Source organism: Argiope bruennichi, chromosome X1 (assembly GCF_947563725.1).
Source record: "Argiope bruennichi chromosome X1, qqArgBrue1.1, whole genome shotgun sequence".
Classification (NCBI taxonomy): Eukaryota; Metazoa; Arthropoda; class Arachnida; order Araneae; family Araneidae; genus Argiope; species Argiope bruennichi.
In genome coordinates this window covers 100953788-101498226 of record NC_079162.1, presented here as the reverse complement: position 1 = coordinate 101498226, position 544439 = coordinate 100953788, and the positions used below count along the sequence as shown (strand labels likewise).

The window sequence follows — 544439 nt, the reverse complement described above, 5'->3', positions numbered from 1 at the left end:
TAAAAATCGGTTACTTAAAGGACAGCTCAGAGCCAGGCGCCCAGTAGTGTGCATTCCATTGACTTCTAGCCATTGCCGTTTGAGACGCCAGTGGTGTCAAGCCAGAGTTCATTGAGGAAGGAATGGACATTTGTTTTGTTTTCTGATGAAAGCATGTTCTGCCTTAGCGCCAGTGATGGCCGTGTGTTGGTCAGGAGGAGGCCAGGGGAACACTACAATCAAACTATCTGCAGCCTAGACACACTGGACCTACATCTGAAGGCATGATCTGGGGAGCAATTTCCTATGACAGCAGGAGCACTCTCGTGGTTATCCCAAACACACTGACTGCAAATTTGTACGTCAGTCTGGTAATTCAACCTGTTGAGCCGCCATTCATGAACAGCATTCAAGGGGGAGTTTTCCAATAGGATAACGCTCACCCTCATACCGCTGTTGTAATACAACGTGCTCTACATGTTACCTTGGCCTGCAAGATCACCAGATCTGTCTCCAATTGAGCACGTATGAGATATCATTGGACAACTCCAGCATCATCCCCAGCCAGCACTGACTGTCCAAGTATTGACAAAACAAATACAAAAAGCATAGAATTCCATACCACAAAGTGACATTCGGCACCTATATGACACAATGCATGAACTTTTGCAGCTTGCATTCAAAATTCTGAAGGATACACCGCTTATTAATGTAACAACATTTTACATTTGAAATGCATTTTCTTGAGCTTAAATTAACCTGTGATCTTGAAAATTTAATCAATTAAACATGTTGACTAGACAAACACATTGTCCAAATTTTATTATTCTACAATAATTTTTTCTTGGTGTTGGGATTTTTTTCCCCCGTCAGTATTTTTCAGACTTGGATATCTGAAATGTGGAATTTCATCAAAATCTCTAGGTCGAATTTATTTATTTTTATTGCAAGCACTTAACATACTTCGTCTTCCAGAGAATAAAAATAAAAATATAAAATAAATCCTTAAAGAGGTCATATATGGAAGGTTATTATTGTAAAATGTGTAAATTAAAAAAAAATACAGTAACTTTAAAAGAAGCTTATAGTGGCCATTTGAAATATGAAATAATTAGTCAACATATTTTAAGTTTAAAGTTACATAATCTAAACCATTTATTGAGAACTATAACATTCCTGCTTTATAGGCTTGCAACGCTCATATAAGAAATGATATTATTTAAAAAATCTAATCCTTTGAAAACAATTTTATTGATGAAAACAACATATTCCAATGAGACAAAACAAACACTGTAAATTACATTTAACCTTGCATTGCTGAACATGATTCTTAAAATTAAAAATGTCTCATTGGATAAAACACACACATTAGAAATTCTCAAGATTAAAGAACATTTCAAGGAAAAGCGTTGAAAACACGAGTAGCTTCTTTAAATTCATTAAGTCTTATTTTGATAAAACATTATTTCCTAAATTAGGGTTCAATGCCACTGGTATCTTGCCCATTTTGCTTTGATTTCAAGAAGAGGTCTAATTGCACAAGTTGCATCATAAGGGGTAAGCTTTGTACTTGCTCGTAGTTCAATGACTGCATCATACTCAAAAGATTAGGAGATGGGGTATTTTTATTTTCTTCCCAATCCAAAAGCAGCGACTGGTATATTTTTTCAAATAAATCCTCTTTATAAAGCAAAATTAATTTATTTCTCAATCTTGAATATTCATCTGTATTGATTGATCCTTCAACATAACATCGGATCCTGTTTTTCCACAGCATATCCAGCATACACTGATGGCACTGTGAATGTTGGCAATTGTTGTGGAGTCCTGGGTCACTCCTGTGGTCTCCAGGAGCAGATTTGTTGCAATTCTCCGTAGCAAAGAAAGCTCGCCCAACTTTTTCTTGTTGTATTTTATAATGGGATTTAGGTATGCCGCTATTCTCCTTATTTGAATTATCTGAAGGGGTCAAATGGCTATTGCAGCTTTGATATCCATGGTCGGAATCATTAAGGACTGGGTCTTCAGATTTCGTCAGTTTATTTTTTAAATGAGAGACGCCAGATGTCGATGCAGTGTAAGTATCGCATGATATAGTTAAGACTGATTGTTCTTTCCTGTTGAAACGAGGGGTGAATTTGGGATTGGGGATTTTGTACGAAGATTCTTGCTTCTTATCGATCTTGATTTTTGGTGGAATTATTGGCATTTTCTTTGCATTGCGCAAAAATTTCCACCCCGATCCCTGTAATAGAAATAAACTATAAATAATGCATTTAAAATTAAGACTCAAGTTATAGCATCTAGAATGAAGATTGGATTTGAAATGAGTTAATAAAAATAGGTTTTGTAAGCATTTACACATATGATGAAAACGTCATACCATAAAAATAAATGACAGAACAACAATACCTTTGCATTATTAAAATTTACTTAAAAAATAAAGTTTCAAAAGAATTATACTTACAGTTCCTCCTTTCGCCGTTGCCCCTATGCTACTTTGTGTTGATTCTGGAATTTAAAAAAAAAAATTATAGGATTTAATGGTTACAAATATTTTAATGAAATTAAAATTTCATGAATCTGTAAAATTAAACGAACAATTCATATTATATATTTCGTGTAAGATTTTGATTATATTTTATATTTAGATAAGGTCTTGCTTTTTTAAGATTTATATAGGCGTATTTCCTGAAAAAGCGCGATTTTACACAAAACATTTTGTTAATAACTAACTATTCGAATATGTATATTTAACTTATGTGTACAGTACAGTACAGTAGTCATACGAGTGACACGTGTATTTCAGGTCCTCGATTTGACATGCACTTTTTGCTTTATTTTTTATTTGTGTATTTATATGCATAAATTTAAAAAGAAAAAATGTTAAATATAAGTGTCTTCCCTGAAAACAAGTCATTTTACACACAATTTTTTTTTATAACTAACTATTAGAGTCTTTCTATCTACTCTCATGCTGATAATGTCATATAGCACCACCTCAAACTCGATTTCACCATAGTAAAACTGAGTACAAGCTCAAAAATATAAATAATAATAAACTGTAATGTAACAGAGGAATACTGAATATAATACTGCAATATAACAGAGGAATACTGAATATAATACTGTAATATAACAGATTGTTTCGAATAACATGTTAAACTAAGTGCCTTCAGGATTTTTTTTTTTATTTAAATGACCAGTTCATATGTAGGTAAGATTGGAAAATAATCATATGTAATCAATGTGTGATTCGTATCTCAATAATTTCTCCGAAAAGACAATTTTACAATAAACCTGCCGAGTGAATCTTGGTTCCCCAGATATTACTTTATAAAACTATTCACTAATAGAAATTATTGATTTTACAATTACTCAAGTATTGAGCATTTATTGATTTTATAATTACTCAATAGATGGAAAGATATGATAATCAATTTGCTCAGCATTTTACATTTTTTGAATTTCAAAGAATGCTTATAAAAATTCTATTTATGTAAACAAAAAACTTAATTCGTATTTCATATTTGTTATACGATTTCAAATTTGTAAGAATCGGAAAAAAAACGCAAGCAGTGAATATTGAATTTTAATATTTTAAATGTGTTTCTATCTTTCAGTAAATACAATTCTTATTTTGCTGTATTAATATTGCTTTTCGTAGATATACCCCTTTGTCATGTTGACTGTAACTGCGAAAACAACCAACAGTTCCAATACGCTAGCAAATGAGTCCACATTTTTTCTCTTCAAACTTTACTGATAAAAAGAGAAACTTATGCTTCCTATATTTGAAATATATGTCAAACAAGTGTTTCTTATAGTAACGTGCAAGAACTAAACATGTTGAAATTTATAATGAACATGCTAGTGAATCCGCACAAAAGTTAAATTTTATCTTCAAGTTCATCTGTCATAATTCTTACACAACAACTATAATAAAAAGCTAGGTTTGGTTTAGTTTAGTTATATTAACGTCCCGTTGTAAAGCAACTCTAGGGCTATTTTGGGACGGACCTCGTAATTTTGAACTGTGGTCAGATGGCGAGGACGACACCTGAGCTGGCACCCCCCTCTCCACACCACACCACACCAGCGGGAGGACGTTTGGCATGACGGATTTAACGTGTAACAGACCCCCTACACGACGGTTCTTCGGTGGAACCTGAAACCCTACGGCTCACAAGCCGAGACCTTACCACCAGGCCACCGCGGCCTAATAAAAAGCTAGGAGATGCGTCTCTGTTAGTGTTATACGGAATAGATCAATACGTTTACAGCTTCGTACTCGCTGGTGAGAAGCTGGATTTAAATCTTAGAAATGCATATTTTGAGGATTCTTTTTCAAACTTCCCAAGCCAGACATTTGTTACTAATAAAGCATCCTTTTGAAGCATTCTAAATACTCAAATGCAAAATTTACCAGAGTTGTTGACTCGTGAGTCATGTTGCCAATTGAAAGTGAAAAGTAATTGTATCTCCACAACATTCAAGCGAATTTGAAAGCTTAAAACCTCTCCCCCCAAAAAAAATTCTGAAATTTAAAAAATACCAAATTTTAATTTCAATACGAGTACATGGTTCGTGTAAAATCAAATGAAAATACAAAATTAGATTACTCTGAATCTATTACTGATTATGCTGAATTTCTTCTTAAAGCTCTTAAATCTCAATTTTTACTCGATTTTTGTAAAATTGCTTTGCTTATTTTTAGAGAAAAGTAATTTTTTAAAATTAATTATATTTATAATTTATATATATTAAAAGAATATTAGTAAATATTTTTTTAAATTTCTGCTTAGATTAATCTCAATTTTAATTTCTATATTTAAGTGTTATTTGGTTCAAATTATAATTTATTTTTGTTTTAATTGAGAATCACTGATTAGACAGATACAACAACAAATATATCTGCGATGCTAATGAATTAGTATTGAATGTGTTGAAAGTTGATCTTTTCATAAACAATTGCAAAATTTTCAGAAATATCCTTTAGTTTTTGCTGCAAGTGAATTTAAAGTGAAAAGGCGACTAGGATCATTTCTATTTAGTTTTCCCTGCAGGTCAATTCTCTTATCAAAATACTGGAAGCAATGTTTAATATTACGTTTGATTAGCATTAATGAAATATTTGAATGCAGTTTATTTCACTACATACCAGTTATTTTGTATTCCGTATTTGAGGCGCATGTTTGTAAATTTACATCAACCATTTTGTTTGATTTCATAAACTAGCCGTCATTGGTGACCAGCTCATTCACCCAAATTGTCTTTTAAACCTCTTAAAATATGAATACGGAATACAATTTTTTAAGTTTCACCTTTTTTTTTTTATAACATTGAAAAACAGAAATTTAATTGAGTCACTCAAAAATCCATTATGCATGTGAATTAAAAAGTGTATACTACAAAATATAAGCAGAAGTGAAAATTTCATTTCGGAGTTAATATCCAAAGAAAGCAACTGTTTTATCTCCATTTTAACATTAGCGACAGCATACGATTGTATGTTTTAATAGACGAATTCAGTTTCAATTTCATCATTAAAGTTCCAGAATGGTTATTAAATGTTCAAAAATTATTAAAAATGAAGAAAGGTTACAGAAGTAAAACTAATGTCATTGGATAGGCAATTTTCTTGAGTTTTCAGATAATGAAAAAAAAAAAAAATCATTTTCCTCTATTATAGATCCCCTCCCCCTCCTATTGCCATCTATTTCCATGAGCAAGTCATAGCAATTACTCATTTGGAGCCAATTTTTGCGTCCGATTAAATTATCTGTTTGACGCCTATTTCTTGATTTCCTTTGAATAATACTTGCAAGTAGCTCTCTAACCTTAATCCAAACAAAAAGAAATCTACCTTCACCTTATAGTTTATCGACTTAAATTTTTTTAATACTATACTTTTGTTGAGAATTCCTGACATTTATATATTTCAGTGATGGGTATAGTCAGCGATGAATACCGTGCAATGATGAGTGTGCCTGACAGTGATGAATGCTGCTAATTGAGGCTTCTTTATTTGTTCGTTAGTTAGCGAGGAAAACTATTAGGCATAAGTAGATAGTCCCTTATTTCATGAATAAAAGAATACATTCAAGATTCATTGATCAGTAAAATAAGTAGAGAAGAAACCAATTTTTTTATTTCATGCCTTTTCTTGAAATAAAATTATGTTCAAAACTATTGAAAGGAACAAACTATTCTAACAGAATACGTACTTGGATTCATTTCCGAAGCTGAAGAAGATCTTCGTTTCTTGTTACCTCGTCGTAAGTTCTCAAAAATATCGCTGACTGAGCTTCCCCTTAATCTCGTCTAAAAAGAATTTTACTATTTAAAGCAATACTAGAAATAATAGACATATAAAAAGTTAAGTAACAATAACGATGTTCAAAATTGGCGCATTAGTTATTTCAAATACATTCGATAAAATTTGTCCTTCCTGTAACGTAAGAAAATCGTTTAATTGGCTATAATTAAAAACAATTTTTAAAAACACCTAGAATAAAAAATAAATTTCTCTTTAATACTAACAATTTTCTAGATCTTGATATTAGTTATCAAGTTCACTATCAGGTGGCGCCACTGATACGGAATCAAAATCATTATGATGATTAACTGATGATTATATTCTAAAGTTATTAAAATAGTACACTATCACCAAGGACATACAAGTAGGCAAAACTTCTAAAGTCTAACATATTAGAAAAATAGATTACAATACATATTTATGAACATGAAACAAATCAAGTACAATAAAAAGTTTTTTAAAAGATGCAAGTCATTAGAAATTGTATTTCACCTGAGTGTCAGATTGCTTTGACTAAAAAAATTGAAATAGTTTAGATTCTGATATTTTTTTGATGCACAGATATGGCTATCGGAAAACTATAGTTGGATATTCGTGATACGTTTAGAATGATCCGATTTTTTTTTAACATATAAGATGAGATATTTACCTCTTTTGGACTGATTAGCATAGGCAGAAAACTCTCTCTGGATCCATGTGTCAACATATATTCTGATAAATATGGCTGTAACGTGGGATAAGCTAGTATAACTTCAGTCGAAGGTCTTCGCTCTGGATCTAAATCAAGAAGGTCTTTTACCAAATCTTGAATTAATGAGCTACAATGCCTGAAGAATAACAGGATCCATTAAAAAACGCATAAATATTTTCTATGCTTTCTTTTTATTAATTCAGTTGACAAGAAATTGATAAAAATAGAGTTTTTAAGAAGGCAAAGTGTCATTGAAAGGAATCAACAGCTGTAAGCAATATCTATATAAAGCGCTAAGGTGCGTGATCCAGAAATCGCTGCTATCACTTATTGTCGAATGGCAATTGTGAAATGTAAATAAACCATCATACTAATTTCACACTGCTTCATTGAACGTTTTCAAAGTTACATAGAATTCAACGCTTCATGGAGCTAAATCATAGAGCTTCAAAATGTTAAGAAATTTTATGGAGGTGGTTCATCATGTCACCAAGATCTCAAAAAATTTAATCGAGATCAAAAATCACCAGATGGGTAATATATGACTTGCTTACTTTAAATTGATGGGATATTTAGAAATTCGCGTTTTCCTAAATAATTTTCTTACTTACATAGTCATTTCATTATTTTAAGACTAATAAAATTACTTTTCTAATGATATTACTTGAATTTCTATAGAATTTTTTTCTTGATTTTAATAATATTTTAATTCAATTTAATACAATAAATGTAACAATTTTTTTAAAAGCTATGATGGAATTCAAACTCATCCATCAATTTTTAATTTTTAGTAAGCTGGTTCAATTGAATACATGTTTTTCAGTCATATAAAATAAAAAGTGAAATATTTTTAAAATGCATACTATAAATCATTAAACATCTTAAAAAGTAAATACTCTGGGCGAACAAGCATACTAGCTTACTTTAAAATATTTAATTGTAAATTTTAATTGCAGAATTTTGAGAGAAATATTGTACCCGCCAAGAGAGCTACGTAGGTTATATAAACATCAAAGGATACGCCAGTAATTCAGTTTAATGATCTAAAGTTGGAAAAAAGGATTAAGTACCATTAAAGAAAATTGACAATATACGACTCATAATAAATATTTGAATGAGATGACTCAGTTTAGAAATACACATTCTAAGCTCATCGAAAAATTTCTGGGCAAATTAACATCGGAAAGATGCAGCTTTCTTGCAGCCAAATAAATTACTTACTTTTCTGCTTTATTTTGTAAGAAAACTTCGTCTATCAATAATACTTTAAACTTAAACCATCAATAAAAAATCTCTTTTAGGTAGAATCCTTATAGGAAGACTATTTCCTTTGGAATCACCACTCGGTGCAAAATTGATAGAATATCATTATTAGTTTTCAACCATAACAACTTTATGTCAGTTTATCTACTAATTTTAAAAATCATGAATACAAAACCAGATCGTACGTAACTGCAAAATATGAATATCTGAAGTAATATTTTCTCAGTAATTTTAAACCAAAATGAATCGATGCAACTCAATGAAGAATGTATACTATAACCCATGATTCATTATAGTACAGTTTAAATGAATGTCTATCCAAATTATTCCAGATTATGAAGTGTTAATTATACTATTTGGCTTAGAAATTAATGCTAGAGAATTTGTTTGACAGTCACTGATGTTAACAAGTATACTGTTACAATAGCTACAAGATGGTGAGATGGAGCAATTAAATCTTTATTGATTATTTACGTTGATTATTAGGAGACATTTGTAGTCCAAGGATAACAGTTCGTGTGGTTCGGTTGTTTTACATTCTTACAGCAGCTAAGAAAGCAGTCATTTATGTCATCTTTCAATACATTTTCCTGTAACAAACATTTTAAAACTTGCTGCATGAAAACCCTACACTATTTAATTTAATAAAAGTCATATTTTAAATTATTAAAATAATTAATACACTCCAAATCTGTTCTCAGCATTCAATTAAATTTGTTTTCTCTGAATGAAGTAGCAAGTTCTTAGCAAAATAGTGCAGTTTGAAATTAATGCAAAGTAGAGCATCAACGATCGCACTGTTTAACCCTAAAATTTATGATTTTTGGGGAAAATATCTTTCAAAAAACGGGTTTTGAATAGCTTCATATAATTTAGGAAAAATATTTAAATTTTAAATTATTTTTTCGTGAAATAAAAAAATAAATGTGCAAAATGGCTGCATTATGAATTAAACAATATCCCAGTGACACAAATAACACAATTCTGCAATAAGAATAAAAGTCCTTTTTTAGCAGTATATTTTTTTCAAAGCAGGAAATATTTTGATAGTACTTTTAATGGTAGAACTATGCATATAACGGCCATTTTTATATTTTAATAAATTCTCATTTTAAATCTAATTCTAGTATCGCTATTGTTCTATATCGGTCTTTTCTACAAGTGTATCAAAAATGTTTTAAAAAGGATTTCCAAACTCTCATTGTTGCCCATTGGAACAGTCATGAGAAGCTTATAAATGGAATTAAAAATGTGTATCCAAATGGTTATACGATGCACTGTAGAATTAAATGACGTAGAACTTTTGTAGGAAAGCCTTTTGGCTTCCTTTCATGTTTATGCAAGGTGAAAGAAAAAAGGAAATAATATAACATACTTTAACTTTAAAAGGCAATGCATTCAGTTAGAAATATCTTACCTCGGAAGCTCTTTTCGTTTACCTCTTAGTATCAAAGCTACCAAATGTAAGAAATCAACTGCTTGAAAGGCATGTTCTAATGCTGCCATCTCAAATAGAATACATCCTAAAGCCCAAATATCACTCTTATGATTATACCTAATAAGCGCTAAAGAAATCAACATTCAACTTCTTTATCATCTACAGAAAACACATTTCACAGCATGTACTACTTCTACTTAGCTTATGACTAAATTGTGCAATGTTAGCTGTAACGTTTAGTTTGAAAATCCTTCCCCCCCCCCCTTTAAATCGCATTATTTAAACCAAGACTTTTAAACAATGAGTTTCTATCCATAATAGGGTTTTAAAGAAAAATATTAGAGGTGTCGAAAATGTTTACAGCGATTTTTTAAAGCATTTATCAGAATTTCTCCATTTTCAAAAATTTCCTTAAAAATGTTAAAGAATAACTACTTTAAATATAGTTTCATTTTTCGTGAATTAATATTTCATCTTTGTTTTTCTAATTATGAAATTTTTAGAATATTGTTCTTAACTTACATAATTCGCCACTGCCCCCCCCATAAATCAAAAACTAACGTCATTACAAGGTAAAAGAGCTCAATTTATGTTGCAAGTCCCAACTTCTTTTTTCGAATTTCAAAATATCTAAAAATTAATAACGTTTGAATAATCAGATCAATTCCACATAAAGAAAAAACAACTCCCTTTATTAAATGTTGGGCTTTCTACAAATTAAAAATGTGTTTAATTTGTATGTCATATTTAATTAATATACATAATAATGAAAAACACCTTTAAAGCAAATACAAGAGAATCAGTTCAATATATAAAATCGCATTGAAAATTGTATTATAAACAGTGCAGACTGCATCATTCGTTTCCATGGTGATAGGTAATACAATCATTCTAATTTTGTCTTTATTAATGATCGAAAATAATCATTGGAACTAAAACTTCAAATCATCTAAATACATCTAGCAGTTAGGGTATTTCTTAGAAATTGCAAACTTATTCTCTTTAGGAATGTATGATATTCGATGCAAATCGTAGAACTTCAAAATTGTATTTGTAAATAAGAAAATTAAATAGCCAACTTGAAGAATATTTTAATGGGCAATATTCCTTTACAAACCCCTGCACAATGAAAGTTTCAAATTTAGGCTTATTCAACCTTTTTTGCTCACAAAAATTTTTCGTATGCAAAAATATTTCTGCTTACATATGCATACACAAATAATTTTGTTCGCTATTCTTAAAGTGCATAAAAGCACGAAAATAATCCAGATAATTGAAATATTAAATAATGAATTGTATAAAAAATAGTTTTATATAAATATTAAAACGTTAGAGAAGTGTTATAAAGCGAGACAGTTTTCAAGAGTATCTGAATAGTGAGTATTCTAACAAGTACTCAAACTAGAATATTCATAAATATTAAATGCTGACTATATTTTCATTCCAAAAATACTCTGTTTTAAAGTTTTGGATAATTTTAAATGACTATTTGAGATTAATTTAAGAACTATCTTATTTTCAACCTATTACCTTATTTCGAAGCTTAAAAAGTGAGCCCCCAAAACTTTCAAATTAAAATGTAAGCAAGGTGTATTAAAATGTAAATGTATCAATAATATTTTTTTCATCCTGCAATAAATTATTTACGATCTTATTTGCATGCACTACAGGCGACATATTTACAGTTTTATCGGATCTTTAAATAGTTTTCATTACTGCCACTAGATGTCCCCATCGGTAACTTTTACAGGTATTTTAGTGCTTTGAGAATAACAGTGACAATGTTTTAGAGTATTTTGAGAGAGAAACAGGCATCAGTATTTCAATCAATTTAAATATTTTACATGCTTTATATATGTTATTAAATTTGACTTGAAGTGCATTTGCGAACTAATAACTTACCATTTAATATTAACCAAAAAATTTAATTTTTTTTAAGATTGTTAGTATTTTTTTTTAAATAAGATATTTTTGAATGCTGTAAAAAAAAAAGTGTTTATCAGATTGTTTTTTTGAAGCTCGAATTTATCTCCGGATATTTTTTGTGCATTCTCTTAAAATCCTTCAGAAGTCATAGTTAATCTTTTAGACAATAAGCTTTCACTATATAATCAATTTATAATTGAGTTCTTCGTTTTATATTTAAAAATAGATATTAAAAAGATTTTTTATAATAACCATTAAATTACATGATTAAATTTAATATTTTAGTGTTTATAATCTATCACATGGTTGAATACTAGTTTTATTATTTATCGACTACTTTTAAGCATCTTACATTTATTTTGACATAACTAATTTAATTATTCGGACTCGGACTCTTTTCGAAAAGGGCGTATCAAGATGCATACATATAAGTTAATCAGATTAAAATTATCCCCCTTATAAGCACTCTTACTGATCATAAGAACACCAAACTCCATTAGTTTGTTTTTTAGAGCATGATGGAATAAAATGACTATTTTTAATCTCTCTCGCACGCAAAGACAATGGATTGTAATCGTCAAAAAAAAAAAAAAATGAACACGAGTTTTTGGCGGAATACCACGTTTCAGATCTCAGTGAGTCCTAACAACATATTTTTGGAATTATGTCTCTGTCTGTCAGCAAGCATAATGACTCAAAACTCTTTTGATCTTGACAGACGAAAATTTGTGCATTGTCTTTACACCAAATTTGTAAATTTCTATCAAATTTTGAACGAAACTCATTTAATGGAAGTTGTTTATCCGATTATTCGAACGCAAGTTAACATGTTAACTACAAACCAACGAGCTAGATGGATAAAATATGGAAACAAATTTAACATCTAAAATGTATATTCATTTCAAATTTGTAGACGAATCCATCAATTGATCAATCAATTGATGATTGTCATTCGATTTGCAGTTTCACAAACGTGTAAATGCCATAATTCAAAAACGAAGTGCTTTTAATAAATGAAATTTAGTATGCGATTTTTTGATTGCACTCGTAGTTCTTTGTCAAATATTTCATTTGGTTGGAAAAAAAGATGACCAAAATGCATATTTGATTTTCTGTTGCTTGGGTATTAATCTCATCCCACTGGGTGTAAATCGTTAAAGATCGTACGCTAGACTCTTTCATAACTCGTCAATGAAATGCAGTTAATAATACAAAGTAGAATTATAAAAGTATGAGAGAAAATTTAGAGGAGACCCCTCCCGCTGTTTTATTTAAATCTCATCACTTATTCTTCAAGACGTTCAATACAGAATATCAGGCGACTCAATTTCAAACAATTATTTATTTTGAAGATGAATTGCGCTAAAATACCCTAAAAATGCCTATTGACATTGTTTAACACCAATTGGTCACAACTATTCTCTTAATCTTAATTAAATTCACCAACTTTGTTCTTATGAATAATTCTTCCGTACGGAAGAAACGAACTTTCGTTTATATGCTACTCAAATGCACTACATAATTAGAGAATTTTGGGAAAATCTTAACATTAATAATGGCGATATGCAAACTAAATTCCCATGTTTATTGACACTCTTTATGAGTTTCTATAAATATGTGTTCCCTTTTCATTTTCAATTACATAAACATTTTAGAATTCATTATAAACTTAAAAATTTAATGTAAATTAGAATAAAATTATGCAAAAGAAATAAAAGATTTGGAAAGGATACGGCTTTCTCTGGCAAATTTCTGGCGACAAGTAATAAGGTGTTCCAATGGCAGTCTTTGCCAATTCTTCGGGATTTTTTAGAACTCGAGCAATTCCAAAGTCTCCGACTTTGACCATTTTGTTTCGAGTCAAAAAAATATTTTGAGATTTTAAATCTGGAAAATATTTAGAGCAATAATGAAAATGCTGGAAATAAGAGTGATTACTATGAAAAGTTACCAATATTTTAAAAATTGCAGTTAAAGCATAAGTTGTATAACATAACTCTGTTCGATGTTCGCATAATAAGCTTCGACATCGCAAATTACTTTCGGATTTTCTAAACTATTTTTAAAATTTAACCTTTCGCAGTTCGATTTTTTTTTAATCTATAACAGGGTCTCTTAAACTTTGGACCTTTACCTCAAGTAGAATTGATCAGAAAAATACTGAAGACGGACATTCTTTCAGAGCTTTTTCTTTTTCTTTATTTTTTCGTTTTTTCTTTTGCTATCTTTTTAAAAAAAATGTGAGTAAAACTATTTAAAAAAATCTTCATAATTTAAAATATTTCATTAAAACTTGATAAATAATGTTTAATTGAATTTTCTTCCGATTATCATTGACCAACTTTCTGTTTTTCAGTAAACGATTTTAAATATGCATTTTTCATGCTTACAAGAACGAAATTACAAAATCGATTTTTTTCACTCGTTCCCTACAACTACAACTGAAATTTTATATTGTTATGGATTCATGATGACATAAGAACTCTAAATTCATTAAAATATTCTTAACTATCAATTAATATATTATTTCAAAGCTTATTTCACAGAGGTGGCCTCATCTAGGAATTTGAGAAATATTACTGTTTAAATTCCATATTTTTAACCATGGATTATGAAATATTCAGTGCTAAAAAGTAGAAAATAAAAATCAGCAATAATAATACTGTTTTGTTTGACATTCATATTTCTGCCAAAAAATTTATTGAAGTATGTATTTTACAAAAAGATCATTATTCTTAAATTAGGAGTATTATTAATACACATTTGAATAATTACTATTCTACTAGTATTAAGCATATATATTGCTCACAAATTGGTATTCTGTTATTAGAAATTTAGAATATTGGTAGAATATATATTTTTTTTCATAATGAAATTTTACATGACTTATTAGAAAATGGATGTAATCTTAAAGAAAAACTTCCGATTTGACTTAATTATTTGCGAATGGCATTGCAGGGTTAGCGTGATAGCGTTGAATTTCAGATTAAGGTTAAGGTGTTTTAGGTGTTAAGCCACACTAAATGTTATGAAAAAAATTTAAAAATTACAAATATAAAAAAAACGCTTTTATCAATACATAAAAATGGAAGAATAAATTTTATAGAAAAATCGGGAAATCGAAGCAAAAATAAACACGAGGCATGGGAAATAAAAGAGTATAAAGCACAATGAATATAATAAAAATTTAGAAAAATATATTTCCAATTTACTTAGAGTACTTTACTTCAACTTTGAGATTTATTTTATTTTAATATCTAGATATTTTGATAAAAAATTTCTTGTTAATATAGTAGATAAGTTTGTGCATTTTTTAAAAGTTTTTTATATTTATTCATTTTGGTTTTCCATTTTTTTTATATTTATATTTATTGATTTATTCACTTCATTAAATAAATTTAATATTTTACTATCAAGTAACTTTAGAGACACTGTAAAATGTTTGACAGAAATGATTGAAAAAATGTCTCGTCCAACCAGTTGTTCCGAGCGGAAATCATTCATATTATCAAAACAGATTGTATATTGTTTTGAGATTGTTTAATTGGATAATAACACTGTGTGATCGTGATGTTTAAATATCCTTAAATATGTTTGCCGAACGATGTTCGTGCATCGATAACTATATTTTATAACTTAAGTGATAATTAAATCATTACAGAGCATTGCAACTCAATATTTAAATTATATGAAATTTAAGTGTCTCATGGAACTTTAGTTGTATCAATGAGACATCTTTACAAAAGCAGCGGAAGTCATCTAACTATACAGCAGAGAAAATTACACAGTTTAAACATTAATTTTTGATAATTAATATTATTTAATTATTTAACCATTAATAATTTGTAATGGTTGATAATTATTTACAAGCTCAAAAATTCAAATATTTTACACACATATATCCCACTTTAATAATCATCATCAAGAGATTATGAATACAAAATGGGTAAAAGTGAATTTTAGTATGCCCCTTGTTGCGCCAACAATGCCAAGTCGCCAATAAAGATAGAAGGCACCGAGCAGAATTAAAAAAAAAAAAAAAAAAAAAACTTATGCTTTGCCGCTAGTAGCGGGAGCGGGAACCTAGTAGTTTCGCTAGCACATTGAACATAAGGACTGTGTGGATAACAGAAACGGTACATAACCAAAAGAAAAGAAATAACGGAGAAAGAAGCAATCAGAACATTCTCCATACAAAATTTCAAATAAACATCCTTTTCCCAACTTCATCAACTCGTAAAAAATTATATTCCATTCACCCTTCATCCATTCTGCCGGTTCGATATCAAACCATTCTCAATACAAAATTTCAAACAAGCATCCTTTACTAACTTCATCAACTCGTAAAATATATATATATATACATATTTCAATCACTCTTCATCCATTCTACAGTTTCGAAATACTCCCGAAATAAATTATGAAAGGAACCAACCGTTATAACAGTAAAGAATTTCGAGAACTGCGAAGAACTCCATTGAAGCTGTTCTTTTAAAGTGAGAATGCAGACGATTTTTTAAAGCGCATACTGACAATTAAAAATTGCAAAAGAATAAATATTTTCTGTTCGTATTTACATTAAAAAAGGAAGGAAGAAAATAACTTTGAATTATAAGCTTAACTTTATTTAATAAACGTTTAATTATAATAAAAAACAAAATTAAAATCTTTAATCGATATATTTTTTAATTTTTAATTTAACATTTTTTATAATATAGTTGCAGTTTATGTACAACTAACCATTGCAAAAAGTAGTAAACAAAACAGCATTAGGGTTGCTAGAAGAGCGTTCCGATGGATTGCAATATTGGCGACAAATTCGGGGGCACACTATTCTTCACTTTATCATACATAATGTTTTAACACGTAATATTAAGAATATTTGTTATCCATAAACACAGAATTAAAGTTTAAAAAATTACATCTTACCTCTGTGAAGAATATTTTGGTAATGAATATACTGCAGAGCCAGACATATTTGAATGAACCACGTTATAACTCGCTGAAAATTAAAAATATATTAATACCAGATTTTCTGGTTTCGCTTTAAATTACGGGAAAGAATGTACTTACATGTTCATTAAAAGGAACTCCTCTTTGTTTCAAAATAGTAGAGTGCAGGTCTCCTAAGCATTAAAAAGAGAAATAATGCTTAGAATTTACTCTTAATGTAAAAAAACAGCGATCATAAAAGAGTAAATAAAATATTTTGAAAAATCAAGCACTAAAAGCCTATTGTCTCTAAAGCAGAATAAAATAGTTTGAGTAGTTTTACCATATTAAACAGCATTATTAAAAATGTGCCACCTTAAATTCTATTTAAATTGAAGTATAAGGGGAAGGAATAACTGTAGGAAATTTAAAATATTTGAAAACGCATTTTCCGAAATGGATCACAAGCTTGTGAATTAAAGAGTAATCTAAATGTGGCAACTTTATATAGAATTCAAAATAATATATTGTTTATCAATAAAAGCATGACAAAAAATAGAATCAGTTTATTGTTTACAAATTACAATCGAAACATATTTTAAGAAAATTGAAAAGCAATACTTGTGTTTAAAAGATTAGAAATCGCTCATTAAATTCAAGGAATCGTAAATTTAACGCTTTTAATTAAATATCAACATGTGCATAATGAATGCTTAAATATGCGCAAGATTATACACTTTTAATTAAGATTATACACTTCTTATTAAACAATGATACGGAGGCGACAACACAACATGTTTTCGAATTTCAGAAATTAGCTATTTATTTGATAAAAGGCAATCTGTTCGGTTATTTTGGTCGGAAGCTCATTATAACAGGCATTCAAAATTAATCATTGGAATTCTGATCAAAGAATAAGTTTGCAGTTCGAAAACAATTTAAGTTGACGGAATTAGCGCTATGAAACTCGTTACCGGGATCAAAGAATGAATCCTTAAAGGATCCATTTTAATGAAGCTTTATGCAAACAGATGCAATTGTCTTTAAGATGTTTATGTTGTCTTTAAGATGTTTAAATCGTAAAATTGTCTCTTATTCACCTATATGTTTGAGTTAACAATCCAGTAGATGCCGATAGTTAAATAATTTTGGAAGAGTAAGGGAAAATTCAAAGCAAAAATTTGACATTTCTTATTAAACAATGATACTGCAAAACGTTAATTCTTACCTATTCAAAAATCTAAAATTGAAATTGAAAGAAATCAGAAAACTGGTAATAATATGTTGACTTGCATATTCATTGATTTGAAGAAAAACAAAAAAATTGCAGCCAAAAAAACGTTGAACGTAAATATTCATTTCACGCTTAATCTTAAAAAACTAATAATGTTTCCGCAGATAGTTTCAATTTTTAGTTTATTTGAAAGTCATTAATTAGAGATTTTGCAATGTGTTTTTGCTTTTACTTATGCCAATCAATTTGATAGGCGACTAATATTGAAGCATATTTATACATACCTCCTTCTGCGTATTCCATGACGATAGACAAAGTTTCATCAGATTCGATGACTGCTTCTTTATATCTAATAATGTGCTTATGCTTACATCTTGATAAAATTTTAACTTCATTCAAAGAATGCTCGCGATCTGTTTCGCTTAAAGACCTCAAATCGATTTCTTTTAGGACGTAAGAATGCCTACTTAACCTCGATTTGACCAGCCACACGTTTCCGAACGTGCCCGATCCTATGATTCTTTCTTTGTCATATCTTGACATATTCGTTAGTAGGACATAGGTTCCGTCATTAAAAGAATAATTTCAACTTTTTCTGAATAGTTCATAATTCAGAAATTGTTCAAAGAATGCATTATGTAATTTAACGTGATGCCACCATAAAATTCGTTGAATGTGATACCTCATGTGTTTTGAATTTACCACCAATATGGCACAATGGATAGATAATGCATTACTTTCATTAATTTTGACTTCAATTCAGAGGAAGAATAGGAAGTTTAAATGGTTTTGTTTTTCACTTTATTTTCAATTTACCACCAATATGGCTCAATGGATAGTGTAGACATAACTTTTGCTGATTTAGACTTCAATTCAGAGGAAGAATTGGAAGCTTAAATTGTTTTGTTTTTCACTTCTACCCTGCTAAAATGATAATCGATGGTTTCATGCATTTTACAATATATTTCCAAACTTACAATAACACAACAAAGTCAAAACTGCATAACCCGCAAATTCTCCCACAAAACTTAATGGCACAGCATGGTTATATATGGCCTTACGCCAATAAACACCCAAAAAATATTAATGTCCTGCAATATTTTTCTTCAGAGATCGTCAATATGTTCCTTTGTCTTTCTTTAGTATATTCAGAGATGTTCAATATGTTTAATTCAATCACTTTAACTCCAGTTGCAGAAACTTGATTCATTTTTAATAGTATTTCATTGTTCCTACAAACAAATTATAAGAGGTAAAAGCGTATCATAGGTGACATTCAAAAATAATATCATTCCATATGTGTTAACTTTTGATCGAGTTCAGTATTTGAACCCGTTATATGATCATGGAAAGGGACCTCATTATATAATTTCACTCGACAGCAATTTCAAGTATCTTCTTGAAGTTTTTGAATATAGCTGAAGGTTTCTTCAATGAATTGAAAATAAATAAAAAAGAATGATATGTGTTCCTTAGAAAATGCATCCATTATTGAAATAATTAGTAGTAATTGGTTAGTTTTCATCTATTATTTCAGTCGAATCGTTATTTATTTACATTGAAATCAGAGAAATAGATACCATTAAAAAAACTGATAAATTGCTCTTTTTTTTTTTTTTTCTTTTTTTTTTTGCTTTTCTTCAACAAATTTTGGCTATTTGTTTTCCATCATTTCAAATAACCAGCCAGAGGACATTTGGCCCCGATGGATTTGACGTGCACCAGACCTGCTTACACGACGGTTCTTCGGTGGAATCAGGTCTCGACCCTGAAACCCTCCGGTTCCAAAGCCGAGACCTTACCACCAGGGCCCCATGGTCCCCGTGCATGGTGAGAAGTGGACATCACAGCAAGCGTATTATTTCATGCCTGAGGATAACTGATATTCGTTGCATGCAGATTATACCGTTTATAGATGCATATATGTCAAGAAATTACACGCAAAAGCTTATTCCTGACTGGGACCTTGAAGCACCTTTGGGGATAGGCAAGTTGTCGTGAAGTAAGCCATGCAATAGTTTACTGGCAGAGTCTTAGTTTTGGAAGATTACAGATTTGAAGCATGAATACACCTGTGATATGCAATGGGCTTGCCAAATCCGTTAATAGTATTAAAACACCTGAATGTTGGCGCTTTTCGAAACATTGATGAATAAGACACTAATTCAGGGCTTGCCTTACTGACTGGATTCCAAAATAAAACATTTTGTTCACTCAGCTTCAGAACGTAAGCTAATTTTACAGATTAAGCAACCTAAAGTAGACAATGAATTCATGACCTCTCTATCTAGTATAACAGTAAAATTGCACAAATTTATTTTCCGATATGGAAATTACTATATATGCCATAACCTTTATACGAGGATCATCCTTCCTCCTTGGTGGTCATCAAACCTGACTGGACCACTAACCCCAAATTTATGATCAAAGGCAATTAAGATTCAAATCCTGCAAGCTTAAATCCCTAAAACTTTCAATATTATAAAGTTTTACCGAAATATGAATATATATAATGTGGTGATATAGTAGTAGAAGAAGGGCTTGGGATAGAAGTACAATTAACATCTACCTCAACCTACTCTTGTTACGAGATTCAGCCATAGCGACTTCAAGTATGGAGTTAACTCAAAAAGCTAACCAATCTTCATTTTGGCCTTTATATTGTTTTTTACACAAATAACAAAAAGCGTTGCTCGTAGAATAAACATATACATTCCATTTAACTTTCGAACCTCTAGTCACTTTGAAAAGTTAATTATCAGAAGAGAAATGCATTATTCTGTGATAGATATTGTTAGCATTCCTTTCGAAACTAATAATTCTGTCCTTATATCACTAGCGCAGCAGAACCGATTCTGGTTCCTGCCAATTTAGTTTAATTTATGTAAATTAATGCCCCGTTTAGAAGTAACTTTAGTACTCTTAGACGGCTATAGTTAGAATAGACTTTATAGTTTTTAACCTTGGTCGAATGACGTTTGGCTCCTGTGGTAAAATAGATAATTAAGCAAATTTTATTCGTATAAAGTCACGTCTTTGAAAATCTTTGAATCGATCGACAACGGATCAAGAACAGAATCGCAGCAAAATACTCCAATTTTCTTTCCGCGAAATTAAGTTTTAGAACTGTTCGCGACAGAGAGGTCTTCTAGGAATTTTGAAAGGTAAATTTTGCTATTAAATTGCTTTTTTTTCTAGTATTCAAGAATATTCTAGCATCAATGAAACTACAACAGATTGAAAATTGAATTTTATCTGGGAATTAATACAAATGACATAATTTTAGAAATTTTAGTTATTTTTTTTAATGCAACACATAAAAGTCAAATCTGTCATTTGACTTTACTGCAATTTTCTTTAATGGAAGAGGACCATTTTTCTCTTCAGATTAATCCCTTAATAAACACTCCCTCTTCCAATGATTCTTAAGAGAGGAAAAATTTCTATCCAATTTCTACGCCCATTTCCACTTTCATTCTAGAACCTTAAACTGTCCCGTGTTCAAAAGTTTATATTTGTATAAACACATGTAAATCGAAATAAAGTGGGAAATAAGGAAAGAATATCGTATAATATTGTTCATCACGAAGAAAACTATTCCTTTGATATTTAAAGATGTTTCTTTGTGTAATTATCAAGTAATATTTAAAAACAAGCCATTATCTCCCAAAAATGCATTGCCATAAAAAGATCTGCTTTGGTTATGATGACTATAGTAATTTTGATTTGAAAGGGCCAGGGTCATCCACTATAAAGATGGATCTAAAAGGTAGGCAGTTGAATCTCGCAATTTCCCCAAGCTTCTTTACAATAAAAGATAGATCTAAGTAAATTACCGCCTTTTCATAACGGTCGCAGTTATTCAACTGTGTAATTATTGAATATTTAGATGGCTGGTATTGCTAAACTTTCGGAGCTGAGAGAGTCTTCAACCATTAGCTTCACCTACTCTGTAACCAAGATTACGAGACTTTATCGGTAAAATTCTTGTCAGTTATACTTTCTGGCCTCCTTCATCTTCGCAACTCAAACCCTTTTGAGCAGAAAAAGGCTCCCCTACTCCTTTAGGGGTGGAAAGGGGAGAAATTTTCTTTTATTGCCAAATAAAAGAATCTTCGTTTTCCGGCTTTTTGATTGTAATTTTTTTTTCCTTGGTACGAAATGCAGATTATTTCCATTTTAAAACACACTTGTGGTAAAATGACTGAATCCCCTTATTAGAAACTTTTTTTTTATGAATGAGAGTTTTTGAAGCATAGAAAATATTGAATATGTACAAGTGAAAACCTTCATTACAGGGTAGCTATTTTCAGTAACAGATAAGCAATACATTTTGCTTTGCAAGTCATGCATATTTTTTCTTAATATGCATACAAGTGTCTTAAGCATGCATTTATCTTGCTATAAGTTTGGATTCAAGTGATCTACACATAGAATTTTTCTTCGAATACAACAAAAGTCACGGAGTAAAAAAAAACTGTATAGATTATCACTATTGCGATTCTTTTTCCCCTAACATTCGTAGCTGCCCATCAATCTTTCTAGGGATCCTTAAGTAAAAACATTTCGCGAATTTATGTTTGCACGTGTCAGAGAGACCGAAGCTTTTCCAACTCGAGCAGATTTATTGGTAATAAAGCATAACGTTTGGCTGTATTTTTGTATTCATACTACTTTGCGGATAAAAAACTTTAAACGTTACTCTTCGAAAAGACCATACGACGCATACATACAGTATTGAGTTGATAAGAATATTTATTCGCTTTAATTTTGAGCAAAGAATTCCACAACATTCTTAGAGTATGAAGTTAGAATTAGGTTGTTATTCTTCGAGATACCGAATCCTAATCTTAACAGTCAATCAGTTTTTGTTTTAGCACACGCTCGTAGATGTGAAAGCAACAGTATTCATTTTCTTTGTGGTACAAAAAGACGTGAAGGAATCGTGGAGTAATGCTCAAATTTGTAAACTGCATTACCATGCATTCAATTATATAATTGTTGTGAAAGTAAGGACATAATTTCATTGACCACTTTAATTTTGTTGAAATTTCTATCAATAAACTCTGCTCCTCGTAATTGGAAGTTGATATTAAGACCTTGATTATTTGTCTATTATATTTTCAGATTGTTCGTAATGGAAGTCGACCAAAGGAAAGAGCTGGATCACGTTGAAATTGGGACGAATGATGTTGATATCCACGACAGCGTTGCAAGTGAAACTGTTCAGTATCCACAGGATTGGAGGTCACTTCATACCATTCCTCAATCTGTTAGAGCTGTTGATGGCCCTCGAATTAGAAGTATATCGAGCAGGCAAGATTCAAAAGAATCATGGAAGACCATTCTTGTAAAATATGAGCCTGCTATGGACGACAGCATTCCGTATCGGCCTACGGAAGTGAAACGCAACGTTCCAAATCGGCCAAAGAAAGTGAGACGTAAAAGTTTCGACTCGTCAGTATATGACCATTTGAAGATGTGGCTTTTAATAATAGTGCTCATTACGTGCATTATAATCTTTATGCAAATCATTATTGTTTGGAAATTGTATTCCCCAGTACACTCAACGTCTTAGTCTAACCAGTTGACGCTGGTTCAAAGTGAAAACTTATTTTTTAAGACTTGATGATCTGACTTGCTAAATCATTAAAATACTGCTTGCTTTGATTTTAATTATACGACGAAGAGAACAATAATTTTAATAAACTCTTATGGTATCGTTGTATTATTTTAGAGGTATTTGCTTTATTTTGCAATGAAAACGCAACTTCTGATTGTTCCTTTTCTGAAAAATAAAATACATTCCTGAAAGTTAATGAGTTATTTTAAAATTATTTTGTGATGATATATATTGCTTTCTGGTGTTTTGGCCGCTTTTTCAACTTCTGTTAGCTTCGATGTAATGACTTTTTATAAAATAATAATGTTCTCTGAAACATTTTGAAAATTACTTTCAAGTATATTTGAGCTGCATTACTTTCTTTCAATATTGCTTTTCTAATCGATATAAGCTAACAATTTAATTCTGAATATTTATATATTAAAGTATTGGAACATTTGATTTTCGACGTCTTAGGAACAAAGCGTACTTAGTTATATGAAAATACTTATTTGCAGCTCAACAGAAATGGGGGGGACCACAGTTTGTTGTCTTATTTTGCTTTGTCGATAATTGGTTAAATTGTAAATACGAATTTAATTTGATCGTCTTTTAAATAAAATTAAAAAAAAAAACTTTCAGGATTGACAGATTAAAGTTAATGATAAATCATTTCATGGGCAAAAATAAGCCTTTAATATACACAAATTCATAATCTGAAAATTCATGTTTGCATTTCCAGTTTTATATTTAATTTTCTAAAACAGATGGTGGAAATGTGTTATTAATGTAGATATTTTAAGCATTCTTTCAGTCGAAGAGGAGAAAATGCATTTCATAAGTATTTATTCTATTGGCACAAAATGCCCAGCAATATTATAGCGATATATTCAAGATATTCTGCAGCATTCAAAATATCGAACATCGTGGAGATAACAAGCTTTTAACACAATATATTCTATGTTATTTAATTGCATAAAAGAGACTAATAAGTACAGAGAAGTCGTTTTTCTGGAGATTTACAGGCAAAATATCAATTCTCAAAATCGATGAATTGTCATTGAAATTTATTCACGTTTTAAAAGTTTGAATAAGAAAACCTATTAAAATAGTTTTAGTAAGAATTCTTTGCTCTCATCTAAACAATTATGTATAAGTAAAGCATTTTATAAGAGATTCCCTACCGACGAATTAACCCTTTCGCCTAGTGTCCGTTTTCGTTCGGATGAGCCAGCAACTCGAGATATTTTGTAGCGAGCGCTCTTAGTGAATTTATTGCTTCTAACTTAAAATGATTACACACACAATCTAGCGAAGAAAAATTTTATATTCACACACTACAGTGAAACCAGTTTTTGTGCGGTCCTTTTTATGCGGTTTTATTTTTAAGTTTTATTTTAGTGCGATTTTTTTTTAATGCGGTATATGAATTTCAATGGCGTTGGCATTACTGTAATGTTTTCTATCAATGTATATATACATGTACACTTCAAGACGCTTTGCTCATTAGCTTTAAATGGTCTTTCATCAATGCACATTCAATTATTTTCGGTGTGTTTGGCGTAGCATGGCCAAAAATGGCTCTTGGCCAAAAAACCAAATCAAACCAATTATTTTCGCTCGACGAGCTAGCAGCATACGCTTCGTATTCCGAGTTTTATTCATGATTCACGTGATTGAGAATTCATTTTATAGTAAAATTAAAGGTAAATAAATTGCTTTTATTTCTATTTGTATATAGTTTTTATGATATTTATTTTATTTTTAAGCATAAGTAATCCCTTAGAATGAATAATTGTAGCAAAAAAAAAAGTGAAAAGAAAGACAATTCCATTATAAATAAAATTTCTAGTATTAAACAGACTGGCAGTGAACTATGTGATGTGCATTTTGAAAACTTTTCCATCTTATACAATGAGAAATTAAATGTTTTTAAAAGGTTTCCATGTGTAATTTAACTATTTATTTTGTTTAGATGCACTTTCTCATGTATTTCGTAAATAATTGACATATTTTCTAAGTGTGACTTTTTTTCCCCCGGTCCGCCGCATAAAAAAAATGTTCTGTTGTACATCGTGCAAAGTGGTTTATTATATGTAAGTATTTATGAAATTCACGAATATTTTTTGTGCTGTTTCTTTTATGCGGCCCCTATCTACCGCATAAATACAGGTTTTACTGTATATTAATCTTTAAACCTACACTTGATATTTCAAATGTATGCTGAATTTTTTTGAAAAGAAGCAATAGTTATCGCCGCACATCAAATTTCCGCACCAAACTGGTGAGCGAGAGTCACTTTTCGAGTTGCGGCAATAAATCATGCGGTGAGTGAGTCACTTTTCGAGGGCAAAGGGCTAAATTTGTGAAGATTTCATGTTTCTAGAAAATCGAAAAGTATGTTTAAGAAAATTGGAATAACAGAAATAAATAATTACATCTTTTGAAAAAAGTTTTCAAAATAATTGAAGAAAACTAAGACTTTTCAATCATTTAATGTATTTAGATTTTATAATGAAACAATTTTCTATTCCAATTTCAGAACCGAAATCTGGAGGGGAGAAGTGGTCGATTGTAGTACGCATGTATCGCTTCACCAAATATCGACTATGTAAAAAAAAAAAACGGATGCAAATTAAATTAGATTCAGACATTCTTTTGCAGTCACTAGGTGAAATTTTGGAGAGAGCATTTGTTGTCTTTGTTCATTAACCACAAATCAAAATTGCGTTTCTTCCAAAATATTCATCCCATAGCTTCAAAACAACCATCGAGGCCTCACTCTTTTTTCGGTGAATCCAGGTCTACCCATTCGGAAGTACTCAACATGTGCGCCTGATCTTCCTTCAAGTTTTACCTTCTCCACCAATTCTATATTTTGCATTCTTTCCCTCCCTCGATGGCTGCAAAAATGGTCCACCATGAGAATCTTTAACCTTTCCATTTACTTGATGCTTAACTGACTTGTTGGCCGTCTCTAAATGTATGATATATTGTGGTCTCCAGAGTATTAATCATCTGGTAGCTAGCCATTTACTGCTAGGGATAAAGCGAGAGTCGAATTCTTGAGTGGTTATTAGTCCTATTTCTGAAAGTTTAATGCCTTGGTTATCAGTAAGGTAAACGTCGAAACTGGAAAATCAAGGACTGTATCTGCCTTCCCTGATTGGAATCGCCGTCAGATCTCAAATTCTAATAAAATTGCTTGAATAATAATTATATATTCTTCTGTCTCTCGAACTTTTTGAAAGGATGTGCAGCTATATGTGATGTTAATCAAACTGCTGCTACAGCAGCAACAATTTTACTAACATCATTTTGTCTACCCCAAAACTCCACCCAGAAACATTTAACTAGTGCTATCGACTATTCAGGACATATCCGAGCATAAGGGGGAAAAAAGATTTCGTGTACCTTAACTTCTTCAAAATCCTTACCTTACTAAACAAAATACCGAATAATATTGCTACGAAATCCTCAGATACTCTACCGCATTCAGGATATCGAAACAACATTGGGAAGAAAATATGTCTTATGTTAATGTTGTCATAGAGTTTCAGCTTCCGAAAAATAAATTAGCAGGTTCAAAACTCGATTTCACAGAAAATCCGTCATGGCCAGGAGCATATTGATTCCCCAATGAATAAATCATTCTGCCACTACTATTGTGTGAGAGTTTCGAGAGAAGGAACGGCAAAATATAGATCTTATCTAATCACAGTTCAAACTTATGCTGTATGCTTCCCTCTTCAAAAGAAATATATATATATATATATATATATATATATATATATATATATATATATATATATATATAATCTGAAAAGTAGAAGGCAGGTTCGAAGACATTGAAGAGACATTTTACATTTTAAAATTCATTTTAATCCATCCAGGGAAGCCAATTCATTTACAAGCAGGCTCGGACAGAACACGTCCAGAACAGCGCAACACAAAAGCAGAAGTAAGGAAGGGGCGAAACAAATGATCACTAGTCTTATATAAGATGGGATTTCCGGCCTCGATAGGACATTAGGGTAGTGCTGTAAAATTTACACAGGGGAATTAAATCAAAATTTATTACTGATACAGCATTTGTAAGTAAAGGTAAAAAACTATCTGGTACATCAGATGTACCGCCCTTAAGCAAAATATTAAGATTAGCGGTCTAGACGTCTATATTCCAGTACTACCGACTCAACATGTGTATAAAGGCAAGGGCTTGAGCACCCTTTAATCCTTGTCTTTACGCCTCAGGACCTATATAAAATATTGCATATGTTCAGAATAGATAGATTGATTAAGTGATATATTGGCCGGCGTCCTGGCATAGGGTTAGCGTGTCTTCACCGTGATCTGGGCGTCCTGGGTTCGAATCCCGGTTCGCGCATGGTTGCTCTTCATCTGTTCTATCTGTGAGATCTATGAATGTGCCCCCCTGTAAAAAGTGGTTGTGCAAGCGAATGTTATGCGTGAGTAGCTAAGACGTACTCTTAGCCCTAATTATCGCTACTAAAACAAGAGATGCTCCCTTGGCTTAAAATCACTGACTTCGTCAACTATCTTGTCCATGGCAAGTGCCATTATAAACAACACTGATATATTTTGTCATGTTTAGATTCCTTGCTAAAGCTATTGGGGAATGAGTATTGCAAATTTGGACCTCGGCCAGATGACAAAGGCGAAATCTAAGCTCCTCGCCTTATCACTGAGAAGACATTTGATCCTCAAAAGATGAAATATTAATTAATATGAGCTCCTTAACTGTTTTGCATCTCTTATCTAATTCGACAACATCTTCAGTTTTGAGAATGTTCGGTCCAAATATGTAATTAAGAATCCATATAAAACATTGGAAAGTTTTCCGGATTGTGAGTGATTTTTGTATCGAAATATAATGTATAAAAAGGATTTAATTTCAGCTTATAAGTTTGAATAGCGATAATCCGTACTAATTAAGGACAGTGGCAGATTTTGATTATATAAAGCCAACAACGCTAAAATATTTTCAAGCTCCCTCTTGTAGAAATAATAATGATAACAAAAGAGTAAAGAGAACTAACTTATTTGAGCTTTCGACTTTATCTTCATGCTTGCTTTCTAATATCGTTTTATAATTTAAAAGTGATCCGTGTATGTTATTTTACTGATTTACAGCTTTTATTTCTCCACTTTACACAAAGAATATACTTTTTATCGACTCAATATATATATATATATATATATATATATATATATATATATATATATATATATATATATATATATATATATAATATTAATATATGTAAAAGGTGATTTCATCCTGAGCGATTCCAAGTTCCTTAGTGATTTTTATTCTTCATAACTTCAAGAAAACAGTCCAATTTTTATACACTATCAAGATCCTTTGTCCAAATTCTGGTGAGTACGCTTTAGCATAGAATAGGTAGGCACTAATTTGGAAAGAAAGGCTGAGAAAATAATTTGAACTTATATAGTTTTAGAAAAGAATTTGCCAGCTCAGCGTTTTGGGAATCAACGCATACCGTGAGAGAATTACTATCCCGCACAGCTCAGAAATTAAAGATGCAGGAAATCTTTTTTAGAGACTAGATTAATTACAAATTTTAACACAAACACAAACACACACATTCGCTGTGGATTGACAAGGTGTTTCTTTATTATATATATTGGGGTAGAACTAAAATGGCCTTTATTTATTTATTTATTTATTTTAGATTTTAGTATAGTAATAGTGGGGAAAAGTTGCCTTTTAATTTAAAAAAAGAATTTTTAAAAATTTGGTAGCAATACAACAAAAATCTGAGGGGCCGCAAAGAGCTAAAAGTTTGTAAAAAATAGAAAAAAATGACTAATTTTAAAATGGGTCTTTAAAAAATTGGTTTAGATTTTAGTTTAGTAATAGTGGGGAAAAGCTGGCTTTTAGGTTCAAGAATAATTTTTAAAAAATCTGGTTGCCATATAATTCTTTTTTTGCTTTTTGTTTAGTTTTCACCAAACTGAAATTTAATGGAGAACCATACGGAATCTGCATTGCAAGTTGAGGGAGACATTTTTTTTCTGTTCTAAAATAATTAAGAACTATTTGAGGAATAGTATGAGTCAACTGTTTCGCTTATTTACTAAAAATGATATTATCAAAGAATTATAGACCCAACTAAAAATATGAAAAATGGATTCTGATATTTTGATACCTTACATTATTTGTTTCTAAGTTTACAAAATTTTACTTTCAGATTTTCAGTTAAAAGTTCAGAAAGAATATAAAATTTTCCCAAAATAATATAATAAAATTTATTATAATAGTTTATAAAAAAAATATTGATTTACCAATTTAAGCCCATTTGTTACTCACTAGTATAATGAAGTATACAAAGAGAAAGGATTGTAATCGTCAAAAAATTCAACTCGAAATTTTATCAAATCTCTCAATAATTCAGACTTCCCCGAGTCCATAAAGCACAGTTTGGGAATTATGTCTGTCTATAAGTCTCTGAACATAATAGCTCAAAAACGTCTTGACCTAAACAAAATGAAATGTGGGTGGGTGGTCTACAACAAATATGTAGACCACCCAACCACATTTCATAAGTATAAGTGAGCATGATAGGCAGTAAAAAGTATAAGTGAGCATGATAGACAGTAAATAGCCATACGAATGAAATCGGTAAACAAATTTAGTATCTAAAGTTAGATACTTATCAAATTTTGAATTAAATCCGTCAAAAAGTTGACCGTTTGTTAGTCTGTATTTTTGCATACATGTAAACGTGATAATTTAAAAACACGACTTAGATCAACGAAATTTGATATGTGATCATGATATTAACACTTCAGTTATATATTAAATTCTGATTTCAATCGGTTGAAAAAAAAGCATTCACAATGCATATTTGGTTTTCTTCACCGTACTATGAAGCGCAAAACTCAAAATAAAAATCTAAGTACTTGTAGCGTAGATGGTATTGCCCAATGTCACAGATTTTATAAGGGTGGGAAAGTCATACCTTTATTAAAGAGTACACTGGAAAGTTGTAGGGAGACCGTTCCTGCCAGTTAACTTGAATTTTAAAAACTTAATTTATTAACTCCCTTTTCAAAAACTTAATTTAAGAAAAAAAATATATATTGATTAAGTATATTTTTAAATTTTGTTCCCGTTTAATATAAAATTTGAATTTTTGAACACTGTTGTGCATCCGAATTAAAAGGTTAAAAGAAATCACTGTTACTTCCTTCTTTTATATTATTTAATGAAAGTGTTTAGAGTAAAAAATAAAAAAAAATAAAATGAATTGGCAACATTGTATCCTTTTTTTTATCTATTTAATCATATACATTAGAGTGGAACGAAAGAACCAACTTTTGATTTTTAATTAGTAATAGCGGGTAAAGTTGCCTTTTGATGTTGATAAGATAAATTAAAAATCTGAAAAATATTGGAGTACGTCTTGAGGTGCTGCAAGGACGTTAAAGTTTCATAAAATTGAAATTTCTGCTACATTGTAAAGACTTTTTTAAGGAATAATCAACTTTTGATTTTCAATTTGTAATAGCTCCGAAGATTTGAATTTTGGTATTGATAAGATAAATTAAGAATATGAAAAATATTGGTGTATATCTTGAGGTGCCGCAAGGATGCTAAAGTTTCACAAAAACACATTTTTTGGAACTTTTTCAAAGCTGTTTTCATGTCTTGATTACGAAATAAAAAGTTTTAAATAGGCGTCATAATATGAAAAAAATATATAATTAGTTTTACTGTTGCATTGGCATGGCATCCAAGACGCTGAGTCATCGCCAGAGCTGATGTTATTGAGGGGAGGAGGAAATTTGCCTGCATGTGGTGACGAGCTCAGAGTTGTTTCAAGTCAGCAGCTTTTCCGAATTCAGTTGAGTTGACTTCTCTGCTCCGTCTATTGTGTAACTGATTAATATAATTATGAAACTTTAACGTTCTGATTTGAACTGAACTAACTTCTGAAACTAACTGATTTGTTAGTTTGTGTATTTTGTTGTGAATAAAAATGGCTCAGACTAAATGAGTGAAGACAAGACAAATGTCGAAAAGGCCTATGTTTGAGAAATGTAGTGATTTGCTTGAAGTTGAACTGCCTGCTTACGAATCTGTTATGAAGTGCTACTGTAATATTAGATATAACCTCAAAATTGCTTCAGAGAAAGATCCATCTGTAAGTCAAATACATAACACTTTAGTTCCCAAAGTAGAACAAATATAGTCATGAGTTTCAGTCTCATTCTTTCTAGCAAAATAATTTTACAAGTGATAAACGTTTATCATGCTAAATACAGGATTTTATTAAAGTCTAAAAGCAGAAAAAGGTCAGATCAGTTTGATTCCAATCTCACAAAATTTAGAGAAGTTAAGCATTTATTTGATATTTCTGCCTGTAAGTGTGTAAACTTTAATACTTGTGCTTGTATAAATGAAAAAGTACCAGGTTTTGAACAAGAGTTTCTAAACGATCAACGCTCTAACAGGAAAATGGTTATCCTGAGGTTAAAGTTTGTAAAAATGTAAGGTTTGTTTGGTTAGGTAATGCTGATAAAGATACCACAAACGCTTTGAGGAAAAAAAAAAAAAAAAAAAAAAAAAAAAAAAAAAACTACTGAGAAAGGTTAAGTTTAATCAAGAACGGACAAAAAGTATTAGTGTATCAGAAACGGTTACTGGAGTCAATGACATGGTTGAAGAAAAACAATGTTCTTTACTGGAAAAAGCAAACTAACCAGATCCTTCAAATGTATCTTAAGACTGGTTGATTACATTGGGAAAGTGCATGTGCTTGTATGGTTTAATATTAAGTTAATACCTTCATTTCTTCCTTTACTTACGGTTCCAAACATCGGTTAAATCTTATCTCATATTTACGCTATCTCTCTGATGATCTCAAGAACTTTATATGCCTGATTATTCAAAGAAATGGGTACATTGCTGCTCTAGAAAATATCCTTTTGTCTATGATAAGTGATGAACGTAAAATTCAAAGAGAATTTAGTTTACGGCGTGTTTTAAAAGCAAGAACAGAAAGTAGAGACATAGTTAGGAAGTTTAAAGTTCCAAAGGTAAACTTCGATGCAAAGGATTATATCGACATGATCAAATGGCTTGAAAATGAATGGATTGAAAATAACGTAACTGAGTCTCCCCTCCTTGTTCAAACATGTATACAGTGATTCTTTGAAAGACTTTAAACGGAAGGCACCTGAAGTTGAGCCAAATAGTATAATGAACCCAGTTATCAACTTTCCCCGGCTTCCTTGCCACACGCAAACAGTGCAAAGAGCTGCGAAATTGGAGATCGAATCGACTCAAAACGTATGTGTTTCAACCATAAGAGAAGGATACCTAAGAGCAAAAATTGGCTTATGTGTGAATATGTCAAAATTTCATACAATAAAACAGTTTAATGAAGTAGAAACAAACGTTTTGCAGCTGCAACATTTGCAATCAGTAAGGGTACAGAAGTAAGAAAAACAAAATTTAACATTAAAACATATTTTATTACTATTATTGCATTTTGCAATGAATAATTTTTTCCATTTGTAATACTTTTATATACATTTAAAACCTTCTTTTGTAACATTATAGTTCTAAAATTTCATAAAATATATTTTATTAAAGTTTATAATTTTTCAATATTTTTACAAACTTTAAGCTCTTTACGGTAGCCCAAGAAGGTTGTTGTAATGCAACCGAATTTTTTTTTTTTTATTTCTTTTGAGCCTAAAAGGCAACTTTTCCTCACTAATACAGACTAAAATCTAAATAAATTTTTTAAAGACCCATTTTATAATTTGCCTTTTTTTAAAAAAAATTTTACAAACCTTAAGTCTTTTGGGGTACCTTAAGGCATAATTTCTCTGGTTGTTAAGGGCGCGGGTTGAGTTATGTTTTATTTTGCAGAAACTTTAAAAATGGAGGGGAAGGGCGGATAGGTGATCACTGTTGATTTATCTAGAGATCATGAGATTCCTGTGAAATAGAAATAGGCGAAATCTAACTGGTGGTTGAGACTGGGTGACAAGTCAATTTTTCATTATTATTTTTTTCATTATTATTTTAAATGTAGATTGCCGATTTAATAGTATCATTTTTTGTCGTATATATATCTTAAAAACTCCCTGAATATCACGGCTTACGGAATTAATCGGTATATAATGTTACTAATCTGTGATGCTACTTCCCAGCATAGTTGGTTCCATAGGAGGTCCCAGAGCTTGGCGACCATTTTGCGACTTGACGACGAATTTGGCGACTTTGGCGCCAAAATAGATTATACCCGAAACATCGAGAATTTTCCCGATCCGTCCAGTAGGAACCGAGATACACCTCGAACGTTCCTGATTGGTTGAGAGGCTTCTAGCCCCGCCTCCTGAGACCTATAAAAGGAGGCAGCAGCAGCTGCCAGAGTAGTCGTAGTCGGAAGCGACAGAGAAGAGTAGTCGGAATCGATGGTGAAGAACTGGTCTTCAGGGATTAGCAGAGTAGCGACGGAGTCAAGCAAGTGCTGAACTACGTTGTGCGCTACTTTCTGCAGTAGAGTCTTGTTGTGTGCCGCTGTTTGCACTTCTCGCGGCTGAAGATAATTGTCTGCTCTATGCTGTAAATAGTTGTCGTGTGTGTCTTCGTGTAAATAAACATCGTTGTTTTATTTATAAATAGATTTTGATACCCCCTGTACATCTCGAAGCACCAGGCTACCGTCTCCACCACCTGTGCGGAGAAACCGCCACTGATTAAGGAGTTAATTAGAATAAGAGAATTGGTGGCTTTTTGAAGCAGTATTATACACATCATTTTTTGGAAACAATTTAAAATTTTTCTAAGGGTACAGCGGTATTCGAGATCTGAATAATCTCTGCTTATAGAAGAGAAGTATAATCCACATTTTTTTTTAATTACACATTTTTTTGCTATTGTTATTTTTAAATATTTGTTCCAAACAACTGTTATTTTTATCACACTTGTGCTCCTCACATCTGCTTGTGCAAAAAATCATGACTCCCAGGATGGAAATAAAAAAAAAAGTTAAAAAATCGAAATTCTCTTCACTGTCTTCGGTATTGCCTTTTGCTTCAAAAATCACACACACACACACACACACACACACACACACACACACACACACACACACACACACACACACACACACACACTTCTATCTTTTTCAGTAAATGATTGAAGAAATTTTTATTTATCATTTATTGGTATAGATAAAATCGGATATTTGAAGGATAGGAATCTCTTAGATGGAATACCTTTTCCATCATTAAATTCAACTTAATTAAATTATTAGTTTATTTAAATTTTGGTTGGAATAGCTTTCAATTTTGTGTTTAACTCATCGGATTTATTAAAACTTTCTTAATACTCTGCAAAAACCAAATTTGGGAATTATTTAACTTATACATTAAATTTGTGTAAACTAATTTTTTGTACTATGTAAATTATAAAAAAGTATCTTATAGACTCAGTTTGATTTTTACACTCTTTATGAATAAGCAAGCCATTGATAGTATCATTTTTACTAATACCGCTGTAATGGATTTTTATTTATAAATTGAATGTTTGAACAGTTAAGCAACAGAAGACAGATTTTTTAAGAAAATTATGTAAATAGAATAAGATTTATTCTGACCTTTATTGGATAACCCTGTTAAAGGGTAAAATACACAAAGTGAGAAAGAGACCTTTACAAATTTTAATCTTTAAAACTTTTATATTTTTGTTGAACAGTATTTTGAAAATAGAGGATTTTTTTTAAATATGAATGTTATTATATATAATTATCATTTATATTATCGAAATAATGCATTAACTTTAGTGTTAATTTGTTTTAATTCTTTAAACTATCTAATTTTGAGAGCCACAAACACCGCAGTCTACTGTGCCTTACAAAAATACCAATATGTAAAAAAATTTCTATGAAACTTGGTTAAGAAAAGTTAAACTTGGTTAAGGGGTCTTGTCTTGGAATGTGCGTCAGTGTGTAAAAGACTTTTCCTATGCATGATTGAATTCTTGTTCCTTAGCTTTTATATTGGACATCATATCGATTGTTACTTTATATCGTGATCCAGGACCTATAATCGAAATATCACCAGTAAAATCATATCGAGGATTTGATTCGCACCTCTCTTTGAAAAGTATTGTTCACTAGTATTTGGGACCTTTTGATATTGTTTACATAATAACCGTTCATAAAATATTCGTCATCCCTAGAAGAGAGCCGCTGTCACTTAACGGTCTTTTCTTCTGGATGGGATGATTCAATTTCAAGATCGTATTCCATCAAAGATCCGCCATTAAAGAAAGTTCAAATGCCTTCTTTCTAGGATGGCACAAAAAGGTGGAGTATGGGTGCTCACTTTATGGTGTGACCATTGTTAAAAATTATGGGGTTTGCTCCGGATTCGCCCTAGGGTTGCTTCCAAACAAAACGAATAAACGACCCATGAAAAAAGGAGTTCAAACATTAAGAAGGATGAAGTCGAATCTAACTTTAGCACTTGTGAAATATTTTATGATAATGAAAAACTTCTCTACAAGAGCTGAAAAAAAAATCTACTGTTGATTTACTTGTTTACAAACACTCATAGAATCGTATTGTAAATACTTAAAGTAGACCCGGGTTTGATTTCTATGGTTTTGGGTACTGTGTTCACTAACGATCTCGCTTCTTGGATTCGTTCTGAGGAAACTGACCTATCGGAAAACGATTTTTGGACTTGCTATATGAAGGATAATCGGAAGCATTGCATAATGTTCTAAATAATGAATTCTTCTGTTTTACGTTGAGTTACTAGCGTCTCAATCGCAACGTCTATCCCTATGGGATGGGCGAATCCATCCCAAACCATACTTTCGACAGGTAGGGACGTTGACCGAGAGGGGCAGCAGGGATAAACGTTGTCTTTTAAATGTTGAGTTGTAGCTCAACGTTTATCCCGCTTCAATTGAATCGTTTTCCACTGGAGTGGAAGGATGCGTTTTCCAAGCAAGCTGTCGACATATTAGCTTAAAACATATTTTTCAGTGACCATCTTATTCAATGGATATTTAATACAAATACCATTTAATCAAATTTATAGCAAAAAAACAACAAACGTACAAAAGCAATATTTCTGACAATTCATTTTCAGGTGGCTTTTACTTGTTTTCTACTGTTTTTATTATTATTATTACTAATTCTGTTTTTATAGGGTTCTGAATTTCCTGATATTAATGAATCTTGAAATCATTTAAAAATACTTTTGACCCGACGAATGTTTCCATTAATACATCATCTTCAAAACTGGTAATTTACTGATTTTGAAAAAAATTTAATTGTAATATGACAACATTCATTTACAGAAAAATTTCTGAATAATATGGAAACATATTTTGGTACAGTTCTAGAGATGGGTACCATTTGGCGATTGCCAGCCAAATTTTTCTCGCCAAGCCCCGCAGACGCTGTAATCTTCAGAAATGTATTTCTCAATATTATAACTATTTTCAAGAGATTTTTTTCTGAAGATTACAGCGTCCTTGGGGCGATGGCAGGAGAAAAATTTGGCATGAAGTATACAAAAAGAACAAAAATAAGAATAATTATCTATATCTATACTTATAATAAAGCTCAATGTGTGTGTGTGTGTGTGTGTGTGTGTGTGTGTGTGTGTGTGTGTTGGCGCTCTACAGGCCAGGTCATTTGACATAAAGCTACCAAATTTGGTACATGTATACCTTAGAGGTCGGGATTGTGCACCTGGGGTCCCTTTTTTTGAAATTTTAATTAGAATTTTAATTATTAATTAAAAACTAACTTTCCCGCCAAAAAAATCTTCCATTTTCCCCACCGCCAACTTTTCCGCCAAACTAATCTTCCATTTTCCCCAACGCCAAATGATTTAGGCTTTAGTTCTTTTTTTCTCCCAACAGTAATGAGGCTAGGGTTAAGATTTTTCGGCGGATTATTTCAAACGATTCTGTTTATTTTCTTAATGTTTTATGCATTTAAAATTAAACATTGTTAATTAATCCATATTTCAGATTCATTCTGAAGTACTTTTGAATTAAAATAACACAGAATAATGGAAATTAAAAATGTCTAATCTGCATAGCGTTACCCCAACTGGCGTAGAAAAATTCACGCATTTGCGTTAGCGTAAAAGGCGAAGAAAATTAACGCATGCGCACTGTGTTCTGATTGTTGGCATGGCAACCATTATCAACGGACGATTTAAATTACTTTTAGGTTAGTTGTATGCTTTTGTAAGTAAATTGTATTTATGTTAGTTATATATTTTTGTATATGCTTATAGTTTTAAGTACATCGTTTTTTAAGTAGTTTTTTTAGACGTGTTTTCGACCGATTATTTTAAACGATTAATTTTATTTTCTTAGTGTTTGATGCATTTAAAATGAAACATTGTTAATGAATCGATCCATTCATGATGAATCTGAGAAAATTTTGTTGACAAATTCTTGAGATATTACATAAATTAAGAAAGATATTCTTTAGTGCCCATAACGTTTAAACGCTCAGTGACTCTAATATCAGTAATCATATTATTAAAAAGAAATGCTTTGTTTCAGTAAAAAAATATTATTATATTAATTGCAGATTAATCCTTTACACTTTAATTTAAAGCATAAATTCTACGAGGGGTAACAGAAAATGAGAGAGATACATATCACGTTATGACTGAAGGCCTTTATAATATTATGAGTGAATTATATGACTATCAAAATGTGAAGTTTTAAAATATTTGGCTGAAGAATCTATTAAAGTTGGAATTGCATAAAATATTTAATTATTAAAATTTTAACGAACATTAAGATTGGCGAACCGGCTGGTCGCCAAAGGCGGCTAGTATTTAATAGAATATTATAATATTATATTTAGAATATTATAGAATATTAGAATAGTAGAATTTTGAATATTATAATTATAAAATAAGAATAATTATATAATAATAATTATATAAGAAATAATTAAAAATAGCACAATTTAAACAATGTTAAATTTTAAAAAATGCTCAAAAATAACAATACAAATTTTTTTTAACTCACCCGATTTAACGATGTGAATTTCGTTAATTTACAATAATGCCCTTCTCTTCTACAAACCTTTCCTTTCTGTTAATACCATATCCTGCCCGCATTCACCACACTTCCATCAGCAATTAAATCCATTTTCATGCACCATTCAACACACGCTTTCGCTACCAAACGTTCTAAATCGAAAAAACCCCCCAATTTAAGGGATTCCTCATTTGTCACAATCATACCATCCATTTTACACCACAAGAAAAATCGACGAAAGTAAGAAAAAAAAAAATACTTTACAAGCAGAAGAAATCAGAATAAATCCAATCGTCAATTAATTGAAGAGAAAATCTTGAAATTCCCCACGAAAAGCTGCCAGCACAAGAGAAATCGAAGAAAGTAAGAAAAAATACGTTACAAGACTTGGGGAGCAGTAGAAATTGGAAATTCCCCGCGAAAAGCTGCACTTATACCTAATTGGTTGATATTCAAAGTCAATTCATACCTGATTAGTTTATAATTACATCACCGACATCACCCCATTCTCTTCACAGGGTTGCCATACATTGCAGGCGTAGAGGAGTTGCCATATTGGCAACTTTAGCTTTAAAATTTGGCGCCAAACTTGGCGGTACCCGTCTCTAGAATTTAGCCCTAATTTGTTACAAAATAACTTAAATTATCAATAAAACATGAATTGGAAATAACTTTATTTGATGCATTAAAAAGGGTCATATTTTTATAGCTCATTTAATGAGATTTATCTTTTAAGTAATAAAACTCAATTTGTTTTATTTATTGAGAAGAGGAAAATAACTTGTGATAATAAAAATTTTAGAAATTTATATAGTAAAATAAATCTCAATCAAACATTAATAAAACCAGAATCCATTTAAGAAAATTGTTTCTTAAATAAAGGCTTGACTTGATAAACAATAAATATTACAATAAAATATTACAATATATACCTACTCAACAAGCTATGTCTATTATTACACTATGATCCCCGAGTAGGAAATAAACTTTGTGATAAAGTTGTTTTTACAGTAAGCACTTTATAAAATTATTTTTCTAAATTTATGTAAAAGTTGTTTTACTTATTTTTTAAAAAATAAAGATGACCTAGATCATTAAGTTTTGGTTATATGTCTTCTACTCACAAAACGTGTTATTTAAATTCAATAAGTTATTTCATTCCTGTTAGTTTATTACCTTTACAAGAATTTAACATGTATTTACTTAAAACTACAAAGCACAAGAGTAATATAATGACAAAAAAAATCAACAAGTATAAAAATGAAATGGTTAATGATTTGTTTTATTTTCATATTATATACTATGAAATTTAAATATCAATATCACATTACCTCTTCATTCACAATGTAATTTTATACATTTCTAAAAATTATATATGATCCGTTTATGAAATGCAACACAAGAACAAATTTGTAAACTGCAAAACAACATTTTCAAAGATAAGAAATAGTGATTTAAAAATAGACATTAATAGAGGGGAAAACTATATCCATATTCACATGCTAAAGTAATGACAACGTATTCCCTCGTGATCAACGAAAAAAGAATTCAACTGAACCGGGATAAGCGTTGAGCTACAACTCAATATTTAAAAGCCAACGTTTATCCCTGCTGCCCCTCTCGGGCAAACGTACCTACCTGTGAAAAGTATGGTTCATGATGGATTCGCCCATTCCGTAGGGATTACGTTGCGATTGAGACGCTAGTCGTTGTGTTTAACTGTTCAGTGTTTACTGTTAAACGATATATGGCATAATCGTCAATAATACTGAGTATTCTAACTAAACGATTTAAAATTCAAGTACTTTTCTTTACCTCACAGTATTCCAGGTAAATTAATTTGAATTTTATATTAAAAGTTAGATGTGTAAACTTATTTGAAACGTATCTTTTAAAAACAACATATTTGTATGACATATATATTAATAATATTATATATTGATGTAATTCAATACTAATTATAATAAATATTATATTAATTAATAACGAATTATAATGTAGATTAATCATTACAAAATAATATATATATGACGTTTAACAGTCTAAGATTTTACTTTAATTCAGGCTTATCATAATTATATTTTGCGATACGTGAAAAATTCATCAATAAAATTATACTGTTGTTTCAGACAATTCATTATGGAAGGCATTCCGTCATGTTCACGGTTCACCATACCAGAGAGTGGATTTACAATTTCTTTGAACTGTCCCGTAAGTAGCCTAACTAGAGAAACTTTCTATGAAACGATGGCGGATACTCTAGAAATTGTGAAAGTTAAATTTCTTGATCATTTGCCTCCTGATGTGGAAGAGGACAAAAGGAAACAACCTGAAGGTAACATAGAAAAGCATTAAGTTTGTGTTATTCCTTATGATAATTTTGATATGCATCCATACAAATATAAAATTGCATTAATCTATCATTGAGAGTTAGATAAACATGGAGACAGTTAAATTTCGGATCCCTATTTAATTAAAAAGATGGCTTTGAGTCCCTTGTTTTATTTTAGTTTTAACATTCAAAAGTAGTGTAGGGTTTTGATGTAAGATATAAAACTATATTTGAAATAGGTTACTTTGTTACAATCTTTGTGCTGAGTTATTTGGGAAGATAACTTGGTGGGTAAAAATTTATTATCATATCAATAAAGTTTATAAAATTTAAGTAATATGTTTCAAAAGCTGTATTGTATTCCTCACTTTTTGTAAGAATTTTCGTTTTCTAATATATGAAGTTTATATGATCCTGTTTTGCTTTGTAACTCATAAAAACACAATTTTGAATAGATATCTTTTATGTAATGTATTTTCTTTATCTATGTTAACGAAATTTTTACCTTTTCTCCATGTTTTGAGGAATTATGTAGCATATACATCTTGAAGAAATAGGTTCTTATTATTTTGTGTAGGCTATATCTTTTCAGAATAAAAGTACTAAGACTAGAGACAGTATATTAAGAGTTGAAAAAAATGATAGTTAATATTTAAAATGTTTTAACTATTTGCCAGAAAGATGAAATACAGCAACAGTAATGAATTTGAAAGAAATAATAATCACTTGCATAAAAGTAACATTAGAAAAAAAATTGGTAGAAAAAAATAAAGGGAGCAAGTTACTATTAATGGTATATGTTTGATCCATTAAAAATTCATTTCAAACATGATATAGCTAATACTTTAATCATTAAAATCAAATTGCGCCTTATTTCTATTTAATGATTGAATGATAATTTTTTAAATAAAAATACTGGAAATAATTTAACTTTATATATATAAACAACATGTAGACATAAACATGTAAACGGAAATCATTTGCCATTTTATAAATTTCACATTTATTGTTGAAAACTGTACCTTAGTGCTCATGAATTGCTATGCAAAATCACCAGCTCCTGTCTGTTCCTTAAAAACTATATTTATAATACATTAATTAATTTTGAGAAGAAATGTATTATATGTAGTATCTATTTCTGTAATGTTTTACAAAAGGATCTGCATCTCAAAATGCTGTTTTAGTTCCCTATTAAATTATTCAATCCATGTATTGTCATATGATGCTTATTTTATAATATAATGTTTTAGTAAATTTTTTATATATTTCAAAATATGGTGTATTTATCTTTTTGTAATAAGTTTATTCTAATTCACTTGTCAGTACAAAATTGGAAACTGTTGTATGTTATTGGCTGAGGATTAATAGCTTGTGTAGGTATTCCAGAAATTTGTAAAATAGATGTTTCTTTTCTTTCTTTCTTTCTTTCTTTTTTTTTTTTTTTTTTCCTTTTGCAATATTGTGTCTTTTGTCTAATTTGTTGATTGATGTATAGAAACGAGAATCTAGAGGCACATTCATTAGTCCAAGATTGGTTATCTTTAATATGGTAACCTGTTTAATGAAATATTATATTTCAGTTATTGTTTGCACTATTTATTTAAAAATAGGTTTATAAAAAATGTTACAATCAATAATTTTTTTGTATTAAAATCAAAAATCAATAAGATTGAAATTGAATAAACATGCTTTTCATATATATTCATGCTTTATAGATTCAGGGAGCATATGATGTAAATAGTATCTAGGATAAAAAAATTATGACTTGTTAGTTACTTTATGAGATAAGGATCTACTTAAGTGATGAATTTTTTTTGGTACTTATTTTGATATTGTCAAAATTTGAATCTGTTGTGTTGAAATACTTTGGCAAAGAATTATTACAGTTCATTGGCATAATTATTGTTGTGAGGGAGTTATTTATTTTCTTTTTACTGATAGCTACTGCTGGAATTGAACAAACCGTCAAACTGAAGATAAAACAGCTAATTATAGAATAATATCATATTGTAAAAGGGAAGATGTTGTTTTGGAATTCTTTGTTATGCTAATTTTTAATGTTGAGACAAGTATATATGTAAGAAATGTATCTGTACTTATTATATCTATTCTTTTCAAAGTATATATATAACTTAAAATTTGTTAGTTGTGTCATCTGTTACTGGAGATTTTCACAAGACACTTTAAAAATACTGAGCAGAAATTTCTCTTGCATTCCCTATTATGGGCATTTTCCCTTTTGAAATAATAAAAAATCCTGCCTCTGATTTGGTGTCTGTTACTTTGCTTGTGAAATGTGAAACTTTGCACATTATTTACAAAATGGCTCTCAACTGTAATAATTTAAACAAGCACTTAAACACTTCAATTAAAAACATCATGAGAAAACACAAGATTTAATGTCTTAAATAAAAATATTTCTAAATTTCTTCAACATTATCTGCACCCATATTTATTTTATGCATGTTTTTATAATTTTATATGCAGGTTCAAAAGTACTTTCATATTAAGTCTCTTACCTATAGTACTTTGTAAGTTAATTGGGACATTTTTTATAAAATTCATCCATTCACTGCAATTTCCTGCCTGAAAACAATTTCAATTGTAATGAAGTGAAGTTAGCTGTTATCATATTAAATAGGTTTGACCCATGTTATCATCATACATAAAGCATTTTCTCATCAATTGCATTATAGGTACTATTAGAAGTGGTTGATAGTTTGAGTTGTCTGGTTCTTGTATGTATGAAAGAAAAAAAAAAAAAAATAGATATCATTCTCAGGAAAAAATCTGGAATTTTTTACTGTAAATTTTTACTGTTTTTTTAAATCAGCATAACTTTCTAAACAGTGAGAGACATTGCTGTCCTTGTTGGAGCTTGGATATCTAGTGTTTCCAGGATTATTTATCAGCAATATTAGTTTGGAAGAGTTTTTTCAGAACAGAAGAGTAAATGGGGATGCATACATAACATAACATGTTGGCTAGACAAATTTCTTATACAAAATAGCAAAATGTATCATAGGAATCTTCAGAAAAAAATGATTAATTATTGGTGTGAGTATTGATTCATCAACATTGTGATAAAGGCTTATTGAAGCAGAGGCAAGAGGGAGATGGGCAAGAATGATGATCCAAAAACAGTTATTAACACTTAATGAAAAGGAAACATTTTTATTGAGCCAGAAAATATCAGACTGGAAAATTGTTTATTCAGCAGTGTACTTTCTTTTCTTTCCTTCTTCTGTAAGGTATATGGTCAAAATTTGACAGATAGAGCTCTGATGAACCCACCAGGGAAAAACTTTTTAATCACAGCTAAGCACCTCAAAAACAGATGCTTTGAAGTTATTTTATATCTAGGGGACTTGGCAACTCAATACTAGTTGAGGAAATAATGAACCTCCAAAAAATACATTTCCATAATAGAAGGTAAAATTAATCCTTTTATGAAAATGTTTATTTGTGGTTTTAGTGTGTTTCAACAAGATCTTAATCTATATGATAATTCTAAGCTGATAAGAAAATTCCTTCAAGAAAGGAAATTGTTTTGGATTGGCCTGGTAATTCTCTAGGTGTAAATCCACAAAAAATTTGTGGAGCATGAAGAAAAGGCACTTAAGCAAGATGGGTTTCTCATCCAAGAGAAAAATGATTGAAAATACCATAAAAGTGTTTGTTTAGTGATGATGGCAGAAAAAAAAATCTGTGGTCTAAATTGTAAGAATCCATGCTAAAACTCATACAGGATATCATTAAATTTAAAGGAGGACATTTTTTTTTTACTCATGTAAGTGAACTTACACTAATGCTACTATTAATAATAATAATATTCTTAATTGAACTTGCACAAATTAAGCTACATATATGAAAACTTCTGTGCTTGCCTGAATTAATTTGCACTGTACTATAAATTAATTTTATTAATGTCAACGTGATGATTTTTTTTTTTCCTAATTTAAAAATAGGTAGTTTATTATTTTTAAGGGCATTTCTATTTAATCATTATTTAATATTTCACTGATGTAAATTTAGTCATAAATAAATGTGATGGTATGAAATTTATAAGCAAAGAAATTAATTATGAGACCTATTGATTTATTGTAAAAAATTCATAATACTCCATTGTGCTTTAGTAATAGGAATATTTTTTAAAAAATTTTAATTAGCAGTGGAAAAAAATTATTTTGTAATTTTCTCCTTTCATCACGAAATGTTTCGATTTTAACTTGTATAATATTTCTGTGCTGATCTTTTCTTGCAGAATGGAGGTGAACAATTATGAAGCACTTTTTCAGTGACTTGTGAATGTGGTCAAAATAAAATTTTATATTCTGATTATTTGACTAATCTTATTTAGTGAGCATTGAAAATAAGGTGTACTTAAGTTTTTAGTATTTTTTTTTTTTTTTTGTACAAAATAATAGTGTACTAGGTATAAAAATTAAATATAAGATTTGTGAAAACTTTCCATTTAACTTACAACAAAAAAAATTGATACTATTGTATGGTAAGTTTTCTATAAGTGTTATTAAATGATCACGGTATTTGATGGTATAATAAATTCCATATAGTATGGAGTTCCCTTCCTAGTCTGCTATAATGGGTTTATTTTCTACTAGCTGCCTTTGATGACCAGTTGGTTCATCAGAGTTAATGGCCATTAAAATTTTTAATTAAATATTTTATGTAACTTAGTCTCAACTGCTTCATTAGAAAAAGGTTTTTAAATTTCAAATTTTGATAGGTATACAATTCATACTATTTTTAAAGCCTTGCACTATTTTGCTCATTTTACTGTGCATTTCCTTTATTTTCTGCCCCCTGAAATACATTAAAAAAAACTATGCACTTTGCTATTTCTTGCCTTTTAATAATGTAACCTTATTTCTAAGCAAAACAATGTAAAATTTGGTATTTTTCTTCATGTCAATAGTATAGTTTAAATGTAAATTTAAATCTTTTACAGATTCTCAGAATTAAACATATTACTTATTTTCCTGAAATCTAATTTTCCAATAATGATTTGCATTAAAGAGAGAAGTTTATTTTTATTATTTTGCATGTTCCATTATTTTTTTTATTGATAGCATTAATAATTCAGACTATAAAATAAAAAAATACCACAACTTAAATAGTGTTTTTGATGTTCTTCCAGAAGTTTTTTTTTTTTTTTTTTATCTTTGTATTATCATTTGTGATTCATTTAATATTAATTCAGAATTCTTATGTATCTTGTTGGAAAATATGCTTAAAAAATTTTTTTTTAAGTTTGAACAAATATAGAAAGAAATTTATACAGCAAAAAATTGGTATAATTTACAAATTAATTTTTTGAATTTTAAGATGGTAAAAAAGTGTGACGAAAAAAGTGTGAAAAATATCTGTGACGAATATAATGATTAAAATTTTTTGTTTTGTTTTGAGGAAGATAAGTAGAATTTTCATGTTAAATAAATTCATACCTCTGCAGTCGAGTATTACTCAAGAAAAGAGGCTATATTACAAGTATAATTTTATTACTTAGATCTGTTTAATTAGATTATATTTCTTCAGCTAGATGATGAAATGGTATCTGAAAGGGATCAAGTTGCTCTGAAATTTTTTCATTGAGAAGTTCGTTTAAATATAAGGTATTTTGTACAGGTACTATTATATGATATTCAGTTATTTTGCTTTATATATCTTCTTTCAAGGATTTATTTTATTTTTGATAAAACTGATAGTTAATTTTGCAAATGCATTTATTCATGGCCAATTCTGTATAACTTTAAAAATATTATGAATGAAACAATGATTAACCCTTAACTCGGGAGGTGAAATTTTAGGACTTAACTGGGGAGGTGCGGTCTACGAGACCGCATTTCATTTACACAAATTAAAATTTATAATGAATGTATTAGTATGAAAATATGCCAATATATTTTGCAGATATTTTTCTTGATATATAGATATGTTTTAGAAATTTTCTAAAATATATTATCATTGAAAAAAGTAAATGCGTTGGAACATACATTTTCTTCTCAAATTACATGTTACAATAAATAATATTCTTGAAAAAGCATATTACTTTTTACTTTTTAAATCATATTTATTTTTACAGTGTATGAAGGTATATAGAAGACAATATAATGTAAAATTCAACAATTATATGAAAAATAAAAAAAATGACAATGGGTAAAATTGGCCCTTTTTTTATCGGCTTGTGTGACTTTCATAGCACGGTTTTCTAGGGCATTTTAAATATACAGGTTAAGAACTAGTATAAAAATCAACTTCTTAATTCTGTATATATATTTCTTGGTATATTAATATATTTTATGAATTTTTCAAAAATACATTATCACTAGAAAAACTAATTATGTTTGAACATACATATCAAAATCAGTTGAATGTGAACTTTCATCGAAAAACTCTTCTTTACAATTATCCTTATCACTAAAATCACTTTATTCTTCATTTAAAAGTGTCTAGAGCACTGCTTCATAATCAGTAAACTGGATGATATTTAGGGCCCAAGTTTTAGTGCCATCTGCTAAGCCTTGTTTATTACTGGGAAACTAACAGGGAGATGCGGTCTTAGAGACCGCACTGGAAGAAATTATTTTTGAATTATTTTTAAAAAACATCTGCTGAAATCGGTTGAAAAAGTGCATGTGTATTCAAGGTCATAAAACCGAAAGCTACAGGATAAATCCATTCAATTGAGTTAAAAATAGAATAGGGGTGACAGAAAATCCATCGCTAGTGGTCTTGCAGACCGCACGTCCCCAGTTAAGGGTTAAAGAAATCAATACTGTTTTGAATTTTAAGTTTTTGTGCCAAATTTAGCTTTACCTGAAAGGCTTATTTTTAGCCATATCTCTTTGATCTTTGGTGATTTGACAGTTTTCATATGGTTTAATTGTTGCATCATTCAAAGTTCAAGAACTTTTTCTCAAAAACAAATAAACAGTTCTAAAGCTAAAAAAGAATAATTATGTTGTTTCAGTAATTTTTCAATTATCAAAATGTTAAGGAAAGTATTATGAAGAAATTTTAGTATCTGTATTATTTGAAAGTGGTTTTTCAGTTGTAATTATTGCTTTAACTATAAAAATTACTTAAAGCAATAAGATTTTTTTCATGTTTAATATTAAACATTGTGGATTATGAAAATTCCATTATCTGAATTCTACTTCTTTTCTTGAAAATAGAGAGATTTGTGCTATTGCTATGAATATATTGATTATATTTCAGTTTGAAAATTGGGAACTTTAAATTTTTTTTATGTGTATTTTCTGGAAGGTTGCAAGTTTTTTCTTTCCTGCTAGTTAAAAATTAATTTTTTGTTTGTTTTTATAATTGAAATGGTAAGGCTGAATTAAGTCTGCCTAGTTCCTGTTTCTCACTAATAACTCTGTTTAATCAAACTTGCTAACACTATTTGTAATTGAATTACTATTTCATGCAATGAATATGTGTATGTAATTGTAGTTGGAATATTAACTAATTGTGTACTTGCATTGAAAAATATTTATGTACTGGAGTGAACTTCTACTTACAATATCAACCAATGTGTTAAAAGATAGTCTTATTCCAAATGAAGCCTCCAGTTTTAAAAATATTTGGTGACATGATGTATATGTTGGATCTCTAATAAAATCTAAATGCTGATAAATAGCATATTTCACATACATTTAGGTGCATATTCATATTCCATCAATGTTATAGCTAAAACTTGTGGTAAATCTGTTTCAAAACATAATTTCCTTTCATTAATTGATAATATAAGAATTTAAATTACCTTGGGATGCCAATTAGAATATTAATAATATTAAAGACTTCTTGTGGAAAGGTAATTCTCTTTTCTAATTCAATATGAATGAAGTTTTGACATGATTTTGTAGTACCAAAAATTTTTAAGAATTGAATTTTAAACCTATAACTTTATATATATGTGTAAAAGTTGCTGTCTTATGACCCATGGAAAAAGTATTTAAAATTATTTTTAATAAATATTTCATTGGATTGTGGCATATTGCTAAATCTAATATTGTGTGCAATACCATTAAATTTTATAATAAGAAATATCATTGATCATGTTTGAAATTTAGCAAGTTATAAATATTCTAATGGTCCATAATTTTCATATATATATATTTTTTCTGTTTATTCAATGCAATATAGAAAATTTAAATGGCAATTTTTTTAAGTTAAAATTTTTTTGAATATCTCATATCTTTTTTGTGCCCTAATAAAAAGACTGCATGCTACTTTTTTTCTGGTCATTATTAAAACAGAAAATGTTTGAAAATGAGAAAGTAATATTTATTTCTCATTCTCATCTGTAAAATAACATTTGTAATCTTCAAAAATTGGGACACTTATTTTAAAAAACTATATTTCTAAGTATTGGTTGAAGTAATATTTGAATTATTGACTTTTTAAAATTGTCTTTGATTAAGCTTGACTGAGTAAGGTATTTTTGCTATTTAAATTGTTTGAGAGTAAATTGCATCTTATTTTTTTTTATGGATATCTTTTGATGACTTATATATATTGTCACGAAAAAACATGACCTACTTCATTTTTTAAAATTCTGCAGGATGGAGAAAACATTAAAAAGAATTTATTTCATTTGTGTTTATTGCTTTTAAAAGTAGTGGAATTTTTATGAGTTAACCCAAATTTCATTTTAAAAAAATTACATTCTATGTTATTATTTCTCCTCTTGAACCACCCTAAAAATTGTGTTAATTCTTAGAGAGGTTTTCTTTCATTGCTTTCTTTGTATATGAGATAAAATAAAATTTTTTTGTTGAGATAATCTTAATTTATACTCCAGTTTGAATTTCAACAAAATCCTAATTATATTCTTACTGTTCTTCCATATGCATTTTATTCGTATTATTTTTATTTATACTTATTATTGTTATTCATCCAATTTTTTTTGTAGTTTTTCTATGTTGGATTTTTTTTTAAACCTTTGTTTCTATTTTTCAATTTTTTACTAAAACTTTAAAAAATATTTAAATTTTTGTATACAATAATGCCCTTTTTACCACTTTTAGGTTTAAGCTGATAAAAATTCTGATCATTTCTTACATTTCAAGAAATAGTTATCGAAATATGTTGAAATTTCAATTTATCTTTGTTTGCAACTTCCATTGCATTATTATTATTTATTATGAACTTTTAGTGTTCTTATTTATTAAATTAACTGCTAATGTTTCTTTTGTTCAAAGCTTGTCTTTTATGAAATAGGTTCAGTTTGGTTCATATGACCTTAAAAGCATATGGCTGCCAAAACAGTATTCATTGATACATAGTTTAATGTACAAAACAGAATCTTAATTTAATATGCTATTAATTTCAAAATCATATTAATTCCTGTTTCGTAATTTTATGACAAGCTTTTAGGAGGCCATTATAACTGAAATTTTACTTCCGTCACAATTTTGTTTTGAAAGCCTGTTCAAATAAATAAATAAATAAAAGTTTACAAACTAAATATTTAGAACAGGTATTAAAAAAAAAAAACCCAAGGTATTGACATTCTTTATGATAAAGTGAATAGTGCTCTTTAAGAATGCAATGTTTAGTGAAGTATTTGATTCAAATTAAAATGATTTAATATTAGAGCTTGTTGATTTCTTTTTTAACATCTGAATTTAACTTCAGATTCCAATACTTTTATCATGTAGCAAAAATACCAGAACATGATTTTTCTTATTTATCATAATAAGAAAATTAGTAGAGGAACTGTGCAATTACAAATTGCATGATTAATCTTTTCCTCCAGAATGCATGAGAATTTTGCTGTCAGCACTTTAATTTGTTTGGATTGTTGTAATATTGTAATTTTAGTACTAACATGTATCTAGCAGACTATGAATTTTGTTCTGTGTAATTTCATAGTATGCTCATGTTTCTAAATTACTGAAGCATTTTACCATTTGTGCTGATTTTTCATATGTACTGACACATTTTTTACAGTCACTTGGAATGATTAAATGAAGCTTCATTGAGTTCTTGTTGTTATAAATAATTACAGTTCTATTACATTGAAAAATGATTAGAAAGGCTCTTTTGATTTGTTTATTAGAATTGTATTAAATTTTTATAGTCTAGTAAATGTTAAATAATATTAATTGCACTAGCTTATATTTTAATCATAAAATTTTTCTTCAATTATTAGTGTGCTGTTTTTATCATTAGGGCATATTTTATGTATCTTATTTTTTAAACTTTTTTCTATAATTTTTACTGCATTTTTTCCAACATGTAATATTTTGTATATATTTTCTTTTTTTTAGGTCCCTCACCAAGTCCAAAACCTTCAAAGAAAGCTAAAAAAATTATTGTATAATTTTCCAGTTCTTGTGATACTCATTTCCTGTATTCGTATTCTCTTTCTTGTTTTTATTAACAGTATGCTATGCTGTTACTCATTCATCAGAAATAAATTTACATTCATTAGAAGCATGCATTTTAAAGTCATTGTAAGAAAATGCCATCATTGAAATAGAAAGATCTAACTGTTCTGGAGCAGTAATTATGATTCATTTTCTGTTTTGGCTCATAATCAGTAGCATACTTTTTAATTTACTATCCAGTGACATGATTCAGCCAATTTTGGATATTACTAAAAAGATTGAATATGCATATAAAAGGACATTCAGTTTTATTTTATATATTTAACAATTTGTTAAAATTTTTATTGTGAAATAGTCATCAACTTAATTTATTTTATTAAATTTTCTGTTTTATATTACATCTTTCGAAATTCAATTAATTGTTATATGCTGAAAATTATTTATTTTCTTTTATGAATGCAAATTTAGTAAAATTATTTCTCAAATACGTATTATTATTGTAATTATTAAGGTGATATATTATCCTCTATTTTAAATCTGAAAATATTAACATTTGATCTGTTACAATAAATTGATTTAGAAGTAAAATATCATGAGCAAATATATTTTAAATCTTCAGTCTGTGATGTTATGTTCATGCTTTTAGAAGCTTAATACATATCTTTGTCTTGTATATCATCAATTTACTTTATATGGATTACCAAAAAATCTCATTATTGACTGTAAATAAAAGTGTTCATGGTTGTTGAGAAATTGAGTTGAGTATAGAAGCAAAGATTTAGCTCAGTAGAAATTTTTTCTTCTGTTAATTATAATGGACACTCTTTAAATGATTTTCGAATTAATATTTAAACATGTCTGTTAATCTTTTCTTCATTAATATTTCATTCCTTCACTGCGTAAAAATGGAGGGTAGTCGTTTTTTTAAAATTGTATTGTATATTTTTGTTTTGACTATCAAATTGTTATGCAAATTTTGTTTAACACCATTTTTATTTTTCACATAAAAATAAAATGTCTACAATTGATGTCAATTATAAAAATGAAAACTAGTACATATAATTTAACACTATGTAAAAAAAAGGTAGAAGGGCATCTGAATTTTTTTATTTATTTAATTGTGCACAAGTAAGAGAATAACTATAAACTTTTCTTTAACTGATTTTTTTTTAAGAAAAGCTTATTTTGTTGAAAGTTGCGTATATATATAATATATTCTTTTTGTATATGAAAATGATGATAAATGTGTTAGAGAAATTCCTCGTATACTACACGTCAGTATAGTTTCTAACTTCATAAATCCAGATGAAAGTGGGAAGATAAAGAAGGAGTATTCCAAATTTCCCAAAATGTAGTCCCAAAAAGTGAAACGCCGCGCGTGCGGTGAAAGAAAATTTGGTCCCCAGCTTAAAAAAGAGCAGTGGAAGTGTTGCCAAGGCTCTAAATCAATCATAACTGGCTTATGTGTCATAGCAAACAGTTTGCAATTACATAAAAAGATAAAAAAAGAAAATCATTTTCAAAAAACTAAAGCATTACTTAAAATGGTATCAAACGCTTATTGATAACTGTTTATCTTGAGCTAAGGAGCACATGCCATGGACTACATAAGCAAATATATTTTAAATCTTGCAAAACATCGAAAATTCAGATGTGAAGAAATTCAACTAGACCGTCCAAGTGGCTATCAATACTACTGGCATTATCTGAAGGATAAAGAAGAATCTTATTCCTCTGGCAAATTGGGTGGGTGGGTGCTTGTTTAATGGTCTGGTTAGCAGTTGGATTTGAAGAAAGAACAAGTCTGGTATTTTTCAACAGTAGATAGAAGCATACAGACTGACTATAAATCAAATTGCATTTTTTTTAACACACTGGTCAGAATGATCTGATATTTCATCTTAGTATACGTGAAACAGTGGAAATTTGTTTTGAGGAAGGAAAAAAGGTTCGACATTTTGACGCATGGCATCAAAATGTTCGATGACCATGCACTATCCATTTCGATTCCAGCAAGACACTGTAATGCGCAAGCTTCTCGTTTGGCAGATTAGCAGGAAAGCAGTTCCTGAAATGCGTAATGTTGAATAGATGGCATTGCAGGATGTGTATTAAAATTTTACTAGCTTTATTTGGAGGCGTGTCGAAATTTCGGGAAATTCCCTGTGCACTGAACGTTCATGAAGCACCCCTAGTAGCACGTATATTGTATGATATTAAAAATATTTACAATATCGTATAATATTGTTAAATATTGAAAAATTTAATATATCGCACAGTACTGTTCCACAAGCTGTGTTACTTGGGACTGCTTCGTTCTTCCTACAGTGCTGTAGTCGCATCTTCTATTGACGTCGAAACAATTGCTTTCCTCTCACTGACACATTTCACATCAAACGAACCCGTCTCATTGAATTTATCAATAATCTTTTTTAGATCGAATGTAACAAGCGGACCAGAGCAGCTTTTTAAACCCTTTAATATCCGAAATTTCTTCCATGTAATTGCCACACAGTCACTGTTTTTGTAAAGCGATGTCCCAAACAGAACTCGATCCTTCAATGATAGAGTGATAACAACCTTTTCAGACGCAGAATAACAGAAACGGCATGCTCCCCACCTTTTTATTACGAGTGCCATGTGTAATGCATTTGTCACGTCCTTTTATTAGCATCTTAAAATTAATACATCTTTTAAAGCAATTGTTTTTTAACATCTTTATGACGAGTGCATCACCATCTATCGATCAACTTTGGAACTTTTTTTTCTCAACAAACATTCTCATTACTTCACGTATACTCAGAGGAAATATCAGTTTAGTATCAGTGGTTATTTTTTTTTCACTTCCTTTTGAAAGTTCAATTAAAATTAACTGCTAAATTCTGAGTTTTCTTCCTTATGCCTCCGAATTAGGAGGAGATGAATGGTGCTTCAGTAAGACGGGGCAATGTAAGTAAGACTCCATTCACACCGTTATTGAAATTAGTTCATTGCAAATAAACGTCTGGCGTTACCTTGGTCAACTAAAAACCCTAATCTGGACAATGTGTTTTTGTCGGGTTTAAGGTGGTGAATAAAAAATTTGAATCCATCATTGAGCTTCGAGAAGCATTGGAAAACTCGTGGAACATTTTTTGCCAAACAAAAATCCTATCTTTGTATGATTCACTGCAAAATAGAATATTCGAAGTCATAAGAGCTGCTAATGGGAAGAGTATATTCATTAGTAATACCGCTTGGATTTTATTCATTGTATTCTTGTCCTTCTATTTGTTTTTTACAATTTCAAAAGGGAGAAACTATTTCTATTATTATTAATGTTTTATTTTTGAATATCATGGTAATGATACCGATGTTTTCTTGTGAAATGATCTGCAAAATGCTCTCCATGAAAATAATTTCAGTAAAAATAAAGGATTCCAAGTTTTTCTTTAAAAAAATCTGGTGTCCAACTTTTTTTTTAACGCAGTGTACTTTTTAGCATCTTTGATCTCTTCAGTTCAAAACAGGAAGGGGGGGGGACAAAAACGCTTGTTCTTAATGAATTGTTGAATGATTTAAATCAGTGTAAAATAAAAATATTTCACCTTTAGTGAGAATTACAGAGTTGCTATACAATTGGTGGTGATTATAAATATTCCTGATTTCTATGTCAATTTTAAAAACTAATAAACATCAGATTATAACCCTTACCGTTGACGGAAAATACATCTTCAACATTTATTGCTTTCTGATTAATCTTTATAAACATTGATTGACTTAAATTTGTAATTGTAATAAAGAAATTCAATTTATGAACGTGGTATATTATTTATATAAATATTTCTCTTATGTGGCTATCAAAAAAAACAAAAAACAAAAAAACCGCACTATTTAGTTATAGGAATTGGTAAAATTGCAGGTGAAGTCACGTGACTTCTCTTTCAAAACATAAACGCGGTTCTCATTTCGACTGTTTCCTGTTATAACTTAAACATAAGTCTCAGCCATGCTGTTAAATACTATTGAAGTAATGAAAGAAGACTAATTCAACAGGAAAATGAAAACGAGAAGTAAAGTCAAATGAAAGTGTTGTAGAATCATTCATAAGTAGATACAGTCAGAATGAACGAAATAGAGGTGCACGCGTTTTAATTTATAGAATGAAGTTTCTGAACTACAGAAGCATCGCTAATTTTCGTCGCCAATTAATTTCTCCTCTTTTAAGTATAGCTAACCACTCGGAATGCTCAATCATTAATGTTTAAGTTTTATAAATTATCTTAAATGATAAAAATAATGTGGTACCTTTTTGTGAAAATATATATTCATCCAAGTTGACAGACATGTATAAATTAATCTTACTAATACTCGTCGCCTTCGGCAATTATTTCAATTTTATTAACATCACTAGCCGCCTTTGGCGACCAGCCGGTTTACCAGTATTACCGCTGGCTACAATTTTCAATTAAATATTTTAAGTAACTGGTCTCTTAATAGATTCTCAAACAAAACATTTTTAATCTTCAAATTTTGATAGTCATACCAAACTTCTACTGTTGTTTAGATCATTTCGTTAAATTTACTATATATATTTTTCTAATTTGTTGTCATTTCCAGTAAAACTTTAATTTAAATTGGAAATGATGAAATTGCAATTAATATAAATTTATTTTTTAATAAAACCAAGCGTTTTATTTTATTTATCATCTTTATTGTTATTTATTTATTATTATTATTATTGAATATGAGTATTGCAAACAGAATCTCTCGGTATTTAAGTCTTATGTGAACTACAAAATATTTTTCATAATTTATGTTATATCTCAAAGAATAATTCAACAAAAATTTCTCAGATTCAGCATAAAATTCAGTTTTTAGTTTTGCTTTCAAAGGGATTGAAATGAAATCAATAATAATATTTTGTTCCGGCATATAAATATATTTAAAAAATTATGAAGTCTAAATTTAATGCAGTAAGGTATCATATTCTGAGAAATATTCTGGACACACCAAATTTTAAATAAATGAATGAATGTTTCTATTTTCCACGATCAACTAAAACTTATTTATGAAGTTTTGAATGTTAAAAATTTAGAAAAACTCAACGTTTTCATAATCTTAGGCCAATTAATCTTGAGAAAACTGCGCGTTGATTGGCGCATTTTCTTTGAAACGATCGATGGAAAATCTAAAATTATCTTTTTTTTATTGAATAGTGATATTCAAATTTTCATAAATCAGTCAGTTTAAGTGATTGATTTAGTTGATTGGAAATTAACACTTTTTATTTAAAATATTAGTGTTTCAAGAACATTTTGTTAATCGTGATTTCCACAGCAGAAGCTTTATGTAAAATCAAAAATTCGTTATTTATTAGAGCATTTATTGAATCAAGTTACATAAAATATAATCATTTTCCATTTTAGCAGATCTGTGTCTTGCTAAAGGTTTACAAATTAGCTGTGTGGCCCTGATTTGAATGGATATCCTGTTCATATTAAACAAAACTTGCCTTAAAATAAAACTGATTTATTGGATTAATAATATAGAGAGTGTAAAAGATCATAAAATAATTTTTCTTGAATTTATTTTTTAGAAAAAATAATATTTCATATTTGTTTCATTTCCTACAGACACGTTCCGAAAATTATATTTTTGCAGATTTCATTTCCAAAAAGATTTAATTTATTTTTAATTGGAGCTTTAATCAATGTGATGGCAACACTTTGAAAAAAGCTAATTTTTTTTCCATGAATGAGAAACGTGCTCGTGCAGCTTAAATTTTATTTTTATTTTGTACGAAAAAAATTGTTGAAAAATATAGTTAAAATATTTATTTAAAAATTCATTAAAAATAGAAATTTAATTTTAAGGTTAAAACATTGGTATCATTTGAAAAATAAATTTTTGATCTTTAACTTCATGTATAAATCTTTTTTGTGCGGTAATATTTTCGGAAGTTATAGCAGAAACACGCCAAAATTTCGCTTAATTTTTAAATAAATAAAATTCTAATTAAAAATTTGAAAAAATAACCCCCAGGTGCACATTCCCGGCCTCCAAGATATACACGTGCCAAATTTGGTAGCTGTAGGTTGAATGGTCTGGCCTGTAGAGCGCCAACACACACACACATTGAGCTTTATTATAAGTATAGATGTCGAAACAGGAAAAGAAATAAATTCAATTTTGATTTTTAAACATATCCAATTATATAACTGCTTTCGAATAATTGCATATATATCTATCTCACTGTTACCTGAAAATTTTAATTTTAGGAATTAAACTATTTAGTTTTTTAATAATTGATGTAAAATTTTTGTTAGTAATACATGCAGTTGGAAATACTTAGATTCATTTTTAGCATTAAATGTATTTAATTTACAAAATTGGCTTCTTTTTTCTTTTATAATTGTGCTAAGATTCGCACAATAATTTCTTTGTCGTTAAGTCTAGATATTTCGTTTTCAGGGTTCTCCATAAATAATCTTCTGTATCTCCTTAAATAATTTTTATCTCCTGTATTTTGCACTTCAGTATTGTTCATTATTATTTAATATGCTTTCTAAATGCTTATAAGAATAAAAAAACCTTTTCCTAGGCCAATAAATTTAATTCAGTTCTGATTTGAATTAAGGAATTATAAACTGACTATTCTGTCATTAAACCCGACAAACTATCCTAAGACAGTATAAATAAATGAACTAAGTTTCACAATAATTTATTTTTTACAATAACTTTTCTGGGGCTCGGCACCTTATGGTTAACCTGGTTATGGCGAGCAAGGTTTGCGTACATATTTGGGTGTTGGGCGAACATCAGAAAGCGGAGCCTTTTTGTCATTAATAAGAACAGGTCACCAAATATATGTATCTTTCCTAGTTTGAAGGAATCTACAGTGGAGAGAGACCAAATTTCATAATCGAACTGTGGGAAAAGGGGATAGATTCGGGAGGGGGACAATTTTAGTGCAAAAAATCGCTGTTATTATGTACAGGGTGGTTTTAATTATAGTTACCCTGTTTAGACCTACGTAGTGTCCGCTCTAGTGGAAAGATGTCGAAGAAACTTGATATTTAGGTTGTATGGATCATGGAGAAAAGAAATCTGCAATAAAAAAAAAAAAAAATTAGTTCAAATTTCGGCCGATAAATGGAGGTTTTCATGTACGATAGAGGCCTTTATGCAAATTTAGAGTAATTTAAAAAGCCAGTACTCACTGCCGCAAAATCATTCTTCGCCATGTCGTTAGAGAAGAAAGAAAGGAAGAGCTTTACTGATGAAGTTGTTTTATCAGAACAGCATAATTTGTCAGCTGCACTGCGAGAATATCGGCGCTTGAAAGACTTACAAAAAGGGCCTATGTACAGGCAGGCTATGAAATAGGTGATTATTAAATTTGGAGAGTTGGGTGTGGTACAAGGAAGAGAACGGAAACGGATTTCAAATGAAACTGCGGAGGATGTCGCTCTTGCCATGTCGAAAGAGCGTCTGATTCGTAATATTCTTCATCAAGTGCTCAAGCGGTGACACGTGATTTGTCCCTCCCTTGGTCTACAGTACGAAAATTTCTTCGACCCATTGTAAAGTGGTATCCATGCACATCCATCATGTGCAAGCGCTGAATCCTGCAGACCAGGAGAAACGAAATCAATTTGCTAGAATTTTTTAGCCATAATAGTCGTTGACAATTCATTGCCTTGGAACATTTTGTGGTCGGAACGAGGCTCATTTTACCCTAGGCGGAGCAGTTAATACTCAGAACTGTCGCATATGGGGTACTGCAAGTCCTAATGATTTGCATAAACAGACTCTACATCCTGATTACATTACTGTATGGTGTGGTTTTACTGCTAATTTCATACTTGGTCTTTTTTTTTTTTTTTTTTTTTTTTTTTGTGGAGAACACGCCTTATGGCCCTCAAAGGTGTTCCGTAACGGGTGCCCGTTCCCGCGACCTTCTTCAGTTACAAGAACGAGAATGTTTAGGAACTACTGTTTTCATGCAAGATGGTGCACCACCTCACATTGCTCGACCAGTGACGGCATTGCTTCGTGCCCATTTTGAGAATAAACGGGTAATTTCAAGAAGTTTTACAACTGCCTGGCCTCCGCGTTTTCCGGGCTTGAATCCCAGTGATTTCTGGTTGTGGGGATTCCTGAAAGATCGTGTCTATGGAGGAAGCATATGGACTCTGCATGAATTGAAAGCAAGTATAACTCATCATGTTGCTGAAATTGATCGAGAAACCCTTCTTGCCACTGTTGAACACGCCATAATACGCTTTAAACATGTGCTTGACGAAAATGGAATGCACATTGAACATATATTGCAATTAAATAAATTTTTTAAGTTCCAAATTGTGTTTCATGCGCCGCCTTCTCACCTGGCGGTTGAAATTTGGACTAATTTTTTATTGCCTATTTCTGTTCCCCATGGTCCATACAACCTAAGTATCAAGTTTCTTCGACATCCTTCCACTAGAGCGGACACTACGTAGGTCTAAACAGGGTAACTTTAATTATAACCACCCTGTATTTAGAATCCATTAAATGTTAAATTCAATTGAACTTTGCCTATTTAACATTCGGTTCAAAACCACCAAAGTGATTTATATATATGTAACATATTTTGTTTGAAGCAGAATGCAGGTTTGAAGACATAGACGAGACGTTGTATTTTTTTATTTCGTTTTATTCTCTTCCGGGTGGCAGGCATGATTATTTACAAGAAGGCGCAGCGCGGCACAAAAGCAGAAGTAAGAAATAAGGGACGAAACAAATGATCACTAGCCTTATATAACATGGGATTTCCGGCCACGTGCCCATTGAATACTCGTGTTGACCTTAGACACCTTGGCAAGTGCAACGGAGGGATCACTTTCATTTGATACGTAGATTGATTGCGCAGTTATTTTTACACAACTTCATATGTGGAATTGTATCAGGAAATAAGAGAATGAAATTACTATGGGCTAAATTAAGGTAAAGTTTTGGAAATTAATTTGGTTAAATTAAGAGTATAAAATATCATTACATATATATATCGGAACACAAAAGTATTGCACAAAAGGTTTTCTTCCACATTTGATTCATTTTATATTATGCTAAATATTTAAGATGATCAGATGTCTTCTTTATAAAATGGGAATCACTTTGTATATATCAACAAAATTTGACTTGTGAAAATATATTTGCACTTGTCGCTTTCGATTTAATTCCTTTAATATATTAATTTACTTTTTTCAATAGAATTGTTTTTTTTTTTCAAGCCATTAGCAGAGTAATCGATTATACTTTCTTGAAAAATTATTATTTTTAAACATCTTTCTTTAAAGAATTGTAAAAAACTGCATGTTATTTTGTAATTATTTTTAACTGTATTGCATTAAAGAAAGAGATTTTTTTTCGTTCTCTGTTGGAATTATTATGCATAGTGATATTCTCATGTAGTTGTATTATTTATTTTATCTATAAACCGAATGCATTGTATCGTTAAAATAATGTCAGGATAATTGGATATTTACTATGATTCGAACAAATTTATTTTGAACCTTTTCAAAAGGGTTTTTATCATTTCCAGCAAAAGGAAATAATTTTTCAGCTGATTCAGGAAAATTGATGGTAGAATCTCATTCAAAAATCTTTTCAAAAGAATAAGAATATATACATGTTGAATTAATATTGCTAATACTCCTTAATTCAGTAAAAAATATTTGGAATCTTGTAGACATTTCATAAGTAGCATTTAAATTATAAAATGTTCTACTTTCAAAATTGTTTGTATTATTCTAACATTACCTTTATCTTTAGAATCTTATGAAAGATAATTTAAAGCATTGAAATTAGTTTTCAACAACATTCAAACGAACATAAATGATGAATGCTTGATTCAAATATTTTTTACTCTTTCCTTTAAAAGTTTTAATGGCAGATTGGATATTTACGGTGTAAACAAATGGTTTCAGTTAAAATCCCAATAAATAAAGCTATAAACCAAAATTAATTTCGAAGAGAAATATTAATATTTATGAAAATAAGTTATATCTTGATAGAATTTTTCTTCAATTTTTAAATATCTTTTAAGCTTTACGTTCCGCTGCAATCTCATTATTTTCATAGAACAAACACGTTTTCAAGTTAGATGCCATGAAAATATTTGTTTTCAAAGTCGCCATTTTTACTTTCCACACGCTTCATTCCTGAGTGTTGATGAGAAGCTCTTAACTCGAGAATTCGAAAATATACGAGTCATGAGAGTCACTGTTGAGATTCTGTTTAACAATGGATGCCCAAGGACGATCGTGGTCAAAGCGCATCACGGGCCTTGTGAAGAAGGCCCTATGCTTGCATGACAGCAATGTCACTCATTCCTTTTAGAAAGAGTGAAGTTGACATTCAGTCAGCAATTCATTGATTGATTGATTCAGTAGGTAATATAAAGATTCAATGTCTGCTGAAGTACTAAAAGTTACTATTAAAAAGTTTTATAAAACGAAATCATTAAGATTTAAAGATGACAGAGGTGAAAAGGCAGTACCATACGATACAATAATTAAAATTACATGCATCTAAAGTGACAGTTTACGTGCAGCAATAGAGAATATCATACATTTGATGTTGTATTTTGAACACAGGGAAAGTTTACCTAGAATTGTGGCAATTTTCGATTTGTCGAAAAAAAGATTGATTTTTTGATATAAATGATTGAAAAAAAAATCTAATTATTTATATCATGACTATGAATCATGGCCCAGAATTATTTTTATCATTGTGACTGGAAAAAGGGCTGCCAATAAAAGACAAAAGGACGTTTTTAATGAGTTAAGAGCTGACATTTTAATGTTGTATGTGGATGCAGTGTCCAAGATGGCTTCCGTTCAAGATACTGGTGCTGATCAACAGAACAGTTATAGAATTATTTATTGACCTGAAACGAGAATTCCCATCCTTCCGTTTTGACATAAATATGCAAGATGACTACATTACTAAACAGATAGCTTCTGAAAATATTGCCAAACTTGCCTTAGTATCAAAAGCTTAACTTGCATGATGTGATTGTGAAAGAAAACTCGAATCCCGATGTCAAAACATATGTTTCGGCTGTTCGAAGCAACTCAAGTGCTGAAAAAGAGTAAGATCCGGCACGAAGTTGGTAATTAATGGTGCCAGTAAGATATCGACAATGAAAAGTATGGGTAAGTTAAAAAGTTGTTTTTCTTTCATGACTTAGTACTGATACTACTGTCAATGAAGTGTCCCAATTCCTGAATCTTTTAAATTAGATCATCTTCTGTGCAGAAGAATTAAGACTAAATTCCAATCTTATGCTTCTTTTCATGTAGAAGTTTTCGACAATGATCACTTTTCTGACCGGAACGATTTAGCATAAAAGCTTGCCGGCCAAATTTTTTAGTAAATTAAAAGAAGTTTAATTTTATCACTCTGAAACCAACAGCATGCCTCTACCATTCTTAAATTTCTCAACAAAAATAAATTCGAAACGACTGTCATTTTTTTTTTAAAATCAAAATGTCCATGGTTTACGCACCTTTTTAGTTCTGTAGCTTCTATGGAATATTATGTGATTTGTATTACAGAGATATAGCTTTGTGACGCTATAGATTCTTTATAGCTATTCGATATTCGTCATCTTGTTTTTTGAAGAAATCGTTTTTCATCAGTTAATTATTGCAGAGGGGTGGTGGTGTTCTTGTACCTATAGAAAAATGTCTGCCGTTCCGTAAATTGGAGATTCCTTGTTTGGATTTTGAAGCTATTTGTATTTCAATAAAATTAAATCACAAAAAAAGGATGCATTTATGTATTGTTTAGCCCCCCCCCCTTCTTCACATATAAACACGTATGTTACATTTTTTTATTGTTTTGAAAGATTTGGTTTTTATGATAAAATTTTAATTTACCTATATATAATGTTTGTAAACGCTACAATCCAATTATGTATGAACAGTCCAATTTTATGAATCTTTTCAGTTTGGGTCAATATAGCAATTTTCGTAACTGTAATAATAAATAACTTGATTTTATTTTGTTTAATGTGGATTCAAGTGTTATTTTTGTCTGGCATAGTTGGTATAGTCTTTGGTATCTAAGGATAAATATCATCTTGCTCTGTTAGTTTCTATTGTTTAAGTATCTTCCTACTTCAGTAAGAAAAATGCGAATATTTCTAGATTTGAATTTAAAACATCAGAAGTTTTAATTGTGTGACATTTTTTTCGTGAGATTGATCGGAATTTTTTATTTAGTTTTAATGACATAAACGATGCGAGTTTTAGTTTTTATAATTATTTAGACGATATTTTTAGCAGAACTGTTCTTTTTACGAAAACTATTACCGGGAAATTAGCCTTCTATATTCACTTGAAACCAGGGTTTATTAAAAAGGAAGGGCAGGAGCCACAAATTAGCTTTAAGGAGTGTTGATCCTGTTTCATTTGACTAATTTAAATCTTTACGATCATCTGTTGTTGTTCCTAATGGCAATTGCCAACTACAAGATCGCTGACGAAGCCATGATTTTAAGCCAAGGGAGCGTCTCTTGTTTTAGTAGCGCCAACTAGGCCCAAGAAAACGTCTTGGCTACTCACGCATCACATTCGCTTGTACAAACCTCTTTTTACAGGGGGGGCACATTCACACATCTCACAGATAGAACAGATGAAGAACAACCCTGCCCGAACCGGGACTCGAACACAGGATGCCCAGATCGCGGGGAAGACGCGCTACCCCTATGCCATTACGTCGGCACGATCATCTCTAAAATATAATATCTAAATAGATTATGACGCATATCTACGATTAATAGAAAATAATTTAGTTTTGAATACCAAAAAAATTCTGGTCTTATTTCAAGGATAGAAAAAAAAAAAAAAAAAAATCAATATTCCGAATACTATATACTATAATAATTTGTTATGGAAATAATGGAGATATCGCAAATGCTTTTGCAACTTATTTTAGTTCTGTTTTCAAATATCTTGTTAATGGCATTGCTAAATCTATAATAACATTGATCTTATTAAAATCGATAATGTAACTTAAGATGATGTGGTGTTGGTTACCAGGGAATTAAAATCTTCTTTAACTGTTGGTGTTGATAACATTCCATCCTTTATTATTAAGAGATGCTCAAAATTTTTGAATTATCCATTACTTATTTTGTTTTTTTTTCTAAGAACTAATGTATTTCCTCATATCTGGAAGCACACAAAAATTATTTGTGCTTTTAAAAAAAGGAAATAAACACGATTGTAAAAACTATCGTCCTGTTACTATTTTAAGTCTTTTGTCTAAAATTTTTGAAATTATAATTCATAAATGACTTTTCCAGCGAAACCTAATTTCTTTGTCTGAACACGGTTTTATTCCAAAACATTTAACTGGCACTAATTTATATTGCTTATCAAATAAGTTTTCTTCATTTGAAGTTGGTTCTCATCTTGATGTCATTTGCACTGATTTTTCGAAGGCCTTTGACTCTATCGATTTTCGAATTCTTTTAAATAAGTTACAAAATCTTGGTTTCATGTCAACCTGACGGATTGGCTTCATTCTTATTTATGTAATAGAACTCTGTGTATTCATTTTAATAATACTGTTTCATGTGAGTTCTCAGGTGCCTCTGGTGTTCCTCAGGACTCTAATTCTAGACCTTTACTTTTTATTTCATTCATTAATGACATTACTATTGTTTTTAAGTATTCCGAGTGCCTTTTATCTGCTGACAACATGAAGTTGTTTCGTTAGAATACATTTTAATATTGATGCTGTCCTTCTGTAGAGATGTTGATTCTGTTTTTAAATGGTGCACAGATAATAAGCTACACCTGAATATTGATAAATGTAGTATTATTAGTTATACAAGAAAATATGAGCCTTTAAATCATAAATAGCTACTGATTTTGTATTGTTACGCTCATATTCATTCAGATTTAGGTATTTTTTTTAACACTGAACTTGATTCAAAGCCTATCATAGGCATGGAATTCTCAAACGCGAAACTAGGGAATTTTTGAGACAAAATATCCTAAAGGCTTTATACTATGCTCATGTTAAACCTTGTCAGGAATATTGTAGCATCATTTGCGATTGAAATTGCCATAAAAAATTCAAATTATTGAGCGTATTCAAACCAGTTCCCTGTTGTATTTGTTTTACAAGAAAATGGATTTTATTCTCAAGATAAATCTTTCTTGTCTACGTGATATGTTTAATTTGCTACGTCATATGTTTAATTGTGTTGTAGATGAGATATTTCGTATTCTTTTCTTTTATAAAGTTACCAATGGTTCAATCGATTGCATTGATATTCTATATACTTCTCTACGCCTGTAAGATCTTTAAGGAATCCGAGTACTTTTCCAAATGTTTATTCTAAATGTAACTGTATTATAAAACTTATACAAAGAGAACCATTCGAGACTTTTAACAGGATCCCTGGGGAACCTGGCACTAATCATATGACTCCAAGTGTTGTTAAAGTGACTTGCTCTGAATTTTTATCTGCTTGACCTTATTTCCTTTTTGTTGACTTTATTCTTTTTTTAATTCTTGCCTACACATTATTTTTAATTATAAATACTGTGATATTTATGTGTACTCGTGCTTTTTCTTTGCTGTTGTGCTTGTGTGTGTTTTGCTTTTGCTAGTTGCTTGCATTTTTCTTTGTATATAGTTTAGAATTTTGTAATTCTTTATTTTTTGCTGTTCCTTTTTTTAAAATGTGTTTTAATTTGCTTTGTGGCTAGTGTTCCTTGTGTATTTTTATTAATGTACTCTTGTAAATAGAGTCGGTCTCTGTAACGTGCTTATTTCAAATAAATAAATATCGCGATACAGGGAATCGAACGCACAATTGACTTTCGTTTTCGGTGCTCAACAAGTATTTATTCAGAACTTTTACTATTGATGAATTTGCGTTAGTTCTACTTTTCGAAAAGTCAAATAGAATGGAGTTTGATGATAATTTAAAAATCAGTTTAATATTTTAAATTGCCATTCAAATGAAGATAAAATTTTTCCTCCGTTTTTTCCGATATTACCGTCTGCCGGCTTTGAAACAGTGAAGCAAAGATTATATGGTTAGGAGCTGAGCGTGTTCGTGAAAAAAACAAAACAAAAAAACCTTTAATGTACTTGAGAGCCTATGTGTCTTTTGTTGTTTTTCTGTCTTTAAGAAATTGTTGTTAATATTTCTATAAAAACTCTGTCATTTATTCATTTATTAAAATACTTGCTTTTTATGCAAGTCACTTGGGAAGAAATTGTTTTCTGTTCAATAAATTAAAAGTATCCATCAACTGATTGCTATTTAACTATGATTAAAGTATTATATATCGTTTATTTTCTGGTATGTTCACGATTAAAGTAAATTTTTAATGTTTTAATGATTTTAAGAGGAATCGGTACCCAGAGAATTTCGGGATATCGCAAAAATATCGATTTTCCAATTTTGAGTGAAAAATTATCTTACAATTTTTGACTTATTAATCTGAAAATTTCAAAGCAATTGGAAAAGTATTTAGAGAGATATGTATTTATTTTGTCTAACCCGATATCAGGTGCCACGCACACTTCCAGTGTTTGCATCACACATATTTCATGTGCAAGTAGCCTAGCCGCTTAATTTTTTTCTCCATGAAATGAAAAGCAAGGCACTTGTTTGATACTGTAACGGTTAAATCTTAGTTTGTTTATAGATTTACCACTTTCATTTTTCTTTGCGGTTGAATTTCTCACTGGTTATTATAATCATCTTCAAAATGACTTATTTCAATTGAATTTCAATCAAATGATCTATAATTTTTGTTGTATATTAATAGATATTTGATAAACAGAACTGCAAATAATTTTATAAATATTTTGGCGACAAAATTTTTTGTCGAATAAGAAAAGTGAAAATTTTCAATTTTTTTTTCTAATATTCCCTAAATAGGATAATGGTCATTAATAAACATGATATAAATTTTATTAATATATATTATTATCTTGGGACTTACAAATACCACATTATTACTCTGAGAAAAAACCAGTTTAATATGAACTGTTTTTATTACAATTATACTGTGTTGAAAACTTTAAAGCTGTTGATTTCAGATTGATTTTTTTCCACGCTTCTGTCTGCTACAAAATGTTAGAAGTCATTCACATTTTACTGTATTTGCATGACATTTTTTCTGCTCATTCTTAAATGCATGCTTAATAGAATTAGGGATGGATCTGTAAAAAAATGAATAAGAATTGTTTTCTATAAATGTTCAAAAAGAAAAAAAAATCTCATTTTCCAAAAAAACTCTCAAAATTCCGATGCCTAATCCTGTTAAATGCATTATGAGGTCCCTTTAAAAAATTTTGGGGAAAAAATATTCAAAAATTGTACGAGAAGAAGCATTTAAAAAAGGTTTAGTATTTAAAAAAATTAAAATATTTAAATTTAAAACTTTTGAATCTGAAAAATATTTTAGAAATTTAAATTTCTGCACAGTTAATATCTATCTATCACAAAATTTGAAAAATTGTTGCACATTGTGGGAAAAAATTGGGGGATACCAAGTTCCCTTAAATATGCGAAGTATCTTCCGAAAATGATATTAAAAGTAATATTTGGGAATAAATTTAGCATTTTTATAAATTATGCTTAAAAGTCATGCAAATGACTTTCTTAATATACATATTTGGCAGTAGAGGCTAGAAATTATTTTAACATCTGTTATAGAACTTTCATAGTTAATAGAAGATGTTGCTATATCATTAAAAAAAATTCACTTATTAAACTTTCAGATTCAAAGCAGATATGCTTTATGAGGTATTCGAACGTTGACATCCCTTTTTTAAAAGCGCACGCACACACACACACACCTTTTTGTTAAATTTTTTTCTGTACGAGTGAGTTTTTTTGTATAAATCTACATTTCTTAATAATACATTTCAAAAATTTGCATGCGCATATTTTTTGTAAAGCACTGAAACTTAAATGAGTGATGAAAACCAATTTATACAAGAATCCTTTTATTCAATTTTTGTTTTAGTGATATTTTTAAAGCTTTGAAAAACCTGAATCTAATGTAACATCATAAACTATTTTTTAAATATTTTTATCGTTAAAATAGGCATTTATAATTTTTATATAGGGGTTTTAGGCAGCGAAAGCGACGGAAGCCTCTTCCCATTATATAATTAACTTTATTTTTATGTAAATTTATGGTGTTAAAAAAATGCTATTCTGAAGCATGATATGCAATGAGTAAAATCAAAAAGTGAAATGGGAGATATTGCTTCACCTACCTTATATAGTTTACATCGCACCCTCTGAGTGCCATTTATTCAGATCAGTATAACATTACTTGAGATAGCAAATGATTCCAAAATGTGAAAGAAGTTATAAATGGAATTTCTATTGCTTTTCATCAAACGCCATTTTTATTCAACAGATACGTAATTGAACATTTAAAAAAAATTAATATGACCAAAAATTACGACATTACCTTCTAGTGCCTCCTCATATTAAGAAATTTTTATACTGTCTGTATGTATTTTGAAACGTTTATATTAAATTTCGTTTTCATTTAGGAAATATTTTTTTATGTCAAAGTTTTTTCCTTCCATGTGCTTTGATGCATTTTAACCGCTTCAGACCTGATATTCGGTATACTGGACATCAACTTTGAACAGCCACTATTTATATAATAATTAATGAAATTGCATGATATTTTTTAGGCGATTCCAAACTTTCATATTATTAATAACTTTGTAAGAGTTTCTTATTGCGGGACCAACAATTTATTTAGTTTTTTAGATTCATGTATTCCATTCCCAAAAATGAGTTCTATTTTTTTAAAGTTATTATTAGTATTTAATCTTTTATTTGTAATTTCAAATGCTTGTATTATGATTTATTATTGTTTAATGGATACTATATGATGAATTTTGTGGGTTTCATCTTTTTTTTTTAGTAAAAGTATTTAAATCAAAATGCATGCCCGCTAAACCGGACATTCAGACTCAGTGGATGTTTCGAGCAGTTATAATGCCGCTAAGTTTCAACTTAGATTTATTTTTTTATTCTGTTCAACCTTTTTTTAGGTTAATACTATAAATTTTGAGCATGTAAACTGTCATTATGACATTGATATAACTATTTTTAAAATTTTGATTAAAATATTCCTGTATCTTAGATTTTTCAAACCCGTATAATCATGATTTAATTTATCAAATTCTTGAAAATTTGATATTTTTGACTTTAGTAACGAAATAAGACTAACAACATCTCTGAAATGCAAAGTAGCTAACATCTACAAGACTCAAAAATTATTTCAAGAATTTTCATATAAAATTATACGATGTACTTTACATACTCTCATGGCAGTGATTATTTGATTATTTTTTCTGACATTTAAATAAATTTTTCACATTATATGATTGTTTTTATCTAATTTTCGAAATTAATTGAATGGCTATTATGAATATTCACCAAGTTGAGTAAAAACATTTCTGAAAATTACATTTTACAAATTGGAAAAAATGAAATCTAAAATTTTATTTTTGATTTTTTTTTATAAAAAAAATAAAATTTTAAGTAAACAAATTAAGGGAAACAATAAAGATGATCAAAATTTATATTTAGCAGTCATATATATTACACAATAATATAAAGTGCAAAAAAGTTTTCAGTTTTAGAACTTTATCGTCAATTTTCTAATTTTTTTTTTATTTTTTTAAAAAAATAATATCAGCAAAATTCATAATGTTATGTATTTATATAGTAAATTAAAACCATCATGGTAAAAGATAACATTTTGTTAAATGCGAATTATTTGACAAAGTGGCAACTTTTTATCCTCTCGGAATATCCGCTATACATGTTTAAGTTTAATTTTTCATTCACAGACTTTTTTTTTGTAAGATACTCTATGCAGCAGCATTTTTTATACCAAGTAAAAACTTTTTGTTTGTTCAAATATTTCACAATTCCAACTGAACGTGTTAATGAAATTATTTTTATAGTGTTATTTTAGACACAGAGACATGGAACTTCCGATTTGTTGTAAAATGAGAGGACAAAGATGTGAAAAATAACAATACAAGAACAAAGCAAAACACTGTATTTATTCACAGAATATGAAGTTACATGTTTTAAATTAAATTTTTCAAACATAAAAAGAGTTATAATTTATTAGAGCTTAATTTGGTAGCAGCTTGATACGGTCTATTTCTAATGGCAATCTAATAAAATAGAATTAAGCTCAATTTATAAAGTGCTCATATTTATTCAACTTCCACAACAATAATGCAGAGATAAAGCTAACATCTAATGACAGTATGTGGCTAATACGTCCTACTCAACTAGAATTCATTTGAAAAGGAAATTCTGATTTGAACTTAGGTGCAAGACAAAGCTTTATGAATTTTCAAAACAATTCATTTGTGTGATAATTACAACCACATGATTAACTTACTTGTAAGCTGTCATCTGTTTATTGGCTTATAGATAGAAGAAACTTGCTGTGAATTTAAGAACAATACGGTTGACGCTTGTTTGTAAAAATACTTCAAATTAATATTTATGTATAATTGAGAAGAAAATTATTACGGCCTCTTCGAATTGTATTACAAATTAATGATAACCAATATATGAAAATAAAGAAGGATTGTTGCAAATTTATGTTTTAAGATTAGAAACGAATAGCTTTTATTTTGGAATATAAAATGGATAAAAGAGCTTGGGAGTTTAAAAATTTTCAATAAGAAACGGACGGCGTTTTTTTTTTTTTTCACATTTTATGCCTAATTTTCAGTCTAATTAGCAGTAATTTATTTTCATATTTGTTTTTTTTCCTGTATCATCGACCGGACGGTTACAAATATGTTAATCGTGTTGTTTAAAGCTAAACTCCAAAATTTTAGTTATGACTTTTAAAGAAAGTTTGCAGAGCTTTGAAACAAAGCTCGTTTTATTGTAAGAATACTTTGAAATGTTTATTTAAAATGTGGTTGATGCTTTGTAAAAAAAAGTATTTTGAGTCTGTGGAAAAAGAACATCAATGACTGTTGGCACAAAATTCATGTTTTTCAAACAAATGCTACTTTTATGTAGTTCTGAAATATGACGTTACTTTTTTTTCCTTCTTCATGGAATTGATTCGCAACATGGCACATGCAATTTTTGAGTTTATCTAATGTTCGCTATGTTTAGTTATGCTTTTTACTGGTTAAAATCAAAGCTTGCATTTTTTGAGAATTAATGTTTTGTAAGATTTATATTTTTATCCTCAATGTGATGTTTCCGTATGATTTCAGTTGATCCATTTAGAAATTTATATACCTCTTTTCAATCATTTAAATTAATACTGGACTGGTAATAATAAATCTAATTAGCAACAACGATGATGCAGCTTTCCTAACAAATCGTATTTGGTATTTTTATTCCTTGTAAACATGAAACATGGTATTTTTTTTTGAAACAATTTGTTTATCATCAAAAAACTGCGAGAACATAAAAAAAATCTTTAAAAACACTTTCTTTAAATATATGGAAGGAAATATTTGGCATTGTTTAAAATTCTAGACAGATGATGGGTCAAAAAAAATTTTTGCTTCTAATTCTAAAACTTCCTAATTAAAAGTGCTAAATTAGGTGGGGTTGTGTAATAGCTAATGTGACGAATTAACATTGCATTTTGACCCCACGGTGTTGGACGTGTTTCGATGTGGACAACTTGAAGCTTTTGCATAAACACCAAAGAACATTGTAATCACATTATTCTAGGAGCTTAATAAAAACGGCAAAAATCATGCTAATCACTTATAGTTGCTAATCTAACACTTAGTCTCAGTCAAAGTTCGCTTTTGAATAGCGTATTAAATTCCTTTTATATATGTAGGAGATATCAGTTAAAATTCTCGAAGTCTAATTGTTATAAGTTACTGAATAAAAATGTATTTCATGTTTAGAACTGAAATTTACCGTTGCAGTAAAAAGATTTTGAATCGTATTAAAAACTTCATTTGAAGCACTTTATTAATTTTGTCTGCTCGTTATAGAACTGCAGTATAAAAAAGGTTATTGAATTTTTATACCGTAATAACGTTTTTGCTTACGATACAATGACTGTTGTAGATGTTAGATTTGCATGTGAATATGCCGGAAACATAAATAGCTACGACAACTACATTAAACTGTTCATCATTCACGTATAATTGCGTCTCGTATACCAATTAAAGCATTTAATGTGGCATTGCAGTAATATTTTCTAAATCGCGAAATGTGAGAGGTTGACGGGCGGGTAGATAGTTGAACGGCCATTTTGGATCCAATCCAGGTGTAGATGAATGTACAAGAAAAAGGAAAGCTAGTGAATAAGAGGAGTTCGGACCGTATCCAGCAGGTCTCTATTTAGTCCATCCAATTTCCCTCCTCTGCCTTCAGTGCCGCACACTTCAGAAGCGCTCCCACACCACCTCAGTGAATACTTGTCTGGGTCTTCGCTGGGAAAAAGCCAAAATACACTGAGTACTTTTTACGAATTAAAACTAGAAACTACTACTATGCATAACATGTCAAACTATTAACACTACGCTTTTGGTCAAAAGCAGTAAGTGATTTAGAAGTTTGTCCTTTATAATATTTGTTTGATTTTGCAAAGGTTTGTAAAGTCTTGACTTGGATATCATCGCCAACTGTATCAAGCTATCAAACTCTTATGTTTTTAGCTTGAAATGGATTAATAATAATAATTAAATATTTTTGATAAAATTATTCAAAAAGTGATTTTAAACTCTAAGGAAAGCTGTTTAATTAACGAGTAGGATATTTTATCTCATGATTATAGTAAAGTTTCGATTATCCGCGGTTTGCTGTGGTCAAAAGCGAATAAAATGTTTCAGTCACAAATAAAAACAGCTATTTTCAAACACACACATACATCAAGAAAACATTAAGTACAGAAATCTACTATTTAATGACTCCTTATTGTATGTGTAGCTCTTTTACTGTAAATAAGTATTACTCGAAACCATTTTCGTGTTGATTCGGCCATTTTCGGATTATCCGCCTCTGCGGATATTAAAGATTTTACTGCTTATGCTTATAATTGCTCAGTAAAAAATTCTCTATTTGAATAGAAGGTAACTGAGCTTTATCTCTGATTGCTCTCACAAAAAAGAATATAAAAGGCGGTATAATAATCTGAATAAATTTTCGAATCATAAAAAAAAATCGATTTGATCCTTAATTAGGAAACTTGTTCTCTGTCTGGCTATCTGATTTTAACATATATTAAAGAATATAGAACCGCGATGGATTTGGGATAGAATCTCGGTCTTATGCTCGGAAAATTTGAAATTTGAGAACCATTCTCCACCAAAAAATCCATCATGTATGTAGATCTGGCATATATTAACTCTGTCGACGTGGTTAAAGCCCTCATGTTAACTATGAAGTAGAAGCTTGATGAGTGAAGTATACACACTTCACATGCTGTTATTTTGCAACTACATTCTTGTGATATCGAGAATTTACATTGTACTAAATCTGTGTTGTAAATTTTATCCTATAGATCCTTTTCATTTACTTCGTTAATTATTGAGTTAATCCTATTCATAATTTACCTGCAAAGAGCCAAGACCTTTGGGTCTGAAATTTTTTTGTGTATATTCAGGTTTATTTTTAAGTCATTTCGAAAGTTAGAAATGACTGAAATTCTAATGTTCTTTCGAACGTTTAAACCATTGTGACTAAGCCATTTCTGATTTTCCAAATGATCGGACATTTCCTATTATTATTATAAAGTATTGCATGATATCCCCATGATGTTATTCGATAATCTGAATATTATATAATATCGTGGTGAAAAAAATTTACTTGTTGAGGGAAATTTTCTGCTAATAAGGTTAAATCATGTCAAATGCTCCATTATTTGGAACATTATAAATGACTTTTTTTAGAATGATATGATGCTTTTCACTATATCTATGTTTATAATTCTCACTAACTCTTTTCCACCGGAATTGAAAAGATTAACCAAAATCACTGAAAGAAAATATTATACTCACAGCTGGTTTTGCTTCAAATCTGTCGAGGAGTTGCGGGTCAGTTTCCTGGTGAATCGGCGGTATGTCTTGTGAACTCTGCAATGACATATAGTGACCACAGCCAACACTATGAGACAAGCCCCGGCCAGAGTAGCAGCGGCAATGTAGAGATTATGCAAATGATCCAGAGAAGCGCTGGCAGGGCCTATAGTAGCACTACGATACACCGAAGTGTCTTCGAGAGTGTGAGCCATTGGCATGCCAGGATAACGAAGCTCTGAAACAGATGTTAAATCTACGCTGTTTTAGGCATATTGTCTTAATTTGATTCATACATATAGTATAATTAAGACAATATCACAGTTTAAAATTTGTTGCTAGTTTTCTAAATCTAAATGTTTAATTGAAATGGACTTCCTTTTCCCAGACTGATTAGCTGCGTATTTGGAAATATATATCTCACAATTAAAATAATTGTGAAATGTTTTACTAATGCAAATTTAACGAACATAATAGAAATTGTACAAATTTATTCATTTCAAAATAAAAAAAGCTTAAATTTTCCCTTCAATTGTAATATTTTGTTTTTTACCATTGCAGTTTGCACTTATAACAGCATCACTATAGGAACATCTGTATCATGATGTCGGTAAAAATAGGAATGGTACTTTAGAAATAAAGTAAAAGGGTTTTAAAAAAATTAAAAGTGTTTAACTAAGAAATACAATATTTTTTTTTCTCCAATTATTTTTTATTTTCTGTATTTTATCCATTATAAATATTCTGTAATTAAGTTAATTTATATTATTATAAATATTATATAATCTTTAAACCATTTGAAAAAAAATCATTATAAAGTGGTACTGCTACTATAGTATCAAAATTTAATTATATCAACCGATTAAGTTATAATTAAGTACGAAAAATAATAAAAAAAATCATCAAAAATAAAATAATATATAAAATTTCAAAAAAAGATCACCACAGGAGGTAAATGTAAAATTGATTACCAAATTCCAGTTTAATAAACATGAAGCAAGTTAGATAGAAGCATTTAAAAAGTAACGATTTTTAAATATTAGTTCTCCGTTGCAAACAAAAGGTTAGTGAATGTGAATTTCTGTTCTGCTCATTTTTTTGAAACAGAAATTGAGAGAATTGGGTCAATATAAAAGTTGAAGATTTTTTTTCACTTTTATATTGACTCTTGCCGGATCGATTGAAACAATATTGTTGCGAATTCGTAATTCCTTTGTTTCTTAATGTTGTTTCCTTGTGCAATTAGTCTCAATGTAAGGAAAAGAGTTTGAGATATTTTAATGGATTCAAAGTCAGTGATCCAGAGCTTGGCGGTTTTGGTGACTAAAGTGAAAGTTCGAGAAAAGCATGATATCTCTTTTGGCTCTTAATTTGACGGTTCTAGATCTTTTGATAACCGTTGGCAAACCTAAACAGAGTGTCCCAAAAAGGAGGGGATAAACATTATGTCCTTAAATATTACACTTAAACATTCCTAAAATTGCACTGACATAAACGCAGCTTTGCATTTGCATCAAAGCTGTTTATTTTAAACAAGTTTCGTAAATGCTTCAATTGATGCGTTATTTGACCATTTTTTAAAATTTTGATGATAATTGATAAATGCATTATTTTCTGATTCAGTCTTTTAAATAATTATCTGTAATATCTGCATATACCAAAAATGCACTATGAAAGACAAGTTGCAACGTATTCTGAGGTATGTTAAAGTGGTCTAAATCAATAAATTTCCGTTTTAATATTTCTACAAATTTTGTAGATAAAAGCGCGAAGCTTAATGCGTGCTACGATAAATACGAGAGAAACATTATACTAACTGACATTCTCTACTACTAGACCATATTAAAATTTAAATTTTTTACTTTTATTTTCAACCCTATGGAATCCAAAATAAACTCATACAATTGCTCTTTATTTTTTATGAAACTTTCTGATTGGGAGTATATGCTTAAGTACAATTTTTTCGGAAATAAATGATTATTGAACATTTTTAGAACATCTTGTATAAGCTAGAGGCTAAAGCAAGTATGGTGAGTTGAGCAAATTATTCTTTTGAGTGATGATGATGTCGTGTCCGCGTTACCATGAAAAGGGGGTGCAGTAGCTTCTGAGGGTAAAGACCCCTGAGCACCCGAGGGCAGAAGTCTGATTTCTAGCTCATATGAAGATGAAACTCGCACATTCGCTTGTACAACCCCTTTTTACAGGGGGGGGGGCATTCACACACCTCACAGGTAGAACACAAACGAAGAACAACCATGCCCGAATCGGGATTCGAACCCGGGACGCCCAGATCACGGGGAAAATGCACTACCCCTATGCCAGGACGCCGGCTCTTCTTTTGAGTGTGATCACGGAAACAACTCTGAGCGCTATTATGCCGGGTTGTTATTTAATTTATGATTAGTTGCTTGAGCATGCATTGTTGACTTTTGGAAATGCTGTCTCTGTGTACGTTTCTGTTGTGTTCTGCTACTAGTGTATAGTGTTTTAGATATTGCAGTCCCAAAATCATACCAAATGTTAAAGAAGCAAATTAGAAGAAATGATTATGCAGTAGCTAGATAGAAGGATCATGTCAAGCAATCCACCGCTCTGCCAACTGAGCTATCGATGGTTAGGATCATGTCAAGCAAAGGGCGCATAAGATATAAATTCATACCGGAACTAATAATTATAAAAATAACATTTCACTCGTTGATAGTTTAAATTATATTGGGACATGGAAGATTTCCTGAATATTTCTACAGATTCGGAAAAATACAAGACAGCACATATATATGTGGGGAAATATGCTCAGTTCAGCACTAGATAACAGAATGTGTCGAACTCAAAGAAATTAGAGGAAAACTCATTATGAATAGTAATTTTAACACAATATTACAATACCCAGGAAATTCAAAAATATTAAAGATTTCTGGCTTTTTACCAACAGTTTGAAGATGGTTTGAACTTCTGTTGGCCATTGTTTTCTTTATGCAATTTTTGGATAGTTAATGAATTTAACAGCCAGTCACAATAATCTCTGTTTATTCGGCTTAGTTTTGTGCTAATGGGGTGACTGGCTGTAATTAAAAAAAAAGTCTATCCTGTTTCTTTTGTGGAATAAAGCGTCTTTATTCGTTATTTAGCTTGTTGGCATGCAAAACTGTTTATTTTAGCAGATTTCATCCATGACTTTTTTTTTTACCTAAATCAAATTTGCTCTTGGAATTTTCAATTAAAGCTCATTTCTGGCTGAAGACAGATTAAATCTGTACAAACCTTCACAAGTATCTCCAGTGTATCCAGGTCGGCATGAGCAAAAGAAAGAATCCAGACTTGGCCAGCAACTTCCACCATTCTGACAAGGATTTGGGAAACAAGGATCGTATTGTTGAGTGCATCCTGGACCTATTACAGAATTGAAAATAATTCAATAAAAAATCCCTATTTCGTATTTTAAATTTTTCTATGAGGATAGTAATGAACTTATTAAATAGAAAATTGTTTTTATTTGGTGTTGGTTTATTTAAAATTCCAGAATCCAGATTTGGTCAGAAACTTTCTCTATTCTGGCAAGGATTTGGGAAACAAGGATCGTTTTTTTGAGTGCATCCTGGACTTATTACGTAATTGAAAATAATTCAGCCAAAAATCTCCTTTTCGTATTTAAATTTTTTGTGAGGGTAACGATGTACTTATTAAATAGAAAATTGTCGTTATTTGGTGTTGGTTAAAAATAAAGCTATGCATTTTTTTTTTGTAAATGTTTAATTATAAATATCTTGTAAAACTTAAAACCGGTATCTACGAATGCATAATAGAGTAAGTTCACGTGATGTCATAGTTCCATACATAACTGCAAATTTTAAGTGAGACCTAACTTCATGTTATTTTGTATTCTGAAATGACGTCACTATTTCGGTGAAATAAAATTAAATTCTCAAAGTTACAGTAAAAAACATATGTTACCTGGCACTTAATTTACATTATCTCATATTATGCTATGATACTACTTATTTCACCTGAGAAAGGAAATTAAATTGGTGCAGTGCATGATTTGGCCACATTAATGTAAAAAAAATATTTTATTTAACAAACGTCCACTAGACTTGTCTTTTACTGTGTTTCTTGCTTAAAAAATTACTTTGATGTCATGCTGTAAAAACCCTGAATATTTATTCAAAGTTTATTCAATGAGACAAAAATAAAATATAATGATGAAATTTAGAAAAAATATGCTGTTATACGAAAATTGACCGTTTTAAAATACGAGTTGTTACTGTTCAGTTAAACTGCATACTCTAAGTGGCCATCATTGTATTTCCAATGTGCAGCTCAGTATATATATATGGCTTACAACATGGCAATTATTTAAGGTAAAATTTTTCATTAAATGTCGAAAATTTTCTGTAGCTTCTGAACTTTTACCTCTCCATGATACTTGAAGTTCGCTTTTTGTTTGTTCTTCTGTTAATAAAAGGAAAAAGAACAAATTTTCAATAATTTCATAGTTCAGCACATGAATAAAAACTTATGTACTTTATGGCAGCAATAAAAGTGCTTTCAATAGAATTCTTTTTATCGACTTTTTTTGTAAATTTAAGAATACCCATGTTCGCTTTCCTAAGTGTGTACTAACAATCAGTAGTTCATAATCGGAAAACAATTCTGTTGAAAGATGACCATTATTGTTCTTCTTCCTAACCTCGATCGAAATAAGATTTTAATAAAATATATTTTTTTTCATTCTATGTTGCTCACACTCTAATATAGAATTTTTTGGATGTTTCAAAAGCTGTACGAAAATTTGTCTACTTTTTGTAACGAAATGGTGAACTTATTTGTTATTGCGTTTATTAGAAGGCCATGAAAAAAAAAAATCCCACATTGAGGCAGGTCTTAAATAGTAATGACACCCACAGGAGAAATCTGAAACTATAAAAGAAACCCATAAAACAACCTTTGTGGAACAAGATTACTAAACCTATTCTAGAAGGCAAGGTACTTAGGTCATAGCCGTAAACGTTTAAGTGAAGGATTTATCGTATGAGAGGAAATAAAAACGAACCGTTGGATATAAAATTATTAATGTATTTTTGGAGCTCTAATTAACCTTTTGATAGTTTCAACCTGCATTTTCTTAGTTCTTAATCATATATTTATACATTGTACATTATGCAATTCTTCATTATATATAATTAAATTTATATACTTTACCATGGTATAGAATAAATCGATATGTGAAATAGTATAAATTGGCATACATAAATTTCAATCAGATATGAAGCTTAACCATTCTTTGCATGATTTTTTTTTTTGTGTGAAATAAATTAGTATGATAAAACTCCTGCTCTAGATGAAAGGAAAACTGTTTGAAATATCCTAGTATAAATATACAATATAAAATAATATAAAAAAACAGTATGACGGAAATATCCATCTGCTCGCAAATTTACATGTTTAGCTCAGTACAAAATCTTTAATGTCCCTCTCTTTTAAATTTATCCACTCATTATCACTTTTATTAAGAAAAAGTCTCAGATAGTTATAAAAAATAATCAAAAAATCGCACGTTTCTTTTAACCACCACAAACCGCTATATAGATTTTGACATTTTGACATTTTTTTTTTTTTTTTTTTTTTTTTTTTTGCATCTACGTTCCTTATTACGCAATAGCCGTGAAAAAAGTTACCAGCAACAACCAATTTACAGTAAACTTGTTTTGAGTACAATTTTTTTTGTTCACTAAATGTTATGATGGAAATTTCCCTCATTATGCAAAGAAGGGTTAATGAATTATTACAGAATCAACGTATCGAAATGTTATATTACTCATATATCACTAAATCTGTCATTTCTTGAGTTTTTTAGAGTTTTTTTTTCAGAATAAAAAGAATGAAGTTTATCTCCTTTTGTTTTGAAATCATTTATCCAATTTTAATTACATTAAAAAATTTAAATATTTGAACTTTTCTAACGATTTCTGTTCATTTCGATGTTTTAAAAACTAAGAAAATTATAAGTCTCCCCCCTCCCCCCCCAAAAAAAAAGAAAAATGCCCGTCACAATTGTTTGGCTTTACTTTATACACGTATATAAAGGATGAGTTCAGAACATACAAAAAAAAATCAGGTACATTCTGGATATTTATAATATTTATTTTACAGTGCGCTAGATATTTATGTTTTCAGCACTTATAAAAGATTCTGGTAGCGTAATTTGAATGTAGTTGGAATGACTTTTTAATTGGACCTTAGTAACTTAAGTTTTTAAGAAAAGATTTTAATTATCTCGAAAATTATCCTTTCCGAAATATTTTCATCAACGCGTAAGTGTTGGGAGCATGCGGCTGGAGCAATATCTTCACCTTGTCAGAACTAATTAATATTTAGTGGTAATTCTAGCACGAACGCAAGCATTACCTTGCTGAAAAATGGGACAATTTCGTCGAAGCCATCGTAAATAAGACGAAAACTTGCTACGGAGTATGTTGTAATATGAAAGGTCATCCATTCTAAGCAAAATATCAGTGAAAAAAAAAGGGCTTACTTCAGATATTACCTAAGTGTGCTATTCTCATCATTAAGTTTTTCTTTGAAAAATAAATAGTGCTACGATTAAATAATGAGAAGGTACCTTTTGAAAAATCTTTGTAATGCTGAAGAATTAGAAGATATTTTTATTTCAAAAGAGTATTCATTAAGTGGAATAACAAGCGTTTTGCGATGATGAAAATTTATAAGGGTCTCTTTTTAGTGTCGCATTTTGCATCTGTTAATGAAAACGTTATTTTAAAAGCGTCGTGGAGTTGAAGGAAAGTATTTAAAATAATAATAAAAAAATGTTATGTAATAACGTTTATGGCGATAATTATTTTTCTGAAACAGTAACGTATCAGTGCTGTTCGAAAATTGTAATACTTAGGTACTTGTTTGTAATTTAAACAAAAATTATTCCTATTTAATAAATATACAAAATTTTTCGCTTGAATAAAAATTATTCAAAGATACGGGACTCACTAAATAAGGTAAAGAACCTATAACTAATGGATTGTAAACAAGATGGATCTATTGTATCCAATTTATTGCTTGTTTTCTTGAGCAAATTCTTGCATAAGATTCCTGAAATAACTCCAATAAACAGTGGAGAAAGATCTGCAAGAACAGAAAATTTCGGAGATGTTGCTTGGGTTTAAAGAAATATTGAGTTTTGGGCAGATATTGAAGTTTTAATAGGTACAAATCTCTGGTAAGAGAGGAATAAAACGCTGTTGTGATATTTTTATGTTTCTGTAATAGAGAAAAAAAATTAAAAACTACTTTGATTCAAGAATTTTCAGAATTACTATCGATAGATTTATTAATTTTATTGGATAGACATAACTTAAAGAAGACACTTTGAGGATGTCCTAAATTGTGACAAACAGGCGCATCCTTTTTTGTTATCTATCAAGCACTATTTTTCTGAATTCTTCTATGCCAACCAGAACTTCGGAAAGGAGCTGAATCTAGCGATAATAAAAATTGTTACAAACTTACTTAAAAATAATTTTGTGGAAAAGTTTTTGTGCTGTTATCAAAGTTCTTTTCATAAATTATCTCGCATCAAGCTCTGTCATAGGTTATGAATTGTCTAGCTTCTGTGCAGCTTTGTTTAGATATCGGTATCAATGTTTGTTGATTTGGAACAGTGGTGGATTTTCTATTAGGCAGAATAGGCAACTGCCTTGAGCCACAGGGCTGAGAGGGGTTTTCAATTGAGATATAGATTCTATTGAAAATGAAGTTATTAGTCTAGATGCCAAATGTATTTTTTAAAAAAAAACACCGTCTATTAATTATAAAACGTAAGAATGTTATTGACGTTAAATTCACCAAATTCCTATCTGTTTCATTGCATTAATTTAATTATTGCAGTTATTTTTATATACACAGATATTTTAATGAATATTGCTCACAAATGTAAATATCTCGCAATCATAAATCGCAATAAAAATAGATAAAAATATCCATTTTTATCAATTTACTAAAATAAAAATTATCACTTAAAATAAGCATTAACATGTTGTTAAGTAAAGAATGCTTTGAAATGTGGAACTAAATTAAGTGATTTATTAAAAGAGACACTTCATAATATGCCGCAAATTCTTAAATCTGCCAATGGATTGACGCTGTCTAAATAAATATTATTAGATTTCTTTGCAATTAAACTCATTTATTAATTGTGCTCTTTTGCACACATAATTTACTAAATTTCTTGAGTTGGAAAATGACGGAAAACTATTTACAATCCTACTCAAAGGAATTTATAAAATCGAGATGAATAAATTTGATGTGAAACAAAGCATTAAATAATTTAAATGCACTTCTTTCATTTTGTTTCTTATCAGCGAGACTGAATTTGTATGGCATAAAAAGATTTTAAATCGACTTTTATGCGTTAAATATGTTTTAGAATAATTCTTATTTTAATAAAAGCATAAATTATTAATTCGAAAAAATATAACAATGATGTAATGCGAACATTAGTGTTTTTATCCTGAGGCAATTAACTCCAGTCAAAACAAGAGATATTTTTGCATTTGTATTGCCTTAAGCTCAGTTAAAAGAATGACTGAGTGTTTAAATATTCAGAAAAACAAACATTTCAAAGTTCATTATCATTTTCCAAAGCAGTGTTTATCAGAATGAATGTGTAATTAGTAACGATTAACGTAACGAAATGCGAATTGCAGTGACCCGTGACCTTGCTGCAGCTCATTTAGACCAAATACGCTTCCATAAATCGCTTTTACTGTGCCAGAACATTCAGTTATTTATGTAAGAGACTGATTTAATATTCGGAAGCTATTTTTATTTCCTTTTATATCTTCAGATTTATTTAGTCAAATTGCGCTGTGCTGCATGATTGTTTAAAATGAATAATGCCTGCAAAAAATAATTAAAAAATGTTTTTATTAGTGCATAAAAAAGGAAAATAATTTTTAAAAATCATAAATATGAAGGTAAAAACAAGAATCATAAATATAATTCGATTATGAATGATATTGCGATTTAAATTTGCTTAAGGCTTTTCTAATTGCTCCTCAAGCTTTCATCATTTTTGATTTCACTGCCAAATTGTTGATAAAAAATTTGTTTTTCTTTTTTTCTGATGAAAGCGTTTCTTGATTTTAAATATCTATTATTCAGGATTAGAATTTGATCCCCTTAGAATATAATCTGTAGCGAAATATACACTTCTCAAATGGCCGACATCGTGTTTGCTTACATCCATATTTTGAACAATGACTTAAAATTTTAAATTGAGAAAAATTACTTTCTATTAATATTATAGATTTCTAAGAATAAATATTTTACTTTTTATACATCTAATAATCTGCTATAATATTAAATATTCTAATTTGCAAGATAGTTTCCTTCATATTCTAAGGTTAAATATTTTTTATCTTCTTATAATGTTCTAAATTCCTTCCATTTGACTATTTCTTTAATCAAAATCATGGATGTAAAAAATAATAACATATTCCCGAAATTTTTATAGAGATACTCTAACATATTAACAAACAGTTAAACAGTCAAGTGTTTATTACATTTAAAATGTATTTTAATTTAAATAAATGTTTGGTATTTCTTTCTTATGTTTTTATCGTCTTCGCTTTTTCTAATATTGCTAGATTTCAGTAAAAAAATTTTTGTGCCATAATTTTTAAGACACTAATAAAAGAATGTTTAATTTTGTTTTATTTTTTAATCTTTAATATATTTCTATAATTCATGATTGTAAATACTACACAATCAAAAAATTGATATTTCTCAAATCTGTTCCTAGATGGCGCCACCTCTGTAAAATCGACTTTTGCCGACTAAATAATAGTTGGCCGCTAATATTGATAATTAAAATATTTAAATGTATAACTGGCGCTGAATTAATAATTAACTCTAAATTAATAATTAAGAATTCTAAATTGATAATAAATTAATAATTAAAAACTCTAAAAGGATTACATTATTCACTTTTCATCGAAATCAAATAAATGTACCAATTCTCAGAATTCTAATACATGAGGAAGTGAGCGAAAAATTGATTGCATAATAATTTTATAAATATGAGCCTTGTGAAAGTAAACGAATTTTAAAAGAAAAAGGACAAAAATAAGGGTGCTACATTCAGCTGTTTTCGACCTCATTGTTTTTTTAGTGAACTGTACAATCTTGATTTTACTTTGTGTGGCTCATTGCTGGATACAAAAGTCTTTCATCACCCAAAACTAGCATGACTCTTACAGTAAAATAAGCCGTCGAACTGATTGCCGCCTTAACAATGTTTCGAAAAATTTGAGAAGATTTGCTATGAAAGTATTAACAAACTGATGAAAAAGGAGGATTTAAATTTCTGAAATAAATCCATTGCTCTATGATTACCATCGAGTTTTAGAAACGATGCATGCGACCGTGTTAAATAATAAAATAATAAACTGTTCAACACAATAATAAAATGTTCAAAAGTTTAATATGATTGGGAGCTTTTGATCTTCAAAAAAAAAAAAGAAGAAAAAAAAAAGAGTAACTGATAATTGAACACCAACAGCAGTTCCATAGAACAAACAGAACGTTTCCCGAAATGTTTGAATTGTCGGATTTGATGGAATGAAGAGGATGCTTTATTGTTAAAAGTTTATTTTTGTATTGATTTGAACAGGTTTTGTGAAATGATTCAGAGTGTAAATATTAATATTTTTAAAAGTCAGATCAATGGGAAAACTTCTATTTTCTGTAAAGCAATAAAATAGGACTGATTTTTCATAGAAGATGACAGTATTTGTCTTTCGAACAATTTATTTTCAAGAGTTTTCTAGAAAAGCTAAATACTATGAGTAAAAACGCGTTTTAATTTTTGATACATAAATTAAAATCATGAGGTTTAAAATACATAAAGCTATGTTTACTCTTAACCATAAATCTTATTTTTATCAACATTAGTGAAATCCTGTAACTGTAATCTTGAGAAATTAGATTGATTTTAAAAGAAAAATAATATTTTCCCATCTGATGTGGTGTAAATAATTAAAAAACATTAAAATAAGGCTTTTATTGGTCATAATATCATACCAAAAGATGTCACCACCATTAACATGCATTTAATTTGTCCTCGGAAAAATTTAGTAGATAACATTTAAAAAAATTGTTAGAGCTGAAAACTTTACCGAATCAAAAGTTAATACCCATTTTTATCAATACACTTATAGAAGCATCTTTTGTAACGGCATTTTTTAGATTGTTTCGGAAAAGTTTAAAAAAAATATTTTTTTCCTTTTAATGTTAATTAATATGTTTTCGACCATATAATATTTTTTTTACCATTCTAGTGAATTTTATTGTTCTAATTCATTTAAAAACCAGCGGGAATGGTCTCCAGGAAATTTTCTCTCAAACCTTCCAATAAAGGTTTTATTTCTCTCCCCCCGCATAAAATTGTCGACCTTGGGTAAGACCACAAATATTTTGCATGGCATTGGAGAAAATTAGTCACAGAATATACAAATTTGGCTTAAATCTGATTTTTTTTAGTGAATCTATTTGCGAATATTCATTTTGGACGTTTTATTTTTATATAGAAATTTGGTGTGAATCTGATTTTTTTAGGGAATCTATTGTGTGAATATTAATTTTGGGCGTTTTATTTTTATATAGAAATTTGGCGTGAATCTGATTTTTTTTTGTGAATCTATTGTGCGAATATGCATTTTGGATGTTTTATTTTCTGACCGATTGTAACCAAAATTTTACCGTAAGCTTTAAAAGCTGTTACAAGATCACGAACTGAACTTCAGTGATTTAAAGCATTGCGTTTACATGGGTGAGAAAGTACAGATCGGCAGACGGTCAACTCTTTCACAGATTTGCTTCAAAATTCGATAAGATATATATTAGAGGCTAAACATTTGTAACAAATTTTGTCTACCTAACTTTTTATATTTTGCAGTTATCGAGTTCACTTGCCTTACAACAGCCAGGCAGACAGACTTTTCTTGAATAGATTTCGTTCAAAATTTGATTCAAAATTTTTTTGGCGATAGCAATACTTTGTATACGAGAAAATAATAATAATAATAAAATTTCGTTCAAAATTTGATAAAAATGTATCGATTTGTTCTAAAGTCCATATATCAAGTTTCCCTCATCTATCTAAAACCTTTCCTGAGCTATCGTGTTTCCAGATAGACAGACGAACGGACGGACATAATACCAAAAAATATGTTTTCCGAAATCAGAGAGGTTGGAAACGTGAAGATTCGTCAAAATTTCGATTTTAAATTTTTTGGCGATTGTAATACTTTCTCTATACTTCATATACGAGAAAATAACAATAAAAAAGTGTTATTGAATGAAGTTTTTTTTATAGCGAAACATAAGAACATGGGGCATCCAGAAATTCAGGCAGAAAGAAAACCATCTTTGTTCCTATAAAGGTTTAAAACTAAACTGAAAATTTTTAAAGAAACTAAACTGAAATTTTCGACGCAACTTAAACATCGTAAACTTTCTTAAGAAGATAGGAGGTTGGTCAATAAAATTTTGCTTTGGGCGAAAAAAAGCAAGCACACGAGTTTCACTGGTTAAAAAGCTCCGACTTTCTTTTTTTTCGCAGCTTAGAATTTCTCAGGAGATCCAATATTTTCATATTTTCAATTTTATTATGAGGAAACTGAAAATTTTTGCAATGATTATGTTTCACTGGTTAAACTGTTTCAGCGATTTTTTTCGCTGCAGTGTAGAATTTCTTAGGATACTCCATTTTTCGTCACATTTTCATATTTTTTTTATAAGAATAAAACAATACCGTTTACAAAAAGAAATTGTTTGAAACAATAGTTTAAATCCAGTTTTGATATGAAAAGTTATTTTTTTAGCTAAAAGATAAACACAATAATCTGGTCAGGTAAATGGAAAAATTCAAAGAAGCTTTGAAAACAGTTTTTTAAAATTTGTTTCTAGCTGTCAAAAAGTAAATTTGATTTTTGAGAGTGTAGACTTGCAAGAAATTGGTTTTAACTTCAATTCTTATATTCTGTGTCTTATGTCGAACGACGCGAGCAATTTAGTATTTCGTCCCAAAGTAAAGGCAAAGCTACTGTAAATCGAACCATTTTATAAAATTTTATATTTTTAGAATTCACAAAATAAAAATATAAAATATTCTTTCCTAGTATAGAATGTAACAAGAAGTTTTGAATTTTTTCATATTTTTTACTAACAGAAACGAAAGTGAAGAACGAAATGGTCAGATTCTCACCGAATAAGATGCGACTGATGTAAAGTTGAATTTTCAAATTTAAGTCTAGAACGGTTTCAGAAGTCTAGACTCTATAAATTTTCAAGGGAAATATAAACAACAAAACAGATTTCACAAATGTCTTAAATGCAGGCTATAAAACGATTCAAGATCACATGGGAATATGGAACTCGGAGCCTTTTTGGTCACTATATAGTAATAGAAAATTTAGATATTACTATACGAAATTACCTTATTCTAAAGTCAGATATAAAATTATTTCAAACTATGTATGAAATGTGAAAATTTTGCATTTGTTTAAAGCCTTAAAAGTTTAATTTTGTCTAATATGTAAATAGATGCCGCGAAATTGTTGATTTAACTAAAAGTTCATAGTATATACGTGATATTTATGGATTCCAAAAAAATTCTTGTATCGACTAATAAGTTCAATGAATTACTTAGCATTTGTTTGTAAATTTAAATATGCGATGATTCGAAACATAATTCTACCTCGTTGAAACTTCTAAAGTAATTAAAGGTTGTCAGTAATTTTCTGTTTTATATAAATTTTGCATTTTATTTTGTTTTGCTTTGGTATCCTAATGACAATATTAAACTGTAGATCTATGATGTACTATTACGTCAATGTAAATGAATACTTGGTTCACTTCTTGGAGCACATTTTTAGCACAATTATCAGTATACATTATCAACGGAAACTACTTTGGTATTTTTTTGATCATTTATTACATTATTTCATTTATATGATCTCTTTGATTCCTGTATTATTTACAGTATTGATATCTGTAAATAAAATTACTTTAATTTGTGATCCAGTAGCTTATGTTCCACCCTCAGTTCTCATGTTGATATCGTGATTACTATTATTTAAATTATCCCGGATGCCTCACTAGATCTAGAGGAGTTCTTTATGGTCCTATTAAATGTTTGAATTTATTCCTCTATTACATTTTCTTGATTAGGAAATTTGATTTTTTGATTTGCAGTAAAATTTTGAAAAGCACTATAGATAGAAAACGCGACTTCCAGAAAAAGAAAGAGAACTAAATTAATATTGAGTTCCAATTTTATGAGATTGCCCAATTTTATGAGAAACAGAGCTACAAAATGTAATAAAAAGAAGAAATTTATTAATCAGATCGATGTGTTTATTCATTAGATTGATAATACTATTAGACGTATTTTTACTTCAGGCATATAATTAAGATGTCTGATTTATTAATTTAATAAAAGTCAGTAAACTAGCAATTAAATTATTGAAAGAAAGAAAAAGGATTTTGATTTACAAATAATATTCAACTATCATATTTTACTACTTGAAGCACAAAGGCGTTGAAATAAAAATATTGTTTTGGATTAGACTGAAAAGAATTTAAGTATTTTGAGAGTTAATCCTTCACCAAAAAAAAAAAAAAAAAAATTCGTGTTCATAAGTAAAAAATAAATAAAACTATTTTTGTTCTGATTTTATTTGATATTTCATTGCTGAAATAGTTCAGTACTTCAAATAAAAATAACAATTTTTGTTATAAATGAAAATATAAAGTTTACAAAGCAATCCTTCATACCCGCATATCGCTCCTTAATCAACCTTGCTTACTATCGGAAAGGAATTCAAAAGTTTCAGAATAATATTGTCATTAAAAAGGTGTAGGATAAAAAAAAATTTTTGAAGCTTAGTGATAAATTGTAACTTTTATTTTTAGACCGTAAGAGAGAGACCCTATACAAGGTTATATTTTTAGACCTTTCAAGAATGTATACGAGGTTTGGCTGTTCTAATATAAAATAAGTTATTTCCGTCCTTATAAATTTAACAAAAATAAGTATATAAAATGTCATCTATTGACCTATAAATTTTACATTATTCATTAGTAGAGTTACTTATGTTCGTAACTTAGCGTCTGTTTATAGTATTTTCTTTCTTTTTTTTTTTTTTAATACTTTGAATAACCCATTTTTACTCAGCAGAAACAAAATGAAATTCCAGAAAAAGAAATGTCCTGAAATTTTAGATTGTATCGTATGTCAATATCAAAACTGTAAACCTAAAATGAATGTTATTGTGCAAAACCCTAAAACTATTTACCAAAAATCTATAAAAGGCTCCAAAAATAATTACCTCTGGTAGAAAAGCAGAAATAAGTTAGATATTCAAATTTCTCGCATGCTTATGCGTTTGTAAAATAAAAGAAAGTTACTAAGTAATTTACTCGTTTCATTTTTTCATATTATATTTCGAAAAGAAAGATGCAAAACACATTGATGCTGCGATAGTTTTAACCTGCACTTCTGACTCTATATTAAACAAGTTTAGAAATAATTAATTAGAAAAATTTTCATTTTAATAAATATTAAAAATAAAGGTATGAAATTTTAAGACATAAGATAAGAATAAAATAATGTTTTGCCTAGAATCTTTTTCCCAAATAATAATAAATTTCAGTTCCATTTCTTTTCCTACTCGGACGTCCTTTGTTTTTGAATGGACACTTTTTCTTTGGCAATTCGTTCTCAGGTAACCATCTAACATGTTTGAAATTCATTGGCGACATTCAAACTCACGTAGAGGATAAAACTCTTCGTAAGAAGGCAATACAAGACGAATGTATTCTCTGTCAATGTCTCGAAATTTCGAAACCATGCCAGTTTCTGAAACTTAGAAAAAAATTTTTTTGGAAACGAGAAAGTTTGCAAGCGTCTTAAGATTATGGCTTTCTTAATTTTAAATGAGGTGCACATCAAACATTAGAACGATATTTTAAATTATGATGATTTCTTTTCGATTAAAACCCAATTCACTCAAGAAAAATTAAAATTATTTTCAACAGAATCTATTATATTCAGAACGAGAATAAACAATTTTTTTGAAACTCATTTTTAAAAGCGTACGAAAAGATAAATTTTTAAATTTTAATTATTTTTTTTTTCATTTTTATCTTTAATTTATATTTCAACATAAAAAAAAAATATAGTATTTTATTCTAATTTTTTTCTCAAATTCATTACCAGATGGCGTAACTGGTATGCGCTAAATAACTCTATTAATTAATGCTAATTAATTTAATTAACGCTATTAATTAACTGATAACTAAACTCTGAAAATGTTTTTAAAATGTATTGTATTTCGAAAATGCAAGAAATTCATTTAGTTTCGGATCGTTTTCAGGCTTGCCTAGGCGGAAAAATCAACAATTAAATTACATGTTTACAAAGTGAAACAAGCCAGGTTAAATAAAAGCGTATAAAAGTAAAGAAAAATATGCACTCATACCTAAGTACTAAGTACTTTTTTGAATTAAGATTCTAACCAGCAATGGACTATGCCAAATGTGATGTGAAAAGTTGCTTGCTTTATAGTGCCAAAGGTTTAGTCAAGCCTTCTTTATTTTTTCAAATTTGATTAAATATTATATAATATTACATTACAAACATGCTCAGCATTTTTTTTATGTAGACTCAAAATAATCAAATATTCTTTATAGACAAAATTTCTCCTTAAAGTGTTGACGCGTGGAAAATTCTTTAAAAAGATTTCTTTAGGAGCAAAAAGCATACAGTAGACTTTTAATAGTTTTTTGCTGTTTAGAATCAAGCTTGTTTTCGTAAACAGACTTTAAGGATTATTTGAAATGTAAATGAGTACATTTATGCTGAAGTTGTCTGAATAGCTTGAATAGAAAATGGATAAGAGATCTGAATATAATTTTAAAAATATGCCCCTAATCTTCATAATTTAAAAAAGTTTATTCTTATTCTTTTGAATGAAGTAGAACTTTAGCTAGAAAACTATAAAAGCCTTTAATGGAATTTTCATCGTTGAAAAGTCAGACTTATTTTTGTAAACATTTGAAGTTTTAGAAATGCTTGAAAATTTATTCAGCAAATTTAAGTCTAAACATGAAATTCAACTTATTCCATTAAACAAAGGATTTAACATTCAATTTATTGTTATATGGATACATTCTCCTTCCATATTTATTGCAAATTTTACAAAACTTTTTCATTTATAATTTATAAAATTTAAGTTTAATTTCGAAAAATAACAATGCTATTTTTTGAATATGCCTTTAATAAAATAAACAATCAATCGTTCGAAGTGTTTAAGAATATAAATAAAGGAATTTATTTGATGGTATGAAGTATTTCAAAATAATTTGGTGGATTATTTATGGCTAACAATTACGAGCCTTGCATCAATGCAAGCTTAATTGAATTATGTATCGCTTAAATTGTTTGAAAAGTTCCATTTGTTTTCACGAGTAGCCAACTGTTATTCATGAAAAAAATGTCGCATAGTAAAATAAATTTCAGAAAATTTTGACTGATTTCTTGTTTGGTGAAAGGATTTGAATTTTGAACATAACAAATTCATCTACGCATTTACAAATATATATAATAATAATATTTTGCATTGGAATATAATCATCTTTGGAATCTACATGGCGGTCTTTGAATCCAAGATTCCTTGAATCTAAAGATGGCAGACACAGTTACCATAATAACAACCCTTTAGTTACCTAATATATATACTATGAGTAAACATAATGATTTTTGAAGCATAAGCGGAGTCGTGGTCGAAGTCAGAGGGAAGACACTTTGAATTTTTAACTTCGTTTTATTTCCATCCCGGGAGGCACAAGCAGCACGGACAAGGCACGTCCTTTCACAGCTCGGCACAAAAGCAGAAGAAACGTAAGAGGGAGAAATTAATTATCCCTGGTCTTATATATCATGAGATTCGGATAGGATTTTCTTACAAATGTCGACCACAGACAAAGGAATCATAGGGATCTTTTAGAAGAATTTGTTTAAGCCAGCAATATTTTATTCCTTCACTAAGAGTGCGGGAACTTCAGCCGATTCAGCAATTTTAGAACTCGTGTTGAATTAATTAAATAGAAAAAGTGGAAGGGGACCAGGAAATAAGAGAATATTTTAGAATGAAGTTAATTTGGCCTAAGTTAAATTGAAAGTTAGGAAATTAATTGTTAAAATTAGATTTTAAAATATCTTTACATATAAATACAATAAACTCTTTTGTGGAAGTAAAATCAGGCTGAATTTATTAATCGTCATTTGACGACAGCTCGCAAGTTCGGATTGTTTACAAGCTTGTTTCGGCGGAAAATCTGAGGCAATGCCAAATTTAAAGTTGGATAATATGAAAAAATGGGCTTTAGTCGAGTAGTTTTGATTATAAATTGAAATAATCAAAAACGGAAAGTTAGGACAAATGAAAGTGTTGCAGAACCAGTCTTAAGATCTAATCAGAATGAAAGAAATTAATCAGTGTGAGCGGAGATTCCGAATTACAGGAGCATAGTTGTGGTGCTATGACAGAACTATGAAATGTTACACGAAATACTGCCATGGGAAAAATAATCATTTTGGAAAATTTGTTGAATTTGCAGGAAATATTGGAGGATTTGCTAACCTTCCAATGGGCAAAGGTAAACCTCTTGCAAATCCATCACGCTTCTTTAAGTTTTAAAAGATCGATTTTATATTAATCTAAATAATTCTGATTTTCAAACATTTTAGAATTATGTATTTTAATTACCTAAATTTTACATATATATCTCTAAGGTACCACAAATTTTTAATTTTAGAAATTGTTGATTTAGTTTTTAGTAATTAATTAATGTTAGCAGTTTTTGTAATTTGAAATAATTTTAAACTATTTTGAGTAAGGAACATATTTTTTTACCGGAAAAATGCTTAACTAAATGGTGAGCGAGTGAAGCGAACTGGGATCACGTAGTGATCCCAAAAGAATCACAGCGTAATTCTTTGAGTAACCTTCTAGTAATTAAGAAACTTAAAAATTAATATATACTCAAAGATATGATTTCTTAATGCAGAGGCTCTTCATAGTTTCAACAATTTTAGTTATTGCAATTGATTATAAATTAAATCCAATAAAGCCTTAAGAATCCGACATTATTAGTAAATACAAGATTGAATCATTATTTATGAGAAAAATAACATTTCCAAATGATTCAATTGTTGCATCGCATCAATAAAAGAAATAACTGCTTTAAAACATTATATAAATTGAATAAAAGTTCTCTTGAAATCTTGTTTATAATTTTCTGGTATGTTGAACTACAAAAGCCCAACATATGCTTTGTTGGTGCTTATTATTCAATTTATCTTTGTTTAATAAGAAAGTTGTTTCCTGTTTTCAAATATTTGAAATTCTCTAAGTAGGAAGTTACTATTTTTCTCAGAATAAGGCTAAACTAAAAACGGCAGAACAATTCATTGGAATACAGTATTCTTGCAAGGAAGCCCTGGAATGAAAGATAAGCAAATCCTCCGAGAAAAGATGATGAACGACGACGGACTTAGCCTTATCTCCTTGAAATGATAGCATTAAATATTTACATTTTATTTCGCATTTTGCCTTGGATGTTTCAGCTTTACTTTGCTGTGATGAAAAATTTCTTAATTGGGAAAATATGTTTCTACACGAAATGGAATCCATTGTGATTTGATTGCGTTAATATAAGTTAAATATTTTTATGTTTCAGAAAGATTTTTTTTTTCATTTATCTACAAGGAGAGATAATAATTAAAATTATTTTGTTAGCATTTTATAAAAATTTATTTTACATCTTCCTGGAGGGTTGTTTTAAGATAAGATTTTTTGTTATTTCTCGGATAGGGTTGTTAAATTATGTAATTATTTAAATTGAAAATATACAAAAATTTATTTTGCTCTTGTATGTCACCTAGATTATTGGATGTTCTGTATAGTCGATATCGTAAATTATTATTCTGTTTCTGATTTTTGCACTCAAAAATATAAAATTAAGTATCTGAAGTTCAAAAATTGAACACATATTAGTTTGGAGGATTATATGGTTTAGATTTGTTCAGTTGTATTAACACCTCCTTTGAAAACGAGGCCTATTTTGCTTCCAAATAATTGATTAAATGAAGGATAGAACAATTTTCAAGCCCGCAAATTTGAATTGGCACCTACTTTCCAAACTTTTGCATCATCCCAACGTGAATATAGGATGTTTAATCCACACCGTCGGATTTGGCGTACAACAAGCTCATATCGCGGGATCGGGTTTCAAACATAAAACCTTACGGCCAAAAGCCGAGAAACCATTAGACTTGACTGCCCGTTTTTTAGATTTTATTGAATATATTATTATTCGCTAGCAAAAGTTTGGTCTTGTTACAGAAATCTTTCAAAAATGGAAAATATTTTCTTTTTAACCCAAGTAATTATTTGTTCTTAAAAAAATAAACATTGAAAAAATTTAGAAATAAATTGTACTTAAAACTATTAATTTCACATTGGTTATATAATATAAATTATTCAATCATTATTCACTAGATCTGGTTGCCATTTATTAACATGAAACTGTATTAAATGCAAGTGATAGCATCTGTGAATTATTAAAAGCAGGTTGCTCCGTTGATGACCAATGGTATAATTGGGCCGAAAATTGTAAACTCAGGAGTAGATTTGAAATATAAATTATATGTCCTAATGGCTTCATTAAACAAAAATATTACATTTTTTTAAGCAGCTTGAAGTGAAAATTACTGAATTAGTAAAATATTTTCCTATTTTTACACTGCTGATTAAATTTAGCTTCATGCTTTAATTCAGAAAGTTAGCGAAGACAAAGAACATTTAAGTAAACAATTGTAACGATTATCTAAGAATTTGTTAAGCTTGAACGAACGAAATTCACAAAGGCGTGATATCTACATACCTTAAGGGTTCTCATTTTTTTTTTTGCCTTCCTTGTTCTTCAACAATGACTCGGTTTCAGCCTTCAGAAAAGTTACGTCAATTTCTTTTATGCTTCTTTTCAAGGATTCATTAAGAACAAAAGATCGAGAATCTAAGTTTAAAGGGGCTAAATTTTATCAGGCCTGTCATTCTTATACTTTTCTTTCATCGATGAGTATAAATAACAGTTTGGTGAAGGATTATATTTTCTTGCAAAGATAATTTTTTTTTATCCGTAAAGCAAATTTATCTATTAAGTTCGTTTATTCATGTGTACTAAACTAAATGAAAACTTAGGAGGAAGTTTATTGTACAGTGACTGTTCTCACATTTTTTAAGGATTTTGATTTAATGGAATTCAGGGTTTTGATTTAAATTTTGCAATTTAAATCGCTTGTTCTTAGCAAGAATTCTACATCTGAATTGCTTCAAAAACAAAGGTTTTTGTTAAATTAATATAAATTCTGTTTCCCCATTCTTTTCCCATAGCTTTCCGTGGTCTATCAACAGCTTCAAATCTAAGATTGTATATTCCTCTTTTCAATAGTGCAAATTTGCAAACATCTATGTATGTTAAATATAATGATTAAGCAGGATATGAATTAAGGTATGATATCGGTTTCTTGCTTCATTTTTTCAAGAATTTGCTAGTCGATTTTGATGTATGGTTACTTGCTTTGTCTTGGTGGAGTTCTATATAATCTGTTCAGAACTAAACGGAACTTGTAAATAAATCAACTGCTATAAGGGCATTTTATCGAGAGTTGTCTCCGTACAAATACATTATACACTTCTGCTTTAATTATATACAACCCACCAATTTTTTTCCATTGTTGAAACTTGTGGAGCTTTTAACCAAAATGCATATAAGTCTTGCAACGAATCTTCTTTGATTTTTTTTCTATTGATTCAAATCGTCCCTTTTTCAAATCAGCTCTCAAAATTGGAACAAAGGAAGGTTCATAAGGTCAAATCTGGAGGATTATAATGTGTTACAACATTTTTTACAAAGTTTTGATCGGCATTTCAACGATTCAGCAATTCCTGGTTAGATGTAACATATTTCATGTTTCTCTCATCAGTCAAGAGAAAAGGCCCGAAATGTGATGACTTTTCAGACGAGCTTACGTAGAATGAGTTTCAGCAAATTTCTATGAATCAAAAAAATTTTCTTCTTCGAGATGAAAGATCTTCCGTTGATATGGAAGGATACGCAGTTTCAGATCATTTTTTTTGTAGATATTCTTCCCAAATTGAAATATTTTCACCATGCTTAACAGTAAGACCAGGTGCAACAATTCTTTGAAACATTCTTGCATTATCTAAAATACTTCAGTAAAATATTCAGCAATTTTAAGCAAAAATGAACACCAATTCATTGATATCCCACTTTCAATATGAAAATAATGGCAAAGTGTACAAAATATCTTTTCTCTTTACCACTCATGATACTGGGAGAAAATTAAATGGCCTCCTCTAAAAGTATAAGTGTTAATGCTGTCCAGTGCCAGTTGAAAGTGATTTGTAGGTTGGTTCATTAATGTTCTGATTCAAAAGTTTGGTTTTCGAACAGACCTCGTATTGACTGACTGATGTGTATGTGTAGGCAACGAGATGGTATTTGTTTTTAAATTGTTGGAAATAATATGTTATTTTCAGAATATAGGGGTATCCGCTCAGTTTACCACTCATGAAACTATAGGAAAAATAATGCTGCCTCCTCAAAAAAATACAATTATTAATGCTGCTTAATGTCAATGCAACGAGGTTTGTAGGTTGATACATTTATGCTCTAATTTAAAAGTTTGGACAGTCCTTGTACTGACTGATGTGAGGTCGGTCAATCGATTTGGATATTTTTGATCTAGGGATATTTTCAATCATACTGGACCATCCATATGGTAAAGCAGAGCGATGATAACTGACTGATGTGCGTATAGGCAGGGAGATGGCATTTATTTTCAAATGCTGGAAATAATATGCTATTTTGACTGTAGAGGGAATTAATTTTGTTATTTTTAACTTACCATTATATGTGAACTTAGTAACAGCTATAAAATATTTACAAAAGTTTCCTTAGATTCTTTGAACCAAGTATTCAAATTTTCATCTCCGATTTTATATTTAATGTTTCAATATTTGCCCATTTTTCAGCAGATAAAGATTTTGTAGGAAGAATTCTACAACGAACTAATAGTTCGGCAATGTGTTTATAAAAAAGACGAAGAAAACTTTATTTATTTTATATTTAAATCACTATTTATTATTTTATTTAGAGTTAAAATTCTGTAGTTTAATCTCAAAGCTCGTCGAATAAAGTCGCTCGTCGTTGTAATAAAATCACTGAAACCACAGTTTGCTTTCCATCAGGCTATGCTATAAATATTTTTGTTTTTATATGCTAAAAACACACAAAAAAAATCCACCTTTTATCATCTATTCTTTTTAAAATCATTCTTAACACATTTTAAAACTTCGTTTTAACCTTTTCATTTATTTTAATTCATTAATTTCCCTTTATAGATATAACTAATTCTTAAATTTATATAGTGAATATGTTAACCTCTTACTTTCTCTGTATATATATATATATATAATATAATATAATATAATATACATGCAATGATCTCGATTTTGATTTAATTTGATTTGTTGAATTAAATTTCCATTTTAAAACCGGATCGGAACTTTTAAGAATGAAACTTTTAATATTGATCTATTGTGATCAGATAATTAACCCTCTGAAAGGCCATTTTTTCTAGTCAAGGTATATTAAACTATTTTTTAGGATTGAGATTGATTTAAAAAAAAGATTCATTTAGCTTATTAGATAAATTTAATTTGATTAATTAATAATTAAGTAACAAGTCAAGACATACCATTTTTTGTGAGATATGGAACTGAAGCCTCTAAGTTTCTATCTTATTGACAAATTTATCTGAACTTATGACATTCTACATAACTTCATAGAAAAATTGATGAATTTGGTGGGAAGCATATTTCCTGTCGCCCCAGAACGGGTTAAAGCAGATCTCAACCGATGCCACATTCCCCAAATATTATACCACACCAATTTGGCATTTGTTCCTTAGTCTTCTGCTGTACATTCGTAGTGCAAGAGAAATAGTTAATGTTTAGTTATAAATAAATAATCCATAAATAAATAAATAAATAATCCATATTCTCCATAAATAAATAATCATTATAATACGTGCGTAGAGATGGCGGCTCTTTGAAGAAATTCGGTTTTGTGTTAGAAATACACAGATAAAGAAGGTAGAACTATATCAGAATGTAATCGGAAGATTTCTATAAGAATTAAAAAAAAATTACATTTAATAATTCACAACCTTTTTCAGTAACTCTCAAAATTTTAGTTAATATCTACGAAGAAACGTTATCATTAATTCTCAATTAATTCTAACAAGGGGAGGTTTACAGGGTTGAAATCTGAGATCGATATGAGATTTAGTATAATGATAGTATACATTTAGAATGTTCATTCATGAAAATATTAAAACGCAATAGCCATATCGTATACGGAAGATCAGGGTTTGGATTTTTTTAAAATAATTTTTATTCAATTCAAAATTTGCAAATACTCCTAATTAATATGTTTTTAATTTTTTTCATCCAAAATAAATATTTATTATCGAAATACATAATAATAAAATTAAAATTAAAACAAAATTAAAAATGAAGATGCATTTTTTTAAACAAAATAAAATTATTTAAATTTAATTAACTATTTATAGATAGTTTTAATTAATATGCTACTTATTTTTATGCAAGGATAAATGTTTATTCTTTAAATACTTAAATTATAATTTAATGTTTAAAGGAAAAATAATTAAAAACGTAACATTAATGGCTACAGATAATTTAATTTGCTTATATTATTTTCAAACAATTAATAATAATAAGTTATCAATTCTAACTCAACGAAGCTGTATTTATATCAAAAATTGAAGGGAGCAGCTGATATTTAAATATGTAAGCAAAGTTCCCCAACTACAGTAATCAAAAGAAATAGTAGAGAGCAGGTGTTAATTTATTGAACACGTAAGCAGATGGTTCAAAACGTATTAAACGAATACAAAATTCTTATTTAATCGAACATGATCAAGAAATAAATTCTTGCGAAGATAGTGTAAAAATTCAATCAAATGTACACCATCAATTGTTATCACCAATTTTTAATAAGATGATAAGGTATGCATGGTACGCTGTCCAACTTTCTGATGAAACAGATATATTTTTAAATGCAAAGGAAGTTGTTTTCCCATAGATCTCTTCAAGAAACCTTGTGGACAATCATCATTTATAAGTTGTGCAAGATGTCGAAATATATTTTGTTTCCAATATTTTTACTATAGTTACCATTCTGGTTCTTGTATATAATCGAAAGTAAATGTATATAGGATAATTTTTTAGAAATATTAAATAATTTTTTTACTATGTGAGTATTTATAATTAATAATTATCACCATTTATGTTATATTTATTACTATTTTTTAAATATTAAATTACAATTTAAGTATTAAAATAATAAACATTTATATTTGCATAAAAATAAGGAACGTATTAATTAAAACTATCTGTAAATAGTTAATTGAATTTAAATAATTTTATTTTGTTTAAAAAAGGCATCTGTATTTATAATTTCTTTCTTTTAAAATTTTAATTTTATTATTACAAATTTTGATAGTAAGTATTTATTTTGGATGAAAAAAATTAAAAACATATTAAGTAAGAGTATTTGTAAATTTTGAATTGAATAAAAGTTATTAAAAAAATTCTAGCCAGGTTTGAACCCTGACCTTCCTTATACGAGACTGTTACCTAGACAACCATGCCATCGGGATCATTGGAACGGGAGTCAAGTTATCGGTATATAAGCTTTACCAAAAGTTTGAGGCCCATTTTCTCGAAATTGATTGGCCATTGCGTTTTAATACTTTCATGAATGAACATTCTAAATGTATACTATCATTACACTAAATCTCATCCCGATCTCAGGTTTCAACCTCGTATCCGTAACCCCAACCCCGTACTCTGATTAAGCCGAGAAATTAATTAACAAAAATAAATAGAAATATTAAAGAAAATATTAGGAGTTAATTATCTAGATAAATGCATGCTTCTAGAGCTCCTTCTTCTGTCAGGAATTGTGGATAAAAACAAGGAATCAAATTTGCAATATATATTTAAAAAAAAATTCTCAAATTGAATTCTTTATGCCATCTAAGCTCAAACAGAATAAAAATCGAGTGGAATTATTTGCCCCAAATCTGCGTTGAATTCTAACTAAATTCAGAAACTTTTGTGTTCAGTTAAATTTAAATGTTTTTTATCAGAAAAACCGAAAAAGATAAATATCGTTATTTTAGAAATTCGTTCCTGGAAAGGTAAAGAAACCCATCAGAATTCAAAGAATGCAAGTTCTTTTAATCTGGAGTATAATAATCATGTCCAAAACCAATTTCCGGAAAATGAAAGAATTATTATTAAAAAAAAATCGAGTGGAGTTCACAGGATTGAATTCAAAGAATAGCATTTGTAGTTTATATTTAATGTGTTGTTGCTAACAAAGGAGAACATTATTTGTTTCTTGCTGAGAAGCATAAATATGTTGAAGAAAATAATAAATAGACTGCTTTATAGAAAATATTTTGCGAATATTCTGGTGAATGAATTCCATTCTTTTGTAGTTTTTAAGAGCATTCGATAAAAATATTGCAGTTAAATCTTTATTGAAAAAAGAAACATAATTAAGAATACTTTTACAAAACTTTTCGTCTGAAGCACTTTTTTACCTAAAATTCAAACCAGAATAATTTATAGAAAAACTTCGATTGCACTATTTTTCTTTCTTTAAAACTCAAAAATTACTTTTTTGGGTTTATTAGAATTTAATACATGCTTATTTTTAAGAAACCGTATTCAGATCCCTGGATAATTAAATTATTCTTTAAATTTCAGTTATTGCTTATGGCTGTCATGTTTAAAAAGGATCGCTGGTCATAACGCACAGTTCTGAATGAGAAAAAACAAAGAATATTCTTAATTAATATCGGTTTGAATCCTATTCTAATCTCGCATTGTCTAGTATGCATTTAGTCCTGTCGATGCGTCATGGATTTATGACAGAGGGTGAATTTTAATGCTTCTGTTAGTCAAAGCTATCTGGGGTATCATACGGATGCAGGTGGCCTTCTTTGAGTTTAGTTATATTAATGTCCCGTTTTAAAGTAATTCTAGGGCTATTTTGGGACTGATCTGGTAAGTTTGAACTGCGGTCAGATGACGAGGAGGAGACATGAGCTGGTAGCCCCTTTTCAAATCTCCACACCACATGAGCGGAGAACGTTTGGTCCCAACGGATTTAACTGCACCAGACCCGCTTATAGGACGGTTCTTCGGTGAAATCGTGTCTCGAACCTGAAATGCTCCGGTTCCGAAGCTGAGACTTTACCTTCTGGCCACCGCTGCCCTCATGCCTTCCTTGAGGACTGTCAAAAGGAAAGAAACCACGAAAACCTGAGACAGAAAGCTAGACTACAGTGAATTTTGACAGAAAATTCAGTATCTTTCTATCAGTTTTTGACTAATATTAATTAAGAGAAAACACAGCCTTTTGCCTTGTTCCTTGGTCACTTCATAATTTTTCTTATCATTTGGTTCGCGGTATATTTAGACAGATATAAAATTCCATTTTCTGTTGGTTTGAATCAGATAATAGTATTATTTAATATAAAGTTTGTGAAGAAAAAATCCATTCAAGTGAAAGTGTTAAAATTTACCACAAAAATCAATTGCCCGTTGTTTTTACAGAATGCTGTTATATGCATCATTCCATTGTGTAGACAAGCATTCGGGTTTGCAAACTGTGGATTTTGGATAACTTGCTACGATATTGAAGACTACGAACCGTGGGAGTATTTGAAAACAGAAGAGTATAAATGACCGTCCAACTATTCACCCCACTTTTACTTTTGAAGACAACTAGTCATATTCATCGTATAGGAAACTAGTTTATTTATAAACAAATTCTATTTCAAAGACTATTTATAAGCAAAGCAAGAATTATTTCTAAATGTATTTTGGCCAGAAGACACATTTCACGCAACAGCAATTTTACGTGATCTGACGGCTCCTGACTTTTTTCTGTGCAATTATTTTAAAAACTGTGTTTATAAGTAAATTCAACCTTCGATAGTTCAGGCAGAATATTCCATTGACATTTAAATAAAACAGAATATTTTTTAGTATTTTTGAGCATCATTTGAACAGAGTCAGATACCTGAGGCATCAAACCTTTACCCAGACTAAGCTAAGTTTTATTTATTACAAAGGCCCACAAAATATACTATTGAATGTTGCAAAAGCTAAATAAAGTTAGGAACAAATTTAAAAAATTGAAAAAAATACTCATTTTTTAAAATTTGATTGAAATTTTTGGAACATTACTATAGTACATCTTATGTAGAGACAATTAAGGGGTAAAAATTTTAGAACGATATCTGCATTATTTTTTTAAATCTTTGAAATTTAAAACTTTGTTGAAAAAACAGGTTTACCAAAAAAGAGCCATTAAAAACTTTCCAATCACTGAGAATTCGTTAATCTAAAATGATCCTTTTTTGGAAGTTTTGTTCTTTGATTTCAAGTGGCCTCATAATGGTCGACTTTCAAGAAAATTAAATTTGAAAAAGAAAAAAAAAATCTTACCTTGTAGCAACTGGCTCTTAAAAAACATTAAATAATAGTGTTCACGAAAGCAACATTCATCCGTTAAAATCATGCAAACAATCAAAACAAGATGTTAATTTCAAATTCGATTTTTGATAATTTTGCCGATGATTTTTTTTAAAAGAAATTTCTCAGAACATAATTTATATATTTATCAGAAGTTTTACCAGTTATTCCTTAATAAGTGGCTCATACTTAAATAGAATTCCAAAATTTTCTCTCAAAATTGAAAAAAAAAAAAAAAAAAAAAATTGAATTTTGCACTTTTTAAAAATTTGTTCCGGATTTAATTAAACTAACATTACATTTTTATATGTCTTTTTAATATTTCAGCTTTTATGTTTAAATTTTCTTCTCAGATTTATAACTTTTTATTTAAACGCGAAAAATCGATGCTCCCCCCCTTTACCTTCCTTATTCTTTTATATGTTCGGGTACAAACTCAGAGATCTCTTTTGGATAGTTAATTCATAATAATAAAATAATAAAATTGCTTGTAAGTATTTTCTCCACATTTTAATACTTTCATGAAAATTCGATCAGATTAATGGGTTTATTTTCGGTAGAGCAAAATGCCTTGCGCCACTATTATGAAACAGGAACAAACTATTATATTTTTTGAACTGCCCTTGGCCGACATTAAAGCTCATGAAAAAATACAAGTGTTAATCAAATTTATAAATTTAACCCGTGTTTACTTAATGACTGAATTTTGATCTAGAATGGGAAGGGATTTATGAACTTTTGAGGTATACAAAAAGATACAGAGCATTTTCCGCTTCTTTCTTATTTTTAATTGTTAAAAAAAGTAAAAGAATCTTTTAGATAACTATGTAAACAGAACTTCACGAAAATTTCCCCTCATGTATTTTTCTTTAATTAAGTGTCATTTGTTATCCTTAATTAACGTGTCACTAATGTGTTGACCAATAAATAGGAGTTCAAAAAATTCTTTTCTAGAAGGAGGCCTTCGTAGAAATATTTTTCATCGGGAAGGGGGTCATGGTTTTTAAGGATTTAAGAAGTTTTCTTTTAGTTATGCAATTAGCTATCAGACCATCTCTTCTGTCTGTCACTTCTAGCCAAAACATTGATTATTTTGGAATTCGACTTGAATAAATTGTTACATTCAACATTTTTAACTTGATTTTCGTTAAAACGTTACTAATTAACATAAGTAAGTGAACAGGTCTTGAACCAACTTTCCTAGTAGAATACTTTATACGAATAATGTAAATTTTGATAATTATTTTCAATTGTTCAGTATCACTGTTTTCTATACTTCTCAAAGTATCAATCTATATAGAATTTCGGAGGATTGTGCTTACTAATTGGCACATAAAGGACAGAATAGTACCACACTGTCATACAAGTTTTGGGACACAGACGCATCCTTTATTGAGATCTGGTATTTCCAGTCTTCGTAAATTATTAATGTACCGATTAGTACCGATGTATCGAGAAGGGACAGAAATATAGGTTATAACAAATGTTTGCTATCGCTGTCAATATCTCTATTTCCTGTCCTGCTCCAAGTGCCGACATTCACAGAAGAATTTAAGAAGACTGTGCTTACTAAATGGCAATGGAAGGGCCGACCAGTACTTGGTGGAGTATATTTTTTGACACACAGTCGCATCCTTTCTTGAGAATTCCAATTCTGAAGAAGAACTGTATTCTTCTTCGAAACACGAACATTTCTTGCGCAAATTTCTCGAGAGTTCTAATTCTGAAGAAAAATTGTATTCTTCTTCGAAACACGAAAATTTCTTGCGCAGAAATTCTTCTGGGTAGGTTGGTGCGCCAGGAGAAGAAGAAAAATACTGAAATTGATAGCATAGTGTATAATTGTTGTAATTTACTCGTGAAATAAATCTGAAGGACAAAACTTTAAGAATTCTTCAAATTTCTCTCTCGCTGTATTGTTGGCTAAAGAATTGAACTCCACATCTACATCGTTGAAAAGTCTCCAGATAAAGCAGCTCGGAAATACTAATTCCATTGATAATTATATTGGAACAGCTTGCGTATAGGCTAATCGCTTTAATGTTTATTTCTTGATTGAGTTATAATCTATTCATATTCAAAGGTCGGAGCCTTGGCCTCTATTTCATAGGTGAATGTGGAAAACATGTTCATTTCTGTCCCATTCGACTTGAATTTCATAATCCAGTATTAGTTTTTGTAGAAGATATATGGATTTTAATGTCTATATCGTGAAAGTTGTTCGAATATTATTGAAAATGTGATAGACGTAAGAGCATCTCTATGTGATGCTTGTATATTCATGGTTAATTCAAGACAAATCATTTACTTAAATTAGTACACCTGATTCATATAATCTTTGGTCATAATATTTATGCATTAGTTTCATTCCATTCTTGAAATGAATAAAAATAAGAGATAGTTCGTAAATTGAAATTGGAAGTGTTGAATTGGAGATGTAATTTCTTTCAAATAAATATTCAATATTAATTAAAAACACCTCAAATTCAACTGCATTTTCCACCCATGATTTATTTCGCAAGTAGATGCTAGTAGTAAATTTGTAGATAGCTAAGTATTTACAAAGATTAGAATTGTTCTAACTAAAAGCTTTAAAACTAAAAATTCTGGGTATTTTTTCATTAAACATCCATTTTGAAAAAATTATTTTCATAATTAAAGATATTCTTTTAATAATGAAATAATTCTTTTTACATTAGCATAACTTATAAAGAATGTCTTTATTTTCTTATCTCATTTATCTAATTGTTTAATAACAGATTCACAAAATTTCGAGTAATATGCAAACGTTCTGTACATGTATCGTTTAAATGCGGAGAATGCTAAATTTTTTATAATTTAAGATTAACTATAACAATTCTGTATCTTAATTAGTTTAAATTAAACCTCTAGAAAACTGGATTTTTCTTTATTAAAATTTAGTATCAATGAAGCCAAAGTTTCTCAGTATGCTAAAAGAAAGGAGTTCTGGGGATATTTGGATTTATATAAATTCTTAAAAATATGGAAAAAATAAGTAGAAAGTTAAGAAATTGAGAAGATTTGAGAAAAGGACAAGAACGAACCAATATATCCCGGGTGGCAAGATTAACTATTTTTAGCACTTTTTATCTTAATTAGTTTAAATTAAATACGTAGAAAGTTTGATTTTCTTTTTTAAATTTAATGGATGAAGGCAAAATTTTCTATTATGCTAGAAGAAAGATAGGACGATGGATTTGAGAATGATGTTTGGATTTATATAAATTATTAAAAATATGGAAAAAATAAGCTGAAAGTTAAAAATTTGGGAAGATTTGAGGAAAGGACAATAACGAACCATTATATCCCGGGTGGCAAATGCAGCTGTAATTATTTCCTCTGTCGACGCAATGAGCAGGTGGAGGGCACGGATTAGGTTGGCAAAGATCAACTTTGACTTGACAACGTCGGCCCTGATATCCTGGTCCGCAATGGCATCGGTACCCAGCAACTAAATCTTCGCATGCTCCACCATTAATGCAGGGACTGGAATCACACTCATCATATTCAAACTCACAGTGGTCTCCGCCATATCCTGGAATGTATCAAATCGAGTTTGTTCTCGAATCAAAGAATAATATTTGTCGATTATTTGTTGGTGTGATTCATCCTTTTCTTACCTGGTAGACAATAACATTTGTAACCGCTGAGGCCATCTTCACATACTCCATGAACACAGGGACTGGAGAGGCATTCATTAACATTGGCATCACAATGACGCCCACTGTAACCTGGAGGACATTCGCACCAGTAAGTAGTTTGATTGCCGCGGCAAGTGCCATTATTCAGACAGGGTTTGCGATCGCAAAGATTGACTTCTTCTTCGCATGCTTGACCTCGGAAACCTGGAGAAAAAAGTGCATTGTTGTCTCCAATCATATAAAATAAGCAGCAATATTTCACATATATTTTCTTCAGCTGATGTCTGAAGTTCTAAATCTACTACTATTTCATTTTAAAGAAAATTGTATGATGGTGATCTTTATTTGATGCACCACAGTTAAGCCTTTTTGCCATGGTTATAAGGCCTGTTTCTAAATATCATGTCGCTACCAGGATAGTCTTCGGCGATACTAAAGTTTCATCTGTAGTGAAAAAGGATCAAATTAAAATTCTGAGTGACTTGACTTTCTTTAAATGTATTTGTTTAGTTTTTAAATTGTCATGAGGAAATAATTGTAAGTTTATGCAAAGCCAATCCTTTTTCTTTTAATGAAGAAAATTGTCGCGTTTGCCATGTCATAACAGGAATGATTCGACACTTTTCTTTCTTATTTTGATGGCATTTCGATTTCATATGAAATTAATTTCTGAAAACAATGCATCATTGTTATGATGTTATAAAGATGAGTCAATGTAAAGATCCTTATTATGTAAAAGATCCTTATTATAGTTGCGATGCCATTGTCACGATACTTTCCAACTTTCTTTTTTAGAATATCGAAATATCTCATTGCAAGGTTTCACACTGTTTAATCTTGCATAAGATTCAGTATGCAAAATCAGAAAAAAGGAAGAGTCTCAGACTGTTTTAGGCTTCGTTCTGCTTTAGAAATATCATTACAAGAAATATAGGTAGCATCCATTTTTTTTTTCAAAACTCATCTCAGAAAATAAAAGAAATAATTGATGCTTCATATTGAGCTAGCCGATTATCATTAGGCTCAATTTTTTAGCAGTTATAGCAATGTCCAACAACAATTCTGTTTGATGAAAATGCTCAATATTACTGAATTTGCCAGCCTATAAAATTCTCGAACTGTTATATTAATTGCATTAATAAGCCTTTATTTGCAGAAAAGTTCCAGGCTGGCTTAATAAAAAAATAAAAACTATTTCTTTTGATAACAAAACTATTTTGAATGCTATATTATATTAAATAGCTGTCTGTCATAAATGAATGATTTTTTTTCTATTTCCCAAGCCAATCCAGTTTATCCAATAGATGAAAAACCTTGACATGAGGCGATGGAAAGTAATAAATGTTTGACCGATATACATATTCATAGATATTGAAGTACTACTACTTTTTCTTAATTCAGTTTTTCGGTAAAAAGGAGAATGGAACTGGCCAGAATCGATCCAATTCATGCTCATGTGACACACGTCAAATACATCAAGTTAATTTCCATTGGAATCCTTTGCGCATCTTTCAGGATATAAATATCGTGACATCATAGGGACGCTTAAAATAACAGGCATTTAGATGATATACGACATCCAAAGTTATTATTGCCATTGTGACTACGTTGTTATACGAATAAGTGCCATTAAGGAGACATCCGATCTATGAACGGGAAAATCCGAGAGAAATTTTGTCACATTATGAAAAAAGATATATTTGCAGAAAATGTTTGATTTCATATGTTACAGGTCACTTAATCAAAAAAGACATATTTGCAGAATACGTTTGATTTCATATGTTGCAGGCCATATTAGAAAAAAAAGACATATTTACAGAATAAGTCTGATTTCATATGTTGCAGGCCACATTAGAAAAAAAAGACATATTTACAGAATATGTCTGATTTCATATGTTGCAGGCCACATTATAAAAAAAAAGACATATTTGTAGAATGCGTTTGATTTCGTATGTTGCAGGCTTTCTGGAAATACCAAAGAAACACACACGAAATTTATTGCACAAAAAACCAAATTTAGTATATAACTGACTAAACTTTCAAATACCGCTATTCTAAGGATACATCAAGATATGGCCTGAATGATAGCTATTTGGTAATAAAAAAAAGAAAAGCAGAAACGAAATTTTTCTTTGCATAATTGTGATGAACTTTATTTAATGAATTGTAGATTTAAACTCACATTTAAAAGTCTCATTAGATGCTGAAAAGTGATAATTATTTCCAATCGTTTTAAACAGAAAGCGAATGCAGTTTTTCCTCCAGTTAATTATTCTCTAGTTTTGATTGTAGAAAGATTCGGAAGGAGAAGTTTAAATGGAATAGCATTAACTCATGAAAGTAAATGCTTGAAGAATTTAGTTAATTAGCATTAAGTGTTGCCGGGCATTTAAAAGTAAGATTAAAAGGAAATTCTAATATGAATGTCGTTCATAACTATTCAACGTTTGTCTGTAAGTTAGTAAGCTTTTATGAACTTTTATTGCTGCTGTCGTATTAATTGTCTGTTAATTGATCTCTGATTTTTTTCTGATTAAACTGAAATTAAAATAGCTCTTAGGAAAACAAACTAATTGCCTATCTTATGGAATTTCTATATTAATGAACAGTTCAGTAAAAGGATACAGTTGTTAATTAGACTTAAGATAAATTTATTTCATCGAATATATTTAAATAACCCATATTTTTCCTGTATATAACATATTTATTTTAACATACAAAGTCCCTTAAATAAGTCTTCTGATATCTTTTATTTGTAGCCATTCGTATGCTTTTCCTTTCTTTTCTCAAAATCAAATTCTGACTCTAAACTGCATAAATTGCGATAATGTTTCATTTTTGATATTTAGCATCTGAATTGGAGATTAGAAAAGGGCTGGAGGACGTAATATAACACTCTATCATTTGGGCTTGACAGCAGATTGTTTTGCTGGCCACGTATCTCCTAACATTATAAAAACGGAACCTTAAGCAGTGCCCTGTAGTTTGTTGCTCCATAGAGAACTGCAACTAGCAAGGTAAACACAAACTTTACGAACAAGTAGGAAGTTTTATTTTGCCTAGAAACATGGTATCAGACTTACTGTAAGTCGGCGTAAGTCTATAAAAGCCTTTAAGCGATACACGTTTCCTTCCCAACCCATATACCCTTTATTGATTTTAATACCTATACTAGTAGTTTTTTTAGATAGACTGAAATAATAAAATATTTGATTTCTGTTCACATTTAAGACAACTGGTTTCAGTGTCTGGTGGATGGAAAATTAAATTTTAATTCAAAATGCGAAGCGAAAAAGTAAAGAATAAAAAATATTTTTAATAGGGTAACAGTATTTCTTTATATTCTAAATACTGAAATACAAAATTTGCAAGGCCTTTCTTTTGACTAGTAAGTTGAAAAAACAAACAAAAAACTGGCAGAGTTGATTTACAACCGAATTTGGAAACATCCTAATAATAATGTTCTAAAATTTAAATTATTCTTGATTTTAATTTGTATATAATTTAGTACATGATCCTTATAACTAAAACAAAAGTCGAAATTTAGATTTCACTGAAATCTCCTCAACAACAATTACAACAAAAACTCTCGAGACCTCGAGACGCCATAAAGCTATCGTGTTTCAAGGCAGCTTTCTAGTTTGCCTATTTGGCATTCCAGCGCTTTAAATGCGACTCAGAAATTACGTGTGCATAATGACTTTAGTTAATAAACGAAATATAAAATACATGTTTATATTTCGTTAAACAAATTAAAATTTTTTAGTTTTAGTTTTAGTTTATACCTTTGAATTTCTTTTTCCCTCAAAACATATTAGCAAATACAAAATAAAGAGATTCCCAATAGAAGGCTGTATACATTCTGATCCTAAAAATTGTAAAATTCTCTTAAAGTATACCTAATTTAAGCATTTCGGCTACTAAATGAAACAAAATTTGAATTTTGAGTAATTTTAATAAAATTGTAGCTGAAAAAATTTTGAGATGTTCGAAAATAAAAAGGAATTAAAATATTTTCTGAACAACATTACGATATTATAATTGACGAAACAAGATGTACTATTCAAGTAATTATTTCCTACTCTGATAATTATGAATAAGGCAAACTTTCAATACTTTTAAGATATAATACATTATACTAGAGAAATTTCATTAATATTTTTCAGTATGAGTTCAATCTGAGAAAGAACTTATAAAATATGAAATTTAATTATTATTCCGCAACTTGTTTCATAACGGTGAGATATAAAGAAAACCTCTACTACAATAAAAAATTGATTATTTACTTTTATTTTTTTTAATGCTTACAAACTATTGTTTTATGCCAGCAGTTAACTTGTGATCTACTTTGGATCCAAATTTAGTTGAATTTGTCACCAAGTGCGATTGCCACCATTTTATGGAATTTGTAATATTTACATTTGTTAAGTAATTAAATGCCATTTAATGTGAACCAAAGACTTTCCAAAGGGTTTGAAATAAAATAATTAAAGGATTATTATCTATTTAACTATTGAATTTTAATTTCTAATGATATTTGTTGGCCAAAAATCATTTGAAGTAAAAAAAAAATGTAATTGTCAAATCTAAATATTATTTATTTGGAATTAATTTTAGAACAAAAAGCATTTATTTTAAAACCGAAATTTTTTTTCATAGATTTCAAAGAGAACCATAGATCTCCATAGATAACAAGTGACAAGCAAGTGAATAATAGAGAATTCGCTTTGCCCATATTTATTGGATGGTTTTAATCTTATAATTCTTACATGCCGTGAATGTGATTTTCTCTGTTATAGTTTCAATTATGTATAAAATTTATATTTTGAAAATCTATCCAAAATTAGTTTAAAAATTGATATTCCTTTTAACTGAGTAATATCCCAGTAAGAATTTCAATTAAAGTTTTGCTCTCGTTTTAATGATCTTAGTGATATATCGTTTCCTCCAGTATATATTATGCCCTATAGGACGATCAATTTTTTCTTTTCCCAGAATATCGTCAAAGGTAAGGATCTGTTAGAGGCGTAATGTTTCTTATATCGTTCAGTAAGCTGTAATAAATTGCTGTAGAGCCTCTCAACATGGAGAAGGCCATCTTACCGTGAGGGCATAAACACTGGTATGTTGATCCAGTAAGCCCTTCAGTGATGTCAACGCAAAAACCTCCGTGCTGGCAGGGGTTGGCATAGCAACCATCACGCTCTTCACAGAAACGTCCCACAAATCCAGGGCAGCAATGACAGGTGAAAGTTGTCTGCGAATAAAGATAAGAATATACACAAAGGTAGTTGGACTTGATTCATAAAATGGCGGATTTATATAAAAACTCATTACGCTCTTGATCTGCAGCAGTCGTGACCAATAATGGCGATCCCATAATCTTGGTCTTAAAAAATTTTTGTTTCTTTATTAAAAATTATGTTTCATTAAAATATATCTTTTAATATTAAAAAATTAACCTTTAGCATACATTATGCTGAAAAATAAAATGGTTACTGAGCAAATGGAATAACAGTATTTATGAAATGAATTTGCCTTCATTTCATAAATGGATTTATGAAATGAAGGCAAGTTTTGTTATTTCTGAATTTCTGAATGAATAACAATTCTATTTACTATACCGTTTTGTACATTTCTTAAAATTAAAAAAAAAAATTGACGTAAATTTTTTTCGCAAAATGTTTATAAACGAAGTGATTTAAGAGAACTGTTAAAACTTGAAAATAATCTCTAAATTGTTTAAAATCATTTACAGCATGGAAAAATGATGCTTTTTTAATGAATAATATACATGTTTTGGAAATGTGTTAATGTTTTTAGAAATAATTATTTCTATTTGGAAATAAGAAAAGCTCAAAGCAAAAAAATGTTAAAATATAATGTGAAAAATAGATTTAAAAATTAAAATCTTCGAATAATTATAAACAAAATTGTAAAGTGGGATATGCCGTAATTTCCTGAGTATTATCAGCTGATTATCTGTTAAAAAAATTGAAATGAAATGAGAATCCTCATTGTAATCGTTACAAAATAAATTGCTGCTGCAGATAATCAGCTATATAATCTACGGATTATACGGCGGTTCTAATTATCTGCCGAAATCTTTTTATCAGGGCTAAAAATAGCATCCGCGAATTATGCACCTGATGATAATAACGGTATTATCTGTCTGTTGAATGATATTATCTAAGGTATATTTATATGAATGTGGTTCGAAAAAAAAAAGGAAGGATAATTTTAGCTGCCAGTTTAGTCAACAATAAGTAGAAAAGTATTTTTATTTAATGAATGTAAAACAAAAATGGTGAAAGAATTTATTCTGATGAAGGATAACTATAATCAAGGTAAAACAAACAAACATCATAATATTAAAACATATTGTTTTTGAAAACATTTGTAAAAAAAATCAAAAAATATTCATAATCATTCGTAAGAAGAAGTGTAATTATTGTGAGTATTTGTACTTACATTCAGACGACTAATAGCACTGATGTTGCTTGGAAACTTTAGTCCATAACGTGAAAAATCAATCAAAATAATTACTTACCTTCATTTTGCAGGTCGTTGTGTATCTACTTTATTTTCATAGCTTATGTTGTTTCCTAGATCTAATATTCTTGAAGGATCATAGCATTTATTCATGTAAAATATCAAGCAATTAGGTGTAATTTCTTTTATGAAACAAAACACTTACCAAAGTGTGGTCAGTCAAACAACTTCCTTTACCAGAGCAAATATCATCTTCGGGAAGTCGAGCGCACTCCTGCGTGCGAACAGTTACATTCAAAGTCCATGAAACTTCGCAACCAGTCGCAGGCAATCGGGATCTCACTGTCAAAATAAAATGACGTAGAAAAGGATCATTAGTTTAATTATAATTTCATTTTAAAGGCTTTCATTGCGTTTTTTCAATATTCTCCTGAACAATGGTTTTTTTTGTCAGAAGGTTTGAGCACTGAATTATCTTGTTCAAATATGGTGATTCTAATCTCGATGGGTCTAACCGATCTATTCAAATCTATTAATGAAAACTCATGATAGAAAGGTTTATTTGTGAAAGGCATTGGAACATTTAAGAAGATTATGGATAAGAAAGCTGATTTATCTCCAATATATGGATATTTATGGCCTTCTTGATGGAATTTCAGTAGAAAAAAGCAAACAGTTTTGTTTCGCTTGAAGGAAAACCAAGACGTATTTCAGCAGCCAGCTTTACCATAGCGAGTAATTAATTACTATTGCACATATCAATTCCTTTCGTTTCACTTTATCAACATTGAAAGGCTCCAAGTGTCCAATAAATGAAACTACCGTGGCACCGAGACCCCTGAATAAACTATGAAATTCATTCCCATTCTTTAAGCATGACCTGAGGCTGGTGCTTTGTTCGTTAGAGACGCTCGCCTAGACGGATATGAGAAGCAAAGAAGTTTTCTGAGAACACTCAAAGGTCCGAGCATGCATGTACTTAATTGTCATCAGCTAAGCGAGGTTCTCTTTTGTATATTAATCATTTAAAAAAACGGGCTGTAATAGCTGATTTTGATGGAAAGAAGGGAAATTTTTCTTACCTATGAAAAAAAATCGGTCATTTCAGCATTCTGAACTCAAATAATAGAAATTAGAGGGTTGCTTAATGGTGGCTAAGAAGGCAAAGCCCTCAATCTTCATTCTCTGTTTCATGTTACTTAGTTATATCGTATACTCCTCCAAAGGTTAAGCATTACCGTTTTTAACTGTGCAAACCTGAGTGGTCCTTTTTTACGTATTTGCTCCATGAAAGTACCAAGAAATGGTTTCAAAACACGTAATTTATTGCTGAAAATTCCTTATAACGATTTCAAATGGTATTACCTCAGGATTAAAAAAAAAAATAATCTGTAAGAAATAACTTTTAACCAAAATGGATTTCAATAATGTGGATAAAATCCTTTTTAACCGATTAGGATTTCAAAAAATTAAACTCTTTAAGGAAGAGTAACCATGCTTTTAAGTATTTAAATATTCATTTTAAAGTGACAGTTACAATGTTTTCAGAATATGGAACTATCAACTTAATGAGAAATTTATTATCAAAAAGGGATGATAATTTATAAAAGCGGCAATATTGTTCGCTTCTTGGACCTTTTAAAATTTAGATGAAATGTTTATAGTTACGAAAGTGGAAAGACAAATGAAAACTTTTATATTAACTTATAATATAACCATACATTAAAATGACATTTTTCACCAGAGATTAGACGAATGTAAAACACATTAAAAATTGAAGAACAAGGATTCAGTGAGTTAAGCTTCAAGAATTAATGCATTTCATCGAAACAGCTTTCTTACAATCATTAGAAATTCATTTATTCGATATATATGCCTTCTTCCCCCTTAATTAAGATTCGAAGACTGCGAATAAGCAGAAATTATATTATCTCAGAATTAATACGATGCATTTGTAATGAAAATTCGAATAGAAGTGCAGTGTTAGGAATAGTTCTCGTGGAATTAGAGAATGTTTTCCACGTGAAAGGAGAGAAAGAATCTTTGGATATTTTAATTCAAGATTCTACTTTGTTCTCTAATCTACTTATCGATATTGTACTCCAGGAAACATCTCTTCACTCCACTTGGAATTGGATTATTTCAACTTTACATTTAAATAAAATTACTGTCAAAAAGCTATCAATAGCAACTACTTCAACCTTAGACAAAATGCTGAGGAATTTTTAAGTAGCACTTGACATTTCTACCATTTTAAGCTATTCTTAATATGAGTTTTGGGGCAGATTGTGTCACACAGAAAGAATATGAAAATATTTATTGTATTAAATATGCTATATTGCCATGGAACGTTAATCTGACTCCTGACAAAAGTCATAAGGACTTTTTTGTCCCTGGCTTCTCACAAATAGTCAAATGTCATTAAGATAACTATTAGAGAGACTTTCGACATTGGAAATCTATAACTGACTGTCTGATTGTGGAAAGTTTTAAACGAATTAAATAGGAAAGTGAAGAAATAACGAATTAGGAGCTGAGGAAACTAAAAGTAAACAAGGCAGGATTATTTTGACTTCAGAGTTTGAAGAAATCTACCTTGCACTTCTTACAGAAATGGACTACCTGTCTTCTAATAAAACTAATAAAGATAACAAGTTTAAGAAATATTGAAGATCAATTTTTGTGTTGAAAGAACACGGGATCTTAATTATCAATGTTTTTGTAAGGATTCAGAAAGATTTAGAATTTCAGCTCAATGGAAAACTTAAAGAAATGTACAAGAATAAGAGTAAGCTAAGTACAATTGCTGAGAAACAATTCAGAGTATGATATTTATAATTCTTTATTCTTTCAATCTTTTGATTTTATGGTAGATCAAATTTCCCGAATACAATTCAAAGAAAACAAATGTATAAAAATGTAGCTGTTTTAGATGTATTCTGCATTCATATATCATATTACCATTTTAAGAAAATTATATAAGAATGGAAAGTATCCTAATTAAACAGAAAAATACTCCAAATAAATTCTAATGGATTTTTATAAACATGAGTTTATGTATTACAAATTCATGCTTATGAAAGATAAACTCATGATTATTCAAGTTCAAATTTTGATGAAATTCAATTGGTAAAAGTTTAGTTTGTAAAATTCATTAAAAAAAGCAGCATTTATATTCTTGAATCATTTATATTGAAATTGATTATTCTTGTCAATCGTACTTTAATCATAAGTTTTTATTCCTGCTGTAACCGATTCATCGTAAATAGTAGATAATTCGTAAAGATTGTGTATCTGGAAAATTTCTTAGCATGGAATTTAAAAGCTTCAATAAAACCTTTTAATTGGTACTTTCCTAACAAGTTGATGACTTTTTTTGGCCGGATTAATTTTCTTAGTTTCTAAGAGAGTTTTTAAGCCAAGTAAAGTATTTTTCTTTAAAACCTTACCCGCATTTCACTCTTTAGCTGCCCTTTTTTGGTTAATTTGTAGTTGTAAAGTAATATTTTCTCTCCTTTTGTAAAATAGTATTTTTAATTAGAGAGCGCACTTCATGTTTAATTTTGAAGTAAAAGAATGAACAAAAGATTTTAATTAAAACACTGAAAGAGTTTTTTTGGTGAAGCTATATAATCTTAAAACATCCTGGAAGTGTTCACCTGTAGGTAACCTTTTAATAAGGGATTTTAGCAAAAATATTCAGAAGTACCTAATTCTCCTAAATTACAGTCTTTTGTTGGAAATGAAGATGTTTTCTCTTTGCATAAAAATAGGATATATTCTAGCAGTATTGTCTTTATAAAATGTTGTAATCTTAGAAACAGGCTCAATAAAAGCGTTCTAGGAAAACATCACCTCATACAGTATGAAGACAAATTTCAATGCATAAAATTCTACTCAAAAATTATCAAGATAATAATTTAATAGTTTTTGTCTATAAAATATGAAAGCAGAATGGTATCATTTTCACTACAGTAATAAATTTGAAATCAGTATTGAAGTAATTAAAAGAGTTGTGCGGATGTTATAGATTTTTAATGTACTTTCATGTTTAGAAATCTCAGCTTTCTAATGTGAAAAAAAAAATTTAAAGCTGACGGAACCTTCTTTGAATTTTTTGATTTGACTTTCAAAGTACTGCAAACAGACCAAAGAGAAATTATATAAATATTTCCTTCTTCTTTGTGAGGATGAAGAATGGGTTTCTTATACTTTAAGTTATGTTTTGCAAAGAAAAAAAATGAGAAAATGTCCCACTAATATTGAAAACTGCGATTCGCATGCAAATTTTTACTTTCATGTAATAATAATGTTGTTATCTTACATTATTTTCTCTGTGTTAACCAATTCAGTCATTTCTTTGTAATTGGCCTATTTTTCAATTTCATCATTTCTTTGTAATTGGCCTATTTTTCAATTTCATAATTTCTTTGTAATGGCTTATTTTTTAATTTCATTACTACTCATAGATATCAACCATCTTCACTGTAAATTAAGATTTATCTCCAAGGCAAAAGAAGTATGAAAAGAAATAAACTTATGAAGAAATGCAGAAAAGAAGTACAAACAGTTATCAATAAAGCAGACTTAGAAAAGGAAGTAAATTTTATGAAATTAGGAATGAAAGAATATTGTGATTTATGAGATTCCAAATTTTGACTTTATTTTATATGTTTTTATTGAAAACGTTGAAAGATAATGCCTATTTTTAAAATTAAAAAGTGACGTAATTAGGCTCTTGACACCGTTGTCAAAGTTTTGTTTTAGGATAGAGATGAGCTGTCACACATTGATTTGCTTTATGATTTTTATAAAATCAATGTATTATGAATTTGAAAGCTGGGAACTAGATGACACTATATCTTTATTAACACAAGATTTATCGCTAACATTATCATAAATATTAACAGCTTTGATCAAAGATGCTGTTAATATTTATGATAGTGTTAGCGATATGTAAGAAGATCAGATAATATATTAGAAGCTTGTGGAGATAACCAATCGTCCGTCGAATCCTATATATAACAATGAAGCAATAACAATAATTCTTTTACATTAAAACTTTGTAAAGCACAAAAATTGCCGTCATTTTGCCGAAATATGAGATCTACTCTTAAATAAGCATATATAATTGTCCATCTGCTCCTTTAATTCGGGGTGGAGTTTGAAATATTCCTGTCTCTTTTATCTGCTTCACCTTCGTTTGCGAAAATCCCAGTTTCTGTTTTGGCGTCAAGAATTATGGGAGTTTTTTTATGTTTAAAGTGACTGATTTATCGTGTGCGAATAAATCTATATAAGAATAAATAATATTTATATTGATTCATGGTGTTTTCTCTTCACGAACCAAATTAAAGAAATATGAGATCTACTCTTAAATCAGCATATGTAATTGTCCATCAGCTCCTTTAATTCGGGGTGGAGTTTGAAATATTCCTGTCTCTTTTATCTGCTTCACCTTCGTTTGCGAAAATCCCAGTTTCTGTTTTGGCGTCAAGAATTATGGGAGTTTTTTTATGTTTAAAGTGACTGATTTATCGTGTGCGAATAAATCTATATAAGAATAAATAATATTTATATTGATTCATGGTGTTTTCTCTTCACGAACCAAACTAAAGGTTATTGCTAATATTTTCTTTCAGCACTTTTTTTTATATTTAACGCTGCATATTTTTCTATTTGTTTCAATCCGATTTTAGTGATTAGCTTTGATTTGAGTGTTGTGTAATGCAAATAAGGTATTTTTTTATTTTGTAAGACCACTGCCAACGTGCATGGTATTTTCTATTGAAACCGTTGTTAGTTAATCTGTGACAATCAGATATAAGATATTGTTAGCAAGATAGACGGGGACAAGTTCTAGTACAAAGATAGTTAATTTTTTTATAATGAAAAGTAAAAAATTGGTATCTGCAAAGTATAAAATTGAATAAAATTTTGTTTTTGTAATTTCTATATACATTTTGAATCTTACTTTATTGTACAGATAATACTTATTGGTACAGATGCTGATATTTGATATAATTCTTAATAATTGGATTAAGTTATTTTCTTTGTTAGGGAATTTTGAATTAATATATAAAATGATAAATCATCTATTTTAGCTTATGGCTCATGAATTTTTCAATGTTCTTACTGGAAAAAGAGATTTTTCATATATAGTTAAAAGAATTAATTTCTCAGTTAACAAACTTATTCATTAAACGTGTTGTGAATATCTTTGATAAAAAAATGATTTAAATAACATCTAAGAATAATAATTTGCGAAATAATTTTTTACTTACTTAAATTACTTTCCGATTTTAACATTCAAAAAATATTAAATACTATGAAATATATAAAACCCGCCAGTTATTTTAAAACAATGATTTCTAATTCTAGTGCTTGGGAAGAGCAATCCAACAATTTTTAGAAATGAGAAACCAATCTTGTAGGTTCTACCATTTTTGCGGATGCTTATTTTCTTAAAAGAAATATAAACTAAACTAATATAAAACATTGAAATTTGCTATTGATGGATTACTCTAAATGTTTCATCGAAATTTCAATCAAAATCCTACTTATAATTTATCTGATTGTTGGTTATTTGTAGCACTTAGCAATTACGTTAATTTAATAACAAATTGATAACATTAATTTATTATAAAATTTCTAACGTTAATTAATTTTAAATTTAACATTAAAATTATAACAATAATTAATTATAAATTAATAACATTAATTGGGAAATTTTATAATCCGAGTTCATGAAAAATTATTATTGTTTAGTTGTTAATGCAGAAAATTTTTCTGTTAAATTAAAACGAAACAACTTACAACTTTCGAATTCAAGAAATCTAATTAGGGAGATGACTGTCTTTTGTAGTTTTCTAGTTCTACGATCTAGATTATATAGTATTATTAGTTAATTTGTCAGATTTCTCACGAAAAAACAACGAAAAATTCTAAGCATGCAATAAAATATAATGAATCCTACATCTGCCATATTTTCTTATTCTACAAAATATCGGAATTTTACCTATATTTTCTACAAAATATCGGTAAAATTCGGAGGACTTTGTATAAGATCAATAAATAAATATACCGTTAAATACATGGACTCCAGCCAAAAGAAGTTCGTCTTTGAGAGTAATGTTTTCTCCAGATCTTACTTTCCAACGAGCCATTGCCTCAATTGGTAGAACTGCCAAATTGCAGGACACTGCCTCTCGCTCTGGTACAGGATCAAGAATCACATCAATGTCCTCTGTTTCTTCATACGTGGCATTGCTTGAGAGGTTCATCTGAAGGCTGCAAAAGAAATATTCACATTAAAAATGCATGAACTATATTGAAATGCCGAAACAATACGATGCAAGAAAATTGTATTCCGAAATGTACTGAGCAAAATACGATTAGTCCTGAAAACTCATTCATTGGATTATCAGGTTCATGTGTTCAAATTCCGTTTGTACGAAATAAAAATGTATATTAAAAATGAAATGATATTGATATAGTCAAAATAATGACTCTTGTGCGAAATGACTCTTGTGAGCAAAAGTAGTACAATAAAGAACACATTTGATTATGAACAAAAATTGATGAATGAGAAAGTGAACATGGATGTTTTTTTTATTTTTATTTTCTGGTTCAAATAAATGTTTTAGTTTTATATTTTTGATTCAAAGGTATACAATTAATAAATTTTTTTAATGAATAAAAGCATTTTGAATTTAATTAAGAAAATTTCGCATTTTGAAAACCAGACTTCCGGTTTATTTTTACATGTTTTTAAAAAGTTGTTTGTTAGAAAATTATTTTCAGTAATTGATCCTTTTTTGGTCATAATCTTTTTTTTGGCACGATCTTAGTTTATCATAATAAATCATTAGTTTAATATTTTTGATGCATTGAAGGAATTTTTTTGATGAATAAATGTACTTTGAAATCAATTGCAAACAGTTTTCGTTGTGAAAATCAGTCTTTCGGTTTATTTTTAGATGTTTTCAAAAAGTTGTTTGTTAGAAATTTATATTCAGTAATCGATCTTTTTTTGTCATAATAGATAAAATTAGATGATTTTATTTGTTATGGTAAAATAATTTGTTTTTTTTTACGGAATTTAAATTTGAACTGTAAGTCTATTTTGCAATATAAGCTAACACCATTATTTTACTTCTATAATTATATTAAAAATTGACAATTACAAATATAGGATTGCTAATTCAAAGACGAAAGGAAGGAAAATTATATACATTGGTTCTTGCTTATTTTGCACCATTATAATACAGAAAAAACTGTAAATTTTACGATTTCTGTAGTAAGTTTTGAATTTTATTTTTATTTTCCTCATATTGTAGAAGAAATTTTAAAAACTCATTTATCATTATAATAGCATTATGTGTCATCAATTTTATTTTTTAATAAATGCATGTTTTATTGAATAATGAATGAAAATTTATTTGAAGTACTCCAAAGGTTTATTGTTGTAAGGCATCATTTTCGCCATTACCGTATCTGTTAGGTTGCGTACAATTTATAATGTTGTTAGTCATGTGACCAAGTTGTTGTGTTATTTCTGTTTCCAGACGTGAAATTAAAGTAATACCTTTCACTAAAATAAAGGTGAGATGGAAAGAAAAGGAACTGCTATTTATTTATTATAGTTTTTTTTACTGAGCAGTATATAGAAATATTTCACAGTTTCGACATAAAACAAAATGGTATAGTTAAAAAATCCAAATCAACCTAAAAAATAGTAAAAAGAAAAATGCACCAAAAAAAATCAGGAAAAGTGCTGTTCTTATCACCTCCCTGGGGAGGATAATTCGAAAAGTGATAGATACGGGATTTTGGAACGCCCTGTATTGTAGATTTGTATTCTATTAAATCTGTGCTATACATTTTATTTGGAGCATTCTGTTTCTTTTCTCAATTCACTGCCGAAAAGCGGAAACATTGTATACCTTTTCTTCTTAAATAAGAAAACAACAATACCATGAAGGCAATATTTAAGTTAAAATTTTTCGAATTTTAGTATAAAATATTCTTCATAATTCATTGATGAAAATATTTGGAAGACAACAAATTTAATTTTGAATTAGTTAAATGTTCATAAAATTTTTTATGGAACTTAAATATCGCTAAAAAGCAACTAAACTTGCTAGATATCGAAATTATTATAAATTATAAAGAGAAGCAATTAAGAAAGTAAGTCGAAATTATAAAGAGAAGCAATCATCCGTGTTAGCAAAGAAGCGAATAATTTAAGATTGGAATAAAATCCATTTGAGATATTAATTTCAAAGGAAAAGTTAAAATTATTCAAAAATGCTGAAATGACATGATTGGGATTAGGTTTGACAAATAAGTTGATGTTTGAAGAAAGAGAGCGAAATTAAATTTCACATTTTCTTTCATAATGCAGGATATCTGAATAAAAATCTTTCATATGCCAATTTAAGCATTCTTTGGCCTAAGGCTTATTTATTCACTTACTGAGATTCAATTCCAGAAAACGTACATATAGAGATAGCCAAAAACTCAGGTGAGCAATTTCAATACGATTCTCTGAAAGCAAGGGAGGAGGGGGGGGGAGAGAAGATTCTCTGAAATCTTTGTTACCAGACCTCATATGTGTTTTGCACTCTATAAAATTGAGGTTCCAACTTGGAAGAGGCGAAAGCATGGGAGAAACGAAAAATATTTGGAACTATGGCAATACTCAAAACAAACCGCTACCAGTTTGTTTGATTATGGATATGGAAAGATAATTAGATTTCTTAGAATCATCCTTAACTTTAACTGGATGGTCCAAAGGAAGAGTTATACGAATATTTGGATAAAACAACAAATATGTGTTTCCTAGCAAAGATGGCGCAAAAATTAAATTATTAATTTGAAATTTCCAGTCAAAAGGTCAGATGTGCAAATAGTATATACCGTTTTGAAGCTTTTCAGTGACTGTAAGTGGGTGTACCTGTTGAATTAGATTTCGATAAGTCAACAGAATCTGATAAGTTACTGAAATAAATTAGATTCTTTTTATATATAAGTTATAGAGTTTCTATGATAAATCTTAATAATGTTTTCCTTTTGATTGAATAGTATGTGAAATAATTAAATTTCAGAACTGAAGTCAAGCGAGAAATGGCATAGATATAAAATTTCTCTTTGGTGTTTTTAGTACGGTTAGCAGTTCAAAATCTATCAGGGGAAACATATTTTCCCCGAAAGTTCCGCATATATTCCTCTACAAAAGTGTAACCCACCATAAAAGTTTTAGAGTTTAATCAAAGTCGTGAATGCCACGAATAATCAGATTTTTATTTTTATAATCCCGCATATGAGTGTTTTGTGCTTCATAGTAGAGTGAAGAAAACCGTGGATTCACTTTGAACTTCTTTTTTTTTCAACTGAATAAAATCAAAATTTGACACACAGTTACTATTTTAGTAGCATAATCACATACCAAGGGTACATAAATAGGTGGGGAATCTGGCACCTCCCATCGATGACGGGACGTACTTCCTTCGGAAAGGGTTGTACCGTGGCCGGTAATGGCCCTTAGGACTCAACCACAGTTCCCGCCAATGTTGTTGTTGCGGCGGTCCGGTCATTCAGTATTATTTATCCTTGTGCCTTCGGGCGGGTCGTAGAATCAGTGATATGACTAATCACATACCAAATTTCATTCATCTAAGTTACTGCGTGTTTGAGTTATCACGTTTTTCCTGCATGATAATGTTCAGACGATTGACTCTAATGAATTTTGTGCAAAATCTGAAACAAATTTAAATTTTAAGTGACAAAATTAGGTACCTTATTTCATACACCCAAGTTGATGCATTTTTCAGTTACCTGATTCACATGCATTAGAAATTATAGACAGAGAATGTCAACCTTTTGACAATTTTAGTTTAAAGTTTTATAAAAATCATCATTTTAGACTTTAAAACTGTACTGAGCTTCACTTATCTAAGTCGTTTCACTTTTGAGTTACAGCGTTTAAATATATGTGAAATATAGACGGACAGATGATTAACCCTTAGTTGGAATTAATTCAACAATTTACACTCATCTACACTTTTAATGCTAACTCTATATTCCAAATTTCAAACATCTAGTTTTTTAAGTTTTGAAATTATCATGTTTCTTTGTATTTGGTCATCGAGATAGATGGACTTCCTGAGAATGGATACTGTTCCAAATTTGATAGATATCTACAAATTTAATATAAAGACCACATATCAAATATAATCCATCTATCTCAAAGCGTTTCTGAGTTATTGTGTTCACAGACATCCACAAAGAACGAGAAACAGACGCAATTCCAAAAGTGTGTTTTACCTACTCGCAGAGATCTGAAAGTGGAGTTTTGTCAAAATTCAAGTTTGGATTTTTCGATAATTACGCAACTTTCCTTTTCTCTACTTCATATATGAGAAGTCATATCACTGACTCTCCGAGCCGCCCGAAGGCACACGGATAAAGAAAACTGAATGACTGGACCACTGGAAAAGCAACATTGGCGGGAACTGTGGTTGAGTCCTAAGGGCCATCACCGGCCACGGTACAACCCTTCCAGAAGGAAGTACGTCTCATCATCGATGGGAGGAACCAGATCCCCCACCTATTTATGTACCCACCAGGGTGGCGAGATCCAACCACTGTACTGGAAGCATCTCATCCTCATTTCTAGGTAGCCCCCCCGGGGGTTATATTATATGGGTATTGTTAAAATTTACTATCATTTTAAACAAAATTAATCAGTGCTGTCCTTTCACTTTATTCAAATATATATACATGCATAAAAACGCAACGAATCCTGATGGATGAAATTCGCCATACAGTTTTATCAGCAAAATTGAAGATGTGTATCGAATCTTGAGCTAATTTCATCAGAGAGTTTACAGTATGGATTTGTAGATTCATGTATTTGTCAAATAAATAACTCATAAATATAACAGGATAAATGACCGTACTTTTAAAACTAAAACTGTACATCAATTGAAACATATTAGTCAAGGAGTACAAACCGTCTGTATTTACAAAACTGCTTTATTAATCAGTTGTCATTAGTTTATCGGAGTGTATTTGTGTAAATATCTTATAACTGTTGTGTTTTTCTATTTGTTACGAATTAGAATATTTCTATTAAAATAGCAGTAGTAAAGTTCTGGATTCTAATTATAAAGTATTTTGCAAAATTTTCTATTAAAAGTAATTTCAGTTTTAAAAAAAATTATTGTTAACAATTAAGCTACTAGAAAATATGTACATCATAAAGGATGCATGTTATTGTACCATTATTTTGAGAAATGCATATTAGTAGAAATTATTAGCTTTTACTTCACGCATTTTTGATAACACGTTAATGATATTTTTAAAATGATCCTTTTTATTTAGTTTATTTTTCAACATTAGTCTATTCATCAGATCTAAACTATTGAGTTACATTCAAAATTTTCAAACTCTTTGATAACAAGAGAAAATATGCCATGATTTAAAAGCTTTTATTTAAGACAAATGCCAACTATTAGTCAGAGAAGTTTTTAAAATATATTTGAGTGAATTTCGGCAAAGATCTACAGAGCAGGGACTGCCAAAGACGATTTATCTTTTAATTCAGGCCTAATACCAATCAAAATTAACTGAATATATCGATAATCATTTAGTACACTGCTGTACGAAATGAGACTAACCAACGAAATTTTAAAAATGCCACTCAAAAGATTTATGGAAAATTGCCCCTCATGATGAATCGTTTATACGAATAATGAAATTTTACCGTTCAAAAAATGCTTTTTTCTCGATTAAAACGACATTTGTCTTTTCAAATTGCATTTTTCAAGAATAAAGGATTTGATTTTATCTGAAGAAGGGTCCAATTGTAAAATTTTAGACGACCAACGTGCAGTTGTTAATTTAATTGTTGCAAAATTCCATGGATTCTACGGAGGCTGTATGGGTGCCTCTTATAATGTTGAAATGTTTTCTACACTGTGGGTTTTGGAATATTGAGTTATGAACTCACTATTCGTACTCTAGCACGGGTGTAACAAAATAAGAATCAAAATGTCAATTTTGGGATCATTTGTATAACGAATCGTTTCCCCCCTTCCTTCTCGCGAATCTTGTAGTTTGTTATCGCTAAGCCTTTCAGTAAACATACTTGTTATCGCTAAGCCATACATAAACAGGATGTCGGAAATTCAGAAGAATGACGTTTATACTGTTCTACAACTAGGCCAGCATTGCGATTCCAAATAACATAAATCAACAGTATTTCCAAATGCTCCTTGTTACTGAAATATGTCAATCTTTTAAAAAGTGCGCTATTGCGAAAAAAAAATCTGCATTCTAGTACTTTTCTGAGATATCTTAAATATTCAGTTTCTTTTCTCTTATTCTGTACGCCATTGTTAAGGTTTTTTTTCCTTTAAATATTTTTTTTTTTTGATATCTTTTAATATACAAACTAATCATTTATCTTTAAATTCTGGCATTTAAAATAATCGCAATTTCTTTTAATTTTCAATTTTTTTGCTTCAATTATTTTTAAAATATAAATGATAGGCGATCAGATTGTCACTGAAGGCAATTTATCTATCTATCTATCAATAATTCTGAAGGCAGTTTATCTATCTATCTATCTATCTATCAATCAATATCAATATCTACCAATAGACAGATTCAAACAAAATTTCGAGCACCTATTATTTAGAAAGATTAACGGCGCCATTAAAAAATTTGTACTCTGTTTTAGAGGTGATAAAATGTGGATAAAAAGAATTCTACGTTTTTCCACTATAACTTCTGAACAAATAAAACATCACATAAAGATTATTTTTACATCCATTTAAAATTTAAAAAAAATTGACGTTTCAGAAATAAAAATACCGCTTCCGCACATTTAAAAAAATTTTTAATGCAATTTTTTAAAGTGATTTAAACACAAGTTGATTAAATATCAGCTCATTTTTTCACAAAATATTAACCACTTAACTGTTTTGCCCGAGTGCCATACGTGCATCGATTTATCGAATTTTGATAGTTGCAAGCAAAAAAATAAGCCATTCATGATGATTATAATTCAATATTAAAATTACTTCAAATACATAGATAAGTCAAGTATGCAATGGATTTCTATTTGAAACAAAATAAGAAAATATTCCCAAAATAGAAGGTGTCATCTTATTAGATAGTAAAGAAAATGAAACAGTTAAGGGGTTAAACATTTTTCAATATATAATTACATCCATCATCGCTCACTTTTAAATTTTAATCGCTTTTCTTCTGATAATTTCATTTTTGCTTTTAATGCGAAGAATGAAAGCAAAAATTTTGAAATTCATGAGCCGTTATTTACATTATTTGTTTTTTAAAATTATTGCATTTTTTAATTGTTTGGTATAATTTTTAAAACTGTCTGGCTTCGCATTTTAGTCCTCTTAAAATTCTGTTGTTCCTAGTTGACGTATCATATGTCTTTTTGTACTGTTTTTTTTAGTCTGAGTTCATAGGATTAAATTTCCTTTCTCTGGATAAGGTTGTCAGTTATTAGTGCATTATTATACATTTTATCTTACCAGCTTTAAATTCATGATTTTTAAAATGTATCAACGGACATTTCCTTTTAATTTTTCATTTTCTAACTATAAACTCTTTTCTTTAATTTTGCAATATCCAGAATTTACTTATTCTCCTTTTCCCTTGCTAACCTTTCTTGTCGTGTCAAGTACTGGATTTTGAATATTTGATTAAAATTATAAAACATTTAAATGTCAAGGCTCTTGAAATAAAATGGAATGAAATATGAACTCGAATCATAAAACTGTAACCAAGCCAAACATATTCTCACGAAAAATGAACCAAAAATATTTCTCTATATATGTTTATTTATATGAGAATTGGCATTCTTCAGCGGGCATGTTGCATTTTACTTTGTGAAAATTATTTACCAGAGCGTTTTTAATTGCTGGAATTGTGTATTTTTGTATAAATTTATATTAAGATTTTTATGTGTGATGTTACATCAAATATTAAATTAAGGATCCCCTATTACAGACCAAAGAGTTTTTTTAGATTGCTTTCTGCTGATATTATTAATTTCTTAAAATATTTTTTTAAAGCCCGTTTGGACCTAGAAACTGAATGTTTCATCAATGCCGAATTATATTTTGTTAAATTCTAAAGTAGAAATCCCAAGCAGTCTTTAAGTATATGAGTCAAATTTGAGACTAAAAAATGTCATTTATCTGAAATTTTTAGTAATTAATTACAGCTGTGGGTCTTACATCTTCTTAAAGGATTGAATATAAAATTTCAAGCCTTAAGAAAATGTATTTTGCATTTTCCTTTTTTATAGACGATATCAACACAAGAGAAATCGCTTGAATAGTCGCTTGTTTTAATATAAAACTGTGTATTTCGATATCAAAATGAAAAGTAAACTATTTCTAATGATAAACGACATACTTGTTAATAACATTATTTTTTACATTTTTCATTTCGTTCATTTAATTATTCCATAGATACACTTAATCGTAGCATAAAACTGCATTTCTGTATTATTAACTGTATTTGTTATTATATCATAAAACTGTCATTTAATTATGTCATAAAAATGAAATTTTTTGAACCTTTACCATAATCCTTTTAATTATGTCATAAAAACTTTAGGAAAAATTAAAGTGAAAGTAAAAACAACTATAAATAGCTAATGCGAACATTACACAGTTGATTAAACTTTTTGTTATGTTGACATAAATGGATCAAGTGAAAAAGATATAATACGATGCTGATAACCAAAGACGGATAGTCTACAATAATGGGACGTATCCTTTTATTTAATTAAACGAGAGTTACTGTTTTTATTGTTAAGAAACAATTTAAAAAATAAATCATCAACATTCCTTCATTTTTACGGCGGCTCTTCTTTCCTGTGCGTTTTTTTTTTAATTTTTTTTTTTTTGCCCTAATGGATTATGTAGGGTTCTCTTTGGAGAAGTGATAGCTGCTATTTTTCAACATATCTGTTAGCAGCTTTACTTTGAGAGAGATAGCTAGATTAAAATAATTCATCGGACGTTTATTTGAACCTTTATTAATCTATATTTAATTAATTGATTATATTTAATTTGATTATGTTAGATTATAATCTATATTGCAATCTATATATGTAGGACGATGTTTCATTTATTTTATCCATGATCAGATATTAAGAAATTATTTTTATACAGATCCTAAAAAATAGACAAAGTTGCTTAGAATGTGAATGATTTTCTTCCATAATTTTTAGTATATACATCAGAAATGCATCAGGCATTTATTTTAACTTCATTAATGTCGAGTGGCTGACTAAATAATATTTAAAGAAAAATATCGAGAAAAATATGACAAATTCGGATTTAATTTGATTATGTTAGATTATAATCCATATTGCAATCTATATATGTAGGACGATGTTTCATTTATTTTATCCATGATCAGATATTAAGAAATTATTTTTATACAGATCCTAAAAAATAGACAAAGTTGCTTAGAATGTGAATGATTTTCTTCCATAATTTTTAGTATATACATCAGAAATGCATCAGGCATTTATTTTAACTTCATTAATGTCGAGTGGCTGACTAAATAATATTTAAAGAAAAATATCGAGAAAAATATGACAAATTCGGATTTAATTTGATTCTTTAGATTATAATCCATATTGCAATCTATAAAAGTTCGGCGATGATTCATTTATTATCATTACAGATATTTATTCATTACAGATATTAAGAAAGGAGTTTTAGATAGAACCTAAAAAAATAGACAAAGCTGCTTAAAATGGGAGTGATAATCATTCCTTAATTTTTAATATTTATATCAGAAATTTTTTAATGATATTATTAACATGGCAAGAGTTAGTTTTTTTAAAAAGTCACTGATTTATGAGCCTAGAATATATTTTGATTCATTTGATGATCCATTTACTTTAACCGTGATCAGATATTAAAAAAAAATTAGATGATACCTAAAAAATAGACAAAGCTGCTTAGAATGTGAATGACATTCATTCTATAATTTTTAATTTATACATCAGAAATTTTTAAAGGATATTAAGTTATATAATTTTAAAAGTCACTGATTTATGAACCTAGGAAATATTTTCTACAATAAATTGATTACATTCGTTCTTTCCAAAGGATTCTATCTAAAATAAAACTAATTATAAATTTAGTGAAAAAAACGCTTTTATTAGTGTACAATTTATTATTAGCCATTTTCCACATTTTAGTTTTTGATATAATCTTTTTCTTAAACTTACTATTAGATGCCGACACTGATTCGGAATAATTAAATTCTAAAAATACTAAAATAGTGTAAAACATAGAAGATTACGAAATTTTAAAACTTTTGCGCACCAGGAAGTGAACGTAAATTCGATCACAAAATTCCGTATTTACAGACATGAAGCCAATCAGGTTAAATAAAAGTGTTCAAAAGTAGGATTATTGAGTAAACTTACACAAGCCAGTCTCCCTCTTGAAGTTCAAGCTGAATAACATGATTAGCCTGGATTATGACATCATCTTCAGTAGAATTTTTTTCATAGCATTTCCTTGTGTAGAAACACACTACCTAAAAAGAGAAACAATTTAAAATGAATTGAAAGCTATACGCTTTTAACTATTTCCGTTAAAAATGTATGCAATAGAAACAGTTTTAAAAAGACTCTTTTTTTAGTATATTAAAATGCGGAATTGTGTTATTTTAATTATCTTCTAATTGTTAATCTTCAGCTTATTATTATAAATATTATAGAAGCTTAGAATCAATTTTTCCTCAAATTCGGAATCAAAATTGGTTTTGAATCAAAATTTAATTATATTTTTCTATTAGCTGATAGTTGAATTCCGAAAATATTAAAATAGCATATTGCCATTTAGAACACACATCTCCAAAGTTTCAAAACTAGCTCAACGGATTGGGTGGGTAAAAAATAGATTACAAAAATTTCTCTTTACCAAACGTGAAACAAATAAAATTAAATAAATGTGCATAAGAAGAAAAGAGTTTCCTGAAATAAAACCAAAGTTTACTTGCATTAATTCAACTTTGAGGTTTTGGTGAATTATCATTATCCAATTTAGCTTACATTATTTTACCATGTTACCATCACCATAAATTTTACTTGTTTGGAAGCATCTGCAGCTAAAGCAAATCAAAGAAATGAAACCAAATTAAATATCATCATGGGTATTGTGATATAAATTCTGAAAAAAAGAAGAAAAAGAAGAAAAGAAAAAAAATAGTTTCCAAAGTTGCCGACAGGGGAGATTTTGGCACTGTCGTCACGTGCCTACTAGGAAATGTGCACAATCTAGGCAGATTATGCAAATTTTCAATCCGTACGTGATCACACTATCACGCATCTGTTTTAGAAAAGGGAGAGCTAACATTTAGCAGTTCTTTGACTGACTATTGATTTGTGCTGAACACGCGCTTTACCTTATCTGATCGAGTTTTTACTCTTAAAGCAGGTTTATAATGGAAAGTGAAACGCTGCGGCTGTTTTTACGGAATTTAGAAGGCTTCATAACTTACGTAAAGCTCTAAGTTTGATGTAATACTGTGAGGTATGATAAAAAAAATCAGAGGAAGCTGGATCTTTAGTTAGAACAGGTACAGGACGATATAATGACAGATGTTGTTATAAACATCTCAAATGACAATTTAGATAAACAATAGAAAATGTCCTATACTGAATGCAATATCTTTATCGGTAGGAAGATCAGTACACTGAAAATGCTGCCCGTGGTCTTGGAGACCCCTAATTAATGGTCTCGTTGATTAATAAAATGACTTTTAGTGCGAATTTCATGTTGTAGATGTACTTGTATTACTTTGTCAAAAATGAAATTTTGCACAATCCATTCTTAAAGACTTTATTGGAATAACTGTCCCATTTTCGTTTCCGACAGCGCCAAAATCTCTCCAATAGGCGATATTTGATACTATTTTTTCTTTTCACAATTCATCCTCTCATATATAACGAATTTTAGTTTCATTCTGCTCATTCGTTTTAGCTGCAGATGGCTACAAATAGGAAAAGTTATTTTATGAATACCCTGAACATTTTAATCGCATATTTATAAAAAAAAACAATTGGCGACAAATGCAATTATAGTGCAATGGTTAATATTTTCTTATGGTGTTATGAAATGACAATAGTAAAATAAAGAGTTGGAATAGGTTAGATGTACCATAATACTTTACACGGATCTGTTTGCTTAAAAAGTATATATCTTTATTTTTATAAACCAGTTTCTCTTTAAGGAATAAACTCTAACAAGTACAGATACTACATCTATGAAGTGCTAATTGCATGAAACATATTTCAAGTGCTAAAAACTTTCAAGTACAGTAAAATGAGACGATTTCATTTGAAATGAGAATACATTATAAAATTATCATGGCTCATCCCACTCGAACTATGGGTTATAATTAATTGGAAACCAAATTACGCATCGGAAACCAAAAGTTTTCAGCTTATCACCAATTAGCGTCATAGTTATGAAAGTTATGACTATTGAGTTACTTTGCATTAACCGCTTCAGCTCACATTTTAGTAAAGATATTAAATTACATTTCTAACTCGGTATAACTTATTCTTCTCTTTTACATAAAATTATATTTTAATTCAAATTTATTTTAAAATAAGGTCATTTGAAATGTAATATATTTTAAATTGAAATGCAATAAATATATAAAAAAATAATTATTTGAAGATATTGTACATGAACTTAAATATGTTGCACATGAGAACAAGAAAACTGTACGTTTATCGTTTATTAGAAGTAATATGGAATTTATGTAGATAGCATAAATGGTGAATAATTTGAATAAACATAATCGATAATTTTTAAGGTACGATAAGTGATTGATTACTAAGTTTTAATCAAATAAATAACATTGGAAATGTTCGAATCAAAATTCTGGAAAATAATGATTAAAATTTGTGTTTCAATGATGGAATCAGCAGTTTTTCTTTAATTATGGTTTACTTTTCTATTTTTATACAATTACATGCAATTTATCAGGACCTAAATTGAAAAGTTGTTTCTGAATTTCTTTGCTTATATCATGTTTTTAAAATTGTAATTGCACAATTTCAGTATCTGATGGCTTAATCGTTCTTTTTCCACTACTTGATGTCTTAAACATGCTTTGCATGTTATCTATTAAAACTCACTTTTGTGATCTTTTTAAAGCATTTCTTTTTACCAGTTTTGATAAAAAATATTTTATCATTTTTAAGTTTCCATTATGGGTAAAAACAAGTTGTTTTTAGAATTTTGATTTCTTTTATATATCACCATATTTCTTGTCACCGTGATTCTGTTTATTCCCCATGCAATTAGCGCAGTATAGCCAAACATGGCTCTTGCGCAAGTAAAACCCAAACAACCGACCAGTGATAAATTATGTATATTAGACAATTCAAAAGAGGTGCGTTTCTTTTTGACAAGGTGTTATTAAAATTTACAAGATTTTTTTTTGAAGATGAGCTATCTTCGTTTAGACATGAAACTATTCTGGCACTTCCAAAGAATCAGAAACCTGGAACACTGCCAAACTGAAAAATAAATGTAAGAAGTCTTCTGTTAAATTAATAAGCGATGTTTTACTTTTGATGGATATGCTTTTAATCTTGATTTTTCAAACTAAAAAGAAAATTCTGATGCTTAAATTTTTAAATATGTGTTTTCACCATACAATTTTTTAGATTTTTGTTTTTATGTTTTCTTTATTTTATATTTATATTTTTAGCGAATAAGAGTAGCTTGAGTCTCAAATGACTGTAGTTTGTTCCACTGAACAATTAATAGATATTAAACGACAATGTCTTCCAGATTTGATTTAAAATCATCCAAAAATGAAATTTATTTGGCTGCTAGTTAAAACGTTCCACATGTGTTAAATTCCTGTAAATAATAAACTTTTTATCTGTTATGCTAAGAACTTTATTTTTTCTTGAAACAATTTTAGTTCTAATAGTAAAATATTCCACTTAAATAATTTTTTGTTATCGTTACTATATAAATTATCCTATAAGCATTACATATGTTCTGTGCCACAACCCCCCCCCCCCCGAAAAAAAAATTAAAAAACCCTGGGAAATAACATAAAAAGAGGATTTCACTAATAATTACTGTAACATTAAAATTATTTGCCGAACCAAAACTTTTTCAAATAACAGCCGAATTGAGCCAAGTGTTAACCTGAAATAATGAGATTTGCAAATAACATTCGGAGAGAATCAAAATTCCTTATATAGGGTATTCATTGTAGTTTCAACAGTTAATTTTATAAATGTATTATATTTTCAACGTATTTCATAGTTTTATATATTCAGTATTTAATTTTTTTCATATACTTTAAGAAATAAATTTTAAGTGATTAGCTCATGCTGTAGTGATTAGTTATGCTTAGTTAATCATATTAGTTTATACTGTAGTTTATTAAGGTTTTAAGAAATCAGTTTGGAAATATTTTTTGTTAGAGTTCATGTGTAAAATGGGTATGATTTTTGAACCAAAATCCATTTGAATATTATTAAAAACTTTAAAATTGGATTTTAGCACTCCTTAAGTACTTAAATTTCTTAATTCATCTACAAAATTTTAAAAATGTCTATTAAATTAAAGACTGCTGATCTCTAATACACGAAAAGTCCTTCTTCTAATATAATCCTCCTATTTCATCTTCTAACTCCAAGGAGGAGAGTTTTTCCGACAGCATTCGCCATTTTTTCGAACGTGTAAATATTTTCTTTTAGCAAAAGTGCTAGATGAAAAAACTTAAACACAGACTAGATAAACACAAAGAATATTTTTCAACACTGGACTTTTCTGCAATTTGTTGACCAAAGCTAAGGAAGAATGTTTATAATAATACGCTACTTCTCTTAAAATAATTAAGTTTGCTACATTAACATAAGAATTTGCAAAATGCAAATGTATAATACATAAAAATGATAATCATGTCGATCATTAAATAATCATTACGTTTTTATGTCGGATTTTGGGCACAAATTTGCGGATTCATATCCCAGCTCAGACTAACTCGTCGCATTTTATACTATATAAGAAGTTATTCTTACTACTATTGTCCCTGCCCGTACATTGATGTCCCAGGTATGGAGAACGAGCATATGTCATACTGATAAGGACTAGAATAACATTGACATGCAAGAGACTGATTTGAAAAGAAAACTCTATAGATTCGATACATTCAGCTATGGAATGTTTGATTTTATTTGTATTCTAAACACCAATTCTGTAAATATTCCAAATGTTTTAATCCCAGTTAATTAAATGAATGTTTAAGATTCATAAACTGGTTTTTTGTGGAAATTATAATTACATTTTACAAAATTCATTCCTGTTAAAAAAAAAAAAAAAAAAACGTTGGTGTTTTTATCCACTATAGTATTTGCTGTATTTGTATAGCAAATTATTAGTAGATTTATATATATGTTATCTCTTTATCTATCTATATTATCTATTTATCTATGTTATCTATTTATATATATGTTATTTATATATACAAAAGCAGCATCTTATATGGGAATGTTATTCTAATCCTTATCAGTATGACATATGCTCGTAGTTTTATATATTGGTCATTCTTTCAATTTAATAGGTAACTATTAGTATTCCATTCCATTTAATTGCTATTTATTTATATATCTTCCAATCTAATGCACAGCAAGAAGAAGATGCATTTGAGATATCTAGATAAATATTAGACTTTGAACCAGCAATAAAAAAAATCTCCTCTGTCAATGTCTCGACGACGATGTTCAAACAGTTTTTGTCCAGTCCATTTTTAAACAAATGCAATTTATGTCGTATTTTCCTTCTGTTCACTGGAATGTGAAATGAACATCACTTCAGCCTAACATGGAACAATCTTCCCTTTATTTCTTTCCCATTACCTTTTAAAAAGAATTTCTATTGTCTGAAGGTGAGAAAACGTATTTTCTCTTCTCTAAAATCAATAAATCTTCTTCGATTCAAGCCAAAGTTTTTAAAATGGCACTTTAAAACAATGTTCCAAGCGCTAGAACAATGTCATTCTCTAATTAAATACCACAGTTCGTTCTCATGCCATTTAAAGACGTTTATTGTTTCATTCTTCAAAAGTTATGAATACATAATGATAAAGTAAAGATGGATAATCTTGAAATGCAAATCAAAACATTTAAAAGAAATGGGCGACAGAAAGATTTCTTAGCAAATAAAATTACAGTTTCAGCATTGTTAAGCTATTTTAATTTTCCACGCGATCTTCGATGATGATAATATTAAGGCATTTAAAAACCTAATTTTCTTTTTAGATAAGGTATTCAAATTTCGTGTTCAAAAGTGTGAAACGTTCGACGACGTTGTAAAAGTGTTATATACATCCACATGCGCATTATCTACATTTACATTTCTCACTTTATGCATTTTAACCCTTATCGTGGCAAGATTGCTTTTTTGAAGAAAAGCAAAAAAAAGAAAAAAATGTATATAGGTAGTTTCTTTACGCTATAAAAAACATAAAAAAATAAATAAAAAAAATCGTGTAATAAAAATCGTTTAATAAAACTAAGTTAAAAATTATTTCATAGTTTTAGTATATTTTTATAAAGTTGTATGTATGGTATACTATACAAAATGAGCATAAGGGTTAATAAGCACATTTCTGCGTTAAGGAATTGACGATAAAATATTGAGTAAATGGCGGTTATAAATTTTGGTTTAATATCATTGAAGCTAGCAACGCATTCAGTAAAAAAAAAAAAAAAAAAAAAAAATTAAGAGGTTGCAGAGATTGAAGCAATAGGAAATATTAAATTTTTAATAAATATTAACATTTAATTTATTCTAGATTCTTGCCTTTAGCGACCAGCTGATTCTCTGGAGATATTAGCTATCTTTAATTTCAGTGAAATCATGTAAATATAGCTTCATATCTATGATTCCGTAAGATTTTAAAGCCGTTTTATTGTAATTATCTTACATAAATTCTGTTCATTGTATATATATTTTCTTTCGGAGACCAGTCCTAAGTCATCATAGCGCTTTTAAAAACGTAAAAGCATGCATTCTTTATTTTCCAAATTTCGTGATATTGTAATTTGACTTTTTCATTCGTCTTGTGAACTACAAAGATATCAAACAGCTTTATCTTTTGCTTGCAACAGCGAATGAAAATCGTGCCATAAAATATTTGACGAAACAATGAAAGCAATTTGAATTTCACAACGCAATATAATTTAATTTTGGAAATCAGGAAAAAGAAAAAAAGTTCAGGAAAAAGTTTCGCGTTTATTAATTTAGTAAAATTAAAAACATAAATTCTAAAATTTTAAAACAATGTAAAATTCAATTTTGTACAATATTATTTTCGGAAGTTATTGTCTGTAAACGCCAAAATTCATCTTAATTTTTAATTAATTAAGATTTCAAGAAAAAAATCACCCCGATGTGCACATTTCCACCCTCCAAAGTATATATATATGCCGAAGCCGAATTTGATAAACGAAGGTAAAACGGTCTGGCTTGTAGAGCGCCAAAACATGCACGCAGTCACACGCACACACCCTTCTTTATTATTATTATTATTAAATATTTGCGGATATAATATAAATTTTTCTCTGATATTTATTCTTAAATTCTGAATGAATGACAAAAATGCGCTAAAAAGTAAAACTACAAAAAAAAAAAAAAAAAAAAAAAAAAGAGCAACTACTATGAAATTTTAATTTTCGATATTTTGATGAAGTATTTAAGATATATAATGTATCAGTAAGAATTTTAATTTATCTAAAGTCATGTTGACGGAAGTAAACTAATATTCGGATATTTCAAAGCCCAAAAAGTTTCAAATATGTAGTGATATAGCATAAGAAATTTCCGGAAGTGACTAAAGTTAGTTTTTATCAGTCTTTCCTTTGAAATTTGATGAATGAAAACTTAGGTATTATGTAACTTTACTTTATAGAGAGTTATCATTAATCATACCAGATCAGTGATTTCTCAAGATTAGAGGAATCTGAAAAATTATATGGAAAGAAGAAGATTTTGATATATCTTTTAAGGTGATACAAGTTTTCAGTCCCAATTTGTGATACTATTGATGAGAATGTTCTGTTTTATGAGGAGATAAGAAAAGATGTAATATTCAGTATGAACGGCGAATACACAAATGAAATATTCATTTCGGAGCTTCATTTTTTTATTAGAGAAAGAAAAGACTTTTCTCATAAATTGATGCCTAAAATCTATGCAAACCAGCAGATCAATGTGTAATCACGAAATACTCAGTTTTAATGCGATTTCTATATTTAAGATATGCGTTTATACTCACAAATTCGTTTTATACTCATTCGTTTTATACTTCGCGTTTATACTCAAAATATTTCATTTGTGTATTCGCCCTTCATACTGAATATTTCATCTTTTCTTATCTCCTCATAAAACAGAGCATTCTCATCAATAGTATCACAGTTTACAGAAAAATCAATTTAAAATTAGTAAAAGTGGGATAATTTCTCAAAACTTCAACTTGATGTAACTTTTGTCAGGGAATCGGATAAGGAATATAACAGAATTCTATAGCTGACGATAGATTGGACATTGGACTTTAAAATAAGCAAAAATGGACGAAAATATGAAATTTTATTTTTATCGTTTCATGACCAAAATACATGATTATATTCCACTAAAATAGTGTTATAAAATGCATTGTTAAATAAAATAAATATTTGAAGGATCTAGAGAAAAAAAGTAAATTTTAATGACTCTTCTCAAAATGATAGTGTAATAAATTTAATTATCTTTTAACAGTTCCAAATATCTTAATTTTTGAAGAAATTAAATTATAGTAAAGATTTCGATTAAACATTAAAAGAAAATAAGGTATGCATTTTATATTTCGAGTTTTTTTTTAAAATAGTTAAAAGTCAATTTCAGTTGAGAAAAACATGAAATTTCTAATTAAAATTCAGTATGTGTGCATAATAATATTTCTAAAAAATTAGACTTTAATTAGAATTAAAAATCATACACAACTTTTTTCCACATAAATTTATATTGGGTAATAATAAAGAAATAATTTTAAAAATAAAAAAATTAAATCATCTGAAATATTTCGAAATTTTAAAAAAATATATACTTTTTATTTTTTTAAAAAATTAATATATTTCGCTTTAAAAAGTATTTTTTAAAGAAATTTAACTTATTTGTTTTAATACATATGCATATTGGTTTAACACATACTTAAATTTAACTTATTTGTTTTAATACATACCCAAGAGAATAATTCGCAAAAATGCATAACAGTATCCACCGTCCCCTTAAACATAAAAATGCATAGCAAGAGATTCCTTTGCTTCCCCCCTCCCTCCTCTTGAATGGGTCTATTCACATTAATTCTTCTTAATTTGAAAATCGTGGGTAAAAAGTCTTTTAAATAGAATAGAGAGCATTATTGTCAGCTTCAATGAACTTTCACATAGTACCGAGGAGAAAAAAAATCTAGTGATTTAACCTGAGATCACAAAAGTCAAGTTTAATTCCGCATTGATGGATATCAAAATTTAATCAGAGAATATTTAACTTTCCATTCATAGACAGAAAGCGTGTTTCATTGTGCGCGAAATCTTTTAATTGAAAGATTAAAAAGAGAGGTTACTTCATAGATTTAAATTTAAAAAACACGCATCAGGAGAGAAAATGAATGAAATAAACTCCCAAGCAATTGATTTCCTTTCATTTTCTTTGTATTGGAGCCAAATGTAATGGATTTCTAACTAGAATCGGAAAGAACTCTTTGAAAGCTTTATTAGAAATATAGAAACTTCTCACAATTCCTATCGAATTTTTCCAATATTTTTAAAGGTTACTTCATGCATATTAAACATATTTTATTTCATTTTCACTGCATTGAGGTGAAAAAAAAAAGAATGTAAAACTAATTCTGAATGCTTCAGATATTGACCTAATTTCCGAAAATGAAGCTTAAACTTTTCAATTTTTGTGTCAATATTAATGGTAGAAGTCTTTTTTTCCCAAAACCAAACTGATTTATGCTTGATCTAAGTTCACCTCTGTCTCCTCTATTGCGAAATTAACCAGAATTAAGTCACAACAATTCACGCCAATCTAAATGTTTTTCCAACATTGTATGGACGCGGATCTTATACAAGGTCTTTCTGTGCATATTATCTAATCTAATCTTCTTATATTATCTTCTAATCTAATCTTTATTATCTAATCTTCTTCGGCATTCTGTCTGTGGCATGTAATACTTAAAATAGCTTATACTTAGAGACGGATTTACTACTCGACAAACTAGCCAGCTGCCTGAGGTTGCTAGGACGAGAGGAGGCTTGTAAACAGATGATTAAAATTTTTATTTTCCTAGTTCACAAATAAACAAGTTTGTAAAAAATATAAATTATATGAATAATAAAATATTAGAATAATATTAAATCTTTATCAAGTATTATTGGTCAGGTTCTCGCGTTTTATCATTTTCATTTAGTTATTAGAGTATTGATAAAACTGAACGTTTGTTTCAATAAAATTGCTTACAAACATGGATGCTTAGTTAGTTGGAGTAGTAGTAGTTAATTAGTAGTTAGTTGGGAGTCATAATATAAAAGTAAAAACATATAGATTTTTCTAAATATTAATAAAAATAAAAACAATTATATTTTTCTCGAAGTTAATAAAATGAAAACAAATATTAACTAAAAATTAATCATTAGCATGTTGTAAATGTGAAATTTAATTGGCCTGTTAACTGATCAAATTAGCCTAATAAAATAAATACCTAATAAAAATTGGCAGAATACCTAATTGGCCTAATAAAATTGGCAGAATACCTAATTGGCCTAATAAAATTGGTAGAATACCTAATTGGCCTATTAAAAATTTGCAGAATACCTAATTGGCCTAATAGAAATTGGCAAAATACCTAAATCTGTCACTGCACCTTCTCTAAATAAAATAAATTTTTTTTAAAAAATAAACTATTGGATGAAGTCCATTTATTTTTATAAATGTATCTCGCAAAAATGAGAAATTTAAAAGGATGTTAACTTATTTTACAAACAAAACAATAACAGATTTATCTAATTTATTGTTTTTAAAGCCTATAAAAACTTAGGAATGGATTTTTATTTGGCACTACAGTATCACTAATTTATTTCTTTTGGCTAAAGAAGATGCATTTAAACCTAAATCAAATAGAGTTTCAATTTTGGGACTATAGAGCACCAGATTCGAAACCTAATTTCATCCAAGATATCCCACATGTGCCAGTCTGTTGATTGTTATGGCTGACGTTGAGAATTAAATGTCTCCCTGGTGATTGTTACAGCTGACGTTGAGAATTACATGTCTCCCTGCTGAGGTGATGCAGTAGCTTGGTGAAGTGGAGCTGTCCTTTTATTGTGACAAAGGTTCAGAATTACGATATCGACTGTCTTCAGAAAGCAATGTTGATGAAACTAACCCACAACTAAATTGTTCAGTTTCACAGAGAATCCTAACCTGCAATATTCGTAATCCTGTGGGTATGCGAAAGTAATGTTAGTAATGGAAAAAAAAGTACAAACATAAGGGATTCAAATGAAAAATAAAATGCTATATAATCTTATTTGCCTATGTTCGTGCAGGAAGTGTAAGTTATACTAGTCCAAAAGAATTCTAGGTGTCACCACCACGTAAAAAGCACCAAGAACTCGGTGTTAAATCAATTTAATATTTAATAACTTTTGCGAACGTGGCATTTGTGGAAGGACGCACTTATCTGAAATGTATATCAAATATCGTAGTAAACGCGACTTAGCTTCTGAAATAAGATTTTATCTACCATCATATGAAAATAATTTTATAAAAATCAACTCCATAAAACAAGGTTAAAATTTAACATTGTTTCCCATTCGTATAATTGATTATCGCGAGTAATTTATTATGAATAATATAATGAGTTATAAGTTTTTGATAAGTTATTTCAATACTCTTTTCATTTGTTAGGGCACAGAAAGGCCGCGGTGGCTTGGTGGTAAGTTGTCAGGTTCGTAACCGGAGGGTTTCAGATTCGAGACCCGATTCCAACGAATAACCGTCGTGTAAGCGGGTCTGGTGCACGGTCAATTCATCGGGACTAAACGTCCTCCCGCTGATGTGGTGTGGAAGTTTGGAGAGGGCGTTCCAGCTCAAGTGTCGTCCTAGTCATCTGACCGCAGTTCAAAATTACGACGTCCGTCCCAAAATGGTCCTAGTGTTGCTTAAGACGGGACGTTTATATAACTAAACTAACCTGACTTGTTAGGACGTAAAACTAATGCTACTTAAAAAAAAATGGAAGAAAGTGAAAGATAAAAAAATCTTGCAAAAAAGTTATCAAATTAATTTCAGTCATTTGACTTTTAAATTAACCTATATTCTTAAAATTATTGACAAAAATTTTTTGGGGCTAAGGAATTATGGGGTAAAGTTGTGATGATAGGGGAAATTCAATAATAATAATAGTAAAAACTAATCAAGAGGTAAGAAGGAAATAAAGGTTAGGGACAATGGATATTCTATTTTGAGCTGTCTCACACATTACTTTGATGCGTTGTGCTATTAGAAAGATGCTGAATAAACAGTGAATATAGCCAATTATTGAATTTTTGTGCAAGATATTCTCTGAAGCCTCAGAACATTCTAGATATTGAGGCATTTTATTCAGAGAAACTAGTCTCAAGTAAACAATCATTCTGCATCACTTGTGACTAGATCATCTCATTTGCCAAGCTACTGCATTCTTCTCAGGATGAAGTGATTTAAACAGTTTCATCATTGTCATTCAGTATGTTTCCCTGCAGCCGAATAGAAAGTGTCAAGGACAAAAATTTATGACGGTAGCTGATAATATATTGCTAGAGCTGATAATCTTCGTTGGTACTTATTGGAGCAAATATAAATAAATATCTATATTACGTACATGTAAAAACAGACAGGAACAATAATTGTTTGGGAATCTCTTGATAAATGAATTTCCGCAGTGTTGTAATAAAATCAAACTTATATGCTGTAATATTATAAAGATCTATTAGTAAAATACTGGGTGAGAACAAATGATGGATCCGATTTAAAGAAAATCATATTTTTGAAACTACTTTACATATTACAATAAATGATACATTAATTTAAAAAGAAATATGCAAATTTTTTTTCAGTTACAAATGTTCGATGTGTGACCCTCTTATTACGTCCAATCTATAATCCAGTTCATTCCAAACATTTTGTAGCATTTTTTTGTCTGTTATCTTTGACATGACCCCACAAAAAGAAATCATTGAGACAAGACATTTTTTATATACCACCAATGTCAAAAACACTGCCAGAACTTAAAGAATGCATTTGTGCAGCATTCAGAACTATTGGCAGAGTGATGTTACAAAATGTTTGGAACGAACTGGATTACAGATTGGACGTATGCTGTGTAACAAGAGGGTCACACATCGGACATTTGTAAATGAAAAAAAAAAAAACTTGGTATATTTCTCTTTAAATTCATGTATCGCTTATTGCAATATGTGCAGTAGTTACGAAAATATGATTTTTTTAAAAATAGAGTCCATCATTTTGTAATCACCCTGTAAAATTTCCCTAAAATATATGGAAAATCAGCACTATCTTAAATATTATGTAAAATCACATACTAATATATTTCTGTGGACAGATATTTCTTATTCATGTTATAGCGTAAACATAGATGTAGGATGTTAAAAGTGCCGAACTCCTTTTTCTAGTTTAATTATTATTATAAAGCATTATTTTCAGATATATTTTTGTGCATTAGGTCTCTTGAAAGTAAAGAGAAACTTATAAAAAAAAGCAGGTAAATTAAAAAAAATGCATTAAAATGATTGCAAAGCTTTCAGCCGAAATTAGTATATGTGTCATATTATTTTATTTTACATTATTTATAATAAAGGACTTAATAGCATTTTTCTGATACTTCTCTTTTAATAAATCTAAAAATTTATTTTATTATGGAATTTGTGTTTCATAATTAATCTTTGTACCTAAAGTGAATTTCATTGGAAGTAGGAACCCACCCATAACAGTAAAAATTAAGAAAACAACAACATTTTTTATGAATAAATAAATAAATAAATATTTATCGCATCAAAAGATGAAGTTTTAATTCAAGAAACCAGCGTAATATTTTCAAAATGCCATGTTTCCAAATATTCGGTTTGAATGTTTTTAATGATTTGTTATAAGAATACAGAGAAAGAAGTAAAATAAGTTTCTTTTTTTTTGGGGGGGGGGAAGAAGAACGGAGAATTCTGATTTAACTGTTGTTTCCTTCCTATTTTGTCATCGGAATATTTCTCCCTGGATATTGGCTTTTGTTTTACCAATAAGGGATTACAATAAATGAAATGACATAGTATTTTGATAGTTGCAGCCGTAACAATTTGGTGACTGTCAAGATATTACCTAAGGGAATTGCGAAGAACCCCAATGCGAACTCATAAATCAGGGTACTTTTTAATAAGCGCGTTTCGGAAGATCTAAAAATGATTGTTCACTATTTTTTCTCTCTGAAGTCACTGAGCTATAATATTCATGATGTTGTTCATAATTTTTGTATTTTGATCGGAGTGCTACATTTTTATTTTCGAATTATTTGTTTTTATTTATCCAATATATTTTTTATCTTTTAGTAAAACGTATTCTTTGGTTCATTTTCATTTATTGGTAAAATGCATTTATCATCAAAATGTTCTTTGCCATCTTTTGCACTAAAAAATTACCAGACAGTCATAAAATAGCTTTCCTAGGTCGAAGACATTTGTAGTTAAAAGCTAATGAAAAATAAAATTTCCTATGTATATTGTGGAAAGTATGAGGAGATAAATTATTTGCTGTCCCCCAAAAATAATGTGCAAGAAGTTGAAGATAGGCTATCTTGTAATATTGAAAATGTTGAAATGGGTCCAGGGACTCGAATGTTGATTAACAAAAGATTATTTTTTGCAAGTTTCAAGTTTATGCAAGTTTTTTAAATGGAATGTCTTCTACTTTTTTGCAAAGAAAAAAAATGTGCTATAGCATATCAATTTTTAAAGACATTCTTATGGCTTATCAATTTTTTTTATGACCTATTCCCTTTTTTTAAGAAAAATAATGTAATTTTTGAGGCTGGTTATGAGATTTGATACCAATGAAATCACAACAGTCAGTTACAAAACAATGTGTTTAGCAGCTATCTGGAACGAGTTTCTCAGTTCTATTAATAGTAGCGGCGACTAAAATTTTAATTCGAAAACAATTATTTTCAATTTTTTATAGTAAATTTCACTTTAAATGAAAGAATGAATTTTTCCCAATTTAAGAATATTACAGATCTAGCGTATCACAATTGCGCCATTTCATTTCGTAAAATTAAAATTTTGTGAGGAAACAGTCAAATATTTTCCAGAATAAAACCACCGAGTAAGTTGAATATATATCTTTCCAGTACTTTAATGTGAAAGTTTAGGACCATGCATTTTGATCAACTTTTGGTGTGTACTTCAGGAACAAAATATTTACAGTAACGAATGAAATATTTACATTAAAAAATGAAATATTTACATTAAAGAATGAAATATTTACATTAAAAAATGAAATATTTACATTAAAGAATGAAATATTTACATTAAAGAATGAAATATTTACAGTAATGAATGAAATATTTACAGTAATGAATGAGATATTTATATTTACAGTAAGAAAGCAACTTCGAGAATAAAACTTTATATGAATATGCATAGGATAAATAGAAGAAATAAAAATCATTTAAATAAAATAAAATATTTAAGCTGTTATTAGGAAAATGCACAAGTCAAATTAAAATTTAAATTCACATGATCTACTGAAAAAATTCATGCAAATTCATATTCTTTCTTTATATCGGAGCAATTTTAAATTGATATCAATATCAATCATCCCTTTCCTTTTTATGAAAATCTAGATATGACGTATAAGCTTTTAATATTAGCGGTCTAACTTAGCTGAGCTAGGTTAACGCCCTATTTCGAAACGGTACTAGGACTACTTTGGGTATATTTCATAACATTTACCAGCGACTTTTGTGTAATAAATATACATTAATTACATTACAATATTGTGTGGTAATAAATATAATTGGGTGGTAATAAATATAATAAATTACATTTTTTCTTTTTCAGATTTGATGAAAACTGTTGCCTAGTAAAAATAGAGTGGGAACCTGTATCGTTATAAAAACAAAATGTTTCAAACATATTTCTGACCATTTTGCCACCACATTTTTAAGGTTAAAAATACAGTAGCACATTTTATTTCGTTACATTTATTCCTTTTCCTCTTTATTTCCTTTTCCGATCTGTCCTGCCTATAGGGTGGGCAACCTCATATAAGTCAGCATCAAAAAAATTTCAAAAGCAACGGACAACTTGGGCGGCAAGTACATAAAAATATTACACACAACCCCACCCAATAAGGGTGCGGGACAGAGGGCGCACACAAAAAGCATGCACAGAAACAATCTAAATGATCAAAATCTAATAAAAATGTTAGACATGTTAATGACTGGAATAGTCAATTGCATATGGAATAACTGACTTCAAACTCTTCTGAATTTACAAAATTGTACTTTTAGTAATTGTACTTTTAATTTCTAAACTATTATGTTTTACGATTATTCTTATGATGATTTGTTGAATTTCGAGATTAAATTATTTAGAAGTATTTTTCTATGCAGCAGGATATTAAATTCTTTTTCTTCCATAACTTAAAAATATGCTAGTTTTCATTTTAACTATGCAGTTTTGTAAGATTAGATTTTAGTATTTTCAAAACCTAATTATATTGCTAATTTTGGAGAAATCGTAAGAAAATTAACCAATGAAACTTTAAATGGTGTAAACTCTAAAAGCTACAATATCACGAATTATTCTTGCAGTTGTCATTTATTATCATATTGTTTTCACATCTTGCCTTGAAGGAAAAGTAATTTTTAATTAATTATTAGATTATTTATTATTTTTTTCGTTTTAATTTTTTCTTAAATACACTTCGTTACAAATTCATTTTCAATAAAAAGAAATAATTTATTTGGAATATAAGAAATTACATGCTAATATTTAATTAAACAAGACTTGAAATCGCAAGAAATGAGTGCAGTTTAGATAAAAAGATCAATGCATAATAGAAAATTCGTAACATTCATTAAAAAAATTTACTAATTAACCTTGCGTATTCTTCTTACCCATTTGAATTACCCTTTATAAGTATAAAACAAATTTCTTTAATTCCTGCGCATTCTTTTATTTATGCATTTAGGATGAACTATATTTTCTTTATTCTTTCCCTTAACTATCATTGCTTAATATTAATAAAATATACTTCTTCGCAATGGTTTTCAGTCTAATGCATTACTAATTAGAGTTGTACTAAGAACTATTGGCTCCTCTGGTCATGTTTATTTTCCCCTCTACTTTAAAAAAGGCAATAAATTTTAAGTTTTATTTTGCTGTATACACTTTTTTATATTCTGCAATTCACTGCGACTGACATATTATGACATATTTACAAAAATTGTTCTTGAAACTTTTTTAAAGAAACGAGCAGAAAACTGGAGAATTTTTTTCGTCCAATCCATAAAAAGTTAATTTAGCTTAAAATTTCACTTTTCGAATAAAAGATTCCTTGTGATATTTAGATACATTTCAGATATTCAGTCAAAGTTAATTTAACAAGCTTTACCGTGATATGAGAGATTCATTGAAGACTCGGTAAATTGATGGGAAAGAAATTGAAGCATCCATGAAGAGTCAATAATGACTTTCTCCCTCTTTCTCTCTTTTTTTCCCCTCTCCTCTTCAGCGAAAGAGGGAAAAAGATCTGTCAAATCGAGGAAATTCCAGACATTTAAGCAGATTTTTTTTTTGTTGAGTAATGGTACAAGACTCGCTTTAAAAAGAATGCTATTACGGTGTAGAAAATTACTTTGGACTCGTCGCCTGGAACAAAAATACTTTTGTAAACAACAAATAACTTCTCTTTTACAGAATGAGCACAGTCAACTTGAATTTTTAAATTCTGTGCACTGAAATTTTTTTAATGTTTATTGTTAAAAATTTCAAAGTATAAATTCCTTTTCCTTCTAATTAAAATATTAGAAAAATCGGTCCTTTTTTTAGAGAAATGCCAAATTAAGTTCGTTACAAACTATAGAAATCTTTTATTTTTAATTTTAGAAAATGTCCATGGGTTTGCTTTAAGTTTGCAACATGATTTGACGAAAACTGTTAAAATGCCAGAAAAAAGTTTATAACTAATTCAAACTATCTCTTTAGAATATATAAAGTTTCCTGCATAGAAAATGTACCAATGGTTATTCATAAATAATAAAAAACACTTAAAAATCCAACCCATCTTAAAAAAAGCAAATTTTTAAACTTTCATAAAACGATCAGATATTCACTTTATTCTACATAAAAGCGAGACTCTAAATCTGTATATCAAATAGCTAACGAAATAATTTACTTTAAGAGATTTGATATAGCCATGCTAACTTTAAAAATAATCAACTTAGAAGATTTTGAGAGATTTTCAGTCATATTTTCAGGCAATCTACAAAACTACAAGAAAGCAAATGTCGTGTTTTCCCAAATGAGAACCTTGCCTTGCATTTCCGTGGTAAATCGGAAATACACAATATCGAACGCAACCAAATAGAAACACGCAGCCAGAATGCCACAGTCATGGATACCCTCTTTGGACGCAGCAATCTCATTCCAATGACGACTGTATTCATTACCACGTCGTTTGAAGACAAATAATTCGATCTTGGGGTGTCCTGTCACTTGCACAACTCTTAGGGAAGTCCGTTCCACGGCCACCATTTCCTGGGAGAAAATAATCTACCATCAGAAGTCCATCAATCTACCAGCAAGGCTAGAGAACGAAGAATTTTTGTTGCTATTTATGAGAAAATTCCTGAGGGAAGAAGCCAGTAGGATTGGAGACTTGCCAAATCCTAGCAAAATAAGGTGAGACTAGTTTCTGTCTAGGCATTTTGAATAGAATATCTTTGACCATGAGGTCGAGTACTAACATCACTCATTCCTTCGCGGGAAAAAGTAATATAAGAACAAGAATTTCGTGAGGAATTGTAGTATCCATTTCTATAAGAGAGGGTCACTAAAATTGATCCATATACATATTTTCTAATGCCTAGTAACAGAGAAGTAATTTTAATAAAAGAGTAATGGAAATTATTTATGGTATATTCATCTTCAAAGTGATGTATTTAGCTTTTTAAGAAATAGATTTCAAAGTAAAAAAAAAGTAGCATAACAAATTATGTTTTTGATCCTATCAAGGAAACTGGTTTCTCAATGAAGACCAATGATTTCCTTTAAGCGCAATTAAAGCAAAAATAATTTTTGTTTCTGAAATTTACATAAGCTCATAATGTATGAACTCATGACATTTCATGCTCTGATAATTTCTTCTTTTTCCTTTGTCCCCTTACAAATGATATAAAAACATGTAGATTTAGTTTTTGTTCTTTATGAACCAGTATTTGAGGTTTGTAAAGTCATTTTATTATTTATTTTTTGTTTGCTTGAATTTCTATAATTAAAATAGAGAAGATTACAAATTACAACTGCTTTCTGGGTTAATTCTCTAATTCAAGATAGCAATTCTTTTAATTTAAACAGTACAATTTAGGAAAATAAACAGTACCCACTCTCAACAATTTTACGACAATAATAAAGAATTCACCTAACATTACTTTTAAATAATATTAATGAAACTGATGTAGTGAATTGTACCAAAAAAGTTTCTTCTCCGAAAATATAATTAATTTTCTATTGTGCTACTAGCTTCAGATGTTTTGGTACTATTAGTCTTTAGTTAAAATATTTAATTAATGATATCTAAATGTAAGCCCTTTCTGACTGTAACCACGGAGTACTTTTTCTAATAAGTGATTCCATAAACAACATTTGCATCTTTGAAACTTAACGCTTTGTAGGCCGTAGTATACTTACCAACAAATTCATCAGTTTTTGTATGCAGTTAAGTAAGTTGTCCTACATTCTCATCAAATCTTTCGATGAAATAAAACTCCAGATGATTTATTTTCACATTTCACACATAATGAACTATCTTAATTTGTTAATTAAACAAATCAATTAACAAACAAAATTAAGTATATCTATTAAGTTTGAAGAATCCCGTTTCTTAAAATTTATTTTAGTCCCAACATTATTTTATATACATTACAAGAAAAAAGTTAAGACAGCTATTTTACGGCTCAAATATTTAACAGAATCGTTGTTACGATATTGGTCCAGTTAGGCAATTCTCCCTAAATATTTCTAATAAATATACAAATACAGTATGCTATAAAAAATTATGAAAAGAAATGGAAATAAGCTTAGCTCGAACATATATATTTGACCTTGAAAAAGGGTTTGCCTTAAAATTGAAAATGCATTCCTCTGTAACTCACCCCAAGTGCGCTTTAAAGATTCTTTTGATATTTATTTTTGTTTCATTTCTTTGTTACTTAAATTTCACTTTGCCTAGCATGGAAAAAATGTATGATAATACCGGATAATATACTTTTCAATTTAGGAAAACCTTTTTAAAGTCACGGAAAGTAATTTTAATCGCAAATATTTCCTCCAATTTTACAGATAATTCTATGAAACTTTTCCCCGTGTTTTTATTATGGTATAGCCAATTTTTCTAAAGGACTTTTTGCCCATCTTCTTTATTTTTTGTAATTTCCTTATTCGCCGCTAGGGGCGCTGTAATCTGTCTCAATAAATTCAGCATAATTACATTACTATGAGTGCATGTCACTTCTCTGGTTATACGAGATACCGTATTGAATTTAAAACAACACAATCGCACTAATTAATATTTTGAGGTAACTATGGAAAATTTGAATTTGAAAATAATTCCGGGAAATATATGCGCATAAGCAAACAAATGTCTTTAAAGAACTACTATTATTTCGGATTGAATTCAAAAGTAAGAATTTATTTATTTATTTTTTTCTTTTTATCGAAGCACATATTGATCACACATTTTCAAAGAAAGCGAGTTCCTTAAACTCGCGTGAAACAGTAAAAAAAAAAAAAAGACTATGATCATGATGATAGAATGATTTACAAAAATATTTTCAATATTCATAGGAATGAATAGTTCATCATGTTAAGTTTGAAATATGAGAAACACAAATGTGTTTATAGTTCTTGAAATTTTTTTCTGGATAATTGATTGGAAAGGATTGATATTGAAATTCTGCCTGAAAAGTTTTCTAATTTTTCAAACCACATGCATTAAGAGTGTTGAGACAGGAAGAAATCGTGTTTTATTAACATATATGCAAAAATCTGAAGGTGCCATTGAACTGCTATTGAGGTCTCTAACCGTGGGTTTCTGTAGTGTTTAAAGTCATTCGTTTAGCATAAATATTTCATATTCATTGTATTTGCTACCAAGGATTTTATTGAAAATTAATTCAACTAAATAACTATGAGTCAGTGTTTTAGTATACATTTTAGATACATTAAAAATTAGGGTGAAAATATTCTTTTTAGTTAATTTATGTTGAACGATCTTAAAAACCAACAAAACATTAACATTTGATACATGAAAAGCTGTATAAATTTTTTCATGCATAGTATTATAAAGAATAAGGATAGTGACATATTTTTTCAAATGTTAAAAATAGAACATACAATTTGAATTATTTTTTGAAAATAATCCCAATTTATGTTGGAAGCGTTTATATTTTTCTGTTTGGTCGTGGTGACAGTTACAGTTTAATCAGTTGGTTTCAAGTTCGAAACCAGAAACAACAAAACATCATGCATGTGTACCTGGATAGAATTAAGTCTGACAGTAAGAAGCAAATGTCCCTTTGCTAGGTGTGGTCGGAAGTTTAATAGAGGTGCGTATAGGCTCAGAAGGCGGCCTCTTAAGCCACTCATATTTTAACCTTGTGCTGACGGTTTAGACAGCTTCGGGTGACGTTTGCTTATCATTTAACGTCGTTGGAAACTGCTTCGTTGTGAAAAGGCCAATATTGCCAGATACACCTCATGAAATCAATTTGCTTAGAGAAACTTACGTTTCTGTGCGTAGTAAGTGCTTAAAAATTTTATCCCTTCATGAAAAATAGATGAAACAGTGGCTGCCTAAATGAAAAATGCTTATCTGATTTATATGACGAACGTTTCTGAAAAAATATCTGAAACGATATACCATGGTGACTGAAACGAAAGCCACTTCGATACATATGCGACGTATTTTTATCGTACAAAAGAAACATCTCAAAATGGCTTTAATCTTTGATACTGTTTCAGAAGATGGAGATTTTGTGATTTATGACATCATTCATCTCTTGGGTGGAGCTCTAAATGAAGAAGAGAGCAAAATCCTTCGCGAGACATAAATATGTTTCAAGAAGATTGCTTAAAGATCAAAAGTTCAGAGGAAATATATTATATGGCATTTTATATCATCCGTATTTTAGCCCAGGCTGCTTTTAGAAAGAGCTTTTAGATAAACAAGCAACTTTTCAAAGTTCCGTTGAGAAAATAAATGCCGTATTTTCTCTAATATATGTATTTGTTCTTTGATATTCCAAAGTAGTTAAAATTTTATTTTGTCTAAAAAAACATTTTGCATTTGTAAGGAAAGGAAGAACATTTATTTATATTTACAGAACTTAAAAATAAAATCCATTTTGAAATGGCTAAACAATTGAAAATGTAACTCTCAAAAAACCTCAATTTTTAAGCGTTTAAGTCTTATATGTATTTATAAAGCATTTCAAATACTTATCTTCTTTTGGGGATTGGCCTATTTCTTGAGAATATATAATTTATGATAGAATAATGTAAGTTCAAATTTTTATATATCTATATTCTAAAGTATTTTATATATAAATGTAATTCTATATTTTTATTTTTAACGCTATCAATAGAGACACTATTCCTAGGGCCATCTAAAGAAAATACTCGATCATTTTTTATAACATGATTTACAATGATATGTAAGCAATAACTGTAGATATAAAGATAATTCTATCACATGCATTGTGTCTGTTAAATATTTTAAAGCCTTCATATTTTTTACAAAGATATATAGATTAAAAAAATAATCATTATTATTGCTGAATTATTATTATAAAATTATCAAGTGCATAATGATGTGATTATAGATTAAAAAATAATTTTCATTATTATTTTTGTTGTGCGTAGCAAATAGGAGTATTCTGAAGTATTTAAAATAAGAAAAAAAAAAAAAACTAAATTTAAACCATCTAATAAGATTTTGAGTGAAAAAGATTGTGAGTTTTTTTCATTTTAAAAACGTCATAAAATTAAATAAATTCCTTTATCGGTTGCTTATTTTAATGATATTACTTTTTGCTCCTCGTTTTTTCATTTAAAAGACGTGCTAGATGTAAAGGCATAAAATAATAATAATAAAAAAATACTTTCTTGATTTCAGTTCGAATTGTTCATTTAATGCGTTAAAATGTTATGTCAATATAAATATTATTTCAGGAAATATCTATAAACATCTAGAAAATCTTTTTAATATTTATAATTCAAGATGTTACATATCCTTGAATCCTTAGAAATTAAAAGAATGACACAATTTTGTATCAAAAGTTGAAATAAGATTTGATTTTAATGTTCTAGGACCAAAAATGTTACCTGGATTTCTGAATATTTCTGTTTATATTGGAAATTTTGACAATAAACTTTAAAGAGTATGTATTTTAAACTTTTCAACATTATCTAGTGGCTCTAGTTTAAAATAATTACACTAAATGCCTATAAAATGATAATTATATCTATTCCACATATTAAAAAACATTACTCACAAATTTACTTATATAAATAATGTTTTTTTATATATGAGGTTTATATGTGTTTTTTTTTTCATTTAGCTCGAGTATAATAATCATTTTTGGGAAATTTTTTTCCTTAGCAATAAATCCAGTACCCAATTTTCCTCAATAATGTTTGTCAATTTTGGTGCATTACATTTATTTCATTTGAATTATTTATTAAATAATAAATTTATTAAAAATAAATTATTTATTAATAAATCATTAATTTCGTTATTTTTTAAAAATAAAAATTGAATTGAAATGAAAACTGGAAATTAATTTGATTTAAATATTCATATATTTATCATGCTCGATTTATAACATTGCCAGGAAGTTTAGACGAAATTAAATTTATTTATTTGCTAAGCAATCTTCAAGACTTTTCAATAATTTCTTCTTCTTTTTACATCTCATATAAGAAAGGAAATCCAATTCCAAGCAGCTATTATAAGTTATTCTTTTATAAAGTTAAAATTTCATAGCCTTTAAAGATCCGATATTCCATCACACGATTGAGTTTTTCTTATTGACTCATAAGGCTGTCAAATACAAATATGTTTGGGATCTGGATTTCACAAATTTAGACAAAGAACTAATTATAAGAATTTGAAATTTTGAAATAGTTTTTTTTATAAAAATAATTATCAGTCAGTCAAGATCTTATATATTCTTTTTTTATTTGAGAAATACTTGTTATTTAAAAAATTTTTTATGTATTCGTTTCGATTAGTTTATAATTGAAAGCCTTTTTAAAAATAACTACAAATCTTTTCTGCTTAATTGGAGCAATTGCTACGTTCTGACGATATCACATATCTGCTACGAAAAGTATTCTAAATATAAGCTATATTTTAGGACAATATGCTTTTAAAAGGAATCTGAACCTTTGTTCAGAATATTTTCGTTATTATGAGACAAACTGTATAAACTTATAAACTAAGCATTTACTCACATTAAAAAAAGAGACCATTAATTTAAAAAATGAATGTGGATATATACACTCATGTCCAAAATTAAGGTCACAAACATAAAATCTGTGATAAATGAAAAGCTATTCATTGTGTTGCCACGAAATTTGGCACAGAGGTACACTACAATGAAAGAAAGAACATGGACACATAACAACATGTAAAAGATTTTAATTGGGAATTAAGAAACTGGTTATATCAAAAAGTGTTACATTATGAATCAGAGATAAAGCATTTATCTCGGGAAAAGCCTGTCTAATATGGAGTATGACCACCGTGCACTGCTATACAGGCTTCACAACGAGCTTTCATCCTGTTTATGAGGGTGTCAATAAGTGCTTGGGGCAACAAAGCCCATTCTTCCAAAAGCACGGCTTTTAACTCTTGGAGGGTATTAGGAGGGGAGTTACGCTGTGTAATGGCTCTTCCGAGACCATTCCAAACATGTTCAATAGGAAACCTCGATTGCCAGTCCATACGTCGAATATCCTCTTCCTCAAGAAAATCATCAACGACCTGGGCTCTGTGTGGACGCGCGTTGTCGTCCATAAACATGAAGTCTGGGCCAAAAGCACCCCGGAACAACCTCACATAGGCTTCAAGGATTTCATCCCTATAACGATGTGCATTGACAGTACCCGCATCGAAGACGTGCAGTGGTGTACAACTGCCCAACATTATGCCACCTCAGACAAGGATTCCTCTACCACCAAATCTGCCGATTTCTTTTACGTAGGAGGGATAATTGCAAACTCCTCGCTCTTTCCAGATGAAGATTCGACGAGTGTTACTCTGTGTGGTAAATCTCGACTCATCACTGAAAAGAACAAGCCCCCATTCTTGCTGTGCACAAGACTGATGCGTTCGGCACCAGAACAACCGGGCTTTTCTGTTGGATGCAGTTAAAGGGGCGCAGTAAACTGGTCACCGGGCATAAAGGGCCCTATCTGCTAGACGTCTGTATACTGTTTGTCTGGAAATTCTTATTTCAGACGCAGCAGCAAGGTCATGAGCAAGTTGGGGAGCCGTTAGCAGCCTATGCCGTCGTGCGCTTAGTGCCAAATAGCTATCCTGTGCAGGCGTCGTTGCTCTGTGACAGCCTTGGCCGGCCTTCCTAGTTACAGTACCACTTGTTTGGAATTGATTCCACAACATGAATACCACTTTCGGTGCCACTTGTAACCATCGAGCCACCTCCGCCTGAGACTGCCCTGCTTCAAGCCTGCCAACTGTTCTCCATCTCAAGGAATCGTCTAAACGATTATGAGAACTCATTCTCACTGGAAACAGGTTAAATTTTTTGTTTTAAAGCAATATTCACAAAATTGCAGCCAAAACTCCCAGATGCCTAAACGGTCTAATTTCAGTAATTCCTCAAAAACTAATGCTAAACAACATTTTTTCCCACAACAAAGGTTAATATTGTGTTACCGGTCCTTCACAATTTGCAAAATATAATTTGTTTAAATTTTACTGGTAGCTATTTAGAATTACTTTGAAAAACATTTTCGTGTCCTTAATTTTCGACATGAGTGTATATGGGAAAATATTGAATGGAATGAAAAAAATATTTTATAAAGAGATCCTTTTATACATATTAAATTTTCTCTGCATTTAATACTCTTAAACAGCTTTTAGCTTCTTGAAATTTAAACGAGTTTTTGATTGGATGGGTTATTTTATTAGCCGGCCAGGTCTTTATATACAGAATAATAAAACATGAAAGAATAGAAATGTAACTTTGGAAGAATGTTATCTTCTAAAATTTCCTGCAAGCTTACAGAGACTAATCTATAGTGGCTTCGTTGTTGGGTGCTAATCTTTTGACATATAAAGGGAAAGCTTATTTATGTTTACCAGATGTTATTTATCAAAAACATCTGGTAATAATCCTCTCAAGCAGAATAAAAGAGAAACATTTTATTTCCCAGAATTTGAAAAGACTAAAAATATAGACCTTTGAATATTAAATTAAGTTCAGAATAACTAGTTTTTATGAATCTGGATGCAAATAACCAATTATTTCATCAATTAATATTTTTTACTTATTGTCACAAAAAAAGTCGAGGAAGACATTTTTATTTTCATCTTCATTAAACGGAAAATTGAAGAATTGAAAATAACATGATGGCAGAGAAGAGGGAACTCGAATAAATTTTAGAGACATTCAGCTGCTTGTACGTCATTGTCAATCTGACATGTAAATAATAATTATACGAAGAGTTATGATGCAGAATTTAAAAATAGAGGTCCCAGCATTCACTTAAAATTTTATTTAATGATTTCATTTCGAATGCTTTTATCGGAACTTAGAGGACTATGCTGACTTGGAGGTGAAATCTCTGATTTAGGACCTAAAAATTGCACCATTCTGGAAAGCTTGGTGCACTTTAGATCCTTTTGGATCAGACACCCTTTTTAATGGTTTGACGGCGAAATCAATTTTTACCTCAGGACCTGAGAATCACATCATGTTGGAAAGCTCAATGAACTTTGGATACGTCATGATCAACAGTGTTGGAAAACTCGATAAACTTTAGATCCGTTTGGATCAAAGTGGATCCTGGTGGTTTAGCTGCGAAATCAATCTTTGCTTCAGGATCTGTAGGTAATGTTAGAATCAACGAAGTTGAAAAACCCGGTGAACTTTATATCCGTCAGGATCAACCGTCTTGCCAATGATGTATTATTGAAATTTGGAGGGGCAAAACTTAGATCTGGACTCTTCTTCATCATATGACTACAGAAGAGAAGTTCTCAAGAGGTTTTTTAAAAATAACATTAATCAAACTCAGTCAATTTGAAAACCTTGATGGACCAAAAGGTGATGAGGATCTCGCTAAAAGATAAATTGTAAGAAACAATAACAAGAACACCACAATATGAGAGTAAGAATATGAAAGGCTTAAATTACAATATTAAAGTACCGGTCACTTAAAATATAGGGCGAAGACTTCATGTGAGGAAGAAATATAAATATTTCATAAAACCTTAAGATCGAATCTTCATTTTATTTGATTAGAATAATGTATTATAAAAGCTCACTAAACTTGCATGCCAAAACCTATATAAATGACTATTTTTATTCATGTTATTATATGATGTAATGATTCAATTTAATTATCCCCCATTTTCTTGCTTTACTTTTTTTAAATCAAATTTATGAAATAGCAGCAGATATTGACTGAAAGCCAAAATTTATGCCTGTGACTGAATATGAACTATACTACTAATGTTTCCATTAGATAAAAGAAGATATTTTGGCAGTAATCTTTTGAAAAGAATAAGCAAATCAATAAAATGGTCCTTAAATGAGCAAGAGATGCACATGTATCCGCATAAAAAATTTGTCATATTTTTTGTGTTAAAATATAGCTATCTAAATCTCTAAATCATCTTTCTGTATTAAGATTAATGTGAAGTTTATTTAGACCGTAAAGTACATAATGAAGAATAAATTGCTTTTTTTTTTCATTTGACTCACGAGTTTAAAAGCTTTCTATTTCAATAACATGACTTACGGTACCTTATTATATTGATAGATAGCTAAAAAATAATATATTTAGAAACTTATTGATTCAGAATCCATAAATCTTAGTATAAAAATATGGCAAGGGATACTGACTTTATACTAAGACAGGAAACAAAGAAGGGGGATGTATTTTAACAATTATGACAGCGTAACATTCCATTACTCCCATCAAGAACATATAAAAGTCACTGAAACGTTACCGAAGTAATTCCATTAATCCCTGAAAACAATCCATTTACTTTTAAATTGTATTTGTGATCACTCTCCTACATCCATTTTCTGCTTAACTCTGACACAGGTATAGTTAATGCCTAAGTTAAGACAAATGTTCTGACCTGGGATCGATAATGAATAACGAAGACTTTAGTTCCGACAACAGTGACTGTCAACTCAAAAGATTAATGACTACACACTTGGAACGCACCGGCATCGGAAACGAAGTTTGGACTACTAAATCCCGACTGGCTTCAAGCATCACAGACTCGGAAATAACTGAGGTCTTGTGAAATGTAACTTGATGGAGAAATGGAATGATCATTTTATCACAGCATAAGAAGACCTTTCATGTAAAGCCCCAGTTGTTTCCATTGTGTTATTTTAAGATGTTTTAAACGTGTTCTATAGTGTTTGGAAAAGAAAGCTCATGGCTCTTGAATACCTAGCAATTTTTTTGATAGAGAAAATTTGTTATAGAAAGAGATTGTAAAAGTCATTGCGTGAATTTGAGCACAAAGTTTTTTCAGTTAAATGTATCAATAAAATTATCTCAAAATGTGAAAGTGTCTAAATACTGAGCGTAGTGATTCAAAGTCGAGTCTGTTCTGCAGACTGATTAGAATCTCATAATTAGCTAATAACTATCACTTAATCGAATTTAGAAATTAATAAATAATTCCAGTGAAGGAATATTTACTTATCTAATCAAAATGAACTGTTAGAAGGTGGTAAAAAGTTTTTGTTGTAAGATAAATAATTAGACTGCATCATTTCACTTTAACCGATTTTTAATTTTCCTGATAATGTTTCGAAGATGAATTGACAAAAATATAAAGAACGCAAGATTGATCTGTAAAATTTCAGTCAATTATATGTTCTAGTTATGGTAAATGACATTAAATTTTGTCCAGAATTTATATACACAAAATTTTTTTTGCTGTCCTTGATTAGATAAATCATATAACTCAACAGATTTCAAGACACAAATGACTGAACATTGATTGCTTGTTGATGTAAGTTCTCAAATATTTGTTTAAGAAAACTAATATCAATTTGTTCTTATTACTGTAAAGAAGTACGAATAAATCAGATTACAGTGTGCAGATTGTAATAATTATCATTGTATTCCCATATCATTGGTAGAAAAATATTGTCCTTTATAATAACAGGCTTCATTTGTTAAGTTTAGAAGAATGCATTTTTAAATATATTTACTTCAAATGTTTATTGCTACATGCCTCAGGCATATAATATTAATAAAACATCGGAAAAAGTAGAAAACTGTCTTTCTTGAATTACCGATTATTCCTAATTCAACAAAGGAATTTTGAATTTACAAACAAAATTCAAGTATTTTTAACGTATTAATAGATGATTCTATTGTAATTTTGCTAAGATACATATTAAAGATTTTAAATTTATATATTTAAAACAAATTAGTTATGTATTATCCCCTTGTCATGTAAATAATTAATATACTCTCCACAATCTTTTAATATTGAATTTCTCGCTATTATTTAATAAATATATATCACATAATTATAAATTTTTAAATCAAATAAATGTCTTAGACAAATTATTTCGTCTTGATTAACAAACTAGAATTTTTCATTTCATTTAGCAAACAAAGATGAATTTTTTACTTGACATGATTAAATCTTAATTTTCAAGAAAATCTGGACCTGTATTTATTCACTAAGCTGTCAATGTTCTCCAGAGATAATTAAACCGATCCACATCCATGCTCTGATAACTTCTATTAATGAAGAGCTGAGATATGCGAAATATTCCGGAAAGTTTTGATCTTTTCCCTTAGAGCATTCCTTATTCTCAGACCATTAAAATGGGACTAGGAGTATAAATTCTTGCATATTAATTCTCAGCTGATGAATTCTGATGAAATGGGACTGGTAATACAAATGAACGACGCTTTAAATTGTGCGGAAAAGTAATCAAAATTGGTGAAAGAATGAAAATTAACATGTCATGCAAATCAATGACAATGGAATTGAAAAACATTTTTATGTATCTTAATACTAAGGTTATTTGATTAACTTTGAAATGTAATTTAAATCTATTTCTTATTGCCAGTACGAATGTTGTACCAGAAGAATCATTCCTCTCCTACGGTACATATAGTACGATGCTGGTACAGATGCCATTCCACAAAAATATAAAGATTTCACTGCATAGGTGGAATTCATTTGTATATAACCCCATTTATGTGTGTTCAAATTATCAATAAATAGAAAAGAAAAAATAGCTAAACTCGCGAACGTTCAAAATATATGAGATTTTAACACAGTGAATCGGAAAGATAAATAATAATTTCTTATTTCTCCCACGCAATTCCCATTTTCAAAGTTTATCCAAATATTTCATCTTTTTGAAATCTGAAGATATTTCTTGGAAATTCTGGAATGTTTAAAAATCTTCTATATTTTAAATTTTCAGCAAATTATATAATCTTTTCAGTTCGCCAATTTCTTCATTCAAGTAGTTTTCCATTCTTAAAAAAATTTTTTTATAACTTCTTTTCCCGTTTTTACTTTCTCGTGTATGAAATATACCGTAAGTACAGTAAATTAGAATTACGGTAAAATTCGAACTCACGATTTTGAAAGAATCTTTCTTTTGAACGACGATTTCAGATATTTCTGAGTTCAAATGACCCAATTTTTGTCATTATGCTTGGATGTCTATGAACACGATGACTCAAAAACACTTTTAGTTGGACGAGTGAAATTTGGTGCATGGACTTACGACAAAATTTATAAATTTCTATCAAATTTTGAACATCGATTACAAGTGAGCTCGATAGCTAAAAAACGCAGAGAGTTAGGTACATAAAATTTGGTATGCATGTTTAGCATCTAAAATAAAGATTCTTTTCAAATTTTGCGACAACTTTGTCAAAGTTTGACCGTTCTGCCCGTCGGCACTTTCGCATGCATATAAACTCAATAATTAATAAACGCAATGACTTAACTTACATCAGTGAAATTTTATATGTTATCTTGTGACTACAAATGTGACTCCATGTCAAATTTTTGGTGTCAATTTATCGGCAATAAGGGGTCCAAAATAAATATTCTTACGATAGATTCAGTAAAAATGCTAGATTCAGGCCGAAGATCGATATTTCATGATTACATTTCAACACTGCGATGCAAGATGTTTGTGGTCTTACACAAGGGCCACAATTTTATGAGGAATGAGGGAGGGGGTGTAACATTTTATGGGAGAGAATGCGAGCAAATCTTTGAGAGAGCACTTTTACTCGTTCAACATTATTTCTTTTATTAATATCGGTTTGCTAATCCATAAATAGCATCGTTTCAAATATCATTCAAATATTCTATTAGAGAAAATACTCTTTATGAAATCCATGCCATTTCCCAAAAACACTTATATGGCAAGGAAGAGGATAAAATTTGCTTTAAATATCTCAATCGCAAATGCATTTATATTCCATTTCTTGTGTAGTTTCCATTCCCATTTGAATATATTTGACTAAAAAAGGCGCTGGTGACGGACAATATTATGCACAGTAACAGAAAAGCAATAATGCAACAAATTGCAATCGAAATAAGGATATATAAATAACAAATTATCGTCATAAAATATAAATAATAAATCATCTTCAAGTTTATATGGGCGTAATGCAAGCTGAAAATTATAACAAATTGGTATTAAATTTCGGCTGTAAATTCCGTTGATTCTGTTCAAAACCGAAAATAAAGGAGGTCCTTTGATGTAAAAGAATACCGGCACTGGATATATAATGAATGAAGAAATGTTGCCAATGCTGACATGACTACAGTTACAGACAGTCAAGAAGTCAGTTACCCTTATCATGCAGAAGGCATGATAAGGGTATAAGTAAATTAAACTACAACAGATATCATATAAAAGGAAATTTTAAAGATACTTTAATATCTTTACAATTTTCAATTTTTAAAGTTTTTTTTTTATCAAATAATGCTTTTATGATTTAGATTTAGTCCTCCAAAGAATTGCTTTTGGCTTTTTAGTTTCCTAATAAAATTATGTTTTAAAAACTTTTCTTATCTTCATTAATTTGTGAATTATTTCAACAAAGTTTGAAGAGGGAACTGATTTTGCATCGTAGACAATCTTTAAAATATACAAACTTCAAAATAATTATTATCGGTAAGTACTTCAAGCAGGAGCTGAACGTTCAGTAATGCCATTTTGATGAAACTTCAGGAACATAAATGAATATTTCTTGTTTGTTCCTTGATGCTTTCAAAATGACAGTTTTCGACTTAATGATATGAAAATGCTGTATAAAAGAAGCCTTCTGAAAAATTTTCTTCGTTAGGAAGCTTAGTATACATTTGGTAATGAACGAAGTTTGAAAATAAAATACAATTTTTAACCATCTTCGAAAAAATTACGAACTTCCAAAAGATACAAGGATAATAAATTTTAATGATGAAGTATACAGAATTCTACAGAATAGAAGAAAACATTGCAAACTCTGAATGCATTCACGATTCTAATATTATTAAGTACTGAGTAAGCAGTAAAAGTTTTTCTAAAAATTCCAAGAAAACAACGATTATTTTCTCTTTAATGATCTAAATTTTAAGGCATTTGTTGGCTATGTTTCAACGTAACTCGGAGGAAAACTCATATTTTTTGAAGATAAGTCCATAAAAAAGTTTCTAACTCAATTACTGCTACTAAGTACGAACATAAAGTTTCAAATGTTTTTATTGTTTATTGTAGGTGTTAATCAGTTTTTTTCTTAAAAAGAAAAGTATCTCATCTATTTTCAGTTTAATTTAGAAGTCAAATATTTAATTTAGTCAGATATGTGATTGGTATAAAAACTATTTACAGATTTGGCATGTTACCTTCATATATTTAGTAGTAGATATTTAGTCAAAATATGCTTTTTCTCTACAAAAGAGTTCCAGTTACTTGAATTGATCGAAGATATACCCGATCCCCCGATCTGAAAAATAAAGTATTCGGATAACTGAAAAATTGACAGAAAAAGTTTATTTCTTTAAAAAAGAGATAAAAAAAAGTGAAATTTGCGAGTAACTTTTTAATTTAATGCTTGTAGATTCAAACATCGACAGCAAAGGTTATTTTTTAAAATGAAATTTGCTTGTAATGTTTTAATTTGATGCCTATTTCTTAAAAAAAGGTGAAATCTGCCCGCAACGTCTTAATTTAAGTGCCTATGAAATAATGCTGTTTATATTTCGTATACTTACATACTATATTAAAATTTTACAGCTTGCACATATCAATAAGAGTTATTCTGTTTTTCACTCGGGAAAATTGTGTTTGTATATTTCTTTTTGAAGTTTCGAAATTATTTATATAATTTGATTACCTAATATTTGGTGCTCAGATAATTAGATTTCTGTTGTATTTTAAATAATTATCAATAAAAAATCAGTTATTTTTTTTTCGTAGCTCTCTTCAAACTTAAAAAAAGACTGCAAGCTGTTTTCAAAAGTTTGTCCTAAATTACATTACAGACCGAAATTATATTTGTATTTTGTCACAACCCCATGATTTATATACGATGATTTAAACATCATTGTTTCTTGTATCACAAATAGAATGACAAATCTAAATATTTGGAATCAGGAATTGAATTAGAATTTTATGCGACGAAGATAACGAATCAATGAAACAAAGATATCCGATTAGATAAGTCAAAGCTTTCAACCAATCCGATTATTTATTTCTTTGGGAGAAAAAAAAACTTTTCTTCCAAAGATGGATTATTTTTTACTGCTTATTATTTTATTTAAATCTTAAGCATTGCGATGATAGCTTAGCAGCAAAATCGTCTTTTTGTGATCGTCTTTTCTAATTTAGTATTAAAAAATAGATATTTTTTTTAGTTTTCAAAATGATTCTGATGCAATAAAATGATATATAATTTGTATTGATTTTCTGAATAAAACTTATTTTAAAATTTCACAAAATTAATTAAAAATAATAAAATCATATAAGTATTTCAAACTCTGAATTCGTCAACATTTCTAATATTAACATAATTTTTTAAAAAGAGAACAAATGCATTGAAGAAGTTGTAGATTACATTAGAAGAGTTTAGTTAATGATACTTTTACTTATTTTATTTTACCTGACAATATGTTTATATTTTGTCACTCCTTTTTTTCATAAAGATTTAGGGTATCAACTCTAAAATTAGCTGATAGCTTATTTCTAGACCGTTAAAATTCGAACTGAAGAAATGCCTTAATTGATGAAAAAATTAGATTTAAAGTTGTTTAAGTCATGGATTTGACCTCTGAGCAAATTACGAAGTCTAAATGTTTATATAGTCCCCTTAACATATCAATAATATTTAATAAAATATCCTTGATATACTAAAAGGTTACAGAAAAAAATCCTCTCTTCGGCGGCAAAATTTGACAGGATTATGGGTCTTTGAATATTACAGTCTTAAACTACTTTAATATCCCCAACAAAGTAGATTTGCCAATCAAGATTATTCAAAGCAACCGCTAACTAGCTTGAAATTATGAGATTCAAATAACCACAACTCAAACAGTTTTTGTTATAGAAAAGTGGAACTTCTTTTGCTTAAAATTGAAGTGTGCCAAGAATATTTTATTAATTTAACAAGGAAAATGTATAAGAAATAATCTTCTTTTCAGCAATTATGAATTGACTCAACAACAAAAAATAGAACTCTTTCTGTTATTCAAAGCATTTTTACAACCTGAAGTATATGTTTATTTCTATCGTTTTAGAAATTAGTTACTGAACAACAACTGGAGTGGAAACCCTGTATATTATTAAAAATCAACATTTCAGAATTTCGCTGATAGTTAATATCTTGAAGAACCCAGTTTTAAGAAACAAAACAATGATTTTGAAATTCTATTCACTGTATGGCACATCGTTTGCTATTCATTTTTATTTTTCATTGGAAGAATTGAAATAAAACTATTCTTTGAGCCTTTTCAATAAATCCTGAATGTATTATGTTCCTTCAAAGATCTCCTAAATTACAATACGGTTCTATAAAATTTCTTCCCCAGAAACGCTTTGAATCTTCCGAAGTATCATTTCAAATCAGCTAAGGAAAGAGAACTTCATGCAAATAACAAATGTCAATTTGAGTATCGAAATGTTGCAGCACCAATAATAACGTCGAGCAATTTATGGATCCGTTTCCAGTCTCTAAATTTTAGATAATAGTAGGCTTTGGGATTTAATAGCTGAAGCTGTCTCTCCGAATAGGACGAATTGTATTTTCAAGCTATCTGTCTACATTTTAGAGATCCAAGTTGGCTTTGACGTTCGCTTTGCTACTCGTAAATTGAAATGGCAACTGTTCTCATTTCACGTCGTTTCATTTGATTTACTGTTATAACTTTGATGAAAGACAGTTTAGTAATAGATTGCGCTGAAAATTAGGGGACAAATATTAGAATGGCAAATACAAGGCCCCCATTTTTGAAACTTTGGAATTCCAAATAAATAGTTGAATAGACTATGTGAGTAGAATTGAGTTACCAAGTACTTGTGCCTTCACCAGGAATTTCAAAATTAGCCACATGAACAAAGACATAGCATTTAAATCATAAAATATCGCAATAGGACCAGGGAATTAACCAACAAAATTATTTCTACCAATAATAGCAGAGAATGTGTGCCTATGTATAGGTGCTGTATAGGGAGGACCCCTGAATCTAAAGTTAGCACAAAAAACTTTGAAGGATGAAGTTGCTATTTTTTTAAAAAAAAAATTAATTTACTAAACGGTAAGTGAAATTTTGATATTCTTTATTTATAATTTCTAAAAATATTATAGTAGAAAATTGACTTTTACGCCATTTAAAATTTAAAAGATTTACATTTCTGTAGTGTAAATTTAGTTGATGCTCAATTTATTTAGTTTCAATAAATATTTAAAATCTTTTTAGGTGCATTTTACAAGAGTATTTAGCATTGTTGTAGTGAAATTCAATTCGTTTTCATGGTTATTACAAATATTTTATCCTGTGCTTTCTCATCTATTGTTAAGGAAAGTATTATAGTTGGGATTATTTTTTATATTGAGTTAATTTCTTTTCAAAATATAGTTTTAGTAAGATATTTGGATTTTTTTAGTTGGATTAATTACAGGTAACATTTATCTTCAAAAATAAGCAAAAATGAATTTTTTGTACATTTTGAAACATTACTATTGTTCTTTTACAATATAACTGGATGCAAAAAAAATACTTAAGCGTTCGCTTAGTTTAAAATTCTATTTTTGAAATGCAATGCATTAGATTTTTATTGAATCAGTAATCAAATTTTTTTGAACCCGTTAGAAAACTAATTATTAAATTTTCTTTAATTTGTATTTAATTTAATGACATAAAGGAGATACTTCATCTGTTGCTGCGATTTTCAGATATATCCGATTTTTTTTCGAATAGCGATATTATAGGACCGCATAGTGAAAAGGTTAATAAATAATGTATAGAAAGAAATTCAGTTAAAAACGTTATTTTAATAAGTTAAAATAAATGTTTTGAATTATGGTGTCATTCCCCTTTAGCATAGCCGTTTGCACAATATTGTATAATATTGTTCGATATTATGTTATTCAATATTCAACATTATTATACAAATTGCGAATATTTTCTACTACCATACAATATTATGTAATATATGTTTATTACTAGAACTATGCATTGTTTTTGTTTACTTATAAAGAAAAAACTTCTTATTTCATTGTCTGCTTTTTGTTACCCCATTTATTTTCGAAGTCCATATTTTAAGAATATTTCCTTTAAAAAAAAGTTCCTTTTCATGCTAAAGTCGAGAGTCAAAATATCATCTTGAGTGAACACAAGTGACAAAATCTAATGAAAAGGAAAAGGCATGTTAGCTAGAGAAATTATTTGATACCGCGAATTTTTTCCCTTCTTTTCTTTACACAAGTGAACGGTTGAAGAGGAAAAAGTCATTTCTGATCTGTTTAATCTGCCCTTCTCCTTCGTTGAGATGAACGATTTTTCAACTCACTTGATTCTTCAATTCTAAGTTCATTTTTATCAGAGAGGTGAAGTTAAAAAAGAGTCAATTGAATTTCTAAAGCAGAATCTTGTATATTTGTGATATAAGTTGCATGCGTCACATATGAAAGGACAACTTCAACCAGAAATCATTTCACTTATTGATGACAGATATGTAGCGCTTTTATTTAAACGCATTTTTCTGAGTGATTCATATGTAATGGGTGGAAAATATGTTTACTATTTGCTTAAATATTCGCGCTGAAAATTTGATATCGCGAATTTTTTTCCCCTTCTTTTCTTTACATAAGTGAGCGGTTGAAGAGGAAAAAGTCATTTCTGATCTGTTTAATCTGTCTTCTTTCTCCTTCGTTGAGATGAACGCTTTTTCAACTCACTTGATTCTTCAATTCTCTCATTTGTATCCAAGAAACGATGGGGAAAAAGAGTCAATTGACTTTTTAAGGCAGAATCTTGCATATCTGTGATAAAGGTTGCATGTGTTACATATAAAAGCATAACTCGCATCAGAAATCATTTCACATATTGATGATAGTATGTAGCACATTTATTTAAATGCATATTCCCAGGTAATCCAGATGTAGTGGCTGGAAAATATGTTTACTATTAGCTGAAATATTTTCATTTATTGTTAGACACACAATGAAAAAAATTTTTTCCTAAGCAAACAATAGCGAAAGAAAGAAAACAATTTCAAACTTTCTTAGAGAAAGAAGTTTTGTTATATTTAGAAGTTGCTTTAAATAAGCAGTATTTAATCACATCAAGAATATTTTCTGTCGCAAAGACCATCCCATATCCTATTTGAATATTCAGTTTTAAATGTGTAAATAAATGGAGATAAAGTTTTAAAACTTAACAAGTCTGCGAAATCATTTCATGATTCCCGCTGAAAAGTCTAATTTATCCATGTTACGACAAATTAAAAGCTTTACTGATCGCAAATCCGTAGAACATCCAAGTAAGAGTAAAAGAATCTTCTTAAATTATACAGTGTCACAGGCAGGAGATATGACAGAAGTTAACCCCAGATTCATTACTTTCGCAACGAACTGAATATTATCTATGGAGGGTGAATCCCTCCCACCAGACTATGGTTCGAACAGAGGAATATTTAACATGGCGGTTTTATTAATCTTTTACTGATCCTGCCTGTGACATTTACCAAAATAGGGTTCTGCAATTCTGTTTATTTGGGTGTCAAAATTTAAAACTCAATCTATAGGGAAGAATTAAATTACGAGAAACGTACAGTTTTAAAATGAGATGCATTAGGAAAGTTAAAACAAAGTGCAGATTAAGCCCGCTTTCATTATATTCTGTATTTATTCTAAATTTGTATCATGATTAATCAAATTTATGCTATTAAAAATGTTAAAATTTAATTTGCCCTTTAGATATATGTTTTAAATTCGGGAAATGTTATTTGAAAACAAGTCAAATAGCGCATACAAAAAATAAAAACGATTTTCCTTTATAAAAGAGACTTTCAGAATAATTGGAAAAATGTATTTTATAAATGCTGATTATAGAGTTCATAAAAGTTTTCAAGGGCTTGCAATTTTAATTAGGGAAAAATTACTGTAATTATTAATTTAGCCTAAGTTATTTTGTAGAACCAATTCGTACGTTAGAAATGAATATTTTGTGTGTTTTTCGATTTCACCGTTTATTTTTCATTAATTTACGGTACTTTGGGGTTGTCAAAAATGATATATTTTGAAGAATCTAACATTGTTAAATTTTAAGAGTTTAAATGGATATATGTAGAATAAGCACATTTTACGTACTGCAATTTTATACTTTCCAATGAGAAATTGCATATGAAACTTGTTAAATGTTTAATCAGAGAATGCGTCGAATTAGTTTCAATTATTTTTTCCTAATTATTATCAGAAGTTCTCAAATATTGAAAAATATTGGGCATTATACAATCAGCAGATTTTAAAAAAATCTTGGTTGTTTTAAAGTTTATCCTTTACAAATACCTCTTTTACAATTGACAACTGCAAAGAAACTAATTTAATTTATTTTATGATTAACCACTTAACAGCCAACTTCTGTATAGGAATTATCACCGGTTTTTCATCAGCATAGAAACATTACTCATTAAATGTACTGATTTGATATATTATCATTCAAACTCTTGACCCTAACAATGCTAGATTCTGGTAATTTCTTTAAAAAGTCGTTCTTGGCAAATATTGAGTAAAATAAAGTATGAAAAATAAACTTCAAAATTGAAAAATACACCAAATACTCATTTCTAAAATGTGAAAAATTGTACAGGATAATTTTAGATTAGATTACAGATTAGTTAATAAAGATGAGCATTTTAAAATTTCTTTATGTCTAAATATATTTACAAAATTACCAATTTTCAATCTTATGTGCTCGACATCATCAAAAGAAAAGGGAATCCATTTTTGTCAAATAATCGTTATAAGTATTTAGTGGACCGCTATTCATTATAATGAAAGTAACAAGATGGATCAAGGTTTAAAATTTTAAAATCAAATTAAAAATCAGAAACTCGTTGAAATTGATTTAAGCAAATATCCAGTTACGATGAAATGAAACTGTTTCTTCCAATAATGAAGCTTACATCATTTCAAAATAAGTATCTTATGATAGTTTCATTTGATAAACGAAATCGAATCAGCATTATATTGGATTAGTGACGAAAGGTACGCTGAAATCATTTAGTTCACGAAGTTTCAAAATCTCACTTTAACTAAGGTTTTACATTTTATCAAAGCTGAGTTGAAATTCCATATAAGCTAAATTATATTGCACGGATTTACTGTTCCTAGCTTTGTTATCAATTGAGAAAAACAGTGAATTATTTATCAATTCGAATTCACAAGAATTGTAGCTTGAAATGAATTTCATCTTTATCTAATGCTTGGTAAATTTAGTTTTATTTTCAATTGGATTTAAGTTCTACCATTTGTTACCGAAAATACATTTTGTAAATCATAAAGAATTTCATTTACGAATATAAGTTTTGCTATTTTATTCTTCATGAAAATTATCGATGGATTGCTCATTTCTATATTTCATAGTAAGAATATTTGCTGTGTAATGAATTGATAAAAATGATTTTTTTTTAAGTTCTATGATTTAATTCTAGTTCTAAATTACTGTTCTGGAAGAAATACTTTAGCTTGAATTTAAGTGAAACTGTTTCTATTATCTTCTAATATTGATCATTGATTATCTTTCAATATCTATCCAAAATTGATTGATAGAAAAGAGGCGTGTTTAAAATCTTTTTAAAGAAGTGTTTATCGATAATTTTATGAAGGAAAAAAATAACTTCGGAGTTTATCAAATCTAAACAATAAAAATACTGATATTTATATTTATGGATTAGTTAAAAATTCATTTGATATATTCTCGACTTTCAAAATGACGGACTTCTAATTAAAAATCTGATTTATTTTTAGTTTAACCAATGAGACTTTTATATAATTATAAATTTCTTTATATTTCTAATCAGTTATAATTTACATTGCACTTTTTGAAGTTTCGAAATGGTAACTTAAAAAGACAGGCAAAAATGTAAAGATCAAGATTTGTTTGTCGTTTGAATGAATATAATAAACAATAATATACAATTTTAAAAGTCATTACGATCAAGTTTATTCTGTATTATTCGTTCAAATGCAATATAATTGATTTCAGACACATTTTTATGGAACTGTGTTATTGCGCTGTTCTAAATTTAAATTCAATTTTAAATTTGTATCCTATTATACCTATATTATGGACTTTATCTTTTTTATGTTTCCCCCCTGGTTACCTCAGAAATGGGAATGAAAAGATTAAGGCATAGTTGTTAGTTCTCGCCGCCCAGTTGGGTACAGAAAAGGTATTGGGATGGCTACTCTCTACTGATAACAGGACGTGCCTCCTACAGGAGGGGCTGTGCCGTGGCTGGTGATGTCCTTATGACTTCAGTTCCCCAATGCTGTTGTAATGCTCCTGTCATTCAGTATTTTTGGGAATGGCTTCGTGACTGAGTGGAATAGTCAATTGTGGTTTTCTGGTATAAGTTTTTGTTTTCCACTTAAAGTTGAAGTTAAATTTTCAGCTAAGTTACTCCAAGGGCAAAGATCTCGCTGCATTTAGCTTCTATTTATTTTTACGACCCAGTCTTTTAAAATGATGTGTAAACATCGTACGTTCATTCCCTGTAAACATTTTTCATGAGAAATTTTCTAATTTTTATATTGATGGTATTAATTAAAAATAATTAGTTAAAACACACACACACACACGTACGTCTGATTGTATTCATTTTAAATGAGTTTTAAAAGAAAATGATAGAAATGTGTCATGCAAGAGCATTTACTCTAGAAGGCATAATATTTTTTGACCCACAATTGAAACAATAATAATTCCTAATTGAACATGTGATCTATCGACATGAATGATTGACAAATAAAAAAAGGCCTGATGGAGAGTACTATCCTTGCTGAGAATCATTTTCCTCAATTGTCAATCAACAAGAAAAAATTTACAGTTTTTGGTAATTTTTCATAGAGCCTATTTTTATATTGTTGAAAAATTTTAAATAAAAGAATCTAAAATTCTATAAATGCGATTTCTGCGATTCTATAAATGCGAATTTATAAAATGCGATTCTATAAATGCGAATTTCGGCAAACATTTTTTTCTCAGTTATGACTAGGTGCTACCAAAAATTTTAGCATCTAAGGTATGACTTTTTTTCTTCGAAACCTTTAAAACGTAAAAAGCAGCCCATAGCCATACCTTAAAATAAAATATGAATGAAACTAAAGAGAGAATATGCTTTATCTTCTAAAACAAGTAGATTATATAAATATGCTTATATGAATTCTAATTTCCAGATTATAATTTCTTCAAAACGTAAGAGAGTCCTTTGATCAAAATCATTGTGAAACCATGACAACACTTAAAAAATCAAGTAAAACTGTGTAAAAATTAAAAGCTTTACAAAATGTAACATTCATAAAATTAGAAAAATATCTATAGAATTATAGACTTCTCATGACAACTTAAAATTATTTCAGACTCTAAATATTAAAGGTTTATCAATCCTTTTATTCGGATTCAGATTACAAAAAATTCAAATTTAACAACTTTTTTTCATATAACCAAAAGCCAAAATCTTGATAAAGAAAATTAATCATTTTTAATCAATATTTGTATAAGAAGCAAAATAAATAAGCGCAATCATAGAATATTTTTAGTGATTTCTTTGGTCATCTGAATAGGAATTTCAAATGTCGAGAACAAGTGGAAATCTTTCAACTAATCCTTCTTAATACTTCGAATCGTATCTCCACAATTCTCTCAGGTGACAAAGATTATTTGGCTCTTTTTAGAAGCAAAGAAGATTAAAGTAAATACAAGAAGATTAAGGTCATAAACAGCAAAATATTTTTTTATTGATAAAATACCATCTGTAATTACTTATGTTTCTTAAGAGCAACTAGCGATAACACATCTTCAAGAAAATTATAAAAATAACATAGGTGATTTAACTCATTGCTCACATTCTAGAACCTTCAAAGAAACACCTACTTTTAAGAAAAGAGTTATAGAGTGGAAAATATATTAAAAATAACTTATAAAATAAGTTGTAAACTAATAAAGGTTGTCACAAAATTAACGTAAGATTTGATTCGACACCATTCGTGCAGTAAAGTGTTGCCAACCTTATTAAAAAAACCATTTGGCAGCGGATAGTTTAGGATTAGTAAAAATGGAGTGTTATATGATAGAACAATGTGTTAACTCAAGATTTGAATTATGTAAAAAACATAGTTTTTTTCCTTTAAATTGTTATATTTTTATTGAATTGTAAAATACATAGGATAAGGTTATGTATGGAATGAAACATAGGGCAAATGGCCTGCATGGCTTTGCTGGCACATAACATTTTCTTTTGATGAAATTTTACATGACCATTTTGCATAAATGTGGCTGCATTTCATTGATGCAGAGTTGAATTTCCTTCTTCAATGAACTGAATGAATTGTTCGAATGAATTGAACGAATTGTTCGAATAGACTTTTGACTTCAAAACACCCCATAAAAAGAAATCCAATGGTATTAAATGACATGATCTAGGGGGCCAATTATCAAATTTTTGAACTGTGGCAGCCAGACTTTCATTATTTTTTAAATATTATTCAACGTTGAAACGTGTTGCTCTGTCTTGTAACACTCCATTTTTACCAATCCTAAACTATCAGCTGTCAAGCGTTTTTTAATAGGTTCGCCAACACTTTACTGCCCGAATGGTGGAGAATGGTTAATTTTGAGACACTCTTTAGTTCTAACCAACAATAATTCATTCACAAAATTAGATATCTTTAAATATATTTTTATTGAAATGTTGAGAATAAAATGCATTGTTAATAGAATTTCTTTTTGATATTAAGGGGAAGCAATCAGTAATATTGTAATAATAAAATCAAATTTAAAAATAGCAAATTAATGGCAATGTCTCGTCCGTTTTATTAACACTATAATCATATGGAAAGAATGGTAATCAAACAATTTTATACGTTTAATGTTTCTAAAATTTAATTTGTGGAATACATTGTGTATGTTCAAAGAGGCACAAAGAAGTAAAAAAAAAAAAACGTAGAGTAACACGTATAGCTATGCGTTTCACATGCGTATGATACAATGTTTAATTACTACAAGCCAACCTAATCATGAGCTGAATGGGTGAAATTCATGTTATATTGATGTCATTTCTTAATATTCGAAAGACAGAATGAAGCCAAGTGCAATGTGACAAATTTGTAGTTTCAAAGAATGCAATTCTACTTTTTCCAAATAATATGCTTTTCTTATACAACAAAGTATTGCTTTTCTCAGCAATTTACCTGATGATGACTAGAGTTATGTTACTACTGTTCGCGTCAGAATCCCTTGCTTTTCATTTTTGGACGCGTTTACTCCTCCAAGTGGTGATATGTAGTGAGTAAGGCGAGCGCTTTTACGGGATTCTTTGACAGGCGCGTTTTTCTTCTAGCTATTCTTTTCCGATGTCGATGTTCTTTTTGAATTGTAATCTTTTGATTTAATATGTAGCTTATTAAGCTTTCATTTTATTGCTTCATAAAAAATGAAAAAAAAATCTCCCCCATTTTCCATCTTACCTCTATTATAAGGAAATCAAAATTGTCTGTGACTAAGCTTTCATTGTATTGTTTCATAATTTTTTTTCTCCTACATATTCGATTTCACCTCTACTACGGAGAAACCAAAATTGTCTGGTACATGTGCAAACGTGCCATGGTTTCTTCTTTAAATCTAAAAACAGATAGTCCACCAAAATACTACCCTACTTTTATGAATGTCTTCAACTTCTTTGGATTAATTTTATTGAAGTCGGGGGATTTAAAGTTTTTATATTAACAGAATAATATAAAACATATCATATTAGCGAAATTGGATGCCTATAACGGATGCTAAAACATGGGGGGGGGGGAACCGATGGTAACTAAATGTCACAAAATTGATCGGACATGCCATAAAGGGTTAAAAAATTAAAATTATTTCTTTTGACACGCTCTTTCCGTGATTTTTAAATCCATATTTTCAGCAGATTTCATCTATACTTCAAAGCGGCGTGGTGACGCCTTTATCAAAGTTTAATCTTCGGTAATTGAATTCCTCTCAAGTACTCCTCGCAGTTTCATTGAAGCTTCTCCGAAGCGATCCTAAGCCCATTACACCTCCCTGTTTTCTTTTCTAAAGGAAACTTGCGTCGAAGACAATGTTTTTCGCTATTCATTTGAAAGGAGGACGCTTTCTTTTGAAGTAGGAGGGGAGAAGGGTATCGGTTGGGAAGAAAAGTCTCTAATTGGATTTCAGATTGGAAACTTTCTCTTTGAAAAGTAAGATAATGATTTTGAAGTCGGTCTACGTGACCGTTTACAACTCTCAGCAGAAATGGAGAGAAAAGAAACCGTCCGCTGATTTGGCAGTCCGTTCGAGCGGGAAAGAAACCGTCGAAAGGTTGGGGGGAGGGGAGGGGATCCGTTTGGTTCTTCGTGGCATCAACAAAAGTCGTCGAGAACCAGGAAATTGATTTTAGCACTTTTACAAAACAACTTCGATAGTCAAATTATAACTTTTTGTTAAGTTTGGGATGAGATTTTTTAGCATTGACAGAAAAACGTATCATATAATAAGGAAAGAAACTCGACATTAAATATAAAGATGTGCTTATTTTTTAAGATGTGTTAGTGTTTAATTTTTAATGTTCTAAGGAAATTTCTTGAAATTTGACTCGTTTTGTAATTCCTCATATAATTCGTAAGGCCCACAATGGCTTAGTCGGTCACACATTGCATGACATGGCATGGACAAAGAAAGTTATGGACTCGTCCTCTTTCTGTTCCTCTTTCTCTCTAAACTAGCATCAGTAAGAGAACTCTTGATACTGATCTTTAATCAACTGTCGGCTTCGATTAAGCTGGTCTTAGAAGGTTTTCCCACAATTATCGAAATGAAACACAAATGTGGGCTAATTTCCTATGAAGTTTCCACAGAAATGCAGCCTACACTTTTATATTGGAGGTAAGCCAGGCGTCTATCTCATGAGTTACTTCTCATATTTCATGACAAACAAAAGTTTCTACACTTCTTTTTTTATTATGAGTCCAAGACTTGTGAGCTTTGTACTAGATTAAATGCATAAGTACCAAGAAAATTTGAATAATCATGAATCCCAAAAAGAAATGCTCTCTCATGCTTAAATATGTCTTAGTGACGATTGACTTTGCACCAGAGAGGAAGATAACATTTCTTTTATGGTTAGATTTACACTGATACGTTGCATGAATATAATTTTAAATCTTGAATACTGACATTTATCTTGGACGTTAAGATAGGGAAGGTATAGGTGCTTTGTGGTTGTAATACACATCAACTATACAGCGCCATTTTGGAATCATTGCGCATGATGTAAGAAGAATAAGGATAAGACATATCAATACAGCATAAGGCAATGTTATCCTAATTACATGAACCTGTACCACGCCGATAATAAGATTTGAACCAACTATGCATTAGACAATTACAATTAAATGTTATATGATGTGCCTGGTTATATTAGCTTTGCCATGAGATTATGACGTCATATGTATTAATCCGATTGTCGCAAATACCTTTTGCATTATCAGGCTATGCCAACGATATAATTCATCAATACATGATGCTACCAGCAATCACCTGTCTTCTAGTCTGAGTCATTAATGTAGTTATTCCGCTTTGAAAAGTGCTTACTTGAAATCAGAGCTGCATCAGAATGCTAACAGTATCGATTTGGAGTTAAGTCAGCAGTAAACCATGCGGGCTTTCGTTGAGGAGAAATTAGGAGAACCCCTCCCACACAATCTCCCCTCCCACATAACTCTCTGCTGTAAAAAGTGCCTCTAAATATTTCAGATTAACCTTTACAAAAATATACTAAATAAATAAATAAACCGTGTTAGGATAAAAAGAATATGCAACAACAAATTTTGTTACAAATTTGAAATTGATATACATATTTAAAATTAAATAACTGCCTATAAATTTTCAAATAGTTTTTTTAGCTTTAAACAGGAACTGTTACAAGGTCAGATAAGATAATGCTGTGAATATCATGAGATATCGATTTTTTGAAATGAAGTATAAGAAAAGTTTGCATAAAAGTGTATTAAAATTTTATCGCCAGTTTAAGGATGTATAGCTTATTACTTGGGATATTGAATTTTCTCCAGAATTTAAATTTCAGCTTCATGGAAAATAATAGATATTTGCTTTCAACACTGTTTTAAAACAATAACGTGATTATATAGCTTTAAATATGATCCAAAAATATTGGCTTCATTATTTATAAAAAAAAATCTGGTTTTTAAAACTATGAAATGTTACTTAATTATCGAATATTTTTAAAGATAGAAAATGATATTGTTAAAAAATATGCATTGATGAAGAAACCCTTGAGACAAAATGTAAATCATATTTAATTAAAATGTAAATTATCATATCATATCAGACTAAAATGTAAATTTTATTATACTTTAAGTCTTTCAAGAAACGTTTATCAAATTTTAAAATGCACAATGAATGAAAAAATAAAATTTATATTTTTTCTATTTATTCATTGGAAAAATTTGATTTCATATGTCAGATATCATTGAAAAATCCGACATTTTTCATGTTCTGATTTCTGGAATTAGAACCCAAGTCCTTAAGCTTAATTCCATTGGCATACATGTCAAGGTATTTCTATAAATATTTCTACGAATTTTTGAGAAAATTCTTGTTATACTGAATAATTCCCTGATATATGTCCCCTCCACTCTTGAATTCTTTAAATGGTTCATTCAATATTTTTCATGGTATAACATTAATCACATTTTTATAACTAGTTACATTTTAAGAAAAGCTATAATTAATTTTGAAGAATCAATGCTGGTTAAAAAATGAAGAACATTTCTCAATTAAGAAAATAATAATAATAATTCATAATTTGTTCCTGTCTTTTCTAGCATACAGATTCAGACTATTGGCAGTTCCGTAGAATCCGAGCATAGTCAATTTTAGAAGTAGAACTCTAATTTAAGTTAAATAAAAACAAACTATAAGACAGGCGACAGATCGATGACAGGTTTTTCTTTAAATTTACCACTCTCAATTAAAGAAAAAAAAATACGAAATGCATTTGATGTTTATGTTTTTGTGAGAATAGCACCTCAAGAGCAACTTTTGGGACAGCTACTGTCAGCAAATCTATTTGCAAATCGATGGGCTGATGAAAATTCCTTTTCCTAAAATTATTGTGGAGCTGGTAAATATTTCGTGAGTGTTTGTAAAAATAAATATAATTTAGCAATAATAACATTAAAAGGCTCAACAATTTTAAAGTTATTAAAGTATTGTGAATATGAAATGGTTATAATTTTTCTCCCTTCTAATATTCTGAATCTTTCCACCTGGATGTACCATTAAATACATGTTATTTTTCAGCTTTGTGTCAAATTTAATCTACTATAAATATTAGTATAATAAATAAGAGTTAACTGAAGAAACAAAAAGGACTAATGACCTTTAAAGTGACTATTCTTAATGTCACTCAAAATTTGTTGCTTTGTAAATAAATCATAAATTCTTTCATAATCCTATTTTGAAAAATGAAACTGTTGTTGTTACTACTAATTTAAGAATATATTGTTTTATATGCATGGATAATTAAAGTATTATATATATTCAATGTAGACAATTACTTTTGTGACATTGTATATTTTGTACAGGGATAACTAAAATTAACTTGGTATCAATAATGGTACTTGAAATGAACGACAAAAGGTAGCATGATTAAAAATGCTAAAAATATACTGTATATTTTTTTGTTTCCATACGATTGCTGGATGGTTTTTAGAATTAAAAATATCAATAAATATGCTAAACGACAGTAATGCAAATCCTCAGTTGACTTTATTTTTTAATTAAAATAAATCAACCTTTGGGAAACGTCGTCTAAGTTGTATAAATTTAATTGGCCTATGGAGTAAAAATATTCTAATCTCAACTGTATATTTGACTACAAAATATATTTAAATATATTTTATATACATATGTATGTTATATAATTGCTTTCCAAATACAATAAAGATAAATTAAAATTATAAATTGAAGACTTTAAGCATAATTTATTGATAGAATATAAAATTATAAGGTTAATTTTGAAGTGAGTTTATAATATTTAATTTAAAGCTGTATAACTTAATATTTCTATCCTTTTGAAATTACAATAAAAAGTTTAATATTAAATTAAATATAGTTTTGGTTAAGAAGAATATCCGTAAGAAATAAATTAATAAAATTATCACTCAAAAAATATAAAAAAATTATGAATTTTTCACTTTTATCAAATTTTAGTGTATGAAAGTTCAATCAATATATGATAAATGTTTATTTCATGAAAAAAAATCGATACATATAGTTTTATAATTTGTTAAAATGCTAATTAATTTTAGTTGAAAAGTTTTTTCTTTCTGAAAAATAAAATATTTCAAGATGGAAAACTCTAAGAAAAACATATACGATCTGAGTTCTGATGTGCTTTAAAAATATCGAAAACCTTTGTTGTTTATTAAGAAAACGAAGATAACACTTCACCTTTTAAAGTGACTATAAAACATATATTATTCATATAATAAAAGTATATCATAAAACAATAAATATTCAAAAATGTATTTCGCTTCACTAGTTCTTTTGGGCATTGTCAAAAAGTGTGTAATTATTAACATTAAATTTCACCATCTCAGTTCTACACTTTCTTTCAGAATAAATAAATAAAATTAAATGCATGTAATTTACATGAATATTTCATCTTATAAATAAACAGCAAATACCTTATTCGTGTAAATGACATGCATTTTATTAGATATTTCATCAGATAAATAAACAGCAAATATCTTATCTAATAAAATGCATGTCATTTACATGAATATTTCATCAGATAAATAAACAGCAAATATTATTATCTAATTCATTTTAATTTATGCCATAAGTGGATGAATAAATTAACTGAAAATATTTCTTTTCAGGCATTATATTTCATTTTCGATTTACAAAAGTGAATTTGACTAATTTTTTTTATAAAAATATTCAAACATACAGAAAGGAAACCGAATATTAACCTTTCAGACCCAAACACTGGAATTTTATTTAAAGGATATATTTAATATTTAAGAAACAATCCCCTCACTAATAAGCGAGCGAGACAAATGTGCGCTCTCCAAAACATACTAAGAACACCCACTTACCCTCCCAGCATTGAGCTCGGCGATGTGTTCCTCATTGAAGTTCTTCCATTTCACCTGGTCTTTCTCAATCGAGACGCAGTCATCATTCTCGAGCTGTTCGAGAGTACTGGTGACCACTCGGACGAAGCTAAGGACAGTCACTGCTAACAGCAAAACTAGTTTCAGACCCATCTCTGGAGCTGACATCGGCGATTTTTCAGAAAAAGCGAAGGGTTGTGGAGATGTGGATGACGGGCGAGCTTCTGCTTCGAGCACGCCGCTGGAGAGAGGATGCGCTGAAGAGGATGCGTCGATCGATAAAACTCACTCGCTGGTCGCGCGCCTCTTTCATTAAAAGAGGGAGAAATATTCGCAAATCATCCGTACTGAATTTCTTTGATCCCTTTTACAACCCTTGATATTTATACAAGATATAATTGTGCGAGTGACATTGTTTTTGCTCGCTCAGACGCGTCGCCTATTGAAAAGGAATTGATTACCTACTGTATCGACGACTCCATTGTAGTTTTGTACCGAGCAGTTTTGGTCTGCGGAGAGTGCGCTATAAGGGATGTTCATAAAAGTATAAAATAAATAAATAGTTCATATATTGTATAATTTATAAAATATTTTTCTTTTAAAAAATATCTGAAGTATAAAAAATTATTTCCTGTGCCTTTTATTTATACAATGCTCAAAAAAATTAGGGGATGTCTCAAAACGGAAATGAAACTGTGAAAAAGAAAAAAATATTTGGAAATATTTATATTATGAAGAAAAAAATACTTTTTTTTCCTTGATAAAATAAGAGAATTGGGCCACATGAGGTATAGAAATGGAGGTATGGTATGGTGTGATGTTAAGGGTTAAGATAAAATAAGAACATTAGAAAAGAAAACACAGAAAAACGACTCTGACGTTCCCACTAATAAAAAAGAAGGTTATTATTTATCTTTTCGAATTCATTTTTAAATATTCCCTAATATTTCTGAGTACTACAAATAATGTATACCTTGAGGTTAGTTTTGTGTCGGAAGTGACGCTGTTTTGAGATAATAAATAAAACAGTTATAAAAATAAAAGAGTAATAATTAATTTTTTCCCCAATATTCTTTCAGAAAAAATGTAGCCTTGAGCATTACAAACAGAAAAAATTAGACGTTTAATTCAATAAAATGGAAGTTAATTAAAATAATTTAAAAAGAAATCGAATTCAGAAGCTCAGAAAGAAAGAAATTCTAATTTTGAATAAAGACACAGTCATTATTATGAATTTAATAACACGAATCTGAACAAATACTTTTATTAGGTATAAAAAGTAGTTTTTTTAAAATTATAATTACTAGCTATTTTTTTAAACTTTAATAATTATTTATTTTAAATACTACGGAATCTTGAAATCACATTAAAAAATTCTTTATTTGATGGAACCATTAGCTTTAAATATAATTAAATTAAATGATTACTTGATGATTAGGTTCTGAAATTATTAAAATAGTATATTGTCACTTAGAATACAAAATTTAAAATTTCTAGGATATATAGAAGTGTGTGTCTATTGCAAAATTCTTTTTTTGTGCACATGAATTTAACCAAGTGAAATAAAAAAGTGTAAAAATTGAAGAAAAAAAAAATGGTGAAAAAAAAAAAAAGAATTGGTTTCTGTAGCTTATACTAGTTGCTTCAACAAAAACAATAATAAAAAAGATAAAATTAATACTTGCAAAAATATTTGAACTGAATGCAAAATAGGAGCCAAGAAATTTAAGACTAAAAAGTTGTGAATGATGTAAACGTCAAAAAATTCAAACACCCTTTGACACGTTAAAGTGTCAAACGGGGAATGATAAATCATGTGACAAACGGGAAAGGTAACCTAGCAACCTGCTAAGTAGTTCAAAAGATTTGTATATGAAGAAGTTCTTAATGTGAACATTTTAAAAGTTAGTGTGGACATTTTTCCCTTTTGATATCCTAACATTTTCGTTTTTAGTTCTTACAACATTTTGCAATTTATTTCACGGGTTAAGTGGACCATTTCTGTTTATTTAGCTTACAAAATTACCACAGCTTCATTTTTGAAATATTACTTATTCCTTACATTATCATACTTTTCCTTTTTTTTCACACTTTTCACTTTTACACATTTTAAGAGCTCAGTGAAATAGTGGTGTAAACCGCTGGAAATCATTTACATGCATTGAACACTAAAACCTAATCTTAGGTAACCATTAAAAAGTGTTGTTAACGACGGGAAATCGTTAATGGCAGGAACTTAAAGTCAAGAAAGCAAATTGTATTTTCTACAATTCATACTGTCCTTTGTATTTCAGAAGCTAAATCTAGTATTAAATGTCTATATAAATGATTGATTTTTTTTTTCACAGATCACCAGAAATACTTCAAAAGCTTTTAAGCATCCATTTTTCAAATGGACCATTTTTAAAGGGCATCATTTTATAGTAATATCTTGTTTATTTGTAACTTTAAAAAAAAACATATACAAATTTCATTGAAAGTGCATAAATCTAAAATAAATAATATTTTAACCCAAACTGAAAATGTTGCGGGAATAAATTAGTCTAAAAGTAAAATAATTAAATTTTTAGTGTTTCCTGAATAATACTAAATAATATACAACTTTCTGCAAGCATGCGTCATGAAAGAACTAGGAAACTATTGCTACTAAAATGTAGGAAGAAAGTTGGATCATAAAGCCTATTCACTTATTAAAGACTCAGAGTGGTATGTAGAGAAAATTATTAGCTAATGCTCGTAATAATGGCTGGAATTGCATCGTAGAGAGTTGGGGCTTTCTCCAGGGACAATTATTATCTGAGAGCAGATAACCCGACCATTTAATAAAATTAATGCAAATTGGAAGTGTAAGAGAAGCAGAAAGGACATTTGGCAACTCATTCGACGTCTGTGTACACATAGCAAGAGTAATATATTCATTTCACACGGTTAGCTGAATTAACTGACTGGTGATAGTTATCATAAATTAAATGGGTCTAGATTGGCCAAAGCGGGACCACTTGTTTTGCATATCGTCAAGTCTCACACCCGTGTATTTATTTTCTAATCACATTGTCTCAGCTCAGAGCTAGTGTGAATATAATTTCATTAGAAAGTGATGAATGCATTCATGAACATAATTCCAAATCAAATTGATAACTTCCAAATTTTTTATTGCTATGAATATATTTATTAAATTTAATGATGAATACATTTATCAGAATTTAATGATGAATATATTTATCAAAATAATTTCAAATCAAACGGTCAGCTTCTAAATTTTTTATAAATATAAATATTAGAATTTAATGATTCAAATATTTATCGCAATCCTCTCAAATAAAATTGATAACTTTTGAATCTTTTAGAATTGCAAAACCTTTCTCTCTAAATTCAATAACAATTTCTGGCGATAATTTCTGTAATCAATGCAGTATTATCATTTTAGTACTCGCAATTGCTTCTTTTAGAGGAGGATAGCAAGAAATTAAGTTATTATTGATTTCGAACTTTATTACCCTTCCATGCTGCAGTAATATTTGATATAAACTCAGAAATTCCTTTATTACATTTCTCATTTGTTGAAGAAACTGTCAGAAAATTACTTTCAAACCTGAAATGTGTTTTAAATGTTTTGCCATTTAGTTGTAGGCGAATTCTTTGAGCATTTTGAATGTTGTACCATTAGAATAATATATTCAGATGCGATTAGTTACAAATATAATCTTAATTTGAAAATCTCATTTGATCTGCTTAGCATTATGAAGAAACGCAATAAATATAATAGATGGATAATTAAGTATTAAAATTCGAATTAAATAACTTAAATTGATTTTTGTTTAAAACAAGAAATAGGAAAAGTTAGAAGAGTATCATCACTCCACAATTTTTTTACTCAGTGCTATAAAAATAAATAACGGAGAATTTTTCAGAAAATTAGTAATTACGTGCAACAACATAAAGAAGAATAGCTCTTAATGAGAAAAAGAGATGATGTCATTATTCCAGTAGTTATTGGATGAGATAAAATTTATTAATCAAAATTACTTCCTCACATTTAGGAGATGAGTGAATATTTTCTTTTCTTTTTTTTCTCTTTTTAAATATTCAGATTTCATTTATATAGATTCGAATTCGAAACTTAAATACCTTTTAACCCTTTCTAGGGCCGTGGGAAGTATGCTTCCCACCAAATTTATCAATATTTGTATGAAATTATGTAGGTTGGCGTAAGTTCTGACAAATTTTTTTAGAAAGACAGAAACTTAGATGCTTTAGTTCTTTATCTCACACAAAATGATGTGTCTTGATTTGTTACTTAATTATTAATTAACCAAATTAATTAATTAATCAAATTAAATTTATCTAATAAGCTAAATGAATTCCTTTTCTTATTCTAATTTCAAGCCTAAAAATATTTTAACATAATATGACTAGAAAAAAATGGCCCTTTAAAAGGTTAAATGCAATTATTTTTTATAAATTTTTTTATACATGTATGTATTCAGGTTAGCAAATTTCCATATTATTTTTGGCAGGGAAATCAATTATATTTAGCATTGTTAGTTAGTTTTTATATTCTCGATAATCCATAATTTAACTCAGCTACATATCAAATTAATCGAAAATATGACTTGAATTCAGCTACAGCATTTTTTTTTTTTTTTACGTTTGATGAAAATTTGTGCAGTTGCTAAATTTTGAACTTATCTTTTTTTAAAAACTCAGAATTTTTCCTGATAAATACATAACACAATACCATTCCTTTCTTCTAAAACTATAACTATTAAAATAATTTAAATTTATTTATTTATTATAAGTAAAAAAAAAGGAAATTCCAGTTATTTCTATTTTACTTGCAAAATGTCATTTCTAATTTTTAAAAAAATCCTGAAATAAGGATAATTTTAGATCTAACTGGGATCAACTATTGAAAGAAATCATTTAAAAATTCTTGAAAATATGAATCTTTCTGACGTAAAGAGAAATTTTAAAGCCAATTGGAAAGAACAGTTTTTCTAAGCATACCCTGTACTTTCGAAATTCTTTGTTTGGAAATCTTTGATATATGAAACAAAGAAATAACGCCATTTTTATTCTTCAAAAGCAAATCCCTCTTTGTAGCTTTTTGTGAAACTACTGTGTTATTTTGGACTTTCTCGTATAAGAAATATACAAAGAGAAAGTACTGTAAGCCTCAAACTATTCGGTGAAGGGGATTTGACAAATCTCCATGTTGCAGACCAATCCGACTCCGAAAAAGTAATTTTTAGAAATTTGTCCATCTGTTTGTGAACACAATAGTGCAGAAACTCTTCGAGCTAGACGCTTGAAATTTGACATGTGGACGTTACACCAAATTTGCAGATTTCTGTCAAATTTTGAACAAATCCATACGAAAGTATTTTGTCCGCCTGTCTGCCTATTTGTTTGAGTTCGATTGAAATCGGCACATAAAAAAACTACACAAATGAAATTTATTGCGTGCAAAGCATTTAAAGTATAAATTAGTTTCAAAGTTTGAAACAGATATGTCAAATGGTTGTCGGTCTGTGCATTCGCATGTATGTAAATATAATTCAAAAATGCAATTACTGTGATAAATGAAATTTGGTACGTGATACTGTCACCAAAATTGTAGTTCCACGTCAAGTTTTGATTCATAGAATCAAACACACACACACACACACACACACACACACACACGATATAATGCTGTATTAGTCTATGCAGGGATAAACCTATTAAATAAATCTGAATATATCACTAAAGCATATAAAAATATTTGATATATGTGAAAAAAATTATTCAAACTTCATAATTGATATTTTGTGTAATATATTCTATATTTAAAAGAAAGTTTTTGTTTATTGAATTCTTTCTATATCATCAAGCAATGTAAAAACAGCTATTTTGTTATTAGCAATAAGTCACTATTTTTCTTGCTTTTTTCATCTTACTTCTGAGTTGTCCTGAATTGTTTCTATCCTTAACAAATAAATTAATACTTGAAAATATTCATTACTATCGAAAAATTATCAGCTTTAACAAAAAAGGATAATTATATTGGATTTTAATACTCCCTGTTTGTAAAGTGACTTAATTACTAATTATATGCATGATAGCAGAAAATAAAAGACGTGGGATAAACAGAAATAAATCTTTAAATTCTGCATCTATTTTGTATTTGCATCTTGGAAAAGCAATTCAAAAAATAAAAGATTTTACAAGTTGCGATGCTTTTCCGCGTTCTTATCTCTTTTATTGTTATTTTTACCGTGGACTTGCATTTTAGGATTTTTTTTGCGTTAATTTTATATATAATCCAATTTTTCTCAGGTTAATATAAATATACACCACGCAGAAAAGAAAAGCCTTGGAAAATGTACCAATTTATATTTCTAGTGAAAATTTTCGCACTGAAATTTTTTTAAGGTCGAAGTAACAAGATCTGTGAAATTTCAAAAATGAAATTCCGGAAGATGTTTTTAAATAAATAATAAAATGTTTCCTATTTCTTGTTTTTAAAGTACATTTTATGAAAACAAATCTTAATATGGTGATATATTTCAAAGAAAATAAGTAAAAATTAAAATATATTTAATTTTTACATTGTTGATTTTTTAGACATAGTGTTTTTACTAAAGCAATTTACAAATCATCTGTTTACAGCAAACGATTTCTTTTCAATAGATAAAAATTTATTTTTAAGATAAGCTGTAAAATGCATTAAGGGAGCATTAATAAATAGCAAAATAAATAAAAAAAAAATTTTTAATGAATTGCTTAACCATTTAAAAAATAATATAATATAATATAAAATAAAATTAATTAATTCTTAAAGTTCATAAAAGTCTAATAGTATCAAGACCGCACTGAATTTACTCAAAATACTAAAAGAAATGTAGGATTTTCATACTTTTTAAATCATAAAATATGATTTAAAAAAAATAAAAACGAAACAGAACTTTGACGTAACGGAACATCTTTTCCCACTTAATTCTGAACTAATTAACACCTTCTAAACGGCTTCATAATTGACAAAATTCTTGTGTTACTCTAAAATAACAAAGATTCAGTTTCAAATTCTAAAATTTTATCCGCTTTCATACTCTGAATTTTGAGATTTCATCTATTTTGTTTATTTTTTCCAGAAGTGTGATAAGAAATAATACCTGAAATGCAATTAATTTTAAGATGTTTATCATTATTATTATAATAATAAACATTTATTAAATTAACCCTTAACTGGGGACGTGCGGTTTGTGAGACCGCTAGCGTTGGATTTTCGGTCACCCCTATTCTATTTTTAGCTCAATTGAATGGATTGACCCTGTAGCTTACTGTTTTGTGACCTTCAATACACGTGCACTTTTTCGACCGATTTCAGCTGATGCCTTTTAAAATAATTCAGTTATTTCTTTAAGCGCGGTCTCTAAGACCGCACCTCCCTGTTAGTGACCCAGTATTAAACAAGGCTTAGCAGATGGCGCTAAAACTTGGGACCCGAAATATCATCTAATTTACTGATCCTATTATGAAGCAGTGTTCTAGACGCTTTTAAATGAAGCAGAAAGTGATTTTAGTGATAAGGATAATTGTACAGAAGAGTTTTTCGATGAAAGGCCGCATTCAGCTGATTCTGATATGTATGTTCAAACATAATTAATTTTTCTAGTGATAATGTATTTTGAAAAATTTATAAAATATATTAATATACCAAGAGATATATATACAGAATTTATAGGTTGATTTTTGTACTAGTTCTTAACCTGTATGTTTAAAATGGCTTAGAAAACTGTGCTATGAAAGTCACACAAGCCGATAAAAAAAGGGCCAATTTTACCCATTGTCACTTTTTTTTTATTTTTCATATAATTGTTGAATTTTACATTACATTGTCTTCTATATACCTTCATATACTGTAAAAATAAATATGATTTAAAAAGTAATAGGTTTTTTCAAGAATATTATTTATTGTAGCATGTAATTTGAGAAGAAAACGTATTTTCCAACGCATTTACTTTTTTCAATGATAATATATTTGAAATATTTCTAAAGCATATCTATATATCAAGAAAAATATCTGCAAAATATATTGGCAGTTTTTCATACTAATACATTCATTAGAAAATTTAATTTGAGTGTAAATGAAATGCGGCCTCGTAGACCGCACCTCCCCAGTTAAGTCCTAAAATCTTTCCTCCCCAGTTAAGGGTTAATATAGAATTGTGCCTCTTTCTCGATATTTGAATATTACGGTATTAGATTTTATATACATATTAAGTTAGTTTCAAAAACGATAGCTCTTATTTATATAATAATAAAGAATTTTGTTAAGCTACATTACTATTCATTTGCTAATACAATTTCTATTCAAAAGACGTTCAAATCAATGTAAATGTCAATAGTATGACACTTTAATTTATTTTTATTTACTAATCGTATTTAATGCTAAGAAAGTTGCATATTGCAATCTATTTTTCATTCATTTCCTGATGCATGAAGAGTTGAAAATTCTGTATAGTTTTGTGTTCTTATTGGAAATACACTAATCTAATATTTTAAAAACTTAATTTTTACTAAACCATTTGATTTAATAAAATTAATAATCTATACAATTGGTGCCATCTAGTAGGGAACTGGTAAAAATAGGTTTTGAGATCTTGTAATACTTACAAAAAATGGTTGATTAAAGATTGAAAAAAGAGTAATTAAATGAAAAATGTTGCTTTTTCGAACGCTAATAAACCGCTAATTGTAAAGCTGTTTTTATCAAATAAATTTTTAAACCTTGCTTGACAATATTAAGGCAGTAGAAATTTCTTATTGACGCTGAAAATGTTTTACTTTCAGCATTGATAATCAAAACAAGAATCGCAATATTATATATATATATATATATATATAAAAGCAAGAATTTTAAATAATTCTAGTAAATTAGATTAATTTTGATATTAGATAGAGTGTTGGAATTATATATATTATATATATATATATATATATATATATATATATATATATATATAGGGGTAGTTTTGAGAGAAAACAACATGGTGAATTTTCAAAAGAAGTAATTCATCTGGTATTTTATTTGTCAACTAACGATATGTCGAAATACATTTTCCAATTAAAATTTCTTACGATGCACCACTCTCTTTAGAAAATATGTATATTCAAAACTGATTAAAAGAAATTTTACACTCCGACTGAATTACTTTTGCAATAATAATATAGAAGCTTATGAAATTAAAAACATATTAATAACAGAAATACATTTCTTTTTAAAACGATATTTCTTTAAAACATTTTAAGTTTTTTTTTTTTTTTTTAGCTAGCATCATTTTAATTCCCATCTTTTATGCATTAGAAATAAGTAAGCTAATTCAAAAATGAAAAGAAAACCGCAAATATGTTTTTCAAGAAATTTTCTTAATGCTTTATGATTTATTTGCAATTTTACTCTGCAATCTTATATCATAAGAAAAATTATTTCCATCTTAGGTTATTTTTCTCTTTCATTTAAAAGATTATACTGCAACTTATTATGAATCTTAATTTCTTTTGCTGATGGCTGAAAAACACGATTAATAAGCATTTCGAAAAATACTTTTATTTTTGCATATAAAATCACGACTGAAGTGAATTGTAATTCCATTCTAATGATAAAGTAAATAAATGAAAAACTAATTCAATTTTGATTATTTTTGTCGCATTAGTGTGGTTTGTAAAGAGTGTCTATACATATATTTTCTGTAGATTTAATGAGTGATAACATTTAACAGCTTAAATATTTAATAAATTTTATACAAACTGGCATTCATCTGAATAAATTTAAAAAAATATTTCATACGAACCATCTTACATTATGTATTGTACCAACCATAGAAATATATCAGCTGTTATATCATTTTACGAAGTAAGTATTTTATGACAAAATAAAATAAAATAAATAAAAGAATAAGTACTTAAAGGAAATGATAAGATATTGCTGTTAAACCACTTCAGTACGTAGTTCGTCATTACTTCGTTCTCGTCAAGGGCATTATTTTGACCTTGGTTTCAATCATCTCTATGTAAATAGTAATAATATTTAAGTTATCACAGGTATTTGATAGTGCATCGCCTACTTTAAATTCTCAAAGCATCCATCTTTCCTATTAAAGCAGAAACAAAAACGATTGTATTCATTCCTATACAATAGACAATAGCACAGCGAAGGTAAGTGACGCCTAGAGCATAATATATTTATTCCGCCCACTCTGAGATTAGAAGTACAGGGCATCTAGGGGATGGCGTATTTTGTAGCTCCTCATTGCATTTAACTAAAATAATCCTGTTTGACTGGCATAAACGAAGACATGTACTGTTACTATGTTGCCATCCTTGAAATTGTTCGGGGAATTAATACATTAAAGATACAAAACCCACACCTCCACAACCCACCCAACAGGGTGTAAGACAAAAATAGGTCATTGGAATGTGCCATTGGTAATAATGCTAGCTAAAAAGGAACTTCTTATATTAAGAAAGTGATTAGATTTCAGAGAAAATATTATTTTTCATGATTACTTGAAACAAGTTATGTTTAATTGAATTTAAAATGTGCAAATTTTAAATTTTGAATTCTTGGAATTGAATTGAAGATGCTTTGCTTAATGACGACAGTTGAATGTTGAAGGAAATAAAGAAATCATTTTATTAATTTTATAAGATATACTAAGATATTCAGAAATTTCCTCGGATCCTGTCATGATACCTGGGAAGAAATCTTTATAGATATAAATTCAGTTCACAGAAGTTTAAATGGAATCCAGAAGCAAACGGCATGATAATAAGAATTAATTGAGTTTTTTGAAATAAAAATGAAATTTCAACATGTCTTTGAAACTAAGATAAAAATTCAATGCAGAGATTTTTTATAGAAAGTTACTCAAGAATTATCATCAGAATACAAAAGCTGTAATTACAAGTTATTTCATTATTTCCTGTAAGTTATATTCAAAATTTTTAATTTTCCAAAAATCATATATGACATCTCATATCAGACACTATAAAAACATAATAATGCATTAAAATGATTTTTAAATCCTATTAACATGAAAAGTACACAATTACATCGTACTATTGAAATGAGTAGTTAGGTAAACTTTGAAGCAAGATTTGACTGTTAGTCATTTTATGATGATGTTCAGAATGCCATATTAACCAGGCTTTACTTCAGAAAACTGAACAGAGCTAGTTTTTGCTGAATACTAAAAATGAAAAATTTAAAAATACGAAAATTTTGAAAAATACCAAAGTATCTTTTTAACTTTAATAGCTGCATTAAATCCTTAAAATTCAAATAAAAGTGGAAAGAAGTGATTTTCTTGTATATGCTTGGCATTTATATTTCCATGATATTTACAATGTGCACATGAAAGTTTTGGAATATCATTTCAGTTAACAATGCAATGAGTAAAATAATAAAGAAAACTATAATATAAAAAGCAGTATGCTGGAAATACAAGATTATCGTGAAGTCTTACCTTAATTACAACAAAAATATATAGTATAATTTGTTATATGGTTGTTTCAATATATTTTAAAAACGTTTATATAGTTTTTAATAAAACCATATACGTCAGTACAGTTAAATGTGAGCAGCCTTGGTAGCTTGAAGGATATCAAAGCTACATTCCAATTCTCAACAAATACTGCCCAGCATTTCGATTGTCACAATAGACACAGCAATTGTTATCCTAACTTTAAGTATGTCAACACCTTTAACTGGATTTGCAAGCGCTCTGTTTTTCATGCAACACCGAAATTGACACTGAACATTAATGGAGGATTTAAATTCATGGAAACAAAGAACACATAACATTTCTTTCTACACAGACGCCATTTTAATAACGGTCGAATGTAAAATCATTATTTCTGCATTAATTGGATAAAAAAATGAGAACACTATTATTCCTTTGTAAAAAGTTCACTATAGTTAATTATTCTTTTGTAATATTTATTTTGTAATTAGGAAAAGACTTTTTGATCACCCTGTATTATAAATAACCATTAATATATAATAGATCATACATGATAAATATGGAAAGGTAATTTCTGTTAAAAAGGAACATATAATATTGAGCAAATATAAGGATATCATAATGGGGAGCTTAATTTCTGTTTAAGTGCTGTAAAAGTCGTTGGCTGGGAAAATTTGTCAGCGATAAATTACATCCCGTTTCCGAGCAGCAGTTAAACGCAAGGTTAACTTAAACGCCCTCATATGTAGATAGTGAAGTATGTTAATGTGTTCAAAGAAAGAGGGGGCAGCTAGTAATAAATCTTTCGTTGGGATCCTGGTTGTCCTCCAAGATCCCGAATTTCCCACAGTGTGCGTGCTGTTTCATAGCTATGCGAGAAAGGGTACTGCAGACAAACAATATTTTGCTTTCCGAAACAATAAATGATTTTATGACGCCTTTGCATGTGGTTAATAAGCCTTCCAGGTTTAAATCCATCCCGTGTTCATTTCATAACAGCGGCAAAATCGTTAATCTTTTAGACAGAACAAAGGGTTAGATAAGAACAACGACGGCATCTTCTCTAAACGTGCATCGCAATTTAGGTGGGAATAGACTTCCGTAAGATTTTGATTAAGAAATTAATCTAAGTTTATTCGATTCGGGGTTAACACAGCGTGTATAGACTCTATCCACTGTTTATAAAAGCATATGTGTAGATTGTTTTAGAAGTGAATATTGTTTTTAGCTTTGGAAGTTTATAACATTTCTACGCTTTCATTTCGTAAATGACCGAAATGTGTTTTTTAATTTCATTTTAAGTGTTTACTGAAGGTTTTTCTTTTTATATAAGTTTATTCTAATTTTTGACTGGTTAAAATATGCAACTTTATAGAAGTATATTTCACTCCTTACTCATTCAGGCTTTGCAAGGAAGACGACAGAATAGATATACAAAATGAAACCTGCTCAAATTTCCATGAATTTTTTATATGTTATATATTCTTTTTATTCAATTTTATATACATTTATTTATTTGTATTAATTATTTACTCATGGATAATTTTAAAATTTTATACATTATAAAATCTTCATGATAATCAGTTTTCAGAAGGGTTTAAACATTTTCATCTTGAGTTATTACTTCTTAAGTGCATTTATTATTTTTCTAACAGAAAAGAATATTTTGCTTTAGGCATTTTGCTTAAGTTTTCTTATTGTGATATGGTATAAACGGCAACAAAAGAAAGAGACGAAGAAAAAAGGGTGGGGGTGGTTTAAGGCAATTTCTACCATGGTACTTTATTTGGAACATACGGGCCAGTATAATTTTAGTCTAAAGGCTGTCGTGTAGTTTGGAACTCTACATTTACATAACAAACGAATAATATGGGTGACTTAACATCGTTAAAGAAAAGCGGAATACATTTATTTTGTAGAAGAAAATAACCATGAGCTTTCAAAATTCTAGCAAAGTGAAAAAATAATTTTAGACCGCTGCATCCATTCTTTCCGAGTTCAAAAAATAGAAGTCTTTCTTATGTCTTTATATTGCAACATATTTAATTAAAATAGGAATAAAATAAGAATATAATAAGTTAAAATAAAAATAGTAAATTCTGTAACAAGAGACGCAAAAAAATCTTACTTTTATATTATTATTCACTTTTTAAGACGAAAACTTCAATAGGACTAAATTTTTTCTTATTATGCAACGATTAGTGCTCATACAGTGAAAAGTAATTGAAACATAATCGTGAGTATTTTTTATTACATCTGGTACAATTATGCAATTAAAAATATCTTAATTAGTCAATAAATAAAAAATATATGTTATCAAATCTATGTTAGCTTTTTATTCAATTTTATTTATTTATTAATTTTTTTCACATTGATAATGTCATTTGTAGACATCATTTTTAGTAATGCTCTAATGTCTTGCCTCTTCATTAATTATGTAATTGTGTTTTAATTTAAAAAATTATTATAATTGTAATTTAAATCAACTAATTAAATATTATAATTTAAATCCACTAATCCTTTTCAATGAGACTATTAAAATCGGAAATAATTAAAATGAAACGTTTTATTATATAAATTTAGCTACATAAAAGTATATTGTTAATCACACGAGCTTTAAAAAATTGATTTTTAAAGAACACTGAAGTAATTTTAAAGACCTCTTCCAGTCAGAATTATTTACTGTAGGCCTTTTGATCACTCTTCTGGCATTTGATTATCTTCTGGCTTTTATTGAAAGCTTTAGAAGGCTACAGAATTCCTTATTATAATACGAAAACAATATTTAACGCACTTTACAGTTGCAAGACCTCTTGTAAAACGTTTGATCTTTATGTTACCTTAAGAAGTTGATTTCATACTTAATATATATATATATAAAATTCTCCCTAAACATCAATAATAAAATTAAACTATTTTTCATCTTATTCACAGTAATTTTTTCACAGTTATTTTGTGCGAAATTTTCAATTTTTTAGAGGAGTTTCATAGTTTTCAGTACCTTTTAATCTTGAGGATTTCTCTTAGGATCTCACTGGGCTGGTAGTAAAGTTTCGATTTCGGATCTGGAGGGTTCAAAGCACTAAATCAAACCATTCGATTCCACCGAAAGGGTGACGTATAAGTGGGCCTGGTACACGTAAATATGCCGCGGTCAAATACCTTTTCGTTGGTGATGCTATATGACTCGATGCTATATCTCAGTCAAAATCATATATTTTACATGAAAAAGGTACCTAAAGATCTCAGAAATGATTCATATGCCATCTTCGCTCTCTCTATTCAAAATTGCAAAATTTTATACCCATTAGTTTTTATATACCATCAAAAGATATAAATCTAATTAAACAATTCCTACAAAACTATATGAGACTATTACTTATTAAATTATAACTACATATATACCATAGAGTTATTAAATAAAACCAATAACAAACGATTTCCCGACAAATTTTTTCGAAAGTTTATTCTGATAATTGAATTATGTCAGTATAATGAAATCGTGGGAATCGAACGTTCTTCCCATAGGTGATTTTACTTTACTGGCTAGACAAACGTTAATCAATAATGGATAGAAATTCAATTGTCTGCGTTGTCTACCATCAATGGAGAAGGTAGACAAACAATTCTATGGATATTAACGCCTTTATTTTGTTATTCTCTAATCTGCACTTGATAATTAGGAGTCTACAAATTAACTTGACGTATTTGTATAATGCAGACAGATTTATGTGTTTATATACTATAAATATATTTGTCCCGTAAAAGGTTTTTGAGTTGTAGAGTTCGAAAGAAACTTTAGTCTTTGATAAAAGGCCGTAAGTCTGAAGCCATGAAACCATGGCGCCTGAAGTTCTTTAATTTGAAGCCATGGCGCTTGAAGTTTGTTGAAGCCATGAAGCTACGGATTGCTTCAACTGAAACTATGAAGCTTGTTAACTTCAGCAATTAAGGAGGAAACTTAATCGAAGAGAAATGCAGCGCTATTTCGCCGCTATGCATTTGATGGGGAAAAAAAAGAGCAAGTTGACAGCGTTTTAACTGTTCAGAAAAGGGTCTTACTTTTTGTGGAAATAACACTGGAACTGAAACTAAAGAACTGCTTGAGCAGCAGATAAAGGCAATTAAAGTTACAGTTATTACATCCTATGAGGTGAGAGAATCCCTTGCAATTGAGATGTCAAAAGTTTTAAGTTTGAATACAAATGGGTAGAAAATAATTTTACGATTGCTGTCAAAATGGAGTTATTGCCCATATATAATTTATAAAAAGCCTGTATTTTTGAAACATTCTTATAGAAACTCTCTGAGTTTCAAGATGGATGTCAATAAGAATCATTATTTTCATTTTATTCTCTTATCTTTCATATTAAACCGCATTTTATTATATATTGTAATTCAATTATAATTTTAAACAAATAGCTGTTTTTAGAAGTAAGGTAAATATTTGAATTTCAGTTTTGGATTTTAGAAGAAAATTTACTGTTAGTTTCCTGTTTTTGCAGAGTAATAATATTTAATATTTTGTACATAAAATTAAAATGATAAAGACTTGTACAGGGTAAAATGAATATTAAATTCTTTTCTTTAATTTTTATTTTTTGTCATGAATAATTATTTAATGGCTTTGTTCTATGAAAAGAGGAGCTATAAAAGCTGGGATATCTTAATATTGTTAAATAGTTGTATAATTTTAACATGAATTCGATTATCAATTATGTGGAACCTTAGAAAAGCTAGGTCTGTAAAGCGTTTGAGATGACTCTCTGTTCAAAGAAATTTACATTATCATCTGTTATTTCCAACGATTCTATATTTAAAAGTAAGCACCAGAAAAGTGTCAATACAGGATCATCACATGAAATGGATTGATGAGGTAGCAGTTAAAAAATGCTGAACTTAAATTTGTATCAGAAATATGGCTGATGAAATTAGTGTTTGAAACAAAAGTTACTTTTTTGAGGCAATTAAAACACGAAAAGTGTTGTAAGATTTTACTTTCACTTGGTGGAGTAAATCTAGCCATATTCATGTATCTAACTCATGATTCATGACTTATCAGAAAATAAAAGTATATAATCTTCTTTTAATAAAAGCGATCTGAGTAAGAAGCGAGCCTTAGTTTCTGTATTGAAAGGTCTGCTGTATTATTACAAGAGTTTCAAAGAAAATTAGGCTTCATTTGAGTTTTTCAATGGAGAGAAACTTCAATTAGTGAGAAGGTCATTGCTGAACTGCACATCTGTCTACCAGTTTTTGAAAGACAGAGAACATAGACTCATATTCTTCAGCTTTCGGATAACTTAAACTACTTGACTATCGGTGCGCTCTCACGATTTTCTAATACGAGTTGAATATTTCATACAAGCGAATTTATTTATTCATTTTTGAGAGCTGATACAAAAAATAAATAAATAAATAAATAAAAAACTTATCATTAAACTGACACAACCTTATAAATAAGTCAAATATCACAATAGGATACATTAGAAAATACATTGCCAAACAGTAAAAAATAGTTGCAAATTTTACCCACTTTCTATAAATCTTTGATTTGTTAAATAAATAATCTATGGTTGGATGTTTTAAATTTTTAAAAAGAAAACAGAGCAGGCTGGCGAAAAAAAAATTATGTTCATTCATTTAAATATTATACACGGTTCGTCTGACAAATAATGATTCTTAATGTTAATTCAAATTTCCACGCGCCACACGATAGAAAATACAAATTTTCTTTTTAGGGGAAACTGTTCTTTATAACAATAAGTACAAAGTAAACAATGCAATAATGTCAAACAATTTCCGTCTCCTGTCCTTGATTTGTAACACAGTATTTAATTCATTCTAGATATATCATTTCAGATACGTTGTCACAGGTTTACTGACAGATAATCCAATATTTGTGCATTATTTATAACTGAGAAATTTGATTGAAGTATTGATTTTCCATCTCTCTGACAGGCAGTTTCCGCTTACAACTTCCTTGACATGTAATCTATTATTCATGTATAAACTGAAGTTGAACGCATCAAAGTTTTACGTTTTGTTCTTTAGTTTTATGTTTTGTTGGGAGTGTTTAAGATTTTATTCTGAGTAATGAAGTTTGACTAATGTTTTGAGAAAAATTTATGAACTAATATGTCAGACTTCGAACTCAAGAGAGAATTTTAATGCACTAAAGTAGTTAAAATGTTTATGAATGTGTTTTTTTTTAAAAATCATTTTGGAAGTTAAATGTATGTAACTTCAACTTATAGCTGCTAATATTTGCATTTAATGTAACTATAACTTCTAAAAGTTAATATTTAAAAAAACTAATTTCATAATTTCTTATATATATTAGAAATATTTCTCCCAGTAGTAATCAAATAAGACAAAGGAAATAAATTGTAACTAAAATTTGCCAAAAATATTTTTTTGTGTGAGGCAAGAAATCGAAATGCATCTAAAGAATTGGAAAAAATTCAGGCTACATGATAAAAAAAATCTTTCTCAGTAATTGTATTTTCGATTTTCGCATGATCTTGATTAATTCCCGCGGTTTTCTGTACTGCTAATAAGAAGAAAAAAAATGGTTGTGCTTTTTAAAATTTCCCATCAAAACATAGAAATGAATGTTTCAGGTTCAATGGTTCACATATTCAATGAAAATTGGAAAACGAATAAGATACGCACACATTTAATTTCTGAATGGATATAGCTACAGTTATAGAAGTTGTGTCTACATATAGGAAAGGATTGTGCATTGCAAAGTAGAGGAGAAATAAAAAAATTAGCAAACTCGTTCCAAAAATGATTCAACTTCACATTTAATGTGAATGAATAGCCTAAGCCAGGGGTGTCAAACTCGTGGTCCTTAATATAAATCTTTGCCATCCAGTAAGCGCAACAGAATATAGCAAAACGTTTAATAAAAATTTGGTAGTTCAGTTTTAAAATTTTCTAATTACACTTAATCATTAATAACGAACCACAAAATTCATATTCACTAAAAATTGCAAACTTTAGAATCTAATTTGAAACAAGCTTTGGACATTTTAAGTCCTTAGAAAATATATATTTTTTTCCATCCATGTTTTTCTAAAAACCTTGAATCAGATCCAAAGGATAGGCAAATGAAGATAATGGATCTCTAATGCTCTTCAGATTTCAAAGCAAAATTAATTGAATTTAGAATGCCTGAATTTTACAAATATTTGTCCGTCACGTTTCAAGTTTGATATTTGAATATTAGCCTATGAAACTATTTACATATTTGGAAATATTAATCGGTACGAACAAATATTTTCGCCAAGGGAAGGAAATGAGTTTCCTCTCAGTTCCCAAATTACTGACATTTTCACTGGATCACTTTTCAAATTAATCATTCTCTATTAATTAATTAGTTAATAACCTTATAATACTATTATTATATTAGTTAATATAATAATATAAAATTAGTTAATGTAGGAAAAGTAATATAAGAGAAGAAAAGCAAGCGGCATGGAGAAAAACATTACATTAATAAATTAATAATTTTAACAGAAAGGATTAGTAAATTTTATTTTTACTGTATGTTTTTTCCGATATAAACGTACGCTTCTATCTATTTCTTTTTTCTTTTTTGCTGTTTATATAAGTTTATACCCTGTTTATTTAGTCCGTGCTACATTTTGACTCCCTTTTCCAAAGTCAAAAAATTAAAATCACGAAATGAAATATGTGCTATTTCTGTTGATTTTCTGAACTGAAGTATTTTGTTTGTGACAAGGAAATAATGTAAATGATGCAACGGAATTTGAATTTTTGTGGATTGAAATTTTCTGTTTTTGATCTCGGCTGAAACGACTCACAGATACGAAATGCCATTTCGTATTAAGCTATTTTCAACTCATCAGTTTTCTAACTGAATTTCCCCTCATACCTTTCTATAGCTTGCGAGAGTCGAGGAGGCCTAGTGGTAAGGTCTTTGCTGCAGGAGTGGTCTAAGTTCGAAACCCGATTTCATCAATGAATTGTTGTATATATGGGTCTGTGGAAAGCTAGATCAGTTGAGGCTAAATGTTAGAAGTTTGGAGAATGGCGCACCGACTCAGTGTGATTCTCGTCATCGGGACATGGATCAATATTATGTGGTCAGTCCAAGATAATTCTCATGTCCCTTGAAAACAGGAATTAAAGAGGACATATCCAATGGTTTTTGAAGAATAATTACTAAATTCTATTCTTCACCGCTAGAGGCTCTACGTTTGATTCTTTTTATGTGAAGCACGCTGGTTACCCGTTGTAGACACCTCTACCGCAATCATAGTTAAATTTGTTCACAAATTAAATGGATGCATGACTTATTCACTCTCCACACTATCTAGATAGGAATAAAATACGAAATGAAACAATGAAATAAAATATACTTTAGTACCATTGTAAATGCACTAAAACATTTAATTTTATTCCGTCAGAAGTCGTAAATGTTTATAACTATTATTTTGTTCTAAACACTGCAGCATGCGAATTAGTTAATGCTTGCTGGAAAGAAAACGATTGTCTTGAATTCAGAAACCTCTGCGCCAGAACTATTTGTTCTCACACCTTCATTATCCATTTTAAGCCCACACATTGGGAGCTTTCTCGTTTATCTCACATCAGATGATACGAAGATAGATGCTTAAAGCGTTCATAATGCTGCATTGAGAAACAGGTCTGTTTCAACAATGGCGTTTTAATCAAGATGGTAAATTATAGCGTGGTCTTCCATGTGTTTCTCAAAGCGTAGTACAAGGTCATCATAGAAAAATATAAGCCTTTGAGTCACGCATTTTTTGAATAATGGTTAGGATGAATGTACTAATTTAACTCTCTCACTGTTTATTAACACTTACAACTAGATTGTTAGGTTATGAAATGAAGTAGTTGATCACAATACATTTGGAATAATAATAAATTCATAAAGTTGAACATTGTCTAATACTGATTTCTTGAAAATTAACGAATTATGATATCTCAAAGAAATTTTAATATGTTTGAGAATGAATCATGAATGGATATATTTCGACGAATCATTAGTCTATTGTATAAAGTCTCGTCTTTTCATTGTGTGCCTTTATGTAAGCTCGATTGTTGTGATGAGAGAATTAAATTATTTTGTCCCTTGTATAATATAAATTCCTTTCCATTGCCATTTCAATTTTCAATTTTTCTCTTAATAATCTTTCTTCAGTTCTTATGATTATACTTTATTATATTAATATGAATAAAAATTATTGCGTATGTCATATTATATGCACGAACCACATCTACTAAGTAACTGTATCGATTTCAATCGATTCTTGTTCACTTTTTCTTTAGGGAAAGATGGGAAAGAATTCCATTAATGTTTCAAACTAAAAATTTAATTAAATATTCAATTAATTAGAAATTATTTGAGCCTTTGCTGATTTTCTGCAGAGCAAATAATTTTTAAGATACCTTTTAATTCAGAGAAAATTATTTTACAAGAATTATTGTACTAATTTCTTAAAATTCAAACTTTTATCTCTTCCGTGTTACCAAATCTCTTTCTGAGCAAAATTTACTTCAACTTTTATTAATTTTTCAAAAAATAAATTAGACGATTTTGAAATGCAGTAACTACCAGACTCCGATCCACTTTACCGCTCAACTTTGAAATTTCTGGTTAATATTGTTTGGTACTTTTTTTATTAGTTTAAAGTAGTTATTTAACATTACCTAAAAGAACAGAAAAAATCACTGGTGTACCTTTCATTTCCAAGTGATCAAGGCCAAATGGCGGTAAATCAAGTGATGTGTAATAAAAGGATTGAATTTACTGTATTAATTTATATAAAATTAATTTTTAAATTAAAAATATATTTAGGAACCTATTTAATTTCCGAGCAACACCGGGTATAGCAACTAGTTATCTGTATAATGAAATCGATTATATCACTGAAACGCTGACCCGAAAAAGAACATGGCTGCTTTAAAGGCTCATGACCTTCCCCGGCTGCTGTAAAAGATACTGATGACACTGATGATACTGATAAATGCATCTGATGCATCTGAAGTGTAAGGTGGTATTTCTTATTTCTTAAAAATTTTGGTAACGTTTAAGCCCTCTTATTCAATGCATTAAATATGTCCTTGATCTTTATTGCACAAACCACAACAAATCAAAAATGGTATAATAATAATAAAGCTAATTTTCTATAACAATACGGCACTCAGTGGAAAAAATCCAGTCACTTTCATGGAATTTGGATTTTCAACCGCCGATGATCAATGCCTGACATTAATTCATGATTTAATGTATAATTGTATGAATTTTGAAACCACGCCTATCTGGTTCAGTCCAAAGGGGGTAAAGCTTAAAAATAATTGTATTAGTTAACGTTTTTCCAAAAAAGTTAAACGTTTAATCATGGTTGATTTTATTCTTAGACAGTCCTCGATCAACTTCTAGATTTAGTCATATTTACATCCCATTTTAAAGTACTATTTTGGGGCAGAACTTGCTATTTTGAGTCATAGTCCAATGACTAAGACGAAAACTGAGCGGGCATCCACTTTTCAAATCTACCGTGCCCTTTAAGTTCGGTAACACATTCTCTAGACAAATTTAAATACCACCAAATCGCTTAAATAGTGATTCATTTGGGAAATATGGCTTTAAACATGGATTCTTACAACCCCATAGCCGAGACATAACTACCAATCCAGAGAAAACTGGCAAACTAGTACGAATGCAGCAACATTAAAGTATTTTTACATGCAATGACACGATTTCTTAGTATTTCAGTGCACTCAAAACAATAATATTAGTAGATGATGTAATAGTTAGACGAATATAAGTAAAACATTTACGGCAATTCATGTCCTTTATTATACAGGGTGTTTATAAAGTCCCGGACCCATTTTGATGTTTAATAACTCATAAAATAATAAAGATAGATTTAAATTAATAACATAAATGGTTAAATAGACTCAAAAAGTTTCATGACCCTTGTCAATGAATTTCCACGTGTGCCCCCTTCGTCGCACGGAGAATATCAAGTCGATAGTCAATTTCACGCCAGGTAGCGACAAGCATGTCGGCATCCACAGAGCCATTTGCGCACTTTATGGCGATTAACAATGCCAGAAACATGAAAGGATGCTTCATCGGAGAACATTATGCTCTTCAGAAAATCAGCAGCATCTTCTATCCTCCTTAGCATATCTGTTGCAAAGGCCATCCTCCTAGGTCTATCGTTCGGTTCCAAAACTTGAACAATTTGAACTTTGTATGCATGCAGTCTTAATTTTTTCTTAATAACCTTGTACACCGTCGAAATTGGCATATCCAATTCTGTTGCCGCTGATCTCACAGATATTCTAGGATTGTGTAAAAATGTCTCTCTGACACGCTCAACATCAAAATCACTTGTGCAAGGACGTCTGGAACGTTTCTTATCTTCGATACTTCCAATTTCTAGAAAATTCTTTTTCCACCGCAAGGTGCTGTTTTTGGATGGAGGATCTTTTTGGTAAATTCTTCTGAAATTTCTCTGTGCTTGCACTATCGATTTCATTTCTATGAACCACCATAAAATCTGTGCTTTCTCTTGTGGTGTATGCATTCTCCTTAATATCCGCTCGAATAAAACATCACATACAAAAGTACTACATAGAACAAACACATCAAAAGTAAACATAACATTGCAATAGTTGACAAAAACAAAAGAGAGAAAAATGCAATTAATAAGCAGACAATATTTAGAAAAGTACAGATATTTAGACTGGAAAATGAAATTATCTGAAATTAATCACACGCGCAGACGATATTTACAAAAGTAAAAATATTCAAACCTGAAAAGGAAAATATATGAGTTATTCCATCAATAAATGTCATAAGTGTGTTTATATCTTTATTATTTTATGAGTTATTAAACATCAAAATGGGTCCGGGACTTTATAAACACCCTGTATATATGTCAACATAAATTAAAGATCATTGTCCCAGATTTATCAATTTTATGGATTAATGCAAATTTATAAAAATATCATTAATTATAGTTAATTAAAAAAAGAGTGTTTTAAAAACTGGAATCTACAAAAGCAAACACTCGACTAACTACTTTTAACAAAAGACTTATTAGGCCTATTTTAATTGAAGACGTAATTAACTGCAAAAGCCAAATTCGAGAAATATTTAATTGCCGTACCTAATAAATAATTAGTTGCAATTCCCAATTTTTATACTGAAAAAATATTCATTATGTTAATGTATTAAAAATACTTAAAATATAATTTAATTAAAATCATTGAAAATAAAACCTTTTTTTATTTGTATGCTTTAAATATTGATTTATCAATTAAAAATATCAATAAATTTTTGTATCAACTTTATATATATATTACCATTTGTGCGAGTATCTGACTGGTATCAATATGAAGCCCATATTGCTATTCTTAGCATCGGGATGCCTCAATGCTTGAGCAGGTACTGGTTTCAATTTATAAATTCAAGATATTTTTTTAAAGTATTAACAACCATCACCTGTATTTCTGACATTTGACTTTTTACTCTTATATGCGATTCTTATTTACTACGTGAAAAGGCAAGCCGTTGATGTCAGTCATTGGAAATGTTATAAAATTTCTCATGATCGAAATAGGATATTTTAGAATGCCAAGGGAAGAAATATATTTTGTTGGTCTAAAGGAAATAAGAAAACTATATAAGTTTATATCTAGCCAATAAGGCCAGACGAAGAGCTTTTAAAATCATTTTATAAGTAAATATCTAGAAATTTTTGTTATTGACATCCAGAAGATCGAATCTGACAAAGGCCTCGGGATTTAACATTATATATTGTTACGAATCTGTGAGGCGGCTTCCCAGCATAGTCGGTTCCATGAGGGGTCCCAGAGCTTGGCGACAATTTGGTGACGAATTTGGCGACTTTGGCGCCAAAATAGATTATACCCGAAACATCGAGAATTTTCCCGATCCGTCCAGTAGGAGCGGTGATACGCCTCGAATGTTTCTGATTGGTTGAGAGACTTCTAGTCCCGCCTCCTGAGACCTATAAAAGGAAGCACCCACAGCTGCCGGGCAGTGGTGAATCGAGTAGTCGGAAGCTACAGAGAAGAGTGGTCGTGGACCAGTGGAGTCGTCGTAGTTGTGAACCGGACGGTGAATTGAGTCATGGACCAGTGGAGTCGAAGAGTAGTCGGAAGCGACGGTGAAGAACTCGTCTTCCAGGGACTAGCGAAGCAGCGACGGAGTAGAGCTGCTGTGTATACTGTTGTATGCTGCACGTCTCGGCTGAAGATAATCGTCTTCTGTGCTGTATATTGTTGTCGTCTTTGTGTTGTCCTGTGTATCTTCGTGTAAATAAACGTCGTTGTTTCATTTTCTACTGCCGCCTGCTGATTGAGTGTTCTCCACACCATATAACTCCCACTATCCAAACGAACCCCGGAAATTTCGTAACAATATAGTGTAGATTTAAATCATATAAGAGGCTTAGTATCAGACAAATTTTAAATAAAGAGTGCCGTAACATTTCTTTTTCATTTGCTCCGCAACTAAATCTGCACCGTTATAACAAAATAAAATATTTATGATAAAAAAACCAAATATTGCAAAACATGCGAAATTTTCATGCAACAGCTAAAATCATAAAAACATTAGGCATTTTGTGACAACATACAACAATTTGAGTGATGGCATTATCAAACATTATTGATGTTTTTCAGAAGTAAAATAATGTTTTTCAGAAGTAAAATAGATAAGTTTGACTAACAATATTTTGATTAAACTGGAAAAATATGTAATTAATAAACAGAAATATGCTTAGAATGTTGCAACCATGCATCATCTTTTGTGATTATACAGATATTTTTTGACTATAAAAATTCATTTTTTGGGATTTATATATTAAATAGCAGCACTGAAATTTTGTATGTAGTTTCATGTATATTTATAATGAGATAATAAGAAATTAAAATTGACGATTCATTTCTACTTATCGCATTTTTTTTATCAATTTGGATATTTTATATCATTGAAAAATATTACTCAACTTCCTTTCTGCGTCTTTGTAAAATGATATTACACTAATGACGTAATTTTCTTTGTGGAAAAGTGTGGAAAATTAGGAATTTTTATTTTAATTTTATAAGCCTATATTTGAATTTAAGTTTTGATCTATCAATTGAAATAAAATTAGCCAGAATTATAAAAATGCATATTTCAGCATATTTGCAAAATCTATTAGTCTTAATTCCTAATTAATGAATACGATATTTACATGGTATTAAGGAAAGCTCTGAAATTAAAAATTCCTAATCGCTAAAGAGAAATTTATCCATTATTATAACAAATACACTATAAAAATATCTATTAAAATCCAAGCAATTATAGTATGAAAATATCCATTAAAATTCAAATAAATATACTATAAATATATCCATTATTATAGCAAATAATGATTTTAACTTTTATTTCCTAAAGATTTTTGCAGCAAAACCAGAATAAAAAGGTTTCTCATAGAAGGGGACATCCTTATGTTTGTTACACACCATTCAAAACCCTCTTCCCAGAAATTAAATGAATTCACGAGATCAGAAAATCAATTCTCAAGGTTAAATTCTATGGTCCATTGAAGTTTACAATCGAGAGACAATTAATATTCTGTTCAGTTAGTACTTTGTTTTAAGAAAAATTCAAGAAAGATTGTTGGTTCTCTAAAAGCTAAGTTTAAAATAGTAAAAGTACTTTAACAAATGGAAAGTAATTGATCACTTGTTAAATAATAGTTCTACCGGTTTCTGCTTCAGCTTTCAATTTCTTTTTAAATTTCCCGATCGAATTGATGGAGCGAGTATAGATTTCCTATGCACCCACAAACTGAGTTTTAGACTTGAATGGGCATGGAAAAAAAAGGCAAGGCGACCCAGAATGTGTGAAGTGACCAACCTAGAGGCAGCTGGTCATTTCAACTCTGCTTGACCAAAAAAAAAAAAAAAAAAAAAAAATTAAAAAAAAGCATAAACCAATTTTACTTTTTCAATCTTTTTTTTTTTTATTTAGTTTAAGTTAAGGCATGAAAAATTTCGGTTTTTCTTCGATATTCCGGGAAGAAACTCAGAGTATTATTATCATATATTGAGAAAGAAATATTGTATTGGAACGAGGTGTCACAAACAACATTTCGCCCATAACAGTGGCGGGACTAACTATGAAATACGTATTTCAAAAAATTAATATAGAAAATACTCAAAATTCATTTGCATAAATGGATAGTTTATGATAACAATAGAAATTAATTCTGTCAAAATTGTATAGAAAATAAGATTGTACAGAAATTGAGGCCAATTGTACAGAAAATGAGCTATAACTTCCAATACGTCTAGATATTACTACCTGGAGACAAGCAACAACATGTTGAATTTGTGAATTTTTTTCTTCATTAGATAAAAAGAAAAAGTCAGATAATCGTAGTGGATATTATGGATGGATAAGTCATTTTTTTTCTTTACATGGGAAAATAATTTCCATGAGCTGTTTACCGAACTGAAACTGTGGCGTCAGAGCATTAACATGAAACTGAAGTGACTATGTGATGCAGCATCGCAATCGTATTCATGCTTGGTCCGCAGTTCCACAGTTTGGTAGCATACTGCCTCAGAAGTGTTTGCAATAAATCAGTGTTGCAGAATTATATAATTCCAAATTTGTTACAGCGAAATGTCGCTAATGGCATTTTATGGATGCAAGATGATCTCGTTCACACGTCGTCACTTGCGTTCAAGTGCTTTAACAGTACTTTGATGATAGAGTCACTTTCATTTATTCCCCATTTGTTGTCACTGCAATTCCTCGACCTCACTCATATGGATTTCTGGTAATGGAGTTATCTAAAACCAAACCAAATCAACAAGATTTGTCAGAAGTGAAAGGTGCCATAAGACAGTAGTTACTTTCGTCATTGTTATCAACAATCTCTTACATGCAATGCGTAATCGTTTTTGAAGATTTCCTAGTTGAAAACTTGTAATTCCAATTATAGTTTTATTTCCTCTCCTCTCTTTTGGTATTTTGCAATGCTTCAGTCAAATGTTTTATGCCGCTAATTTTTGTCATGCTTTTATAGTTTCAATGCCATTTATGTCTTTTCAATGTACTGATTTATTTGCGATGGAAAAAAGTTTGGTGTTGTCATTCAAAAATTTCTAAATTCCTTCATGGTTGCCATAACCGTGAGAATTCTTTTATTTTAAATCATCACAATCTAGGAGTTCATATGTCGGGGAAATATACTTATGACCATCCTATATATATATATATATATATATATATATATATATATATATATATATATATATATATATATATATATATACACGTGCTTAGTGCGAGGCAGAACTGTATTATTATGTAATGAGCACCAACTCAACGGAACTAGCAGCAGACTAGTGAGACGAAGTACGAATCGCTTATTTAGTTTAAGTAAACATCTTTTCAAGCACCCACGATCTTCTGGAAAAATAAAAATATTGAAAGGGTGAGCGATATGATACCAAATATATTCGGTCGCATTCATTTTAATTTATCCTCATACTGCGCTCTCTGTGGCAACATTAGAATCAAAATCATGCTTCAACTGAAAATTTTAAAAAGAATGTTAATAGCAAATATACTGCGTCAGATTAAACAAACTGCTAATTGCAACATTGCATCATTTGTTTGTGTTGAATGCATGCCAACGATTAAAATATATCTGTATAATAATAAGATATTTATAGATGTAAAATATGCAGATACAAAGATTTATATTAATTTAAATTTTTGAAAAATAGTGTAAATCTTAAAAAAACCCTCCTTTCTCCATAATGACAGAAATGTGAGTAACTTTTGTTCTAATGAAAATCACAGCATAATAGATTTCAAAACTTATGTTTCACACTTGCATACAATTTCCCTGAGCCATTAAATTAAGTAAAATGCAAGTTTGACCACACCTACAAAAAATCTGAAATATTGAGATTTCAAAAATTATTTTGGGAATACGATAACGAATTGTTAAGATACTTGATTTGAAATAATTTTAAATTTAACTCATCACTTCCCGTTTCCAGAAATTGATTTTTAAAAATTACAAGGAACTCAGATTTCAATATAACTGAACTTTAATAAGGATGATGTTTGTTCCAAGAACTGAGATTGTCATATTTGAAATATTTTTTTAAATTTTCTTCTAAGATTTTTCCGGACATATACGAATTGATGCGGGATCCAGAATAATGCTCAGATGATCCCCTACCAGTATGCAATTTTCTTTTTCAAAGCACAAAGGATTTAGAAAGAAGCCATATTTTCGAAGAAGTCTTTCGCAGTCTCTGTTCCTGGAAATGGAATAGTACAATTCTCACTCAACTTTTATATGGCTATATTTCTTCTTCTTCCCAAAAGTATTTCCTCTAGTAAAAGAAGAAAAGATAGGAACAAGAAATTACTCTTAGAAATGCAAAGAAAAACATCCTGAACACACTTTGGAAATGCGTTGTTTATAGGCTTGAAATCGAAGTTCGGATTTGGGGGAAGTGGATCTAACGAATGACGCCACCGTTCAATAGAAACTCGAGACGGATAACAAAAGTAAACTCTTATCAAAAAGAACCATTTTCCCTGCTTTTAGTTGAATCCACAACTTACAGAAATTTCGAACGTGTTATTTTATAGGATTATTTTACCAATGTTATATAATCCTCATTTATCAAAATATACATCATAGAAAAACACTATAAAAACGAAATAAGGAGCTCTCTGAATTTTATAAATAGAGTTAAGTAGAATCAGTTTATGTCTACTGATAGAATATTCCCAGGAAATATGAAATGGCAAAAGAGAAATCATTTTTTCCGGAAAAAGAATTGATGTTTTTCTAAGCATAAAGCTAATCTTTATTTGAAAAACATGAAACGACAGATAAAGTATGTTAAAGAAACGTATTTAAGAATTTCTATTCTATTCAGGTTGGTTTCAAAGAAAGATATTAAGATTTAATACAACTTTAGAAATAATTGTTAGATTAGTAAAATAAATGTTTGATTTAAAAAAGAGGGGAAAAAACTGATATTTTAGTTTTCTGTATAAATCTTTTAAGAATAACTTTTCAGAGGGAAAAGGATTTGTTCAGAAAAGATAAGAAAACTAATTTGAACTTCAAAGTTTTGTGAGGAATAATTATTAGATATGGATAGATCAGAGAAGTGTGTTAACTAAATAGTATTAATAAAATAGAAATCAATAAATTAGAATTAAATGTTAAGGATAAAAAAATAGACTTGGATTTAAATAAAGATAATAAATCATAAATTAGAAAATTAAAATAGAAAGGAAGTAAGGAGAAGGAGAAAAAATATTATTTAATTTACTTTTAGTGGATTCGATTATTTGAAATGATTAGTTGTTTCCAGACTGTTTTGAATTTTTACGTATTAAGTGTTTTCTGCTTTGCATATACATTTTAATGGACATAATATCTTTTAAATTAAAGCTCACAGAAAAAAGTGATACAGTAAATTTTTTGTAGAAATTGCAAGAAAATTTCAATAATTTTATGGTTTCTGAAGTTTTTAATAGTTTAAATAATAACATGAAACCTTTATTGTAATGAAAATCTTAAAAAAATTATTATAGATTATAAATTCCTTTTTCTTATTTCAATTGAATAAATTAAACTATTAAATGAAAAAAGCTTTTCCTTTACTAAAAACAATATTGTTTTTATTTTAAAAATCAAATTAATAATTTTATAGATTTATAAATACTTCTATTTCGTGTCGAAAATTAAAAAATATATATCCCTTAAATTTTATGATAATAATTCTGCAAAATGCTTCACATTCTATACCAGATTAATGATCGAGACCAAATTATATTAATTCATTTACAGTATTTCATATAAAATTGAATAAGATGTACAAACTAACAGAAATTTATATTATTAGGCATTTGTTAAACATTTTCAAATACTTCCAAATCATTTAGGATTTTTACTGAATCTGTTGTGTGAATATGTATCTACACCGTCTTTCTAATGTTGAATTGATTGATTGGAATTATTCGACTAATTCGATTGAATACAAAATTCGATACGAAACTACAGTTATAGTCACAAGATCACATACTCAATTTCATTGATTTAAGTTATTGCATTTATGAGTTATAGGATTTATATCCATGAAAAAATGGGTGAGCCCCTCAACAGTTTGACAAATTTGATTCATAATTTGATAAAAATCTACATTTTAAATGCTAAACTTCTGTGCCAAATTTTATATATCCAGCTCTTGACGTCTTGTTGTTATCGAGTTAACTAATACTCGAACAGCCATTCAGAATACGTTTAAATGGATTTCGTTCAAAATTTGATAGAAATAAACAATTTTAGTCTGAAATTCACTTGAGTTATCATACTCAAACACCATTGAGTTATCATGCTCAAACTCTGTCTAGCATTGAGTTATCATGCTCAAACTCTGTCTAGCATTGAGTTATCATGCTCAAACTCTGTCTAGCATTGAGTTATCATGCTCAAACACTATTGAGTTATCATGCTCAAACACCAACAGACATAATGCTCTAAACTTGTTTTTCGAAATCAGAAAGGTTTGAAATGTGGAGATTCATCAAGAGATTTTGACCAATCCGAATCTTTGAACGATTACTACATTTTCTCTTTACTTTGTATATGAGAAAATAAAAAAACATTATTTGTATTTCAGTAGAAAACACTATGCTGAGGTTAAAATACGGTGGTTCGAATTTCTGAATATAATATTTAGAAGTATTCCTTATTGATTAAATATAAAAGCAAAAGCAAATCTGTAGACTTTTTGTTATTTTCTATTTTACAGCTTTTTAAAAATTTTCAGGTCTATCATGTATAGTAAAATGAATTAAAACAAAAGAATTCAAAAAAATTGTTTATGAAAAAATTTTCAGGTCTATCATATATAGTAAAATGAATTAAAACAAAAGAATTCAAAAAATTTTTTGATGAGAACTAAAACTGCTTTTTCAAAAGAAATTCGCCAAAGGGATTATATACTTATGAGTGAATGAAAAACTATTTATGAAACTTCTTTCTTTGGGAGCATAAAAAATTTTCTATGGAAAACTTCGCGGTTCATGCTTCTGAATGAAAAAAGAAAAAAAGACTTTTCATTCACTCGCAATAGTGTTACTAAAGCGGAACAAAAGCCATTTGATTCTCTGAGTTTTAAATTCAATTTGAAACATCAACTCTCAAACTTACTGACATCTTCAGGGTATTTGAAACAAGGACGGTTATTGAGCTCGCATAGAAAGTCTCTCGCGGGACCAAACACAATCAGTTTCAAAATTGAAACCCGCACCACGTCTAGACGTATAGTCATATACGATCGGATGGGTTTTTTTCAATTCCTTTTTTTGCTTTGCAAGCATCAGGATATAGTAGGAATGAGTTTGTATTGTTTTTTTTAATTTGAATTTTTACGTGAAAGATTGCTTGAGATGTGATATTAAAAATGTATATGTTATAGCTTCTGTGAAATAGTCTATAGTGAAAAATACTGGTATTGAATTTACATGAATAAAGCTTAATATTTTCTACGAGTTAAAAATATGTTTTTGCAGATTTCGAATTCAGAAAGTTGTTTTTCCTTTCTATATGAAATAATTCATTAGAATGTTAATAAAATATTTTTGAGAAAAAAGATTTCACATTCATTTTTTTTTTAAATTGCAGTTTTATTTTTTCATTTTTCATCAGTGTTCAGAATAAAATATTATGTTTGATTAGTTTTTCACAATTTTATAGCTGACTTCATGCTCGAATTTTCAAACTTCTACATCACAACTCCAGCATGAGGAAGGCTGAATCACAATGAATAATTGCACGCGCTTAGGCTACTTGCATAACGTATGGAACTGGGTCTCGAACTTACAACTCTTTAGATCTTAAATCGAAATTATTACTAAGTACCATTTTTATCTACTAAATAAATCGCTTCAGTTTTACTTTTCATCACATAATATGCCACTTTCATTATTTTAAAATCAAGGATCTTTTATTTGCAAAGAATTATTTTTCAATATTGTTGGCATCATTTTTTAAAAGACACTCAATTAAAAATCCATAAACTAATATTTACCCATTGAGAGGCAAGAATTCCCACCTATATATTTTTGTCAGACTTAATTTGGCAAATACTAAAAGAATTTTAAAAATTAAAAACAAAGCGTATAAAAATCTGACAGCTGAAAATGAATTGCATATGTTTTTGATTTAACTTCTCTGATGGAAATCATGATTCAATGCATTTAATGGTTGACATTTTTTCTATTTAAATATATAATTCATTATTAGAAGCTGTTTTTTTTTCATTTAATTTGCTTTGATATTTAATTATGAGAAAATATTCTGATATAAAGATTTTTAAACTTATCGGACAATTATTATAACTTGAATTGTTTAAAAATTAAATATTAAAAAACTAAAAAAGCGCTGAATTTTAGATATGCTTGTACATATTTTGTAATAAAGGTCTTACGAAAAGAGTGAATCTGCTATCTGTGAATAATGAATCACCAATTCATTAATCCTATATTTCAATGAATATAGGATAAATGAATAGGTGATTTAGTTGATATTGCTATCAATGAATATAGGATAAATGAATTGGTGATTTAGTTGATATTGCTATCAATGAATATAGGATAAATGAATTGGTGATTTAGTTGATATTGCTATCAATGAATATAGGATAAATGAATTGGTGATTTAGTTGATATTGCTATCAATGAATATAGGATAAATGAATAGGTGATTTAGTTGATATTGCTATCAATGAATATAGGATAAATGAATAGGTGATTTAGTTGATATTGCTATCAATGAATATAGGATAAATGAATGGTGATTTAGTTGATATTGCTATCAATGAATATAGGATAAATGAATAGGGGATTTAGTTGATATTGCTATCAATGAATATAGGCTCAAAGAGTAGGTTGTATAGCTTTCAATATAGGTCCAACGATAAAGTGATAAATCTTCCAATGAACTAAAATAAGATATTGTGAAAGTTCATTATTTTAAATATTTCATTTAGATTTATTAGCAAAACAAAAATCCATATTTTCAATCTTTATCCCTTTTGATTTTATGAAGTGCATTGTGTCTCTCTTTTTTTAAAACTGTTTCATCATTATTAATTCAATTAATATTTTTCATCAAGTTAAAAATGTAAAGTTATCGTAATTTAGATAAACAATGTATGAAATGAAAACTGATACACGATATTAATTCTCTCCTAGAGGTAGCAATAATCGAAGCAAAAAATAATGGATGTAAAGAGTGCCTTATAAAATATAAAAACCAAAGATAAGATAAAAGTATAAAAATATATATAAAAAAGTTAATTTAGTTAAGTAAACAAGAAAAGTTTCAGATTTATCATGATCTTGATAAAAGCACCCCTGTTTTTCTAAGCTTAAAATATAACAGCATATTTCACGTGAAAGAAATTTAACAGTAGTGGATGCTGCTTCTAAAATATATCGATACTTTGCTTTCTTTTAATAAAAGCCATTTTAATATAAATTGATGGCCCCGAAAAAATATTTCAGAAGCAACAAAAAATAATTGAACGGCATTCTTTTCCTGTCGATATTGATGTGGAAGATTCTTTCAGTCAGAAAATTCGTATAATTAATATTTCGGGACGTGCTACAAAAGGTGCCAAAAAATATTGACCCAATGTGTAACTTAAGAATGGTCCTAGATATATACTAAATTACAAAGCTACTTAAAAATTGTTACATATTTTTATGAAATTGATTATTTTTGCTTAAGATATACAAAATTTGTTTTTCATACGATCCACTTTTCTTGAGTAAAATATTTTCTACACACTTATAATATGATACACAAAACTTTAGTATTATGGCAAAAAAGCCTCAGGCAAAAAATAGGAAAAAAAGTACTAGACGATATTATCTATTACACCATTTATCGATATTATCATAAAGACAGGTATTCAAGTAGTTGAAAGGCATGCACCCATTGCAATTAAAGTTAGTTCTGTAAAAAAATAACAATTCTACTATCGCTTAGTATAAAAGCATGGAAACTTTGGAGAAATAAAACAATTATGCAAAATTTACAAAAAGGTTTTTCAGAGTATTTTCAGTACATACCAGTAGATAACATTTGAGATGCATTCGTCTGGTAATTCTTCTATTTAATCAAACTAATAATCGTTAATTCATGATGTGTGTTGCAATTGCAATTGAAGAAAACAATTTTGTAAAAAAATAACAATGTTACTATCGATTAGAGTAAAAATATGAAAACTTTGCAGGAATAATACCACTAAGCAAATTTTGCAAAATGTTTGTTCAAAGCATTTTCAATACATATCAGTTGATAATATTTGAGATGTATTCGTCTGGTAATTCTTCTAAGCATTTAATAAAACTAATAATCGGAAATTCATAACGTGCTTTTAGAATCCTTTGGTAAAACTCTATTTTATGGAATGGAGGTGCAGTTAGTCAAAAAAGTATCCGAACACCTGTTATTGCTCGCAACCTATAAAACATTCAAGGTAGAAATGTCATTCTAAATAGATTTGGAATAAAGAGAAGTGTTCGGATACTTTCTTGATGAACAGTTTTTAGATGAACAGTTCTGACCCAATGATCACTTTTGATCACAAGTCAAACTTAAGAGGAATTTCATCCTGTCCAGTACAAATCAATCGTCTGTCAGGAAATTCTAATTTAAACTAAATTTTACTATTGTCGTGTAATGAGAGGAAGCTAATTCCAGTTGAAATATGATCTTAGGAATTATTTCCAGCAGGCAGCTATTCCACTAGTCATATATATTTTTCCAATCAGAATTTGGTCATCACATTTGTAGACCTTCGACGTATTTTCGTAAATGGGACAAAGTTTGGCATCAATGGCCGTTCTTTATTTATTGGTTCAAGATGGTGACTTTTGATGATTAATTATAAAATCTATTGCAGTAAAATACCATTATCCAGACTAAAAGTTATTGGACATGTGTTAATTAATTTTAGTTATTGGATATGTGGGAATTCAAATAAAACAACAATTAAGTAAAAAGGATTTCAGCCATAAGAAATGCGAATTTTAACTCATAAGATTAAAAATATACGGTACTGAGAACGGTAAATAAATATAAGCAAAACATAAACCATAAGTTAAATAATTTGTGAAGGCTTCTTACATGCATGTATATTACAATTACATATGAACAAAACAATATTATATATATATTTTCGATTTTAATTCCTAAAAATAATCTGTCTAGGTTCGGAATCATATCAAGCCACTAGTTGCGTTTCCACTATTATTTTCCCAATTTTAATTTTTTTTTTCATATCCCAAATTGATTTGGGTAGTTGGAGGTTCTCTTAACAGGGCTCCAAATTGATAAAAAATTGGATAAATAAATTGGAGTTCTACTGTGCTTCGATCTGAGAGATAACAGAGAGAAACCCTAAACATTTCCCTCTTTCTGGGTAGAAAGTGAACTCAGTATACTTAAAAATAAAAATAAAATTTTATTTTCTTATGCAGTTCCATAACAATAATTATTGAAGTCTCAAGCTGTAACTTTACTTTTATAATATCAAAAGAAGATGTGTGTATCAGAGAGATTTTCATAGAATTTTAATTTCAATAGATTTGAGTTTGAGGAAAATTGTGAACATTTAGGGATTTTTTTCTAATGATTTGGTTTAGTTTAGTTATATTAGCAACCCGTTTCAAAGAAAAACTTGGGCTATTTTGGGACGGATCTGGTAATTCTGTGCCTCTGGCAGGCGATGAGGATGGCACCTTGACTGATGCCCTCCCCCTCACCAAGCTTCCACGACACACCAACGGGAGGATGTTTGGTCCAGACGGATTTGGCGTACACTGATTCCGCTTGCACGACTGTTCTTCGGTGGAATCGGGTCTCGAACCTGAAACCCTCCTATTCCGAAGCCGAGATCTTACCACCAGGCCACCGCGGACCCTTTTTTTCTAATTAAATTTTAAATTCTGTTTTTTCACCAGTCTCAGAGTACTTGTTTTCAAATATATAAATTCTTTTCTTGGAAGGGCAATTAAATTTATATTATCCCATAGGGATGATGGAAAAGCTGCTTGCAAAACACAGGTAATAATGAAAGGAAAAATTCTTTTTATCTTTTCTATATGTCGTCGCTGTTATGTCAAAATACATCTGCAACAAAACATGGAATTTTGATATAACAGCTGGAACCACTAGTGATATAAAGTATTTTATGACAGCATATAACAATCACATTTCGAATACATCGATTTGGAAGTAGAAGTATCTAAACTGTACAAGTGTTTAGCATCAATAAAATGTCATGGAAAATTTGACCTACGACATTTCGATGCAACAATAGCGATATCGAACAAATATAAAAAACAATTCAATAGATTAACTGTTATTGGAACGTAGTATTTCTAATCTATACATGCCGTATTTTTTTGTCTATGTTATTAGTATTACCAATAAACAATAAAAGGAATTGATGCTGTAAAATCTCATGGTTTTATACTAAAAATAGAGCCCTAGAAAATCCATTCTTTCACTTCTACAGAAGTAAATATCGAAGAATTTTACTAAAAAAAGTAAATAAGAAGTCTATTTTTACCGACAAAAAGCAATACTGTTATTTCCGTCGAAACTATTGAACGGACGAAAAGAAGGAAAATAACTTTACTGATGACATCACTTCCGATAGGAAGGAAAACATTTAAACTCTGGTATGCCCTTCTAACAATATATTCTATTCTTGTACTTTAGAGACTACACTGAAATAAAAAATAATACTTTGAATGATTATATAGAAATTCTTTTTATGGAAGTTTGCATTGCATTCAGTTTTGTTTATATATTCTATTAAAATGGAATAATTGCCGAGGTATAATCATTAACTGAACAACTGTAAATCAAAGCATTTATTTATTGTTCAATTAATAATCGTATGGAAAAGTTTATTATTTCTCACGTTTTTTTTATTTCTATTCTTACATTAATCTTAATGCGAACAAAGCATATGCAATAATATTCTGGTTATTTACTACTAGTCTTTATTAAAATAATTATTAGAAATAAAAAGATTACTAAAATTATAAAAAATCTATCATGAATTTTTAACTGAATTATGCAAGTTTATTTTTTTTAATACCTAGAAGGGATTTCAAGATAATATTAGCATTAATAATTTACCCATAGGAAAATAATTTGACTAATCATATTAATTTGCTAAATCTGTAAACGCACTAGAGTGCATTATCAACTAGAAAAATTTTGCATAATTAATAATCGTTTGTTAAGAAAATATGTTAAAATTGGGAGAATAGATTTTATAGGTGAGTAATTCAGTGAAATCAAAGTAACTGTTAAAAGAAAGAAGAATCATTATATTTATTAATCTCCTAGTTGCCTCTCACAATGTTTAAAAGTTATTGACTTTTGATTAAAAAAAAAGGATTTCAATAATTTTTAAAAATTGATTGATGCATTTTAATTTTTTGTGAAGCTACAAGAGTTGAAAATCGTTTGGTGAAATTTATATTCTTATTTAATTTTTTAAATAAATAAAATTGCAGATGGTAAGAGGTTTTTTATTCATTACAATATCTATTATAAAGTTATTTTATAAAATAACTTTATATTAGATATTGTATAATATAACTAATATTAGATATTGTATATATATAAATATATATAATAAAATATTATATATATTTATATATCAATGAACAAATTTTCATCTTCAGAGATGGTTCATCAACTAGTTACATAAAATAAAACTCAGCCGATTGCTATTAACAAGAAATGAAAATAAAGAATAATTAATTAACTTGTAATAATATTATATAGGCTTTTCTAGGCAGATAAACAAACTAGTTACATAAAATAAAACTCAGCCGATTGCTATTAACAAGAAATGAAAATAAAGAATAATTAATTAACTAGTAATAATATTATATAGGCTTTTCTAGGCAGATGAAACCTTTTATTAAAAATATTAATTTATCAGGAAATTTTTTTTCTTCTGTTTAATGTAAAAGCAACACGAAAAGTATATTTTATCAAGAATTTACCAAAGCGCTTTCCTTATGGTTGAAATTCATACCACCAAACTATGCAAAGCGCATGTTTAAAATAATTTTTAAATAAATCACATTGCCATGGCTGAAGTCACATTTCCAGTAAACAAATAAACTTTTTGAAAAATTGTTTTGAAACCATAAAATTCGTTCACGAAGAGGAGAAACATTATTTTCGCTAGTGCCAGCTTGATTAAAAAAGATCTCATGGAAAAGAAGAGAATAGAAATATCCTCCATTCACTTCATCTCTGTTCCAAAGTGAGATAAGGAGGGGAAAAATTTAATTAATGGCATTTCGTTCCTTTCTTTGAGTTCTTAGGTAGTCATTAAAACCCTTGAGCGACAGCCTTCCATACCGAATTCACTATTTTTTCAGTGAATCTTATTTATCATGTTTAAGTCAGCGTATGCCAGTAGAAGCTCAAGGCAATATAGCTCATTGTATACGCTTCTTGAAAAAACACCTTTTTTGCGACAAATGTTATGCTCAAAGTATTAGAGAGGTTTCAGTGCATAATTATGCAATGCTTAATATTTAAGTAAGTGTATGGCAGAGAGAGCTCGAAGCAGTGTTGTTCGTTAAATAAGTATTGTTGGGGAAAAAATTTCTTGTAAAAAATGATATGCTAAAAACTTTGAAAGTTGTCACTGCATAATTAATAAAGCAAGAATAAAAAAATCCTAATTAATAATTTAAAAAAATGAAGCATAACTTAACTACAACGTATGGCAACTGTCTCAGTAATATTGGTAGCATAAATGTTAAAAAGTTAAAATGAAAATATTTTGTTACAAAAAGCATTTTTTTTACCCTGATTGAAATTATTCCCAATTTTTTTTTCTTTCTCTTACTTTATTTGATATTTAATAATTTAAAGTCGGTTTTCTATTTAAGGTCTGTATTGGTCACAAAAAATTTTTATCGACTTTTCCCACCATTTTATTCGTTTTTTAATAAATCTTATAAGTTTTTTCTTTATGTGAAATTAATTTTAATATCGATTCCGAAGTTTTTAAACTTCATAAAACCACTGTTGTTGAAATAACGAGCATAACAGTCCATTGTTCTCTTTTAAATCTAAAATCCATAAAATTAGCATGAACCAAAATACAGAAAAAATGACGTCATCATTTCCTTTTTGCTCCTTGTGCTCTTTTACATTTAGTTTTCAAATAGATTTATTTCAGATAAGAATGTGCTTCTGCCAATTTATTGATTATTTGTCAAACATAGCTCAAACAGAATAAAATTTGATTTGAACAGCATCAACATGGATTTTTATCCTGTAAATTTGCTTCTAGTTATACTAAGAAAATAAACTCGAAAGTGGTCGGGAGAAAATGCTCGCTTTTCAACGATCTCTAATACAAAAGAGCAACCAACCTCACAGGTCAGCTCGAGTCTAATCTCACCTTTTGTTTTCAAACTTTGTGAAACCGTTTTTGCGGAAATAATCAGTATAACAGCCCATTTTTCCCTTTTAAATCTAAAATACATGAAATTAGCTTGAACAAACTTGCAGAAAAAGGATGCCATCGTATTTTTTTGTGCTCTTTTATATTTAGTTTTCAAATCGATTTATTCAAGGTAAGAATGCGCATCAGCCAATTTATTGATTATTTGTAATATCTCAAGAAAATCAACCAATTTATTGATTATTGTAAATATCCCAAAGAAAATAATATTTATTTGTGCAGCACCAACATAGATTTTCATCTTGTAAATTCACTTCTAGTTATACTAAGAAAACAAACTCGAAAGTGATCGGCAGAAAATGCTCCCTTTTCAACGATCTCTAATACAAAAGAGCAACCAACCTCACAGGTCAGCTCGAGTGAAAAGGGAATGGATAGGAAATCATTTTCCCTCCCCCATGCGCGATCACGTAATAGTACGCCCCGTCGGATTCCGATCCATAAATTACCCCTGACTCTCTTTTTTCCCTTTCTTCCTATACGACTTACTCTAAAACTATGTGCTATGATATCTACGCATGAGAGAGAACGCGGTGACTTTCGGGGGAGTTGTTCTATGAACAGAAATATAACGAGGGGAAAAAAAAGTAAATATAAAAAGGGAAAAAGCCATATCATTTCCCTTCCACGTTCATGGTTTCTGATATTGCCCACCATATACTGCGATGGTAAAAGCCATACCATTCGATGGTAACCCGATGATTAATTAAATGATGACAAGCAAGTTTGCAACGTTTTTGCAATTTTTATCTGATAAATAAGTTAACTTGTTATTGAAAATTTGTTGTAGTTTTAAAACTTAGCTACAAAAAATTGAATCTCAGGATGATTATGGGGGAAGCTGCATCAGCGAGGTAAATGTCCCTGTTTTTAAGAAAAAATAAAATCTTTCCTTAATATCCAAAACTAAATGCAGCAGACTTTGGTAAAAATAAGATTCTTCTATCATTATAATTCTAATCTTTCAGTTATCATAATTATCCTCCAATATTATTCTTGGAATTAAGACTTCTTAATTCTATATATATTCTATTCTATATAATTCTATATATATTCTATATATATCTATATATATATATATATTCATGACATAATAATGAAGCATTGGGATTTTTGTTATGATATTAAAATTTTGAGCTTTCCTTTTATAAGGAAATTCACCTCCATATTCAGGAATTTCCTATTTTAGAGGAATAATTCATTATCAAATAATTGTAATTAAATAATATTTTCTGTATCTCACCATAATTTTTAGTTTAATTTTCGTTTGTTACACACAGTTAATCTACAAGTTTTCCTGAGTTTCATTTCAATAGATTTAGTAATGCATGAAATAGATTTTTATTTCCAGGTTCTTTTATTAATGACTTGAATTTACAATTAATTTTAAATCTGTGGAATCAAAGGTTTTTAAGATATGAAGAATAAATTTTTTGTTGACTTTCAACATTTATTTCCTACACTCATCATGATTCAATATTCATTTCTTAAAAATCTGCATGAAGTTACTCTACTTACATCTGCAACAATGAAAATTATATCTATGGAATTAAAGGTTACTCTGTTTACATCTACAACAAATCAGCAACGAAACCGTTTTGGAAACATTATTTACTTTTGTTAGGTTAATCTTAAAGATATGACGTTTAAAAGAGATTCTAATATATTTATTCTTATAGAGTTATAAAGAGATTCTAATATTAATCTTTCGCCTCATTCCTCATTTTTTAAACTGTTCTTTTAATTTCTTTTCAAAATTTTTATATCTTTTTTGAAATAACGTTTAAGTGCGATATTTATTTGCAACTAGATATACACATGCATTTATGGTTATAATTTTTTATTGTCATTTAATAATTTGTAATTAATTTATTTTAGTTTTTGGAAAAAAAATTGCTGTAAAGGCAATGGAAAAAAAATTCTGGTATCTTTAAGAATATTACGATTTGCATTTATTTTTCTTTATCTAAAACAATATAAAAATAACCAAGTGGAGAAGGAGTGATCTTCCCGAAACTGTGTTGCCAAACCATCAAACAGATTAACTCAAAATTTAATAAGAATCTATATTTTGGACCATAAACCTGTCTATCAAATTTTATCTACATAGCTCTTTGCGTTTTTTAATTATCAAGTTCACGAGCACTGGAACAGCCAGATAGACAGACTTCCTATGAATAGGTTTCGTTCGAAATTTGACGGATATTTACAAATCTGGCTAAAAGTCCATGTACCAAATATCATCCAACTAGCTCAAAGCGTTTTAGAATTATCGTATTCACAAACAGATAGATATAATGCAAAAAAAAATTTCGATCTCAGAGAGATCTGAAATGTGGTAATTCGACAGAATTTCGAGCTCGAATTTTTTGATGAATACAATACTTTCTTATACTTCCTATATAAGAAAGTAAAGAAGGGCAATGTACAAGAAATGGCCATGGATGAACAATAGAAAAATGGATAAAAGAGAAAAATAATATGAATTTATTACTAAAAGTTGTACAAATGTGCTTACATTTCGATATAATCACCGTGAAGATTCAGGCATTTGTCATATATGCGGATCAGATTTTCAGTCTGCTTCGAAGAACATGACCTATAGTGCTGTGAGACGAGCTTAACATTTCTTTGAAGTTCTTCATTAGTTGTCATTAGACGCCATTCATTAGACGCCTTGGTATTTTAGTTCTTGAATTCAGGAAAGAGATAAACATCATTCGAATGTAAGCAGCGTTTTCTATAAAGGATCGCAAGAACTTAAATTTGAAGTTCTTCATTAGTTGTCATTAGGCGCCATTCATTAGACGCCTTAGTGTTCTAGTTATTGAATTCATCAAAGAGATAAAAATCATTCGAATGTAAGCAGCGGTTTCTATAAAGGATTCCAAGAACTCAAATCTGTCACAACAAATCACGCTAATCAAGTGGTTTGAAAGAAATGGGGGCAGCTAGAGTCCCAATCAATGAGTTGGCTGAATAGTGTGTGAAATGCAACATTGGAGGGGGAATATTTAGACAGTTTTGTTTAATTCTTTCTCCTTAAAAGAAAATTCAAAGAACTTAAAAACTAATGAAAACATTCAATGACGCGTTGGCGTCACATCAATGGCGGCAACGTCCTTCAAAAAGCCTGGTTTGCCGATATGACAAATGCCTGAATTTTAACGGCGATTGTGCTAGAAATAATTATGCTTTATTTTTTAGAAATAAATTCATTTTGTTTACTATTTTTGTCTTTATATCATGGTCCATTGGAGTTTGAAAAAAAAAAAAAAAAAAAACCGACCCTTTCATAACACAAAAATTTAAATATTTTAATGCTACATTATTAAAATAACTCAAAAGAAGCCCAAATTAATTTCAGTATATTTTGTTAAACGGAAAGCTAGATTTCTTTATTCTAAATTCTGGCATTTAAAATCAATTTCCAAAAAGTTGAGTCAGCTTGAACAAGCACAATAGCCTCTAAATAGCTGGAAGTCTCTGCTTCTTCTTTTGAATTGTAAGAAGGACTGCTCACCATCTGTGCACTTGTGAATACCCTTCGTGAGAGGAAAGATAAAAGAACATATCCTTTATTGTGAAAGTTCATTTCTATTGATGCTTTTACCCGTACGAAGATTTCTGTGGCATTCCAAAGTAGATTACGAAAAGAAAATAAATAGGAATATAAAATCCAAATGGAACCTAAAATGCTATTTTCTGCTTAACCGTTTTTGAATGATACGCATTTTTTTCATGTTTTTCGGAGATCAATTTCAATTACTCATTTTCATTTCTCTAAAAGATGATGATTTCTTTGTAGTCCAAAAACTGAGATGTTTGAATTTTCGTATTGTAAATTCCAATAATAAATATTGTAACGTAGATGTCCGACCAGTGGATATAAGGTGAAAAGTCTAATAACTCAATAATGAATAGTGATGCCTTATTTTATACGAAAACATGAAGTATAAATAACAAAGCACAGACGAAGCTCACACAAAACAGCACTTGCAGATATAATTTACACACAAACAGAGAATAGGTTTTAAAAAATTGCAACAGCATGAATAAAGCAGAGAGTACTTCCTGCAGATTAAAACAGCTAAGACAGAATTTAGAAGAGAATTACATTGCTCTAGAACTAGTATGTTCTAGAACAATTGTATGAACTCCAGCTTTAGTGGAGACACTCTCAAATATTCAGAACTTTTCATTTCTGTCGACAATGTCGCCAAATGGTCTTCAAGGTCAAGGGGAAATTATTAGAATCCTTTCCGAAACTATTAGAATATCTATGAAGTTTTCTTTCTTATTAAGAAATCAATAGCTTAATGAAGCAATATTATAGATTCGTAATAACATATTTGAATATTTTCGAATGTAGCCAAAATCCATCCTTTGTATCTAGCTTCATTGTATAGTTATGATAATCGAATATTCAGTTTTCTATAGCATCTATTTGCCAAGACAACAGAGAAGATTTCATTTATCTAGTTCATGTCATTTTTGAGTTTGAGCCCACAAATAAACAAATTATAGGTGGACAACCATTTAACAGATTTAGTTTCAAATTAAATATAGGTCTGAAAATATGGCGATGAAAATACATACCAAATTCTATTCATCCAGCTCATTCCAGTTTTGAGTTGTCACGTTCACAGACAATTATAGTCAAAAATGTTTATTTCAATCTCAGTAAAGCATAGAATGTGAAGATTTATCAAAATTTCATGGTCTAATTTTTGCCAATTACAATGCTTTTTCTTTTCATAGGAAAAAGCAAAATACAATAACTAATGAGGGCAGAGTAATCAAAAAATGTCGCTAGCTTAACAGATTTTAGCAAATTTCATGTAACAGTATTTCTCTTCATTTTTAGGTATTATAATAAATTTTAAATGATCAATGCAGAAATATTTAACTTCACAGTCTTTCAAAAATTATTTTGAAAATATTATTTTTAAAAATTTAATCTGACTTAGAAAATAATTTCCAATTATATTAAATATTTCAAACATTAAAGCTGAAATAAGTTATCTGAAGCACATTTATGTAATATATCAACATTATTTGATTTGAGGTTAAAAGCTTATATAAAAAAGTAACTAAATTTAGTTTGGAAATCACTTTAATTTTTCCATCTGAAAGAAAAAATTTGTGAATTTCTTATCTTTTGAGCTAGGAAACAGAGCAAAATTATTTATTATTATTAATGCCAAATTCACTGAAATTGAGTTTAAAGAAATTTTTATCTTTTTAACATACACATAATGAATTTCCAAACGCGCTTCCAACGACTGATATCTAGTGATACAATTACATAAAAATAATTAACATATACGTAAAAGTGGTTTGCTATTTGAATTTATGAGGTCACACTCTCTGTGACAGGAGAAAATGATATAATCTTAAGGCATTACTTACTTAATATTATTGAGACATGCGTGGCAGTACAAAAATTTGAATAAGATTGAAAAACATTTTTTAAAAACATTAAAACCCATCTCAGATATATTATCTTTCACGCATTTTTTTTAAGTATTTGAACCATGTCTCATTAACTCAGCTCAAAAATAATTTATTTGTTATCAATAAATTTTTATCTCACTTGTGCATTTTTATTTTTGAAATTTGTATTCACTTTTTCGAAGTTCATAAATTTATGCAAATTAATTTTTCAATTTGAATTTATTTTTTGTTCCGGATTCCGATTCAAATTTAATCTGTTTCATTCTAATGTATAGTTCTGGGGAAATAAATCAGTTTATATCAAACGTTGTGCAGAAATCATTATTCCAGAAACGGATTATAATCAAATCTTTCCTACAGATGATGTATCTTAGATTTCGTATATCATTCAAAATTTTATTATTTTTATCCCATTTCTAATATTTCATATTGAGCCACTTCTAAGTATAATAATAAAATACACATATCAAAAATAAAGCGATCAATTTTCTTGAGCAGAAGTTCAAAATAGATTCTAGAATTTTCTATCTTTATCTATTTAGAAGCAAAGTATCAATCATTTTGAATACTAATCGGCTACTCGTATGCAAAAATGAAACATAGAAGTGTTTCTTAAAAAACAGATACCTCAGGAGATGTTATTAAGAAATAGGGTAACATCATAAGTTTTGCAGACGTTTTTAGATACAATGCTGTAATGATATAGATACGATTCTCATTGACAAGATTTTGAATTCTAATACATTTTGTGAATAGTTTCTTAGAATCTTAAAGTATCCTTCTATAAATAACCTCAAACCTTTGTTCGGGAATCTTCATATCCCTTTAAACTTTAAAAGCTTGATTTTACATGATACACGTTAGTAATGTGATGAAAGCTTATAAGTCAGTTAACAACTACCCTACGCGGGTAATTGCTTTTGTATTGTGGTCATGTTACTGGGCTGCGAACCACAAGGTCCCAGGTTCTATCCTCGCTCATGCCAATCCGCCACAGTACATCAAATTTGAATTCTTTTAAAATTATTCTAGAGTGGAAAAACGATTTTGTCCAAGATAAGGCGTAAAAAAAGAGAGGAGAGTAGTACTTCAAAAAGCAAATACACATTAAAAATACATCTAAAATAATTAATGTTGCTGCGTTTTAATTCTAGAAGATGAAGGGATACAACAAAGCAATATATATAATCCATCAAATTGTTATAAAATTTTCAATGAATGAAGACAATCCGTCAAAATAAACCTATTCTTAAATTTTATCAAGACATGAGGAACAGTTTTTGTAGAATTAAACTAGGAAAACATTTTCCTCTCAAATCACAAAATCTGATAAATTATAATTCAAATATAATTTAATTTAAATTATATATATTTATTTTCAGAAAGGGCAAATTTCTTGGTATTATCTTCACAATCAATGCTCAAATCTTTTCGTGGTTAAACATAAAAATTATCAAATACGGAATCTAATACAGACATAATATTCCTCCAATAGTGTAAATAACTGGAAACTTCTAGAAATAACAATCCATACGAACAATAAAAATCATTAGGACTACTTGAAACAAAATAAAGAACGAAGCTCACTTGAGATAATAAAACATCGTTATTTGTTCAGCACGAGTATTTACACAAAGAATGAAAATATTATGCTAAGAGAAGAGGTGAGAAAATATTTGTTGAATATAATCGAATAGGAGACGCAAAGAAGGAATAAAAACAATGTAACATGCGATTTCTTAAGCATTTGTATTTGCTGAAAGATTTGTTAAAGACACAGTATATAATTTTTAAAAGTAGCCTAAAATGGCTTTAAAATTTCTAAGCTTAAATTTTTTTCGCCTGCAAATCTAAAATCAATAAAGTATGAACTGGCTCAGTGATCTTTAAACATGTTGCTTTCAACAATAAATCGTAATCATTATTTCTATCAAATGAAATTTTTGTTTATATAGATGATACATAATTTAATTTAAATGAAACATAACTAATTTTATACACAAGAGATTTGATCTGTAGGATATATTAATGAGTTCATTCATATTTAATTTGTAATTTTATGCAGAAAAAGTTACAATTCTATACAGGATGATTTAAAAATCATTGCACTAACTGTTTCAGGAATTCAAAGTACAAAAACTGGCCAGAATCATATAAAAATATACGTATATAAAATTCTTTATATAATGATATTTTACATTTGGGTAGTACACCTTCAATGTCACCACACTCATATATCAACGTAGCAACTCACAGTCTTTACCTTGAATAGTTATTCTAACCTCGAAGCAACAGAGCATGGATACCATTTCAAAATAGCTAGTATTTCATGGAGATTGCTGTGACTAAATCAACATTTGTAAACTGTTGCACATTCTTTATATATAGTCATTAATTTATACAGTGCCATCCGCTTAAAATTTCAGGCCATGTTTTCCAGTATGATTTTGAATCGTTTTAATTCTTCCTACATCTCTAAAAGTATGTAACGAATTTTAAAACATACTACTGAAAAAAATATTTTAAAATAGTTTCAGAATTTCATTTTTCCCTGAATGTTTGAACTAAATTTGATTCTGGATTTTTTTATTTGATTTTCCAAACAAATGCTATTAAATGCAAATCAATTTTCAAAATTTCGTCTTGTATGTTAGCTTTTATTACATAGGTCATATTTAGGCGCATATGTATGATTTTCCTCTTCTTCAGCATTTCAGAAGATAAATTCACAGTAATATTTTATATAAAATTTGCTGTCGAAAAGTAATACATTTTTTTGTGTTAAACATCCTATTTGCCAAAGGAAAAACTTTTTGGTGGCCTGGTTATCATTGGATGTTTGAAAATTCCTATAATTCATGATAATTCTGCAAAACAGCTCTTAGATGATGATATTAGCATTTATTTTCACTGATTCGAAGTTAAACAATGATTTATTGCTTATAGGAAATTTTTTTAATCTCTGTTCTTTATTTCTTCAGTATATAGCTTTATAATTAAGAAGTAATTTTCAAACCGTCCAACTGTCGACATGTTTGAAAATAAATAGTTTACGATTATTTTATTTTTATGGCTTCATGTTGGAATCAAATCAATCAGTTGAAACTTCTCGGCTTTCAACTTCATGATTCAGCAGCAGCAGCTTTTTCCTTCTACCATTAACTTAGAGGATTTTATTTTCAAACTTTGATACATAAAACGAATGTATATTATTACGATTTGTGGAATAATGAAGGTATTGACAAATAAAGACAATTTTCTTTTTAAATGAATAATTTAAGGGACTATATTTCACTACAATATATTTTATTTCTACACCTAACATAAGAATTTAAATCTGATTCCACAATTTCTTTTATTATTTTAGAGTCTACTACTGTTATCAAGTAAATAATAGCTTTTGAGATGGGGATATGGTATTAAAATTCTATACAAGCTTCTTAAAGTAAATTACTCACATTCACTAGTAATTTATATCCAAGTAGTGTGAAAGTAAATTATACTGTTGGATAAGAGGAAACATCCCTTTCTTAGTTTCTCAGAAATAATAAAAAAACATACAAGTTTAGACAGAAATTCGAAACAAGGTATTAAATTAATTTCTGTGCTAGGAAGTGGAGAAAGGCAGAGAATAAAATATCTTAAACATTATTCTTTATCAAGCAATAATATATTAAATATTTATTTAATTTAAGTAGCACTGGGAATTTCAATTGAGAAATAAGGCCTGAATTAATTCCCTTTTACTAAAATGTCACTTTCAAAATTTTAATATATTTAAGAAAATCACTTTATTAATTTGATCTTAAAAAATCTTTCACTTATAAAAGTGGTAATATAATAAGACAACAAAAATAAAAATTAAAATTATTTGCTGATGAGGAAACGTGGAATTGAAAAAAGAAGGAAGTCAATAATTTGTACTTATTAATGTTTCTTTTATGATTTACAATGTAGTATATTCAAAACATTTTAATGATGTTGAAGTGAATTAAAACAATTAAAAATGAATCTCAATTTGTATTGAATGGAATAGATTTATTTTATTCAAGGATAATTTTAATGAAGAAATAATTTGGGCATCGGATAGTCTAGATAATTTGATATTTGATCTTTAGTATTTTGAAATTAATTTTTCTAAATGAGACTAATTTATTCGAAAAGTATCAAGTGATTTGATGAATAACATGTTTTTGTTTACGAATTCAGCAAAATGTACCGAAAATTTTTTGATTAAACAATTTGTCCAGATTTTTAGTCTTTCTAATTATCCGATGCATGCAATTTTAATAAGACATTTCTAGTTCATATTTTACTTCTTCGTAATTTAAACAGAATTGCTTCTTTCATTTTATTTATTAATTTTGAGCTTTATTTCATTCTACAATATGTTAAATAAAGATAAGCCCTGTTTTCCATTGAAACATTAGAGACTAAAATGACGAAATAATTAGGGAAAATTATGATTTCGTGATCACATCAAATGTGTTTTGCGAATTTAATGTTGGACTTCACTAAACATCCTGTACGAGAAAAACGAAAGGATCTCACAGTACTTCATAATTATAACGAACCCCTAGCTTGCCTTAGCGTTCAGTGTAATCTGAATCGGTACCAGGTTTAGGCTTTTTTCGGTTCCAGACAATGAACTCAATTAGGCCCTCTTTTAATGATTCATAAATTCAGTTTCATATTTTGGCACATTTTTAATTAATGGATATGTTAATAATTAAAACTTTTAATATTTTTATAAATTTTGTAAATATTTCTGTAAATATTTGTATTCATCTTGAAATATCCCAGACAGATCTGAAATACTCAGATTCTGGGAAGAAAATCGCATTTCCAGTGATTTGGCGACTTGCCGACCTTTTGGCAAGATTCTTGGCGAAAAATAGATAGTTCTAAAAATTCTATCACCTAAGCTCTAGGACCATTATTAAGCGAGATAGCCTAGAACCCTGTCGAAAGTTCGATATTTTCGCGCCAAGTCAGGTATAAATGTCACCGCCCCGTTCACCATGATCATCAGAGAGTAGTGAAGACTTGAGTGTTAGTCTAGAGCACAGAAGATGTTATTTGTCTGAGGTATTAGAGACTTCAGTGTTTGGAAGCTATTTCCTGTTGTATTAGCTGAATTGGAGCTGCGTAATTGTGACTTGTAACTGCTGTAATTACCTGCATCTTCTAGAGATTTCTACGAATAAACATCTTGTGATTTTCGAGAGATTGTTTTATCAACTCTCAATCAACACGAACCCCGAAACGCGGTACAATATATATCATTGAAAACCGACTTAGAAAAAAGTTTTCAAATATTTAATCCCTAATAATTTCCTTACTCCCATATAAGAGGATTTAATTATCATTATGGATTATAACAAAACAGAAAACTTCAGACAAAGTTATCAAAAAGTAATGTTTTATGGAACCAGTCAAATAGTATACAACATAACCAGCAAATGAATAATTAATACCTCAAGATATTATAAGCATTAGTTACATTCTAATGTATTTAATAATGGGTTTAACAATACATTTAAAACAAATTTATTGCTAATATTTTATAATTTATAGAATGTGGCATTGGTTACAAATTTAACTACTTAGCAAGTTAATTTATAGCATCTTTCAGCTGTCCTGCTTGTAGCCTTAGTCAGTTACCAAGCTTATCGAGTCAGAAATCACGAATTGATCCAAACGAATGATTTGCTATTATATTTAGAGAAAGCATTACAGCCAACGGTTCAGTTCATGAGTCTATACCTCTTCTAGAGGTACAATCCGTAATCGGAGTGAGGGTAACTCGCCTTACTCCAATATTGTACCCACCAGAGAAGCTAGAACCAAACGTAATAATGGAAGCTTCTCATCTATATTTCCCGCTCCTCCGATTGGATACAGCTTATCGTAATGCAATGTTTAGTTTAGTGTTAAATGAAATGCGACTTTTTATCGACCACCTGACTATGATGTCATCATTTTATTTCATGCACTTTTCTTTTCTTATAAACAGTATGTCTTAAAAATGTCACATTTAAGTGGAAATGTATAAGGACTTTTGGTCTACATACAAGGTATCCATAATTAAACTTTCTCTATTCAAAGTTGTCGTAAGCTGTTACCATTTGTCTGGATAGAGCAGCGGTTCTTAACCTATGGGTCGCGACCCAAAATTGGATCGCGAAGCATATTTCTTGGGTCGCGCTGAGTCAAACCAAAAAAGTTAGTAATACACCAAATTTCAGACATTTTAGAAATGACGACTTGAATAAATATCAACAATCGAAAATGAATGTGATTAACAAGATCAAAAAATATCAGCTGATTAAAAAAGGAAGAGCACAAAAAGTACGTGTGATGATAATAACGGTGAGAACTAAATGGAACAAAGCTGGCGAGGGCGTACAAGAGAAGCGCTCCAAATATTTGAATGCATTTAATTTTGATGTAAGTGATTTGAATGAGGAATTTGTTAATATTAATCAATTTCAAGAACAATTAATAGAAATACAAAGTGCTTTCTGGTTAAAATTAAAAACCGAAAAGCCAATAATTGTTAAAGAAGCCCTAAAAGTATTATTGCCCTTTGCAACAACATATATGTGTGAGGCTGGTTTTTCGGCTCTGTGTGTAATCAAAAACAATTACTGGAACAAGTTAAATCCTGAAATAGATATAAGGTGCTCCTTGACAAGCATTCAACCGAGGTTTGAAGATCTTTGAAAATGTATTCAAGTACAAGGTTCTCATTAAAACTGTATGACTTGCATTTAAAATTTAAAAGACAACATATGCATTGATATTTCTTTTTTTTAGGAATAAGTTAAAATGTCAATTATTTTCAAAAAGTTATAAATATATTTTAATTTGGTCAATAAAAATTATTAAAAACACTTGATTATTAATTAAATTTTCCTTGGATCGAAAAGTACTTTTGTTTATCTTTATTATTAAAAAAATAAATAAAAAATTTGTAAGTTAAAAAAAATCATCATCGTAGGATTGCAGACTTTTTAAAAATACGATCTAAAATAAAGCAATGAAAAAATGTTGACTTTTTTTGGGTCGCGACATGAATATATTTCTCAAATTTGGGTAGCGGCTTAAAAAGGTTAAGAACCACTGGGATAGAGTCAAACTTTACGGTTGATTTAATAAAAACATAGGAACATCATACAAAATACATTTCTATAAAAAAATTATCCAAGGTTAGAAGCATAAATCTGAGTAAAAATGATCCAAAAATGTTACATGATAGAGATTATATTTCGATACAATTTCTTATAAAAGAAATAGCGTCCAAAAACGTTGATTGTCACGTGTAAGAAATTCCTATAAATTTGTTGTGAGCGGCATTATTCGCTTATCCCTTCCCATTCTTATCTTATGTGAGCAAATGAACTGGATTCCTTTTATCTGGTGTGGGATTATCTATAAGAAAAAAAAATCAGAGGTATGTTCAATGCATGACAATTTGACCAATCTTGTTCAGTACAAGGCACTATATCGTGGGTGGTTTTAAGCTTATTAGGCCAGCGCTTCGAACAGTGCTTATCATTTGTCCTGTAGGACCAAATTATCATTTGTACTGATGGAGAACAATATGTTCGAGCATAATTTTAGCTTCAAGGACATTATATTTTATTGAAACAAACATATTAAATTTTAACCTGCCAATCAACAGTAAACAATGTTTTATTGAAATGGTCTTTATGTATTGTAGAAAATGCAATCTAAATGTTATTTTTCATTCATGTTCAACAGGAAATACTTCATTTTTAATAGATATTCACCAGATTACTGACATTCTTTCTACAGTGAATACGAAAAGCCAAAATTTAAACCAAATGGTCTCCCCAAAATTTTACTGCATGCTCCTTAATAATCTTGTCATGCGAGAGAATGCGGCATTCGTTGCAGTTACCAAATAATATTTGATGTGAATTTAGCATTTTTACTGAATCTATCGTGTCATACTTGGCGAATTTTTGGCGATTAATTCCTGGTATGCGATTAATAGTATCAGAATTTGTGTTTTAGACACGTTTGTCTCAATTGACTAATACAAAAATTTGACAAGAACTGCACTTGTAATTACAAAATCCTATACCAAATAAGATATATTTAAGTCATTGCGATTTTGAATTATCACATTTACATGTTTCTGAAAATAAAGACCGACAGACAATCAAACCATAGTTGGATGTGGCTCAAAATTTGGCAGGACTACACTATAGATGTTAAATATCTGTACCGAATTTTATTTATCTGTCTCTCTTCGTTTTGTAGCTATCCTGTTGACTTGTATTTGAATAGGGGGATAGACTTCCTCTGAACAGATTTATCTCAAACTTTGATAGAAATCTTTAAATTTGGTGTAAAGATCGTATGTAAATTTCATCCATTTAGCTCAAAGGGTTATCATTGTCGCAGATAGACAGTCAGACGTACATTTTCAAAAACGTGTTTTTCGAATTCAGGGAGATCTAAAACGTGGAGAGTCGACAAAATCTCGAGTTCGAATTTTTTTGACGATTACTACTTTCTCAATATTACATATACGTGAAAATAAAAATATAAATTTTCAACGTGTCAATATATTTTTTGAAAGTTAAGTAAAAAGAATAAAAAAGTTTTTTAGCTGAAAAATTATTTCGAAACAAATTTCATAGGAACACGAAAACTTTATGTTAATTTGTAATTAAAAGATAAAAGTTTTAAGGCTGAATTATTTTTTTTAACACAGCGAATTATACTAACACCAAAAATGAAGTTGAGATTTCAGAAATGCAACATGTGAAGTATTAAATATGCAACTCTAACATATCATTTTTATAACTATTAATCAAAATATAAAAAAGGAATTTAAATATTTTCTAAAGAAGACTAATTATGTAAGAATAGGCCTTTTATTTGAAAGAAGATTAAGTTTTCCTTGAGTTTACAGTTGAACAAAATAAAAATTCATTAAAAACCTACAATCTAAAAAAGCAAAATTCTTCCACAATAGAAATCGTCCTTAGATAAGTATTCTATTTGCGTGCACCGTAGTCAAATAACATGAAACTCCCTATAAAAAGATATGTTACTTTTCATTATTTCAGGATGTCTTTTCTTCCAAAGAAAATAGGGGGAAAAAAACGACTTGTAATAACGTTTAATAAATGTTCTTCCTGGTCATGCAAAAAAAAAAAAAAAAAAAAAAAAATCTTTCGTAACTTCAAGATCAGAAAGGAAAAAAAAATTCTCAACGATCGAGAGTAGTTTTCCTGACACTTCTTTAAAATTTAGTGTGGGTTATGCAAATGACAAGAAATTACTGCTTCTCCTCTTTCGCAGATCCTCCGGCGTTTCATATCCTAATCTAATTTTCTCCCGCACGTGCTTCTTGGATTTCTTCACTGGCTCCGTGCTTTAATTTCGCCTCCAGTCATTTCATTCGCTCTTTATAAAATTTTCTCTGCCCTACAAGTTCAGAGAAATTTCGCGATGACTTTCTGCTTCGCTATGCACAATTTTTTCCCCCGAAGCTTTTATAGGATTCTGATCCATCGTCTCTTTGCATGATACTCGAAATTCTTGGAGTTTATTCGGTTTATTTTTTTTTCCTTGATGCCGCGGCTTAAAACATTTTTGGATGATCTTGGTGGAATATTTCTTTTGATGGATGCGGCCAGAAATCTTAGTTTATCTTTCGATTTCTGTATCATTGCTGAGTAAATTTGGTTTTCTGTTACAATAATTGATTTCTGTGCACTTAATATTCTTCAGAAAATCTGAGATTTGTTTTTTTATAAAGCCTCGCTTCGCTGGAAGTTCACAGTAACTTTCCATGATTTTCCGCTTCGCTGTGAAGAATTTTTTGAATTCCTTGTATAGGTTTCTGATCCATTGCATTTTTGCTTGATACACCAACTTCTTGGAATTTATTCGTTTCCTTTTTTCTTAATACTACGGAATGATACATTTTTGGATGATTATTCTGGAATATTTCTTTTGATGGATGTAAAAGGAAGTCTTAGTATATCTTTAGATTTATGTTTCGCTGTTGAGTGACATTTGTTTCTGTATTGATAATAGGTTTCTATATAATCAATATTTTTCTGGTAAATCTAGATATTTCTATATAAAATCTCCATTCACTAGAAATTTATAAGAAATTCACAATGATTTTCTAGTTTAATTTAATCAGTTTTATGCACATTTTCTGTAGGATTCTGACCTAACCGATTTCTTACACTGAATTCTTGGAGTTTATTCATTTCATTTTAAATCCATATAGCAACTCATTTAGTGAATAGTTTGGAGTAGTATTTGTTTTCATGTATTTTATAGAAAATTATAATTTCTTTCTTAATTCCTTATTCTTCAGGAAAATCGATATTTTTTTCTTTCATATAAAATCTCTATTCACTAGAAATGTACAAAAAATTCACAATAACTTTCTGCTTTACTTTAAGCAGTTTTTTTTTGTCCATTTTCTGCAGGATTCTTACCTAATATATTTCATACATTGAATTCTTAGAGTTTATTCATTCCTTTTTAATGCCATATAAAAACTCATTAAGTGATCACTTTGGAGTAGAGTTTCTTTTCATGGGTGCAATAAAAAATTATAATTGGTTTCTATATAATTAATATTCTTTAGGAAAATCGACAATTTTTTTTCATTCACTAGAAATTTACAAGAAATTAATTATGATTTTCTATTTTACTTTAAACAGATTTTTTTATTGTTTTATATAGGATTCTGACTTAACGAATTTCTTGCACTGAATTCTTGCAGTTTATTTATTTCTTTTTAATGTCGTATAGTAACTCACTTAGTGATCACTTTGGAACTGTATTTCCTTTCAAGTATGTAATAGAAAATTATAATTGCTTTCTAAATAATCAATATTCTTCAGGAAAATCGGGATTTTTTAATATAAAATCTCCATTCACTAGAAATTTAAAAGAAATTTCGAAGATTTTCTGTTTTACTTTAAACTGTTTTTTTTTTATTTTGCACATTTTCTATAGGATTCTGACCTAGCACATTTCTTATACTGAATTCTTAGTTTATTCATTTCTTTTTAATGCTATACAGCTTAACTCATTTGGTGATCACTTTCGATGTCTATTTCTTTTCATGGATTTAAAAGATAATTATTTATAGATTTGTTGCAATGAATGGTTTTTGTAAAATTAATATCTTTCAAGAAAACTGAGATTCGTCTCTTAGATATTCTAAAGCAAAATAGATTTTAACAGAATTCTGATGCAACAATTATCAGCATGGAACTTTTTATTCTTATTCGTATCTTCTTTATGCCATAGCTTAAAATGTTTTAATATTACACTCCATGAAGAGTTCTTAAAATGAACAGAAAGTGCAATAATTATTTTCTTTAAATTGTTTTTCATAACAATTGGTTTTTTTTTCTTCCGTGGCAACCAAATAATGTGGAATTAATAATTTTCAATAAAAATTCAGTACTATTTTATTTTTATCATGCAAAAGTTTAAAAAAAAAAGCCTGTTGATTATCTTCTGCTCTGCTCTGATTTCCATTCTGCTTCTCCTTCTTATAAAAGATTCTGATATAACGCCTTTCTACATGAGATTCTAAATTCTTGAATTTATTCATTTATTTTTCATTCATAGTTTAAATCAGTTTGAGTTTATTTTGGAGAAATATTTCTTTCAAAATATATAAAAGGAAATTATTTATACATCTGCTACAGCAACTAGAATTTTGCATTATTAGTAATGTTTCAGGAAACTTGAGAGTAACTTCTGAGATCCTGGAAAAGGAACATATATGACTAATGAAGCATTCTGATTCATCGCATGATACTTCAGGTTCACGCATTCTTTGTGTGATACTTCAGGCAGATCTTAAGATAGACCTTCTTAGCGTGATCTTCAGGCCAGACCTCAGAGATCATTCATTTATTTTCACTCCGTTCGTTAACTTATTTTAAAATTCATTATGGGGAATATTTCTTTTAATAAATGTAAAAGGAAAGTGTTTTTTTTTTCTCTTCTGGCACGATAATTGGTTTTATCAAAATTTATGGAAGATAATTATTTCAAGAAAACTAAGATTACCTTCAGCGATTATAGAAAACAAAAACTTGATTATTAAATTATTCTCAAGCATCGTATTATATTACAAACCAGAATATGTTTGTTTGTGATGCCACAGATTAACAGGTTTCTGGATTATCGAGACGGATTAGATCTTTTGAACTATGCAAGGGAGAACCTTAATATCTCTTGAACTATGCAAGGATTTTTGTAACTATGCAAGGGAGAACCTTAATATCTCTTGAACTATGCAAGGATTTTTTGAACTATGCAAGGGAGAACCTTAATATCTCTTGAACTCTGCAAGGATTTTTTGAACTATGCAAGGGAGAACCTTAATATCTCTTGAACTATGCAAGGATTTTTTGAACTATGCAAGGGAGAACCTTAATATCTCTTGAACTATTCAAGGATCTTTTGAACTATGCAAGGGAGAACCTTAATATCTCTTGAACTATTCAAGGATCTTTTGAACTATGCAAGGGAGAACCTTAATATCTCTTGAACTATGCAAGGATTTTTTGAACTATGCAAGGGAGAACCTTAATATCTCTTGAACTATTCAAGGATCTTTTGAACTATGCAAGGGAGAACCTTAATATCTCTTTTCTTATCATTATTTCGCAAATTTGGTCTTCGTTACAATAACCGGTTTCTGTACAATAAATAATATTATGAAATAATGAGATTAATTTCTATGTTTAATTTTGATCTTTCAATGCAAAATCACTTTTATATTGAATTCACGTTTTAAACATACGTTTTTCTTGGGAGGCAGTCAGTTCATGTAATGCTAAAAGTTTCAAATGACACTTGGATCAAACAAAATTATTATTTTCCTGAGAATATTTCATTATCATGCATTTTCAGAGATTTCTTTTTAATCGATAACAATTTGAGTGAAAAATAGTATGCGAGAAAAATTATGCAACATATCTCATTTAATGTAGTTAAAATTAATATTGAAGAGTCTTTTTTACTGTCTCGTATACAATGGACGAAGTATTGTAATCGTCAAAAAATAGAAACAAGATTTTGATGAATCTGTATGTTTTAGATCTCTCCGAGTCTAAAAAACACATTTTTGGCACTATAGCTGTTTGTCTATCTGTCTGTGAACGCGATAATTTATAAACGCTTTTAGTTTATTAAAATGTATCAGATGAATGAAATCCAGTCAATAGACTTTGCATTATGTCAATTCCTCTGCCTATATGAAATATGATAACTAAAATCACTTTGAGCTAGATGCCTGAAATTTGGTATATGGAATTATGACCGAATTTGTAGATTTCCATTAAATGTTGAATGAAACCCACTTACAGGAAGTTTGTCTGTCTGTCTATCTGCCTGATCGAGCATAAGGGAGCTCGATAACTACAAAATGCAATGAGCTTGGTAGATAAAATTTACTATACTGGTTTAGCATCTAAAATATAAATTTTAACAAAATTTCGAACCAAATATGTCGAACGGTTGACCATCTGTCGGTCTGTCCTTTTGCATGCATGTAAGAGTAACATTTCATATACGCAGTGACTTAAAAGGAGGAAATTCTATACACGATCTTGTGACTACTACTGTAATCGCATGTAAAATTTTGGTGTCGGCAACAAGGCAACGAGAATAAATATTCTTACAGTACATTCAGTAAAAATGTAACATTCACGCCAGAGATCTATATTTCGTAACTCGTTAATCAATATTATGCAAGATAATGGCGGCCTTACCTAAGGTTCACAATTTTATACGGGATCGGGAGGGGATAAAAAAAATTATTAGAGTGTATGCGAGAAAATTTCAGGGAGACCATTGTTACTGATTTGATGCAGTTATTGTTCATACACATCATCTACAAGATATGGATTGGGGTGGGAATAAAAAAAATTATTAGAGTATGCGAGAAAGTTTCAGGGAGACCAGTATCATTGGTTTAATGTAGCTATTGTTCTTTTACATCATCTACCAGATGATGGATTCTTGATGGATAACCTAAGTAATCAAGCCATTTCAGTCTCTGTAACGTAGGTCTAACGCAGTACCACTATTCTCTGTAAAGTAAACTTGGCTGCCATATTTCTATGCGACACAAAAGTATTCTTACATATGAAAACATACTTATTTTTCATCAGAAATCAAAACAATTTAACCCAAAAAAAATCTTAAAATTGATTAATTGTTTTCACATGATCGTTTTCAATATGAAAGGTATTGGATATAATTTTTTTGTTCAAATTTTAGTCCATGAGTAATTTGAAACGTTAGGCCCAAAATCGCCAGTAATATTTAATATTTGGTTATCTGGGGCAGCAGTGACCTCATGACGATTCCACCAATTCCAAGTTCGATCTTGAGAGCATTAAATCAAATGAAGCCTAATGCTTTCTTAATTATGTGGATACCATTATTTTCGATTGAAACAAATAAACAGTTGCTAGCTCTCTATTTCAAAGACCCTCACCAAACTCATTGGAAACTGCCGACCGATTTAAGATAATGAGAGTTAGTTACAGTAGCTTAACTTCGAAAGACGAGATTAAAAAGGATTTATTACAATTATTATTTACAGAGTAAAAGATTCAGAGAGAAGGATTCATTTTAAAACCGAAACGAATTAGAAAGACAAATGAATTCACTTCGCTTTATTAGTGAACTTTATTTTAATCCTGCTTAAAAGATAAGAAGCCAATTAGTATTATAACAGCTGCTTGCGAGTTAAAGTATTGCATTTCATTTATTTCTATTAACAAAGTTTGAATGACGAAAAGAAATGTGTTACACGCTTAAAGCCATTCAATCTATCACTTGGAATGGCTCTTGCGTTATTTCGAGACTGGGCGCAGCATTACAAATTGCTTTTAACTAAGAAGACAAGACATAACGGATTAGACAGGACAGTCCCCAATTTCTACTGTCTGTACCGGATTTTCCCGGATTTTGAGCATATAATTCAGATTTATTCACCTCTTATTTGTAAATAAATAACGATTAAAAGGGCTGGCATGTTAGAAAAATTATATCTAGATTTATTCTTAAGAAGTTAAATGAAAAATTAATTCTGAATTCCTAGTTTTTGTTCTTGTACATATAAATTTATCAGGCATCCCGAATTAAATTGAATATTCTTGATTATTTAGTTTTTTGGGATAGATTGATAAAAAGTATCCCTAGGTTCAATTAAATATCCAGAATAATCCCATTTTTACAAAAGTTTTTATTTAACTTAACTCATTTCATGTTTGCACAGATGAAATCTTGCAATAGTTATTATACTCAATATTCTAGAGCATTGAAATTTTGATCGCATGTGTGTACTCTTTAAAATTATGTTATTCTAATATTTTAAGAGTTTAACTAACGATTTATCTATTATCATTTTGAAAATTAAAAGACGCAGCGCCCTCTAGTTGTGTGTTTGAAAAATAATTCTGAGAATTCTTAATGCTTGTAATAATAAATTGTGAATTAAAGAATAAAAAGTAGATAATGATTAAAAATCTTCTTCTTAGTACAAATGTGTATTTAAAAATGGTTTCAATTAAGATTACTTACTTATAAATACATAGTTCTTATTAAAAAGATTAACCAAACTTAAATTTTTAAAAAAAAATGTTCGATGCAAATAATATACTTTTCCCAACTTTTATTGTGAATAGAATATGGCCGCATTATATTGCTGAAGTGGATCAATCCGTCTGAAGGCAAAACACAGAAGCAAGATTTATTATTCATATTTTTAACTCATTTTGCTTTTTTTAAAATCAGTAAATCATATCACTGATTAATTTTTTTTTATCTATTCTATAAATCCATTGTCTGATGAACCTTGCAGATCCTCCAACCAGGTCTCATAAAATTTCAAATATTCTTACCACTATGGTTTTAATCCTATATAACAATCGGATACAATAATTTATAACTGATTTCCAAACAATAAATGAAAAAAATATTTTTTTCTATATCCATCATCTAGGAAATTGTATCATATAATATATAATATCTGGAAGACCCTGCTTCACTCGGGCCATTCCTTTTTAACCGTGTTTTTTCGCACTGAATTTTTAGATACGAATCACATAATAACTTAAGAAACTTAATTTAAATCACATAAATACTTAAGAAAAAATAAAGCAAGATGCGCGACTCGAACCGAAGACCCTCAACACACTCGTCATTCATACTGTTCTAACCACTCTACTGCACAACCCAACTTCGAAGCGGAGGTTGAATATACTTATTCTAATAATTAGTTAAAAAAAAATGTTTTCATTGTGTGTAAAATCGCGGTTTTTTTTCAGGAAAAACATCTATATAAATAAACTTAAAAATCAAAACCTTATTTAAATATAAAATTTGATCCAAATCGTTTGAGCAATTTCCGAGATATACGAAATTATATGTATAAAGGATGGTTATAATTAAACTTTCCCTATAAACAACATCTTACAACACAACCGAATGAACGGATTGCAGCGAAATTTTGTTTATATGCTACACAGGAGATGCGCTCACGGAATTTCGAAAAAAAAAAAAAGTTCCAAAATATCCACCAGAGGGCGCCTTTTCCGGAACATTAAATTTAACACAATAAACACCCAAAATGGAATACAGAAACAATATTAACAATCCAGAACAAGAATTATGAGTCATAAAATGTAAAACTGGTAAAGCTGTCAATTCTAAGAAAAAAATGTCGAGATTTGCATGCTTGAGAAAAAGAGGAAGTTTTATACAAAACAGGTTAAGATAAGAAGCGTTTTCAGTCGTTTTCATATTTTATGTCGATGTTTCCGGCTGTAATGATGACGGTATCTTGCTGCGACATTAAATGACTTAAAGAATTCCATAACGCTTCATGTGCGAAGCATCAAAACTCATGAATTACGACCTGCTATTGAACACACTGTCCATCGACTTAAAATTTTGCAGGTGAATGAGGGTGGTGACATGGAGCACCTTTCCTTACATCATCCTAGACCTGATTAACAACTGCTCCCTTTGTGCAATTTCGTTCTAATCTGTTCTTGTTTCTGCAAACTGAACTGTTTTTTCTCAAACAGCATACTGTTATTTTTTCCTTTCCTTTACTTAATATGGTTCGATGACAAAGTGATCAGAAATTAGTCAATAAATGTTAAAATTCTTTATGTATTCCATTTTGGTCGTTTACTTTGTTAAAATTAATGTTTTTCCAAAAAAGGCGCCATCTGGTGGACATTTTGGAACTATTTTTTTTTTTTCAAATTCTGTGAGCGCATATTGTGTGTAGTCTATACAACAAATTTCGTTGCAATCCGTTCACCCGTTTGCGTTATATGATGTTGTTTATAGGGAAGTTTAATTATAATCACTCTGTAAAAGAGAATACATACAAGAATACATGCCCTGGTATATATATACACAAGAATTGTTCTTTGAAAGATATAAGATTTATAATTAATATAAAACTAACTTTTGTAACATGCTATTTTGAGAAATGTCGAGATATGAAGCATGATCAGCACAATATATTGAATTCTTTCGTGTAAATCAAAATAATTATCAGTCAACATCTTGCTGCTTCAATTTTTAATTAGTTCTGTTGTTTATTTTTTCCTGTTGTTTTTATCCTTATTTTTATATGTACATATTTTTATCTATGTATGTAGTTGTTTCTACTTACTTCTGTAAGCCTTGTGCTGTACTTTGTGGTGCACAAGGATTGACTTATTATTAATAAAAAAAAATAATAATTAAAAAAACATTTTTAAGATTCAGTTTGATACCTTTTACGCTGCAATAGGTAGTGCATTTAAATTTATTTTTCTTTCGCGCACACTTATGATAATTTCTGATGTTGAAAAGGCAGATAAACCACAATTCTCATTTTTAGGATATCATTTTCCCGCAAAAGCAATACAGCGCAATCTAAGGAATTTAAATGAACCATCCATTTATCATTATGCCTAACGGGGAAAAAAGTGGTTATGCAAACAGTGACTATTTTTAGATGAAACCGAAAGATAACATTTAAAGAACGCTCATAAGGGAGTTCCATGATCCAAACGATTTTTCGCGTGCTTAATGCAACCTTTTAAAATGCATGGCATTCCGCCAAAGAGAAAATAAACAGATGTCTATTTTTAGAATGTTATTTTGCAAATGGAAGAAGCACAATTGACCTCTTTGTAGGTTTATCATTTCACTGTAACTGCGGAGAAATCTGCAAACGAAAGCTTTTCAATTAATTATTCTCAACCAAATTTTGAAATTGTCAAAAGAATTATTCAAGTATATCTAACATAAACAAGTTATTATTATTTTTTTCAGCAGACGAAATGAAATTTTGGTTCGAATTGAAGTGGTTTAAGTATTTCTTTTCAGTACTTGAAGGGCGAAAGAAATAAAATAATAAAAAGATAAAGCTTTATCCTTACGTTGACTTGAAGTAATCCTTATTTTCAAAATCGGAATTTTGCATTCGTATGAAAACGGATTTGCATTAATTACTTAAAACAGAACAAGAAAATAATATGTCTTTCGTTACGAAAGATTATAAAGCAATTTGCATGTTTAATGAGGAAAGGAGTAATTGGATTTTCACAAATAAGAGCAATAAATGCTCTTTTTGTCGTTACGCAATACGAATTATTCTAATTGTTAAAACATTGGACCACCAGATCCTGATAATTTTCTAAATTCTCTGCTACCTTGATTTTCCATATATTATATATATATATATGTATGTATGGGACTATGCAGGGTTCACATGAGGTCAACTATTGCCCACAATAGAATGTCACGCCTACTTTAGGAAGATCACATGACCGTAATGGAACAGTGGCAAATAGTTGTCCCGATGATGTAACCATTTGCCATTGTCCCGTTGGGATTCCTGAGGTAGATGTGGCCTTCCACTGAGTGTAATAATTGTTCTCGTGTGAACGCTGCTTTATGTCTGTCTGTCTGGGAACACGATAACTTAAGAAAGCAATGAGGTAGTCGAATGGAATTTTTTCTGTTGCTTAGTACCAAAATTATAGGTCTGTACTAAAGTATGGACCAAAGTTGTTCAAGGAAAGTCTCCCAATCCATCTGATTTAGTTCGAGGCAATTTACATAATAAAATTCACTATATATTCTTATTACCAGAATTGCAAATCTGGCTCATATTTTGGAACAAATTCAACCATGACTTTGAGTCTGTCCCTTCCTGTATTTCTGAGCATGGTAATTTAAAAATGCAGTGTCTAAATAAATAAAATCTGGTGTAGTTTTTGGCTCCCAAAATTGTAGATATCCTCCAAATTTTGGACCAATAGAGTGATCGAGAAAGACCCAAAAATTCATAAGCATTTATTTTCAACATACAAAGAAGCTGAGCATAAAATGTGCCTTATTATTGAAGCACTCGAGAAAGTCGAAGGAAGCATATTCCCTATTGCTTTTAACTGCCTCTTTCAAGTATATTACCGAAATTACCATGTTTTTCATCATTTCACTTTTATATTCCAAATTTGGTGAAATATCAGTATTTTAATATTTCAATATTTGATGAAATATCAATATTTTAATACATTTGGTAAATTTTCAATATTTGGTGAAATGTCAGCACTTTAATATTAAAGATAATTAAAAATCATTATTTTTAGAAAATGAAAACGAACAGCTAAATATTTCCAGGAAATAAATATATGTCGTATAATGAAAACCATTCTTCTCATTTGCACTTTCTCATATATGGAATATATAAAGAGAAGATGATGTAATCGTCAAAAAATTCAAAGTCGAGATTTTGTCTAAACCCCTCCAAATTTTAAATCTCCGTTAATCCGAGAAACATCTTCTTGGAATTATGCCTGTCTGTCTGCCCAATTGGGAACACGATAACTTAAAAACGCTTTGAGCTAGATGGATGAAATTTGGTATATGGGTTTTAGATCAAAATCAATATAAAAGAAGAATGTTACATTTGCTTTCTTTATGCATTTACAGAATATGTACGAGTACATGTTGATGAGTACGTACTCAAGGATTTTTTTCAGGAACACTGCTCTGAGAATAGTTATTTTATTTCTCAAGGTCGCACACATATTGTGGTACTTATTACTGGTGACATACCAATTACATTTTGATGCATTATTTACCACATTTTGAGAAAATATTATATTTCACTATATGTCACATTTCTTAATTTCATAGTTTTTTATTATAAATTTTATGGAATAGTATAGTAATTTTTTCACAGAGTCAATGGACTACGGCGCTTTTCACATGCTATCAAAATTAATGGAATGGATGATAAATGAATTTTGAAAACACTGAAATATTATAACCATCTATAACACCCACTTGTAAAGAATTGCAGCATCCTGAATAAAATATTTGCTCTAAAGAGAATAATAACATTTATTTATTGCATATGTGAGAGAATATTACTGAAAATGAAAGATTTTAATAAAAAGCACGCTGCATTTGAAGGTTGAAATGTGAATTAATCTCAAACATTTATGATAAAAACTATTTTTATGAAAAAATGTCAAATATGGTTGCGTGGAGTTTTTATTTCTTATGTAAAATGATAAAAAATCTGTGTTATAAATGAAACTATAGCGAAATCTGATCTATTAGTTTCCTAAACAGAAAAAAAAAATCAACTTTGTTCCAGAGCGCAAACAATAATTATCTTTAAACAAGCGAATTTCATTTTTGCTCCAAGGTGTAATTAATAACCATTCGTAATCTTTGTGATCCCATTAACAAATGAAAGGTAATTTATTTCTGAACCGTTTATTACGAAGCTCCATTATTAATTCTAAATGCACAACGAATCCTGCAAAAACCTAAACTAGGCTTTAAATTACGGAACAAGATACTGGAAATTTCAGTTTTAATTAATGAAAATAAAAATTCTAAGCATATGTGAAAAAATACTTCAAATGACACGAAATTATTTTGATTATTTTCTTTTGAAACTTTCAAGTCAACATTATTTTATTGAGGTCATAGTTTTTAGCTTTTTATTATCTGGAAATAAAATATACGGGGGTTTAAATTAGGGACAATGAAGCAACTAAATTTCAGTTTTAATTAATGAAAAAATATTCTAAGCATGTGGGAGAAAATAATTAAAATGGTACGAAATTGTTCCAGTTGTTTCCTTTTAGTACTTTCATGACAGTTGTACTTAAATTATGTTGCAATTGTAAACACTTTATTACTTCAAGTTTATATAAGTTTTATGGAAATGCTTTTTATAATTTTAATTAGCAGTAAAAATCCTTTTTGAGTTATTTATAGCATATATATTAGAATAATTACATAAGAATCCATAGTCTCACTTGATTTACGTATGGAACAAAGCATAGAAACAATCTTATGACTTTAGAAAAATCTCACAAAGGAATGGGAGCTTTAGATGCCATTTGCTAACAGTGGAAGAAAGAAAAGAGTAACCACTATCAGGCCCATCGTCCATATTAGTCCTTACACTTTTAGTCATCTTAAAACAAACGATATTTTAAGCTGAGGAATATGGAAACAGACAAGAAACTTATAGAAAACCAATAACTTCATCAAAAAGATAATCAATTTAAAACGATACGTAATATTAGCTACAGACATTGCAATCATATATGAAATTCCTCAGACTAAAATGGCGAGTTCATGTAGGATGGCCTTAGTTTCCCCCATACAGTTCGGAACTTTCACTTTATGATTTCTCATTGTTTAGTGAATTAAAATAACAATGGGTGGGGAATGATTCTAATTGGATGTTCAACTGAAGGAGGTATTTTGGAAATGACTCAAGAAACTCAAGATTTTCATGAGATTTGGTATTATGCGTTTGGTATATTTCTCGAATTTCGGAATAAATACTTTTACAGCAATTGTAAAAATTTCTGAATCATAATAAATTCAGGTTTGTGGTTTATTTATGGATCGAAAGTTTTTTGAGAAAAAATCTACCTACCTAGTTATGTTGAACAATGTTTACAATTGTAGCTATCTATCTATCTTAATGGTTGTATATTTTGCTGATTGACTATATTTCTTAATTTTAAATGCATAATTGGTTTAATTTTTTTTTTTTACTACTGCACTCTTCCAAGTTTCACTAGTTGGGGATATTGATTTAAGATGATAAATCTTTTAGATAATATTTGAAATTTATTCTTTGAGTCTTACAGAATGAATTATTTTTAAGTAGAGATTTTAGAGAATAAATAACAATTGCAAATTAATTTATAACTTTATATTTTAAGAGCTTTCGAAAGTTCAAAATTTTAACTTAGATAATAAGTTTGGAGCATTGAATATAGCTTATTTAAGCATGAGTTTTATTTGGAGATACTTGATTTATTTAATAAAGTTATAAGTATAAATTTTCATTTGCTGCGAAAACAATCCGTCTACTTGTTAATGCTCAATTGAATTATTTGAGAATTCCGCTTGATCAATAGAAAACAACTGTTATGTAAACTTGTTGAAGAGGAATCAAGTAAAACTCCTTTAACAACTATTCTAGAGTTTCTGGAGTGGAAAGTCAATAAATATTTGTATCTTCACAATTTATTCTGCTGTTAAGTTTAATTTTAATAAGCTATGCTTTGTGTTGAATTTGTATGGTATAATGAGACTTAATTTTTCATTTGTGCTTCGTACTTTGTATTTTAAATTCAAAATAAGATGACTTAATTTAATATTCACGGTAAGAAATACGATCCTTTATTTTTAATTTCTCGGAATGAATGTCAAAGGGAAAAGTTTTATTTAAATATTAATTATCATGCCCTTATAAATTAGCTTTTAATTTAAGTGATATGACAGTTTGTTGTGAGCATGAAAATGGAAAAAAAAAATAATGCTTTTAAGAAAAATTATTTGTTTTAAGATGACAAACTTTTCATGTTGCATTTTATTTTATGAAAAGGAATTATTCACACTCTGCTGACGAGATGCATTTATTTTAATTATAAGCTATATTCTATTTTGAGTTAAAAATTAAACCTTTTAAGTCATTTTTTAAGAACCTTAAGTGCTTCAATCTTCTTTCGCTTCTCTACTCACTTATGAGAATGATGGAATGGATGATTTTATGAATTATACTTATTTTATCCTCTTTAAAAGCATTTTAAGAGATTGTCACAAGCAATGAACATCCAAATTTTCTGCCTTTATAAATTTTTTAAGTCATTAACCTGTTACTTGTATTTTTCACTGTTAAAGAGAGAAAATAAGCTTAGAATGTTGTTATTACTACAATCGACGACAATCGATTTTATTACTACAATCGACAGAAGTGCCCCGCTACTTTTGAGTGATATATCTTCTGATAATTTAAAAGTTTGCTTTCTTTGCAAAGAACACTATAATCGTGGAATAAAACATGCTCCAACTTGCCCGGCAAGTTGTAAAATGGCATGTAGTGTTGCGTTCTCTATAAAAAGAATGATTTTTCAGTTCACTTACGATATATTTTCTGCCTATAAAAATTTATATGAATGATTATTTATTAATTTTTTATAGACAGCTTAAAAAGAAAAATCGATGATAAATGCCACAAAGACAATCATCTTACAGCCTTTCAAAAATCTATCACAAATTTATTCTATTCCATTATATGAAATCGCAATTGTAATCAAAATGCGGGGGGGGGATTTTTTTCAAACCGAATGAAAAACAAATACAATCTATATGCTTTTAGCGTTTTTTAAAACTCTATAATTCACTTAAAATGATATATTATAAATCTATAAAATTTGTTCATAAACTCTTTTGAAGACAAGCTTTTGGATAGACGGATTTGCAGCTAATGGCGTAAGAGCCATTCTTTAACAAACATATGGTTTTAAAATAAAAGCATTTGTAAGCTCATAAAATAATAGTTCATAGAATTAATAATTCAGAATAGAAAGTTCTGAGATGTTTAAAGCACATCCATTATTTCTTTTTAAACTCTTGCAAGCGGAAATAGTTTAATTCCAAATGTATAAAATCTTTCCACTTAACAAAATATTCATATTTTTTCAAAAAATAATTAAAAAAAAAGAAATGGGAGAAAATGACGGCCTTAAAGGCAATAATTTAACATGGTAATCCTCTTAATTTAAAAAAAAATTAAGAACGTGAAGATGGCGAATTGTCATAATGAACTATTTTAAGTTCCATCTGAATTTTTATCATCATCATTTCAGATTACGGCAAGCTCTTGAAAATGAGTCACGATTTATTATTGCAATAAAAGAACATCTTCAGATTGCGGCTTTAAAATTTTCTTCTTAAGTGTTATAAAAAAATAATTGACATCATTTTTTAATTTTAACTATTCATTATCATTCAAAAAGTCTTTGCACTCTTTTTTGGACAATTTAATAAAATCATTTGTTGAAGACGGTACTAGGTTTGATTGCAGAATTCCCTTTATAATAAAGTTACTCTCGTAAAATTGCACAAGTGATAATTTTTTTTTTCTAAATGAGACGAATTACAAAAATGACCTATCTATTTCTATAAGACTTTATGATTAATTATTAAAATCTATAAAAAAATTTTACATACATTTTTCAATGTGAATACATAGTGCAGTGTTGTATATTTTCTGGGGTTTCATGATTGGACTCTCAAGATTCTTCGGACTTTTTTTTTCTTTCTTTGAAATTCTTAGATTCTTCTACCATGACAAATTGGAATCAGTGTTAATCTTTTATGGCTAAATCTCTATGCAAAGTGGAGCAAATATTTTTACACAAATATTTTGTGACTAATAAACTGAAATTCAAGAGTGATGTATAAAAGATAGAAGACACAGAAAGTAAGAAAGAAAAAACAACATAAAAAGATTGTTCTGGTTAAAATATGTTAAAAATTACGATGAATTATTTTCCTTTTGATGTTTTTTTGTAGAATGGCAGTTGGTCTAACTTTTAACTGCAAAAAAATGCTTTCAAATCCCATTTTTTGGGCGAATTTTACATATTAAAACTATAAAAATTATATCGACCCAAGTTGCGAAATTACTCTCGAGCGTAAGAAAGTCAAATTCTAAGTACAATATGTTTCTTCAATAACTTTCGCTGGTGTGTCTATTTCAACTTTTAATGCACCAACTTTTGTAGAGAAAAGAAATCATGAAGAAGGGTAAAGAATTGGACTGAGCTCAAAGAGTAGGGTCATTTGAACTGCGAGTGTCATGAAAATCTCGTAAAAATACTTAACTTTATTGGTTTTTTTCTTCTGCAGTGAGATTGTTTCAATTCCTAGGAAATCCGACGCTTAGGCAGGTTTAATGCCGCAATTGGAGTGGACGAGGTTATATAGTTCACGTGGCCATACTCCATCAAGCCTATCGGATGACATTTTCCAACATTTTCGAAAATATTTCTTAAGTGCTGTCACATTCAGAATGTTCAGAAATTTGCTATACCGTCTTAGAGAGGAAAAAAGAAAGAGGGACTTGAAAAACTTAAGACATAAAGCTATTTTTTTTTACTTCAAAATGTCCTTTTTTTGTTTGAAAATTAAAATTTTATTCTGTTTTTGGTAAAAAAAAAATTTGTTGAAACTTTAGTATTTACAATACAATACATATAAAATTTAACTCTAGTTTGAAACTAAAAATATCTGTAACCACTAAATAGTATATTTTCAGGACTCATTTTACTCTAGATGGTTTTTCACGAAAGTTTTCTCTCAATATAAATGTCAATTATTTAACATATCACATTGAAACTTAGCGAATTATTGTGAAATTGTCATTTGTAGCAAATGGTAAAATGGCCTTTTTAATGAACATTGATTTTATTTATTTTCTTTTCAGAAAATGATAGTTTTAATTCCGCCTGGAATAGCATATCCATGAAAAATGGATTAGTGACAAAAAGGGAAGTATGACATTTTCTATTAGTAGAAACAACCTAAAGGGTCGTAGTGATATCTGAGGTAAAATAAAATTGAACTCCAAGAAATAAAGTAGGTAACCTTCTTGGAAAACCTTTAGAAGAGACTGTTTCATTTTCTTATTGATCACTTGCATTTCGCTTAAAGAAAAACTAGATCTCATGTAGGGTGTCTGCCTACAGCGAACCATATTTATTGTTACGACGCGCATCGGTCTACCAGTTTTTGAATATGACTTTTACTAATATAACTTCCCCTCCGATTCATATTCCTGAGCCATATCGCATTTTGACCCACTACTGCATTGATGTGAAAAATGATATGCAAAATTGCGAAACTAAATGGTTAACAAATGTAACATTGAATAGAAGAAACATTGAAGAGTAAAATTCGTTTTTAAAGCTAGACGTTCACAGACACAGAAACATGCCAAGTAAAAATACAGAACAATAAAACTAAAATATAGCATAGAACTGAAAATCGTTCGGTTTATTTTATTCTCTTTCTTTTTGGAAGAATTTCGGTACATTTGTCTTTTACAAATTCCCTGTATAAATATAAAAAAAAAAACAGCCTTCGATATTACTTCTTAAAATCAGAATAGTTCCACCAACTTTTAATTCGTACTATTCATGTTTAAAATGAATATAAAATCATTATTTAGAATTCTTTATCTTAATACCGATTTTAAATGGAATTCCTTAGGAATAGCAAAACAGGAATTTAGAATTGCCTTCTTTTCAATTTTCTGGTGAATAAAAACAACTTATTTTTGAATAAAAATATGCATGTGGAATAAACATGTGAATAATAATTGTTTACTGGTAAGTGTATGGGTTGCTGTAGTTGCTCCCGATTCTCCCTTGTTTCCGTCTAGAATAATGGACAAACCAACCAAGTTATTTGTTAGAATTTTCCATTTGTAAGAATGTTTAATGAATAAATGTCTGGATCCTAAAATGATTAGAATGTCTGACAAAAGTTGGTCCATCCATTCATTCCTTTGATAATGGATTAATTTAAGTGGATAATACTAGTCTCATGTATTCTTCTGGGAAAGAAGTGCAATGAGATATATGTTAATATATCTCATATTTGAATTCTTAACCTGAAGACATTTTGTATGTCGCAAGAGTCGAAATTTATTACAAACTGAAGTTTCATACCCCTCACCCATATGTTTAGAAGTAATGAAAATGGTTTTAGAAGGAAAATGTTTAAAGAGAAATCAGAGTGCTAGGCAATTTTGCAATGATAGATAAAATTCTGAAAACTTTCGCAATGAAAGCAAATATTGAAGATCAGAAGAAAATAAAATCTTTGAAAATGACAATTAGAGTCATACATTTTACCTATTTACAAGGAGACAATTAAAAAAAATATTTTATATATCATTTTATATATCGGTGAAGCATTTAAAGTATAATATAAAAGAATATGTGGTTTTGATTTTGATGTTCTGTTGAATTCTTCTTTTACCAGCATAAAGAAAGAAATCGAAGAAAGATTGTTGCAATATCGTCTGTGTAACGCAGATTTCCTGTGAATGAATTTCTTTGACTTAAATCTGCAACTTCAGCATACCAAATTTCAGCCGCTTAGGTCAAAGCGTTTGTGAATTATCGTGTTCACAGACAGACAGACATATTGCTAAGAAATACATTTTTCGAACTTAGGGAGGTCTGAAACGTGAAGATTCTATGAAATCTAGAATTTAAATTTTTTAACGATTACAATACATTCTAATACTCTATACTTCATATAGAAGGTGTTACAAAATTAATGCAAGATTTGAATTTGCCACCATTCATGCAGTAAAATGCTGGCAATTCTATTAAAACCATTTGGCAGCTGAGAGTTTATGGTTGGTTAAAAATGGAACGTTACACGTTAGAACAACGTGTTTTCATTATTCAACAATATTTCAAAAATAATGAAAGTCTGCCTGACACAGTTCGAAAATTTGAGAATTGGCTCCCAAGATCGCGTGATTTAACACCATTGGATTACTTTTTATGGGGTTATTTAAAATCAAATGTCTATGCCAACAAGCTCACAAGCACACATGCATTTAAAGAGGAAATTAAACGTTTCATCAACGAAATTCAATCACATTTATGCAAAATGGTCATGGAAAATTTCGACAAAAGAGTTCGTATGTGCCAGCAAAGACGTGGAGGCCATTTGTTCTATGTGTTATTCCATACATAACTTTATCCTGTGTCAATAAAAATGTAACAATTTAAACGGAAGAAACCCAGTATTTTTTATTTGATTCAAATCTTGTGTTAACTTGTTGTTCTATCGGGTAACGCTCCACTTTAACTAACTCTAAACTAGCTGTCAAATGTTTTTTAAGGAGGTTGTCAGCACTTTACTGCATGAATGATGATAAATTCAAATGTTGCTTTAATTTTTCGGGCATATTTTACAAGAAAGTAATAAAGGTAATTATAATGAAGAGTTACAAAATCCAATGTCGAAATAAAATAGCGAATTTAAGTTTGCTTCTATATTATTTTCTTAGAAAGCGAAAAGCGAGTTAATAATGATGGGAAGTGAAATGATAAATGCTTGCAAGATTGGTAATTTCTATAATTAACGAATCGATTAAGTAATTAGATTTAACATTGGTTAAAGGTTTGATGATTTCACTAATAATATCATGCGTCAATTTCTTTTATCAAATAGTTATTAGCTCAGAATTATTCATTAATCTAACAAAACAAATTATCATTCAGTATTAGGATAAAAAAAAATTCGACTTCCACTCTTTCATTTGCATTATGAATTATTGCAACTAAGAATCTCCAATTCTCTATTATTTTCTTTGAGTCAGAAAACAATTAAATTCTGACAAGTAGTCATAAGTATTTCACCAGCTTATTGCCAGTGACATCCTTTTCCATAATCAGGCAAATTAATCCAAAGTTTCGAAAAGAAAAAAAAATTATCTTTTAATTCAGCTTAATGACGATCAGTGTTACTTAAACACCGCACTGTATCAACCATAATTAATTTCCCGTCATTTGCTTTGTTCCGTTTAGCGGAAATAAGACAGGTTTGGATTCCGTAGGCAGAGTTCCCACTAATTTCATTTTCTAAGTGCAGTCTAGAAAATGCTTTCTTTTAATTAAGAATGGGGAGAAAACGTTGTTATGTAGATTGCATGAGATCTAGGCCTATTATTTCAGACAGAAGAATGCTTTTCCTTTTAAGAATATTATAATTTTATTTCATGCTGACGGTACAGATGAAATTATGATGCGTAAATGAATACTTTCTGCGAAATATAAAGCGTTTTTCAAAAGAGAATTGTTCTGAAAAATTCATTTATATCGAGGTTTACTGATGAGAGCCGACTTTAATAATCCTACTCTTCAACACTAATATTATATCTAGGTAAGGTCAAATTTAAACTTTGTAGATGTTTTCATTCTTATTCAGTATATCATTCAGATATGTATCGATGTAAATAGTTTTTTTTATATCGATACATATCATCACTGTTATATCAAGATATCTTTTGCAGGAAGGCAAACTGATATAAGATAAGGCATTTGGATGTAGCAGCAGAAACCAAATTAGAGACTCGTGAAATTTGGTTTTTGATCTGTGACTTCTCTCAGCTATTAGAATTACAACAATTCGAAAGAAGTAACTTATACATACATGTGTGTTTTTCACCAATAAATTTGACATACGACATTTTGATTTAACAGTGACGATATAATTAATAATACTTAGTTGTTAGAATGATGATTTCGTCCTTTGGAAGCGAATGTGCTTCGAGATGCTAACAGTCAATGCAACCTAATTAAAGTTTAACATAGGACCACTTTAGTGATTATGGTCAATTATCATCAAATATGTAGGTTATCATATTATATGAGCAGATTATCTTCAATATCATTCCCAGTATTCCTGTTACAGAGACGTATTTTCGATAATATATATCGGAAGGAATTGACGTTTCACCCGAATATAATTTTAAGATATGTAAGAAAATACTTAATCATGGAAATGGAAAGGTAAAATCAAATGGGATACTAGAAGTTATTTACTGCAACATAAAGTGTTTGAAATTTAAGATATTCTAATTATATTTCTAGCTGTTAATAAATTTGATAATAGCAATTTTTAAATTTATTTTTGTTAGTGTATTAAAAAAGAATTTAAAAATTTAATTATTGCCTTCTACTTAGTCTTTAATTCATATTCCATTATTATTGATATAATGGACTCTTACAATCAATATTTCCATATTCACTACCAGGTGGCGCCATACCTATTAAATAGAAATTTAATTTAATTAATGATTTATTAATAAATGAGTTCTAAAAGTATTTAAACAGTGCAATGCCGTTGAAATGCACAAGTATAAAAAAGGAATTCAGGAATTCTGCATATCGTGAAAAGAAGGAAAAATCGATTAAAAAACTTCTATCCTTAAAAACATGAAATAAATCAAGTTAAATAAAAGAACTTAAAAATGGAAAGTTTCTTTTACCCATTAGGGTAAAAACATTTTTGAGTTCCAAATCTTGTTTCCCGAGTTACATTACTCGTAATTATTTTCCTCGCTTAGATTTATTGGTAGAAGATACCACTACGCACCTAGCATTGTTTTTGTCAAGCGGAGAAATTCATGTTGGCCATTAATCTATACCCCCATCTTAACTTATCACAATCAAATACCATATAACAGCAATGATATTATATTGTTCTCCAAGTGACACTATATTCTCATCATCTTTTTCCTCACATAATTTACTGTTTCCATGGCAGCAATGTTGGCCATTTCACTACACACCTACTATACTATTTTTCGAGTGTCCATTTAAAAAGGAAAGGCAATAACTAAATGTCATTCTGTGATTATAAGCAAAATTCTCTCGGTGTTTTAGTTTAGCTTAGTTATATTAGCGTCCCGTTGTAAAGCAACACTAGGGCTATTTTGACGCGGGCCTCGTAATTTTGAACCGCGGTCAGATGACGGGGACTATACCTGAGTTGGCACCCCCCTCTCCACGCCACACCACACCAGCGGGAGGACGTTTGGCCTTAACGAATTTAACGTGCAACAGACCGCCTTACACGACGGTTTTTCGGTGGAATCGGGTCTCGAACCTGAAGCACTACGGCTCAGGAGCTGTGACCTAAACACCAGGCCATCTTAATGTCATCATCTGCTCTAGAAATAACTTTCATATCAAAATGAAAGCTAGAGTACTTTTCCTTACACTCTAGAATCTAAACACTACTCTACAAAGTGATCTTATCTCTGGTATTAAAACTTAGTGCCAACTTTGCTATTAACAGTTAATCTAAAAATTAGGGTACTCAGTGGAATGCTGTTGTGTTTATTAAGCAAATAAAAATACGATGGAAATCCATACGCTGTTTATCTTTTGTAAGACTATCTTCCTGTCAGATTGGTGGTGCCCCTCGACACTGCTTCGGAAAGAAAATAAATTTCCTCCGCAAAACTCAATATATCTTATTTTTACGTCTAAACCAGGATTTTTCGAGCTGCGGGTTAGTGAAATCTCGTTCTTCTCTTCAGATTCTTCAATATTTGTAATCATAAGTATTTAAAAATGTTATATTTGCTTAAAGTATTTCAATGAAATTTCCTGAGTAGATTTAGAAACTTATTTTCTTATTACTCATTAATTAAGACTTCAACCCTTCATTTATTTTCGATTTTCAAAAGCATTTATGAAAAAAAAAAAAAAAAAAATTAAGCATCTCTGCCAGTGATAATGCACCTCTTATTTTCACCATGTATCGTTAATGCATCATAAATGTTATGTATGATGCATTAACGAACTGGTTGAACTGAGGAAATTCGTAACATATTTCAAGAACAAATTTTGTATTGTGACAAAGCACATAGGCTCAAATAAGGACCACGACTTTCAATTATCACATCAGAAAACGACGCTGTGTGTAAAAGTTTTATTATTTGAATTTTATAACAACTACTTTTTAATGTGCATTGTTGGAGATATCCCTAATTTGATTTTTAAAAAATGAAAAAAAGAGTTGTTGGATTCAGTTCAGTACAGTTATATTAAAGTACCGTTTTAAAGCAAAGCTAGGGTTATCTTAGGACGGATCTCATAATTTTGAACCACGATCAGATGACAAGGATCACACCTGAGCTGGCACCTCCTCTCCAAACATCCACATCACACTAGAGGGCAAAGGGTCCCTAGGAGCAAAATTGAACTCAACAAGTTAACTGAAGAGAACAGAATTCGTAAGTAAGGATTATTGTTTATTTATGAATAAGTATTAAAATGAAATACATAAATTTTTACTCAAACTTTATATTGAATTTTTGAGAATTTCTTTATCTGACTTTTAAATTATTGATCACATTATTGGTCCTAATGAGAGAGCTGTGCTCACTATAGACATCAATCAAAAGGTAAGTAATACACTAATGTATATCATCACCGTTATATCAAAATGTAGAATACCAAATTTGTTAAGATAATTTAATTGAGTAAAGCATTTCAATAGGTTAACTACTTCCATTCTAAAATTATTATATGTAATGTGTGGTTATTGTGTATTGCTACAGAATGCCAAATTTTACCAGAAATTCCAGCTGTCGTATTAAAGTATCGTATATGCCATTGTGTAGGATGTTTGACATACGGCGTTTTAATATAATAGTAATGATATAAATAAACGAAAGACTAAATTATTTATGTCCATATTAATTTTCTGTGTCTATCAAAGGAATTAATTTCTCGATAAAATCTGCGGTTACCAAACAATTCAAGTAATAAACATCATCTTTCAATGGATTTTATCGTTTATTCACTACATTTTAAGGTGGCATTGCTATCTTATTGACTCTCCTTTAGTTTAAAAGAAATGTCTTCTATCTATGTATTTCAATACCATAAAAAAGTAACCGCTAGGAAAGAGAGAGGAAAATATCCATTCTTCAGAGTTGAGTAAAAGTATTACTTAACGTTGAAGGTAAGAAGAGAGTATTAAAAGAAACTCGCTGAATTCTATTAGAATTAAATTGACCCTAAGTTCGGATATGTTAATGATTTCATGGGCCACAAAGCCCGTAAAGGAGATTAATATTAATGATACAGGAAAGAAGAGAGAAAATCCTTTTCCTTCAGTCTCTCGTCAGTCACTGCCTCATTCATCAAATTCTTTTCCTTTCCGACAGTCTTTCAAGGCAGAATTTCTTCCGAAATTTTCTTTATGCACCTATTTCGGAACTTTTATAAAAGACTAAAGACGTATTTAACGTAGGAAGTTTCCGTTTATGGTAAATTTAAATACTGATGAGGCTTATGTAAATTACTTATGCAAATCCAAGACAATGTTTAGTTATTGCAGAGGATTATTGAAAATGATAATTCATTTTTAAGCACTCTTCATTTTTTTTTATTTGAGCAATGGTTACATCAACGATTATGATGATTTTTAAATATTTTTAAGAACAGGGAGATTCAAAAGTTCATGCCAGTTAAAAATGTCAATAATTTTCAAAGGAATGGAAATAGAAATAGGGCGTTTGCCCTGAAAGGATAGAAATAATACATATCTTATGTTATGATATAAGAATTTCCCGATTTCACAGTTTCAAATTAAAACTATCATATGTTTCAGCAGTTTGTAGAATAAGGTATAGAACAGGTGATATATATAAAAATAGGAACAACTCCAGCATAGAAACTGCAGCTCTACTAAATATTTTTAATTTAAAAAAATAAATTATTTAATGATTTAATTTTGCTCTTAACATTTACATTTGTCCAAAACCTCTTTTTAACGCTTTTCTTCTTCAAGAGAAATTCTAGAAAAAGGAATTCCAGACAACTTCCTCACAATAGTACATTATTACTTTCTTATTGCTGCGCATACTCAGTAATAAAGTGACTTTGTTTTTGCTTAATGATTTGTGAAAGGAAAAACTATACTGTCAAAAACAGTTCTAGAAATGTTAGATGTGGGTTTTGTAAGTTCTTCCATTGCGGAAAATTTCTTCGACAGCCTAAAAATTTAAAATAAATCAAATATATTCAATGGAAAATATAATTTAATTAAAAATATTATACTTATAAAACGCTTCTTGTAAATAAATAAAAAAAATTGTCATCTTCCATGTAATGGACGTAACCAATAAATTCTTATTTAATGAGAAAAATAAATAAATAAAATCCATTTTTTTATTCAGACGTCTTCTCTCTTTTTTCTATTCTTTGAAATTTAATAATTTTTAATTTTGTTCATGATTTACCTATTTTTATTATGCAGAGTGTTGTACCACAAGACCTTTTACAAATTTTAAGCCTATATTAGGCTTGCAGAAATAAATCTTTCCTGCAATAGAGAGTAAGATCTCAAACTCACACTGAAAACCCTACAATAGTCTCTTTGTCAGAAAATTTAATAAAAGAAAATAATCCGTCAGTTCTATGTTTAGAAACAAATTTAGATTTAATAGAATATAAACTCATAATTGCATGAATTATAGCACCGCTTATCATACAACGTATGGCAAATGCAATGCACAGTATGATACACAGTCCAGTCATATTAATGTGACTACCGCCTACTTTTGATGTCAACGTTAAATAACCAATCACAGAAGGCACGTGTTATCAGCAAATTTGGTTGATATATAAAGTGTATTACAGGCATTCGGAAAACATTTAAGTTATTGCAGTCATGCGGAAACGGAGCGATTTATCCGACGTCCAAAAGGTCATGCACTTTTGGCTTTCGGGCTAATGGTGGAAGCATTTTCGAAACGGCTAATTTTGTAAACTGCTTGCTGGCCGACTTGGTAAAAGTATTCCGTTCATGGCATAATCCAAAATCAGCCACGTGGCAAATGTGGTGCACCACGGGCCATAGATGATGGCAGAGGTGAACTACGGTTGCGGAGATGCGTTCGGGCGAAAGGACGTGCAACCGTTGAGCAACTGACAACCCTGATGAACCAAGGGACTCTCAACAGTATCTCCACAACGACGGTTCAGCGAACGTTGCTGCGTATGGGCCTCCACAGCAGACGCCTTGTTAATGCACCTATGCTGACTGCTGTTAATCGGCGACGAAGGTTGAACTTTGCACGCCAGTACCGGAACTAGATTTCCTCTGAGTGGAGACAGACGGATTTTTCCGGTAAGTTACGTTTTATGCTCCATCGGACGGATGAATGCTAGCATATACGATGTGAAATGTCTGAAAACAAACACCCTCCAACAATTACTAGAAGAGTACAAGCTGGAGGAGGGAGCATTATTGTCTGGGGAATGTTTTCGTGGATGCACTCATCATTGTGGAAGGTACGATGGATCAACAAAAGTATTCATCTATCCTTGCAGACCATGTTCACCCCTATATGCTAAATGTTTTTCCTCGGGCTGATACTATCTACCAGCAGGACAATGCGACGTGTCATAAAGCTCGCAGTGTACATGTGTGGTTCAAAGAGCACCAGGTTGAGTTTACCGTACTCTCTTGGCCAGCAAAAACAGCAAATTGAATCCAATCGAGAATCTGGGGAATCACCTCGATCGGGATATTCGCACCATGAATCGTCACCTGCATAATCTTGTTCGGCTGGCCAAGGCACTGGAGTTGGCATCGCTCAACATCCCAGTAAACACCTTCAGGAACCTAAATGACTCTCTCTCAGCTATCCGCTTTGCTAAAGGTGGTTATTTTGGAATTTGGCAGGTTATGACATTAGTGGGACTGGACCGTGTATAAGCAGGACGTTATTATCCCACGCTTCGCAGTCTTCGTATTCTGTTATTCATATAACTGTATCATTTTCTTTTATTTAATTCACTGACTAAAAATCTCATGTGGCTGTATGTCTTTGTTCTTGCGATCCGACATTGTATTCAATCGTAAAAGTAACTAGGTTCATATGCACGACCAATCTTAAAGTTTGTAAACCATAATTTGAAACACCTTGTATTTACAGCTATATAATTCTTGCCTTTGAAATTAGTAGAATGATAATGTTTAATAAATGTCCAGAAATTTTAAATTAGCATTTATTTTAAATTTCTATAGTTGATAAATGTCATATTAATGATATTTCTCAAAGATCATTAATCATTTCCAAAGATCTATCTTAATGATCCAAAAATCATTAAAATAGATTAATATGCTTTCAAACATTACTTTTTTTATAGAAACCCTTTTGAAATGGAAAATTTTCTTAGCGTTTTCTCCAAAAATGGCATTTTTAATGATTTAAGATTTTTGTTTTTTGAATAAAAAAAAAAAATACCAAACAAAAACAATCTGCTCACTAGACGAAACAAGTAACAGATGTAGTATCCATCACTCATAAGACAGTTGTTATTAAATTTAGAAGTTTCAAGAAGCAGAGATAAGAAACACATGGATCTTAGGTACCATTATGCACTTCAAGAGAAGCGAAACACATTTTTCAGCTGTTACTGAACATAACAATGCGAAAATAAAAACTCAGTACTTAAGAAAAATGATGAACGAATAGCACCGACTTATGATTAAAGAGTAAAAAAACACTCCAAATTGTACCCATCACTTCGTCTAACGAGAAATAAAGATCGACAAGGGATGCCAAGAGCACAGATGCCCATAGAAAAGAAGATAATATATCTTCGGAAAACTTTTCATAAGTATTTTTTTAGATATAACAGCTATAAACATAAAAGAAATTTTTGTTACGTTGCCTACAATAAATCCTTTTATGTTCTTTGTAAATCTTCGATTTGGTATTCTAATTAGTTGCTTGTTTCTTCAGTTGATCTATGCAGCAATATAAGTCTTTTAAATTGTCTGAGACAGCTGGGCTTTTTGGTACGTTTTTATTATCGATTTTGAACAGTGTGTATGCTAAAGTACTAGCAGAACTGGCTTTAGAGCCATAAAATTCAACACAGCCTTCCTATAAAAAAAATCGATCTTAGAGTTTCCTTTTCTGGTCACAAGAAAGAATTCGGAATGCTACATTCTGAACTTTTCTGTATAAAATAATGACATTTCAAGAAATTCTGAATTGGTTTTATCAAAGTAAGTTTTCGCCCTAAACGCTGAATTTGTTCCTTTTCCTAGAAAGTGAAATTTATTTTTCTCATATCTGAAGCTTTAAAAACTGATTTGAAGACAATCTTGCAATAGACTTCTTTTGTATTAAAAACATTATATAAATACTTAAATACATTTTGTATCTCAATTGAGTCAGTTCATAACCATGCGATACATGTCAAACCAGTTTCATTTTGGAATTCATTGCGAACTTTTCAGGAGACAAAGCAATGTGCCACCAATGCATAGCACCAGATCACTTAGTAAATAATAGTTAACATGGATTATTACATTTGTCAGTTAATTATAATAATCATAATGTCACTCTGCACTAAATATGGAATTATATAAAAACATTATATAAACACTTAAATACATTTTGCATCCCTAGTCAAATCATACCCATGCGATACATGTCAAACCAATTTAATTTTGGAATTCATTGTAATTTTTTCAGGAGAAAAATCAACATGTCACCAATACATAGCACCAGATTACATAATAAATAATATGTGACGTACATTATTACATTTGCAGGTAATTGGGAGAATCATAATGTCATTATGCACTAAATATGGAATTGAATAATGTCGGGATTACAGTCATATGACAACTATGCATGCAGTCTGTCTCACAGGTCTTATGCTTTTCTGTGAGGTAACGTTTCTTTTGAAACGACAATATTTATATGTTGCGTATTATCTGTAATTTGCATCATGCTTGTCTAAAAAATTGTTCGTAATGCACTGTAAAGCAGACAATTAAAATCAGAACTAACAAATTTGGTCCATAACTTATTCTTGGATAATAAATATCTATGAAAAAAAAATTTTTTTTGTCAACAATTTAGTCGGATTTTTAATTAAAAATGAATCAAAATTTTCGCCAATTTGCGTGAATAACTTCAGAAAATTTTATTGCTTAAAATTCAACTTTACACCGTTTTTAAAGTTTAAAAATAATCTTCTCTGTAAAACCATCTTTATTTCTGTACAATGTGATACAATGTTTAACTATATCGGTCAAATTTTTGTTTTGTGCAATATGTGTACAATATTTAATTACATTTTAAAGATATTTTTTGATTTATTTTACAACAATGCTATTCTTTGCTTGCTGGAGACATATTTAAGAGCACTGTGCTGATAACAAATATGTTCTTTATGTGCAAGTGCAAGTTATCAATATTATGCAATTAAGATATAAAAATAAAATAAATATAGATAATTAAATCTAAGTCATTATCATTCTATTCTCTTTTGAAATGAAAGTTCAGATCTAAGTCTTTTTAACTCGATAAGAATTTCTTTGGATTCCGACATTTATTTGCAAAGTGCATTTGACACGCATTAGGTGATTTTAATGATCCTATCATAATCTTAATACAGTTAATTCATGCTCCTTGAAACACATTAAAAGCATTAATCTAACTGTAGGAAGAAACCAGGAAAATTGGTTAACGACATATATTGCACGGGTTACATGACATGTGCCATATCTTAAGTCATAATACAGTAACCTTGAGTGAATGGACTTCATTGGAAATGTATTATTCAATATGAAGTTCAATATTCGAATAAGGATTTCATTTTTTTATATACGTTTCAAATCTTTTACTTCGAATCCCTTTCAGTAAAAGAAGAAAAAAAAAACATATTAGAATTTCTAAATATCGATCAAAATATATTCTCAGACAGAAATATTCAGAAAAAAATTAGATTACATAAAGGAAACATCAAATATAGCTTCACAAGTTTGCGCAATTTTCTTGAAAAACCAAATATCAGTTCGCAGTTGAGCTTTTAAGAATTCTGATTGAAATTCAAAGAAAAAAAATACATTGCTTTCAGCGTTTCTATTTGAATTAGAAATGGTGAAAGGATTGTGATGAAACTATTGCCTTTTCTTAAAAATTGAAAAGCTGATAAAGTTATTCTCCCAAATGAAATTATAGAATTTCTTTTATGAAAATCACAAGCATTATGCAAATACCATTATGAAATTTCGATTTAAGCGCTTTTCAATCTCTTTCCGATATCGTAATTTAATTTTGAATTTCTCCGAGTGGCTCATGCGTTTTCTTTTCTTCCTCTACATTCTTTCTTCACACATTTCGATTTTAGTTGTGTATTTATGTTTAATAATAGAAGGTATAGAAATATAGGGTACGAAAAAAGCATTATAAAATGAATTAATACTCAGAATAGAATTCTATGCATTTGCATGAATTAATAAATGAATAAATTTTTGGCAGTATTTGTGTAAAAATGATGTGAAGAGAAAGTCTTTTTGCGCCCTGAAAGAAATTTACATACATTCACGGCTTTTACTGCCTTTCGTGTTTTGGACATAAACTAATAATCAAATGAATACATTCTCTTAACAGTTTCTGATTTCTAATATCTGTATTAACATATAAATTAGTAAAAGAAATGTTGGTCGACTACACATTTATTGGGAACAGTTTGATGAAATAAACAGAAGTAATGACTGTAAACAGAAACGAGGAGCATTTTTTGCTCTATCTTTAATCAGATATCTTAATACATTGCTAACCGACTAGAAATCGGATGCAAATCTAAGAAAAAGCATGCATTGCCTATATCTCTGTCTATAATTTTCAACGCTCCATTGCCAGCCCCAAACTAATTAGCTCCTTATAATGCTTTACTGGTCGCATTTGCTAGTTAGATTCCTTGACAGATAATGCATCTGTTTTTATTAGCAACCAAAATTAACTGTTAAGATCTGAACAAAGATCTGTTTATATTGTTTGAATGAAAACAAAGAAACAAAACCCCCTTCTATGAGTTCTGCGCCTAAAGGATGCATGCAACTCTATATCACCGTAAAGGGTCCAGTGGAGTGTGCAAGGTTAAAGCAGAAGAAAACATGAACCATTCCGGATGAATTAGGAGCCTTCTCATCTTCATATGCCATCTGCTACAGACGTAACGTGCAATTTTGTTGTGTATCCCCCCCCCCAACATGTATAAATTCTTGATTAGTGGCACAAGACGCTAAGTAAACTTGTAGTTTCATATGATTTTTTTTTCTAAAACTAATTATTTACTAGACTAAACTCGTGATTCATCCGTAATATATTTTATGCTAAACTCTTATGTCGCCATCTTTTAAGGGATTTCTTCAACAATAGATCTTGTCATTTGGTTCGATAGATTCTAATATGATTAATAGGTAAGAGCCGTTCATCAGACCCAAAGCAAAAAACTGGATGAAATAATTGACAATAATATATAAGAGTAATTTTGAAGAAAAAAATATCAAGGAAAATTTAAAAATAATAAAGTTGTCATAATATCCGCCACTTAAGGTCTTATTTTAATAAAGCAATTAAAATTTGGGCCATTTGTCTAAAAATAATTCTAATTTGTTAAATACTGTGTTATCCAAAAAAACTTAATTATAATTCTAATATAAAATTTTAAAATTCCCCCAAATATTTTTTGTGGCCGTGGCATTTTACCTATTAAAAAAAGTGTTTCTAATATCACCTTGGTCTAAAATGAGATGATATTTGAAACGGATGTATCTTTGATAGGAACTCGATATATATCTCCGATTGATATATTTTTGTTGTGTGCATAAAGGATGAATCGTGAAAAATCATTTCCTATTTTCGAAAATTTTTGATATTTTTTTTTTAAACTAAAGCTTTTTTTCATTTTACAGTAGTTCATAAGTATGGATATTATTTGCGTTTACAAGTTAAATGATTTCTAGAATTTTATGTAAACAAACTAGTATTAGATCTAACAAAAAAATCTATCCGTCTCCAAAATTATTATGAATTATTAAATAAATCTATTTGAAAAAATGGTAATTTACTTGCAAAACATTTTTTCAAAAGAATATTACTTTTATAGTCTAAAACTAAACACAAAAAAATGTAGATGACGAATAATAAGTATTTTACTAATTAAGAATAATTTTGAAACATGAAATAAAAAAAATAAGAGAATTCCGATTAAAATATCTTTACGTAACATCTTTAATTTGGAAAAAAAAATTGAAGAGTAAGGGAAAAATTTATATTATTACTTTGCTTTTAACTCTCCAAGCCAAGTAATGATATATTATTATTAAATATTAAACATAATAATTTTATTTAGACAATTTAAAGATGCCCTTTCCTCGTACTGATCGTGTTTTACAATAGCGAAACGTTAATTTAGATATTGATTTCAATTCGAAAACAAGAAATAATGAAAACTTGTAGTTTGATGTCGCTTGTTACATATTTTTAGTCAGGTGAAAACAAAAACTCATTAAAGTTATAATATCATTTAATTAAATATTGTTAGAAGACTGTATGGCACGTGAGCAAATAAAATGATGCAATTTAAATGTGCTGAATTTAAAATTCAATTTAATATTTTAATAGGACACAAACATGATTGATATTTAGTTAAATGTTTTAGAAAAAACACTAAAGATATTAGTTAAATATTTCAAATTCAATCCTTAAATAATAAAAAAAAAGCTTACACACAAAATTTAAATGAATAAACTCCACTTCTATAGAGATGGAGTTTTCTGATAGATAGTTATTTTTATTGTCATGAACTAGTAATTTTGATAAAGTATACTCATTTACAATCAAAATTTTAATCATAAAGAAAGTATAACAATTAGATAAGAATATCTTATCAATAAATACTCTTAATCGTCAGCTAAGGTTTTTTTCTAGGTTAACCTGATTTTTACCATTCTTTCTTATCTAACACAAAAGCAAAGATTGTTTATTTATTACAGGCAATAATATATTTACTGGAGATAGAATATTAATATAAGCTTGAAACATTAACAGTTCATTGATGTAGTCCTATTTTTAGTGTACAATTGGTTTCCAGAGAACAGAAAGTCGTTAATGTTTCAAGCTTATATTCATATTCTATCTCCAGTAAATATATTATTGCCCGTAATAAATAAACAATCTTTGCTTTTGTGTTAGATAAGAAAGAATGGTAAAAATCAGGTTAACCTACAAAAAGACCTTAGCTGACGATTAAGAGTATTTATTGATAAGATATTCTTATCTAATTGTTATACTTTCTTTATGATTAAGATTTTGATTGTATTTGAGTAGACTTTATCAAAATTACTAGTTCATGACAATAAAAATAACTACCTATCAGAAAACTCCATCTCTAGGGTTTATACAAAACCCGACTTTTTGAAAAACCGGTTTTCAAATTCAATATTTCCAAAAAAACCGGTTTTAGCCGGTTTTCGAATTTTTGTCAAAAAAAATTGAATAGGGAAAAATAAAGTATTTTTCCTTATTCTATGTTTTTTTATTTTATTTTCATTTATATAAAATAACAAAAGACAAAATCAATATCAAAGTCAAAATATAAAAAACAAAATTAAAGCTTACATATACATATTACTTACATAAAATAACGAAAACTCAAACAAAAATTTCAAATAATATTTGTATTATTTTCACTCATTTTAATTTCTCCTAAGAAAATAGGATTTTAAAAAACATAAAATATCCACTGAACGGTGGCTAAGTCTCGTTTTTATTTTGGACACAATATTGCCTGAAAATGAAAATACTCGTTCACTAGTTACCGAGTTTGGCATCAAATTACCAATCTAAGTTTTTTTGTCCTTTTATTCGTTTGTTCAAATAATGAAAATTCAGCTTTCAGTGTCTTTGGATTTGTAAGTGTTTCTTCAAGGTCTTCAAGAAACTAAACAATTTATATTATTTCCGACAATTATTTCATGAACTGCTTTCAAATGATTATGTAGATTGCTCGTAGATGATCCTTTGCAGCTCAACATTTTATTACAATGGTTTTTAACTATTAATATTAATGTTAATTTAAAATAATCTAATCTACACATTTTCTAGGAATTTTGAAACAAAAAAAAAACACTTCTTAATCTAATTCCGATCCTTGCTAAAGACATAATTAAAGAACAACATTTTATTTTAACTGAATATTTCGTATTGATATGGCTAGTTGAAGTGGTGTAAAAAAGCTTTCAGGAGTGGTACGAAGAAAATTTTATATGATATCATTAAATACTGTGGCCAAGAAGCAGAAAACGAGAAATTATTTATTCCTTTCACACGTTCTTCGAAACGAGCCAGTAAAACTGCTGACGTTTCTATTAGCACCGACTTCATACCGATAGACAAAACATTCGACGGGAAGCAAGAGATGAACTTTATCAAACTTTTGTTTCACCTAGAAAAAAAAGTGAAAAGGGATGTTCATGAAAAACATAAATTGACGAATTCGAGGCGTACAAGCACTGGCCAACGCAACTTGCAACGTTGAAAAAATGTGTTTTCTGCCCGTTGCATAGAATGAATAGCAAATCAAATTAGTTCAAAATTAATTTTTAAATAATAATATGAATTCTTAAATCCGGTTTTCTTAATTTAAAAACCGGTTTTCAAATGTGACAAATTTTCTTTAAAAAACCGGTTTTTTAAAACCGGGTTTGAAAACCGTCAAACCCTATCCATCTCTATAGAAGCGGAGGAGTTTATTCATTTAAATTTTGTGTGTATGCTTTTTTTTATTATTTAAGGATTGAATTTGAAATATTTAACTAATATCTTTAGTGTTTTTTCTAAAACATTTAACTAAATATCAATCATGTTTGTGTCCTATTAAAATATTAAATTGAATTTTAAATTCAGCACATTTAAATAGCATCATTTTATTTGCTCACGTGCCATACAGTCTTCTAACAATATCGAAAGTCGAAGAATACCTGAAGCAGTACTATTTCTGCAGATGATCCTGATGGACTATACATCGCTTAAAGAATCTCTGTAACCTTTCGGTGGCAAATGCCATTTATTTCCTTCTTCTTTGAAATCAAATCAAAGTCAAGAAGGCTTAAATCCAAGATCCGAATATCAGAAAGAAAGAAAAAAAACCAGTCTTGGGTTTCTGCAATCATTTTTAGAGATTCTGAAAGCTACAGATTCTTACTTCCACACTGTTAAAGAGCAAGCTCAATTTCAAGAGCAAGCTTAATTCTACGACAACCATATCTCTGAAAACAAGTTATTTACATTGTTGGTGACTATATAGTAGAAGGACTACAATTGTTTCATGTTAATTACACAAATACATTGTTGGTGTTATGAGGTTGATATCGTTAAACATACTAACCTGGTATAATTATTCAAGTGTGATTATTATTTCGATGACCTCTGTAATGAAATTTAGACAAACCGAATTTTCTTTTTCTCTCTATTCTAAAGTCATACAAGCTATTATGAAACGAATATTTCCTATGTTAATGGATAACGTTTGATACGGCTTTCCATATTTGCAAGGGTTTCTATAATATTAAGGCACTGTTTGAATTCACTTTTAATTAATGAAATTCTTGGGAATTCTCTTGTTATCATTTTATGCTAGTGCGGTAAGAGAGAAAAAATGAGATCAAAACTAAATAGTTCAATTTATATGGAAAGAAAAATACCTAGAGACCTTCGCTATTTTTTTACATATCACTGCTGAACACTGGCTATTAAAGTAAGTTATTATGTAAGAAGATCTATATACTTCCCCATTTGATTGCTAATCAATACTGACCTTTTCGCAGTTTCAGCTTCTAACTTCTACACTATGCAACATTTACGGCTACTTATCAGAGTTTATAGCATGGAACTCTTGACTTCCTTATTGACAGAATATTTTATGGACACGAAACGACTCACAGTGCCCGATTCTGAGAAAAAAACTAGACGAACGAAAAGAAAGTCATTGTTTAGAATAAATATGTTACTCATGTATCTCATGTTACTCATGTATCTCATGTTACTCATGTATCTCACGTCACTCATGTATGTCATGTTACTCTAAAATGCATCAAACTAATTGATTTCAAATTAGAAACTTATATTAAAAATACAGGTAAATTCAACATCTTATATGAATAACTGGAAATGAGCACTTCTGTACGCATGAAATCATTCTTGAATGTTTGATTGTAAAATTATTAGGACATATGGAATTTAGTGGATCTTTTCCGTCAAGAGGTTTAACTTATAAAACGACATTTGAATCTTATATGATTGGACAAATGTTATTTGAATTTGGTGATTAAATCGCTAGCCAAATTTCTGTTTGTTTCCTTTCACCTGAATTTTATAGCATGTTTTAAAAGTTTCTGATCCAAACTTCAAAGTAAATGGAGAAATGGAAGCGGTGTATTGAGGTGAATGAGGGAGCTCCTACAAATTCCATTCTTTGAGTTTCATTAAAATGATGCGGAGTTTCGATGTGTGAACACAGATATTATTGATCGCTCTGTATATCAGAGAAGTCATTTTAAGCCCTTTTGATTCAAAATGGCGTCTCATATAGCCAGGAAGTAACATGTACCTACAGTAAGCTGACTATGCTGAATTTATTGATATTCAAAATATAAAGGAGGTTGACTAACACAGGTTTATTTAAAAAAATGTACGGGATATCATAATAAAAATACTAGAAAATTTTAATGCAGTGTCTGCAAACTTAGCCAAAAATGTTTGCTATGAAAATTATGAGCTTTCCATGACTTAAACAATAGTTCGTTCTAAAATTGAAAGATGTATCCTTAGATCCCCGATCCCACAGGGCGTTTTTCAGATTTTTTTTATGACTATTTTTGTTTAATTTCTTCTTTGCTTAGTTTCATTTCGCTGTTGTTAAACTTGAAAATACTGGAGACTACATTTTAAGATAAAACTTTATTCAAATCACGGAAAGCTCTTAATTTTAATCGCAAATATCTTCGCGAGTTTTACAACAAGCTCCACGAAACTTTTTCTTGTGTTTTTATTAGGCTATAGAGTGAATTTTTAACTAGAGTTTTTGACCAATCTAATTTATATTTTTAGATAATTTTTGTAGCTTCCTTACTTCAATGTTAGTAGCACTGTAACCTATCTTAGTAAATACAGAATAATCATTTTATTATTGGTACACTTTTCAGATAGAACAAGACAGCGTTTTGGGCTTGAAAGGACTTTACCGATTACCCAGTATGTTTTATATATGGTAAGGGCATAGATGAAGGTTTTTCTTTCTTTTTTTTTTTAAGCAGAAGATTACCTAGCATATAACTGCTGAATTGCGAAATATTTTGGCATATTTACCGGGAACTGTATGAAACCAGATTGTACTTGTTTGTAAGTCAGTCAAATTTCAGCAGTCAAAGATAGCTCAAAACTTCCATGTGTGCAACAATATACACATCTGCTGAGCCCGAGAACTTTCCTTTGTTATGCCGATCCCATGATTTAATAAGCTGGAATTTCTTTTTCTGGAGATACATTTTCATCTAGAGCATAGTTTCAGAAATTCCCATTGAATAGGATGAAAATACAGTGTCCTGATTAACAGTTGCAGTTTAATATGTACGTGGAAAATACTTGAAATCTTTACAAGCATAAAACAATCTATGCTATTGTAAACAACTGCAACTGCATTGTTTGCGTTTATTTACTAAGAAATTTTAAGCATCTACTATAAAAAGTTGAATTGTTTCAAAATAATTCTGTCTATTGTCTTTGTCTGCCTTTCTTGTAGCTTAAACCTTCGTTGCGTGACAGCACTTTAAACACGCATCTTTGTGAGATATGACACATTCCTTTGAAATACGTTTAGATTGATCCCTTTCGTCTTTGTGAGAACTTTCGTCTTTGTGAAACTAAACATCAAATTTTCTTTTAAATTTTAAAATCTTTCTGCATTTATCATAAATTTAGAGATTTTTAAACAAGTTGCATATAAGTTCAGAAGTTAGATTTTTTTTTCTATAAACTATGCATATTTTTGTTAATACAGTCATGACTATGTGAAGAAACACTATAAAAGCAGCATTGAAAACGTGAGATAATCTTCCTTGTAACCCAAAAATGTTTCTAAAATAACCCCTACCAGAAAAATGATTACGTGCTCTGAAATAATGTTAGAAGAACTAAATCGCATTTATCAATTCAAGCATTATTATAATCATTATATCATAATCATGCTACCACGATATAAATTTATTTTATAAAAATACCTTGATTAGGTAAATGTTATTATAACTATAAATGATTCCGATACACTTAATACAGACTTTATTGAAGTTAATAATTAATCAAATGGCTTGAGAAGTTGCTGAAATATATATTCTAAATTGAAAAAAATAGAATCAAAAATATGGTAATCTAAAACACTCATGTGCACTAAACGTTACAATACTATCAATCTTATATTGATATAGTCAGATAAAAATAGTAATTGCAACAAGCACTTATAATGATGTACTTTGATAAATAAAAAGGTAATTTTAATAAGCTGTTAATTTAGCTTCCAATAGAGGAAAGAAAATTATGTTAAAAATTTTAACAAAGTTTTGGTAGCTCTAAATAAAGTTCTTTCAAGTAGACAACTGGAGTTACAATGCATTTGAAGATGCACACATTATTATAATTTTAATGATGCTATTGCATATATATGATCCCCATGAAGTGAGTCAAAGTGTAAAATGTAAAATCTCATAATCATCATCCATTGCATGATGTTAATGGGGTTTTAACTACATGTGGGAAAATACCATGAATAATGCAGGGAACTGGAATTCTTAGAAATTGAATGTCTTCTCATGTATAATCTTTTGTTAGATAGTAAGACTGTATTATTTAATTGAATTGGACAATTTAAGAAAAGTCTGATTACTGAAATTGCGCTATAATCTAGCTTTAAATTTAGAGTGATACATTTTTGAAGCATTTTTTATTATTAAATAAGGAATCATTCTTACGTTGCAAATTCTCTCTTTCGGTCTTTTTATAAAATTTTATTCTTTGTTATTGTATAAGCAAAAATGAAGCTGAAAACGAAGAAATAAAAATAGTTATCTTTACGAATGAAAAATACATGTTAACTAAAAATAATGTTATTCTTATATGTCATTCTTTAACAGATTGTGATGTTTTTCATGAAAGGAACCGATTTATAGAAGCGAAAATCTCGTTTACATCTATTGCATCATAGTTATGGGATTGTTGGAAATTACATGTTGGAAAATGACGTGGTATAATTCAGAGGACAGGAATTGAACTCTGTAATGAAGTGATGCATTTTTCAAGCAGATTTACTTTATTAGTTAAATAATAATTCATTCTTACAGCCTTATTCTTATTAATTAAGTAAACAAATTATTCCGTTTCATTGTAAATGTAAAATAAAGCAGAAAATGAATAAATAACTCTTGAAAAAGAATAATGTGCAATATCATTCGCAAAAAGAAATTAATTTTAATGGTATTCGTATGCGATTCTTTAACAAGCTATCAAAGAGATATTTAAAACGCATCTTCTCGTAAATGAGGTATCAGGAAAAACGAAAGCTAACTTTATGCATTTATACAAGAGATATTAATTAAGTTATGTCTGATAAAAAGCAGACGCTAAAATTCAAACCCAATACGGGCAATAAAATATTCAAAAATTTCATTAATGAAAAATGGGCTTCAGTAATTAGGAAACAGTAATAATCGTTTTGTTTGAAAGCTGTGCTTGATTTATGAGCAGTAATAAGCCGCCGTTTCTTTCGCCTCATTTTTTATATTCTTTTCTTTATCCGTTTCCTTTTTTTTATACTTAGTGTCTGTTTAGCTACGTCTGTTGTTCATTTACTTCTTGTCGTTCGATACTTGAATTTAAAAACTGTAATAAATAATCATTAGCTCAATAGAAGATTATTCTAAAGTCTAATCAAATTTCTTTAAAAGCCGAAGAAAGCGGATTTCTTAATTGTTGTGTACCTTCAATCAATTTGCCCAATAAATTTCCAGCTCTTTCAGTGCATAATTAGTATCGTCCAAACTTTCAGACTTGTTTGATTTTTTTCCCTTCAATCTGGAGTTCATATATCTTACTCGAGGGTGCGATTTTTTTCTTTCTTTTTATCTGAGTTCACTTCATTTTCTTTTCGATTTATTTGAGAAACTTTCCTTCAAAGAACTTTCTTTGTTCCATTACTTTAGAGTCTTAATCAGATACCAATGGCTTAATGGCCATACCTTTTAGTTTTTTACTGGGTTGTAATTGCTTAAGAGGAGGAAGTTTTAATTCTATCATCTGTTTGTATTTTGATAAGATTTGTAAAGAATTTAAGGCACTACTCCGATGAATACACTATGCAGGGTGTTCATTAATTATTGTCGGGGTTTCCGTACCTCATAACTTTCGAATAAAAAATATTACGCAAAAACTGATTACGTATTCGTAAATTACAACTCAAAGAATTTTATTAATGATATTAAAGTGTAAAGCTTGCACAATTTGCACTTTGTAGGTATTCAGCTGAAGGCGATTCTTTGAGTTGTACTTTACGAATACATAATTCTTTGAGTTGTAATTTACGTATTCATAATTCTTTGAGTTGTAATTTACGAATACATAATCGCCTTCAACTGAATGCCTACAAAGTGCAAATTGTGCAAGCTTTACACTTTAATATCATTAATAAAATTCTTTGAGTTGTAATTTACGAATACGTAATCGGTTTTTGCGTAATATTTTTTATTCGAAAGTTATGAGGTACGGAAACCCCGGCAATAATTAATGAAACCCTGTATATGATCGTATAGTTTTATGTGTTTATATGGTTGTATATGCAACATAAAATGAAATATATTGATAAATAAAAATTTATGTACTGATTGAAATTTGTTGCGAGCAATAATATGCCTCTATACTTATCCTTAATTTTTTCCAATTCATTTTACACTCTTTGTCTCATCAAATTAAAATTGAGTTTTCTATGGTGTCATCTTTGAATTTTGAATCCAACTGTCTTTGACAATTTGATTGATTTTTTTCAAAATTATCATTTAGATTATTTACTCTACGAAGCGGATTGATATCCAATAATGATGATGTTTTGCAAACTACATGAAAGACACTTCAATTTCCTTTTTTAACATCTCAGGATTCCACATTCGTCTGATCCATATTCTGAGATTTAAAGCAACCCTGACCTTCTTTCATGTGGAACCTTGAGTGAAATGGAATGGGGAAATCTCGATCTTTTGATTTTGAAATATCTCTCACCATTTTCAGCGATTCTTTGCAAGTCTAGTTAATCAGTTTATGAGTAACTAAATTCAACAAAAACAAATAAAGCTGTTATTTAATTATTTTAATGCGACATGTTTTAAAACGTGTTAACATAACATGTTTGGAATTTCCTTGTACGTGCCTTGCTATTATTTATGTAGATTTATTTTACTGAAAACTGAACTTATTGAACTTCTGCCAAGATAAGCAAAATATTTAGATTGTTTTTAACAATAATGTCAGAACTTTCCGAGTTTAATAATATATGAAGAAATACTAAAAGCAAAATATATGATTTGATTAACCCTTTGAAATACAAATTTACTTCCTAATTAGATAATGTACCTTATTTGAGGAATTTATTGCTATTTTAATTCCTATAATAATATATAGGCCATTTGTAATATTGAGCATTTCTAAGTGATTTTTGTATTTTATCGTAATATTCTCTCTTAATTGCAGTTTTAAAACTAAAAAGGAGACAGTAATTCTAAACTCGTGTCAGACACGTCATTGTTTGTAAAAGGTTTAAGAAAAAGGATTTTCTATTTAGATTTAATCAATAGAAAATAGAATTTTCAAAGAATTTTGAATCAAAAGGGAAATAATTTCATCAAATCATTCATTTGAATCAAAAGGGAAATAATTCATTTAATGTCACTCTTTTTTTGAAAGAATCTATTAAAAGAATTAAAAGAGACAGATTTCTGAGAAGAAAATTCATGCTGTACTTTTAAGTGTTTGTGTTTCATTGAATTTTCCTGTCTAATTAAAGGAATTATTTAGTTAATGCTGTTTACAAATGAATGTTTTACTTTTAAAAGGATTTGTTTCTTAGAATAATTTGTTTCTTGAAAAATGAGTAAATTGTTTTTGAGTTCCTTTATAGAAATTTAATGTTGGAAAAGTTGAAAGCTTTCTTGTCATTGAAGATAGAAAATGGCTATATTCGAGGCTTTGCCATTGTAAAATAAATTTTGTAGGCATTTTTTTAAAAAACATTTTGAAAAAATGATATTTGTGATATTCAAAGTGAATTCATCAACACTTTTATAGCCATCTCGATAGCACTTTTTGACCGAGCGACATTTAATCTTTTAAAAAGTGAACATTTTCCTTAATAATTTACAATTCTGATATTTAAAGATGATAATATTCATTATAAGACAAACGCACATTCCACATATAAATAGAATATTACATTATTGCATAAATACCTATTTTAAACTTGATACATTCAATTTTTAAAACATTAAAAATACATTTAGTTCTTAAATATCTTTTGCATTTTTTTATTGTTTATACAATTTAGAGTTCACGCTTTTTAAATTATTAAAACGTTTTCTTTATGCTTTTAGCCAGTCTGTTTACACATAATTAATTCCTAATTTATTGTTTAATGTTGTTATAATTCTCAGCTTGCAACTTTTACACTGAATACATACTGAATGAGTCAAAATGAGAAACAATCTATAAATACAAGTCAAATAGAGACGAGTTATTTTTAAATAGACAAATGTTGTCGAAAATACAACGTAAGAGAGCCAGAGTAATTTCTTTGTCAATATTGTAATCTTGAAATAAATAATGTAATACGTGCTGAAGCAGTTTTACAAGAACACAACAACCCAATTTCGAGTTTGATAGACAACATTTCAGAGTGAAATTATGAAGCCATAGAATAGAAACAAACATCATAAACAATGTGCCCACAAAGTGATGATTAAGTTGAAGAGATATCATTAAATTTCCCCCATACTCTTCGGATTTAATCTGTGTGGGAATACATGAAACATAATGTTTATAGCTTAAGATCAACTATTATCAAGAGCCGAGAACATCCACTGTAAGAGAATCAGCCCAAATGCCAAATGACGTAGTTAGCACAGCCAACAATTCCATTGGTCTGTTAGTAGTAGTTGAATAAATAGTGGTCAACAGTTAACATTTTCGATAACTGACAGATTTCTTCAATTGTATAAACTAATATGACTTTGATGTGCGTTATTAATTGCTTATGTAATAATTACTTAAAGAGTGAATGCATTTTCCGTGATCTTCTATTAAAAACAAAACGAGAACTTTCTTTGTTAAACCACTACATCATATACTTGCCTTAATTCATATATATCCTTTCTAGATTCCTGAAATCCCAATTTCTATTCTAACAATGCTTACATAACGTTTTCGAAGCTAAAACTACATTTTCAAATTAAAGCAAATACAAGTAAGTACAAATTAAAGTAAATACAAGTAAGTACAAATTAAAGTAAATACAAGTAAGTACAAATTAAAGTAAATACAAGTAAGTACAAATTAAAGTAAATACAAGTAAGTACAAATTAAAGTAAATACAAGTAAGTACAAATTAAAGTAAATACAAGTAAGTACAATACAAGTAAGTACAAATTAAAGTAAATACAACCCAATAATAGTTTTAACTCGGGCATCTCGTGTAACGATTATTGTTTTGAAGCATTTTTGAGTTACCCTTCTTCTCCAAAAAATTTCAAACTAGAAAAATTCGGAAATAAAATATAACAAGTTGCAATAGACAGAGAAGATGATCAGTAAAAGCAATTCAATGTTACTTTTTGTGCCTTGTTTACCATAATTTACATATCGCATAATAAACAAAATACAAAATCAATTACGTATATGTTTCCATATCTTGCCCTAAGAGTTGAAAAGTCAGAAATGAAGAAAAACTATGAAAAATCACAGAGTGAAATGTTAAAAATATATATCCTCGTTTCAAAGGACACAAAATATTTCTTTCCCTTTAAAAATATGTCATTAAATAGATCTTTCTTTCATCTAAATTTTCTCACAGATTTCTATGAGGTAAACTTGCTTCTCTACAAGAATTTTTTTAGATAATCTTTTCTCTTCTATAAATTTTTATATACTCTCAATGCACTCTTTCTACCACAAAAAGATTATTATAAACGAAATTCGAAAGAAAAAATTAGAGAAATGTAGATGGAATCCACAGAAAAGAATCGGAGTGAACAAGATGAAATATGTTTCTCGTACTTTGTTGCAGTAATTAACACTTATTCAAAAAAAAAAAAAATGTGACCTGAAAATTTTTCGCAAACTTCTATGCCTTTTCTTTCCTTAAAAAGATGAGAAGAGAAAAACAATTAAGAATTATAAAACTAATTTTGAGCCAAATTATATTGCTTATGGGTCTCAAGTTAAGAAAATCTGCTAGAAAAGAAAGTTATTCTTTCTTTACTAGTTATGTCAGCAAATTTTGTGAGGAAAATATAGGAAGTTTCTAAAATCATGCGACAAACTCTAATAGTATTTCAGACATATTGAAAAAAATCATCTTTGCTATAAAACATGCAATTAAAAATGCGCAGGGCGGTATTTACAAGGTTTTTTAAGCGAATTACAGTATTCTTATGATAAAACCTTAACCGTTATTTTATGAACATTTTTATTTTACATGAGACTTCGAATAAATGTGGGAAATTTGTGGAGAATAATAAAATGCTTTGTTTTTCTGTTGCTCCTCCACCCTTATTGGTTGATTTCAACTTTTCCTTAGTCGATCTTTAGAATTCACATTTTTTATGCTGCAGTTACACCATAAGAGGCTTTTCATCGCTTCTTACGAGTTTTTTTACTTATGGAGATTACATTCAAATAGGAAAAAGCAAGGAGTTTTTTATTATATATAATTTTTGAATTTTGCCTCTGTAATTGTAATTGTGAGAACATAACTGTTTCTTTTCACATTATATTTGAACACAAAACTTAAAATGACTGTATTTACAATTTCGTTTTGCTTTCATAACTGTAAGCACGTCAGAGTCTAATGCAGCAGCTGCACAGTTTTCTTATTATCTGCAATTCACTGACAAAGACTGTCCTGAAGCGATCATCTTTTAAGATTGCGATCCCATGCTCTATCATAAAAATACTTTGTTCCTTTGTGCCTGACTTTAAAGTTCGTCTCGTGATTTTAGAAACTTCCTGTATACACCTGAAGAAAGAATTATAAGCATTTCAGATACAAAAATTAAAATGCATTAGTAAGAATGATATTCAGATTATTTTTCTTTATTTCATTTCACCCGACTTTGATATTTCTATTGCTTTTAAAACTCGTATGTTGTTGCTATGGGAGTCAAAAATCATTTTTGGAACCCACCATGCAGTGCCTCTCAAGTGTAACATACCGCAACAATGAACAAAAAATGATAAATATTTATATAAATTCAAATTTTAGGAAAGAAATTTAACATATTTTATTCCATTATCGGCTTAAACTCATTTTTTATTCAACGAATTAATGAATATAATATTATTTTTAGGATAATGCATATTTTTTATAGTTATTTGTTTTATTTTTAAATGAAATTAAATATCTTCCAATTTCAAATTGGTTAGTCTTTTTTTAATTAAAAAATAGGACTTATTAATAGTAAGGTTTTCATAAGGCTAGTAGCCATAAAATATCCTTTTACTGCAACTATGACTTTTTCTAGTTAATTAAATTAATGTACTGTTCTAGTCATTTCCCATGGGTAGCTAAGTTTCCTTTGTAGAAACTTTCTAATATGCTTTTAGATACTGTCCTAATTTAATTTATGAAACCTGCAATAAGAAAATTTACACAGAACTATACTAAGTAATAGTAAGAGAAATTGAGTTTGTTAGATCTTATTTCAACAAAATGTGCCGTAGAATAAAAATCGATGAAGTTACTAATATGTATTTAAGATTCTTATATAGTTTTTGAACTTGAAGAAAATGTTTTATATCATGTTATGAATCCGTGTATAAACGATAAAAGCAGTTTTGTGAAGAAAAGCTTTTCATCTTTCTATGAAATAAAACTATATGGGATCAAAAGTGAAAAATAAGTCGTCTCACTACTATTGATCCATTTAGTTCTCTTTGAGAAACCAGCTTTTAATTCAGTCTTGACAATCATGTCTAGACTCTTTTTATTGAGGTAAAAAGAATTTAAACTAAACATATGTTATTCATTAAAACAGAGTTGGTTTTTAGTTGAGCTATAAAAAAAATTCCTCTCGTTAATCTGGGAGGCAAAGTAGATTCCTTTACATTTGAGTTACTATCTGTAAACATAAATTGTTGAAGTTAGAAACAGTCAAAATTAGGGCGTGCAAATCACTTTTTAGCCCCTAACATCTAAGTTATTGCAGTTACAGAAAAACTTTAAATACAAAATTTGCTCTTATTCATGAGGATTAATTTGGCTAACTGGATTTATTTTTCTATCTTCAGTATTAAGAAAATTATAGTGAAATGAAAATTTCAACTCCCCACAGTTTCCACCTCCTTTGTGCTATATGGGCCATTTATGAACTAGTCGGAGATTTTTACATTTCTAACAACATATTACAAGTCAGTTAAAATCCAAACAAAAATACTTTAGTTATCCTGTTCATAAGATAACATAGGCTAAAGCGTTATAGGCATATATATAAACTTTTGAACGAAGGGTGATTTTGGGTTCTAGGGACCATGATCGGTAAAGAACTGAAGAAATTTTCCTGAAGTCTTGTCTTGAGAACTATTGAAATAGGTAATCTTCATATAGGAATCTACTTAACCCATTAAAGGGCCATTTTTTTCCTAGTCATATTATTATTAGGCTTGAAATTAGAATAAGAAAAGGGATTCATTTAGCTTATTAGATAAATTTCATTTGATTAATTAATTTAGTTAATTAATAATTAAGTAACTAATCAAGACGCATCATTTTGTCTGAGATAAAGAACTGAAGCATCTAAGTTTCTGACTTACTAAAAAAATTTGTCAGAACTGATGCCCACCTACATAATTTCATACAAAGATTGATAAATTTGGTGCCACGGCCCTAGAAAGGGTTAAAAGAGTATTTTAGGATGGATGATATTTTTAGAGTCTTATTTTATTCTGTATATTTAGAATTATAACATCTATTCGTCACTGAAGTATTAATGAGAAAAACAGACGCAGGCATATTGTTAGATTTTATTGATTTTATAGGTTATTAACTGTATTGCTAATGACAGGATGTTTAAATTTATACCCAGATAATAACTAAAGAAAATTCAATAATTAATTATTTTTAGTAAGATTATCTGGTATCTTGATAGGCTCCATTTTTTGTAATGGCTGTGTTGAAACCACAGAAAATGATCACTAAAAAAACCCTTCAAATACTGGTGAATGAAATACTCAGACTTGATTGAAATTTATGGGAAATATGAAATAATAAAAAACAATGAAATTCCTGCTTGAAGCTATTCAAACATAAGAAATCAGGTGGACAAAAAAGAAATGAAAGTTGAAGTTCGTTTGGACATTTGTGTTTAAACTTTTCCCATCCCTCAAACAAACACACGATGATTTTTCTTTCCACAAAAGCCAGTGCGTGGGGAAAGAATTGAAATACTTTTTGACGCAAGAAAAAAAAAAGATACAAACGCTATGTCGGTCGATAAAGATGTTTACGGCCGCCTGAAAAAGAACATATGCTCAGATCCCATGGGACAGTTCATCTAATCGTTCTTCTTCTCCAAGTATGACCCCGTTTCAATCGACACTGAAACCAAACTGTCCAGTTGGCCTTTTTCTTCCGTGTACAATACTAAAACTTGTATTTTTTCAAATGAAACTGTAACTTTTTATGCATTCTTCACAAATGTCTTTCAAAATGTTTCCGAGTAGAATTTTTCTAATATATTTAAAGTTTAGAATTTTCTTTCACATAGTCTGCGTTATGCTATATTTCTTTTTGATCTTTAGTTTGCATTCTGCTTCTGAACATTTGTTCTCTATATTATACTATTTTTAAGTCAAGAAGTCCAGTAAATAGATTTTTTTTCTTTGTTAATTTATTTTGATAGTGTATTATTACTGTCCTGTTTAACAAACAAGCATGTGAATTATTATAACAAATTAAAATATTTAGTTTTACCGAAAATAAAATTAATCAATCGAATTTATTAACTTTAAAATTGCCTCTAAATTAATTGAATTAAATTTTAGTAGTTTTGAGCTGAAGTTTATTTTCTCCAAGGTTAAGGAGATTTAATACTATATTACGACAAATAAAAACCTTAGTGCGAAATATTTAAAAGCTCTCATTTTTACATGCAAAATATGTAAATTATATGAAATCCATGTATATTATTCATGTTATTCAAATAAAGTTGGCGATATTTATGTTTGAAAAAGCAACTATAAAGCAACCATTAAGCTGTCATTAGAGCTGAGAGACTACATATACAAGAAGAAATAAGCACTTGGATTGCATGGAATCTTTACATAAATCTAACTTTTCTTTTGTGTGTTATAATTTCACTATTTTTTGTGCTTGAAATTCAGAGATACATTTAGTGCATTTTTGCATAAAAGTTTCACAAGTTATGAAGTCTATATCAATTAAAGCGACGTTTGTTAACAATAAACACCAAATTATAAGGTTTATAATTTGGAGTTTAATAACTGCTTCTTACAAGTTATATTAATTGAATAATAATTCTTCATCCACATATTTGTTACTAGTAAGCAAAGATAGTTTTCAAACTAATTCTTGACTACTCTTAATTGATAATTCAAAAATTTTCTAACCACAAGTCTACAATAAATTTTTATATCTTTGAATTTAACATTAAATCTTATTGCTTGTCCTAGAGTATATACTTTTGAAGAGCGTTTGAACATTAAGAGCAGAATAGATGTTTTGGTTATTTTTAAGGTAAATATAGTTTTGAGAATAGTAAATTTAACCCTTTCTAGGGCCGTGGGAAGTATGCTTCCCACCAAATTTATCGATATTTGTAGGAATTTATGTAGACTGGCATAAGTTCTGACAAATGTTTTTAGAAAGGCAGAAACTTAGATGCTTTATTTCTTTATTTTACACAAAATGATGTGTCTTGATTTGATACTTAATTATTAATTAAACAAATTAATTAATTAATCAAATTAAATTTATCTAATAAGCTAAATAAATCCATTTTCTTAATCTAATTTCAAGCCTAAAAATATTTTAACATAATATGACTAGAAAAAAATGGCCCTTTAAAGGGTTAAATAGAGACTGAATCATCATAATTATCAGAAAGCTCTTATTAATTCACTTTTCAAAGTAAAAAAAAATGATAAATTAAAATTAATCAAATGTTTTTTTGATATTTGTATGGGAATTTCAAACATCAATAAATTATGCAACTCTAGTCTTAAAAAAAGTTATTAAAATAAAAAAAAAATTGAATTTTCCCTACATTTAAAAAAATCAGCTTCTTGGAGTCCTGCTGCCTTTTCCCGATTCAAAATTACTCGGTCCATCCCAGATATAATTTTGTCGAGTTATGTTGCTTCAAAACTGCACATTAACATAACTAAACGAAGAACCTATAGCTTTTTTTAATTATTTAGTCCTTAATATTTTTTATTTGGTCAAGTGCATCAGTCCATACTGTATTTCGCAGTTCTATTTCTCCTATTTTATACGGATTAAAATAAAGCTACTTTATTTACATCGATATAATGCCGCATAAAGTTATCTGTGTGTTAAAATATTTTGCATTATCTTAGCAAATCTAGCTTTCTTATATAAACGACGCATCGATTTTAATCTAACTAAAAACTATGGATATTAAAGGGGAGAGATTGAATCTTGCTAGTTTCTTTTATAACATAACAAATAATTTATTTCTAAAATTCTTTGTCACTCATTTAACTTCGCACCAAATAAATAACATAAAATCTGATAGACAGAATCTTACTTAATAATTACTTTGTTCACCACCTCAGTCTCAAAGATGTTCCGATGCTTAGAGATAACAATCATGATACGAAAGACTGTTTCATTTAAGTGTAAAAGTTGTTATCGTCTGATTGTTTCATCCATCGTTCTCCCTCCCTTCAACACATGCTTAAAAGTAATTAAGTTAAAATGTTGACATTACCTACAGGAAATGCTTTTGTGAAACCGTTTCCACTGAATAAGATTTCTCATTGTTAATCGGAATAAAAATCTTTTAAAGCTTGATGTTAGACAGTTTTTGAATTTTTTGATAGTTGTAGGTTAATTACAAAAAGCGTATGCAGGGTGAAGACATCTCTCCACAAATGCAATAAGCTCTTCTAGATAAATAGGGAATGACCCTCCCCCCTCCTCCGTTCACATCTTTTGTGATCCATTTCAAAGAGCCGGCGCCCGAGAAAATCACTTAACTTAGAAAGCAATTAAGCACGATTGCAGGTTCGGTTACGCTGTACACCTCATTAAGGCATTTCGACCAGAAAAATTCTTCTAGATTATGCTCAAGGGGCTAGAATTCTCCCCTGTCTTCATACGTAATTTATTCGAGCACTGATGCTCAAATGTTGGGTCTTTTGAATTTGGATTTTTTTTTTTATGATGGCATAAATTTATCAGCAGATTTTGAGCGTTATAAAGAAATCGACCTCAGAGAGGGTTCATTAATTCTTTTTGCCGCTCGAAAACTTTAGAGAGAAGAAAATTCGTGGGCTGCATGCCTGAGACTTAAGATGATCCGAAATGCAGCGGTTCTGCTTTTAAAATAAAATTATTTGAACATAATTTAATAAATATGCTAAGGACTTCGCAAACGAGGAAAGAATTGGATTTCTTTCAGGAATTTTGACTCAATGGATACATATAAAACCTAGCAAATGAGTGCAAGGTTTTAGGATTTGATATTTTCACAATATTCTTTAAAGACAGTATAATGAATCTATAGAAAAAAAAATTAAATAAATTTAATTGTTAAAACTAAATTTCAGTGAAAGTCCCTTTAATTATGCTCAAGAGTGTAAGGAGAATTTTCTTCTCCTTCATATGTAATTGATTCGAGCTTTGATGCTCAATTGCTGGGTCCTGTGACTTTCCATTTTTTAAGTTGGCATAAATTTATCAGAGTTTGAACTTCATAAAGAAACCGACCTTATAGAAGGTTCGTTAATTATTTTTATAGCTCAAAAATTTGACATATTAGAAAAATCGAAGGCGGCACGTCTGAAACTTTAATTGATTCGAAATTTGACGGTTCTAGATTAAAAATATATTATTTTAATATAATTTAATAATATGTTAAGAGGCTCAGAGACGCGAGCAAAATTTAAATCTTTATAGAATTTTTAAACTAAATGAATATATGGAAATGTTAAATTTAGCTTTGGACAATATAGACATGTTAAAAAAGATGCAGTCGTGATTAAAATAAAAATCCTTTTACTGAAGTATTGACATATTATAAATAAACGAAAAATAATTTTAATATATGATATGATATTTTCGGTAAATCTAATCTTTGACAATAATAAGAAATGCTGCGTGTTGACTAGCGAATAAGTCATCTTAAAAGGCTTGAACACTTTCGAAACGGGAAATATACACCATCCTTTTTTTCCAGTTCAACATATTTACTGAGCTCGGGAAATCAAGAATTTCGCGGGATATTTTTTATCTTATTTAAAGGAGAAGTGCTCTATTTTGAGAATTAAATAACGTGAAAAAGAATTATCTTATATTTATACAGAGAAAAAAAAGTAAGTACATAACCTCAGGATTTAATTCTTTCTAAGTATCTTTTCGACACTGAAAGGTGAATTTACAGAAAGTAGCAAAAAGGAAATAAGAGGAATTAAATTACTTCATATATATAGAGATTAACAATTCGTACCAAATAGCATTTGATCACAAAATATTTCATAATTAAAGTTAGTAATATTCGTAAACTAATTCAAGGGGGATTGATGCTGAAATTTTATTGAAAAACTTTAATAGTTGGATCACTTTTTTCAAATAAGTAAAATTTTAACGTAATTTCAGATGAGCAGTCTATGTTTCATATCTTAATATCAATAATCGGCATTGAATGCAACCAGAATTAAAATGAAACATTTCTTGCACCAGACAAGGAAATAGTTTAAAGACAGAACAATTTATATTTTATAGTTTGATGGAGGAAACCATTGCTTGGTAGATGGTCTGGTAGTCGGAGGATTACAGGTTCGAGACTCGCTTCCGCTATTGATTTTCTGCGGAATAGGAAGTGATGTACATTACATTCCCGTCTTAGGTCAAACATCCTCCAAATGCTATGGAATGAAAAGTTGCTGGTTGGGGAAAGCTGGCGAATGTACAAAATTATGGGGATCATTCCAAATTCTCCCACATGTAGATTCAAAATGGGGTGCTAATTAAACATGTTATCTCGTTTGTTTATTAAAAATAATTAAAAAAAATTCTTTTACATGCTTGTATTCACCGTTTAATTTCTTTTCGGCTATATATTCTGGGTTCTGAAAATAGAGATGAGGGTCTAATTCCCATCGGTGTACATTCATTATTTATTTGCTGTATATATCAATATCTCTTCAATATTCATTTTCTCTAGTAAGTTTTAATAATAAAAGTGAATTAAGACTTATAATATAATCCCTTTTGTCTAGAAAAATAGTTTCAATCAAACCATTGCCAAAAATATTAATAATAAACTTTTTTCAAAGAAATATCATTAATACTTAACGCATATTAATACCGAATATGAATAAGAAATGTATTTTTTTTTAAAGTTAAGATGGGATCAGTGGCATACACTGGTTTTCTATACGTTAGAGAATAAAAACATTGTTCAAAATTTTCAGCTTAGATTCGAATTTTATTTTGAAAAGCAGCCGATTTAAGCACTTCCATTTACGCATAATGCACAAAGTTAAAAATGCTTGTAAAACGTACGCTTAACCTTTGTCTAAAACCATTAACCTCCGTTGCTACTACTTCAGAAAAAAAGGGAACTTTCTAAACTTTTCTCATTTTCTTATATTTATTTTAATACGTCTCAAGGGAATATGCCATTTATGCCTAATGCATACAATTGCTAAACAGGCTTTCTGAACATTTTCTTAACTTTAAAAAGAGCCCTTCAGCATCAGTTCTTTTATCCAAGAGGAAATAAAAACTTTGTTTAAACTTTTCTCGTAGAGATACAAGTTGATTCTGTTTTCGACGTGAAACAAAATTCTATGGTAACTCCCGAGAGAGGAAAAAAAATCAATTAAATTTGGTTGGAGAATGGGCACCTGTCTTTTTCATCGGAGTCGAATTTGCGCCATTTTATTGCAAGGAGGAACCTACCGAGTCTCCATAACCTGATGAATTATTAATGAGCCGAAAATATTTCAGTATTGTTTGGAATAACATAACGGAAGGCAGAGACTTCCTTACTTCATCCATTGAGAAGAAAAAGAAACAAAGAAATGAAGGGAAAAAAGTTATCGAGGTTTGAGCATCGGGAATCCTGTAAGCTATTCAATGACGTATTTATGTCGCGTTGTGGAAAAAGAATTTCTTTGCCATTCAATAAAAACTTTGATACGCATTTGGTCTTTCCGATTGACTCAGAAAGCTGAATAAAAATATGCTGAAACTGCATTTTGGTATTGAATTTACAGTCAATGGATTTGGTATGGAAATGAAAGCCATTTAATTTGACGAGGGAGGGGGATTCTTTTGCATTCTTTGAGATTAAATAAGATTTTAGGTTGAATTTTGTTGCAATGAAGTGAGAAATATTTATGCGTTATTAAAAATGCATGGACATAGAAAATGTTATTTAATATATGCTTTTTGTGAAGCATCTAGAGAGCTATTTACGGCTCGATGCTTTTTTGCATTTTATATATATTTAGAATTCTCTATCACCATACATTTGGGGAAGACTGGCGAAATCTGACCTGTGAACTATAAAACTCTAGATAACATTCCATTGTCCCTTTAAATGAAATTGAGCTGAAAATTTGGAGTATGAACTAAAGTATAGAGAGTAGTACACTATTCTCAAGATACTCAGACTGAAGACGCTGATAAAGACTTTGAACCTTCCTATTCGTGTACCTTAACTTACAAGGCTTTAGCTTCCACAACTTTTATATAGTAGATACTGATAGTGTTGTATACTGTGTTGTCGTCGTATTTCTTGCTTCAGAGATAGCTGAATTAATTGAAAGCGGCGTTCTGTATCCTTGGATCTTAGTCATAAACCCACGATTAAACCTGCACTACAATCACTTTAAAAAGTTTCCCTTGTTTTCTGCAAAAGTACCGATATAGAAAATTTATCATTTACAATTATATTTTTAAAGAGTTATTGGATGAAATAATTAAAATTTTCTCAGTTAAAATGTGGAAAATATATTTGAGGCATTGAATAAATAGTGTACAGTTTAAAGTATTTTCTTTCACGTACTTTAAAAAATCATTTGATATTTTTGAAATTCGTAAGCAATATTTTTCAGTATGAAAAGGGATAAACAATGTTTTATTTTTTTAAACAATGATTTTTTTTTTAAAATTCATAGATGTCAGTATAATACTTTTTCCTTCATAATCAAGGCTCAATATTTGTACAAATGTTATCATTATCACATTTATGACTTGCTGTCTTTTTTTTTTCTTTTTATTTCCACATTTAAGCTTTGACAAACAGTGTTCTGTCTTCATAACATAAACAAAAACATCTTTGAACTGATTTTCTATGGCGAAAATATTATGTCGATAAAAATATCAAGAATAAGAATAAACTACAACCTACACTCATTTTTTCAATCATTTGTTTGAAGGAGAAAGTAATGCAAAAATTAACACAACTTTTTCAAGCGGGCGTACGTAGTTCAAATTCTCTATGCTAATTCAGCAACTCTTCCTTTACAAATACTTACAGTCAATTAACAGATTTGAAGCAGAAGCAATTGGCCGTCATAGAGAGCAGAACTGGACGTCCGATTTCCAAAGAGATCAGTTGAATATTTATGGAGAAGATACTATTGATGAGAGTAATTTGTACAATATGGAATAAACTAGATTAAAAAAGCGAAAATGTTGGACAAAACACGCAGTGAGGGATCATCAAGACTCCTGACAGTAAATCGACAGCGAGTGAGCGAATGGATTTGCGCTGAAAGAAAAGTCATAATCCATGTGCACTACTGAATAGTGGTGATAATGCCAAAGAAAAGATGGTGGAAGATTTATGATATCAAAAAAGGAATGCCAAGTGCTTCATTTCGACCCGTGGGTACTCCATCTAAGCGCATTACTCTTGTCAATGCCGTCATCTCCAAACGTTATTCAGTAATTTTCTGAGAATGTTGGACAGCCTGCACCTTTCTTTCATCAAAAATCAGCGATGGCAATTAGTCTCGATTTGGAATCCATCTACAAGAATTCGTAGAGGAAGAATTGCTCTACAAACATACACAATATAAATGGCATAAATCAATTAAAAAAAAGTTCTGTTAACTTTTTCTTTACTTTCAGTGCAAATCGCGTATAGCAGAAAGGATTTTGCAGTATCTGGCCATTTTTTAAATTAGTGTCTCATTTGACATCGCATAAAATGCATAAGTTCATAATCTTGAATCGGAATCATACGTAATCTACATGTTAAATTAAGGTAATTGTTCTATGATATTTCGAAAATAATAAGATTTAGTAGGAAATATATGTTTCATGTATAAGATCATCTGTTTTTAAACAGACGACCAAATTCAATGGTTTTAAATAAAATTTCCTTAATCACTGATCTCCTTACAGTTGGGAGCATTAGTAATTGGTAGTTCTTTCTTTTATATCGTAATCAGTATCAAAGTCTTTCAAATATTATTATAATTTTAAAGGAATCGTTTCCATTAATCCTTTAAAACACCGCAAAATCTAAAATAAATTGAAACAAAATGCTTAAACATCTTTTTCAAAATCTATTCTATTCATTGTAATGAAATAAAATATCAGACTGATAGAAAAGATAAAAGATAAAATAATACGACTATTTCAAATGCATTTTATAGTAATCCCTTGTTGAGAGAATATCATGAGAGATAACAGAAGTTTATTATAATTGGAAGGCATTATGGTTCTATCTTCTTTTAAATGTTTCTACCTTCCATTAAATGTTTTATTATCTTTACTACCAAGCAATTTGTAGTCTGAGCTGCTGATCGCCGGTACGATTGGAATTCAACAAACGTTTTCTTTTAAAAGCGGATTAAAGCAGTTAATGGAAATTCTGAAATAAAAGCTAAACAATTATTAAAATGTAAAATGCAGAAGAAGGTAATTCATCGAAAAAGCTGAAAACATTTCTGAGTTAAAGGTAATAGAATATTGATTTAAAATGCACAATATGAAAGGGAAAAAATTCCATTTCTATTAGAAGTTTTGATTTGTGGCATTAGTATGAATTTGGGAAAAAGATTTCATATTTTTTTCTTGCTTTTCCTATATTCCTTGCTTTTCCTATATTTCCTTTAAATTTCCGAAATAAATTATGCATAATTCTTGCATAAACTATATATACAATAAAATGAATTGAAAATATTTATTTTATTTTAGGGAAATATGAAAAACTTTTTTTCAACAATAATTTTGTATTTAAAGCTTTGTTTCTCTGACATGAAGATTGTATTTATCTCATACATTAAAATTAATGTTAAAATGAAGCCGCATAATTTTGTATTTAAATCTTTATTTTTCTGACATGAAGATTGTATTTATCTCATTCATTAAAATTAATGTTAAAATAAAGCCGTATAATTTTGTATTTAAATCTTTATTTTTCTGACATGAAGATTGTATTTATCTCAATCATTAAAATTAATGTTAAAATGAAGCAGAATAATCAGTTATCCCGTTTGTAAGCAGCGAGGACAAAAGTTCGAAGGCGTGACATTTGTCATAGAAAGCATAGTTTGAAGCCAGAAGCAAATTGCCCTTATATACTATACTCGTGACTTTCCAGTAACTATTCAGAGAGAATTTTACTATTTTACTGTTCTAAAAATTTTTTTTATCATTTTCTCTTCCGTTGCGTCCAAATTACATGTTAAGTCTGAGAGATCCATATTTAATGATTCAGTTTGATTTCCGCTTCAATTTCTTTGTACCGAAATCCCACACTGGAAAAGATTTGGCTTAAATAAATCATAATAAAATCATTTTTTCAAAGTTAACTTTTATTAATGTGGTAAAAAGTTGAATTTTCTTATTTTAACTATTTTTTACTTTTAAGCATTCAGTTTATATTTCACTTTTATAAATATTTTGCAATTTTAAAATCACTTACTTTTACAAATTAGCAACCGGTGGAGCCCTTTAATTGCCTTTATCTTAATTTAAATTACTCCATTAACTGGTAATTAATTTAAAAATCAGTAAAATAATTGAATGTTACCACCATTACAGAAAATGAATAAGAATGTGTAAATAAATGTTGAAAAATACAGCACAATTTCAATAAAAGGTTAAAAATGACAGCATTCGATAAAAAAAGCCATTACTGCACAGAAATGTCACTTCGAAACGTGAAAAAGTACATCATTTCCTACAGAAATTTGTAAGATGCAGAAATAATTTTTGATAATACGCTAAATGTCTTTCAGAAAAAACAGACATTGCTTGAAAAATCTTTTCTTTTTTATTAATGAATCCTTGGAATTTGTATTTAACAAAGCAGATTAAGAAACAACATATAGCAAACAATCTAAGCATTTATAAAATAGCAGGTCTTTTTCCAGCAATCGTTTGCAATCAAAGATTCTTATTTATGTCTGATTTTAATTCATGGAAAATTCTTTTGAAAAATATTACTTCAAAGGTTGTTTTCAAATTGTAAATAGCTTTTAGGAAATAAGGAGATTCTGAGAGACCATTTAATTAGTAGTGTTATTTTCTCTTCTTAATAAGTTCACACATTAACATTTGTTGTATGGTAAATACACAGCAGTTTTGCAAATATATGCATATCAAGGAAAGTAAATGATCTCAAATGGTATTTAAATAAAATAATTGGATGTATCTTAGTGAATTTCAGTTTTTAATTTATTAATATCAGAACATCCGAGTAGAAATGGCTGTTTACTATTTGAAGAGAAATTGTAAAAGGTTGAGCCTCTGTTATCACATTCTGAGTAAATTAGAAAATTATTGCAATCATAATATATTTTAATTTTTAATGGCACTTTAAGTGTTTGCTTCTATATAATGTTTATCGTAGTTTGTTTTCTTTATCAGTGGTATCATGGCCTTTTTTGTTATGAATGGTTTTCTTATTTTATGTCTAGATTTTGGATGAAAATTTATTTTTTCCTTAATAATACACCAGAAAAATTTTGTTAATTTTTATTTATTTATTTATTATTATTATTATTATCTTGCTTATCCGTGTTTAGTATGTCTCAAAATTCATTATTATAATTATTATGAAATCTTCTAGTAATAAATAAGCGTGTAAGCTAATGAATAATATTGTAGTGCAGATGGTGCTTCTCGCACGGAATGTGTTAAATTAAAATTAATTGTGATTAATTGACGATTAAATTTTGAAATTGTTGAAATATCATTTCACTATTGTGAAAGCACAGCTGCACAGAATTTTAAAACTCGAGAACACTAGGAAGTAATTGAAAAATCGATTAAAAAATTCCTAAGAAGCTTACAAACATGATGGGAGCAAAATTGAAAATAAAAAAAAAATGATAAAATGAGATCCTAATTTCATTTTCTTTCTTTCTTAAACATTTTTGCCAATACTGGTCATAAATTATAGCTTTTTTTCTCTTGGATAGCTTTGATATCCGTAAACGAGATACATAATAATAACTATATTTCTAACACTATGAGATATACATGAAATATGATAAGAATATAGGAAAATTCCTATTCGAATTTGGTATATAACGATACTAGATCTTTTGATATTAAATTATGAATTTGATATAAATATTATGATCTTTTTGATATTAAATTATGAATTTGATATAAATATTATGATCTTTTTGATATTAAATTATGAATTTGATATAAATATTATGATCTTTTTGATATTAAATTATGAATTTGATATAAATATTATGATCTTTTTGATATTAAATTATGAATTTGATATAAATATTATGATCTTTTTGATATTAAATTATGAATTTGATATAAATATTATGATCTCTTTGATATTAAATTATGAATTTGATATAAATATTATGATCTCTTTGATATTAAATTATGAATTTGATATAAATATTATGATATTTTTGATATTAAATTGTCAAAATTATTTATTTCCATGTATGTGAAGAAGCTGGTTAAAGAGAATGATAAATCACTTTTAAATCTGTGGTAATATTATACTAACACTTTCGAAAATTACTGGAACTTTTAAAATATTTTCAAATTATAAATTAACTATGTAATTTTCCTCTGAACAAGTGAACTGTATTATATGGCCGATTAGTCGAAATCTGTACCAAGCAGTTCAAAGACTACAGATGTTTTAATCTTCCTATTGAGGGTAAAAGATCTCGAGCAACTTTCTAGCATCAAATTTTTTGTGCTAGTAGGAAAACCATTTGCCAAATGACATAAAATGATCAAATTAGTTTACAGTAAAGCATCAGTGAATTAAACTGGCGTTTATAAAAGATATAGAAGTTTTACAAAGGGTTAAAAGAGTATCGATAAACATTAGAGGAAAAAGCAGATAAAAATCATTAATGTCAAAAATATATCAAAAATTGCTTATCAAAAAGGCATGAGTGATAGTGCTCCGACGCACACAACCTTCTTGGTTTGAAATTTCCGATTAAAGCATCTTATTCCTGTCCTTCCACTACCACATTATTCCCCTGATCTCGCCTCATGTGACTTTTTTTTTCTCAAATGAAAAACTCTCTTAAAGAGCAACGACTTTCAAGTTTCGATGAAGTGGAGGACATACAAGATGTGAAAAAAAATATTTGCAATCTGTATTCATATATTTGTATGAATGATAGCATAAAAGCAAAAGATTTTGCAAAGTAGTTCTTACTTTCCAATTAAACACGTTATATATAAACTCATTTTCCAGCTAAAAATGAATTAAAATCTCAAATAATAAAAAAAAAGAAATGACAACTACAAAAATACTTGAAAAATTACTAAGACATTGGTTTTATGTAATTTATGTGTATCTGAGCAATAAAATTGCATTTTAAAAGGTTCATTTTCAAACCATTTACTGAAAACATGAAATGAGATGCAATAAAAAAGTATAATCAATTTTTCGCAAAACACTTTTTTTTTATTTCATCAATAATTTATCATTCTTTTAATAGTTGCGCAAATAAAATTGATTAGCTTTTTAATATCAAATGTCCGAGACAAATTTATTTGCTACAAACTCTTATAGCATTGTTAAGGTACAGTAGCTGTATTTTTATCGAATAAATATGAAGAAAATGACACTAGAGGGTGAAGAAGGATTCTTTGGAAAAAATAACAGCATAAAATGTGCCACCGAGAATCCTATCAATCAATCCGAGAAACCGCTTATCAACTTTTATCTTTGACCTCTTTCAATCATTTTTCTCTGATCTTCAGAGGATGAGAGACTGATTCTTGTATCTTTATTTGCAACGTCTACATTGTTAAAATTTGTCTACGTACTGTATACTTTTGCCTATGCTTTTTTATTATTCCCCCAATGTTGCTAAAAAATTCATTGATTCAAAAACTAAAATAGGTGTTTTAAGATATACAATTGGGTTGAAAATATGGTTTTCAGTGAATAATTTAAATTTGCTTTATGATCAAAAACTAAACACACATAGTAGATTCAAAAGCTGTTCTTTATTTTTTATTTATGCTAGATAGGATTATAAATGTAGCAACTTCAAGAATACATAACAGATAAATATGAAACTGGAAATACTGATTTTTAAACCGAAAGTGAATGATTTATTTTTTACTCTCTAAAAATAATAAAATGTTTATATCAACTCTGGATTACACAACAATGGTTTGCTTTTTTCAGGGAATTCCAATTAAAAAGAGGGGAAACAACATTTGTTTCAAGTGTAATTATATGAAATAATGAGTGCAGGTACATATTTTAAAAGAATTTTATCTAGAATGGATATTTAAGACTATTTCAAGGAAAATGTGACAGTATCTCAAAAGGAATTCAACAATATTTAATGAAATTTGATATGCATGTATCAAAAAGCTTTAACGGTATAATAGAATACAGATTTTTAATTTAGCTTAGCTTTATTTAATTACATCATATAGTTACTTTCAAATCAAACACTAAAGAAATTTGGATGAGAATTATTAATGGTAAATTCACATGTTTATTAGATTAAAATAATAATATAAAATTAATTATTTTATTATTAAAACAATTCGTATCTAGTGGTCGATTACATTCTAGATAGTTTGAAAAGTATATATGGGAAATGAAAATTATATGTCTATTTTTTATTTATATTACTTTTTATAAAGGTGAAAAATTTTCTAAAATTTCATTGAAAAAGCGATTTTTACAAAATTTTAATGGTAATATACATATTTTCATCTTATTTTGATCTTTTAAGATTATTTCAGTTAATTAATCCAAGATATTTATGTATCATTTTTTTATCATCTCCGAACCTTTAACACTAAAAAACACAAGATGAGTGACCAAACTCTTTGTAAAATTCTAAACCAACAAATTTTAGTACAAAATATACTGCTTATTAAGTTATAATGGCGGTTGTAGACCTCCTACAGTAAGTAAAACATTTTCAAAAGCTTTTATGTTCACTCACAGCCTTTTTCAAATGTTTTGAAGAATTCGCAGATTTCGTTTATTCATCGCCACTTAATTTCGCTGAGAAATTTGCTGTAGTTCATATTCATGTTAAATTATATTAAATTTAAAAGTTCAGCCTTTTTTATCGGCAAAATATGCTTCTTACCTTTAAAAAATGCGATGAGTAGCAACGTATTTGTTTCTTTGATGAATACTTACACATATTTCTTTCACATTTGAATTGAAAAAAATAAACATTTTTAGCTCCCGAGTATTTATTTTTCAAGCTTATTTTCAACATTTCATTTTATAAACATTCGAAATAATAGAATTCGAAATCCTATTTATTGTTAAAATACTTCACATTTCGAATGTTACTCAATGTGTTTTGTTTAAATTTCAAAATAAATTTAAGATACTGCGTAGGTTAATATATGAATTGTTTTTGCTTTCTCAAAGACGAATAAATAAAATCTTTGTCATGCAAATATAGAAATAACGGTGCTGATATTTGTTTGACAAGCGTTGAATTTGTTATTCACCAAAATCTCTATTGAGAAATGACAGTTTATACTTTATTTGGTATTTATTTTAAGGACATTATTTAGCTACTTGTTTTTAAATAACTTTATGGAAAGAATTCATCATCTATTTTTTTCAATAGTCCTTATTCTATTTTGAAAAATAATAATGGCATAAAACATTTTTTTAAAAAAAAAGAATTTTTAAAAGTTTTCTAAGTATAATTGACAGCGTTTCTGCAAATGCGAATAACATTTGACCGTTCATGATAGGCTAAATATTGGCCTATCATGGCATTTGGCTGGGTAGGGTTGGATAGGACCCAACCAGAAAAATGATCCCGATAGAGATGAATCATAAATAAATTATTTTCATTCATTAAGAAAATAATTAATTTGTGATAAATGAAAAATGAAATATGAAATATTCTAAAGATTTTTTTAAAAAAAATTTAATATCTTTTCACCAGCAAATAATAATTTGAGTCGGAAATGATTAATAAATAATTTAATCTATTTTTTAAATAAATGTTTTTAAACCCGTAACTGGAGACAGGAATCAAAATGACTGATATCACGTGATATTTTGTCGAATACAATCATCTCAGTACCTTCAAGCTGTTCTTTACGCAGTATGTTGGCAACAGGCTGAGTATGAACCGAAATATTATTTTTCAAAATTTCTGTTGTTACTTATGGAGTCGTTGACTTCATGTCTCTGAAACTGCTTTTAATTTGAATAATTCAAAAAGAATAAAGAAATATTCTTAAAAAATTATTTTAAAATGTTGTATTCATCATTTTTGTTTGTTACAATCTAACAATCATTAATGTTAATGTAATTTCGTAATATCTAAATGAAATAAATACTCATTAAAATATTTTTTAGGTATTTCTTATAATATCTTTCCAACATTTAATATTATAACATTTTACATTTTTAATATTTTTGGTTACTACAAGATTTCCAGAATGTATTGCGTTTCCAAAATAAATTCCAATGCTGTTAAAAAAAAAAATAACAATGGAATCATTTTGATCCATATCTCTGGCCGCGTGAGGAAATTAATGTCTACAGTTACAGTTTAATAACTTTCCAAAATGTACATAATTAATTTTAAAAAAAATTGAAACGGACGCTTGTAGTTTAATGGTATTATGTCAAAATATTATTAAATTTTATATTCACCATTACTTTCGATTTAAAATTAAGAGCTTACAGTCTGCAAAGTAAAAAAAAAAAATCCTAATACTGTTTCGCAGGAAAAAAACTTTTTTCTTCTTCAAACTAAGCGAAGTTTCGTGAAAAATGGTGGATATCAGTTTCTTGTGCAAGCATAAAGATATCCGTGACAATTTATTTCCGTCTATCAATGTCTCGTAAAGTGTATCTCGTCTCCGCCGAGTTTTTGGCAGTTTGGATCAGTAGGGGGATACGTGCTGTATTGCGATCGTTTATTTGAATCTTTCGAAACGACCTTTCTAATACTTCCAGATTTTTAGGATACACGATTTGTTCTTTCACACTTTCTCTTTCATGTTATGGAAAAGGATACAAAAAAGATGATACTTCTTGTTTAAGTATTTTTAACGATTGAGAATTTTCTTTTAAAGGATTCTCCGTTCCAATATTTTTTTATGAGAAAAGAAAAATTTTAAAAATAAATAATCTAAGATAAATAAAAAGCTTTTAAACACACTTTTACTAATGGACCAAAAAGTAGAATGCTTTATATTTTAATCATTTTTTATACTGTTTAATCTTCAATATCTAATGCGTTATTTTAAATATAATAGCATATTGAAGTTATGGAACCGCTTAGGAGAAAAGAAATTAAAATTAATTAATCTATTAACCTAAAACTGAGGTCTAAAAATATTACAATGCTTTACTGTCGTCAAGCTCTCACAACTTAACAAAACTTCCAAGACCTCAGTAAGTGATTGAAAAATCAATTATGAAATTGCCTTTTTACAAACACACATAAAAAAATCCATTTATAAAGAAGTATTTAGTAAGTAACGAAATATATACAAGAAGCAATGGTGTTAGCAGTGCGAGAAAATTAAAATTATAATCGGTGACTTGAGAAGTGTTTGCAATAATTCTTCCTTAATAAGAATATAAAACACTTATTGCTACAAAGTAAAAAATATATATTTTTGAAAGAAAACTAAAATAAATATTCTAAAATTCTATTCAAAACATACACATTGATGACAAACAGATTCAAATTGTTATTTATGCTCATTTTCAGTTAAAAGTTCTGAATGTATATTATTTTGAAATTAAACGGATCTTTTCGCCCTAAAAAACATTCTTTTATAAAAATAAACCAAACAATAGGAAATACAATTTTTGAATCAAAATTATGCAAATCAACATTAAATCGTTAAAACATTAAGTACTGAAAGCTAACTGGAATTTTAATCACGTTTATAATATATTTTAAATTATTTTAAGAATATTTAAGAATTTTGTACATTGCAGTTACATTTTCCTGTATTATTTTTAACGCTTACCCATTTACGATTTTGTTTGTATCTCCGCATTTTTTGTATAAAACCATTTCAGCCCTTCAGCAAGCTATTCAAAAAGTCCTGTCAAAAAATTTTATTTTCATTTTTATCTACTTTTAATCCTAAATATAAATTTCACAATTCAATATATTATAAATATTGAATTGTGAAATATATAATAAAAATTAAATTGTGAAATATATAATAAAAATTAAATTGTGAAATATATAATAAAAATTAAATTGTGAAATATATAATAAAAATTAAATTGTGAAATATATAATAAAAATTAAATTGTGAAATATATAATTATATAAACTCAAATTTGCTATAGATGGCGCTCTAAACAAGATATCAAAATTTATCTGAAATTAATCAATTAACTAATAATTTAACTATGAAAATCTTCAAATACTATACTATATACGAAATACACAAATGTACAAAATTTCAGAACTCTAATGCAATCGAAGGTGAAAAAAATAAATAACAAGTTTCCGTTTTCACAAATGGGAATCAAGCCAAGTTAAATAAAAACATATAAATAATAAAGATCATACATCTCATCAAATAACTTTAGAAATTCGTAAACGAATAGCTTAAGTACTATTGGAGAATTCTTTCTAGTATAGTAATGAAAAACATTACGTAATAATGTTTTTCATTACTATACTAGCTTCCCTGCTTCAGAAGGGGTAGGTAATCATAATTCATTAATCTAATAACTAGATAGCATTTCCAGATTGCATACATCGAGAATATTTCGAAATTATTATATTATCCTCTTGGTGAATAGATTTCGACTGGCTCATTATTAGACAAATCTCATTTACAAATGTACCCTTTATCAAAAGTCATTTAAAAATCATTAACATGTAGAAATGCATGATTAAATTATGGAGAAGTCGAATCTGCAAACTTTCCGCTGGCCATCATGTTGATTAGTTCATTATTAGAGTTATGACGGACTGTACTTCTTGGAACCAGCAAAGATTATTCTAACTGTATGAAAGTAATGTTTTTGATGAATGTTGATGTATAGAATTATATTTTCTGATTATTGATTTTGATGAACTTTTGTATTTCCTATATAAGTATCCGGTTCCTATCAGCATCATACTTTGGAACAGTATATTTCTGAATAAAACAAAATAATTCTCAAAATATAACTATCTGTTTATACAAAGATTTAAATATAATAAAATTTAGAAAAATAATCCTGAAAGAAATATTGGTATTCATACAAAAGTGCCATTTCAAAAGCAACGCAAAAATTATTTCTCTTACCATACAGACACATAAGAAACACATTTAGAATTTCCAAGTTTAGAAATCATTTGAATTGTTCTTCGAGAAAGAAAGTCTACATGGTTTATACTAAAAGATACGAATACTGTAAAGTCACAGATGAATAAAACATTATCATCATATTTGAACAACATTGCAGAAACTCAAGAGTTTTTCTTAATTCGATATCCTCGAATACTTCTAAGGAAACATGTTTCGGGTTTTGTTTCGGCATATAAAGAAGAGATTCAAGTGCATATTTTTCAGAGCAGAACGATCTGATCCAGACTTCTATATAGATGTGATTTATAGTTTAATGTAAATATCACATATCTATTTTTACTAGTATAAGTTATATTTTCATTGAATTATATATCAAACTCAACAATATATATAAGAGAGTAATAAGACATAAGAGAATAATAATATGTATATAGGACAATATAAAGGAAAAAATATGCAGGAAAGTTATGATTTTTCAGCATTTTCCCAATTACTCTATAAAAAAAATCCCCCCCTCTCATCAGGGAGAAAATGCCCGATAGATCAACAGTGCCATTTTTTTAATGAAAATACATGGAATTTATTCATACCTTTATTACACTGCCTAAAGATTCAATTGCATTTTTTTTTGTCGTGTGACTATTTTAAGTCAAATTTTTGCGCAGTAGCTTCTGAGGGTAAAGACCCCTGAGCATCCGAGGGCAGAAGTCTGACTTCTAGCTCAAATGAAGATAGCACACACTCACTCGCTTGCACAATCCTTTTTTACAGGGGGGGGGGACTCATTCACGCACCTCGCAGAGAGAACACAAGGAAGAGAACAACCATGCCCGAACCAGGACTCGAACCGGAACGCCTAGATCATGGGGAAGACGCGCTACCACTAGGCCAGGGCATTTTTATTTATTTTTCCGAAATAACTTCTGAAGTTATAAGAAAATTCACTTCCAATGAAGACCTTTTATAATTATTCACATAGTGAAATCGTCTTCAATGCCACCTTTTGTATCATTTCCAAAAATAAAACATCCCCTTTATTTTTAAAAAAATACATAATTTCTTCGCACTGCATGAGTTAACAGAGACATGGGTTGGGTTGATAGAAACCCTAATAATCAAAATTCTACTATCATAGTATAACAATTTATGATATGTCAATATCGGTACATTCCTATTCGAACCAAAATATGATGCACTTTTAATAATGCGTTTGCAGCTTCATTCATTATATAAATATTAAAGAAATTTCTAAGCAATATTTTTTAGTTTTATAATAAATTACATTGGCCCGTCAAAATTTGTTCATTTTTTTGTTCCACTTCTAAAAACTATTCCACATCCCCGAAGTATCTATTTCCATTTTTAGGATATCGACTTGATATACACATGGGAAGACATGATTCCAAATCTAAGATCTTTGGAGTCAGGGTGGCTTAAAACATGAAGATTCATCAAAATCTCGAAGTCGAATGTTCCGGCGATTACAATACTTTCTCCCCTCAAACTTCGAGTACGAAAAAAGTAAAAATGACAGAAAAAGGCATCGCCATTTATTTTATATTTTTTCGAATACCATGCAAAGTAAGATCAGTGTCTTCGCCTCTCATCCCGGAGTATTTGGGATGAAAAATTCCATGCCTCTTCAATGCAAAGTCTGCATTTAATTCGCTTCGCAAGGGATTTCGAGCATCGGAAAAGCATTATGGGGGGAAAATGGATGAAGCCAGAGTTTGGGAGAAGAGGCAAAAGTAAAAATAAAGAAAGAGGTAATCAATGCAAATGAAAGAGTGACAGAGCTTTTTTCTTTCGATCCCTTCTTTCTTATAATGAATGAAGGGAAAAGAAAGGATTCCAAGAATGAGAAACCCCGAGTAAACAAGTTGTTACAGACAGACATAGAGAGAAAGTAATCGCATCCAACTCACACAATTCGGGTAACTGTTTTCGCATTAAAGTTTAAATAAACTTTTATTGCGTCGAATAAAAGATTAAAAACCGAGTTTCCGTTATGCAATGAACAGTGTGCTTGATTCAAAATGGGAAAAATACTTCAGGATGAAAAGTTTTAAAAGAACTAAGACACTTTAAAAAATTGACTCACTGGATTTTTTTAAGTCGTGGATGGAACTTAAAACATTTACAGTTAGAAAATATTTGCAGTTAGGTTATTGGAGTTTACTTACGAAATGTCAACGAGAGGATATTGAAATTAATTCACTATTGTTATTTGTATAATTTTTTTGCATAAAAGTTGTCCGCAGTTACTCTTAATGTTATTTAGATAAATCTGTCCATTTTCTAATGAAGTAATACTTAGTGCACTATCTAAAAATTTAACAAACATTCTCTTAGAAAGTATATATTTTTTATTGTAATAAGGATTATATTTCTTGAATATATAATTAACTCATGATCTGGTTCATAATTCCTAATAGTTTTATAGATACAAAAATGAGAAACGAGAAAGCAGATTTTTCGATTGATAGCTTTTAACCTTGAGATTTTACAAAAAACTACATAAAATCAGAATTAAAATATATTTCTTAGCAAAAAGATAATTTTAAGACAATATATACGTATACACTGAAGTGACTAAAGTTATGAGGTGGCAATAAGCAAATATAATGATAGAAATAATATCGCATACAAAATACATAAATGGAAGTTCATTGGTAGGGCTTTCATTTGTATCCAAATGATATTTAACTTCAAGCATAATCTACTACCATGAACAACGCAGTGACTGACCGCCTGCACTTAATGATCGAGACCAGCGACATGTGAATAGAATTATCAGTGTTAACAGACAAGTAACACTGCTTGAAATCACTGCAGGAATCAATGCGGAACGTACGACAGACATGTCTGTTAGGACAGTGCGTCGAAATTTGACAATAAAGACCGACTCGAGTGGCTTTACTAACAGAACGACATTGCCTGCATCACCTCTTCTAGATTCGTGACTATATCGGTTGGATACTGGACGACTAGAAAACCGTGGCTTGGTCAGATATGTCTCGATTTCATTTGATAAGAGCTGATGATTGGATTCGAGTGGCGCATACCCCTCGAAGCCATGGATCCAAGTTGTCAATAAGGCACTGTGCAAGCTGGTAGTATGGGCCGTTTTAACATGGAAGCGATCATTGACTGGAAATGGTTATGTTCAATTACTTGAAAACTACTTGCATTCATTCATGGACTTCATGGACTCAAATAACAATGCAACGTTTATGTGTGACAATGCGCCATGTTATCTGACTACAACTGTACGCGATTGGTTGGAAGAATATTCTAGACTATTCCAGCGAATGATTTGGCCACATAGATCGACCGACATAAATCCCGTCGAACATTTATGTGACATAATCGAGAGGTCAATTCGTGCACAAAATCCTGCACCTACAACACTTTTGAAATTATAGACGTCTATGGAGGCAGCGTAGCTTAATAGGTTTGCAGACGATTTCCAATGACTGGTTAAGTTTATGCTACTTTGAGTTGCTGTATTTCACCTAGCAAAAGGCGATCCGACACGTTATTAGGAGGTATCCCATGGCTTTTGTCTCTTCAGAATGTGTGTGTGTGTGTGTGTGTGTGTGTGTGTGTGTGTGTGTGTGTGTGTACACGTTATTACCGTTTATGAGACGTTATCTTTTTATTAATAATACCTTTCTTCTAAATTTAAAATTATATAACAGTTAAGATATTAAGAGAGTGTTTATTAGGATTCATTTTGTTTTAAATTCAAAAGAGTAAAAATTACGGCAAAATACCGTTATAAAGTGTAATAAAAAATCATCTTAAGCTAATTTACTATCTATTTTTCGCCAATACGTTTCATGCAACATCTATACCTTAATTGCTTATTCACCTTTCTTTTATTGAAAGTATACTTAAAATAATAAGAGTTTTATGGAGCATTATGTTTAAATAATTCCTTGTATTGCCCCCTAGACTGTTATTTAAACTTTCCGTAAGTAAATCTCGTTTTAATACTTAAAAAATTAAAGTAAAAATTATTATTTCCTCATATTGAAGCTTATATTTTTACTTTATTAGAAAGAGAGACACTTCGTTATTGTGAATAAGAAAAAGTATCCTCAATAAGCAAACATGTTGGGACGATAATCTTTTAACAGTAAATCAATAAATTCAATTTAGAAGCAAAAGGATTATCTTTGCAAAATGACAAGTAATTAACCGCTTATAGCTTTTAAATTGTGGTGATACCAACCGTTTAATCGACGAGGTAGTTTACTTTTTTTACTTTTAAGCACATTATTAATGATACTATTGCTTGTTTAATTAAGTAGTTCCAATTGATTGGCTGCTAAAAATGTGGCGAAATTAAATTGGCGGTATTACAGCAAAAATAATCTTGATAGAAAGTAAAATTGCTATATTTCATTGTTCAATTTGTTTTCCTAGGCTGTTTTAATTGCAATAACAATTTATGACTATTAAATAATAAAAACGATGATACTAAAAATTATAATCAATGGCTTCTTTTGTTAAAGAGAGATTTAAATTGCAAACATTAAAAAAATGAAAAAGAAATGCTCATTGTGCAACAAAATTTGTACCCTCTGTTGTTACTTTCAGTTTATACGAAGTAAGACATGTATAATAAAATTATATTTCATTTCACTAAACATAATTAACTTACCATTCTGGCCATTTTATATTTTCGTGTGTCTTCATTTGAAGGTCTATGTTTATCAAAACTCTATCGCTTAAAACAAAAAATAAATCAAGATTACATTGAATCTGTGTGCCATTCTCGCAAGAAAAACCTTTTTTATACATTCCGGCAGATTACTGCTATAATCACATTACAGCGGATGTGGAACTGGAGGCCTCTGGAACAGTCTTCGGTTACAATTGTTAGTTTGTAATCAGGGTCTTCCAAATAACAGCAGTATTGCTTTGTAACAAGACATTTCGTGGGGCTGTTCTATTATTTTACCACCAAGAAAGGTCTGTTTTTTCCCTCGGTATTGATCTACTGTTATTTTGTCAATGGGTGCTAGAAGTAGCTACTTAATGTTAAGGTGCTCAGCGTTACGTATAAAACGTGCCGATGACACTTTATTTTCTGAGATACTAGGACTTTTTTTTTTTTTTTTTTTTTTTTTTTGCTTTTTTTTCTATAAATGGAACGGGTGTTGCTAAAAATATTTAGCATTCTTGCAAACTGAAGCGTTGAACTGAAAATGCATACAGTTTTAATATTAGAGTCTTATTTCTTGTTGTAACGAATAGCAGTTAGACAACTAAAAACAAACTACAATTTTGTAGACTTTGAATATCATTATTTTAAACTTTACCGAACAGTTAATAGTTTTTTAATGTAAAACAATTAAATTTTACAAATAGCACAGCATATTACTTTTAAAACGGTGCGATATTTGAATTTGTTCTGTAATATTTCATAGAAATAATTTAATTCAAATTATGACACTGGAATTGAATAATTTAATCTAATTACAACATTTTATAGAAATTAAATGAGTGGTTCAACTTCCATACTAATGGGATTTTAATTGATTGCATTACCTAAAAAATTGATGTCGTATTAATGCATTTTTCTCAGCCTCACCTAGGTTATTTTTTTCTTTCAAGAATAAAGTTAGATTGAACCAAGAATGACTACGTAATTTCACCAAGACGGAACTATATTCACCAACTACAAAGATGAAATATTAGTTGCCGCAGCAACCGACATAGCACTATTTGGATAAAATTTCGAAGCGATTTTTTGTCATGGACAAAGTCTCAAACCAAGAATCTATGCTCACCAGTAGTATTACGTTATAATGAGTACAAAAATAAATAATCTACTGTCATAATACCTAAGACAAATCTGCTGATCATAATGATGCATTCATATCAGCAGTTTAACAGTAGTACTTTTTATATCAATCTTACATGAGGAGACATTACTCGAAACGGATAAGGAAATGCATATCAATCTTTACACGGGGAATTTTCTTTGTGTGATAAATAGGCTAAGGATAGATCTATTGCTACAGTTCCCTATACGTACAAGATAGTCTACAGTTTACCTCGGCGAAGTGGCTTGATGAGCAGGGAGCAGCATTACGTTAACTGCAAAATAAATTTAAGGCTCTTTTGTAAAAAAATCCCAATAAAAAACTGTCCACTTACCGACAAGCTTTGTGAAGATCAGTACAAAATATTTTCTATTTTGAAATGTTTTTAAACGTTAAATCTTAGAAATTTTCAATATAAATAAACGACAATTTAAAGTTTAAATCCTTTTATTGTCTTCAGGTTTAAAAGAGGTTTTCTGGTTGAGCTCCTTGTGATTATCAGTCGCCATTATAAAACGAAAATTTAGCTCTGAGAGTGGCCGATACAAGTTGAACCACAAATCACTCCATTCAGAACTTTATGTCGCATGCAATTAACTCTACTCTCAGAACTTTATGCAGTATGCAGATAGCTATATTCAATTATGTATTTCTTTTCTATTAGCCTTATTTCACCTTTTAATATCTCGTTCTGGGGGACTTCAATATCCTACAACCAGGTAATATATATATTTTAATTCTGTTTCTGCTTTTGTACGATGTAAAATTGCAAAAACGATAAAAAGAAATCTCATCTATTTCGAAGATTGATAATTAAAAATCTTTGATAAACTTTCTTTGTAGCTTTATCTAGAATTAATTAGTTCATTATGTGTTTAATAAGCGCACTTGTTTACATCATCATACTCTCATCTAAATCACCATTTCCTTTTACATTTACCTTTATTTCGGTCCAATAATTAGTTATTTGCTGTTAGCAGCGATTTATTCTATTTACCTGTTCAAAATACTTGGAATACAAAATTTTTATTGCTTCTATTTAGATATTGAAAGGATTCGATTCTATATATAGTAAAGATTCAAATCGTTAATCAAATTTTGCTTCATTTTACAATTTTAATTAGACAATATGCCGACATAACATTTTAATTAGAAATTTCTTTTCATGAAATAACATCTATCAAATCCTTAAAAGTTTTAATCAAGGTTTTTCCTTTTCACAAAAATTTTCTCATTTAAGGTCTTTTCACTTTCCATCTTGTTTAATAATGTTTTGGAAAATTAGGAAGTTCGATATTCATTTAATTTTCCAGTTCCTTTTTAGAATGTATATCAACAATGACATACACCAAGTTAGGCACATTCACTGATTTTAAAAGTTCCGAAATGCTTTGCATTGAAAAAATAATGCAGGTGAACTAAAATAACCAAAAATATCACATGAAAATAAATTTTCCCATCATGCTTAGAAAATTAAGAAGCCTCAGTTAACAAATAGAAATGAAACTTTCAGGAAGAGGCGGTTTTTACGGCAAAAGATTTAAAAATTTACTACGACCTAAGAGCTCCAATCCAGCTTGGGGTTTAATCTTTAGTCTTATTCAATTTTTTTTCTTGAATTAATGAAGGATTAAAATGCTCCATATGTTACGCATTGAATTCAATTGCATCTTTCCCCTCTTTCTCTTCAGACTGAATAAAGACAAAAGATTTTTTTCTAAAAGAAGGAATCCGATGTTTTCCTCCAAACTTTAGATGCTGAATTAATTAAATAAATTATCGAAGCAGAAAAATCAGGGATATTCATTTCATGCGAAACGGAACAATTATTTTAATCTTTCCTACTTAATTTTATTTTAATTAAGAATTAATTTAAACCATTTTATGAATTTTCATAGTAAGGTGGGTTAGCACAAAAGCTAATAGGGGTACATTCTTTGGATTTTACCTTAAACAAGTGTCGCATCACGTTATTGGTTAGCATATATTTGCAACTAATGTTCAATATCAGTTCTTTTTCTTTAAGAGAATATTCTCTTATATTTATTATTAGCTGTGAATGGCGGTAAATAAGTGGGGGAATATGGAGTTGGAGAGTTGTTAGTTTGAGATCTGATTCTCTGACTGTGTATAAAACATTCCCACGTTCATGTAGTATAGAAATCTAAATAATTAAGTCACTAGTTAGTTAACTTCCAGGCCACATGATAACAGTTCAAAATTAAGATGCAAAATAAATAATATTACATTTATTCATAATCAGATGCAAGTCAAATAGATCAATGAATCCTTTTAAACCTTTAATAATTCTGTTTTCTCTTCTAATTAGATGACATAATCCGTTTCGAGAGCCTGTTATCCTATTGATTCAATTAAGAAACATAGAATATTTGAACCATTGTGGATTATGTTTAAATTTTGTATCAAATTAAAGCATTTATTGAATATGAAATGTTTTTTTACGAGTTCCAAGATGTGCTAATTCAATTCCCGTATCACGAGGAATAAGTGGTTATGGATTACTAATTACTTTATCGTTTGCAAATCAAGCAATCTCATGTAAATGCCTTTTGCACTAAATCATTATTATAGAAAAAATTATTTTTAAAAAGAAAATTAAAGAATCTACGAACTATTTTATTTTTTTCTTCTAATTAGATGGCATACATTTCGGGAAATGGCTATCCAATTGATTATATTAAGAAACCATAGAATACTTGAATCATTGTGCATTATGTGTAAATTTTGTATCAAATTATTACATCTTTCAACTATTCAAATGTTTCTTATAAGATTCAAGATGTGATAACTGAATACCCATATCACCAAGAATAGATAGTTACGAGATTGCTTGTTACTTTACTTCATGAAAATCAAGTAATCTCATGTAAATGTCTTTTCGAACTAAATAATGATTATTTCAGAAAAAAGTTTTTCAAAGAAAATTCAAACATTTATTAACTTTTCATGAAATTATTTGGCGAATTAAGATTTAAGCCATCAGTACAAAGATCAGTGCAGATAGCATCGCAATGAATCCCATTTCAATTGCTCCTAAAATTATTATGTGATTCGAAAATTTGAATTGAAGTTATATATTTCAACGATTTCATTGTATAAAGAATAAAATTTTTTTACCCATTTATGAGAGGATTAATAACTTAAAAATGCAATATGATCATTGTTATTTTAGAAATCACTTGTTTTCATATAAATTTAAGTTTTTTAAATTCAAGTTATTCGGTTGCCATAAAAACACAAATATTAAATAAAGAATGCGCACTCATAATCACCTTTTTTAATGAATAAAGTATAATCCTAATATTAGCAGTGTTCTACGAAATATACTTTCCAAACTTTTATCAAGTTTAGATACCGAGTGCTCAATATTTTCATACACGAAAGTATATATTTTATTTTACTTACATCAGAGATTCATTTTATTCTATATTTTTTCCATTTGAGGTGCAATCGGTAAGAAACTGATGACGTTCGAAAATCTCCAGAAACAGATTTAAAATGGCGACGTACACCGAGGTGTGCCTTTTGCTCTAGAAACAAACGCTATTTGACGTGATTTATGACAAAATGTCGCCGAGAACGCATTATTTCTCCATCTTTTGGCGTCTTTTTCCAGAAGAGCGCCTGATAAATCGTTTCTTTACGCAGATTAAATCTCGAAGAAAGAAGGATTTTGAATTCATTCGCTCGTTTTTTGTTTTTTTTCGCTGTAAAGCTCGCTGGATAAAAGCTGGCTTCCAGCTACCCTTTTAAGAGGTGCTTTCGAGTTTGCTAATGACAGTTTTGGTGAATTCACTTCAACATTTTAAACTGAGAAAACTAAAGCGTAGTTAACATGCGAAGAAGATATTTTAGATATTATTGTGCTCAGTTTCTAAAAATATTCTAGTTAGTCTCTGCGATGGTTGCTTTTAGTTGAACAGTAATTAAAACGCTATGTATTTTACTAAGCATTATTTTAAACAAAAATTTGAGCCCAAATTAAAAAAAAAACATTTTCTCATTCGTATTTATTATTCTTCTGCCAAAATAATGAAAAAAAGTCCTTATTTTATGAATTCGCATTGATATTGAACTGCACGAAATGTAATTTTGAAATTAAACAGAATCGAAGTGCATTTAAGTATTTACCAAAACAATGAAAAAATTATCTCAAATAACCAATTGCAAACGCATATTTTTGTGTTTAATTTCTCATTTGGTCAATCCAATGATATCTTCTGCTAATCGAAGCGACTCGAGAAACTTTAGCAGAACACGAGAAAGGAATCTGGATTAGTTGCCGAACCCCCCACTGACGATACCTCAAATGTGAGGATAAGAAGCTTACGATTCAGTGACTGATTCTTGCTTCTGTGGAGGGACATATCAATGTTGTGGGATCAAACTTCCTTCATTTCAATGACAAGATGTAACTTCTATGGAGGAACTGCCGTTGATTACTATTTGGGCTCAAACTTAGCTTGAGCTTCCGTACTGATCATCTGCGATCATTCAGATTTCTCTGGATGCTTAATCAATTCATGAGTGCCTCTTTTGTTGCTGTGATGCGGCTATTCAATGCTTGCTAGGTTGCTTCTCTGGAATAGTTTAATGGCAATTTGACCAACATTTGCGTTTCTCTTGGAAGAACGCTATGAAAAACCGCTGGCAGCCACTTCTATCACAGAGAATAATTCCTTGCAACAATGTACATTGGCCTATCAATCTTTGAACAATGCAAGAGATTTGAATAACTACGAGCTAATATTTTAACACAGTTAATAAAAATTTAAGAAGTTATGACAGCATTTGATTCGTAAAAGCTGACAACAGATACTTGGCAAGCATATCTTAGGATGGCATACAAAAAGAAATTCTCTCCCATTTTTATATTTTATAACCACAAGACAGACAGCAAAAAGACAAATCAATTCAAAACCTTCATATCAAGATTACCCCCCCCCCCTCCTTTTTTTTTTTTTTTTTTTGAGCTTGAGCAATTTTCAGGACAAATATAATGCAGACATCGAAACTTGGATTCAAGTTATATGCTAATGCTTAGCAAAAGAACCAAAAATTATATCAGATGTTAACAGAAAAGGAAATCAATGATATTTATTGAATATTATTACAGAATTTCTTAAATTCAGTTTGTCTAAAGTGAATTTAAATCCAATATTAAGTTTATTCTTCATTTTTAAAAATTCTAATTTAGAAAATTAAAAGGCATATTAGAACTAAATTACAATTAAAAATTTTAAATCTCAATTTAAAATGTTAATTAATAAAGCAATAAAATTAAAATTATTTTGAAAAGCGATGAAAATATTATAATTGAAATTAAAAAGTAAATAGTCAATTGGGTCGAGCTAAATGCAGGCTGGTGGGGTACCTAATTGCTCATAAAATAATAACTTGAAGATGAGAAGTTTATAAAAGATATTCTCAAAGATGTATCTCAACTACAATTATTTTAAATCTAGAAATACTAACCAAATGTTAAAATTTTGAAATGTATTGCAAAAAAGGGGATTATATTTTCACTTTTGCAGAATTATTTGAATTTTCTAATAAAATAAGAATATTTAACAACATGATCAAAATGAACTTAATTTCCTATAATGGAAGGCAATAAACTATACCACCTTAATTACCCATCAACAAAGAATTTTAGGCTTTGAAATGATGAAAGGGAGTTTTGATGGAGAGATCCAACATGGCGTCTCAAGCGTTCTAAATTCCAGTTCCCGAGCCATTTACATTCCAGACGGAACCGTGGAATAAATGGATGGCGCGATTCGAAAGATTCCGAACTATTTTTGAATTAAAAGATAAACTTTCAGGAGAACAGGTAAATTCATCATTATATTTTCTGGATCAACATTTATAGGAAATTCCTACCTTTTCCCGTTTGCAGAAATCAGATTTCAAGGAATGCTCGATCATGAAAGGAGAATGTGAGTCATTTTAATTAATTAGAAATATTATATTAATGTGAAGATCCTTAAAGAAAATTCAGAAAGAAAATATGCACCAACAGAAGATCTAATTAGTGGAATAAATACATTAAAGCAGAAATGCATTATTTTGAAGAATGGTTCGGTTGAAATAAATTCGTTTCATTATTAACAGGGTTATAATGAAAAAAGTCATAATGCAAGTCAGGTCTTCTTATAAAAAGAACTAGTGCAATTGTTTATACCTGAAATAACACAAAAGGGACCATTGTTCTCAAATAATTTAAAAAATTACTGTATTTAGCAAATAAAATTGCAATAAGTAAAAAAAGAATAAATTTAATATAAGCAGTTTTTATAAGCTTACTTTTATTAGCGTATAAACAATGGTTTTTAAAAGTACACAAACAATGGTTTTTAATTATTTCCTGATTTTCAGCTTTTAATTTATAATTTATTGTATAAATATTATTCATTGTATTTGATTTTTTTCCGTATTTAGTATCAAATGTTTTAAACGTATGCAAATATGATATAATAAAATTTACCGATTAAATAGTAATTAACTTTTGAAAATATTAGAATAATGCAGTATCTACCAAAACATATAGGTGTACAAAATTTTAAAAAAATCTAGCATTCAAAACTATCTCATATTTGGAAGTGAAAGAAACATCAACGACAAAATTCTTTGTTTATAAACATGGAACAGATAAATAATAAAAATGTTTAAAAAATATGGATAATCTAAAAGAAAAAGGAATCGTAAATAATTGATCTTAATAAAAATGGAAATATTTGTCTTTCTTACTCTTTGTTTTATGTTTTGGTTCTTCAACTATTTCTCTAAAATTCTATTTCGCAGTATTTTCAATGCTAATAAACTCATTTCCATGGCCTCAAGCCTTCCAAAGGTTTTGTTTTATGGAAGAATTTGTTTTATGAAACTATTTTCGCTCATAGGCATTTTTATGTAGCTTTATCTTGACTTAAGTCAAATTATTTTATATGATTCCCTCATCGTAATGGATCAGGAACAAATCATCCTTTTTTTCCCAAATTTACTTAAAATTCAAAATAAAAAGTCAAATAAAGAAGTTGAAATAAAAGTCAATAAATACTTCCTTGTCCAAATATTCACAAATAATAAAGCCACTAAGAATAGCGATGATTAAACATTATTGAACTTCACCTGTGAAATATTCTGAAAAATCATGGCTGTAGAAATAAATTATCAAATGTTTATTGAAATAAAGCAAATAATTAACTAGGAATTAGATTTTCTTTCTTTCTTTTTGCTTTCTTTTTTAACTTTCTCAGTAAATGTTGAAATCATTAAACATTTCAAAGGGATGTTGATAAAAAATAATAAATCGTTGAAGAAGATAAAAAATAAGAGCCATTTTGTTCAATATAGTACATGCTCTTTTTAAATATAAATATGAAAAATAAATCATATAGCAGCCTTTTCATAGAGTATTTATATGGGCCGTGGTGGCCTGGTCTCGGCTTCGGAACCAGAGGGTTTCAGGTTCGAGACCCGATTCCACCGAAGAACCGTCGTGTAAGCGGGTTTGGTGCACGTTAAACGTCCTGAACAAACGTCCTCCCGCTGGTGTGGCGTGGTGTGGAGAGGGGGTTGCCAGCTCAGGTGTCGTCCTCGTCATCTGACAGTGGTTCAAAATTACGAGGTCCGTCCCAAAACAGCCCTAGCGTTGCTTTAAAACGGGACGTTGATATAACTAAATTAAACTAAATAGAGTATTTATGTGACTGACTTTTGTAAAAGTATGCTTTCCTGGGAGATTTGAAGTTTTCAATTGGAAGCATACGTTCAATCATAAACGCTTGTGCATTATTCTAGTTAATAGAAGGTATGATCATCACGGGTTTGACGTACTATATAAATACGATGTGTATGAACCACTTCCGGAAACACGCTATGCACAAAGCTAAATACAAAAGTTTAATAAGTTATATAAAAAACTACTTATAATCCAAGAATAAATTTTGAGACAATGAGCATTAGAGTGTTTCGGAAATATGTTAAGGTAGGTGACTATGTCAAAATGCCAATTTTTTTTTTTTACATTTAAGAGTAATGTTTAAAATGGTTTCTTTACAACACCGTCAAAATTTTGCATCTATGTCTCTTTTCGGGAAGTTGCACTGGATTTTATATTTGCATTTACACACGTTTCAATGCTATTTTGCATCTTTAGATGCCATTTTCTCAAATTCTAAACTTGGATGGAATTTTCTTACGAGAAACGTCATAAATTAAAATCTACTGCATATTTTTTTGTTCAAATGCAGTATAATAATTCTTCAATATGTTATGTAGTTCCTCAATTAGAGAATAAATAATCTATTCATTTAGAAATATATTATAGTTGTTTTCTTGCTTCATAATGAAAAAGAGGGAAATTCATGTTCTTTTTCATTTGAACCCAAATGTTTAAAGAATGGATATAAATACAGTTTACTTTTTTTGGTTCAGGAACTAGATTACATATTTCTTAAGCAATCTGGAAAAATTTAAGCAAATAATTTAATAAACCTTTAAACTAGAATATTTTTGATTTATACCTCTTTTTAAACGCCTTTTTTCCAATTTTTTTTTTTAAAAAATATTTGCGACTTAAGTGGTATATTTTGATTTCATGGATGTTTTGTCAATCGTTTTACACAAGTATTCAAAAATGTAACTATTTTCGAAGGATTTTGAAAAACATTATCCAGAATGTCGTCATATACCTTAAGAAAGTAGCATTAGAAATCGTTAGAGAACGTTACCAATTGTGTAATTGCTTCCAAAGCAATTTCAAATCAATATCATGTTTAATATGCTACTTTAATACACTAATTTGGTATGAGTGCTGATTGAAAATCCGAATTAGATACTACTTTATTAAGGAATTATCTTCGGCAATATTATGAGAGACTAATACACGCATTGGCATTCATGTAAAACATTTTCAATGCGTATTCGCAAACAGGAAAAAAAATTCTGAAGCTATTTTTTTGGTAATAAAAATGTCTTTAGAAAATTAAGTTTTTCTTAGATATTTACTTGAAATGAAAAAGAATTCTGAAAATCAACTCTTTTCATAAAATTTTACATTATTAGCGATTCATAAAAAAATCTTTCAAAACCAAAACGTAGGCCTTAAGACTTATATACTTCTCATGATTTTATTTTCTAAAGTATATGACAAACTATTATCCAATGACCGTATTTTTTAAATAAAAGGGTTTTCTTTTATATTAAAGTTATAATAACTACCATGATATCATAAGTTATCTGAGAAGTCTAAGTTCTTCAAAATTGAAAATGTGTGCCGTAAATATCTGGCACAAATCAAATACTTCAGAACTTTTAGTTGTTTGAAGAATATCTAGCGTTTCCCTCTAAAAGCTTTTGAGCCAACAATAGCTAATCTCGAAAAGGAGCTTAAGTTCCTTTGAAGAGCAAGCAGATTACTTTTTAAAAAAACTCGGTTTTGAAAATTACCCTATTAAAATGAGAACTTGAGAAAGAGATTCCAGACATAAAACTTCAAAACACGAAACACAGACTATTTAATGCTCATTTCACATCGCCTTTCTCTCAAAGATTATTGCATAGATTATAAGAAAAATATAAACTCAAAAGAATGGTAGGAGAAAATGTTTCATTTTTAATAAGTAGTTTTAAAATAGTTTTGTATTCTTTCTTCTGCTTCAGCACAATGTTTTCGTAATTTCAGATTGCGAAATTCTGCGACAGTAAATATTATTGAAGAAATTCTTTTAACTATCCTCTTGTCATTTTTCTTTTTTTTTCTTTTAATAAGAATGCCAGATACAGAGTGTTATTTTAAAGTTGAGCTTTTCAGTATGAAAATATATGGTGTTTAAATGTATTTTGAAAAAAATGAAATTTCTCCAAGATATTTTTCAATTCAAATAATTAATTCATTATTGTTTAAAATATATTTTTATCACAAAACTAATATAGCACTTTAAGATTTTAAATGTTCTAGGAAAATGATTTAAGGTTTAAGATACATTTATTGTCTAAGAAAATGTCACACAGTATCTGGACTTCGATTTTAGTTTCTGAACTCATTAATATTGATTTTAAAATTTCCAAACTTCATGTTTTTGATTACCTAAATATTATTTGTGACCCATTTAAAATTTACAGAATGTTATATTTAATGGTGGAGGTGATAAAGGCCATATATTTTAGTAATATTTGAATTAAAAAAAATTGCAAATCAACATTTTCTATTTTTTATTATATAAACTTACATTAATTTCTTCGAAAGGTTTATTAATGTCTGTTTAGGCTTTTGTTTTGTTCAAAGATCATTTGTACATTAAAAAGTCGTACCTGAAATCAGACGTCGTTGCTCATTTTAGTAAATTCATATACAGTTAAGTTATGAAGTTTAGTTTAGTTTAGTTATATTAACGTCGCGTTTTAAAGCAACACTAGGGTTATTTTGGGACAGACCACACAATTTTGAACCTGGGTCAGATGATGAGGACGACACCTGAACTGGTACCTCCCTCCTCACACCACACTACACTACACCAGTGGAAGGACGTTTGGCCCTGACGGATTTAATGTGCAACACACCCTCTTACACGATGGTTCTTCGGTGGAATCGGGTTTCGAATTTGAAACCTTACGGCTCACGAGCCGAGACTTTACCACCAGGCCACCGTGAACCTTGAAGTTAAGAAAGTGGAATCCAAGTACATGTGTCATTAGATCATGGAATTTGGTTACAAATAAAATCACCTAAAGTTTTCGAATAGCTTCAAAAAACATTGTCATTTTATCAAACCATACTATTATTATTCAGTGTGCAAAACTTAATTAAAAATACCTAATTATCTCTGAATACTAAAAGACATGTCAGTATTCTTTGCAAGAATACATTTGTTGTTTTCAACTTTATCGATACATTTAATTATAAAGCAGTCTGAGGCTGTGATTGTTTATGATGGTCATTTTCTCTTTAAATGAATAGAAAATTAATTGAATATGCAATAATTTAAACGAAAACAGTATCGTTATCACTTTCAACCATAACATACTTAAAGTGAAACATTTCCCCCCAATTGTGCAGTTTTCAACAAAATTGTCGTAAAAAACGTTCCTTCCCAAATAAGATAAAAGTTAAAAGGAATTATTTTTGATTCAAATAATTGAAATATACATTTGCGAAATATGTAAAAAATAATACAAATGAATGGAAAAAGGAAGATTATCTTTTAATGTAACTTGAACTAAAGTAATCTGTATTGTTAAAAAGATTGCTTTATTTTAGCTTTATGAACTAAACTTTATTTGAACTATTTGAACACAAAAAGAAGAAAAAACCCGAGAAAGTAATAAAAAATCTGAAATGTATTCTTTGTTGGTTTTTAAACTTTTAGGAAGTTTCGAAATTTTATTCGTTCGTGTCTTAGAAGTTTACAAAGACTCGTTGCGAAATGAATATTAATTTTTCCTTTATCTAAACAAGAATAGTGTAAGAAAAAGCATATCTAACATTTTATGAGATTTGATGCAATTAAATGCATAAAAGAAAGGTTGAAGTCGTATTTCCGAACTCAAAGTGCTTTCAAATGATGTTTTAGTGAAAAAATGGTAATAACTCAATGAAAGAGAAGAATTTAATGCTGAAAACTTTATGTTTTTGTCCAATTTTAAAGTTAATTTTTTTTATGCGCAGAGAGGAGAAAGACTTAATGATATATGTTTTTATATTAATATATAATTTACATTCCATCCTTTCGAATTCAAGAATCTTTATTAAACTGATTTCGCTTAAAACGTAGATTTTATTAACTTCAAAAACTCTGGACGCCGTCAGCGGCTTTTCATTTTGTTTATAAGATTTGTATGAATAATTCATTTCAGACATTGAAACTACATATGATTCTGAAGTTTATATGTACTTTAAACTAGAATCAAATCAAATAATTTCAAATAGAAATTCTTGGACCTAATTATCTTCATTTCTCGAAGAGTAAAAGAAAAATATGAAGATTCAAATCAATAACTACTGTTATATATAAAATAACGAAGTACATTTTGATATGATTTCAAAATCTTAAACATTATTCAAAAAAAGGAAAATTAATTACTTCAACATTTTTGTCTTATCAATTTTCAGATTTTTTTTCTAAACGCTTGAAAATAAATTTCAGTATTTCCTAATACTGCAAGAATAAACTGAACAACAGAAAATTGTTTTGAATTCCAATTGAAATGAATAATATGAAATAAAAAGATACCGAGCGAAAGAAATATAAAAGGAAAAAAAAAAAAAACCTTAATTTTATTCTCTGGAGCTTTGTGCCAGGCATATACCAATGAAACGTAAAATGAAAATTCAAATCGCAAATGAGTTATTGATCGCAAAAAAAATTATACGCTCCTTATTAATTTTGATACCTCCGTTATTTTTATTTTTTTTGCTTCTTACTGAGATTGATGACGCAAACGAAAGTTTTTTTTTTTTTTTTTTTTTTTTTTTGTAGAAATTTTTAAAGGGTTAAGAACGTTTATTTTCCATTAATGATTAGTTGCTGGAATGTTTTTTTCCCATCTTTCAGTCGGGTCCTCTTTACATTCCCTTGTTTGTGACAGCTAGCAGTTTTGATAGGACTTTTTTCATTAACTTTTACCCTGGGAGAAAAGGTTGCCTCGTCAGGCAATTTTTCTCAGCAGAGATGGTATGCGAGCAATTAGGCACAAAGAAAAAAAAATAGAGAAAGCGAATCTATCATAGAATCCCTTTTCAAAAGAAAAAAATGCAAGGAGCATGCTTTTTTAGATACAATAACGTGGATGCAGGTTAGATACAATTAACTTAAAATAGAAAAAAAAAAAAAAAAAAAAAAAAAACGTTGAGAGATAAAAGTAGTTTAGCCTTTTTTTATATGGAAAGCTAAGTTAAAAACTAGATTAAAGGGTTTTAAGAATTGCACAAAATTAGAAAGTCATATTTAACTTTTTATGACACAGTTTTCATACATAAGAAGTATTATTAACTTCAATCATAAAGATATTAAGAGATAATTTCGCTTTTTTTCCTCAGAAAGTGAAGAAAAAAATGCAATTCCAGAATACCAAATTGAGTTTAAAAGCCACTCGACGAGTGTTATTAGTACCACTTGTCATTTTGAAATCAACCCACAAAGTGGGAGATTTGTAAACATGTTTACAAAAGCGACTCTTTGTAAGGAATATTTTTGTAAACATTTTGTTTGAAAACAAATAAAAGTCCCTTATAATCAACGAAAAACTTACTATTTATTTCTTATATGAAGATTAGAATTTAAATTGGCTTGGCAGCATAAGGGTAATTCAGATAAACATTGTCATTTCGAGCATGAAGCATTGTGAATCAAGCGTGAGTAAAACTTTTGCATTTGTTAGTGAGGAAGTAGTGTCTGCACTGTGACTCATACGATGTCTTCGTCATCTTAACAAAGATTGCAATGGCCCAATGGTTTCAAAGAGCCATTATGATACACTTAACCAAATTTACACCTATGTCTCTCCATTTTTAATGTCCCATCGGCGTCACCATGTTTGATACATTTCCTTAGAAAAGAACGATTTTTAAAATGACTTTAAAAAATATCAAAAATTACAAATGAGCAAAAGGTATATTGTTTTTCCAGTTGCTCAAATGAAATCTACTTTGGAGATGCTTTTACTTTATAATTTGCTATTTTAAAGTTTAAAATTCTGATTTTTAAGAAGAAAGTTGATCTAGGCCAGATATCTTCACATTTATCCAAAATAATGAAATTATAGTTGGAACAACTTCCTTTTTTCGCTAGAAACTAGCTAATTAAAATGCTTCAGAAAATAAAACAAATATATAATGACTGTTAAAATTTTTTACTAGAACTATGCGCCTAGCTCGCAGTGTATTTTAAAAGTAAAGAATTTCTTTAAATTAATTTAAAAAACAGCTGCTTAATTTCAAAATTGCTTTGTTTTATACATGTAAAATAATAAACACAGGCAGGAAATGAAATATTTTTTGATGAAAACCGATAATAAATTCCTTTTAGTGTTATTTATTTTAATAAATCATTGAAACTTAAAATAAACCGCGTATTAATTCATAATGCTTAGTAGTTACTGGGACTGAAAAAAAACGAATCATTATTCAGATTGAAACTGTCAAATCAAAAAGATTTACCGAGAGGGAGAGAAAAATTATGAATATCTAAAATGAAAACAAATTCAACTGAAATAAAATATACATACAGTATGGTAGCGAAAAGAGCGAATTTTAGCTTGCAGAGATGCAAATTTATTCACAAAAACAAGAAAAAAAAATACAAAATGGAAGAAAATCCGTCTCGTTTTTGACAAATGTTTAGAAATATCACAAACCCATATGCGCCGTAGAGCAAAATTACTTGAAAATGGGACTTGGGAAAAGATTTGCAATGTTCTCTAATGTGCACGAGTTTATATCTCTCTCTCATAATTCTTCTTCCCAATGTTATCCTTTCTCCCAAAGTTATTTATTACAGGTTACAAGCCATCTTGGTTACAGTTAACCATACAATGATTAAACTGTAACCAAGAATCTGAATTCTTACGTGAAAGTTAAAAATGAGTTCAAAATGCAAGCTGCCATGACATAATTATCGTTGCTTTTGCAATTAAATAAATAGATAGGAATAGAAATACAGTAAGAAAAAAATTGACTCCCTCTCTTTTATTTGAGGAGACAATATTACGAAAATAAATCCTAATTTTCCCTTCCAAATTAGTCCACTTCCATTTTCTCCCTTCTCCATAACTTTATATTTTCGGGATATACGATACTTTTCGTTGTCGTATCTGGGTAGTAGTGGGTTAACTGCAATTGTTGAGGTTGGTGTATATTTTTCAGCTTCGAAGTGTAAGACAATACTAATGTCGACGTGTCCAACAACTAGATTATTAAAGTCACGAAACCCAAAAGCTGTCTTATTATTATTTTACTAATTTTGTCAACTCATGACTTCTCCATTTTGCTGTTATATCTTATTCTGTAGCACTTCGCAAATTCTTCAGTCGAATCCATTAAAATTAAAAATTGAAACATAATATTATCAATGAAAGTATAATGAATAGTAATGCATCAAATATATATTTGAGATTTAGAAATTGCATTTATAAATATATGAGAAATGTGCGTAACAATTATATTCGACTTTCAAGATCTGTAACATTCGTTGTATTCGGCTCAAATGTATAAACAAGTTTGTTTCACAAGTTATTTTCTTTCTTTTCTATTTATCTTTTTCTACATATTGTAATGCACATATAAGCGTACATATGTATGTATATATAATTACGTAAGCATACAGTACATATACGCTTTTCATAGTACCATAATGTAAGCTTTCCATAAATAATTTACATACGCTTTACGTACATATCTTACATGATTGTACACTTATTATAATGGGAGATAAACTAAGTTAATTTTTCTAGAAAATATGTAATTTTTCCAAAGAAACACTTACATTTCATATACCATATTGTATCGACACCTTATAAAAAATTATAATAATTTTTTTGCATTTATTTCTTAATTACTCACCTTTGGTGACCAGCTGGTTAGATGGGGATGTTGTTTATATTTAATTCCATTTAAATCGTTTAAATATATTTTATGACAGTGATTACGCCAAATTATCAGATATTATAGCCGTGTTATTTTAATTGTATTACATGTGTACTCTTCATTGTTTATATGCTCCTTTCTAACGGAGACCAGATCCCTGATATTATATTATGAAAATTTTAACTTAATTTTTTATTTATACTGTAAACTACATAGATATTAAATATAGTCTTTCTTTAGCTTGCAACACTGGAAGAAAACCATGTGATTAAATATTTAATGAAACAAAAAACAGCTCAATTTCTGAGAAATAATGTAATCCATTGTTGGAAATTAGACAAAAGATATTTTTCAAAAGTTTTCAAAAATACAGAAAATTTTATACAATAAAAATGGTATCATTAAAAAAATAATGTTTTAAACTTGGGAATGGTGTAAAATTCATTTTTATGCAATAATAAATTCGGAATTATTGTGGAAAAACGACACAATATCGCTTAATTTTTAGCTAATTAAAATTCTTATTAAAATACTTTTAACAAATCGCACATTGCCGCCATCCAAGATATATATGTTCTAATTGTAAAACAATTGACTGGCCTTGCTGACACACACAGTCAGACACACGTACACATTCTTTTTTTTATTAATAGAGATCAAATATATGTGTTGAATGCATAATTAATAATTGTGCACTTATTTTATGTTTTACCTGTATGATATTTCTGAAAGTATTTATTTATTATAAAGCTTATAAATAATAAATTCACATATTAAGATTATAAAACAGTTTTTCCAAGCCATTTATTATTCCGTAAAATCGGAACTCGCTTGCCATTTCCAAGAATGATTACCGTCGATAAAGAAAAAATTAAAACATCCGCTTACAATAAAGGAAAGTGAGATATATAAACATTCCGTTCAGGCCTTAACAATTCATTTGACATCTTTTCTCCGAGGAAATACTAAGAGCATTAACGATAATCATATTGTATTCCCCAAGGACAACCAAGATTTGTTTTCCGATGTAATCCACATAAATAAATAGGATAAGTAGACACTGAAGAAGAGGATTCTTCATTCATCTGTAACGCGTAGAACTCTCTGATTTGGAGAAGAGCTTTAATGTATTTCTTCAATAAAATCATTTGTGTACGGTAAAAACTAGAAAATAAATAAAGGTAGAAAAAATATTGGATCGTTACGGATAATTTAATAAGATTGTTGTCTTGAATGCAAAGGAACTTCTATGTACTCCTTTCTTTCTGAGTTTATCTCGAGTTTTCAATGTTTTTAGAAATCCCGAAAAAGCTTTAAGTAAATCTAGGAGTTACTTTATATTGCATTAGAAGTACTATCAGTAACGTAATACAATTTGTAAAATACGTAATACGAAAAATAATATTGGAGTAGTTAATAACAGTAAATAGTATAGGAGAGTTTTAAATCAATAATAGGATCCTTGAAAAATTCTGAACTGTAAACAGTTTTCTGTAAGGAAATGATTTATGTTATTGCATTCAGTAAATAATACAAAAAACTAAAAATTCTAAGAATGATTTTGCTAGGGAGTAAAGTAAATTTGTAGAAGGTAACTACTAATTTTGTTACGAATCGTTTGATGTAGCATTTTCAACATAATAAGATGTAGCAGCTAAATTGCATTATCTATTTAGAACGGATACATTTTCGAGTTTAGTATTACAAGATAATATATTTCTCAGCTTGAATTAGTTATATTGGGTATTCTAGTATCTCTTTAGAAGTAAATATACCTTCGTACGGAATCAGCGAAAGCTTTTATTGAATTAATATGACTGAAAATTGTTCTAGAATTTTATTATCTTATAAATAATGTTATTTGGATGAAAGGCGTATCTCTTTCAGTTGTATATTATAAACCATGTTTGTATAAAGTTATATAAATATCCGTTTCTAACATTTATAACTCTATTTATTCCCTAACTGATTAAATTATCTTGATTGAATATATTATCTTGATTAATGTAAGAGATGAATTATCGTTTTCATCCTCTACTATTTTCCTGCTATCTTCTTTTTCTAAAATAACATTGTAATCATAATACAAAAAATAGCAGACGATTTTCATTTCGACTCTTCTTATGAAATTATTTTAAAAAATAAATATAATATTTCTTGACCATTAAAAGAAATATAATCTTAAAAAAGATTTCTATAAAAATTTTAGCTGACAATTTAAAAAAAATTCCAATGATGCAATTCCATTGCTTTTATTTGCCATATGGTTGAGTTAATCCTTAAGAAAGAAATCATAAATGTAAGTTTACAATAGAAAGAAAAAAAATAGATCTGTTCTTTAGAATCACAACGAATGAATAGATTGATCTTGCCAATTTTCTTCTTGTACCTTAACAAATATATCAAAATTCGTTTTTTTTCTATTAAGCTTTCAATGTACTTGAGAGTGGTAGAAAAAATTCATTCCACTAAAATCAAATAAGATGGAATTATTTGCCCTTTAATAATCTAATTTATTTAAATAAGATCTAAGTAATAATTATGATTTTAAAGCTTATTCGTGTCTTACTTAGATAAAATAAATGGGAAAAATTTGTCAGCGTTGCAGGAGCTTATTTTTAAAACTATTTTTATCCGTTTAAGAATTTTACACGGATTCCGTTTTTGCTCTTAAAAGCATCATAATTTTTGGAGAATTGGCCATTTATTTTATTTTACACGAGATAATGGTATATGTTTAAATTGAACATGCAGTGTCACATCCAAAATTTCGGCTACTTATTAGAAATTATAAGCCAAAACATGGTTAAAAATTACTATATATGATATTTTTAAAAATTTGTTACGTTAAAATATTTATTGATGTTAACTATCTTTCATCATGATTATAGAAACTAGATTCAAAAGAACGTTTACTGCCTTTAACTCATAAAAATCTATTAAATACTTATAGGATATCTTTAAATAAGTATGAATAAATGAGTGCTTTAAAAATAATTGTCTTCTTATGATGTTTTATATTGCATAAGAGGAATTTTACTTACTTGGTAATATTATTTTATTTTGAAAAATACACGATTGCAATTCTGAAGATTTTGATTATTAATCAAAAGCATCAATAAGATAATTTTGATAATATAAAAGTATATCGGATTAATATACTTAAATGATTTTTATTCTTCATGAGAATGATGTCTAATACTCAAAGCAAAAAATTTTCTTCGACAATTATCAAATATAAATAATAAACAATTTAATATATTTTTATGATATATAACAATTCCCGAAATAATTTTTCGTTTGTTCTATCGGCGATAGAAGTTGAAGATTTGTTTTGATATGTTTTTGATTATGATTCTAATAGACTTGATAATTAATCAAAAGCATAAAGAAGATAATTTTACAAATGTATCAAATTAAAATATCTGAATGATTGCTTTTTCAAAGCCAAAATGACCTGTAAAACGCATGTAACCACCTTGAAAGTAAGAAAAAACTCCCAGTAATGATTTAATAAGAAGATTAAAATAACTCATATTTTCTCAACTTTTTCCATAGTACTAGAATAAACAAAACCATCTATAAAATCTGTTGAAAATGGAAGTCAATAAATGCATTTTCAGAACAAGTGCGAACTTCTAATCTGTAGTCTCTACCTCGCTTTCTTTTTCAAAAAACATAAAACTAGCGACATTATTCATGTTTTCTTTTCAGTCTGGTACACGACAAACTGACTTATCTTGTTTGGAGATCATGTTTTAAATTAAATAGCAGCGTCGTCTTTATTCACACAGCAAATATTTGTTCGAAACATTTACAAAAGAGATTCAAATCAAAAAATCACTATAAAATAAGAGTGGTAGAGGATGGTACTGAGCTTGTGACAGTTTGAAACTTATTTTTTTCAATTTGAGTGAAGCTTAAAATTGTATGATTCAAATTCTGTGAAAACTAACTATGTAAGAAATATACTACAATTTCTAAATGAATTTATCATATGTAAATAGGGTTAATTATGTTTCTTTCCATTCCCATCTAAATGTCCAAATGTATAATATCATACTGTATCTTGAATCTACGGGCAAAACGTATGCTAAACCTTTTTTAGAAAAAAGAACCCTTTTTAGAAAAAGAAGAAAGTTTATTTCATTTCTTTATGAATAACTAAATGTAGTAAGTAATTATTATTATTATTGACAACCTCACCATTATTGACAGTTTGGAGAATATATTACATTTTTCTTACTTTCTAAAAAATAATTATTTTAAAGAAATCATAAAAAAGGTCTACTTATAATAAAATAGATTAGCTGAAGTGTTTAGGATCAAAAAAGATATTTCTTACAAACCGTTTGTATTATAGAATATCTTGAGATATAGTGTGTCATTTTACCCAAATTATGGCAGTCAATGCTGCTTTGCGAAAAAGTGAAACACTGTTTCAGGTCAACTGCACAGTAGAACTACGTTTAATGAAGCACATTTCAACAACATAAAAATATAAAAATTAAGATGATGACAAAATATTTATTTACCTGTAAGTTAGTAATTTTTTAACGATAGTAAAAACAAACCCTGTTATAACAACACCAGGTTTCCTAAACTGCTTTCTAGTGGTTAAGCGAAGAACTAGAAAACATCTACTGATTTCTCACGTACTTAATGACAAAGGTAAGCATTTGGGACAAGAAAAAAACTGTTCCAAGATTACAGGACATGCTTGTATTAAATAGGCTAAACATTAAGGACAATCAGTTTTAATTTATACAAGAGATATTAATTGTCATTGAAATCTGTTGCAGAAGATATTTGAATGTCATTAATGCTTTATTAAACTACAATAAAATACTGTTATTCAAATTTCTTTCAAGAGAAATATTTTCAAGAAAAAAGCAGGACAAGTAAATGAGTACGAGGATTAAGTTTTGAACCAATGTTATATTTACAGATTGAGTTTTAAACAAATAAACGAGAATTGCGCGTATTAAATGAAATTAAGTTTGTTTCAGTGGATAAGTAATGCTTACTTCCATAATGAGGAGCCGGGAGAAAATTTATCTTTCTCTTTTTTTGAATATAATGCATAAATAATTTTGTTTGAATAAAATTTTCCTTTTCCCTCACACGAATTATGCTTAGTTTCTTTAAAAAAAAATCAAAATAGGATTAGATTGCTGGTAAATTTACAATAAAGGATATCACTATAATAAATTCAAATTGCTTTTTCTTTCCTCTTTCTGTGATTGTATCATTCCAGATTAATAAATTTCAAATGAATTTAATGAATAATCCCCATGTATTTAATTGCACTATTCTTTTCAATAATGGACTAGGTATTCAGGACAATTTCATTAAATTGCTTTGAGCTGGAAAAAGAAATCAACAAAAAATCACGGGTGAATTTATTTTACAAATTATCTTTCTTTTATGGATAAGTCATATACATCAATTTATTGTTTGATGCAAACATCTATTAAAATTAATTTCCCAGAGGTTTCGTACGAAAACTAGTTTGTAGATTTCTTATTTTTACAAGTTTTTAAAAGCAAGTTAATAATATTTGTACGAAAAATATATGCAATATATGCATTGAGCGAAGAAATGAAATTTGGTAAAGTAAACATAGTATTAGAATTAATATAAAAGAATTTAAAAGCACATTAAAGCTGAAAAAATTACTTTTTGGTATGAATTCGTACTTTTGCACATTATGAATAATAAGAAACACATTTATTCCTTGGAAGCGATTTTAATTTTCAAACTTTGTCATTTATTTTCAATGTATTCATGCTAGTTAAATAAAATATTTTATACTAGCCGCCTTTGGCGACCAGCCGGTCCGCCAATCTTAATGCTCGTTAAAATTTCAATAATTAAATATTTTATGTAATTCCTACTTTAATAGCTTCATCATCAAATATTTTAAAGCTTCAAATTTTGATAGTCATGTAATTCACTCATAATAATATAAAGTCCTTCAACCATAACATAATATGTATCTCTCTAATTTTCTGTTAGTTCCGGTAGAATTTATGCTTAAAATTAAAATGGAAATGACTAAACTGCAATTAATATAATATTTTTTACTGAAACAAAGCATTTTTTTAATAATATGATTACTGATAATAGAGTCACTGAGCGTTTAAACTTTATGGGCACTAAAGAATATCTTTCTTAAGTTATGTAATATCTCAAGAATTTGTCAACAAAATTTTCTCAGATTCATCATGAACAGATCGATTCATTAACAATGTTTAAGTTTAAATGCATCAAACTTTAAGAAAATAAAATGAATCGTTTAAAATAATCGGTCGAAAACAGGTTTAAAAAACTACTTTAAAAACGATGTACTTAAAACTATAAGCATATACAAAAAAAAATATATAACTAACATAAATACAATTTAATTACAAAAGCATGCAACTAACCTAAAAATAATTTAAATAATTGAAAACAGGTTAAAAAAATCTACTTAAAAAACGATGTACTTAAAACTATAAGCATATACAAAAAATATATAACTAACATAAATACAATTTACTTACAAAAGCATGCAACTAACCTAAAAATAATTGAAATCAACCGTTGATAACGGTTGTCATGGCAACATTCAGAATGCGCATGCGTGAATTTTCTTCGCCAGCTCCGGTAACGCAAATGCGTGAATTTTTCTACGTCAGTTGGGGTAATGCTATGCAGATTATACATTTTTAATTTCCTTTATTCTGTGTTATTTTAATTCAAAAGTACTTCAGAATGAATCTGAAACATGGATTAATTAACAATGTTTAATTTTAAATGCATAAAACATTAAGAAAATAAACAGAATCGTTTGAAATAATCCGCCGAAAAATGTTAACCCTAGCCTCATTTCTGTTGGGAGAAAAAAAAATTGAAGTTGGCGGTGGGGAAAATGGAAGATTTTTTTTGGCGAAAAAGTTGGCGGTGGGGAAAATGGAAGATTTTTTTGGCGGGAAAGTTAGTTCTTAATTAATAATTAAAATTCTAATTAAAATTTCAAAAAAAGGGACCCCAGGTGCACATTCCCGACCTCTAAGGTATACATGTACCAAATTTGATAGCTGTATGTCAAATGACCTGGCCTGTAGAGCGCCAACACACACACACACACACACACACACACACACACACACACACACACACACACACACACACACACACACACACACATTGAGCTTTATTATAAGTATATAGATTATTCGCGTGCCAAAATTAATTGGTTGAATGAATAATAATATTTCATACATAAATTATTTTACAACCATTATTTTATATTAAATTTTGATTAGTTATATTTATTAATAGTTAAAACGAAGAAGTGTTGGAATAAGCTAAAAAAATATTATTGACATGTTTGAATGTTGCATATAAAACTTTATTTAAATCTGTTAAATAAGCAGTTCGAATGTTAAATTCTTTGACAAACATGTATTTGAACTTTTCAGATCATTTATGGATGGAAATATGTGGAGGAAGAATGCAAATTGTAAAAAATATGCATTTTTATTTCCCTACAGTTTTTTTTAATAATAATAGTTACCAATTAACTAAAATATTTATCCGTCATGTTTATATTCCTGTGCTTATTTATTTAAATAAATTTAAATAAATTTGAAGGAACAAGCTGGTATCATAATTTATTATATTTAACCTTCTTCCTCATAGAACTCTCTTAAATGTAGATTATCTTTAAGAGCAGAAATAATGGCGCATTTCTCCCATTTAATTCTCAGGGCATCTTCAAACTAGGATGTTTATTCCACAAGTCATATTAAACCAATTACTCCCATATCACTCTCATTTAATAACAATTTTGTCCAAAATAATCTTATTTTCCGGTAAATTAATTACATACCAGCGAGAATTGTAGAACAAGGAATTTCCCCGACTGTTACAAGTGAGGAATGATTCCTGCTGAAATCCAGATTTCAGAAGTACATGTTACAGCTTACAAGAACACAAGAATATAAGGTATATAATGAGATATTATTCGAAATTTCTTTCCGGAATTGGAGCAAAGCGAACAGTGGCAGATTCCAAGATCGTGATATTAGAGTTTAAAAATGGATGAGGACAAGGCAAGGTACAGAAGAACTCCAGTTTCATTGATTTTAATGATATATCATTAAAAGAAAAACGATAAACCCAATATGAAAAGGTATCATTCATTCTTCAAGAAACAAAGTATATATGAAAAAGGAAGTTCGGCACAAAAAAGAAAAAGTGTACGGAAAAGAATCGGTACGGAACAAGAATGGAGAAATGATTATGGGCGACTCGGTTGAAAGGCCTTTCTTTTTTTACCATTTGGATGTCGAGAGAGAAAAGTTCATGAAACAGATGAAGGATATCGATTGGGAAGAAATATCAAAAGAAATATTTCTCAGGCTAGTGTGGGTGAAAGTAGACCTTGTAAAATTCACGAAGAATATATAATGATTAGGGTTTTACTGGAAGTCATTGACGAAGACTAAAATGGCCGTAAGCCATGATACAAGAAGTTTCGATTGATCCATTTTCTACCAACTTTAAGGTGAATGCCATTTATTTCTAACCGAATTATTTACTTCCCCGCTTGGCCTGGAATAATGTGCTTGATACTGTAAAGTTGATTCTACTTTGAGGTTCTTTTATCCATTTTAAGTTAAATATGATTGTAAGTTTAGTAATAAAAATGTTTTAACTCATACTGCCTTGAACTGGAATAAAAGCAACTGGTCATGTGAAAGAATGTATTAAAATACGAAATCGTTTCAAATTCAGTGGAATTTTTTCTTCAGAATTCAGTACTAAAATTAAGATCGAAAAATACATAAATCAAATTATATTTACTAGTCAAAGTTAGTTAATAAATCCAATATTTTATAAATATTGAGAATTTGTAATTTCTGCACATTCGAATGTATTTTAACTCTTCTCTATCAATATGCAGTAGAAAAGCTATCAACATTTCAGATCGGGATTTTACTATTCTACCTTGAAATTAGTTATCATTAATTTTTGCAAAATATATATATTGCATACATTTAATTACATAAATGAGATTATATACATGATATATGGATACAAATGAAATTTTTTTCTTTGTAACCCATACGCCATATACAATCAATATATATTTAATATAAAGGAAAGTTATTAAATTAGACAGAGAAATTAAAGGAGACTTTAGCCTCAAAGACCCGAGCATTTTTCATGAAAACAAATACTAAATATTATTCTCCAATTGCCTAAGATGTAGTCATTTTTTTAATTTGAAAACATTATTGTTTCTTAATAATTCATTTTTTTCTCAGTTTTTGAATGGAACAATGAGTATTTGGAGTGATGCTTTGCAACCCATCAGATATTTTGCCCTAAACAGATTGCACTGTTTTAGTAAAATGATCTTGAAATTATTTAATCTTGTATTCAACATAATTCCAATTTGTTGAAAAAATTTAGTTCAAGCAAGACTGATTTCAAACTATGATTTGTAATGGAATAACAAATTACAATAACGCTAAAAATATTAAATTATTCCTATGTTAAACCCGCATTTTTTTTATTGTTTAACATTTGATGTATTTGTTATAAGTTAAAGAGCCCAATTTATATATTGTGCCATAGGATTCTTATAAAAAATGTTTTCTTACGTATATGAGCTTTTGGTAGCATCGGTTTTAATGAGATTTACCAGTTTATTATCCTAGGGAGCATAAAGATTCCCAAATTAAAAATTCCTTCTTTTATATCCTTCATCTTTTTAAAAAACGTTTTCTTTCACAAGAAAAAATACAGATGTTTGTTGATGTATGTATGAAAATAAATTAAGGGGATATTTATGAAATATGTTAGATAAGTATTCGAGACCTAGAATTGTTTTTGATCAAACTCTTTCATCAATGTATTTTATCTCATCATTTTATCTATCCACTATTACATAATCCGATTTCCGTTACTATATTCAAGTGCATTTCTTGCATTTAAAATGTAAGTTTTTATGAAAGCGGAAAACAGCAAATAAAACCATAAAATTCTGGAATTCACTATCTTTTAATCCATTCATCTCATTATGTTTATTAATTATTCATCTTATTTCTATTAATTATTCATCTTATATTTATTGATTATTCATCTTATGTATATTAATTATTCATCTTATATTTATTGATTATTCATCTTATGTCTATTAATTATTCATTTTATATTTATTGATTATTCATCTTATGTCTATTAATTATTCATCTTATATTTATTGATTATTCATCTTATGTATATTAATTATTCATCTTATATTTATTGATTATTCATCTTATGTCTATTAATTATTCATCTTATGTATATTAATTATTCATCTTAAATTTATTGATTATTCATCTTATTATGCATCGATTAATTGATATTTGTTATAGCGACTATTTTTCTGAAGTGGTTTCATGAAGAAAAAAAATATTGCTTCCTTAAAAGAAAATTCCGTTAAAAAAAAATGTGTGAGAAAGAATTGGTATAAGTAAAAAATAAAACAAATACTGTTTATTATTTTACAATCACAGCTGAACAATTTGTCGTTTAAATTACCGATTTTGCATATCACTCGCATAGATGAACAAACATCATTACCATACATTCAGTAATTATGTCCATGCGCAAAATGATATAATGTACCAAAAAAAAATTCATCTTGAGATAATGGGTGTTTCATATCAAAACATACTTAAAATAATATAAACCTGTATTCCTCTCCCTTCATGTTAAGAAATTAGTTTATACAAGAATAATAGACTACAAAAGATAAGAAGTATAAGAATACTCTCCCGAGTGTTTTTGTAATGTTTTTTCCGCCGAAGAACAAATGAATCTGGATAAGTTCCAATTTGATATTTCTATTTTCCTAAGAAATATGGGAAGTAACAAAAAGGGCGGAGTCAATGGAATTTCTCTCAGAAGTCCAAAAATTATGGAAGCAATATCCTTTTTGGCAAATGAGCAGTTATTAATTTCTTTCTTAATTAAATAAAGCTCAAATTTTGAGGGACAACGCAATTTAATAAAAAAAATAAATCAAATATTTAGTATTGAAATTATAAATATCCATTTTTCAACAAAAATATTGAAAAAAAACCCTAAAGAATTACTAATTTCGGACAAATCATATATGAAGGAATTAACAGAATATCTAGTTATTGATTATTTAACACATTAAACGCCATTTCAGTCACCGGTGACTGAAAAGCATCGGATTGTGTCATTCACTAATGACTGACAGTATACTTTTTGTTCAGACTACATGAGACACTGATGACAGACACAATATTTTTCTTTCGGATCACATCAGTCATCTCTGACTGACAGCATATTTTTGGTCCAGGCCACACCAGCCACCTGTGATTGACAGTTTACTTTATTTTCAGACCGCATCAGTCACTGATGATTTGGGTATATTATTTTACAAAAATTTTCTTCCATTTATAAAATTTAAATAATTTTGGAATTATAAAAGAACGTACCTAAACATTATTTTATACTTCCCATAACACTTTAGCTAGTATAATTAAACTACAATGGAACAAGAATGACAGAAAACTGATTGAAGAAAAGACATTTCTAAGATGTCATAAAATACAAATTCCGATAACCATATGCAAGAAATCTATCAGAAGTATTACATGCAATTTTATAGCAACCTTGCATATATCTATAGCACCAGCATACAGATGAAATAGTTACCTCTGGCTAAACGGAAAATAGGCTCAACCAGCATTAGCACTTAAAAAATTAACTATTTAAATCAATTTTTTTTCTTCGTATTAGTGTTTAGTAGAATGTTTACATTTTTATCTGCAAATCAAGACCTTCGTTTAATTTTAGATTTTTTTCCTCATTATTTATCTTATTAAAATTTCCAGAGTAAAAAAGGATATTTAAAATATTATTATAGTTTCTATGAAATTCTCGTTAAAATAGAAAGCATGCGCAATAGAAACCAGCAATTATTCATGTTTTTCATAATTGGTTTTTACTTTAAATTTATGAAAAAAAAAATTCTATAAATATGTTCGATATTTGCTTTATGTTTGACATTTAAAGGATTTTAAAAACGTATGGCATTTACAGTGCTTGAAAAACAATACAATTAATTTAAATACGCATTATCTTAATCATTAAAAAACGCATTATCTTAATCATTAAAAAACGCATTATCTTAATCATTAAAAAACGCATTATCTTAATCATTAAAAAACGCATTATCTTAATCATTAAAAAATGCATTATCTTAATCATTAAAAAACGCATTATCTTAATCATTAAAAAACGCATTATCTTAATCATTAAAAAACGCATTATCTTAATCATTAAAAAACGCATTATCTTAATCATTAAAAAACGCATTATCTTAATCATTAAAAAACGCATTATCTTAATCATTAAAAAACGCATTATCTTAATCATTAAAAAACGCATTATCTTAATCATTAAAAAACGCATTATCTTAATCATTAAAAAATGCATTATCTTAATGCTCATTTTTTAATGCAGCTCAGTTGGTATACTCAGTTAAAGTATCCACAACACTGGGCTCTTTTTACGAATTTCAATGCATGTTCTAAACAATGCCTTTCTAACAATGCTTCTTTCTGAAAGGGAAAAGGCTCCGAAATAAAAAGAATAGGCCCAATCCTGGAGAAAAAGAGATTCCGCAGAAATTGGATGTTTATATTCCATGGCTGATTTTTTGGTATCATTTTTCCATTTCGGTTGTTTCTCTGATTCTGCATGAGTAACGCTGATGTAAGAATAGTATAGCTACCGAATATCTGTATTCTACACACTTCTGACTCTTATTCTGATCTTCATACAACACCTGAGCTGCATTTTAAACATCTAGAAGTGAAACAAATTCTGGATTTTTCCGTGTCAAAAAGGCATTTGCATAACAAACTAAAGTAAACAAACGGAACAGTAGAAAATATATGAACTGTCATTTCTGAAATTTTCCATTTTATCTCAGTAAATAAGCCTGACTTTCAGAAAATAAAATATTTTATGTTGAAACGAAATTCTGCTCTAGGTGCTTTTGAATGTCATCGGTTGTCTTAAAATATGATACGCGTGTATAAATGTCTGATGTATATGCTTTTGATATCCTGACGTTGCAGCCTTAGTATCTTGTATGGAAGCTAGTGATTTACCATTTGATAATGACCTTTAGGTTTGTATCTTGCTACCAGTAAAGGAGTTAATTAATGCCATCGATTGTCTTGAAATTTAGTATGCATATAAATCTCTGTTGCCTGAATCCGTGATAACCTTGTGTTAGAATCTAAGTATTTTGAAATTAAGTACCGAAATTGATTTTGCCTCAGAAAGTGTTCCTGTATTTTGATCCTGGCGTAAATTGATCTCTACGAGCAACTTTGTTAGTTTTCTTTTTAAGTTTATATTGAATAAGTCTTGAGTAAAATTCATCACATTTTTGGAACTGATAAACTTTTATTCGTCATCTGATCGTCAGAATTATAGTTATTATTTACAAAAGAACATAAAATGATGTAAACTGATAAAATTAGAATTGTTCTGCATGTAAATGTGATTGTCTTAACTCTTTAAAGGGCCATTTTTTTCTAGTCATATTATGTTAAAATATTTTTAGGCTTGAAATTAGAATAAGAAAAGAGATTCATTTAGCTTTTTAGATAAATTTTATTTGATAAATTAATTAATTTGGTTAATTAATAATTAAGTAACAAATCAAGACATCATTTTGTCTGAGATAAAGAACTGAAGCATCTATGATTCTGACTTATTAAAAAATTTGTCAGAACTTATGCCAACCAACGTAATTTCATACAAATATTGATAAATTTGGTGGGAAGCATACTTTCCACTGCCCTAGAAAGGGTTAATATCTATATTTCACAAATGAAATAAAGAGAAAAAATTTAATTTCCTAATTCAGTTTTAACACTTCGATATACACAAACGGTTAAACTAAACTTATAAATTCATCAGATATTCATAATTAATCTGAAAATTTGTTATTTAGTATCTAGTTCAGATACAAAATGGGTATATTAATTGAAAACCGTGATGCATTTTTATCTGCTACGTATATTAAAAATAATTTGTCTACCAAATGCAAAGGAGCCTTTTGCCATTTTGCATCTAATTCCTTAGTTTTTAACTATGTATTAATGCGCATCTTGGAATAGGATATTATGCCTTCTCATTTTTGCTTTACATAAAATAAATGAACGAATCGGAATATTTCAACATAGACTAAAATAAAATGTGTCAATTTTCTCAACCTGAATCTCCAACAATATTTGTTCTAAAGAGTAATTTTCATATTAAATAATCTATTCTTCATGTAATAAATCCGGAATAACTTATTTCGTTATTACGAATCTATTTCCCGGATTACACTAGGCCAGTTCCATCTGTAGCTTTTGATTCTTCAGAAGAAAGAAAATGTGACATTCGTAATAGTACCTTTGTGCACGAAAATTGAAAGGGGCTTAGGGGGACATATCAGGAGATTAGATGTGAACTTATTCTGGGATGTTAACAGAACGATGGTTGCTCCCACAACCTTTTCCATTTCCATGTACTTATGGTATCTTTTTTCTGATATGGAACAGTGAGCGAGAGGTATCTCAGGAGAAAGTACTTGCACAATATTTCACTTCAGTTTATTGTAATAAATATCGGTATTAAAAGAATACCATGAGATTTAAAATATCTTTAAATCTTCAGGTAGATTAAAGAATTCTATATTTTTTTTTCATAAACGGCATCAAGTTATAAGCCAAAGAGACTGAAATTGAATAATGAGTGGAACCAAAACTGCATTTCTCGTTTGCAAAGCCATATTATTATTATCACGGCCTACAATCGTTTTTGGATTGAGTTTACTCAGGTTTTTTTGTTTTATTTATTTATTTATTTTTGCAAAATGTATATGCAATTAATATTTAATAATACGTTCGCGTAAAGTTTAGTGAATAATGTCATGTCAGATATTAGGATTTATTACGCTACATTCATCATACTACGACTACTACAAAGTTCTGCTACAGTGGTAGTAATGTCATGCTTTAGAAAGATCATTATGCGCAGTTATATGCAAGGAAGTAGCTACTTGCATGGTACATATCCTGTACAATAATATTTGGCATAGTTTTTCATTTTTTTCATTTCTAAAAAACACGTATTTTATTAATGTGTAGTAAATTATTTGTCAAGAATTTTTGTGAATAACGTCATGTCAGATATTAAGATTTATTACGCTACATTCATCATACAACTACTACAAAGTTCTACTACAGTGGTAGTAATGTCATGTTTTAGAAAGATCATTATGCGCAGTTATATGCAAGGAAGTAGCTATTTGTGTGGTACATAGCCTGTATAATAATATTTGGCCCAATTTATCCATTTTTTTTCATTTCTAAAGAAACACGTATTTCATTAATGTGTAGTAAATTATTTGTCAAGAATTTTGGTGAATAATGCCATATAAGGCATTAGAAATTTAGGTTCTACATCCAATTCATTCTACCGATACAAGGATAAAGGTAAACCTTCAGAATATCGTATGCGGTATAAAGGACTATCGGATCAAAATCCCTATTTTTTGCATCTTGTCAACGCCCTGTTGGAAAATGCTTGTCATAATTTTTGAGCTGTGTCCCATAACAATCGTATTATCAGAATACTAAGTTTTTTAAAAGGTTGATTGAAAATTAAGTGTTGCATTCGTTGCCAAGTCGTCGAATGATTGCCAGAGCCAGGAATCATTGTCCTATCATCTATTCAATAAGCTTTAAAGTCTCTGTAAAACTCTCTTCCTTACTACGAATGTAGCAAGCAGGGAAGCATAATTACAGATTCGTAAGAATATTTATTTTTTCAACAAGTTTGAAATATTTAAATATGGACATTTCTTAAAAACATTGTTAACAACCATATTTCTTGAAACGGAAATGATGTATTTTTGCTTATGTCCCAGTGTATTCTTAATTGAGCGGGAAAAACAAAAGAATAAAGTGGAAATACTTTTATGCTGTTTTGGGTGATATTATTTTCTGGTCTTATTCAAATCGCAATACAAATATAAGATATAAATAATTTCTTGTTATGTATTTAATGAGAAAAGATAACTTTTTGCCTGTTTGGTATATGAGGGTTATTTCGGCATAAAAAGAATAAGATTACTAAAAAATACTTGAAGAACACTCTGAAAGCTTATATTTCATCATTCCATTACTAATCTAAAATAACTTAAAAAAATTAAAAAGATAAAAAAAAAACGTGTTTGTCACTAGGCATTAATTTTATATATTTGTTGGAATTTATTTTATGCCCTGAATTAACTTTCGTAATTTGCGGATTTCATATTTATTCCAAACAAAAAAAAAAGTGACAGAATAAAATAAGCAAATTTTTGCAAACCGCGATTGAACGCGAAATAATGACTTCCTCTTTCGAAAATACTTCTTAAGCCCATTTATTTTCGTTTTTAAGTGGAAATTTTTTTCTTTTCCTGTTAAGGGGCTAATCTTTTTGAGTGTCAAGCCTGAATGAAGGAAAAGCAAGCCATTAGCCATTGCAAACAAGCGACCATTCGTCAATGCCAATAACGGGAATATATTAATCTATCCAATTAAAATGTAAACAAATAAGACTAGCAAGTGGAATAAAGAGAGGGTTCCCTTTTTTATTCTCTTTTCGAGAAGAAATCTCTCAAGAAAATGAGATAAAATATTATAAAATTACCTCTTAAAGATCTTACTTTAACCGAAATCCATAGGCAATTGTTGTAGATCTTTTGTTAACGATAAATTAACGGAGCATCTTTTGTTCAGCTCTATTAATCAAAAGTTGAGCTGGAAATTTTTTTCATGCCTTCTTCTTTAATGAGGCTGCGGGTTTCTCTCCAGAAGTCTTAATCTTTAGATTAATGTGCTTTGTTTTTAATGGATCAAAAGCTGCTTTTTTTTCATAGATTTATAAAAGAACTGAAAAATGATTATGGGAAATTAAAGAAATTAGATTAATTATCTCATTTAAACTACTCGATTTTTATGCTTTTTTGTGCTTGTGTTTAATGAAGAGATTTGGCAACAACTAAATATAATTTATATAATCTATATTAGTTTAATAATTTTTAGTCTAATTTTTCTGCAAGGAATTTAATAATTATAAATAATATAAAAAATTTATTTGGATTATATCAAATGAAATCTGGCGTTTGGAGCTTTCAATGAAGGAATATGGAGACGTCGGAATGGCACTGAAGGAAAAAATGTATGGGTATTAAAATTCATTACAGTTTGAAAAGTAAGATGTAATTTAAGCAGACCATCCCAAAATAGGGTTGGGATAAATTGAATGTTCTAATTAATGTTCTAATTAAACTAAACTAGTTTTGACAGACAGCTTCAAAGCAGAAAAATGCTTGTGAAACTTGTAGTCGACCACTCCTTATCTTTGCCAATGCAAGCGCATGATAACAATGTAGGTAACTAAGTTTGGAAAAAAGGACAGGTGACTTACTGGTCAATGAACAGAAGATTTACTTGTCGACGCGGGAAATTTTAAGCAGTTGTCAAGACACGTCACAAAATAAGAAATAAAAATCTTTTTAGCAGTATAAACATTTCTTTAAAGCATGTTATTTCTGTACGGAAAGAAAAATATTCAGATAAAAAATTTACTTGAGGGATACTCCATTTGCTTATTTAAAAATAAAAAAGAAAGAAAGAAAGCAAAAGAAACTTGTTTGTGGTGCAGTATGAAATGATACTTATTGGAATGTATGGTAAAGTATAGACTACTAATGAGTAGTTTAAATATTAATATCAATATCTAAATGTAATAGCCATTATAAGTTTAAAAATTCTATTTGAAGTGTTTATCACCGAATTTTGTAAACTAAGAAATATTTAAGGTGTACGTACACACTTGAAACTACGAAAATCGTTCAAAATATCGAATTTTTTTTTATTGCTTAATAATGTTCTCTGATTCTTTAGCTTTCAAACGATACCAAAATGTTGTCAATATGCGAAATATTTCTCGAGTTATAATTATTTTTCTTGAGGTGCTTTCATTGAAAACTCTAGTTAGAGTTTTTTTTTTAACTCATTTTATGAAGGATGATATTTTTCCACTATGTTGCTTCATTCAAACAATCATAACTCAATAAGAAATTAACCAAATACAATTATTTGTATATAAAAATAATCTGTATGAAACAGCGGATGTTTTGTGCCTGAATCAAAGTTATATTTTTAGAAATAAATTTTTAATAGCTATTTAAAAGTCAAAATTACGGAAAAAATCTAGTTTTTTCTATTCATTGATGATAAAAAATTTGTTAAAAAAACTATACATTTTTATAACTTGATTGAGGCAGACAACATGAAGACTAATATTTGGCATAATTTCCAGCTAGAATTGTGTGTCTATACAAATTAGAATTTAAGATATGTTTCAAAAAATATGCTAATTAGCGCATTAAATATTATTTAATTAATTAATAATTAGTGTAATATGGTTTTTTTCTCACTGAAATGAGTTCAAATATATATTAATGACCTACTGTGAAAAACTGGATTTTTAAAGTTAAAATTTTTTTTAAAAATCTTCTAGTGTGTACGTACACCTTAAAAAAAAGGTTAACTCATTTAGAACTATGAACTTACTGTATTACTTATGTTTCGAGACCATCTGGATGTTATTGCAGAAAAATTGTTAGGCGATATCTGCTGTCACAGATTCTACAGAACTGGCAAAAAGAAAGGAAATTTACATCTGTAAAAATGTGTAGTCAGATGATATATTACATTATTTTATTAATAATAAAGAATAAAGAGTTTGGACAAATGATAATAATAAATTAAGGAACATAAAATAATAAATCCCTCAAAACTCTGAATACCATTGATTTGATAATGATTCCCGTTATAGGGATATCTGCATTGCTTGATGTTATATACGAAGTTAAGCTTAAAAACTAATTAAAATTTGAAGCCATCAGTCTCATCTGAGATATAAATACTGTAATCGGAAAACACATTAGAAACAGATCTGAAACTGTATAGCACAAACGAGGTAATTCGTAACTTTTCTTTCTTATTCCCTTCCATTCATCACAACTTAACCTGCTAAACAAATTCACGCGCATCTCCTATTCGAGACTTTCATTGGAATCCAATTGTTTAATTAGCTTAAGCTGGCGAATCTTGAACTAGCTGATTATTTAATGAAATTTTCTTACACAATGCAGTTCCACTATAAAAGAGAACAAACATCCCTTGTATTTGAATAATGAATGTCAACTAAAATTACAGCTTCCAAGTTCATTTAGTACTGCTGTCTCTTTGTTGTTAATGGATAACAAACAATGCAACAGAAAATGCTAAACAGGCTAAATGATTACAACTATTTGAAGTTTTATAGAATCCATTCGACCAAGAATTGTTGAAAGTACATTATTATTATGATCTACAGTACTATCTAAAGAATTTATCAGAAGTAATATATGTATAAAGGTATGAAAATTGCTAAATGTTTCGTCAAAATATTATAGCTTCCATTAAATACTGAAGCATAAAGACCCATTATATAGAACAGAATGCATTCAATCCAAACTACCTTTAAAACTATATTTCTTATCTTTATATCCATCAATTGTTGTATATTTTCAAATGGGATTAAACTTCGGGGAATATTTTAATAACTATCTTTTCACAAAGATAATATCAACATAAACACTCAAGTTATATTGTTATTATATTATAATGATCTTCTTTCTTACATAATCATTACAATCAAACCTTTACTAATACAATCTTATTGTTTATATAAAAATTATAATCTTTCCTTTACGAATATTTAAATTGTTAACAATAGTTAACTATAACTACACTATAACAAAAATCACTATAACAACTTATCACTATAACAAAAATCAATAGTTTTAACGCTTTTGAAATTTCGGCCAAGATGCCGCCTTCAATGCCATTATCTACAATAATGAAAATATTTATTATTCAAAAAATATATTACATCCCTCAAGACTCTCAAACATGAGAATGAGAAGCTTTTGGTATGGTGGTTGGTTCTCACCTCCTGTTAGATACAGAAAAAGGTAGGGTTTGCTACCTCCCCTCAATGATGGGATGCATTCCCCAAGGGAATGGTTGTACCGTGGCCGGTGATGGTCCTTAGGACTGAACCACAATTCCCTCCAGTGATGCGTTGCTGTGGTCCGGTCATTTAGCTTTATCCGTGTGACTTCGAGCAGGTCTGAGTAGTCAGTTTGTAACTATATTTCATTGATACTTCCATTTTAGTTCAGCATATTTTGATTGCAAATACCGGATCAAGAAATAAAATTGAAATGCAAATCAAATAAATATATAAAAACTTACAAAAAAAACCCATAAGTTGATGGAATGCTTACATCATTGCACCTACAAGCGAATTTAAAAAGAAAAAATAGCAAAGAAAATATATATTAAAATCATATAACATAACCAAGAAATATTGATGATAAAATTGAAACAAAAAGCAGAACATAAATATTATGTTTCTTTGGAAATCATCAGAAGAATATAAAATTCCCCCGGGAAAATAAAATAATCTTCCTGGAGAAAAAAATAAAAAAACATCGAACAGAACAAAAATAGGATAAGAAAAATAATGGAAAAGTATTGGAAAAACTGGATTTTCTACTAAGATCTAATAATCTAAGTGTATTCAATCATGACACTTTCATCAATACATGGAAAAAATATTAACCCCGGCTGGTTTACTTCGTAGAAACTAAAAGAAAACAATATGAAACTCATTTTTTATATTGAATTTGAAATAAGAAATGATTTAAAGTGATTTACCGGTGCATATTCATGGAACTGAAAATGAACAAATTCTCTTCTTTAATAAAACGCTTATATTAATAAAAGATTTGAAACGAAATTAATAGAAGTTTTATCTGTAATAATTTCCTTTTGTTTATTTTTATACTTATATAGATAAACAACATCAATTCGGATACGTTTGAAAGACATCTTATTAAAAATATGTTATAGTATTATTGAGAAAAGTAACGTGACTAGTAAAAGTCTATTTTTCTTCATTTTTGTTTGTTCCAAACGCATTTGGTCAAATAGAATGAGTTCCACACCATCCCATGTCAGATAAATTTTTCTGCATTCTTACTGAAAGCATTCCGTTGCTTGCGAGAGACAGTAACTAACTTTCAGCTTCACGTGACGTTTTCTCTCTCTGTTTGTCGGAGTTCTATTTGTTGATACATTTGTGTATATTTATATATATATTCCTAACACCATTTCTACAGAAAGGCGCAGGAATAGAATAAACAAACAGAAAAAAATATTTTATAATAAAGTAAAAATAAAGATGCAAGTTTAAAAAAAATAAATGAAACCAAAGCCAAAATTATTTATATGTAATAAAATTAGAAATTTAATAAATATTAAGTTTAAATTGCAAAAAATATGAATAAAAAGAAGGAAATGATGAAAACGTCCTGAAGACTTTATCAAAAGGTCACCCTCGAGGAGGGATTCAAACCAAGAATTTTTCCTGTGACGGGTCTGACTTTCGCCCAATTATTAATCCCTCGTGACTCGAAAATCCCAAGAAATTGTGATTTTTGAAGACAAGAATTAATATCAATAAAATAATTTCATTAAAAATAGACTATTGTCTAATTATTTAAGCAAAATATTATTTCAAAATTCAAACCGCAGCAAAATTGATTCAAACCACTATAAGACAAATATAAAATTATAAAATCAACTTTAGTTAAGTTATATTAACGTCCGTCTTTTAAAGTAACAACTGGGCAATTTTGGGACGGACCTCATTATTCTGAACCGCTGTCAGATGACGAGAACGACACCTGATCTGGTACCACTCCCCCTCTCCAAGTTCCACACCACACCAATCAGAAAACGTATGGCCTCGATGGATTTAACGTGCACCAGACCCACTTACACGGCAGTTATTCGGTGGAATCGGGTCTCGAACCTGAAACACTTCGCCTCGTAGGTCGAGACCTTTCCACCAGACCACCGTGGGTTTACTATAAAATTAAAATTAAAAAAAAACATCAATAAAATATAAAAACAAAGAACATACCAGTTGAATGCAAATATATTCCAAAAAGATTTGATGCAGAAAACAAAACTTATTACTGCAGACAATTATACTAATCTAAATTCAACTTTCCAGCGCTTAAAACTGGAAACGCCTACTAGGCCTGGTCAAAGTACCTACTCATCATGTGAAATAAATCCATCGATCTCAGCGCAATCTATTAAGAAATAAAAATCAAAGAGAATAAACTAGAAAGTATATCTTCAGTTGGGAAATATTAGAATATAGGTTAGAAAATAGTAGAATATAAGTTAGAAAATTGAAGAATATAGGTTAGACAGTAGATAAACTTTATTAATACTTCCATATTGCAATAGTTCTGGGGAAATTCATTAAAAGTTAAGTTTTTAATAAGATGTTTTGTCGCTTCAATCTAAGAAATTTTGTTATTTCATTTTTTTTAATCCTGTTTTTCAAATAATAGGAAAAACTCCTTAGTTTGAATTTTTCCCATGAGGCTGGCTCGGGATCTTCAGGGCGGATTCATCATTTCCTTCTTTTTATTCCATTTTATTCTTTTTTTTGTAATTTAAACTTAATCTTTCATATATTTCTATTTGGTTGAGCTCATTTGTATTTTAGAAGTAGCAGCTTTAGCTCATTTCATAATTTTTGACACAGGAAATATTCACTTTATAAGTTTATTTCATAAATATTACTAAATTTTATGATTTCTAGTTCCATATAAGTAATAATTTCACTTTGACCACTTTCCTAAAATTATTTTCTACCCACTTAAGTCCAAACATGAAGAAAACTTTAACTTCTTAGTTGCAAAGGATTATCAAACCTCTCGACAGGAAATAACTGTAACTGTCTGAAACTGCAACCCAAGAAATTCCTTAGTGTCGTCGGCAAGTCTCCTGTCTGAAATGTTGAAACTCTTTGAGCTTGCTTTTTCGTCCTCCTTTTGCACCAAATTCTTTACATTGAAGTTATGCCTCATTTCTCACCAAAAGACATGGCTCGGTCTTGCTGACAATAATATCGAAAACCACATTTCAGTTTTAAGTATTCTTTTTTTAAGTGTCCTTTTTAATCATTCGAGTTAACGATAAATAAAGTTATAGCTTTTTATCAAAGGCTGAAAATTCCTCTTAATATTCTATTCTATATTCTATTCATTATTTATATTGGTGAGTTTTTTTTTTTAGTTTTGGTTTTATTTTATAGTATTTAGATTTAACCTTTTGGAGAGAAACTGACTGCTTTTTAACAATCAGCTTTAATTTGCATATGCACAACATTATTGTTATTATATAAATTGTCATTGTTATCATTTGCTACAAACATATTATTCTATCAACAATTTATTACCTCATCTTCATCTCATAAAATTCTACTATTCATGGTTTTATTAATGAATTAGAGATGTAATAAAAACGAATGAATAAATATTATCATTAATACGACTATCAAAACTTACCAGAGTCTGAAATTATTACACAAAACTAGTTTTTTTTCTAGGTTTTACAATTTACCGTTTACGATATAAAAAGAAGAAATGAAGGAACGTGCTTTAATGAAACATATATTCATGAATTATTATTTCTCTCCTGCAAATATTTTATGAATTCAGAGCATCCCAAATCTGAGTACATACTTAGTATAATTATTATACATGCAAAAGTAATAAATTGCATCGAAATTTAGTTACTTACAACCATAAAAAGAATTTTAACTATTGAAAGTTTCGCCATCGTAATTTATTATTATAATATTTTTTTACAATTCCTTTTATACATTTAAACAATATTCTCTCATGAATAGTCGCTCAGTTGACAATCATAATTACAGATACCCGGCAGCTGATAGCTTTTAATTGGTAGGGTCATCATGTTTATGAGAATGAGGATTATTTCATCATCCTTTATGAGAATGAGGATTATTTCATCACCTTTCATGAGAATGAGGATTATTTCATCACCCTTTATGAGAATGAGGATTATTTCGATCTTTCTTCTGTGAAAACATCGTGATAAGTTACGCTTACCTTATCTTATTGCAAGTATATGCAATAACATGTAACATCGTATAGGTACGATGTTGCATGCACAATAATTATCACAATATTAATTGCAATGCAATATTGTAACATGTTGACTTATCTTGATGGAATTCTGATCAACATATGTATAGAGTGTTGATGTCGTACTGAACACAGCACTTAACGAACTCTCCGGAATCTTATCAGTATTGGTTCTTTTTTTTAGGGGGGCTATTAATGAAATGTAATGTTCATTACTTAAGACAACTGTAATCAATGATAAAAGAGCATCCATGTGAAGAATGAGCCCAAATAAAAACCGACATGCTTAGAACCGTTATTAATTTCATCTGTCGTATTCATCAGAATCGCCTGGCCGATGATAGTCAATAATTTAATATCTCCAGTTACTGACAGAATTCTACAGTAGGAACCTTTTTAAAACTACAATGGAGCTCCTGAAAAGAGATATCTAAATAATATCCATGATGAAATCCTATCCAACCTAGTTAGCACTTGCTTAATTTAGAAGATATTCCACTCTCAAACGAGGGTTATCAGTTACCTACTACCCATAATTATGATAAATAATTGAATCATTATTTATGAAAACATATTGGTTCAAGGTTGAAAATTCTATCTAAAAATAAATGAAAAATTATTCTAATTATTAATCAGAATTACAAAATCTCCAATAAATGATAGTAAAATTATTAATTAGAATAATTAAAATTGGAAATGTAATATTAATTATCATGCAATAGCTATTCTGAGTGTGCATATATTTTTTCAACAGGCTGGATTATTAAAACCAAATTTTGATGGAACATACATTTTTGAAATGTCATACTAGAAAAATCTATGCATAACTAATATTTTAAACATTATATTGATTACGGATCAAGAAACTGTTTATGTCAAAGTTTACTGAAAAGTTTTAGTTAAATAACGGAATAATTTCTAAAATTTTATTTGTATGCCATTCATTGAAATTGAAATTTAAGCACGTAAAAAAGGTTACATGTTTGTTGTTAAATGTAATTAGTTAATTAAAACTCGACACAATTAAAATAAATTCACTTACCAATCAATTTGCCTTCGGCAAATCCACTATAAAGCTTTACAACATTTGTTGTAAAGAAACTGAGCTTTTGTAGGCTTTAAACAATGTTTAGGATTGAAACAATGTAGAAAATCACGCAAAAGACCGTCACAGCTCTCAAATGAAAGATTTTTAGTATTATTTTCTTTAGATAAAAAAAACACAACTTCTATTGGTAAAAACAACCGAAAGCTTTTGTGTCAACGCATTCGCTTTCAATTTAGAAGAGCTTCAATAAAAACTGCATTCACTGAAACTTCACTGTCACCTCATTTGCATTTAAATTCAAAACAAAGAAACTTCAGTGACGATTCTGCTTTTTTTTATACGTCACGAAACGATCGTTGCTACATAAATGCAAATTCTGTCATGTCAGATTTGCGTCGGAGAATAAGAAAAGGGAAGGCTTTTAATGCATAGTTTCTTCTCCGCGTCACCGGGATGAAAGTGAGTTGCTTCACAGTTGTACAATTTCCATCAAGAGTCATTAGCACCTTGACAGTGAGAATTGTTAAGCATAAGTTGAGTAGTTGTTATACATGTCACAGCAGCGAAGTGAGTATTAAAAATACAATAAACACTTCATTCCGTGAAGGTAAAAAACTCTTAAAGCAAGAATTTCACCGACATTCTTTTTCGTGGAAGAACCATGCTTAAAAAATTAAATAAAGAATGCCTGAAACATATTCCGCTTTTTTGTCGAGTTTTTCTTTTTCACAAAAAATAACAAACGGTTTTTAATAGTTAATGTACAGACTTATTAAGAAAAAAGTTGGCCATATATGAAAAGGGGGCAGTACACATCAAAGCAAGCAAGTTCCACAACAGCTCATTTACTCAGAGATGAAATTTCTGTTGGGATCGTAAAATATTAAATGTCTTGGGATAAGTAAAGACAAAAATTAACACAGAAATAATAATTTCAAATTTATTATTATTATTATGGGCTACTATCTAATTCTTCTTCGAATAATCTGCAAAGGCTCTCGTTGCCAAAATTGAGACTACTTCTGCTTACACGCGTGAAATTCTGAAGTATTCAATCTCTCCATAATCGCTGAAAAGTTGATAATCCAGCCATTGAACATTTCCTGTAAAAAGTATGGTTTAACAAATGAGAACTTTTGACATCGGTGTTATTATCGTATTTCAGATGCCCTCACAATGTTCGACATTATGCGCCCTCTACCGCCTGCAAATTTTCATCTCCTAATACTAATATGCATTATCACCTCTTCATGTTTAGCTAATCTTTTTTTTAATCATCTTACAAAAGTAATGATTATTTTGAGATAAGTTCAAAAGTTTCTGATATGGAGTGATTAGTTATCTCTAAGTAACATTATAAAATAATCATTCTAGAAATAATATGGGATAATTAAAATACGATTTCTACATTGCTATATGCAAGAGGATTAAATCGTTCATTAGTATAAGATAGCTTTATATTTTTTTTTATTGTTTCATCCAATATTTTTGGTAAGAAACTTATTGCTTTAAGGAAAAAAATCTACGTTTAATCGAATTGTTTGAACACAAAATGTCTGTGTATAAGTTATTTTAAAGCAAAGTGTATACAAGTTTGTTTTTGTATTGGATATAAATTAATCTATAATAGAAAACACATAACCATATATGGTTTTGCTTCGCACGTATCTTTTACATTTAAAGCAAAGCTACCTTTACATAAATCCAACAAGCATTATTGAAATGTTGTCCCTATAAACATTCTCTTTCGTGAATCATTTCACTTAAACTTGGTAAACAACTCTATTAAATTTATGTTTCACTTACTTTTAATAATTTTTTTATTTTTTTTTTATTTTAATTTGTTTTTAACATACGGCCTCAGTATTGTATGAAAAAAAATTATGTGAAGAAAATTGAAAATTGCCATCATTTGATCTTTTCGCCAACACAAATACACGCCAACGCAATTCTGCTTCTCTAATTCGTAAATGCTATTATCGAGGGAAAAATATTTGTTCAACATATATCGAATGAAGTTCCACGTATTATCAAATGTAAAATGGACTTGATAAGCTCAACATGGAAATATTTCTATTTACATCTTTCTTAATCCTTTAATCTTTAAATGGAATGACTTGAATTTGACGTTTATTGGTTTCCAGGAAACACGAGTAAATATAGAATCATCCTATTGGGAAACGAAAATTGAAGCTCTCCTCAAAGTAATATAAATTGTTATGGAGAAGCATTGCTTGATCACTTTATCCTAGTTCACTGTTTATGTTATTTAGGAAAATGTTATATAGAAAAATATGCGATCTAATGTATCCGATTAAATTTGAATATATTTAAAAAAAAGAATTTAAAATGGATTTATTGTACTAAATATAATATTAGACTTGAAAGGTTATAGTTAAATGAAAAGGAAAACATGTATATCATCATTAATTTTAGAAAAAAAACTGATCTTTCTTTGTGAAATTTTAGCAACCATTTCGATATTAAGAAAAAAAAAATGATAAATGAATAAATGTATAAAAATGATATAATAATTATTATAGTTTATTTTTTTATTTTTTACATTTATTATAATGATATAATAAATGTATAAAATAATGATAAATAAATAAATGTAAATTTCAGCTCCCATGCATGCTTCTGAAGCTTTAGAGTATAGCTGATTGAAAGATCAAAATTATTTTAATTAATAATCTTTTGGATATTCGAAGTTGATAATAACGATTTTCTTTTTCAAAATTAATCATTTAATTAACGTTTTGCTCTGAAATTGACAATGAAATATGATTACATGAGGTCTGCGGTCTATACATCCTCAAAGTTTTGTAATGAGTGTGTACCAATTTCATTCAATTTTAGAGAATTGTTTCGACATATTTTTCTTGAAAAAAATTAAAACGATATGTTTGTTTTACGAAAAAAGTATATACATTTAAAAAATAAATTAACAGATTAATTCAAATAAATATTCAAAAAACAAAACTCTCCAGTCTTTGTAAGCTATTTATTCTTTTTCTAATGTTTAATTATTTTTTTGATTAAGTTTTCTTCTTTTAGTTTTTGCTTTTGACAGTGACTGCCGTTTTGTATCCTCAATAACTCATTATTGTATTTGTCAGTGTAGAGTCGTATCCAAAATCAATACTAATTTCATTTAATCTTGATAAAAAATACAGGAAAGTCATCATAATAAAGCAAAAATAGAATTACCAAAACAAAGTGCTCAAAAAATGTCTGCTTTGAAGAAATTATCACAGAATTCCATTGAAAGATTCATTAGGATAGTCAGGAATTAAAAAGAGATTTTGATTGCACAAAGTCATATAAACCGATTTTATAATATTGATAATACTTTGTCCAATCCCCAAAAAAAATTTTAAGAAAGAATTATTATAAATTATGGTTCGTTGAAATGTGAACAAGCTGTTTTGTAGAGGAGCAATAACAAAACTATTGCAAATTACATTTTATCGAAATCTCCAAAATCATTTCAAATAGCATAATCATTTTCGTATCTCCTTTAATTCATAAATCTTTTCTGTATATGTTCTACACATTCTGACTGGGATGTAGAATTTTTCACGAAGAGTAAAAATTTTAAATGCACTTTCTTCAATAAATTACCGGAAATTTTACTTCAAAATCTAGATAAAGTGTTTTTTTTAAATACGAATATCACTATTTTTGGCTTTGTTTTTAACTGACGCGAATCATTAAAATGACTGCATCTAGATTTCTATTTCCTATAGAATAAATGCAAAAATCGTTTTACAATCTTAAAAATTCGAATTTTGTCTTTCAACAGTATATTTTTTTTATTTTCTTTATCAAAAAATGCTTATTAGCGTAGTTTCAAACCTTTAGTGGACAAAACCATATCAAGTGTTATTTTAAGTAAAATGTATGATTTAAATTATTTATAAAACTATATTCCCTCCTCGTAGCAACTAATTGAATGGGAGTTCAGAGATATTTCGGGTCAATCATTCTTAACAAAATTAAGGAAACATTTAAAGGAAACCGATTTGTCCATTGAGAAGAGCTTTTGTAAAAGCTGCCTATTTAAAAACTACTTGTATTGCTTTAGTAATGATAGTGGATTCAGAATGACACACGCACTCCTTATATTGACCTTTATAAACACGTTTTTTTTTTCAAACTGACCTGTTTTATGTTTGTATAGATGTTTTATTTTGTAACTGATTGTTCAGTTATTTCTTGATATACTTGAGTTTTGAACATTTTTTCCCCACTTATTCGTTCTCGATGACACCACGCTACTTCATTAACGTCAGAATTAAATTATTAATTAATAGATTAATTAAATTTAGATTATCGGCTCTACATAGTAGAGAATTTGAGAAAAATTGATTTCAAGATTCCATGATGCGTTTAACGATAAATAAATAAATAAAAAACCTAAGAAATAATTAAAATAAAAATATTAAAAAATAATTAAAATAAAGATATAACATTTAGTATACTATTAAAAATGTGCAATTTAAAATAATAAATTTATTTCTTAAATAATATAAATGATAAAATACAAATTGCATAAATTAATATGAGTTTTAATAAATTTATTTCGTAATGATTGCTCATGGGACAACATCTAAATGAATGTCTTTTGTTTTGACCTATTTTATGAGATTCTTTATAGTAATTTCACCTTAGTCAATATTTGCTTGATTTAGTAATCATCAGTAACTTATCAAATATTTTTAGTTGCTGTATCAAAGTTTTATATGGAGAACGTTAAATTAGAAAAAGTGAATGATAACATAAAAATGCTTGCAATAGAAACTGTCAATCTTTCTCATTTAGTCATAATTCTTTGCACCCATATTAAATGCATTTTACTTTATAACTTCCATGCTTTAAATAAGTTCTTGATAAAAGTATTTTTTTTTGTATTTTATCTATCTGGCTTGAAATTTTATGTATTTCTGCTCTATAGATTTTGATCAAACATATTTGTATCTATAAGTTTAATAGTTATTTTATGTCTGCCCTTAAGTTGACCATTTCTGATATATAATGTTGCAGGGAAATAAAATTCCAGATTGCCTCATCAGAAATTCTCGTTTTACACGATAATGTACTTTGCTTCATCTTTAATAGGCCTTTCAGCTTTTAGCAAGATTCAGAATTAACAAATTTATTATTGCATTAATACTTTTAAACTTTTGAGAAACTCAACACTCAATAAAATTACCGGATATTTAAATGATAAAAATCGCATATTATTTGAATGGCTGCATGAAAAGTTTTGGCTCACTGTTTATAAATGTAACAGTAATAGAATAAACCCTAAAAATATATTTTTCAATGTAGCATTTTAATTGGATTCGTACAATTTTCTGTGCTTTATTTGTAAACCATAAAATATTTTCTAAAAAGATACGGAAATATCCCAATTACTGAGACGCTATCAAGGAACACTTGTTTCATTTTATGCTTGATGAATTAATTTTATGGTCAATGAATATATTTCGACTTATTTCGATAGATTATATATTTAGAAATAAATTATTAAAGGTATGAAACAATTTTTTTGTTCTGAAACATCTAATGATAAAACTAATGAATGAAATGAAACAAACAAAATTTCACATGTAAACCGTGGAAAATGTATATAGGTGAATTTAGGGGGAAAAAATGGAAAATATATGGTGTAGTATCCCTGAAACTTTCTCGTATGCACTTATCATAAATGTGTTTATGTATCATTAACCACATCACATTAGCGAACATTACTTATGAAAAGTACTATTAGTGTACAATCTATGAAGATTAATTGCTGGTATGTGGTCATACATAGATAACAAACCAAAAAAATTAATGTGAATGTTATGTGTCTTTTTTCGATCAATTGAAACCAAAATCTGACACAAAACTAGAATTGTAATCTCAAAATTGCATCTTGAATTTCATATATTTAACTCATTGCGTTTTTGTATTGTAACATTTATATGCCCGTGAAATTGCAAATCGACAAATGGTCAACGCCTTGACGGATTTTATTCGGGATTTTATGTAAATCTACACTTTATATGTTAAATCTGTGTAGCAAATTCTTTCTTAAATCTGTGTAGCAAATTCTTTCTTAAATCTGCGTAGCAAATTCTTCTGTGCATCTTATTCTCTTTGTTTTGTAGTTATTATGTTAATTTACATTCGGTGAAATACATAAAGCAACTTCAATCGAAAGGTCTTTGTTCAAATTTTGATTGAAATCTACAAATTTGGTGCTAAGATTATATATCAAATTTCATACATCTAGCTCAAACTTTTTTAGAGTTATCGCGTTCACAACTAGATTAATATAATTTCAAAAATGAAGTTTTCGAAATCAAAGAGATCTTCAATATGAAAACTCGTCAACAACTTGAGTTCAAATTTTGCTGGAAATTACAATATATATTTTTTCAGATACATTAATATTCGAGAATATAAAAGAGAATACCAGAAATTATCGATGCAATATCTTGAAATACTGTGTGCATTTATTAAGGACCATTTTCTTCCTGGCAACGAAAAAATATCTTCTATCGGTGACTTCTATTACAATTTTTCACAAAATTCATTCTTCCATAATTTCCACAATCTGTATATGAAATTTTCTCAAACATGTTCATTAGTTTTAGCTATAAATGCTTCCGAACAGGGAAAAATCATTTTGTATCATCATCCTGTATATTGGATAAATCATCCTGTATATTGGATAATTTATATACAAAAACTATTTCAGTCATCATCAGCTAATTATTCTAGTAATATTTTAAATGAAGTCTGCGCTTTCATTAAATAAATTTTGAAAAATTCAATAAAATGTACCATTAATTAAAACAAGTTAATTGACATTGGTCACGGAATGAAACTTTGCATTGTGTACAGAGTATACAGAAAGACCGTGTTTAATTTAAAGCATTTCTGATTTTGTAAGAGTGTGTGGTAAAAATAACTCTAAGATTTTTATGCATCAGAAATTTTTTGTCTTTACAAATGTTATTTTTTACCTCAACATTTACTTATAAATCAGAATGGGAGTTTCCACTTAGTTTTGCTAAATGAAATGTAAACTGTGTTTTTGGTCTAAAATATTTGACATCTACGTAATGTCCTGTGCCCTTCTCACTTGCAGATTCTCCCCTAAGTTCTACACTTTCTATAAAGAGGCAGACTTAAATTCAACCATTTTAAAAATTTTAAAACACAATTTCCATTATCATCTAGTGAACGAATCGGTAAACAGTGACTAAAATGAGCAAATTCCGAAATCGTTATTCAGAAATGATATATCTAATACATTTCCCTTAAAAAGTTTCAAGTCTTATAATCCTATCAATCAATCATTCCCTTACTCTAGCAGCGTTGAGACTGTAGTAGACCTCCAAATATACAAACTCCAGATAGTCAACAATAAAATCACTTGACACAAAATGTAAAACTTTATTTTTGCTATCATTAACTTTTACATTCTATGCGAATTTTGTCTTTCTTTTCTGATAAACATTTTTCTTTTAATTCCAACAATCCGGATGAGGTGTGACCCCAATTACTAGGGATACCAGAAGTCCTGTATCCCTAGTCCTTAAAACGTACACGAACTTTCTGGACATCCTGCATCAAAGAAAAGTCTACTTTAGGATCGATAAATGTGTACACGCGTCCTACGAGCTGATATTTCGGCCTAAAGCTGTGCTTTGTTCGTTGGATTAGCCAATTGGTTAAATCTGACCGCTTTATTGCATCTTTCGCCAACTAGGTCTCATTTTAGTGGAATCCTCTTGATAGATCTCCATGGAAACACCTCTGTTGATCGTTGGCCATTAGATGCTTGTTCGGTAAAAATCTGAAAGCTAGCTATTATGGCCGGCTGCTTTTATCTTTTAATCATAGCCTATGGCTTGTCGACCAATTGACTTTCCATTTCCACGTACAATCAAAATTCGTATAATCACTCTTTGGGAGAATGTTGGACTATGAAATTTCCCCAATGTGTATTTAACTGATTGTTCTTAACTTATAAATTTTTAGTAAATCTTCCATCACAAGAAAGAGAATTCACAGCACAATTTAACCAAAGAATATTTTGTTTGGAAGGTATTTGAGCAGTAAAATGAAAAGATTTAGGATACGATTCATTCAAAATTTATTTTTTATTTCATATAATAGTTTCTTATTTTACAATAGAATTTGTTTAAAGTATACATGAACAGTATTCGAATTCAAATAGAAAATTACCTTTAGTCATCTTATCTGTAAATACCATAAAAGTAATGAGAAACTTCGAAAAATAAAAGGTATGGCTTAAAATCTGATTCAGAATATCAAGTAGTATCAGAATATTAAGTTTGAATATATTTATAAAACTATTTTCTAATTAATTTAAAAGCAGTGATTGGGATTTTAGTATTAAATTGAATCTATTTATAAAACTATTATCTCATATATTTAAAAGCATTGATTTGGTTTTTAGTATTTTTAATAAATTACAATAATATGTTATTTCAGTTTTCTTCTACCTGTTTGATTGTCTGTTTAACTTTAGGAATTTTAATTTGATGTCATATTATATATATATATATGTTTATGTATATTAAAAGATAAAAAGTGTGTGCGAAAATAATATGCAGTATCTAATAAAAGATTTGAAAACTTGCATGAACACATTCTTTAACTGCTACATTATAACATGAAAGTATTTGTGTAATTTTTGAAGAAATACTCATATTTTAATGGGTTAAATTCTTGTGAGCCCACAATCGCATAACAAGAGTGACAAGGAATGTCGCCTACCATTTAATTGCGCATTTTATAAGTTTGCTTTCTTTTTAAATTGGCAATAGTGTCTAAGATGAAGTTGATGTCACACTTTTTTTGTGTGTTTCGAGTCATCATGAATTGGTTTCTCTTAAAAGAACGATCAAAACTATTCTGCATTTATTGAATTTCACGCAATATATTCCGGGAAAATGTTCTTAAAAATAAATAAAGTGAAATTGTTACTTTCAGCTTTCCGAATTCATATCTACAATTTTACCGATAGATTATTTATGAATGTATAAGAACTCTTCAGTGACACATTGGTCGAATCGTTTATCTGTGATCACTAAGAGACGATTTTTTCAGCGGGAAACATGACCCAAAAGCTGCTGTGATCCACTGCATAGTGACAGGTATGACTAAATATTAAATCAAGATCTATAATATTTTATAACAAACGAGAATTGGCGGGACATTATGCCTCATGATGAAAAATACAAAAGCGTTTTGTTTTCTGTTATGTTGCATTAATTTTAAAGCGAATTTTTAAAAATTTGTTTACTGGAATGAATCAATGAGAGTGGTCTCTGAAATTTTTGCGCATACTCACCGATAGAGTTCTCATCTCTCACCCTTTGCATAAAATTGGGGGGGGGGCTTCGGTAAAGCCACGAATTCCTTACATGTCATTGCTGAACGATAGTTACGAAATATGGATGTTTTTCGTGAATCTAGCATTTTATTCGCGATAATATGTAATTTCGACGCCTTTTTACCGGAGATTGACATCAAAATTTGGCACAATTCTACTGTTGCAAGATAATTTACCGAATTCAAAATAACATAAAAAAATTCATTGATTTAAGTCATTGGGCTTACATTCGTGAGAAAGTATAGAACAACAAATGCTCAGCCGTATGACTAATTTGATTCAAAATTTGATATCTGTATTTTAAGTGATAAATATCTTTGTATTCCTAGCTCTTAGTGTATTGTAAATATCGAGGTCACTTGCAGTTGAACCGCTAGATATACAGACTTCCTGTTAACGGATTCGGTTATAATTTGATAAAAATCTAAAAATTTGATCGCAGTTCTATATACCAAATTTCAGCTGTCTAGTTCAAAACGTTTTTGAGCCAGCGTGTTCACTGATAAACAGATTAACAGATAGACAGACAATATCAAAACTGTGTTTTCGGAACTCAGGGAGGTTTGAAACCTGGAGATTTGTCAAAATCTCGCGTTCGAATTTTTTTTAACGATTGCAATACAATCTCTATACTTCATATACTAGAAAATGCAAATCATACTAAATGAGACATATATATATATATATATATATATATATATATATATATAATGAATTAAAAAATAAATATCTTTAACTAACTACACATAACTATTCGAATTAATCAGAAAACGATTTATTTGTTAAATTAAACCAAAAGCTATATTCAGCATTAAGATTTAAATTTACTGACACACGATAAGCAAAAATAAATATTCATTAAGCATGCATTGTGCAAACAATGTGGTTTTATCACATGAAAATTTCATGTTGCATAAATGAAAATAAGTATCTAAAAGCGCTTTCTGTCTGTCGACGCAATTAAGGATTCATTAGAATAATTAAAAAAGAGAATTTAAAATTCATCCCTAATATAGAAAATATTTGTTTGTGCAATTCGGTTTCAGTTTTCAGCTTCTATTAATAAGTTATTTACTGTTAAGAAACACTCCTTAATTAATTAAAAATATTTGTCTTGGATTTTTTCTTAGATATTTTTTTGGATATCTGTACTCTTTTTATTTAAAAAGACAAATAGGATTTAACTAAATGTTTTCCATATATATTGCGTAGTGGGCGCACTTTAATTTTCCTTTCGTATAATATTACAGGATGCTGATGGAAGTAATTTTTAAAATATCAATGCTATATATTTCATATTTTTGGGGTACATTTTAACCTTTGCAATTTTATTTAAAAGGAAAGGGGTTTAGTTTCAGTCATATATGGATAATATTACCAATTCATTTAATGAATGCAGCACTGCAAAATTTACGAAGGCGTATTTATGCCGGAGAACGGGGAAAGGAAAAAGCTATGGAGAAGAATTTCATTATATCGTATTTCATTTCATATTAAGTTTAAAAGCTTTTACTGGCTGATTTCAAGAGAGATCAGAAATATGTTGATTAAAAGGAAATTTTCAATTAATCTCTCGAGTAACATATAGAGAGCAAGTGGGCGTTTAGTGCCTTGCTGAAGGAAATGAAAGAAAATTCCACAAAGAAATATTTCGATTTCTACATCATAATGCTCTCGCATAAAAAAATATGTAATAAAAACCGTATTTATCTAAATATTCACTCAGTAAATCGAATTATATTACATTTGGCTGTATTTTAATGTTATTTTTGAAAGAATATCGAAAAATTTCTGGTCCAAAAGTAGATATGAAAAAGTACCCAAAAGAAACGAAAGCAGAAACTTTTTTTATGTCGTTATTTGCAAATAAATATTACTCATAATTTATACTGCCTTTCAAATTAAGGATTTTCATTACATGGATATGCTAAATATTTTTTACTAATGACAATTCTTAAAAGCAAATTTTCATTAGTGTACTAAAAACATAAATATTTTATTCTTATTTTCTACTTTTTAATGTTGAGATCTAATGTTTCTCAAAAATCACTGCCAGGCTGTGCCACTGATAAGAAATCAAAATTTAATTTCATTTATAATTAACTGATAAAATTTTATAAAATATTAAAATAATGTATTAGCATCGAGAATACGCAGAAAATTTTAAACCTCTAGTACAATAGGAAGAAAGAAAAAATCGATTACAAAACTGCATTTTTTCAGGCCTGAAGCAAGTCAAATTAAATAATTTTTTTGGAAAGTATAGTGTTTCTTGTCGAACATCAAATAATATATTAACGATTTGCAGAGTTCGGTCTACTTCAAATTATCGATTCTTAATATGGCTGATCGGATGAACACATTAAACGTTCAACATCATGTAAAAGATTTTAGTTTTCGAACCTAGGCCGATTCCGGTTCCTTTATTATGATCCGATTTGTTCTTCTTTCTTCGCTATACAGTTTTAAATTTCTGATTTTTTATGACCAACTAGAAGCAGTCGCCTGTTAATAAGGTCTCAAATTTGGAATAGGAAGGATAGGATCTGGATAACCCAATTCCACCGAAGATCAATAATGTATATGCACATGTAGCATATCAATTTTGACGTGAAGGTTCAAATGTTCTCGATGTAATGTGCTTAAAGAGCGAAGGGCAGTCTCAGAAATCGCCCTTGTCATCTGATCGAAGCTCAAAATTTCGAATTTCCTCCTAAATAATCACCGCTTAGCTTCAAAATGGGATATGTTTCGATCAAAAAAATAGCTTGAAAATACTACAATTCAGAAGAAAGGTCGTAAGAATTTTTTAATAATTATATAAACGCGTTCCAAATTTCATATCAGTTTTAACAACAAAGATATTTCTAATTCTGTAAAAAAAATGAAGTGATTTCAATTATAAATTTTAGGGTTTCACAGCAATAGAAACAAACAACTCATGAATATATAAGTGCCCTTATATCTTCTCAAAATGTTTTCTTTAATTCTGCTTTACATCCGTTTTCTCTCCTTCAAAAAATAAAATTTTTCATTTGAGAATTTATTTTGTTTTACATTTCTTCTTTTTTGATACTTTATCAGACCTATATCCGACAAAGTGAAATTCATTCGGAAGAAGGAATCAAAATTAAGAAACACAAAAACCAAAGAGTACAGAGAAAGAAGAAAACAAAATAATTCGAATTGTAAAAGGGCAAGACATAAAATATTGTAGAAATATCTGATTCTTTCTGCTTTTTCTTATTCGGAAATAATTCAAATGCCTCGACAAAACAATCCGATTAAGAATAATGCTCAATTGACAGCTGACAAAACAGTTTCGTTTTGACAGCTGTTGCGATAAACGTAAAAGTGATGTTTACATTTTCTATTGCAACATTCGAACGATTACGAGCGTAAACAGAAACAAAAAGATTCAAAAACATATGTGTACTTCAAACATAAATGACGAGAAACAATCGAATTTTGGAAGGAGAAAAAGTTACTGGTTTAAACTATCACTTTAAAAATTTGTTTATGATTGAAAATACCTTTGAATGTATTATTTTCAGCAAATTTATCTATAAAAGAACAAGTTATTGTTCAGTGATTTAAAACGGAGATATGCAATTATCATTGCATTTGACAGATTCCTTTGCCATACAACTCTGAAGACAAGATTAGACAAAGGAGCAATTTTTAATAAAAAATAAACAGAGCCTATAACCAACATCAAGTCGAACCGTTTTAATTTTTTGAGCTTAATTTTCGGTGTTGAAAATTGTATATAAGACTACATTCTTTTGTTTCCAATGTAAAATGATTCGATTCCAATTTTAAATGATTCCAATGAAAAATTATGTTCCGGAAGACCAAGACCATTGAGTAACGCAGACTCAGAAGAAAGTATTTGAAGACGTTTCGTCGATAGCAAAGAACATTGTTTCACGAGACTGATCATGAAATAAGAATTCCAAAAGACAGTGGCCACCGCATCTTGAAGCAATTAAAGTGTAAAAGCTACACACAGACATTAAGGTTCTGTCTGAATTATGATGATCCAGATAGAAGAGTTGAATTTTCAGTGAGGCATTTGGTGAAATGTGAAGAAGACTAGGACGTTCAAAAATGATTAATTCTAATCGATAATATCAATACTACTGGAATTTGTCTGGTTTTATACCATAAATAGTTTAAAGGAAACGATACATGAGCTTGTTGATGAATTGAAGATAGAAATCGAAAGGAAATGTGTTGCGAAAAGAACGACTGAAATGTTTATATGATTCCAGAAGCTCTAATCTCAGAATTAACAACAACTTTAAAATATAAGTGAACTTTAAAATTAAGTGCGAAAAGGCCACTGGAATGTGTTTTCTTAAAATGAGTGAAATTAAAATCTACAAACTTTAATAAAAACTCTATAAGTAATCAAACTATAAAGACATTTTTACAAGACATCATTTAATTTATTTTGGAAAAAATAGCACTAAAATTTGTTCTGTTACATCACAAGAAAACAGCTTTATTTCACGATGAGAATTTTAGAATTATTTTTTAATTATTTGTTTAGATCCAAATGTTTATCATATTTTAGTGCTAATTCATTGTAATTAGATGGATTTTTTTACTTTACCTATTCAAAATAGAAAACCATATTCATAAAAAAGGAAATCTTCCTCCTGAAAAAATAATTTGCAGATAGACAAAATAATGACAATTTGTAGCCATTACACTACTGTATTTCACTTCCGATGTTATTATAATGCGAGTGAAAAGTTGCTTGCTAATTGTAAATACAGTAATTTGCAACAAAGAAATAGTCTTGCATAGAAAACATACATAAAACGATAATGGATAAAATTAAAATAATTTTTGCTATTAGGTGATAAATGAAAAGGAGCGTCTGCAAAGCTTTCTTGTTAGTACATGAACCAATCCCCTTAGTATTATACCAATTATACGTAAAATACACTGAATTGAATGCCTGAAGAATTATCTTTCTGAGCAAACTGACTAAAAAGTTTTAGTCTTAACTATCATGTTTATTTCTATCTGCTTACTTTCTGTTATAAAGAGGAGAAAAAACTATTATTTGGAAAATTATGCTCCATTCACTTATCTGTGACATTTTGTGTATGGTTATCAACATTTCTCTGTTATCGAGATTTCGAATTTCATCTGTGGTGTTAGTATTGTCTATTAAATTAGCGAAAAATTGCTTCTGGCAATGATATGTGAGAACCTTATCATCAAATAATCAGAAAATGTTTCCTATTAATAATTAATTAGGATAATAATTTCCTAATTAATTATTAATGACATAATCTATGGATTGCTGCTGTTTATATCGCATTTATAAAATACTGTCGAAAATTTATTAAACCAAGTGTAATTATTCTGATTTTTATTTAATAAGCATCACTTCGTTCGAACTTAAAAATTGATTTCGGATATTTTGCTCATTGAATTGCTATTCCAATAATTTCGTTTAATGTTCGTACGGAAAGTAGTATTTTAACAAATTTTTATCAACTCTCTTTCTTATCTGTCTGTTTATCCGATCGGAAAAAAAAATTGCAACCGATTTCAAACTAACTTCCTACAGAGTAGCGACTTGAAACATTAAACAGGATTCAAAACTGCATAGCATTGCACTATTAACTCTCTCTTTCTTGTCTGTTCGGTATAAATTTTATCATCGCGAGCAGTTCATTGAGAAGTTAGTTTAAAATCTATTGCAAAATTCTACACACACAAAAAAACTGAAAAGCAGAAAATTATTTGAATAAAAAAATGATATATAACTTTTTAAAATCGGATTAAAAAGTATAGAATGTTTAAAATTTTTGCAATCACAAATTTTCAGGGCAATTGTGGTATGGAGTAAATTGTAAATCTGTAAGGAGCAAGAAATTATTTTGTACTTTTTAGTCCATTTCGAAAACGTAGCATATTATTTTATTTAAATAATTTTTATTCACCGAACATTAACGTAAATCAGTGCGTGTGTGTGCGTGTAAAGCTATTGAACTATAAAATATAATTCATCCGACAAATTAATTTCTTTTTTAAAAGAAATTGCAAGCTATGAATTTCTTTTGGCAAAGATGATAAGGTGATTGCTTTTAGTTTATGAAAAGTCTCTGTTTTGAAAGATAAAATATTTTTCAGTTTAATTATTTAATTTATAGTAAGATTAATAAATAATTATTTATTATCGATATTCTTTTTAGTAGTTGCTACATGATTTGGATTTCCGGATGAAATACCAAATTTCGATTTTCTTCCATAAATATTACTATTTTGAAGAATCAATCTTGGAGTAAATGGGATGAAAATTTTTCTGTCAGCTATTCTGCTCCATTAAACTCAATTTAGAATGAAGGAAAAATGGCATATCTAAACTTCTCAAGCAATAAAATAACGAACAAATGTTCAGAACAGTATCGATAAAAATTAAAAAAGAATTTATAGTCTTGGTTAAAACATTAATTTTTCTCAAGAAAAAAAGCTGAAAGAATTTAAAAGTAAAATACACAAAAAGAAGTGAAAAAAACTAGAAGAACTTCATTTAGAAAACATTATGCAGAACAAAGTGCGTGAAAAGTTTAGAATCGTTTCTTCCTTGAAGCATTTTAATCAAGAAACTTCTCGTTGTATTCCATTGTTTGTTTAAGTCTTGATGCTCTATATTGAAGAAACCCATTTAATTAGGTTTTCTTGAAGAATTTTAAGAAAAGCCGAAATAATGGCATTGAAAACGTGTGCTGCAGTTTTGATAGAAATGTAAAGTATTTGTAAATGAAGAATTTGAACACAAACTTGTAATAACTAATTAGAAGTAATCTTATTTTTTATTGTATGTATTTCAACTTTTCACCGATTTTATGAGTTTGAAAGATTTGTTTGATTAGTAGATTAAAGATTTTCTTCGAAGTGTATTTCCGATGGTACATAAGAACTGTAATTTTAAACTATGGTCAGATAAAACAAGATGTTGTTTTGTGGGAGAGTTGCTTAGTGGGACTTGGCACAAATTGCTTTCCTCCGCCATTTAGAGTATGAGAGTTTAGTTTTAGTTATAATAACGTCCCGTTTTAAAGCAATACTAGGGATATGTTGGGATGGTCCTCGTAATTTTGAACCGTGGTCAGAAGAGGAGGATGACATCTCAGCGGGGACACCTCTTTCCAAACTTCCGTACAACACCAGCGTTACGGTATTTGGCCCTGACCGATTTAGCGTGCATCAAACACGCTTACACGACGGTTCATCGGTGGAATCGGGTCTCGAACTTGGAACCCTCCGGTCCCGAGGATGAAACCTTGCCATTAGTATGATATGCCAACTAACAAGATGTAGTTGATCGCCTAACCGCCAGAAAGCATCTCAAGAAGATTTTTTTTGTTATCTATTGTTTTATTATTGCTATTGAAAAAAATAAAAAATAAAACTTTATGGTACATAAATATTTTAATTATTATAAGGTACCAAGTAATTAAATATTTTACTTATACCCCTCATCTTGATTTCGATATTTTTATAACTGTTGTTTATGTTTATTGTACAGATTTAAATTTTAACTACGTAATATGATCTATGTAGATGTAGGATTAGGTTAACTGTGCAGCTAACTTCAAACAGCGTTTTACTCTATGAAGGCGTACTTTTCCACTTCGTGACAAACAAAATGTTTTGTCTCAGGATATCACCAGGTACAATAACGTTAATATGAAATGTCATATTCGGTTGCAAAATAATAATAATTTTATTTAAAAAAAAAATATTTTTTAGATTGTCAAAAATGCCAAATCTGAAAACAGTAATTATAATTATTGCACTTGATTATTAATATTATTAAATAAATAGTTTTTAAACAAGCATTTATTTTGAATTTTTGTCCCAAGGTACCAAAATGTATTATGTGCTTGGACAATCGCAAGGGAGAGTTTTCATCCATGATTTGCTTTTATAGAGTTTCAATAGAATCGCACAACTATATATTAATTATTATATATATATATATATAATTTCAAATTAGCCACTCTTTTAAGATAATTTCATAATACTTTCTTAAGATAATTTCGGCCTCCGCCTTCACAGTAACTTCAACTTCTGAGTTGCGCTGGCTATTTATTTTCCCATGGAATCAAAGCGCTGATGTCTGCAAATTCTTCCTAAAACTACCCAAGATCAAAATTCTTTCTTGCGCTCCATCTTTCCTCCGTTTTGCTTACCTACTCTGTTCGGCGCTATACTTGCGGAATGGCTTAGACAAAGAAATCTTAACAAATGCTAAAAGATGGACAACATCCATGAAATAATAAATAAAAAAGCATTAAAAATATTCACTGATATATTCCTTAATACATATTATATAAAAAAATATCTCAAAGTAACCCTTTCTTAGCATCTAAAAGAAATCAAACTTTCCATGCCTCACCATTATGAAGATATTCTTCACATGATAACATTTAACTCCTACGAATTACAAATGTAGAGTGGACATTCGATGAATTTGGATCTCGAACTTGCGGTTGTCTATCCCCCAAACCAAATTTAAGTCATCAATGACTAGAGCTGCTTAAAAACATAGAAAATATTCAAAATGTCCTAAAATGCTTGTTATGAGGCAGCATGCATAAATCAATGGCATGCATTATTTTCATGTGCCACTTTCCATAGAATTAGGGTGATATTTTGAATGACCTCATTTAAGCAATTCTGTAGAAATATGTCTTTCAAAATAGGATTTTGTATTTTTCAAGGAACTGATTTCTTAGAACAAATAATGTTTGCATGTTTTGAGTAAATCTATCGATGAAATGCTTATGTATCTACATTTCAACAAATCTTAGACTTTATATTATATTAAATAGAATAATTGAGGTTTCTAACTTGAATATAAATTCTAAAGCTGCATTGAAGGATTTGTTCCCATTAGGTCGTCAAAGTTATTTCCCGTTTTTTTAAATATTTTGTTCTTTAAATATACTAGAACATTACCGGCACCTTTAAAATAAATGATAAAAACTTCTATCCTATATAAAAGTTTCTACCCTGCATATAATTCTGAATTCATCCTGAAGTATGATCATGCATTTTAAAAAGAAAATTCTAGTGTTTTGTACTTTACAATCCCATAAATTTGTAATATTTTTCAGATTTAACTTTTCGTTAGAATAAATAATTTTCTAGCTCTTTCTTACAATTGTGCATAATATATATGTTACAATCAACGGAATAAACAGATTCTTATTAATAATAATCTCTTTAAGAACTTGGTTAGCATTAATAATAACTGTTATTATTAATACTAAACATGATTAATAGGGATGATAATCGATTAATCACACTGACTGTTGCAAAGATGATAGTCGAATCGAGCGAAATCATCAGATTTTTCCTTTACCTCAAAAGTATTCCAAGAACGAATAAATTATAATATGAGTAGCCTTGAAAAACAAAACGTTATCGTTCTTATCATAGAGATAGCAACATTTATCATAGTTTTAATTTTACTCGCTTTGGATGGGAACTGTGAGAATAGAAAAGTTTTCTGTTCGATGAATGGCCTTACTTCTTTTGATCTTTGTTGCCAACTCCTAGTTTGATGCTTTTAGTATCGGAACAACTGAGGAAAAAAAAGGATAAAACTAGGAGCCTTTAAAAACATCGATTCTAGGAGCCGAATTTTTTTTAATCGATGAAGCAAAAAAGTGGAAGGCTGAAAACAGGGTATAAAAGATTCTACCATACAAGTGAACTTAACAGAAAAATCTGGTATCAACTTCAAACGTATAACAATAAATTCTTGTCAAGGACAAATAATATAAAAATTTCAATCCAAAGATAGTCAAGGAAAGAATTTCAGTTTAATATTAAAAAACTTTTGCAAAGATCAGCATCATTTAGAGTGGGTTTCTGTCGATAATCAAGTGCTTGTATAAAATCAAATTTAGCAACGATCGTAGTGTAAGTAACTGCCTCAATTCAATATATTTGCAAACATTTTTTTTTTTGGTTTTCTATTATAATTCTTAAATTCAATTAATTTATTGATGCAAACATTTTTTAAGTAAGCAATGTTATTATTAAAATATATAAAAAACATTTTAATTTTGTGACCAAGCAAACCAGAAACGCAATAAGCGGTATCTCCAGTTGTAATACCATGCCATTAAAAGCAAATGTAATTATACCTTAATTGCGCATAAAAACACTACATTAGCCAACGTTTTGCGGATTAGTTAATCTATGTCAAAATAAATCATAATCAATGGTACAGCATATTAATTTTCAACAAGTTTTTGTTTTCTATAATAATTTGCAAAGATCTAAATTTTATTGATTCGGAAAAATTGTTGCAGAATTTAAAAATATTAAAATTACTTTTCTCCACCGAAACTACGTGATTATTAAAATAATTTTCAACCAAACAGTGATATTTGATATTGTGAATGAGCAAATCTGAAACACAATAAGCGATGCCTCCAGTTGTCAGTAACAGCAAATCCACACATTGAAAAATTACATAAAAACAATTATATAAAAAAATTATTAATACAATGCTTTAATTGCCATTAATCTAAGTCATGATAATATAGATTCAGTGAATGTGGCATTTATTAAAAATGATGAATATGCATTCCAGTGCAACAGTTAGGAAAAAGATTGTTACATTTTTGATATTTTTCCTTTAAAAGATAAATTTAAATTATATTTGATATATTTACATAAAAAATACTATAAAAATCAAAAACATATTTGAAATATGAACATTTTCTATACTACTTCCTTTTCATTTAAATATAATTTCCTATCTTAAAAATATATCACACAATAAAAAATATTTGAATTTCACGGAAACATTTGAACAAAATTCCTTTTTTGAAAATACCGCTTTAGTTCCTTTATATTGAGTCCCTGTGTTAAACTTTTAATCCTAAAATTCAATTTTTCTTCCTGAAAATGGTTGCCACCTCATGATAAATAAATATAAATGCGATAATTGAAATCCTAAGAATATTTACAAAAGAAAAAGCATAGCATATCTTGATACCCATTCAGAACTTTTATCAAACAGTTTACACACAATTTTTCTATGTGAAAACGTTTATTCTTTATTAATATATATAAAGTTTTATTTCGAGAATTTTTCAAGTTTTTATTTATTTTCCAAGCTCATATTCAATATACGAAATATAAATAACGCTTCTCTTGAACTTTTTCTGGAAGTGCTAAAACTCTTTTTCGAAGTATTTTGATGTATGATAGAACTTTAAATTTGGTCCTCATATCCGTGGGTTATTCAAGTTCTGGCGCAAGTTTTTCATTGATCCCAACAAATTCGTTGTATGAGAAAAAAAAATGAAAATTTTGCATCATTCATTTTCAAGACTTCTTGTTTGGTACGCTTCTCAGTGGAGGAATTGAACTTTTTCTCCGAATCTCTCTCCAATTGGACTTTCTCAGAATACAAAGATCACAAGCTTGCTTCTTTGCTTCGCTTAAAAGAAATCGATTTCACTGAAGTCTTTCAATACCTTTTTTCCTCTCCAAGCAAGCCCAGACAATTTCAAATTTCCGCTTACACGTGGCACAAGTTTCGAACCATTATTTCTTTTATTGTTTATATTTTCACAGTGATAAATTCTAACGAGACGTTTTTAACGTTTTAATAAAAACAATTTCTTTCTTAAATTACCAATATATTCTAACAAAATAATTTGACTGAGGCTTTTTTTAACTGCATGTGTGAAATAAGAAACTGAATATAACGGAAACTTATTTGATATTTAAGTATAATACTTGAATTGATGGATCCGAAAGATATTGGAAGACAATATGGCTTCCGAGTTGAATTAGTTCGAATATAAAAAAAATTAAGTTGTTTTGTACCTATAAAATAGACGAAGGATAGAAACGAATGTTGCATTTATCTTTTCAAATCAATCGCATTTTTTACATTTATATATTTAATAGAATATATCAATGTAACTGAAATAAATAAATGTAATATATATATGTAATTGAAATAAATTTGTTCAACTGATAGCTTCTTATTCGTACTCTTTTAAGCTGGAAATTTTTCAATTCTCCCATCTAAAAAACATCTTTATGATTGGAAATGTATCAATATATGTGACAATAATTAGTAATTATAAATAACAATAATTATATGTATCAATATATGTGACAATAATTAGTAATTATAAATAACAATAATTATATGTATCAATATATGTGACAATAATTAGTAATTATAAATAAGAATAATTATATGTATCAATATATGTGACAAATAATTAATAATTTTTAATAACAATAATTGTACGCATCAGTATATGGGACAGATAATTAGTAATTATAAATAATAATGATTTTTAAAAAGCTCCTTTTAAGTAGAGCACAAGTAGGCGAAAATATTTTATCAAAAACTTGTCAATCAAAATGAAAATCGTAAAAACTTGAGCAGTTGGCAAAAATTCTATAAGTAAATTGGAATTTCAATCACATTCATTACGCATTTAATTTTCAATGAATTTAAAAAATTTCTGATTCATATGATATTTATTGTTATTTTACTTTCTTTAACATATTACTTTTAAAACTTTTTCGATGTTTGTTTTGATTACAAGAATTTTGAATAAAACGATTTTCTACCATCAGTAATCATATAATTAATCTGGTACAATCGTATTTAAGTGGAGGTTTTTAAATGTGTTATTAAAATTCTTTTTAAGTTTCTTAGATTTTAACATATTTCATTACTCATCATTAACATCGAATTTCGTTATGGAACGGATTATATTCGTTAAGTCAAATGAGACTTTTAAAACATTAAATTTTATTTCCTTCGCCTAAAGGTGATGCTTTCAAATTCTTCTTCATTAATTATCTAAAGCCTTAAATGCAAGGTAAAATGCTAACATATCGTTATTATGGAAAAAGAAAAATGCTTTTTCTTAAATTTTCGTAAAAACTGTAACCCTTGTTTCACAATTTTTTTCGAATCTTTGTTACAGTTTCTTTTAAATTCAGAAAAGTCGCTGTGATTTTTCAAAATTCCTTACTATGCACACCAATTTTATAACCAACCTTTTCTTTCTGTTTTATAGGCTCCTAAGTAATATGCAACTTTAGAATTAAATACAATTAAATTTCAAAATTCATGTTTTGGGCGTAACATTTTTTTTTTTTTCATTTTTTATAAAAAAATCAATTCTTCCTGTCTCTAATAAGAGTATGTTCAGTATGAAAATATTTCTTTGCAAATGATTGCTTAGTCACATATATCAAAGTTCAGAAAATAATCTGTTCCACTTTAGATATCCGCGTGTTTTCAATTAATATAATTTTCGACATTTCATGTTATGTATTTATAACAAGCATGTCAAACTCACGAGTTGTGCGAGTGTATTAATGATACATCTATAAAAGTGGTTGTTACACACTGGTTTTTAACCTAGATTTTTTTCAAAGAGAATTGGAGCATTTTTAATCACCTATGATATTTCTAGTGCTTACTTTAGCTTCACGAAGACAGAGGCATTAATATATTTGCACTTTTAAGCACTTTAATTTTTCTCGATTTGTTTCATGTTTGTAAAAATGTAATTTTATAAATGATTTTTCACTCATTTTCCATTTATTTAAAGTTTTTCTGCATTTGTGTGTTCTTGAAAATAATATTCTATTTTACTATTTTCTAAAAGCAATTAATAATAAACTAATTTAAATTTTGGTTTCAAACGATTAAAGCCTCTTGGTAGTAAATTTGAAAAGTGGATTTTAATATTTCAAAATATTAATATTTATGAATTAAAAATTAACATGTAAAAATTATAAAACAATTAAAATGGAAAATTCTACTCTTCATTAGATTAATAGAAGTGAGTTTTTAAAACATTATCTCTCTCTCTCTCTCTCTAGTTATAGACAGTTTATAAAAACACACATTTATCAATATACTGAAAAGCTGAATTTTTTTTTATTTTAATTATTTTCTACTTTTTATTCTTTAATCTTTTAACAACGAAAAGGTCTTTGTCAGTGTTAAATGATTAGTATATGACGTTTGAAACCGAATGAATCTTATCTGTAGAGTTAATTTATAAATAAATATCAAAATCATTTCACTCATATGAATTCAGTTTAACTGGAGGAATCAATCTATTAGCAGATAATTTTCTTCTCATATTATTATAATAATAATGTGTTATGAAGAACAAAAAGTGTATAAGTTTTCAAAATTCTGCCACAACAGGAAACAGTGAAAAATTGATAACAAAATTCCAGTATTACATATTATGAAGCGAGTTATGTTAAATTATAGTATCATAAAAATCTGAACAAAAATAATTTCATTTAGATTCAGATATTATTTAAAACAGGGTATTTTACTTAATAAATTATTCCTAATAAACAAATGTCAGTAGTTTAATTCTTATCATATATTCTATGTCTTGTAAAAAATCGATTTTTCTTTTATAGTAAAGTAAAGTAAAACAAAGGAACTCGATGAATTGGATACTCGAAGCCATTGTTTCTCTAAAGTGCCTTCTTTGATTCGCTTTGACATGTCACTGCTTCTGCAGAAAAAGGGTGGTCTTTGAAACAAAGTTTTTATTTTAGCTATTTATTTATTTTGAGCTCTTTACCTCTGCTTTTAGTTTTTATTCCCCCATAAATCTAAAATTTTCCCCATAAAGCAATAAAGGAGCAAAACTTTTCTTATTTTTGCAGAAGTGAGCTCTTATGTTGGATGATGGCGTATAATTGAACTAACTCCATTAGAAGCAAAAGACTACCTTTATTCGCATCAACTGACAATGGGAAGAAAAAAAACTAGTAAATTTGAGGGCAAGTGAAAATTAATGCACACATTCTTGGGTTACGATATTGTGATTTACGACCACAAAAAATTATTGCACGCTTTCCACACAAAATTAAGATACAACTTCTCGATATATGACCACAAAATAAATATTCATCTTTTCATCGATATACGATTTATGTGACATACGACCATCGGCCACTGATGAGCACAAAAAATTAAATTTTAAAGTGAAAAGTATCTTTAGTTTGCTTTTTTATGTGCAATACGCATGATAGAGTACATGTATATTTATCACTTTATGTGCAATAATTGTACGTACGTAAATTTTTGTTTTTATGCACAATTTTTCAACCAGTTTGAATGAAAAAATAGTTATTAATCGTATTATTGCTTTCTTTCTAAATCAATATTATGTTTGGTAAGAAATATTTTCAAGAATTCTAAATGTTTACTCAATGAAAGATTCAAGTTTTGTTCTCTGTCCCATCGATAAAATAAGCTGTTTTTAACCCCAATGAATAACTTATAACAAATCGGTGTAAGCGGATTTTATAACAGATCTGAACAAATGATGATAACTTATAACAGATCTAATTTATAGAAAATGGATGTAAGCGGATAAATTATTATTTGATCTTCATAGGTGGGCAATTGTAGTCCCATTTTCAACAGATTGAGCTATAAAAATTAATATATATGAAAGAAATAATAAAATCCTTATAAGATTCATTGGAATTTGAATAATAGTATGACTTACTAATCTATCAATTTGAAATTACTTTAAATCAACGTATTGTGATATTCGTAGATTGTAGCTTTCACTCTACTATGATATACCTCTAAAAATGTTGTAACAGGCATTTCAGAAAAATGAATACGAATTTTAGAAATGATGCTTTCGATTTTGGTGAATATTTAAATATGAATGAAAAAATTTATTTTACCGAAAAATTCTCACCAAAATACACATTAATTCAATTCTATTATCCTTTCTTAGAGACCAACAAAATTAAACAACTAGTAGTTCTAAAGAACACCAATTTAATCCAAGTAGAATATAATTTAAAATAAATTTAATTTAACCATAGAGGGCAACAGATCCGTGAGTCACCGACGGCAAACTGTGTATCGAATCTATGGCTCACTATAAAATCAACAGCTGGTACTAACCATTTATATATAAGGAAATAAAAATGGCTGTTTCTAACTCATTTTTTTGCTTCATAAAATATTCGCTAAAATTTATTAATATCAATCTTGTAAATATTAAAATTTATATTATATATATATACGTTTTTATATGTTTATTCATTTAACAAGTTGTACAAACAGGAAAATATGACATTGAAAACGAAAAACAGAAAGATACAAACTATCAGAAAATAAGACAAAATCATGAGAAAACAAAGGAGCACTAGCAATAAAATAATTAAAATGCAGCAGATAATATTACACAATATGTAACCAGTAAATATAAATAAAGAAATGGCGATTATTATGTAGCTACAGTAAATGAAGCTAGAAAGACAGAGAAATAATGATATACTACGACATTTAAAAATCGAATACTTTCTTCTTTCTAAAATATTTTTCCATTTCCTTTTATGAAAGAAAACTGTTTCCAATGATGATACATTCACAAATTTAAAAGAAAAGCCTAGGCGAAACTTTGTTTAAAAGTTTGCATTTAAAGTCTTAAGATATATAGCTTTCTGAAGAAAAAGAAACTTTTTCTATTTCTTCAGAATTCCAGCTCTTTCTCGGATGTGAAAGGATTTGCGAAAGCTCTCACTAATACAAGCAGAAAAACGAGCGGATTTGGGAAGGAAAAAGAAAGGAAAGAGAAAAGCAGCAGCTTTCATGAGAAACAGAACAAATCTTCATAAAAAATATTGATATCAATATGAAAAGCAAACCAAGAGAGAATATGCGGATAGCAAAATGGCCCAGCAATCACTTCACTGAAGAGTTTCACGAATGGAATCCCTCTTCTTTGAAAGGAAAACCTGCAGCAAACACTATCTCCCTCAAGCCATAAGTCCAGTTTTCTTCCGTTTGACACAAAAGATATGCGCCTATTTACATTTTCTTTCTAAGAAGCTTTCAGAGTAAAAAAATAGTTTTTTCTTCCATCTGAATCGTGCTTATATTTTTTTTGCGACAAGTCGAGAATCATTTCCCTCTCCAAAGTTTCTTCAGAATAACACCTGTATATCATATTTTGATAGGATTTTTCATTGCTCCATTCTTTAGGAGACAAAAAAAGTAGCATTTCTTCGCCTTATTTTTTATATATATAAAGAGACAACTGATGCTGAGTAATTTAAAAAAAAAAAAACAGCTCCTATTCCTTATGCTTTTGAAACTTTTGAAATAAATTTTTTAAAGATAATCCGTGCTTATTTGAGTTTCAAATTATCCATCTGGAAGTTATTGTAATGCAAGTATAAAGGTCATATCATTTATATAGTGTTTATTCTCCAAGTTTTTAATTCTAAATTTGATTGTTTTTTTGTATCTGACTCGTATTTATATACACAGACTTTTGATTTGCTGAAAGTTCCGAATAATTTTTATCTGCGAAATACTTTCAGAACAATAACTATTTTAATAAAACTTAACAATTACATTCTTGATGAAAAAAATATTCTCCTGCGATATTTTTATACATAAATATTTGATACGTGATGTTTTTAAACTATGCTCGCTTTTATTTTGCTTTTGAAACTTTTGAACAATATTTGATCTTGAGATAATCCATATTTATTCAAATTTAAAGATAATCAAGATTAAGAGGAGTGTTGTTTTATTTTAATATATTCATTTGAGTTTTGAACTTTCCCTTTTCGATTTGTTTTAGAGAGAAAAGGAACACAAAACTTTAAACCTGTTGTAATTTTAATGATTAATATAACATTAGTTGGAAATTTAACTTCATGATTTTGAATTTATTTCATCCAGAAGAAAAATGTCAAAAAGGTGTATTTTTTGTATTATTTTTATGTCAATAAAATTTTATGTGTTGACTTTAAGCCATTTTCTCCCTATATCATCACTGCATAAATGCCCTCATTAGACATTTACACAACGACGATAATTATGGGTTGATGCACTCTGAAAGAAGTCTTATCTTTAAATTTTGACATTTCAAAAGAAAAAAAATACTGTTATCTTGCAAAACCTTTTAAGATACTTCTAAAATTAATTTCATTTAGGTGATTTTCTGAGAATTAAAATTTTCAATTTCTTTTATTTTCTTAAGTTGTTATCTTGTTTTTTTTTTTTTTTTTTTTTTTTTTTTTTTTTTTTTTTTAATCAAACGAATTGGCGAGTTACCGATTCATTTATAAATTTCAAAAGGCAGACAATTTTAACTTTTGTATTTATGCTGATTGAACTGGCCCTCAACTTCCGATTCTATGATGAAATATTATTTTGAACTGATGATAAATGGTACTATGGAATTTAAATTCTTATTTCAAAGAACTCCGATATTTTGTTCAAAATAGTTCTTGCTTGCTTTGGTTTAAAAGTTAAATCAATTTCCTGATGTACAAATTTCTAGAGTATTTATTAAAAAGTAATTATCTTTTTTTTTTCTAGAAATGACTTTTTTAAAAACTGTATAAACTTGCTATAATCTAAGCTTTTTGTGATTTTTTTTTTTAATTTACCGCAATGGAATTACGTTTTACAAATTTCCGTTTGTAACAAAGTATTTTAAACTATAATTGCAAATTCGTATTGAAATGTATATCCAGATCACTTTATTTATATATATTGGGAAACATTTTATACGCAAAATAGTATTTCTAGTACAGATTTCTAGTAAAAACAACAAGTCATCAGCTTTTATTGGTTAATTACATTGAAATAAAGATTTACATTAATTATAATTATTAGGTCCATATAACTTAATAAGATATCTTATTGTTTAACGAATTTTGAAAATTGAATACTTCACATTCCAATACTGGGCTAGTTTCAGTTTTACGAAATACTTTCTCTAAAGCTCTAAAGCTTTTTAGAAAGAGCTTCTCTAAGCTCTTTCTCTAAAGCCAAGTACTTTTTCTTTGAGACGAATTTGTATTTAAATATAACAGTGTAATTGTAAAACACACATTATATAAATCGATATAATATAACGTAACATGCAGATTTGTATGAATCAGCGAAATTCAATTTCCATTTTGGCTGAGTAAGAAGATTAAAATGTTCATAAAATATTTCGAGGGATTTATTCCCAAAGAATTTTTTTTTCTTGTGGGCAGAAGAACTAATCTTTTTTAATGAAATTATAATTTTGATTTTTCTAAAAGATTATGTATGTAAGCAATTTTCCGATTTGTATTAATTTTGGTGCTTATTTTTATTACTAACCTAATTTTATGAATGATTCAATAAGTATTTTCTAAAAATTGATACGTTATTAGGGATTTAAAAATAGCAGATGATTACGTACAGTTTTTCAACAAGAAGCATTACAATAATTAACCATCAACTTTAGTTTTCAAATCTTTATCACTCTACCACAATAAAGAGAAGATGATATTAATATCTAAACCCTATTAAATCTAAAAGGACATTTTTTTAACTCTTAGTCACAACAAAATTGTTGAGGAACTCAATAACTGAAATAGATTCCATCAGCAGCTTTGGGCATAGATAGAGTTCAACTCATTAAAAAAGATCATAAACATGTTTTGAATGCATATTTAATATTCAAAGCAATGAGATTACAAAAAAAATTTAAATAATTAGAAGATGAGGGGAACATTTATATTATCTGCTTAGTTAGTCTCATGGCCGTACTTTATTTAATGTAGAGCTGATTGATTTCAGTTTCATTAGCCCCGAAACCACGGAAAGCTTAGAACAATTACTAGAGATTTTTTTTTTTTTTTTTTGCATGTAGTTACATATTGTTATCTACTTTTTCCGGGAAAGCAGCTTTGAAAAATTTATCTTCTCATAACAAAGCCCAACAAATTGTTGGACCACAATGGTTTTGTCCCAACATATCGATTCTCTGATCTTTAACTTCAGATAATTAAAAGTTATTTATTATTGTTTTGGGGGTATGCGTTCAGCCACGTGGCACGATTATTTCTTTTTTCAGCTGTGCCAAATTCCGCTATGCAAACTAGCATGTTGAAGAGTTCTTGCTGAACTATCTCAATTCTGGGAACAATTTGATTCTTTCGCTTCTTCTCATTAATTTAAAGGGTTATGGCAAAATTGTATTAGAAAAAACTCTGTGTAAAGATTGATGTTAAATTGTTAGCTTGTGAGTTGATAATTTTCACAGAAGAAAGGGTTTCAATATTACTTTTAGCATTTATACTTTTTGGTCAATTAACAGCCCAAACAAAATTTATAGATATACTATTTTTGGTAATCTTGCATAAAGCCCATTTGTAAATTTTAAAAACCCATTTTTAAAAAGTCAGTTTAAAGACTTTTGATAAATTGTTAGCTTGTGAGCTGATAATTATGACAAAAGAAAGGGTTTCAGTTTTACTTTTAGTACTTATACTTTTAGATCAATTAATATTTCAGATAAAATCAGTAGAAATATTACTCTTGGTAATCTTGCACAAAACTCATTTCATCTAATAAAATTATTCAATCCAAAAAAATTAACAGTTTCAGAATCAATTTATCAAATACGATATTCATATAAATATTACTCAGAATTATTTAAAATTCATTGTTTTCCGTTTACAATTTTCTACATTATTCACACATTATTCAGTACTCTTTTAACCCTTTAAAAGGCCATTTTTTTCTAGTCATATTATGCTAAAATATTTTTAGGCTTGAAATTAGAAAAAGAAAAGGTATTGATTCATTTAGCTTATTATATAAATTTAATTTGATTAATTAATTAATTTGGTTAATTAATAATTAAGTAACAAATCAAGACACATCATTTTGTCTGAGATAAAGAACTGAAGCATCCAAGTTTCTGACTTACTAAAAAAATTTGTCAGAATTTATGCCAACCTACATAATTTCATACAATTATTGATAAATTTGGTGGGAAGCATACTTCCCAAGGGCCTTAGAAACGGTTAAAATACAAGCATAAAAAACAAACTGTTGTTTCAATCTATTAAAATTCTCATTAAGTATATTTAAGAAAGTATATTCTAGTTTGTTTTGCTATTATTTTTAAATTTTTTGTCTTATTTTACTTTTTATAAAGATTTATTTATTTCAGTATGGTATTTTTAGGAAGATAAATTACCTTAATTTAACATTCAGTAGCTGGTCATTTATACAAAAAAGGTACCATGACTGAACATCTTTTGATATTCTCCCTCGTGACAAGATTTTCTGATCGCTCTCTACTTTTCATTTTCATGGGAGGTTTCAGTGTTGCCATTTACGAAATTTACAACTGAAATAAATCCATAGGAAGGTTCAAAACAAATGAAATTTTTGTATTCGGAAAAAGTCCAAAAATATTAAGGTAACATTTCCAATATAAAAGAATAATAAAACTTATTAATTTCAAAAGTCTAAATAATTCATCTATTTGCTTCTTTCAGATAATGCATTTCCACTTCCCTTAGAGTGTCAGAGAAAGTTTTTCTCGTCCTTCAGATGTTTATATTAAAGCCGACATTTCTTGTTCATAGCTATATTTCATGAACTTTCTACAATATAAAAAACAGCAAATACAACCTATTTGTTTCAATTAGTTTAAATTTTAATTTTTTAAAAATCTCATACCCATGAAAAAAACCATACCAATTTGACCCTAAGTAGATAAATAAGACATATCTTAATTTACGGTTGGAAAGGAACTATCTTTAGTTGAGCAGTACATGAAATTTTGATTAGCTATTCATTCTAAATTCTAAAGTAAATATCATCTGCTTAGTCAACAAATAAACTGAATACAACTATAAAGTTATATAAATTTTAATGAATATTAGTTTAGTTTTCGTAAATGCAAGTTCCAAAACAAACCTAAGACTTTTTTTTTGTATAGATAAGGATTAAAATTGATTTCTTTCACTCAAAGACTGTTAAAGTAAGGTGAGAGTTTACGCATTTTCTGTCTCGGCTCAAAGTTGTTTAATTATCTGCTAAATTTTGCAAGGCATTTGGTAAATGATAACGAGTAAATTTATTATGCTGTTTTTTACCCAAAATAATAGTTTAAAAATAATAAATATAAAATATTTTACCTTCTCTTTTATTTTATTCATTGAATAATACTATTATTTAAGCAACACAAATCATGGTCTAATTTACATATTATGAAATTTCGATAAATTCGGTATTAGACCATCCTCATTATAACTCGGTAAAATCCAATATTTGCAAAGAATAAAGCAAATTTAGACTACTTATATAACTGAAAATTAATTTGAGGTTGGAAAAAATATAATGAGTACAATGGAGATAGAAAATCATTAAATTACTTAAATGATTCGGTTAAACAATTAGTTTAGTCCATTACTTAAACACTTAATGCAATAATGCCGCTAATGGGAAAATTACCTAATTATTAGATATTACTCTTTCTCATTTTATCTTTTTCTCGAGAGTAGCACATAAAATTAGAGCTTTTGTTATAGGTTTCCAATTTTTAGCTAGTTAACTTTGTTCTGCATACTGAAAGCGGTATGCTACATTGCCTTATTTGAATATAGTCAAAATTGAATCGGTCAGCCAAAAATAGGAGACGACATCTTCAAATCAGACTATCCAATTGTTGGTTGTTTTCCTTTAAAAGGATTTTTGCTATTACTAACATCCTTGCAAAATCGATTACAAGATTCCATCTTTAAAAACATGAAACAATTCAAGTTAATTAAAAGTATGTTGAAACAGATTTAAGGAAATCAGACGTCAATTACCGTCAATAGAAAAAATGGAAAAGGTCTAATTTTAAACATTCATAAACCTATTTAAGTATTTGAACAAACCTTATCATTGCAGTTTTGGTACCAATGAACGGTTTTCATTTATTATGTCTAGAATAAATGGAAATATTTATCATCAGGGAAAAAAGAATTTCCTTTCGTAAAATACTACTCGTTTACTTGAAAAGCTAGTTTCTAATTCCCATGTTGTTTTCGACATTCTCTTATATGAAGTGATTGAAAGACCAATAATAAGCGCAAATTATCTATTAGTTTTTTCCCAATGCTACATTAAGTTTCGCTCTAATCGGGGCACACAATCTGCTCCTAAATGGTTCAAATCAACTCAGCAATTAGGGCTCCTTTCACTGATGCAGTTTATTTATACGAAAAATCTTTTAAACCTCTCAGTTTACATCAATGCGTTAATTTTCGAATTCAGATTCCAGTCTCTTTCTCCCACACAAATGATGGCCTTAAAGAAAGATGTTAAATATAAATAAATGCGAGAACAAATATATAAGATGTACTGCATAGTTGTAATTAAATTTTCCCTATTCATGGCTACCAGCAAAATTAACCAATGATAAAAAAAAATTTATAAAACTTTTTGAAAAACACATTAAAATTATTCAGTGAATGATGTGATCACTAGACCGCATTTTGCAATGAAAAGTCACAGAACAAATAAAATTTATTTCACCATAATAACTTGTATATTAGTTGTTATAAAATCAAAAAATATTCGATGAGAGATTTTTTCAGTGTACTCGCCAATAACAATAAGTCTAACTTTTCAAGCTCATTCTTTGTTGACTGAATTATTTTTATAAAATGATTCTGCGCTAGCTGCTATAAGGAAATCGAGGACTTTCCCAGAATAAAGTAAATGATTCCGGAAAAAGTATGAATTTGAAGAAAGAATCTTTGTCATTTCTTTTTGAAAGGAAGAAAAGCTCTTCCTTACAAAGATAGCAGAGAAGGCTATATTCAAATAGAGGAAGATAGAAATCTACATTTCCAAGCCAATGGTATCGTCAGTAGAAAGATTCCACAAATGTTTATTGGCTTTATTCCAATTGATGCCTCCCGTTGAAAAGAATATACATTTGTATTATGGGTTCTCACGGTAGTATGCCCATTGTTGGCCATATTCGGAAGTGATGATTCAGAAAAATAATTAAGTTTGAGGAAACAGAATCTTTGTCTTTTTCCCTGTAAAAGAGAAAACACTGTCTTCCTGAAAAAAAGTAAAGAAGATAATTTTTTTAAAGAAGAGAGACATCGAAATGTCCAAGTTCACATTATTTTTAGTAGAAAGTTTCCACTAATGCTTATTAGTTTTATGCCAACTGCTACATCACGTTGAAAAGAATATAAATTTTCGTCTCTGTTTCCGTGGAAATATTCCTTCTTAGTGGCCATATTCGGAAAACTGACTTTATTCACTGAATGGTTTGCCTTTTTTGAAAAACACATTCATGCTGTTTAACATTTCCTGATGAATGGTTATGTCTATAGGCAAAAATGAATTGGGGAAATTTAATAAAGGATATTTGAAGAAAAGATATCTTTATTCCCATAAAAATTCACACTTTATTAAATTGTAGCTTTTTGATAAAGATAATAAACAAATTTTAACACTATAAACATGCATAAATAATATTTTTAATCATTATAAGTATCCTAATAATTTCAAAAGTTTTCTTTTTAATCCCACAAGTATAGCATACTCTATTAAACTAACTTTTCATGACAAAATGCAAGAGAATCGTTTACATAAGTTTTAACATTACCGAACATTCATAAACAATATTTTTAATCGTTACAAGTATCAGCCTAGTTTCAAAAGTAATAAACTTAAAGTATTGCTTTAATTATACCTGCTAAGGAATATGCGCAAGTAAATGCATGCCTAGAATAAATGTCAAAGAATTCAGAGGAGCACGACAGAGAGCCCATTTATCCTATCTCCCAGCTGACCTCGATGACATCGTTTCTCAAACTAAATTAGCTCCATCCATGCATGAACGATCAAAGTAAATGAATTCTATTATTATGCTGTATTATCTCTTTCTGAAATTGATCTCTTTGCGATGTAAAAGAGCAATCGTTTCTTACTCGATTTTCGCATTCGTAGAGCATTAACTCGTCTTTCCGTCGTTCAAATTTTAATTTAATACGTGTTTTCAAATATTTGTCGTAATCAAATTGTCGAGAACAGTAGAAACGGGAGAAATTCTACAAAAATATCTTGACTTGAAATAGGTTTCAAGTGCATATTTTAAAGGTCCGATGCTTTAAGAATATTTGTAACTGGTGAATGATAAGTTACTTGTTTTCAAAGCAATGTTTACTTTAATTAATTTTGTTTTAAAGTGAATAAATTTTGAGTCATTAGCTACTTTTAAGGGAATGATGAGAATTTAAGTGTTTATAATTATTATTCATTATTTGTATTTTATTTAACATTCTCCTAAATTCATTTTGATAAAATGCTTACTCCTAATGAATGCATATTTTTGTCGAAATTAAATAATAAAAAACAAGAAAGAGTAGAACTTCCTTTAAGAAAGCTTTAATATTTGTATCAAAGAGTACTTAAGGACTGCTGAGCTCTAGCCATTCAGATTAAGTCATAAAGTAACCTTAAACTGGTTACTCCGACCCTCCCAAAGGCACACGGAAAAAATCTGAATAACCGGACCACCGCATCAGAATTTCTGGTGGGAATTGTTGTTGAGTCCTAAGGGCCATCACCTGCCACGGTACAACCCTTCCCTAAGGAGGTACGTTCCATCATCGATGGGAGGAGACTTTTTCTGTACCCAACAGGGGGGCGGGAACCAAATACCATACCGGAAGCTTCTCAAACTCAATTACAAGGTGCCTTCTGGGGGGATTAAGCCATAAAGTAAATAGAAGTGTTGATATGTTGATACAATATTCGGTAAAGATGTGAATTTATTCTCTATATATTATGATGAGGATGAGAAGTGACATAACTCATTATTCTGAACCTCATTTCGCTTGGAAATTCAGCAGTTGTGGGTTTGACTGGTTAACGGACTCATTGCCTGTGACGGTATCTTCCTCCTTTGGTAGAAGTCTTGTATTAATAACCTGATAGTGGAAGTTAATTTTAATGGGTCATAAAACCCATATAATAATTTGACTAGTCATTGAATGCAACCAAACAGTTCAGGAGGATTAGAATTAGATTGACTTTTGGATATATTATGCATGCTATCGAATTTTTTCTAGAAAGGGCAAGTTAAAATTCTTGGGTTGTCTAAAATTATTTGTGATACCTACACAATAAGAGATCCCGATTAATGGGATTTGTCTTAATACCGGATCGTAATCTGAAGTATCTGACTATGTTCGGAGGCTTTTTTTTTTTTAAATAATGATTTTTGAAGCAATGTTTTTCCATTTTCAAATGACATATAGGAAAGAAAAAATACACTGCTGGAAATTATACTAAGATGAGCTTATTTTGTAAAACATTTCAGAAAACTTATAATTTTTTTGTCCCAAATTTCACCTTTTTAAAACGCTCTGAATTCAAATGACCGAAATGGTACATCCTTCGGTATATGGAAACATTGATATATTGACCAGGATTCCAAAGGAAAAATTTTGGACGAACTAAAAGTTCTTGCAAGTTATAAGAATTTTCGTGTAAAATCATAGATTTTTGTAGAATTTTGATGTTTCTTAAAATTTTAAAAGGTGAATAACTTTATAATGGTTCATCATTGTTCATCATTCACTTATATTTTTATTCATTCCTCAGACAGTACAAAAATGTACAAATTACAAAATAAATGTCTGCCAAATTTCAGGCTGATACTTTTAATTGAGTTGAGTAATGGGGTCAGAAAAATGAAATTTTTTAGAAAAACCACATTTCTAGAAAAATAGGTATAAAGTTTTTAGTTTTCATGAAATTAAAAATGATTGTTCTTCAAAACTTCGTAGATTTCTTCTTTTTATTGAACATAATTCATTTTTTAATAAATTTTGGAGCTTTTATTTTTGTCTTTCTCTTCACTCTAATAACCATGTATTGCACTCTGCTATGAATCTACATCAGCAGATTTCAACATTTTTTTTAGTTATTTAACTTTAAAATGTATGATAATCACCCCTAAAGCTACTGTTGTCAATGAATATTTGTCATAAGTATGATTTAATTACTTTACATATATTTATTGCTAAAAATTACAGCGTACAGTTTCAGTAGAAAATCAAAATACTTTAGAGATTTAAAATTAGCTAAATTTGCAATAATGACATCAAAAATAAAGAAATTCACTTCGAAAATATTCCAAAACAATCTCAAGCGCGAGAGCAAAGAAACGAAATAAGAAAAGACAGTGATTTTTAAATGACCCACATAAAAATAATAATAAAAAAAACTGATTAACAGTCAGCTGTTAAGTTCTGTTAAAATGACTTTAATTTCCTTTCTAATTACTGAAGACAAATTAAAAACTGTTTTGAAAGGTAAAAAATCAGGCTCTCAGACAAAACATAAAAAAATGGGTTAAGTTTTGATCAAAAATCCATTTTCAGGCCTGATATCAATTCGATGCATTGGATTGGATTCTTCATAAAGATATACTCAGGAGGGTGATAGGCGTTGAAATCTTTCTCAAGATACGGAATAGCTAATCATAAAAGCCTTAAAGCATGTCTACATTTTGCGTTTCCTCATTCTTTAAGCATTCTGATTTTAAGTCTCTAATTGATATTTATATAATACCTTTAATAAGGAAAATATTCAACTCATTCTAATAACATGTTCATTAGTGAGATGTCTCACTGCATTAAAAAATACACTGTGATTCAGTTTTTCTGTAAAGTATCAAATTTTCGGAAACGATGTATTTTAAATTATTTATCAATTAGTCAAAATTCAAAAAATAACTGAAATGAAAATGGTAAATATTTAACAGCATTAAAAGATAACAAGATTTGAATTCCGCTTGTTTGCTGTCTTGTGAATTTGCGAGCTCATAAAGGAGAAAGAAATAAATAGAAATTATTTCGAAGATATTTTATATTTAGGAATCTTACTACGAAACTGCAGCACTTTTAACTACTTAACAGTTAACTTGGTGCAACTTATGTTCTATGCATGCAAACGCAAGAGAAAATCTGAAGAATATATATATATTTTTAAACTAAGGGAAAATGTCAAAACTGTAGATATTAGGGTGATGATACCTATTTTTTTTGGAGGGGGGGATTATGAAAGATTTTTATCTTCGAATGTTATTTTAGTTAGTTATATTAACGTCCCGTTGTAAAGCAACACTAGGGCTATTTTGGAACAGACCTCATAATTTTGAACCGCGATCAGATGACGTTTTATTTTTGAAGATAAAAACAAATTCATATTTTGTATAATCGTCAAAAAAAAAATAAAAATAGAATACTTCTAAAATCCGAGCATTTTTTTTTTTTTTTTTTTTTTTTTTTTTTTTTTTTACATTTTAACAAAATTGGTGTCTAGGAAAATGACTCAAAGGAACAGGTTTACTTAGTTTGTCAAAATGATTAATTAATTTGATTAACATAATTAACTAATTAATATATCAAAATTTTCTCCTTACAAATACCAATGTTTTATACCTACCAAAAACACTTCTCAGTTAAAGAATTTTCTATAATATTAACTATATTTAAAGAATTTTCTATAATATTAACTATATTTTCCACCTGGGAAAGATATTTCCTCCTTTAAATAAAGGCTGATGAATTAATGGGCTTAAAATACCATTACGATAATTAGATTCATACTAATAAAATAAAATTTCATTTAAAAACACTGGAACCAATACGTTTCATTAATGACAAAAAATTATGGCTATTATTGTAATGCCTATGGTGGGATCAACCATATAGATTTTAAAATATTTTTTCTAAAAAAATTAGATTTTAAAATATTTCAAAATGCTTAGATTATCAATTTAAGAAGCATATAAATAATTAGCTGGAATTTGAAAATGAATATTCATACTAAAAATGAATCTGAAACCATATTTGATTAATTTTTCAAAATCTCAGATGAGTGAAACTTTTTTTTTTTTTTTTGCTTTTAGCAATTTATGATTTAATTAATACACAGTCCTTAATGGATTGGCTCTTTCCAGGTACAAAGAATAAAACAATCTAACAAAATTAATTTTACATCAACTACAGCGAATTTTGGAACGAAATTTATTACACATATAGAAAAAAAAAGCCATACTGGATCTAATTATTTTTAAAGAAAATTATTTACGTTATTAGAAAATTTCAATATACTAATTAAATGACTATATTAATTAGCGTTATTCATTTTTTAATATGAATAAATCTGTTTCCCAAAACCCTTTTCTTTCGAAATCAGTTTTATGAAAATATGATCTCGTATTATAGATGTGGCCCATTTTTTTATGACTGTACAATATTTGTTTTATATGACACCATAATAACTTATAAAATCTTTTATTAACCACTGATTACGGCTGAGAATAAATGAAGCACACATTTTCATAAAAAGCAATTGCTTATTGTGCCTTTCCTTGATATAAAGAAAGTATCGAAATGTCATTTATGTATAGACCAAGCACATAAAATTCAGTCAATACAAATTGGCTTTGGAAATACAAATAGGGAGATGCTTTTTCAGTAAATTGCATTAAATGAAAAGGATTCACATGACAAAAAGTACAACACATATTAAATTGAAATACAAATTTACAAATTACAGCAATCCAGCTATACGAAAGCAACATTATAAGTCATTGACAAAATGATAAATGTGATAATGGCAAGTAAAATGCAATACCATTAGAGAGAGAAACTGTTAAATACTTGAAGTAAGTGTTCAAAAGGCTTACTGATTGAAGTAATACACGTTTCACACTTCATTTTTCATGCAACTAGATTGATGTGCTATGATAAATTTCTATTGTATTAAATTTGCTTTAAACATATTATGCATTAGATCCCGTTTTTTTATTGAATTGATTGACAAAGTATCTCCTGTAATTTTCTTTTCCCTGTCCCCATTTTCTACTGCAAAATTTACTTAATACAGCATTTCCTACCTATCCTTGCAGTTTTTAAATGGTCTTTCGGGTCACCTTGTACAGAAAATGGAGCTTACATTGGAAAATTCCTTGCATATAATTTGTCTGATTTTTTTAAAATTATATTATATATATATATGCCGTTGATCTGAACTGAAAGGAGACGGAGGTGATTATGATTTTAATGGATATTCATTAAATGATAGTACTTTTAAAGACAACAGGTGCATCTTATGAACTAATGATTCTCTAAATAAAAATAATATATCACGTTTATAAAATTGACTAAAAAAGCCATTTAAATGATAATGAAAAAATGAGGATTATAATGGTTATGAAAATATGATAAATGATATCGTCCAGTCCATCGAGGTTTATAAATTCCCAATCGAAAACTTTCAGGATAATCTGTATAGAATAAATCAGTGCGGACTTAGCAGATACAATTTTATACCTTTCATTCCGTTGTAAAAAACTAATATATTATTTATTTTTTGTTAAAATAATTATTTTCTGCTGTTTAGCATAGAGTATGTGGAATCTAGCAATTGATTTTGAACTAGCATTCCGATAAGCTAATGGCATAGCATGGCGCCATCTATCAGTAATGAAAAATTTTAATATATCAAAATTTGTACCAAATAGACAAACAAATAAAGAGGAAAACGAGTTCCCATAGCATTTTCACCCAGTTCTGAACTATGTCTAACGTCTCAAGGCTCCTATTTATCAGTAAGTTAGTTTAAAATCGGTTGCAAAATTCGCATCGAACAAAAAGGAAAAGAACAGAAAGCGAGTTAATAAAAACATATTAAAAAAAGGTTTGTATGTTTGTGTTTGTAGGAAGTTTCTGTAAAGTTAATTTGCTATTTTCTTTATGTAAGTTAATTCCACGACCAGTAAATTATTTTTTGTAAAGAACAAAATCCTTGGCTAGATTCTATCGAAATTGTTGTCTTCTTTTCGAATTTTCTAAGCAAAAGAAGACTTTTGTGGTCACATGTATTAGTAATCAGAGTGTTTTTAAAGCTCTTTCCTCAAAACGCCCACGGCAGGCATTCAAGGAATTCATCTGAGAATCTCAGAAAGGTTTGCAAAAATTCTGGGAATTTCCTCATTATTTTTTCTTTTGTGAATAGCCAAAAGGTATGCAAAGAATGTGCCTCTAAGTGCTTGTATATTAAACATAACTCCTACATACAGACTTAAGATTCTCCAACAGATAATGGTTCTTTTATAAGCAGAAATTTCGAGCTTCCTTTTGTACATTAATATTAGCAAAGCAATTTAAATTATTCATATTTTTTCTATTTCAAAATATTCTATATGTTTACCAAATACAATCGATGAAAAAATCATCTATTTCTCATGAATCGATGGAAAAAATCTTTTTATTTATGCTTTTGATCTACAGACAGTTATGAAAATTTCATTATGAAAGTATAATGTATTTTACAATTTATTTAATGGTAATTTAGTAATTAATTTAAGCCTCATACATTTTCGAATTAATTTAAAAGTATTGAAAGGGCTTAATATATAGTTTTTTTCATCTTTTAAGACAAAAATATTAGCTACAGAATATAAAAATGTTGCTTTTTTTTTAATTTGCAAAGAATCTATAGGTTGAACAAAAAGTATCAACAATTCCTGATGAAATTGGATAGACCCAAATGCTCTATATTTCACTTACGCTTAGTATCAGGTTACATAATAATTACTAAAGTATCAAATACTTATGAAAATTTTAAAAAATTCAGTGCCAGGAAATAATTAACTAATATCACTTTCTAACAACTTTCAATACCGAAAGTATAGTGTTTTTTTTTTATTCACCAACAAATGTAGACATTGCTGAAAAAAACTTATTTTTTGGTTTAAATAGTATATCTATTTAATGTTTAGAGCATTATCCATGCTAAAAAAAATCTCTAAATCAGTTTTTAGGATTAAGGCAGATGACTACGTTGAAAAGATTTTTTTTTGGGGGGGGGGATATGAAATTTTTTTAAAAATATTCTTAATGTTTAAACATTTTTCTTTAAAAACCGTTTGTTTGTAAGTCCGTTTTGGGAATTTACACTGATTTTTATATTTGAACTTATACACGTTCTAATGTTATTTTACATCTTCAAATGCCATTTTCTCAAATTCTAATATTTGGTAGAATTTGCTAATGAAAAATTCTCATAAATTAAAATCTAATGCATACTTTTTGTTCAAATTTGGTATTATAAATTCTTAAAATGTTCTGCAGTTTCTCAACTAGAGAATAAATAATGTATCCATTTACAAATATTATGTAGTTATTTTAAGGCATCATAAATCGAAAAAATTGAAAATTTCATGCTATTTATCAATCGAAATATAATATTTAAAGAGTAGATAAAAATACAGTTTATATTTTAGTTTAAGAACTAGGTAATATATTTCTTAAGCTATCTTTAAAATGTTAAGCACATCATGTGATGAATCTCTAAACTAAAAGAATTTTGGTTTGTCAATATTTTAACCCACCCCACCCTCAAAAAAAAGCTTCTCTTTCGAATTTTCAAAAACGCTTTTCCCATATAACTGATATATTTTGGTTTTCATATATGCTTTTTCAATCTTTTTTTAAGCAAAAATTCGAAAATATAGCTAGTTTAGAGGGGGTTTTTTTAATTCAGAAAGTAGTTGCATACTTTAAATACAATTTTACATTTTAATACAGATTTTCATCTTCCAATTTACAATGAAAAGTTCCTTTTCAATGTGTTTTATACTTTCTCCAAGATCATGAATCTCTAAATATGTTTTTCCGGTTTTGATTTGTGTGCCTATAATACATTTCATAAAATGAAAAAAACATTATAGCCAGTCGTTATGAAAAAATGCTGTAATTTTTTCATTTAAAGGTGGAATTTTGCATAACATTCCTTGACTTCAGAAAAGAAATTATTCTATTCCGAGCAAATGCATCTTTAGAAATTTTATTCATGAATTCTTTTTATTTTTATTTTCTTTCACCTATTCATATTTATGGCGGCAGTTCGAAATTTAAAAAGAGAAAAAATATTTGAGCAATAATAATTTCACATTATATAAATAGATGGAATAAAATATATGTTTTTAATGTAAAAGATGAGCTCGGTTTTAGGTATTTATTTAACACATATCCTACTCGACCGCTGCGACACAATTTTGTTCCTATTGACGTGTCATAAGTCTAATAGATCGTTATGTCAAGCCTGTTTTTTTTTATAACATTATTCCTATTCAAAATAGATTATAAAAATTGTGCAAAAACACAAAATTTCAATAATTGTATATATAGTTATTGTATATGGTCGACAAAAAAAGTTCAATATTTTTTTTTTATTATTGTTTCAGGATAACATTACGAGAGTAAAATATTTTGTAACACCTTCATATTCTCCGATTGACTTATTCATAAAAATATTTTGTCCAAAGACATTTTTAAGAGAATGTGAAACTTTCAAAGCAATAATTTATGCTAATAAAATAAATGAATGGAAATTTTAAATATTAGTTGGTACTGATACTCACTTATGACTTTTTTTTTTTTATGAACACACTAGAACTATTTTTATGAACAATGTAAAGCCTGAATTGCTGTACATACTGAAACAGAATTGTCGAGATAGTTTTTAAAGATCTTTTTTAATATTTCGGGATCGATAGAGGAATGTTTAAAGAAAAATACTGATATTTAATCTTATGCTTTTATAAATTAAATTACAATTTTTAAATAGTCTGATATAAATGATCGAACTGTATATTTAAGTTCTTCTCTAAAATTACAGAATTGAACTATTAAACTAGGTTATTTAAATCTATAGAAAATGTCCGGACTGCTACTCTGTTTCTTAGTGGCAAAATGTTAGTCTCCAAAATGCAACGAGTTCATCTCAGCGAAGCTGCAAAGTTTTGCAACATGGAATAGTTCGCAAATATTTGCGTCTGCTTGAGTTAGGGAATATCGACTTTGTACAGACTGACAGCAGCATAAATTTTATGATGAGGGTGAACTCTGTAAAGCTTTTTCGCAAGCTGAGGCTTAAGAGATATGAAATTTTACACAAACCTATATCACAATGTAATATGAGATAATTATACTCTAACATAATTTGCAAAAAATCAAAAGAGTAATCTTTGAAAAATTAATAAAATTTTAAAAAATTATATTTGAAAATTAGAAAGAATAGAAAATTTTAAAAGGCTCCATGTGTTCTAATTTTTAATTTTTTCATTTCATCTTTTTATTTTTATAATTCAGAAATATATTTATAGTATATCTGTTATCATTTTGCAATCTAATTTGGGAATTAATTTTTAGAAAATATTTTCATATTTACACAAAAATTTTATTAGAATTTTTTATTTTAGATATAGTTTACTTTAACTACTTATATAAAGAAAAAAAATTAAAATGAGTGGACATATTTATTTTAATTTACAAAGGAAAAAACCTATTATAAAATTTTATATAATTTCTTCAGAAATTAAGGCTGCATTAAAATGCTAATTACTTTTCTCATTTTGTGAAAAGTAGTTTAAATTATAACTATTCTTCGGAATCCATTAACTATTCAATCTATTTAATAATATTTTATTTACATAAAATAATTATTATGGAAATAAAAATAGAAGTTTCTAATTTGGCAATTTCTGGATTAATTAAAATATTCCCTTGTCCTTTAATAAATAATGCTATTTCAAAATATTTCATAATTTTTTATATCTCTGCTACAAATTTCAAGGACATCATAACAGTCCAATAGTTTTTTTTAATTATTGAATGATTATCTTAATGTTTCATAGAATGGAAAAATAATTAAATTATCTGTACAAACTGTTTTGCTATCGGATATTATTAATTAACTGTACGGTAAATGATTTCTGCGTTGTTTAAAGTATTTACTTATTTGTTAGGTTTAGTTATTTATTAAACGGATTTTTCTTTACTTATTCATAGAATGCAAAATAATATTTTGAAAGATTTTATTTTAAAAAGCCATCTACAAAAATACAAAAGAAAGAAGAACAATTAAAATATCCTTTAAAAGGAAAAAAATTAGAATAAATTCTAAATTAGATAGATAAAGACAATGGGACTCAATTTGATTTTGTAGATTTTTTAATTTTATTTTTAATTTCATTTTTTTTTATTTTGAAAAAGTGACAGTGAAATGTGATCAAAAACTTGACAAATCATTCATATCTTTATCCTAAATTTCAGCTTTGTGTTAAAATTCCACACGAATTAGTATTTTCACCTTAAACGTTAATGTCAATTACAGTTTTATACTAAAAATGGTTATAATTGACAAAGAATTGAATCAAGTCATTTTTTAAATTTATCTTAGCCAAAGATGTAAAATAATTTATCGTTTTGTTCTATGGAAACTTAAAATATCTGGCATTTTAGATAGCAAAATATTTTTAAGCTCTCTTTCAGGTTTCAATTGATAATCATAGTAGCAGAATCAAATTTCTATAAATCATTAGGAGTTAAATATATATTTATCCAGTTATCAAAAATTCTTCTACTAATACGTCAAATAGTAAATCAGCATAGATGCTTTTTTTTGTCCCATTTATTTTTCTCAAGTCAAAACCTTGATAAATGAAAGCAATTAAATACAAAATGCAAGGATAAAAAAATACAAAAAAATTTGAAAGGCTCTTGCCCCATGTATTTTTTAATTAGCTATTTCCTATAATTTTATTACTATTGAATAATCAAATATATATATAAAAAGCATTATGCCCTTATTTCTGAAAATATCAGTCGTTTTTCCTAGTATATATCCATATGATCCCAAAACTAGAAAAGCATACATGTTGGATAAAACACCATAGCATAAAAATTACTCTTAACAGAGCCAAAGTAAATTACTTCCGGTGATGAGCTGTCATTTGTTAGAAAATTTTCGCTCATTAACAAAATTGTTTATGTACCATCGAAGAGAAGGTAACAAGAATTAATATTTCTTACGGTGACCTTTACGTAGAGTTTAAGAAAGAAATTAATTATGTGCCTCTTAGAAAACTATAAAATTCCAAGGAAATTAGTTCCTGGCTGCTGGAAATAGTTTTCACTTTTCATGTCGAGAAGAAAGTCATTTAAGCCAGGAAACTAAATTAAAATTAATCTAACCGTATTATAAAACATGCTAAACAAACTGTATTATAAGAGACTAAGCAAGAAGATTACGAGCATTGCATTCTACTCAAAAGAGAAAACAAGTACGTTATAAATGTATTTCCTTGAATTCTTGAAATGTTTTGTGTCATTATAAAGATCATTTGAATTATTTATTTATTTACTTTTTACTGTTATATTTGTTATGGATTATCTACGAAATCTCCTCAGACATGATAATGACTGTATTTTTTCCTCTCCTAACTCATACTTGGGAAAGCAATGGGGAATATATTTCACCTAAACTTTTAATTTCCAAACTTCTAAAGTACACCAAAGAAAAACGCTTCATGATGACGAACATCATAAAACTAAAGATTGCAATGTTTCCAAGTGAAAACTATTGTATATTGCTATCCAAGTTCTTTTCCTGCTAAATCTATATTTTTTTTCTCTTTTTAGACAACGCCCTGTAATGTTGTCAATCAATTTCACATTCGCTTTCCTGAAATTCTTTCTTCACTCTATTTTTTTATCTCTTACTTTCTCTGCGAAATTCGGTGCTCCATCTACCAACACTCTTCAAATGAATTTACCAGTTCTGGGCATGTGTTAATCATCACCTTGAGTGTTCTATACTTCCCAAATATGACTTGAGTATATTTCCCATTCACATTAACATCACTATCCCTAATTCTATACGAGCAATGCAAGTAAATGTAAGTGATGATTTCACTAGATAGATAATTAAAGATATAAAATTTTCCTTTTTTTACTTCGTTACTTTGATTTATGCTCATTTCTTTCAACGGAAACTTTAAAAAATTCAGTTAAAGATAACAGTGTGAAACAGAGTAGAAAAGAATCTCCCTTATCAAATATAGAGTATCGCAAGAAAGAGGAAAAAGCATTAATTTCTTTAACTATTATTATAATAACGCATATACTTCCTAATTACAATAGTTAAGTAAATAGTTCAAAACTTCATCAAATATGGTAAACAACTGTAGGAAAAATATTTGGCTCCTGTAGAGGTTGAAAATAAAAAATTAAAAAAGCTGAATTTTTGCACGCCTCCTCTCAAACTGAAAGAATGCCAGTGATTAAAATGCTTTTATTACAATCATCTATAAGTACATAAAATTTCATTTTTCTATCTGTAGAATTGGCTGAGGTATTAAAAGGTAAATTTACTGTTTTACGCCATTTTAACATGCCTCTGACTGGTGTTAGAGGAGTCCTACGTAATATATTTTAAACATATTTTACATGTCAAAAAATTTATTAAAAGGACGGAATCATAATGATGCATTTATTACCTTTCATTAAATTTGGAAAAATAACCAAAGAAAACATTCACTAATTACTTCAGAGAACTTATTCAAAATGAAGACATTCGAGATCTATACAAAGGTGCATTCTTCTAATAATATTTCCATGCTGACGATCCATTCTATGATTTATGGCATCAAGACAGGATTCCTGAATTTGTTGGAAAAATTTTGTTGTGTCTATTTGAGGCTTGTAACGTACAAAAGAACGCATGCAACCTCACAAATAAAACTCAAAAGGTGTGAAGTCAAGTAATATAGTCGGAAATTCAAGAAGTCCTTTCAAATCAATCCACCTGTAAAGAAATTCGGCATCCATCTAACGTCTTACAGATATATCTTGAAACGATGCATCATCTATTTAAGACTACATTTGTAGAAGTACTGTCAAAGGCCAAAAAAATCCAGATACAACAAGATTTAAAACCAATTGAATATATCGGCCACCATTCAGCATATTGTTGTTTAAAACAGGATCAACCAAACAATTACTAAAAATGCCATATCACAAATTTTAAAATATTGTTACTAACGATGCATTGTTATTACTAATGTCACTAAAAATTATCATTGTTACTAGTATTACTAATGATGCGTATATCATTTCAAAAGAAAAAAAAATCCCTTTTTTTTTTTTTGACAGTTTGATAGTTGATGATCGCTTTGACAATTGATGTTTTCATCTCCAGGCTCATCTATCCAAATTACATTTCTGAGGAACGAAAGATTTGATTCTACCTGAAGGGAGTCTCAATTGTAAAATTTGGACATTGATCATGATCAGCTAATCTCTGTCCATGGAGTCCGCAAATGCTGTATGGATGTCAATAATTGAAGTATACTCTGTTCTGCTATTTTTGGCGTGATGAATTCACAGTTGACTGTCCTTACAGTAGAAGGAGGGTACTTGAAAATAAATAAGCCAAAATTTCTATAATACTTGTATAAATCCTCATCCTCCTTGGGGAAGTAAAAATTCTGTAATTTTCAACCACTAAACGTTTACATACATACGTTTTCTACAATGATTCTGGAGACTCAGTTAACGACAATTAGGCCGGTATTACGATTATTTTAATTCTGCAGTTAGCTTCTGCAATTAGGCCGGTATTATGATTATATTAATAAATAAATCATAATTACTTCAAAACGTCCGTTGTTACTAAAATATACCTATATACCTATACCTATTAGGAAGCTTGATATCTCGTATAGAATTGGAATTTTTTTTTTTTTTTTTTGAAATCTTAATTATACAATTTCTCAAATTTGGATATAATGTACATCAAAATTTGAATGTAATAATTATTTCTATCGAAATTTGTGATTACAACCTCTAAACTTTAAAATAAGCATTTTTCAGTAAATTTTGTGGATAGAAGTGTGTAACTTTACATATGCATATAAAAATGTAAGAGAAACATTTTACTACTGGACTTTTTAACACTATGTGCTATCGTATAAAAAATTTTTCTTTTCAACCTTCACAAAATTCAAAGGGCAATTCATGCAATTTCCTACCTTATTAAATGGAACTTAGTAACTGGAAATAAATTTCTAGGAACAATATTTAAGAAAATAAATGCTTGTTCTATTTTTTGAGTACATCTTATATATTTTATTTAACAGTCTGAAATTATTATTTCATTTCACTTTCACTAAAATGTGGAAAAATATCCTCTGTCTTAAAAAATAAGCACTGCAGTATAAATGAATGTTTTTAAGAACATTCGATCTTTACAAAAGTTTTTAAAATGTTCCCTGATTTACGATAGAAGGAATAAATCCTGCACGCTTAGTGGTTACAACTACAAATGATTTTACATCTTTAAGAAATATTATTCAAACCCCTGAAATCCAATTTCGTATGTAACATCTTTCTCCAATGGAATTTCAGCAGTAGTTCAAATATGGAGCAAAGTATATATTCAGTGAGTGGAACTAGGAAATCATCAAACGGCATAGATAGTTATTCATACGAATATATTTCCTTGAATAAATCATTTTAGAGAAAAGGTTTATGAATGCATATTTCATTAGATACACGAAGATATTCAAAGTAATGTTTATATATATTTCAGTTTCTGAATATATTATGAACATTAAACATATAAAATACAGAATTTTAAAATAACGTATGGTATTTAGATACAGAATATAGTATACATTACATCGCCAAAATCTAAGAAACAAAAATGTTTCAGAAATCAGTGCTTGGATTTTTCAAAAATAAGATCACTGCTCTTACTTACAAAAGATATTAAATCTTTAAAGCATTTTCTAGAAAGTCTTTATCCATCTATTTTAGAAATAAAGTCATGATTTGCAAAAATACGAAATAATTTTATTGGTATCAAATGAAGAACTTCAAAGCAAAAACATGCAGATCAAATTACTTAATAAATTATTTCCAAAAATACTTTTAAAAACTATTCTAAGAAATAAATCATTTTCTTCTCGTATTTAATTACATACATCCTGGCTTTTTATTGAATAAGATATTTCCTCAAATATATTTATGTGATATTTATTAAAAAAAAAATAGAAAAATCTGCAGAATCCCTTTTGATGGTATTTTGTTTATTCTTTGGAATTGTATTAAAATTTATTTTGAAAAGTAATCAAATTTCAAAAAATTGTTCTTTTGCGATTCTAAAAATTAATAAAATATTTCCAATTATTTTGATTCACATAAATAAGTGAAATAAAAATAGCTTTTTCTGTTAGATGGAAATAAGGTGCAAGTATTAACCACCAAACCGATGGAAAAATTTTTTACAACTTTACTGTAAAAGCAGGAGTTTTCTAGATTAGAAACCAAATAAAAATCTTTGTAATTACATTTACTTATGTATTGGGTATTTTTTCTTAAGCCTAAATAAAGATTTTTCATTTCTTTAGTAATATTATGTTTTGAAGTAACACAAGGATATCGAAGATGAATAATTGTCAGATGGTAGAACAAACTATTTCCACAATACATACTTTTCGCTGGAACTTGACAGAAGATTTAAACTCAACCCGACATGGTGGCTGTAGACAGAGGCTGATAGAATGACTGCGGATACACCGGCTGAAAAGTCCTGTTCTAGAACCACTACATTATGACTTAAACGAGCTTTTGATTTCTAGGTGTTTCATATCATGCGATCTTAAGGAATATATTTAACAACTAATTTTAAAATCTACTAAAGCCACCTGTACATGTTATTTTCGGATGAAGTCAGAAACTTGGATTTCTTAATCACAAAATCGAAACTCCGACATACCACAAAAACTTTCATTTAACATATTTAAAAAAAAAAAAAAAAAAAAAAAAAAAACTTATCAAGTAGCATGTCTATTGCGCTATTTTTCTCTAGAAATTTTTACAGCTACCTTATATAATTATTTAAATAACAAAGAAAATTTTTCATTGCTTTTTGCTTAAATTTTTAAAAGTTGCATTTAGCATTTACTATTTCTTTCACATTTTTTTGATTTATCTTAACTAGTGCTAAATTTGTTCTTATTCCATTTTCTTTTAGATAGATCATGGTAGAATTTTTTAAAATTGTGAGCACTGATATAATTTAGACGCCAGTGCATCATTTCAATGTTTTCAAAACTAATGCAGTTATTGAGTTTGGATTGGAGATACGAGTTGCTGTGAATTTAAGTGTGAATTTGAAAAAAAAAATCTCAAGAATCCATGAAATTTATTGTAATAAAAATTTAAATAAAACATTTTTACTTTTTAAATTACTAATAAACGAGAAATTTTATCAATTCTCTATGAAATTTTTATGAACTTTTGTTTAACTTGTGTCAGATAAGAAGAAAAAAATACATCTAGCCATAGAATTCTTTCCTTATTTTAATATACGCTGGAGTTTTCATAAAGATTACTAGAGCCTTTGAATCGACATATTTGTATTGAACCATATTCTCAATGCAAATATGCCGTTTTAATATTTTCAGAATTTAATTAAGGATTAATTTCATTAAATTTGATTGCATTACACGGCGGAAAATTTGGAGAGAAATTAATGCCAAGAATCCACAATATTTATAATAAACAGTCATAGGTGTAAAAATCGAAAACAAAGATAAAACTGTATTAACCACAATAGAAGTTTATTTTTAAAAGTTGTTTTTATCAAGTTTATTGGTTCAGTGGAAATGAAAAAAATATCTGGATTTGTTTCAAACAGCGAGACACCATTCTAAAGATTAAATTTTATGTCTCGAACCCCTCTATTTACATGTGACTCAATCGATATGCACATTCACATTTTACGTGGCCAATTAGCTGATTGTTTCTCCAAGTGCTGAGTTTTATCAGTATTTTGTTTTTATTTGATGGAACAAACGTAACAAGATAGCAAGTAGACAGAGGTGCCGACTTGCATTTATTGTGACAGTCAACACTGTTTAACTTTTTTCTAGTGTTTTCTCCGGTTTCATTTTGTCTAAGTGTGGTTATTCGAAGCAATGAATCGTCCAGGAAATCAATGAGGTCCATCGCTTTTTCTTTCTTTACAGCGCCGGTCTCGGCGCCAGCATAGGCGCCTGCAAGACCACATCCCTCTGCTAAGTATTCCCTTCTTGGAGTTCTTTGTACCATATTTGTTTCGTCCAACCTCATGGGAGAATTTGTAAGGATGAGCCAAATATGACAAGAGAAGAAATAATTTTATGTGGAATTGTTAAAATATATAAATGCCTAATATTGACGAAATTATTTTGTATTTGTGAAAAACAGGTGGGTTAAAAATACAAAAAATTATAATATTAGTTGAAATTATAATACGTTGATAATCGTTCAAAATTTTAGCAAAATTCTGGCTAAGTATGTATTTGGGAAGGAATAAATAAATTAAATATACGAAAGATTGAAATAATATTTAGTATAAATTTTCAGTATGACATATTAAAATTTTTTTAAATTTTAGAAAAACTCTTGTAAGAATCTCCTACTCGTTTCAATATTAAACCCAGAGACTTAACTAGTATACAGCCAGTGCTACCACCTATACCAGGGGTGACGAACCTTTATGGATCAACGTGCCATTTTTTCTAAAGAAATCTTCAATGTGATATAGACGTGCCGTCAAATAATTTTGATTTGTGATTATTGGAAAAATAATAAAATTAAATACTAACAATTCAAAACTTTTTCTTTACTACGAAAAAATATATTTTGCACTGTATAGTAGTAAATGTTTTAGTTAAAGGTAATTCAAATTAAAGTAACATTATTGAGACTTCTGTTGTTGCAGATTAGATGACAAATATCTTATATTAGGATTGTGAGGTGTTATTTTTGCAGAATGCATGGTAAACTGGGAGTCATCTGCCAAACGGTTTGTAAGCGAGTCTTTAATGTTATTCATCTCTATAAATAATGACTCGCAGGTATAAGTAGATGAAGATATGGTTAAAATAGCATGAGCCAGCTTCTTCAAACAGTTAAATGCGTCTGGAATCGAATTCCATGTTTCTAAAAGTGCGTTAGTACCATTTTCACTTATATCGCTTGTTAATCTTCGTTTCAATCTATTCCAACTTTTCTCCTCTTTCAATAAATTTTTAAATCCATATTGAACTAGACTGGAATTCAATCAGTTGCATTTCAAATTCCTCAATTTCCAACCAATCGAATTAGGACAAATTCAGTTTATCAAATGAAATCTCATCGGAGTACATAATGAACTTCCAATAATTCTTTGAACTGAGAAAACCTAGCTGAAAATTCCTTGATTGAAGAATCAATAACGCAAATAAATTCTTCAATAACTTTTTCTTTATCTGGTTTCTCATATACATCTAAATTTGATATATAATATTGATATATTTTTTCAAGTTTGGGAAGTGATATTTTTGATATTTTTTTCAAATTTGTAGTTTCTTGTAATAATATCGTTTCTGAAAACACGCAGTTTAGCGAAAAAAGTGTGAATGAGATCCATCATGGTCACATTTTTTTTTATTTGTGCCTTGAAGTTTTATGTTCAATTGATTGTAATGTTGGCATGTGTCTGTAAAAAACATCAATTTTGAAAGTCACATAATGTCCAACAACTATAGGTATTGTTCAATTATCCCCTTATTTTGCAGAAACAGTCTGATTTCTTTCAAGCATTCAACAAACCTTTGAAGTATGTTCTCGCTGCTCAACCAGCGAACATTATTATACTATTAAGTCATTATATACCGAATTGACTTCATCCAAAAAAGCATCAAACTTTCACTTATTTAAGCCTGCGACGATATGAGGTTGGCTATTTTTGTGACCAACTCCATTACATTATCAAGAGATGCTAAACCACTCTTAGCGCACAAGGCTTATTAGTGAACAATGCAGTGAAATTCCAGAATTGAATGAGTGCCGGCGCCCCAATTCTTTTTCCCTGTGTCCTTGTTTGTCATCTGTTACAATTCCGGACAGTTTTAATATTCTTCCTTTTATTGTGTTTCTTGAAAGAGGAATATCTTTGATGCACTGAATTATCTTACTTTTATTATCAAAATCCTCAAAAAGTGAGAATGCGCATGCTAACCAGGTTTTTTTCAAAAACTCGACCTCTTGAAAAGGCTTACTATGCCGATCAATCATATTTGCAGCCAAGTAACTTGCCGAGCTCATATGACAATTTTTGCTAATAGTTTAATCATAGATGTCGATTATTTATTTCTGTCTTTTATTACACTTGCAGGGAATGGGAATATGCCCTCCGCGCACCGCGACTGATCACTCACGTTTGTTCGAATTACTTCAAAGTGAACCTTGTTATTTTGAACTAACCGTTTGAAGGCAAACCGTTTTGATCGGTGACGTGCCTAAAATATTGTGTCGCGTGCCATTAATGGCACGTGTGCCACTGGTTCGCCATCCCTGACCTATACAGACATGGAATTATCAGGCTGCCAAAAATGAACGATATATATCAATTGTACAGATTAAAAAATTGTTAAAAGGTGAATATATTTTGTGTTCAATTTAAAGTTTCACTTAATCTTTTTGCGAAGTTTTTTTTACGAAGTTAATTTTTTACAAAGTGAAATTTACGAAAACAATTTTTAGGAAGGATTAAAAGGAACATTTAAAAATAAATTTATAATCAATGGAAATATTTTTACACGCATTTGGAAGAAGGATATTTTCAATTAGATCAAATGAATAAAAACGAAATTTTAGAAGGTAATTTCAAGACCGCCATCTCTCCTATTTCATAAAGCACGTTGACCATATTTGCTTAATAAACCTGGATTTAGTAACTTAACTGATTGGGTATATTTTATAATACACATATGCAAGTTTAACATCTAAGCGAGAACAATATATTGGCCATATTTTTATATAAGAACTTAGTAAATTTATTTATGTTGAGTTTTTATAATCCAGATACGGCTATGAAGGGTCAATCATACTTATTTCTGAAAGAATAAATACTATGGACTCGTTCTGTTGGAATAAAAATCTTCTTACAATCTTACAAAAATATATATTAATTTGGGAAGTGACATATTTTTCATCTGTATAGAAATATGATCTTGAATATTCCATTTCTTCTGCCATTTCATTACGAAATACAAATTTTCAATGTTTGAATGCCTTTGTTAATTTGCATTAGAATATGGTTTTAAAAATTTAGAAATACGCGGAATGCTATATCTAAGCATTTTTATATATTCAGATTATATATTCAAAAAATAAAAAATAAGATATTAATTAAAACTATTATTTTTTCAATATTTTAATAAGGAGGAACATTTTAAATTACAGAAGAGTCTAATCAGGATATTTGAAGTCATCTAATTCGATTATAGAAAACCAACTATTTATAAATTTGCCTTGTATTCTAAATATTTTGAACAAAATGTCATTGTTGAAAAAAATCACTTTTTAATCTCATCGTTATTCATATAAAATACGGAAAAAATGCTGAAGAATTCAAGTAAAAAGCATATAAGAACGAATAGAAAGACTAATGCAACAGTTCAAAATCTAGATGAAAGTATTTGGAGGTGAGAAAAATTCTGGATGCTTTGATTGATGATCCTCTTTTGGAAAGTGCTTCAGCTCCGGGACATAGCGTCCCCCGAGATCCTGACGTCTGACTTAGCCTTTTGAAGTCCACATCAAGATTGGAATTCTTCGAGAGTTCAGCGGAAACGACTGTAGTTAATATGCAAGAGTTTAACCATGTGAGCCAATGCATATAAAATCCTTTCAATTATAAAAATTATTATCTATTATACAGTATACACCACTTTTAAGTAATTACGTAAATTTTCTAATAATAATATATATTTATCAACCATATCACTAAAAACCCCTGTTAGAAACAGTGTGAAATAATAAAAACTATTCTTTTTTAACCCTTAAAGCATTCATAAGTAGTAACGAATTTCTTATTAAGTAAACTTTAAAATTTACATTTCTTGTGGACTGAGGGTTAATATTATTAGTATTTCGTGATATGACTTGAATTATTAAAAATCTAATTCCTCAAGAAAAGAATTTCAATAAAAAAACCTATATCAATCTTTAAAATGATAAATATATTAATTAGTTTTACAAGGCAATTGCTGTTTCCAAAAAGCATTTTTCAATATAACATGGAGTTCAAGACAACAGGAAAATAATTTGTTTTGAAATGCTGTTGAAAATTTAATTTTGAAAAGCCATTTTTTTAGTAATAACGGAAAGAAAATTTACGTATTAAAGAAGAAATCCTTTTTATATATTTTTTCATTAGTAAAAAGTAAATAATGACGTTAAGCTAATATAAAATATGTTTATTTTATGAATAAAACTTTGAAATTGAACACATACTAAGTGATAGTTTCGCTTGTTTAATAAACTGAAGATATTTCCTGAGAATATCGAATATTAAAATTGCTATTTGCAAATATAGCATATAAAAACAGAAAGGAATTTTAATGTTTATTTCTTTTTAATTTATATCCTTTAATTTTTATCAGTTATTACAAAGAATTTAAAAAAACACTTAAGGTGATATGATTTGATCTTAAAATAAATAAATATTAGATAACCAATCATCATCTTAATAAATATTAAATTTTTCACAATTTCCTTCTTGGAAAACTTCAAGACCTTTTTTAATTAAAAATCCGTTTTTCCCTTTTCTTTCAGGATGCTCTTTCATAGAAACAACCCTAAAGAAAATCAATTAATATAAAAATAACAACGCCCGACTGTCATTTTATCCTCTTACAATGAAGGTTGGCGTATTTCGGATGCCAAAGAAGTTAGCGAGTTTTCTAATGCAAAACAGAATCAATTTTTGAACATTATTCAGACAATTTCAAAACACTAAAAAAACACATTTATTTGTTAAGATTTGTAAAAATTTATATTTCTGAAAGAATATTAAATAAATGAGAAATTTCCACGAAAATTGTTTTTTTAGTTATTCATCATTATATTCGTCGTTATTATTAGGAATGTATTTAAGAAATTAAGGAGAGGAATTTAATAGTATTATACATTAACTAAAGAAAAAAAGAAAAGAAAAGAAAATACTGCTTATTTTAATTATAATTTTCCAAATTTAGAAAAATATTAAAATGGAATTTAACTTTTATAACTAAGTATTTACATGTATATAACTAACTGATAAATAAGCCAAAGTTTTCTTGAGTATGAAAATCAATGGAATATACCTGTATTTACTAATGTAGTGTATTTGATTTAAAAAACAAAGTAAAGAAAAACTAAGGTATTATTTATGTGCTTTATCTAGATTTTTTGCTATATTATTTTTCTGTTATCTTAATCACTGTTCTTTTTGCATTGATCAATGATTCTGGTTCAAAGGATATATTATTCGGTTGATTGATTAAACGAAGTTGAAAAAGAAAACTTCAGAAAAGCTGAATTCTGCAAAATACAAAATTTTAAAAATTGCTGAGGAATTCCACGTTCTTATAACTGAAACATCAATCTCGGCAAGAAATTCATGAGATATCTCAAAGGACTAAGTAGTCTAAGATATTTTCAAACTTCGATCAACGAAATATTTTACCCATACCAAAATGAAATTGTTACCGTTCCCAGATCATCGATATTTTTTTTAGATATTTATCATAGATATTTTTGAACGAAGTGCAAGTGGAAAAGTACTTCGAGTGTAAATATTGCTTATATATCGCAAGGAACTCTGCTATATATATTAGCAAATAAATGCTTGATTTTTCAAAATCGATTTTTAAATACTTTGATTTTTATTTCATAGAAAAAAATACTTTAGAAAGTCATTTTGTTTTAAGGGGACTATGGATTCTATTTTGCGAATTATTCACTTATGAAATTTACTATTCGTATGTATTAAAATATAAATACGTCAAAATTTTATTTAAAAACTTTTTAAAACGAATTAAAAAAAAAGATTATATATATGTTTTGAATTTCAAAATATACTAGGCTGCTTAATTTTTAATTTTTTTCGTTATTTCTCATTATAAATTTATTTGGAACAAAACTCTGTGTGATTTTGTAATTCCAATTAAACACTAATTTTTTAGAAATATTTTTAAGCACACTTAACTGAATTTTCAAAAGAAATCTATGTTTTCGGTAATTAAAATTGGCTTTTAATTATCTAGAAAACTTGAAATATAAAAGGCTGACCCTATTTTCTTTCAATGTTTAACTGAAAACTTTATTATCAATTCTATTTAATTTCTTCAAAAATTAAGACACCTGGAACATTTCAGAGACATTTAAATCAAATTACAACATCTTTTTGAGTAAAGTATTTAAAATATGCATTGTTTTCTCTAAGCCCTTCAAATATTCATTTTATTGAACAATATATCTTAAAATACTATTTTAGTTGAATATAAACATAAATTTTGGTGAGGAAACGATAAAATGAAATTTCAAGTTTTCATCCATTTCTGCTTATTTCAAAGCTCACTGTCCCCTTTAAGTAAGTCTACAGCTAAAAAGTAACTTGTAGCAAATTGGCAATAATTGGCTTTAGTTGAGAAAAAAATTGTAATAAATATTGATTTAAATACATTGCTTCTCAAATAGAAACTTTTAATACAGCAGTGTAGAACAAAATATTGTATTCACAGCAATACAAACTAAAAAATGTGCATGAAATCTCGGATGAAAACCATGACGTTATGTATTTATTTCTCTATTACCACTCAAGTAGCCATTCTAATTTTGTAAAATGAAATAACACTTTTAGTATATATTCTAGGTATATATTTAGTATATATTCTATTTAGTATATATCTATACTTTCTCTCATTTTTAGTATATATTCTACAAAATTAGGTATGTTTCTTAAATGTACCACACCACATTGAAGGGTTAGATATGGCACGAGGAAAAATACCAGCTGGAAACCAATTGTATATTACCAATGAAATATCACGCTACTTTTAGAAAAGTTTTATTTTTCATATTGAAAGCTCTTCAGAAAAAGAAAAACATTTTTCTGTGCTATTCGAAACTCTGTGTTTTCCGTCTGAGAAAAGTAAACAAGATATTTGTGGCTCTATATAAGTACGGAGACTGAGTTAGACATTTCATATTCTATCTGGCTTAACTTTCCAGATCTATAGGTATAACAGTTTTTTTTTTATCAGAATAAAAAAATTCAATCTAATCTAAAATCTTTCTCTTCATTTCTTTTTCAAAAATAATAGAGGATACCCAGAAAAATTCTCACAAATCTATACAGAAATTTCGAAGAATATAGTATTTAAAAAATCATTTTAATCAGCTTGAAGAACATCACAAAAACTTCTAATTAATTTTCAAGTTTTTCTCTAGAACAAATTTGGCTTCTACTAAACTAGAACATATGTTGTAAATATTTTTAAATTTGACAAAGCTTTTTTTTAAGTTTATTAGCTTTGCTTCTTTTATTATATTATGCATAACAAAATAATTCTATATGGAATTAAAAAACATTAAATTTTATTAAGATTTTATTTTTTCTATTGATTTTCTTTTACTTTATGTTTAAATTCAAAAGTTTTCAGAATCACTAAGAGCGCATAACAACACAATTTATTTTCGTAATTTACAATTTTTTTTATTGATATTGTATCAAATATCTGTTGTTAAAAACCTTGTTTCTTTTATCACAACAGTTCTTATTTCTGTTTCATCACAAAAGACGAAAATCTTTAAAACTAATTTTCTAATTTGAAACGTTCGGTTTTTTTTTTTTTTTTTTTTTTTTTCCCTAATGAGAAAAAAAATCAACGCGAAAATATGAAAAAATGTTACTTATGAAACCGCATTTTTGTTTTAATCCCCTTTTCAAACAAAAATCTAAAATATCTATCAAAAATAACAAAATGTTTGATATATGAAAGAAAACATTTTACGTATAGTGCTAGCAGACTTTTCGACATACCCAACATACCAATCATATTCTCCTCCTATGCTATATCCCCTCTCCCCAGCTTACTTAAGTTTTTATGAGTATTATGAGTATGAGTAAGTTAGGAGATGAGTAAGTTTTTATGAGTATGTGTATTCATCAGAACAATTAGAGATAATGTGGAGAATATTGTGTTCTAAAAAATTTAGGATAAAGTTCAACTCGCAATTAAATGAAACTCTGAATACTAAAACGAATTGGAAAGAAAATTTAAATGATTTGCTCAGAGTAATTATTTGAGAAAATTTTTGAGTAAATGTAGGCCAACTCAATGATTAATCGAGGCTCTAAGACATTTTGTAGCACTGAAAAATGAATTAAATATAATTATTTAGAAAAAAAATGGAATAAAATTCCCCAATGGATCATAATATAAAAACAAATATTGTTTACAATTTTATGAAAATCTAAGATTATTTATAATATATTATGAATATTACAAATTCGCATGTTTGTTTTATTGTGATGATACATATTTTATGGTAAAACCACTTCATATATTTTACTAAACCTAAACATCAATATTTAATAAAATTTACCAGTTAATATTCAGTATTAAAGTAGGAGGAGTTGTCAATAAAATGGTTTGTTCCAAATAACAAACTCATTAACCAAGTTAATTAACAATTAATTAAATACTATCTCAAAATTTTTCCATTACTATTATCAATTTTATTCATTGAATCGATGTGTGTTCGTAATGATAGTACAATCGTGAACAAAAAAAATGGGACACCTCAGAAACTTTATTTATAATCGCTTCTTCACAAATGCGGTGTCGATGAAAATTAGTTGAGGCGACAGGTTCGTTCCAAATAACAAACTAAATAACCAGTTAATTAACATAATTATTTATTCACTGAATTGATTTATCGTCATAAATTTAACCTCCACAAAATTTTATTTAATTTTGGTGATAATTTCGAGAGTTATAGGGTTTTGAAAAATGACACTTCCAATGGTGTCTCGGAAACTATTAAATATTTCTCCTAAATTTTTTCACTTATTTAAAGAAAATTATCATATTTCATAAAATCACTAAATAAAATTGCAAAAATAACGCAAATTTGATATTTTTAAGAATTTTTAATTGTGAATGGGAGGGAGTAAATTTGTAACATAGTAACATTTTTGCATGGAAACAAAGCTGACATTCTAAAACGCTGGATTCAAAAAAATTATGCGCATATCAAGAATAGTTTTCGAAATATTTACAATAATTATAAAATTCTTACTCAATTTGCAAACCTCATTTTTTAAGGGACCAAATATTAAATTTATTTATATTTATGGATCTATTCTTCATGAAGCGCAAGCTTCAATGGCAATTATAATATCACAGAAAGTTAAATATTAAATCTATTTTCAGATCAAATGATTTTTATATGTATTTTGCTTTCTTTTTAAAAAATTAAGGTTTTTTTTTCACTCAGACAATATAAAATTTATTTCAGGACAGATTGACTGTAGGAGGGTTTAAGTTTTTCTCTTTACCGGCAGTTGTTAAAAAGTTGAGAGTTTTAAAGGCGGGGTTTTCAGAAAACAAATTATGTATATTTCAAGAAATACTGCAAATTTTGAAACGAAATGTGTTACATATACATAAAAATGCCTGCTAAATCGAATTATTAAAAAATTTCAAATTCCATATTGGAAAAATTCAGATATAGTATTTAATTAACTATGTTAATTAATTCGCTGAATCAGTTTGTCTACTTCAAGTATCTCCTTTTAAACCATTTCTATCGATACCAGTTTTGTAAAGATGCGATAATAAATAACAAAGTTACAGAAACGTTCCTTTTTTTTTTTTTTTTTGACGACTTTTTTTGTGAAGATGAATTTTTACTCCATTCCATAATGTTAGCTGAAAGAATTTCGCTATTTCATAAAATTCAAGTTGCTAATTTTTGATTTTACGATTTCTAAAGCTTCCAAAAATCATTTACCTTATCGAAGTCCAAGAACACTGTTTGACTGTCAGTTTGAAGCCTCCATTTCATCATTTTCGGATCATAAGACGTCAAATCGCAGGTAGGCAACAAGTCATCATCATCTTCGTCCAGGTCATTTCTGTTGATACCAAGAATATCTTCATCCAAATAAGGAAGCAGACCCATTTCACTTCCATCTGGCTTAGCCTCGCATTTCGAAAGCAGATCCAGGTTTACAAGAAGCAATGATAGTAGTACGAAAATCATTGCCATTTTCTGAGACGAAAATCCGGCAGAATAACAGCTTTTCTCCAGATTGAAAAGCGTAAGAAGATACGCTTTTATGATATACAGCCTCACTTCAACTAGCCAAATTCGCAATATATCTACTGTTTATAACCTGAAAAAAAATATAAACATATATTTAGGTCTAACATATAACTGTCTGCCAAGAAAAATACGACACTGAAATCATTATTTTAATGAAAGGGGGACCTCATAAAAAACCCAGGAAATGAAAAAAAAAAAATCCATTTCTAACAATACGAATGTGAGCTTTCGTAGAATAAAATATTAATACGAAATACAGATCTCTGTAAAATATACGCGCTATGATATTCATTTGTAATGAGATCGATCCGCGACGATGTTTTGAAATTTTCTGACAGATCGAAAAGTTGTTCTTATGAATCTGGTATGCAGTTTTTATAGATAGGAAGAATTTTTTTCCATTTCTGATGGTATATGAATATTTGTTTCCCAGTAGCATCGAGACTAGATTTCTTTCTGCAGGGAAATTTGTTCCCTGTAGTCTGTTTTTAAAATCCATCACAGATTCATGAAATATTTTTGTTGCCTTAGGGAGTTCCGCCAGTATCTTCCTTAAAATACGATTGAATAAAAATAACATTAGAGTATCATTTCGTTTCTTATATTTTTCTTTGCTTCCAAAGGATATGTATTCATTTTTTTTTATAAAAGTAATAGCGGTTATTCATAGAGTTAATAATAGACATGTGGGAAAAGATATGTGTAGTACAGTGGCCTTTGAAATTACAAAAGGTGCCAAGAAAGAGAATTTCTATTATAATACTTTATTATCAAAACTGATTCAGTGTGATTTGAAAAGCATTAAAGTATGTGTTGTCAAATAAAGTGAATAATTAATGAATCAGAAGTTTAAATGTTTTTTATTACTTTCCTTCTAAACAATGTTTTATTTTCAGATAGATACGTTTAAATGGTATAAATTTATTAAATTTTGTTAAACATTAAAATAAAATATCAAGAAGAAAAACCTTCTCTTGGCAGTTTTTGTTGTTGTAAAATCGTGTGTTTTTTTTGTTGTTTTTTTTCGAAAATAGACACGAATTTGTTTAGCATACGAATCGCACACTAATAACATATGAATATTTTTCAATCTTACCTACATATGAACTGGACATTTAAATAAGAAAAATCATAAACGCACTTAGTTTAACCCTTTAAAACACCATTTTTTTTCTAGTCATATTATGTTAAAATATTTTTAGGCTTGAAATTAGAATAAGAAAAGGGATTCATTCAGCTTATTAGATAAATTTAATTTAATTAATTAATTTCGTTAATTAATAATTTAGTAACTAATCAAGACACATCATTTTGTCTGAGATAAAGAACTGAAGCATCTATGTTTCTGACTTACTAAAAAAATGTGTCAGAACTTATGCCAACCTACATAATTTCATACAAAGATTGATAAATTTGGTGGGAAGCATACTTCCCACTGCCCTAGAAAGGGTTAACACCATAATTGCATTGTTACTATTGGATGTGACCCGAAATTATTCGTATTCAGATAATGTCATGTAGCGCCATCTTACAACATTTTAAGGTACCAGTAGGCTACCATTTTCTAACAATAAAAGTATCACAAAAATTGAATGGTGCTATAAGACATTGTCAGCATAAGAGCAGATTGAAAAGGGCTGTAGTAATTAGTTATAAAAATATGGTGTGTGTGTTTTGTGTGTAAAATCGCATTTTTTTGGGAAAGACACCTATATATATATATATAAACTTAAAAATCAAAACCTTATCAAAATATAAAATCTGATGAAAATCGTTAGCACCGTTCCCGAGGTACAAGAAATATTATATAATATATATATATATATATATATATATATATATACACGATAATTATTCGTTTAAAGATATAAGATGCAGGCATCTATTTCAGATCTTGACTGCATTTAGATTATTAAAAGTCAATAATTGCTTAGGACACCAAAATTTCAATGAATTTTTACAAGGCAGACTTCGAAATATTTCCTGAAATTATATGAAAAGTTTCTGGTCTAATCTCTTATTAAATCGTTTTGAAACTCAACTATTCCTTCCATAAACGAAGCACCAACCAATTATTTAAATCCACGCTTACTCCCTTTCACTCAACTAAAAGTTATACTCACTCTCATTTATTTACTTTCACCATAGAGAGTCAAGTAAAATATGCCTTCATGGTTTGGTAGTTACATTTAATAAACAAGCGAGTTACTTGAGTTTTGATTAGATCACCATAGAATTTGCTTGCGTTAAAAAGAAGTAAGTTTTTCAAACCATTAATTGTAGGAACGGAGATTAAGCCAGAAGGAAAGAATAATGGATAAACTGTGTACGAAGCTGTTTAACACTATCAGTAGAGGTTCGTGTGCTGTAAACGTGGTAATAATTTTTAAATAAATGTGCATGTAGGAAAACTAGTTTGTTATTTATTCATATCGTAATAAAAGAGATATATAGGGTAATTCAAAACGATTCGAACGAATATAGCGATTACAAACGGCTATAACTATTTAATGAGAAAGAATTTACCGATAAGATTAACACATAATGTAGATGAAACCTCAAAATTTTGTATACATACGCCATAGATGCTCTATGTGACTTCCCTTGGTCACACGGGCAATATCTAGGCAGTAGTCCATTTCACGCCATACATTCTAAAACATGTCTGCAGTCACAGACGCAAGCGTATTACAAATGCGTACTTTGAGTTCAATTGTTTGGGGCATGGGAAGCATTTGGTTTTAGCACATACATGCGTATGTGCTCCCATGGGAAGCGAAGTACACGTTTGTAATGCGCTTGCGTTGGTGACTGCAGACATGCTTCAGAATGTATGGCGTGAAATGGAGTTTTGCCTATATATTGTCCGTGTGATCAAGGGAAGTCACATAGAACATCTATGGCGTATGTATACAACATTTTGAAGTTCCGACTACATTATGTGTTAATCTTATCGATAAATTAGTTTTCATTAAATAGTTATAGTCGTTTGTAATCGCTATATTCATTTTGAATTACCCTGCATATAGTTGATAATAAAAGTATGGAAGTAGATATTTAGAGTAATGTCAATTTTAAAATTAGAAAAATATTAAAAAATGGTAATTTTCATTATAGCATTTTATTGAATAAATATCTTCTTCAGTATGAGGTGAATAGATTTCAAGTATGTGTCGGCAAATAAAATGAATAGCTAATACCTTCAAAGTATAAATAGGTTTTCAATTAATTTTTCTCAACTTAAAGTTATATTCCCTTACATTTCTTTAATTTTTCCACCTGAAATCAGGTCAAATGTGTCTTCATGATCTGGTTGTTGCATCGAATAAACAAGTGAGTTAGGTGTTGATTAGATACCATGGAATTTGCTTGTTTGTACAGAAATACGATTTCCGAGCGATTAATTTTTTAGAAAAAGGGGGGGGCAATTAAGGAAGAAGGAATAAACTCTGTGAGTAGAGTCCACAAGAATAGTGGCGGTTTTTATGCTGCAGTTGTGGGAATAGCGTAACATCTGAAATATAGAAATAGGAAACCTATTTTGATATTTATTCATAAGAAGGTTTTGTGGATTAATTAAAATGGTAAACACAATTAAATATTATTCATAAGCATTATTAAAATTTATTTAAAAAAGTCCTTGTTATATTTTGAGCCCCAAAATTAACTATTTTCTTATTAATATCTGTGAAATTAAAAAAAAATACATTGTAATAATTGCTAATTATATTCCATCCTGTTTAAATTCACAGTATTTCGTATAAAAGATTTACTTAATTTACTTCTTACTAAATTAATGATTTTATCACAAGATTTATTTAATATTGTAAAGTAACATTCAACATCTGATGTAATCTATTTGTTAAGAGAATATTAAAAATGTTATTTCCCTAAGTATACAACTTAATATCTTTTCTGCCGTACATGTAATAAACGCAATGAATTTAAAAAGTACTCTCGTACAGAATTAAGAAAACTATAAAGATTATAGAGCACAAGACAACTACTATATAGAAAAAAATTTGTAACTCAAAAATTAAAACATTAGAGTTACTTTTAGAATAATGTCATACTTCATTGACTACCTATGCATATATTTTTCAGCTCGTGACTACAAGAAGATGCATTTACGCACTACAAATGGGGTAAATAAAGAGAATGGCGCTGTAAACCACAGAGCTTCGAAATTTCTTGGATCTCAGTTAGGTAGTCAGTTTGTGATTTTTGGCGCAAGGGCCATATTTGGCCATGCTGCGCCAATAGTATGGTAAAAGTTACTGGTCTAATGGTAAATCTCAGTAATTTGGATCTCAGTAATTTGACACAAAAGAGATTTTTCTAAAATCCAATTTATTTCACCATGGGAAGCTTATATTCTACAGGGGAGAAGCGAATAGACGGCGCGTCTATCTACATCGTGACACTACAGCAAATGAGACAGAAAATTTTCCCTTTATAGATTTTTCTATGAGATTCTAATAGGGATTTTTTTGACTCGCGTAGACTTAAGAAAGGAAATATTTAGTGTATTTTAAAGGAATGCGTAGGTGTTAGGGATTATTATTCCTACGCTAGAAGAATGAGAAAATTAAATAATTTCTTAGAGTGTATTTTAGAAATAAATAAATAAAAACGTGGAATTGAATTCGGAAATGAGAGAAAATTCTAGAATACAATAAGGCGGCACAAAATAAGATAAGAATTAAGAAATTACGATTTTAATTAAATTAAGAGATAAAAAGAGATAATTTAAATTAAGTTATCATTACACACGCATATTATGTGCGTGCGTGCGTGCGCGTGTGTGACTAAATTTCACTTTCCTATGACTACATGTGTCAAAGAAATCCCTATCAAAATCCCATTGTAAAACCAATAAAGGGAAACATTTCTGTATCTTTTGCACTTGTATCGCAATGCAAACGGACGTCAGTTTTATCATCGTTTCTTGTACATAGCATGCCTCCCAGATGAAATAAATCGAAATTTTAAAATTTTCAAAAGTTTCTTCTATTCAGCCACGAATCTCCTTTATATTATATATATATATATATATATATATATATATATATATATATATATATATATTAACCAATCTAAAGTAAGAAAATTTTAAAAACGAAACTAAAATGAAAACAAAACGAAATAGTTTCGGAATCGCAACTAAAAATTGTTTCTTATTCAAACTAAAACCAAAAAAAGGAACAGGAAAAACTTCATAGTATTTAGAGAGCGCAAATGCAAATATTAAAACACAGATGAAAAGAGACAAAAGTATTAAAATCAAGTTAATAGGAAAATCAAATAAACCAAATAAAAATTAAACCAAATAAAAAAAAGAATTCGGCCTGAAGACTTTTTCAAGGGTCACCCTCAGGCAGGGATTCAAAAAAAAAAAAGTATATATATTAGAGAGATTAATAAAATATACTAGAATCAATGTCTCAACTGTAGCTAGTTCCCGAAAACGGCTGGCCGTGTGCAGTTTTGGCTTAAAGTTTAAATTATAATCCAATACACGATTCATTGGGGATTTAACCATCTATTTCATAGGTATCCCACGATCAAAAGACATGAAAAATAAATCTTCGAATTATACTTCAATTTAATCAATCTTAAATTAAATATGCGCATCATTAATCTTTAATCGAAAAAAATATTACAAAATATAATTACAGTATATTACAAAAAATAAAATGAAATCAATCCAAAGAATTTAGCATCTTTTTTTCTAAAGCAAAGAGCAAAAAGATAATCGGTGGTTATGATATAAAGACATCCGCTACACAATGACATAATTCTCATTGACCTTGTGGAGAAATGTGGAATTTGGCAATCCTAACTTGAAACTATTGTAGGCATGAGAAATTAGAAATGGGAAGTCGTTGAGAGTCCTCGATTTCATAGGAAATGACATGCCATGTGGATAAATAGCCTTTAACTATGCCCTGAATAACTGTGATTAAACCTGTTCAAGTTATGTGTCTGGATAATTTAAGCGATTTCCCGCTTGTACCGTAATTCTGTGATAATATCTAACTCTATGAAAATGAGCAGTATATGAAAATTAATCTATCCAGGAAGAAAGTTTATCAAAAACTGAGAATACTTAAAATAATCAAAATTAATCTACATTCACTTAGCTGTGAGTTTAAATTCATTTTCTTTGCGTCCATCTTGACATATTTTAACAAAATAAATGAGATTATATGCATATGAAATTAATGTCTTAACTTTTTTCCCACCTTCTCAAAACATACTTGTTTCCATTGATCTTTGAAACCAGCTCTTCCTTTCATTTAATTTTTGATACAAAGTAAAACTCTGAGACTTTCAATATGTCAGTTTTTTCGTGAAAGACTTTGATTAATTGTTGGTGGTGAAAAAAAAACCACAGAAAAAAAATGAAGAAAATAAATTATTCTAAGACAAGAGGAAATACTCACTCTTGATATTTCCATAACTTCACTGATTAAAGAAGAGGAAATTATTTTCTTCAAGAGAGTGCTGAAGATGATATGAAGGGGACAAAGATTCCTTTCCTATAACCGGCTTAAGCCCTTCCGTCAAATATAAGAGATAAAAAGAGAGGGAGAGGAAGATCTTCACAACTTTTTTCCTCGCTGCCTGACTTATATTGATTTGGTTGTAAAATATCCTGGAGAAAACGGGAGACGTAACCATTTTCCTGTGCCACCCCCTCCCTTTTCCTGGTTGTTCTGCATCCCCCATCATTTGCACTTGAACCTAAAAGGTTTATGTAAGTCTTTCCGGAAGGGAAAAAGAAAATGAAAGGAAAAAAAATCTTCAGATACTTCGTCAAAATTTCTTTTGGATAAACATCATCGGTCACATCAAATTACTCAAAAAAGTTTTTTTTTATCGGTTTCGGCTCACTAGCAGCACACTAGCTATTCTGCTTGTAAAGCCTTCCCCGTACACCGATGAATTTTGTTGCTTCTGATATGCTTATCGAACGAATTTTTTTTCTTTTTTCTTTTCTTTTCTTTTTTTTACCCTCACTAAATTAAGTGTTTCTCTTTCCTCCGCGATTGTAGAAAATTCGAAATTGTTTCGTTTCCGTTTCGATGAAACGACTGCAATTAAAAAAACACATTAGAAATTAAAACAAAAGTAAAAGATTATTAACATATTTGCAATGCAAAAAATTACCCATTGGCGCCTTCCGTTTTCCTCTAAATGTGGTTCGGATTTGCCTTTTTTACAGTATCCATTACTCCAGTTTTCTGCTCATTTCCAACAATTATCTCTTTGTGAGATCCGTTCCGATTTTTTTCTGTTTATTGACCGAATGGGGGAAAAAAGGTCAATTGAATAAACTTTTATCGATTTCGGCAAACAAAGCCAGTTGTATCCGAACAGATTTTCACTGTAATACAATATTTAAATTAAAAGTGGTAGATCTCCCATTTTAGCAAGATTTTATTCGTTTCCAGTTTCCATTAAAACTAGATACTGATGGTTGAATATATCGCCTCTTTTGGATTGTTAGCTCAAAAATAATCTAATGACATCTAGATTTTTAATATATATTTTCAGTACTTGGTACTTCAGTACAAAAAATATTCCAAGTAGGAAATGTTTCTATTGCTTGCTTGTGTTCTTTTATTCTTTCGTAGCACCGTAGAAAAGATTCACCTTAACTCGAAAGTCTTTCACAAAAAAGGAGTCCTTAGCAATTCATCCTCAAAAAAGAGCATCATAAACATAGTTAAACTTATAACTGATAATGAGTAGTTACTCAGATTCGAGTTACCATATTAAATTTTTCAGTGCAAAGTTTTAATATCTCCTCACTTTATCCATATAATATCCTTAATTCTTTTCTAGTACTTCATTTCTACATAATTGCTTTCCATCTTATCTTCGAATTCGGCACATAAGTCAACATTTCTCATTTTACTTTATAAAAGAGAATGCAATGCTTCACCCTTTCATTAATATCGTACATTAATATATTCATTCATTCAGTAATCGTGCACTGAAGACATTGCTCATTTTAGTTTAGATAATTGTTTCCAATTTTATATATAATCATATTTTTGCCATTTGTATGTTTCTATGCAATTGATTTTAGTGTCAATTTTTAAAAATACAATCCATCTACATCTATACCAAACCGGATAGGGGTCAAATTAGATCAAGAAATTGATGTGTGGGGCGTTCAAATGCTAATCGTTTGTTAATTAAATTCCTGATGAATTAAGATAAATCAATGGCAAATAAAATTGATTTTCGGCAATTAGGGTAGGTTTCTTTTTGGTATATTTATAGAACAAGAATGTAAATCAAAACCATGTATATCACAATCGCCAAATTTTCACCATTTTATTGCCAGCTATCCCGACTTTTCTACTAGACAGTAGTCCTACGGTCATTTAACGCCACACCTCCGTTTCTAGAGCACACGTGGCCCCTTTCCAGTTTTGAATAGATGTAAGTGGACTTTATTTAAAAAAAATACACAACAATTAATTTGAAAGAAACAAACAAATGACAAAATACGAATACATATAACATAACAAGAAATGATAAATGTCAGAAAATCGTGGTATGGTAATAGAACAAGAATGTAAATCAAAACCATGTATATCATATCATAATCAGAAAATTTCCGCCAATATATTACTGGTCATTCTGACTTTTCTACAAGCCAGTAGACTTACGATCAGAAAATCGTGAGTCAGATAACTTATTCTATTGAATATCTCTCGTGTCTGTGAAACTACGCTTGTTAAATCAGTTGCAACGGGTTAAACATCTCCACCTTTATGCGGTTTGGAGACCAGAGTTCTGGGTCAAGTACCAAGAGGTTCATCAAACAACCATTCTAACAATATTGGGTCCGTTCCTAATATTACTGGTGTCGCTTCCAATTGGAATGCTAATTGTGCAAATTGAATCGAATCCTTGCCTTTAAACACTCGCTACTACAGAATTTGTAACTTAATTCACTAGCATTTCATTATGATTTAACTCACAAAACATTCAGTTTCTTTAATTTTGAAGAGAAAGTGTTTTCAAAATTTTCTTTCTTTTCATGGTGCAATATTTGAATTCTGGTTTTTGAACTTTACAATGATGGTAGCCATATAGTATTTGCATTCACTATAGACAAGATCATATCAGATATAAGTTATTTCATAACTAAAGTATGGTAGAAAGGGGGGGATATAATGAATATCTACTAAATTAATGTTTAAAATGAAAGGATTCGCCATAATAATGGTTTGTAATAGTACTTTAAAAGGGTTTAAATTAAATTTATTCCAAACTTTTTCGATGATGAAAGGCCCACTTGTTTATTCAAAGTTTTCAAAATTGACATCCACAATTTATCAATTTGAAATTATCTTTAGAAACAACTAATCATAACAAATTGAAATATAGCAATACTCAAAAGTTAACAAGAGCATTGAAAAAAATACGTCAATTTAAAGTTTGATTTCGCCATTCAAGTGCAAAATGATGAAATTCTATATTTCGTTAATACTTAGAAATGTTCCGTAACAAAATATTTTCTTTTAGTCATCGTGTATTTACTCTTTAAACTCACGCAATTTAAAAATTAACTTCTCAAGGAAACTTAGGCTCAATAAATTTATAGAAATTGAAGAAATAGCTTTATATTTCTTTGTAAGTTATTTTATAATTGGTCTAAATAAACGATGACCGAAAGAATGGAGAATTATTTTAAGACCAGATATTTTTTCGCAAGAATTTCTTAATTGTAATATGATTCTCTTTCATAAATAAAAAAAAAATCCTGGTACTTTTTAGCTATATGTGCAACCCGAGAAGACTTTCAATTAATATTTCCTACTTTGTTAAGTCTTAAATTTTACTGAATTAAATATTTTCTCTTCAGCTATTCATTAACTGAGACATTACTTCCTAAACATATCATTCAGAATAAGATGTTGTATAAATCGTTTTTTATTCTTATGGAATAATAAATCTATTCTCTTTTTTAAGGTCTATTTTAATTTTGTTTATCTCCTTTTAAATCTTTTTTCAAAGGTTTCAAATTAACACAATTAGAAGCAATAGATTTCATTACGCGTTTCTTGGTTTGGCTTTATTACTCAAGTGCCAGATCTGGCAATGCGGATGCATTCTTAGCTGTATTTACTTCTCTCCTAGAAGTGACAAAAACACTATATGGGAATGGTTATTGTATTTTTGAGGAATGGTTGGATGTCAAGGGCCTTTGCAAGTATCTTTCTCGCCATGCTTCTTCCTCGCATCAGCAGGAGGACAATTTGCCCCGATTGATTTAGCGCGAATAAGACACGCTTACATGGCGGTTCTTCTGCGGAATCGGATTTCAAACCTGGGACTTACCGAACCCGACATTGAGATCTTGCCACCAGGCCACCGTCGTCCCTTATTTTAACCAGGATGTTTTGAAAACATAGTCTTAAATATTAACAGAATATGGAAAAAAATTAAAATTACTTCATTAAGATTATTTTCTCTAATAAAAAAAATGCAGTGAATTTTTGAATCGTTTCTTGTTAGACATGCTGAATTTATTTTTAGCTGAAGCTCCTGAAATCTGCTTAGAAATCCGGTCGTTTGTATCTAACTTTTTTCAATGGTAATTAAAGGAGAATCTGGAGTGATAACCAGAGAAGCAAGAATAGGTGACAAATGCCTCAACCAAATGTGATGAATTTTAGATATAATTATGCAGACAGAAAAGGAAGCGAAAGTTTATTTCGGACCAAAATTGGTTGAAAAACATAAATAAATGATTTTGTTATGTAAAAATTACTTTAAATCGTTCTAAATAAATCAACAATTTCAGGATTCTATTAAATATGAAAATGACAGCTTTTTTTATTTAGTTAATAAAATAAGGCTATAAAAGATAAATAAGCGAATAATTTATTTATAAAGAAAGATAATTAAAAACATAAAATGATAACATCAAGTCTAGACATTTAATTTTAAAAAATCAGTTCAAATCATTAATGCTACTCTATTTAATTTCATTCAAGAAAATTTCCTTTTTTTTATTTGAACCATGCATTTTTAAATGCTTTATTTTTATAAGCTTAAAGTTTTTTAGTTGTAAGAGGAATATTTGAAATCTGCTTTTATACTATAACAAGATAGCATGACGATAATGAAACTGGCACCCCCTTTCTTTTCGAAATTTTTGCACTCTACCACTGAGGCCAGTATTCACTGCAAAACACTTTTGCAGCTGCACTGCTCCTATTAGAGATTTTAGATATTCTTACTAAGATAGCGTTTCTTCATAGAAAAACTTCTTATTAGATCATTTATAAAGCTCCAAAATATTGAATAACTAGGAATTAACTTAGAATACAGATCCATGAGTATGAATGAAATTTTTTTTTTCCATGGGCAAGATCTTTTCATAATGGTGAATATGGTGACTTGCCATTTTATATTAATACAAATAAATCGCATGTAACTGCCACTCTGTGAAACAATGAAAATCGAATTTCAAAAGTTCACAGGATAAAATATTAACAGGATTTCAAATTCTATTCATTATTATGATTGTAAGCACTCTTGGCAAAGATTATAAAATGAACAAGAGTGTTTTATCATCCTTCTTCGTTTTAGTATTCAGGAAGAATTCACAACTGAGGGAATTTCAACATAACAATTCATCATCTGCGTCTTTTTAGATATTCTGTGAATTATTCACCACCGCGTTTAGATAATAAAGAAAGATTTTATAAAGATTGTTATAAAATAAACTTATATATTATGCAAGCTTGGAAATTTCTAGAATTAAATAAAATATGATCTTGAAGGACCTTATTCTGCCCATAATTAATATTAAAATTTCTACTTAAATTTCGTTTCAATTCGTTTTGAAACTATTCTCTTCCAAATATAGAATAATTAAACATAAAGAAATATAATCGGAGTGTTGTAATTCAAAAATTATGGTATCCTTACATCAACAAAAATATTAAGAATACATGAGACATTTGTTTTTAAATGATTGATATTTTTTATCAATTAAAAAAATTTAAAAGTTTTACTTCTTAAAATCACTAAGCACTACAGTTAATTTAAAATGGTTAATGGAATGTTTCAGAATATCAGCATACTATATATGATAAAATAAAACAAATAAATTTAGAATGTTTTAAATATATCTTCATATAGCAGACAAAAACAATGCACTAAATTCAAAAAGTGAGAATATAATCTGAAACAAATATGCCTGAACATTATGAATTGTAGCATTTCAGTGAGAGCTGTCAATGAAATAAATATTTACCCTTGTTCCAAAATTTAAAAAAAAACTAAAAACTTTTTTAATAATCATGTAATGCTTATTCGTTTTCGGTATACGCTAATATATCAATTTAAAGTATTTAAAAAGAGTATGTAAGAGTTTTATGTGACAAATATGCATGAACATTATGAACTGTACCAATTTAGTGAGAGCTGCCAACGATATAAATGTGTGCCATATTCCGAAATTAAAAAAAAAATTAAATTAATAATTAACTAACGTGTATTTGTTTTCGGTATATGCTAATAAATTAATTTAAAGTATTTAAAAAATAGGCATTTGGAGTCCTAAAACAATCAAAAATATCCTCGGAACGAGTCACATAAGCAAACAATTGACAATTGATTAATTAGATTGATGGAACATTAAATTATAAAAGGGCAATCAAATATCACTCATTTGGGTATTTTTCATTTGTACGTTGCAGCATTCAGTTGGTTAAAATGAAGCTGCTTTTCTTCATTTTTACATAGCTTATTACATTTTTAAACAAAATAAAATGATTTTTTGAAGACAGTTGATGATAAAATTATTGCTATTAACTTGTCTAAATATATATCAGAACAGATTTAACAACTGCGCAGCAATATGAAATCAGAGAAAATTGTTTTGTTATTGTGCTATTAAGTTATATCCCATTTTTATACACTTTATTCATCCTGAGTTGTTTTGTAATCGATGAAGCTTTGTAATCGATTTCCCCTCTTTAATGTGCTAAATATTTGATATTTTAAACACTTGTGTACAATATCAAATATCAATGAGTACAATAATTGTGTACAATATCAATATAATATATCAATGAAAATACATAATATTTTGGAACCTAATTATAAGGTAATAATCGATTAATTTAATTAAATTCCGATTTTATATAAATGACTACCTGATATTGAATTTGATAAGAAAGGATTTTAAGATTTCTTAACAATTTTACTAATTAATTATAAATTTAAAACTATTAAATCATTATTAATAAAAATAATTAATTTATAAAAAAATTGCTAAAAGCGTCTTTAATTTTTTTTCTTTTGATTTAATTTTGCATCATGAATCATGAATATATAAGGATAAAAAAAGAGTGAGAAATGCATGGAAAAGTTATTACAAATAAAATATATTACCATAAATAGTAACTATCTTTACTCTGATATACATGTGAGTAAAGTTTTGAAACACAGCAAATCTAAAATTCAGGAACAGTATCTAAATCCTTGACAACAGTACTAGAAGGAAAACTATGCATTGCAAGTCGTAGAACTTATATTTTATCGCATAGATTTGCATGATTTGCATACATCTATGCTAAAAGTAACATTAAATTGCTGAAAGAGACAGCTTTTATAAAAGAACGTGCTTTCTCCACAATTTTGAAACCAAGAGACAAACCGGGTCGATTTACAAAGATGGGGTGCAGTGGAAAATTCCCATTTTTGGACATCCTGTGTTCACATGCTCTGCAATTTATATTCTTTAGAGTTATATGTGTTTTATATTAATTTTTTCAGTATTTCATTTGCACCCTGTTCACTTAAAAATATTTTTTGAAATCCCTAAAAGAATATATAAAATTTGTTCTTTAAAGTTTGTTAAAAAATTATGAAAGCAACGATTCAAGAGCAAATACATTAAGAAATATTGCATTCAATGCATGAGGTAAATAAATTTAACTAAAAATATTTTAAAACAAACTTTTTGTAGCCCAATAAATTAGTATAAAATGATTATTATTATTGGCACAATATAATTTTTTATATTAATTCCTTTTAAGTTCTTAATCTTCGATTTGTGTTTTCTCAAACTCATTTCCAGGTGGCACCACTACTACATATCAAAATTTAATTTAATTATAGACTTAGCAATAAATATGTTCTGAAAATATTACAATTGTATAATGTTTCTGTATCGAACACGAAAGTGTGCAAAGTTTTAATTCCATTATCAAATGAGAAAGTGAGTTAAAAAGGTTTTCAAAATTCTCTTTGTATATACATAAAACTATTCCTCATAAAAGTGTTTAAAAATAGTCTAAAATTTCTTCCATTATTCAGTAGCAAATTAGAAAACATTTGAGAAATTAATAAACGACAGCAAATTGCGAAACTTTGAGTTTAATAATTCAGATATAACAAGATATGCTCTTATTTAACTCTGCATTACACGAATTTCAAAAGCATAAGGCATCGAGAGTTCTTTTACTGTCGTAATAAATGCTTGTTCCTCAAATTTCAAGATTTACAACAGCACACAATCGAAAGCTGCGAGTCAAGTTCATACTCTTCAGAGCATTATTCTATAAACCCATTAAATTTCTCGGAATCTTGTAGATTCATTTCGATTTCGTAATTGTGCCCTTAATTGTTCGAAGAATGTCTTTTCTTCGAACAATTAAACAGTAATTTAGGAATCGGAACTTTTGAATTCAATCTGATAACCAAACATTTCTACCGAAGAATATTGGGATCATTTAATTTGTAATAAACGAACATTTTTCTGTTTCCTAAGAGGAGATTAAAAATCAGATACCGATATGAAATATTTATTAATTACATAAAGCAATTAAATCTTTCAGAATCTTATTTCATTCTATTATTATCTGTACTAAAGCGCTTATTCAATGAAATGAAATTTCCTGAGGACTTTTGAGAAAATGTGTATCTACTTCCTTGTGATTATAGAGAATTATTGATAATTATTGAGCAGGCTTTTTATTGAAGCTAATGCTCAATTTAAAATTCAGAGCTGACAATAAAATTTATGAATTAATTATTGATAAATTTTATTGTTAGACGAAAATATTTTCATCAGAAGAATAATTCATTTGAAAAAAAAAATTATTATTCAATTTTTGTAAGATTTCCAAATATTATGTTGGCTTTCCCTAACGTCATGGTTGATAGCTTTAATTTCTAATAGCTTTTGTGATAGCTTTGATAGCTTTAATTCTCACCAGCTTTCAGGGAATTAAAAGCAAAAAAAAATGATGCTGCAAATCAATCAATCCATTCGTACATCCATCATCAGAAAGTCGCATGAATCAATTGTGTCATGTGACTATCATAAAACCTTTAAGCATAATATAAATTTATGAATTAATCATTGATAAATTTTACAGCTAGGCTAAGATATTTTCATAACTAAAGTTAGTAGCAAAAAATTATTCAAATTTTTCAATGAAACTGAAGATTTCCAAACATTTTTATGGCTTTCCCTAATTTGATGATCGGTAGTTCTAATTTATGATGCCTACCCTCACCATTTTTCAATGAATTCAAAACAAGAAATTGTTCTAGAAAATCAATAAATCAATCCATCATCGTATATTCACATGAATTAATTGTGTTATGATTCATGTGACTATCATAAAAAATTTAAATATAATAAAATTTCATAAAATGTTTTGCAAACTGAATGCCGAAATAATACGCATAAATGTAAATGAGTGAAGTAAAAAACAAATGCAACGATAAAAAACTTGTATTTTTTTAATATAACTTCATGAATCACTTATAGATTATTATAGAACTGGTCATTAAAGCAGAAATTTCATACAAAAATTATTAATAAATAATCTACTTGATATTTGATTCATTTTAATTCTAATCTCTGTGTTTAGTTAAAATGACAGCAGATTCAAATGTATATAGATACTACATCAAGAACAAAATCTGAGACGAAGTTCGACAAAACAAATCATTTTTAGTAATCAAAAATCCAAAAATATATATGCAGATTGTGTCATCATAAGTAGAGAATATTAAAAAAATGGCAATCTCATATTTAACAACATATTTGCAGAAGCGCATACTGTGCGCAAAATAACACTTGAAAGGAAAAAATGAGAATGACATGATCAAAATAGTAGAGTTAATTTTTAAAGTAGCGGACATATAGTGCTATCCATGGCGACGTAAAAACGATCCCCGGGAGCACACGAAAGTACCGGGAATACGTCTGATGTCTGCCGAAGCGACCATGATCAGCGCTGTCAGAGTTACCGGTGTGTTTTTTGATATATCATAAAAAAGTGAATTTAAAGGAATCCAGACGGAGAAATCAAGCGGATTGAGATCTGGATAATGTGTGGGCTTAGTAGCGTCAAAAACTATAAGTGATCTAATAAACGCATTTATTTAATGACCAAATAACGTTGAGGAAATCGACGACAAAATGAGTTTGCAATATTATTACTCCATTCCAATTTCCTTTCCAGTTTAAGTTTATTTTTCAACTTTCTGAATTTATCGACACCCAGCATATCCATTTTTTCCAAAATTCGAAGGAAAAAATCCTTAAATCAGGAATCAGAAGTCCTTGAAATGAATTTTATACGTACAGCCATTTTTTTTTCTTTATATACTTCTGGCGAATATCTTACTCTAATACTGAAACAATAATGTTGTAATTTTTCCTTCGTATGAATCCTCATCATCAGCAACTATAGACACATTTTAAAACTGCGAATTATGAACACAGAAATTTTATTATATATTTATCCGCATTTGCAATATATTTTTTATAACAAAATATCAAGCCATATTTCCCATGTTTGCTTTTCCCTTACGCAGTGATTTAAATTCCTAACAAAAATAAATGCATTAAAGCAAGATTTTCCTTTCAGTAAAATGACCTTATTCTTTTTAACTCTATTATTTCAAAGAACTTAATGGGCTTAATGCATTACCACTCCGCTAAAAAGCTGAAGCTATGTTTTTTTTTTCTTTTTCTTTTTCGAAATAATTTCCTTTATAACAAAGGCTTTCATTTTTTAAAATTCCAAGAATAAAGACTAAATAAAGGCATTATTTAATCTATTTCTGGAAACATTTTTTCCCCTTGCAACAGTGAGAAATCTTCAAAAATGATAAATTCATTTTTGCTTATTGCTGATGTAAGAATAAGAATCAAATACTCTGAGTTTTTTTCTGATTTTTTTTGAAAAATTGTTCTATACGATACATTTCATAACTTTTGAAGATAATCGATAAAACAAAAGAAATGCAATTAGGAATATGACTTGTACAAAATAGAAAATAATTTTTTTTGTCATTAAATGATGACATTCAATACCTGAACAATATAATTCCATTCTTATTTACTATATTTTTTACTTTCAAATAATTTTATTCATCAAAGAATTAAAACTGCCTGACCATAAGAAATTTGTAAATAAAATCGATACTTCCTCTAGTAACAACAAAATTCAATAAAATTAAGTTTTAATAATTAATAAGATAACAAAATTATATTAGGAAGTTTGAATGAAAAAATTCTTTATAGATATATCATAAAAAAAGAAGTGGCATTTAGAGATCTAATTTACAATAGAGTTTTAAATTTCAGAATGTCTTAAATCTCTTACAAAATGCTATTTTATTTCAAAACGATATGTTAAAAAATAAAGAACCGTGTGTCAAAACGAATCATTACATATGAAGAAGAAAAAACATATTAAGAAACTATCATAAAAAACTGTTTATAAACAAACATTTGTTTTAGACGAAATAAATGTCCATATCTAAATAAGTTTTAGTATATTTTACAGCAGATATATAAAACTATGTAATAAATCTCCTTTAAAATGCTCGTGAAATACGATGTGTTAATAAAAAGTTTCAAAATAAGTCATAATGGAAGGAAAAATTATCATGCAGAAATAAAAATATTACTCCAAAAATTTACTACACTTTTCTGCATATTATAAACAATAGTTTAACTTTTTTTATATAAATAGATCCGATTTATCTAAAAAAATGCAATCCACTTTGCTTGTTTTATTGATAACATAAATGTTTAATTTTAAATAATATTAATAAGACTTTAATTGAGTTAATCTAGTGATTCTGAGTTATGATCAGATGACGCTTCAAGCTGGTATTTTCCTTTATAAACCACACTAGCTGGAAATTAAATCCTTCGAATCATTGGTAAGTTTAAAACATCAGCTTTATATAGGTGTTGTGAAAACATACTTGTCGTTAAACTTTCGATAGTGCGATAGATGATAAGTATTCAGAAGTATTTTCAATTTTTTTAAAAAATTATTATTATTATTATTTAAAAATTACTATAAAAACCAACCACTCATAAAGCAAAAATTAGTAAATGGTAAAACTTTCCTAAATTTTTCAATGAGACAAATCTGGTCATGTAACCATTCAACATTCAGGAAAAAAAGCAAAACTAAAATATTAGTATTTAAGAAAGAAATTCAACCATTAAATTTATATAAAGCAATAATAAAACATCTCAAACCAGAAAGGGCTCGGGTCTTTTTCCGTTAAAAATTTGATTTTTACTGAAGTAATTTTATTTTTATCGATTAACATAATAAAGTTATTGAAAATTAGGTTTAAACATTTTCAGATAAGGTTTGAAAATAAGTAAGATGGTAATTTAATTTTTAAGTGAAGTTTTCGTAACAAGTCAAGACCAACAACATATTGCTGAGATTATTTATCTTCAGATTCTGTACGATTCTTTATATTTATTCAAAACTTCTCTTTAATAAGTTTATACATTAATCAAAAATATATTATGAAATGTATATTATGAAAAGTTGATTACGAAACAAAGCGGATATAAACTTTTAACAAGAAAGTATGAATTTGAGAAAAGTCATCAAAAAGTATCAGGAATGCTAATTCACAGACTGATTATAAAGGTATAAAGTCAAAGCCAAATATAAAAATTAGTGGGAAAATCAGTTAAAAATCTTAAAGGAAAATCAAAATCGTTGTGAAATTATAAAATTTAATTTTTTATAGTAGCATGACAGTTAACTACAGAAAATAAAAAAAGAAATTTCTCAAAATTTGATTATTTAGTAAAAAACTTGTACATAAAATACTTTTGTTCAACACTTTAGACTAAGTATCAGATTTCATTACAAATTTACTTACTTAAATATTTTCATGAATTCCTTATAAATAAAAAAAACTTTTCAATTTTAACTAATTAGAATTATCTAATTACGTAACTGACGTCTAATAATAATCAATTTCAGAATTGCATTTTATTTCAAAAGTTTCTGATTTGTACCACTAAACAATACACTTTTCATTAATTTTCAAAATTTAAATAGGAAATTAAAAAAATAAATATTATAAAACTTTCCCAAGTAGCTTAAATAACAGGTATTATTTCTGAAGTACATATGTAATAATAATAATGAATACAAATACAAGTGGAAAATTAAAAATCATCAAAGTTCATCACCAAAGTAGTTCATCACCATTAAAAACTTTCAAATCATGTATAGAACAAAAAGTTACTCTTTGATTTTAATGAATAAAACATTAAATTAATACTTAAATTAGTTTAATAAAAGAAGCAAAACTTTCAACAAGTTTTTTAACATTCAAAACTATCATATGATTAATCATAAAACATAAAAATATTTCCTTGACTGCTATAGAATTTTGGATACAACTTTTCAATTGTATCTTTTAATTGTATTGTTCTTCTTATCTATCTATTGTATCTTTTAATTCAATTGTATCTTCTTAACTAACTCAGAGAAATTAATAAATTTTCTCGAAACACTATTTTTTTGTTAAAATCATATACCTTCTTTAAAACAAAAAGGAAAATTATAAAACTTGCTCATATTTTTGAAAAATTCGAGAAACCACAGAAAAAGAAACAGCATTTCAGAAAATTAAAAATAAGAAACAATTTTCATTGATTTTTTGTACTTTATACATAAGTTTCTTATACACAAAAAATTAAATTATTATTAAAAATGTAATTATTAAAATATTTCAAAAGATTCAGTATTTTTTTTTATCCGTTTTTTTTAAAAATTCGGATAAAAAAAGATTTCGGAAAAAAAATTATTCAAATTTAAATGAGAAAATAAGAAAAGTCTTGGTTATGAAAAATTCATCAAATCTTGTTTAAAATTAGGTATTATTCATCAATTTACAGAGTCAACATCGTTACTTGTTTTTAACAAACTCTAACATTTAAAACCAATAATAAAATATGATTTAATTAGATAAAATAATTAAATAAAAATCATTCTTAACATTCAATTCATAGATTCAATTATTCAAATTATTATAAAGTAGTAAATTAACAACTTTAACAAATTGCTTTATTTTCTAACATTTCTTTCATCAACTTTCAGGTTAACATTTACGAGCTTCAAAACTTCGAAAGATTTCAGAACGCAATATTCATTGAAATAAAATAAGTGGGAGTCCTTTATATCTGCACTTTTCTTAACAATTTAAAAGAAAATAATTAAAATGAAGTTTAATAGAAAAGTTTATAAAGCGCCCCAACCTTCAAACTTTTAAACAAAAACTGCTTTTCTCAAAACTCCGCGCATTCTTTAGGACAAAAAACAAGTCCTATAACAATTACCCTTTCTTCCAAAAGTTGGTAAAGAGCGGCGCCGAAACTTTTCGAACTTTTGAAGCACCCTACCAAGTATATTTTCTTTCCGCCCCTATTGAAAATGTTGATCTAGAGGGCCAAACGATGAAGAGATTGAAAGGAATGAGAAGCAATACCTGAGGGTGGTCCAAGTGAAGCGTCCGAGCAAGTGGCGGATCTGCGGGCGCTCTGGATGGCACGAAGCTTTCTGTCTAGCCATCGATCCACCGAGAGAGGGAGCCACGCGCAATCTTTGAGACGAAAACTTTTCTCGATACCTACACTCCTTTGAACGAACAACTGAAAGAATTGATAATCTTAAATGGGACACGTCTCTTATTCGTTTTCATACGAAGATTGAGTAGAAACAGATAGGCAGCAAAACGACGTTGATTGAAAAATAAAATTCCTTCTTGGAGAGAAATAATAGAATCATGAAAATGGAAAGAAAAATAGATCTAATAAATGGAATTATCTTTTGTAGAGACATTTTTGCCATTAAGTTTTCAACAAAATTCCTTTGGAGCAACTTCAAAGGAAATCTTCAATTTAATGGACTAATTAGTGCGAAAGAAGGTTCTTTAAATCGTGAATTGTGTTATAAACAACATTTAAAGTAGAATATTATTCTCGAAATATTTTCCTGTAATATAAGTGTAAAATATTTAATGTAACTATCATATTCATAACAAAAAATATTCTTGTAACTTTGAATTAGAAAAATTAAAAAATACCTCACACTTTTTTTCTTAATTAATTCAAATAATATTGTGTGTACCTTCTAAAATAATATTTCTTGAAATGCTAGAAAAGATATTTTTATAAAGCTTCACAGAAAGTTATTGAGTTTCCCGCAATCTTAATTATAATACGAAATAAGAATCTTAGTCATAACTTAACATCATAATAATGATATTTTTTCCTTTGAATGACTATTTTTAACATATTATGATTTTAATATTTTGTTCTAAGATAATTAAACATGACAAATTCTAATAGATGTGATGTAAAATTTTAAAAAAAATACAAGTTGTGCTTTTATAAATATTTTATATGTTTTGAATGCTTTATATGCAAAATAATAAGACATATTATTGTCAGGAACATATGCTTTGTGATGTTTCTAAGTGTCTAACACTATCTTTAGGCCATCTGTCTACTTATCATCCCCTTTTCCCAAAATGTTAAATTGCAATACACTTAAACCTCTTTTGTACGGGAGACAAAAACTGTATAAAATCACATAAAAGTGTTTTAAAAGTTCATAAGTATTTATATAATATATTATTTGGAACACATGTAAAAAGATTGTGTTTGGTAAAAAGAGACCGCATAAAAAATTTCCCATTAAAAAATAACTGAAAATCTTACAAAATATCCAGTTACATTTTTTATTACTTTTTATTCATTTTATGGATCTGATCGACATTTTTATATACTGCGTAAAAAAATTTATCTCAAAAAGACTTGCATAGAAATAGGTTTGACTATTTTGGTTTAAAGCTTCTCAAAAGTCGGCAGATAGATGATAATTATTTTATCTAGTCCAATGTAAAAGAAAATTGGATAACATATACGAGTATGCATGGATCTCTGTAATCAAAAATGAGCCACTCGTGCTATACCAGCGTCTCGGGTAACATGAATATCTAGCCATGCGGCATCATAGTCAAGGATTAAGGTAAATATAAAATGGTCCCCATTACGGTGCAGCCCATACGGTGCACCCCAAGTAGGGGTATGACCCGTCATAGGTATGGGGTCAGCTCAACCTCACACCATTTCTGTATAAACCGGTTAAGTGAATATATGCTTACATATACGGTAATTTTTCCTTCTCATATCTGAAGCGCCCCCACCCACACCCCGGTAGTGTATAAAAAATTTAGGGAAAAAATTAGAATGGTCTTTTTGTACGGATATAAAAAAAAACAGCCTCCCTTTGGATAAGTTAAGTAACACTGAATAATTGTTTGTAGCAGATAATAATATGGGTGCAACGAATCTGCTCGAAATATTTCCCACTCCGGTATGGCCCATACACAATCCCCTTCTGAAGTAAGTACATTTCATTATTGACGATGAGACCGTTAATCAGATAACACCATTATTGTTGCCTCCTAGGAGAAACGACATATTAAGTGGAGCTACTTATTCTTAAATTTGAGATGCCTATGTATATTTGAGAGGAATTATTTAAGGATAAGATATGCCAAAACAAACATTATTAAAATAATTTTTTGGCAAACAAAATTATAAATTCACACTGTTTCCTTTTGAATTAAATTATAAAATTCAAAAAAAAAAGTAGAAAAAGTAACGATATAAATACAAAATATTTTTGAAGATGCTGCTATTCTCATGGCGTTTTGTAATTGTTAACGAAAATCCTCATCCGAGAAGATGAAACGAGCGACAGCAGATAATGCCTCCTCACATTTTCAAAATGTTGAAAATAATGACGATTTTCACTCTGAAAGACGACCAACTTTTCTCCTATGTGAATGGATAGACTCAGATTTAAAATCCATTTTGATTTTTAACAGAAATCATTAGTCTTCCCGATTGAAATGTCTCTAGCATAAAGGATTTCTGAAGAAATCGTCTTGTACCATTTGGTACAGTCAGCCCATTCGGTATATGTTACAATCGAATGGGCATGACATAACGGATTGAAATATATCTCCTAGAAGATGTCTGTATTCTAATATACGAAAAAATTTCATGATAGATCTGAATTTTAAGTTGATTATGAAATATAATACTTATTTATGCACACAAGAAAGTGAAAATTTTTTCTTATATTTAGGATTTCTTCATGAAAATTATGATCAGCCTATAAAAGAAGAATAATCTTTATAAGGAAATAAATTAGTACCGAATGTAATGCTTCTGTGTCATTATTTCTAAGTTTTACATGAAAACCAACTGTCCGAAATTTGAAAAATGACATCAGTTTGATATTTAATTAAGCTGATTTTCATACTTCGCTATTTTACTGAATTGAATTTAATATTTAACTAAACTGAATTTCATGAATTAGATGAACAATTGAACTGAATTTAATATTAATTCTATAAGAACATTTTGAAATAATACACAGCTTCCTTATTGTTTAGAAATGAAAATGCCATTTACATTTCAATATAACCAGTATCTGGAAGATCGAGTTTTTAATTGTAAATAAAATTCTACCATACGGCTCGTTTAAAGTTAGAGCTAAATCTAATTGAATTTCAAACACGAAAACTTACACGAATAAAATACATGGGAATCCGAAGCCCTAACCACTACTCCATCTCTGATAGGTTTATACAGTTCATGTATAGAGAGATACATGTCAATATATAATTATACAAAATGATTTTTTGTGTGTAAAATCACGTTTTTTAGGAAAGACACTTATATAGATTGTTATTGTTGTTGTTGTTTATAATGGCACTTGCAATGGACTAGCTCGGTGACGAAGTCAACGGTTTTAACCCTTTAAAGGGCCATTTTTTCCTAGTTATATTATGTTTAAATATTTTTAGGCTTGAAATTAGAATAAGAAAAGGGATTCATTTAGCTTATTAGATAAATTTAATTTGATTAATTAATTAATTTGGTTAATTAATAATTAAGTAACAAATCAAGACACATCATTTTGATAGATAAAGAACTGAAGTGTGAGATAAAGAACTGAAGCATTTAAGTTTGTCTTTCTAAAAAAAATTGTCAGAACGTATGCCATCCTACATAATTTTATACAAAAATTGATAAATTTGGTGGGAAGCATACTGCCCACGGCCTTAGAAAGATTTAAGCCAAGGGAGCGATTTTTTTAGTAGCACCAACTAGGGTCAAGAGTACGTCTTAGCTACTCACGCATCACATTCGCTTGCACAACCCCTTTTTACAGTGGGTCACATTCACATATCTCACAGATAGAACAGACGAAGAACAACCATGCCTGAACCGGGACTCGAACCCAGGAAGCCCTGGTTACGGGAAAGATGCGCTACCCCTATGCCAGGACGCCGGCTATGTATATAGATAAACTTACCTAAATATTAAATTTAATCCAAATCGTTAGAGCTGTTTCCGAGATACACGAAATAAATAATTATATAAGAATTACTCGTTTAAAGTTATAAGACTCAAATGTATTTTTTATATATAAACATTCAAATGTATTCAAATATTTCATTTAAATACATTTTTAAAAAAACCCTTCCAACGCATGGTGTGTCTCACAATGCCATATGGAGGTAATGGTTGTAAATCAGAGGCTAAGAACTTTCAGAATCTTCACTCGTCAATTCAGACTACTCATACATGATAGCTCAGAAGCCTCATCTGAAAGTTCAGACTATTTATATGCAGGCTAGAATCCCTCGTTCCACAATTTATTTCAATGAAACAGAAACATACTCTTTAGTCAACAGTGGAATGCATTAAACATGTCTTGAAAAGAATGATGGTGTGTAATGAAATTCAGAAGAATCATGCAGTGAATAATGATTATTTCTTTTCTCCAATGATTCTGAAGTCAAATCAACCAATGATTCTGAATCGTATTCTTGGGGAATTTTATTTAATTACAGCTTTTGTTGAAGCAAATTATTATTTTATTAATATTCATTATTGGCAACGTTAGTAACTTGAAATTCTTTATCTTTCATGTAGTTATAAAAGTACCCTCAAACAAATCCACATAAGCTATTCAAGAAACAGCACTAGATACTGCGATTCATTTTTTATTTTACGAAATTGGAGAACATCTGATATTTGGAAGAATAACGGTTTTTCAATTCTTACTAGAGGAACAGAAAAAGTTACATCCAGAATATCCATTTTGGCACAAAAATGGATACTTTTTTTCCTTTGCTCAAATTGATGTTTTGAATTTTTTGAAGATGTTAATCTTTTATAAAAGGGAAAAAAGGTTCGGAATTCTGAAATTTATATAGAAAGAAATCATTTCTGCCACGATTCTTTTGTTTTAGTTTTAACCCTTTGTACTCCTTTGAGTGACTTTCACTCACAATTCAAGACGTACATTATTTTGGCGTTTTATTTATTTTAATTTTTTTATTTTTAAGGAAAAGAATGGTTAGAAAACGGAGATTAATTTTTTGATAAAACTCAACTTAAAACTATAATAAATATTTTTCCTTTTTTCATAGCAATAAGCAAGTCCTTGTGTTAGCTCAATAGTTTTGCATCGAATTACTTTTCTGAGTAGAAAGTTTTAATATTTAAAAATAATCGCAATGAACACATAGGGCTTATTTGGCTATATACGCATGAGGTGCCGATTTTGCAGAACTAGAAAAATTATAAATGACTGAGTTTTTTTTTATAAAATTTGAAAAAATGGTGAAACTCTTGTTTGAGATAATACAAACATTTTTTGAGACATTTTCTAACACTTAATACTAATTTAGAAATAATTTACAACACATTCTTTCGATTAAACAAGAAACGAACAAAAGAACATTTTTCTTTAAAAAAAAGAAGAACAATGATTCTTCGAACCAATTCGATTAACGAATTATAACAATGACCAGAGGGAATAATGAGCGCTTTATGCAAATGAAAAAGAACATCTGAATGATTTATCATCATCACTTGAAATCTGTCGGATAAAAAAATGAGCCATGCCCTTCATTAATTATTTTTGCCTGAAATTGTCTTCACGTTCGAATAACCATAAAGAGAAAAAAAATAGATATTCTTATTAAAAATTAACGGATATTAAATAAACATAGATATCGTTCCCTTCAACACTTTTGTAACTTAATCAGTGTTTTAAGAACTAGTTCTTTAATACACTAACAGATCAAAGCATCGTCATTTAATTATTCGACAATCAAGATAGGGTATGCATTTTTGAATAATAGTATAAAAATGTGAGGAAGCAATGTAACAAATTTTCTGTTGCATGCTAGAAAACATGCTCCTGACAAATTTACGAACACTTAGCATCGAAGTTGTTTTCGAATAATCACAAATTGGATGATTTCCAGTATTCAAAACACTTTGTCCGAAATAATAGAAAATGTAATGAAAAGAAAGTTTTTCATTTGAGTAGATTCACGCGCTTTGAACCAAAACCTTTGTCGGAATTCGATTAACCAACTATAGCAACGACGAGGGAAAATAATGAAAGCGCTGTATAAATGAAAGAATATCTAAATGATTTATCGCCTTCGTTTGAAATCGGTCGGATAAAAAATGAACCAAGGCTCTTCATTAATTATTTTTGCCTATCCTCACTCACTTCACGTTCAAAGAACCGTAAAGGGGCAAATAGATATTCGTATAAAAAAACTCATGGATTTTAAATAGAAATAAATCACGTTTCGTTGAACACTTTTGTGACTTTATCAACTTCTGACAACTAGTTCTTTAATAAACCAACAGCTGAAAGCTACGACAAATCGTTGCTACTTTTTGACCATAACGTACTTTTTCGTTGCCATAAAAAAGTCTCCATCTGTGGAAGAATTTTATAGTAAGAGACAGTATTGGCAGCAAAATTGGAAGAAGGAGAATGTTTCTGGATGGAAGTTCATTTGCTGAAGAAGACAGCAAGAGAAGAGGGGAGGGAGTCTGGGCCTTTTTATTTATTTATTCAGACTATTTTATTATTAGCTCGAAAGTCTTTTCAACCGCTCGATAAAGCATACGAGTTTCACGCTCATTTTTGAACACTCTGTTGAATACCGTTTCTGCACTTGCTTTTAACGAATTTGTTGAATTTCAGATTACAGGGGAGATATTTAATACCTTACGTGCTCATCAGATGCTTTTTCAGTTTCATTTCAAACTACTTTATATTATTTGTAATTTCAAATAAAGTGTTTGTTACTTTATATTATTTGCAATCTTCAATAAAATATTTGTTTTTTTTTTATATTTGTAATTTTAAATCAAATTTTTTAGTCACTTTACATTATTTGTAATTTTCAATAAAATGTTATTTACTTTATATTATTTATAATTTTAATTTTTTTTAGTTATTTTATATTATTTGCAATTTTAAATTTTTTTAGTTATTTTATATTATTTGCAATTTTAAATAAAATGTTTTTTGTTATTTTATATTATTCGCAATTTTAAATAAAATGTTTTTTGTTATTTTATATTATTTGTAATTTTAAAAAAAATGTTTTTTTGTTTTTTTATATTATTTGTAATTTTAAAAAAATGTTTTTTTGTTTTTTTATATTATTTGTAATTTTAAAAAAATGTTTTTTTGTTATGTTATATTATTTGTAATTTAAAAAAATATATTTTTTGTTATTTTATATCATTTGTAATTTTAAAAAAATGTTTTTCGTTATTTTATATTATTTGTAATTTAAAAAAAATATTTTTTGTTATTTTATATCATTTGTAATTTTAAAAAAATGTTTTTTGTTATTTTATATTATTTGTAATTTAAAAAAAATATTTTTTGTTATTTTATATTATTTGCAATTTTAAATAAAATGTTTGTTATTTTATTTTATTTGTAATTTTAAATAAATTTTTTAGTTACTTTTTTTTTAATAATTTTAAATAACATTTTTTTAATTTTTAAAAATTACATTAAGAGTGTTATTTTTTGCAACGGTGGACTAAAAATTATTTTATTTTTTATAACAAGACAGGAAATAAAAAGGAGGAAGTACTACAAACGTAAAATGTCCAACTTCATCTTCCTTGATTGATGTAGATGAACAATTTTGATGAATCTCCTCGTCTCACATCTATATTCAAAAAATCATTTTAGAAAGCTTCTCTGTCTGTTTGCTAACACAATAACATATAAAAGCATTTAGCTAAATGGGTTTGCTTTGCACTCTTTTGAAACTAATTTTTAGATATTTCTCATATTTTGTTCGAAATTTAACACGATAATTCAATAACACAACGTATTAAATGCATAAAATTTAATATCGGGATTTATTTGCAGAATTATAGAATACCAGCAAATGCTTCAAATACTTGAACATCTGTCTGATTGTCTGTTAGTGTGTATGTGATGGCAATAATTCAAATGCATAACAGGCATGATAAATGGAATTTAGTATGTGATCTTGACATGACAATTACAGATTTATATCAAATTTTGAACCCGCTAGGCCAGAATGTAGAGATCAAAACGCCTACCAGATTATCATCGCTATACCACGAAATTACACAAGAAACGCATTGTATGGTACAAGAATTTTAAAAATATTGAGGCGAAAAAACTTTCAATGATTTTTTTAAAAATAAAATGCGAATTTTTGTAATCGAGAGGATGAAAATAGGTGAAACAAAGTGCTTAAAACTCAATTAGAAAGAAACTAATGGGAAGAAAAATTAACAATTTCGCCAGCAAAGGGAAAAATGAAGTTGCCTGCTGTTTTTTTGCAGAAAAAAAAGCAGACAAAAATGTTTAAGTAACGTTTAATATAATTAGTTGATATTTAACTGGGATTCTAGAGGAGAATTTTCTTCTTTTAGAGTAAAAGGATTTTTTTTTCAATATTCGCATTTGAATAAAGAAGAGTAAATATGAGTTATGTCATTTTTTTATTTGCCTGATTTCATTTCTTGGGGTGTTTGATTATGACATAATTAAAAATGACTTGTTTACTTCGAAATATACAATTCATTCGAATTAAAAGAAAGTATAGCATTACAATTTAGACAAATCTACAGAGGCAAACAGCATTCTGTAGTCAATCAGTAGTGTGTAGTCAATATCTTTTAAAAATCAACATGATATATAATATAAATGCAAAAAAAAGCTTATTGAAAATATTTTGTAAACTAAATTATGAAATAAAAAATTTGAATTTGAAAAAGCTCTGTATTGTAAAGTCCCTTTTCATAAAATCAGAAATTTTTAGCTCTGAATTTTAAAATTTCTTTGTTGAATTTACCTGTGTAAAAATTATTTTAATTCTGGAAGTGATATTCAACTGCCCAGAATTAATTTCTATATGAAAATGCCCAGTGAATTTCACCCAATCGCATAAAAGGCTTCCTTATTTTCTTTCTGAGCTCTTTTGCTACCAAAAATCAAACCGTAGAGCTATTTTTGCTTCTGGTGTTGAAAATGTGAATTTTTATTTGCCCTCTCTTTCAATCGTAATCGTTAATATGTAATATGTATACGAATAGCGTTGCGCCTGCCCATTATTTTCTTTCTAGTTATATTCTTATGTTAGTTCTTATTATATTCTTATATTATTCTTATCTTATGTACAAGTATCCAAAAAAATCAAACTTGTATTAAAAATAATATTAGAAACTGTAGTCCACAATATTTAATTATAATACCTCTATTAAATTTTCTGACTTATGCAATGTGTATATAATGGGCGATATATATGTATCAATTCAACTTACGAATAAAGGTACTTAAATTTTATTTTTAGATTTTTAATATTATTCTTGATATCATGTAATAAAAATTTACTTTGTTATATCTCTGAAATTTTTTCAAGTATTCCCAATTTTTTCTGCAATTTGATATTATAAAAAAGATGACATTTTTCAGTAGCTTTCCAAATGATTTCTCAATAATAATATTGATTTAAATAATAAAGAAGCCTTATCTCTGAGATACAAATATTCAGAATTTAAAGGTTAGAAATTAAAATATTCTTATGCAGAAGACTTCATTATCTCCTTCTTCTGCTGAACCACTTCTCTTCAGCTACTTTGCAACCACAGTTTTTAAAGAAATAAAAATTGATTTTGTCATAGCATTTGGACTGTAGAAATAATTTGCATCCGAGTTTCAAAAACTTTTAACTTCCAAGAGCTTACACGAAGTTTCAGGATAAATTTGATGAATTACTGAAATATGTATGCTCTGATACAATATTTTAGTAGTCTCCTTGAAAAATTATTTCTGAAGGAATTAAAATTTTTTTTGTAATAAAATTGGAAAAACAGAATCTTAGAACAAACTAAACCGCCATAAGTGTAAATTTAATAATCATCAGTATAAACCTTTATCCAGTTTTACAAGCTGTAGAGCTGAATGTCATTATTACATCATTAATAAAGATAAGGATGTAGCAAGCTCATGCGTGTAAATTAAACATCCATGAACATTGATTGAAAAACAAAATGCCAGTTCGCCTAAAATAACTATCCAATTATAGTGAAATTTCACACACAATTACTTTTCAGACTGATTATGGAAACGATCAAAGTCCCTACTAATGAAAGTGTAGCCGAAAGGTGCATCGTACCATATCGGAAAATCTTCTTGATGTATAAAACGGGCGAAATGGGTGATTTTTTTATGATTAACAATGTTTCATCAATTAAATGTTTAAAAATTGCATCAAAAGAGCTCCTGTTCAAAAATTTATTGAACCTAACAACCTTGTCAATGGGAATCGCTTAAAACATGAGTCTGAAAAATCCCCAATTGATGAAAATGCCCTAAAAATAGATAAACTCATTCATCATTTATTCTTTCAAATACTACATAAATTTAATGCTAATTTATCAGCTAAACGAATTCGTTATCACCTTAACTTCTGTAATGAAAGGTTACTTCACACTGCAAAATCACACATAAGCACGATGCAAAATTTGAAAGAACTGAGGATATCTTCATTGAGTAACATTGTATTCAAATTCTTTACAAAAAGTTTCAATGGATATTAATTAAACATGCAAAATGATGACTCTGTAAGCTCATGAGCGAAAACTGAACATTTAATATTGCTCTCTGAAAAAAAGTTCATTTTTAGTAAAATAATTTTGAAATTTCACATCCAACTTAATTTTAATTAAAGAAGCGATAAAAATTTAGTGTATGAGTGACTGAAAATTGTTATTGTGGATAAAAAGAACGAAAAAAATTTTCAGTGTCATTAATAAAATGTTTGGAGAGTACTCATTGACTTTTAGGAGTTTAATAATGCTTCTCTGGTGGAACGTATTATAAATAATCTGGAAAGGACTTCTATTTGATCTTTAAACATAATTGGTCTGACGATGCGACAGTTTAATGAAAATGTCTTGGAGATAGATAGATTTATGAAAGCATCTCTACATTCCTGACAGATATTACCTAACTTGAAAGCTGATGTAATAATTCGTATAAACCCATCATTTCCCTATCTACATACACGCCAATTCGAATGATACAGTATGTATGTGGGCATTGTCTTAACTTGGAAAGATTATGGATATTTCTTTATCGAATAAAATAAGATTAGTATTTAAGATCTATACAAAAACAGTGATTTCATGGATAGTTTATTAAAGAAATTATATTGCTCCAATATCTTGTATATAAAATTTTTCTATATATTTTATATCTATGGAGCTGCTCAGTACTTAAATTCCTCTTGATCTTTCTAATCTACAATTATGATGTGGTCTTTTAGACTACGTGAGAGCGCTCTCTTCATTTAGAATCAGTGTCAACATGAGACTACTTAAAATGATAAATCAGCAAAATTAGACTCGATATTACATCTAAGGATTTACTAGAAAAATGAGAGTCGAGTTTTCTTTTTTTTATTCCATCTGATCTTATGGTGTGACAAATTCGCGTTTGGAATTTTAGAAGTAAATTTAACTTATATAATAGATGCATGAAAAATATATGATTTAAAAATATTCGGAAATTGAAATAAAACCAAAATGATTTTGAATTCAGGACATTTATGAACTGAGGAGTCTCCAAAGATATAGGTAATAAATGGCTTTTCGAAACGATAAGGAATCAGATTATTACAAAACAAAATATATACAGTACACTCCCGAGTATCTGGCATCCGTATTATCTGGTCCAGTTTTCTTTTATCGTAATTAAATGAGGAAGGCAAGGCTCTATTTACCCTTTCTAGGTCCGTAGGAAGTATGCTTCCCACCAAATTTATCACTCTTTGTATGAAATTATGTAGGTTGGAATAAGTTCTGACAAATTTTTTTAGTAAGTCAGAAACTTAGATGCTTTAGTTTTTTATTTCAGACAAAATGATGTGTCCTGATTTGTTACTTAATTATTAATTAATCAAATAAATTAATCAAAACAAATTTATCTAATAAATTAAATAAATCCCTTTCCTTATTCTAATTTCAAGCCTAAAAATATTTTAACATAATATGACTAGAAAAAAATGGCCCTTTAAAGGGTTAATTCATCTTTTAAAGACTTTTTCAAAACCTAAAAACTGTACTTTTTTTTACTCTTATCTTAAGGCCATCTTTTCATATCTGTGTAACCATTTATCAGTGAAAAATTAAATGAATCTGAGCCAATTTTCTTTAGAACTAGGCCTACGATTTTACGTTAATCTTTTGTTTGTGTTTCCTGCATTTAAGTCGGGCATTACCGAATTTATATTAAAATGCGAATAGTTTATATCCTTTAACTTACTTTTTCTATCACAAATTCTTGAAACGTAAAGTGCAGTATATAAACATATATAAACTACCAGTACAGAGCCTTCTATTTTAACTCTACGTATTGCCAGCAACTGCTTCTATGATTCACCGGGTAGCGGCTGCGTTCACATTGAGAAAAATGGAAGGCTTAATACTCAATAAGAAATTAGGAAACACATATTATAACAGCGAGTTTTGGATAAAAACTGTCTTCTGGTATGCGTGAACAAGGAACTGAATTCATAGAGCTCCGAATTATCCGGCCAGTCCTTCCGCCACAATAGGCCGGATACTCGAGAATGTACTGTATATAGTTTCATAAGCTGACGCAGCTTGATTCAGGAGAGTTGGAATGTTGATGAAGGGATTCATCATATCAAAAGAATTCATTTTGATAAGTTAGGAGAAGACATGAATAAAATTTTGACAGATTTGGCTTCATTTCGCTCTTTTACGAAACGGACAGAAGATATTTCTATAATGAGAAGTAGGAAAAATTGCGCCTAGTTCACCGTTATGGCATTTATTGCAACCCTCTTGTTTCCCTGCGACCTTTCATCATTTTATATTTTTCGCCTTTTAGGCAAATGCCCTCGTTTGTCTAAATTCGAAGGTCAGCAATAAACTCGTAAAAGCTATGTACTTCGTGCAAATACATTTCCTAAATTGTTTCAAAAAATATTTTATGTCACTATTATTTAAGCTAATATATATCCAATCAAATGTTTACTGAATTACGATAGAAAATATTATTGAAGAACGATAAAAAATCAGCATTGATGTATTGAATATTCCAAAATGTGTCTTACAGCCATAAGAAGCGAAGAAATCGAATGCATTTGTAAGAGAAAAAGAATGTTAACTTGCTTCAATATAATCGGCGTACTGCTTCATTGTAAGCAAAAGGAATAAAAGGATACCAATAGTGATTCGTATATCTTATTCATTTTATTATATCTAAAAGGAAAGAGCCTTCGATTTTACTGATACTAGCTTTTTACGAGTAGTGTTCGCAGAAACACTAAAACTCCGATGACAACTTTTCTTTTAAACTTTGAACAGAACTATAAAATTAGGTGTAAAGTTTTATACCCTGTTTTTACAGAGTAGTTAAACTTGATTCAGCAGGGAACTGGTGAAAAAGTCGCCTGGGTAGTTTAGTTAACATTCCTGCGTGTTTTCTCTTTCGGCCGTCTTTGAATTATTTCAAAAGCTTGTAAAAATAAGTCGTATTAGATAACTGTGACCAAAGTTAGTCTTCCTCCTTGAGGAAAAAGTTTAACTAGTTTCTTTAAATGAAAAAAGAAAAGGATTTCACGTTTATTTCTTTTTTTGCTTATTTTTTATTTTTATTTATTTTGTTTTTTGTGTATGAAATATATAAAGTGCCGTAATCGTCGACCAATTCAAGCTCTAGAATTTGCTGAATTTCCTGTATGTGGTTTTTTATAGCAAAATTGCAAATCTGTATCAAATTTTAGGTAAAATCTGATAAAGGGATGATAATATATTATCTGACCACTTGCGAGTGCAAGAACGGTGACTCAAAAACATAATGATTCAGATAAATGAAATTTGATTCCTGATCTTAACACTGAAATTCTGTGCTTTACAAGTAGATGAAGATAAGTCACATCATGTCAAATTTACAGGACCACATAAAAAGTGAAAAGAAATATCACGTGACTCATGAAGGAATATACTTTTACAACCTTAGTAAATTATAAAAGAAAAATTTATAACACACTAATTCTCAAAACTTGATTCAAAATCAGATTCCATATGCAACAGGCAGAAAATCGTCGTGTTTGGACTTGGTTTGAGGTTGTCTGGTTCATAGATACAATACTACAGCAAGCTATACTGTCTCACAAGGTGTTATGTCTACCAGTTCCGCTATTTATACATAGATACGCTATAAAACTTGCAAGCCAATGGATTTGAGAGCCTCTCGCGATCATCGATTCACTGGTGTGAACCGAGTTTATCGGTTTGATGCGAGCGTTTTGTGACTTTGTTGGTTTTTGGTGAACACAAAGTAACACGCAATTTAAATGCACACATATTCTCTAATAGTTCGTCTTCCCCCATGAATCTAAAACGAATTTGAAGAGTAAAATCTAAAAACAAAGCAGCTCTGCCCAAAGTTCCCTTTTTTCTTTCTCCTCCGTTGACGACTGATAAGAGATAATTGATGGCAACCGTCGTGTTTGTCTAGATCCTATGATTTGCATTAGGATCATAAAAAATAATTTCTTCAAAGTCTCGCAAGCAGTTCGCGAATCATTTATCTCGCAAATATGTTCTCGACACAAAACAAAGTAATTCAAAAGCAGAACGAGCTAGAAATTTTGTAAATGGTATTTGCACCAAAACTGTAGACCTCATTATGTTATTAATCAATGTTTTTACAAGCACATGAGTAAACAAACAAATATTCTACTCTTTGATGGAAGATAGAGATCTGAAAGTTCGTTATAAAAAATCATATGCTAACATTTCTCATCCAGTTGGTTGTGTTTTTGAACTATAGCTCTCACATACATGTTGGCAGAAGGTTAATCCACTGTCGCATTAGACCCAAAATTTTACAGAGTTTTACATTTCTAAAAACTATATTTTTGTCAGAATTTATCTCTTAATCTTTTAGAATTATTGAATTAAATGTACTTCCAAATTAATAGATAAATAATTTAAACTAGAAGTATTGCGCAGAAAATTCGATAGAAACCTACAATTCTGGTGTTAAATTAGTATTAGTCAAATTTAATTCTTTTATTTTGTTGCATTTGTGAAATAGGCAGACAGTGAAAAAAGGTTTTTGCATAAGTCTAAAACAAGCAGATTCTTCGAAATCTCGATGTTAAATACCCTTGATGATTGCAATACTTTACATCTTAAAATCTCATACTTATATATGTCTCATACATATAACCAAATCAAGATCTCACATTATAAAATTTCACAATCCTCTATAATCTAAGATTTTGCATAACTATTTCTAGCAACTTCACGCAAACTAGTCAAACTTCTGTAGAAACTTTCTAAAAATATCTCGTGTTTACCAGGCATTAAATCAGCGGCAGTCTTATTTGCATGACAGCTCCAGAGAAACGTAATTTGCGGTTTCTGAATCCCACTTTATTCAGATGAGTTGGCGGAGAATTTTCGGTGTCGCGTGGGTTTGACTCCTTCCAAAGCTCTACATGCATGGCTTCGACCAAAACAAGCCAGAAGTGCTCTGAAGCTGTATTATATTTATGATAAGGTTTGAAATCATATGCCATACCGGAAGGAAGCCACTAGAAGGCGAATGAAATGATTTAATAAATTAAGCACGTTAAGAGCCTACTGTTAATTACAGGCTAATGCATTATTCACAATTTACGTGATTTGTTTTAAGCTTCTCAACGGATTCTGCTCTACAATATGATTTATTTTATTTCCAATTTCTGAGCCACATTTTTCATAAAAGCTGAACTGAGTGGTTTCCATTTAATATCTAAATGTTCTGTATAAATGAATAAATTTTGCAAATTTTGTACCATATTTCAAAACATTATTTTGAAATTCCAAGCATCCTCATCTCATGAAGAATTTCAATTTCAAGTTTGACCTTCCTGTTTGCTTATTTCACAAACAGTAAATATTGTTATTAATAAGGAGCATTGTATTAAAAAATATAAATCAGCTGTGACATAAGATGATTTTAAAATTTCAATCTTTCGATATTCCATTTCAGCGAATAACCTTCGCTTACGTAAACATAGAATATTATAAGATTAGGTATGTAATTTCCGATTAAAAATCCTTTCATTGGAGTGCCGAGTTCAGAAAACACTTTTGTGGAGCTTCAGAATAAGGAGGGGGAGGTCTCTTAGCTGAACTATAACTAAACATTTATCCTCAATTTTTAACTAATATCTTATGGCATGCTACGATGCAGTATTTAAATTTTAGTAACTTTGGTAAATTAATTCAATGCTTTTTTTGGCCATTTTAATGCGAAAAAGGTGATTCTAAGAAATTTTTTAAAGTTTTCAATTAATAGGGGTGAGTTATAACAAGTATACACCGAAAGTTTAAAGGGGAGTTTTTAACCAAAATCCAAATGAATAATTTCTTTCTTAAGAAATGATATATTTTTTCCCCTAATGCAATGTTGTAAATGTTCCCTAACTATCAAAAATTGTCTCTTTAAGAGACGAATTATGAAGAAACCTGCTATAACAAGCATAAACTGAAATTTTAAAGGAAAGTTAACTAAGGTATGATTTTTTTTTTCAATATACTAAAGCAAATATTAATTAACTTAAAATTTTTGTTTCGAAATAATATATAAACGAGTTAACTGTTCCCTAACTAAATTTCGAAATGTCTTTCTTCAATTTAGCATCATTAGGACCGAACTAGTATAGAGAAACCTGTTATTGCAAGCAGAGGCTGAACTTTTGAAGGTAATTTTTTTATTTTTTATTTTACATCATGCTGAGGGTTGTCTTTTTAAGGTATGACCCTTTTCAGCGTACTATTGCAAATACTTATTTACTGACTTTTCAAAATTTTGTTTGGAAATAGGGAATAAATATTTTAATTAAAGTTAATTAAATAAATTATGACTTTAAAAAATAACCATTAATTCAATTTAGAAAATGCACAATATAATGATGCTAACAAGCAGGCATTAAACTAATGGAAGGTGAAAATGATATTAAATTACACAAATTAAAGATTAAATAAATGATTCCAAAATCTTAATTAAAAGATGTAATGTAAACCCTAAGTAATTATTTCAAACTAAAATTAATTTTAATTAATTTTAACGTTACTTACAGTAAATTAAGAACTTCATATATGTCATTTGATCACGACTCCATCATTTCACCGTCTAACTTTTTTAAACCTTTCAGTTGCCAGTCTAAATTTTTGCTGTAATGGAAGCATATTTATATTCTAGGAGTGTAGAAAACTGGATATCTACGCCAAGTAAAGACTGAAATCAAAATTAAGAATACATCGCATTAAAATCTTTAGAAATATGAAGGCATAGTTTAATTTCATTTTTTTTTGTAACACAAAATCCCACAATATTTAATGAAGCATTACAAAGAGAAAAAAACTAGTTGTAATTAAAATACATAAAAAATTATGTTTTAAAACTCTTTGCTAGACTGCAATACAGACAAAAGGGACTTAAATGATGTTTGTTACTGTTCATCTATATTACCAAAATTTAATTAATGAATGGAGAAAAAAATTCAAATTTATTCCGTAATGAATGTAATTTTAAGGCGAATGACTCAGATGAGTGTTGCTCCAAAAATAGACCAAAACATGGACGGAGCAGGGAATCTTACGGCGAATTAATGATCTCCAAAAATATTCATAATTATTCATCAAATTTTTATTCATTCGGTTTGATGGAATGAATTCTATTAAAAATTTTAATAAATTCCTATAATTTCATACGTAATTTTCCCGATGCTCTAATGTTCAGACAAATCAGTACCAATCTTATTGCAACTATAAGCTACACATCCAATCACGAAATTGTAAAATCGGAGTTTCAGCAATTTGTTGAAAACTAATCAAGTTTCGAGTTAAAGTATATTTGAATAATAATTAGATTAATTGCTCCATTGTTTTATAAATGACTCAAGATTTGTTAGAAACATTAGGAGCAGAGCTGTACCAACGAAAGATGTTAAACGCACTGAAACTGTTTTGATACAATTTAATTTTTTTTTTGTGTATGTGTTTTACATTTAAATTCTTGAGTATACAAAGAAATATTTTGAGATAAAACAAAGAAAATATTTCCTCTTTGTAGAAAAAGAAATAAGTTTTATTAACCTCATAAAGGCACATTAGCGTTCAGATAATTCGATAAACAAATACAAGGAAACAACATTGTAAAGATGAACAACCTCATATCTGATGAAACTTGATTTCAAACCAGTGAATCTATGTTTCAATCCCACCCCCTAATCAAAGAACATGTTATTTTATTACAGAACCATTTCCAAACTTAGTTTTCAAATCTATAAATTATTTTATTTCTTCTGAGAAAAAATATTGTAATTAATACAGTCAGTAAAACATTTATTCATTTCAGAAAAGAATATTTATACCGAGCGGTAAGGTTTCCTTTTTCTGAAATTTTAAAAAGTTAGCTACTTTGTTTTTTCTCCCTTTACATTTGATCACATTTTGACTCATGCTTTATTTAATGACAGTTCATGAGTCTAGATAGATTTATCTTATCAGCATGCAATTTGCATTATACAGGGTGATTTAAAAAGTTCCGATAAACTTAAAAAGTACCAATTATTTACAGAAAACAAATAATATACATGTATACATGTATGCAATATACATGTTCTGGAGGTCATTCTTTTGTATTAAGGGAACTCAGCATTTCTATTAACCATTATGTTACTTAACAATGCTGAAGTAACATATATGTGTATGGAGCAACTAATGGAAATGGATGAGCAGAGGTGAATTTGTAACTTAAGAGATTTTCTGATATATGCATGTTCTGCTTATGAATTGCTAATGTGTTTGAGCTAAATGTTTTGTTAAAGTTTTTGCTTTTTATTTCAAAATGAAAACTAATTATAATCATTTATTAGAAAAGATATAGCTTCACACTTGGCGGAAATTCTTTAAAAATTCATCTCCGGTACACATTTGTTCGGAAATCTTTTAAGATAGAGCCGTATGGCTACTGGCCAATTTCCATTATCTGCTGCAAACAATAAATACAACTCTACAATGAAAGAAATATAATGTGCAACTCCATCTTACTTTCACTACAATTTTTCGTGGAAATGACAAATTTAGTTCTTTTAATACAGGCACATGATGTCCAAGAATATGTTCCTTTATATAATTGATTGTTTTTGGTATGGAGAGGGAATCCCTAAAGTTTGGCGGAACACTTTAAAAGTATTATGTGTATGACTGCAGAAAATAAATAAATGGAGGGGTCTCCCCTAAGCATTTTTGCATGCGCCTTAATAAATGTACTTGTGTATTACTAACTGAATGCCACTGGCGAACAATAGTTACGAAAGAGTCTATTAGCTTACTGTCTTTGACGATTAATAGCTGAGATGTGGTTAATAATAAGTAACATGAAACCAAATATATATTTTCAGATTTTCTAAAACAAATATTTGACAAATAACTACAATTGTAATTCAAAATCACATACCAAATTTCATCTATTTAAGTCGTTGAAAATAAATAAATGGAGGGGTCTCCCCTAAGCATTTTTGCATGCGCCTTAATAAATGTACTTGTGTATTACTAACTGAATGCCACTGGTGAACAATAGTTACGAAAGAGTCTATTAGCTTACTGTCTTTGACGATTAATAGCTGAGATGTGGTTAATAATAAGTAACATGAAACCAAATATATATTTTCGGATTTTCTGAAACAAATATTTGACAAATAACTACAATTGTAATTCAAAATCGCATACCAAATTTCATCTATTTAAGTCGTTGAAAATAAATAAATGGAGGGGTCTCCCCTAAGCATTTTTGCATGCGCCTTAATAAATGTACTTGTGTATTACTAACTGAATGCCACTGGCGAACAATAGTTACGAAAGAGTCTATTAGCTTACTGTCTTTGACGATTAATAGCTGAGATGTGGTTAATAATAAGTAACATGAAACCAAATATATATTTTCAGATTTTCTGAAACAAATATTTGACAAATAACTACAATTGTAATTCAAAATCACATACCAAATTTCATCTATTTAAGTCGTTGCGTGTTTCAGTTATCGCGTTTATATGTTTGTGAAAGTACAGACCAACAGACTGCAACCCCTTGACGGATTTGGTTCAAGTTTGGACACATAAATACACTTTATATTTTACAACTGTGTACCAAGTTTTAAGTATCTAGTTCTCTTCGCTTTAGAGTAATTGTGTTAGGACAACCGAACAGGAAGACATCATGCACCAGAATTAATAAAATTAGCTCAAAATTATTTTGAATTATCGAGTTCACAGACATATATAATTCCAAAAAAATATATTTTTCGGGCGTCAGAAACGTCTGAAATGCCTTCAAAATCTAGAATTCAAATTTTTGACGGTTACAATATCTTCTTGTACGAGAAAATAGAAATTATTTTATAATTTAAGTATCTGATTTGGAAAAGAATATCTACCAAGATTGTATTTATATTTCAGATTTTTTTTTTATTCTTTAAGTAACTAGAGAAAGAAAATTATAAATATCTATAGACATAAAAGAATTAACAAAGTCAAATAATACTCCTTAGCAGTATCCACTAATCTGACTTTACCGAATTTTATTCCACATGAAAATTCATGACCCCTAGATACTTCATCAAGGATCGTTTGTCTTCTATCACCCCCATTTTGAAAAACATCTCATAGCCACGACCTATTGATATATATCCCTTCTCACCTTGACAGATTAATTGAACTCTTAGAGATCTCATTCAAAGTACTTTTCAAGTTCAAGTCAAGCTAAAGTGAACAAAAGCGATATTGCAATAAAGCGATTTTGTAATAAAGTGATTTTATAATAATATGAATAAACTTTAAAATTATGTACTACAGTGATGCATTTAAAAGACAAGGTAAGACAAAATCTGCAGAGACAGCTAAAAACTCATTGAACTTCTTAATGAATGATAAATAGTTCTCAATGAATGATTATTTTCAAAGATGGAATTAATTTGAAAAGAAAACATTATTTGCGGAACAATATTTAATAGGAAGGGCAACTCACATCAACTTTGCACTCATTTGAGAAAATTCGAGGTACGAAAAATTAACATCGATCAAATTATTAATAAGTTCTCTTTCGTATACAATTTTTTATAATCCAAGTGTAAAAATAAAGCACCACGTAGTAATATTATTTTAAAAGGACACGGTACCTTCACAACTTTAAAAAAAGTTTTCAACAATAAACAAAAAAATTTATAGTAGTGTTAGTGTATGTTAACATTGAAGTAAAAACACCCTGAAAAGAACAAAACAATTTTAATCTACCTACTTAGATAAAATTTCAATTTATTTAAAAAAAATTCAATTTTTTAAATTTGGTACTTTTTAAATATGAGTATTTTTGCTAAACTTTTTATAGATTCTTTAAAATATATTACACGCAACTGTGCATGGATTACAAGATATATTCATATGTATTTTAATGTAAAATTTTTACTATTATATCGCACACCTAGATCTAAAGGGAGCTAACTCAAAAATCTTAATTTTTGAGTTATGCACACCATCAAATTTCTTATTTCAATACCTACCGACTAATAAAAGAGATTTAAAAATGATCTTCACTATTCGACGCTAGATAGCGACAAATGCCCCTTTTGTTGAACTAGCCAGCCTCGCTCTCTCTCCACCGCAACAGGACATCTCAAGTTGCAATCAGTATTACAAGCGGAGCGCACTTGCCTGTCGTAAACAAATTGTAGTTATTTTGAGTTGTACCCGTGTTGTCGAAATTTGAAGCAGTATTTTTTTGAGTTCTCGCCATTTTGATGGTTTGTGCTGAGTAAATTAATGCAACATTTTGAGTTGAACCAGTATTGCTCGCAGGGTGAGTAAAGTTTTTATTTTTATTTAGAATTCTTGCCGTATTTTTGAAGCATTTTTGAATTCATAGTTGAGTCTGTTTTGTTGAGTCATTTTTGAAACCCCTATATTTCTTTAAAAAACAAGTTAAATTTACCTTTTTGGCTATTGGAGTCTTTTCATCTGAATATAATTTTATTTTCATTCTAGCAATTACATAGTTTGTTCCTTTCTTACTGATTAATTTTTGAGTTAGATCTCTTTAGATGAGCTCCACCAAGTCTAATTTTATAACATCGCTAATGAGATCGAAACCGTTATATTGATGGCTTTTTAAATTTATTTGACGCACAGGATCCTACAATTTTGTGAAATAAGCATTTTCTATTTCAGACAAACACTGAAACGTGGATGGTTTTTAATAAATATAGTATTAGAAAAGGAAAAAAGGCAATATCACTCCTATCATATTTACTCAACATGCAACTCTGGAAGATGACTTGAAGATGTCATCAAGTAGTGATGAAGTTTCATCTACAGAAACTCATGCCGCTTTATCCGTGGTTGATAACTCTATTCCGAGCATGTTTAAACAACAAAAGACTGGTGAATCAAACTTCTTTATTTCACCAATCCGAAGCGATGAAAGTGATATTGAAGACTCCGATGAAGATCCTAATTTCCGATTGGTTCACAAAAGTAAGACCCCATCCAATGCCGTACCTTCTATTGCATCGACGTCGTAAAGCACTAGCAGTAGCAGCTCGAATTCATCGAAATCACAGGGCACAGGGACACAGTAATCAGTTTTTCGTCTTTTCTGAAAAAAGTGCTTTTTTGAGTTAATACCTGTTTAGATCTAGGTGTGCGATATAGTTTGTTGGAAAGATTCAAATCTAAATTAATAGATCATTTGCTATATTAACAACTGGAATGCATTTATACAGGAGTTCTAAGCATATCAAGAATTTCTTGACAGGAAATAAAATCAATGTCTCTAAGTAATTAAGTCTTTTTAATCGTTTTCTGAAATTATTGAATATTTAATTTATATTAATTATGAATTATAATTTATGATATTATTTTAGATATTATTATAATTTATGATAATTTATGATATTATTTTAGATATTATTATTATTATTATTATAATTTATCATAATTTATTAAAATTTATGATATTATTTTAGATATTATTATAATTTATTATAATTTATGATAATTTATTATAATTTATGATATTATTTTAGATATTATTATAATTTATTATAAGTTATGATAATTTATTATAATTTATGATATTTTTTTATAATTTATGATAATTTTTTATAATTTATGATAATTTCTTATAATTTATGATAATTTTTTATAATTTATTATTTTATGCTATTATTTTATATATTATTAAATGTATGATAATTTATTATAATTTATGATATTATTTCAGATATTATTATAATTTTTATAATTTCTATTATTATAATTTATGATATAATTTCTGATATTATTATATCATATTATTTCATATTATAATTTATGATTATTATAATGATAATTTATTATAATTTATGATATTATTTCTGATATTATCTTAATTTATGATAATTTATTATATTTTAATTTATAATAATTATAAAATTATGATAATTTATTATAAAATTATGATAATTTATTATAATTTATGATAATCAAAAGATTATGAAAATATATTCATAATCTTATTAATTATGAATTATAATTTATGATTATTAATATTTTCATAATTTTCAATTATGAAATTATTGAATCTTTCTGATATTATATCAGGTTTCTTCTTTATTTTGTGAAAATATCTTTATACCTGATAAATTTTATCGCGAAATGAAATTTACTATGCTTAGTAATCATTTCATAAGAAATAAACTAATTACAAAACTGAACTGCTATGCATACACACACAGATTGAATTTCTGGGCTTCTAACTATGTGACAAGATGATATCACATGCTTTCCACAATAAAAAAGAAATTAAGATAGAAGACCGTGGGTAAAAAGAAAATTTAAATTACATTATAGCCATGGAATTCTCGCCATACATGTTTCTTATTTTCTTTACTTCAGACATAGAATGTGCCCGTATTTTCTTAATAGAAAATATAATTATTGGCTATATAAATGTGACTCTATCCATTTTTAAATTTAAAAGAGTTTCTTGTTTGGTATGAAAACTAAATTTTAATTTATTCAAAATATTTCCCCTCAGAATCTACATTTGTCCATTTTCTGGGTAACAAAATCCGCAATGAAAAAGTCTGTTTGTTCTGATGCAATCCATTTATCAAGCCAATTTTTGATACCAATGTGAGAATATATAACCTCTTTTCAGAAAGGGCAACGAGCATGAAACAAAACAGTTAATAATCTGAGGGAGCAACATCTGGCAAATACGGTGAGTGGGGTAATACAAAGTTATTGTACAGTTTCTTTCACTGGCAACATGTGGGCGAGCACTATCATGTTAGAAAAACTACCTTGTCATGTTTTTTTTTTTGACATATTCTGGATGTTTCTCTTTGACTGCTTCGTTCAAATTGATCAATTAATTGTTGCTTGCATCATAAACCATTGATGGTTTCATCAAGTAATGCTTAGCAATCTGCATAAAGATTTTTTGTGGTGGTTTACTCTTTACTTTAGTAGGTTTTGGTTATGGTGGTTACTCTTGGCCAAGTGTATTAAAATTATCATTTTTAAATCATTGGAACCACTCTGAAAATTATACTCGATGGGGCATGTTTACCATAAATGTCCAATAACAACCGATATCTTTCTGCAGCAATTTTCTTTGCTCTCAAATAATGTAACATAACTTCTCGAAAATGTTTGTTTGGCACAAAATTCTGAATGATTTATAAGTAATATACAACTAGAGAACAATAATTTTTAAAGAATGCCGTCACACTTTTCAAATACTTCCACATTTTATTTGCAAACAAGCAGTACTAAAAATGCTATCTATCAAAAATGGACGAAGCCATATTTACACATCCAATAATTACTCTAAGGCAAAGTTTTATTAATATACTTAAATACTGAATTTAAAAATCAGATGAAGTAATAGCTATGATATATTATCGTTATTGAAATGTCATTCTTTCAAAAATATGTGTATGCTATTTTCAAGTTAAAGATCTCTCCAAAACGATCCTGGTGCTTCAAGTCGTATATACCAAGTAGTTCTACTTAACAACGTGCATTCTTTAAGAGATCAAAGACATAAAATTGGAGAATCGCTATTAATAGCTAAAGTTCATGAAATCTAAATGTACCAAGTGCTTTTGACTCGTAAGGTTTATTTGGACTTGAAAGATTTACGATGATCATTTAAAACTCATAAGCATTTAGCTCCGATTCGATTTCGCAAACGCTTATTTGACTAATGATCGTTTCAATTTTAACTCGATTTCGTTGTTTCAAGTGAATTATGAAGGCGTGTGTTTTTATTATTATTATTTCTCAGGCTTTAAACAACATTGTGGCGTCTTTCAAAGTCTGGATTGTTTTTCGGTGGGAAAATAAAGAAATGCAGAAAAATGCTAACTCTCATCGTTTTATTCTTCAGTGCATGAGTACAGGTACGAAAATAAATTATGCGATTTTTTTTTCTTGCAGCTTATTTTACAGTTCTATTCATTTTCTTTTCATTGGGTTTTTAAGCTTCCACTGCTTTATATATACATATATATGCAAAGTTAAACATGATATAAAAACTCAAATGAAAAGTTTACATCCATGTTGATGATACTATGATTATTTATAAAAAAATAAGCATTTTTCATTTGGGTTAAATTAATACAATATTTTAAAAAGCTGACTTAATATTTCTTGGTTTAATTTTAACCCTTTCGGTTGAAACGAAGATCTTTAAAAGGGGCATTAAATTGTCATTTCAAATGTATTTAGATATAATTATTCATAGAATAAAATATTTGATACTGAATAAGATATTTATAGATTATATTAAAAAAACTTCAAATAATAATGCGTATAAAAATAACGCATGGGTGTTTGTTTTTTTTATTTTTCTTACAAAAATTAAGTTTTAAAAACAGCATTTGATGAACAAATCATTTGTTAATCCTGAACTTGATTTTTAACGCTTTAACTTCAGCATTTTCTGGTTTTTAAATCGAATTTTGAAAGAAAAGACATTCAGATGCAATTCATTGATGCAGACATACAATGAATCACCTATTTCTAATAATTTCAAATTCTGCAATATTTAGTTTTATTTAGTGAAACTCTTAGATTATTTTTCATTATTTCAACTGATAACTTTAAAACGAGATGATTCATTGCACAAATAAGAAGTTCAGCACTGTTTTCTAAGAAATATTCATAAAATTTTCTCAACGGCAGCAACACAAACTGAGAAATTTTTCAAAAATTTTATAAACTCATTTATATAATGTAAGAATAAAAAGTAATTTTTCCCATTTTTCATGATACTGTTACACTCCAATAAGAAATAGGTTTAAAACAAATGAAGAAAAAACGCATTTATATTCAGTGTTTATGAATTTTCAAAAATTCTCGCAAGTACACAAAAAATAAAATATCTTCTATAGGATGTCTCAAAATTTTTCTAATTAATTCTCATCAGTAACTAATTGCCGTTTCACTTTAATGACAATCTAATGTTAAATGTTATTATTAATCAAACGGTTGAAAATTGAACTGAAACAATAAAAATTAATTCAGAGAAATGCAATATAAGATATGCAAGAATCATGTTTAACTTTGACTTAACAAAATGTCTCTCTCCCAATAGCCAAATGGAAACTTGGTGATAGAGATTCAGTTTGGGGGATCATGGGTTCAAAACCGATTCCACTGAAGATACATGTGAGGCTTGCTCGTATAGAATACTTCTAGAAAAGAATTATTTCTATTTGAACTTTCAAAGAAATTTCAAGAGAGTTTTAGCTGAAAAATGCTAAGAAATTACGATTTGAGACTCGGATATTTCAGATTTTATTTTTAATAATTCAAGAAATTTCATATAACTAAACAAATTGTCTGGCAATTTTATTTCAATCAATTACACTATGATCTCCCTAAAATAATTTCAAACATATGCAATTTTCCAGTCTTTCTCAATCTCATCGAATATTTTTAATAAAACTATATCTATGGCAGACAAAATAACTTGATATTTTCTCCAAAGCTAGGATCTAAAATTATTGGAAATAACTTTCTATTTAAGCCAAGCTAAAAATTCCTAGAATTATTGGAAATAATTTTATATTTTAACAAAGCTAAAAATTAATAAAACTGATAGAAATAACTTACTATTTTACTGAATCTCAAAAATTCTTCTTTCATTGTTTTAAACAAATTATTCAGTTAAATTAATACTAGATGATAAAAAGGCACGTATTTCCTTCTGAATGGTGCGAGACGCACATTACAAGGCATTTATTAATTCCTTATAAGAAACTGAGCTCCAAGGCATCATCATAGATTTGTGCATATATTTTCACCACAAAGCTAGACATTTACCTCGCACAGCGAAACTCATATACGATAATTTCTCTCCTATATAAATTCTAACAAGTGAGTTTCTCAACTTAAGTGGTCTCTGTATACTTAAGAACATCCTACATAATGGTCATTATCAAATTATTGTCAGCTTTCACGCTTTGCGAGCCTACACTGCCCGTTAGAAATCAAGGTAAATAAAAGTCAATCGAAGGCGTGTCTCGAAATATTTAGTTCTCTAACAACAGTACAAACACCATCTGCACAAACCTCTGTAACCCTGTTTAGAATACAAGATAATTACTAGGCTTGACGGTTATTCTCATCAGAAGGGTCGAACGTAATTAACGAAAGAAAACTAATTATTTCAGCATCCGGACAAGGAACAAAAGGCCTTTCATTTGCCTTCGCTGATTTTGTTCTTAATGCGAAACGGATGGATCCGTGGATGGCTCTGTTCATTTTACTTTCGAGACAGTATTGAATAAATTGGATCACAAATCAAGTATCGAGATGAATTCGGAAAACTTTTGCCGGGGGAAAAGTTGTCAGAGATTTCCCCAAAGAACATTACTGATAAGGCGGAGTATCAGGGACTTTCCTTCTCCTATATAGACTTTTCAATCCTTTCCCATTTTTTTTTTTAATCATAGACGCAAATATCTTTTTTACTATATCTCTTTTGATTTTATTACGAATTGCAAAATGTCAATTGCCACTATTTAGTATCCATATTTTTTTCGACTTATGTCCGTGTCATAGAACAAATTGCTTGGTGATTCAAGTTATTTTTAAAGCCCTTATTTATTACTTTTTATTCAAATTTATGAGGAGAAGATGAGTTTTAAAATAGATCAAATATGTAAAATATCAAAAATATTAAGCTTATTGCCTTTTGAAATTCCAATTTATATATATATATATATTTATACTTTTTTATATATTATATTATTATATAAGTATATCCTAGAATTATTATCTCGGAAAAAGTCTGAAAAAATATCTATGATAATTTGCTATTTTATGCATGAAGTACAATTTAGATTGTTTAATGTTCCATAAAGAGGTTACAAAAAAGATACTTCAAAATGGATTTTGTAAATTCAAATAATAATTAAATGCTGATGACATAACCTCAGCTAGCACCTCTCTGTTCACATTTTACACCATACCAACAAGAGACCATTTCACAATTGAAGATATAACGCACGTCTCATCAGCTTGAATGATCTTCGCTGGAATCATGCCTCAGATTTATGTCCTGGATGAAGATGAGACAGTAGAATTTACTGCATACATACTAGGACCTAAAGTAATCTAATACATTTCAAATTGTAGTCCTGCTTACTTTCAGCCCCTTATTAAATAGATCTATCTTTTGAAATAATATTTAATTATAGGCTCAGCATAAGAGTAATCTAAGATCTGTAATACAATTTTAAGTTCATCTTGAAAATCATTAAATGCATATTTGAAGTTTTCCTAACATTTAACATGCCAGTCCTAAAACCATGAGACAAGCACTGTGCAGTACGCCAGAAAGATATCTGGATAACTAAGCGCAATGAAAATATTTATTTTGGCGATGAACAGAATTAGATCTTATTCTTGGAAAAGCTACTGCGGTAATGATATTTCTCGCAAATCTGTATAAAACCGAATTCAACCAGATCTAATTAATGGCAACTCAGTTACAATACATCTTTTGGTTGTTTAGTTGTTCAGACTGCATTCTTCATTTCCTTTCACTTAATGAAATAAATTTCTGTTCCTGTATTTAACTATTATTTTGAGAGAAAACAGCAATCTGTAATTTATGTCATGTAAACAGATAGAGAATTTCATATTTAGTACTGGCCAGAATGCAATGGTTATCAAGTACGTTATTATCGATTCTACCACATTTTCTTATATATAACAGAGTTGCACTTTTTTCAGGAACGTGAAAAAAAATCAGCTGAAGACTTATTTATAAATCAGCTCGATACAACATATTTTTAAAAAAATCATTTAGCTTTAAAGACACATTCCAAACATTTCATTTAAGATGCTGTATTCGGCATTTAACCATAGGTGAGATCTAACAGATTTGTCCCAAAAATAGCTTTACAGTTCTTATGTAGATTTTTAAAATAATTACCTCAGAAGTTTCAAAACAGAACCAAGAAATCCTGTGTTCGTTTCCTTTACCCGATGAAAAGAAAAAAATAATTTGGAGAGGTAAAAACTTTATTTTTTCTGATAATTTCTTTTTTATAAGAATATTATTTATATTTCGGATATGGATTCAAAGTTCACTTTCATCATTACAGAATTTAATTAGTTTTCGTATGCATTAGTTAGTTCAAATTATCCTTATTTATGTTATGCTCTGAAATCCATTTTATGTGCTGTCCTAAATTCTGTTCATAATTCTTTTCTATGCTCTAAATGATTTATATTATCCTATATCCTGTCCTGACATTTCTATTGGACTCGAGAAATTATTAACTTATTACACTAAACTTTATAAGTCACAACTGTATCTTTTATACAAATATTCTCAACATCTTGGTAAGTACTTTCAGCATCTTCGCTCAACTTGGAACTCTTGCGTGTAATTTTATATTTGCGTTGGTGTTTTAAGTACGACACCTATGAAAATATAAGGTTAGTGAATAAATTCGTGATAATAATTTATCGGGCATGAAATTATTTATTGCATGTGATGCTACATTATAAATTAAATCAGTGAACTCTTGAATCTATCATGTTTTGAAAGTATTATAAAACCTATACAAAAATAACACAAAAATACAATATTAAAAACACACAAAAATTACAAAATTAATAAATCAAGTGAAAAAATTAGATAACATACATACAATTTAATTGAAATTAGTGAAACTAATATAGCATAAAACAAAATAAAATACTGACATGAAAACACACAAATCTATTCAGTAAATAATTTCATAATATAGGTTAGAACAAAAATAGAATTGTTAAAGGAGAAAACGCAGCTCATAAATGCATGCTTGTTAAAAAGGAATGTGATCCATTCTTTTTGTAATACATCCTATAGCATCAGTTCATGCCAAGAAAAAAAGATATCTATGAAGATTTGGGCCGAAACCTACAAGCACAGAGAAAACCAGTTCTTAGATGAAAATATTTTAAAGAGAGTTTGAGAAGGAATGCAAATGCCTCGCTGGCATGTCCCATATACTCTCAATAGGATTCAAATCAGGTGATCGTGATGGCAACTGCATAAGAATGGCCTTTACATGTTCCTACGCAATGATAACACATTCAACAGAAAGTAAATAAACTCAAGGTGCTAGGAGTTACCATAACTTTCATTTCATATCATATGAAGAAATGTTTCAGACTGCATAGGAAGAAAGAATAAATGAGATTTGGGAACTCAAGAATTACTTTATAGAAAAAGGACTTAGCACTACATAAACAGAAAAAAATACTGTGAAAACACACAATTTCTATACCGTAATGCAGACATAGCACCTGGAAGTCAATGTGGAGATATCTCTAATTGAGTTTTACCCACAATACTCTAATGTGCTGTTTACCGATGAGTCACGATTGATTAACAAACAGATTCAAAGTGACTACCGATCTGGAGGACCCCTAGAATCGTTAACAGGCCAGCAACATCCGTGAATTATACCCACACAAAGGGGTAACTTTGAAATGGGATTGCTGAGTACGAAATGAAATACGCTGAGTCTCCACTTATCTTTTTAGTATTGTGATTATGGCTGCGTTATAGAGATGAAGTCCATACAGGGTATAGGTTTGCACTTTGCTTGTTATAGCTATTGAGTTTGTTTAAATGAATGATAATGTCAGAGATCAAAGGTCTCGCATTTCCAGTTGACCCTTGATTGCATTGATTTTTATTAAATGTGTATCACGTTCACCCGAGGTACACAGGAATGGGAAATATTTATATTTTCTCCCTGTCAGTCCTTAAATGTAATTGGAAGAATGCTTCATTAAAACGCTGAGTTTCCAACGTTGGACACATCAATTAATAATAAATTATTCTTTACATAAATAAATATATTCATAATTACCAACTTGTAATTAATTTAGTATTTATTATTTAATATCCTATTAATGATTAATCATAATTTAAAATTTGTTACAAATTCAAGCCGAAATTAAATCACCGAAGTCAACTTATTGTTCCCCGAATCTTGTTTCGGAGAAAAATAATTTGAAATGAACTATACAGTTGGGTGTAAGCCATTGTCACAATTTCAAATAAAAATTAGTATAATGAACAATGAAACATGCAACAAACAATATAAAGGAAACATGTCTATCTTGTACAGACAATTTTCAATGTGTATTATAGCGGCCATTAAGAAGCCCAGAGCTAAGGCAGGTTTTGTAAGATGTACTTAAAATTTTATTCAAAACATATTTTTTGAAAAATTCCAATCTCTGTAACTCTGTCTAGTTATCAAAATAGGTTGAAACATCATAAAATGACCAAAATTTCACTTTTATTCCGAAATAAAAATTTGGCTAAAATACAATTAATTTGATGTCATATAATAAAGTTGGAATTAGATTATTATAATTGTACTAATGTAATAATTTTAATATAGTTTACTTGATAAATTATAATGTTACTCTATATCTCCAAATGCATGAATTTATTTTCATTAATTATTTCTAAATAAAAAAAAAGAAATCATTAAAAAATCTAAGCCTTATAAATAGAAATTAGGCAGAAGAGTTTATTTCTAGATAAGAAAATATCTCCAGTAATGCATCTTAAAATTTAAAGAGCCTTATTTATATTTTCAGTCACTATGATTCTTTCTACCCCATGTGCATAAATATCCAAGAGTGTCGATTAATTAACGCTATCGATTCAATTGCCTCAAAAAGGATTATCTAGTTCCTAGAGAAAGGAACGTATTTATTTTCTTGGAAAGTCTTTCGGGAACTAATCAATGAAATCAAAACGAAGTTTAAAAAGGTGACTAGTCTTTGAAATTTAACAGATCAGCTGTTTTCCTATTAAAATATGCTATGAAAATTAACTTGATAAGAATGGCTTTTGAAAACGCAGTTTTATAAGTACACTAAAAATGAAATTTTTATTTTAATTAATTTCTACTGCAAAATTTTTAATTTATAATTACATGTACCGTAGCTCTTGGGGGTTTCAAATGAAGTTTCTTTGTGATGTGATACGAAATAACGTCGTCGCTTTTAGGGTACATTTTTCTCTAACATTATGGATTGTTGGAAGCTTTTTATCCCTTGAGGGTAAATGTTCGCGCAATACTGTATATGCGGCCATTTCCGAGTAACCAGCATAGGTAATCCTAATTGTTATTAAAATGAGTTTGCAATTATTAGTATCTTTCTTTAATTTTAATTATTTACTTTTAATTTTCTTGTTTTCTATTTTTCATTTTAAATGTTGGGATTTTTCTGACGACATGGAGATGACGAGTCTTTCTAATATGGCCAGGCATAACTGGGAAAGTAAAAAAAAAAACACAGGATCATAATTTTACAGTAACAATTTTTCCTCTTTTAAGTAGAGTTGTTTTCGCAAATCTAATAACATTCCGAAAAAAATTCTTATCATTGCAATTATTTTGTGGTGATTACATATGGCATTATTCCCACGCTAATATTTCATTTTAGGTGCTGCAAAATAGTATTTCATCTTTATTTTTAAATTTTTTGAATCATCATTCGGCAGTTTATGATTAAAGGAATTACTTCATTATATTAATTTTTCGGGGAAAGATTTTATGTACGAAAAAAGAACATTTTCATAATTATTTTAATGTGATTTTTATTTTTCTATTTTAACCCTTTCTAGGGCCATGGGAAGTACGCTTCCTGCCAAATTCATCAGTCTTTGGATGAAATTATCTAGGTTGGTGTAAGTTCTAAAAAATAAAAATGGTAAATACAAATCTTGAAAATAACAAACTGTGATCGAATAAAATAAACTTCTGAAACCTTGCAATTAAAACTTAAAAAGTTAACATCAGTAAAGCCAGACAGACATGAAGGAAATTTAAACAATAAAATTTAACATAAAACATTTTTACCATAAGCATTGCTTAACTCAATACAAGAAAATTTATCTTTTGAAAATGCCATGTTTTCAGATTATATATTTTTTATTCTGATTTGCGGATTGCTTGCAAATATTGGTATGCAAAATTGTAATTTTGTAAATCGTTGTTGGCTTCAAACCAGAATTCAAACGTTTGAAAATCTAAAAAAAAATTCATACATTTGAATGTAATGGAATGTATTCTAATTTCATTGTTTTACAAGAATGCAGAAGCGCTTTAGCTAATTTTGAAAACACTTTAAGATTTATATACGGTTATCATAAATGTCACGCTCTTCTCTTTTTGTTGCAATAAAGCAGACATTTCAAGGAACACATTTTTATAAGCCAAAAATAAAACTCTGAAAGTTGCTTTTTTAGCACGATTACATCACTTTTCTTCCAACATTTCAAAAAATGAATAGATGCAGTAATTTAAATCGTCCAATTGAGCATGACAACGAGGAGGAGGATGGAAAACATTTCAATTTCAAGATGATAGAAACCTTGAACCATAAAAAAAGCAATCCACAAGTTTTCGCTGCTCTTTCGATGCTTTTTTAAACAGCCATCGAAATCTTATTTCCTGCCAATCCATGAAACGCTCGGTGAATTTTTCGCACACTTCAACTCCTCGATGTAGCTCAGCTGCAGATGGTGGGTAAAACTGTATCTGTAGCGGAGTTCAAAGAAGTATCAACCTCTCTTCACCAAAATATCCATACTTTATATCACAGTTAGGAAAGGGAAGGGGTAAATTTTTAAAGTGAGCTGTTACAAACACACATCCCATCTGAAAATGTAGTTGAAATTGGTAAAAACTTTCAAGGCAATAATAGTTCAAAGCAGGAACTATTACACACTTGATTTGTTAGTATTATTATTAGGCTATAATAGCTCCTGTTACTCGTTGATATGTTTTGCAAAATTAATAACTATATTCCAATGTTATGGCAAGTAACAGGTTTTCTTTGCGAAACTCAAGACGGCTTAAAATATTTAAAATTTGCATATTTCATTGAATTAATTATAATAATATTACACTTAACTATTTCTAGAAATCAATAAAATGCTTATTTAATCCCTACTGTTTATTATATCTAGTATAAACATACTTGATGTTACTAACTTGCACCCACAAATGATGCTTTATTTTTAAATAACAGAGAAGTACAATTAGCACCACTTATTTTTAAGCACCTATTGAAGTGGCTGTCATGACAAGAATTCAGAAAAATTCCTTCAGTTCTTGCCAATCATGGCCCTTAGAACCCAATTTTAATTGCCTTAAAATACGTAAGAAATGTAAAAATCTCGGACGAGTTCGTAAATGGCCCATCTAAATCAAAGGGGTTGGAAATTATGGAGGGGAGGAAATTTTCATTTCGCTATAACTTTTTCAATATTGAAGATAAAAAAATGAATCCAATTAGTGAAATTAGTTCATTTTAGACGAACAACTTTTGTATTTAAAAGTTTTCAATAATTGCATTATTTTAAAAGTTAGGAGCTGAAAAGTGATTTTGAAGCCCTAAACCAATTTATGTTGCCAGATAGCAACATAGATGTAAAGGAATCTATCTTTGCCTTCTAGATTGTCGAGAGGAATTTTAAAAAAATCTGTTAGCCCTTTAGATTTATGTCAAATGCTCAATTTATTTTCGTTTGTTCCATGGCCATTATCATTACTTTTTGTATGTTTCATGTGAAGAATCTTGAAAATTTTAAAATATTGACTTTTATCAAGATCGATACAATATGCTGGTCCTAATTTTCCTATCTGTGTAGTGTAAGCCTTCCTTTATATTCCAACCCTCTCCATTTAAAGGTGTCAACTAAATATCTTTTATCAAATTTATTATTTCTCCCCCCCCAAAAAAAAAGGTTTCAGATAAAATGCAAATAATCTATTCTGCATAACAGTAAATGTTGAAGGATTAAAGCATTTTTAAGTATAGAGGATCGTTTTAAGGAACTTGTGAAAAAAAAAATCTGAATGAAGGTATATGAATTGAATAAATAAATATTTATATTTTTTCTTAATTTCTATACAAAAATCCACACAAAAAACTTTTAAAGTAACATCCAAAAACTTCAGAAAATCAAATTTAAAACAAATTAATACTGCCACTCAAAATAGCTCAGAAAGAGATAAATGGCTCCAATTATTAAGGAATTCAATGAATGAACTTCTGTCTTGGACAGTCCCAATCGACCTGAAATCTACCTTGAACAGAATATACTAATTAAAAGTCTCGAAGGAATTCGAATAGGAAAACATGCAACAACTGTTCTTTAATTTATTAATTTTTAATATAAATTTATCCTAGATAATAAATTGTATATTAGGTGATAATTTAACATTCCGAGTTTATAAAAAAATAACCTATTATTACAGCATTTTAGTTTCACCTTAACTGTAAGCAAAAATAATTTTCCTCAAATAAATAAATACACATAATTCCTAGTTGGAATGTTTTATTTTATTTCCAGTATCTAGCTATGTGTTTTATTCATTCTAACTATAGCTCTTTATTATTAAAATATATTTACGTTCTATATGGGACATTTCATTGGACAAGTTTTACATCGCTTTCTTTACGCTCATTTTATAAAAATTCAACTTATCTTCTACTTTAATACATTAACATCTCTGCATTTATTAAATCCGACGAAAATTATATCTGAAAATAGCAAAAATATCATGTTTAAATTCAGATCTCTCAATTATAAACAGAATTGGTTTTCCAAAGTCATCTAAAACAAAAATAATTTGAAGCATTTTTTTTTTTCGTATTTTTCATCAATGTGAAATATATTAAACCAACTATATATACAAAATTTCTTAGTTTTTGCCAATGGTTTTATTGGATGTCTTTTTCATTCAATGATAGGGTAAATTAAAATTCGTAAATGTGATTGGAGAAAACCGAATTCAATCAATTTTTGATGGTATTGAGAATTGCTACAATTCTATGTACATACTATTATTTGAATTCTCAAAGTTGGTTGTTTGTGAGTTTTAGTGACACAAGAGCCAACCTTGGTTAAACTACGCCATTGAATTCTCAAAGCAAATCGTGTTTATTCTCAGAATCTCTTATAATGAATAAACAGTAAAAACGATTCATTACTTCAAAATACATTTTATTTCATAGAGGGCTAGTATTTTTACTGAATCTATGTTTTTTGGACGCCTTTTATTTCCGACCGATTGACATCAAAATTTGACCTGAAACTACAATTATAGTCACAAAATAACATATGAAATTCCATTTATTTAATTTATTGCAATTGCATATATGCGAAAGTACAGACAGTCAACTGTTGGACGGATTTGATTCAAAATTTGATAAGTATCTATACTTTAGACGCTAAATCTGTGCACCAAATATTTATTTTGCTCTTTGCGTTTCGTAATTATTGAGTTCACTTGTACTCGAACAGCCAGCCAGTCCGACCTTTTGCGATTGGATTTCAAAATTTGATTTTTAAAAAATCTACAAATTTGATAGTAATTTCACATGCCAAACTTCAGTTGGTTAGCGTAAAGCGTTTTAGAGTTATATTCACAGACATAATGCAAAAAGGGCTCAGGAAGGTTTAAAGCGGAGAAATTCGTCAAAATGCCGAGTTCGAATTTTTCAAGAGTAAAATGCCGCCTTTATACTTCGTAAATGAGAAAGTAAAAAATTCTTAAGGTTCTCTAATTCTAAAAATTCTTAGTTTAATAAAATTTACAATGGTCACTGAAAATTTATAGGCATTCCGATTCATTTTGGCAAATACTTATTTAACTAACGACTATGTCAATTTCATTTTTGTTGTTCCAAGATAACTATGAAAGAGAAGATAAAGGTATTGTGTTTATATTTTTTATTTATCCTATTTTCAACTAAATTTTGAGATCTTTTAATCTTTTAGTTAGTTTAGTTTAGTTTAGTTATATCAAGTCCCGTTTTAAAGCAACACTAGGGCTATTTTGGGACGAACTTCGTAAATTTGAACCAGAGTCAGAAGACGAGGACGACACCTGACACCCCTCCTCCAAACTTTCACGCCACACTAGCTGGAGAACGTTTGGCAGGACGGATTTAACGTGCACCATATCCACTTACACGACGGTTTTTTGGTGTAATCGGGTCTCGAACCTGAAGCCTTCCAGTTCCGAAGCCGAGACCTTACCACCAGGCCAATGCGACCCTTTTAATTTATGGATTTGTTATCAGTAAAACAAAGGGAAGAAAAAGTCTACAAAAATGTATTGTCTTGTTCTTATTTCATAAATATTAGTAAGATAATGAATTTACCATTGCATTTTTTTATTTATTTATTTTTTTATTATTTATGTTTATTTTATTTTTACTTTGTTTATCGCTTAATATTATCAATTAAACATTTATTCTTTCTGTTAAAATCTTGAAATTGACTTCTGTACTTTTGTCTTATCTAAAACAGAGGTTCTGTTGCCTAATACAAAACGTCATAACATATTACATTAGGGGAATATAAATATATCCAAGTAACTACTATGGTAGTTACTTACCTTGCCGGGGGAAACTTAAATACTTCACAATTTCTCTACCCAAATGAATTTAACTGGCTCGTTCCTCCGCGTAAACAAGTCTCAGTGAAAACCTGAATACCTAACACAATTGTTCACTATCTCATTATTCGCACCTCTAACGCTTATAGCAAGTCTGCATTGTCCATTAGAGATTAAGGTAAATAGAAGTCAGCTGAACGTGTGTCTCCGAGCATTCAGTTCTCTCGCGAGGGGTGCAAAGACCTCTGTACGAGCTCATGTTAGCATATTTAGAATACAGAATAATTATTAGGCTTGCCGTCTATTCTCCGTGGCAAGGTCGAGCATAATTAACCCTGGGAAGCTAGTTACTTCAGCACCCCGAAAAAGAACAAAAGACGCTGTTCTCGCCCTCGTTGATTTTGTTCTAAATACAAAATTCGAGAATGTATATGCTCGTTTTGCCTTTGAGAGAATGTTGAATAAATTGGAGCATGAATCAAGTATCGCAATGAATTGGGAGAAGTTATATGTCAGAATGAAAATAAATTTGCACGAAAGAAAATAAATTTGCACATAATAAAATTTTAATTATCAAATGCATTTTTCCCAAAATTACTAGAGACCCAATTTATTATCGTTACCATTCAGTTTTTGATAATTAAAATTATCAAAGACAGAGGTAAGAGTTTAGTTTGGTTATATTAATGTCCCGTTTTAAAGCAACACTAGGGATATTTTGGGACGGACCTCGTAATTTTGAACCTCGGTCAGATGATGAGGACGACACCCGATCTGGCAACTGTCTCTCCACACCACACGAGCGGGAGAACGTTTGGCCCGGACGGTTTAACGTGCACTAGACCCGCTTACACGACGGTTCTTCGGTGGAATCGGGTCTCGAACCTGAAACCTTCAGATTCCGAAGCCGAGGCCTTACCAGCAGGACATCGAGGCAGAAGTAGGAATGCACCGAAATTAAATGCAGTGGTACCAAATCATTGTTTATTATGCGGTTAATCAAGAACCTGGGTTGATTTTGCAGCTATTAAAATGAATAAATGGTTTTTAAATAATGTATCTACCATTTCTTTAAACTGCAACTATAAGAAAATAGAAAAACAGTTATGTTCAAATTATTTTTCTATTTTTTATTTAGAAGTTTGTAAAACTTGATTCTTGTATTTTGTAACAATGAGACGAATTTTTTACAAATTTCTCAAATATAACACACTGAAAAATTTTCGAGATCATTGCTTTTTTTTTAAATTATAATTTTTAACTGCTGAGCGACATACGACTATGAATTTTATTGTACTGTCTTGAATTTGTAAACAAAGGGCAGCTGTGCAATATTTGACTGCACATGGAACTAAAGTGTATACTTGACTGATGCACATTCAGTCTGTCATTGGGCTAAACGACCTCTTGTCAGTCTTGTAAGTGTGAAAAGGATGTTGGAAATTCAGAGGCAAAAGCCTTCTTCAAATGCTGAACCTCTGAAATAAGATGTTAATTCAGTAAATCTCATGATACAAGAAATAATACATTAATTGCACTTTTTCTAATGCAGAAAACTGCCATACGTGTTTACTCTAATAAAAATACTTTGCTCTTTAAGTTCCCATATTATCCGTGGTTATGGCTGAATTGCTTATTTTCTCATTTCCATTTTTTTCTAATATGCGATTATGTAATTTCATTATTTTTATGCGCAATGTAGCACTATGCTCAAAATCTTCAAGGCCAGCATATCCTTTTCAGACTGAAACTCAGAAGTGAGAAAATGTATTTTAATGCTATTTTTGAGTTAAAAGGCTATTAATAAAAGTCAACAAAATAGTTATAGGCATTTTACATCAAAAGTAAAGCAAATATGCAAAAAAAGGACTACTTCGGCATGTGCTAAATTTTTAAGACATCGCAGTAAAAATAATGTAGTAATAAAAAACGCAAGTAACATAGTAATTTACTAGTAACAAATTTAAAATATTTAATATTTTAGATTTATTACTAGTAAAATTTATCTCAAATATCTTACCCTTCTTGGGAGTATCACATTTCCGCAGTTGCGGATAAATGCATCCTGTTTTGATAAACTATTGTTATTAGATAACGAATTCGATGGACCTACTCTTCGTTTCATTATCCTAAGACGAGCACTTTTCAACGATTCTATCTCAATAAGGGCTGAGACGCGGAAGGTTGAGCGCATTTTTGGAATTCTTTATCATTCTTTGACCTTGGTTTACGTCATATTAGATACATTTTCGTTCAATTTTTTTCACGTGTAAGTATCTTGTTGTTTCTGTTCGTATTATTTTAATTCAGTCTGCGAGTAATCCCAATCAACTTTATTGTTATTTGTTACTTTATTTTTTCATCTTCCCTCTCACCCATATTTTGACGAATTAAACCCCTCCTAACGCATGCGCAAACGCACGGAGGGTCATAGGATCCACTGGCAATCAATACGAGTTCTCAGAAGAATTCGAACATTATGCTTGATATCTGAAATATCTTTCTTTTCGAATCAGAATTTTATCCTACATTTTGTTTAGAAAAACCCATTAGTTTGTTAATCGATTCATCTTTTCCTCTCCAAAATGTTTCAACAGGAAGTTATGGGTAATATATGGACATCTTGATTACCTTTTTATTCGATAAAATCCATTTAAGTCAGTTTAAGGTTAAGGTCACAGGGCTAATCGTCAGCCGGTCTACACATTCACGTGCAAGTTTTCAACGTGACCCAAAAATTCAATGACTTGGATAATTGAGTCATGGTTTGCGATTTCTTAAATATAATTGTAACTCTATATCAAATTTTGTTTTCAATCGATTGTAAATAAGACGTCCAAAATGAATATTCCATTTAATTCACATTATTAAAAAACACAAAACTCTCGTGTTCTGGAACTAAAAATTGAAATCTGATCCGTTATTTCCATTTGTACTTCGGTTTCAAATTTCAAATTTGTTCGAAAAAATTGAAACTCATTATTTAACCAAAACTGGTATCTATACAAGCAAATCATAGTTTTCTTATAGTTCTAACAATGTCGTGTTGATAACATTTTATATTTTATTCCTTATAAATTTTGTAATATGCAGATGTTCATCATATCCTCTTTATCAAAGGTGTCATTTCATAAAAAAAATTTTATTAAAAAAAATAATGATTCTGTACATAAGAAAAATAATTTTAAATAAAAACATTTACAAAAGAATAGTCATATGTGCTTCATAAACTGGCGAAATAAATTAGTAAATAAATGACCAAAATGATTAATCAATTTTATTATGGGTAATTTATTTTTTCCCTTTTAAATGTAAATCCTCGGAAGGGTAAGTAAATTTTTTTTAAACAGTAAAAACTCCCAGTTTTAAGCTCAATTAATGTAACTACAGAAAATAATTTACCAATTGAGATTAATGGTTTTTAAGCTCTCAGATTTACAGAGAAAGAATTGCGGCCTTGTGACATTTCCAATTAAGTAAATTCCACACTCAGCTGATTGTATTAATACTAATTAAAAGTAACGACAAAAATTGAATTATTTAGATTCGAAATGAGTTGAAAGTAAGAAATCTAATAAACTATTTTTCATTTCTTAAAATATTTATCTTAAGTTAATCTAGGTAGTAAGCTCGAATCAATGTTAACTACGAAATTTTATGGGATAAACTTTTTACTTTCTCGTGTATGAAGTATGCAAAGGAAATACAAGGTAATCGTCAAAAAAAAAAAAAAAAAAAAAAAAAAAAAGCGTGACCTCAAAATTTTGGCGAAACCCCACATTTCAGCTTCTTGAGACCAAAAACATATTTTTGGAATCAGGCCAGGTCTGTGAATACAATAACACAAAAATGTTTTGAATCAGCCTGATGATATTTAGTATATAGTCTTTACACGACATTTCTATTAAATTTTGAAAAAATCCATTTAGTGAAAGTCTGTATTTTCGGTTACCAGTATAAGGAAAGAATACGCCATATAATTATCGTGTCCGGTACAAGTGAACACGCTAATAAAAAACATCAAGAGAAATAAATTAAATTTAATACCCAAATTTAGCATCTAAAATGTACATTCTTATCCTGTATTGATCTAGTCGGCTGGTACTTTTATATGCGTTTAAAACGCAATAACTCAGAATCGCAATGACTTAAATTAATGAAATTTAATATTATTACGGATTTTCCACCTCTGGGTTCGCTTGATAGTGGGTGTATGGTGTGAGAAGAAAACAACGATGTTTATTTACACGAAGACACTAATACAAAAACGACGAGTACACAGACGACAAATATTTACAGCAAAGACGAACACAGGACAGCACATACAGACGACAGTAGCCCACAAATAGTAATCGTCCACAGCACACGAAGCGGCCAGACAGGATCCATCAGGAGAGGGGTTCCTTGCAGCTTCTCTCTACGGACTCTTTAACGGCTGAATTTCTCGCTGTCTTCTCTCGCTTTAGCGTCCCCTAGACACTACTTCTCACAACTGGCTACTGCAAACAATATACAACGCTACCTTCACAGTAGACAACAGGATTCGGCACAGCAGTTCAGTACTCGCTCCACACAACGCTGGTAATTCGCTATTCTCTAGAAGACTCGTTACTATGCTTCAATTCACGACGACGACACACCAGAGCTTGAGAGTGCCGGTCTTTTATAGTTCCCGGGAGGCGGGTCAGGAATCTTCTAGACCAATCAAGCGTATCTCGGTTCCTAATGGACAGATCGACAAAATTCTCGAAGTTTCGAGCATTATACATTTTGTCGCCAAAGTCGCCAAATTCGTTGCCAAGCTCTGGGATCACTGGCTCGGCATCCGACAGCATCAAATACAGATGACTGGAAAACGGTCTTTCTAATGTTGACACTATTCATGCTGGGAAGCAAAATTACAGGTTTGAAACAATATCTAATCTGTTGACTATAGTTGTAATTCTATGTCAAATTTTGGTTTCAATCAATCGGAAAAAAGCGTCTAAAATACTAATTCGATTTTCAGGATCTTGTTTATTAACTGCATGCTAGCTATCAATCGCCAATCAAAATTACCAATACGATTGATGCAGTAAAAATAGCCGATTCATGACAAAGATCAAATCTTCTTAACCAGTCTTTGCTAATGCCACGCAAGCCAGTGGTGACCTTATACAAAGTTCACAATATTAAGTGGGGGGGAGTAAATAGCACCCTTAATAGAGTATACGAGAAAGTTTTACAGAGACCACTCCCGCTAATTATTTTATAAACTTCTAATTTCCCTTATACTTTGCTTTATGATTCAGATTTTCCATTTAACGTATTGTCAAAATGAATGCCATTTAATTTACTCCGTTGGTTTAGTTAAATACCATATTAACCATGACTAAGTATCTTAATTGGTACAGTTATTTTTAAGTTCCTCGTATGGTTACTGAATAGCAAAAAACAATCAACTTAATTTGTCCACCGCTAAAATGTAACAAACAATCTTTCTTTAATGTTGCAAGCGATTTTATGCAAAAAAATCCTCACAAAAAATCCACCAAAATGACGTTTTTAAAACTCTTTAATTATAATCAACACACTCGGGTTGAGAAAACAACTAAAATCAAAATGTTTTTGCTTTAACTTTGCTTTTTTTTTACGTTTCTAATTATTGTGATTTATGCTTAAACTAACTGGAAATACCAAAGATTTTTTTAGGGATTCATGGTACGCTTTTAATGTATTGTTGTGATGGATTAAAATAGGATACTGAATTTCGCAAAAATAGAATTTCGTATGTTGATGACAATAAGAGATGTAAATTGTTTGAAGGCATCATGTACTCTACCAAAAAGAAAATTAATAAGCTTTTAAGAACTTTTATCAATGTGCTAAAATTTAAAAATAAATTTTATTTTTCCGAATTGTTTTCTTGATTTAATAGAAATTCAATATTATAAGTAGTATTACTGAATCTCAAAATTCAATGTTTCCTCAAATTCAATATGGTGCCAGTCGCAAAAAATCAAAAATTTAAATGAAATTGTTTATCGATTGTTTTCTAAAAATGTTCCGATTGAGAATACATAAAAAAATTAAACTTGAAATTTTACAATATCAGAAAGTAAAGGAAAAATCCATTATAAAATACCATCTTTATGAACATGAAGCTAGTCTAGTTAGCTAAAAGCGTGTAATAATATAAAGTATATACTTAATAATAAGATTTTAAGACAATCAAATAAAGAGACAATTTATCGCAATTATTTTTTACCAAATAGACCATTTCCTTGCATAAATGAATTTCTCAATATTTATGCACATTGTTTGTACAAAGAGAAGTTTGATTTTAATGAAAACGAAGGAACTGGCTTATAAGACAGTGAATAAAAACTTCTGATGTATAAAAATTGAAATTTGAATAAATGTGTGCTACATGGCTGTGGAATTTTATTAACATATCTCTTTTTCCTCTCCCCAGATGTGCAAAGCAGACTTATCTTTTCATAGAAGATGAATTTTATTATTCTAGATCAATAATTGTCAGCCTCTGGTTTAAGCACCACTAATGGTTCATTACGTCATTTTTTGGTACAATTTTTAAGCAAAAATTAAAATGAATGTAAAACGTCACCATTTTCAACACTTAGTTTTCATATTTTTAAATCAGATACATATCGTCACTTAACAAGTAATATTAGCTATCTCAATTTTGCAAATTTTACAGGCCTGATGGTAAGGTCTTGGCTTCGGAACCGCAGGGTTTCAAGTTCGAGACCTGACTCCACCGAAGAACCGTCGTGTAAGCGGGTCTAGTTCATGTTAAACCGTACTGGCCAAACGTCTTCCCACTGGTGTGGTGTGGTGTGGTGTGGAGAGGGGGGGGTGTCAGCTCAGGTGTCGTTCTCGTCATCTGACCGAGGTTCAAATTTACGAGGTTCGTCCCAAAATAGCTCTAGTGTTGCTTTAAAACTGGACGTTAATATAACTAAACTACACTACACTACACGAGATATTTTATTTTTCGCATGCATTAATGAAGATTTCCGATTTTTCTTTCACGTATGGTATGAGCATGCGGTCTAACGTTTAAACTAGATACGAAATAAATTATAAATATTCTTTATAGGTTTCTAAAGATTAAGACTTCTAAAATTTATAAAATTTAGAAAGATGGCAATACTTTTTGAATGATGATAGATATTTTTTCTCGATTTTGGACACCCTAAATTGACACATATGAGAGATCATATGAGACACTGGTCATATATTAGTATACTGCGATAGATAATGTTTCAACTCAAGAAAGAGATCAAGCTTTAGGAATTTCATGTGACAGAAATGTATTTTACTGGTTAAAAAAAAAACGTATGCAATTTTTTATGGAAAAGATATATTAATATAAGTTTATTCCAGAAGATACAATAAAATTTTTATTCGCTTTCAGTCTATATTTTTTACAAAATTAGATATTCATGACAATTTCCAAAAAATATAAGATACGCTGCAACTTGAACCTGACAGGCTTGAAATCAACAATATAAAACCCAATATATCAAAACTGAATGAAACAGGTTTAGTCGTCACCGTATTCCTCACTATTAATAATGTTAACAACTGCTAGCATGCATTATTACCCAATATTTATTACAAAATCAAGTATTACTTCATTATGATGCGAAAAATTCATTTGCAAATACAAATGATTTAACTAAATTTGATCATAAACTTGCACTTAGAATACATTAATTCTTATTTGAAAAAAAAAAATGTTTTTAGGAGTGTTCATATATTTGACTCTTATTTGCAAAGTTCAAAATTTTTAAAAATTCAGAATCCTCATTTCAAAATAGATAACTCATAGATCCAATCCTCATAGATCAAAATAGATCCAATAATGATAAGTCAACCTTCTAACTCTCCGACCCGCCCTAAGGCACACGGATTTAAACCATAGAACTGAATGACCGGACCGCCGCAACAGCAATTGGCGGGAACTGTGGTTGAGTCCTAAGGGCCGTCACCGGCCACGGTACAACCCTCCCCGAAGGAAGTACGTCCCGTCATCGATGGGGGGAGTCAGATCCCCCACCTATTAGTGTACCCTCCAGGGTGGCGAGATCCAACCACCATGCCGGAAGCATCTCATCCTCATTTCGAGGTGCCCCCCCGAGGGTCATCCAATAATGATAAAAAAAAAAGATTTCAACAATCCAATATATCGATAATAGTGTCGATATATTGATGTTACTGATAAATCTTTTTACGAATTCGGAGACTTCAACGCGGCATTCCATTTACCTTTCTCCAAAAACTAATCTTAAGCGTCGCACCTTATAAAGTAAAGAATTCTGTTTAATATGCGGTTTTCTTTTTCCATTTTCTCGTATATAAAGCTCATCAATTGTCAAACAATCAAACTAGATATTTCGACAAATCTCCAATTTTCCCACTCTACTGAGTTCGAATAACACTTTTTCATTATGCCTTTCTGCTTGTGAATGCGATTACTCAAAAACTATTTAAGATAGACGGGTGGAATTTGGTATATGGTCTGTACATCAAATTTGTAAATTTCCATCAGATTTTGAGTGAAGTCGTCCGAGGAAATTTATCTATTCGGCTGTTCGAATACAAGTTAAAACAATAATTACAAAACAAAAAGAGTGAATAAAACTTGATAAACATATTAAGCATCTAAAATATAGTTACTTCTCCTATTCGAACCAAAATCTGTTTGCATTTTCAGAGCTATGTAAACACGATAAATCAACAAAGCAATCATTTAAATCTATGGGATTTGATATGTGATTTTACGACTACAATTGGAGTTCCTGTATAAAATTTTACTTTTAATCGGTGGAATAGCATGCTTCTAAAACACAAATTCGATTTTCGGCTACTTTTAATCGCACACTTGAAATCAATCACCAAGGGTAACGCGATAGATTCAGTAAAAATTCTAAATCACGCCATCTTCCCAATCTATTGTTTGCCAATATTATGCAAGGCATTCGCAGCGTTATCCCAAATCCAGATTTATATGCGAGAGGAGGGGATGGCATATTTATTGGAGATTGTGCAAGACAGGTTTTCTGAGACTACTCCGTTGATAAAAAAAACACAGATTTCGAACATTTTAATTTTTGCAATATATCTAGCTAATGAGGTTTGAGTTTAAAAGATTATTACTATGATAATTCTGAACTGATGTTTAATCTCGATTTTTTTTATAGCAGATGTTTATTTGATTGATGATTATTTAATCCTTTCTAGGGTCGTGGGAAGTATGCTTCCCACCAAATTTATCAATCTTTGTATGAAATTATGTAGGTTGGCATCATTTCTGACTAATTTTTTTTAGCAAGTCAGAAACTTAGATGCTTCAGTTATTTATCTCAGACAAAATGATGTGGCTTGATTTGTTACTTAATTATTAATTAACCAAATTAATTAATCAAATTAAATTTATCTAATAAGCTAAATGAATCCCTTTTCTTATTCTAATTTCAAGCCTAAAAATAGTTTAACATAATATGACTAGAAAAAAAAGTTTCGCTATAAGGTGTGTTGGAAAACCTTGAAAATTTTTATTACTTTTCAGTGGAAAAATGAAAAAGGAGAAAAAGCATAAAAATTCTCATCTCATTTCTTTTAATTCTTAAATGCAGGAAGATTAATACATTATAGGATTTTTTTTTGTATTTTTCTTATACGTGCTTTTTATCGTTGAGATATCGAACTTTTAGTCTTCTTTTATACAAAATGTAATTTAATAAAGCTTTCTGAAATATATTGCACCTGTATTGCAAATACTACACATGATCATCAATATACGTGCCAATATATGTTACCAAAAGATTAAACTTTTGCATAAATTTCATTATTTAAATCAATTTTTATTTTGCTCTATTATATCATAGCTGTCTCGGAAGAACTACAGAACCTACGATTTAAACTATTTTCAAAAAGAAATTCGGCCAAAAATGTTTAAATAGAGCATCGCTACAAATAATACAACATTTACATAAAGATTGAAGTGAAAGATTCCAAATTAAAAACAATTCATACAGCCACCTATTTTAATTCTCAGAGTGCAATTAATTTAAAATAGGTATATTTTTTTTAGAAAAGGTTGAATTCCAAGTTTTTATTCACAAATTGTTTAAAATAGATGTTATAACTAAACTTTTAAATATAATATCTTCCAAAATTAGCAAATTCTGTTATTTCATAGATATTATTTTCGAACTAAAAAATAAACATTTTCATTTTCTTTGGAAGTAACGAAGTACTGTTATTTCGCATATATTGAAGGAAAATAAACCAATACGACATGAACCTGGCGTTAAATCAACCGGGAGTAAAACAACCGCCAGTCGAATTGAAGAGCATATTTGAAAAAAATTTTAATCTGTCAACGTTTCCAACGTTTCAAATTTGTTATTGTTGTTTATAATGGCACTTGCCATGGAAAAGCTCGGTGACAAAGTCAGCGATTTTAAGCCAAGGGAGCGTCTCTTGTTTTAGTAGCGCCAACTAGGGCCAAGAGTACGTCTTAGCTACTCAGGCATCACATTCGCTTGCACAACCCCTTTTTGCAGGGGGCACATTCACACATCTCACAGATAGAATAAATGAAGAACAACCATGCCCGAACCGGGACTCGAACTCAGGACGCCCAGATCACGGGGAAGACGCGCTACCCCTATGCCAAGACACCGGCTCAAGTTTACAATGCCCGCTATTAATTATCCCTTATGTAAATATGAAAGGGTATGTCAATCAAACAAATCAAACCATTGAGCAGTATTAATGAAATTATGCGAAAAGATCATCAATGCATTTTTTTTTCAAGAAAAATGTCTGCTCTGGAAAGAATTGATTAAAATCAGATTTTATGAGAATTTACTTTTGCCGTCTCATAACATTGGTGAAATATAAAACTATAAGAAAAAGGTATTTTTTTTATTTCGATAAATGAATGAATTATTAAAAGGTGGAAATATATTACAAAATTTGATTCTTTAACATTATCTCTTAGATCACTCTTACTATATATTATTTCTGTTTTATTTATTACGCTTTCTTTATTACGTAGCTCACAAAACATTATATAATTATAATGTTATATAATAATGCAATTATTATTAATTATTAATAATTATTATTATAATTTTATTAATTATTAACCTATGCAATAACTTGTTTATTCTGAATATGTAAAGATCTTTTTGCGAATGGAATAGTTCTTAATACTATCATCTAAAACGATTCTAAATTACTTTTTGCTCCAAAATACAAATATCATTTTAATTACTACATAGCTCACAAAATTAGATTCACCAGCTCAAACACTCAGTGAAATTCTTTCGTATGCTAATAAAAATATTTTTATTAACATACGCAAGAATTTGTCCACTCTGAATATGTAAAGATCTTTTTGTGAATTAAATAATTCATAATACTATCATCTAAATCGATTATAAATTACTTTTTGCTCCATAATACAAGAAATAGTAAATTTTCGGCTGTTTTAAACGACATCTCAATTTCCCAGTCGTAAAAACACATAGAATTCTTTCCAGAAGACATGAATTACAAAACTCGTATAAAAATTATCTTGTGAAAAATGGCGTACTGTAACATTTTGGGTTAGCGCCTACATCCATGTAAAAGTATTTCCTGACATATCTCACTAAGGGAAACTCTCTCATCCGAGAATTTCCCTCCTAAATGAAATCTAGCAGGCAAGTTTCTCCGCTTAAACGAGTTTCAGAGCAAAGCTGAATGCTTCACATAATTGACATTATCTCATTATTCTCACCTCCTATGCATAGTGAGTCTACATTGTCCTTAGAGATCAAAGTAAATGGAAGTCATTTGAACTCATGTCTAGTAGTATTCAGTTTTCTAGCTAGGACACAAAGGCATCCTGCCCAAACCTGGGTCCCCATGTTTAGAATACAGGATAATTTCTATGCGTCACGGTATTATTCTCTTAGGCAGAGTTGAACGTAATTAACGCCAGAAAACTAATTAAGTACTTCGGCAACGGGACGAAGAACAAAAGACCCTTCACTTGCCTTCACCGATTTTGTTCTTAACGCAAAACGGATGGATTCTTGAATGGCTCCCTTCGTTTTACACTCATGATAGTATGAAATAAATTGGATCACAGATCATGGATTGAGATGAATTAAGAAAGTTGATAGTTTTCAGACAGAAGATAGTTGATAAAGATGCATATCATTTACAGCATTTCCTTTTCCGATGCAGCCTTTTTTTTATTATCTTTACCAGAGTGGTAAACAAGTGTCTAGCGTAAGATCAAAGTGGAACTCGTTTCAATCCCTTAACTGTTTATTTGAACTATTTCTTACATAGAATTGGGACTATTTTCAACTTATTCAACTATTCGATAGAAAAATGACAAGTAATCCATAAACATCTTAAGTCAACAGCTCTAATTTGAATCAATACAACAATGCACTTCCAAAGCAAAAAGTCATCTAATTAAACAGAAAGTAAAGCTTCATAGTTAAGGGCTTAATATGGTTACGGAAGGATAGCCACTTATTTTATGGTATTTAACATAAATAATCAGCACTAAAAAAATATGAAGCACTCATTTTATAAAGAACCATAATGTTTGAAAATAAAAGCCAACTAATCTTAGAAATTTTGTATAAGAATAGATTTTCTTTCTATATGACAATTTGCTAATATTCACAAACTTTAATCTTTCTTCACTTTGTTTTAAGCAGATTATTATCAGAAGTGGTGCTCTCAAAATTTTCTCGCAAACTCTCTAATAAAAATGCTACCACCTTCTCTGCTCCAACATAAAATTATGCACAATCTCTAAGACTTTGAGCGTCATGAGTGCTGAGATATTCGTTTCAAGGGTCCCATGTATGACAGTTGCATACTTCGTAGTATAGAAAAGAAAACCAGTATTTGTGTCAAGCTAACCACATGGCGACTAATAATAGAAACAGTTTATTAGCGTGTAATCTTTGGCGATTACTCCTTGTGTGGCACACGTACCAGAAAACTGTTTAAACATATTGGACGCTTTTCTTCTGGCTACTTTAAACCAAAATTCGATACAAAGCAACAATGTTGGCCAGATGATAGCAAATATAGTTTATTTATGACGTAACGTTTCTGAGTTACTATGTTTACATGCTTGTGAAAGTACATACCAAGACATGATCACCCCTTGGACAGATTTGGTTACAAATTTCATAAAGAGAAACACATCAGATACTAAATTTGTAAATTGATTTTGAATTATCTAGTTCATTTTGTTTTGTAGTTATTGTGCTAACTTGTGTTCAAGTCAGACAAACAAATTTCTTCAGAATGTATTCCGGTCGAAATTTGGTAGAAAATCTACAAATTTGTTGTTAAGACCTTATTCTAAATGTCCTCCTTCTAAAAGAGTTTTTGAATTATCATAACATACAAAATTCCAAAAACTGGAACTACTTTTTTTGGACTCAGGATGGTTGGAAAAGTGGAATTCGCCAACATACCCAGTTCATTTTTTTTACTATTATAATACTTTATATTTGTATATTGAGTATATGAGAAATTAAAAAACCTGAAATCTCTTAAAGCTTAATTTGTATATACTGATACTTTTTCAATTTTCGGTGTATTAATAATCTACAATTCTAAAGTCATATGTTTAAATACACACACACACACACACACACACACACACACACACAAATATATACATATACATACACATATATACATACATATATATATATAAGCACCAAAGTGCGCTCATGATATTTGTTATTTTGAAATCAATTGGTCACGTCTCAAGTACCTATTCTAAAGAGATATGTAGTGTGCGCAATTATCCCAAGCCTGGTGCACGTTAAATTTGTAAAAGTTGGGAAATTTGAAGACAAGTACAAGTTTAAAAGTTAACTGGTGTCCAAAAGTAATCGGAAACAATTAAAGAAAGGCATTGATTTAGAAATGAAAAAAGATAAAAAAGATACTATATTTTTATACTTTTTTTTTACTTCATTCTTTCCATTTTTTGAAATTACTTCGCGAGTTTTCTTTGATAGAAAATTTAGCAATTTAAGCGCCAACATTGTACATTTTCGAAACAGCAGATTTGCCACCCTTTTTCAATTCTTTATAATACTCTTTAAGAAATTCGATATTTTTACAGCTGCAATTTTCAGAAATTAATCTTCTTTCGGAAAAACGAAACAAATTACTGGGAAATAGCTAGTAGCATGTTAAGTACGGGGATTAAAATTTGCTTTTCTTAAGAAGAACTCAAAAACAAAAATGTTACAACGATGTCAGTAACGGGGATAAAATCTATTTCTCCCAGTTGAAAACTTTTAATTTATATTTAGCACATTTTTCAGAAGAGAAAAAAATGTTCAATATACTTGTTTGATGTTTTCATTTGTTGAAACAGTATTGCAGAAAAAGCTCATTGTTAAGAAAATTAAAAATGTTTTAAGACGTTCTTTATTTTTCTTACTATTTTTAAAAGTCATTTTATTATCAAAGAAATTTATTTCAAGCAGAAATATTAGCGCGACATATGCAAACAGACTTGATTAGTATGATTATAAATGTCACTAAATTTAGAGCTACTTTAATGATTGATAATTTTTATAAGCATGTTTATTATCTTTAGTTTCATTTATTACTTTCAATAATAAAAGCAAGAAGTTAGGCTAAAAATCATACTAAATACTCGAATTTTATCGAAAACTGAAGACACCTTTTAATAGAAATATTTCATCTCAAGTAATCACTTTCTTAAAGGCGTCTTTTTTACGAGTACCCTTACTTTAGAAACCCCAAAATAAATCTTTTAATAATTTTTTTAAATAAATAAAATAAAAAAGGAAAAGTTTTCGCTATAAGAACTGCTTGGAAAACTGTTTTTCAGCTGTATCCAATAGAAAACACAATAGTGTGTCGTGGCTAAAAAAAAATGGTGGCTAAATCCATTTGTTAATTTTTTGAAGAGGTTATGAGTATCTAAGAAAGCAAAGTTTTAATGCACTTGCATCCAATTTTAAATTAAAGTACGAACAATATAGTAGCTTTCTATATTTGAGAAAGTAATTTGTTGTTTCTAAAGTTTCGGAAAATTTCAATTAGAGTAGATGATTTATTATGAAAAAAAAAATCCTTGAGGAAACATTTATCCCGATCCGGTAATCTATAAACGCTTTCAGTATTTTCATTTCGTATGGTTTTAAAATCGTTCATTTTACTATGGCTATATGCTGATTTCACAGACGAATATCGCGGATCAATGAAAATATTAGAGTAAAACCATTTCCTTTTATTGAAATAGACAAGATAGACTTTTTAATCTATGAACTTAATGTAAAGGTTGGATTTTGTTCTTCTTAGACATCTTTTTTCTTCCCCTCTAACCTACTTATGAAACACAGCGCAACGCTGGTGCTATTTCGTATGTAATTAATTTTTTATCCCAAATTTAACTTATTGAAGTAAAATACATGATGATTAAAAAGATTACCCCCACATTCATTTCTTTATATTCCTTTCTAAAACATTATTTCTTTTAATATTTTGATAAACACAAGAAATTTCTCAGTATCAGATTAAATTTAAAATTAATTTTAAAATACCCTAAACAAGAAATACGTTAAACTTTTGGCATTATAACCAGCATTTCCTACTAAAATTGAAATTTTTCATATGATTGACAATCATTCAGCAAGAATTAAATTTCGAAAGCATTTATAATAATTTACAGCTTGTATGCAATTACGTATGATTTCGTTAGAATAACGTCCCGTTTTTGAGCTATAAAAAGACTATTTTGAAGTAAAGCTTGCCAATTCTCTTCGTGATCAGTTGTCGAAACCTTATATCGAAGCCTTCATCTCTCTTCACAAATCCACCCCCAACAGAAACCTTACAATTTTTGTATCTGACCAGGGTTCGGGGAAGATTTTTAAAAAATAATGCATAAAAAATCTTTATATTGCTAAATAACTGAAACAGACTTAACAAGTCAGAATTAGAAGAAAAAATATAGGGTCATTAGATTGACAAAACCCCTGATTAAGTAATGAAATTTTAACAGAAACTTTGATGTCAAAAACAGCATAAGAAATAAACGATAAAAAACATTTAATTTTCATTTCACATATATACATCGCGAACTACCTAGAATGCAATAAACCACAAGATAAAAACTTTAATAATTAAATATTTTATGAACAAATGAAATCGTCATTAATAATTTATTGTCAAACTTCCCTACATGTTTTGAAATGAAAATATATGTGAAACACAATTAAAAAACAGCTATCTTAAAATATACGGTATATTACACCCTAAGGGGTTTTTAATATATGCATAAAAAATTTCATGAAATCTTGTTGAATTGCTTTTGAGATATCGCGTTTTCAGACAATCAATCATAGTGAAATATTCATTCTTCAGAGAATGCATTTAAAAATGTATTTAGATATTTAATTATCTAAATACACGGGAAATAAATACCTTCCTGCTTTTCTAAGAGAATTGCCTAAATAAGTATACTATGACTGAATAGATAGCTAATTAAAAAAAGCCTTTAATATTCTGAGCATTTTTGATTAAAAATACATAATTTATTTCCAGTTGAAAATATCATTGTTCCGCTTTCATTTTAATCTGTTGTGTATCGTTAAAACTGCTGTATGTATAATTCTACCTGACACGATTAAAAATAAATATCGAATCTTTTGGGGAAAACTTTTTGCGGTGTATTTGCCTGAGGGCTAAAATCTATAAGATTATTTGTTTCTATACAAATCTATAAGATTATTTGTTTATAAAATACACCTATTGATGTTTGCTATGCATTAATTCTTATTCTCGAGAAATTAAAAACATATTATACCAGTTATATGCATATCATAAATATAGAGTGATTTTCTATATCTACGTAGGAAACATATTCGAATTTCAAAGTATGCATTTATTTCATGTTTAAATACATTTATTACTCGTATCTCGTTTTTAAAGATGGAATGCTATTGTCGATTATTTTACTCAGTCCCTGAAGTGGTACAGTTTTCAAATTTTGTAGACTTCTGTATTTTCGATGACAATATATTCAGATCTTAATTGGCAGTAAATAAACTAATTTAAACAACTTATGTTTCCATACTTTGAGGGATAACTTGTAATAAATATAAAAGAACTAATTTCAAGATAGTCTTTATATAGTATAAATTAAAGACTAAAAAGTAAGAAAAGATTTAAAACCTAAAATGTATACACTATTAACGAAGTATTTAATTTTTTTTTTTATTCAGCTTAAATTTTGATATCATAACATCTGTACGATTATACATTTGCGTACACATTTTATATGCGATAGCTATAGAAATTGAGTGAATAAATTAACGGTAATATTTTAATGATAAACAAATGATTCATATCATTAAATGTTTAATTTAAAATTAAATTAACCATCTTTTAAGAAGATTCGAACAATTAAGACTAGTTTATTCATGTTTAAAAAAACTGAAGAGAGAATAAAAAAAATTGGGGACAGAAAGCTATTTACTTGATATCGGAGAAATCGACATGGATTATTGACAAGATGGAGGACACTGATTTAGAAATCTAGATTCTATCGATTAGCTCACTTCAAACAGGACAGGGCAACAATGCGGTATCACGCTCTTCACCAATGAGTTCCGATTCAGTTTACAGATTCTAGACGTCTACTGATCCAGACGACCTTTACAATTTAGTATCAAGTTAGAAGCATCCACAAACTGTTATGAATACAGCTGCGGTGATTTGGCAGAGGATTGTTGCCAATTGTGGTTCTGATCTCATCTAATCTCATGGCGCTGTGGTCACTGTGCGGGAAAGAGATGACATCACTGCGGATTATCATCGGATTTTTCATACTATAATACATCTTTCACTGTATTATCTTTAAATGGTTCACAGTATCTTTTTAGAATCTTTAGTTTAGAATCTTTAACACTGCTTCTTACTGCAGAACGACTATCAGGATCTTCGATTTATATCTCATTGGATATGTACGGGATATGGTAGGGGAACGTTTATATTCACTTCCTAAGCTCCTCGGAAATTTACTGAAGTAAGAGCTTGTCTTTTCTATGCACGGACACAGCTACCTTTAAATGGTCAAAGTACATGATCAGACACCATGAATTGAGGCTGTCAGGGGCTTTGTGCCCGCTGGAGTAATCATATTCCATTGAATCATTGCTGTTTTATATATCACTAGACTTTACCCGCGACTTCATACGCGTGGAAATAGATTGGAATTTATAGCATCAATGGCTTTATCTTTTGTTACTTCTGCGCATGCGTGAATTTTCAACGCCAATTGGGGCAACACAAATGTATGAATTTTCAACGCCAATTGGGGCAACACAAATGTATGAATTTTCTACGCCAATTGGGGCAACACAAATGTATGAATTTTCTACGCCAGTTGGGGTAACACAATATAGATAAATTTTTAATTTCCTTTATTCTGTTTTATTTTAATTCAAAAGTACTTCAGAATGAATCCGAAAGATTGATTAATTAACAATGTTTAATTTTAAATGTATCGAACACTAAGAAAATAAACAGAATCGTTTGAAATAATAGTCAAAATCATGTTAAGCCTAATCTCATTGGCGTGAAAAAAAACAAACCCTGAAGCGTTACTTATTTGGCTATTTTTGGCGGGAAAGTTAGTTTTTTAATTAATAAACAATTAACCATTTAATTAAACGGAATAAATAGTAGCCTATGTCCTATTCCAGGCTATAATCTATCTCTCAGCTAAATTTCATCCAATTCTGTTCAGCCGTTCTGGCGTGATTGATTAACAAACATCCATCCATCCAAACTTTCATATTTATAATAGTAGTAAAGATACTAGCAGAACTAATCTGTATTGAAAAATCTTCACCACTGGGCTTTGTTTTTTTTGTTTTTTTTGCTACTTTTTTTTTACTATTTCCGTTTTACACTATATTAGTTAATAGTTCATTGAACATTTTTTCTACGTTTTTCAAAACTAGTATTTTTTATTTTTATTTTGTCCAATGAACTATGGAAGTTTCATTTTTTCGAATGAAAGTTTTCACGTCGTCAGCTTTTATCAGCTTTCTGTTTAGCATAAGGATACGATATTTGCAGATGATAATTAACAAAAGCTTCAGAATGTTCTTCGTTATTAACTTTACTATTAACATCCGGTCTTGAAAAATTTGGAAGGAATTTTCTCTAACTAAAATTAGACATCTAAATTTTGCCCCAACAGAAAAAAAAATCGAAAAGTCTTGATTAATGAATGAAATGAGGTAATAGCTAGAACACATGCATAATTTTAGTTATTTGTATTAAATAAACAAATTATTCCTTATTTAAATAATATTACACTAAATGGAAATATTTATTTTCTTTTTTTAGCATTATTTAGTTTATTTATCCCACATCATACTCATATTGAAAAATCATCTTTTGAAACGTACTTGTAAATTAAATCTCATAGAAACTTACTGCTTTGGGGACGAATAATTTGAAGTAAATTATACAGCTGGATGAAAAGCAGTGTTTGAATTTGACATGAAATTTCATTAGCATAGAATTAATTTAGATAACTCAAACATGCTAATCTTTTCAGCCCATTTTTTGTATTAATTCATATTTCCATTAAGAATTGGTGAGTCAATTCAAAGTTTCTCAGTATTTGAAGTTCACTTAAATAAACTTCTTTTAAAATTTCAATCTCTGTAAGTCTGTCTACTTACCAGACAGAGTTGAGCCATCATAAAATATTTAAATTCCGAACCAAAACTTAATTCAAATGTAACTAATTTCAAAATTCTTGTAACCAAGTTGGAATAAAATTATTAGAATTGCATTAATGTATTAGCTTTAATATAATTAAACTATACTGGTTGCTTAAGGCGCATTTAATCTTGAATACATTCCACTTCATAGGTATAAATAAGGAGTACTTTCATTTGATTATCATTGTCGATTTAATTGCTTATGAATTAAACATTTATTTTCGTGCAAAAGCGTTCAGAAGATAATCAACGCAATCAAAAGAAAAGGCAGAAGTTTCACATGTTTTCATCTGAGCAATTACTATGATATATTCGATTTAAAAAAAAGTTTAAAAAAACTATTTCTCTTTCTTAGTGTACTGGACAATAAATATTTTCTACTTGATACGCTCATTCATCATTATATTGTTACAAATTTGTAACATTGTTTTTTGGTTCAGTTAGCGCATAATAAACAAGAAAGATTCATACTTATTTTTATTGGATACTAAAGTCAGGTCAATAACGATCAGTTGGAAATTGTGACAAATTACATTTCCAGAAAATACAAGAATTACGGCGATATCCCCATTAGGAGCCTGCATTCACATATCCTTCAGGAAATTGCTATATTCTATCACGGAGACTGTATAAGCTGAGCTCTTAGAGAAGCAGGAGATTCTCTTTTGAATGTTGATCGCCGAGCAAGCTATCTAACTACACTCTCAAAGTTTCTCGGTTTTGTGGTTATATAATAACGATTAGCTGCTTGCCGGTATGATGTATGGTTTTGTATGTGTTATCTTTGTGAATGTGTTGGATATACTTTGCTATCTGGTTTCGTATTTACTTGTGGAATGAAACGTCATTACCCTTTGTCGAGTTTGATTTCTTGCATCACACACCCAATGACCAAATTTTTGTATCAATATTATTTATTATTAAAAGCGTTATAGTTTTTCGAAATTTCTTTTATCAAATTACATATCATAATTATCTCATTTTTATGGAATGAGAGTTTAATTAAATGAATCGATTGTCTGATAATTCTGTTTTGAAAACAAAAAATAATGTTACATTGATAATACACATATGTACAAAATTTTCCATGTCTAGTACCTAAAGAAGTGGGCGAAAAATCGATTAGAATAATTACATCTTTATAAGCATCAGACAAGGTAAATAAAAGTTTAAACAATCGACAAATAAAAAAAACAATAAAATTAATTATGTCTATAATCTTTTCATAAAAACGTACTTTGGACTTCAGATTTTTATACTTTATATTTAAGAAGAATAAAAAATGCATCAGAGCAGAAAAAAAGAATCGCTAAATACTTTTCAAATTTTAAGCAAATACAAACGATTATATAAAGTTCTTCTTATCATTTTTCTTAACATATTTTAGCAAAAAGTATCAAAAAGACAAGTGCACTATCAGTATATATCGAAAAAGAAAACGAAGATAACTGCATCTAATAAACAACGATTATTTAGAGAACAGTTTTTCTTTAATCTTTCAATTTAGATTATTACAAGCTCGATTATGAGGGATTTGATCTAATGTGTGTAAATCAAGTGCGTGCATATTCCTGAAAATCACGCAAGCATTTTGAGAAATATTACTTAGCATATTTAAAATTAGTTGATTAAGAATGAAGGAAGAAATTATGAAATAGCAGAATATCGTGATACTAATAATTTTCATAATTTTTCATTCTGAATTATGTTCAACTATACACTTACTTAACTATTAAATTTCGAATAAAAGCGCTATCTAAAGGGATGATGTTAGTTACTCGTTAAAGTAAAGGTTAAATTAAGTTGAATATTTAAGTGAGTTGGATATCTAAAATGCGTGAAAATGCTTTAAATAATTCAAATATTTTAATTTCTTTCCCTTTTATTAATAATTAAACTCCCTTAAACATAAAGCTTCTGAATCGGCCGATAGCTCAATGACAAATTTTACTGAATTTTAACAAATTAAAGAATTAATAGTTTAAAAAAGAACAAAATGTAGATTATTCAGGATACAGGTTAATTAAATCAAGCAACTTCGATCTACAAATATCTATAAAGTTAAAAATGTAGCTTCACAATACAAATAAAAAACACTTACAAAAGCATCTTGACTTTAAACTGACTATACAGAATTACAAAGTATAAGTGCATGGTCCATTATTTCGAATAAAAGACTTTTAATAAGCATAAATGATTATAATATAAGGAAAGCAACTGAGAAAAGAATATAATTCTGATTTACTTACCTAGAAAATCTAACTTATTGATTCCAATTCTTTCCTTCCGACATATAAATATATGAGCAATTTTATAAGTGAGCGTTCTTGAGAAAGTTTAATCCAAAAGATACGAGACATTTTACAGAATAAAGTTTAGAATGCCTGATTCTTTAAGCATATATTAGATTTACTTTCAGTTTCCTTTATAAATACGGCTGAGGGCGATTTAAAATCAGATTTTTCTTCTGCTAAGTTCAAAACTAAATTTACTGTTAAAATGATTGTTTGATTTCTGATAGGAGGTTTTTTTATACCATAACACATTTTAATTTCCTAAACAAGGAGTTAGAAAATTCTTTTAATTTTATCTAGTAACTTTAAATGTGCAATATATAAATTTATTTATTTCGTTTATCTCAGCAAGGGCTCTTCAGATATGGATCAAATTTTATATTTAGACAAGGTTTTGCTTTTTATTTATACTGGCGTCTTTTCTGTAAAATCAATTTTACACACACAAACGATTTTTTCATGACTAACTATTAAAGTTTTTTTTCTATCTGCTCTCATGCTGACAATATCATACAAAGCTATCTAGCTTTCGACTTCACCATGATAAAACTGATTTTAAGTTCAAAAACACAAGTAATAAATAAACTGTAAAATGAATACTGTAATATAGCAGATTTTTTCGAATATGTTAAAATAAGTGCATTCATGATTTCTTTACTTAAATGAGCTGTTCTTATATAGGTAAGATTGAAAAATATTTATATGTAATCAATATGTGATTCGTATCGAAATATTTCTTCCGAAAAAACATGATTTTAGAAGGAAATAAAACTGCCGAGAGAAGCTTGGTCTTTTAAATATTATTAAATTAATGTCTTCTTTCAAAAATGGCGATAATGTCGTCAGAGCTCAGCAATACATTTAATATTGGGTTTCTGTTACTAATTTCAGTCAGAGCTAGTTTTGAAAATAACTTAATGTTTTAATATTTTCTATTTTTCTGATTTCTAATTTGTTTGATTAAAATTGCATCTCTCATTCTAGAACTCACATAATTTCTGACATTACCAAGTAAGATACATTTTATTATTTCCTTGATACTCTGTTTCCCAGAAAAATGTCGATATTTTTTGAATTTATCTATGATTCTCAGTAGAGGATATATTAAAAATTGTGTTTTTCAGTTACGACGCTAAGAAAATAATGATGTTATAGTTTGCAGTAAAACATATCTTAATTATGCAATATATATTAATTATAACAAATTATATGGTTTCAATTAATGTGCTTTAAAATATTGTTTTCTAACTTAATTAAAAAATTCTGCAAATGTCAAAAAATTCAGGAGCTCTGTAATACGCTCCATTGGGAAAAATATTGACAAAATACTCCTTGCGCAAATAATCAGAATTTAATCTAAATGCAACTTATTAAACGTAGTATAGAGCGTTTGAGATAAACCTAGAAGTATCTGGGAAACCAAGTTACCCTCGTCATTTTTATTTTTTGTAAAATCACGTTTTTACGGAGAAGATATTTAGATAGTATTACATATGAATATGTTTCAATCTTTCCTACGTATGAACTGGTCATTTAAAAAAAAATCATAAATGCAGTTAGCTTAACATGTTATTCGAATTGGTTAACAAAATATTCGCATTGTTGCTATTTGATGTAACGAGAACATATTCGTATAATATTGTATAGCTAGCACCATCTCACAAAATTTTGAGATACCAGTAGGTTATCATTCTATGGTAACAATGCAAACTAAATGTAAATTTACGAGAAAAAAAAATTTATTCACAAAAATTTACGAAATGGCGCTATATGACATTGTCAACATGAGAGCAGATAAAAAATGGCTTAATAGTTAGTTATAAAAAAATGTCTTCTTATGCACAAAATCGCTTGTTTTTTTTTTTTCAGGAAAGACACCTATATAGATAAACTTAAAAAGCAAAAGCTTAGCTGAATATAAAATTTGATCTAAATTATTAGAGCTATTTCCAACATACAAGAATTGCTCATTTAAAGTTATAAGATATAAAATCAATACAGAGTAGAAGATATTTGTACTGATATTAGTGCTTTTACGTTTAAAAGGATACATATTGAATAAATATATATTTCACTAATTACAACTTTTGTTAAAAAAAGGACAAAAAAGAGATGTTGTTGGAAGATAAATATTTAAAATTGCATGCGATACCGAGCATCGGTGTTGGATAGCTTTCTGAGAGTTTCTCAAAATTAAGTATTCCAGAAGCAGACGCTCATTCATTTTCTGAATTTGACAGCAGAATGAAGTAAACGCAGAGACCAGAATCTACAATCTGCGGCAAGAATATTTAATTAAAGTAAGTGATATCGTAGACCTGCTCTTTGCATGATACTTTGAACTGTGAAACTTATCTCAATGAGAACATAAGTTTGATTATGTTAAGTTCATTTGTTGAGGTACAATATTGTATTTTTACATGTAGTTTGGAACTAAAAATAGATATTTATTAGTTTTAGATATTTTTTTATCGTTTAACATAACTATTTTCCTATATGATAGAAGGTATTTCAATTTCAGGAGACAGAATGTGCAAAAATGATTTTTCTTAAATTAACACAGCTATTATTATTTTCTCGTATACGTATACGAGAAAGTAAATAGTAACGTATAGTATTCATCAAAATTACTTATAATAATAAAATTTACGTATAAATTACGTATAGTAATCAAAATTACGTATAAATTACTTACAGTAATCATCAAAAATTTCGAATCGGAGATTTTAAATCTCCACGTGTCAAACCTCCCTGAGTTCGAAAAACACAATTTTAGAAAATGTCCGTATGTATGCCTATGACAAAAATAGCTCAAAAAAGCTTTGAACTAGCCACTTGAAATTTGGTACACTGCCTTTATGCCAAATTTGCAGATTTCTATAAAGATTTGAGTAAACTCTGTTCAGAGGAAGTTAGTCTGAATATAAATTAACACAATAATTATAAAACGAAGAGAGCTAGATGGATAAAATTATGTACACAGACTTAGCATCTATAGTGTAGAACTTGTCAAATCCAACCATATTTTGACTGTCTTTCAGTATGTACTTTCAGTAATGTAAACGTGATAATTCAATATACATGTGCAATGCACATGTAAATGCGATAATTCAATGCACATGTAAATGTGATAATTCAATGCACATGTAAATGTGATAATTCAATGCACATGTAAATGTGATAATTCAATGCACATGTAAATGTGATAATTCAATGCACATGTAAATGTGATAATTCAATGTACAGTGCACATGTAAATGTGATAATTCAATGTACAGTGCACATGTAAATGTGATAATTCAATGTACAGTGCACATGTAAATGTGATAATTCAATGTACAGTGCACATGTAAATGTGATAATTCAATGTACAGTGCACATGTAAATGTGATAATTCAATGTACAGTGCACATGTAAATGTGATAATTCAAAAACGTAATGACTTAAATATATCAAATTTGGCATGACATTTTGTGACTACAAGTGCAGTTTTTTGTTAAATTTTTGTTTGAATCGATTGAGGAAAACGTCTCTAAAACACAAATTCGATTTTTGGATACCATTAACACATGCTAATGATAAACCGCCAAATAAATCGCCAAGCATGATACGATAGATTCAGTAAAAATAATTAATGCCAAAAATTAATATTTCGTAAATATTGTCATGCAAGGCATTCTTTGGCATGAAAAGTTTATTAGACAGTATGCGAGAAGGTTTTGGGGGAGATTACACCCAATTAAAGGATTAATTAAAGGATACATTACAATTCAAAAAATATTTAATTCATTCTTTTAATCAATCAATGCAAATACTTCGTGCATCAGTTATATTAGTAAAATTTGTAACTTTTAAATTTTAAGGTTTCATCTATTAACAAAAGGTGTTTATTAACATAAGAGATGTAAGAGAGGTTATAAGATTATTTATATATCTAGCTCATTTGTAGAAATTAAGGATCAAATTATGATATTAATTCAGCTGAGAACTTTTTTGTTTTATAAAACACTAATAATAGAAGTTTATCTTATTCTGAATTTATATTCTAATTTCTGCCAGCATTTCATGTTCAAGTTCCTAAGAAATATAAGAAGCACATAAGAATTCTATTTCTTCTAAGAATTCTCATTATTCAAAAACAAAAGACATGTATATTGAATATAATTTGGTTGCTAACGCATTAAAATGGGAATCCTTTCATTCCTGTTATATTCGATAAAAAATATTAATAAGCCATAAAAATGTTTAAAAATTTGCAATGAAAGACTTCCATAAAAAAAATCATCAAATCATCAAATTCTTTTCCATATAAATTCTTTTATGAAGCCATATATAGAACCGAAGTGCTATTAAGTTTTAATTAGATTCTGGATGGAGATAACAATTCAGGTATAAAAAGAAGACGCTTTTCATATTTCACAACGACATAAATTTTATATTTAATATTTCTTTAGAAATGAAATAGGTCCTTTGAGTATTTCAAAGAATTTCATTTACAGACTAATTAATTCAATCTCTTTCTTTGAAGCTTTTAAAATCAGTTTTCCAAAATTCTATCAGAATATTTGTTATTCAATGAAAATATATTTATAAATTCTATTACCTTTTATTTAATAATTACTTGAAAAGAACTTTAATAGCGTTTTTAGTTTTAAAGCCTTTTTGAAGGAAAAATTTGAAAGCCTTAACTAAATAGATGTTTTCGTATTTATTTTTCGAAACAGCTGCTTATTAATGATAAAAAATATATAAAAAATTCCCATTTCAAGTCAGTTCCAAATGAATTTTACAGTTTTACATGTTTGCATATTTTGATTATTGTTTGCATTAGGCATATTTTGAAGAAAATGTAAAATATTCTTCTAGAAAAATTATAAAACATTATTCAATAAATATTTCAAACACAGAAATGTTTTAGAAACTCAAGATGCTAGAAAGAAATATAAATAAGATTCGTTTAATAATTGCCCACTTTAAAATCTTCATCAACAGGTAAACAGTTTTAACTAGACATATTAGCTTGTCATCGAAGAATATCAAAAATTAAGATATTCTTTTATGCTTATTATGAATAATTGAATAGAATTAAGATTTTGTATGCCTTTATTCATTTATTGTTGTTAAAAAAATCATTATTGTTTGAACTGTGTATATTTTCAACGATTTATAAATTTCTTTTAAAATCTTTAGGAAGAAAAATTACCAATTGCTACAAATAATAAAATACAAAAAATTCTGAGAAAAGCGAAAACATAGTCAGCTAAAATGATGAGAAAAAGTTAAAAAATTACATTTTATGAAAATGAAAACTGCTAAGTCTGTAAAAAAATCATAGATGAGAAAAAGTTAAAAAATTACATTTTATGAAAATGAAAACTGCTAAGTCTGTAAAAAAAATCATAGATGAAATAAATTTAAATAATTCTAAAAAATATCATGATAATAATGCTATGTAATTTAATAGAAATAAAATTAGAAATTTCTTTCTAGAAGAATTTACAATATTATTTTAATCTACATATTTTTATTACACTTTAATTATACTGGATTCGAAGCTTACGTTGATTTTCCAGTTTCGAGGTGATAAATTTTCACACGTTATTTTATATTCTCTTCCCCCTGCAATTAATAATATTAAAGTTTCAATTACATTTTTTAATCAAAAAAGATTTAATTGAAGTATAAATAATAATTCTAAATGAAAGGAAATTTCATAAAGATTAATTTTTTTTAACTCCGGAGTAATGCCATTAGTCAGTCTTAAACAATCTAGGGAAAGGTAGTAATTAATTCTCAACGAAGGCTTATTAGCCGAAACTATTAATTATTTATCTTTCATTTTAATTTGAATTCCAAATTAAAGACAAAAAGCATATTTCGATAAAACGAAGAAAAGAAAAAAAAACTAAAATCCCTGCTTTAAGACGAGTTATTACTGAAAATAATTCAACAATTAAGATAAATGGTTTCAAGTGAGATTAACGAAATTACTTAGTTCTTATGACATACTCAATTAAAGTGAAATCTACACTGAGCAGATTGTCTAAATATTAATTAAAAGTCTTGAAGAAAATTGCATTTACAAACAAGAAATAATGGAGACTTAATTATTAAATCTTAGTCTAGTTATTCTAAGTAGCAACACTTAACTTGAATTCATTTATTATCAATAAGAGTTTATAGGATTAATTTTTATTACAGCATTTTAATTTCAAAGTATATATACTTTCAATTCAAATATTTAATATTCTGTAGAGTATCGTGTATAAATAGATTCATTTCATTTTCTTATTTGTAATTATTTTATTCGTCAACTTTATGTATTTACAGTAACGTTTGTGCTTGATAAATAATTTTTATGAATTTGTTTTTGATATAAAGATTAGAATCTTTACCAATTACATTTTCAGATATAAGTATGTATAATCCGCCGCCGCTATCTGTAAAGCTGGGTGGACTTAAAAATATACCTGCCCTTTTACTCTGCTTCATTATTGTATGCTAAATCCCAACTTCTGTTTAGAAAATGTGTGTGTGTGTGTGTGTGTGTGTGTGTGTGTGTGTGTGTGTGTGTGTGTGTGTGTGTGTGTGTGTGTGTGTGTGTGTGTGTGTGTGTGTGTGTGTGTGTGTGTGTGTGTGTGTGTGTGTGCTTAAACTAATTGATTTAACGGCGTTTGATTCTACTTATTATACATTATATTCTGTGTTCATGAACCAAACTGCTGGTTATTGCTAATATTTTCATTTAGCATTTTTTTCTCTCTCATATTCGAATTATAAAGAAATTATTTCAAGCGACAAAAAATTCGAAGTTTTGACGAATCTCCGCGTTTCATGCATCCCAGAGTTTTAAAAACACATTTTTGGTATTGTGTCTATCTGGGAACAAGATAACTGAAAACTACTAAGTGATAAACGGAGAAATTTGGTATATACACTTAAAACCAAACTTGCAGATTTCTATCAAAATTTGAACGAAATCCATTCTCAGGAAATCCGACTCGCTGGGAGGCTGGCTGGCTATTTGATTATAAGTAAACTTGGTAATTACAAAACGCAAAGAACAAAATAGATCAAATTTGGTGCACAGGTTTATCTAAAATATAGATTCTTATCAATATTTTTGAATCAAATCTATCAAAGGGTTGGCCGTCTATCAATCTGCGCTTTCGCTTGCATATAAACGCAATAAATAATAAAAAGAAGGGACTTAAACCTGTGAAATTCAGTATATTGTCTTGTGACTGCATTTGAAGTTCTGTGTTAAATGTTAGGTTAATTCGGTGGTCAAAAAGGCGTTCAAAATACAGATTCGAACGGTAGATTCAGTAAAATCGTTAGATTCACATCAAATATCTATTTCTTAACTATTGTTCTTTAGTGTCATGCAGGCATAAGCGGTTTATCTACTATGCATTTATACCGTGGGACAGGAATTAAACTTAATTGGAGAGTATGCGAGAAAGTTTCGGAGAGACTACACCTGCTGGTTTTATTCTGTATTCGGCATTTCATTTGTCTCTGTTAGTGAATCGCTATTATTTTCAATTCGATTTTAGTGATTAGTTTTGATTTGAATATTCGTGAATATTATGGATAGAAAAGTTCTCTTTTGAAGGAAACAAAAAGTCTAATATTATTATAGATTTACATCGGAAGTGCGTTACAGATTTACAAAAACCTTTAAACAAAATAAACAAAAATTTATATAAAACAATCTTTTAGCTTTTTTTCCTACTTTTTTTTTTTTTTTTACTTTTTACACACTATGCCAATGAAAATTATATTTTCTATTACAACTTACTTTGTTAATCTGTGACGATCAGATATAAGATAATATATAGTTATATATAATTAATAGGATAACAGTCAGCACATCTTCTAGTATAAAACATAATCGCCTGTTAAAAACTTATGTCGACAAATTCAAACTAAACAATAGCAATATTTAACAGCTATGATCAAGTATTTCATCATTAATAATTTCCGAAAAAATCTAATAAACATTTGAAAACGTCCTACATTATTTCCCGAATTGACTATTAACAAGTATGCCTCTATAAAGCAATAATAAAATGAAAGCAAAGGTGCAAATGACGAGATTTAGGCCCTTATTTATAGAGAAAACTTATTTGTATAAATACAGAAAAGAAAAAGTACTATGCAGCAGATGCTTATCGATATGAAGTAATGAGAATCCAACCATCATATATTTGGAAAAATTAGGAGCCGGAAGATTACGGCATGGATTTCTAACAGTATTTATCTTCTGTATATGGTATTTATTCCGAATAAGTTGTATTTCATTTTCTTGATATCAAGAGAATTCATTTTACCTTCTACTAAAAACATAATAAAAATTTCTATTTATTAAATCTATCGAAACTTTTGAAATAAACCTATGAATGCCCATATATACTAAGAATTGTGTGTTTTAATTTATCTTGCTTCTTATGGGCATTCATCATTTCGACAACAATTAAGGCCAAAACACTTCAATTTCTAATAAATGAAAAATAAATTGAAACCGACAGAAAATAATAAAGATGAAGGCAAGGGGGAAAAGGGAAATTAATTTTAAAGAATTTTGCAATTTGTTTTATTGTATGCTTTTCTTGAAATGGTGATGTTAATTTAAAATTAATTAGAAAATAAGAGTGGAAAAAGCAGAACGGAATTGCACATTTAAGGTAAAAAGGAGTGCTGCTGCTCTATGTTAATATAATTTATTTCAATCTCAATCAAAATGCTATACCCTGAATATTTACAAAGTTTAGAAAGCTCAAACAAATACAAAGCAATTCTATGTTCTATAATCATGCAGAAATTCTATGTTCATACAACAATTCTATGTTCATACAACAATTCTATGTTCATACAACAATTCTATAATCATACAACAATTCTATAATCATACAACAATTCTATAATCATACAACAATTCTATAATCATACAACAATTCTATAATCATACAACAATTCTATAATCATAGAATTCATGTTATTCACGAGTCTTAATTTCATTACTACGATGATAGTGTCATTTATATTTTAATAAAAGTAAAACTAATTAATCTTGATAGATAATGTTTTACCGATTTACGGAAATATTTAATTAGATAATCATATTTCTGACAGTGGCAATATATTGCTAATATTAATATATCAACTTTTAAGAAATTTGTATACATCTACTCTATTTTTTATTCCTCATCCTACAAAGTATTATTAATGTATCGCACCTTATGAAGGAAGTCTTTCTTCATAAGAGTTTTCTGTTATAAAAAAATCAAAAACATAAAATGTGAATATGACTATAAATTTCCTGAAATCTACATTTACCTATTGCCTTTCATGTGCCAAATATATTTTGGTTGATACGATTTATGATAATCCATAAATAATCATGACCTGGAAAACATTGACCTTCGATTCGTTTTGGCAAATTCTTTTTTAACTAACAAATCGCTTTTATCTAACTCTCTTATTATTTTAAGTAATCTATGAAAGTGAAAATATATATAGGATTTTTTTTTTTATTTCTCAGGCTTTTAAACAGTTTTTATTAGGTTTAAAACAATTATTTTTCAATAGAAAAAGTATAAAAAAGACAAAAGCTCATTGCTTTGTTTTTATTTTAAAAATGCTAACATAATAGTGAATTTTACTTTAATTGTATGTAGTTTCATCTATTCCTCCATGCTTTTTCTGCATTGTGTTACAGAGTATCAAATAAATTTTATTTAACACAAAGTGAAATTTAAGAATCCTAGTTATATGCATATTTTGAACTTTCGTTGTTGGTAGATGAGTTGAAAAAACTAACTATTTACTTTATTTTACAGTCATACTTCAGTTTTTTTCATAACCATTGAAGCTTCAATAATTACTATTTATTAAATTTTTATTTTTCTTCTGTTTAGAAATAGACTTTTTAGAGAAATTAATGTCTGTCATGAAAAATCAATTTAAGCAATATTATAGGGAAAGATTTTTAAATAATATTTTATGAAACCAATACATCGATTTCTCATAATTATGTATGTTAATGTTATGAGATAATTTCATAACAACGTTATGTTATGAAATATAATCTATATGATTATTTGATGGCTAGCGTTATGTTATGAGATATAATCTATATGGTTATTTGAATGCTGCTGTAACTGCAGAGTCACTGACATCTCAGTGTAGAATAAATTTTATTGGGAAACTCATTCCAAGGAATATGAAATGCAAATTCCGAATCTGAATAATAACAAAATTTGTATTACAGATCAATTCACAAATATAAACTACTATCAAAATGAACGGACTCTATAATTTCCTAAGAATTATTTCGGAACTATCTTTTAAAAACAAAAATAAATTGAATGGATTGAATTTGCAAGGAACACACAGGATGGAGAGCATGTTTTAAAAAAATTATGCACTAATGGGCTTGTTTAAAACTCGCGTGACATAGGATTAAATAAGAAATTTATTATAAAGTAAACTATAGAAAATGTTGAATCAGATTGCTTTAGGAAAAGGTGCATATTGTACAAAATACAACACACACACACAATTCAGAAAAGCGAAAACTATTATCAAAAAGAAATTGATTGATATGTCAGTAAAGGAACGTATCCACCATGTGTTTCAAGGTAACTTTTTTCCCGTCATATCGCCTCTAAATGTTATAGTCACGAAAGAGTTTTTGGAGGCAACTTTCCCTACTCTTCCTTCACTTCAGTTCAGTTCAGTTTAAGGGTAACGTCTTGATTGTGGGACGATACCGAGAAGCAATAAGACATTCATGTATTATTCGTATAATAATGTAATTATAATACGAATTAAAATTATTTCGTATAATTCATGTAATATAGGTGAATGCATTGCCCATATGTCACGATAACTATCCTGATGGTTCATATAATCCTTTTAGCGTTGATGCTGAGACAGAGCACGGTATCATCCATGAACAGGTGGTAATTTTTTGTGATATAAATGATATCTCTGTAGAATTACTTTATACCCACAGTTCTCTTTAGAACACTTGATGTACCATTTCAACATCAAGCGAGATTTTGATATTAAAATGATATATCAAATACTCACAAACTGTACGTGCAGACTGCCTATGAATATTTATGTACGTAGCTACTATATTCATGCCTCATGCAATAAAATATATTCATCTCTATCTGAATTTGCATTTTGGTGCTTTCAGGTATACCCAGACAAGATTCTGCATTTGAATTTCAGCTTTACTTTTTACACCGAAACATGTATCATTAAATTTTGTTCTTGAAGATAGTTAAATTTTCTTCAAAAGCAATGGTGAAAAGTTTTCAGTTGCCTTTCTTATAAGAGAAGAAAACTAACTTTTAAATAAGAGAAAAAAATAACTTTTGCTTTTAAACAAAAATAAAATCTTACAAATAATTGTTTTTTCTCAAATTATTGATTACGACCTCTAATTATTTGTCTTGAAGTATTTTCTGATTTTAAATGGCATATCTAAAATTGAAAATAAAACTAAAGTCATAATTGCTTTAAAAAAATTATTAGTAGTACTTTCGAATGCTGCAATCTGCACTTATATTTACTTTCTCTTTCATTTCAGGCTTCTTTCTCTGTCTACTCTTATCAGAGGAAAGAAGCCCTAAAGATCGGCTTTTCAGAACACATTGAGATACCAACCAATGTGGAAAGCATCTACTCTGCCCTCCGAGCGTCCGGAAATCAAATTACTAGAGCAAAAGTGGTAAGAGCATTGAGGCATCTAGAGCATTGGAGCGAAGCTGCCGAAATAGAACTCGCCCACGAGAAGGTGCCACTGATTTCATTTGGAAAAAATTTGAGTTGAAGTATTTACGTCATTTCTCTAATGCTGGAAAATCAACCATGTCAATTAGGAATGTGAAAGTGCCTGGGGTCGTCCTGGAAAACAAGTTAAATGGAATGGACCACATATGTCACTTGGAAAAGAAAAGACTCTACATATCCCCCAACAAATTAACAATAGATAAAACTCTCAAAGCGCTTACAGAATTAGCTTAAGGATTCCTTTACAAAAGAATTGTGTACTAATAAGATCAGTCTGATGAATTGCAACAATTCACCAATTTAAGAAATCTTCAGTCGTCTGAAATCAGACCCCTTTGGCAATTCAGGAGACATTCAGAAATACATTAATTGTGGCTCTGCATTAGAAGTAATGTACTATGCATCTATCCACTGACATGAAAGTTGCTTGGTATCAAACAAACAGCAACAAAGATATCATCCTTTTTGACGCGGTCAAATAAAGTTTTAATATGAATAAATATGACAAGTTAAATTCCAGAAAAGTGCAGTTGGACAAATATTATGTGGAAGCCTAAACAGCAATTTTTAACCATGGATCAAAACTCAATGGTCGTGTAGAAGTAGCTTTTTGCAGCCAAGATCAATAATTAATGGGATGTTTTCATTATATACAAAAGAAAAGTCAAAACTTAGGCAGAGCTAACAATTACTCAAATTTTCTTATGAAAGAGAAAAACCAGAAAGCCAATCCAAAAACAACCTCACATTGTGGAATCAAAATAATTTATGGACTACCCAGTTTCATTACACGTGTGAAAGGCAACAAGACATCCAACAGAGCAGCTAAGTGACATCGAAAAAAGTAGATATTGATACATAATCGAGAATTCTCGAGAGATCGATTAAAAACATCGAGACACGACCTCTCGAGGAGAAGGGAAAAATTAAATTGATAAGAGAGAAAAGGGACAGCTTCACGTTAGACGAGTTACCAGTAGTGGGAAGATCTGGCGGACAGATAGATCGTATCATAAGGAGCTTCCAGCTATGATCTTTACTCTCAATAATTGTGAAGATTTAATCTTGAAATTACAACTATCGAGATGGTGAAGCCACCGAGAATGGCACATTTTATTATATCCACAGCTGTTCACTTCTGAACCATCAGAGAAGGCTAATCAAGCCAATAATCAATCGCCAGTTCATCAATAGTATAACAAAAAATAGGGTAAACAACATAAATTTGTTTGAAAGTGTGAGAAAAAAAAATCTTTTCTAAATGTATCGGTTGATTAATATCTTTTTCTTGAACAATCTAAAGGAATCTAGCTGCCCTAAGCAAAGTATATGAAAATGACTTTTTGATCTAAATCAAAAGTTTTGGAAATACGATGCAGCATAAAATGCATTATTCTCTTTCCAACTCTTTGAGCGTATATTTAACAATATTGTCATCATCTTCTATTCTTAATGATGCATTTCAATAACTTTGGGGACTTGTCTGTTGGCAGATATTTTACATAGATTCTGAATAAATTGTTCGATCTCAAACTCGATATTTAGTTAAAGGTTAAGACGTGCAATTTAATAATTTCGGTAAATTGTTTATCGAATTTGTTTTTAATATAATTCTTTTCTTTCTTTACTTAACAGTGCTTTCGGATGAAAAAAATGCCTCATTTAGTATTTAGTTATTACAGGTTAAAGTGTGCATTCTAGATAATATTGATATCCAAGAATATTATACCTAGGAAATAGCCTCTACTCCTTTACATTTTGCGTTCACTGCATACATATCATTGTCTTTATAAGTATTTCTATGTTATTTAATTTACTAATCATTCCAAGATTCTGACTGTGATCATATTTAAGTAACCGATTTGTTTTAAAGGATTTTGGATGTCATCGACTTTAAATAGTGACTTCATTTGAAAGAAAATTTTATTTTCTATATGAAAATAATAAGCCAGTTGAGTTATTTATTTGAATTATGGTTAAATTTATACATTTCGTCATGAATCGAAAATATAAAAAGCAAAACTTCCATTTTTACAATAATCATCAAAATTTCCCATGTTTCAATTTTGGGGTTATGGAATCATGGATTCAAAACCAGATTTCACCAAAAGATCGACTATTTCTGGGACTTTTAATCCGTTGGAATCAAGCATATCTTTGTTATAGGATGTAAATGAGTGCTTCCTCAAGTATAATCAACTTACAATCAGTTTGAAAAGAATTATGTGCATTATGAATGAATCGCGAACCTTTAGACCAGGGCGTAGTCTTAAAAATAAATTAGTACTAAAATGCAGATTCAAAATAAAATGTAAAAATCGTGAATGTAATAAAGGTTTGAAAGTTAATCAAAAGGCAATTTGTCATCAGTAACAACAAAAGTATGGATAAGCAATGATCAAATTAAAAGAAATGAATCTGTGTACAGCTTATTGTACAATTGTATTTATTAAACAGAATATTGCTTCTTTGTTTTTATTTAACAGCTCATCTTGCTAATGCATAGAAATTTAATCTTGGTAATTGAGTTCACACTTTATTAAATACATTTACTTATCAAAATATATTTTATAAGTATTTTTTTAGATTCGCATCTATAAAATATGCATGAAAATATTAAGAAAATACAAACCATAAAGTTAAAAGCAAAATTTATGAAACTAACTTATAAAAAAAGCATTTTGTGAGTCAAAAATTTTAAAAGTTTCATTGTATTTAGAACGCGCCGTTGCTGTTAAATCTAAAACAAATAAAATTAACCAAATTAGAATTAAAATTAACCTTAGGTTTAAATTGCATAAATGGAATAAAAAATGAAAGAAATGATGAATCCGGTCTCAAGACTTTATCAAGGGTCACCCCTCAAACCAAAGATTTTTATTGCGAGGGATTTAACTTTCGCACTAGTATTGACAGATCGAGATCCGAAAATCCCAAGAAATTGAGGTTTTTTGAAGACAAGAATTAGTATATACAAAACAGTGGCATTAAAATCAAAATACTACTTCAGTAAACAAATTATTCCAAAACATGAAATCCAAATCTAAACATATAAGCTGAATACAACCATAGCAAAATACTATAAGACAAGAGATAAGCCTTAAACCATAAAACTAATAAATATGAAGCTTGAAAATCAAGGATAAATGTAAAGAAAACATACCAGTTGAATGTAAATGTCCTCGAAAAGGATCTGTAATAAATTATAAGGAGAAAAACTAAACTTAGCTCCTGAAGACAGGTGTAACTATCAAATTTGAACTTTCCCGCGCTTGATGCTGGAAACGCCTACAATGTCATTTCAAAGCACATCGTCGTCATATGACTTAAATTGAACGATTTCAACGCCATCTATTAAGTTTAAATAAAATCTTAAGAGGGTAAACTAGAAAGCATATCTTCAACTGTTAGAATATACATAGGCCTTTCTCTATTAAAATTAATATGTTGCAATAGTTTTTAGGAAAATGATTAAAAGGTTAGTTTTTAATGAGATTGTTTATTGCCTCAATATAAGAAATACAACTCAATACAACCATTTTTTAAATCCAATTAAATTGTGAGAAAATCAGATTTTCAAAAATTTTAGAGTTTAAATTAGAATGGTAATTATTTAACTTAATTATTTTGAATTCAAACTCAATCTTTTTATTGTAAATATCTATCAAAGTTTTACCATTTTAAGTTTCCATTTTTAAATCCAAATAAGTAGCTTTCCATTGATTTTGGTTAGTTTCAGTTAAATTTAATTATTTTGGATAACAATTAATTATAATATTAGAATTATCTATGTTGAACAAAAGTAAATCATCAATATATAAAACGATTTATTAAAATTTGTTTCATTATTTTTTTCTCATAGAGATGTAGAAAAATATTAGCTATTGCACGTGAAAAAAGCTGTTCCCATATAAAAAATAATATCGTTAGAAAGATAATTTTATGAAAAATTAAATTTACATAATTTAATTCACATATTTTAAATTTATATAATTGGAAAAGTTTAAAATAATTCAGAACTTACTTCTCTTTTGGATAAGGAACCGAAAATCCTGGTTTGTTGAGATAAAAAGAAAGTTTTTTTTTAATCAAGTATTTATCAAATAAAACTGCGCACAGGTCTATAAAATAATTTTCACTGCGCATGGTCCGTCGCGCCCTCTTTACCAATAGGCAGTGCGGATAGCTTTGTGCTTGGGGTATTTAGGAACAAAAAATTGCACAAAAATTTTATTCAAAAAATTATGAAAATATCAACTATGCGGTAACAATAAATGTAAAACTTGCCCTTTAGCTGGAAAAAAACAGATTAAAAAATGGAAAATAAAATTTGGATGTGATTTGTAAAAGTAAAATTCTTATTTATTTGATACAATGAAAGAAATATGAATTGAATTATGTAGGACAAACCAGTACTGAACTAAGCTAAAGAATAAATAGTGATATATCTGCTATTAAAAACTTAAAACGTTTATGACCTTTAACGTTTTTAAAGACTTTTTGGATAAAGAAAGCTATAGTAAAAAAACTTAAGATAAGTAAAGGAAGAGGCAGTTATTATGATATTATATTTTAGGAACTTCAAAAATATTGCAATCTTGAACATAATAGTGATAACTCTCTTAAAATTAAAAAAACAACATATTTTTGGCCTTAGGAAAGATAAAATTAATTAGTTTATTAATAATAAATTTGTAAATTTAAAATTTGAATTTTTTTCACTAGGTTTATAATTTTAGATCTAATAAAATTTAAACACAATTTATGAAAAAAAAACGTATTATTTAAAAATAAAAATATCTTTAATAAAGTGTTTTGTGCTGTCAGATTTTAAGATATTAGTTTTTGAAACCCGGAAATTGTGCACAACAGCGAAGAATGTTTTTCCTCTAAAGGATAATGCAGCTGTTTCAATAGTTTTTAGATCTTCAACAACTTTAAGGAAACGAATTTGTAATTATAATTAATATAGTAAAAAATTAGATAAGATAAGGCAGATTGTAAAGTAACAAAGAAAATTATAAAGATTTTATTAATGTTGACAAAGGGCATATGATAACAGGAAATTTAAAGATTGTTGAATCAAGCACGTTAATAGAACTAATGGAAGCTCTATAAAGCACAGCTTTTGTCACCTTATAGAAACGGCATCCTATATTACATCTAAAGTTTTAATATACATCGAAATATCTATCAAGATAGTTAGAGAAACATATTGTTGCATTCCTTGCAGTGAGAAACTAATAGTTACTTTCTTTGCAGAAAGAAACTTATAATACCTCCATTTTCTCACCAAAAGGAATTCATAGAGGCGCGTTTCTCCACTTAAATAATTCTCGGTGAAAACCTGAATACCTAATATAATTGCTATTATCTCATTTCTAATGCTGAGTGAGTCTGCATTATCCATTAGAGATCAAAGTAAATGGAAGTCAGCTGAACGTGTGTCTGAAAGTATTCAGCTCTCTGACTATGAGTACTAAGAGCTTCTGTAGGAAGCCGAGTCACCATGTTTAAACTACAGGATGATTATCAGGCTTGAACGGTTATTCTCTCAGCAGGATCGTGCGTAATTAACGATGGGAAAACTAATTACTTCGGCATCCGGCCGAAGAACAAAAGACCTTTCACTTACCTTCGTTGATTTTGTTCTTGATGTAAAACAGGGAGGGTGCATGAATGCCTCTGATCGTTTTAGTTGCGGGACAGTGTTGAATATATTGGATCACAAATCAAGTATCGAGATGAGTTGTGAAAAGTTATTTTAGGGAAATAGTTGTCGAGGAGATTCCATCAAAGAAAACTGCTGTGGAAGTTGATATCATTTTTTTCCACCTTTAAGTCTTCATTATATTTATGAAACCCTGAAGTAAAAATGAATGGAAACTCATTATAGCCGTCGAAAACGTTTATCTTTAAGTAATTAATCAGGAACCAGAAGTTATTTTAGTTTTTAAGATGAAAAGTCGAGTTTGAAAAAAAAAGACATGTAGTTAAATAAAAAGGCTGCTATGCGAAAATATAAATGGAACTATTTTCATAGTATTTTTCATTTAGACATAGGATCTTAGTTATAATCTTTAAAGATGACTCTCATATTTTATAATGTCAAATATGCGTTGAATTTTTTTCAAAACTTACTGAAATATTGGCTATTGAAACATTTTTGGGATCTTTGTAGTTTTTTTTCCAATTATATTATTTAATTGCAAGCGCAGAGGCCATCTTCAGTGCCTGTTGTGTCGGTTTGATATTCATATTACTCCTGATGCTTAAGCATGGCGGGGGGGCTCGTTTTCTAGTTTACCAAAGAATCGTTGCCCAAAATCATTTGGCATTTGAGACCAGCAGCGTGTGTTTTCTGGTGCATCTGGTGCATATCAAATCTGCAAAGTCTAAACGTCCTCTTGTTGGTATTTAGTGTGAGTTTGGTGTACAGACTGAAAATTCATGGGCAAAAATCATGGTATACTTTCTGAAATGGGGATTAATTTGAAAGAACGAAAGATACAAGAAACAAATGGCATTTTTTTTTCTATGCTTCATTCATTTTTATCCAGATAATTACCAAATGGGCTTTCTTGGTAGGAAATTATATTCTTTATATACCTTTATTATATATAATTGTTGTTGAACAGCTTATTTCATCTCTACTTTCTTTTCTTTCTAACATCCGACTAAATTATTTCGTTAGTTTCATAGTACTGAATAAAATTTTAAAAAATCGCCGATGTGAAAATTTTACGGCCATCATTTCTTTTTTTTTCCAGATTATTGATAAGTTGAAACTCAGAGATGAGATCTCAAAAAAGAGATGAAATGCAATTTAATGCTGGAATGAAATATTACTGATGAAACTCAACTATATACAGTTAGAATAATTTTATCGCGAAAATAAGGCAAATATGCTAAAAAATTACTATGCTGTCATGTATAAAGACCATGGAAAAATATAGTAACGGGCAAAAGTATAATAATCTTTTATATTGCTTATTATTTATAATAATCTCACATATCCGAATTTCCATGGTCAGTGTTAATTTCGACTCAAATCCTGAATGGATTTATATTAATTGCCATTAATAATGGATCACAGCTCTGCGGATTAGGATAAAAGCTTCCCGCTTTGATAAACTTGTGTTGCTAGATTAGCCTATTAGTTCTGAATAGATTCCCAATATTAACTGCCATGGTATCTGAAATGTTATTCTTGAGTCAGAGTTTGGCTCTTTGGATTATGTGGATAAATCCATTTTTCTGTTACTAGATCCACTTTTCCTTTCCCAAAAAAGTTTCAGTAGGAAAAATACAGGAAATAATAATCCTGCTCTATGTCTCTAAATTCTTTTTGCCAGAAACAAAACGAAGAAACATCACTGCAATAAACTAAACGTAATCCAATTTTATGTATAAATATTCAAAAATAAAAGAAGAAAACTCTCAATATGATTAATATAAATTTATAAACACATATACAAATTTTGGATGGATACACATACCATATATACACACTACGGATATTTTGCTAAAGTTGTTTTGAATTAAGAATAAGAAGCAATCACAAAAATTATAGATAAATTCAAGAATTAATAAAATGTTTCCAACCGAAAGATATTCTTAAAAATAATTATTTAATCATAAAATTTGCAATACCTCCACAATATTTTGGTGGATATATATTTTGAATCACAGTACTAATGACTTGTCAGCAAAACAAATAATTTTTCTATGAGGAAAAGAAATATCCTTCAATATTTCACAATAATAAATTTTTATGATAAGTAATTCTTTAGAAATAACATAAATATTCGTAAAATATTCAAATCTACAAATTTGCCGTTTGAAATATATTCAATAATTTTCTTTTAAACTTCTAAAATAAATATGTGAAATACTTATTTTGAATAATTTTCAATCAACCTAAAATATATTTAGAAACCCGTCTCATTTAGTTCCCCTTGGAAATTGCTTTTCAAAAACTCTCTAATAAAATATTTTCTCAATTCAAAGCATTCATATGGGAACATTTTTAAACTTCTATCAAGCGAAAGATTATATTTTAATTTTCATTATTAAATACCAAAACAAACGTTTATTGCAGGCTGCAAAATTCAATTTCTATTAACAAACTTTATATCAAGTGGATTTGAATTACACTTTATGATTTTGCGTTTTTCTACTATACATATGTTTCAGCTACATAAATATGTCTTTCTGACAAGGCTGTAAATATTGTTTATTAAATAGTTAGAAGCTGAAAATAAATGAAGTGTTTATCTATTCAAATACACAAATGTTAATAAGAATCCTTCTTTCTTAACTTTCAACAATGGTAAAAACTCTCGCGGTTAAATATTTTATGAAACACTGAAAATAGTCTGAAGTTCAAGTCAATAGTGTAATCTGTTATAAATCAGAAAAAAAAATATTTAAAAAATTGTCAAAAATCAGGAAAAAAAATTGCATAATTATTTAATTGATACCATTAAAAAGATGATTTTCTGAATTTTGAAACGGCGTAAAAATTTTTGTACAGTAATATTTCAAGGAATTTTTGCTGAAATTTTCAAAATTCAGCTTAATTTTTCTTTAATTAAGGTGTACATTCCTACTTTCCAAAGCATACATGCGCCTAGTTTAGAGCTCTGAATCAAACGGTCTTGTATGTAAAGCGTCAACACACGCACATTCATTGTTTAAATAAGTGAAAATTTAAGTGGAAAAGATATATTTCAATACAATTAAAAAAATCATTAAAAATGTTCATTTAAAATCAAAATAATACTCTTGCTGAAAATAATTCATCAAATGAAAGGAACATTTTCGATTTTTCAAGAATTCAAACAAAGATTGCACTCATGAAAGACATAATGAAATGAAAATCTTCATTGAACAAATCTCCAAATATTATAAATTTATTGTAAGAGATTGAAAAGACAAAAGTGCAGAAATTGAGTTTTAAATCTTTAAACATTTATCTCAAATTACTTTAGTGGTGAATTCTAATTCAAACTATGAGACTTTAGAGGATTCACGTTTTATTATTTAAACTTGTTTGCTTCTCCAAACAAATGATTTTAGTTTCAAATAAGCCATTTAATGTATCGCTTAATTATACGACATTTAATTTGCTCTTTTTGTGTAATTAAATATTATATTAAATCTTATTGGGAATCTTTAATGTTATGGATACAATTGAGTTCATTACATTGCATTCCAATTAATTGCTATATAATCAACTTAATTTGTACTCATTTAAACTGTAACAAACAATAATTATTTATGAGTGCAAGCGATCGATTCATATTTTGTCAATTTTTAATTCAAATTTTGAATTACTCTAAAGGTATTTGGGTTCAAAAATAACTTAGCTCAAAATGTTCTTGTGTGTTTCTTTGCTTATTATTACTATGATTTAAACTTAAACCAACTAGAAATAACAAAAGTAAGGATTTTAATGATAGCTGTTGTTGTATACGTTTAATGCATTTTCTGAGGTAAATTAAGGCAAATAATAAGTTAGCATAAAGCGGAACTTAATCGCATATTGACGGAAATAAGGAATACCATTTATTTATGTAAACGCCGTCAATTTTCTTCCCAAGAATAAATTTATACAAATTTAAAAAGCATTTAAAGACCACCTTTATTAAAGTTCTAAAGGTTGAAAATTTTAATTACAATAAACAATAAATTTTGATAAGAATTTAAGATTAAATTAGACTTTTAATACTCATTTTGTGTCACTGAACTGGTATTTAATAGTGAAAATTTAAAATTAACTACCATTTTAAAATATTAAATGTTTTTGATAGGAAATAATATATTAACAAACGCACGAAATTATTCACTCCATTTTACTTGCTGGGTTTCTCGGACTGTCATTTATTCATTTTTTTCAGTCATCATTAAAAATTGTCTGATTTGTAGTTATTATAAAATTGTAGTAAACCACTGTCCTAGGTGTCTTTCATCTACTGGTACAATGTTCTGGTGAAAGCGCCCACCTTCCGCAATGGAAATCTGGTTTCAAATTAGAAATTCAAATGACACTGCAAGAAATAAATGTTAGATGCATCGACTATCTCGTTTCTGTTTGCAGAGAACTTGGCATTCACTAATCTTATTGACCTTTGATTTCACATTTCAAAATAAATTATCTCACACTATAAGAAAAGATTCCTAGCTTCTTTCTCCTTTCATCTGAGTAACTGCCAAAATTTACATTCTCAAAGAGGTAACAATTCGGTTGGCAAATGAAAATTTCCTCTGTAAATTTAAACTAACTGTTTGCTGGGAATATGTTAAGTCCTTAAATGATGATTTATTCTTTTCTGTGATTTCAAATAATTTTCATAAAATCACAATTTAGCAACAAGTTTAGTAGAATGATTTTTTGCCAGCACTAATTATAGACTTTTTGCCTTTTTTTTCAAAACTATAATGCTTTCTCTGCAGGCCATTATTTTTTTAATGTAATGTAAGTTTTGACTCTCCAAGTCACATAAATAACAGCTATATTTCATATGTCCTAATTGAAGACCCGTAAGATGAATTATATTTTTGAACCACAAATATATCAACCGTATTTATTATATTAAAGTCGATTCATCAAAGTTTCATAAACTTAATTCATAAAGATAGCCTGAAATGAATGAATACTTTTTCCCATCGGTTCTATCTTGAGACTCTCTTGGGCGAGAATGTAAATAGCAGCAATTTCAAAGGGTCATATTCTATTCTAAAATCATCACTAAGCCACTGATATCAGACCAAAAAAAAATTAATTTGATTCCCAGCTGATGTATTGGCATTTATTTTTCCCATTTTATTGCTTGTTTTTGTATTTACAAATCGAAACGAAATCCCTTGGTTACTTTCTGGAGAAAATTCAGTTCTCTAAATCTTGACACAAATAGCTTGAAATATCTTTTAATATTATTAAGTTCTCATTAAAACTTGATTGTTGTATAGGAATATCGTCATCAAGTTTATCACTAGATGCAAAAGTCCTTTGAGCACCACATGAAATTGAAGCTTAGTTATTCTCTGGATTGATGCGAAATTCATTTGGATTTCAGGAATGAAGAAACCTTCACCAAGTGGAATTGGTTGACTAAAAGGTGATATATTCAAAAACGTTTATTACTCAAAGACATGATTACAAAATTAATATTAGTTATGATGAAGCTTTTAATTAAAAAATAATGAAAATTAATTATGGTGAAATTTAAAACCCATTCTCCTAAAATTTGTCAAATACTAAACTATACGAACAGAGTTCTTAATTTCAAATAAAATATGAATTATTTAGAATAATAAATATAACTATAGTAAATTCTTTAACTTTTTCTGTTTCATTCTGATTATTTTATTTTACTTATTATGTTTCTTAATCTAGCAGCTCACAAAATTTCACCATGCTAGCTCGGTCAACAAATGGAATTGATTCAAATCAATCGAATTCTCAACTTATTAAAATTATTTGCTACTAGCATATGCCAGAATTGTATAGTTTTGAATCTATAAAAAATATTTTTCTGAATGAAATACCTCTTCAGATGGACAACAATATAGTAGTCTCCTTTTCGTTTGGCATTGCTAGGAAATAAAATTATTTCACTATTTTAAATGCTAAATTCCTAAAAAATGCTCCTTTCCTCTATAAAAATATGTTGAATTAATTGTGAGTGATAAAGATTACACAATGAGCATCAGACATTATCTAATGAGAAATAAATAATCTTCGCAGTGTTTGGGGTTGGCAGGTAATTCCGGAAAAAAAACCCAAACTATTCATTTAGGTCACAGGAAGAAACTTTTGTATGAAGTGAGTACTTCGAATATACTTGTCTTACTGAAAGCGTATAAACTTGACATAATTTTCCTTATCTCATTATTCACACCTGTTATGCTTAATGGAGCTACACTACACATTAACTGTCGAAGAAACTGGAAGTCACATGAACAAGTATCTCGAAATATTCAGTTTTCTAGTCAGACCTTCTCAACAAGCCCATGTTACCATGTTTAAAATTCGACGATTATTCTCTTCAATAGAGTCGAACACATTTAATGATGGGAAACTAACTAGTTCGGCACCCAAACAAAGGACAAAAGATTTTTCACTTGCTTTTATTGATTTTGTTTTTAATGTGAAACGGATAGATTCGTGGATGCTTCGGTTCATTTTAGTTTCGAGACAGTGTGGAGTTAATTGAATCACGAATCAAGTGTGTGAGATGAATTTGGGAAAGTTATGTCAGATGAATAGTTGTCGGAGAAACTTGCATTTAGAAAGTTGCTGATAAAGGAGTGATCAAAAGTTATGACATTTCCTTTTCTTTTGAAGTTTCACTCAGATTATCTTTATAAAAACATAAACAAGATTGCTTCAAAAACTGATTGTGGACCTCAATGTTCTTTTATTTTCACGTAAATAGTGAGAAAGGCTATAATAGTATTATTAGAATTATCTTTATAAAAACATAAACAATACTAAAACTAATTGTGCAGATCATTTTCCTTTTATTTTCACGTAAATAGTGAGGAAAAGCTATAATAGTATTAGTCGAATTATCTTTATAAAGACATAAACAATACTAAAACTAATTGTGCAGCTCATTTTCCTTTTATTTTCACGTAAATAGTGAGGAAAAGCTATAATAGTATTATTAGAATTATCTTTATAAAAACATAAACAATACTAAAACTAATTGTGCAGATCATTTTCCTTTTATTTTCACGTAAATAGTGAGGAAAAGCCATAATAGTATTAGTCGAATTATCTTTATAAAGACATAAACAATACTAAAACTAATTGTGCAGCTCATTTTCCTTTTATTTTCACGTAAATAGTGAGGAAAAGCTATAATAGTATTAGTCGAATTATCTTTATAAAGACATGAACAATACTAAAACTAATTGTGCAGCTCTGCATACAATTAGTGATGAATAGCTACTTATTACGATTTAAAAACCCAATAATCGATTTTCAGAAACGGGATGCATTTTTAGTACGATAATACAAGAAAAAAATCTAAACCAAATTATCGTAAAAAATTTCTAAAATATATCTTGTTCTGTTAAATGCATAATACCACATTATAATTTTCCACTAGTGTAAAATTTCAAAGATTTTCTGCTATTAATTTCTGTTGTTGTTTCTTATGGCACTTGTCCTGGACAAGCCCGCTGTTATGAAAACTGCGATTTTAAGCCGGTGGGGGAGCGCCTCTTGTTTTTTTAGTAGCGCCAACTAATGCCGAGAGGACACTTTGTTACTCAAGCATCACACATTCGCTTTTACAACCCCTTTTTACAGGAGGGCACATTCACACATCTCACAGATAGAACAACGGAAGAACAACCATGCCCAAAACCAGGACTCGAACCCAGGATGCCCAGATCAAGGGGAAGACGCGCTACCTCTATGCCAGGACGCCAGCAAAATATATCTTGTGCTGCTAAATGCAATATACCACATTATAATTTTCCACTAGGGAAAAATTTTAAAGATTTTCAACTATTAATTTCTTAAACAAATGAACAACTATTTAGCACCTAATTTATTACAAAATCAATAATAATCAACGAGATGTTTTACGGTAGCTGCTTTTGTCAAATGCTAATGGCAGACGAGTTTAAGAGTCACACGTAAGACAGATAAATTCTCGAGAAGTATCTGTGACTGTTTCATCGAGGAACTGTGTCTGTAGTGAGACTCCACTTGAGACACACCTTTCATTCGAGACTAATTTATATTCAGTCTCGGCATGATAAGGAAGGTGAGTGTAAATTTAGGTCTTGAAGAGTTTCGATCTATGCCAGTTGCCAATGCATAACTTCAAAATAGGACACCATTCTAAAAACAAAGAAAAGAAAAAAAAATACATCATTAATGTTTTTCTAATCTTATTTCCATTCCATTAAATTAAAGCATATCGTCGCTGTAATGTTAAAACATTCTTCGTTAAAATTCGTATGCAGGAAAATTTATCATATGATTTTCTGATGTAACAACTGGAACCATTTTGGGACAAATTAAACAATCACATGTTGTATATAACGAATTTAAAGCTGATGTAGTTAATCGATACAAATGCTTGGCGTCATTAAAATCTTTTCAGAAATACACATAAGACATTTTGATATAACTATAACTATAAGAATCTTTCGATTGTTTTCTATATTTAATATTATTTGATGTACTTAATTTTGAGCAAAACTGTTATCAATATTTTAATGTTAGTAAAGCTATTATCAAAAATTTAAATTATTTAATTAAAGTAGGAAAAAGTTTATGTATTCCATTACCATAATTATAGTTTCGGAAAACATTCATAAATGAGCAATACTTCATTCTTCTCCCTTTCGATTTCCCTTCACGTCTGTCCTATTTGAGAGTTCAATGTTGCTCCTAGAACACTGTAGTTCCGTTTATATATTCTTTGAAGGCTCCTGAAAATCGCAATAAGATAATATTTTTACAAAAGTATTTTATAATATTAATATATTACTTGATGTAAAGGATAAAATTACTGGATATAGATTTATAGATTCCGTTGTGCAATTGCTGGCTTCACAGTATCCTTTCTATTTTGGATTTGAAATGGATTTCAAGTGCTGGATCACAGTTTCAAGTGCTGGATCACAGTTTCAAGAAATATTTCATATGGCTGCGAACTAAAGGCAATCATTTAATTCCATTTCCTATTTCTATGATGTGGAAGAAGGAATCTTATCTTACAAATGATCACTATATTTGAGTGCTCAATATTTTTTGATATAACATTGTTGATTTGCTTTTTCACATAAAAATTTTGATCTCTTAAGGATCTCTATTATAAATTGAAAGAACTGTATGGATGAATTTTTTTCAATCACCATTATGTTATTCGCCTATTTTACTTATAATAATTTATAATTTCAAGTGATCACTATTTTTACAACAAAACAAATTTAACCTTTGTCAAATAGATTCTACTCTATAAGATACCTCGCTTAAAATTAATCTATCTGTAGAAATTCTAGAAATATCTAGAAAGGAAAAGTTCTTTCAATAATTTGGATGAAATCTATGTGTCATTGCTTCTATCTTTTCATCCAAACTTTGTTTAGTATTATTGTAAAGCATTTTTTAAATTCCATTTTAAATATTGTTACAAATTTATTCAACGTTAAGAAAAATTTCAAATTGAATTTCCTTGTTTTCCTAGTAATTTTATTATAAACTAGCCGCCTTTGGCGACCAGCCGGTTCGCCAATCTTAATGTTCGTTAAAATTTTAATAATTAAATATTTTATGCAATTCCAACTTTAATAGATTCTTCAGCAAAATATTTTAAAACTTCAAATTTTGATAGTCATATAATTCACTCATAATATTATAAAGGCCTTCAGTCATAACGTGATATGTATCTCTCTAATTTTCTGTTACCCCTCGTAGAATTTATGCTTTAAATTAAAGTGTAAAGGATTAATCTGCAATTAATATAATAATATTTTTTACTGAAACAAAGCATTTTTTTTAATAATATGATTACTGATAATAGAGTCACTGAGCGTTTAAACTTTATGGGCACTAAAGAATATCTTTTTTAATTTATATAATATCTCAAGAATTTGTCAACAAAATTTTCTCAGATTCATCATGAACGGATCGATTCATTAACAATGTTTCATTTTAAATGCATCAAACACTAAGAAAATAAAATGAATCGTTTAAAATAATCGGTCGAAAACAGGTTTAAAAAAACTACTTAAAAAACGATGTACTTAAAACTATAAGCATATATCAAAAAATATATAACTAACATAAATACAATTTAATTACAAAAGCATGCAATTAGCCTAAAAATAATTTAAATCATTGAAAACAGGTTAAAAAAAACTACTTAAAAAACGATGTACTTAAAACTATAAGCATATACAAAAAAATATATAACTAACATAAATACAATTTACTTACAAAAGCATACAACTAACCTAAAAGTAATTTAAATCGTCCGTTGTTAATGGTTGCCATGCCAACAATCAGAACACAGTGCGCATGCGTGAATTTTCTTCGCCTATTACGGTAACGCAAATGCGCGAATTTTTCTACGCCAGTTGGGGTAACGCTATGCAGATTATACATTTTTAATTTCCTTTATTCTGTGTTATTTTAATTCAAAAGTACTTCAGAATGAATCTGAAACATGGATTAATTAACAATGTTTAATTTTAAATGCATAAAACATTAAGAAAATAAACAGAATCGTTTGAAATAATCCGCCGAAAAATCTTAACCCTAGCCTCATTACTGTTGGGAGAAAAAAAGAACTAAAGCCTAAATCATTTGGCGTTGGGGAAAATGGAAAATTATTTTGGCGGAAAAGTTGGCGGTGGGGAAAATGGAAGATTTTTTTGGCGGGAAAGTTAGTTTTTAATTAATAATTAAAATTCTAATTAAAATTTCAAAAAACTGGACCCCAGGTGCACATTCCCGACCTCTAAGGTATACATGTACCAAATTTGGTAGCTGTATGTCAAATGACCTGGCCTGTAGAGCGCCAACACACACACACAGACACACACACACATTGAGCTTTATTATAAGTATAGATATAGATATAGATAAGCATTCTTGCTACATCAAGTAATTTTTTATGAAAAAGTTTTTACACAAATTAAATAAAAAATATAATCATGAAATTACAATAAATATTATCATAATTGTTACTAAAAATTTTCTATGGTGAATAACTTTAGTTATAAACTTCCTTTTTTTAAATTATTACTGACGTTTATAATAATAAATAGTAGACTTAAAATCCACTAGTAGTCAACAATTTATGTTTTTGAATTCCATGAAACAGAACTGACCCGTGATGTTGTAAGCACTCTTATACCAAGTAGTGAGTTATTTATTGTAAGTTTACTTTTTATAAATTCCTTTATTTTGAAAGAGCAAAATTCAATAAAACAAATTCTTTGGGTTTTCAAAAAAAAAATTAAGATTTGTTTACGGTAAAAACTGACTAAAACAGCTTTTATCACGCATTTTGCAAAAAGAAACAAATTCTTGCATTATAATGAGACATGCTATCTTTTTTCCCCATTTCGAAGCGCCATCGGATTTCAAACTAAACAATGTTTTATTGCGCTTGCAAATACTTGTAACCGAAAACGGGATGATTATGTAGTAATTTTTTAGATTAAAGAGAAAAGTGTTTGTTTCCTAAGATACTTTAAAACTTTCATTTTTGTGTTTTTTACATACAAGAATTCCGGGTAAACTTATTTTTCATACAATTAAACCCATAAGAGAGTTTTATATTTTAATTTAGTTTAATCTGTATTATACTAGAGCACTTCCTATGTGTCTATATGTTAATTTTTTGGATTATATGGTGAATAAGAAAATATATGAGTTTTAGAACATTTCTCTTAATATTATTAAGCAAAATAAATGTCTTTTAATATTAAGTTGATATCGATAGCTTCCTGAGAGACCGTTTTGAATTTTTTACTCCTCTTTCTTTCTTAACATCACTTATTTCTGAAAGGAAAACATGGTACCAATTTTATATCATTTAATATTGCGACCATTTTGGGTTTTGCATTGATATTACTCGACAAAATTCTTTGCTCCTAAAATTATTTTGCAGTCCTTTTACATTATTTTAGATCTTTTTTTAAATCAAAAACATTAAATTTATTGAGTTTTGTTGCTGTAATATACCTTCATTGCTTTTATCTATATTAACATTCCCTTTTTATTTCTTGTACATAAGGAAAATAAAAGGAAATGAAAAACTGTTTATAAATTATTAGTTGTAGTTTGTGTGCATGTTTTAGTTTAATTAGATTAAAGATCCATCCGGAAGCTTCACAAAAACTACTTTGAAACTGTACCTGTAATTACGAATCTCGAACGTATGACAATGATTTTTCACCTCCCACCCCACAGATCTATACCTCAATAAATGTGGAAGGTCTGACACTGCATATATAACCTGCCTTACATTCACTTACTCAATGGATTTCGGTGTAATCGAATCTCAAAACCACGACTCTCCGTTTCAAAAGGCACGTCGAACAATAGCGGCCGTAATGTCCTTGAAATCTCAAACCTACTTATTATCTGCCCATTATTAAATATAACTACCAGTTCATGCATACTTGTATTAGTAATCATACTACTTGTGAGTTATATACCAACAAATGGAAACATATTTGTGAGGAAATCCGTTTATAGTATGAATTCCTTTTGCAACACATAAAATTATATAACGCAGAATATTCGCTTTGTTATTAAGTGATCACAAGCTTAAAGTGAAAAAGTTAAATTCAGTTCTGAAATGTGGAATAGGTTTTACACAACAACAAGTTGCAATAATTGTAAGCATTATGACTACGTGTAAGGCATTGCAAGTTTATCTAAATAATTGTCGATGGCAGACATTTCCAAGAGTGTTTGAATTTCACAAAGGCATATTTAACTCAAATACAGTCAGATCTTAAGGTTGCAACTAATAAACCGCCTTCAGGACTATAAATCCTTAGGCTGTTTTGAAGATGATAAAATATTCTGCTATTCCCACTTAGCCTTAAGTGTGAAAGCACATCTGCATTGCACATCTGCATCTATATTTGAGAAGCTAGTAGAAGTTTATTATTTAGTATATCACTCTTACATTCCTATCGCCATCAGTAGGGACTATTCCTAATTCTTGATATTGATTATTTAGAGGCGCTGAAATCTTATCTTCATGTATATCTGACACTATATTTAATAGAAATTGTAGTGTTATCTCATATCTGACTTTAAAGAATCTTTTTGATTATTCTTACTTATCACTTGCTATACCAGTATTTTTTATTTGCTGCAGCTTCTCTCAAGAGATATCCTCACTATTCCTGCCTAAATTATAAAATAATGCTTTCATTACTATTATCCGATTAATAAATTAAAATTCCTATCAGAAACAGAAAAATAAATTTCGCAGGGAAAAATTTTATAATTTTCTGAAGATTGTCAAAATACAGTCTACAAGTCAGATCTAGAGTTATATGTTTCTACACCATAAACTTATGTCCTTAAGTCTTCCGGGCAGGCAAATTGCCTTGGTTGATGTAAAAAATTTGCAATTCATTTACAAGGGGTGCTCAAATGAAAATTAACGAAACGACACTTTGGGTATAAATGAAGACTTTATTCAAAGTATACACCATAGGCCTGAGCACAACCACCCCATTCTTTAACGAGCCGAAGGGTTTTCTCGTTCCCAGAATTCCTGTGGCCGCGACTTAGACCCAGCACTTGAGTTCGCCTTCCGAGTTGAAGCGCTTCCCTTTCAGATATTTTTTTCAGGGGATCAAACACATGAAAATCGCAGGGCGACATGTTCGGGCTGTAGGGTGGATGGTCGAGCTGCTCCCACTTGAACTTGGCCAGTTCCGCGTGTGTAACCCTGGAGACGTGTGTACGTCTCCAGGGTTATCATGGAACAGAGCCCCAACCTCTGTGAGTAGCCCCGGTCTTTTGTTCTTGATGGACCTGCGTAGTCTTCCGAGTGTTCTGATCTATACAGCTCCAAATTTTGTTCTAAGTGTTATAAATTATTTTTCTTACAAGTTGCCAGCTGCGAGAATATTCTACGGTTTTTTGAGAAAATTGAACTGCCGAATAAAATCATTTATTTAATTTATACATTTATCCGTTGAGATAAATTAGTATATTTCACCTGATGGGTGTTTGAGATTTGGAAAGTAACATTTCGTTTGTGATATATTTTCACTAGAATGAAATATTCTTTCATATATATGATCTTCTGATTTTGAGAAATTACAAACATTTCTTCTACAAGCCATGCGCCTATCTCCACTGATTTGATTATAGAGAGATTTTTATCGATTTCATAAATATCATATTTGACTTTTAAATTATTTAGCTTTTTAAAATATTTTAAATAACTTTAAATATCATTAAAAACTTTAAAGTTAATGATTGAATAGAGAATTAAAATAGGGAATTAGAGAATATAATTTAATGACATAGTAATGATATACTTCTTCCTAATTCGTCTATTATAATACTAATTACGTCCAAATATACAGTGTAGTTATAATTAAAGTTCAATTTTCAAATGGTCATAAAAGGAAAACTACAGGACCAAATGTTATCAAACGTGGCAATAATTTAAAGGAGGTCATGGGAATTTCTTTTTTCGCCAAAAAGAAAAAAAGTTCAAAAACTCACCACCAGGGGTGAAATGGCGCTGTATCTTATTAAGCAAAATAGGGCATGAAGAAACCGGTTTAAAATGTGTTTTATCTTTCTGAAATGTGCTACAAAGCATGTTCAATGTATGTTATCTCAAAAGCACTATTTATGGTGCACTGTGCACTGACATGTGCGTAACATTCCTCCTGATATGCTAAGAGCTACTGTTGAGAATCCAGTAATGCGATATAACTTGCTTTCAGAAAATGGTTGGTGCCACATTGAACATGCTTTGTAACATGTTTCAGAAACGATTAAGCACATTTTAAATCGATGTCTTCATGTCCTAACAATATTGCATACAGCTCCATTTCTTCCCTGGTGGTGAGTTTTTGAATTTTTTTTTGTCAGAAAAGAAATTCCCATAACTTCATTTAAACTATTACCATGTTTGATAACATTTGGTCCAGTAGTTTTTATATTATGACCATTTGAAAGTAAAACTGTAATTATAACCATGATTGAACCATCCTGTTTATAAATTTTTATATAACCATCCCGTTTATAAATTTTTATATAACCATCCTGTTTATAAATTTTTAAAGACATAACAAAATTTACATATACATTCGGCAAGGAAGTATTAATAAAATAAATCACAAGACTGAAGGAAAATATCTTTTGAAACTCAAATTCAACCTTATTATACTGATATTATTTTTTAGATAAATTAAATGTCGGAATATTATAAAGACATTTTTCTTCTTGTTAAAACACTCATTTAGTGCTATAAAACCGACATAGAAATTTTATAAGGTCTATTTAAATAAATCAAATTTCCCCTTAAAATACCGTATTGTCTCAAAAAACAAATTTATAACATCTTAAAATAGTTTCTTATTTCTATTTTATTACAAGAATGTAGAATTACAAGAATGTAGAATTACTAGAATGTAGAATTACTAGAATGTAGAATTACAAGAATGTAGATCAATCCTAAATAAATGCCTTTTTCATATTTTTGAGAGCTAAATAAAAAAAAAATCTGTCAAATATATTGAGAAGATATATGACAGTAATTCACTTTAAATTAAATGAATAAATTTATCAAATTAAATTTAAATTAAATAAATTAAATGAACTTCCAGTGGCTAAAAGTTTTGCAAACTTATTTAAATTTTCACAAAAAAGGTGACTAAAAGAATGTACTTCAATTTTTATATATTATAATGTTGCCACATTATATATATTAAAATTGTACCTTGTACACTTATACCATCCATAATAGTTCCTTTGATCAAATAATACAGGGTCGTTTGGATATTCATCTAAAATTCAAGCTAAGTGTAAAGAAAGTAAAAATGTCAGAAATAATTCTTCCGTTAACTTAATTCATTCTTTTTATATGTTTCTTAAAAAATTTTACATTAAATTATCAACATGAAAGCTCCTTTAAGAAGTTTTATTTAAAATATACATATTACGCTAAAGTAACAATTTTAAAATTGTTTGTTTAAAAAACTACTATATTGCTAATTTATATTTTTAAATTAAAAAATAATTTTCATAAATTATCTTAAAATACAAGGAAAATTGTTAGTTCATAATTTCATTTATAATAAATTAATATGTAAGATAAATATTTATTTAAAGATAAATAATCTCTCACCTTATTCTAAAAATTCAAAGTAATATATTTATATCTTGAAATAAGTTGATATACTCCTATCTTACATTATTAATAACTAATACTTCACTTAATTTATTTTATTTCATCAGTGGCATTCAAAAGTATAACCTAATTGATGAAAAATTCAATTTATTTATCTTCGAAGTAAGAACTTTAGAAATTAAATAAAGAAATAAAAACCAAACTTACAACAGTGAGAATTCGAAGCTTCTTGGAAAAATCTTCAGTGCAACTGTTATCTTCTGAATAACAGATCTGAAAAAAAAATAAAAATGTAATCCTTCGGTCTTCTTTACTTTACTTTTTAAGAAAATTATAAATGGATCATATTTGAAAAAAGAATCTCTAATATCTTTTCAAATACCTAACAGATGCAAGCGATAATAAATTACGCTTTTCCCTCTCAGTCGCTAATATTCTTCTCAATGTGTTTCAGTAAGAAGTATAAAAAAGGTAAGATTTTTATTTTAATTCATGAATAAGAGGACGAAGTTAATAGCGTTTGTGAAACAATAGGATAAATTGAAGGGGGGGGGCGTTTTTCTCAAACTTCTTACAAGTTCTCTTCAATATGTTTTATAGCATGAAATATCGATATCTGTCTATTCAGTTTATTGCTGGCATAGCGAAGAGAAAATTTTTTTATGAATGTGTGTAAATCCTGAATTATTTTTAAGACAGAATGTATTTCAATTGTGCGGATAAAACTTTTAAGAAATATTAATTGGGTTATCTTAAATAGATGGGTAATGAAGAAATAAAAGTGCAAAATTATCTCATGAAAGAAATGCTTTTCACAATCGTTATCAACTGTTAAATATCCAGAAATCTTACGTCAACTGTCTTTGATGAGTTTCGTATCACAGTACAGAAAAAAACCAACTATTATAATTTACTGTATCAGCCATTGTTCAATTAAACATTGAAGTCGCATGTATCATAACAACTTCTTTAATGACAAATTGTACACAGTATAAATTACCGACTTTTGAAGTAATTAAAGTGCCCAAAGTACTTGTCGTCTAAGGCAATAAATGCTTCGCATGCCGTTATTTATACAATCAGATTATTATGCTATAGGAAATTTAATCGCTATTAAATCTGTTTTGATCTTTCAATTCGGTACTGTGTTTTACTTCTTTAATTCAACAACAGACATCTTAACTATAACGGCACTTTCTTTGCGTTTCCGAATCCATTTCTATTACAAAAATTACTATTTCCCTACACTTATACTATTCTCAAAAGTGTTAATTAGCTTTTCGGCACATCTTGTACGCGTGTTTATCTATAAGATTTCAAGTTGTCAGGAGAAGTCATCCTTCCTTAGTTGATGAAACTTTAAGAAATAAATTTTAAAAACATAGATAGTAAGGCTCCTTTATATAAGTTGCATTGATTCCAATAATAGTTCCTGTTTTAAAATCTTATGAACTGAAGAATGATTTATTATATAATTGCTAAACTTTAAATGCAAATAAAATTACAAGAAGCTAGAAAAGGAAGTCAGATTTAAATTAAAAATAAAATATCAATTAAGATTATTTAATTATGTGAAAAGTGGGTTTGGAAAATAGAAAATTATTTAAAAACTTTTGAATAGTTCTCGCAGTTTTCAAAGTATCAAGGATAATACGTTCATTGGAATCGAAATTTTGTCATGAATTTCTTGAAATATCATCCAGAATAATATTTCATTCCAAATTTTTGAATTAATATAAAAGACCTTATATGATATACTTCCGGTATTTACATGCATATTCATTAATCACTTCAAACCATACAGATGTATTAATTTAAGTAAAATCAGTTTTAATTGATAAACTTCAAAACAAAAAAGGTCATAAATTTTACAACAAAATGAATCTAATATTTAAACCAAATGTTATATCAATGTTTCAATTTAAATTATCGAATAAACGAAAATTTTCATAATTAATGGCATATTTTCATTATTTGATAATTGGAATTGAATTTAGCTACGCAATAACTGTCAATTCTTAAATGTTAACAAATTAAGAGTAGGATTATTATTAACTTAAAACAATAATATTAAAATTCACTCAAATTTTATGATTCTGAAACATTGCAATTGGGATATAAATGTATGCGCAACTTTATATTGAATACTTTTTGAAAGTCTAGTACAGAAACAAAAGAATGTTTACTGTCTAAACTTCGCACCACTTAAGTAAGGAGGTTGAACATTTATTTGTGTTGAGCTTCAACCGTAAATAGTACTGAACGAGAGATGAGTACTATGTAGTTTTCATTTCGTTAACACTCAAAAATTCTTTGAAATTAAAGTAATGTTGGGACGATAACAGATAACTTTTAATTCAGGTATTCAGTATCATCAGTCACTAGAACTTAATTCCTTGAAAAAGGTTTCAAAAATGCACTTTTACAATTGTAGTATACTGTGGCATTTTTTTATTTGAATGTTTTATCTTTTCAATTGTGATAGCAATTGTTTCTTAAATAAATTATCTGACGATGCCACTAATACGGAATCAAAATTTAATTTAATTAAATATTAACTGACAGTTAAGTTCTGAAAATATCGAAATAGATTAATGTAATAGAGAATTTACAAATATATAAAATTTAATTCACTAGCTTCAAAGAAAATGAATGAAATAGACTGTATAAAATTTCATCTTTAGGAACAAGAAATTTAAAAAAAAAATCCATCAACATTTTAAATAACAAATTAAGTTGCTAAAATTTGGCATCATTCCAAAATTCTGTAGAGAAAAATGATTCATGAATGAAATTAATGAAAGCATCTATAATTTTTGAACAGCAGGAAATTTTCTCTAGTCTCATATCATTGTATGGAATTTCACATTATGGGGTTACATGGAAGATTAAGTCTGAAATAAGAGAACCCCATATTTGCCAGAATTGAAGGATAGCATTCCTCACCATTTTCTGAATAATTAGGTATATCTGAATAATGGTAATTTAGATAGGTACTCTAGCAGTACTATCTAGAAATTTGACTCCAATTTTTTTACTACTATTGTTCTTATTTTACTCTAATTAACAAATGAGTGATTTAAATAAAACATTTACACATGATAATTGATTTGCGGCTGTTGAAAGGACTCCATAAGTCTCTGAAATGGTGAACGTACTCACTCTCTTTGCTGATGTTCCGCTTGAATTTTCTATTCTTTTATTCTGTCGTGTTTCTACTACCGTTAATTAAAGGAAACGCTCTCTAAATAACAAATACAGTTGCTATAATTTAACATCAAACCAAAATTCTATGGAGGAAAAGCAGTATTTCACAGATTCAAGAGTGAGTATGTGTAATTTTCCAACAGCAGGATATTTTCTCTAGTCCCATATCACTCCATGCAATTTCAGGTTATGGGGTTTCATGAAGAATAAAATCTGAAACAAGAGACCGCCATCTTTGCCAGATATGAAGGATAGCATTCCTCACCATTTTCTGAATAATAAGGGAGAGCTGAATAATGGTAATTTAGATAGATACTCTAGCAGTACTATCTAGAAATTTTACTCCATTTTTTTTTACTAATATTGTTCCAATTTTACTCTAGTTAACAAATGAGTGATTTAAATGAAACATTTACTCATGATAATTGATTTGCGGCTGTTGAAAGGACCCCATAAGTCTCTGAAATGGTGAACGTACTCACTATCTATGTTGATGTTCCGCTTGAATTTTCTATTCTTTTATTATGTCGTGTTTCTCCTGCCGTTAATTAAAAGAAACGCTCTTTCCCCTGTCATATAAATTCTGTACATCCTAGGATATTAATTCTGTTACTCCGTAAGCCCAGTGTCTTCCGCGGTTTCCATGACACCCTCGTTCCTGCTGTAAGCATTTAACAGCGTTCATTTTTATTCGATTCTGTTATAAGGTAGATTCATTGTTAGATATTTTCAAAATGAATATGATTGTTAATACTTTCATCTTTTTTTTTTTATTTTGATAAGAAATCTGACCTTTTCATCTATTTCAAGTTGATGTTTTGTTTCTTTTTTATACTTTTTTCGTGAACTATCCGAGTGGGGACAGCCTCAGTTTAACAATCAAATGTTAAACTTTAATGCAGGAAAAAGTCAGATGCATATTTTGAATATCATGGGGTGCTTTTCTTTTTAGAATAAAAGTATTTCTTGTCATCCAGTTCTTTTAAGATCTTAAATTTATTTTTGGGTATCATTTCGTTTCGTTACTAAGCAACCCTCTTTAACATACAATCATGTTTTTATTTTAGTTTTCTAATACTGCATATCCTAGTTTTATATCCTTGTTATTTTCTTATCAAGTGTTTTATAGTTAGCTAATTCTTTTTAAAACATGCAATATATTACTTTTCTATTCATAAATCGTTCCTGAACACCAAGGCAATGAATTTTCCCTCCTTTCTTCTTTAAGTACTTTCTCTTTTTACAGTAAGAATATAAACAAAATACCTTAGTTCCAATTTTATTTCTATATATTTAATACGCATTTTAAAATTCTACAATACATTCCTTCCCTATTGTGTAAGTTTCTTTATCTTTATTTAATTTCCCTTTTCTAGTTTGTTACATTATACTATAAGTGAATAACAAATATTTTTGATACAATTATATTATAAGGAATTCCTTATTTGTTGCTCATTTTTCTGAATACCTTATTCAAAATTTTCTAAGGTTAACATATTCAGTAAACACCGGTCTGAAAAATACTTCTGAAGAAATAAAAATGAATTGTGTTAATTATGAAAAAAACTCAGAAACCTGAACAAAAGGAAATCTTGGTGTTAAAAAACTTTGCAACCTCCGAAGAGAAATATTTATTTTTTCTGTTTCAATCCATAAAAATTAATCTTTATTTTGTGCAGCAAATTATAATTAAACATCTTAACATATAAATATTATTTACATACAGTAAAATATTTATTTTTCTAGTTCATGTTGAAAATCTGCAAACGTGGTTAAGAAACGTGCAGAAGATTCCTAAAATGTCTTATTGAAAAATTATCATTTTAAAAAAAGCAATCTGAAAGAGATCGCAAATTTAAAAATAAACAGAGAAAGAAAGCAATTGGGCACTGACTTGGGATAAAAAATAAAAATAAAAAATCTTTTCTGCAGTGAAAATTTGTCACTGCTTACCTCAGATGTCAACAGTTATGATTCGAGAGGAATTCCAGCTACAGAATGTGTATTTGAAATTACATGCTTCAGCTGGCATATGTATTATATAGTTTACTGAGAGTTTCTCAAAATGTTGGAACCCCAGGAAAAGACGTTAATTCATTTTCTGGAATTGACAGTAGGATGACGAAAACATAATAACTGAAATCCAAAGGAATTAACAAGCATACAAAAATAAAATAAGTGATTTCTTAAACTGTCTCTGTTCATGACATTTCCATTTTCGCAACTTTCTTTATTCAGACCTGGCAGGTTTTACAACGTGGATGATGTCTCATTTCTGCCTCTGGGTACAAGAATTAGAAATAGTGTTTCAAACTATTCTTTTTCCCAAATTATCGCTACCACTTTTATACCAAATGAAAAAAAATCAGTAAAAAATAAGTTTGGTTGAAACAGAAGCTTAGTAAGAAAATATTTTATCCAACTCATTGATCAATTCAGGAAAATATAATGTATAACAATAACATAATCCATTATGTTAATTTAAAGATAAGGGTTGGATAAAATATTTTATCCAACTCATTGATCAATTTAGGAAAATATAATGTATAACAATAACATAATCCATTATGTTAATTTAAAGATAAGGGTTGGATAAAATATTTTATCCAACTCATTGATCAATTCAGGAAAATATAATGTATAACAATAACATAATCCATTATGTTAATTTAAAGATAAGGGTTGGATAAAATATTTTATCCAACTCATTAATCAATTCAGGAAAATATAATGTATAACAATAACATAATCCATTATGTTAATTTAAAGATAAGGATGACAATTTTTTCCTTTCTTTCATAAATGACATTTCTTCAACATGAGAGTGAGTGTGGGTAATATATAAGTGACATTTTAAATATCTTTCTGAATATATTTAGTTCTCAGAAAGGATTTAAATATTTAAAAAAAATAATTTAAGAAATGCTTAATTACGTTTTATTAATGACAGTTAAGTACATCGTCATCAAAGTTTCTTGTAGGATCTAATTCCATAAATTCTAGAATTTTGTAGCATCCCTCAAACATAAACTTAATTGAAAATTAATCAGCTTTTATGAAATAATCTATACTTATATAAAGCTCAATGTGTGCGTGTGTGTGTGTGTTGGCGCTCTACAGGACAGACCGTTTGACCCACAGCTACCAAATTTGGTACATGTATACCTTGAAGATCGGGAAAGTGTACCAGGGGTTAATTTTTTCGAATTTTTAATTAGAATTTTAATTATTAATTAAAAAATAACTTTCCCGCTAAAAAATCTCTTTATTTTCCCCACCTCCAAATGAGTAAGGCTTCAGTTTTTTCCCCTTGCTAATGAGGCTAGGCTTAACATTTTTCGGCCGATTATTTCAAGAAATTTTGTTTATTTTCTTAATGTTTGATGCATTTAAAATTAAACATTGTTAATTAGTAGATCTGTCAGATTCATTCTGAAGTACTTCTGAATTAAAATAAAACAGAATAAAGGAAATTAAAAATTTCTAATCTACATAACGTTACCCCAACTGGTGTAGAAAAATTCACTCATTTGCGTTACCATAACAGGCGTTGAAAATTCACACATGCGCATTTTGTTCTGATTGTTGACAACTATTTTCAACGGATGCGGACTGGATTTAAATTATTTTTAGGTTAGTTGTATGCTTTTGAAATTAAATTGTATTTATGTTAGTTATATATTTTTTGTATATGCTTATAGTTTTAAGTACATAGGTTCTTAAGTAGTTTTTTAACTTGTTTTCGCCCGATTATTTTAAATGATTCTGTTTATTTTCTTATTGTTTGATGCATTTAAAACTAGCCATTGTTAATTAATCGATCTGCTCATGATGAATCTGAGAAAATTTTGTTGCCAAATTCTTGAGACATTACATAAATTAAGAGAGAGATTTTTTAGTGCCCATAAAGTTTAAATACTCAGTGACTCTGTTTTCAGTAATCATATTATAAAAAAAATACTTTGTTTCAGTAAAAAATATTATTATATTAATTGCAGATTAATCATTTCCACTTTAATTTAAAGCATAAATTCTACGGGAGCTAACAGAAAATTAGAAAGATACATATTATGCTATGACTGAAGAAATTTATAATATTATGAGTAAATTATATTACTATCAAAAATTTGAAGCTTTAAAATATTTTGATGAAGAAGCTATTAAAGTAGGAATTACATAAAATATTTAATTATTAAAACCTTAACGAGCATTAAGATTGGCGAACCGGCTGGTCGCCAAAGGCGGCAAGTTTAATAATAAAACACAAATTCATGTATGCATTCAAAATAGTATTATTATTACATATGCAGTGCATTATAACCTTTTTTATGTGATTTTGAATAAGAAAAATGAATAAACCACAATAACTGTCGAAATGATATATGATTTCCGTGATATTTTTGCGATGAAAAACATTCTTAAATTAAATGTGAGTTTATTTACTAATCTTATTTTGTTTTTATTATTATTCTTTGTATATTCGCATTCCAGAAAACAAATGTATATATTAACCATTCCTTACATATTTGCAGAAAACAATTTAGTAAAGAAAAAGTTCTTTTCCGTTTTTTTTTTTATCAAGAAAATATTAGAATAATATTTCTTTGGAAATGAAATAAATTTTCCTAAAGTATTTCAAAGAAATTCTTTTACAAATCGAATAAAATCATCTATTTCCTTTTAAGCTTTTAAAATAAGTATTCGAAATATTAAATATTAGTTTTTGTAATGAACTCATATTACATTAATAGACTTTATTTTTCGTTTCTCCGATTGCATGAATTATTTTTTTTAATTTGTAATACCTTTTCTGAATTTAATGCGTTCCTATTCCAAAATTTTATAAGCTTCCATTAAATGAAAGCTTTCGTCTTTAATTTTATTCAGCAAGAAATGGATCACCTGCATATTAACAAATATGAAATTTCATTTTTATATGAAAATCTTTAATCTTCACTTTTATTTCAACTACATTTTTAAGCTTACTTTCTTTTCACTACGCATGTTTTTAAGATGCCTTAGAGCACCTTACTGAAAAAGCTATAAAATATTACTTAACAAATATTTCAATCATGGAAATATTGTAGCTTCGAAACTTTCTGGAAAAAATATTAAAAAGGAAGACTTTAAAATAATATTTGCGATTGTATAATTCATAACACACGCCAAGATGCAAAATTTCAAATTTACTCAAACAAAATAGCTACTATTTGAAGATAAAACATTAATTTTATTCTTCCACTCCTAATATGAAGAGTTCGTAGAATTAAGAAACTGTTTCGTGTCTAAAATAATTTATTGTCCCTAGAGAAAATTCCATGTTTTAAAAGTTTGTTTCAAAATTGCTTGAATGGTTTATAAATTAGAGTTACTAATTATAGTTTTATGTTGTAAAAATTCAAAAAATGAGAGAAAATCTAAATTATTCTTATGAAATGAGAGATATCCTCATTAATAAATGATGAAACTTTAAAATAAATTTTGAAGCAACAAAATGTGTGCATGAATATATAATGTAAAATACTAATGTTTTAAAAAGTGCATAAAATTCATTATTTCTTTATTAATAAGAATATCTTCTCAGCTTTAAAAAACTACTTCTTGTCTTCAACAATTTGCTATTATTAAAGAAAATTTATTTATCGAGTTCTATACAATTATAATTCGATAAAAACATACAGTTATGCTCGAATTTTATATGAATGATTTATAAATTTCAGTTTCCTCCTAATTTTATTTATAATATGATTATAAATTAAGATAAAATATTTTTGATAGTAAATAATTTAAAACCTCCTCTTCAAAGTAAATAATAACTACTTACAAATCACAACTCTTTAATAAAAATCATTGACTCTACTAAAAATTAAAGGACTAAACTTATTTAATAAAAGTTTAGAACATCAAGAACATTAAAAATTAGAACCGTAGATATTTTAATAAAATAAGTTATATTTCTTTTTAAATGAAACTCTGGAAGGCTGGAGTGCACACTAGGAAATGTTTTTTATTAATAAATTACGAATTCCTCGATCGTTTCGTTTTAAAGCAATAAAAAATTTCCAATTTCTGAGTGAGGAAAAATTTCAGATATTTGATTAAAATGTTCAAATTAATCAAAATAAATATATTAAATAAATAGAAGAAATTCCTTTTTATATTTTTTTTCCACATTTTCATAACAATTCATAAGGACTGGAGAATTTGATAGATTTGGAAAAATTCCAACGTTTGTGCAAAATTAAATGTCGATAAAAATAAACTATAACAAAATTTGTCGATAGAAATGTAAACTATAAAATTGGAAAATATCCGTGATTCAATCCCTTGATGTTTCTACAGAGATTATTGATCTGGTATTCTCTTTACAAACTGAACAGAAGCATAATCATAATATATATAAAAAAACATATAATTTATCATTAATATTCTAGAACTAATTATAGAATAAATTCCATGCCTTCCGGAGTTTGCATTTGTAATGGTGTTATAATTATTCATTCATTAGAGTACCAAGAGTCTATTCTTTCATTTCAGTACCAAGCGAAAATTTTAATGATTACGCTTCTATAAGATAAAAAAAAAGTAAAAATCATTGATTTAATGCGATTATTTTAGCTCTTCTCTTTCAGCTACTGGGAAACAAAAATCGGCTGCTATAACTGAAATCCTTCAACTGGTCATGACAAAGTAACTGACGACAAACAATTCCCTTTTCAAAAAGATGGAAACTTTGACTCATGAAATTGCAATCAATCAATCAATCATCTCTACTCTTTGGTTGTTTTTTTAAAAATAGGGGTCGAAATAATAACATTTGCAATTCTTGTAACATACTAACGACTTTTTCATACGAATCCACCACTCTGTGTAACTTACTCACTGAACAGGATAACGCAATGCCCGAAATTGAATTTAGTGCTCTTTAACTTTTGTTCCCCACATTATTCTTTACTTTACCTTCCCCCCCCCCCAAAAAAAAAGCAGACATGTGGCAAATATTTGGAGGCTCATATATGCATGTTATAATCATATCTTTTTTTTTTAATACAGAGAAATCAAATTTTTTCGCAAACAAATCCAGCAGAAGTAAATCAAAAAGTATTTTAAATAGGTAATAGCATCCTGACATCCCCATTATGCTTTATTTTCGTTCATAATGTATGGCCTAAAGCATGTTTTTCTCAAAAATATATCTCTTAAAATAGTCTTAAATTCTGTAAATTAATTCTATTCTGTTATAAACATATTTGCAGTCATTAATCTTTAGCCCCATAAGCTATTTTAAATGACAAAAGACTAAAAATAAATTTGGAAAACTTTGTCTGTACATATATTTTTTTAATTTCCTCTTTATTTATAATATTTTGGCATTTTATGTTTGATTTAAGAGCATATTCTCTCCGTAATTCTCGAATCAATTATTTGACAATCGTTCTTAGCCTACACTGGACAGTAAAAAGTTTCCTTTTTTCATTAGTAATGTGATGTTTTGACATCATTTCATTTTCTATTCACTAAATATTTAATAACATGAAGGGGTTACTCACATTTTCTTTATTAAAGATGCCATTTTTCAAAGTGCATTTTAATGAATTGTAAAAAAAAAAAAATTGAAAAATAAAAATTATAATTATAAATAAAGAAAATAAATCTCCAAATAAATTAAGTTTTTTAAATTCCAGAATACAGTAAATTAGTTTAGACAATAATTTGGGGAATTGAATAAACGTATATTAATAGAAGTTTTTAATTCAATTATTGCATTTTCATGTTTTTTTATAAGTTGTAAATTAAAAAAAATTAACAAAAATTTTTTCTCAACGAATTTCGAAATTTCCTCTAAGGGTTTTAGCAGAAATTACCTAGGTTTTTAATTAATTCAATAATTGAGATGAAGAGATTCGAGAATACAAATGTTTCGAGAAAGAACTGTTATTGTCTCAATTGACTAAAAATCTACTCTCGGCAAAATACTTAGATATTAATTAAAAGATTTGTATAAAATTGAATAGACAAACGTGATTATGTTCTTTTCAGTTTATAAAAATTGTCTCAAATTATCCTATGTCGCAAACCGTAATTTGAATCAACAATGTGAGTTTACTAGATTAGCTTTTTATCATGTCGTCTGTGTTTTTTTCTTATGGCAATACTTTTTACTTCAAATAGGGTAACTTCGTGAATTTTCATAGGAAAGAAATTTAATTTTTTTTCTTTTGTTAAGCATCTTCTTTATTCACTCTGATTAAAAGATATTTATTGATATGGATGTGCTTTTATTCAGTAAATAATATTTATTCCGAAAAATTTGAACTTTATTTTCTTTATTATCATTTCAAAAGAATACATTTGAAATGATAATAAGGAAAACGAACAAAAGTTTACGTATCAATTATGTCAAATCTCTTGAGCATTATGAAAATATTTGTCTTCTATAAAAAACTAAAACCCAGTGTTTTAGCGTGTTTTTTTTTCATTTAGTAATACTTAGAATTAAAATCAAAGGCAGAAGTAAATATCAAAGAAAAGTAAAAAATTAATGAATCTTATTGTTTCTTTTCTAAAGATAGGATTATACTAAATTGATATATCAAAGCAGGAGAAAAAAATTCATGAATATTACTGGGATTTTGTAAAGAGCTTTTATAAGATTAAATGTAATTTGCGGTAACCTTGAAAAAGCGTTTTTGTAGTAAGCAGAGTTTAATCATATGATGCTTCCAAAAAGAAATTAAATTAACTGTATATAAAGCACTGAATTCATTCCCACAAAAATGTTTGTGCTTCAGAAAATTATTACAAATTGAAATTTACTTCATAACATTTATTCTATTTGAGACAACTAGTCAAATCAGATAAATGAATTAGTGTATATTTATATATAGTGAGTTTCTATGTTTAAAACTTTCAGAAGAGGCGGAATGTTTCTTGTCATGAATAAATTGACATATACGATTGTGAATTAAAAAGATGAATAAAGTAAAGGAATATAGATATGGTATTTTAATTATTAAAGCATACTATTTTCTTTCTCTGACATTGTCAATGTCAATTATTTTTAATAGAAAATGAGGCTTATCATTCTAAATAGTCACTTTTTATCCATTTTCAAAGATATCAATTTTATTAATAAGATATATTAATAATTTTTTAAGATTTGCTGCTATTAGTATTGTATTATTCTTTCTTGTGCTTACATAATTCAACGAGCGTTCCACACCTCAACTTCCATGAACAATCCTAATGAATCCAGCCTTATTAATCAAGTTAAAATGCTTAACGAATCGCTTTCTTACATCATCAGGGCCCTAAGAATCGCACATCGCTGACTCTCTTCAAGTTTCAAGAAATCTAAATTTACTAAAAACATTTCTCGCGCTAAGTTTGTTTGAAAAGATTTACGATAATCACTAAAAATTCACAAGTATTGATCAGAGTTTCGTTTTGACAAATGCTTATAGGATTAATGACGATTTCAATGCAACTCGTTCTTTCTGTTTTACGTTAAATAATGTGGGTAAGAATAAAAGTGTTGCACTTGTGTTTTTTGTTCGATTTGTAGTTTTTTCTCAGGGAATGGGGCTTTGAAATATTAGATTTCTAAACGACGGAAAAGAGGCGGGATTAAGAACACAAAATCCTATCATGCATTCAAGTACGCGGAATTGAGAATGAAGTTTGAATGTGTTCTTTTTCTAATTCTGTTTATGCAGTTGTTGTTTTTTCTTTTTATTCAGCTGCTATAGTTTGTTAAGCCCTTAAAGGATGATCAGGATTTTCTCTCTAAGCGTAATGTTAATAAAACCAAATTTTAAGAGTAGGATTGGTAACAGGAATTTTCTTTTTTTCCCATCTATTAATGATAGATTTTTCTTCTTTTACGTTTTTCTTCCGGGGCTATGCTTTTATATTTATTATATATTTTGCTTGCTCCACTCATATCAAAAGCAGTTATATTTCATATGTACTAATTACAGGCATGTGGGAAGAAACATCACTTTTAAACCAAAGCAAATATGTCGGCAGTACTTATTTTATTGAAGGCAGTTCATCAAAATTTCAGAGATTTCTTTCATTAAGATAGAGCACTCATTACTTGAAATGGATATAAACTTTTTTTCCCTTCTTATAGCAATGATATCTTGAGAATATTTTAAAGAACTTGTCCATATCTGTAATTTCAAAGGGGCATTTTCTAATTTAGAGCCATCATTAAGCCTTCAGAATAAAATATATCAGATCAAAAAACTAAATTCTGTTCCCAGCTGACATATTGACGTTTCTTTTTCATATTTTATTCCTTGTTGTTATATGACATTTCGAAGCCAAATCACTCGGTTATCTTCATACAATAAACTAAATTCTTAAAATCTTCATACAAATAGCTTAAAATATCTAACGAGATAATTGAGTTCTTACTGAAATTGCATTGTGGTATAGGGAAATCATTATTAAGTTTAGCACTTGATGTAAAAGATCTTTGAGCACCACATGAAATTAAAGCTTGATCATACTTTAAATTAATAAAAAAATTATTAGTAATTTCCGGAATGAAAAACTCTTCACCATATGGATTGGATGTATAACTGATGATACATTCGGTTATTGGACTGTCTAATTCTTTATCCTTGTGATTCTTAAACACAGAAACTAGACCAATCAGAGGTAGCAGTTCTTTCTCTGATTACTTTGTTACTTCCAATTCAAGGCAACAGCAAATCGAATTACCAATTCTTTTTGCTTTTTAGCCATATAAGAGGGTTCTTAGAACTCCGGTACATGATTTGACATGATTTCCATCTCGAATACTAAATAACGATTATTATTTATAACGCGACAAATGCAACACCTCTGGTTTAATTCATAAGCCACAAACTATAGCTCTATATAGTAGGTAATCGTTCCAGTGGTGTTAACTGCAATTGACTGTCCTAGAACTCTAAAGCAGCACCCTCTGGATCTAAAAAGATAATTGGCCAAAGTATAATCTGCAAGTGAGCATTTTTCCTTCACATGTTTTGTAATATGTGTATGTATGCTGCGTTTGAATATATTTTGAAAATAATGTCTTGAACTCATGCGTGAGTAATGTAACTCCAATAAATAATTGTTATACTAATTAGACTAGTGACTGAAACCAAAATGATCTCCCCCTCAACAGGTGCCCAACAAATTAATATCTTTGAAACATGTTTCTAAATTTCACATTTTTGGATTTTTTTTATACATATAATATATATTTACACATTTCATACATAATGAATGTATAAGGTATATATTTTTAATTCCTTGTTTTTATAATACCTGCTGCATCATTTACAATTTATTATAATTTTTAAGACATAATATATAAATTTGATTATTTTCAGATTTCTCTTTTCAAATATATTTATGGAAACTGAAGAAACCGACTAACTCTTAAAGACGAATCAGCATCCAACTTTTATTGCCATTTCATATTTAGATCTCTGAGATTAATAAAATGTTATTTTAACTTTTGAAAACAATTATGTGTCCCGCTATGTTACTTTCAATTTAAATATTTAATTTAGCCCAAATCGTTATTATAAATATTTGGAATCTTAAAATCCAGTTTTTTCTCATTATTAGTTGGTGCAACTTAATAAGAATTAGGATTGAATTCAATGAAACAATTAGCTCATATTTCTGAAAATACTAAAATAGTATAAAATCCCCTAGAAAACATGCATACTTCAAAATTTTAATCAAATAAAATTGTTCAACAAAGAAGTTTATTCTTGATTAAATGCAATTTTGATAAGCAATAAAAATTATGTATTATTTCGATGTATAATATATTTGAAGGTAGACATTCTATGCAAACTATATAGTCCATTCAGCTACATAAATGAGCTTATAACTATTTTTTCAGTTCTGAAAATTTTGAAAAGAAAAGTAATAATAATTATTCCAAATGAACTAATAGAAAAAAAACAGTGATTTCTAAAAAAGTGAAGTTTGATTGATATTATTATAGAGCTGTTGATTTCTTGTAATTGATATATTTGGTTTTCTTTGCCGCAAACGCCGTAAATGACAGTTATTTCTTATTGGAAAATTCCCTTTTCCAATAAGAATTTTTAATTTCTAAAACAGATAATTAATTTTTTTAGAATTTTTTTAATTTTTCTAAACAGATAACACATTTATCGATTATAAAATTTTAAATGGATATATCGGTAATAGTGTCGATGTATTGCGTTTTTTGATATACTCTCTGTCTATATAAAACCTAAGAGTATTTATCTACGAGAAATCCCCCCCCCTTCCCCCAGTTGAAAATACTCTGAAAATTGCAGAAGTGTTTTATAAGTCAGGGCTTAAAATTTACGGTGTCTCTCTCGAAATTACTCTCATCTAAATTGAAAATATGATATAAACAAACAAACTACATAAATAAATAAGCATAATATGCATAAATAAAATTGTACAAATAATGTGAGTCTACAAGCGTACGTGCAAATTTTTTTAAAAGCTTATGATTCAAAAACAAGATTACAAAATGAATTTATTTTATGATTCAAGTTTTAATTTTAAAAATAATTAAAATTAATTTTGGCAAAATTCGAAAACAATTCTCATAAAATTTGCCAAGTTTAGTTTAGTTTAGTTATGTTAACGTCCCGTTTTAAAGCAAAACTGGGGCTATTTTGGATCGGACCTCGTAATTTTGAACAGTGGTCAGATGATAATAAAATTTGCCAAATAACCAACTATACGAAAAGAGTTCTTAATTTCATTTAAAATATGAATCCTTAAAAAAATAATAAATAAAAACATAATGCATTATTTGACTCTTTCTATTAATTTCATTCACAAGATGATTATTTTCTTTTTAATTACTACATTTCTTAATCAATTGCTTATGTAGCTTGCAAAATCTCACCATGTCAGTTCGGTCATCAGATAGAATTTATTCCGGTCCAACGAATTCTTGCAATTATAGAAAAAAATTTATTAAAATTATTTTTTATTAGCATATGTACGAATTCGATAATTCCAAATTTTTCAAAAGTGATATGACTTTTTTTACGTAATTATTCACATTCACTATGCTTAATAAGTCAGTACAGTCCAACAGCTATCAATGACAGTGGAAGTCATATGAACATGGGCCTCGAAACAATCAGCTTTCTAGTCAGAAATTCTGAACAAGTCCATGATACCACGCTTAAAACTTGACGACTATTCTCTTCGACAGATTTGAACGGAATTAATGATGGAAAACTAATTAGTTCGGCACCCAGACAAAGAACAAACGACCTCTCTCTTGAGTTCGCTGATTTTGTTCTTAATGTGAAACGGATGGATTTGTGAATGTCTCTGTTCGTTTTACTTTCGAGACAGTGTTGAACAAATTGAATCACGAATCAGGTATCGAGATGAATTCGGAAAAGTTCTTTCGGGAGAATATCTATTGGAGAAACTTGCTTTTAGGAATTTGCTGATAATGGAGTTATCAAAAGTTATGACACTTTCTTTTGTTTTGAAGTATTATTCGAATTATCTTTATAAAGACATAAACAATACTAAAACTAATTGTGGAGCTCAGTGTTCTTTTATTTTCACGTAAATAATGAGGAAAAGCTATAATAGCATTATTCGAATTATCTTTATAAAGACATAAACAATACTAAAACTAATTGTGGAGCTCATTGTCTTCTAACTCATGCAATCAATGATGAATAGCCACTTATTATATGACTTAAAAGCACAATAATCAATTTTCATTTCCAGGATACGTTTCTAGCACGGTAATATAAATATCGAAACCAACTTATCGAAGAATTTTTCTAAAATATATATTTTGTTGTACTAGCAATAAATGCAATGTTCCACATTATAATAATTCACTAGATACATTAAAAGTATTTCTACTATTAATTTCTTAACCCTTTAAAGGGCCATTTTTTTCTAGTCATATTATGTTAAAATATTTTTAGGCTTGAAATTAGAATAAGAAAAGGGATTTATTTAGCTTATTAGATAAATTTAATTTGATTGATTAATTAATTAATTTGGTTAATTAATAATTAAGTAACAATTCAAGACACATCATTTTGTCGGAGATAAAGAACTGAAGCATCTAAGTTTCTTACTTACTAAAAAAAATTGTCAGAACTTATGGCAACCTCAATAATTTTGTACAAAGATTGATAAATTTGGTGGGAAGCATACTGCCCACGGCCCTAGAAAGGGTTAAACAAAAACCTAATTTGTTATAAAATCTATAATATCCATCGAGTTGTTTTACGTTAGCTATTTTTTTGAATTTGCAGGCGAGATTAAGAGCCCCGCATACGCCAGATAAATTCTCGATTTTTGACTATGTAATCAGGGAACTGTGTCTCTAATGCGACTCTACTTGAGACACACCTTTCATTCGAGACTGAATTGTATTAAATATTAGGAGGTTATGAAAGGTGGGTGTAAACTCAGATCCTGCAGCGTTTCTATCCATGACTAGTTGCCAATTCATAACTTCAAAATAGGATAATATTCTAAGAAAAGAAGGAAGGCAGTATACATTTTTTTCTGAATCTCATTCACTTCATTCCATGAAATTATTGCATATCGTCGCTGTAATGTCAAAATGCTGTTTATTAAAAGTCAGATGCAGAAAAATATAAGACACTCGGATGTAACAGCTGGAACAAAATGCGGTGTTTTGTGACAATTTAACGCATTAGCTGCCACGAATCACACCTGATATTCGGGTCCTGTAATTAGAAGACCCCCTTCATTGTTATCTCTTAATTATTGCAGAGGAGGTGTCATCTAATTAGATTGTTGGTTAGGTACAATTATATATTATATGTAACGCACATGCGGATAATGCTGAGCCAACGTGTTAAAACAATTACATACCATACATAACACATTCAAAGTTGATATACTTAATCGATATAACTGTTTCTCGACAATAAAATGCTTTAACAAGTACAACATACGGATTTTTGATATAATAGTGACTATTAATCTCTTTCGATTGTTTTCTATAGTTAGCATTGCTCGAGATTCTTCACTTTTTTTAATTAAATCTATCTAATAAACAGGAGTTAGTCTTTTCCGTAGAATATCCTTTTTCGAAATTTTCATAAAAATTCAAAAAGACTGGATATTTTAAAATTCTTGGAATCATTTTAACATTTGTAGAAGATCAACTAAGCAGTTGATAAAAATTCAAACTAAAATCTGGGGAAAATAACCATTTGCGTCATTTTGTGATAACTTAAAATAATCACACATCGCACACAACAAATTCAGAATTGATATAATTAATTGATACAAATGTTTGGCATCAACAAAGTACTTTGATAAATGTAACATACGGAACTTCGATATATTAATTATTATAAATATCTTTCGATTGTTTTCAATAATTAGTTGATATACTCAACTTTTTTAGAACCAAAATTGAGATCGATTTTTAAATGTCAGTAAAGCGAATGTCAAAAATTTAAAAGATCAAATTAAAGTAAACAAAAAAGATTATGTATTCTCTTAATAGAATTTCGCTTCAGAAAACACTCATAATTGAGCTATACTTAATTTTCTTCACATTCAATTTCTCTTCACACCTGCTTTCTTGTAGAGTTCAATGTTAATCCTAGAACACTTTTGTCCTTTTTATATCTTTTATGGCGGTTCCAACAAATTGCAGTAAGATTCTTACTGCAGTATTCTTACAGAAGTATTGAATAACAATGATATATCACTTGATGTAAAAGGTAAGTTTACTAGCTGTAGGCTGAGTTGTGTAATTGATGACATTACAATATAATTTTAATTTTTGATTCGAAATGGAGATCAGTCGTCAATCACAGTTATAAGAAACATTTCATGTGGATGCAAATTAAAAGTAATTAGTACTTTCCATTTGATATTTCTATGATTTGGAAGGGAAAAACTTATCACACAAATAATTGATATTTCTGCGTGATCCAGCCTTTTCAATATAACAATATTGACATGCTTTCTCACATAAACATTTTGATCTCTTAAAGACCATAATTATAAACTTACAGAACTGAATAACTCAATTTATATTTTTTATAATACGACATTACGTAACTTGCCTATTTTAGCTATAATAAGCTGAAGAAATCTATAGTCTTACTACAAAAGAAATTAAGGTTATATCAGATTATTTTTACTCTATATGGCATCGGCTTAAAATGAATTTATTGGCAATAAGTGCTCTCAATAATTTGGATGAAGTCGACATCTCTGTTTATAATTTTTCATTCAAGTTTTATCTAGTATTACTCTAACGTATTTTTTGATAAAAATATGTATTAATTTTTGTTTTGAACAAGTTGAAATAATACTACAAATTTATTCATTATTAAAAAAAAACATTAAAAAATTTCTTCATTTTCTTATTAATGGTTTATAAATAAAGGTTCTTGCAATATCTAGAATTTTGTATAAAAAATTATTTTCGAAATTATCTAATAAACTTTGAAATGCAATTAACAATATTACGATTGTTACTAAATATTTTCTATTGTGGATTACTTATGGCATAAACTTCTCTTTTTTATTTTATTAAGATTGTTCATAATAGTATACAGTAGTCTTAAAACCAAACAGCAATCAATAATTTATGTTTCTTAATTATATGAAATAGAAATGATCCCTTCTGTTTGTAAGTATTCTTATACAAGTAGTCACTGATATATTCGAAGTTTTCTTTATATATGCTCCATTATCTAGAAAGAACAAAGTTGAAGAAAATAAATTCTTTATATTTTCCAAAAAAAAAAAAATGTCAAATATTTCTTCGCGCCGAAAACTTCTTAAAACAACTTTTCTCACGCATCTTGCAAAAAGAAAAATATTCTTGCGTAATAATAAGACACGCTGCCTTTCTTTCTCCATTTCAAAGCGCCATCTGATTTTAAACTAAGCAATGTTTTATTGTTCTTACAAATGCTTGGA

At 28.8% G+C, this 544439-nt stretch overlaps 2 protein-coding genes and 1 long non-coding RNA gene across 7 annotated transcripts; 1 reads left to right on the top strand and 2 right to left on the bottom strand.

Moving 5' to 3' along the window:
* Positions 1-1230: 1230 nt before the first annotated feature.
* On the bottom strand, positions 1231-18477 carry LOC129958739 (uncharacterized). The gene is made up of 9 exons (XM_056071395.1): positions 18067-18477; positions 16690-16742; positions 16546-16618; positions 13350-13503; positions 9670-9807; positions 6948-7125; positions 6207-6303; positions 2447-2490; positions 1231-2224 (listed from the first exon to the last, which is right to left on the bottom strand). Exons 1-9 carry the CDS (start codon positions 18323-18325, stop codon positions 1454-1456), a joined length of 1767 nt encoding a protein of 588 aa, XP_055927370.1. The 5' UTR covers positions 18326-18477; the 3' UTR covers positions 1231-1453.
* Positions 18478-40084: 21607 nt separating this feature from the next.
* On the top strand, positions 40085-51274 carry LOC129958518 (uncharacterized). The gene is made up of 3 exons (XR_008783232.1): positions 40085-40308; positions 40608-40813; positions 51109-51274. It is a non-coding gene; the product is annotated as an uncharacterized LOC129958518 (long non-coding RNA).
* Positions 51275-70295: 19021 nt separating this feature from the next.
* Positions 70296-505640, bottom strand: LOC129959101 (delta and Notch-like epidermal growth factor-related receptor). 5 transcript variants are annotated; one of them, XM_056071913.1, is made up of 11 exons: positions 505547-505640; positions 409306-409690; positions 130698-130810; positions 120285-120490; positions 113406-113542; positions 111812-111965; positions 106688-106912; positions 106366-106602; positions 77506-77634; positions 74224-74497; positions 70296-72657 (listed from the first exon to the last, which is right to left on the bottom strand). In XM_056071913.1, exons 2-11 carry the CDS (start codon positions 409561-409563, stop codon positions 72522-72524), a joined length of 1869 nt encoding a protein of 622 aa, XP_055927888.1. In that variant the 5' UTR covers positions 409564-409690; positions 505547-505640; the 3' UTR covers positions 70296-72521. The 5 variants fall into 5 exon arrangements, with proteins under 5 accessions (XP_055927888.1, XP_055927887.1, XP_055927886.1 ...); XM_056071912.1 differs by lacking the exon at positions 505547-505640 and adding an exon at positions 447530-447551; XM_056071911.1 differs by lacking the exon at positions 505547-505640 and adding an exon at positions 430450-430495.
* Between the last annotated feature and the right edge of the window lie 38799 nt (positions 505641-544439).

What these genes read in the sequence shown, in the direction of transcription:
- LOC129958739 (XM_056071395.1), bottom strand. Translation starts at nt 18,325, where the DNA reads ATGTCAAGATATGACAAAGAAAGAATCATAGGATCGGGCACGTTCGGA. An exon ending in GAAATTTGCCAGAGAAAGCC is followed by an intron (nt 9,808 to 13,349) that starts GTATCCTTTCCA and finishes AGCGCTTATTAG; the next exon opens with GTATAATCATAAGAGTGATA. An exon ending in AAACGAAAAGAGCTTCCGAG is followed by an intron (nt 7,126 to 9,669) that starts GTAAGATATTTC and finishes GTTATTCTTCAG; the next exon opens with GCATTGTAGCTCATTAATTC.
- LOC129959101 (XM_056071913.1), bottom strand. Translation starts at nt 409,563, where the DNA reads ATGGCAATGATTTTCGTACTACTATCATTGCTTCTTGTAAACCTGGAT. An exon ending in CAAGAGGGAGACTGGCTTGT is followed by an intron (nt 120,491 to 130,697) that starts GTAAGTTTACTC and finishes TTTCTTTTGCAG; the next exon opens with CCTTCAGATGAACCTCTCAA. An exon ending in GTTTGACTGACCACACTTTG is followed by an intron (nt 111,966 to 113,405) that starts GTAAGTGTTTTG and finishes CTTTATTCGCAG; the next exon opens with ACAACTTTCACCTGTCATTG.